The following is a 490,882-nucleotide window of genomic DNA, read 5'->3' on the forward strand; positions in this document are numbered from 1 at the left end:
ATTCATACCAATGTTTACTTTAAAGGGGCAGTGCAGTTACAAACATGATTTTTCTGCTTATTTCATGATATTTCCATACTTTGAGGTAACACTCTAAAGTAGTGAAAATAATGATAATACCACTTATGTGAAAGAGCTGTTTGAAAAAAGAAGCCATGTTCAGGTGGGATGGAACTTTTGGCCAACATCATGATGTCACAATGTGATCTGATTATAATAGACCAGCAGATGCTGTGTATTTAAATATCTTCACATTTGTTTCCTAAAGGTCGAAAATATACAGATTAAGACAATGTCATCACAAATCCCATTGTTGCAAAGAATGATGAGATCTCCCGAGTGGTGCAGTGGTCTAAGGCACTGCATCGCAGTGCTAGCTGTGCCACTAGAGATTTGCGGAGATGTCCTTGTCCCATCGCACACTAGCGACTTCTGTGACGGGTTGGGCGCAGTGCACGCTGACACGGTTGCCAGGTGATTCCTCCAACACATTGGTGCGGCTGGCTTCCGGGTTAAGTGGGCATTGTGTCAAGAAGCTGTGCGGCTTGGTTGGGTTGTGTTTCGGAGGACGCATGGCTCTCGACCTTCGCCTCTCCCGAGTCTGTACGGGAGTTGCAGGGATGAGACAAGACTGTAACTATCAATTGGATACCACGAAATCGGTGACAAAAAGGGGTAAAAAAAATAATTATAATAAAAAGAATGATGGGATATTATAATCCCCTCCTGTCTCAGCCTCCAGTATCTATGCTGCAATATTTTGTGTCATGGGGCTAAGGTCAGTCTGTTATACCTGGTGTAATTTGTCATGTTTTTATTTTAGTTGGTCAGGGCGTGAGTTGGGGTCGGCATTCTATGTTGTTTTTCTATGTTTTCTTCTGTTGTTATATTTCTATGTGTTTGGCCTAGTATGGTTCTCAATCAGAGGCAGGTGTCAGTCGTTGTCTCTGATTGGGAGCCATATTTAGGTAGCCTGTTTTCTATTGTGTTTTGTGGGTGGTTGTATCCTGTGTTAGTGTTTTTGCCATATGGGACTGTTTCGGTTGTATTTTTGTTCAGTTGATTTATTAAATATATCATTATGGACACTTACCACGCTGCACATTGATCTGATCCTTGCTACTCCTCCTCTGAAGAAGAGGAATTCCGTTACAATAATTCTCCTGTCTGATCCGGTGTCCTGTGTGAATTTAAGTATGCTCCCCCTAATTATCTCTTTCTCCATCTCCCTCTCGGAGGACCTGAGTCCTAGGACCATGCCTCAGGACTACCTGGCCTGATGACTCCTCGCTGTCCCCAGTCCACCTGGTCGAGCTGCTACTCCAGTTTCAACTGTTCTTCCTGACCTGTTCACCGAACTTGCTACCTTGTCCCAGACCTGCTGTTTTCTACTCTCTCTCTACCTCACCTGCTGTCGTGAACACTGAATAATCGGCTCTGAAAAGCCAACTGACATTTACGCCTGAGGTACTGCCATGTTGCACCCTTTACAACCACTATGATTATTATTTGACCCTGTTGGTCATCTATGAACATTGTAATATCTTGGTCATGTAGTGTTATAATCCCTACCCGTCACAGGCAGAAGAGGACTAGCCACCCCTCAGAGCCTGGTTGCTCTCTAGGTTCCTTCCTAGGTTCTGGCCTTTCTAGGGAGTTTTTCCGAGCCACCGTGCTTCTACAACTGCATTGCGTGCTGTTTGGGGTTTTAGGCTGGGTTTCTGTACAACACTTTGATATCAGCTGATGTAAGAAGGGCTTTCTAAATACATTTGACTGATTGACTTTTGTCGTCTTCATCCTTGGGTGTTCGTAAATTGCATCCAGTGTGTCAGTGCGCTCTGGGTCATTAGTGAATTCAGAGCGTTGTCAGATTGTCCTTTTGTAAAATCAGAGAACACACTAGACACTCTGGTGGAGGAGTAGGGTTAAACCAAGCACTCAAGCTAACTGGCTAAAGTTTGCTAGCTACTTCCAGACACAAATGAAAACACCTCACTCTGACCATTTTTCTCACCCTAACAGAGTTGGTTAGGCTGTTTTCATGTTATCCAGACCGTTGGTGACTAACTGTGCTGCTGGAAACAATTTAGTAAAACACTTTTTGCCTACGTTCATGGACACTACTCATATTCAAACGGGTGTTGTGCATTTGTAAATACATCAGTTATTCTGCGCTCAGGCACACTCAGATGAAGTGCTCTGAAATCAGAGGAGATAGTCAGAGTGAATTTACAAACGCACCCTTAAACACCCACACGATCACACTGAGCATTTCAAGGGCCAAAGGAGTTATTTTCATGAAGTATTAGACATACAATGATTTAAAGACTGCACGGGGGCTTTAAGTCAAGTTTGTCATATGCAGAGAATACACATGGTACACAGTACAATCAAATGGGTACTTGCAGGTTCACTCTAGGAAATACTGCATTCTCAGAATAGGCCTAAAGACGACACATTATTTTTCAAGTCTATTCTTTGCTTAAATACCACAGCTATTATTTTTTTAAAGAACATGTTCACAGAGCCCTATTCTTGGTGAATTATACATATACAGTACATGCCATAAATACAGATTTTGTTAAAATTATAGTTTTTTGTTTTTGTGTATTTCATTTTTTTTTAAAAATGTAACCTTTTATTTAACTAGGCAAGTCGGTTAAGAACAAATTCTTATTTACAATGACGGCCTACACCGGCCAGACTCGGATGACGCTCGGCCAATTGTGCACCGCCCTATGGGACTCCCAATCATGGCCGGTTGTGATAGTCTTGATAAAGATACATGACATAGATACAAATACATGACATAGATACAGATACATTACATAGATACATTACATATGTAAAAACTATTGGTCACTGAACCCGGAGAAATGACAGACCATGTAAACAACTGTTGGTCACTAAATCCGTCTAGAAGGACCATGTAAAAACGGTTCTATCACCCGCTATATATTTATAACTGATTGGCGTGGTTCTGTCCTCTATAGGGCTGTCCAGTTAAAACACAATGTTGAGTCCCATCACTGTACTCTTGATAGTCACCACCACACACACACACAGACACATGTGTTTCCATTTGAGGATGTTGATATGATTGTGGTGATCTGAATGATTTGGAATCTTATTGTTGTGCCAAACACTCCCCTAACCTGGACGATACTAGGCCAATTGTGCGCTGCCCTATGGGACTCTCGGTCATGGTCGGTTGTGACACAGCCTGGGAACCGGGGTCTGTAGTGATGCCTCAAGTGCCTTAGAACGCTGCACCACTCGGGAGGTCCACTTCTAAAATTTTACTCTAAAGTTGGTCGATGACCTTGTAGACAGAAGGCCCTGGTCAAAAGTGATGAACTATGTAGGGAATAGAGTGCCTTTTGGGAGGAAAACTTGATCAGTTCTTCCGATTTATTTGAAGTAGTAAACCAAATGACTTCTTAATCACTGGTTTAGAGCACATGCAGTGCATCAGTGTGATGCTTTATTTGTGCTTCCCATGACTGTGTTTTATATTTTAATTGTATTCAGACCCCTTGACTTGTTTCACATTTTGTTACATTATACCCTTATTCTAAAATGGATAAAATAGTCCCCCCCCCATCAATCTACACACAATACCCCATAATGACAAAGCAAAAACAGGTTTTTATACATTTTTGCAAACAGGATGCACCTGAGCTCAATTTCGAGTCTCATAGCAAAAGGTCTAAATAATTATGTAAATGTGTTTTTTAATAATTTAGGTTTAAAATTTTAATAAATGTGCAAACATTTATTAAAACCTGTTTTCACTTAGTAATAATGGGGTGTGTAGATTGATGAGGGGGAAAAAAAATATTTAATACATTTTAGAATAAGGCTGTAATGTAACAAAATATAGAAAAATCAAGGGGGCTGAATACTTTCCGAATGTACTGTATTCAAAAATTAACAACTCAAATAAATGAATTAAATGCAATGACTCAAATTACTTAAAATGCTAAATGCTATCTAAACCTCCCAAAAAATAATTATGATGGCAAAAGATATAATAAATAGTACTGTTATGGAAAAACAAGTTAGAACTAATGTATGCTAAATAACATTCTGCAGTGATATCCAACAACAACAACAAAAAGTGAAGGAAACAGCAGGAATAGCGCTGTGACGGGTTCGTAAACACGGAAATCTATTATTTGTTTCTTTGCTTTTTACATAACCCAACAATAGTTTTTCCTTGAAAAATAAATTGGTATGTATTAATGAAAATATTGATATACTTTGCTCACATGCAGAACCCTCAAGCATGATCTTTTACCTCTTATTTTTGTTACACGTGTAACATTTAGAACACACATGTAACATTATACTACACATGTAACATTTATACTACAATGTAACATTTAGAACACACATGTAACATTTACACTACACATGTAACATTTAGAACACACATGTAACATTTAGACTGCACATGTAACATTTAGACTACACATTTAACATTAAGACTACACATAGACAGTACATACACATTGGGTGGAGATGCAGACATGTAGTTACATGGTAATTAGGCATATAAGATAATATACTGTACATCAGTAAGCAAAGGCCCATGACCCAACAAAAGTGCACTTACTATGGTATTCACCACACTGTGATAAAGTCCAGAGGGAGGATTGCCCATGTGGAGAAGGGTCAAGTTGTTGAGTTGATGTGGAGCCCAGGACTTTATAGAGATGTTTTCAACCTGGACTAGGTCAGGAGAGAGTTGCCCCTAGCAACAGAGGTTTGAATTGCCCTCTGCCAGTGGGCAATGGGCCAGGCTGAGGACGGGGTTTAGTAGCCTAGGTACAGGGTTTGAATGGTTAATGGTTGAGGGTTTTGTACACATATCTTGTGTTGTTTGGTCACAGCATCGATGGGTAGAATATCTTCACTATGTACCGTACATCAGAAGAAAAGTATGATTTGTATGCTCTTTAAGTGAACAATTACAAAGTTATCTGAACACAAGTTTAAAATAAGGAACCAGTATTTTTATTTTTCCATTACGTTATTTGTAGACATATGTCTGTGGAAGTTATTTGGATGTGTGTACACTAATTTTGAACAAAAGACTGATGATAATTGACGTACAGTGCATTCGGAAAGTATTGAGATCCCTTGACTTTTCCACATTGTGTTAAGTTACAGCCTTTTTCTAAAATTGATGAATTAAAAAAAATCTCCTCATCATCCTACACACATTACCCCTTAATGACAAAGAATAAACAGTTTTTTTGACATTTCTGCACATTTATCAAAAACCATAAGTATTCAGACCCTTTGCTATGAGACTCGAAATTGAGCTCAGGTGCATCCTGTTTCCATTGATCATCCTTGAGATGTTTCTACAATTTGATTGGAGTCCACCTGTGGTAAATTCAATTGATTGGACATGATTTGGAAAGGCACACACCTGTCTATATAAGGTCTCACAGTTGATCAGAGCAAAAACCAAGGCATGAGGTCGAAGGAATTGTCTGTAGAGCTCTGAGACAGGATTGTGTAGAGGCACAGATCTGGGAAAGGTACCCAAAAAATTATACAGCATTGAAGGTCCCCAAGAACACAGTGGCCTCCACCAAGACTCTTCCTAGAGCTGGCCACCCGGCCAAACTGAGAAATCGGAGTAGAAAGGCCTTGCTCAGGTAGGTGACCAAGAACCCGATGCTCACTCTGACAGAGCTCCAGAGTTCCTCTGTGGAGATGGGAGAACCTTCCAGAAGGGCAACCATCTCTGCAGCACTCTACCAATCCGGCCTTTATGGTAGAGTGTACAGATGGAAGCCACTCCTCAGGCACATGACAGCCCACTTGGAGTTTGCCAAAAGGCACCTAAAGGACTCTCAGACCATGAGAAACAAGATTCTCGGGTCTGATGAAACCAAGATTGAACTCTTTGGCTTGAATGCCAAGCGTCACGTCTGGAGGAAACCTGGCATCATCCCTACGGTGAAGCATGGTGTGGCAGCATTGCTGTGGGGATGTTATTCAACAGCAGGGACTGGGAGACTAGTCAGGATCAATTGAAAGATGAACAGAGCAAAGTATGGAGCTCACTGATGGAAACCTGCTCCAGAGCACTCAGAACTGGGGCGAAGGTTCACCTTCCAATAGGACAACAACCCTAAGCACACAGCCAAGACAACGCAGGAGTGGCTTCGGGACAAGTCTCTGAATGTCCTTGACCCAGCCAGACCCCAGACTTGAACCCGGTCTAACATCTCTAGAGAGACCTGAAAATAGCTGTACAGCGACTCTCCCCATCCAACCTGATAGAGCTTGAGAGGATCTGCAGAGAAGAACGGGAGAAACTCCCCAAATACAGGTGTGCCAAGCTTGTAGCGTCATACCCAAGAAGACTCGAGGATGTAATCGCTGCAAAAGGTGCTTCAACAAAGTCCTGAGTAAAGGGTCTGAATACTTATGTAAATGTGATATTTCCGTTTTTATGTGGAATAATTTTGAAAAAATGTCTTAAAATCAGTATTTGCTTTATCATTATGGAGTACTGTGTGTAGATTGATGAGGGGAAAAAACTATTTAATCAATTTTAGAATAAGGCTGTAATGTAACAAAATGTGGAAAAAGTCAAGGGGTCTGAATACTTTCCAAATGCAATGTACTTTAACACAAAACAAGTATGATATTTACAGACCCTCTGCATGATAAGTGGAAAGCTGTAGGTGCACCACTGTGAAATCGTGATTTGTCAAAATAACCAGTGACACAAAACCAGCGGCCTGGAAGGATGGTTCCTCATTACAGTGCCTTGCAAAAGTATTCACCCCCTTGGCATTTTTCCTATTTTGTTGCATTACAACCTGTAATATAAATTGATTTTTAGTTGGATTTCATGTAATGGACTAAATAGTCCAAATTGGTGAAGTGAAATGAAAAAAATGATTTGTTTAAAAAAATAGAAAAATGTAATTAACGGAAAGTGGTGCGTGCATATGTATTCACCCTAAATAAGATCTGGTGCAACCAATTACCTTCAGAAGTCACATAATTAGTTAAATAAAGTCCACCTGTGTGCAACCTAAGAGTCACATGATCTGTCACATGATCTCAGTATATATACACCTATTCTGAAAGGCCCCAGAGTCTGCAACACCACTAAGCAAGGGGCACCACCAAGCAAGCAGCACCACAAAGACCAAGGAGCTCTCCAAACAGGTCAGGGACAAAGTTCTGGAGAAGTTCAGATCAGGGTTGGGTTATAAAAAATATCTGAAACTTCTAACAGTCCACCCAGCACAATTAAATCCATTATTAAAAAATTGAAAGAATATGGTACCACAGCAAACCTGCCAAGAGAGGGCCACCCACCAAAACTCATGGACCAAGCAAAGAGGGCATTAATCAGAGAGGCAACAAAGAGACCAAAGATAACTTTGAAGGAGCTGAAAAGCTCCACAGCAGAGATTGGAGTATCTGTCCATAGGACCACTTTAAGCCGTACACTCCACAAAGCTGGACTTTACGGAAGAGTGGCCAGAAAAAACTTTGGTGTTCGCCAAAAGGCATGTGGGAGACTCCCAAAACATATGGAAGAAGGTACTCTGGTCAGATGAGACTAAAATGTTGCTATTGGCCATCAAGGAAAATGCTATGTCTGGCACAAACCCAACACCTCTCATCACTCCGAGAACAAAATCCCACAGTGAAGCCTTGTGGTGGCAGCATCATGCTGTGGGGATGTTTTTTATCGGCAGGAACTGGGAAACTGGTAAGAATTTAAGGAATGATGGATAGTGCTAATTACTGGGAAATTCTTGAGGGAAACCTGTTTCAGTCTTCCAGAGATTTGAGACTGTCACGTTCTGACCTTAGTTCCTTTGTTATGTCTTTGTTTTAGTATGGTCAGGGCGTGAGTTGGGTGGGTTGTCTATGTTCCTTTTTCTATGTTGTGTTTTGCGTTTGGCCTGGTATGGTTCTCAGAGGCAGGTGTCGTTAGTTGTCTCTGATTGAGAATCATACTTAGGTAGCCTTTTCCCCTTTGTGTTTCGTGGGTGATTATTTTCTGTTATGTGTCTGTCACCTTTCAGAACTGTTTCGTTTCTCCTTTGTTATTTTGTTTAGTGTTCTCGGTTTAATAAATATATGATGAACACTTATCACGCTGCGCTTTGGTCCTCACCTCATTCCAACGACGATCGTCACAGACTGGGACGGAGGTTCTCCTTCCAGCAGGACAATGACTTTTAATGGTTTTAAGGGGAAACATTGAAATGTCTTGGAATGGCCTAGTCAAAGCCCAGACCTCAATGCAATTGAGAACATGTGCTATGACTTAATGATTGCTGTACACCAGCGGAATCCATCCTACTTGAAGGAGCTGGAGCAGTTTTGCCTTCAAGAATGGGCAAAAATCCATTCGCGCCGAGGCTCTGTCGTAACCAGCCGCGACCGGGAGGTCCGTGGGGCGACGCACAATTGGCCTAGCGTCGTCCGGGTTAGGGAGGGATTGGTCGGTAGGGATCTCCTTGTCTCATCGCGCACCAGCGACTCCTGTGGCGGGCCGGGCGCAGTGCGCGCTACTCAAAGTTGCCAGGTGCACGGTGTAGCCTCCGACACATTGGTGCGGCTGGCTTCGGGGTTGGATGCGCGCTGTGTTAAGAAGCAGTACGGCTGGTTGGGTTGTGTATCGGAGGACGCATGACATTCAACCTTCGTCTCTCCCGAGCCCGTACGGGAGTTGTAGCAATGAGACAAGATAGTAGCTACTACAACAATTGGATACCACGAAATTGGGGAGAAAAAGGGGTAAAAGAAAAAAAAGAAAAAAAAGAATGGGCAAAAGTCCCAGTGGCTAGATGTGCCAAGCTTATAGAGACATACCCCAAGAGGCTTGCAGCTGTAACTGCTGCAAAAGGTGTCTCTACAAAGGGGGGGGGGGGGGGGGGTTATGCACGCTCAAGTTCTGTTTTTTTTGTCTTATTTCTTGTTTGTTTCACAATTTAAAAAATATTTTGCATCTTCAAAGTGGTAAGCATGTGTAAATCAAATGATACAAATCCCCCAAAAATCTATTTTTATTCCAGGTTGCAAGGCAACAAAATAGGAAAAATTCCAAGAGGGGTGAATACTTTCGCAAGCCACTGTATCTGTCAGATCTCCGTCAGATCCCATTGTCTTCAAACATTTGCATGTTTTTTACTAATTGCTGTTGTTTTGTAGGGTCATTGTCTTGGGAAACATTTGTTGAGCCCTGAGGGTAGGGTCAAGGTAAATGTGAAATCCTTTAAATACAACTTTCTGCTAAAAATTCTTCATTTCTACAACACTATGTCAGTTGGAAACTTGTTTAAATGTTAACACTTTCTCTCCATCAGTGTGGGGACAAACCTGGGGCTGATCCTGGAGTCAACGTGGGACCCTCTGAGGAAACACAGCCTCCTGTAAGAAACACATTGTTATTGTATTTATTATGTTTATTTACCATCACCTATTAATGTAATAACTTTTTATCTAAAAAAATCATTTGAAAATGAGTCATCTCACTTGACTGATGATTGTTTTCTAGGGTCCATCTCAGTGCGTTGATGTCCAGTTGGGTGTTCCTGGAGTGGTAGTCTATGACCAGTGGACATCTCCCATGAACCAGGCACCTCTTCATTGATTGATTGATTGACTGACAGATTCATTTATGATAGTATGTCTACTGGCGACTGTAACATGTGATAATAAAAGTTAACACATATGGTGAGTTGTCAGTTAATAATTGAGTGTGTCACGTGACAGGGCTGTCAAAATGAGAACACAGTTGAACCCACCTGTTACCAACCCAGTCAGAAAGTGATTCTACACTCATTTCACTCACACATTACACTGTGTTTAGACTAGGGCCCTGTGTTTTGCACAATCATGTGACATAGGGTAGCAAGATTTCTTCCTGTATTTAAGCCTTATCCAGAAATGAGAATTACACAAAAAAATGAAAGCGATTGACTAATGATGGTGCTGTAGAATGTAACATAAAAGAAAAGGTTTGATGAAAAAGCTTTCAATAAAGGTTCAAATCCAGGCAGATCATGACTGCACATAACACATGTTCTTAATTCCACTTCAGTTCCGGTACTCTGCATGCAAATGAATATGGAACAGTGATCCTGATAGAACATGTTTGTGATAGTTTTGGAGCGCTATCACATTTTGTTCAGTTAATCTGTTCTGTTGTATTGTTATTACATGTTAAGGTTGAACACTGACACGTTTGAAGCTTACACAAGTGTAGAGTTCCTCAAGAGCCTATGCATATCCCAATGTTGGATATGTAAATAATCATGTTATGAATTTTATATTAGAATATGTAATGTGCAAAAATGTTCAAGGAAAATTTTAATTTGCAGTGTACAAACTTAACTTCACGAACAGGAATGACATTTACTCTTTATTTTATTTATTCACCTTTATTTATACAGGTAAGTCAATTAAGAACAAATTCTTATTTACAATGACGACCTGTCTTACAGGTGGCCAAAAAGAATTATCTGAAAGCCACGCCCCTAATAGGACACGTGTGTGTTCTGTCCAATATTTACCCAGCATTGGGTTACCAAATAACCCAAATTGGGTTGTTTTTAACCCAGAGAGTCTAGTAGGACCAAGAACATGTATTCAGAATAGCTTCTGAAGTTTTGAAATAGTATTTTAAAGGTCTCGAACAGTCATTCTGATTCCTATGTAAAATAGAATTTTGAGTGACTAAAACATCACCCATAATATATTTTTTTCAGATAAAAATGCTCAAAATTTGAGAAAAAAAACTTTTTCTCTCATGTCAAACTACCAGGGAGTCTGAAAAGAAAGACTGAGCAGCCGAGGAGCTAATTGGCTGGGTGGGCGAGGGGCTAATAGGCTGGGTGGGCGAGGAGCTAATTGGCTGGGTGGGCGAGGGGCTAATAGGCTGGGTGGGCGAGGAGCTAATAGGCTGGGTGGGCGAGCAGCTAATAGGCTGGGTGGGCGAGGAGCTAATAGGCTGGGTGGGCGGGGAGCTAATAGGCTGGGTGGGCGAGGAGCTAATAGGCTGGGTGGGCGAGGAGCTAATAGGCTGGGTGGGCGAGGAGCTAATAGGCTGGGTGGGCGGGGAGCTAATAGGCTGGGTGGGCGAGGAGCTAATAGGCTGGGTGGGTGAGGAGCTAATAGGCTGGGTGGGCGAGGAGCTAATAGGCTGGGTGGGTGAGGAGCTAATAGGCTGGGTGGGCGAGGAGCTAATAGGCTGGGTGGGCGGGGAGCTAATAGGCTGGGTGGGCAAGGTGCTAATAGGCTGGGTGGGCGAGGAGCTAATAGGCTGGGTGGGCGAGCAGCTAATAGGCTGGGTGGGCGAGGAGCTAATAGGCTGGGTGGGCGAGGAGCTAATAGGCTGGGTGGGCAGGGAGCTAATAGGCTGGGTGGGCGGGGAGCTAATAGGCTGGGTATGCGAGGAGCTAATAGACTGGGTGGGCGGGGAGCTCACTTTGACTGACGGTTATTTGAAAACACCTATGTCAAGCATCATGGACGCAGTGAGATTATTTTAAGCTAATTTGCTGATACACAAAGCACTCAAACAACATTGAAATTGCATGCAACATCCAACATACATCACATCATGGTTTCACTTTTTTGTTGATCCATCTGCTTGGTTATTGTAACAGCATCAATATAGACAATAATTTGTCATAGCTTGCCCAAATGGAATTGTCTGCACTGCTTTATCAAGATAGCCATCTAGTTAATCTTGGACAATTACAGTTGACACCGGACAGGGTGCGATCTGGGTATACTTCATTAAAAAAAAATATAGACTGCCAGACAATGTTCATAAACCATGACTATCAAGGATGTCAAGAGTTTTGCATGTCTCTTCATGTGACAAATGTATCAGGATTTTGAGTGACCCTTCCCTGTTTGTTCCATCCTGGCTGAAGACCTACAGTGGGGAAAAAAAGTATTTAGTCAGCCACCAATTGTGCAAATAAATTCATAAAAAATGCTACAATGTGATTTTCTGGATTTTCTTTCTAATTTTGTCTGTCATAGTTGAAGTGTACCTATGATGAAAATTACAGGCCTCTCTCATCTTTTTAAGTTGGAGAACTTGCACAATTGGTGGCTGACTTAATACTTTTTTGCCCCACTGTAACTAACAACTAAAGGGGAAACCAATATGGACTTTTTGCCTTAGATGAATAGGGGAAAATGATATACGCTGACAAGTCAAATTTTGGCACCTGTATATTAGCTACCTAGCTATGCATTACCTACCACTAAATGAATGCGCGTGTCATTGGAAGCTAACCCTGAAGATGTCAAGTCCTGTTCATGCTGTCATTATGGTGGCTAGGTGTAGTAGTGCGACCGATTCATTTGATAAGGCATTTGTACCCATAAAAAAAGCCACACAACACAGGAGTATACAAAGTATATTACCAAGTGTATTTCCCCTCTGTCAATGTACTGTACACATATTAAGATTCATTTCACAGGAACACTTTACAATATCATTGAGTGAGGACAGGAATATACTCTGGAGCAGTGTTAAATGGCACTTCATAAAAGAATACGAGGAAATCCCAGAAATGGAAAATATTAACATAATACAACGGAGAGAATGTCAACACGACAGACAAAGAGAGACATGTTTTTCTATGTACGTAAAATGAAGAACCAAGAAAAACCAAAGTACACATCATCCTTTGTGTTTTCTCTTGAAACGTTTACATACAATCACTAACCAGTCCTTAACGGAAATGTAATGCCATTCAACATTGAAAAAGAAAATGCTGAATATGGGTTTCTGCAGTCAGACAATGTTGTCTCATCATAGACAAATCTGTATCTGATTATAAAAGGCAACATAAACAACTGAACTCCTTATTTTGTTAAAGAGGAATGCTAACAAGAGAAACACCAAAATATCTGAGAAATAGCTATACAATTCACAAACCTTCAATAATGTGTCTCACAGAATAGTATTTTATTCATGGATATAAAAACCAGAATACATGTTCAGTTTGCTTTCTAAGGAAACACTTGTTTATCTCTCAAAGATATGTTTCTACTGTTTGTGCCTTTCCAGTTTTTGTGTCAATATTGAAGAAGGAAGGGAAAGCCAGCCTCTTGACACAAGGTTGGGCATCTCCCCCTCCCCAGGAACCACTAGAAAAAGTTCTTCAAAAGTGAATCTGTGTCCTGAAGCTCCCTTTCATATTCACTCTCTACTTCTCCTCATGGGGGATCTGGCTGGAGTGTTGACAGTGGTAACCGTGGAGACAGAACATCTCTCACATGAAGTGTATTTTTCATGCCTGTTAGTCTATGTACTCCAGAGAACAGACGAGCAAAGCTTTTTCAATCCCAAGACGTCTTTACATACAAAAATGTTTACAGAGCAATGTCTTTGCTACAGTAGCATTTTGAGGAACTTCCTCCTGGATGGAATGACACACTGTAGATCTCTGTAGATCTCTCCTCACACAGAGATGAGAGAATCTGGCTCATCTCATTCATCCAGATAGAGGGGTTTGTTGGCTAAATTAAGCTGTGAATTGTATATTACTTTTGAAAACCTGTATTTTCCATGTGGAAAGAAATACATAATTATGCTTAAAACATGGTTCAATGATATTCAACCATCAACATTTCACCATGGACAACCAGAGAGATAGACTGAGTGGAAAGTTGTTAACACGGGATAAAACAAAATGGGGTAGACTAGTCTGCTGAGAAGGTGGGTCACTCAGTCTCCAAGTATGGGTATGGCTTTTGTTTATTCTAGTAAACGCTATTGGGTTGCTCTGTTGTTATTTACCATAATGACCAATTGGTACACACCGGTACCTCTGACGTTATTAGAAGACAGAGAGACTTGAGATTCTTGAGAACTGACATTCATGCAAATCTGTTTCTATAGTACAATGGTCTTTTCTATAGTACAATGGTCTCAGCTTAGTTTTCACTGTGAACCATAACCATACAGTTGATAGGTGGGGTGCTATATACAAAGACAGCAAATGGATAGGCTTCTAATCCAGTATGAAATTGTATGTTAACCAATACAGTACTTGGTATGTGATAGAAATGAAAAATATATCATTTACCTGGAACTATGAAAATACTGGTGGCAAGTTGTTTTTTTTGTTAGTTTTTGAAGCACAAATGTAACAATTACCCCCTAAACTTTGGATGTTTATCTAGTGGATAATGTGGAATTTTAATTGGGAGAACCTCCTTTCCATGATTTTCCTCTAGCCTATCTCTCTCTTGCTCTCCTTCTCTCTTCTTCCCTCTCTCAGACGTAATACTCTTTTTGTTTGTTCTTGTTGCCCTTGGTGACAGCCTTGGCTACTGTAGCCGTTATACTTGGTGTCTTCTCTAGCTTGACCATGGCCCCGTTGCCCTCAGCAACTGGGTTGTTGATGAAGCTGTGTCCTTGGTCCATCCGGTAGGAGCTCTCGTCACGGTTGCGGTACTTGTACATGGCGTAGAGGAGGATGAGAATGCAGAGGGCAGCAGCTGCCACAATGCCAACCACCATCCCTGTGGTGCTACTGGACTCCCCGATCCTATCCACCAGGCCGGGGTATATGATCTTCTCACCAGGGGCTGTAGGGTCGGCTGTGGGCACATGGGGGAAATTGGGGGGGTAAGTTAGTCCTGGTGTATTCCGAGATGATGGAGGGACGGGGGGCAGAAGCACCTGGTCACGGGTGTTCATTTTGCCCGCGGGGATGTGGAGCTGGTCAGGGTTGGTGGTGGGAGCGGAAAGAGGGGGGCGGGGATTATGGGGTTTCTGGGCCCGGCCCTCACCAGCGGCGGGGGGAGGAGGAGGCAGGACTGTCCTGTCAGTGACCAGGGGGGAGTTTTTGTAAAAGTCCTCGTCATCTGATTCCGTCAACTCCCCCGAACCAAAGGCTGAGACCTCCACAGGGTCACCGCAGTCCTCCTGGTCCGAGGGGCAGGGAGGGTGAGGGTTGGACAGCATCAGGGACTCTTTGGTGGTCTCAAGTGGGGACAGGGAGGTGGGAGGAGGGGGGAAAGCAGGGTGACGGGTGGCGATGGATGGGGGCTCAAGGGAATCCACTGTTATTATAGGCAACACTAATTCACCTCCTAGAAAAGAAACAGAGGAGATAGGAGGAGCACACATTAGAGGAGCATAACGAGACCCCAGACACCACTAATGAACAATTGTGCTCCTTATATTACAAACACAATGCGTGTTTAGAATGTTCCAAATAATCTAATATTGCGCCCTGTAGGGGCAAGACAATTAATATGGAGGATATTTAATTATACAGTATTATCATCAATATGGATTTGCTTGGTTCATATTTCTGGATTTTTCTTTATCAAAAAATACATCAAATCACTTACGCACGTCAACATATTGCCCCATGATTTTTGCATGAAGAGAAAAAAAATGTAAAAAGCTGATATATATACTGAACAGAAATATTAACGCAACATGCAACAATTTCAATGATTTTACTGAGTTACAGTTCATATAAGGAAATCACTCAACTGAAATAAATTCATTAGGCCCTAATCTATGGATTTCACATGAATGTGCAAGGACGCAGCCAGGGATGTGCCTGGCTCCCAAGTGGGTGGGCCTATGCCGTCCCAGGCCTCCAAGTGGGTGGGCCTATGCCGTCCCAGGCCTCCAAGTGGGTGGGCCTATGCCCACCCAGGTCTACCCCTGGCTGCGCCCTTGCCCAGTTATGCGAAATCCATAGATTAGGGCCTAATGAATTTATTTCAATTAACTGATTTCTTTATATGAACAGCCAAACAGAATGAGTTTTATTTGCAGTTTTAGGCGGTTGTTTCCATGTGAGTGACAACATTTGTTAGAGTACTAAGGTTGAACATCTTTCATGTTTGTAAACCCACATCAAGCCTTTCTTGTAAGTATTTAACCTCTCATAGCAGGAGTTTCAGTTTTAATATAACCAATAACAAAGGCACTTCATGTATTAGGGAACAAAGCTTTAAAAAAAAAAATATATATATATATATATATATATATATATATATATAATATAAATATATATATATATATATTATATTTAAAAATATATATATTATATTATTATTATATATTATTATATATTATATATTATATATATATATATATATATATATATATATATATATATATATATACTGAACAGAAATATTACCACAACATGCAACAATTTCAAAGATTTTACTGAGTTACAGTTCATACAGTGCCTTGCGAAAGTATTCGGCCCCCTTGAACTTTGCGACCTTTTGCCACATTTCAGGCTTCAAACATAAAGATATAAAACTGTATTTCTTTGTGAAGAATCAACAACAAGTGGGACACAATCATGAAGTGGAACGACATTTATTGGATATTTCAAACTTTTTTATCAAATCAAAAACTGAAAAATTGGCCGTGCAAAATTATTCAGCCCCCTTAAGTTAATACTTTGTAGTGCCACCTTTTGCTGCGATTACAGCTGTAAGTCGCTTGGGGTATGTCTCTATCAGTTTTGCACATCGAGAGACTGACATTTTTTCCCATTCCTCCTTGCAAAACAGCTCGAGCTCAGTGAGGTTGGATAGAGAGCATTTGTGAACAGCAGTTTTCAGTTCTTTCCACAGATTCTCGATTGGATTCAGGTCTGGACTTTGACTTGGCCATTCTAACACCCGGATATGTTTATTTTTGAACCATTCCATTGTAGATTTTGCTTTATGTTTTGGATCATTGTCTTGTTGGAAGACAAATCTCCGTCCCAGTCTCAGGTCTTCTTCCAGAATGGTCCTGTATTTGGCTCCATCCATCTTCCCATCAATTTTAACCATCTTCCCTGTCCCTGCTGAAGAAAAGCCGGCCCAAACCATGATGCTGCCACCACCATGTTTGACAGTGGAGATGGTGTGTTCAGCTGTGTTGCTTTTACGCCAAACATAACGTTTTGCATTGTTGCCAAAAAGTTCAATTTTGGTTTCATCTGACCAGAGCACCTTCTTCCACATGTTTGGTGTGTCTCCCAGGTGGCTTGTGGCAAACTTTAAACAACACTTTTTATGGATATCTTTAAGAAATGGCTTTCTTCTTGCCACTCTTCCATAAAGGCCAGATTTGTGCAATATACGACTGATTGTTGTCCTATGGACAAAGTCTCCCACCTCAGCTGTAGATCTCTGCAGTTCATCCAGAGTGATCATGGGCCTCTTGGCTGCATCTCTGATCAGTCTTCTCCTTGTATGAGCTGAAAGTTTAGAGGGACGGCCAGGTCTTGGTAGATTTGCAGTGGTCTGATACTCCTTCCATTTCAATATTATCGCTTGCACAGTGCTCCTTGGGATGTTTAAAGCTTGGGAAATATTTTTGTATCCAAATCCGCCTTTAAACTTCTTCACAACAGTATCTCGGACCTGCCTGGTGTGTTCCTTGTTCTTCATGATGCTCTCTGCGCTTTTAACGGACCTCTGAGACCATCACAGTGCAGGTGCATTTATATGGAGACTTGATTACACACAGGTGGATTGTATTTATCATCATTAGTCATTTAGGTCAACATTGGATCATTCAGAGATCCTCACTGAACTTCTGGAGAGAGTTTGCTGCACTGAAAGTAAAGGGGCTGAATAATTTTGCACGCCCAATTTTTCAGTTTTTGATTTGTTAAAAAAGTTTGAAATATCCAATAAATGTCGTTCCACTTCATGATTGTGTCCCACTTGTTGTTGATTCTTCACAAAAAAATACAGTTTTATATCTTTATGTTTGAAGCCTGAAATGTGGCAAAAGGTCGCAAAGTTCAAGGGGGCCGAATACTTTCGCAAGGCACTGCATATGGAAATCAGTCAATTGAAATAAATAAATTAGGCCCTAATTCACCTAACTCTACTGACAGTGTTGTTAGTAAAGGGAGTGTCAGGGAGGGGCAAGAGGAGACGTGGAGAGAGAGGGATCATGACCATGTCCGTTTATCTGGATAATCTGTGACATCCTACAGGACATCCTACAGAACATCCTGCAGAACATCCTACAGGACATCCTACAGAACATCCTACAGAACATCCTACAGAACATCCTACAGAACATCCTACAGGACATCCTACAGGACATCCTACAGAACATCCTACAGACCATCCTACAGAACATCCTACAGGACATCCTACAGAACAAACTGGGGACAATTAAGGCTGACCGGTCTGTCATGATCTAACGTCGCTTCTGAAATACTTGAAACATTTTCATGAAAACAAGAATGCCTGTTATTACAAATTGAAGTAAGAAAAAACAACCCTTTCTGATTTGGAACCTGTAATACATTTCATGAGTAACCCTAGTAGAGACATATGGAGCCAGAGGCAGTGTCGTAGCAGAATCAGAATTAGTTAGGTAACATTGATAAATAACATGTTTTATCTACTTTCATAAATATGCTTATGCCAAGTCACTTGGGGCCCAGAGAGGGGAGAGGTCAGGCTTGTCTTTTATCTGTCTGGTAATATGCAGAATATCAGAAAGGGAGAAGTCAGAATTAAACAGTGTCTTCCAATGTATCAGTTAAACCATGTGAAGGGCTCCACAATGTCTGTGTGCCAGTCAATCCCCTCTGTGAGTATATCCAGGAGGGGGTGTATTTGAGATGGGAGTATCTAGAATTTACAATTGATATATGCCATTGGATGAGGTAATGTTTTGGTACTAAGAAATACCAGGAACGAGATTACAATCTCGGTTTAGGAGACCAAACTGAACAATAATTGATAGCTAATGCTATCTGGCTATGGGATACTCCTCTTTCAAGTAAAAGGCACTTTGTGAAGTTCCTAAGATCTGTGGTTCATCATTGTGAGTTGAGAGGGGTGGATCTTTGCTATAAAAGATCTCAGTTGCCATTTTGTAAGCACTCTCAGAGAATTCATTTAAAGACACTGAATTGATCTGAGAGTCACAGGGCTATGTTGAAGCTCATTTAATTAAAATATGACGTTTATTTATAACTCTGACTGGTGTGTGGTTTGTAACTCTCCTTATTTAGTAATAAAGGAATTTAACACGACATTTGGCGGCGGGGATGGGATGTGAATCTTCACTCGGTGACCGCTCCTGACGACCTAGGTAAATCGTGCACGAGGGATCCCTCAAACTTGGGATCTCAGGGAAACCACACTTTGGGAACGAAGCAGATGGACCCACCTTTGATCTGAGAGGCAGCGAGCCGAGTGGATACCACATCTCGAACTGAGTTTTTTTTTAAAGAAGGAGGTGAGCAAACCACACACACTTGAAGTCGAGTTTTTAAATATGCCTCTTATACTCTGAGTGTGTATTTCTTTTGTGAAGGGGGCACCTTGGAGGCGTAAACAGGGCCGAGTCAGAGGTGAGTCATCTGAGAGTTTGCGGACTCAAAGAATACTCTGCTCTTGGTCGGTTGCGGGCGACTTAGAGCCGTCCCGGCACTGAATTGATCACAGTGGGGATTGGTGCGGTCTGTGGGGGTGAGGGGCCAGGGTGACTGTGTTCTGTGTGAAACACGGTACTTGGTGAAGCCCTATTGGAAGAAGGACCTCATTCTGAAGGTGTCTGTGTGACTGTCTAAGTGACTCTCAGAGGTGGTGAATTCCAATTATTTTAAATGTGCTAGCCAGGTATGCCCTGGCTTACTCTGTGTGAGTATTTTGTTACGGGATCACTAGGTAATATTTGTAGGAGCGTTCTGTGTGAGCGGGGTAGGTTGACTCTGTGTGGGTAACCTTTTAATTATGTTCTGATGTTCTGTGTGAACATCTGACCATTTCTGTATGAACATCTGACCAATCCTGTGTAGGTGACCCTTAAAGTTCTGTGTGAGTACCTAAGATTTTCTTACGTTTTATATGGGTTCTGTGAATATTTGAAAATATGATAAATTGGATGTGTGTATAATCAATTACTAGAGATTTGATAAAGTAATGCTGAATTACCCATTCGTAGACTTACGTAGGTTTTGAGTTGGTATCTTTAATGGATAATTTGATAAAGATTAGGTTTTAAGCACTATTAAACTAGTCTACAAAATCTGGGAAATTGAGCTCTAGAAACTGATTAGAGTGTGTCCACTTTTGGTTATTTTACCCTAACGATGGAACTATAAAACGCTTATTGGATTATCTCCGTCTGGGTACAACATTTGAAATAAAACTGCCCTTAAGGTCTGAAAATGTTTAATTTTTTCTTCCCAGTATGAGAGGAGTTGCGGGATTTATTGAATAAACTGTTTTCCATAAAGTTAGTGAGAATTAAGAGGGAATCTCGACATAATTCATAATGTCGTACAAAGCCTATGGTTTTCCATCAAACTAATTATCATTGCGTGATTAATGTCATCTAGTAAAGTAATTGAGATACGTTGCATGAGTAAACATAATCTAATTTTATTAAAAGGCGCAAGATCTGTTTCCTAGTCTATAAATGTCGATTATAATCTTTGATTGCTAATTTATTCATTTGGCATGTGAGAATCATAGCCGGAATAACGCTTGGACCTTTAAACTAGGGCTATTTTTCTGGGAATTGTCTCGATAGTGACGTGTCTTGATTTTACAAATACAGACAATTGTAAAGTGGGTTTATTTGCGGAGAGTCTTAGTCATTCACATAGCATTGGTGGTTCAGTGGTTAAATAGTCTCTAAGCTCGAGACCCGGGTTCGGTTCCCAGCCAATGCACTTACTAAACTCTGAGTTTTTGATTGTAATTCAACTATTTGTGTGTTTTGCCTGGAAAGAAACGGTCGCTAGTGTTTGTATAAGATATAAACTGAACGATTTAATAGCTTGTTTGGTTCAAGTTGAAAGAAGGGATAAATTTAACTTTTTAATAGATTGTTTAGGTTAAATTGAGAGACTAATTCATTCAAAATAATAGCGAAGCGAATTTTGATGCAAGACGATGTCTGTTCACTAAATAACCTGCTGGAATAATGTATTGAGAATTGAGTCGTATTTAAATGTATCAATAGAGGAGACAGTTACCTAAATTAAATAAATTATAAATAGTAGCGGAGAGATAAAGGCGATAGAGTGGTGCCCACCGAAATGTTTTTCATTCTTATGGATTGACTGACATATGTTATAAATTTGGCGCTGTGCGTGTTATTTTTATAGTCTTGGACATTTCATAAGTGGGAAGAGGAAAGAGAAGAGAAAGTTGTAAAGTTTGGTTTTAATCTTACGATAAGAGGTAAGGAAAAACGTTGAAATGAGAGGGGTTATATTTTTTCCCACTGGAAAAAGAAATAGGATATGTTAAGCTGAAAGTGATTGAGGTGTGAGTAAGGAAACATTGTGATAACGTTTTCTGATGGTTATTGATTCTTAGTTTGATTGTTTAGTTAACACCAGTGAATTTGAGCAGGAAAGTTCATGTAGTCTAACATTGTAATCTGTTTCCATTACGTGGAACAATGTCAGATCATTAAAGTTGATTGCAGTTTGAGTAGTTTTTATTTTTACAGGGACAGTGCATCATTAATCACAGTTGTGTGTGTCTAATGGCAGGGTATTCCAGACATGGGAAACTCTCACACTGAAAGCAGATTGACTAAAGGTACTTTTCTTTAAAGGAACTATACAGTCATTTCTTATGGCGGATCTTGTGGATCTGTTGCAATAAGGTTTGGGTTTTCTGTTCAATAAAAGTACTGAGTAGAGGGGGAGCCTGGACATTTAGAATATTGAATACAAGATAGGCATCAGTGTATTGCATAAGATTTTTTCCAACTCAGGAGCTTATGCTTTCTATAGCTATTGGGTTTCCTAACAAGTACTTTGAGAGCCTGTTTGCAGAAGACTGAATGGGTATTAATGTTGAAAAGCAAGCTTGGGCCAAACTAGTGAGGTAGTATGTTAAGTGGGGTAGTATCATAGATTTTAATTATAGTTTTGTTACCTCTATAGTCAAAACAATTGCATATGTTTTAGGAAATTAGCTAGGTTGAATTTGGTTATTTGAGTTCCTTTTTTATTCGCTTTTTAAAAGAGAGGTTGGAATCAAGTAAGATGCCTTGATACTTAAAATCAGATACCACCGGGAGCTTTTCCTCTGATAGATAGATATCTGTCTCAGGTGCATCAGTTGTTTTCTTTGTGAGAAACATGCAGACTGTGTTTTTTTATTGAGATGCAAACATGAGTCTCTGAGTAAGTTTGTCATCTGAACCATTATAGTAGTGTGTTCTTGTGAAGTTTGTTGTTTGTTCTTTGCATGCATTTATCACTGTATCATCTGCATACATTGGAACTTCAGACCCTGTAAAGACAGAAGGAAGATCATTAATGTACGAGCGGAACAGTATTGACCTTTGGGGAATGAAAACATTGTGGATATGAGTGGAAAAAATGTTAGTTTTGATTTTGACGCTGATGAGACAGTGGCAACTTTTGAAAGATTTTAGATTTGTTAAAAAATCAGGATAGTTTTTACTAAATTTATATCAACAGGTTGAAATGATTAGATTGCTGATTAAAGGGGTTATGGGTTTGTTTATTTGCTTACTGTTTATTGTTTATTTTAGGTGTTGATTTGACTTAATTAAACATCGTATTATCTGATGTGTTTGAGTAGGATTCTTTCTTCCGGGACAGATGGAAGTTATCTAAAGTATGTACGTTTTTGTGTGTTTTTACATTAAGGTTTGCAAACACACACACACAAAACATTTGTTGTGACTATTTGTTGGTGTTTTTAAAATACTAGCTTTGATTTGTTTAAAAAAAAAATCCTTTGGGTTTGGTGAGTGGTTAATTTGTTTTAGTCCAAAGTGTCTTAAAGGGGCACGCACGCACATGGAATGAGTTTTTATTTTCTGAGTTTTAATTAAACACGTGAATTCTTTTGATAAAGGAATGTTCTGGGAATCTGGGATACAATCTGGGATACAGGAAATGTTAGACTATTTTTGTAATTTGTCTAATAAAGTAAAAAACACTTATTTGAGAATGAATTTATAGACACTGAATTGATATGAGAGTCACAGGGCTATGGTGAAGCTCATTTAATTAATAGATGAAGTTTATGTATAACTCTGACTGGTGTGTGGTTTGTAACTCTCCTTATTTAGTAATACAGGAAATGTCCACGACAGCAGTGAATATGAAGATAAGTCATCCACACACACCAGGGTCAGAGCCTTCTATGAGATGGATATGAGCACTGCCTCTGCCAACCAGCTGTACATTGAAGGTCCCAGCTAGGTCGTTATTGAATTATGGTAACATTTGAGCATGGCATTTGAAAAGGAATTACTACATTTTTCTAGATTCGGATTTATTTCCATGTATTTGGGTACATCTTTCCATTCTAAATCAACTAATAATGGGTGATTAAATGACTTAATCATATTTATTATTTGTTTTTAACATTATGATAACATTGATGGCAGCACCACTGATGGTAACACCACTGATGGTAACACCACTGATGGTAACACCACTGATGGCAGCACCACTGATGGTAACACCACTGATGGTAACACCACTGATGGTAACACCACTGATGGCAACACCACTGATGGCAGCACCACTGATGGCAACACCACTGATGGCAGCACCACTGATGGCAGCACCACTGATGGCAACACCACTGATGGCAACACCACTGATGGCAACACCACTGATGGTAACACCACTGATGGCAGCACCACTGATGGCAGCACCACTGATGGCAGCACCACTGATGGTAACACCACTGATGGCAACACCACTGATGGCAGCACCACTGATGGTAACACCACTGATGGCAACACCACTGATGGTAGCACCACTGATGGTAACACCACTGATGGCAACACCACTGATGGCAGCACCACTAATGGTAACACCACAAGATTGACGAAACGGATATGATTTAAATTGACTAACCCCAAGTGACATTCAGGATTAAGACACCAAATTATCAATGGAATCCTGAAATGTATGACATAGACCCAATTTACCACTGCAATTCAATAATGACCCAGCTGTTTCCCCTAGTTGTTTATTTTGTTTAGGGGAGTGGACACAAAGGGTAGAAAGAGATTGTATCATCTTCAAATAAGATCCTTGCTAGCTAGTGGCAGTAATGAAATCTCGCCTAACAGCGAGTTCAGAGCAGAGTTAGTAGTTGAGGAAAAGACTAGCAATGAGAACAGACAAAATGGCAAACTTAAAAGTAGCGATAATAAGGCTAGCTAGATCAAGAACCATACGATGTATCCATGAGCTGGTTAAAACGAGCCTACTGGTTCCTAGTGTAGGAAGACACCCGGTAGAGTAGGGGAGCTCCTGCTTCCTCCCGGTCCCTCCTGGGCCTTGATATGACACTAAACCCCAGGCCAGAGCTGACAGACAGACTCACCTGTTCCAGGCTCACACTCCTCCAGATCCTCGTCATCACTGGGACACTCAGCAGACGCCACCAAGATGTCATCCGAGTTCTGAGACTGAGGAGAAGAGGACACAACGTTGGTGCCTTTTACCAGGATCTTTAAAACCCTTAGTTGTCATTGTCAGACAAGAATAAAACAATAATACAAAGGTGTTCCAAAAAAGGTGTTCCAAAAAAGGTGTTCCAAAAAAGGTGTTCCAATTTTTTTTTAACTTGAAGTGAAACTTCATTATTTGAGAATTCTAAAACAGCTAGTCTGGAGTATTGCAGCCATTGCTGTTTCCACCAGATCCGTAGTATAATAAAAATCCATTATAGGCATGGATTCAATTTCACAGGGTTAGATCCATGATGCAATGACTGTGATAAAATGTATGCATTCAACAATATCCTGGACTACAGAAGCTATATAAATATCACATAGTTTGACCAGATTACATTAATGCATCACTTGGTCCTCACATGTCAAGGCACAGCCAACTCATGATAAATCATATCCACACAGGTTGGGAATGAGACACCGCTATTTGACAGCTCTCACATACAGTACATTATTCATTGGCCTGCCCGGAGCGCTTTTCAAAGAATGTAGTTACTACAAGCAACCACTAGGTGTAGCCAAACCCTAAAGCTGTCTGGCATTATGACCTTCAGAAAGATCAATGAAATTCAACCGGGGCTTGAGAAATCTAGTCTATGTAAATCTATGCTAATGATCTCGATTTACATAGACAGGGAAGTAAGCAGTTAGGCCATGATTGACATCAATGTTTCTCCTTCATTATCATATGGACAGGCCTATTACTAACTTATTCAGCTGGAGGAAGGAGCCTTTAGCCTGGCGCACCATATCAATGTATTTACAGACAGACACATGGAATGTGTCCGGAACTAGACATGCTTGCTGGGCCATAGCTATTACAGAGTACAATCATCCAGCAAATGTGCTTTTAAGACATTTGGGGCCATAGTTAGTGTTTTAAAGGGTTTCAACGCTGTGTTTTGTTCTCAATAAACCTTCAGTAACTGTGATGAGAACAAATTGGTTTGCCGTTTGAAACGGTAGGACGATTAAAGAGTTGTCTTGTTTGGCACTTGTGTCTTGCTCTCTAATCCACACAGCACCGTTGCGGCATTTTGAGTCTCTATCTAAAATATGCTGTTGTGCTGTTATTAGATCTGCCTGACTGCATTCATAAAGCAATTAGTACCTCCTCCCTGTGTTTGTATATGCAACGGCGGTAGTTTCATAAGACATGTTTATTGTTTATGGTGGCATTGGAGGTTTTATTAACTTGGTTTGTTTTGGAAATGTATGACATGATGACACCATAACTTAGGTTCAGCCCGGAGACAAATCACATTAAAAGGAAAACCACTGAGAAATAAATACAGCATTGCATATTCCACCACTTTCGTCTAATGGTACAGAGGCAGTTGACCGTGTTGTTCTGTAACATGCCCATAGGAGTCCTGCTGTCTTAACCCTACGGAGGACAGGATGGAGGATACATTCTAACCACAACAGAGGGGAGAGGATTGCCAAGTGATTACACAGGTGTTTGTCTCTCCTATTCAGAGTGTTAGAGAAAAACATGATGAACAGTCATTTCCTACTTTTAATATATTTTAGACTTGTACTGTTTAATATTTTGATAACCTCTCTTTCCATGTGACTGATGTTGATTTAAATATTCAGATAGCTCATGAACGTAACTTATGTTTTCATGTGTTGAGAGGGCAAGCGTGGTAGTTAGCCTCATTCTGATGGGAGCCTAATAACAGTCTCTCTGTAAAACCTCTCCTGGTCTCCCTAGGGCTATTTACATTTGGCAAGACTGGATTAAAGCTACTTAAAGGTTCTACGTGGGGTTGAATTTAGGTTCATCAACATTCATGCAAATGACTACCGGATCGCTGGATATGGAAATAGGCAGTTTAGTCGTGATTGGCATAAATTGTTATTGAGCGTGACCTTCCTTCATCTCTTGATGAACAAAGTCGAAGGCTGAGCATATAAGGTTTATTCCAAGGAATGGGGGAACAGAGGATGGTGGTCTCTTGACAATTTACACTGAACGTGGTAAATTGTCAATCTATGTGGATCTATGTGCCCAGGGGCGGACTAATAATAGTCAGTGTAGAAAAATATTGTAGCTTTATCTGCTAAAATCCCTGTAAATCTAGCTTTTTGGGGATTTAAAAAAGAAAGAAAGAGAGCATCACATCTCCGAGGGAGTTGACTTCCACAGGGTCTGCTAGTTGTGTAACTGCTGTGCACTGTTACCACGATATTTAAAGGCACAATACAAACAGACAAATGGAAGTGAATGCATTTCCCCATCAGAGAGAGTAACCCATATTTCACCTTGGAATAAAAGTTTAACAAACCAGCAATTGGAAAAACACGTTCAATAGAGAGCTGACTTATGTTCAAAAACATGTCTAGGTCCAATGCTTTGTCTGTGTTCCCTTATTGAAAATCTCTTGGTTTTAATGAGTAATTACTGCCTCTTATTGGCAGAGGCAAGCAGCATGGTTATGTGGAAAATGTGCAAGGGAAGACATGGAGATTGTTCCTGTGAAAGTGTTCTTGGAGGGTCATTTTTGTACTGCTCTCTGATTTGTCTGCATGTTGAGCTTTTATGTAGATGGAGCGTCTGTCTCATGCAGCCAACCTCCTGGGAAAGGACACACAGTTTGTCTGTTTATCTGTCTGGTGGAGTATCTTCACAGAACTCTCCCATCTAAATGGTTACTTATGCTGTCGACCTAATGTTTATCCCTCAAACTAGCTCCACCCACAGTCCTGTCAGAATCACCTCTAGCATTAGGAGAATACCGTACAGTTCCAATGTTAAAGCCAGGATTACTGAATGGGGGACTGTTAACATACTGATAAAATGGCTAGTCTGAGTCATTAGCCATCATTACATCACCTCTTGCACCATTGGTCACTAATGTTCAACATGGCCCTAGTACCCTGCCCTGCTCACAAGCTCCCACTCGGCCCTCCCTCTGACCTGGGAGATGCTCTCCCTCATGCTGGGGGAGCGTTGCCTGCGGGTGGTGGTGGTGGCCATGGTGGTGGTGGTCTCCATGATGGTGGTGGACATGTCGGAGACAGCCAGTGGGGTGGTGGAGGTGGTCTCAGTGGTCAGCACTGACAGTGAGTCTCCCACCAGCCTCAGGTTCCCCTCAGCATGGACACTGGGGTCACTCTCTGCCGCCAGCTTAAGCACCTGCAGGCCGTTATAGTAGAGACCAGAGATCTGGCCCTGGAACGGCCGGCCCTTATCCTGACCCCCGATCTTTATCGCTGCTTGGCTGTTGAAGATGGTCAGCTGTCGTCCTATAGTGTGGCAAAGGAAGAGGAGAAAGAGAGACAGAGAAAGAAGAGATAGAAGTGGAGAGAGAGAGAGACAGACACAAACAGGCATACATCCAATTACATTTAAGCAATAAGGCCCGAGGGGGTGTAGTATATGGCCAATATACCACAGCTAAGGGCTGTTCTTAGGCACGACGCAACGCGGTGTGCCTGGATACAGCCCTTAGTCATGGTATATTGGCCATATACTGTACCACAAACCCCCGAGGTGCCTTATTGCTACTATAAACTGGTTACCAATGTGATTAGAGCAGTAAAAATAATAGTTTTGTCATACCAGTGGTATATGGTCTGATATACCACGGCTGTCAGCCAATCAGCATTCAGGGTGTGAACCACCCAGTTTATAATATGAGTTATACTGTGCTAAAGATTCAGAAGGGCCTTAGTAAAATGTTGTGATAGGCATGTTAACACCTTGTCTGGAATGTTAAATTCAATCAAAGTGGTCTGGTTTGTATTTTGCATATTTCTAATCAGTCGTCTTATTGGCACAGAGCTAAGGGCCCAATATGCTCTGAGGGTAAGCTGTGGTTAGTTTGAATGTTAAATTGGTACATCAACTGGTTAGTGTTTAAAAACAGAGTTCGTGACTTGGTTTGATCCTGGTCATAGGGTCAACAAAGGGTATTTTCAAATGGGTTAAGTCTTTGCAAGAGGGGAAGGTGGCACAATAGTGGGTATACTTTGAATTTAATTGAGCTATCAGTGTGTTCACAGAGAGTAATGGAGAGAAAGGAGAGTCATGGGAAAGTGTAAGCACATAAATTCCCTTCATAAAACACAGGAAGTCATTTCTTTGAATTGATGGACAACTAGGGACTGGGCATTTCCCCTTCATCCTCTCGGTCAGAGGCTGGTGGACCAATCAGTGATGTTTCTCTGGAGCAGCACTGACAATAAGCACTGCTACTGTTAAATCATCACTCAGTGAGATCAGCATGTTGAGAGAGGGTCATGTAATGTGTGTCCTTATCAGGAGAATGCTGATTAACTACGTAGCTATGCAGTGTTGCACTGACAGTAATTTACCTGTCTGTCAGGGTCTCAGCCCCTTTGTCCCTGAACATGTCTGTGATATGGTTGCCAAGATGCAGGGAAATCATCTGGAGGTATAGTAGGGAGTGTATAGTGGTGTTTAATGGGGTCACATTAGCGTGGGGCTTTTAGCATTGCCAATTAACCGCAGCGTGGACTATACATGAACCATCCAGTTTAGAGAATTTAGAGAGACCAGGATGTTAATTTAAATGGAAGGTTTACTGTGAGATACTGTAATACCTTGTTGTAAGAACCACCAGCATTAGATGAAATGTTCCTTTACCAGCTAATTATTCCAGCTGTCTAGCAGGTTAGTTATCATTATCAGCAATGATGTTCGCATCACAAGAATGATAAACAGATAATAACAATGTAATAAAATCAGCAGCATCTAATTAAACACAGTAATTAGGAGGGACTTTGTTGGAGGGTTAGTCAGGGGTTATGTTTATTTAGTTAAATAGTTTTAAAATCTCTGAAGAGGTGCAGCATTCCCAGGGGATGGCAAAGGATACCTGGTAGATGTACTGTCTGTCTCCCATGATACTAGATGGCATTAGGTAAGTTATTCTAAATGGCTATCGGTTATATGGCTGAGATGGCTGTTTCCCATCATAGTCACAACCATCCACAGTCAATTTGAGTCCAGTCCCAAACGAACCCAACATGCTGGCATCTGTATCTCTATACTGTACATACAGTAGGTAACAGCATTTCATCCTTTGCTTGCCACCTTTGTCTCTTAGCACTGCACCTCTTACAGGGATTAGACAGAGGGATTTAAACTGGATTTAGAAACTGTTTAATGGATGAATTCATTTTTTGTTTACCTTTGTCGAGTAGCCACTCGTCAACTACCCGACCAAGTCGGTATGGGATTCTTTGTCTAGCAATAGCCAGGCGCTCATTATCAAAGTTCCCTTCAAAGAATTTGGAGAGACAGATTAGAGGTTAAAGTCTGGAAGTTGAAAGATCACAAGGTTAGAGACAGGGCATCATTGCTAACACGTTTAGCAAGTTATCAATTTTAACCCAGATTCAGGTTAAAAAAAACTTGTGCTTTACTTAGTGGTATTTATTAAAAGGGACAGCAACAAAGGGCAGACTAGTTAGAATGGTGTTTAGTTTTATTTATAAACTTCTGAGCTGGTTCATTTAGTGGGGATTGGTGTATTTCCGAACGTTTTAACCAAGCATCAGGGTTTAAATGCAAACAAAATGGAAGAACAGATATAACTGTACTTGGGAGAAATCAGCAAGGGAGAAACAACGCATGCAACATCAATTCACAATTTCACCTTTAGAACCATGAACACAGTTTAAGTAAATTGCAGGAAGATATTTTCTGGTTGTTATCATCTCAATGGAAGGGCATTACTATGGTGATTATTACTGTTAGGGGAAGTAGCCTAGCAGGGTTCCTTACTCTTGAAGAAAGTGATTCATGATAGCATAAAAATGTGATACACAGACATTACAATCAACTGCTAGTTACTAAGAAAAATAAATATATACAGTACCAGTCAAAAGTTGACACACCTACTCATTCAAGGGTTTTTCTATATTTCAACTATTTTCTATGTTGTAGAATAATAGTGAAGACATCAAAACTATGAAGTAACACATTATGGAATGATGTAGTAACCAAAAAAGTGTTAAACAAATCAAAATATATTTTATATTCTTCAAAGTAGCCACCCCTTGCCTTGATGACAGCTTTGCACACTCTTGGGATTCTCTCAACCAGCTTCATGAGGAATGCTTTTCCAACAGTCTTGAAGGAGTTCCCACATATGCTGAGCACTTGTTGGCTGCTTTTCCTTCACTCTGCGGTCCAATTCATCCCAAACTCAATTGTGTTGAGGTCGGGTGATTGTGGAGGCCAAGTCATCTGATTCCATCAATCTTCTTCTTGGTCAAAAATACCTTACACAACAATCTGAGGTGCAATCTGAGGTGCAGTTAACTCTAATGAACTAATCCTATGCAACAGAGGTAACTCTGGGTCTTCCTTTCCTGTGGCGGTCCTCATGAGAGCCAGTTTCATCATAGCGCTTGATGGTTGTTGAGAATGCACTTGTCCTGGTAATCTGTCTGGCTTTGCGACCTTGTGAATGTTAACCTGTTTAAAGGTCTTACTCACATCAGCTACGGAGAGCGTGAACACACAGCAGTCTGGAACAGCTGGTGCTCTCATGCATGGTTCAATCCTACGAAACAGTCATGTAGCTTATCACCTGCTTCATCTGACCACTTCCATATTGAGCGTGCCACTGGTACTACCTGTTTGAGTTTTTTTTTTGTAAGCAGGAATCAGGAGGATAGAGTTACACTTACAGGTATATTTTCCAAATGGAGGGCGAGGAAGAGCTTTGTATGCGTCTCTGTGTGTAGAGCAAAGGTGATCTAGAGTTTTTATTTACCTCTAGTTGTATAGGTGATATGCTGGTAGAAATGAGGTAAAACAGATATCAGTTTTCCTGCATTAATGTCTCCGGCCACTAGGAGCTCCGTCTCTGGGTGAGCATTTTCTTTTTTGCATATGGCCCTTTACAGCTCGTTGAGAGCGGTCTTTGTGCTAGCATCGGTTTCTGGTGGTAAATAGACAGCTACAAAATATATATATGAAAATTATCTTGGTAAATAGTATGGTTACAGCTTATCGTTAGGTATTCTAACTCAGGCGAGCAGAATCTTGAGACTTCCTTAATATTTGAGATTGCTCACCAGTTGTGAGCCAACCCCTCCCTTGAGCTTCCCCGATGCCACCATTCTGTCCTGCTGATGTATAGAAAAAACAGCTAGATTTATATTTACCATGTCCTTGTTCAGCCATGACTCAGAGAACCATAGGATATTACAGTTCTTCAGATCACTTTGATAGGATAGTCGCGAACGGAGCTCATCCAGTTTTTTCTCCAGTGACTGCATGTTCGCCAATATAACTATTTATCCAATCTCCGACGTAGTCTTGTTAGGTATCCCGCAATGCTGAATAGAGTACAACAGTATGAGTCATAATACCCATTGCAAGATGGCGCCGACAAAGATGTTTGCCTTGCTTCGAGTCCTTAGGAAACTATGCAGTATTTTTTTTAAATGTATTATTTCTTACATTGTTACCCCAGGAAATATGAAGTCTTATTGCATACAGCCGGGAGGACCTATTGAATATAAGAGCGACGTCAACTTGACAACATTACGATCAGGAATACAACTTTCCCGAAGCAGATCCATTGTTCATACCACCATGCAGGACATTGGATCTAATCCCAGAGGCCAACCCAAAACAACATCGCCGCAAAAGAGGTAGAAGGAGCGGCCTCCTGGGCAGTCTTCAAAGGAGTGCACACCGCCCACCACTTCCGAGTATTCTACTCGCCAATGTCCAGTCTCTAGACAACAAGGTGGATAAAATAATGTCAAGGGTTGCCTTCCAGAGAGACATCAGAGATTGTAACATTCTCTGTTTCACGGAAACATGGCTCTCTCGGGATATGTTGTTGGAGTCGGTATGCCACTGGGTTTCTTCATGCATCGCGCTGACAGAAATAAACACCTCTCTGGGAAGAAGAAGGGCGGGGGTGTATGCTTCATGATTAACGACTCATGGTATAACCATAACAACATACAGGAACTCAAGTCCTTCTGCTCACCCGACCTAGAATTCCTTACAATCAAATGCCGACTATATCATCTCCTAAGACAATTCTCGTCAGTTATCGTCACAGCTGTGTATATACCCCCTCAAGCAGATACCACAACTGCCCTCAAGGAACTTCACTGGACTCTATGTAAACTGGAAACCATATATCCTGAGGCTGCATTTATTATAGCTGGGGATTTTAACAAAGCAAATTTGAGAACAAGGCTAAGCTAAATTCTATCAGCATATTGATTGCAGCACTCACGTGGGCAATACACTTGATCACTGCTACTCTAACTTCCGCGATGCATACAAAGTCCTCCCCCGCCCTCCCTTCGGCAAATCCGACCACGACGCCATCTTACTCCTACCATCTTATAGACAGAAACTTAAACAGGATGTACCAGTGACAAGAACCATTCAACGCTGGTCTGACAAATCGGAATCCACGCTTTAAGTTTGTTTTGATTACACGGACTGGGATATGTTTCGGTCAGCCTCAGAGAACAACATTGATCTATACGCTGACTTGTTGAGTGAGTTTATAAGGAAGTGCAATGGAGATGTTGTACCCACTTTGACTATTAAAACCTACCTTAACCTGTCTCCAAAGTGGAGTCGCAATTCAATGGCCCTGACACGAGACGTATGTGTTTGTGACACATAAAATTGGATTTGATAATCTTGCTCTGATTTGTCATCCTGAGGGTCCCAGAGATAAAATGTAGCATAGTCTTTTTTGGTAAAATCCATTTTTATATTCAAATGTAGGATCTGGGTTCTACAGTTTGAACCTCTGCTGTCTTTAGATGAACACAAAAGTGTCAACTAGAGAATAAATGCAGGAGTTTGCAGGGATTTGTAGTTTTGCATGATGTCTAATTTGAAGCTACTAAGCATTTCCGAATCTGAGAGTAAATAGAGCCGAAGACATTGAAAAAAGTCACCTTGTCTGCTTGTCTGAGAGAGATATACATGGTTATCAAAACCACAGGCCTTATTTTAAGTGTTTCTAAAATACCCTATTGGAAAAAATAAATGGTGGGAAAACTAGTTGTGTCACGCCCTGATCTGTTTCACCTGTCCTCGTGCTTGTCTCCACCCCTTCCAGGTGTCGCCCGTCTTCAAAATAAATACACAAAATAGCACAATTATCCAGGAGCTAATAAAACGGCTGTTATTCACTCCAGCCTCATTTCATCATTGGAATACACATCTTGTATCAGACTAAAAATGAAATAACCTTCCAAAAGAAGGACCACAATGGCATCTCAGATTTCTCTCTCATCTATCTCCACTGCTCTACTCCTCCCACATACACAGCAATATTATATTTGGGTCAATCACTGACTGGGTTAGTGACCCAGAGGTGGCATACCAAAGTGGATGAGGTAGCCATCATAAAATAAAAACCTTGGGTAAAACTAGCCTTGAGCCGCCCTCCACTTGATAAAAACCTTGGCTGTACTGTAACTAAACCTCTGCCTGTATGCCTGTATCAAAAATCAAAACACACATACAACTCCTACCATAAAGATAAAGTACAAAGAAATGCTTGGGCCAAATGTGGGCATCCAACTGATTGAGTAACTACACAACACATGTTATAGTCTGATTATGTACTGAATATTCAGACAATGTGTTCTGAGGAACTACATGAATGGAGTGGAGAAGACGAGGGTTCTCGTTCATTGAGAAAAGGTGAAAGTATAATCTATATCTAAATAGGTAGAGAAGAGAGGAAGTAGAATCTATATCTAAGTAGTTAGAGAAGAGGGGAAAGTAGAATCTATATCTAAGTAGGTAGAGAAGTTTTCAAAGTAGACGAGAGTTCTCGTTCATTGAGAAAAGGTGAAAGTAGAATCTATATAAAAGTAGTTAGAGAAGAGGTGAAAGTAGAATATATTTCTAAGTGGGTAGAGAAGAGGGGAAGTAGAATTTATATCTAAGTAGTTAGAGAAGAGGTGAAAGTAGAATCTATATCTAAGTAGTTAGAGAAGAGGTGAAAGTAGAATCTACACCTAAGTAGTTAGAGAAGAGGTGAAAGTAGAATCTACATCTAAGTAGTTAGAGAAGAGGTGAAAGTAGAATCTACATCTAAGTAGTTAGAGAAGAGGTGAAAGTAGAATCTACATCTAAGTAGTTAGAGAAGAGGTGAAAGTAGAATCTACATCTAAGTAGTTAGAGAAGAGGTGAAAGTAGAATCTATATAAAAGTAGTTAGAGAAGAGGTGAAAGTAGAATCTACATCTAAGTAGTTAGAGAAAAGGGGAATTTCCATCATGAACTAACAATCAAGAAAATAAAATGACACATTTGAGATAATCCTTTATTGTTAGCTTGGTCAATTTGATTTGGAAAGAAACAGATTATTAGAAATTAGTTACATGTTCTGGCTCATAACAATGAATCATAAGGATGCAATGTGGAAATTGTTTTGGAGCTGATTTGTTAGCTAAAGCATGGAGAAGCAGAATGTGAGGGCTTAGGGACGGGGAACAGACGACAGAATGTGAGGTTCTTGGGGACGGGGAACAGACAGAATGTGAGGGTTTGGGGATGGGGAACAGACGACAGAATGTGAGGGCTTGGGGACGGGGAACAGACAGAATGGGAGGTCTTGGGGACGGGGAACAGATGACAGAATGTGAGGTCTTGGGGACGGGGAACAGACAGAATGTGAGGTTCTTGGGGACGGGGAACAGACAGAATGTGAGGTTCTTGGGGACGGGGAACAGACAGAATGTGAGGTTCTTGGGGACGGGGAACAGACAGAATGTGAGGTTCTTGGGGACGGGGAACAGACGACAGAATGTGAGGTTCTTGGGGACAGGGAACAGACGACAGAATGTGAGGTTCTTGGGGACAGGGAACAGACGACAGAATGTGAGGTTCTTGGGGACAGGGAACAGACGACAGAATGTGAGGTTCTTGGGGACGGGGAACAGATGACAGAATGAGAGCTCCTTTCTCCATCCTTTCAAGCCACACACACATCCACAGTGCTCTCATATAAAAGCACATTTTTTACAGGCGGGGGGCGGGGGGTGAAATGAGAGCTGAGATTTTGCTGAGGGGTCCTTCATTGCTCTGAGGCTGTGTGAAGATCCCATTCTCAGCTCCACTCTGCCTGGCTGCTACAATTACTGTGAAGAATTCAAATCCATCAAGGCAGCTTCAGGAAAATGTGTCCTTTTCAGATTGTTATTAGATTGTTTATGCAATAGTTATCTGGGCACTCCATGTGGCGACTCCATAAAGTACTCTGAATACATTAAAATAGTGAAATGGCACATATCAAAACAGAACCCTGGAGCGTGTTGAAAAAACCCCCCATTTACTCTATGGCAAAAGGCAAATTTCTTGCTTGCCAAGCGCATTCAACAACTGTCCTTGAATTTATGTGATATTTCATGTCTGTTTGCTAGAGCCTGGAATTGGAATCACCATGCACATTCCTCCATGTCTGTGTTTTCAAAATACAGCCTGGCAGCCTGGATCAATTTAGTTATCTCCCCCCTCCCATTCTCTTAATATGTACAGTACATATCTGGAACTGCCACTCCCCACCCCCCCCCCTCCCATTCTCTTAATATATACAGTACATATCTGGAACTGCCCCCCCCCCCCCCCCCCCCCCCTCCTCCTCCCATTCTCTTAATATATACAGTACATATCTGGAACTGCCACTCCCCCCCCCCCCCCCCCTCCTCCCATTCTCTTAATATATACAGTACATATCTGGAACTGCCACTCCCACTCCCCCCCCCCCCCCCCTCCCATTCTCTTAATATATACAGTACATATCTGGAACTGCCACTCCCACTCCCCCCCCTCTCCCCCCTCCCATTCTCTTAATATATACAGTACATATCTGGAACTGCCACTCCCACTCCCCCCCCCCCCCTCCCATTCTCTTAATATATACAGTACATATCTGGAACTGCCACTCCCACTCCCCCCACCCCCCCTCCCATTCTCTTAATGTATACAGTACATATCTGGAACTGCCAATCCCCCCCCCCCCTCCTCTTAATATATACAGTACATATCTGGAACTGCCACTCCCCCCCCCCAACCCCCCCCCTCCTCCCATTCTCTTAATATATACAGTACATATCTGGAACTGCCACTCCCCCCCCCCCTCCTCCCATTCTCTTAATATATACAGTACATATCTGGAACTGCCACTCCCCCTCCCCCCCCTCCCATTCTCTTAATGTATACAGTACATATCTGGAACTGCCACTCCCACCCCCCTCCCATTCTCTTAATATATACAGTACATATCTGGAACTGCCACTCCCACCCCCACCCATCATCTCCTTTTCAGAGAGTCCTTCCCCATGCCTTACCTGGTGGGTAGCGTTCCATGACAGGTTGGTTGTCCACCTGGAGGGTGGCGTTGCCACCGCTGCGTGTGAAGCGCACAACATGGTACTTGCCATCGCTAACTATGACAGCCGGCTCGCCAATGGTGATGTCATCTGTCCCCACGTTGAAGATCACATCGATCTTTCCTTGTTCCTGGGGATGGAAGAAACAGAAAGGGTGTCGGAAGGGAAAGGACAAGTGAGATATTCACAAATCTAAAAATGCTTGGACAATAGTGGCAGCTGCTATACCACTGGTGAGTAAGACATTGCCATAGTTTGCATTGTTACAGTGCTGCAGGGGTGGAAGTACCCTTGGTTGAGCAGGTCAGAGTTATCCTCCGTGAAATATGCAGTATGTTGGACTAGTACGCCTCCATCGGTTTCCATTCACCACCTGCCTCCCTCTGCGGTCTGCAGCCCAGCTCAGGGTCCCTCAAATTGATCACTGTTGACTTGACCTTGCTGTTTCTCTTCTACCTGACCTGACACATTCCTTTCACTGAATCTTCTCTCACAGCTAGAACCTCCATCACAGGTCAGAGTTACTTCCTCTGGCTGTCTCTGGGTGGCGCTGCTAGGAAACTGGGCTGGGGAGCAAAACACATTGTGTGTGGGCACTGCGACGACCGGGCGGGGCAGGTCTGAAGACCCTGTGATCAGACCACAAGGTCACAGTCATAGAGATCCTATTGTAATTCTTAATTCTATGGTCACAGTGCTAATGTGGCAGTGTGAGAGCACTAAAGACTAGATCATCTGTCCGACAGCTTCAACATTATCCCAGCCCAGCCTGTAAGATGACTCTCACATCATGCTACTCACAACATAAAAATGTTCCATGCTTGAAATGTCCACTTCTTAAACATGATACTAAAATGGAAGGCTTTCAGAGATTCACTCAACGATCAGTTGGTACTGTCAGTAATATGGTAAGTGTTATCTTGTCTCCATGACTTGGGAATTGATCCCACGTGACCATTTGATGAGCAGATCAGAAACCATCAGGCATGATAAGGGGTTGATCCATCAGTATAGACATCTGACAGGGGGAAAACTGACAAGAGGTGTCAGTCACCGATGATGAGAGAATATGGGCCATCTCACCTCAACCACTTCAGTCTGAGTCCCAGGAGAAATCAGAAAACAGCTAGAGGATGATACTATGTAATAACCTGTAGTGTGATGATGGTTACCTGTTATCAGTTATCTGTTAACTAGTTCAAATATTGTCTAGTTATTTGACTACTTTTCTTTTTAATTAACAGTGTATGGGATTTTCACTAAGTGGTATGAAGGTAACATCAATCCCAACCAGTGCCACTCCCATCACATCAGTGTTGTGAACTGACAGAACCTTTGGGTGACCCCACCACAGCCACCACCCATACCACCCAGTGTCCTCCTGCTCCTCTGCCTTCTCCCCTTGGTAACCCCCAACAGTTTAATGGAGATTTCCCTGGAGATAGCAGTTCAGTTAGGGGTCAAGAGCAAGCTCCTCAGTCTGCATTCCTCACATTAAGCACTGTGATTCTTCCTGAACCCACAGAGCAGTGGGGGAAAGGAACCAAAGCCCAGTGTTGCCTGACAAGAAGAGCCCCTCCTGAGCACCATACATTTCTCATGCGGAAAGATCCCCTTTGTGTGATGTTCAATGACCCCATCAGTTCTTTTCATGGAGATTCAGGGTGACATTTCCCCTTGTGCAGCAGGGACCTGGGCTGGATGGTGGGGGCTGGAGGCTAGGGCTGGGGCTGACCTGACCCATCCCTCTCTCCGCATCTTCTCTCACAGCTGGAACCTCCAACACAGATCAGAGTTACTTCCTCCGGCTGCCTGTGGGGTGTGTATAGGCTGCATGGGAGGGCAGAAAGGAGAGGACATGTTCTTCTCGATTATTTACTGCCCTCCGGTTCACCCCTGCGGTGCCTCAAAATAGCTTGCCTGTACCAGTCAAAGGCATGCCCCTGTACGCTGTGTGTAAAGCACAGGCTCAGGGTGTCTCCCACTCTTAGGCCATGGCCACGGTCACTGGCCCAGCTGCTCAGTGTGCCCTCACCACTACCTGCGTTCTGTTCCTCTAATATGCCATGCTGTTGCTAACACCTGTGTGCTCAGCCTGCTCCCAGCACACTTTAGTTCACATGTCAGGTGTGGCGGGGGGGAATGCAACTTTGCAACTATTTAAAATGTAGGCACCGTGTTATTTATCATTGTGTCTGGGGAAAATGGCTAAGAATAACAGCAAAGGGGACATGTTGAGCTGTTGATGTGTGCTCACGTAACCACCCAAGGAGGAGAGCCCTGGATCTTGTTCTGTTGAGCAGAAACCCCCACTACGGTTGATTGACAGTCAGAGTCTCACTGTAGAAACCGTTTCCTTCGCCCACACCTCTGTCCCTGACAGTGACCCCCCCCCCCAGCAGTGTGTGGGTGGTACATTTAGAGGATCATAGCAATGTTCGCGTGTTCCTGTCTTTAGTGTGTTTGTTTGAGCGTAGGAGGGACTATGTCTTAATATGTGACTTGTTTCAGGAAACTAGGCTTATGTTGAGAATCACTACTTCACAGGAGAGGCATTTGAACGTTAACTTTTTATTTGTATCAAAATGCGTTTGACACAAACGTGTATGCCATCTGTAAATATGAATACAATTGTTAAATTACGAGCCTAGTTGGTTTAGCCACGGAAAAGGACAGGAACCTTCCTGCTAGCCACGATTGGCTGATATAATGGATGGGTTGGACATGCTGAGAGATGGTCTGCCATGTAGCTTCTGTCTATAACATGAACTACTCAGTATGTGTAGGTAATCCTTTCTAACGCTGCTTTTTTGAAATATATAACGTAGTGGAACTGAAAAAGTGTTGTTCTCCACCTTCTGGAGGACCGAGTTTTGAAATCAGTGGAATGCCCAGTTGAATTAGAGTATGATTACTAAGGAGATGGAGAAAATTCTGCCGTTTGATTGCAAATATGCTGGTGGAGTCGAAAAGAGAACACACAGAAGGCTGTTGTATAAAATACCTGTCTCTGGATTACATCTTCAAACTAAGGCAACCATGGCATCCGTGACAGAGAGGGAGAAGCGTCCATCCATATATACGGGTAAGATAGTCCAGCTAGCTACATTTTCAGATATTATACGTTTCTAATTTTGTCAGAAAGTTATTTTCATTTCAAGTTAAAGTGTACTGTCAGCTAGCTAGTTAACATTAGCTGTCTGGCTCGCTAGCTAACGTTACGTGTATGATCTGTGTAGTAACATTATTCGTATCTCAGAGCCATTTGCATTCCTAGTTATAGCCTAATGATAGATAGCTAGCTAACATTGAACATGGTTGGTTAGCTACCTGCAGATTCATGCAGGATAGTAAGGTTATGAGTTGGAGTTATGGCTCATTGTTTAGCTAGCTAGTTACATGTCTAACCAAAATACTCTCTGCAAGTAACAAGTAACACTTCTGTATCCTGTGCATGTGACAAATCAACTTTGATTTTATTTGATATAGTATGTATTTACCAGAGACGGTAATGTGAAGAGCATGACCTACACTAAAGTCAAATGAGGATATAACGTTAGGCCAACGAGACAGTGTCCAAGTTCTAAAATTTTCTGGTAGAATGCCCTGCTTTTATTTCGTCAGACTCACAACTTCTGTAATTGGTTCGCCATTAACTTGTAAATAATTATCTTGTTGTGAATTAATTTTCTTGTAATAAATAAGACAAATTAGCTAAAGTGAAGATGTTGTCAGCTATATGATATGGTCATTATTTGAACTGGCTATCCAGTGAACTTAACATTAGCTATTTAGCGAACAATCTAGAAACGACCCGAAACATTGTTTAGAAAGTTGCTTTTAGTTGCCTGGTTTGCTATATTGACATATAATAAAATTATTTTTAAACGGTGTTACACCAGTTATGCTATTTTGCATCACCAGGCTGCTGATGTCATCCAGCCTGTAGTTTTTGTGTTTAAACTTTTTCTTAACGACAATGACAAGTTTGATGTCGGACGACAATAGAATGTTCATGATGTCACTGCGACAACTGTCGATAGACGTAGTATAAACCAGCATCTAGTCTTGAAATCTTTGGTTGTTTAGTACATGGCCTCATGTGAATCCTTAAAGACATGGGTGGGGCTAAGGCTTAAGAGGGTGGGAACGATGCTGAATAGGTGTAGACAAAGAAGAGTTCTCCAGTAGGCTTACCAAAACATTCAAAGACCATTTTCTCAAAAGTGAGGTTACAAGTTTATCAACTTTCAAAGCAGAATTACTTTCCCATTGTTCCTCAACTGTAGTGTTTGATATACCATTTCTAGCTCTGATTCCAATGTAAAAAAAAACACAATTTTATATGTTGCTACATAAGACAGAATCAAGCTGGTTGATCACATATGTGATGTGAGCATCATGTTGCACACTGCACTCCACACCCCCATCCCATCAAAGTACTGTAGACTGGACCATGCCATGTTCTTAGAAAGAGGAGCGGGAGGATATGAACCCAGCCTACTGATGCATTTCCAACAGCCAGGGGAACTCTCTGGTTTAATCTGGTCTGGAGGTACAGTGCCTTCCTACCAGTCCCAGCACATTGGTGGGCTGCTGCAAGGCAAAGAAAAAGGCCTGTGGTCTCTTCAAATTGTGGTCATTGTGAATATTGCAGTGACTTGAGTTTCCCATGGCCTCAGGAGCTGAGGGCTGCAGCTAGCCGGGGACACAACTGCTCCTCCCTCCTGACAGCTGGATAATCACATTCAGATGAGTGAACAGAGAGATAAACCTCTTAGATGTAAGTCTTCCCAGCAACCCTCACATGCTAATGCACTCACATACCATATACATTATACAATATTATATTTGCCACAGTGAAGACTCAGAAAACGTCTTGAGATGGATAGGAAATGGAGTTCCAGTACAAGTCAAAACCAAGCTTAATATGTCATATGTACAGGATACAGCGTAAACTAATATCTGACAATTGGGTAAAATCCTAAATGAAGGTCTGCATGCATATTGGAAATTAATATATGATAACTCAAAACCATTTAACTAGCTTCGGTTTTAAACAAGTCATTCTATATGACCCTGGTCTCAATGGTGACTCCCTGCTTAATTAAATAAAAGTACAATTAAAATAAACATTAGAGAAACAACCATGCTGAGACATAAGAGATATTTCAGCAGAAATATTTCCCTGGAATAGTACAGTAAGCATGTCCCAAAAAGAGCCGTTAAACATCAGACAGGATATGGGTGGATCATCAGGATGTTGAACCCCCCCCCCCCCCCCCCTAGCAACATTGTCTTATTTGGTTTATTGAGGCGCTTGAAAGTCACCTTTTCTTATTCCCTCTTTGACAATCCCCTGTTCACAGCATTGCTATTTTGCAGTCTCGCCCACGGTTAAATTCTCATTCCACTTGGGGCATGCCATGTAGAATTCATAAAGCAGCCATGGGGCTCTCTGGACCTAAGTCAGCCCAGCTAGCCCCTACTCTCTGGGCAGGACAGTCATAAATCAGGAAAGGATTTGAACAGGCCCATCTGATCACATACAACATGCCTGTTCTCTCTCTCTCTCGCTCTGCTGGCTCAATAGCACCACCCAGTCAACATGCTCCACAACACCTGCTTGACAGCTAACTTAGGGCAGCATTTTTCCTTGTTCTGGTGAATTAAGACTAGGTCTTTCATGGTCAGTTTTGTTCAGATTCTCCTGTCTGCATATGCTTTGGTAATAACAAGGTCCGACAGGTTCTGTCAGGAGAGGCCATTGTTAGCCTCCCACCCTGCTGTTGTGACAAGAACATTGTGGGGGTATTTCCCAGGCATCTGGCTTCCCACCGTTTGGAACATACAGACCCACTGACTGAACCACTCTGTCTGGGTGCAGCTGCCTGTACCCACATGCATCTACTCTTCAGTTCCATGGCACACACAGTACAGATGGCCTATGGCCTTGTCGTAACATTTGGGCCAGATTTCAAACAGGGTTTGAAAAAGATGCAACAAAGTGCCCGTGGAAAGCCCTCACTCTGTCCCTCAGAAACTTCTCCCAGTGCCTGCCAGCTGAAAATCTTTGCCAGTGTGCATGTGTAGGCTACCTGTCCCTGCCCTTTTCAAAGCATAGACCGGTGTAGCCTACTGACGTTACAAGCGTGATTCAGAAATTAGGGTGCGATATATATTTGCAGAAGAAAGGATGAACTTTTTCAATGCTAGTTAAGGATGCTATAGTTATAACATTTCCCATTGGATTTATTAACTCCAAAAAGGTAAGACATGTTTTTATTTAAATTCTGGTGCCACTCTGCACACACAAGCTTGTTAGCTAAGTAGCTAGCTCGCTCTGGTCCAACATAAGCTAACCCTCAGAATTTCAAAGACATTTAAAGTTTCTTCATAAAAGCCGTTCCTCCGTAGGGGTAATTCTGTGGGTACAATTCAGATAATGCAAGTCATAACAAGATGCCCAGCGCTTCAAGCCAAGCCTCCTCCACCACTCTCTCTTGCACTCTCAAAATTTCAGTTGCATCTCTCACCGTACACTTGTCTGTCCAATCGATATAGCTCCATAGCAAGTTGTTCTATTGACACTGATTGGTGAAGTAATTTAATGTTGAGCTAAATGTACAAAATTAAATTGAATTCAGAAGTTTAAAAAGGAACAGAATGGAACGCTATAAACCATAACTTTTTGGGGGTTCTAACCATTTCCAAACTTTATTTTGCTGGTTGGAACAGTGGAAAGGAACGAAAAACAAGATGGTTCTACTCAGAACTAAATGACTGGAAAATAATTTAGGTTCCAACTCCTGGTATCAAAGGATAAAGTAGAGTAGTCACAGTGTCATTAAAAGCCAAAACACTAAACATTTCAAATACTTTGGAATACAAAGGGAGGCAGGTGGTCTAAATGTTATTATTCTTTCCAATTAATAAAGGAGTAAGAAGTTGGAGAGCGATGAATGAATAATGACTTGGTTACAAGGTTCCTGCTGAGATAACACTGTGAGACAAGGATCTATGTGGCATAAGCTGGAGAGGCCAGCCTCTCTAAACATGCTGACTGTCTGATGCCACCCCATAGGGCCTCTCTGCCAAGGCTCTGCTCCCCTAAGACACTGTCCTGTTACAACCTGCTCTTCAGAACCACACGTGACATCAGGGCTGCTCTGTGATTGGACTGCAGGGAACAGAGTATCCCTTCCTAGAGAACAATAGTCTGCTGTTTCCCTTTTCTCCTCACCACTCTAAAGGGACTGTATCTGTGCACTTTGAACCAGGAAATGGATGTGTATATAAATAAAAGACAGAGATAGCTGACATAGGTGATATGGATATATGACAGCTGAGACAGGTGATATGTGACCCGATTCAGGAAACTAGGCATATGTCGCAAGTCTCGACTTCACAGGAGAGCTGTTTGAACGGAAAAAAATATTTGAGGAATCAAAACGCGTTTTTTGGCAGAAATACCTTCTTGAACATGTGAACTACCATGTGCCTTAATATCAAACTTGTATGCCATCTGTAAATATGAATACAATTGTTAAATTACAAGCCCAGTTGGTTTAGCAACAGAAAAAGGGTGCAACCTTCCCCGCTAGCCATGATTGGCTGAGATAAGGAGTGGGCTAGACATGCTGAGAGATGAGTTTGGATTGGTCTGCCATATAGCACGTGTCTGTCTATTGGAGCTGGTCAGTATGTCTAGGTAATTATGTCAAACTTGGCTTTACATTTTTTTATAGTGTAGTAAAACTGCATAAACCTAATGTCAAGTTAAAGTGTACTGTTAGCTAGCTAACGTTGTGTGTATGCATGCTCTCCACTTTCTGGAGGACCGAGTTTTGAAATCAGTGGAATTCGAGTATGATAGCTCAGTAGATGGAAAAAACACCAGTCTGGATTACATCAAACCAAAGGCAGCCATGCATGGCATTGGACAGGAGATGCGTCCAACCATGATGTATACTGGTAAGATAGTCTAGCTAGCTACATTTTCAGATATTACACATTTCTAATTTGGACAGAAAGTGGTTTCATTTCAAGTGTACTGTTAGCTAGCTAACGTTAGCAGGCTGGGTCGCTAGCTAACATTATGTGTATGATCTTATTCTTCGTATTTCAGACACATTTCCTTGACTAGTTATAGCCATAGAACCTGGTTGGTTAGCTAGTAACGTCATGAGTTGTGATTATGGTCCATTGTTTAGCTAGCTAGCTAGCTACATGTCTTAACAAAATACTCCACTCTATTTTTGAGTATTTTCATTTCAAGTTAGTGTACTGTTAAATAGCTATCTAGCACAATTTCTTAACAAAAGACTCTCGTCTTAGTGTGCCAGAGCGCAGAATAACTGATGCATTTTTGAACGCTCAACACCCGTTGAATATGTCCGTGTCAGTAAGCGGTGGCAACAAAGCGTAATTCAGTTGTTGCCAGCTGCACTGTGACAGTCACCAACGCTCTGGATAACATGACAACTGCCTAACCAGCTCTGATAGAGGGAGTAAAATGGTCAGAGTGGGGGGGTTCTCTCATTATGTGTCTGGAAGTAGCTAGCCAAATTTAGCCAGTTAGCTTGGGTGCTTGACTGTCGTTGTGAGGTCAGAGCTTTCGGAACAACACTACTTATTGGCCAGAGAGTCCAGTGTGCATTCTGAATGCAAAACACAGACAATCTGACAGTGCAGTTGCAGTCACCAACTCTCTGGATAACATACTGTAAAAACCTAACCAGCTCTGCTAGGGCGAGTAATGTTCAGTGAGCTGTTCTCTCTCTCTCTTAGAAGTCTGGAATTAGCTGGCAAGTTAGTACAGAACGCACAGATCAATCCTAAAGAGATGGGTGGGGCAATGGGTGTGAGAGATGGGTGTGAACAATGCTGAATGGGTGTAGACAAAGAAGGGCTCTCTTATAGTAGGACCAAAACATTGAAAGACGGTTTTCTCAAAAGTGAGTTTACAAGTTGATCATCTTTCAAGCAGATTTACTTTCCCATTGTTTCCTCAAATGCAGTTTATGATATACAATTTTGTAGCTCTGAGTCTCTAATTCTATCCAATGTAAAAAAGAATCCAGGTGGTGAGTCACATATGGAAATGTGATAGCTGAGACAGGCGATATGGATATGTGATAGCTGAGACAGGCGATATGGATATGTGATAGCTGAGACGGGCGACATGGATATGTGATAGCCGAGAGGGGCGACATGGATATGTGATAGCCGAGAGGGGCGACATGGATATGTGATAGCCGAGACGGGCGACATGGATATGTGATAGCTGAGACAGGCGATATGGATATGTGATAGCTGAGACAGGCGATATGGATATGTGATAGCTGAGACAGGCGATATGGATATGTGATAGCTGAGACTGGCGACATGGATATGTGATAGCCGAGAGGGGCGACATGGATATGTGATAGCCGAGAGGGGCGACATGGATATGTGATAGCCGAGACGGGCGACATGGATATGTGATAGCCGAGACGGGCGATATGGATATGTGATAGCCGAGATGGGCGATATGGATATGTGATAGCTGAGACGGGCGATATGGATATGTGATAGCTGAGACGGGCGATATGGATATGTGATAGCTGAGACAGGCGATATGGATATGTGATAGCTGAGACAGGTGATATGGATATGTGATAGCTGAGACGGGCGATATGGATATGTGATAGCTGAGACAGGTGATATGGATATGTGATAGCTGAGACGGGCGATATGGATATGTGATAGCTGAGACAGGTGATATGGATATGTGATAGCTGAGACAGGTGACATGGATATGTGATAGCTGAGACAGGTGATATGGATATGTGATAGCTGAGACAGGTGACATGGATATGTGATAGCTGAGACAGGTGATATGGATATGTGATAGCTGAGACAGGCGATATGGATATGTGATAGCTGAGACAGGTGATATGGATATGTGATAGCTGAGACGGGCGATATGGATATGTGATAGCCGAGACGGGCGACATGGATATGTGATAGCCGAGACGGGCGACATGGATATGTGATAGCCGAGACGGGCGACATGGATATGTGATAGCCGAGACGGGCGACATGGATATGTGATAGCCGAGACGGGCGACATGGATACGTGATAGCTGAGACGGGCGACATGGATATGTGATAGCCGAGACGGGCGACATGGATATGTGATAGCCGAGACGGGCGACATGGATATGTGATAGCCGAGACGGGCGATATGGATATGTGATAGAAGGAATAGCTCATGGTTAAGGCATTGCTATTTCCACCTTCCATGTGCGAAGACTAAAGTGCATCTATTTTCAAATTCTTTTTTAAGCTCTGAGGACACAAGGGAATGCAGGGTGCACTCTAAAGCCAGCTAACGCATACAAACAAAAACATAGAATTTCCATTCAAAAGAGGAGAAGAGCAGAAATAGAGATTGCAACCACAGGTGTACTTACATCCATATATCTTGTTGAACATAGCAGAAACCCCGACAATATTGATCTGCTTTTCCCGGCATCATGATGACTCAATAAATCATCTCTCTTTAAAAAAAATGTAAGACAAAGTTTTGGTATTTTTCCTCATTTTCAACAGTTTGTGGGTCTCCTTCTCTTCTAGAAACCAACACAAAGCATACACAGCTAACGCATATTATGGAGCATGTAAAGAAAGACAGGGCCATTCAGTGGTGCGGTTGAAAATGGAAAGTTATGGGTGGTAAGAGACCCACCCTCCAGAGAGCAATTAGGAGAGTATGCAGCAGACGGTGAGAAAAAGCTAAAAGGTCCAATTGCACAGAAACAGGCCACACAATTAGTGTCAATTGAATAGAACATCAGGAAATGGGTCTATTTTGGTAGCGTTGTGTGTCTCATCTTTCAGCAACGTGCATCTTAGCAACATAAGCAGTCTAGTTTCGACCAATTTTAGAGGCTAGAAAGAATATAATGGGATTTGAAAATGTGAATTAAGCAAGGAAAACATAAATGAGGGATGAGAATTTAAAATGGTGGAGATCTGCAAATCAAATCTCTTGAATAGCAACAGGCAACAATGACTGTCACTCCAGGATAACACAATCAAGCTGCACTCAATAAAGGTAGCATAACTGGACAATCAAGTGTTGTAACAGAATAAAAGAGCAAGACTTCCTTTATGAAAGGAGCACCATCTTTCAAGAACAGGTGTGGTTATTACACCATGCACCGCCTTGTCACAGATCCCCCTTTGCTTTTAATCACATTTGTCCTGGGGAAACACACTGCTAAAAAGCTGATTTCCCAGAGGAGGGACACTGCCGCTGGCAGCTGCTCACCAGTCACAGACATAGTAGCAGAAACAGTCAGATATGGACAGGAGGCTCAGTGTTGAAACAGCACCCTGCATTCACCAATCTGCCTCACTAACAAGTTTATTTGGAACTCGCACATGGCCGAGAGGCCTGTTTGAAGTTCCACTAATCGTCTTTTCAGGTAAATTGTGTTGACCATATACAACAACTGACAACTCAGAAAAAACAAAGAGATACAGCACTCACAGCTCAGCCAGCATTTAGTCCATCCAGCACCATGGACAGCGTTAACACAACCAGGGCCGGATATAGAATTCATAGCCCCCTCCCCCACTCCCTCTTCAATTTACTGTTGAAGAAAAATACCCTTTATAATAAAACCATAATAACATTTGCGATGTGGCATAGGCAACAGTTGAGCAGAGGCATTTTTAGAATTTCCAAACATGGAGAACATTTGTTAACTGGGTCCAGAACAAATTTGGCCTTTTAAAAATGCATTTCATGAAATTCTACAGCATTTACATGATAGAAGACATTATTAGCTGAATCTTTTTTAACATCACATAAATGATCGAAAGGAGTGTCTAGTCTAACACTGACAAACTGAGATCAATCTTGTCTTGAATTCGAACAAACAATACCCCAGGCCAATGAAGCGACACACATATTGTATAATATTAGGAGGATATATATACAGTATATACAGTTGAAGTCGGAAGTTTACATACATCTGAGCCAAATACATTTAAACTCCGTTTTTCACAATTCCTGACATAAAATCTTAGTAAAAATTCCCTTTTTTAGGTCAGTTAGGATCATCACTTTATTTTAAGAATGTGAAATGTCAGAATAATAGTAGAGAGCATGATACATTTAAACTTTTATTTCTTTCATCACATCCCCAGTGGGTCAGAAGTTTACATACACTCAATTAGTATTTGGTAGTATTGCCTTTAAATAGTTTAACTTGGGTCAAACGTTTCGGGTAGCCTTCCACAAGCGTCCCACAATAAGTTGGGTGAATTTTGGCCCATTCTTCCTGACAGAGCTTGTGTAACTGAGTCAGGTTTGTAGGCCTTCTTGCTCGCACACACTTTTTCAGTTCTGCCCACAAATTTTCTATAGGATTGAGGTCAGGGCTTTGTGATGGCCACTCCAATACCCTGAATTTGTTGTCCTTAAGTTATTTTGCCACAACTTTGGAAGTATGCTTGGGGTCATTGTCCATTTGTAAGACCCATTTGTGACAAAGCTTTAACTTCCTGACTGATGTCTTGAGATGTTGCTTCAATATATCCACATAATTTTCCTGCCTCATGATGCCATCTATTTTGTGAAGTGAACCAGTCCCTCCTGCAGCAAAGCACCCCACAACATGATGCTGCCACCCCCGTGCTTCATGGTTGGGATGGTGTTCTTCAGCTTGCAAGCATCCCCCTTTTCCCTCCAAATATAATAATGGTCATTATGGCCAAACAATTCTATTTTTGTTTCATCAGACCAGAGGACATTTCTCCAAAAAGTATGATCTTTCTCCCCATGTGCAGTTGCAAACCGTAGTCTGGCCTTTTTATGGCAGTTTTGGAGCAGTGGCTTCTTCCTTTTTGAGTGGCCTTTCAGGTTGTCGATATAGGACTCATTTTACTGTGAATATAGATACTTATGTAACTGTATCTTCCAGCATCTTCACAAGATCCTTTGCTGTTGTTCTGAGATTGATTTGCACTTTTCACACCAAAGTACGTTCATCTCTAGGAGACAGAACGCGTCTCCTTCCTGAGCGGTATGACGGCTGCGTGGTCCCATGGTGTTTATACTTGTGTACTATTGTTTGTACAGATGAACGTGGTACCTTCAGACGTTTGGAAATTGCTCCCAAGGATGAACCAGACTTGTGGAGGTCTACAATTTTTTCTGAGGTCTTGGCTGATTTCTTTTGATTTTCCCATGATGTCAAGCAAAAGGCACTGAGTTTGAAGGTAGGCCTTGAAATACATCCACAGGTACACCTCCAATTGACTCAACTGATGTCAATTAGCCTATCAGAAGCTTCGAAAGTGATGACATCATTTTCTGGAAATTTCCAAGCTGTTTAAAGGCACGGTCAACTTAGTGTCTGTAAACTTCTGACCCACTGGAATTGTGATACAGTGAATTATAAGTGAAATAATCTGTCTGTAAACAATTGTTGGAAAAATGACTTGTGTCATGCACACAGTAGATGTCCTAACCGTTTTTCCCACGATTGTATTTTGAAATTTGCAAAAGGCAAACAGACAGCCACAACCAACCATAGAAATATAGTACATAGGCAGTTCCCATTCAGTTCCCTATGGACACTGTCATGACTGTCCTGTGAGGATCAGAATGGGTCAGATCAGACTGGTGGGGAGGGGACAGTAACCAGGCCTCTCTCTCTCCCACAGAGGGGAGATGGGGAGCTGCTGGATGGTCGACCGTTCACACCCGGTCGTAAATTACAAGAGAGGGAGACTCTCTATCTTGCTCTTTAGTATCAACCAAAGGAATGTCTTTGTGCATAGACAAAAACCCAAAACTCTCAAGTCCAAAAAGTGATAATAGAACAACAATGGGGGAAGTGGTCAGTTGGGAATTATGGAAAACAAATGTAATATTGTTTTTAATTTTGTGATGTTATTAAAAACTGTATGGACCCAATAAAGTAACTTGGAAAGGATACCCCCTTTATCTGTCAAGTTTTCATCGGACAAATTCTTTGCCACAAAATATATTCTGCCAATTGGCCTGGTTTACCACACGGAGCCCTGTTGATCCGTCTGCCGATGTAATAGCACAAGGGGGCCACAACAGACTTCCTTCCGTCGCGACGTCCCTCCAAGGCCCTTCTTTTGGCTTGCTATCCCCGGCCCACAAGCTGCCTGAAGCCACTCACTGGACTCATGATCACTCGGCTACGCATGCCTCTCACTAACGTCAATATTCCTTGTCCATTGCTGTTTTGGTTAGTATTTATTGCCTTATTTCACTGTAGAGGCTCTAGCCCTGCTCAATACGCCTTATTTAACACTTTAGTTCCACCTACCACACATGCGGTTTAAATGATATTTCTAGGGAAAATATCTCTTTCATTGTCACTCTATGCACAGGTTTACCCTCACTGTATCCACATCCTACCATACCTTTGTCTGTACATTATGCCTTGAATACAGTGCCTTGCGAAAGTATTCGGCCCCCTTGAACTTTGCAACCTTTTGCCACATTTCAGGCTTCAAACATAAAGATATAAAACTGTATTCTTTTGTGAAGAATCAACAACAAGTGGGACACAATCATGAAGTGGAACGACATTTATTGGATATTTCAAACTTTTTTAACAAATCAAAAACTGAAAAATTGGGCGTGCAAAATTATTCAGCCCCTTTAAGTTAATACTTTGTAGCGCCACCTTTTGCTGCGATTACAGCTGTAAGTCGCTTGAGGTATGTCTCTATCAGTTTTGAACATCGAGAGACTGAAATGTTTTCCCATTCCTCCTTGCAAAACAGCTCGAGCTCAGTGAGGTTGGATGGAGAGCATTTGTGAACAGCAGTTTTAAGTTCTTTCCACAGATTCTCGATTGGATTCAGGTCTGGACTTTGACTTGGCCATTCTAACACCTGGATATGTTTATTTTTGAACCATTCCATTGTAGATTTTGCTTTATGTTTTGGATCATTGTCTTGTTGGAAGACAAATCTTCGTCCCAGTCTCAGGTCTTTTGCAGACTCCGTCAGGTTTTCTTCCAGAATGGTCCTGTATTTGGCTCCATCCATCTTCCCATCAATTTTAACCATCTTCCCTGTCCCTGCTGAAGAAAAGCAGGCCCAAACCATGATGCTGCCACCACCATGTTTGACAGTGGGGATGGTGTGTTCAGCTGTGTTGCTTTTACCCCAAACATAACGTTTTGCATTGTTGCCAAAAAGTTCAATTTTGGTTTTATCTGACCAGAGCACCTTCTTCCACATGATTGGTGTGTCTCCCAGGTGGCTTGTGGCAAACTTTAAACGACACTTTTTATGGATATCTTTAAGAAATGGCTTTCTTCTTGCCACTCTTCCATAAAGGCCAGATTTGTGCAATATACGACTGATTGTTGTCCTATGGACAGAGTCTCCCACCTCAGCTGTAGATCTCTGCAGTTCCTCCAGAGTGATCATGGGCCTCTTGGCTGCATCTCTGATCAGTCTTCTCCTTGTATGAGCTGAAAGTTTAGAGGGACGGCCAGGTCTTGGTAGATTTGCAGTGATCTGATACTCCTTCCATTTCAATATTATCGCTTGCACAGTGCTCCTTGGGATGTTTAAAGCTTGGGAAATCTTTTTGTATCCAAATCCGGCTTTAAACTTCTTCACAACAGTATCTCGGACCTGCCTGGTGTGTTCCTTGTTCTTCATGATGCTCTCTGCGCTTTTAACGGACCTCTGAGACTATCACAGTGCAGGTGCATTTATACGGAGACATGATTACACACAGGTGGATTGTATTTATCATCATTAGTCATTTAGATCAACATTGGATCATTCAGAGATCCTCACTGAACTTCTGGAGAGAGTTTGCTGCACTGAAAGTAAAGGGGCTGAATAATTCTGCACGCCCAATTTTTCAGTTTTTGATTTGTTAAAAAAGTTTGAAATATCCAATAAATGTCGTTCCACTTCATGATTGTGTCCCACTTGTTGTTGATTCTTCACAAAAAAATACACTTTTATATCTTTATGTTTGAAGCCTGAAATGTGGCAAAAGGTCGCAAAGTTCAAGGGGGCCGAATACTTTCGCAAGGGACTGTATATGAACAGACTAGACGACCAGTTATTTTAGCCTTTAGCCGTACCCTTATCCTCCTCCTCCTCTGTTCCTCTGGTGATGTGGAGGTTAATCCAGGCCCTGTAGTGCCTGGCGCTATCATTTGCTGACTTCTGTAACCGTAAAAGCCTTGGTTTCATGCATGTTAACATTAGAGGCCTCCTCCCTAAGTTTGTTTTATTCACTGCCCTAGCCCACTCCACCAACCCGGATGTCCTAGCCGTGTCTGAATACCACCACTCCTCATCACTATCAGAAGCTCACTAAAACACTTCAGCGAGCAGGCATTCATAATCGACATGGCCCAGGAATCCTGGAAGGATATTCAGTAGAGGATGCCTGGTAATTCTTTAAAAGTGCCCTCCTCGCCATCTTAAATAAGCATGCCCCTTTCAAAAAATGTAGAAGCAAGAACAGATATAGCCTTTGGTTCTCTCCAGACCTGACTGGCCTTGACCAGCGCAGAAACATCCTGTGGCGTTCTGCATTAGCACCGAATAGCCCCCGTGATATGCAACTTTTCAGGGAAGTCAGGAACAAATATACACAGGCAGTTAGGAAAGCTATGGCTAGCTTTTTCAAGCAGATATTTGCATCCTGTAGCACAAACTCAAAAAAGTTCTGGGACACTGTAAAGTCCATGGAGAATACGAGCACCTCCTCCCAGCTGCCCACTCCACTGAGGCTAGGAAACACTGTCACCACCGATAAATACACGATAATTGAGAATTTCAATAAGCATTTTTCTACGGCTGGCCATGCTTTCCACCTGGCTACCCCTACCCTGTTCAACAGCCCTGCACTCCCCACAGCAACTCGCCCAAGCCTCCCCATTTCTCCTTCACCCAAATCCAGATAGCTGATGTCCTTAAAGAACTGCAAAACCTGGACCCTTAAAAATCAGCCGGGCTAGACAATCTGGACCCTCTCTTTGGGTCCAGAAATTGTTGCAACCCCTATTACTAGCCTGTTCAACCTCTCTTTCATATCATCTGAGATTCCCAAAGATTGGAAAGCTTTCATCCCCCTCTTCAAAGGGGGAGACACTCCACACCCAAATTGCTACAGACCTATATCTATCCTACCCTGCCTTTCTAAGGTCTTCGAAAGCCAAGTCAACAAACAGGTTACCGACCATTTCGAATCCCACCGTACCTTCCTACCGCCATCGAGAAGAGACATTACTGTGCAGCCTTATTTGTCGACCTGGCCAAGGCTTTCGACTCTGTCAATCACCACATTCTTATTGCCAGACTCAACAGCCTGTGTTTCTCAAATGATTGCCTCGTCTGGTTCACCAACTACTTCTCTTGATAGAGTTCAGTGTGTCAAATCGGAGGGCCTATTGTCCGGACCTCTTGCAATCTCTATGGGGGTGCCACAGGGTTCAATTCTTGGGTCGACTCTCTTCTCTGTATACATCAATGATGTCGCTCTCGCTGTGGGTGATTCTCTGATCCACCTCTACGCAGACGACACCATTCTGTATACTTCTGGCCCTTCTTTGGACACTGTGTTATTAACCTCCAGACGAGCTTCAATGCCATACAAATCTCCTTCCGTGGCCTCCAACTGCTCTTAAATGCAATTAAAACTAAGTGAATGCTCTTTAACCGATCACTGTCCGCACCTGCCCGCCCATCCAGCATCACTACTCTGGACGGTTCTGACTTAGAATATGAGGACAACTACAAATACCTAGGTGTCTGGCTAGACTGTAAACTCTCCTTCCAGACTCACATTAAGCATCTCCAATCCAAAATTAAATCTAGAATCTGCTTCCTATTTCGCAATAACACTCATGCTGCCAAACATACTCTCGTAAAACTGACCATCCTACCGATCCTCGACTTCAGCGATGTCATCTATAAAACAGCCTCCAACACTCTACTCAACAAATTGGATGCAGTTTATCACAGTGTCATCCGTTTTGTCACCAACTCCCCATATATTACCCACCACTGCGACCTGTACGCTCTCGTTGGGTGGCCATCGGTTCATACTCGTCGCCAAACCCACTGGCTCCAAGTCATCTGCTAAGTCTCTGCTAGGTAAAGCCCCGCCTTATCTCAGCTCACTGGTCACCATAGCAGCATCCACACGTAGCACGCACTCCAGCAGGTATATCTCACTGGTCACCCCCAAAGCTAATTCCTCCTTTGGCCGCCTTTCCTTCCAGTTCTCTGCTGAAAATGACTGGAAGGAACTGCAAAAATCAATGAAGCTGGAGTCTTATATCTCCCTCTAGCTTTAAGCACCAGCTGTCAGAGCAGCTCACAGATCACTGCACCTGTACATAGCTCATCTGTAAACAGCCCATCCAACTACCTCATCCGCATACTGTATTTATTTATTTATCTTGCTCCTTGGCACCCCAGTATCTCTACTTGCATATTAATCTTCTGCACATCTACAATTCCAGTGTCTAATTGCTATACTGTAATTACTTCGCTACCATGACCTATTTATTGCCTTACCTCCCTTATCTTACCTAATTTGCACTCACTGTAAATAGATTTTTCTTTTTTCTACTGTATTATTGACTGTATTCCATGTGTAACACTGTGTTGTTGTATGTGTCAAACTGCTGTGCTTTATCTTGGCCATGTCGCAGTTGTAAATGAGAACTTGGTCTCAACTAGCCTACCTGGTTAAATGAAGGTGAAATAAAAATAAATAAAAATGTTTTGCATAAAATATGAACAATGATGAAAGTATTTGTGTTAAGATAGAAATGTGATTTTAGTTTTCTAATGAGATAATAGTTTTTGATATCCTTTGCACATTAAGTAGCCACACCCCGAGTGAGGTCAGACAGCTTGTTAGCATCAATGAATGCCCCGTTTGACCAACAGTGCATAAAGGCTTGGTGATGAAATTAACATCAGACCAGGAAACGTGAGGCGAGAGCTACGTGTTTTAAATGGTTGGAACTCTGAACCTCAACACGGGGTGAAGTAATAAACTCACCTTCCTTTAGACCAGAGAGACGAAGAGCTGCAGCTCATGTCTATTGTGGTCCGAATCCTGAATACCAACAAGAGGAGGAAGAGGAGAGAAGCTCATCTCAGACAATCACTGGTACAGCTGAATAGCTGTCTTAAGTCAAAGCGAATTTAAGTGAGACTATCCTACTACGCTCATCACCAATGGGAACCCTTGACATGGCTGGTTATCTTCCAGAGTGAACAAGAGTAGAAGACGGAAAAAGGGTGACCCCTTTCGGACAATCAGAGCCATACAGCTGGAAGGCCAACAACTTGCCGAGAAGGCTTGGTTCCGCCCAAGATAAATAAATAATGAAGCCCCTTCCCACCATCATACCTTGTCAGTCCACTAGGGTCCCTTTTCTCATGTAAGATCCAAGAAGGTTACGGTCGTTCAGAGTTCAGAATGAGTATTTGATTCAAGGTAACCCTCTAAACAACTTCTTCCATGGTGCCCCAAAACCTAATGTGGTAATTGTTACATGATTAATTTAACTGGGTAACAATTAAACATAGTTTGTGGATTAAATAAATAACAGTACTCAGATAAATGAATGTAAAGTCATAAAATAAAATAATAATAGGGGGCCCAAGAGGCAAAAAAGTAATACAAAATAATAAGAATTATTTTACAATTTATTTTTGCCTTTTTGCCTCTTGGGCGTAGCCCCTGACTCGCACACTTGACCAGTCAAATGTATAAATTATTATTTTTATTTTTATTTTTGTATTAATCAGTTACCCAATCAAGGCAGGACCCCCCCTACCACCTCTCCTTCCCCCATCTGACAACTAGCAGAGCAGCAGCAGGCTGTCTACACTCATTGAGAGCGAGCTCCTGAATCTTCCTGTGGTTGGTGGTTGCAATATATATATATATATTACATATATAATATACACTGAGTATACAAAACACTAAGGGCACCTGCTCTTTCCATGACATAAACTGACCAGGTGAATCCAGGTGAAAGCTCACTTGTTAAATCCACTTCACAGGTTTGTGTCAAGAGCTGCAACGCTGCTGGGTTTTCACACTCAAAAGTTTCCCGTGTGTATCAAGAATGGTCCACCACCCAAAGGACATCAAGCTAACTTGACACAACTGTAAGAGGCATTGGAGTTAACATGGGCCAGCATCCCTGTGGAACACTTTCGACACCTTGTTGAGTCCATGCCCTGATGAATTGAAGCTGTCGTGAGGGCAAAGGGGGGTGCAACTCAATATTAGGAAGGCATTCCGGTAAGCCCCTGCATTAATCCAGCCTTGAACATGACTCAGCCAGTGTAGCCAATTCAGCACCATGGACAGGGCAGATGACTCAGGGTACATACAGAGTGCTGGCTGCTGCCTGTGCATAAGGAAGCACCAGAGACAGAAGAGGAAGCGAGGCATCCCACTCCCTCATTTTTTCTGGTTGATATACAGTCAATGAACTAGGTAGACCATACCCAGCTGCTATTGCATTTTTTGTCAATGGGAGAGCCACCCAATAAGTTTACTTTTTTCCCCAATGATAAACGGCCTGAATAAGCACCATCTTTTGAAGCACATGAAGAGAGGTCAGGCTCATTAGGGCATGGGGAAGGCGGGCCAGGGTTAGGGCAACATGGTGAACCAACTTGTGTGCATGACATGCACACAATAATGCCTTGACTCCGGGGCTCTCTAGCTCTCATCCATAGATACCAAGAATGTACAATCTTTCAACATTTTATATACAGCACAGCAGACAATGCAATTTCCCAATGCTATTATTTACGAATGAATCCAAAGCACTAGCCTTTATCACTGCATGCTAACTAAGTAGCATAATGGGCCACAGCTGGGGGGGAGGCTAATTTCATGTAAGTATTAATCAAGCAGACGGGTGGGTTCAGCTAATTACTCTAGGAAGGGTTCCAGCTCTTTACTTTCTCATCAGCCAAGCTTCTTTGTCTCTCCTCAAATGATGAAATAAAATGATCCTTTAGCTTGTCACTTAACTTTTTTTCTGCAAATCTCTTGTTAAAAGGGATTGTTTGAACATGTCCCTATGTCCAATAATCAGTCGCGACTCCCCTGCTTGCTAACGGCTAAACAGCTCCATCACACACCAGACAGCATCACATGATGTTCCATGCAAGAGGATTATGCCTCAGATCCAGGGGTAACAATACATATTTCAATTTGACACTTTATTACTCGCTAAATTTTTACAAATAAAGTCCTTCCATTTGCAGATGCAATGTTTTAGGGTAGATTGCCATAGTCTATTTGACAGGTATTGAAACAGGTACACATTTTTTCTATCAGCTTTTCAGCAGGAAGTTGTCATCACGCCTAAATGGCCGTCAAACTCCTTTCATCCATCATGCTCATCCTGACAGAGAGGGCTCTTTCTGGGCCCAACTGCTGCTTCATTCCACATCCCCTCAGAGAGAAAGAGAGGGCCCGGGTGGTACCAGGTGGAGACTCTTTGCTCTGTAACTAACCAAAGCCTACTTTATGTCAGCAAATTAATCACCCAACCCTGTGCTGGGAATAATCAATACACTCATCACACACACTCAGAGGAGGCCTCCACTCAGACTGCCAGACACCAGTGCTGGCACACACATGCTAACACACGCCGGTGCACACACACACACACAGACACACACACCCACACACACACACACACACAGACACACAGACACACACACACACACACCCCTCCATCAGTGAGCAGCTCCTGCCTGAAGACCCTGTGGATCCAACCCTAGACTCCATGGCTTAGTGACTAATGGCTTACAATGGAGAAACCCGCCTCTGGCGCCTAAACTGCAGCAAGTTGAGTGCAGGACGAAAGACAAGACATGCTGCATATCATATATTCTGTTACTTGCATTCATCCTATCATCCACTGCTCTCTCTCTCTGAGATGTGGATAACCTGAAGCCAACAGCTTAGCTCAACACAGTGCTGCTCCTGCACCTCCTTCTGAATGCTGTCACGTTCATGACCAATTGGATTAGAGGTTGTTGTTGGTGGTGGTAATTTAGTTACTGCAGAAACCTTCTCCTAGAGCAACAACCATGACATGAGAAGCAACATTTTTATGGTGGCAATAGATGCCATCATACTATATTAGACATAGCTTTGATCTAAGCATAAATCCTTATTTGACATGTTACACCTCTTCCTCAGAATGAAGCTATAAATATTATTTTAATTTTTTTGCAGTTTTGTTGAATAACCTGGGCATAAAATGTCATCTATAAGGCAGTTTACACTTTCATCCTCTAGTTCTAACCCCTCCCATCTCTGGTTCTTTATTGGTAACAAATAAACAATCCATGAAAATAAGAGGGTCATAAACAATAAACCAACACAGGATCTATACGCATGCTGTTTCAAAAAGAGTGAATTCATTTATTTACAGCAGATTCCCTAACACATACTGTTTATAGTCTATGGTGTCAATGCTGCCGTTGACTCTCAAATCAACTGTAGATTCCCTTGTTGTCAGCTCACCAGGTAGCTTCTCGTGTTCCTTATACAGTATAATTGTAACAGGGTTGTTGAAGAAACAAACACACTCCCCCTGGGGAACAAGCTACTCCTTTAACCACCATCTGGGTCAGCTGTGTTTGGGCTCGGACTCAAACAGGGACATAACATACACTATATATACACAAGTATGTGGACAATGCTTCAAATTAGTGGATTCAGCTTTTTCAGCCACACCGGTTGCTGACAAGTATATAAAATCAAAGCACACAGCCATGCAATCTCTAAAGACAAACATTGAAGTAGAATGGAATAACACTGAAGAGCTCAGTGACTTTCAACGTGGCACCGTCATAGGATGCCACCTTTCCAACAAGTCAGTTCTTCAAATTTATGCCCTGATAGAGCTGCCCCGGTCAACTATAAGTGAGGTTATTGTGATGTGGAAACGTCTAGGAGCAACAACGGCCACACAAGCTCACAGAACAGGACCGCCGAGTGCTGAAGCGGGTAGTGTATTAAAACCATCTGTCCTCGGTTGCAACACTCACTACCGAGTTCCAAACTGCCTCTGGAAGCAAAGTCAGCACAATAACTGTTTGTCGGGGGCTTCATGAAATGGGTTTTCATGGCCGAGCAGCCTACCCCAAGCCTAAATTCACCATGAGCAATGCCAAGTATCACTGCCATTGGACTCTAGGAGCAGTCACTAATGCTCTTGTGGCTGAATGGAAGCAAGTCCCAGCAGCAATGTTCCAACATCTAGTGGAAAGCCTTCCCAGAAGAGTGGAGGCTGTTATAGCAGCAAAGGGGTGACCAACTCCATATTAATGGCCATGATATTGGAATGAGATGTTTGACAAGCAGGTGTCCACATACTTTTGGTCATGGCTTCTTTAGAAAATAGCACACACTACGCTACTGTTGGGCTCAGCATCTGCTATCCTAGTGTTAAACAGCTAGGGTAACATAGCATGCGAGCACTGTGAATATTGAATTAATAATGAATTCAGATGAAACAGTTTAACTGCATCGTTTTCTACTGGAATTCTAATTGCAAGTAATGAGCTAGAGGTCAACGAAGCATTTGCCAGTGGGATGTACTGCCATAACAATCTCTGCCCCCTGCTATTTTAATGAGCAAACACTTGCATTGTTTCTCTCCTGCTAATCCAGATACATGGTGCATACTTTCCGGGCACTAATCATAGATATCATGAGTAATAATTGCCATATGTCCTTTTCTATGGAAATTGAGAGTCATTTTATCAATTAACACAGTCTTTCTAAGCACCTCAATTAGTCCTCCAAAATCTCCAGCAAGAGCATTTCAGGATTCTGTACAGTCAGCCTATGAGCTCATCCTAAGCCTTTGTTCTCAACCCCAATAGAAAAGGGGTCCTAATCCCTGATCCTTTACCCTATCCCACAGTACCCTCCTGTCCTTACTATGTGCAGCTGCAGGTAGTCTCCCAGTCCACTGGTGCTCTCCACTCTGACCAAGATGGCGTCTTTCTGTTGAGTACTGAAGCCCACAGCTAGGCGGTCAGCTCTGGTGCTCGGCCTCTCATTAGGGGCCCAGATGTACGTGATGAGGGCTCCTCCTCTCCCAAAGATATACGTGGTCCCAGCTAAGGAAAAATGGAGACAAACAGAAATATTATAAGGAGATTGAGAGATAGGGACAGGATATTGAGGGAGAAGGGGGAGACATTATTAGAGAGAGAGAGAGTTGTTAGTGAGCGTTCCTTCAGGATAGGTTTTTTTCATTTCTTCCCATCAGACCGTACTATCTTTACAGAGATTTCTCTTCAGTAACACTCAACCTAAATTTAGATGCCTATTTTCTTTCCAAGTACAAGACTGTGACAGCTTCATCACATTCCCTAACACAAGCCATTATTCCCTTTGCAGAAACAACATGTCATACACCGGCGCATCAAGACTGACACCAACAGGCTCTTGAACAGCTTCTATCCCCAAGCAATCAATACAACTGATAAATAGCTACACGGACCGAGTTTACCTTGTATCTTTATTGACCTGTTATTTTAGTATTTGCACTGTCTCTATGCCCACTCATAGGGCCCTACACACTGTCTCTATGCCCACTCACAGGGCCCTACACACTGTCTCTATGCCCACTCACAGGGCCCTACACACTGTCTCTATGCCCACTCACAGGGCCCTGTCACTGTCACTCCAACACACACACAAACACTCACTCCATCATCTGTTCACTCACACATAATATGCACATACATTTAGAGTGACTCTACACACACCCACACCCACTCACATACAAGCTGCTGCTAGTCTGTTTATCTTATATCTTGTAGCCTACTCACCTTACCCCTATACATATCTACCTCCATCACTCCAGTATCCCTGCACATGCAGACAATGATATTAGAACTAACTTTTTGAATATTTCTTGTATGTATTATACTTACTTACTTTATTTTGTATTTCATATTTCTTATTCTTGTTTCTTTGTGTGCGTGTTTCCAGTAATACATTGTTATAGCTTATTCCCCCAAGTTACCCCACAATGTCACGTTTCAAATTTCAGCACACATTTAAAACACTAAAACAGACACAGCCCATGATCTCACAATTTGTTTTATGCATTCGTGTGCTTTTCTTGTGTCCCATTGGAACACTATTATACAGGAATTGCATCACACCTACCACTTCCATGAGTGGTGTAGGCTGTCAGTTGAGCTGACATGGATCTGGCATTAGGTTATGTAAACCTGCCAGTACTGCAGAGTGGGCAAGGTGCCACCATGTCCAAACATGCCAGCATAACTGTAATTACAAGGCTATTGAGTTGCAGTATGCTGCAGTAGTACGTCTTGCCCTGCCCAGGGAGTCAACACTGTGCATTGAGTTAAACTGAGATGAATAATTCATGTGGACGTATGGGAGTAAGCTATGAATCACACTGAATACTGTGAATCACACTAAATACTATGAATCACACTGAATACTATGAATCACACTGATTCATGTCAAGATATGAATCACTTGAATGAGTCTCATACATACTGTATAATCCTCTTGACACTTATAACAATATATATCCCTATATAGTTTTTGTTACCCAAAACTATACCTGCAATATTAAAGCTGATCTACGCTCTCGTACATTTTTAACTAGTCAGTGGCCACGCCCCCGTGAGGCCAGACATTACATCAGGCGTCATGGAATCGTCTCTTTTTTGAAGCACAAACACCAGGAGATTTGGTTGAATGGTTACAGCCATTCTCAACGCGGCCGCTGACAACTCGTACATAAGGTCCTACCTATTAGTTTGTGCCTCGAATGCCAACACCAACCGCTGGTGGGGGGGGGGGTCCCGAGACACAAAAGGGGGGAATACTAGCCCAGACCCATGATGAGCCTCATCAAGGCCGTTGGGGGGGTCGAGATTACGTGCAACACCGTACGAGGCCGCCAGAGCAGAAAACAAATCTAGTTGTAAACTCCCCTATGAGAACAGTGAGGAGCAGACAGGCCCCTAGACTGGGATTATCTTAGAACACATATAAGATAGCACTGAGGTGTACCACACTGGTCGTAAAAGAAGTCCAGTGGACTTCCACCTCCAAAACAAATGGCAAAAATAGTCATGATTTTCCATGTGTTGTTTCAACTATAATAGTAAAGTGCTCTAATCATGTGTTCCGGTAGGATAATATTCCATAAATCGGTAGGATAACTGGTCCCCTTGAGTACCAGCGCCAATACCAGCACAGTCAGTCCAGCCACAATCAGTAAGAGGATTAGAGACCTCACAAGTCAAATTGCTTTTGATAACAGCGACAGAGGAGTTTGTAGTCACTCAGATTGCAACACGGGGAAGGGAATCTCCAGAACACTCTTCTGATGGTCAACACACATGCCACTAATAAATAGAACCCTCCATTCAGGAGGAAAGTTATTAGAAGTCATGAACCATGATCACACCGCGTACGACTGGTTCAGTGCTTAGAGAGCACTTCCGTCGCAAGGCTTGCTCCTCAGTGGATTACATAGCTATGAAATAGACTCCTTCATACCTATCACCACTACAATGGTTTAAGACACATTGACGTGTAGGACAACTACTACAGGTCCCCTTAACACATGTCTTGAGGTCGACATCAATTCTTACTGACCTCCAGGCATTGACCTGGAAATTATCTGATGACTTTGCAACCTACCAGGATACTTGGTTCTTTCGCTTGGCATGTGCGCTTATGTAAGCATAAACACACAAACACACACGTACAACGGAACATTTAATGAGGATTTATGATCGGATCACTTAAGGGGCCAAAAAAATCCCAATCTTAGCAAAAACATTTTTCTACACTGAGGCCTTTGACTCTATACTGTAGCTACAGTACTCACCAGTTTCTCCACAGAGGTCTATAGGTCATCCCTGTAGATTGCCTGAAGCTTGGGCCTTACAGCTGTAGACTTATCATGTAGTTATCCACTTAGGATAGTGCCCTAAGCAACACACTGCGAATTAGGAACACCCTAGATATGACATTAGACAATGCCATGATAGGGTCATTCTGCCAAGACCTTGGACGTATATAGAATATAGTCCAATTAGATGAAGGTGTGATAACTATATTTTGTACATCTTTTGTTTATGATTTTATTCCTTTTCATTTCATTTCCTTTGACACTTAGGAGGTGATAGAGCCATAAAAAAGTTCCTCATACAAACATCACTTAGTGCAACAATGGCGCTCATTTGTATATTTTGTGAGTGTGTGTGCATTGTTAACATCTGCCTAAATTACAGCCCAGATCTTCCAGTCTGGATGACCAGATAACAGGTCCGGAACGGCGATCCCAATCCGGACATCCACTGCCATTCCTTGTGGCGGCCTGCTCCATTTGCAGAAATCCTACCCCGGTTGAACACCAGAGGGGGACTGCAACGATTATCCACAACCAGGGCATCAAGTTGGTTTACAACTTGCAGAATCCTTCCAAGTTGAATCCACCAGAGGGGGACCGTCATAACTCTCATGTGACGATCTGAAGGATCAGGTTACCGTGGGTCCGCTCTAAAGCGTGCTCTCCCTCGTAGAGGAGGAGAGCGGGAAGTCGGCTGTTCATGGTCGGTCATAAATACGCTGCCCCTATGCTCTGGGGTGTTAGAGATTGGAATGTAAACTGTGGAACACAGGGAGATCCTTGGACATAAAAAGTTTGAATAATTAAATAATATTTATATTTTTGAGAATGCGGGAGTGGTGAGTGGACACTTAAGGGACAGTCAAAACAAGTGTGTTTCATTTGGTGATCTCATGAAGAACAGGAAACACACATAACTGTATCTCTTAAAGTGTACATTCCCAGCTGTCAGGTTTACATCTAGATGTTGGATAACATGAATGAGTAAATATGAAACTATTTGTGAGAAGATGTAATATGATGTTGACCTTCTAAATGAGATAATTGTTAAGATGTAAAGTTTTAACTAGTCAGTGTCCACACCCCCTTGAGGCCAGACATTGCATCAGGCGTCATGGAATCGCTCCTTTTTCCACAGAGTATAAAAGTATTTCCTACAAAATCCTACAAAATACATTAAGTCAGAGAACGCCAGGATGGAGTCCCCACGTTGGAATGGCTACAATTCTATAGACCATTAGACCAGATAATATGGAGCTGAGGCTACATAGGCCAGGGAGACCATACAGTGTGTAGAGCTGGCTACACGGCTGGAAATGGTTCAACTCTGAGACGATCGATCACTACAGAATAAGAGCAAACCCTAGACGTAGAATTACTAGTCTGCAGCGGGAAATTCCGGAACTCTAGTATGAGAATACTGACAACCGCAAAAGCATCTATTCTATGCAACAACCATCTGTACGCCTGACATATCCATTTCAACAAACAATATCCAGAGCCGCTGAGAAAGAGACAACCACGAAAGACATTGTGACTTCTGGGGAAGTTAACCAGAGACTTTCTGATTATCTGACTCTCCAGCAGATGGACCGGCAAATTCCAACAGAGAAGACAACGACATACGGGCGTTAATATAAACATTGCAATTATTCTCGAATGAGTGGCCATTCATGTGCAAAGGATTATCATTTCAATTAATATAATTATCAACTGTGTGTAGTGAATCCATTTGGTCTCTCCTGCTCTTTTCCTGTCCCCACCCCTTTCCATTGTCTACCAAGCAGTCATACCGGTTTAGCCCACAAGGGACTTATAAATGCATTGTGTTAGTAACCAATATCTACTGTTTGTTATGTATTTCTGTGATTATTTAGTCAGCTAGTAAATAAATAATTAAGCCAATTTGTATATTGCTGATTCATCATTTAGGCTAGGGTTCGTGCAGATATCCAAGGGTTTATAATGTTCAGTAATGAGAACTAATGAGGTAATAATGATACATTAATAGAAGGCTAATCAATAAGATATGAAAATATCTGAAGAGTCGATTCGGGAAATAGAGACTCTATAAACATTTTCCTGTGGTGCCCCGACTTCCTAGTCAATTAAAGTTTACATGATTAGTTCACGTAATAATAATTACACATAGAGAATTTATTTGATAAAATAAGTCTTCACATTAAATGAGTCACAGACATGACAACTGTTGACACGACAACTGTTTACCAAACATAACCTGGTTAACATATTATCTAAGTATTTTCTACAACTGTTTTAATTAGCTTCATCAGAAGATTGACGTTATATTTCAGTTATGAGTGGTTCGTTCGCCTCCACAGAACCCCAGGTTGGAAGGTCTGTTCCCCTGTCGTTCTGGCACTTACGTCCCTCTACGAGAGGATGTGAGGGGAATGATCTGGCAGCTAGTCCCCCAGGTGGAGCAGGGTTTGGGTGGCAGAGCACCTGCTCTCCTGGAACCTGAGAAATGTGCCAGTACTGCATGTGATAGAACCATGACAGCCACAGCTAAATCCATGACAATCACAGCTAAAACTATGACAATCACAGCTAAAACCATGACAACCACAGCTAAAACCATGACAACCACAGCTCGTACGGAAAATGAGGCTCACCCATTAAGTCACAGCAGGTGCCATGATCAGGGGTGAAGATGTCCTCTCTTAGGAAGAAAGAGCATGTGAAACTGTCTTGTCTAATTCTGTAGCTTAGTAGACCTGCCTGGGTTGGGGACTTGGAACAGTGGGTGGTGGGTTCTAACATGTTCTGTTGTGTGAAATGACTTGCATACTATTTGTAAATATATCATGCAAAGAATATGGTGAGTAAGTCGGAAATTGCTTTCAGGTTGCAACTTGTACGTCCTTTTTCCAATACGAGCCGTAGTGGTGGTTGAATGACATGCAGTCTAGCGTGAGTACTTGCACTGAGCTAACATCATTCTGGGTCATGGTTTAGTCTTAGATAAAAGTGAAATGAAGAAGAAGAAGATGATCAGAGGAACACCTGCTGCCAGTGCCCTCCAGTAGAATAAACACTACTACATGTGGGTCAGGCGAGCCTGAGGCCCTGTTCTAATATTAATAGAGAGACTGACACCAGGAGCAGCACTTTGATGCAGGCCTCACTGGAGAATGAGACTGTCTCTAGGCTCTGTGTGATGCAGGCCTCACTGGAGAATGAGACTGTCTCTAGGCTCTGTGTGATGCAGGCCTCACTAGAGAATGAGACTGTCTCTAGGCTCTGTGTGATGCAGGCCTCACTGGAGAATGAGACTGTCTCTAGGCTCTGTGTGATGCAGGCCTCACTGGAGAATGAGACTGTCTCTAGGCTCTGTGTGATGCAGGCCTCACTGGAGAATGAGACTGTCTCTAGGCTCTGTGTGATGCAGGCCTCACTAGAGAATGAGACTGTCTCTAGGCTCTGTGTGATGCAGGCCTCACTGGAGAATGAGACTGTCTCTAGGCTCTGTGTGATGCAGGCCTCACTAGAGAATGAGACTGTATCTAGGCTCTGTGTGATGCAGGCCTCACTGGAGAATGAAACTCTAAGCCAGGGCTCCCCAACCCTGTTCCTGGAGAGCTCCTGTCCTGTAGGTTTTCGCTCCAACCCTAATCTAGTGCACCTGATTCTGATAATTAGCTGGTTGATAAGCTGAATCAGGTTAGTTACCACTGGGGTTGGAGCTAACCTACAGGATGGTACCTCTCCAGGAACAGGGTTGGAGAGCCCTAGCCTCGGCTGTTTTCCATGACCTAATTGGCTAGTAGCCATTAATGTCTTGCTGGTTGAGATAAAGACATATACAGTATGTCAGAAGTTTGTGCGCTATAATGAACAGCATAGTCCCAGTGCCATTGCTCAATCATTCTGGGCACGTGACGATATGCCTGTGGTCTCGACAGGTAGAATAATAATCTTCCATTTCACAGCTCAGTTCCTAATAAATCAAAACGATATTATTAAAAACACATCAATATTTCTGCTTGAGTTGAACAGAAAATTAATTGGTTGAGTTCTGCTCCTCTGGGTTCAGAAGGTTTAATGGAGAAATGATTGATGAGGTATATCATATTACTATTTAAATGAGTAAGGACACAGGCCTGCAAGCAGGCATACACAACATTCAGCAATAACACTTGTCTCTAGTATACAGCTTTTGCATCGGTTGTTTGTACAGTTCTTTGTTCTTATGAGAGCATTGGCAATATATTGTCCTGCATTTAAACAGTACACCTATCAAGCACTCCTAAAGCATTGAGCTGAGCCACACACATGATTGTGATTCCTGACAGCATGTCATCCTGGCAGCATGTTAACCTCACACATCTGTGAAGACCAAACAAGATTGTCACTCCTTCTCAGCCTCAGGACACTTTTTGCCTAAAAATGGAAATGGTACCTACTTAAGCTGGCAGACACAGGATGTCTTGATAAGTCTATTCCTTACACATAACGCTCACGTCCACATACCAATATCATACTAGATTATTCAGATAATCCTATTGGGCGGTGCAGTCGCACACAGAATCAGTTTTTTTGTTTGTTGACGAGATAGAAGCTGGATCAAATCTAGATCATTTCTGCACACCCAGTCACACGAAGGTATATCAAACGTTTTTCCTATCGCAAAGTCTGATACCAGTGTTCTCATTCTATTCATAAAATATTTAGAAATAGTTTGTCGCTTTGATTGAAACTGCGATTCTGGCCAATCTCAGTTTAAGCCAAAGCGACAAACTATTTCAACATATTTTATGATGTGGCACTAATGGCAAGGGCTGCGGAGAGGGTTTGTCTAAAATGGAGAGGGTTCGTCTAAAGTGGAGAGGGTTTATCTGAAGTGGAGAAGGTTCGTCTGAAGTGGAGAGGGTTCGTCTAAAGTGGAGAAGGTTCGTCTGAAGTAGAGAAGGTTCGTCTGAAGTGGAGAAGGTTCGTCTAAAGTGGAGAGGGTTCGTTTAAAGTTGAGAGGGTTCGTCTAAAGTGGAGAGGGTTTGTCTAAAGAGGAGAGGGTTCGTTTAAAGTGGAGAGGGTTTGTCTAAAGAGAAGAGGGTTCGTTTAAAGTGGAGAGGGCTCGTCTAAAGTGGAAAGGGCTCGTCTAAAGTGGAGAGGGTTCGTCTAAAGTGGAGAGGGTTTGTCTAAAGAGGAGAGGGTTCGTTTAAAGTGGTGAGGGTTTGTCTAAAGAGGAGAGGGTTCGTTTAAAGTGGAGAGGGTTCGTTTAAAGTGGAGAGGGTTCGTCTAAAGTGGAGAGGGTTCGTCTAAAGTGGAGAAGGTTCGTCTAAAGTGGAGAGGGTTAGTCTAAAGTGGAGAGGGTTAGTCTAAAGTGGAGAAGGTTCGTCTAAAGTGGAGAAGGTTCGTCTAAAGTGGAGAAGGTTCGTCTAAAGTGGAGAGGGTTCGTCTAAAGTGGAGAAGGTTCGTCTAATGTGGAGAAGGTTCGTCTAAAGTGGAGAGGGTTCGTCTAAAGTGGAGAGGGTTCGTCTAAAGTGGAGAAGGTTCGTCTAAAGTGGAGAAGGTTCGTCTGAAGTGGAGAAGGTTCGTCTAAAGTGGAGAAGGTTCGTCTAAAGAGGAGAAGGTTCGTCTAAAGTGGAGAAGGTTCGTCTAAAGTGGAGAAGGTTCGTCTAAAGTGGAGAGGGTTCGTCTAAAGTGGAGAAGGTTCGTCTAAAGTGGAGAGGGTTCGTCTAAAGTGGAGAAGGTTCGTCTAAAGTGGAGAGGGTTCGTCTAAAGTGGAGAAGGTTCGTCTAAAGTGGAGAAGGTATGTTTAAAGTGGAGAGGGTTAGTCTAAAGTGGAGAAGGTATGTTTAAAGTAGAAACAGTTTGTCTAAAGTGGGGATCTACGAACTAGACACTGGCCACATTTCACAGCTGAATGTGGAATCATCTACTTGATCGCTTTCCCACTGTTATGTGGAATACCGACAAATGGGTTTCTATTAACCAACAGCACTGATACCAGAGAGCACTGTTATTAATGACCCAATGACACCAGAGAAGTATTTGTTCAAGTGGATTTTCAAGAGTCTCGCTGGCTAGAAGGCTGGACTGAAGGGCTCTCATAGGGAGGAGGAAGCCAGTCCATATCAAATTACTCAGCTGTCCAAATCCTCAATACATTGGTGATGATAGGAGCTGCAGCCAAACAGCAAGACAGAGGATGGGAGAGGGAGACCTGTCCATGTGCAGTGATGCATGCATGTAGGGATTGCTATAGGTGTGATCCTTTGTATTTCAGCGATATCTAGAGGCATTATTTGTTTTGCCTACATTTAGGAGTGTGTGTGCGCACACAAGTGTATGTGTGTTGTTTGTTTGTGTGTGTGTGTATGTGTGTTTAGTGTATATGTGCTGAATATCCCATAATTGATTGCTGCTGAGGGTGTGTCTGACTGCTGAGGGTGTGTCTGACTGCTGAGGGTGTGTCTGACTGCGGAGCGTGGGTGGTCTGACTGCTGAGGGTGTGTCTGACTGCTGAGGGTGTGTCTGACTGCTGAGGGTGTCTGACTGCTCAGGGTGTGTCTGACTGCTGGGGGTGTGTCTGACTGCTGAGGGTGTGTCTGACTTCTGAGGGTGTCTGACTGCTGGGGGTGTGTCTGACTGCTGAGGGTGTGTCTGACTGCTGAGGGTGTGTCTGACTGCTGAGGGTGTGTCTGACTGCTGAGGGTGTGTCTGACTGCTGAGGGTGTGTCTGACTGCTGAGGGTGTGTCTGACTGCTGGGGGTGTGTCTGACTGCTGGGGGTGTGTCTGACTGCTGAGGGTGTGTCTGACTGCTGAGGGTGTGTCTGACTGCTGAGGGTGTGTCTGACTGCTGGGGGTGTGTCTGACTGCTGGGGGTGTGTCTGACTGCTGAGGGTGTGTTTTTTGTCTTCGCTGTATCTATTGTTAAGTGGGTCAGCCAAGAGAGGAGGAAGTATGGCGTTCTGCCCCCCTGCACTGCACAACCATGCCTTAAAATAGAGCTCATTTGGCACTCTGGGGAAATATTGTGGGGGTGCATGAGTTCCTGTATGTAATTATTGCAACAGTAAATAAGACTCATAATGCCTCCAGTGTAAAACTCTCTGGTAATGTAGGAGTAGCATAGCAGCCAAGTCTAACAGAGGCAGAGAATTGTTGAGCTGTGAAAATCACCAGCCCTTTCTCTGCGTAGTGAGACCAAATTGTGTTTTTAGGTTTATCCTCTGATTAAAATGCAGCTTCCACAGCCCCCGTTTCCAGTCTCACTTTAACAGAATTTCAGTTTTCCTTCTGTTAGCAGTTTAACACATTCTGTGGCAGCCTGGTTCTGCATGGCTCAGTTGGTAGAGGATGGCACCTGCATCAACAGGGTTGTGGGTTTGATTCCTGGGGCCACCCACACGTAAAATATATGCACATTTTGGATAAAAGCGTCTGCTATATGGCATATATTATATTAGGATGCATTCTGTAACCATCAACAGGAGCCATAATATTGTACTAAAAGGCTAACAAATCTGGACATAGACATGGTCAGTATTAATGATTATATTGTATGCCTTATACAGAGGTATAGAACAGTAGGCTTTTGCTCTAATACAATGTTGCAGTAATGATGCTCCCTAGAATTGAGACATGCCACAGCCTTCACAAGCAGAATCCTGCACCTAACCATGTTGCTTTCAGACACTATCTTCTCAGGGTATGACCTCACCGCAGGGTTTCAACAAGTTTTAAAATTAGCATGATATTTCTCTGTCTTGTTCCTTGCCATTTAGCGCTGTGCTTTGTCTAATCTTATCTTTTCTGCCGGCTACAATTATGGCTGTGGCAGTAGATGCCACGCTAGAGGTCAGGTTCAGCCTATGTTTCAGACACTGATGACATACAGACTGGGACCTTGTTGAACTGCCCTCCACCTCCTCATTTAGATGAGGAGAGAAGAGGATTAACAAGTAGAGAATAAGGTTGTGGTTCTGAATCACTACACTATTAGACAAAAAGGTGCTATCTAGAACCTAAAAGAGTTATTTGGCTGTCCCCATGGTACAACCCTTTGAAGAACCCTTTTTGGTTCCATGTAGAACCTTCTTGGGATCCTTGTAGGACCCTTTCTACAGAGGGTTCTACATGGAATCCAATAGGGTTTTATGTGGAACCAAAAAGGTTTCTCCCTGGAACCAAAAAGGGTTGTTCTTTAGCGACAGCCAAAGAACCCGTTTGGAACCCTTTTTTCAAAGAGTGTACGAGGGGTTGATACTCTAAAGACCCCCCCCCCCCCCCTGCTGCCTACAATTTACCAAAGAGGACTTAAACCTATTGAAACTGTAATCACCTTACTCTTTTTCCCATGACTACAGTGTACTTGGAATGGTTCACGATAAAAATGGCTAGTCACCCTGGCCTTTATCATTTCTAAGCACAATGTGTGATAGGATTCTTCTAAATTCTCTAACAAAGGTCAATCGGTTATTAATTTACCTGGCTGGTGTTGGAAATGAGACGTGTAAGAGTGTCGCACCCTGACCATAGAGAGCCCTTGTTTCTCTATGGTGTAGTAGGACAGGGCGTGACTAGGGGGTATTCTAGTTTATAATTTCTATGTTGTGTTCTAGTTTATATTTTCTATGTTGGTGTTTTGAATGATTCCCAATTAGAGGCAGCTGGTAATCGTTGTCTCTAATTGGGGATCATATTTAAGTAGCTATTTTTCCCACCTGTGTTTGCGGGGTATTGTTTTGTGTTTGTGCATCACGTAGTCACGTGTAGGTGTTCGTTTATTGATATATTTAGTTTTTTTAAAGTTTCTCTTTGAATTAAATATGTGGAACTCAACATCCGCTGCGCCTTGGTCCCGTTCTTACGACAGCCAAAGAGAGCTGTGGTATGACGTGATGACATGGCTGCTAGTGTTTCAACCAGTTCACTAGGATTACAAAGCCCTGAGGAACATCTGGACAACAAAGGTTGAGAGAAATCCTCCACTGTTTACCAGCCTGGTCTCTAGCTTTTACAAGGCCACATGAATACGGTTAATTCCATTGTATTACAGGATCTGAGTAAGAACAATCTTTTGAATATTTAATTCTTCCAGAAGTGTTATGTTTTATTTATTACTGTAGTAGGAACAAGTCTTTCTCAGCAATATTTTGGGACACACTTTTTCTTATAGGGATTTTGGAATGACAGAATTGATTACTGAGCTTCAACCTGTGAACTTGCGTTCCCTGTTGCTGCCATTGCAGCTGGGCCCTAAACCTGGTGGCAGGTATGTTAACAATGTTTCATTAACCTCATTACCTGCCATCTGGCCACCACAAGAACACCATCTAACAAACAGGACATGAAAGTCAGCTCACCTAGCTAACAACTCAGTGGCCATGCTCACCTCCCACTATATTGTAAGGTGGATGTGTTTTTTTTCTCTCTCTCTCTATCTATCTATCTATCTATCTATCTATAAGAAAAGAGGGACTGTTAGCAGGCAAGGAACTGTGGCAGACAACTTGTGACCACTGTGAAACTGATAACAGGGAAGGAAGCCTCCCCATCCAGGGAGGGGAGAAACCTTGGGATTGCAGTAGATTGTGTAACATGTTGCAGGATGTGATAAGCAATGTAGGAGAATACTTGTTAACTTCATTGTCTGGGAGGAGGAGGGACATTTATGATGAAATGAGAGGTATATAAACCAATGTACATGTAATGATGGGCAGAGCTCTCGTAAATAAACCTGCTAACTATTGTAGACTGGCCTCTGTCTGTTTCATTTCAACAAGAATCTTACACATTCTTGGTAACAGACCGAGTAGTTCAATAGAAGTTCAGTTTATGAACATTGAGAACATTATTCTCTAAACAGTCTGGTTTAGAGGGTGAAACCAAGACCAGGGAACTATGTTGCTCTTCTCACTGTAAAGCCTATGTAATATAGTGAATATATCTGTCATGCATATGGTCAAACTGATTAATAGGTCTGCTAATGAGCTTTTCTTGGCGACATAATTAGGTTTTCAGATTTACAGTAGAGAGGAAAGCATCTTCTGTTTACTGATGTACAGACTGTAATGACTAATGCTGCTGAATCTCATCCATTATATCAGGGACCTCTACTGAAGACAGGCAGAAATGTTTCATTCATCCTAAATTGGCATCCTCCGTTCAGAATGACAGTTATATTTGAGTCATTTAGCAGGCACTCTCATCCAGAGCGACTTACAGGAGCAATCAGGGTTAAGGGCCTTTCTCAAGGGCCCATCTACAGATTTTTTACCTTTCGGTTACTAGCCCAACGCTCTTAACCGCTAGGCTCCCTGCCACCCCTGCACTGCAAAGGTGCAAAATAGAAATGTGAAAATGAGAAGTACATGTTTCAGGTGGGCATCATTATGTACATGTTTCAGATCTGTACAAAAGTAGAGCTGTCTCCTTCACTGTCCATTAAAGGCTTTAGAGTGTGAAGGATGCACAGATTTCAAATATATAGTGGGAACAGTTACAGGATTCATGTTGTAGAGGGAAAAACGTGCTTTAATGTGTGCTGTATATTGTTTGTAGTTTTTACTGTGGGTAGACATGTTGTATGGATGGGAACATTGTGTTTGAATATAGCATAGCTAAGAAAACCCACTGTGCATTTGTGTGCTGCATTTTTCAGAAAGTCTGGTCCATTTAATGAGAGCTCAATCTGCACACAAGCACTGATTTTTCTTTCTTTCTTTCTTACCTTTATTTGAATAGGGAAGACATATCTCTTATTCAGATGCGCCCTGTATAATACAACATAAATATACACTTTATACATACTATACAGTACCAGTCAAAGGTCTATTCCTGGGTTTTTCTTTATTTTTACTATTTTCTACATTGTAGAATAATAGTGAAAATATCAAAACTATATAATAACCAGCTTCATGGGGTAGTCACCTGGAATGCATTTCAATTGACAGGTGCGCCTTGTTAAAAGTTAATTTGTGGAATTTCTTTCCTTTGTAATACGTTTGAGCCAATCAGCTGTGTTGTGACAAGGTAGAGGTAGTATGCAGAAGATAGCCTATTTGGTAAAAGTCCAAGTCCATATTTTGGCAAGAACAGCTCAAATAAGCAAAGAGAAACGACAGTCCATCATTACGTTAATTAAGACATGAAGGTCAGTCAATCCGGAAAATGTCAAGAACTTTGAAAGTTTCTTCAAGTGCTGTCGCAAAAAACAAAGCGCCACAGGAAAGGAAGACCCAGAGTTACCTCTGCTGCAGAGGATATGTTCATTAGAGTTAACTGCACCTCAGATTGCAGCCCAAATAAATGCTGAACAGAGTTCAAGTAACAGACACATCTCAACATCAACTGTTCAGAGGAGACTGTGTGAATCAGGCCTTCATGGTCAAATTGCTGCAAAGAAACCACTACTAAAGGACACCAATAAGAAGAAGAGACTTGCTTGGTCCAAGAACCACAAGTCTGATGAGTCCAAATTTGCGATTTTTGGTTCCAACCGCCGTGTCTTTGTGAGTAGGTGAATAGAAGATCTCAGCATGTGTGGTTCCTACCGTGAAGCATGGAGGAGGAGGTGTGATGGTGTGGGGTTGCTTTACTGGTGACACTGTCTGTGATCTATTTAGAATTCAAGGCACCAGCATGGCTACAACAGCATTCTGCAGCGATATGCCATCCCATCTGGTTTGCGCTTAGTGGAGCTATCATTAATTTTTCAACAGGACAATGACCCAAAACACACCTCCAGGCTGTGTAAGGGCTATTTGACCAAGGAGAGTGATGGAGTGCTGCATCAGATGAACTGGCCTCCACAATCAACCAACCTCAACCCAATTGAGATGGTTTGGGATGAATTGGACTGCAGAGTGAATAAAAAGCAGCCAACAAGAATGCCAAGAGTGTGCAAAGATGTCATCAAGGCAAAGGGTGGCTACTTTGAAGAATCCAAAAAATTAAATATATTTGGATTTGTTTACAACTTTTTTCATTACTTCATGATTCCATATGTGTTATTATATAGTGTTGCTGTCTTCACAGTTATGTTTGTCACACCCTGATCTGTTTCACCTGTCTTTGTGATTGTCTCATCTCCCTCCAGGTGTCGCCCATCTTCCCCATTATCCCTAGGGGTATTTATACCTGTGTTCTCTGTTTGTCTGTTGCCATTTTGTCTTGTTTGTTCAAGTAAACCAGCGTTTTGTGCCTCAGCTCCTGCTTTTTCCAGTCTCTCTTTTCTCGCCCTCCTGATTTTGACCCTTGCCTGTCCTGTCTCTGAGCCCGCCTGCCTGACCACTCTGCCTGCCCCTGCCTGCCGCCCAGTACCGTTACCCCACCTATGGTTTACTGACCCCTGCCTGCCTTGACCTGTCTATTGCCTGCCCCTGTTGGAATATTAAACTATTGTTTATACGACGTGGTCTGCATCTGGGTCTTACCTTCATACCTGATAGTACAAACTGGCCATGACTGACCCAGCAGACCCGGGCCAGCTGCGCAACGCCATCTCCTCCCAAGGAGCCTCCATTGGTAGGAACAAGGAATTGCTTCGTGTGCTGATGGAAGGGGTCCAAACATTGGCTGAGCGCCAGGACTGGGCATGGGACATGCTGCTGGAGCAATTCCGCGGGTCGTCTGGGGGGCAGCCTGCCATGGTGGTAACCCCACTGCCCCCCAGCAACTCGGTGGTTAGCAGCGCCTCCCCCACTGGCCACTCCACCTTCCTGGGAGTCCCAGTTACCTCCTCTGGAATGCTTTAATGGAGAGCCGAGCACCTGTCGGGCGTTTCTAGCTCAGTGTGCCCTCATTTTCGAGCTTCAGCTCTTCTCCTTCCACTCGGATCGCTCCAAAATAGCCTGTGTCCTCGTGACCTGTGAAAGACCACTCCTACCACCTGGTGCAGATACAAGAGGGGGACGAATGGAAGATTGCCTTCAACACGGCCAGAGGCCACTACGAATATCTGGTCATGCACTTTGGCCTCACCAATGCCCCTGCCATGCTCCAGGCTCTGGTGAATGACGTGCTCCGTGACATGCTGAACTGGTTAGTCTTCACTACATTGACATCCTCATCTTCTCCCACTCCCACCAAGAACACGTGCTCCATGTCCGGCAGGTTCTCCAGCGCCTTCTGGAGAATCAGTTGCTCGTTAAGGTGGAAAAGTGTGAGTTGCATCACTCCACCATCATCTCTGCTGTGAGCATCAAGATGGATCCCGAGAAGGTGAAAGCAGTGGTGGATTTGCCTCAGACTACGTCCATGGTGCAGCTGCAATGCTTTCTGGGGTTCGCCAACTTTTATTGCCGCTTTATCCAGGGTTACAGCACCCTGCCTCCCCTGCCTGTCCTCACCTCTTCCAAGGTTCCGTTCACGTGGTCCATGGCCGCAGACCGGGCGTTCTGGGACCTTAAACACCATTTCACCACGGCTCCAATCCTGGTTCATCTGGACCCTTCCCGTCAGTTTGTGGTGTAGGCCGATGTTTCGGATGTCGGAGTGGGGGCTGTTCTGTTCCAACGTTCTGCCCTGGACCTTAAGCTGCATCCCTGCGCTTTCTTCTCCCACCGCCTCACTGCCACGGAGAGGAATTACGATGTGGGGAATCAGGAGCTTCTCACGGTGAAGATGGCACTGGAGGAATGGAGGCACTGGCTCGAAGGGGTGAAACATCCGTTCATTGTGTGGGCCGACCACAAAAAAATGGAGTATCTCCGCACTGTCAAGCGCCTCAACTCCAGGCAGGCGAGATGGGCCATGCTGTTTACCCGGTTCAACTTTTCCCTCTCCTACCGGCTGGAGTCCAAGAATGTCAAGCTGGATGCCCTGTCTCACCGCTATAAACCCACGGCTACCACCCCGGAGCCCGAGACCATCCATTCCACCTCGTGCCTGGCGATAGCAGGTCCGGGAGGCGCAGCGGTCCTGACGCTGTCCGCTCCGCGGTCCTGGAGTGGGCCCATTCCTCCAGGCTTGCCTGCCACCCGGGCTCCCAGTGGACCCTGGAATTAACAGCTTACAGACAGTAGGCAATTAAGGTCACAGTTATGAAAACTTAGGGCACTAAAGAGGGCTTTCTACTGACTCTGAAAAACACCCAAAGAAAGATGCCCAGGGTCCCTGCTCATCTGCGTGAATGTGCCTTAGGCATGCTGCAAGGAAGCATGAGGACTGCAGATGTGGCCAGGGAAATAATTTGCAATGTCTGTACAGTGAGACACCTAAGACCGCGCTACAGGGAGACAGGATGGACAGCTGATTATCCTCGCAGTGGCAGACCATGTGTGACAACATCTGCACAGGTTAGGTACATCCAAACATCACACCTGCGGGACAGGTACAGGATGGCAACAACAACTGCCCGAGTTATACCAGGAACGCACAATCACTCCGTCAGTGCTCAGACTGTCCGCAACAGGCTGAGAGAGGCTGGACTGAGGGCTTGTAGGCCTGTTGTAAGGCAGGACCTCACCAGACATCACCGGCTACAACGTCACCTATGGGCACAAACCCACCGTCACTGGACCAAACAGGACTGGCAAAAAGTGCTCTTCACTGACGAGTTGCGGTTTTGTCTCATCAGGGGTGATGGTCGGATTTGCATTTATTGTCAAAGGAATGAGCATTACACCGAGGCCTGTATTCTGGAGAGGGATCGATTTGGAGGTGGAGGGTCCATCATGGTCTGGGGCAGTGTGTCACAGCATCATCGGACTGAGCTTGTTGTCATTGCAGGCAATTTCAACGCTGTGCGTTACAGGGAAGACATCCTCCTCCCTCATGTGGTACACTTCCTGCAGGCTCATCCTGACAAGACCCTCCAGCATGACAAAGCCACCAGCCATTTTGCTCGTCCTGTGCGTGATTTCCTGCAAGACAGGAATGTCAGTGTTCTGCCATGGCCAGCGAAGAGCCCGGATCTCAGTCCCATTGAGAACGTCTGGGACCTGTTGGATCGGAGGGTGAGGGCTAGTGCCATTCCCCCAAGAAATGTCTGGGAACTTGCAGGTGCCTTGGTGGTAGAGTGGGGTAACATCTCACAGCAAGAACGGGCAAATATGGTGCAGTCCATGAGGAGGAGATGCACTGCAGTACTTAATGCAGCTGGTGGCCACACCAGATACTGACTGTTACTTTTGATTTTGTTCAGGGACACATTATTCCATTTCTGGTAGTCACATGTCTGTGGAACTTGTTCAGTTTATGTCTCAGTTGTTGAATCTTGTTATGTTCATACAAATATTTACACATTTTAAGTTTGCTGAAAATAAACGCAGTTGACAGTTTATTTTTTTGTTGAGTTTATATATGTATGTGTATATATATATATATATATATATATATATATATATATATATATATATATATATATATATATATATATACATATACACACAGTGCCTTCGGAAACTATTCAGACACCTTGACTTTTTCCACATTTTGTTGCATTACAGATTTATTCTAAAATGTATTAAATAAATAAAAAAACTCAGCAATCTACACACAATACCCCTTAATGACAAAGCAAAACAAGGGTTTTAACTTTATAAAAATATAAAGTATAAAATATATAAAATATAATAACCTTATTTACATAAGTATTCAGACCCTTTGCTATGAGATTCGAAATTGAGCTCAGGTGCATCCTGTTTCCATTGATCATCCTTGATATGTTTGTACAACTTGATTGGCGTCCACCTGTGGTAAGTTCAATTGATTGGACATAATTTGGAAAGGCACACACCTGTCTATATAAGGTCCCACAGTTGACAGTATATGTTAGAGCAAAATCCAAGCCATGAAGTTGAAGGATTTTTCTGTAGACCTCCAAGACAGAATTGATGTCGATGCACAGATCTGGGGAATGGTACCAAAACATTTCTGCAGCATTGAAGTTCCCCAAGCACAGTGGCCTCCATCATTCTTAAATGGAAGAGCTGTCCACCCGGCCAAACTGAGCAATCAGGGGAGAAGGGCCTTGTTCTGGGAGGTGACCAAGAACCCGATGGCCACTCTGACAGAGCTCTGTGGAGATGGGAGAACCTTCCAGAGGGACAACCATCTCTGCAGCACTCCATCAAATCAGGCCCTTATGGTAGAGTAGCCAGACGGAAGCCACTCCTCAGTAAAAGGCATATGACCCCTCTCCTCTCCTGACCCCTCCTGTCTCAGCCTCCAGTATTTATGCTGCAGTAGTTTATGTGTCGGGGGGCTAGGGTCAGTTTGTTATATCTGGAGTACTTCTCCTGTCCTATTCGGTGTCCTGTGTGAATCTAAGTGTGCGTTCTCTAATTCTCTCCTTCTCTCTTTCTCTCTCTCGGAGGACCTGAGCCCTAGGACCATGCCCCAGGACTACCTGACATGATGACTCCTTGCTGTCCCCAGTCCACCTGGCTGTGCTGCTGCTCCAGTTTCAACTGTTCTGCCTTATTATTATTCGACCATGCTGATCATTTATGAACATTTGAACATCTTGGCCATGTTCTGTTATAATCTCCACCCGGCACAGCCAGAAGAGGACTGGCCATCCCACATACGCTCTCTCTAATTCTCTCTTTCTTTCTCTCTCTCGGAGGACCTGAGCCCTAGGACCATGCCCCAGGAATACCTGACATGATGACTCCTTGCTGTCCCCAGTCCACCTGACTGTGCTGCTGCTCCAGTTTCAACTATTCTGCCTTATTATTATTCGACCATGCTGGTCATTTATGAACATTTGAACATCTTGACCATGTTTTGTTATAATCTCCACCCGGCACAGCCAGAAGAGGACTGGCCACCCCACATAGCCTGGTTCCTCTCTAGGTTTCTTCCTAGGTTTTGGCCTTTCTAGGGAGTTTTTCCTAGCCACCGTGCTACTTCACCTGCATTGCTTGCTGTTTGGGGTTTTAGGCTGGGTTTCTGTACAGCACTTTGAGATATCAGCTGATGTACGAAGGGCTATATAAAATAAATTTGATTGATTGATTGATGACAGCCCTCTTGGAGTTTGCCAAAATTCACATAAAGACTCTCAGACCATGAGAAACAAGATCCTCTGGTCTGAGGAAACCAAGATTGAACTCTTTGCCCTGAATGCCAAGCGTCACGTCTGGAAGAAACCTGGCACCATCACTACGGTGAAGCATGGTGGTGGCAGCATCATGCTGTGGGGATGTTTTTCAGCGGCAGGGACTCCATCATCTCCTTGATTACCTTCCCTATATGTGTCACTTCCTGATTACCTTCCCTATATGAGTCACTCCCTGATTACCTTCCCTATATGTGTCACTCCCTGATTACCTTCCCTATATGTGTCACTCCCTGATTACCTTCCCTATATGTGTCACTCCCTGATTACTTTCCCTATATGTGTCACTTCCTGATTACCTTCCCTATATGTGTCACTCCCTGATTACCTTCCCTATATGTGTCACTCCCTGATTACCTTCCCTATATGTGTCACTCCCTGATTACCTTCCCTATATGTGTCACTCCCTGATTATCTTCCCTATATGTGTCACTCCCTGATTATCTTCCCTATATGTGTCACTCCCTGATTATCTTCCCTATATGTGTCACTCCCTGATTACCTTCCCTATGTGTCACTCCCTGATTACCTTCCCTATATGTGTCACTCCCTTTGGTTCCTTCTCTATATGTGTCACTCCCTGATTACCTTCCCTATATGTGTCACTCCCTGATTACCTTCCCTATATGTGTCACTCCCTGATTACCTTCCCTATATGAGTCACTCCCTGATTACCTTCCCTATAGGTGTCACTCCCTGATTACCTTCCCTATATTTGTCACTCCCTGATCACCTTTCCTATATGTGTCACTCCCTTTGGTTCCTTCTCTAGGCGTTATTGTTTCTGGATCTGCTTCATGTCGTTGCGCTGTTCATGTTTCTTGTTTTGTTCATATTCGTTTATTTATTAAATGTATTCACTCACTGAACTTGCTTCCCGACTCAGCGTACATCGTTATAAATCCATTTTAGAATAAGGCTGTAACGTAATAAAATGTGGAAAAAGTCAAGGGGTCTTAATACTTTTTGAATACAATTAAAATACAAAAACACAGTCATGGGAAGCACAAATAAAACATCACACTGATTACTTGAAGTAAAGTTGTTTCTGATCTGTCCTATTAAAATTGAAAGCATGTGCTCTGCTTTGAAGCCTTTTATACATATTATTTATATATTATTACATGGTACATGTGCTCTGCCTTGAAGCCTTTTATACATATTATTTATATATTATTACATGGTACATGTGCTCTGCCTTGAAGCCTTTTATACATATTATTTATATATTATTACATGGTACATGTGCTCTGCCTTGAAGCCTTTTATACATATTATTTATATATTATTACATGGTACATGTGCTCTGCCTTGAAGCCTTTTATACATATTATTTATATATTATTACATGGTACATGTGCTCTGCTTTGAAGCCTTTTATACATATTATTTATATATTATTACATGGTACATGTGCTCTGCTTTGAAGCCTTTTATACATATTATTTATATATTATTACATGGTACATGTGCTCTGCTTTGAAGCCTTTTATACATATTATTTATATATTATTACATGGTACATGTGCTCTGCCTTGAAGCCTTTTATACATATTATTTATATATTATTACATGGTACATGTGCTCTGCTTTGAAGGCTTTTATACATATTATTTATATATTATTACATGGTACATGTGCTCTGCCTTGAAGGCTTTTATACATATTATTTATATATTATTACATGGTACATGTGCTCTGCCTTGAAGCCTTTTATACATATTATTTATATATTATTACATGGTACATGTGCTCTGCTTTGAAGGCTTTTATACATATTATTTATATATTATTACATGGTACATGTGCTCTGCTTTGAAGCCTTTTATACATATTATTTATATATTATTACATGGTACATGTGCTCTGCTTTGAAGCCTTTTATACATATTATTTATATATTATTACATGGTACATGTGCTCTGCCTTGAAGCCTTTTATACATATTATTTATATATTATTACATGGTACATGTGCTCTGCTTTGAAGGCTTTTATACATATTATTTATATATTATTACATGGTACATGTGCTCTGCCTTGAAGGCTTTTATACATATTATTTATATATTATTACATGGTACATGTGCTCTGCCTTGAAGCCTTTTATACATATTATTTATATATTATTACATGGTACATGTGCTCTGCTTTGAAGGCTTTTATACATATTATTTATATATTATTACATGGTACATGTGCTCTGCTTTGAAGCCTTTTATACATATTATTTATATATTATTACATGGTACATGTGCTCTGCTTTGAAGCCTTTTATACATATTATTTATATATTATTACATGGTACATGTGCTCTGCCTTGAAGCCTTTTATACATATTATTTATATATTATTACATGGTACATGTGCTCTGCTTTGAAGGCTTTTATACATATTATTTATATATTATTACATGGTACATGTGCTCTGCCTTGAAGGCTTTTATACATATTATTTATATATTATTACATGGTACATGTGCTCTGCCTTGAAGCCTTTTATACATATTATTTATATATTATTACATGGTACATGTGCTCTGCTTTGAAGGCTTTTATACATATTATTTATATATTATTACATGGTACATGTGCTCTGCTTTGAAGCCTTTTATACATATTATTTATATATTATTACATGGTACATGTGCTCTGCTTTGAAGCCTTTTATACATATTATTTATATATTATTACATGGTACATGTGCTCTGCCTTGAAGCCTTTTATACATATTATTTATATATTATTACATGGTACATGTGCTCTGCTTTGAAGCCTTTTATACATATTATTTATATATTATTACATGGTACATGTGCTCTGCTTTGAAGCCTTTTATACATATTATTTATATATTATTACATGGTACATGTGCTCTGCTTTGAAGCCTTTTATACATATTATTTATATATTATTACATGGTACATGTGCTCTGCCTTGAAGCCTTTTATACATATTATTTATATATTATTACATGGTACATGTGCTCTGCCTTGAAGCATTTTAACTACTTATCCATTTGTAATTAATGCTTTTGAAAAGTCATATGTCATCCTTATTCTCAAAGTCAACACAGAGGACTAGTACAACACATTTTAATTGTATATTCTAGTATAGATGTATTTTGTTGGTCAGGTGTACTAGCCAACACAACATCACATTTGTTCTTTGCAACATAGTCACAAATGTGTGACTTGAGTGTGAGGTGCTTTTTAAGGCAAAAGCATCAACATGTTCTCACGCCGTTCTAATTATGAGAAACCTTCATCATTACGACAGCTCCCTCCCGTCTCTTTAATTCAATTGACTTTGATTAGATGCTCCATGCGCTTTAATAGAAAAATACAATGAGGAACAACAGGAATCTGAGCAGAAAAAGATGGATGCATTATAACCACATTAATTCAGCACAGCAATGTTGCTTCACCACCTTACCTGGAACCTGTGAAAGTAATGACCCCAATTAATGACCTGATGCTCTCTGTCTTTTTCACAACACAAACCCAGTGTCCTCAGATTTAGCAAAAATACCATTGTCTGGATAGTTGAGAATCTGCAGACGATCTAGTAAAAAACGTTCCATTATATTGAAATAGGTAGCAAATGTATTTTCTACAGTGTGATAAGGCCCACAGCCAGGTATACCCATTATCGCTTGAAAAGCCCACAACAGAAAAGGGATTGCGTTGTGCAGAATGGCCCTAGACAACGTGATCAGGATAACATGGCCATTAAAAAAGGAGGACTGGAGCGAGCCAGTAAAACCCACTCACTGTGACTTCTGAATGTAATTACTGCCATCGACTAGCAATTGACTGCAATGGCCAGACATTAATTCAATGCTACCACAGCTATGCATGCCCCCTAAACAATAACATTAGCAGGAGAGAAACAGAGTAGAACACACAGCCGGGAGAGAATGCTTTTCAAGCCTTCGTACAGCGTACTTATTTACGTTGAACATACATCCACGCTATAACAGCTTATTGTCAACAGACCTTGGTGGGGGAAGGTGGGGGCTCACAGACTCAAAATGAAGAACTACAGTTTGTTTCAGCCATAGTAACATGTTAACATGACAGAGATCGCCGATAACTACTTTATTGAGGAAAAATGTACTTACTACGACTGTGATTTGTGGTTCTCTCACCCAGCGACCTTCAGATGAATGCACTGAATGTAAGTCGCTGTGGATAATAGCGTATGCTAAATGACTAAAGTGTAAATGCATAAACGAGATGGTCTTCTGTCTCAGCGTGATACTGCTTGGGGTACAAACAGCACTGCTTTGATGTCTCCTCCACCAAAGGGACCACACTACTCAAGCATTTTGCTGGCATTTTGTTTAAAACATACATTTAATAAATTTTCTCTCAACTCAACAGCTGTTACTAACAGTGCTAAAGCCTATTTTTGACAGAGTTGCACCTGTATGTGTTTAATCCAACAGCTATTTCCCACAAGGTGTAAGGAGTCAAGTGTGAACTAGAGCACCTGAAGGCTCTCTACAGGGGAGTGTCTCTCACCAAAGGCCCCAAACTATTTCCATTGATATCCTCAAATTGGTACATAAGTGGCACTTTCCAGAGAACCAGCGAGGCCTTTTCACAGCTAGTCCATACAACCCCAGACATTCTAGCTATTTGGTTTGACTGTACACGGGACATTCAGAGGAAATTACAGCTTTTATCTGCTCTGGAGAGAGTCATACAGAAATGGTAGGCCTACAGATGGGCTTTTTATGAGTAAAATGTGCATTTTAGCCATTTTAAACACAGTCACACAGGGTAATCACATACTATATAATTGCAATGGTATTTCAGAGGCTGTAGCATGGTAACCAGATGATCCACATCAGGACAATGAATAGGACTTTTACTTATTATACTCTGTGGTGTACTGAATGAATAGGACGTTTACTTATTATATTCTGTAGTGGACTCAATGAATAGGACTTTACTTATTATACTCTGTGGTGTACTGAATGAATAGGACGTTTACTTATTATATTCTGTAGTGGACTCAATGAATAGGACTTTTACTTATTTTACTCTGTGGTGTACTGAATGAATAGGACGTTTACTTATTATATTCTGTAGTGGACTCAATGAATAGGACTTTTACTTATTATACTCTGTGGTGTACTGAATGAATAGGACTTTTACTTATTATACTCTGTGGTGTATTGAATGAATAGGACTTTTACTTATTATATTCTGTAGTGTACTGAATGATTAGGACGTTTACTTATTATACTCTGTGGTGTACTGAATTAATAGGACTTTTACTTATTATACTATGTGGTGTACTCAATGCCCTCTATCCTCTGTTTAACAGAGTCAATATGTTGGAGGATGGCGCTGGAATAGAGTATCGAGCACCCTGGCTCTTTGACTGAAGCTAAAATACAGTATGTAGAACCCTGGCTCTTTGACTGAAGCTAAAATACAGTATGTAGAACCCTGGCTCTTTGACTGAAGCTAAAATACAGTATGTAGAACCCTGGCTCTTTGACTGAAGCTAAAATACAGTATGTAGAACCCTGGCTTTTTGACTGAAGCTAAAATAGAGTATCAATATTGTTCTGATTCAGTATCAGTATTGCTCTGATGAAGGTCTGACAATGGAAAGCTCAGCCTAATACATTTTAAATTGTGCATTGATCCTGAGTGTGCGGAGACGCCTTTTCATTTTAGTAAAATACAGCATCTACCACCCTCTTTGACCTAAGTTTTGGGGCATTAGTCTTCCCAGTAGGAAAGTGGTTCTCAAAGTGGATAACTCAACCCTCCTGTACAGCTTTTGTTCATCTCTGTCTCTGACTGTCTCACTCCCTCAATGCTCATTTTGGCCTGCGTTGATGGCCAGACCACTGGTCCGAATCTGGAGCATGGGTCCATGTAGGACAGACCATAGAAATACAATGATATAATTCTACTCTAAAATGTATATCATTTATGGAAGGATATGCCCCTTAAGCGATAACTTTACATCCATATCTGGCAAAGAAAAAGCTGTGGTGGACTATATAGTTACCCTCCATGACTGTCTAGAAACTTGTTTTGGAATTGAAGGTGTTATCTCCTACACAGATGGTTGAAGAATGTGGATGTTTTGACTTAATTGGAGAAAAAGTAGACTTCCTGTAACGGTTGTCTGTGGTGGAAGAAGGTGAGGACCAATGCACAGTGTGGTAAGTGTTCATATTCTTTAATAGAACTCAGAACACTAAAATACAAAACCAACAAAAGAACGAAATGAAACCGAAACAGTTCTGTCTGGTAACAGATACGAAACAAAAAAATAATCGCCCAAAACTCAAGGGTGAAAACAGGCTGCCTAAGTATAGTTCTCAATCAGGGACAACGATTGACAGCTGCCTCTGATTGAGAACCATACCAGGCCAAACACAGAAATACCAAATCATAGAAAAAAGAACATAGACTGCCCACCCAACTCACGCTCTGACCATACGAAAACAAAGACATCACAAAGGAACTGAGGTCAGAACGTGACACTTCCTGATCATTCTCTTTTATTTATTCTCTTTTCTATTGGCCATGAACTTTCTCAACCAGGTATTACTGTGCATCACTCGGGGGAAAAGATACATACCCTGTAAAGGCCTAAATGTAAGAAAATAATGGTGCCAAATTATTTTCTATGTTCTGAAATTGAATGTAGAGCTCTTGTGGAACTCATCAAAACTCTGCAAATATGCCAAGAAACAACATTTGATATGTGGTATGACACAATTTGTGATATCATATATTCTGAAATGGGAAAAAACTATGCGATTAAGACCAGGAAACTTGACAAGCCGAACAAGCCTTATTGGAATGATGAGTTAAGGGACCTATGGTCTGTAATGCGCAAGGCTGAGTATGTATTTTTTACAGTGTAAAGATAGGAATACAAGAGAACATTTTAGGAAGGAATTTAAGAGACTGCGCCTACTCAAACAGAGAGATCAGAGAAGTTTATCTCAATACTTTGTTATATACCCTTTGTTGGCAATGAAAGAGGTCAAACATTTTCTGTAAGTCTTCACAAGGTTTTCACACACTGTTGCTGGTATTTTGGCCCATTCCTCCATGCAGATCTCCTCTAGAGCAGTGATGTTTTGGGGCTGTTGCTGGGCAACGCGGACTTTCAACTCCCTCCAAAGATTTTCTATGGGGTTGAGATCTGGAGCATTGTCATGCTGAAAGACCCAGCCACGTTTCATCTTCAATGCCCTTGCTGATGGAAGGAGGTTTTCACTCAAAATCTCACTATACATGGCCCCATTCATTCTTTCCTTTACACGGATCAGTCGTCCTGGTCCCTTTGCAGAAAAACAGCCCCAAAGCATGATGTTTCCACCCCCATGCTTCACAGTAGGTATGGTGTTCTTTGGATGCAACTCAGCATTCTTTGTCCTCCAAACACGACGAGTTGAGTTTTTACAAAAAAAATATATTTTGGTTTCATCTTACCATATGACATTCTCCCAATCTTCTTCTGGATCATCCAAATGCTCTCTAGCAAACTTCAGACGGTCCTGGACATGTACTGGCTTAAGCAGGGGGACACATCTGGTACTGCAGGATTTGAGTCCCTGGCGGTGTAGTGTGTTACTGATGGTAGGCTTTGTTACTCTGGTCCCAGCTCTCTACAGGTCATTCACTAGGTCCCCCCGTGTGGTTCTGGGATTTTTGCTCACCGTTCTTGTGATCATTTTGACCCCACGGGGTGTGATCTTGCGTGGAGCCCCAGATCGAGGGTGATTATCAGTGGTCTTGTATGTCTTCCATTTCCTAATATTTGCTCCCACAGTTGATTTCTTCAAACCAAGCTGCTTACCTATTGCAGATTCAGTCTTTCAGGCCTGGTGCAGGTCTACAATTTTGTTTCTGGTGTCCTTTGACAGCTCTTTGGTCTTGGCCATAGTGGAGTTTGGAGTGTGACTGTTTGAGGTTGTGGACAGGTGTCTTTTATACTGATAACAAGTTCAAACAGGTGCCATTAATACAGGTAACGAGTGGAGGACAGAGGAGCCTCTTAAAGAAGAAGTTACATGTCTGTGAGAGCCAGAAATCTTACTTTTGTTTGTAGGTGACCAAATACTTATTTTCCACCATAATTTGTAAATAAATTCATTAAAAATCCTACAATGTGATTTTCTGGATTTTTTTTCTAATTTTGTCTGTCATAGTTGAAGTGTACCTATGATGAAAATTACAGGCCTCTCTCATCTTTTTAAGTGGGAGAACTTGCACAATTGGTGGCTGACTAAATACTTTTTTGCCCAACTGTAAATGATTTGGCAAAATAAATGAAACAGTTAAATATTGGAATATTGGAGTAAGATATGATGATGAAATGCAAAGTATCCTTTTATATGCAGATTATATTATTTTGATGGCAGAAACTGAACAAGACCTGCAGAACATGTTATTGTGTGCAGTCAATTGGTGTAAAAGATGGAGACTCATGATCAACCAGACAGATCAACCAGGCAGATCAACCAGACAGATCAACCAGATAATGCACTGTAGAAAACCAGGTACAAAGAGAAGTGTTTTTCATTTTTTTGGGGGGGTGAAAACATTCTTAAGTTTACTAGCAATTATAAATATTTGCGTCTCTTTACTGATGAACATATTACCTTTCTATGATGGCACATCTGCCCTGGCCGACTCAGCAAGTAGAGCTCTTGGAGGAGTTACAGAAAAACGAGAACACTCAAAGACATTGGTTATGCTTTGTATTCCCAACTGTATCAGACATGTGTGAGTCCTGTTCTGGACTATTCAGCAGGAGTGTGGGGTGCTAAGTATCCCAAAAATGAACATGTCCATAACAGAGCAGTACGTTACTTTTTAGGTCTCCACAAGTTTTCACCTATACTTGTAATAACCGTGGACATGGGCTGGGAACCCTGTGAGGTGAGCTGTATATATGGCGTGTATGGTGTGACTGGAATAGACTGTTGGAAATGCCGACTGCCAGAATAGCTAGTCAAGTTTTTCAATGGGATCTATCCCACTGTGTCTGACCTGTTTCAACAGTTTTATTGTCAACATCTGTACGAAAACCACATTTAGGGAGATATTATTAAAAAACAACTGTTGATGCAATATGAAGAAAAATTGGATGGAGATTAACCATACACCCAAATTGAGAACTTTTTGTTTAATTAAATCATTTGTGGAGATATATATTATGAATAACCTAGCGAAAAGCAAGAGATTGCTATGTGCACAGGTAAGATCAGGGATATTGCCTCTGTGTATTGAAACAGGTAAGATCAGGGATATTGCCTCTGCGTATTGAAACAGGTAAGATCAGGGATATTGCCTCTGCGTATTGAAACAGGTAAGATCAGGGATATTGCCTCTGTGTATTGAAACAGGTAAGATCAGGGATATTGCCTCTGCGTATTGAAACAGGTAAGATCAGGGATATTGCCTCTGCGTATTGAAACAGGTAAGATCAGGGATATTGCCTCTGCGTATTGAAACAGGTAAGATCAGGGATATTGCCTCTGCGTATTGAAACAGGTAAGATCAGGGATATTGCCTCTGTGTATTGAAACAGGTAAGATCAGGAATATTGCCTCTGCGTATTGAAACAGGTAAGATCAGGGATATTGCCTCTGCGTATTGAAACAGGTAAGATCAGGGATATTGCCTCTGCGTATTGAAACAGGTAAGAGCAGGGATATTGCCTCTGCGTATTGAAACAGGTAAGAGCAGGGATATTGCCTCTGCGTATTCAAACAGGTAAGAGCAGGGATATTGCCTCTGCGTATTCAAACAGGTAAGAGCAGGGATATTGCCTCTGCGTATTCAAACAGGTAAGATCAGGGATATTGCCTCTGCGTATTGAAACAGGTAAGAGCAGGGATATTGCCTCTGCGTATTGAAACAGCTCGGTATTGCAGTGAAATTGAAGAGGAAAGTAACTATTGTGACCTCGAAGAAATAGAGAATGAAACAACTGTTATCCTCTTTTGCCCTTTCTATCACGATATATGCTTGATCTTATTCTAGAAAGCACACCAGATATACCCTGGTATTACGTGGCTGAGCCATGAGGAGAAACTGAAATTGTGTTTTGTCCATTGTGTATTTCCGTTTGCAGAATATCTAGATAAAGCCTGGAATAACAGAAAAAGGGCTACCTATAACTAAATTATAAAAAATATTTAGCTTCTTTGTGGTAAATGGCAAGTGTGTATATAGATTGTGTGTAGGCTTGATACCCGTATGAACCTTCTCTTTGTGCCAGACTGGGTTCAAATGCCTTCTGTATCATTTTTCTGTATTTATTTATCCACATATATTATGTTTGTATGTTTGTATGTATGTATGTATGTATGTATGTACAGTACCAGTCAAAAGTTTGGACACACCTACTCATTCAAGAGTTTTTCTTTATTTTTACTATTTTCAAGTGAAGACATCAAAACTATGAAATAACACATATGGAATCATGTAATTACCAAAAAAGTGTTAACAAATCCAAATATATATATATATATATATATATATATTAGATTTTAGATTCAAATACCCCTTACGCAGCCTGGAGGTATATTTTGGGTTATTGTCGTGTTGAAAAACAAATGATAAGCGCAAACCAGATGGGATGATGTATCGCTGATGAATGCTGTTGTAGCCATGCTGTAGCCACACCTCCTCCTCCATGCTTCACTGTGGGAACCACACATGCAAAGATCATCTGCTTACCTACTCTGTGTCTCACAAAGACAGCGGTTGGAACCAAAAATCTCAAATTTGGACTCATCAAACGAAACGACAAATTTCCACGGGTATAATGCCCATTGATTGTGTTTCTTGGCCCAAGCAAGTCTCTTCTTTTTATTGGTGTCCTTTAGTAGTGTTTTCTTTGCAGCAATTCAACCATGACGGCCTGATTCACACAGTTGAGTTTTTGAGATGTTGAGTTTTAATGACTTCAACCTAAGTGTACTGTATGTAAACTTCCGACTTCAACTGTAGGTTGATACTTCCGGCGCCGACAGAGATGGCCGCCTCGCTTCGCGTTCCTAGGAAACTATGCAGTTTTTTGTTTTTTTACGTGTTATTTCTTACATTAGTACCCCAGGTCATCTTAGGTTTCATTACATACAGTCGAGAAGAACTACTGAATATCAGATCAGCGTCAACTCACCATCAGTACGACCAATAATATGTTTTTCGCGACGCGGATCCTGTGTTCTGCCTTACAAACAGGACAACGGAGTGGATCCTATGCAGCGACCCAAAAAAACGACTCCGAAAGAGAGGGAAACGAGGCGGTCTTCTGGTCAGACTCCGGAGACGGGCACACCGTGCACCACTCCCTAGCATTCTTCTTGCCAATGTCCAGTCTCTTGACAACAAGGTTGATGAAATCCGAGCAAGGGTAGCATTCCAGAGGGACATCAGAGACTGTAACGTCCTTTGCTTCACTGAAACATGGCTCACTGGAGAGACTCTATCCGAAGCGGTGCAGCCAACGGGTTTCTCCACGCATCGCGCTGACAGAAACAAACATCTTTCTGGTAAGAAGAGGGGCGGGGGCGTATGCCTCATGGCCAACGTGACATGGTGTGATGAAAGAAACATACAGGAACTCAAATCCTTCTGTTCACCTGATTTAGAATTCCTCACAATCAAATGTAGACCGCATTATCTACCAAGAGAATTCTCTTCGATTATAATCACAGCCGTATATATCCCCCCCAAGCAGACACATCGATGGCTCTGAACGAACTTTATTTAACTCTCTGCAAACTGGAAACAATTTATCCGGAGGCTGCATTCATTGTAGCTGGGGATTTTAACAAGGCTAATCTGAAAACAAGACTCCCTAAAATTTATCAGCATATCGATTACGCAACCAGGGGTGGAAAGACCTTGGATCATTGTTACTCTAACTTCCGCGACGCATATAAGGCCCTGCCCCGCCCCCCTTTCGGAAAAGCTGACCACGACTCCATTTTGTTGATCCCTGCCTACAGACAGAAACTAAAACAAGAGGCTCCCACGCTGAGGTCTGTCCAACGCTGGTCCGACCAAGCTGACTCCACACTCCAAGACTGCTTCCATCACGTGGACTGGGAGATGTTTCGTATTGCGTCAGATAACAACATTGACGAATACGCTGATTCGGTGTGCGAGTTCATTAGAATGTGCGTTGAAGATGTCGTTCCCATAGCAACGATTAAAACATTCCCTAACCAGAAACCGTGGATTGAAGGCAGCATTCGTGTGAAACTGAAAGCGCGAACCACTGCTTTTAATCAGGGCAAGGTGTCTGGTAACATGACCGAATACAAACAGTGCAGCTATTCCCTCCGCAAGGCGATCAAACAAGCTAAGCGCCAGTACAGAGACAAAGTAGAATCTCAATTCAACGGCTCAGACACAAGAGGCATGTGGCAGGGTCTACAGTCAATCACGGACTACAGGAAGAAATCCAGCCCAGTCACGGACCAGGATGTCTTGCTCCCAGGCAGACTAAATAACTTTTTTGCCCGCTTTGAGGACAATACAGTGCCACTGACACGGCCTGCAACGAAAACATGCGGTCTCTCCTTCACTGCAGCCGAGGTGAGTAAGACATTTAAACGTGTTAACCCTCGCAAGGCTGCAGGCCCAGACGGCATCCCCAGCCGCGCCCTCAGAGCATGCGCAGACCAGCTGGCCGGTGTGTTTACGGACATATTCAATCAATCCCTATACCAGTCTGCTGTTCCCACATGCTTCAAGAGGGCCACCATTGTTCCTGTTCCCAAGAAAGCTAAGGTAACTGAGCTAAACGACTACCGCCCTGTAGCACTCACATCCGTCATCATGAAGTGCTTTGAGAGACTAGTCAAGGACCATATCACCTCCACCCTACCCGACACCCTAGACCCACTCCAATTTGCTTACCGCCCAAATAGGTCCACAGACGATGCAATCTCAACCACACTGCACACTGCCCTAACCCATCTGGACAAGAGGAATACCTATGTGAGAATGCTGTTCATCGACTACAGCTCGGCATTCAACACCATAGTACCCTCCAAGCTCGTCATCAAGCTCGAGACCCTGGGTCTCGACCCCGCCCTGTGCAACTGGGTACTGGACTTCCTGACGGCCGCCCCCAGGTGGTGAGGGTAGGCAACAACATCTCCTCCCCGCTGATCCTCAACACTGGGGCCCCACAAGGGTGCGTTCTGAGCCCTCTCCTATACTCCCTGTTCACCCACGACTGCGTGGCCACGCACGCCTCCAACTCAATCATCAAGTTTGCGGACGACACAACAGTGGTAGGCTTGATTACCAACAACGACGAGACGGCCTACAGGGAGGAGGTGAGGGCCCTCGGAGTGTGGTGTCAGGAAAATAACCTCACACTCAACGTCAACAAAACTAAGGAGATGATTGTGGACTTCAGGAAACAGCAGAGGGAACACCCCCCTATCCACATCGATGGAACAGTGGAGAGGGTAGCAAGTTTTAAGTTCCTCGGCATACACATCACAGACAAACTGAATTGGTCCACTCACACAGACAGCATCGTGAAGAAGGCGCAGCAGCGCCTCTTCAACCTCAGGAGGCTGAAGAAATTCGGCTTGTCACCAAAAGCACTCACAAACTTCTACAGATGCACAATCGAGAGCATCCTGGCGGGCTGTATCACCGCCTGGTATGGCAACTGCACCGCCCTCAACCGTAAGGCTCTCCAGAGGGTAGTGAGGTCTGCACAACGCATCACCGGGAGCAAACTACCTGCCCTCCAGGACACCTACACCACCCGATGTCACAGGAAGGCCATAAAGATCATCAAGGACATCAACCACCCGAGCCACTGCCTGTTCACCCCTCTATCATCCAGAAGGCGAGGTCAGTACAGGTGCATCAAAGCTGGGACCGAGAGACTGAAAAACAGCTTCTATCTCAAGGCCATCAGACTGTTAAACAGCCACCACTAACACTGAGTGGCTGCTGCCAACACACTGACACTGACTCAACTCCAGCCACTTTAATAATGGGAATTGATGGGAAATGATGTAAATATATCACTAGCCACTTTAAACAATGCTACCTTATATAATGTTACTTACCCTACATTATTCATCTCATATGCACACGTATATACTGTACTCTATATCATCGACTGTATCCTTATGTAATACATGTATCACTAGCCACTTTAAACTATGCCACTTTGTTTACATACTCATCTCATTTGTACATACTGTACTCGATACCATCTACTGTATCTTGCCTATGCTGCTCTGTACCATCACTCATTCATATATCCTCATGTACATATTCTTTATCCCCTTACACTGTGTACAAGACAGTAGTTTTGGAATTGTTAGTTAGATTACTTGTTATTACTGCATTGTCGGAACTAGAAGCACAAGCATTTCGCTACACTCGCATTAACATCTGCTAACCATGTGTATGTGACAAATAAAATTTGATTTGATTTTGATTTGATTTGAGTCAATAAAACTCATTTTTCAACCACTCCACAAATGTCTTGTTAGCAAACTATAGTTTTGGCAAGTCGGTTAGGACATCTACTTCGTGCATGACACAAATCATTTTTCCAACAATTGTTTCAGAAGCTTCTGATAGCTTAAGAGGTTTAAAAAATACTATAGTAAGTGCCAAATAAAGTAACAGGGTTGACCGTAACAGGGTCCACAACCTCATCTTAAATCATCCATAAATTCCCTTGTTACAAGGGTGATGGAACAGGGTTGACCGTAACAGGGTACACAGCCTCATCTTAAATCATCCATAAATTCCCTTGTTACAAGGGTGATGGAACAGGGTTGACCGTAACAGGGTACACAACCTCATCTTAAATCATCCATAAATTCCCTTGTTACAAGGGTGATGGAACAGGGTTGACCGTAACAGGGTACACAGCCTCATCTTAAATCATCCATAAATTCCCTTGTTACAAGGGTGATGGAACAGGGTTGACCGTAACAGGGTACACAGCCTCATCTTAAATCATCCATAAATTCCCTTGTTACAAGGGTGATGGAACAGGGTTGACCGTAACAGGGTACACAGCCTCATCTTAAATCATCCATAAATTCCCTTGTTACAAGGGTGATGGAACAGGGTTGACCGTAACAGGGTACACAGCCTCATCTTAAATCATCCATAAATGCCCTTGTTACAAGGGTGATGGAACAGGGTTGACCGTAACAGGGTACACAGCCTCATCTTAAATCATCCATAAATTCCCTTGTTACAAGGGTGATGGAACTGGGTTGACGTCTTATGCTTGACCCGGTCCCTTTTCCTCCACAAAACACCAGAAAATGGCAAAAAATAGTAGAACCAGCTCACATGCACTATGATTTGACTTTTAGATTTTCAATGTTTCTTTTGAAAAAATACATGTTTTTAAAGGAATAGTTTCACCATATTAAAATGAGAGTTCAGTTCACTTAACAGGGTTGACCTTAAATTGAGGGACAGAAGGTAAATGCTGTGCTTTATCTTGGCCAGGTCGCAGTAGTAAATGCTGTGCTTTATCTTGGCCAGGTCAAAGTAGTAAATGCTGTGCTTTATCTTGGCTAGGTCGCAGTAGTAAATGCTGTGCTTTATCTTGGCCAGGTCGCAGTAGTAAATGCTGTCCTTTATCTTGGCCAGGTCGCAGTAGTAAATGCTGTGCTTTATCTTGGCCAGGTCGCAGTAGTAAATGCTGTGCTTTATATTGGCCAGGTCGCAGTAGTAAATGCTGTGCTTTATCTTGGCCAGGTCGCAGTAGTAAATTACAACTTGTTCTCAACTGGCCTACCTGGTCAAATAAAGGTGAAATAAATAAAAAAATGATTCACTAATTTATTGGAAATAAATAATAATCTAATCAACGATGGTCAAAACATGGACAAAGTTTTTTTTTAAGTGGGTTAAAATCTTCCTAGAAGTCAGAGTGAATTTATTGAATTCTCCAATTGGTTATATTGAAGGGCACTTCATTAAATATAACAGGCTTTTAAAATGTTAATAATGGTGCACAATTTCTACTTATAATATCAAAGAGATGGAAAAAGGACTCTTTTGTGGAACGACTCAGGTATGAAGTGGTTGAAAGGGTTGTAATTAGCCTTGATTTCAACTGTTACAGACGTCATCACAGCAGCACGGTGAGACAATGGAAGGCCATTGGTCACAGATAGAAGTTGATAATCTTTGCAATTAAAAAGCCTTACTGTATAATTACCTGAACTAATATGTTGTGAAGAACACATAAGCCTGTTTCCATGTCAATTTTATAAAAAGTCAAGGAACGAAGACTTCATAACAAAAACTTGAAAGACACCATATATCAGAATATGATTAAAAATGCAATCTAAAATAAGATGTGTTGCCCATCTGGCCCTCTGCTTTCTGTCAAAAAATGAAATGGTTATTATTTTTCACTGTGCTGATTACATTTTGAGGAGCTGCTAGGAAAATCAATTCTCATTTAAAGAGTGCTATTAATCTTGCCTCTCTGGCTGTCCATCATATTGGAACTACACATGAATGTCAGCCATTTTACATACAAGAGGTCAGGGGATATTCAATGGTCTCTGACCATTCAACCAGACAGGTTTAGGGGAAAGAAAGACAAGAAATAGAAACAATATCCATAACATAAGACTGAGGGCAGTAATATCTTTAGAATGTCAATACAATAGAAGTGTTATCAATATCTGTCTCTCTGTGGAAGTGGACTTGAAGTAGCTGTTTTTTTTCCTCTACCATTGAGTGTGTCTGGCCATGTGCTGGTCTGAGAGAGTCTGGGAGAGATTAGGCCCTCTCTCTCTCTCTCTCTCTCTCTCTCTGTCTCTCTGTCTCTCTGTCTGTCTGTCTGTCTGTCTGTCTGTGAGAGATTAGGCCCACTGTCTGTCTGTCTGTCTGTCTGTCTGTCTGTCTGCCAGAGATTAGGCCCTCTACAAGAGACTGCCATTCATTCATACGTGCCTCTCCTGTCCAACTCTATTGAAGTGTAATCATATTGAAAACACAGTGAAACACACCATTGAGCTTCTTGTGTTTTGCTCACCACTGGTTTGGTTGAGAGACAGCCAAATAAAGGCCCAATGGGTGAAATAAACAACCTCCTCCACAGCCTCATCCTTTATTACCATAAGCAGTGGCACACTGGGCTGAGGCTGTAGTCATTGACGACATGGTACTTCACTCTACAAATCAACGATGACACACCTACAAGCCAAGGCATGCATCATTGAACAAGCATTAGATGTTATAAAAAGTGAAACATTCATCAACATGATGTCATCGGCTGGAGTCCAGTTCACCAGATAGATGAGTTGGAGCCACTTGGATTGACAGCAGAGAGTAATGAGATGTGCCTTGCAGTAATGAGATGTGCCTTGCAGTGTATAGATGTCAGCAGCAGAAACAAATCGTCTCAGTGAATAACAGCTGTCTTTAGAGTATCTTCCCGTTATCCGGGTCCATGATTCAAAATTACCGAATCCACATATTTTTATTCATAGGTGTCGTATACAACTGGTGTAGATTTTACCATGAAATGCTTGCTTACGAGCTCTTCCCAACGATGCAGAGTTTAATGTTTGCTTAGTATATACTGGGAGAACCAATACCAGATCAATGTGCAGAGGTACGAGGTATTTGAGGTAGATATGTACATGCGTTCAGGGTAAAGTGACTAGGAATTTGGATCGATAACAATAAGAGTAAAATAAAGAACAGAGTGGCAGCAGCATATGATGAGTGTAAAAGTGTGTGTGTTTGTGCATATGTAGTGGATGTGAATGTGTGTGTGTTTGTGCATATGTAGTGGATGTGAATGTGTGTGTGTTTGTGCATATGTAGTGGATGTGAATGTGTATGGGTTTGTGTGGGTTTTTCACTAATGGATAAGAATGACGAATATACTTTTTTTTTTCTGTTCACACTTTCCAAAATAGAATCCTTTTCAACTACAGTTAACAACGTATATAGCTACACATTCTTTCTTCAAGTCCCCCCCCTCAACGCTGCAGGGAGCACGTTCTTGTTTGCGTGTGTGCAGACCTGCTTGTACCTGATCAACAGTGGAGGATTATCCATTACCTGCAGTCTCGTCTTTCTGAATCAGGTGTTTGTCTTTGAAAAATGAGCTAAATAAAGACAACTAAAGAAGACACGATAAATATCGAATGTTCCTTCACTGTGTGTGGTAATAGAACATTTAGACTGTAGGCTTCTCTCACATCTCTTACTGGCTGATTTCTTCTTATTCTTCTTATTATTTCCATAGAGGTGCAGGTGGATCCTCCTCTGTACCTAGTGCGCACTGCGAAAACATGCTTCAGTATTCTGCTCAACTCTCCCTACCTACCTTCCTCATCTCAACAGCTTTTTCTCCTGCACACAGGGAACAGAGTCCGAATGTATAGGGACGGGGGGTAGGGGAAAATGGAGAATAAGAAATGAGACCAAAATAAATGGACATACTGAAAAACAGTACAGATGTAGGATCTTAATTTGATCACCCTGTCGCAGGTGTGTAATACAGGACATTAAAAACTTGTAGTGTATTCCAGGTTTAAAAAGGCTTATGAAGTTTATAATTTCCTGCTGTAGCAAACTGGCTCAAGTTAAGATCCTACATCTGTAGCCTGGTATTTCTGAAGCTGTGACTGTGTCACCATCACTGAATCTCTTTATATTTGTTTGATTATGGAAATCACTATGCCAGTCTCAGAAAAAGCGCTCCAAAAGACTGAAGGTAGTTAACCTATAAAGGGAGTATTCTGCAGTCATACAGATCTAAGCAGGCTCAGAACTCATGCAAATAACCGTTTGTTTATCCTTGTAAAATTGGAATGATTGCTAACTAGGTGGCCAGTTGAGAGGCAATATGCAGGTGGTCACCTTAATCAGTGGAGGCTGCTGAGGGGAGGACGGCTCATATTGACGGGAATGGAGCGAATGGAATGGCATTCAACACATGGAAACTATTTGTTTGAAGTATTTGATACCATTCCACTTATTCCGCTCCAGACATTACCACAGCCCCGTCCTCCCCAATTAAGGTGCCACCAACCTCCTGTGACCTATGTACAGTAGCCCGCATAGATGTAAAGGATCTTCACAAACAGGCAGGCTGAGAGAGGGAACCAAGAAGACGAGTGAGGACCACTGAGAGACCGCTCTGAATGATTATTATGTTGGCAGGAGCTGTCCACATGTGTGGTGCTGAAACACTATGTCACCAGGGCCCTTTCCCAGTCCAACAAGCCCAACTATCAGAGGGGAGCTGGGGTCAGCACAGAGATCTCTCCCCTGTAATGGGGTTTGGTTGAATTGGGCAAAGGCACATTAAAACCCCTCTAGTAAACAAAGAGGTCCAGTCTGGGTCACAAGAAAATACCGGAATTGTAGTATTCTTTATCCTTAGTCTGCAGTGAGAATATGCGAAGAGACAGAATAAGTGGAGGGGAGAGAGCATAAAAGGAAACATATGAAATAGTAATAAGGAGCATGAAATATGCAGAGCTAATGCGCCAGAGAGGACATGTGGACACACTTGTGTAACAAACGCAGTAACTCCATCAGCATTAGTCATTACGCTTCTTCTCTCTCTCTCTCTCTCTCTCTCTCTCTCTCTCTCTCTCGCTCTCTCTATCTCTCTCTCTCATGTATTAAACAAATCAGTGTTAGGAAGGTTTATCATACAAAAAAAGGTTCCCATCTCTCCCTCCCTCTCTCACAGCCTTTTCCTTTCTGTTTCTAACAACATTTGTTCATCCTTATTAAAATTCCATTCTCATGGCCTCCCGAGTGGATCAGTGGTCTAATGCTCTGCATCACAGTGAAGCTGTGCCACTAGAGATTCTGGGTTCGAGTCCAGGCTCTGTCGCAGCCGGCGATGACCGAGAGACCCATGGGGCGGCGCACAATTGACCCAGCGTCGTCTGGGTTAGGAGTGGGTTTGGCTGACAGGGATATCCTTGTCCTATTGCGCACTAGCAACTCGCCGTGCACGTTGACATGGTGTTTCCTCCGATGCATTGGTGCGGCTGGCATTGGTGGGCATTGTGTCAAGAAGCAGCACTACCAATTGGATACCATGGAATTGGGGAGAAAAAGGGCAAAAACATTTTTTATAAGAATAAAAGTGTACAGAAGTGTATGGTGGTTCTGGAGAGACCAGGAACCCCTGGGGGTTGTGAACTGCGGTGCAGTACAGTTCTGTATGTACAGCTACTGTAACCTTGGTAGCTGCTCAGTGTTCTGGTCAGGAATATTATACATAGTAGACCTAATAACATAGATATACAATTAACATTATAAGTGAACACTATAAAATACTTTGTTCATGTGAAATACCCCTTTGTCAATAGTTCATCTGATTACATAACCTGCTCCCTAACAGTAACTAACATATCTTATAGCCTGTATACAATGTTTGTAAAAATAAAAACACTGGTTTGATTTGATTTGGATCTCTTTTAGTCCCCATTTGGACTAATCTTCCAAGAGTCCTTAAACATTAAAATACAATTTATAATACAAACACACTTTCACATATAACACACTATTACAAACATACATAATACACTAACATAATGACCCAATAAATACTCAATCTAAAAAAAATATTGATTTTTCATCTACTATAGTCCCACAACATTTCTATATACTATATTTAAATTGTTTTAAAATAATGTTTACATTTATATATTGAAAGGTTTCTAGTTTGCTCAGCTAATTTATTCAATTTCTGTATTGCTCTAAATCAAAATGTTATTTTGCCTAATTCTCTTTTCTGTCTGGATAACGCACAGATGGTGGACAATCTATTCCTAGTATTTACTGAATGTCCGTCTCTTACCAACTGAATACTGTTGTGAATAGAACTTGGCCGTTTTAAATGATGTATATTATAAAATAAAATAAGCATGTTTTTTTTCAATTACCTTGTCAATTGATGACCAACCAAGAATGGTTGATGACCAACCTGGTCATTGCTAGGAAGAGTGTTGCGGAGTGCATGCTAATTTATGGAGCCCAGAGATGTTGAGCATGTCATATACTGCTGCTAAGCAAGTCATTTGGCACAGAGGACAACAGAGAGTCACTAATCATGCAAATGTTGACAAGTCCTAATAACTAGAGTAAGATTAGAAACAGGAGGCACTGGACCAGAGACTGACTAGGGTTGACTCCAACGCCATTTAAAGACAAACAGGAGGTCATGACCAATATGGCAAACAGTAGGCAACGGCAGCAGAGAAAGATGACCCTGCTTTCCTTAAGCATTCAAGATGTATTAGGGCTGTCAGTCCACACATTAAAACTCCCAGCAGCCTCCCAGCCTACTGTAGCATGCCTCACCCAGCCTGCATGGGCCTATTAGGCAGAGCAATCTCTCCCCATGCCTGCTGTGAGACATGAGACTGCCAGTCAGCGCAGTGGATATGTGGCACAAGTTTATAATAAATGGCATGCATACTAAGCTGGAATTATACATTTCCAATCTGTGCTAAAGTGCAAAACATTATTAATCAAGTAAGATGACAGAACTGCAATGTTAAAGCAAGTCAATATAAAAGCTATACCACTTTCATTGAGAAAGGAGGTACCTTATAAAGAGTCAACCTCAGACGCTGTTTATTTGTGAGGAGTTTTTGCATCACTGATCGGTTGGAGCTGGTCTGATATGCTCTGGTGTAAAGCACACTACAGAAGTCAAGTCATTGTAGTTGGAAGGATAAAGGGAGCTGTGCCTCCTCTACATTAACTAGTCGAGCCATAAGACATACGGGCCTATGGTTTCCCTGCTTGTTAACTGTCAGTATCGATACTGTGCCTCAGTGATCTTTGACAGAGTCAGTAGACAGAGTCAGTCGATGCTCTTGGTACAGACAGTAGAGGGCCTGGACGGGTCCAATTAAAAGTGTTGAAGCTGCATCTCCAGTCCTGACAAGACACCTATTAGAGCCACAGCCCACTGTAATACCCCAGCCTCTCCCTAGGTGGACAAAAGGTCTGGAATCAAACACAGGACATGCTCTATATCTCTTGAACAACAGAACAAACCAACCTGAGTCTGACAAAAACAAGAGAGACATATTAAAGAAAGATGGACAGAAGGAAAGAAGGAGGGAGGGACAGAGGGAGGGATAGATACAATATGCACTATTCAATGGTCATGTCTAGCAGTGCATTAAATATATTAGATGCTCTGTGGATCTGTTATTCCTGTGTCTCTGTGAAATATGTGTGTGTGTGTGTGTGGGGGGGGGGGGGCTTAATTATCTTCTGCATGTATTGCTTATGCATTTTATCTGAAGCTTGACAGTGTTATAGTAAGTATTTTTTATCTATACCTGCATATACAGGGAACTCTGCGGCCACTTACTTTAAGAGGATCAGACACAAACGCCTATTCTTCCTGTTCTTCATTGATAAATGCCCTTTTATATTTGGATAGTGAGTCAAGCAGGTATGTGATGTGGCTGATTTATTGAGCAGCACCTGTCTTTGTGCCTGTGTGTTGTGGCCTGGCCAGGAGGACTGCCTCTTACCATGAGAGATGGGCCTATCTGTTGCAGAGAGCGAGAGAGAGAGAGAGAGAGAGAGAGAGAGAGAGAGAGAGAGAGAGAGAGAGATCTCCGACTCATTAACACTCAGTGGCCACCCTGTCAGAACCAGAGCAGAGCGGGGCAGACATCAGCTCTCCTTGGAGTGGTGGCACTACCCGGCCCACACTAGAAACACTTAGCTGAGTTACAGTACATAGCAGACAGTCTGAAGCCAGATAAAGACTGGGATGAACAAAGAACACCTGGATGGAAGCACTCGCTCATAGATCTGGCTACAAAGCTTCCGATTGGCTGTGCTAGCCCTCTCATTCTGAGGTCTCCCTGTGATAGGTGGCTCGGGACATGCAGTCAGAGTAGGCAGTGCTTACCATACGATAAACTCATTCAGAACAGTTATGAAAAGACAAATAAAAAAATGTATTATGCGTAATCGTGCCTTCCTTTTCATTCCTTTAAATCGTTGATGAGCGTGGTCGTTACTAACAGTCGTTGTTAATGGACAGGGTCAGCATAGGTGTCGCTGCTTTTCCTAGCTTGAAGTAGCTTCATTCGTTGCATTGAGACGATTTCATATTTTGTGCATGCGTGTTGCCTAAACATTTTGTGTGGGTAAACTATACACCTTTGGGCGTGTCTACATAATTTGGCGCTCGCATCCCTTGAAGTGAACAAAGCTAGCTAGCAAAAACAACCTGACAAATGGACACTATACTGTACCTCAAACAATTTTCTGCACTGTTTGGAGGGTTTTAAGACTGGAACGTCAACTATAATGAAACTTAAAACCAGACAGAGGCAGCAAACAAAATTAAATGTAATTCATCAAATGATTCGTAAGCAACATGTGTGGACTAATAGTGAAATGCTTACTTACATACAGTACAAGAGCTCTTCAAGAAGTGACTTATTCATGACAGGCAACCGCTATCTCCCTCGCTGCTAGCTGTCGGGCAGGCAAACAGAGAATACTGGACTGTCAACTTGTCTGAAACATCATTAACAATTCACTCTTTACTCAGACTTTTACACATCTTGGACATTTACTTTTGCTTCGTGGACGTAATGGGAAGGGGCTTCTCCTGCCATTCAATGAGGACCCGAGCCTTGGCTTCTACGCTCAACGCGGGAAGATTCTGCTCTCCAACTGTCTGGATGCCCTAATGGACGGAGCAGCCTACCTGTGTGCTGTGTAGGAGAACTGTGCTATCAGCTACTGTTTGTGTGTGTGTGACTTTTTGTGTCAGTGTGAAAATGGAACCGAAGGAGGCCTTGTGGACGTGTCTCCGACATGACTGTGGGCCTGCCATGTCCATGCAGAAAAAAAGTCATGGACATGGGGGTTCTGCTGTGACATCTACAACGTTGTGATCAAGAGGTTCACCCTGAAGGACAGACCAATGGACTTCATTTACAAGTAAGACATGCCTAAATGCATACTGTTGAATGAACATGAGAATAGAAAACATACCTTTGATGCATTTGATTTATCAAGATAGAATGTCCTTTTCAAAAAAAAAAAAATATTGATATGGAAATTTCGTTAGAAACATATATTTTATAAGTGTGTGTAAATAATATTTACATGTGTGTGTGTGTGTGTGTTTGCGTGCAGTGCATTGGAAGAATTGTAAATCCATTGTGAAAGGCTATGGAGTTTGCGTTGTAAACTATTTGGATGAAATGCATTTTAGTGCCACCTATTGGTTGTAACTGTGGAAACTACATCCGTCTATGGCTGAGCTGAGTTGAGCAGTGTGTCATTTTGGCAGATGATATGACATATTCTGCCATTGGAGGCTATCGTTTGTGAAGCTTGGCTACATTGGTATTTAGATTTTTATTTTTTTGTTGTCAATTTCATTTAATAGCCAATATCATTATGCTTGTTGGAGCTATCTGTTGTATGGAGAACTTGGGCTTTATCAAGGTTTATTTGGGAGTAAATCTGGCTTTGATAATAGCCAGTGCCTACCCAGCCACTGACCTCACCTCACGTCTCTGGGGTGGAGGGAAAAGTAGTTATGGCTTAGCCTTTCTACTTTTACTCTCTTTCTTCTTCTCCCTTTAGCCTCTCTAAAGCTTGGAATGTGAGCTATGGCATGACTCACCCAGCAGTTTTAATACACCCAGCCCACAAAGGATTAAACAACAAGCATTAGCCAGTTTTTAAGACACTGAAAACTCCTTAACAATTTACTTTAGGCTCCCAAACATTCAATCACTTCAGCTAAAATAGCATGCTTACAGTAACTACCAAAAAAAGTAGTGTCAAGTGGCATAAAGGAATTTGACTCTCACTTCATATGATGTCATTACATCTCCGTAGGGTATAGGCCCCCCAGATAAAGCTTTGTGGAGACTATCTCAGTCACCATATTCCATTTGTAACAGACTGAAAGTAGTTAGTCAACGATATGTGAGCAGGATCTCGCAATTACACTAGAGATCGAAAAATGTATTTGAATGACACGTAAGAGGCGGTAATACTACAAAGGTGCCGAATGGTATTTTCCCCTTTATGCCGGGTATGGAGGAAATTAAAGAGTGTGTCAAACAAATGTGAAGGGTGATCTGAGCTGAAATTTTTTTCTGGCACTGTGATGTATGGTGCTATTGAAGAGACAGAGACACTCCGAGAGATGGATATACACACAGCATTATTTTTTAGAAGGCAATTGAGCTGGCATGCAAATTAATCTCTTCAACAGACTAGAACAGTGTCACTGATCACTGGCAAATCCTTTCAAGTCCTTCTCTGTTGTTTAGATCATTCGTTCATATGCATTTGTACAAAAGCCCATTTTATGGCAAATAATGTCCTCATTCCTTTCTTTCATCTCAAGTGATCAGATGTTTAAAAAAAATCTGCATCTTTATCGATCTCCTTGTTTAATTATTTATGTATGGACAAGGGACCTGTTCAGTCTAATACCGGTTCTCCAATACCCTATTTGCTTTCAGCAGCAGTGAGATTTAATTGGCTATAAAAGCATAGCAATATGACCACAACACAGATTATACCATGTGATTAATACAACCAATGTTCAGCTGATGTAGGCTCTTTTTGCCAGGTGTCTAATTACAAAATGTGATCGTCACAGCTCTCACACATTCTGCGGTTGGAACAAGATCATCGCCGCGGGAAAGAGGGCCCATAAGCGAACAGCAATGTGGAACAAGAACAGTGTAAGAGCTTGTGATTTAACCCTGGCTAACTATCCAATCTCCTGACTTTGGGGAAGTAGGTTGTGCAGTCTCACACAGCCATCTTCAACAGCTGTGTTGTATGGATGAATCATATCCACAAATGGTTTGGTTCTGCTCATCAACGTGTTGCTGTGACTCATTCTCCAAGATACAGAAAGGACTTTAAATGTTGGTTAAACATTTTGGGGGAGCTAGTCAAAACACAAAGCCCATTTTACAAGAATACACTGTCTGCAGTTTATTCAAACAGGATTTTATTCAATATCATACCATCAGATCTTGAATCACTATTTGTTTTTCAATTGCACACAGCAGTTTGACAGCATGTACTGTATCCTCTCTCACGGTTCTGTATCGTGATGAGAATTTGAACAAAACTTAAATGGACACTTCAGGATTTTGGTAATGATGATCATCTACTTCCCCAGAGTCAGATTAACTTGTGGATACCATTTGTATGTAATGTTAGCAAATACCGATAGACTTCCAAGTCATTGCGTTAGCATTGGTCCGCAAAACTACCTCTAACTTCCTTCATACTGGACACAGAGACATAACATTTTTATCCACTAGTTCATTTGATTCCAGGGAAGTAGATAAAGGGCCTCATTGCCAAAATCCCGAAGTATCCTTTTAAATGTACCATACTTATGATGTCATTATATTGTCCCACAAAAAAAGGACGTAGGGGAGAGCCAAAGACTAAAGACTATGGTCTGACTGGGGCACACACCACTCTGCATCAGTCCATCATGACTCCATGTCTGTTGTAATGGAGGCCTTCTGAGAGGCAGACGCGTTTCCTACCAAGCCCTTGTTTGATTGGAGTGTCTCTAGTGTTCCTTTGCAATCACGGACATTGCCTGATCTGTTTACTCTATTGTCTCAGATGAATCCTGGTCTTTCACAAAGAGGAGCTATTGAAAAGTATGTATTTCGAGACAATAGGAGTAAGCAATGTATGGACAGTGGTGGTCGTGTCATAGACTACAGGCACATGTTCCAAACTGCAAGTACACTGCCTTCAGAAAGTATTCTTGTTCCACATTTCGTCATGATACGGCCTGAATTTAAATGGATTAAATCTAGATGTGTATTCACTGGCCTACTCACAATACCCCATAATGTCAAAGTGGAATTATGTTTTTAGACATTTTAATTAAATGTCTTGAGTCAATAAGTATTCAAGCCCTTTGTTATGGCAAGCCTAAATAAGTTCATGAGTAAAAATGTGCTTAACGAGTCACCTAATAAGTTGCTTGGACTCACTCTGTGTGCAATAGTGTTTTAACATGTATTTTGAATGACTACTGTATTGCATGACTACTGTATTGAATGTCTACTGTATTGAATGTCTACTGTATTGAATGTCTACTGTATTGAATGTCTACTGTATTGAATGATACTGTATTGGATGTCTACTGTATTGAATGTCTACTGTATTGAATGACTACTGTATTGAATGACTACTGTATTGAATGTCTACTGTATCTGTACCCGACACATACAATTATCTGTAAGGAACCTCAGTCGAACAGTGAATTTGAAACACAGACTCAACTTCAAAGACCAGGGAGGTTTTCCAGTGCCTCGCAAAGAAGGGCACCTTCTTTAGATGGGTAAAAATAAAAAGCAGATTGAAAATTCCAATGAGTGAATGGCATGGTGAAATTATTAATTCAACTTTGGATGGTGTATCAATTCACACAGTCACTACAAAGATACAGGTGTTCTTCCTAACTCAGTTGCCAGAGAGGAAGGAAACCCCTCAGGTGTTTCACTATGAGGCCAATGGTGACTTTAAAACAGTTACAGAGTTTAATGGCTGTGATAGGCGAAGACTGAGGATGGATCAACAGCATTGTAGTTACTCCACAATACTAACCTAAATAACAGAATAAAAATATTCCAAAACATCCATCTTGTTTGCAACAAGGCACTAAAGTAATACTGCAAATAATGTGGCAAAGCAATTAGCGTTTTGTCCTGAATACTAAGTGTAAATGTGTGTTAGGGGCAAATCCAATACAACACATTACTGAGTACCTTTCTACATATTTTCAAGCATAATGGTGGCTACATTATATAATGGGTATGCTTGTAATCGTTAAGGACTTGGGAGTTTCAGAATGGAGCTAAGCACAGGGAAAATCCTAGAGATAAAACCTGGTTCAGTCTGCTTTCCACCAGACACTGGGAGATTAACCTTTCAGCAGGACAATAACCTAAAACACAAAGCCAAATCTACACTGGAGTTGCTTACCAAGAAGACAGTGAATTTGTGGCCGAGTCCTGATGGGCAAGACCTGAAAATGGTTGTCGCGCAATGATCAACAACCAATTTGACAGAGCTTGAAGTATTTTTAACAGAATAATGGACAAATATTGTACTCACCAGGTGTGGAAAAATCTTAGAGACTTACCCAGAAAGACTCACAGCTGTAATCGCTGCCAAGGACGATTCTACAAGGGATTGACTCAAGGGTGTGAATACTTATGTAAATGAGATATTTATGTATTTACTTTTCAAAATATTTGCTAAAATGTCTAAAAACATGTTTCACTATGACATTTTGAGGTATTGTGTGTATATATGGGTGGGGAATACTTTCTGAAGGCACTGTATGTGAAGAGCAATGAGAAATACATGTATTTAATCAACAAAAGTTATATTTTTATATAATAATTGTATGCAAATGATGCATAAACCCCATCTTAGACAGTTGAGTAGAAGAGGAAGACAGCCTTAGAACACAGTGTGCTCGTTGATCTGTGAAATAAATACAGTTCTAGAGCATGTCTTCAATAGAAACAGTAATAGTTTGATTAAAATAGCACAATCATTTGCTCGATCAGACTATTTACTAAAATAGTGATACTATTGATATCAATGGTGTCTTACATGGCTTCTAAGGACTTCAGAAATAATAATTCCCCCCCACCCCCCCCCCCCCCCCCCACCACCGCGGTCGCTGCAGCAGTCACTAGTATTCACACAGGATATCAATCAATGCCCTGACATCTTTCATGAAATGAACTAGAGCAGGAAGAAGGGAAGCCCTTGATCAAAGAACTACATGGTCTACATGTTTTTCATGTTCAATCTCTCCCATCCCAAGCAAAGGATAGCTCAACTAAAAGAATCATTTACATTATGGGAATTTACTTCCTTCTTATACTTTCATGCTTCTTTTTAAATGTATTATTTTAATTACCTCTTAGCCCCCCAGAACTACTGCACCTACCACTATGAGGAGAGTAGAAATCTTTGATGTTAGATTCTGTGTGAGTGAGTGTGTGTGATGAAAGGGGAGAGCTGTGAGGTGGGTGAGTTACTGACTATGCAAGTGTGTCCATACTAACATTTTCCTTCACTAGAAGAATACTTGTTAACTCAGTCAGGGGAGAAAATGCGTGGGTAACAGAACTGACGCAGAGGATCAGGGAAGACCAGGAAAGGTCCTTGTGTTCACACGACTGCAGTTAACACATAGCAACATACACATCCACCCATATTAAGACAATAACAGCTACTGAAATAAATGTATTTAAGGCATTTAAATCAGATTATGCCTTAGTGTTATTTAATAATTGACCTACTATGAAGATTCTCTTTAGGTTTTTGGCATTTTTAGACCCCAGCAGTCCTGCTGTTGTATTCCTCCCATCTGCTGTCCTGTGAAGATCTATAATCTACATCACCCTCAACTCTGTCCTGTGAAGATCTATAATCTACATCACCCTCAACTCTATCCTGTGAAGATCTATAATCTACATCAACCTCAACTCTGTCCTGTGAAGATCTATAATCTACATCACCCTCAACTCTGTCCTGTGAAGATCTATAATCTACATCACCCTCAACTCTGCCCTGTGAAGATCTATAATCTACATCACCCTCAACTCTGTCCTGTGAAGATCTATAATCTACATCACCCTCAACTCTGTCCTGTGAAGATCTATAATCTACATCAACCTCAACTCTGTCCTGTGAAGATCTATAATCTACATCACCCTCAACTCTGTCCTGTGAAGATATATAATCTACATCACCCTCAACTCTGTCCTGTGAAGATCTATAATCTACATCACCCTCAACTCTGTCCTGTGAAGATCTATAATCTACATCAACCTCAACTCTGTCCTGTGAAGATATATAATCTACATCAACCTCAACTCTGTCCTGTGAAGATATATAATCTACATCACCCTCAACTCTGTCCTGTGAAGATATATAATCTACATCACCCTCAACTCTGTCCTGTGAAGATATATAATCTACATCAACCTCAACTCTGTCCTGTGAAGATCTATAATCTACATCACCCTCAACTCTGTCCTGTGAAGATCTATAATATACATCAACCTCAACTCTGTCCTGTGAAGATCTATAATCTACATCACCCTCAACTCTATCCTGTGAAGATCTATAATATACATCAACCTCAACTCTGTCCTGTGAAGATATATAATATACATCAACCTCAACTCTGTCCTGTGAAGATCTATAATCTACATCACCCTCAACTCTGTCCTGTGAAGATCTATAATATACATCAACCTCAACTCTGTCCTGTGAAGATCTATAATCTACATCAACCTCAACTCTGTCCTGTGAAGATCTATAATATACATCAACCTCAACTCTGTCCTGTGAAGATCTATAATATACATCAACCTCAACTCTGTTCTGTGAAGATCTATAATCTACATCAACCTCAACTCTGTCCTGTGAAAATCTATAATATACATCAACCTCAACTCTATCCTGTGAAGATCTATAATATACATCAACCTCAACTCTGTCCTGTGAAGATCTATAATCTACATCACCCTCAACTCTGTCCTGTGAAGATCTATAATATACATCAACCTCAACTCTGTCCTGTGAAGATCTATAATCTACATCACCCTCAACTCTGTCCTGTGAAGATCTATAATATACATCAACCTCAACTCTGTCCTGTGAAGATCTATAATCTACATCAACCTCAACTCTGTCCTGTGAAGATATATAATCTACATCAACCTCAACTCTGTCCTGTGAAGATCTATAATCTACATCAACCTCAACTCTGTTCTGTGAAGATCTATAATCTACATCAACCTCAACTCTGTTCTGTGAAGATCTATAATCTACATCAACCTCAACTCTGTCCTGTGAAGATCTATAATCTACATCACCCTCAACTCTGTCCTGTGAAGATATATAATCTACATCAACCTCAACTCTGTCCTGTGAAGATCTATAATCTACATCACCCTCAACTCTGTCCTGTGAAGATCTATAATCTACATCACCCTCAACTCTGCCCTGTGAAGATATATAATCTACATCACCCTCAACTCTGTCCTGTGAAGATCTATAATCTACATCACCCTCAACTCTGTCCTGTGAAGATATATAATCTACATCAACCTCAACTCTGTCCTGTGAAGATCTATAATATACATCAACCTCAACTCTGTTCTGTGAAGATCTATAATATACATCAACCTCAACTCTGTTCTGTGAAGATCTATAATCTACATCACCCTCAACTCTGTCCTGTGAAGATATATAATCTACATCACCCTCAACTCTGTCCTGTGAAGATCTATAATCTACATCAACCTCAACTCTGTTCTGTGAAGATCTATAATCTACATCAACCTCAACTCTGTTCTGTGAAGATCTATAATCTACATCAACCTCAACTCTGTCCTGTGAAGATCTATAATCTACATCAACCTCAACTCTGTTCTGTGAAGATCTATAATCCACACCACCCTCAGTTTTCTTCTGTCTGGTGCCTCTGCATGATACCTCCCTACCGTTTTGTCCTTTCAAAACAACCCCCAGGCCGTTTCATTTCAGAGAGAAGGTAACAACCCTCAACACTGCTGCCGCTCACACCACAGACAGTTACAACCCAGCACCATGGTAACAACCTCTCACACCACAGACAGTTACAACCCAGTACCAGGTTAACAACCACTCACCCCACAGACAGTTACAACTCAGCACCACGGTAACAACCGCTCACACCACAGACAGTTACAACTCAGCACCATGGTAACAACCGCTCACACCACAGACCGTAACAACTCAGCACCACGGTAACAACCGCTCACACCACAGACAGTTACAACTCAGCACCATGGTAACAACCTCTCACACCACAGACCGTTACAACCCAGCACCACGGTAACAACCGCTCACACCACAGACCGTTACAACCCAGCACCACGGTAACAACCTCTCACACCACAGACAGTTACAACCCAGTACCATGGTAACAACCGCTCACACCACAGACAGTTACAACCCAGTACCATGGTAACAACCGCTCACACCACAGACAGTTACAACCCAGTACCATGGTAACAACCGCTCACACCACAGACAGTTACAACCCAGCACCATGATAACAACCACTCACCCCATAGACAGTTACAACCCAGCACCATGATAACAACCACTCACCCCACAGACAGTTACAACCCAGCACTAACGTTGAAAATAATGGCCAGTTCCTAGCAGATGCTCATGTCCCCTGAAATGAAATTACAATCAGAAAGTGTTATCATCATAGCCTGTGTCACTAAGGGTGGAAGGTCTTACATCTATTATCATGAACATATTGGCATATGTCTTGGTCCTTATGGCATCATGACAAAAAAATTATATGATTGCATTGTCAGGAGTAAAAATGAAACATTTTGACAGCAGTGTTGTGCAATTTATAGGCTGAGATCACTTGAATAGTACCACCTATCTCACTCAGTATACTGTAACTGTCCTCATAATGGAGGCACAGGAAAATGGTTTATCTGTGATTATATTAAACCTACATACTGAGATGTCATCAAATTCATGTGAATGAAGGATTAATCAACGAGGAGCTATGCGTCCTATGGAAATGATGAACGACGAGGAAGGAGTCGAACTGACCCTTCACAGAGTTGCATTATTTTCCAGAGAACGCATAGAGCCTCGAGTTGATTATCCTTTTATACCATGGCTATAATTGAACACATTTGCCGCTAGAAATGTGTTCATTTGCCGCTAGAAATGAGTTCATTTGCCGGTAGAAATGTGTTCAACATCCACTGTCTGAAGTAGCTAGGATATTTACGAGCTAGCTACTTTAGTTGCCGCGGTAACCCAACAAACAGACTTTCTAGTTTAGCTTACCAAACCATCGGTCCTAGCGTGCCATTATGAAAACCACATTTAATAATGTTTTCAATTAGACTTTTTCTTTCAAAAGCAACTCAAACATAGAACATGTAAGAATTAATGATAGCCATTGAATTGTACCGTGCTCCAGGGTGCCCCTTCAAGCCAATCAGGAACAACTATTCAACAATGCCATGGTAGTCCTTATAAGATGTCACGAGGACACAATGAAGGAACACTCTGCATCATAGTTATAGAATGACACTTAAACACTAACACTTTATTTGAAGTGTTGTCTATGGCACATTATACCATGGCATTGTTGAATACTAATTTCTGATGGGCTTGAAAGGCATTCTAAAGCACGCATTATTTCCCTATAACGCACGTTATTCATGGATGGCACGTTTCATCACAATAATGTTTTGAATGTTCGTTTTAGGACTGATGCCCAGCTGAGCATTTTTATTTTTTATTTATTTCTCCTTTCTTTAATTGCGACCTGGCCAAGGTAAAGCAAAGCAGTTCGACACATATAACTACACAGTTACACATGGAGTAAAACAAACACACAGTCAATTATACAGTAGAAAAATAAGTATATATACAATGTGAGCAAGTGAGGTGAGAAAAGGGAGGTAAAGGCAAAAAAAAGGCCATGGTGGCGAAGTAAATACAATATAGTAAGTAAAACACTGGAATGGTAGATTTGCAGTGGAAGAATGTGCAAAGTAGAGATAGAAAAAAATGGGGTGCAAAGGAGCAAAATAAATAAATACAGTAGGGGAAGAGGTAGCTGTTTGGGATAAATTATAGATGGGCTATGTACAGGTGCAATAATCTGTGAGCTGCTCTGACAGCTGGTGCTTAAAGTTAGTGAGGGAGATGTGTTTCCAGTTTCAGAGATTTTTGTAGTTCGTTCCAGTCATTGGCAGCAGAGAACTGGAAGGAGAGGCGGCCAAAGGAAGAATTGGTTTTGGGGGTGACCAGAGAGATATACCTGCTGGAGCGTGTGCTACAGGTGGGTGATGCTATGGTGACCAGCGAGCTGAGATAAGGGGGGACTTTACCTAGCAGGGTCTTGTAGATGACCTGGAGCCAGTGGGTTTGGCGACGTGTATGAAGCGAGGGCCAGCCAATGAGAGTGTACAGGTTGCAGTGGTGGGTAGTATATGGGGTGACAAAACGGATGGCACTGTGATAGACTGCATCCAATTTATTGAGTAGGGTATTGGAGGCTATTTTGTAAATGACATCGCCGAAGTCGAGGATCGGTAGGATGGTCAGTTTTACAAGCGTATGTTTGGCAGCATGAGTGAAGGATGCTTTGTTGCGAAATAGTAAGCCAATTCTAGATTTAATTTTGGATTGGAGATGCTTAATGTGAGTCTGGAAGGAGAGTTTACAGTCTAACCAGACACCTAGGTATTTGTAGTTGTCCACATATTCTAAGTCAGAACTGTCCAGAGTAGTGATGTTGGATGGGCAGGCAGGTGCAGGCAGCGATCGGTTGAAGAGCATGCATTTAGTTTTACTTGTATTTAAGAGCAATTGGAGGCCACGGAAGGAGAGTGGTATGGCATTGAAGCTCGTCTGGAGGTTAGTCAACACAGTGTCAAAGAGGGGCCAGAAGTATACAGAATGGTGTCTGCGTAGAGGTGGATCAGAGAATCACCAGCAGCAAGAGCAACATCATTGATGTATACAGAGAAGTCGGTCCAAGAATTGAACCCTGTGGCACCCCCATAGAGACTGCCAGAGGCCCGGACAACAGGCCCTCCGATTTGACACACTGAACTCTATCAGAGAAGTAGTTGGTGAACCAGGTGAGGCAATCATTTGAGAAACCAAGGAGAGTCTGCCGATGAGGATGTGGTGATTGACAGAGTCAAAAGCCTTGGCCAGGTCAATGAACACAACTGCACAGTATTGTTTCTTATCGATGGCGGTTAAGATATCGTTTAGGATCTTGAGCGTGGCTGAGGTGCACCAATGACCAGCTCTGAAAACAGATTGCATAGTGGAGAAGGTGCGGTGGGATTCAAAATGGTCGGTAATCTGTTTGTTGACTTGGCTTTCGAAGACCTTAGAAAGGCAGGGTAGGATAGATATAGGTCTATAGCAGTTTGGGTCAAGAGTGTCCCCCCCTTTGAAGAGGAGGATGACTGCAGCTGATTTCCAATCTTTGGGAATCTCAGACGACACGAAAGAGAGGTTGAACAGGCTAGTAATAGGGGTTGCAACAATTTCTGTAGATCATTTTAGAAAGAGAGGGTCCAGATTGTCTGATTTGTTGGGGTCCAGATTTTGCAGCTCTTTTAGAATATCAGCTGACTGGATTTGTGAGAAGGAGAAATGGGGAAGGCTTGGGCGAGTTGCTGTGGGTGGTGCAGTGCTGTTGACCGGGGTATGGGTAGCCAGGTGGAAAGCATGGCCAGCCGTAGAAAAATGCTTATTGAAATTCTCAATTTTAGTGTATTTATCGGTGGTGACAGTGTTACCTATCCTCAGTGGGCAGCTGGGAGAAGGTGCATTGTACTCAAAGCAGTCTCAATAGGTGCTGATGAAGATTTTATCTGAAGTGCATTACTGTGGCTTGGACACACGATGACATTTCAAAAGGAGGCAAATAATTAGTAGGACAAGCTTGTGTCATCATTGTAATGTTGCCAGATTGACTTTAGATGCAGTATAATTTTAGCTAGCTCCCATAGAGTATATCAGATGACAATTAAGAGACCAGGAAACCAATCATAGTTAAGGACTGGAACTGAGTGCCCTACTGTAAAGAAAGGATAATGGGGATGATAGAAGTATTCATGAATCTATTTACTGCACTTACAGAGAATAATGTTAACATGCCTTATCACACTTACTTTAAATGATTTAGAAACCTAGATGCTCATATGCATCTTTAATAGAGCTAGAATAGAACGTACTGTACTGTATGTACAGATAATGGGCATCCCAAAACAATTATACTATTTAGTTTGTCCTAAACCATAATTAATAGTGTAAGTTCGATCGTCAGTAATCAGCCTACCTCAGGAGCAGCTGTAACTGTTCCAAAATTGAAATCTATAAAAATACCTAATTATTGCAAAACCATTTTTTTTAAAAAGGGAACTGTCTATAGTAAGTATACATTCAGTCATTTGCTAATGAGAAGACCTTTGGTACAGATCTGCTATCTTAATTTGATCGCTCTGTTTTCGCAGAGAATTTTACAGTGCAGCAGGGATATGCACATTGTAGTGTATTCAAGGTTTAAAAAGACATCTAAAGTTTGTAATTTTGCCTTTAAAAAGTCAGACTTGATTTGCCCGAACAAAAAACTGGAAATACTAACTTGTTGTGTACTTGAGTTTTTAAAAAGCTTCTAAACATTTGTCATTTCCACTTTGAAAATGTAAGACTTGAGTTGCTCAAAGGAAAATGTATCAACCCCTACAAAAATGTCCATTAATTATAATGGACATAATAATAATTCCACATAATAATTCACATTTCATGTTGCTGCAGGATTATTTTCCTGCTGTGAGAAAAAGGGTCAAATTAAGATAGCAGATCTGTATTTTTGGTTCTTGCCGTTCACTGCCCTAGGCTCCCTTAGTGAGAGGGAAAAGGAGTACTACCAGGCAACGTAATCACTGGGGGGGAGTGTTCCAGTGTTGCATTTCAACAGAAAGTGCTCTAACAATTTAAATGGGTGAGAACAACTTATAAAATTAAAGAATTTCAGTGGAATGCCCCCAGGGCCCAAGAGACGTGTAAACAGAAACCACCCATTGGCCAAATCAAGTAAAGGTTGTACTGTAGCTGTAATGGTTCTGTCCACTCAACACTGACATCAGTAGACCTAGATAACCCATCATCAACGACTAGTAACGGGAGAGGGGAGCTGTGAATGTGACAGTCTACCTGGGCTATTTGGTTAATGTAGTCCCTGAGCACCCAACTAATTGCTGTTACATCAAAGAGTTGTGGTAGCAGAGGAGGCTGGTGGGGGAAGCTATAGGAGGACAGGCTCATTGTAATGGTTGGAATGGAATCAATGCAACTGAGTAAAAAAAAAGTTGTTTCCATGTGTTTGATGTATTTGGTACCATTCCATTGATTCCATTCCAGCCATTACAATGAGCCTGTCCTCCTATAGCTCATCCCTCCAGCCTCCTCTGTGTGGTAGCTACTCCTCTGACTTGCTAACCGTGATTGGACAGGCATGGAAAGCAATCATCAACATGCATGAGCGCGGGCCTGGCTGAACAAACAGGGACAGGCATGGGCTAATGCGCTCGTCAAACAGCAGGCTTTCATCTGTGCATTGAGCATTGAGTATTAGGGGGTTGAGAGGCACCTCTCTACATAGTAATGGGGGGGAGCACCGGACTCACACAAGTCTGGAGAAGATACTTCTGAGTAACAGGCACGAGGCACTAAAGCCATGCTGGAAAAAAGGTAACAAGGACACATCAACAACGTTACTTAAGGACAGATGGCCAGACAGAGGTGTGGAGCAGAGAGAGGACGTGACCTGCATCCAGATTGCCTTGATGCTTGACAACAACGCTGGAGGGTCAATGCTTTCACATCCTGGAAAAGCCTCAAAAGTCTGCATGTTTTGTACTAACAGTATCTACAGATGCAGGATCTTAATTTGATCACGCTTTTGTTGCTGAGAATTATCCTGCACACAGGAAATACTAACCTGTTGTGTATTTGACTTTTGAAAAAGCTTCTAAAGTTTGTCATTTCCACTTTGAAATATAAGACTTGAGTTGCACAAAGGAAAATGTATCAACCACAAAAAAAGTCCATTAATTATAATCCACATAATAATTCACACGTTCTGTTGCTGCAGGATTATTTTCCTGCTGTAGCAAACTGGCTCAAATTAAGATGCTACTGCCTATTTACAGTACCTTTTGTTAGAGGGCTTCAGGGGTATACATTTCACACCAGTAAATATCCACTACGGTTCCACAAGTAACGTGGCATTTCCTGTCACATGGTTCATAGTGTTAGGGGGCTTCTTGTTGTTTGACAAAAACACACTAACCCTACTGCTGCCCACCCAGTCAGACTCACATTAGGTAGGTTGGTGTGTGTGTGTTAGTGAGTGAGAGAAAGAAAGAAAAAGACAATTAGAGAGTGAGTATTGTTTCTTGATCTGAGAGGATGAATCCCAGGTAAAATTGTACCCCACTCTATTCCCCTCTCTTCGCTTCCATTTCTCGCCCTAACCACACACAGTGATGCCCACGAGCTAAATACAGTATAGAGCACTTGAATTTGGAATAAAACAGCGAAGAGCAGTGAGGGTTGAAGCCACATGTAGAACGACACTGAGAGCTCCGGGAAGTCCCTAATCATAGAGTATTCAGACCTATGCAGAGGTTATCAGCTATTGCTTTGCTTTGATTAAACCTTTTTTTATTAGTAGGCTCTATTTTATTGAACCGGTGTCTGTAAAAGGCAAGCTGCTGTATAGTGGGATTGGGACAGATATGGCTGTAATAGCACAGATGTAATTCATCATATGTTCAGCTCTTTTACAACTCTCCCACCTGCTACTGCAAGATAAGGGCACTTGAACATGCATTAGATGGTTTCTAATAGGAGATGAATGGGAGTCTTACATTTTACCAGACACCTCTTATCCAGAGCCACTTATAGTAGTGAGTGCATACTTTTCCATACTGGTGGGAATTGAACCCACAACTCTGACATTGCAAGCACCACGCTCTACCAACTGAGCCACACGGGGTATAGATGTCAGAAGGTGGAAGCTGGATAAAGATATACAACAGTGAGCAGTGTTCTCAGAGACAGCTGTTTTGTTGGTTCGATTATAGTACAGAGACACATTTGGAATTTGGATGGAGGACAAGTCAATACTTAACCTCGCCGCTGAGAGAGGATCAATAGTGAATTCATCTAGACTAATCTTAACTAAGCAAGTCAGCGCATGGATCGCAGCTTGTTTTCTGTCTTAGCATGAATCAACATGACAATACATCCAGCAGAATAATCACATCAGAAGAAAGAATGGATTTTGTAATTTGACTAGTTTAGGATATTTTGCAAGGCTTATCCCATGGCTTACTGAATGAACACTATGGTAATAAGAACATTTTGAGAAGATTCTGTGCAATGGCTTTGTTCTGTGCATATTCCATTCAAAATGCATTGTGAGGGACACAATCCCCATAATGGTGCAGTGAATCCACAGTGTTATATATGTAAGCACAGATCTCTGAAGGAACATGGACTAATGGGGGTGATAATTCCACCCTTTACATTGGTATGTACTCCTAGTCCATACAGAATACACAGAGGGTTTTATAGCATCAAAAACTACTGACTGACTAAACAGCATGGGCTATTGGGCTATTCTCTGGATGTGGTAGGCTGTCAGCACCATGGGAAAAGGGCAACCAAGAGTGATGAGCACATGAAAGAGTTCAGCGATGCAGAGAGGCTACGGCTGGTCCACACACAGGCACAGTTAATGAGGGTTCCATCACACAACGTCACATCACCCACCGTCCTCACAAATACCACAGCTCTGGTCCTGTCAGTTTCACTGTCCTCACAAACATCACAGCCCTGGTCCTGTCAGTTTCACTGTCCTCACAAACACCACAGCCCTGGTCCTGTCAGTTTCACTGTCCTCACAAACACCACAGCCCTGGTCCTGTCAGTTTCACTGTCCTCACAAACACCACAGCCCTGGTCCTGTCAGTTTCACTGTCCTCACAAACACCACAGCCCTGGTCCTGTCAGTTTCACTGTCCTCACAAACACCACAGCCCTGGTCCTGTCAGTTTCACTGTCCTCACAAACACCACAGCCCTGGTCCTGTCAGTTTCACTGTCCTCACAAACATCACAGCCCTGGTCCTGTCAGTTTCACTGTCCTCACAAATACCACAGCCCTGGTCCTGTCAGTTTCACTGTCCTCACAAACACCACAGCCCTGGTCCTGTCAGTTTCACTGTCCTCACAAACACCACAGTCCTGGTCCTGTCAGTTTCACTGTCCTCACAAACATCACAGCCCTGGTCCTGTCAGTTTCACTGTCCTCACAAACACCACAGCCCTGGTCCTGTCAGTTTCACTGTCCTCACAAACACCACAGCCCTGGTCCTGTCAGTTTCACTGTCCTCACAAACACCACAGCCCTGGTCCTGTCAGTTTCACTGTCCTCACAAACACCACAGCCCTGGTCCTGTCAGTTTCACTGTCCTCACAAACACCACAGCCCTGGTCCTGTCAGTTTCACTGTCCTCACAAACACCACAGCCCTGGTCCTGTCAGTTTCACTGTCCTCACAAACACCACAGCCCTGGTCCTGTCAGTTTCACTGTCCTCACAAACATCACAGCCCTGGTCCTGTCAGTTTCACTGTCCTCACAAACATCACAGCCCTGGTCCTGTCAGTTTCACTGTCCTCACAAACACCACAGCCCTGGTCCTGTCAGTTTCACTGTCCTCACAAACACCACAGCCCTGGTCCTGTCAGTTTCACTGTCCTCACAAACATCACAGCCCTGGTCCTGTCAGTTTCACTGTCCTCACAAACATCACAGCCCTGGTCCTGTCAGTTTCACTGTCCTCACAAACACCACAGCCCTGGTCCTGTCAGTTTCACTGTCCTCACAAATACCACAGCCCTGGTCCTGTCAGTTTCACTGTCCTCACAAACACCACAGCCCTGGTCCTGTCAGTTTCACTGTCCTCACAAACACCACAGCCCTGGTCCTGTCAGTTTCACTGTCCTCACAAACATCACAGTCCTGGTCCTGTCAGTTTCACTGTCCTCACAAACACCACAGTCCTGGTCCTGTCAGTTTCACTGTCCTCACAAACACCACAGCCCTGGTCCTGTCAGTTTCACTGTCCTCACAAACACCACAGCCTTGCCAGCAACCGCCTACCCAAACCAACCCATACCACTAAACCAACCCATACTACTAAACTATACCACTAAACCAACCCATACCAATAAACCAACCCATACCATTAAACCAACCCATACCACTAAACCAACCCATACCACTAAACCATATCACTAAACCAACCCATACCACTAAACCATACCACTAAACCAACCCATACTGCTAAACCAAGCCATACCTCTAAACCAAGCCATACCTCTAAACCAAGCCATACCTCTAAACCAACCCATACCGCTAAACCAACTCATACCGCTAAACCAACCCATACCACTAAACCAACCCATACCGCTAAACCAACCCATACCACTAAACCAACACATACCACTAAACCAACACATACTACTAAACCAACCCATACCGCTAAACCAACCCATACCACTAAACCAACACATACTACTAAACCAACTCATACCGCTAAACCAACCCATACCACTAAACCAACACACACTACTAAACCAACACATATAACTGAGTAGAATAAGTACCAAGAGGGACTTCGGTTACAGCACCAGAGTAAAGACAAGTCAGCCTGTGTTATTGGCCAACAACCTCTACTACATCTTAAGCCAAACCAACTCCTCCACTAACTGTGTGGACATGGACCAGACTCAAGAGACACCAGTGTAAAGAGTGTAAGAGCCCTTACCATGGCCTCCTCGGGTGAGGAAAGGCATCCTGTTAATGGCGATGGGCACTGTGCCATGCTTATTGTGGAAATGGTGGACATGGTGCGTGGTGCTTAGACTGGAAGACACGCGGGCCGTCCCTGCCTGGGTGGGGAGTGCAGCCAGCAGGGCCAATAACAAGACCAGCCTCCACCAACACCCCAGGCCTAGGCCTGTCCAGCCTGAACCCTGGCCCAGCCCAGGCCCCCCTGCTGGGAGTCTGCTCCCCACCACCATCACCTCCAGATGGGCACAGGAGCCCCCCAGGGCCTCCCTCAGTCCCACCCCACGAAGACAGGACATCTCAGAGGGCCGGCAAGCCTGTCACCTCCATAATCCTGGGGACCGGGTAATGTTAAGTTGGAGGATATGACCAGATCTCTCCTTAGTTATGGCTGGGGGAAAAACAACTTCTGACCACGCAGGTTTTTCAGGATGTGAAACAAAGACAAAATACAGTTATTGCCTCTTATGATGAAATCCCAGTGAGAATCCTATTTTTGTTTGTTCAAAACATGTTGAGATATCTAGAGATGTTTGTTGGACTGAGGACTAAATACCTTCGAGTGGTGTGCAATCATCCTGAGATAAAGTCTTTAAAAAGTCAGCATCCAGGCACCAAAATGGATATCAAAAGTATTTAGTTGACACAATGCTAAATCCACAAGTAATTTAGAACCATACATTTCAATTATGATATTGAACTATAACAAAGCAGAGGGGGCTTCAGGTGCCAGTATCACTGGGAGGAGGCTCTTCTCTCCCACCCACAGGTAGGGCTGGAGGGCAGTGGAGAGACTACAACCCCCTAAGACGAAAGCCCCTACACTGCAGAGAAGCAGATAAGACACCTCCCCACGGGAAACAGGATGATTTCATTAAGAAGGAGGAAAAAAGATCCAAGCTGATGGAGGGACATGCAGAACCCAGCGCTATCGTTTCCCTTTAGCCGGAGGAGAGTGAGGGAGGAAGGGAGGGAGGGAGGGAAGATATCTGCAGCGACGAGGTAAAAGAGAAAAATCCTGAAGATAAATAAATAAATATTCCTGCGACTCCTCACACGCTCACACAGACGCACCAAACCCCTTTGAATGGTCACTTCTGTTTTGGTAACAGCCCCACTATAACCCACTAGACGAGGGACAGCAGCGAGTGGTCCAGAAGCAGCATCCTTGCCCCTCTCACCCTCCTCCTACTGCCCAGTCTCACGCAGTGAACACTACTGCTGCATTCCCTTCCCTCACTACTGCTGCATTCCCTTCCCTCTCCTGCTTTTTTCTCCAAATCTATTTGCGTCCTGACGATGTTCAACCGGACAATTCCATGCGTCTGGATGTGGATGATGGCAGTAAATTCCCTCCTGCGGAGACAGTGTGGATGACTGAGAAGACGTTGACTCTGGCTGCTGTCACTGTGAAATTAATGCTAATTAAAACTGGAGCAGTGGCTTGAGCATCGACTCCCTGAATGCTGGTTGGCTGAAATCCCAGGACAGCCTGGACTCCATACACACATTGAAAATAACAGTCACTGGTCACTACGGTCTCACCGACGAGGAAGCACAGCACAGCACTCTTCTGAAGCATAGTCAGAGACTGTGATAGAGCGAGGCACAGCGTGTGCCGGTGTGTGTGTGTGTGTGCAAGCGAGAGAGAGAGAGAGAGAGAGAGAGAGAAGCAGAGAGAGAGAGAGAGAGAAAGAAAGAGAGAGAGACAAAGAGGGGTGGGTGAGAGAGAGAGAGAGCAGCAGCTACGAGAGAGAGAGAGAGAGAGAGAGAGAGAGAGAGAGAGAGAGAGAGAGAGAGAGAAGCAGAGAGCAGCAGCAGAGAGAGAAAGAAAGAGAGAGAGACAAAGAGGGGTGGGTAAGAGAGAGAGAGAGCAGCAGCTACGAGAGCGAGAGAGAGAAGCAGAGAGAGCAGCAGAGAGAGAGACAAAGAGGGGTGAGAGAGAGAGAGAGAGAGCAGCAGCTACAAGAGAGAGAGAGAGAGAGAGAGAAAGAGGGGGAGAGAGCAAGAGGGAGAGAGAAAGAGAGAGCAGCAGAGAGAGAAAGAAAGAGAGAGGGAGAGAGAGACAGAGGGGGTGGGTGAGGGAGAGCAGGCATAAACAATGCAAAGAAACACAGAGGCCAGAAAATGGGTTGTGTGAGAATAAATACACATCCCAGGTTACTGATTCACAGCCAATGTACAGTACAGACAGACAGATACCCAGTACAGACAGATACCCAGTACAGAGAGATACACAGTACAGAGAGATACACAGTACAGACAGATGCCCAGTACAGACAGATACCCAGTACAGACAGATACCCAATACAGACAGATACCCAGTACAGACAGATACACAATACAGACAGATGCACAATACAGACAGATACCCAGTACAGACAGATACACAGTACAGACAAATACACAGTACAGACAGATACCCAGTACAGACAGATACCCAGTACAGACTGATGCCCAGTACAGACAGATGCTGTGAAATTAATGCTAATTAAAACTGGAGCAGTGGCTTGAGCAGATACACAATACAGACAGATACACAATACAGCCAGATACACAGTACAGACAGATACACAATACAGACAGATACCCAGTACAGACAGATACCCAATACAGACAGATACACAATACAGCCAGATACACAGTACAGACAGATACACAATACAGACAGATACCCAGTACAGACAGATACCCAATACAGACAGATAACCAATACAGACAGATACACAGTACAGACAGATACACAGTACAGACAGATACCCAGTACAGACAGATACCCAATACAGACAGATACCCAGTACAGACAGATACCCAGTACAGACAGATACCCAGTACAGACAGATACCCAATACAGACAGATACCCAATACAGACAGATACCCAATACAGACAGATACCCAGTACAGACAGATACCCAATACAGACAGATACCCAATACAGACAGATACCCAATACAGACAGATACCCAATACAGACAGATACCCAATACAGACAGATACCCAGTACAGACAGATACCCAGTACAGACAGATACCCAGTACAGACAGATACCCAATACAGACAGATACCCAATACAGACAGATACCCAATACAGACAGATACCCAGAAATAGAAAAGCAGGATGATGCTGCAGAGGAAGAAACCGATTCAGCTCAACTGTCAAAACTGCTACATCAGGAGAACAGGGGTGCCTGTCTCTGTGGTGGTGTACCTGGGAAAAATAGGCTTTGGAATGATACCACAGGGAGAGGAGAGAGCTAAAGATAGCTAGCAATACATTCAGACACAGATCTGCTATCTTTGATCACTCTGTTGTCTCAGACAATTTTCCTGCACAGCAGGAAATGCAAATTGTGGTGTATTCAAGGTTTAAAAAGGCTTTTAAAGTTTGTAATTTCCACTTAAAATGTCTGACTTGATTTGCCCTAATTTCATGTTGCTGCAGTATTATTTTCCTGCTGTGAGAAACAAATTAAGATCTGTACCAGATGCAGACAATAACCCCCATTACCAAGAAAACTATGGTTGGTCCCTGATTCTACTGAATTATTTAGTTCCAGTCAAAATTCTGTGACAAGCGTAGCCCTCTCTCTTTCTCTCTGGCATCGCCACATGTAGCCATCCCGAAGAGTGCTCTCACCCTTTCCTCCTCTCCCTCAGCCCTCTCTATTCATTTCTGGTATGTGTAGCACTGTACTTATGCTGAACTTAAGAGAGAGTGTGGGGGAGGAGAGCGAGAGAGAGAGAGAGCAAGAGAGCGAGCGAGAGAGAAGCAGAACTGTAGCTATATCAGATAAATCATGGTCGATAGAGATCTCAGCTGGGATTGCCTGGCCAGTTAAAAGGACACACATGAAAAAAGGAGAACAGAGCAGAGCCAGCACTACCTCTGATGGTGACAGGAAGGTAGAGGCAGGCCATTACTCAGGCAGAGAGAGGGGAGGCAAGAGAGAGAGAGACAGAGTGAAGGGGAGAAATAGAGAGGAGAGGGAGGGAGGGAGAGAGAGAGAGGGGGAGGCTGAAGAGGGCTGGAGAGGGGAGAGGACTGGAGAGGGCTGGAGAGGGGAGAGGACTGGAGAGGGCTGGAGAGGGGAGAGGACTGGAGAGGGCTGAAGAGGGGAGATGGCTGGAGAGGGCTGGAGAGGGGAGAGGACTGGAGAGGGCTGAAGAGGGGAGAGGACTGGAGAGGGCTGGAGAGGGGAGAGGACTGGAGAGGGCTGGAGAGGGGAGAGGACTGGAGAGGGCTGGAGAGGGGAGAGGACTGGAGAGGGCTGGGGAGGGGAGAGGGCTGGAGAGGGGAGAGGACTGGAGAGGGCTGGAGAGGGGAGATGGCTGGAGAGGGCTGGAGAGGGGAGAGGACTGGAGAGGGCTGAAGAGGGGAGAGGACTGGAGAGGGCTGGAGAGGGGAGAGGACTGGAGAGGGCTGGAGAGGGGAGAGGACTGGAGAGGGCTGGAGAGGGGAGAGGACTGGAGAGGGCTGGAGAGGGGAGAGGACTGGAGAGGGCTGAAGAGGGGAGATGGCTGGAGAGGGCTGAAGAGGGGAGAAGGCATGAGAGGGCTAGAGGGGGAGAGGGCTAGATAGGGCAGGATATAGCTAGAGAGGAGAGAGGGCTGGAGAGGGGAGAGGGCTGGAGAGGAGAGAGCTGGAGAGGGCTGGATAGGGCTGGAGGACAGGAGAGGGGAGAGGGCTGGAGAGGGGAGAGGGCTGGAGAGGGGAGAGGGCTGGAGAAGGGAGAGGGCTGGAGAGGGGAGAGGTTTGAGGGGGAAGAGGGCTGGAGAGGGGAGAGGGCTGGAGAAGGGAGAGGGCTGGAGAGGGGAGAGGACTGAGGGGGAAGAGGTGCTGGAGAGGGTTAGAGGGCAGGAGAGGGGACAGGGCTGGTGAAGGGAGAGGGAAGAGGGCTGAGGGGTAAGAGGGCTGGAGAGCACTGGAGAGGACTGGAGAGAACAGGGCTGGAGAGGCCTGGAGAGGACTGGAGAGAACAGGGCTGGAGAGGCCTGGAGAGGACTGGAGAGAACAGGGCTGGAGAGGCCTGGAGAGGACTGGAGAGAACAGGGCTGGAGAGGCCTGGAGAGGACTGGAGAGAACAGGGCTGGAGAGGCCTGGCAAGGCCTGGAGAGGACTGGAGAGAACAGGGCTGGAGAGGCCTGGAGAGGGCTGGAGAGGGGAGAGGACTGGAGAGGACTGGAGAGGGGAGAGGGCTGGAGAGGCCTGGAGAGGGGGGAGGGCTGGAGAGGCCTGGAGAGGGCATAAGGCTGGATAGGGCAGAGGCCTGGAGAGGGCTGGAGAGGGGAGAGGGCTGGAGAGGGGAGAGGGCTGGAGAGGGCTGGAGAGAGCTGGAGAGAGCTGGAGATGGATGCAGAGGTGAGAGGGCTGGAGAGGGGAGAAGAGGGCATAGGGCTGGAGAGGGCAGAGGCCTGGAGAGGGCTGGAGAGGGGAGAGGGCTGGAGAGGGGAGAGGGCTGGAGAGGGCTGGAGAGGGGAGAGGGCTGGAGAGAGCTGGAGAAGGCTGGAGATGGATGCAGAGGCGAGAGGGCTGGAGAGGGGAGTAGAGGGCATAGGGCTGGAGAGGGCAGAGGCCTGGAGAGGGCTGGAGAGGGGAGAGGGCTGGAGAGGGGAGAGGGCTGGAGAGGGCTGGAGAGGGCTGGAGAGGGGAGAGGGCTGGAGAGAGCTGGAGAAGGCTGGAGATGGATGCAGAGGCGAGAGGGCTGGAGAGGGGAGGAGAGGGCTGGTGAAGGGAGAGGGCTGGAGTGGGGAGAGGGGAGAGGGCAGAGGGATAGAGAGGGCTGGAGAGGGGTTGGAGAGGGGAGATGGCTGGAGAGGGTGAGGGCTGAATATGGCTGGAGAGGGGAGAGGGCTGGAGAGGGCTAGAGAGGGCTGGAGAGGGTGAGGGCTGGATGCAGAGGATGCAGAGGCGAGAGGGCTGGAGAGGGGAGGAGAGGGCTGGTGATGGGAGAGGGCTGGTGATGGGAGAGGGCTGGTGATGGGAGAGGGCTGGTGATGGGAGAGGGCTGGAGTGGGGAGAGGGGAGAGGACCAAAGGTGGGTTGGACAGGGGAGAGGACCAAAGGTGGGTTGGAGAGGGGAGAGGACCAAAGGTGGGTTGGAGAGGGGAGATGGCTGGAGAGGGGAGAGGGCTGGGGATGGTAGGAGAGGGTTAGAGGGCTAGAGAGGGGAGAGTGCTGGAGGGTGGGAGAGGGCTGGAGAAGGCTGGAGAGGGGAGAGGACTGGAGAAGGGCAGAGAGGGCTGGAGTGGGCTGGAGGGTGTTAGAGGGCTCGAGAAAGCTGGAGATGGGAGAGGGCTGGAGAGGGCAGAGACAGCTGGGGAGGGGAGAGGGCTGGAGAGGGCAGAGACAGTTGGGGAGAGGAGAGGACTGGAGAGGGCAGAGACAGCTGGGGAGGGGAGATGGCTGGAGAGGGCAGAGACAGCTGGGGAGAGGAGAGGACTGGAGAGGGCAGAGACAGCTGGGGAGAGGAGAGGACTGGAGAGGGCAGAGACAGCTGGGGAGGGGAGAGGGCTGGAGAGGGCAGAGACAGTTGGGGAGGGGAGAGGGCTGGAGAGGGCAGAGACAGCTGGGGAGGGGAGAGGGCTGGAGAGGGCAGAGACAGCTGGGGAGGGGAGAGGGCTGGAGAGGGCAGAGACAGCTGGGGAGGGGAGAGGGCTGGAGAGGGCAGAGACAGTTGGGGAGGGGAGAGGACTGGAGAGGGCAGAGACAGCTGGGGAGGGGAGAGGGCTGGAGAGGGCAGAGACAGTTGGGGAGGGGAGAGGGCTGGAGAGGGCAGAGACAGCTGGGGAGGGGAGAGGGCTGGAGAGGGCTGTAGAGGGAAGAGGGCTGGATGGGGCTGGAGAGGGCTGGAGTGGGTAGAGGGCTGGTTGTGGCCAATGAGCTGGGTTTACTGAACTGAGAGAATTGAGCAGAAGGTGAGGGGGGCAGGGGGTTATCATTGGAGATGATTTGCGGTGACCTTGGCTGGATACTACCCAGACTGTCTGAGCCAACTAAGCTTTTACGTGGCATTAGACAGGCAGAGGTGCTTGGTAACTCACTATCTGTTGTGAGATGCCTGAACACCCAACACAAATCAGCCAAGTCTCTGATGCAGATGGCTGCCCTGTAGTTGCCATTACATGAGTGAAAGACAATCCTCTATTAACGTAATACTTTCAAACGCTTCAACATTCAAAGTCAATGTCAATGTTATAAAGTTAGGTTGAAATTGGCAAAAAATACAAAATTGTGATATACTGTATAATAAATGAGCAGTTTAATCAATAATCCCTAATAAATTATGCACACACTATGTGCAATGCAAGAGTCCTGTCCAATAGGCCTAAAGGGGGTAATGTGTGGAAGATGAGGGTATTTGAGAGGGTGGCTTTAACAATGATTGATGTTTGTATTGTATTGTATATTGTGTTGTATTGTATAGTGTATTGTGTTGTGTTATATTGTATTATATATTGTATTGTATATTGTATTGTATTATATATTGTATTGTATTATATATTGTATTGTATATTTTATTGCCTTGTATTGTATATTGTATTGTCTTGTATTTGTATTGTATTGTATATTGTGTTGTATATTGTATTGTATATTGTATTATATATTGTATTTTATATTGTATTGTATATTGTATTGCCTTGTCTTGTATTGTATATTGTATTGTATTGTATATTGTCTTGTATTGTGTTATATTGCATTGCATTGTATGTTGTATTGTATTGTGTTCTATTGTATTGTGTATTGTATTGTATTGTGTATTGTATTGTATTGTGTTGTATTGTATTGTATGTTGTATTGTATTGTGTTCTATTGTATTGTGTTCTATTGTATTGTATTGTGTTCTATTGTATTGTATATTGTATTGTATTGTATTGTATATTGTATTGTATTGTGTTCTATTGTATTGTATATTGTATTGTATTGTGTTCTATTGTATTGTGTATTGTATTGTGTTCTATTGTATTGTGTATTGTATTGTGTTATATTGTATTGTATTGTATATTGTATTGTATTGTATATTGTATTGTGTTCTATTGTATTGTATATTGTACTGGATTGTGTTCTATTGTATTGTGTATTGTATTGTATTGTATGTTGTATTGTATTGTGTTCTATTGTATTGTATATTGTAGTGTATTGTATATTGTATTGTATTGTGTTGTATTGTATATTGTATTATATTGCATTGTATATTGTATTGTATATTGTATTGTATTGTGTTCTATAGTATTGTATTGTGTTCTATTGTATTGTATATTGTATTGTATATTGTATTGTATTGTATATTTTATTGCCTTGTATTGTATATTGTATATTGTATTGTCTTGTATTTGTATTGTATTGTATATTGTGTTGTATATTGTATTGTATATTGTATTATATATTGTATTTTATATTGTATTGTATATTGTATTGCCTTGTCTTGTATTGTATATTGTATTGTATTGTGTTATATTGTATTGTATTGTATATTGTCTTGTATTGTGTTATATTGCATTGCATTGTATGTTGTATTGTATTGTGTTCTATTGTATTGTGTATTGTATTGTATTGTGTATTGTATTGTATTGTGTTGTATTGTATTGTATGTTGTATTGTATTGTGTTCTATTGTATTGTGTTCTATTGTATTGTATTGTGTTATATTGTATTGTATATTGTATTGTATTGTGTTCTATTGTATTGTGTATTGTATTGTATTGTGTTCTATTGTATTGTGTATTGTATTGTGTTATATTGTATTGTATTGTATATTGTATTGTATTGTATATTGTATTGTGTTCTATTGTATTGTATATTGTATTGTATTGTGTTCTATTGTATTGTGTATTGTATTGTATTGTATGTTGTATTGTATTGTGTTCTATTGTATTGTATATTGTAGTGTATTGTATATTGTATTGTATTGTGTTGTATTGTATATTGTATTATATTGCATTGTATATTGTATTGTATATTGTATTGTATTGTGTTCTATAGTATTGTATTGTGTTCTATTGTATTGTATATTGTATTGTATTGTATTGTATATTGTATTGTATTGTGTTGTATTGTATATTGTATTATATTGCATTGTATATTGTATTGTATTGTGTTCTATTGTATTGTATATTGTATTGCATTGTGTTGTATTGTATTGTGTTATATTGTATTGTATTGTGTTCTATTGTATTGTATATTGTAGTGTATTGTATATTGTATTGTATTTTGTTGTATTGTATATTGTATTATATTGCATTGTATATTGTATTGTATATTGTATTGTATTGTGTTCTATTGTATTGTATATTGTATTGTATTGTGTTGTATTGTATTGTGTTATATTGTATTGTATTGTATATTGTAGTGTATTGTATATTGTATTGTATTGTGTTGTATTGTATATTGTATTATATTGCATTGTATATTGTAGTGTATTGTATATTGTATTGTATTGTATTGTGTTGTATTGTATTGTATATTGTATTGTATATTGTATTGTATTGTGTTCTATTGTATTGTATATTGTATTGTATTGTGTTATATTGTATTGTATATTGTAGTGTATTGTATTCTATTGTATTGTGTTGTATTGTATATTGTATTATATTGCATTGTATATTGTATTGTATATTGTATTGTATTGTGTTCTATTGTATTGTGTTCTATTGTATTGTATTGTGTTGTATTGTGTTGTGTTCTATTGTATTGTATATTGCATTGTATTGTGTTCTATTGTATTGTATATTATATTGTATTGTGTTGTATTGTGTTCTATTGTATTGTATTGTATATTGTATTGTGTTCTATTGTATTGTATATTGTATTGTGTTGTATTGCATTGTATATTGTATTGTATTGTGTTCTATTGTATTGTATTGTGTTCTATTGTATTGTGTTGTATTGTGTTCTATTGTATTGTATTGTATATTGTATTGTGTTCTATTGTATTGTATATTGTATTGTGTTGTATTGCATTGTATATTGTTTTGTATTGTGTTCTATTGTATTGTGTTATATTGTATTGTATTGTGTTGTATTGTATTGTGTTCTATTGTATTGTATTGTGTTGTATTGTATTGTGTTGTATTGTATTGTGTTGTATTGCATTGTATATTGTATTGTGTATTGTATGGTGTTCTATTGTATTGTATTGTGTTGTATTGTATTGTGTTGTATTGCATTGTATATTGTATTGTGTATTGTATTGTATTGTGTTCTATTGTATTGTATCGTGTTGTATTGTATTGTGTTGTATTGTATTGTATTGTGTTGTATTGCATTGTATATTGTATTGTGTATTGTATTGTATTGTATACTGTATTGTATTGTGTTCTATTGTATTGTGTATTGTATTGTATTGTGTTCTATTGTATTGTCTATTGTATTGTGTTCTATTTTATTGTATATTGTATTGTGTTGTATTGCATTGTATGTTGTATTGTATTGTGTTCTATTGTATTGTATATTGTATTGTGTTCTATTGTATTGTATGTTGTATTGTATTGTGTTCTATTGTATTGTATATTGTATTGTATTGTATTGTATTGTGTATTGCATTGTATATTGTATTGTGTATTGTATTGTATTGTGTTCTATTGTATTGTGTTGTATTGTATTGTATTGTGTATTGCATTGTATATTGTATTGTGTATTGTATTGTATTGTGTTGTATTGTATTGTATATTGTATTGTGTTGTATTGTATTGTATATTGTATTGCATTGTATATTGTATTGTGTTGTATTGTATTGTGTATTGTATTGTATTGTGTTCTATTGTATTGTATATTGTATTGTATTGTATTGTGTATTGCATTGTATATTGTATTGTGTATTGTATTGTATTGTGTTCTATTGTATTGTATATTGAATTGTGTTGTATTGTATTGTATATTGTATTGTATTGTATATTGTATTGTGTATTGTATTGTATTGTGTTCTATTGTATTGTATATTGTATTGTGTTTTATTGTATTGTATATTGTATTGTGTTGTATTGCATTGTATATGGTATTGTATTGTATATTGTATTGTGTATTGTATTGTATTGTGTATTGTATTGTATTGTGTTCTATTGTTTTGTATATTGTATTGTATTGTATTGTATTGTGTATTGCATTGTATATTGTATTGTGTATTGTATTGTATTGTGTTCTATTGTATTGTATATTGTATTGTATTGTATTGTATATTGTATTGTATTGTATATTGTATTGTGTATTGTATTGTATTGTGTTCTATTGTATTGTATATTGTATTGTGTTATATTGTATTGTATATTGTATTGTGTTGTATTGCATTGTGTATTGTATTGTATTGTATATTGTATTGTGTATTGTATTGTATATTGTATTGTGTATTGTATTGTATTGTGTATTGTATATTGTATTGTGTTGTATTGCATTGTATATTGTATTGTATTGTGTTATATTGTATTGTATATTTTATTGTATTGTGTTATATTGTATTGTGTTGTATTGTATTGTATATTGTATTGTATATTGTATTGTATTGTGTTCTATTGTATTGTATATTGTATTGTATTGTATGTTGTATTGTATTGTGTTCTATTGTATTGTGTATTGTATTGTGTTCTATTGTATTGTATATTGTATTGTGTTGTATTGCATTGTATATTGTATTGTGTTGTATTGCATTGTATGTTGTATTGTATTGTGTTAATATTGTATTGTATATTGTATTGTATTGTGTTCTATTGTATTGTATATTGTATTGTATTGTATGTTGTATTGTATTGTGTTCTATTGTATTGTGTATTGTATTGTGTTCTATTGTATTGTATATTGTATTGTGTTGTATTGCATTGTATATTGTATTGTGTTGTATTGCATTGTATATTGTATTGTGTTGTATTGTATTGTATGTTGTATTGTATTGTGTTATATTGTATTGTATATTGTATTGTATTGTATGTTGTATTGTATTGTGTTCTATTGTATTGTATATTGTATTGTATTGTGTTCTATTGTATTGTATTGTGTATTGTATTGTATTGTGTTCTATTGTATTGTATATTGTATTGCATTGTATATTGTATTGTGTTGTATTGTATTGTATATTGTATTGTGTTGTATTGTATTGTATGTTGTATTGTATTGTGTTCTATTGTATTGTATATTATATTGTATGTTGTATTGTATTGTGTTCTATTGTATTGTGTATTGTATTGTGTTATATTGTATTGTATATTGTAGTGTATTGTATTCTATTGTATTGTATTGTGTTGTATTGTATATTGTATTATATTGCATTGTATATTGTATTGTATATTGTATTGTATTGTGTTCTATTGTATTGTGTTCTATTGTATTGTATTGTGTTGTATTGTGTTGTGTTCTATTGTATTGTATATTGCATTGTATTGTGTTCTATTGTATTGTATATTATATTGTATTGTGTTGTATTGTGTTCTATTGTATTGTATTGTATATTGTATTGTGTTCTATTGTATTGTATATTGTATTGTGTTGTATTGCATTGTATATTGTATTGTATTGTGTTCTATTGTATTGTATTGTGTTCTATTGTATTGTGTTGTATTGTGTTCTATTGTATTGTATTGTATATTGTATTGTGTTCTATTGTATTGTATATTGTATTGTGTTGTATTGCATTGTATATTGTTTTGTATTGTGTTCTATTGTATTGTGTTATATTGTATTGTATTGTGTTGTATTGTATTGTGTTCTATTGTATTGTATTGTGTTGTATTGTATTGTGTTGTATTGTATTGTGTTGTATTGCATTGTATATTGTATTGTGTATTGTATGGTGTTCTATTGTATTGTATTGTGTTGTATTGTATTGTGTTGTATTGCATTGTATATTGTATTGTGTATTGTATTGTATTGTGTTCTATTGTATTGTATCGTGTTGTATTGTATTGTGTTGTATTGTATTGTGTTGTATTGCATTGTATATTGTATTGTGTATTGTATTGTATTGTATACTGTATTGTATTGTGTTCTATTGTATTGTGTATTGTATTGTATTGTGTTCTATTGTATTGTCTATTGTATTGTGTTCTATTTTATTGTATATTGTATTGTGTTGTATTGCATTGTATGTTGTATTGTATTGTGTTCTATTGTATTGTATATTGTATTGTGTTCTATTGTATTGTATGTTGTATTGTATTGTGTTCTATTGTATTGTATATTGTATTGTATTGTATTGTATTGTGTATTGCATTGTATATTGTATTGTGTATTGTATTGTATTGTGTTCTATTGTATTGTGTTGTATTGTATTGTATTGTGTATTGCATTGTATATTGTATTGTGTATTGTATTGTATTGTGTTGTATTGTATTGTATATTGTATTGTGTTGTATTGTATTGTATATTGTATTGCATTGTATATTGTATTGTGTTGTATTGTATTGTGTATTGTATTGTATTGTGTTCTATTGTATTGTATATTGTATTGTATTGTATTGTGTATTGCATTGTATATTGTATTGTGTATTGTATTGTATTGTGTTCTATTGTATTGTATATTGTATTGTGTTGTATTGTATTGTATATTGTATTGTATTGTATATTGTATTGTGTATTGTATTGTATTGTGTTCTATTGTATTGTATATTGTATTGTGTTTTATTGTATTGTATATTGTATTGTGTTGTATTGCATTGTATATGGTATTGTATTGTATATTGTATTGTGTATTGTATTGTATTGTGTATTGTATTGTATTGTGTTCTATTGTATTGTATATTGTATTGTATTGTATTGTATTGTGTATTGCATTGTATATTGTATTGTGTATTGTATTGTATTGTGTTCTATTGTATTGTATATTGTATTGTATTGTATTGTATATTGTATTGTATTGTATATTGTATTGTGTATTGTATTGTATTGTGTTCTATTGTATTGTATATTGTATTGTGTTATATTGTATTGTATATTGTATTGTGTTGTATTGCATTGTGTATTGTATTGTATTGTATATTGTATTGTGTATTGTATTGTATTGTGTTCTATTGTATTGTATATTGTATTGTATATTGTATTGTGTTGTATTGCATTGTATATTGTATTGTATTGTGTTATATTGTATTGTATATTTTATTGTATTGTGTTCTATTGTATTGTGTATTGTATTGTATTGTGTTCTATTGTATTGTATATTGTATTGTATTGTATGTTGTATTGTATTGTGTTCTATTGTATTGTGTATTGTATTGTGTTCTATTGTATTGTATATTGTATTGTGTTGTATTGCATTGTATATTGTATTGTGTTGTTTTGCATTGTATATTGTATTGTGTTGTATTGTATTGTATGTTGTATTGTATTGTGTTAATATTGTATTGTATATTGTATTGTATTGTATGTTGTATTGTATTGTGTTCTATTGTATTGTATATTGTATTGTATTGTGTTCTATTGTATTGTATTGTGTATTGTATTGTATTGTGTTCTATTGTATTGTATATTGTATTGCATTGTATATTGTATTGTGTTGTATTGTATTGTATATTGTATTGTGTTGTATTGTATTGTATGTTGTATTGTATTGTGTTCTATTGTATTGTATATTGTATTGTATGTTGTATTGTATTGTGTTCTATTGTATTGTGTATTGTATTGTATTGTGTTCTATTGTATTGTATATTGTATTGTGTTGTATTGTATTGTATGTTGTATTGTATTGTGTTCTATTGTATTGTGTATTATATTGTATTGTGTTCTATTGTATTGTATTGTTTTCTCTTGTATTGTATATTGTATTGTGTTCTATTGTATTGTATATTGTATTGTATTGTGTTGTGTATTGTATTGTATTGTGTTCTATTGTATTGTATTGTGTTCTATTGTATTGTATATTGTATTGTGTTGTATTGTATTGTATGTTGTATTGTATTGTGTTCTATTGTATTGTATTGTGTTCTATTGTATTGTATATTGTATTGTATTGCATTGTATATTGTATTGTATTGTATATTGTATTGTATTGTGTTCTATTGTATTGTATTGTGTTCTATTGTATTGTATATTGTATTGTGTTCTATTGTATTGTATATTGTATTGTATTGTGTTCTATTGTATTGTATTGTGTTCTATTGTATTGTATATTGTATTGTATTGTGTTCTGTTGTATTGTATTGTATGTTGTATTGTATTGTGTTCTATTGTATTGTGTATTGTATTGTGTTGTATTGTATTGTATGTTGTATTGTATTGTGTTCTATTGTATTGTATTGTGTTGTATTCTATTGTATTGTATTGTGTTCTATTGTATTGTATTGTTAATGCTACACTCGCATTAACATCTGCTAACCATGTTTATGTGACAAATCAAATTTGATTTGATTTGATTTGTGTTGTATTGTATTGTGTTGTATTGTATTGTGTTGTATTGTATTGTATAGGCAAGTCCCCCAGTATTGGAGACATCTTTCTAGGTAGTGATGAAATCTTCATGAGGGCTGTTTGGGATAAAAGGTTTGCATTAATCAATTTGCAAACTCCAGGGTTTCTCAACATGATAAAATGATGCTATCTGGAGGACACAGGGGGTGGTTGGGGGAAGCATTGGTGAATTAACCATCTGTTGTCCTGGCTCTTTTCACTGTTAGGACTCCTTCTCTATCCTGATGCCACTGAGTAAGTAGGTTATCCTCCCCTTCACACTGGAACACACCCAGTCATACAAAATACGTCCATGCAGAATTCAACAAAACACAGAGTGAGCGTATTCTAAATGAAAGCAACCAATCAAGTAAACAGTCCCAGTCTAGCGCCCAGAAATCATTCATTCCCACCAGTAAAAGTCAATTGAATAAATAAGTGCTCAACTCCCCCCTCCTCCCAGAATGTACGAACTGCATCTACATGTGTTGTCTGCTGTAGTTATTGCTTGTGGTTAATGTATATATGAACTGCATCTACATCTGTTGTCTGCTGTAGTTATTGCTTGTGGTTAATGTATATATGAACTGCATCTACATGTGTTGTCTGCTGTAGTTATTGCTTGTGGTTAATGTATATGCATTTATGCACCTTGTGGTGATGCTGTGCTGTTATGTGTTGAGATGGAAAACACATTTCCAGAAAGGGAAACACAATACCAAATTATTATTATTATTATTATGAGCTTCTTTGCAAATGCCAAGAGTGATTTCATCAGATTGTGAAAATTATACGAGTCTATGTATAGCTAGCTAGGTGTTTTCCAATTCTGTGATAAAAACATGTATAGAACGCATCAAAGGAAGCAATGAAGTTTTGCTGTTAAATCATTAGCTACATTTCAAGGGCATCACCCTACAATTATTTTGTTAGAGCAGAGTGAAAGGTATTTTTATGCAGAGTGAAAGGTATTGCGAGCACAGAATTTAAAAGATGATGTTTTCCTGGCTTAGGAGACTTAAATACACAGTGTAGGGTGTCAGGGGGATTTGTCGGGGAGACAGTTTTTGCCCAGGCATTGAGGCTAGCCTCAGGGGTGAACGTAGCAGGATTAATCATGACACTTTTCACATTAATTACCCATAATGCCAACCTCCTCTGAAATAAATGGCCTGCAGTTAAGATATCCAGTTGATTTCATTAGATTTAAAGCGACAGCACCTCAAATAGGTCTGGCTGGGAAAGAGGAAGGGAGGGGAGGGGTGGTAATCCAACGTACAGAGCTTTAGCAGGGAGAGATACATGTCCAATGTTGGGCCCAGGTCCGTGGTGAATATAAAACACAATGTTGGGCCCAGATCCGTGGTGAATATAAAACACAATGTTGGGCCCAGATCCGTGGTGAATATAAAACACAATGTTGGGCCCAGATCCGTGGTGAATATAAAACACAATGTTGGGCCCAGATCCGTGGTGAATATAAAACACAATGTTGGGCCCAGATCCGTGGTGAATATAAAACACAATGTTGGGCCCAGATCCGTGGTGAATATAAAACACAATGTTGGGCCCAGATCCGTGTGAATATAAAACACAATGTTGGGCCCAGATCCGTGGTGAATATAAAACACAATGTTGGGCCCAGATCCGTGGTGAATATAAAACACAATGTTGGGCCCAGATCCGTGTGAATATAAAACACAATGTTGGGCCCAGATCCGTGGTGAATATAAAAGAACGTTCCGGGAGCATCTCCCATTCTGTGTCCCTACTGTTTAATCATCACACATCAATCTGCCATTTACTTTTGTCCTCTATCTGCCATCTGTTCTGCTTAACAGTAATTCAATTACAACATGACATTACGGAGGTGACCTTTCTCTGTGGGGTCAAGAGACATGAATCCATGTTCGATTGATTGGCACTTCTTTGTATTGTGGTTTGAACAGAGACATTTGGATGTATGACTTCTGATACTTGATAGGCAGCCACTATGCCAGTAATCTCACGGTGAAACAGAGGTCTTGTTTTCTGTTAGGCCAGATAAGAGGTTAAGCAGAATCACATGGGACCATCACTTTATTGGTATGACCTGTCTATACACACTGTGTGACCTGTCTGTACACACTTGTTGTATCACTCAACCATAGAATGGTGTTATCTGTCAATTGAAAATGAAATTGTTTGTTTATAGTTGAAGTTAATGAAAAGCACATGGGTGTGCCACTCAACGGGTCTAGGTAGCAGACCTACAGATGTAGGATCTTAAATGGGAATTATTAAGTCGATTATAATTCATGGACATTTTATGTAGGGGGTTGATACATTTTTCTTTAGTGCAAATCAAGTCTGACATTTTTTGTTGTTGTGGAAATTACAAACTTTAGAAGCCCTTTTAAACCTTGAATACACTAAAAGAGTGGTCTAATTAAGGTCCTACATCTGTGCAGTATACAGCCAACAGCTATAGCCAAATGAAACTGACTGTTGCGTTTCAACAGCTTTTAAGAGAATGATCATATTGATCCCAGTTTAATAGAGAATGATCATATTGATCCCAGTTTAATAGAGAATGATCATATTGATCCCAGTTTAATAGAGAATGATCATATTGATCCCAGTTTAATAGAGAAGGATCATATTGATCCCAGTTTAATAGTAGTGGGCTGTGGCTGGCGCTAAATCAAATGCACCAAATGGGACAAAACTAACTCTATAGTTGTCAACCAGTGAAGGCCCACCTGTGCAGAATATACCTACTACCTCTATAGTTATCAACCTGTGAAGGCCCACCTGTGCAGAATCTACCTCCTGACAAATACCCAGTCATTTGTACCATAGGCAGCGTATTGGCACTTTCAATGTAGGCACTTTCTCCATGAGCCACAACAGGTTACAGTCTAGTACCAACCCAATGTCTAGGATGATTGAAGGGTGATAACAGTGAGTCATTAACAAGGTCTTCCCCTGCCACTGCTTTGTGTGGGCTGTGGAGGGGGAATGATGGTCAGACAGATGCTGTGTAGGGAGTGGGAAGGCAGGCAGGCAGGTAGAGGCAGGGTGGCCTGGGGTGGAAGGATGATGCTGTGTATAGGGATGGGACAGGCAGAGGCTGACGGAGGTTGAGTAGGAGATGGGCAGGCAAGTAGAGGTAGGGTGGGGCTGTCAGCTTGGCTCAGCAGCATGGATGGATGGGTGAATCAGGTGGAGGTAGGAAGAGCTCAGGGGGCTGAGGCAGTCTATTGGCTGTAGGCTGAAGTGAAGGAGAGGAGACACCCAGGTCTGTCCTGGGCTCTATGGGCTTGGGGGTAGGCACAAAAGAACAGCCTATAGCCTCTAGGGAGCAGAAATAGCCCTGTTTTCCAAGCAATCATCCCAGCAATCTGTTTCTTTACAGTGGTTACCATACCCAAGCTGGAAAGTCACTATCAACAAAGACAGTATCTAGAAAGACAGGATCTACAAAGACACTATCTAGAAAGACACTATCTACAAAGACACTATCTACAAAAACACTATCTACAAAGGCAGTATCTACAAAGACACGATCTACAAAGACACTATCTACAAAGACAGTATCTACAAAGACAGTATCTACAAAGACAGTATCTACAAAGACACTATCTACAAAGACAGTATCTACAAAGACAGTATCTACAAAGACAGTATCTACAAAGACCGTATCTACAAAGACACTATCTACAAAGACACTATCTAGAAAGACACTATCTAGAAAGACACTATCTAGAAAGACAGTATCTACAAAGACAGTATCAACAAAGACACTATCTAGAAAGACAGTATCTACAAAGACAGTATCAACAAAGACACTATCTAGAAAGACACTATCTACAAAGACAGTATCAACAAAGACACTATCTAGAAAGACAGTATCTACAAAGACAGTATCTACAAAGACACTATCAACAAAGACACTATAAACAAAAACACTATCAACAAAGACAGACTTGAATAAATGGTGAATGCAAAATATTGAAAATGATGTGTAGATAGCTACAGTGTTTGTTTGAGGTTTAGCGCCAAGCAAACAAAGTAAAATAAAGTTTATTTTGTGTTTTTTTTTACCTACAACCCAGTGTGATGTGTTTTAAATGGAAACATCTTTAATTAGGGTCAAATTTGAAACATTCAAAAAAATAATATGAATTCGTTTTTAACTATAGAAAGCCATGTGGATATCTTGATAAAAAAAACGTCATTGTCTGACAGTCCTAAAACAGACAGAGTAGAGTGACCTCTAAGAAAATGCTCTGGTTTGCATCTCTTCAATAAAAGGGTAGCATATGCTGTGTGCCCCGGCAGATCTGTCAACACTCTGTCATGACAGGTCACGGGCAATGCCAAATAGATGGAGAGGAGGCCAATAGAAACCTCACACAGGCACCTGCAGGGATGCTGATGGTTAATCATTACATTTTAGTCATTTAGCAGACACTGAGTACAAATGGGCTATGTACAGGTGCAGTGATCTGTGAGCTGCTCTGACAGCTGGTGCTTAAAGCTAGTGAGGGAGATATGAGTCTCCAGCTTCAGCGATTTTCGCAGTTCGTTCCAGTCATTGGCAGCAGAGAACTGGAAGGAAAGACTACCAAAGGAGGAATTGGCTTTGGGGGTGACCAGTGAGATATACTGTGTGCTATGAGTGGGTGCTGCTATGGTGACCAGTGAGCTGAGATAAGGCGGGGCTTTACCTAGCAGAGACTTGTAGATAACCTGTAGCCAGTGGGTTTGGTGACGAGTATGAAGCGAGGGCCAACCAACGAGAGCGTACAGGTCACAATGGTGGGTAGTGTATGGGGCTTTGGTGACAAAACGGATGGCACTGTGATAGACTGCATCCAGTTTGTTGAGTAGAGTGTTGGAGGCTATTTTACAGATGACATCACCGAAGTCGAGGATCGGTAGGATGGTCAGTTTTACGAGGGTATGTTTGGCAGCATGAGTGAAGGATGCTTTGTTGCGATATAGGAAGCCGATTCTAGATTTAATTTTGGATTGGAGATGCTTAATGTGAGTCTGGAAGGAGAGTTTACAGTCTAACCAGACACCCAGGTATTTGTAGTTGTCCACGTATTCTAAGTCAGAACCGTCCAGTGTAGTGATGCTGGATGGGCGAGCAGGTGCGGGCAGTGATCGATTGAATAGCATGCATTTAGTTTTACTTGCGTTTAAGAGCAGTTGGAGGCCACGGAAGGAGAGTTATATGGCATTGAAGCTCGCCTGGAGCTTATTTAACACAGTGTCCAAAGAGGGGCCAGAAGTATACAGAATGGTGTCGTCTGCGTCGAGGTTGATCAGAGAATCACCAGCAGCAAGAGCGACATCATTGATGTATACAGAGAAGAGAGTTGGCCAGAGAATTGAACCCTGTGGCACACCCATAGAGACTGCCAGAGGTCCGGACAACAGGCCCTCCGATTTGACACACTGAACTCTAGAAGTAGTTGGTAAACCAGGCGAGGCAATCATTTGAGAAACCCAGGCTGTCGAGTCTGCCAATAAGAATGTGGTGATTGACAGAGTCGAAAGCCTTGGCCAGGTTGATGAATAGCGGAGAAGGTACGGTGGGATTCGAAATGGTTGGTAATCTGTTTGTTAACTTGGCTTTTGAAGACCTTAGAAAGACAGGGTAGGATAGATATAGGTCTGTAGCAGTTTGGGTCTAGAGTGTCACCCCCTTTGAAGAGGGGGATGACCGCTGCAGCTTTCCAATCTTTGGGAATCTCAGACGATACGAAAGAGAGGTTAAACAGGCTAGTAATAGGAGTTGCAACAATTTCGGCAGATCATTTTAGAAAGAGAGGGTCCAGATTGTCTAGCCCGGCTGATTTGTATGGGTCCAGATTTTGCCGCTCTTTCAGAACATCAGCCATCTGGATTTGGGTGAAGGATAAATGGTCGGGGCGTTGGCGGGTTGCTGTGGAGGGTGCCGGGCATTTGACCGGGGTAGGGGTAGCCAGGTGGAAAGCATGGACAGCCGTAGAAAAATGCTTATTGAAATTCTCAATTATAGTGGATGTATCGGTGGTAACAGTGTTTCCTAGCCTCAGAGCAGTGGGCAGCTGGGAGGAGGTGCGCTTATTCTCCATGGACTTTACAGTGTCCCAGAACGTTTTTGAGTTAGTACTACAGAATGCAAATTTCTGTTTGAAAAAGCTAGCCTTAGCTTTTCTAACTGCCTGTGTATATTTGTTCCTAACTTCCCTGAAAATGTGCATATCAAGGGGGCTATTTGATGCTAATGCAGAACGCCACAGGATGTTTTTGTGCTGGTCAAGGGCAGACAGGTCTGGAGTGAACCAAGGACTATATCTATTCCTAGTTCACATTTTTTTGAGTGGGGCATGCTTATTTAAGATGGTGAGGAAGGCACTTTTAAAGAATAGCCAAGCATCAGCTACTGACGGGATGAGGTCAATGTCTACTTGCAGAAGTGTTTTAGGGAGTGTTTGACAGTGATGAGGGGTGGTTGTTTGGTCGCTTACCCATTACGGATGCAGGCAATGAGGCAGTGATCGGTGAGATCTTGATTGAAAACAGCAGAGGTGCACTTGGAGGGCGAGTTAGTTAGACGAGTTAGTTTGAACTTATATGGTGATCGCATCCAAACTTTCATAGTATTACCATGACCACCGGCAAAACAGTTCGTCTTTCAATCACCCACGTGGGTATAACCAATGAGGAGATGGCACGTGGGTACCTGCTTCTATAAACCAATGAGGAGATGGGAGAGGCAGGACTTTCAGCGAGATCTGCGTCAAAGTTCTATTTTAGCCCTTGGCATCGCAGACGCTTGTTGGCGCGTGTGAGCAGTGTGGGTGCAATAATTGAATAACATGGGTTTCTACATTTATTTTGTGACTCTCGCGCACGCGACGTGTCCGGTCTGGTCAGCATGTTAGAATTCTTACGCCGCTCTCAAAGCATCCCTTAAGGAATGAGGATGCTTCAGTTCGGCTGGCACCACAACAAAAAACTCACAAAATGTTGTCACAATATATGTGTAACAGTATAACTTTAGATCGTCCCCTCGCCCATACCCGGGCGCGAACCAGGGACCCTCTGCACAATCAACAACAGTCACCCACGAAGCATCGTTACCCATCGCTCCACAAAAGCCACGGCCCTTGCAGAGCAAGGGGAACCACTACTTCAAGGTCTTCGAGCAAGTGACGTCACCGATTGAAACACTATTTAGCGCGAACCACCGCTAACTAAGCTAGCGTTTCACAAACTTTTCCAAACTGTATCGGCTGGGAAGCATGTGCACGCCTTTACTGTGCAATAACAACCACACTCTGTGGAAAGTATTATCAACTGTCATTAAATATTAAAAGTTAATGTTGAGATTGCTAGAGTTTCTGCTTGTCTTGCCTGAGAGAGCACTCTCTCATTCCTCTTCCACTTCCATGGGACAGAAATCATTATTCATTCACTATGCAGTATCTCTACATCATCTTAGATTTAATTGAAGCGCCTTATGCAACACAGAGAGATCTTCTCTGACTATAGTTTTGGGGTAATGGAAAAATGAGAGAAAGTGTTTGCATTATGTGACTTGTGTTTCTGGGAAGGAAATCAACTAGTAATTCCTTGATTTACTGTGACAATAAAATCAAAATCCATGTAGTTCAGTCTCACTGAAATTCATGAAGACACTGAAGAACTATACAAAAAGACAAAGTCTCAAGATTGAAATGAAAATCTAAGACTAACACTGCAATAGACATGAGAAGTCAATGTAATGAATTACGAGGAGGCTTTTGCCTATAGGTGTCAGCTGTATGAATTATTCAATGGCAATTGATATGACAGCTTGGGATTATAAGGTTCTATCTACATTTTTGTCAAAACGTAGTTATTAACACAGCCCTTTTCTGTCCAATGTTCTCTACCTTCATGTATATAGCATTCTGAATACCCCATTTAGTTAAAACAACATCTGCTGACATCATTCAAACCAATGAGGGTTCGGAACTTTAAAGCTAATTATCTCAGAATCATATTTTTGTAGATAGAACTTTAGAGTCCCAAGCCCTCGATAAAGTGTTATGAATATTATGAAATAATATATATGAATATATATGAAATATAACATTTTGCACGCCCAAATTTTCAGTTTTTGATTTGTTAAAAAAGTTTGAAATATCCAATAAATGTCGTTCCACTTCATGATTGTGTACCACTTGTTGTTGATTCTTAACAAAAAAATACAGTTTTATATCTTTATGTTTGAAGCCTGAAATGTGGCAAAAGGTCGCAAAGTTCAAGGGGGCCGAATACTTTCGCAAGGCACTGTATCATCATCTATATGACTGCACCTGGACTGAAATATATGATTCAGTATACAATAACGGTGTAATTTATTCTGGTAAAAACGTAATGTTATTCTTGTTATTAATAATGTTATTATTGTTATTAGTAATGTTATTCTTGTAATTAATACTGTTATTATTGTTATTAATAATGCTATTAATAATGTTAGTATCGTTATTGATCATGTTATTCTTGTTATTAATCATGTTAATATTGTTATTAATAATGTTATTATTGTAATTAATAATGCCAATAATGGTAATATTGTTATTTATATGTTGTTGTTGTTATTAATAAAGTAAATATGGTTAATAATAGTGTTATTCTTGTTATTTATAATGTTATTGTTATTAATAATGTTATTAACAATGGTAGTATTGTTAATGTTATTATTGCTATTAATAATGTTATTATTGCTATTAATAATGTTATTAATAATGTTATTCTTGTTACTAATAATGTTATTAATAATTAAATTCTCGTTATTAAGAATGTTATTCTTGCTATTAATGTTATTATTGTTATTCTTGCTATTAATAATGTTACTAATAATGCTTTTCTCGTTATGAATAATGTTATTCTTGTTATTAACATTGGTATTCTTGTTATTCATAATCTTATTGTTAGTAATAATGCTATTTTGCTATTAATACTGTTATTAATATTATTATTGTTATTAATAATGTTAATATTGTTATTCATAATGTTATTATTCACTGGAAAGTAGAAATGGAGGGAACAATAAAAAATGAATTGGTAGAGGAGAAGATAATGAGTTTCCTTTGGCTGAGCGAGCGGGTCGTTTCTGTACAATAACTACCAGAGCCTGTGTCGAGAAAGAGAGAGAGAGAAAGAGAAAACAAGAGAGAGAGAGAGAGAAAGAGAGAGAAACGAGAGAGAGAGAGAGAGAGAGAGGAGAGATGAGGGCCCTTTGGAGGCAAAGATTTGTGGCCAAAGACCAATCCACACAGAATGTGAAGATCATTCCAATCACTAAGACATGTACCCCTATACTCTGTCATTTTAATGTTATATGGCATGCATGCATTGAGAAAATCTTACAAGCTAAGCTGCATTTGGCACTTGCCATTCTCTGATGGAACACACACATAATCAAAAATATTATGCTAAATCAAATCTGGAAATGTTCCTATAATCCAGTACTAAACTTGCTGAGTGAATTCCACTTCCCAAATTGTGTGGCAATAGCAGAAGCCTGTGGCTTATTACGTTGTTATGGGTCCATTTAGAGAAAAGCCAGGCTGTTAAAGTGATTTAGTGGCATGGCTTGGCAGAGGTGAAAGGAAACTGCCATTTCGCATAGCACTATGTGTGACTCCACTTGGCCTGCTGAAACTACATACTGAAGCTGTGGTATTACTGGCCTGACAAACACCGGCCTGACAAATACTAAAACAACTGAGACGCATCTTATACACATACCGTATTCACACAAAAATGATTTATTGATTTATTTCTGCATAATTAAAATATAAAAATATACTCGACCAGACAGCTGTGTTATTAAGGTGTTGGTGAAATGGCTCTCTTCTAAGAAATTACAAAGAGTACAGGTGGCTGTGCTTTTCACACTGAAATCACACTCTAAATTGGAAAAACTAGTGTGTCAGATGACTGTAATATACTCATGGTGCAGCAGACAGTAGAAGGCTTTTGCTAGCTCCTAATGTCAGCATCGCCAATGAGAACATTTGCTCCAGATAAAACACTGCCATGAGGGGACTGAGGAAACTGGAGAATCAGCATAGACTTGTTATTCTGAGCCAAGTCTGCAGCCTCTGCCACTGGCTGTCACTCACCAACAGGATCAGGATGGGAGCCAGAGATAATGATCGATTTTAGGAAGAACCCTGCTCCCCCACACGACAGCAGCAGAGAAGGCCACTGATACACCAGGCAAAACTAACAGATAACAGATATCACAACTATAAGGAGGAGATGCAAAGTAGCTGCTCTGGTTACATAGTCGGCTGATAAAACACCAGTATGGGTCAGATGATAATGCACCAGTCTGTGTCAGATGATAATGCACCAGTCTGTGTCAGATGATAATGCACCAGTCTGTGTCAGATGATAAAGCAGCAGTCTGGGTCAGATAATAAAGCACCAGTCTGGGTCAGATGATAATGAACCAGTCTGTGTCAGATGATAATGCACCAGTCTGTGTCAGATGATAATGCACCAGTCTGGGTCAGATGAGAAAGCACCAGTCTGTGTCAGATGATAATGCACCAGTCTGTGTCAGATGATAAAACACCACCACTCTGTGTCAGATGATAAAACACCAGTCTGTGTCAGATGATAAAACACCAGTCTGTGTCAGATGATAAAGCACCAGTCTGGGTCAGATGATAAAGCACCAGTCTGTGTCAGATGATAAAGCACCAGTCTGTGTCAGATGATAAAACACCAGTCTGTGTCAGATGATAAAGCACCACTCTGTGTCAGATAATAATGCACCACTCTGTGTCAGATGATAAAGCACCAGTCTGTGTCAGATGATAAAGCACCAGTCTGGGTCAGATGATAAAGCACCACTCTGTGTCAGATAATAATGCACCACTCTGTGTCAGATGATAAAACACCAGTCTGTGTCAGATGATAAAGCACCAGTCTGTGTCAGATAATAATGCACCAGTCTGGGTCAGATAATAATGCACCAGTCTGGGTCAGATAATAATGCACCAGTCTGTGTCATATGATAAAGCACCAGTCTGTGTCAGATGATAATGCACCAGTCTGGGTCAGATGATAATGCACCAGTCTGTGTCAGATGATAAAACACCAGTCTGGGTCAGATGATAATGCACCAGTCTGTGTCAGATGATAAAACACCAGTCTGTGTCAGATGATAAAGCACCAGTCTGGGTCAGATAATAAATCACCAGTCTGTGTCAGATGATAAAACACCAGTCTGTGTCAGATGATAAAGCACCAGTCTGGGCCAGATGGTAAAGCACCACTCTGTGTCAGATGATAATGCACCAGTCTGGGCCAGATGATAATGCACCAGTCTGGGTCAGATGGTAAAGCACCAGTCTGGGTCAGATGGTAAAACACCAATCTGGGTCAAAACAGCAAACTAAGAGACAGGGATTTTCAAAGCAATGGAAATAACCATGTAGCTGCCTCCTTTTGTCTCCAGCCAATAAAACACAGATCTTGTACAGTGAGTCATAAAGTATTTTCTCTCCCTCCCTCCGTCCCTCCCTCCCTGACTGGTTGTACCAGGTTTAACACACTGCAGTGCTACCTCTGAAGTAGCAATCAAGTGTTGTTGAATGCGTTCCTGAATAAAAGCTGTGTTATGTCAATGTTTGATATTTCACCAAGACGGCCACAGGGACTGAGGTTGTTTTCTGGTTTCAAGGCTGGGCTAGAACTGTTTGTCAGACCTCAGTATGGATGGATGCGTTGAGTGACAGAGGAACAGATATACCAGTAAATAAAAGACATGGTAAATTAAACATCCAGTCAAAAACCCAATGACGCTCAAATAGGAGCTTCAGAATCAGAAACACTTGAAATAAGATATACAGTGTAGCCAGAGCTTTCACTATGCTGAATAATGTAAAGTACTCTTTCATCCGGCAAACCATTTACATTTTGTCATCAACATCTGTCATCAGAAACATTTTTGGTGTCAAAATGGAGTTAGTTTGCATGACTGATTTCCAATCACTACAAGAGTATATGATTTTCTTTTGTTGCATCGCTACAACATTGTTCCATCAGCATTGGTTTGGCAACAATGTCCCTGAGCTCTCTCTATGACATTCTAAGAATACAATACGTACGGCTCAGTCTAACAAGAGAATGCATATTGCTAAATGACAAGTACAGCCAAATATCCAAGGCAGTGGTTACTCTTCCTGGGGTCCAAACAGGAAACAAAACAATGTAAATAAATAAAATACATAATATACATAACACTACATAATAAAATACCTAATACACATAACACTACATAATAACATATCTAATACACATAACACTACATAATAAAATACTTAATACACATACCACTACATAATAAAATACCTAATACACATAACACTTCATAATAAAATACCTAATACACATAACACTACATAATAAAATATCTAATACACATAACACTACATAATAAAATACCTAATACACATAACACTACATAATAAAATACCTAATACACATACCACTACATAATAAAACACCTAATACACATAACACTACATACATAACACATAACACATGGGGTGAACAGGCAGTGGCTCGGGTGGTTGTTGTCCTTGATGATATTTCTGGCCACCCGATGTCACAGGAAGGCCAAAAAGATCATCAAGGACAACAACCACCCGAGCCACTGCCTGTTCACCCCGCTATCGTCCAGAAGGCGAGGTCAGTAAAGGTGCATCAAAGCTGGGAACGAGAGACTGAAAAACAGCTTCTATCTCAAGGCCATCAGACTGTTAAACAGCCATCACTAACATTGAGTGGCTGCTGCCAACATACTGACTCAACTCCAGCCACTTTAATAATGGAAAAATTGATGTATTAAAATGTATCACTAGCCACTTTAAACAATTCCACTTTATATAATGTTTACATACCCTACACTACTTATCTCATATGTATATACTGTACTCTATACCATCTACTGCGTCTTGCCTATGCCGTTCAGCTATCGCTCATCCTTATATATTTTTATGTACATATTCTTATTCATTCCTTTACACTTGTGTGTATAAGGTAGTTGTTGTGAAATTGTTAGGTAAGATTACTTGTTAGGTTAGATATTACTGCATGGTCGGAACTAGAAGCACAAGTATTTCACTACACTCGCATTAACAACTGAGAACCATGTGTATGTGACAGATAAAATGTGATTTGATTCGATTTGACAACACTATACATAATACACATAATACACATAATACTACATAATAAAATACATTATACAATATAAAATGTATAAAATGTCTGTCTCTTCACATTCCCCGTCATGCAGTAAGGTGTTCTCATCTGTTTTTTTCTCATCTGGTTTTATTGCTAGCTTGAGTTACCTGGGGTGGCAGAGAGTTCCATGTAGTCATGGCTTTATTTAATACGGTATGTTTCCTAGCCTCTGTTCTGGACCTGGGGACTGTGAAGAGACCTCTGTCTGCATGCCTTGTGTGGTACTGATGAGTGTCTGAACTGTGGGCCTACTGCTTGAACAGACAATTCTGTACCTTTCACCCATCAACACCTCACACAAAGACCAATAGTGATGCAGTCAATCTCCCCATCCACTTTGAGCCAGTAGACTGACATGCATACCATTGACATTCGCCCTCCGTGTACATCTTAGTGCAAAACGTGCTGCTCTGTTCTGAACCAACTGCAATTTTCCTATGTCCTTCTTTGCCGCATCTGACCACACTGGGCAGTAGTCCAGGTGTAATAAAACTAGGGTCTGTAGGACCTGCCTGGTTGATTTAAAAGCAGAGCAATGCCTTATCATGGACAGACCTCTTCCCATTTTGGAAACCACTGAGCCTATATGTTTTAGATTATGTTGAGGGTTGAGTGAGGGATATGTCCGAAAAACAATGCCTATTGCTTTTGAGATGGTTAGCACCAGCCTATTGCTTGTTACCCATTCTAAAACTGACTGGAGCTCTATGTTAAGGGTGTCAGTTGTTTATTTTACTGGGATTTTAGCTGGGATCTGCTTTTATTAAAGGGTGGCTTATAAAAACACATTTCACTAGGCTCTCTCTGTAGGTTATGGGCTCTCCAGCCATGTTCCAGGGGTCTTGGGCCTATTGGCTACATTTGGAGATATTTGGCCACTTCCGTTGTGATACAAACCTTATCAAAACACAAACAGTAGGCCTATGGGCTAGGCTACATGGTGCATGCCACAATGATTTGAAAAAGTAGCAAAAATAAATGCATAATTCACAAGTGATAATATTCTCACCATTCAGAATATTCTCAATGTAATCTTGTCTTTACATATACTAAATAATATGCGTGAAATTAGTGTTGATTTAGAGGGGGGCATTATCATGCACCTGTTGGAACAGGAGCAGGCAAAAAAAGACATGTCATCCATTTGCACTTAAATAGCAAATGGAGGATGCTTTCCCCGCGGTTCATTTTCATGCCAGCCAGGTAGGCTACTCTGATTGTAAAGGTGATCCTATTCTGCTCAAACTCTGAATGCCAGGGCTCTCCTGAAGTGTTTGATTATATTTTCCATTGCATTTGCTTTGGTCAGAGTGATTAGAGGGACAATACAGCGCTGAGTACCGTACATTGGCGATTGGCCATTACAAGTTTGGTAGGCTACTAATAATCATCAGAGGCATCAGAGTTCAGTTTTAGTTACTGTGACCCAACGGTCACATGGAATTTGACTTATATGTCATGACTCCTGACTGCTGGTGTGGTGGTAATTCAGTCACCGTAACAGCCCTATCCATAATAGGTTATGATCAATGGTAACAAAAGCTGCACTGAAATCTAACAAAACAGTTCCCACAATCTTCTTACTATCAATTTATTTCAACCAATCATCAGTCATTTGTGTCAGTGCCGAGCATGTTGAGTGCCCTTCCCTATAAGCATGCTGAAAGTCTGTTGATAAATCATTTTTTTGTCTTCTGTAAAATAACATTGTATTTGGTCAAACACAATGTTTTCCAAAAGTTTGATAAGCACTGGTAACAGGCTGATAGGTCAGCTGTTTGAACCATTAAAGGGTGCTTTGCCTCCCTCCAGGCCTGAGGGCCCATACCCTCTTCTAGGCTTAGATTAAAGATGTGGCTAACAGAAGTCCAATGTTTTCCGCTACCAACTTCAGAAATGTACCATACAGGTTGTCGGTACCAGGTGGCTTGTCCTTATTTATAGATAGCAAAAGACATTTAACCTCTTCCACACCAACTTTGCAGAACTCAAAACTACAGTGCTTGTCTTTCATTATTTGGTCCATTATGCATGAATATGAAGGCTCAGCGAGTGTTGTTTGAATGTCATGCCTAAGTCTGTTAATCTTGTCAACAAAAAAGTTATTAAAGTGGTTGGCAATATCAAAGAGTTTTGTTATGAACAAGCCATCTGCCTCGATGAAGGATGGAGCCGAGTTTGCTTTTTTGCCTAGAATTTCATTTAAGGTACTCCAGAGCTTTTTACTATCATTATTTATTTAATTTATATTTGTTCTTTAGTATAGTTTCTTCTACTTTTTGTTTAGTTTCGTTACGGGATTTCTCCGACTTATTTGCTATTCCATTTGCCTCATCTCTCTCAGCCGTATAGTTTTTCAATTCATCATCTACCCATGGAGCAGTTCTAACAGTCAGTTTCTTGATGGGTGCATTCCTATCAGTAACCGGAAGAAGCAATTTCATAAATGCTTCAAGTGAGCCGTCAGGTTGTTCATCATTACACACATAAGACCAACAAATATTTTTCACATATTTGACATAGGAATCATTGCAAAACCTCTATGTTCATTTATACACAATTTTAGGTCCAGTCTTTGGAACTTTGTTTTCTCTAGATATGGCTATTATATCATCATCACAAGATCAGATGGGTGTGGATACGCTTTAGAGCAGTTTTCTGACACATTAGTAAAGATGAGATCAATCCAGGCTATATCACAACCGGCTGTGATCAGGAGTCCATCAGTTACAGTTGTTGTCCTTGCACCACACGGCCAGGTCTCTGACCTCCTCCCTATAGGCTGTCTCGTTGTTGTCGGTGACCACTGTTGTGTCATCGGAAAATGTAATGATGGTGTTGGAGTCGTGCCTGGCCGTCCAGTCATGAGTGAACAGAAAGTACAGTAGGGGACTGTGTTGTTACCTACCCTCACCACATGGGGGCGGCCCGTCAGGAAGTTCAGGATCCAGTTGCAGAGGCAGGTGTTTAGTCCCAGAGTCCTCAGCTTATTGATGAGCTTTGAGGGCACTATGGTGTTGAACGATGAACTGTTCCTTTTGTCCAGGTGGGAGAGGGCAGTGTGGAGTGCAATAGAGACAATCATCTGTGGATCTGTTGGGGCGGTATGCAAATTGGAGTGTGTCTAGGGTTTCTGGGATGATGGTGTTGATGCCTTTCAAAGCACTTCATGGCTACAGACGTGAGTGCTATGGGTCGGTAGTCATTTAGGCAGGTTACCTTAGTGTTCTTGGGCACAGGCACTATGGTGGTCTGCTTAAAACATGTTGCTATTACAGACTCAGACAGGGAGAGGTTGAACATGTCAGTGAAGACACTTGCCAGTTGGTCAGCGCATGCTCGCAGTACACATCCTGGTAAAGGTCTTACATCGGCTGCGGACAGCGTGATCACACAGTCTTCTGGTACAGCTGGTGCTCTCATGCATATTTCAGTGTTATTTGCCTCGAAGCGAGCATAGAAGTAGTTAGTCTGTTAGGCTCGTGTCACTGGGCAGCTCTCGGCTGTGCTTCCCTTTGTAGTCTGTAATGGTTTACAAGCCCTGCCACATCTGACGAGCGTCAGAGCCAGTGTAGTACGACTCGATCTTAGTCCTGTATTGATGCTTTACCTGTTTGATGGTTCGTCGGAGGGCATAGCGGAATTTCCTACAAGCTTCTGGGTTAGAGTCCCGCTCCTTGAAAGCGGCAGCTCTAGCGTTTAGATCAGTGCGGATGCTGCCTGTAATCCATGGCTTCTGGTTGGTGTATGTACGTACGGTCACTGTCGGGACGATGTCATCGATGCACTTATTGATCGAGCCAATGACAGATGTGGTGTACTCCTCAATGCCATTGGAGGAATCCCGGAACATATTCCAGTCTATGCTAGCAAAACAGTCCTGTAGTTTAGCATCTGCTTCATCTGACCACTTTTTTATTGGTCTAGTCACTGGTGCTTCCTGTTTTAATTTTTACTTGTAAGCAGGAATCAGGAGGATGGAATTATGGTCAGATTTGCCAAATGGAGGGCGAGAGAGAGCTTTGTATGCGTCTCTGTGTGTGGAGTATAGGTGGTCCGGAGTTATTTTCCCTGTGGTTACACATTTAACATGCTGATAGAAATTTGGTTAAACTGATTCCCTGCATCAAAGTCCCTGGATACTAGAAGCGCGTGAGCGTTTTCTTGTTTGCTTATGGCAGAATACAGCTCATTCATTGCTTTCTTAGTGACAACCTCTGACTGAGGTGGTATGTAAACAGCTACGAAGAATACAGATGAGAACTCTGTCGGTAGGTAGTGTGGTCTACAGCTTATCATGATATACTCAACCTCAGGCGAGCAATTGCTCTAGACTTATTTAGATATAGTGCACCAGCTGTTATTTACAAAAATACATAGTCTGCCGCCCCTTGTCTTACCAGACTCCGCTGTTCTATCCTGACGGTACATTGTATAACCAGCCAGCTAGCTGTATGTTGATATTGCCATAATTCAGCCATGACTCCGTGAAGCATAAGATGTTACAGGTTTTAATGTCCCGTTGGTAGTTTAATCTTCCCCGTAGCTCGTCGATTATATTGTCCAAAGATTGCACGTTTGCTAGCAGAATTGAGGGAAGTGGGGGTTTATTCGGTCACCTTTGAATTCTCAGCAGGCAGCCCGCTCTCCGGCTTCTCTTTCGCCGCCTCCTCTTCACGCAGATCACAGGGGTTGGGGCCAGTTCCTGAGGGAGCCGTATATCCTCTGCCTCGGGCTCGTCAGGGTCGTGAAAGAAGAAAAAGGATTCTGCTAGTCCGTTGTGAGTAATCGCAGTCCTGATGTCTAGAAGTTATTTTCAGTCATAAGAAACAGTAGCGGCAACATTATATACAAAATGAGTAAAAAAATAAGTTACAAACAACGCAGATAAACAAACAAAAAAACACAATCGGTTGGGGGCACATAAAACATCTGACTTCTGCTCCGGCCCCATTTACATATGCCCTGAGACATTCCTTCCTCCATCCTCTGAACATATTGCAGACTCCGTCACGCTTCAACACACATTCTGGGTGCAATTTCAGATAAGGGATTTCATGGACAATTGATCTCTCTCTCTGAACAGTGAAATAGTTACAGTACTAGTCAAAAGTTTGGACACACCTACTCATTCTTTATTTTTACTATTTTATAAATTGTATAATAATAGTTAAGACATCAAAACTACGAAATAACACATATGGAATCATGTAATAACCAAAAAGGTGTTGAACAAATCCAAATACATTTAATATTTAAGATTCTTCAAAGTAGCCACCCTTTGCCTTGATGACAGCTTTGCACACTCTAGGCATTCTCTCAACCAGAATCATGAGGTAGTCACCTTGAATGCATTTCAATTAACAGGTGTGCCTTGGAAAGAAAGTCCACAAATGAACTTTTAACATCTTAATGTGTTTGAGCCATTCTCCAAGTGCAGTCGCATAAACCATCAAGCACTATGATGAATCTGGCTCTGATGAGAACCGCCACAGGAAAGGAAGACCCAGAGTTACCTCTGCTGCAGAGGATACGTTCATTACAGTTAACTGCACCTCAGATTGCAGCCCAAATAAATGCTTCACAGAGTTCAATTAACAGACATATCTCAACATCAACTGTTCAGAGGAGTCTGCGTGAATTAGGCCTTCATGGTGGAATTGCTGCCAAAAAACACTACTAAACAACACCAATAATAAGAAGAGACTTGCTTGGGCCAAGAAACACAAGCAATGGACATTAGACTGGTGGAATTCTGTCCTTTGGTCTGATGAGTCCAAATTTTTGATTTTTGGTTCCAACCGTTGTGTCTTTGTGAGCGCAGAAGCACGGAGAAGGAGGTGTGAGGGTGTGGGGGTGCTTTGCTGGTGAAACTGTCAATGATTTATTTAGAATTCAAGGCACACTTAACCAGCATGGCTACCACATCATTCTGCAGTGATACGCCATCCCATCTGGATTGCGCTTAGTGGGACTATCATTTGTTTTTCAACAGGACAATGACCCAAAACACACCTTCAGGCTGTGTAAGGGCTATTTGAACAAGAAGGAGAGTGATGGTGCTGCATCAAATGACCTGGCCTCCACAATCACCCAACCTCAACCCAATTGAGATTGTTTTGGATGAGTTGGACCGCAGAGTGAAGGAAAAGCAACCAACAAGTGCTCAGCATACACTACCGTTCAAAAGTTCGGGGTCACCTAGAAATTACCTTGTTTTTGAAAGAAAAGCAATTTTTTTGTCCATTAAAATAACATCACATTTATCATAAATACAGTGTAGACATTGTTAATGTTGTAAATTACTATTGTAGCTGGAAACGGCTGATTTTTTTAGAGGTGACTCCGGGATGCTGGCATTCTAGGCAGAGTAAAAATAAAAGATTAACATGGGCAAAAGAACACAGACACTGGACAGAGGAACTCTGCCTAGAAGGCCAGCATCCCGGAGTCGCCTCTTCACTGTTAACATTGAGACAGGTGTTTTGCGGGTACTATTTAATAAAGCTGCCAGTTTAGGACTTGTGAGGCATCTGTTTCTCAAACTAGACACTCTAATGTACTTGTGCTATTGCACCGGGGCCTCCCTCTCCTCTTTCTATTCTGGTTAGAGACAGTTTGCTCTGTTCTGTGAAGGGAGTAGTACACAGCGTTGTACAAGATCTTCAGTTTCTTGGCAATTTCTCGCTTGGAATGGCCTTCATTTCTCAGAACAAGAATAGACTGACGCGTTTCAGAAGAAAGTTATTTGTTTCTGGCCATTTTGAGCCTGTAATCGAACCCACAAATACTGATGCTCCAGATACTCAACTAGTCTAAAGAAGGACAGTTTTATTGCTTCTTTAATCATCACAAAACTTTTTAGCTGTGCTAACATAATTGACAAATTAACTCCTCAATGCAATTGGATGAATACCTGAACATATTCCAGTCTGTGCTAACAAAACAGTCCTGAAAGATACCAGAGGAGACAGGTAATGGCGAACTGAACGAAGTTATGTAGAGCACCTCAAGATAAAACGTAATATTCAATATGGGCAAGTTAGACTAAAATATTAGCACTACACAATCTGGTGGGTGATAACCTTCAATCTGGATAATAACACAAAACAAATCTTAAGACTAGAGACATTTATTGACAAATATTACGAAAACTAGCAACACCCAAACATGACGGAGAGTAAGACAGGGGAACCGATTTCAAAACGAAAACGTGACTCTTTTACAGACACAGACGTTTTAATATTTTCACCACCTTGAATGGTAAAGGTCGAAACCGATCTGTTAAAATCAATAAATGACAAACTGGGTATACTTTAATTAGTTAGTGAGGATATAAAAGAGTTGAAGGCAAGCCTCGAGATGAGTGATGAAAAAGCTGCGACATTGGAGAAGGAAACACACAAGCTAAAAGGGACAGTCAATAAGATTGAAACCGAAATGAACGAAATTAAAAAGGAGAACACTGTTCTGAAGGAAGCCTTACTGGACATACAAACTAGATCAATGAGGGAGAATCTGGTACTTACAGGTATCCAGGAGAAAGAAGGGGAAGTTCCTGAATCTGTAGTTAGAGTGTTCCTCCTTACAGCGCTTCAGATCCCACGCGAAGTTATCGACAAAATCCAACTTGAACGTGTAGACCGCGTCGGACAGAGAGGCCAAAGGTATGAACGCCCAATCGTTGCCAAATTTGCTTCATTAATGGTTAAAAGCCTGGGTAAAAGACTTGCTGGGACCAAAATTGTCATGAATGATCAGTTTCCAAAGGAAATTGCAGAACGGCGTAAAGTTCTCTATCCAATTTTCAAAGAAAATAGATTAAAAGGGAAACGAGTAGCTCTCGTTGTTGATAAACTATATATTGATAACCAGCTGTTCAGAGACACAAAGACTACTCCATGGTTATTTTATAGATGACAAAGATCTCATAGATGAGGAAAATAATGAAACACAATTCTAGCCCGGTTATGGATTGTAACAATACAATAAAAAAAAGATAGCTTTTGTATATCTTCACATATGACTAATTGGAACACACAAGCACTAATTCAACATGGTGAAGATAAAAACTATGTAAACTGATGGCACAGTATGTGTGGTGTGTGTTTATTGTTTATTTTATTTGTTATGTTTGGGAAAGTTGAGTGAGTGAGTAATGATATGGTTGCATATCCCAGAACCAATGTATTGCTGTGAGCCGAGGTATGAGAGAGCTTTCAATGTTGTTCAGATGATGGATATACTTTTATAATTAATTATGCATCTTATTTATTTATTGTCCTATCATGGGGAACTACATTTTTAAAATAAATGATATCTAATTATTTATTTATGATCCTAATTTAATGGTACGGTCCATGACCCTATACCCTAGACACCTATATGCTAAGGAGAAGTCCCTAACTGTTTTATGTGCATGCTGTAAGTAGTCTGTATGCAGCCAAATGATGGTCAGAGACCAAGAGCAGCACTGCCCCCTCAAGATTCTGAGCCTGCTTGGCAGGGTTGGTCCTGCAAAGCCAAAGCCCCCTAAAGGGAGAGCATAATATACAAGGAAATTCTCAAAGCTGCTAATGAGAACCTTGATGACCTTGTACCCAGCCGGTGTGGATTCCGGTGGGGTGCCCCCACCCAAGCAGTGGCAGTGCTGGCAACACTAGCTGCAGTAACCCATGGGGAGGGGGTCACACTCGGACATTCAGAGAGGGGGTATATTATTGTGACCCTGGTGGCACAAAATCAAAAGTCTGACTGCATGGAGATGCTTGGGAATGTGACCGTATTGTAGGGGTTTCAGGGTAGAGGTGTACATTTGAATGGTTAATAAAATCTCTCAATTTCTGCCATTTTTTTTTGCGCGGTCTTACAGACCTTCTCATGCAGCTGCAACAGTAAGTGCATTTGTAAATCAGGACCTTTCTTGAGTTGGGCTCTGGGATGGTGCAACTGTTGAGAATGGGAGTTTGTGGTTGTGTGGGTGGAAAGGGTTGAGTGTGTGTGAGTGCATGTGTGTATCCCACAACTGTTGCAAAGGAGTAAAAGATGTTAGGGACAATAGAGGATGATCCACAGCTATATATAATACAAATCGAGGTGAGGGCGATGGAAATGCATTTGGCAGTTGATCTACTTCAATTCGGTAAATGGCACGGTGTGCTCTTTTCGAAGGATGGATCCCAGTCTGTTCAGGGCTATGAGATGTGGGGGGTCAGAGGTGGTCTGACGGGCATTGGGATGACGGCCCAGCTCGGGATGAGGAGGTCTTTTAGCGGGCGGAATGGTGGGGACCAATTGGAGGTTTACTTAGTAGCAATGCAAATATCATGGTACAGCTATATAGACACTCAATCATCATGTTACTTTTCAATGGTACGTTTACAAACATATATTTTGATAAATAGAATTGAAAGTTGTGTCTCATTATGGTAAGTGGTGAAATAAGTATAGCCAGTTACAATTGTAATGGCCTAGCAGATAATAAGAAAAGACGATCAGTATTTAGCTGGCTAAAAGAGAAGGAATATAATATCTATTGTTTACAGGAAACCCATTCAACAATTTTAGATTAAGTTTTGTGGAAAAGAACTAGGGGGGTGAAATATATTTCTCCCATGGGCAAAGAAATTCAAAAGGGGTGATGGTTTTAATTAACAGTAATTTTGATCCAAATGTGCAAATTATCCAAACAGATTATCAAGGTAGATGGATTATTTTAAATATGTTATTGGACAATAAACAGATATGGCTTATTAACCTATACGGTCCGAATAATGACGATCCAAGCTTCTTTGAAAATATATATAAGAATCTATCAACTCTACAAGCAACACTAGACTCTATTATTATGGTGGGAGATTTTAATACAGTCTTTAATACCTCTATGGACCGGAAAGGAAATCACACTACAAACTATCACCCTCAAGCACTTAAGGAAATCATGAATGTCATGGATATATTGGAATTAGTGGATATATGGAGACTTAAATACCCTGACCTAGTGAGATATACATGGCGGAGGCTTAATCAAGCTAGTTGTCTTGAATACTTTCTTATTCTCTCTGGCACCAAAAGTTTAAAAAGTGTTGATAGGGGACAGAATGCGGTCGGATCATCACATAATTGGCATATATATTACGCTTATGGAATTCCCACGTGGGCGAGGATATTGGAAATTTAATCAAAGCCTACTAGATGATGAATTAATAAGATCTAGGACAGAAGAATTTATAACAGACTTTTTTCAGACATAACATAGGTACAGCAGATCCCCTTATTGTATGGGACACTTTTAAATGTGCCTTTAGAGGCCATGCAATTCAGTACTCATCTACAAAACAAAAGCAATTTAGATCAAAAGAGTCCATATTAACAAAGGAAATTGAAGGACTAACAGTACAGTTAGATAGCAATAAAAACGGTACTATAGAGGCACAGAATAAGTTAGAGGAAAACCAAAAAGAAATGGAGGAACTTATTCAAGAAAGATCCAGTGTAATAGAATATAAAAATAAAGCTGTGATAAGGTGCGTCTCGGTGAGAGGTGTAGGAGTCAGGCGCAGGAGAGCAGGGATTTCTGAGAAGCGTGTTTAATATACACTGCTCAAAAGAGTTACATTGTGTTGTTTAAGTGTTCCCTTTATTTTTTTGAGCAGTGTATATATAGTCCACCAATACAAAAATGGCACAGATAAAAATCCCAAACTACGCTCTCGAAGGATCAGAAACTTGTGCCAACACACGAAGGAACAACCACAGTTCCGACACTTACATACACGTGCCTAAATAGTGAAAACAATACAGAAACTCATGCAAAACGCACGGAGGAACAAACTCAGTTCCGAAACTTAACTACACGTGTGTAATAGTGAAAACAATGAACATCAAAGATAATCGAGCGCAAATACACACAAGCTTAATCCCGCACGAACTAAGGCAGGCAACAGGTGCCCTATATACACACAGAAATAAACGCAAATGAAACCAGGTGTGAAAAGGAACACAGACAAAACAACCAGAAAAGGAAAAAGGGATCGGTAGCGGCTAGTAAACCGGCGACGCCGAGCGCCGAGCGCCGCCCGAACAGGGAGAGGAGTTACCTTCGGTAGAAGTCGTGACAAAAGCGAACTGGATGGAATATAGGGAAAAATGCACATAATTCATTTTTAATCTTCAATATAGAAATGCTACCAAAAAAAGTATTAAAACTGATTACAAATGATGGAGTCACACATGATTCACCAAATGATATTTTGAAAGAGGAAATACTTTAAGAATATGTTTGTATTTCAGGCTCCTCCATCTCTACTAACTGAAACTAATTGTATAGATTTGTTTCCTAATAATATTGTCAAATTAACATCTGTACAGAAAGACTCATGTGAAGGCCAAATTACAGAGGAGGAACTGCTTGAGGCAATTGGGGCCTTTAAGGATGGGAAAACTCCAGGGCTGGATGGCATACCAGCAAAGCGACCAGGACGACTGATCCCTGTAAAGGAAAGAATGAATGGGACCATGTATTGTGAGATTTTGACTGAAAACCTCCTTCCATCAGCAAGGGCATTGAAGATGAAACGTGGCTGGGTCTTTCAGCATGACAATGATCCCAAACACACGAAGGAGTGGCAACGAAGGAGTGGCTTCGTAAGAAGCATTTCAAGGTCCTGGAGTGGCCTAGCCAGTCTCCAGATCTCAACCCCATAGAAAATCTTTGGAGAGAGTTGAAAGTCCGTGTTGCCCAGCAACAGCCCCAAGACATCACTGCTCTAGAGTAGATCTGCATGGAGGAATGGGCCAAAATACCAGCAACAGTGTGTGAAAACCTTGTGAAGACTTACAGAAAACGTTTGACCTCTGTCATTGCCAACAAAGGGTATATAACAAAGTATTGAGATAAACTTTTGTTATTGACCAAATACTTATTTTCCACCACAATTTGCAAATAAATTCATTATAAATCCTACAATTTGATTTTATGTTTTTTTTTCTTCTAATTTTGTCTGTCATAGTTGAAGTGTACCTATGATGAAAATTACAGGCCTCTCTCATATTTTTAAGTGGGAGAACTTGCACAATTGGTGGCTGACTAGATACTTGTTTGCCCCACTGTAAGTACATTACTGATTCCCCATCCCGCATGCGGGAGCGTAATCATCGCCTGACACTAATTAGCATAACGCAACGGACATAAATATCCCTAGAAAATATTCATATTCATGAAAATCACAAATGAAATATATTGAGACACAGCTTAGCCTTTTGTTAATCACACTGTCATCTCAGATTTTCACAATATGATTTACAGCCAAATCTAGACAAGCATTTGTGTAAGTTTATCGATAGCCTAGCATAGCATTTTGTCAAGCTAGCAGCAGGTAACTTGGTCACGGAAATCAGAAAAGCAATCAAATTAAATCGTTTACTTTTGATGAGCTTCGGATATTTTCACTCACGAGATTCCCAGTTAGCTAGCCAATGTTCCTTTTTTCAAAAAATATTATTTTTGTAGGCGAAATAGCTCAGTTTGTTCTTCACGTTTGGTGAGAAATCGCCCGGAAATTGCAGTCACGAAAACGGTGAAAAACATTCAAAATTAGCTCCATAATATCGACAGAAACATGGCAAACGTAGTTTATAATCAATCCTCAAGGTGTTTTTCAAATATCTATTCGATAATATATCCTTCGGGACAATTCGTTTTTCAGTAGGACCGATTGGAGTAATGGCTACCTCTGTATTTTACGCGAGAGTCACCCTGGGAGCCATCAGGTGACCACTTACACAATGTAGCCGCCTACGGCTATTCTTCAACATAAATGCGTAAAACTACGTCACAATGCTGTAGACACCTTGGGGAATACGTAGAAAGCGTAAGCTGGTTGATAGCACATTCACAGCTCAATAGGGACTCATTGGAATGCAGCGCTTTCAAATATGGGGCACTTCCGGATTGGATTTTTCTCAGGCTTTCGCCTGCAACATCAGTTCTGTTATACTCATAGACAATATCTTTACAGTTTTGGAAACGTTTTCTATCCTAAGCTGTCAATTATATGCATATTCTAGCATCTTGTCCTGACAAAATATCCCGTTTAAAACGGGAACGTTTTTTTTCCAAAAATGAAAATACTGCTCCTAGAGTCGCAACAGGTTTTAATGACGACATGTACTGAAACAAGATTTCCTTTGTGCAGATATAGCAGACATTATTTGTAGTGTCCGGTAGGCATTGCAAATGAGGATTTGCTTTCAACTGATCAGGGAAGACAATGTGTAAGGTTATGATGTAGGTAGGCCTACAGCAAGCTGTGGCTAGTACACACAAACTGTAGCATGTAAAACCATACTACATTATCTAAACAGAATGGTTAAATGGCAGTATCCTAGTCGCTACAACAGAACAACATGTTTTTTTGCCAACCAAACAACAGTTGCCTATGCCTGTTTGCATTATTAACAACCATTTACTGTTTTATTCTTTCATCTATGGAACTCTGTTTTGTTCTTCGTGAGGCACAATGCCCTCTAACATAGACAGACCAGGCTGCCAGGCAGGCAGCAATAACACAGACAGACCAGGCTGTCAGGCAGGCAGCAATAACACAGACAGACCAGGCTGTCAGGCAGGCAGTAATAACACAGACAGACCAGGCTGTCAGGCAGACAGACCAGGCTGTCAGGCAGGCAGCAATAACACAGACAGACCAGGCTGTCAGGCAGGCAGCATTAACACAGACAGACCAGGCTGTCAGGCAGGCAGCAATAACAATCTGAACAGCAGAGACTTAGAGCAGAGCAGAGTAGAGCAGAGCAGAGCAGAGCAGAGTAGAGCAGAGCAGAGTAGAGTAGAGCAGAGCAGAGTAGAGCAGAGTAGAGCAGAGGAGAGTAGAGCAGAGTAGAGCAGAGTAGAGCAGAGCAGAGCAGAGTAGAGCAGAGTAGAGCAGAGCAGAGTAGAGAAGAGCAGAGCAGAGTAGAGTAGAGTAGAGTAGAGTAGAGCAGAGCAGAGTAGAGCAGAGCAGAGTAGAGCAGAGCAGAGTAGAGCAGCATTGATGTTTCTCAGCCACCAGTGTGTTGAGCTGCACAGCAGGTCTGCATTATATGCCATTAGCAGAGATGAGAGGGGCATGCCGAATCCCACACATTTGTGATGAAGAGGCTCGCTGAGAGAGAGGGAAGAGAGAGGGAAGAGAGAGAGAAGGACAGAGCACACCTGGATTCCTGTTCAGGATGGAGAGATGGGAGCGGGAGAGGGGGATGATGAAATCGACCGAAAAACAATGAGAAAACAACCAACCACAATGCACCATCATTGAATTGTACAAACACAGAACGTATGTGTAAAAACACACATTATCACACACGCGCTCTTCCGCACACCTGCACACACCCACCATCGAAGTCTTCTCACAGAAGGAAGGGGAAGACCATCCTACTCAGTGAATTTTATTTGAAAAAAGATTGTGGAACATTTAAAAAGTTATCCTTTTTAGATTAAACTGTAATAAATACATTCACATCACCAAATAACTGATTAAAAAACACTGTTTTGCAAGGAAGGTCAATACATTGACTTCAATACAAAACCTAGGAGGCTCATGGTTCTCACCCTCTTCCATAGACTTACACAGTAATTCTGACGACTTCCAGAGCTATTGGAGCATGTTGTTCATCAAATAAAGGGTCAGAGAATGAATCTAGTATTTAAAGCATAAGCTACAGCTAGCTAGCACTGCAGTGCATACAATATGGTGAGTAGTTGACTCAAAGCGAGAGAAATACAATTTGAACAAATGTATTTATTATAAAAATGAAGAAGCAGCAGAGATATATATATATATTTTAATCTTCCACTTTCACTTATGCTAGCTAATACAGCTAATTTAGCCTACTCAACAACCTGACTCAAACAGAGAGGAATGATGCATCATGTTAACTAGCTGGCTAAGGCTAAACAACAACTCTTCCAAGTCAAGGTAAGCTTTGTATTCATTTATTGCCTCTTGGGCCCGCTGGTGTAACTACTAAACTGCTTGCTGTAGACTGTACTGCATGATTGTACTGTACACATGGATTGGATTGTGGGTTTACTAACGTGTTAGTTTTAGTAGCTATGTTGACAATGATGTTAACTTGGTGACAAAAATGTAGGCTGTGTGTAGCGAATAGCGGTTATGGAATGAAGGTTTGGCTTGGAGAGGTTTTTTCACCTGGTCACAGACGGCTGTTGTGTTGTGCACAAGCAAAGGGAAAATGTGAGAGGAGGAGGGCACATAGATGTGATGATGCTGTTTGTATGGCTGCTATGAAAGTGAACATGTCAGAGCAAAAACAAAGTCATGAGGTCGAAGGAATTGTCCGTGGCACAGATCTAGGGAAGGGTACCAAAGAATATCTGCAGCATTGAAGGTCCCAAGAACACAGTGGCCTCCATCATTCTTAAATATAAGAAGTTTGGAACCATCAAGACTCTTCCTAGTGCTGGCCTGAGCAATTGGGGGAGAAGGGCCTTGGTGATAAAGAACTCAATGGTCACTCTGACAGAGCTCCAGAGTTCCTCTGTGGAGATGAGAGAACCTTCCAGAAGGACAACCATCTCTGCAGCACTCCACCAATCAGGCCTTTATGGTAGAGTGGCCAGACAGATACCACTCGTCAGTAAAAGGCACGACAGTCAGCCTGGAGTTTGCTAAAAGGAACTTACAAGATCCTCTGGTCTGATGAAACCAAGATTGAACTCTTTGGCCTGAATGCCAAGCGTCATGTCGGGAGGAAACATGGCACCATCCCTACAGTGAAGCATGGCGGTGGCAGCATCATGCTGTGGGGATGTTTTTCAGCGGCAGGGACTGGGAGACTAGTCAGGATTGAGGGAAAGATTAACAGAACAAAGTACAGCAAGATCCTTGATGAAAACCTGCTCCAGAGTGCTCGGGACCTCAGACTGGGGAAAAGGTTCACCTTCCAACAGGACAATGACCCTAAGCACACAGCCAAGACAACGCAGGAGTGGCTTCGGGACAAATCTCTGAATGTCCTTGAGTGACCCAGCAACAGCCGAGACTTGAACCTGATCGAACATCTCTGGAGAGACCTGAAAATAGCTGTACAGCGATGCTCCCCATCCAACCTAACGGAGCTTGAGAGGAGCTGTGTTGAAGAATGGGAGAAACTCCACAAATACAGGTGTGCCAAGCTTGTAGCATCATACCCATGAAGACTCCAGGCTGTAATCGCTGCAAAAGGTAATGAGTCTGAATATTTATGTAAATGTGATATTTCCGTATTTCTTTCATACATTTGCAAACATTTCTAAAAACCTGTTTTTGCTTTGTCATTATGGGGTATTGTGTGTAGATTGAATAGATTTTTTTCCTCATCAATCAATTTTAGAATAAAGCTGTGACATAACAAAATGTGGAAAAAATATAGGCTGGGTTTTAGCAAGCTCATGATGGGAATAGGGCAAATTCAAGTATCATGTAGAAGCTTAAACCTATTGATGTTACATTGACCTCGGTGAATGGAATATGAATGAGTCATCAAACATGCTGCAATAGAAATAAAGACAATATCATAAAAAATAAACTGTCCTCCCTAATCTTAAACGGCACCGACCGCCACTGACACGCAGGCAGAAAGTTTCGCACACACACACACACACACACACACACACACACACACACACACACACACACACACACACACACACACACACACACACACACACACACACACACCAATTTGTGACCCTGTAAATCAGAGGCATCAAAGCTTTCCTGAACACATCATACCTCTTTAACCCCATCCATGCATTTACATTATCTGGAAAATATAAAGAGGGAACAGTTACACTAAGCTCAGTTCTTTAGTATGTCAACGTTGATCTGCCTTGAGAGTCATGAGACAGCTTCACATCACACATCACACCACGGCCACTCCTTACTATTACTCAGTAAAATGGCCCCGCTAATTTCATGTATTAAAACAATTACTACAGCAGGGATCATGATTACAGCACAAAGGCTGCCTACAATCAATCACTTCTCACCTGAGCCATTACTTTAACTACTGCACATGAACACAGGTACAAGTCATAGTAAGATAGTAAACTTGTCAAATAACAAATGCTGGTGTATCTATGTGTAACTGTGTGTGAGTGAGAAAAAGAGGAAGACACGAGGCAAGCAGTACCGGAGCGGCAAGCAGTACCGGAGCGCCAAGCGGTACCGGAGCGCCGAGCGGTACCGGAGCACCAAGCGGTACCGGAGCACCAAGCGGTACCGGAGCGCCAAGCAGTACCGGAGCGGCAAGCGGTACCGGAGCGCCAAGCGGTACCGGAGCGCCAAGCGGTACCGGAGCGCCAAGCAGTACCGGAGCGCCAAGCGGTACCGGAGCGGCAAGTCTGGGAAGTCTGATTGTCACTTTTACCCCTATCAACATGTACAGTGCCTTGCGAAAGTATTCGGCCCCCTTGAACTTTGCGACCTTTTGCCACATTTCAGGCTTCAAACATAAAGATATAAAACTGTATTTGTTTGTGAAGAATCAACAACAAGTGGGACACAATCATGAAGTGGAACGACATTTATTGGGTATTTCAAACTTTTTTAACAAATCAAAAACTGAAAAATTGGGCGTGCAAAATTATTCAGCCCCCTTAAGTTAATACTTTGTAGCGCCACCTTTTGCTGCGATTACAGCTGTAAGTCGCTTGGGGTATGTCTCTATCAGTTTTGCACATCAAGAGACTGAATTTTTTTCCCATTCCTCCTTGCAAAACAGCTCGAGCTCAGTGAGGTTGGATGGAGAGCATTTGTGAACAGCAGTTTTCAGTTCTTTCCACAGATTCTCAATTGGATTCAGGTCTGGACTTTGACTTGGCCATTCTAACACCTGGATATGTTTATTTTTGAACCATTCCATTGTAGATTTTGCTTTATGTTTTGGATCATTGTCTTGTTGGAAGACAAATCTCCGTCCCAGGCTCAGGTCTTTTGCAGACTCCATCAGGTTTTCTTCCAGAATGGTCCTGTATTTGGCTCCATCCAACTTCCCATCAATTTTTAACCATCTTCCCTGTCCCTGCTGAAGAAGAGCAGGCCCAAACCATGATGCTGCCACCACCATGTTTGACAGTGGGGATGGTGTTTCAGCTGAGTTGCTTTTACGCCAAACATAACGTTTTGCATTGTTGCCAAAAAGTTCAATTTTGGTTTCATCTGACCAGAGCACCTTCTTCCACATGTTTGGTGTGTCTCCCAGGTGGCTTGTGGCAAACTTTAAACAACACTTTTTATGGATATCTTTAAGAAATAGCTTTCTTCTTGCCACTCTTCCATAAAGGCCAGATTTGTGCAATATATGACTGATTGTTGTCCTATGGACAGAGTCTCCCACCTCAGCTGTAGATCTCTGCAGTTCATCCAGAGTGATCATGGGCCTCTTGGCTGCATCTCTGATCAGTCTTCTCCTTGTATGAGCTGAAAGTTTAGAGGGACGGCCAGGTCTTGGTAGATTTGCAGTGATCTGATACTCCTTCCATTTCAATAATATCGCTTGCACAGTGCTCCTTGGGATGTTTAAAGCTTGGGAAATATTTTTGTATCCAAATCCGGCTTTAAACTTCTTCACAACAGTATCTCGGACCTGCCTGGTGTGTTCCTTGTTCTTCATGATGCTCTCTGCACTTTTAACGGACCTCTGAGACTATCACAGTGCAGGTGCATTTATACGGAGACTTGATTACACACAGGTGGATTGTATTTATCATCATTAGTCATTTAGGCCAACATTGGATCATTCAGAGATCCTCACTGAACTTCTGGAGAGAGTTTGCTGCACTGAAAGTAAAGGGGCTGAATAATTTTGCACGCCCAATTTTTCAGTTTTTGATTTGTTAAAAAAGTTTGAAATATCCAATAAATGTCGTTCCACTTCATGATTGTGTCCCACTTGTTGTTGATTCTTCACAAAAAAAATACAGTTTTATATCTTTATGTTTGAAGCCTGAAATGTGGCAAAAGGTCGCAAAGTTCAAGGGGGCCGAATACTTTTGCAAGGCACTGTACATACTTTATTACCTCAACTACCTTGCACTCCTGCACATTGACTCAGTACTGGTACTCCTTGTTTATAGCCTCGTTATGGTTTCTATTGTGTTACTAGCTCCTTTTTTTATTTAGCAAATATTTGTCTTACTTTTTAACTCTGCATTGTTTGGAACGTCTAAACCTGTTGTATTCGGCGCATGTGACCAATACAATTTGATAGATCATTTATAAATAAATATATGATTCATTAGGATCCCCATTATCCAACGCCAATGGCTACTGGGGACCGACACATAACAAAAAAAGGTGGCATTTCCGGTGGGGTGTGTGTCAGTGTTGTGTGTAAGTTGACTATGCAAACAATTTGGAATTTCCAACACATTAATGTTTCTTATAAAAAGAAGAAGTGATGCAGTCAGTCTTTCCTCAACTCATAGTCAAGAGAGACTGGCATGTATAGTATTAATATTAGCCCTCTGATTACAATGAAGAGCAAGACGTGCCGCTTGGTTCTGGGCCAGCTGCAGCTTAACTAGGTCTTTCTTTGCAGCATTTGACCATATGACTGGGCAATAATCAAGAGAAGATAAAACTAAAGCCTGTAGGACTTGTCAAAAAGCAGAACATCTCTTCAATACGGACAGACATCTCCCCATCTTTACAACCATTGAGTCTTTATGTTTTGACCATGACAGTGGTTTGTCTCCTCAACTTGCTCAAATTGTTTTTAAAATGGTATAACTGCCTTAATTCTGCCAGACCCCAGGCAGATATGATTTGTACCAAATACAATGCTCTTAGTTTTAGAGATGTTTAGGACCAGTTTATTACTGGCCAACCATTCCAAAAACGACTGCAACTCTTTGTTAGGGTTTCAGTGACTTCATTAGCTATGATTGCTGAAGCGTATACTGTTGAATCATCAGCATACATGGACACACATGCTTTATTTAATGCCTTCTCTTATTATCAATTTCTTTTAAACAATCGTCAGTCATTTGTGTCAGTGCAGTACATGTTGAGTGCTGTTCTGTAAAAGCATGCTGAAAGTCTGTTGTTCATTTGTTTCCAGAGAGATAGCATTGTATTTGGTTAAACACAAATTTTCCCCCAAAGTTTGCTAAGAGCTAGCAGCAAGCTTTTCATTGTTGGCATTTCCTGCCTAAGTTTGCCCACTTTTCCAATGAAGTAATCATTAAAACAATTGGCAACATCAAATGATATTGTGATGAATAAGCCATCTGATTTGATGAAAGATGTTGAATTTGACTGTCTTTCTGTTCATGATTTAATTTAAAGTACCACAAAGTTCTTTCCAATCATTCTTTATATCATTGATGTTGGCTTCACAATACAGTTTCATCTAACATATTTTCACATCATTTCTCAATTTGCAGTAAGTCAGCCAGTCAGATGTGCAGCCAGACTTATTAGCCACTCAATCAAACAGTTTTTCAATTCCTTATCTATCCATGGAGCCTTAACAGTTCTAACAGTCAGTTTCTTAACAGGTTATCAATAATTGGAAGAAGCAATTTCATAAATGCATCAAGTGTAGCGTCTGGATGCTCCTTATTAATCACATCAGACCAACCAATATTTTTTTTATGTCATCCACAAACGGGTCACAGCTAAATATTTTGTGTGATCTCCTATACACTATTTTAGACTCAGCTTTTGGAACTTTGTCTTTCCTGGATATAGCCACTACATTGTGATCACTGCATCCAATGGGTACGGATACAGCTTTAGAACAAAGTTCTACAGTATTAGTAAAAATGTGATCAACAGATGTGGATGATCTTATTCCTGTAGTGTTTGTAAACACCCTGGTTGGATGATTAATAACCTGCACCAGATTACAGGCACTGGTTACAGTGAGAAGCTTGAAAACCAGTCAATATTCAGTTCCCCAAGAAAGTAGACCTCTCGGTTTACAACATATACACTATCAAGTATTTCACCCGTATTATTTAGATACTGACATTTGGCACTTGGTGGCCTACAGCAACACCCCAAAAGAAAAGGCTTAGTTAGATGTGCCAGTTGAACCTGCAACCACAACACTTCAGTAACACTTGACACGATATCTTCTCTAAGCATTACAAGGATAAGGCTCTGAATATACAATACCAGTAAAAAGTTTGGACACCTACTCATTCAAGGGTTTTTATTTCCTTCTTACTGCGTTTGAGCCAAACAGTTGAGTTGTGACAAGGTAGGGGTGGTATACAGAATATAGCCCTATTTGGTAAAATACCAAGTCCATATTATGGCAAGAACAGCTCAAATAAGCAAAGAGAGACTACAGTCCATCATTACTTTAAGACATGAATGTAAGTCATTCTGGAACATTTCAAGAACTTTGAAAGCTTCGCCAAGTGCAGTAGCAAAAACCATCAAGCTCTATGATGAAACTGGCTCTCACGAGGACCGCCTTAGGAAAGGAAGACCCAAAGTTACCTCTGCTGCAGAGAATAAGTTCATTAGAGTTACCAACCTCAAAAAAGTAACAGACACATCTCAACATCAACTGTTCAGAGGAGACCACGTGAATCATACCTTCATGGTCAAATTGCTGCAAAGAAACCACTCCTAAAGGACACCAATACAAAGAAAAGACTTGCTTGGTCCAAGAAACACGAGCAATGGCCATTTGACCAGTGGAAATCTGTCCTTTGGTCTGATGAGTTCAAATTTTAGATTTTTGGTTCCAACCGCTGTGTCTTTGTGAGATGCAGAGTAGGTAAACGGATCATCTCCGCATGTCTGGTTCCCACTGTGAAGCATGGAGGACGAGGTGTGATGGTGCTTTGCTGTGATTTATTTAGAATTCAAGGCACACTTAACAAGCATTGCTACCACAGCATTCTGCAGCAATACGCCATCCCATCTGGTTTGCGCTTATTCTTTGTTTTTCAACAGGACAATGACCCAACACACCTCCAGGCAGTGTACGGGCTATTTGACTACTGCATCAGATGACCTGGCCTCCACAATCACCCGACCTCAATCCAGTTGAGATGGTTTGGGATGAGTTGGACCGCATAGTGAAGGAAAAGCAGTCAACAAGTGCTAACCATATGTGGGAACTCCTTCAAGACTGTTGGAAAAGCATTCCAAGTGATGCTGGTTGAGGGAATGTCAAGAGTCTGTTAAGCTGTCATCAAGGCAAAGGGTGGCTACTTTGAAGAACGTCAAATATAAAATACATTTTGATTTGTTAAACACTTATGTTGCTACATGTCTTATTTCATAGTTTTGATGTCTTCACTATTATTCTACATTGTAGAAAATAGTCAAAATAAAGAAAAACCTTTGAATGAGTAGGTGTGTCCAAACGTTTGGCTGGCACTGTATACAGAAACACCTCCCCCATAAGCATTCCTGTCTCTTCTAAAGATGTTATATCCTTGTATTGCTTCTGCTATATCATCAAAATAATTATTTAAGTGAGTTTCAGAAATGGCTAATATATGAAAGTTATTTGAGTTATTGATTTCATGAACCTTATTTCTAAGGCTACATATATTAATATGGGCTATTTTCATCCCTTTCCTGGGTAGCCTATCAGAGATAGAAAAGAGCTAACAGAGAAGAGAAAAACATATACATTCAGCAGTCCATTCATCAGTTGGCATGTGTGTGTGTGCCCATAGGCTTCGCTCTCTCATCCCTTCCAGGCTTTTGGGAGGGAGGGTGGACAATGAGCCTGTCATAGCAGATGTAAGCAATGTCCCCACGTGCTCTGGCAGCTTTCATGGCTGGGATAACTTCTTTCCTCTTCTGGCGCACAGCTTCAGTATAGTCCTTGTTGAGGAAGATATACGTTCCTCTCAAGTTCTTACCTCTTTCCAGAACAGCTATCTTTGTCCTTCAACCTCAGGAACCACTACTGGCCAGGGCCTATCACCTGGGCCGGTTGTGGGTTTTCCAGTCCTGTGGGCGCGCTCCACCTCAATCTTCAAGTGGTCCATCTTCAGTTTCTCTGAGATCATTTCTCTCACTTTGTCCTCAGACTCTGTCCTGGTCTCATGTGGAGATTCTGCAATTCCGTCCACAACCGTGTTGTTCCGCCTTGATTGTCCCTCAAGATAATCTGATTTATCCTATCTCGGTGACTTACAGGTTGCTGTCATCTTGCCGTTCTCCTGTTAAAACTCATCAAGCTGACCCCGGAAGAACTGTAAATTGTTCTTCACATCCTGGACCACTCTGGTTAGGTCATCCATTCTTTTATTAGTTGACTCCACCAGTATTTGGACAAAACTCTTTGAATCATTTTTGTTGTTGATGTAACTGCTTGTAGAACTATTTTGTTAATTTAAAAGATCTTTCAACTGTGATAGCGAGACACCACTGCTCTCAACGGTACACCCACCGGCTTTACTTTATGTCATGGTAGCAAAGTAGGTTATGCCGTTACTCTTCGCAGTTCCAGACAGGGCCGGTCACAGGGAAGATTGAAAACAACAACAAACAGCAGGGATCTAAATAGCCACAAGCCTGGGACAATCCGCAGTCACAGCCACAATGGCTAATTGCGTCGCAGGCTGCGTTCAAGCCCTCAAGAAAACCCCGCTAGCTTGATCGGCAGCTAGCTAGCAGCTAGACTAGCTGCTACACCAAACAGTTCCTCAGACCCGGCCTTGGTCGGCAGGATCACTGGACAGATAGTAGAGGTCGCAGCAACTGATGCCAACTGATGGATTATGGTTGCATGTGTTTAGGCATAACTCTCTATGATGTAAAATGAATGTAACTCTTCTCCCCTTACTAAGATCATGTAGTATGGGCCATGCAGGCAGCACCAGTCCCATGAGAGCAGCCAAAGAGGAACAAATGCATTAATCTCAGCCTGAGCTGCTGCGTGGTCTGAGTGTACAATGAACCAGTCCATGTTATCCCAGCAGCACAGGGCACTGAGGGAGGCTGAGAGAAAGCTGGGGAGACAGACAGGGACAGGGATTCTCTCTGCTCAAGTTCCGCCGGCCCAGAGACATAGATGAAAATTAGAATGAGTGTAGGGGAGGTCATCCTCAACGCATGAGAGTGAATATAAGATGAGGAAAGCCACGCAGCCTTGACTATCAACATTTCCTTTCTTTTTCTCCTATCTCCTGTAAAAAATAGTTGATCAAATGTCTCCAAAATGTAAATGGCGCTTATCGTAGACGGGCCCTGGACATAAAACAGTGGTGCAGAGTTAACTTATCACCCATGTCTTATCTACCAAACAGACAGAGAGGAGTCAGTCTCATTATCTACCAAACAGACAGAGAGGAGTCAGTCTCATTATCTACCAAACAGACAGAGAGGAGTCAATCCCATTATCTACCAAACAGACAGAGAGGAGTCAGTCTCATTATCTACCAAACAGACAGAGAGGAGTCAATCTCATTATCTACCAAACAGACAGAGATAAGTCAATCTCATTATCTACCAAACAGACAGAGAGGAGTCAATCTCATTATCTACCAAACAGACAGAGAGGAGTCAGTCTCATTATCTACCAAACAGACAGAGAGGAGTCAGTCTCATGATCTACCAAACAGACAGAGAGGAGTCAGTCTCATTATCTACCAAACAGACAGAGAGGAGTCAGTCTCATTATCTACCAAACAGAAAGAGAGGAGTCAGTCTCATTATCTACCAAACAGACAGAGAGGAGTCAATCTCATTATCTACCAAACAGACAGAGAGGAGTCAATCTCATTATCTACCAAACAGACAGAGAGGAGTCAATCTCATTATCTACCAAACAGACAGAGAGGAGTCAGTCTCATTATCTACCAAACAGACAGAGATAAGTCAATCTCATTATCTACCAAACAGACAGAGAGGAGTCAATCTCATTATCTACCAAACAGACAGAGAGGAGTCAGTCTCATTATCTACCAAACAGACAGAGAGGAGTCAGTCTCATTATCTACCTAACAGACAGAGAGGAGTCAGTCTCATAATCTACCAAACAGACAGAGAGGAGTCAGTCTCATTATCTACCAAACAGACAGAGAGGAGTCAGTCTCATTATCTACCAAACAGACAGAGAGGAGTCAGTCTCATTATCTACCAAACAGACAGAGAGGAGTCAATCTCATTATCTACCAAACAGACAGAGAGGAGTCAATCTCATTATCTACCAAACAGACAGAGATAAGTCAATCTCATTATCTACCAAACAGACAGAGAGGAGTCAATCTCATTATCAACCAAACAGACAGAGAGGAGTCAGTATCATTATCTACCAAACAGACAGAGAGGAGTCAGTCTCATTATCTACCAAACAGACAGAGAGGAGTCAATCTCATTATCTACCAAACAGACAGAGAGGAGTCGATCTCATTATCTACCAAACAGACAGAGAGGAGTCAGTCTCATTATCTACCAAACAGACAGAGAGGAGTCAGTCTCATTATCTACCAAACAGACAGAGAGGAGTCAGTCTCATTATCTACCAAACAGACAGAGATAAGTCAGTCTCATTATCTAACAAACAGACAGAGAGGAGTCAATCTCATTATCTACCAAACAGACAGAGATAAGTCAATCTCATGATCTACCAAACAGACAGAGAGGAGTCAGTCTCATTATCTACCAAACAGACAGAGAGGAGTCAATCTCATTATCTACCAAACAGACAGAGAGGAGTCAATCTCATTATCTACCAAACAGACAGAGAGGAGTCAGTCTCATTATCTACCAAACAGACAGAGAGGAGTCAGTCTCATGATCTACCAAACAGACAGAGAGGAGTCAATCTCATTATCTACCAAACAGACAGAGAGGAGTCAATCTCATTATCTACCAAACAGACAGACAGGAGTCAATCTCATTATCTACCAAACAGACAGAGAGGAGTCAGTCTCATTATCTACCAAACAGACAGAGAGGAGTCAATCTCATTATCTACCAAACAGACAGAGAGGAGTCAATCTCATTATCTACCAAACAGACAGAGAGGAGTCAATCTCATTATCTACCAAACAGACAGAGAGGAGTCAATCTCATTATCTACCAAACAGACAGAGAGGAGTCAATCTCATTATCTACCAAACAGACAGAGAGGAGTCAGTCTCATTATCTACCAAACAGACAGAGAGGAGTCAATCTCATTATCTACCAAACAGACAGAGAGGAGTCAATCTCATTATCTACCAAACAGACAGAGAGGAGTCAATCTCATTATCTACCAAACAGACAGAGAGGAGTCAATCTCATTATCTACCAAACAGACAGAGAGGAGTCAGTCTCATTATCTACCAAACAGACAGAGAGGAGTCAGTCTCATGATCTACCAAACAGACAGAGAGGAGTCAGTCTCATTATCTACCAAACAGACAGAGAGGAGTCAATCTCATTATCTACCAAACAGACAGAGAGGAGTCAATCTCATTATCTACCAAACAGACAGAGAGGAGTCAGTCTCATTATCTACCAAACAGACAGAGAGGAGTCAGTCTCATGATCTACCAAACAGACAGAGAGGAGTCAATCTCATTATCTACCAAACAGACAGAGAGGAGTCAATCTCATTATCTACCAAACAGACAGAGAGGAGTCAATCTCATTATCTACCAAACAGACAGAGAGGAGTCAATCTCATTATCTACCAAACAGACAGAGATGAGTCAATCTCATTATCTACCAAACAGACAGAGAGGAGTCAGTCTCACTATCTACCAAACAGACAGAGAGACGAGTCAGTCTCACTATCGACCAAACAGACAGAGAGAAGTCAGTCTCATAGTTCTGTCAACACTGCAGGTGTGAGAGATGTCATCTGAACATGTAATGTAGGCAAAACGTCCCAGAGAGCTGGACAATATTTTCATGATATACATTGCAGAAATAATATTATTGCATAGAGTGCCAATTCCCTTTGTAATGAACACGAGGGGAGACAGAGAGCTGTTTTCAAGTGCAGGGCGCAGCAGGTGTTTATTGCAAAGGACCACAGGAGGAGGCAGGTAGCTGGGTGAGGGGCAGGTAGAAGGTAGATATCAGAAAATCCGATAGGCTAAAGTACAGGCAAGGGATAGGCAAAAAAGTGTCGTTAGTGAGGCAGGCAAAAACTATCATACAAGGTAGGAGTAAATCACGGGAAAACCAGAGCTCTGAAAGACGTGCATCACAAAACAATACCTCAGAGTGATGGGGTGCAAAGAACTTAACTAAATAGTGTGTGATAATGACATACGGGTGTGTGAACAGGTGATTAGAATTCAGGTGATTGGGATCTGGAGAGTGAGCTGCGTTCAGGAGATCTGGGTGTTTGAGAGTGTGAGTTGGAAGCAGACGTTACACACTTGCTATAAATCAATAAAACTTCTTCACAATATGTATGAAAGAGAAACATTTTCAAGGAATGCAGAAAACCTCAAGGTACCCCAGATGGATCTTATAGATAAGGAGTTGGGCTAACGGGGAGTATTCTCTTACAAAAAAGGCACATGTGAAATGTGCAGTTTCACATGTTAAAAACTTTACCGTCAAAACTGGATATGCATTTCTAAATGTGAAAAACATTCACATGTTAAAATCTCATTCGAATTTTCACATGTACAGTTGAAGTCGGAAGTTTACATTCACCTTAGCCAAATACATTTCAACTCAGATTAAATGTCAGGAAATGTGAAGAACTGAGTAAAAATTCCCTGTCTTAGGTCCGCTAGGGTCACCACTTTATTTTAAGAATGTGAAATGTCAGAATAATAGTAGAGAGAATGATTTATTTCAGGTTTTATTTCTTTCATCACATTCCCAGTGGGTCAGAAGTTTACGTACACTCAATTAGTATTTGGTAGCATTGACTTTAAATTGTTTAACTTGGGTCAAACATTGAGTAGCCGTCCACAAGCTTCCCATAATAAGTTTGAGTGAATTTTGGCAAATCCCTCCTGACAGAGCTGGTGAAACTGAGTCAGGTTTGTAGGCCTCCTTTCACGCTTTCTCAGTTCTGCCCACACATTTTCTATGGGATTGAGGTCTGAACTTTGTGATGGCCACTCCAATACCTTGACTTTATTGTCCTTAAGCAATTTTGTCACAAATTTGGAAGTATGCTTGGGGTCATTGTCCATTTGGAAGATCCACTTGTGACAAAGCTTTAACTTCCTGACTGGTAGCTTGAGATGTTGATTCAATATATCCACATAATTTTACCTCCTCATGATGCCATCTATTTTGTGAAGTGCACCAGTCCCTCCTGCAGCAAAGCACGCCCACAACATGATGCTGCCACCCCCGTGCTTCACAGTTGGGATGGTGTTCTTCAGCTTGCAAGCCTCCCCCTTTTTCCTCCAAACATAATGATTGTCATTATGGCCAAAGAGTTCTATTTTTGTTTCATCAGACCAGAGGACATTTCTCCAAACAGTACGATCTTTGTCCCCATGTGCAGTTGCAAACCATAGTCTGGCTTTTTTATGGCGGTTTTGGAGCAGTGGCTTCTTCCTTGCTGATCGACCTTTCAGGTTATGTTGATATAGGACTCGTTTTACTGTGGATATAGATACTTTTGTACCTGTTTCCTCCAGCATCTTCACAAGGTCCTTTGCTGTTGTTCTGGGATTGTTTTGCACTTTTCACACCTAAGTACGTTCATCTCTAGGAGACAGAACGCGTCTCCTTCCTGAGCGGTAGACTGCGTGACCCCATGGTGTTTATACTTGCATACTATTGTTTGTACAGATGAACGTGGTACCTTCAGGCATTTGGAAATTGCTCCCAAGGATGTACCAGACTTGTGGAGGTCTACAATTTTTTTTTCTGAGGTCTTGGCTGATTTCTTTTGATCTTCCCATGATGTCAAGCAAAGAGGCACTGAGTTTGAAGGTAGGCCTTGAAATACAGCCACAGGTACACCTCCAATTGACTCAATGATGTCAATTAGCCTGTCAGAAGCTTCTAAAGCCATGACATCATTTTCTGGAATTTTCCAAGCTGTTTAAAGGCACAGTCAACTTAGTGTATGTAAACTTCTGACCCACTGGAATTGTGATGCAGTGAATTATAAGTGAAATAATCTGTCTGTAAACAATTGTTGGAAAAATTACTTGTGTCATGCACAAAGTAGATGTCCTAACCGACTTGCCAAAACTATAGTTTGTTAACAAGACATTTGTGGAGACCCATTTCTCAGCTTTTTACTGAAACTGTGTTGGGGAGAACACTTTGTTAATGTTTCTATTAAGGATTGTTGCTTTAAACACCTTTAATAGAGTCATAGAGTTATTATATGGAGCAATCCTTTAGTGACTGAGTTACTTTTGTGCCATTAATATCAAGCAAAACCTCTGAAGTCGATAACAAAATTCTTAGTATTGCAAACAAAAACAATGATATTGAAAGCAAAATATAAACCCAAATGTAATTGATAGCAAAACTACATTTTGCAAATAAAATCATTTGAAATGCGAGAAGAAATTAATTGTAAATCGATGCAAAAAATAGATTTCAGGTAAACATGTTTTATGATAACATGATTAAATAAAATAGCTTTTCTGTCATTTCACCTCTCTGTGTTTATGTTAGCCTTTGCTTTCGCTGCATTATTTCCAGGTGCATTTGTAATTCGAGCAACATAGCACCCTGCATCCCACTGTTGGTTTGCCTCTGAAACTAAGCAGGGTCAGTCCTGGTTGGTCCCTGGATGGGAGAACAGATGGAGCTGGAAATGGTGAAAAAATTCACAAGGGAAAACCTCTCTTGCAGCCCATTTAGGAGCCCTCAAAGCTTTATTACTCACTCACTGTACTGCAGCAGAGGGACTAGAGCCTCTTTCATGAGCTACCTTCTGACACTCACCACTAGAGAACTAAGATAAGTAGTTTTTTATTTTACCTTTATTTAACTAGGCAAGTCAGTTAAGAACAAATTCTTATTTTCAATGACAGCCTAGGAACAGTGGGTTAACTGTTCAGGGGCAGAATGACAGATTTGTACCTTGTCAGCTCTGGGATTTGAACTTGCAACCTTCCGGTTACTAGTCCAACTCTTAAACCACTAGGGTACCCTGCCGACCCCAGTCAACTGTGTCGCATCTCTCAAAGCTGTTTCAATATTTCACTAGAGGCTATTCAAAGAAAAGCATACGTGGACGCAAATATAGTATTCTGTGTATTCAAAAAAATACTGTTTTATACTATTGTTACACATTTATGACATTTTCAACAGTTCTTTATCTGGCTTGAATACCTGTATACCCTATTCCATTACAGGGGTGAGGGGGTCAACAGGTACCATCATAACAAGAACTCTATTTTCTACTGGGAGTGGGTTTGAGAGGGAGAGAAACACGTGTTTTATGAAAGATTCAATTGTTTTTAATAATTCTAATGGAACGTGTGATAAAAACATAGTCAAACCTCAGGACTGTCTGTAATGGTTTCTCTAGTCTCTCGCTGAGGGGCGAGATAAGAGGAAATGGGAAGAAATGTTATCACCATTGTGAGTCCTCTCACTCAATGTGTGCCTGTTCCAATGCAATAAAACATCTGCTTTACAGAAGCCAACTCCGCTACGTGAGAAGCCTACCTGAGGTGTTATAGCTCTATCACAGGGAGAGCTACGGTGTAGGGTTGATAAACAAGGGGGTGATGTATTTTTGCATGAAAGAGAGTCATTGTCAATGTTAGTGTAACGGTTTTCTTCGTGAGAAGGAGAGTCGGACCAAAACGCAGCGTGTAGATTGCGATTCATGTTTAATGAAAAAACCACACTAAACACAAACACTACAAAAACAATAAACGTAACGAAAACCTAAACAGCCTATCTGGTGAAAACACATAGACAGGAACAATCACCCACAAACACACAGTGAACCCCAGGCTACCTAAATATGGTTCCCAATCAGAGACAATGACGAACACCTGCCTCTGATTGAGAACCATATCAGGCCGAACATAGAACTAGACAAACTAGACATGTAACATAGAATGCCCACTCAGATCACACCCTGACCAATCAAAACATAGAAAATACAAAGTAAACTATGGTCAGGGCGTGACAGTACCCCCCCCCCAAGGTGCGGACTCCGGCCGCAAAACCTGAACCTATAGGGGAGGGTCTGGGTGGGCATCTGTCCGCGGTGGCGGCTCTGGCGCTGGACGTGGACCCCACTCCATGACAGTTTTAATCCCCCTCCTAAACGTCCCTAAATAGGTTACCCACCACAATGATAACATGGGACAGAGGGACAGCTCGGGACAGAGGTAACTCGGGACAGATGGGTAGCTCAGCCCTGAGAGGAAGCTCAGCACTGAGAAGAAGCTCAGCACTGAGAAGAAGCTCAGGCAGGTGGTTAGATCCGGCAGATCCTGGCTGGCTGGCGGTTCTGGAAGATCCTGGCTGACTGGCGGATCTGGGAGAATCTGGACGACTGGCAGATCTGGGAGAATCTGGACGACTGGCAGATCTGAGAAAGTCTGGTCGACTGGCAGATCTGGAAGAGTCTGGTCGACTGGCAGATCAGGAAGAGTCTGGTCGACTGGCAGATCTGGAAGAGTCTGGTCGACTGGCAGATCTGGAAGAGTCTGGTCGACTGGCAGATCTGGAAGAGTCTGGTCGACTGGCAGATCTGGAAGAGTCTGGTCGACTGGCAGATCTGGAAGAGTCTGGTCGACTGGCAGATCTGGAAGAGTCTGGACGACTGGCAGATCTGGAAGAGTCTGGACGACTGGCAGATCTGGAAGAGTCTGGACGACTGGCAGATCTGGAAGAGTCTGGACGACTGGCAGATCTGGAAGAGTCTGGACGACTGGCAGATCTGGAAGAGTCTGGACGACTGGCAGATCTGGAAGAGTCTGGACGACGGGCAGATCTGGAAGAGTCTGGACGACGGGCAGATCTAGAAGAGTCTGGTCGACTGGCAGATCTGGAAGAGTCTGGTCGACTGGCAGATCTGGAAGAGTCTGGACGACTGGCAGATCTGGAAGAGTCTGGACGACTGGCAGATCTGGAAGAGACTGGTCGACACAGACTGGCTGCTCTGGCTGCTCCATGCTGACTGACAGCTCTGGCTGCTCCATGCTGGCAGACTGCTCTGGCTGCTCCATGATGACTGGTAGCTCTGGCTGCTCCATGCTGACTGGCTGCTCCATGCTGACTGGCAACTCTGGCTGCTCCATGCTGACTGGCTGCTCCATGCTGACTGGCAGCTCTGGCTGCTCCATGCTGACTGGCTGCTCTGGCTGCTCCATGCTGACTGGCTGCTCCATGCTGACTGGCTGCTCCATGCTGACTGGCGGCCCTGGCTGCTCCATGCTGACTGGCGGCCCTGGCTGCTCCATGCTGACTGGCGGCCCTGGCTGCTCCATGCTGACTGGCGGCCCTGGCTGCTCCATGCTAACTGGCAGCTCTGGCGGCTCCTTGCAGACTGGCAGCTCTGGCGGCTCCCTGCAGACTGGCAGCTTTGGCGGCATCCTGCAGACTGGCAGCTCTGGCGGCTCCTTGCAGACTGGCAGCTCCATGCAGACTGGCAGCTCTATGCAGACTGGCAGCTCCTTGCAGACTGGCAGCTCTAAGCTAACTGGCAGCTCTATGCTAACTGGCAGCTCTATGCTAACTGGCAGCTCTATGCTAACTGGCAGCTCTATGCTAACTGGCAGTTCTGAACAGGCGGGAGACTCCGGCAGCGCTGTAGAGAAGGCAGGCTCTAACAGCGCTAAACAGGCGGGAGACTCCGACAGCGCTGAAGAGAAGGGAGGCTCTGGCAGCGCTGGACAGGCGAGGCGCACTGTAGGCCTGATGCGTGGTGCTGGCACTGGTGGTACTGGGCCGAGGACACGCACAGGAAGCCTGGTGCGGGGAGCTGCTACCGGAGGGCTGGGGTGTGGAGGTGGTACTGGAAAAACCGGACCGTGCAGGCGCACTGGAGCTCTTGAGCACCGAGCCTGCCCAACCTTACCTGGTTGAATGCTCACGGTCGCCCTGCCAGTGCGGCGAGGTGGAATAGCCCGCACTGGACTATGCAGGCGAACCGGAGAAACCGAGCGCAAGGCTGGTGCCATGTAAACCGGCCCAAGGAGACGCACTGGGGACCAGCTGCGTAGAGCCGGCTTCATGGCATTAGGCTCGACGCTCAATCTAGCCCGGCAGACACGCGGAGCTGGAATATACCGCACCGGGCTATGCACCCGCACTGGAGACACCGTGCGCACCACTGCATAACACGGTGCCTGTCCGGTCTCTCTAGCCCCCCGGTAAGCACAGGGAGTCTGCCCAGGTCTCCTACCTGGCGTAGCCATACTCCCTGTTAGCCCCCCCCCAAGAAATTTTTGGGGCTGCCTCTCAGGCTTCCATCCGCTACGTCGTGCTGCCTCCTCATATCTGCGCCTCTCAGCTTTCGCCGCCTCCAGTTCCTCCTTGGGGCGGCGATATTCTCCAGGCTGAGCCCAGGGTCCTTTACCGTCCAGTTCCTCCTCCCATGTCCATTTCTCCAGGTGGTGCAGCCTCTCCCACTGCAGCTGCTCCTGCTGCTTCTTCTCCTGCTGCACCTTTGGGCGGCTACACTCCCCTGGTTTAGCCCAGGGTCCTCTCCCCTCGAGGATTTCCTCCCATGTCCAGAAGTCCTTATTGCGCGTCTCCTCGCGCTGCTCCTGCCTGTTGACACGCTGCTTGGTCCGTTGGTGGTGGGTGATTCTGTAACGGTTTTCTTCGTGAGAAGGAGAGTCGGACCAAAACGCAGCGTGTAGATTGCGATTCATGTTTAATGAAAAAACCACACTAAACACAAACACTACAAAAACAATAAACGTAACGAAAACCTAAACAGCCTATCTGGTGAAAACACATAGACAGGAACAATCACCCACAAACACACAGTGAACCCCAGGCTACCTAAATATGGTTCCCAATCAGAGACAATGACGAACACCTGCCTCTGATTGAGAACCATATCAGGCCGAACATAGAACTAGACAAACTAGACATGTAACATAGAATGCCCACTCAGATCACACCCTGACCAATCAAAACATAGAAAATACAAAGTAAACTATGGTCAGGGCGTGACAGTTAGAGAGATACGACTGGATATTGACCAATATATTTCATTATTTCAACTGAGTTCAAAAGAGTCCTGTGTAATATTCTGATACAGTAAATTGCATTTGTTTAAGCCAGCGTTCTTCTTAAGAAACCCTTTGGAGACAACCAATTTCAATCACAGCAGCAAACAACGTATCCACAGGCCCCCTGCAATGTAACAGCGTGAACAGCCATGCTAACTCCAAAATGGTTTTAATAAAAAGAGAGCTGCAGGATGGAAATAATCTATTCAATTCCCATGTCAAGCTCTGCCCTGATGAAAATCACACTCTATTTCATGCCTGTGGAACCCACTGATTTATTTTGTGTGATTATTTAATATTTTTTATACAAAGATGACCGTCGGCTTCTATGGTAACACAATGTAGATGTCGAATCGAGGTGAGCTACAAGGGAACATGGAGGGATGGATAGGTATAGCTCTGTTGTGAAAACAGAACCTGTGTGATAAACTGTGGAAAAGCACAGTGTAAGTCTTTGTGTCAATGCCTCTTATGTACATCACTACAGCAAGTACTTTCTAACTACATCACTAAGTACATCACAAAGCACTCTTTACGCACATCACTAACCACTCTGGGCAGGATCAGTAAGTACAATGCAGTGACAATGGAGTACAATGCTCAACGGACCTAACTACAAGTACTGTATATCCCAGGGGGTATTCAGTACAATATGCAAGCTACAGAAGCAGGTAATAATCCACCTCAGAATTTGCTGGTGAGAAGTAGGCTATCGTATGCTGAGATAGAGATCTATGGTATGGTATGCAGCGGTGTAGATTAGGCTTAATGCCCTAACCCGCCCCAGCAGCCCTAACCCTAACCTGCCGCGGCAGCCCTAACCCTAACCCTCCCCAGCATCCCTAACCCTAACCCTCCCCAGCATCCCTAACCCTAACCCTCCCCGGCATCCCTAACCATAACCCTCTCCGGCAGCCCTAACCATAACCCTCTCCGACAGCCCTCTAACCCATCCCAACAGCCCTAAACTAACCTGCCCCGGCAGCCCTAACCTTAACCCTTCCCGGTAGCCCTAACCATAACCCTCCCCAGTAGCCAGTGTACAGAGTGAGTCATGACTGATCATCATACACTATGTCTCCTATCTGAGAGATCCTGTCAGGGACTCACACTAGCTGGTATTTTCTAATCTGCTAAACATAGCTGAACACTGCCGCTGCCTGTTTGCACTCTAATGAGCTGCAGGGCATCATCAGCTTGCATCAAATTATCTCTGTCTATAATACGTAACCCAAAGGTTGGAAAAGGTCAGGGGAGCACTGTCTACTAGATCTGATAAAAAAATGGGTTATTGGAGTGGGGTGGTGTTGGGGGAATGCTGATATCAAACACGGGACTAATGAAAGCTTCACATACAGGGCTTACTGCATGGGCCTCTGGTCAATAACACAGTTCGATCCAAATACAAACACAACAAGCATGTAATTGACTACTGTAGGAAGAGGACATTTAATGTATCACTAAACTCGTCTAATTTTACTAGTAATTCGTTAGAAACACACACTGTCAACACTGAATTGATCCCACAACGAACTCCGAAGAGCCATCAAACAGGCAAAGCGTCAATGCAGGACTAAGCTCAAATGTTACTACTCTGGCTCTGACGCTCAACGAATGTGGCACGGATGCAAACTATCATGGATAGAGCACCAGCTGTTCTAGATGACTGTGTGATCTTGCTCTCTGTAACCTTCAAACAGGTTAACATTTTCAAGGCCACAGGGCCAAACGGAATACCAGGACACATACTCAGAGCATGTGCTGACCAGCTGGCAGGTATCTTCACTGACATTTTAACCTATCCATGACCTGGTCTGTACTACCAACTTGTTTCAAGCAGACCACCATAGTCCCTGTGCCCAAGAATGCCAAGGTAATGTGCCTAAATGACTAGCATTTACATCTATAGCCATGAAATGCTTTGAAAGGCTGGTCATGGCTCACATCAACACCATCATTCCAGACACCCTGGACCCACTCCGATTTCCATACCGCCCCAACAGATCCACAAATTACACAATCTCTATTGCCCTCCACACTGCCCTCACACACCTGGACAAAAGGAATACCTATGTAAGAACATTGATCATTGACTAAAGAACAGCATTCAACACCATAGTTCCCTCTAAGCTCATCACCAAGCTCAGAACCCTGGGACTGAACACCTTCCTCTGCAACAGGATCCTGGAGTTCCTGATGGGCCGCCCCTAAGTGGTGAGGGTAGGTAACAACACATGGGCCCTTCAGGGGTGTGTGCTTAGTCCCCTCCCGTACTTCTTGATCAACCATGACTGCATGGCTGCGCACGACTCCAACACCATCATCAAGTTTGCTGACGACACAACGAACACCAGCGACGAAGAGGCAGCCTATAAGGAGGAGGTCAGAGACTTGTCAGTGTGGTGCCAGGACAACAACCTCTCTCTCAACGTCAGCAAGACAAAGGAGCTGATCATGGACTACAGAAAACAAAGAGGCGATCACACCCCCATACACATTGATGGGGCTGTAGTTGAGTGGGTCGAGAGCTTCCAGTTCCTCGGTGTCCACATCACTAAGAAATTAACATGGTCCACAAAAAAACCCACACAGTTGTGAAGAGGGCACGACAACGTCTCTTCCCCCTCAAGAGACTGAAAATATTTGGCATGGACTCTCAGATCCTAAAAAAGTTCAACTGCTTGGCATCCGACGCAAGGCACTACAGAGGGTAGTGCGTACGGCCCAGTACATCACTGGGGCCAAGCTTCCTGCCATCCAGGACCTCTATACCAGGTGGTGACAGAGGAAGGCCCCAAAAAATTGTCAAAGATTCCAGCCACCCAAGCCATAGACTGTTCTCTCTGGTACCGCACAGCAAGCAGTACCGATGCAACAAGTTTGGAACTAACAGGACCATGAACAGCTTCTACCCCCAAGCCATGAAACTGCTAAACAAGGCCGCTAAATAGCTAATCACTGTGCACACACACTATTCTCGACCCACACACTTACACCCCAACACACACATACTTCATACGCCCCCACACACATAACATGAGCACACAAGCATACTGACGCCACACACACACTCACCACATACACTGCTGCTACAGCCCAGTCTATAATCTATCCTGTTGCCTAGTCACTTCACCCCTACCTATACAGTGCATTCACTCACCACATACACTGCTGCTACAGCCCAGTCTATAATCTATCCTGTTGCCTAGTCACTTCACCCCTACCTATACAGTACATTCACTCACCACATACACTGCTGCTACAGCCCAGTCTATAATCTATCCTGTTGCCTAGTCACTTCACACCTACCTATACAGTGCATTCGGGAAGTATTCAGACCCCTTGACTTTTCCCACATCTTGTTACTTTACAGTGTTTTCTAATAATTGATTCAATTCAATTTTCACTCATCAATCTACACACAATACCCCATAATGACAAAGCAAAAACAGGTATTTAGACATTTTTGCAAATATATTACAAACGAAAAAGATAAATATCACATTTACATAAGTATTCAAACTCTTTACTCAGTACTTTGTTGAAGCACCTTTTGCAGCGATTACAGCCTAGAGTCTTATTGGGTATTACGCTACAAGCTTGGCACACCTGTATTTGGGGAGTTTCTCCCATTCTTCTCTGCAGATCCTCTCAAGCTCTGTCAGGTTAGATAGGGATCGTCGCTGCACAGCTATTTTCAGGTCTCTCCAGAGATATTCAAGGATCTCATCAAGGATCTCTCTGTACTTTGCACCGTTCATCTTTCCCTTGATCCTGACTAGTCTCCCAGTCCCTGCCGCTGAAAAACATCCCCACAGCATGATGCTTTCACCACCATGCGTCACCATAAGGATGGTGTCAGGATTCCTCCAGACATGATGCTTGGCATTCAGGCCAAAGAGTTTTGTTTCAACATTGGTTTCATCTCCCCTCTCCACTGAGGAGCTCTGGAACTCTGTCAGAGTGACCATCGTGTTCTTGGTCACCTCCCTGACCAAGGCCCTTCTTCCCTGATTGCTCAGTTTGGCTGGGCAGCCAGCTCTAGGAAGAGTCTTGGTGGTTCCAAACTTCTTCCATTTAAGAATGATGGAGGCCACTGTATTCTTGGGGACCTTCAATGCTGCAAAAATGGTTTTCACGTCTTTATTGAACATACCGTGTAAGCATTCACCCTGCAGGTTGGAAAAAGTATGTGAACCCTTGGATTAAATAACTGGTTGACCCTCCTTTGGCAGCAATAACCTCAACCAAACATTTTCTGTAATTGCAGATCAGACCTGCACAACGGTCAGGAGGACTTTTGGACCATTCCTCTTTACAAAACTGTTTCAGTTCAGAAATATTCCTGGGATGTCTGGGGTGAACTGCTCTCTTGAGGTCATGCCACAGCATCTTAACTGGGCCACTCCAGGTGGCTCAATTTCATCTGTTGAAGCCATTCTGTTGTTCATTTACTTCTGTGTTCAATTGTAGTTTCATCTGTCCACAGAATATTTTGCCAGTAGCACTGTGGAACATCCAGGTGCACTTTTGCAAACTTCAGACGTGCAGCAATGTTTTTTTGGACAGCAGTGGCTTCTCCCGTGATGTCCTCCCATGAATACCATTCTTGTTTTGTGTTTTACGTATTGTAGACTCGTCAACAGAGATGTTAGGATGTTCGAGAGATTTATGTAAGTCTTTAGCTGACACTCTAGGATTCTTCTTAACCTCAATGAGCATTCTGCTCTGTGCTCGTGCAGTCATCTTTGCAGGACGGCCACTCATAGGGAAAGTATGAAGAGTGCTGAACTTTCTCCATTTATTGACAATGTGTCTTAGTGTGGACTGATGCAAGGCCTTTACAGATACATTTGTAACCCTTTCCAGATTTATGCAAGTCAACCATTCTTAATCTTAGGTCTTCTGAGATCTCTTTTGTTCGAGGATTGGTTCACATCAGGCCATGCTTCCTGTGAATAGCAAACTCAAATTTTGTGAGTGTTTTTTTATAGGACAAGGCAGCTCTCACCAACATCTCCAATCTCGTCTCATTGATTATACTCCACACTAGCTGACTCCTGACTCCAATTAGCTTTTGGAGAATTCATTAGCCTAGAGGTTAACATACTTTGTCCAACCTACACTGTGAATGTTTAAATGATGTATTCATTATAGACAAGAAAAATACAATCATTTGTGTGTTATTAGTTTAAGCACACTGTGTTTATTGTTGTGACTTAGATGAAGATCAGATCAAATTAGATGACCAATTTATGCAGAAATCCAGGTAATTCCAGAGGGTTCACATACTTTTTCTTGGCACTGTATATACCGTTGAAGTCAGAAGTTTACATACAGTTCTGTTGGAGTCATTAAAACTAGTTTTTCAACCACTCCACAAATTTCTTGTTAACAAACTATAGCTTTGGCAAGTCGGTTAGGACATCTACATTGTGCATGACACAAGTAATTTTTCCGAAAATTGTTTACAGCCAGATTATTTCACTTATAATTCATTCTTTGCTGCAGGAGGGACTGGTGCACTTCACAAAATAGATGGCATCATGAGGTAGGAAAATTGTGTGGATATATTGAAGCAACATCTCAAGTCATCAGTCAGGAAGTTAAAGCTTGGTTACAAACGGGTCTTCCAAATGGACAATGACCCCAAGTATTACAATGACCAAGCATACTTCCAAAGTTGTGGCAAAATGTCTTAAGCAAGGGCTGATTTCAAGGTTTTACTGCTAACCTACAAAGCATTACATGGGCTTGCTCCTACCTATCTCTCTGATTTGGTCCTGCCGTACATACCTACACGTACGCTACGGTCACAAGACGCAGGCCTCCTAATTGTCCCTAGAATTTCTAAGCAAACAGCTGGAGGCAGGGCTTTCTCCTATAGAGCTCCATTTTTATGGAATGGTCTGCCTACCCATGTCAGAGACGCAAACTCGGTCTCAACCTTTAAGTCTTTACTGAAGACTCATCTCTTCAGTGGGTCATATGATTGAGTGTAGTCTGGCCCAGGAGTGGGAAGGTGAACGGAAAGGCTCTGGAGCAACGAACCGCCCTTGCTGTCTCTGCCTGGCCGGTTCCCCTCTTTCCACTGGGATTCTCTGCCTCTAACCCTATTACGGGGGCTGAGTCACTGGCTTACTGGGGCTCTCTCATGCCGTCCCTGGAGGGGGTGCGTCACCTGAGTGGGTTGATTCACTGATGTGGTCACCCTGTCTGGGTTGGCGCCCCCCCCCCCCTTGGGTTGTGCCGTGGCGGAGGTCTTTGTGGGCTATACTCAGCCTTGTCTCAGGATGGTAAGTTGGTGGTTGAAGATATCCCTCTAGTGGTGTGGGGGCTGTGCTTTGGCAAAGTGGGTGGGGTTATATCCTTCCTGTTTGGCCCTGTCCGGGGGTGTCCTCGGGTGGGGCCACAGTGTCTCCTGGCCCCTCCTGTCTCAGCCTCCAGTATTTATGCTGCAGTAGTTTATGTGTCGGGGGGGCTAGGGTCAGTTTGTTATATCTGGAGTACTTCTCCTGTCCTATTCGGTGTCCTGTGTGAATCTAAGTGTGCGTTCTCTAATTATCTCCTTCTCTCTTTCTTTCTCGCTCTCGGAGGACCTGTGCCCTAGGACCATGCCCCAGGACTACCTGACATGATGACTCCTTGCTGTCCTCAGTCCACCTGGCCGTGCTGCTGCTCCAGGTTCAACTGACCTGAGCCCTAGGACCATGCCCCAGGACTACCTGACATGATGACTCCTTGCTGTCCCCAGTCCACCTGACCGTGCTGCTGCTCCAGTTTCAACTGTTCTGCCTTATTATTATTCGACCATGCTGGTCATTTATGAACATTTGAACATCTTGGCCATGTTCTGTTATAATCTCCACCCGGCACAGCCAGAAGAGGACTGGCCACCCCACATAGCCTGGTTCCTCTCTAGGTTTCTTCCTAGGTTTTGGCCTTTCTAGGGAGTTTTTCCTAGCCACCATGCTTCTACACCTGCATTGCTTGCTGTTTGGGGTTGTAGGCTGGGTTTCTGTACAGCACTTTGAGATATCAGCTGATGTACGAAGGGCTATATAAATAAATTTGATTTGATTTGATTTAAGGACAACAAAGTAAAGGTATTGGAGTGGCCATCACAAAGCCCTGACCTCAATCATATAGAAAATGTGTGGGCAGAACTGAAAAAGCATGTGCGAGCAAGGAGGCCTACAAATCTGACTCGGTTACACCAGCTCTGTCAGGAGGAATGGGCCAAAATTCACCCAACTTATTGTGGGAAGCTTGTGGAAGGCTACCCAAAATGTTTGACCCAAGTTAAACAATTTAAAGGCAACACTATCAAATAATAATTGAGTGTATGTAAACTTCTGACCCACTGGGAATGTGATGAAAGAAATAAAACCTGAAATAAATCCTTCTCTCTACTATTATTCTGACATTTCACATTCTTAAAATAAAGTGGTGATGCTAACTGCCCTAAGACAGAGGATTTTTACTAAGATTATATGTCAGGAATTGCGAAAAACTGAGTTTAAATGCATTTGGCTCAGGTGTATGTAAACTTCCGACTTCAACTGTAGACAGGTGTGCCTTTCCAAATCATGTCCAATCAATTGAATTTACCACAGGTGGACTCCAATCACGTCTTAAGGCTGATCAATGGAAACAGGATGCCCCGGAGCTCAATTTCGAGTCTCATCGCAAAGGGTCTGAATACTTATATAAATAAGGTATTTCAGTTTTTTTTTTTTTTTGTAAAAATGTGTAAATACCTGTTTTCGTTTTGTTATTATGAGGTATTGTGTTCAATGTTTCATGAGCTGAAATAAATCCATATGCTTATTTCTCTCAAATGGTGTGTATAAATTTGTTTACATTCCTGTTAGTGAGCATTTCTCCTTTGCCAAGATAATCCATCTACCTTACAGTTGTGGCATATCAAGGAGCTGATTCAACGGCATAATCATTACACAGGTGCACCTTGTGCTGGGGACAATAAAAGGCCACTAAAATGTGCAGTTTTGTCACACAACACAATGCGACAGATGTCTCACGTTTTAGGGGAGCATGCAATTGCCATGAAGACTGCAGGAATGTCCACCAGAGCTGTTGCCAGAGAATTTAATGTTCACTTCTCTCCCATAAGCAGCCTCCAATGTCTGAGGACTATTTCTGTCGGTAATAAAGCCCTTTTGTCTCTCTCAGGTCTGGTCAGTGGTAGGGCTGTCTGTCTCTCTCAGGTCTGGTCAGTGGTAGGGCTGTCTGTCTCTCTCAGGTCTGGTCAGTGGTAGGGCTGTCTGTCTCTCTCAGGTATGTCTGTGGTATGACTGTCTGTCTCTCTCAGGTATGTCTGTGGTAGGGCTGTCTGTCTCTCTCAGGTATGTCTGTGGTAGGGCTGTCTGTCTCTCTCAGGTATGTTTGTGTATGTCCAGCTCTGCCAGGTAGGTGATGTAGCCACCCTGCATGAGTCAGACAGAACTAAACATAACACAAGCCCTAAGGAACTGCCTGCTTGCTCAGCTCAGAAACGCTTCATTACACAGGCAACAAAGCATGAGCATCTTGTAATTCTATGGCAGGGCTCCCTGGGCCATAAACAGATACTTTTTAATAGGACACTGTGTTAAAATAAAATAAAATTTTACTTGTCACATGCTTTGTAAACAACAGGTGTAGACTGACAGTGAAATGCTTACTTACTGGTCCGTTTCCAACAATGCAGAGTTAAAGATAAAAAAAATAAAAAATAGAAATAGTGACACAGTGAATAACAATAACAAGTAAAAAATGACATGACTATATACAGGGAGTACGAGTACCGAGTCGATGTGCAGGGGTACGAGGTAATAACATGACTATATACAGGGAATACGAGGTAATAACATGACTATATACAGGGAGTACGAGTACAGAGTCGATGTGCAGGGGTACGAGGAAATTGAGGTAGCTATGTATACTGAACAAACATATCAACACAACATGCAACAATTTCAACTATTTTACGGAGTTACAGTTCGTGTAAGGAAATCAGTCAATTTAAATACATTAATTGGGCCCTAATTGATGTATGGGCCTGGAGGGCAAAGGGAGGTCATAGGCCCACCCTTTTGGGATCCAGGCTCACCCACTGGGAACTCGTTTTTAACCACATTCTTCTCTGTGCAGGTACTCAAAACACAATACAAAGACACGTCTACAGAATTCTGTCAAAGGGCTGGGGAAGTTTACAGACAGGTCTTTGAGATGAAGAAGGGCGTTTCGGGTTGTGCTTAGAGACAGTAAATGTATTGTTGTGTATGAGAATGGTTGAAAGGTGCCATTTCTCCTCAATCTCCCATACACAATAATACATAGCGTGTAAGAACTGTCCTCCTAAGACTTTTCACAATGTAGGCATGCTAACTTAAAAAGAGAACTGGGTATTCAACAAGAATGTTATATGGTAAAAGTAACATACAGATAAATACAGTACAATGCAGTACAGTTCAGTGTGTCTTAGGTGTAGAGAACTGTAACTACAGATTGTCACAACAGATAATGAGATTTTACCAAAGATATTCGGTATCCTTTAATGAGAGCTACAGGATAGGTACTGTTTGGTTCTGCACAGAGAATTTGATCAAACTTGGCGATGCGGTCTTCGTTCTCGATTCGTGGAAACAGGAGTCTCAAAATGTCTGTGTCCAGTTTGAATTTAGAAAATGCTCCGTTATTAAAATAAAAACCTTTTTTTTCACCTTGAAGAAATCCAACAGTGTACGCCGCCATCTTATCTATTTCAAGTCTTCTCTCATTGATCGAGACGGGTGAGCTTCTACCACAAAGTGCCGCATGTCATGATGACAGACACCTGTATTGATCAATGAGAGAAGACTTGAAAGTAGACAAGATGGCAGCGTACACATTGTTGGATTACTTCATGGTTTATATTTTTATTCAGTGTAGTTGGGTCATGAAAATAGTGGCAGCATGTACAGCAGTGGTGATTTGTTTTTTTACATACAAAAGTGAAATAAGTGCATTTATGCTGTTGATCCTCACAAAGAAACAACCGGTAATTTGAAAACTTGGCATAACAATCTTGTAATGCTGCTTTGTTGACAATTCAATAACAGAGGACATGGAAGTTAGCATCCCTTTTGTGTATTTGCTAGCTGCAGCTCAAGGGTTGAGACTGAGGTGCAATCCAAAGCATCCTTAGCACCATGAACTCTGGGAAATCTGAGCAGCTACCATAGAGATGACTGACTGAAGAGCTACTGTCAAGCTGCGTCCTTAAGGGGAGCACATTAGAAGAGCTGAAACATGTTCTGCTTTCTAATGGTAGTCCAAGAGGTTAGGAGAAGAAATGGATAGGTGGGGTCCCTGAGAACCAAATGTGACATCATTCACTGTTGAACTTTTGGTAAGGTTCTTACCTTGAAATCCATTTTCTCAAACATATATTACAAATGAACCTTAGTAATTCAATTAAATACTTAATACTGTATATTGGTGTTATGTTTTTGTCTTTTGTTAAGGCTATTGCTATTGCTATTACAAAGTACAATAGCATATATCCCAAAGACAGTACGCAGTCTGTTGCTCATTCTTCGCCACATCCAGGCAGTGTGAAGACAGATCAGGAATATTGCAAAAAACATCCCATCTCATTACAGAGGTGAACCTATAATTACACCCTTTGTGTGTTTGCCTTGCAGAAAGAACCCTAGCGTGAGAACAACAACCTGGTGGCTCTCTATCCAAGCTCAGCATCTGGACGTCTGTGATGATTAGTCTAGGACCTAAAGCTATAGCATTGTTCAGACAACACACACAACAAGCATATTGATGGTCATTGTTTGAGTGTAGAACAACAAAGTAAGAACTGGAATATTTGTTTTTGTTTTTTAAATATCTGAACTGAGCCTGCACAGCTTAGTTCCCTTTTTATACTTTGTTTGTACGTTTTCAAATTTGAGAACATAGAGACATTGACATCAATACAACATCCCCAGTCCTTTATCCTCTCAAATTGTGTGCACAAATTTGTTTACATCACTTCCAGTGAGAATTTCTCCTTTGCCAAGATAATCCATCTACCTGACAGGTGTGGCATATCAAGAAGCTGATTAAACAGCATGATCATTACACAGGTGTACCTTGTGCTGGGGACAATAAAAAGCCACTCTAAAATGTGCAGTTTTGCCACACAACAAAATACCACAGATGCCTCAAGTTTTGAGGGAGCATACAATTGGCATTCTGCCTGCAGGATTGTCCACCAGAGCTGTTATCAGAGAATTTAACGTTTATTCGTCTACCATAAGCCACCCCCAACCTTGTTTTAGAGAATTTGGTAGTACGTCAAACCGGCCTCACAAACGCAGACCACATGTAACCACGCCAGCCCAGAACCTCCACATTTGGCTACTTCACCTGCGGATTGGTCTGAGATGAGCCACCCAGACAGCTGATTAAACTGAGGCGTTTGCACAACCGAAGAATTTCTGTCAGAAACTGTCTCAGGGAAGCTCATCTGCATTCTCGTCATCCTCACCAGGGTCTTGATCTGACTGCAGTTCGGCCTCGTAACCGACTTCAGTGTGCAAATGAAATGCTTACCTTCAATGGCCACTGGCACGCTAGAGAAGTGTGCTCTTCCCATGGTGGCAGTGGGGTTATGATATGGACAGGCATAAGCTACGGACAACAATGTGAATGCACAGAGATAGCGTGATGAGATCCTGAGGTCCATTATCGTGCCATTCATCCGCCACCATCATCTCATGTTTCAGCATGATAATGCATGGCCCATTGTCGCAAGGATCTGTACAAAATACTGGAAGCTGAAAATGTCCCCGTTCTTCCATGGCTTGGATACTCACCAGACATGTCACTCATTGAGCATGTTTGGGATGCTCTGGATTGACGTGTACAACAGCGTGTTCCAGTTCCCGCCAATATTCAGCAACTTTGCACAGCCATTGAAGAGGAGTGGGACAACATTCCACAGGCTACAATCAACAGCCTGATCAACTCTATACGAAGGAGATGTGTCACGCTGCATGTTGGTCACACCAGATACTGACTGGTTTCCTGATCCACGCCCACACCTTTTTCTGTGACCAACAGATGCATAATGGTATTTCCAGTTGAGTAGAGAACCTATTGAATTTATTTCAATTGACTGAGTTCCTTATATGAACTGTAACTCAGTAAAATCTTTGAAATTGTAGAATGTGCGTTTACATATATTTTTCCAGTGTAGAATCCCTATTAATTGAATAGGATCTCTGTGGGCATAGTCGTAAAGATTTGTCATTTAACCTTAAAAAATGTGTTACCTTTTATTGTGGCATAAACTCAACCAGACACAATGTTTAATCTGATTGTCAAACAATCCCTCCAAAGGCATCCTTTACTAGGCTACCTGCACACGTTCATCCACTCATAACACATTTCCAGCCTCCAAACAGTGGCAAAAGTTCAGTGTTCTCTTCAAACCACATCAAATTTTGGAGCGTAGGATATACGACACGTTTTCATGTCCATTTGCTAATTTCTCATTCCTCTGAAAGTGGTGTAGCAGACTAGTTTTAATTAAACGCTGTTTTAAATTCTGTGATAGGCTCATGTTTCACCGGTACAGCGTACCCCCACTATTTATTTTGCTGGGAAGCCATACCGTACCCGCCATTACTTTCCCCCCCTGAGTAAGGCTACAGCAGTAGCTCAATCCTCCCTGTCTTTGTCATCGTAATGAGGCTGTAACAGTGTTTGTTGCTTTCTGAAAATGATCATCTAATGTAATGACTCCACCAGGGAGCTTGAAGAGAAAGTTACTAAAGCACCGCCTCATATATCCTCGTAGGTCTAGTAATTCTGAGGAATAGACACATGCAAGCACCATTACATATCATTATTTCTGCCCGTCACTGCAACAAATTAGGTTGAACTCTTCAAGGCCACTTCACAGAAAGCTTATGATAATCTCCTGCTATTGTAACCAATAAGACCCCCTGAATTTTCATTAAAAAAACAATACAGTTATTTAGTACAGAGGACGAAATCAACTGTGAAGTCAAAGTAACAGAAAAAAGCAACAGGCAATATTTCCCCCTTATTTTCAAATGTATCTATATTGCATTAATACACGCACACACAAACACGTACCTGAAATGTCTTTGTAGCATTAATAGACTAGAGAATAAAACCCACTTTATTGTCATGTAGCTCATTAGGCTGTCCCCCAGAACATTTTCATGGAAGCAAAATGAAGGGAGAGCGAAAACAAGACATATTTTCCTTGCCATGTCTCTCACCCCCCACACCCCCCGCCACACACACACACACACACACACACACACACACACAAACCTCTAACCCCACCACCCCCCCCCACACACAAACCTCTCACCACCCCCACACCCCCCCACACACACAAACCTCTCACCCCCACACACACACCTCTCACCCTCACCCCCCACCTCTTACCACCCAGACACCTCTCCCACCCACACACACACCTATCACCCCTCCACACACACACACCTCTCACCCCTCCATATCCACAACTCTCACCCCCCCAAACACGCACCTCTCACCCCCCAAAACACACACCTCTCACCCCCCAAAACACGCACCTCTCACCCCACCAAAACACACACCTCTCACCCTACAAACACACACCTCTCACCCCCAAAAAACACACACCTCTCACCCCCCCCCAAAACACCAACCTCTCACAACAGAAAGATGAGCTGTTTTTGTTATCATACAAAATGTTGCCTGACATTATAATAACAAATTATTTCCCAGTTAAATTAAAGAAAAACATCTCCAGGGAAAATAGACCCCCCCACACACCTCTCACCCCCCCCCCCCCCCCACACACACACCTCTCACCCCCCAAACACACACCTCTCACCCCCCCACACACACACAACTCTCACCCCCCCAAACACACACCTCTCACCCCCCCACACACACACAACTTTCACCCCCCCAAACACACACCTCTCACCCCCCCACACACACACAACTCTCACCCCCCCAAACACACACCTCTCACCCCCCCAAACACACACCTTTCACCCCCCCAAACACACACCTCTCAACCCCCCACAACAGAAATATGAGCTGTTTTTGTTATCAAACAAAATGTTGTCTGACATTATAATAAATTATTTAAATGAAAGAAAAACATCTCCAGGGAAAATCGACTCCTGTTCCCCTACTATAGCATGAGTATGTTTCTATTGGCACACTACTCTAGAATCAGAAGTTCAGGGGAAACTTCCATTACAAGAGAGGTACCAATAATCAGTCATTTAGTGTGTACATACGTCTAACCTGGAAGTCAATAACAATGCCTAATGGATGAATGGACTCATTGTACTGCAGAGACATTAACACCTCAGACGAGAGGCTTTGAAGAAGTGCATAAGAGAAGCCTCCTTACAGAAAGGTCAACGTGGGTCTGTTAGTTTGACCCAGCCATAATGACATTAGGTGTCCAGAAATGGATCTGTCTCCTCTGCCATTGATGAGCCAGACGTCTCTAACTAGCAGCCACGAAGGACAGTTACAATGTTAATACTTGTTGATGAATGAAGGAAGGATGCATGATACTTCCTTACCTGTTCTGGTTTGCAGAGGTCGCACGCACATCATTTGAGAAAAAGGTTTTGCAATTGAAGGCACATCATTATTTTGTGCCAACAATGACACAATTTGACAGGTGAAAATAATGCACACCAAAGGCATTTTCACATATGAAATTCGGTACCCTGGTTCGGTTTCCTGGAGAGTTTGTGAGAATTTTACAGAATACGTTTTGCTTTCACAAGACCTGAAAATAACCGTTTCAGGGTGCGATTAGTGAGTTCGCTTGTTTACAACATGCAAAAAAGTTCCACGCAACTCACGCTGCAGCGTCACAATACCTGGTACTCAGGTCCTGGATCTTGGACCTGCTTTCTCATGCAGGTCCAGGATTCGTTACAGCCGGGTTTCGTTTGAATTTCACACATGCTTTATAGCGTTGATCAGGGTACCGAACGCTCCAGGATCCGGATCATAAGGGGATATGTGAAAGCGCCCTAATATAAACCATTCAAATGCAACTTCAACCTTCTCTCCCTTCCTCACTCTGTGACGTTTTCCAACGATGTCAAGGTAAAGTCACAAGGAAAGGAGAAAGGAAAGATAGCGTAGTTTTGAACCAGTCAGATGAAAGAGATAGTACTCACGGTCACTGCAGAATGCTCCTCCATAGGAGGTCATGGTGCAGTCACAGGAGAAGCCCTCCCACTGCTGGAGACACACCCCCTGGTGATGACACGAGTCCTCTGTACAGGTGCTGCTCGGGTCTGGGGAGGGGAGGGGGGAGAAAAAGTATGCTCATGCAGTGAACCATAAGCCTGCTCCTCGGAGGTGTTCATGACCCCATGGCTGTGCCCCTGTTAATACGTACCTTCACAGCCCCGCTCCACCTGGCCCACCCTGTGGAGGGCGTCTGCCATCAGGTCAGGAAGTCTCCCGTTCAGGTCCACGGAGGCCAGGCAGCCCTGGTACCCATCGCGGGACGCGATCAGCTTGGGCAGGCTACTGTACATGGTCTTCCCCACACCACCAACATACAGCTCCCCTGGAACACACAGCATCAATCAATCAGAGCATGTGTTCCTGGAAGAGAAAGATTATTCTCAATAGTCACAGCAGATACGCCTCCAGGTAGTGGGAGGTTATAAGCAACCGTCACTCATTGAGTTAAAGCAGCCATGAACAAATCTGATACCCTAACACCTGCTTTGTGTTTGATAAATGTTCTGCAATTATAGGCCTCCGATAATGCTAGTTAACGTTCAGATCAGACAGATCTCCTTACGATTTACAACCTCCAAGAAGCCATTTTGGTGGCATGTTGCATCAGATGCAGGTGAACACAGCTCTAAGTCATTTAAACCACTGATGATCTGTTTTCATCAGATTGATGCTCCTCTCAAGAGACGGTTTACTTTAATAGAAACCCTCCCAGCCACAGTAATCATTCACAGATTCTATGTAAATTGCAAGCCGAGAAATGTACCTGCAGTATCTGAGAATTCCACTGTGATGTGATGTTTATTGGCAGATATAGCAAAGAAAATCTGTTTATTTTCTCTGCAGAAATATGTGAAATGTTACATGGCTGATAACGCGAGGATAATACCAAGCTGGTGTACAGTCATTTAAAACCCGCAGGACATAAACATGAGAAGTGAAGTTTCATTTAACAGCATATTAAAATGTCTTACATTGCTTTAAACGGTACCCTGTTAATTTATACAGCACAGGGGGAAAAAAGTATGATTTCATAGTCTGACATATTTTGGTTTATATGATTACACCAGAAGTTCAGCCAGCAGACCCTTGAGATATGGAGAAACTTCAATTCATCTTTCATGTTCTGAGGAATTAAGTGAGAGACAAAACTAGATGAAATAAAATAGAAGAGGACCTTCTATGCAGACCATATAAGATGAGGATTAAGGAGCATTAATGGTGAATGTCTACAACAACAAGATTGAAGAATAATATTAATTTCGGTCTACAACTTAAACTAACACATAATTGTCACAGCTGCTGTTACCCAAAATATTTATCCCAAAACATGTTGCCCAGTACTGTGCGTGGTTACAATTTTTAAATTTTATTAAATTCTCTGTCACATAGGTAATGCTGGTGGCATTGTCATGCTGGAGGGTCATGTCAGGGTGAGCCTGCAGGAAGGATAGCACATGAGGGAGGACAATGTCTTCCCTGTAACACACAGCGTTGAGATTGCATGCAATGACAACAAGCTCAGTCCGATGATGCTGTGACACACTGCCCCAGACCATGATGGACCTTCCACCTCCAAATCGATCCCTCTCCAGAGTACAGGCCTTGGTGTAACGCTCATTCCTTCGACAATAAATGCAAATCCGACCATCACCCCTGGTGAGACAAAACCACAACTTTTTTGCCAGGCCTGTCTGGTCCAGCGACGGTGGGTTTGTGCCCATAGGCGACGTTGTTGCCGGTGATGTCTGGTGAGGACCTGCCTTACAACAGGCCTACAAGCCCTCAGTCCAGCCTCTCTCAGCCTATTGCGGACAGTCTGAGCACTGACGGAGTGATTGTGCGTTCCTGGTGTAACTCGGGCAGTTGTTGTTGCCATCCTGTACCTGTCCCGCAGGTGTGGTGTTTGGATGTACCGATCTTGTACAGGTGTTGTTACACGTGGTCTGCCACTGCGAGGATGATCAGCTGTCCATCCTGTCTCCCTGTAGCGCGGTCTTAGGCATCTCACAGTATGGACATTGCAATTTATTGCCCTGGCCACATCTGCAGTCCTCATGCCTCCTTGCAGCATGCCTAAGGCACGTTCACGCAGATGAGCAGAGACCCTGGGCATCTCTCTTTTGGTGTTTTTCAGAGTCAGTAGAAAGTCATCTTTAGTGTCCTAAGTTTTCATAACTGACCTTAATTTGCCTACCGTCTGTAAGCTGTTAGTGTCTTAACGACCGTTCCACAGGTGCATGTTCATTAATTGTTTATGGTTCATTGAACAAGCATGGGAAACAGTGTTTAAACCCTTTACAATGAAGATCTGTGAAGTTATTTGGATTTTTTACGAATTATCTTTGAAAGACAGGGTCCTGAAAAAGGGACGTTTCTTTTTTGCTGAGTTTAGATAGCAGAGAAGTTCTACTGCGTTAGAAACCTTTTTCCTTGACTTTCCCTATCCTGATCTGTAGTGTTGTTGCCATGAGAGGAAGCACTAACACGTATGCTAACTGGTCAACAACATCTGTAAATACCTACAGCAAGGGCAATCTGTCAGGCATTAATCACCTAACGGTTCCCTATGTACAGCCCATCAGAGCTCTCATAATACCATTCCAGCCTCCAGTACAAAGCAAGGCCAGTGATCTGGATCACAGAAAATTGTGCAATTTCATGGGCCCATACCCCAGGATGGCATTATAATTGGGTAAATAGGCCTGTGTGCACTTGGATTGGTAACATGAAGGTCATGCAGGCTGCCTGTTGCAGGTAGATAAATGCTGCTGCTGCTCTCTGCTGCTCTCTGCTGCTGCTCTCTGCTGCTGCTCTCTGCTGCTGCTGCTCTCTGCTGCTGCTCTCTGCTGCTGCTCTCTGCTGCTGCTCTCTGCTGCTGCTCTCTGCTGCTGCTGCTCTCTGCTGCTCTCTGCTGCTGCTCTCTGCTGCTGCTGCTCTCTGCTGCTCTCTGCTGCTGCTCTCTGCTGCTCTCTGCTGCTGCTCTCTGCTGCTGCTCTCTGCTGCTCTCTGCTGCTGCTCTCTGCTGCTGCTCTCTGGTGCTGCTCTCTGCTGCTGCTGCTGCTCTCTGCTGTTGGTGCTGCTGCATTTCCCTGCTGTTCTCCCTGCTGTTCTCTGTCCACTGCTGGCACTCTTTGATCACCTCTCTTTTAATCTCATTTCACTTTCATTCACTAAGTACAAAGACTTCATTTTCTTCCCACCCAAAGCATTCCTCTCCTCGGCATGACAGTCTACCAAAAAAACTAATTCATTTTGATTCCTTTATCTTCATAAAGCCTATTGAACAACACAGCAATCATAGCTGGTGTCTGTATTCAGCGTTGTGACAGCAACAAACACAGATGTGTGCTTCTGACAGTCGGATTTTAGTATCTGTTGATCTGAAATACTGCACTAAGTCCACTCCCTATATTGTATACAGTGCTTTCAGAAAGTTTCAGACTCCTTGACTTTTTCCACATTTGTTACATTACAGCCATATTCTAAAATGGATTAAACAATTATAATAACCCTTAGCAATACATTACTACATAATGACAAAATGAAAACAGGTTTTTAGACATTTTAGCAAATTTATTACAAATAAAAAACAGAAATAGCTAATTATTCAGACCCTTTGCTATGAGACTCAAAACGGAGTGACCAAGAACCCGATGGTCACTCTGACAGAGCTCCAGAGTTCCTCTGTGGAGATGGGAGAGCCTTCCAGAAGGACAACCATCTCCGCAGCACTCCACAAATTTGACCTTTATGGTAGAGTGACCAAACTGAAGCCACTCCTCAGTAAAATGCACATGACCGCCTGCTTAGAGTTTGCCAAAAGGCACTTAAAGACTCTCAGACCATGAGAAACAAGATTCTCTGGTCTGATGAAACCAAGATTGAACTCTTTGGCCTGAATGCCAAGCATTACGTCTGGAGGAAACCTGGCACCATCCCTACGGTGAAGCATGGTGGTGGTAGCATCATGCTGTGGGGATGTTTTTCAGCGGCAGGGACTGGGATACTAGTCAGGGTCGAGGCAAAGCTGAACGGAGCAAAGTACAGAGAGATATCCTTGATGAAAACCTGATCCAGAGAGCTCAGCACCTCAGACTGGGGCAAAGGTTCACCTACCAACTGGACAACGACAGTAAGCACACAACCAAGACAATGCAGGAGTGGCTTCGGGACAAGTCTCAACATCCTTGAGAGGACCAGTCAGAGTCCGGACTTTAACCCGATCGAACATCTCTGTAGATACCAGAAAATAGCTGTGCAGAAACACTCCCCATCCAACCTAACAGAGCTTGAGAGGATCCGCAGGGAAGAATGGGAGAAACTCCCCAAATACAGGTGTGCCAAGCTTGTAGCATCATACCCAAGAAGACTTGAGGCTATAATCTCTGCCAAAGGTGCTTCAACAAAGTAGTGAGTAATTGGTCTGTATACATAAGTAAATGTGATTATTATAATAAAAAATAAAAAAATTGCAACATTTTCTAAAAAACTGTTTTTGCTTTGTCATTATGGGGTATTGTGTGTAGATAGAGGAGGGAAAAAACTATTCAATCAATGTTAGAATAAGGCTGTAACCTAACAAAATGTGGAAAAAGTCAATGGGTCTGAATACTTTCCGAATGCTCTGTACACCCAGCAGGAGTACCATGGCTGGAGACAGTTTTGAGGAGTGGTAACGTATACCATACCTTTGAGGTCCAGGTTACGGGCTCCGTTGTAGTGCTGGGTGACGGTGCGGGAGTCGGTCTTGAGGATGTGTACGTTGTTGTCATCCAGGGACACCACCACGTTGTGCCACTGATTGTCGTTGAGAGGCTTCTCAGAGTTGCCCTTCATGAGTGACGGTCCGTTACCCAGGTCAAACACATAATGGATGTACCTACAACACAACATTACATTGTGCACAAGTCAATTTACACAATGACTAAAATATACTGTATCTAGGTAAATATTAAAATGTAAAGGACATCTACAATTGATAGGGACGATATTACAACATCCTGTCCTTTTGAAATGCAGATTCAATGCATATTGATAATATTAACAGAAACATCCTCAGAGAAAGTGTAGTACCAGCAACACTGAGAGATATGACAGTTCTCTCTTCAGCCCATGGATCCAGTATTGCTGTGTGCCGCTGCCTAAAGGCTCCACAGCTTAGAATAACTCCTGCTGACTAATTGTTTACTGTATGACAGTATTTCTGGGCAAAACTGGACCGCGGTTAAACATCTGTGGGATTATTGTTCGCTCTTTCACTCTTACTCGCTCTATCCGTCTCGTTTCACTAAAACATTCTGAATACATTCCTTTATATGGCTCCGGCTGACAGAATCAAAGTATTCCATATAACATCAAATATCTTGTTGAGCAAGAGAACAGGGGATCAGTGGTAGGCAGCTGTGCTATTATTCATCTATCCCATACACACTCTGCATGGTTACAGAACCTAACAAAATATGTTGCAAAATAGGTTGAACACAATCTTTAAAAAATGATAATAATCCAACCCATTGGAATATGAGGTGGTGCTGGGATGCCTGGTCATCCCAGCACACCACTCACCCTTTGACCAGGCTCCACCATGATGAAGTCACTGCCGTCTTTACCCCAACACACCACTCACCCTTTGACCAGCTCCACCATGATGAAGTCACTGCCGTCTTTACCCCAACACACCACTCACCCTTTGACCAGGTTCCACCATGATGAAGTCACTGCCGTCTTTACCCCAACACACCACTCACCCTTTGACCAGGTTCCACCATGATGAAGTCACTGCCATCTTTACCCCAACACACCACTCACCCTTTGACCAGCTCCACCATGATGAAGTCACTGCCGTCTCTACCCCAACACACCACTCACCCTTTGACCAGCTCCACCATGATGAAGTCACTGCCGTCTCTACCCCAACACACCACTCACCCTTTGACCAGGTTCCACCATGATGAAGTCACTGCCGTCTCTACCCCAACACACCACTCACCCTTTGACCAGGCTCCACCATGATGAAGTCACTGCCGTCTCTACCCCAACACACCACTCACCCTTTGACCAGGTTCCACCATGATGAAGTCACTGCCGTCTTTACCCCAACACACCACTCACCCTTTGACCAGCTCCACCATGATGAAGTCACTGCCGTCTTTACCCCAACACACCACTCACCCTTTGACCAGGTTCCACCATGATGAAGTCACTGCCGTCTTTACCCCAACACACCACTCACCCTTTGACCAGCTCCACCATGATGAAGTCACTGCCGTCTTTACCCCAACACACCACTCACCCTTTGACCAGCTCCACCATGATGAAGTCACTGCCGTCTTTACCCCAACACACCACTCACCCTTTGACCAGCTCCACCATGATGAAGTCACTGCCGTCTCTACCCCAACACACCACTCACCCTTTGACCAGCTCCACCATGATGAAGTCACTGCCGTCTTTACCCCAACACACCACTCACCCTTTGACCAGGTTCCACCATGATGAAGTCACTGCCGTCTCTACCCCAACACACCACTCACCCTTTGACCAGGTTCCACCATGATGAAGTCACTGCCGTCTTTACCCCAACACACCACTCACCCTTTGACCAGCTCCACCATGATGAAGTCACTGCCGTCTTTACCCCAACACACCACTCACCCTTTGACCAGGTTCCACCATGATGAAGTCACTGCCGTCTCTACCCCAACACACCACTCACCCTTTGACCAACTCCACCATGATGAAGTCACTGCCGTCTTTACCCCAACACACCACTCACCCTTTGACCAGGTTCCACCATGATGAAGTCACTGCCGTCTTTACCCCAACACACCACTCACTCTTTGACCAGGTTCCACCATGATGAAGTCACTGCCGTCTCTACCCCAACACACCACTCACCCTTTGACCAGCTCCACCATGATGAAGTCACTGCCGTCTTTACCCCAACACACCACTCACCCTTTGACCAGCTCCACCATGATGAAGTCACTGCCGTCTTTACCCCAGCACACCACTCACCCTTTGACCAGGCTCCACCATGATGAAGTCACTGCCGTCTCTACCCCAACACACCACTCACCCTTTGACCAGGTTCCATGATGAAGTCACTGCCGTCTTTACCCCAGCACACCACTCACCCTTTGACCAGCTCCACCATGATGAAGTCACTGCCGTCTCTACCCCAACACACCACTCACCCTTTGACCAGCTCCACCATGATGAAGTCATTGCCGTCTCCACAGTTGAAGAGGAGCAGGCCGTCGGGGGAGGTGGTCTTGAACTGGAAGAAGAGGTGCATGGAGGCGTAGGCCTGCAGGGTAGAGAAGGCTAGGTAGCTGGCCCGGCTGTGGAAAGTCACAGGGTAAGCCACGATGCGGCGCATGCCGAAGCGGGCGTTGAGTTCGCAGTAGGAGATGTCTCCGTTCTTACACTGGTCCAGGTAGGGCACGCCATTGAAGGAGAGGGCCTGCAGGTGCCCTATGAAGTTGGTTGGCACCACAGAGATGAATCGTCTCTCTGTCATGATGCCAGTCTCAATGTTGTGGAACTCCAGGCGGGTGTGGGCACCGGCCATATGGCCTGGGGAAGAGTAAATACATGATGATCGGCATAATATATATATTTAACAGACACTTCTATCTAAAGCGACTTACAGTGGAGCACCATGCTCTACCGCCTGAGCTACAGAGGATCACAAACTGAACGTGAAATGTTTTTGGTATTTAGTGTATTACTATGAGGATCACAGTTTCCCTTCATCTCATGGTTTGAGTCTGCTCTCCCCTCCTACCTTCCACAGTCACATTGTCCACAGAGAGCTGCAGGTTCTTCCCAAGACGTACCACCTTCACTGAGTGCCACTCATTGTCGTTCAGCTTCTGTCCTGCTAACAGCATCTCTGGGCCTTTACCTGAGGAAAGGTAAGGAGGAAGTCACCCGCAGAGCACAGTAATAAAGCATATCCCTCTTTCCAAGAGATCCCCGAATAAAAGACACTTCCTGGTTAGAACACATTAACATACTATATCACTCATAAGCACACAAACACCTGCAACCTGGAAATGCCCTTCAGTGAGGGCAGTACTGTATGTAAAGAAAAACTACACAACCTCTCTCTCCTACACTTACTTGCACAATCCTTACCGATGTTGTCAAAGAGAAATTCCTGTAACCTATGAAATCTCAAATAAGAAACGCAGTTCAGAATGTAAGAGCTTTGTCAATGTGTGTGTAAACAAACTGTTGGTTTGAGTTGAGAGTGCTTATTACACAACTGTACTGTACTCATCACAAGTGCCAAAAAAGGAAAACCAGCCACGTCACAAACACCGACGTCTTGCTTCCAGACAAATTAAACACTTTCTTTGCCTGTTTTGAGGATAATACAGTGCCACAGACACAGCCCGCTACCAAGGACTGTGGGCTCTCCTTCTCCGTGTCCAATGTGAGTAAGACATTTAAACGTGTTAACCCTCACAAGGCTGCCGGCCCTGACGGCATCTCTAGCCGCGTCCCCAGAGCATGCACAGACCAGCTGGCTGGTGTGTTTATGAACATATTCAATTTCTCCCTATCCCAGTCTGCTGTCCCCACATGCTTCAAGATGGCCACCATTGTTCCTGTAACCAAGAATGCAAAGGTAACTGAACTAAACGACTAGCACTCACTTCTGTCATCATGAAGTGCTTTGAGAAACTAGTCAAGGATCATATCACCTCCACCTTACCTGTCACTAGTCCCACTTAAATTTGCTTACCACCCCAATAGGTCCACAGACAAAGCAATTGCCATCACACTGCACACTGACCTATCTCATCTGGACAAGAGGAATACCTATGTAAGAATGCTGTTCATTGACTATAGCTGAGCATTCAACACCATTGTACCCTCGAAGCTCATCATTAAGCTTGAGGCCCTGGCTCTCAACCCCGCCCTGTGCAACTGGGTCCTGGACTTCCAGCTGGGCCGCCCCCAGGTGGTGAAGGTAGGAAACAACATCTCCACTTCGCTGATCCTCAACACTGGGGCCCCACAAGGGTGTGTGCTTAGCCCCCTCTACTACTCCCTGTTCACCCACGACTGTGTGGCCATACACAAATCCAACTCTATCATCAAGTTTGCAGACAACACAACAATAGAAGGCTTGATTACCAACAATGACAAGACAGCCTACAGGGAGGAGATGAGGGCTCTCGGAATGTGGTGTCAGGAAAATAACCTCTCACACAACATCAACAAAACAAAGGAGATGATCGTGGACTTCACGAAACAGCAGAGGGAGCACCCCCCTATCCAGATCGACGGGACAGCAGTGGAGAAGGTGAAAAGTAAAGTTCCTCAGCGTACACATCACTGACAAACTGAAATGGTCCACACACACAGACAGTGTGGTGAAGAAGGCGCAACAGCGCCTGCCTGTTCACCCCGCTATCATCCAGCAGGCGAGGTTGGTATAGGTGCATCAAAGCTGGGACCGAGAGACTGAAAAACAGCTTCTATCTCAAGGCCATCAGCCATCACTAGCACAGAGAGGCTGCTGCCTACATACAGACTTGAAATCATTGGCCACTTTAATACAAATGGAACACTAGTCACTTTAATAATGGCACTTGAATAATGTTTACATATCTTGCATTATTCATCTCATATGTACAGTGGGGCAAAAACGTATTTAGTCAGCCACCAATTGTGCAAGTTCTCCTACTTAAAAGATGAGAGAGGCCTGTAATTTTCATCATAGGTACACTTCAACTATGACAGACAAAATGAGAAAAAAAATCCAGTAAATCACATTGTAGGAATTTTTTTGAATTTATTTGCAAATTATGGTGGAAAATAAGTATTTGGTCACCTACAAACAAGCACGATTTCTGTGTTTCACAGACCTGTAACTTCTTCTTTAAGAGGCTCCTCTGTCCTCCACTCGTTACCTGTATTAATGGCACCTGTTTGAACTTGTTATCAGTATAAAAGACACCTGTCCACAACCTCAAACTGTCACACTCCAAACTCCACTATGGCCAAGACCAAAGAGCTGTCAAAGGACACCATAAACACAATTGTAGACATGCACCAGGCTGGGAAGACTGAATCTGCAATAGGAAAGCAGCTTGGTTTGAAGAAATCAACTGTGGGAGCAATTATTAGGAAATGGAAGACATACAAGACCACTGATAATCTCCCTCGATCTGGGGCTCCACGCAAGATCTCACTCCGTGGGGTCAAAATGATCACAAGAACGGTGAGCAAATGACCTGTAGAGAGCTGGGACCAGGGTAACAAAGCCTACCATCAGTAACACACTACGCCGCCAGGGACTCAAATCCTGCAGTGCCAGACGTGTCCCCCTGCTTAAGCCAGTACATGTCCAGGCCCGTCTGAAGTTTGCTAGAGAGCATTTGGATGATCCAGAAGAAGATTGGGAGAATGTCATATGGTCAGATGAAACCAAAATATAACTTTTTGGTAAAACTCAAATCGTCGTGTTTGGAGGACAAAGAATGCTTTGTTTTATCCAAAGAACATCATACCTACTGTGAAGCATGGGGGTGGAAACATCATGCTTTGGGGCTGTTTTTCTGCAAATGGACCAGGACGACTGATACGTGTAAAGGAAAGAATGAATGGGACCATGTATCGTGAGATTTTGAGTGAAAACCTCCTTCCATCAGCAAGGGCATTGAAGATGAAACGTGGCTGGGTCTTTCAGCATGACAATGATCCCAAACACACCGCCCGGGCAACGAAGGAGTGGCTTCGTAAGAAGCATTTCAAGGTCCTGGAGTGGCCTAGCCAGTCTCCAGATCTCAACCCCATAGAAAATCTTTGGAGAGAGTTGAAAGTCCGTGTTGCCCAGCAACAGCCCCAAGACATCACTGCTCTAGAGGAGATCTGCATGGAGGAATGGGCCAAAATACCAGCAACAGTGTGTGAAAACCTTGTGAAGACTTACAGAAAACGTTTGACCTCTGTCATTGCCAACAAAGGGTATATAACAAAGTATTGAGATAAACTTTTGTTATTGACCAAAATACTTATTTTCCACCATAATTTGCAAATAAATTCTTTAAAAATCCTACAATGTGATTTTCTGGATTTTTTTCTCATTTTGTCTGTCATAGTTGAAGTGTACCTATGATGAAAATTACAGGCCTCTCTCATCTTTTTAAGTGGGAGAACTTGCACAATTGGTGGCTGACTAAATACTTTTTTGCCTCACTGTATATACTGTATTCTATACTATCTATTGCATCTTAGCCTATGCCGCTCTGTCATTGCTAATCCATATATTTATATATTCTTATTCCATCCCTTTACTTAGATTTGTGTGTATTAGGTATGTGTTGTGGAATTTTTGGATATTACTTGTTAGATATTGCTGCGCTGTCGAAATTAGAAGCACATGCATTTCGCTACACTCGCAATAACATCTGCTAACCATGTGTATGTGACCAATAAAATTTGATTTGATTTTAAATGTTTAATTAATATCCACTGGTATATGACTCAAATCCTGTCTCCTCTATATTAAATGGTATATCAACTCTTTAGACAACCAGCTAACAACATGTGTAGTATCCAGAGGCTTGGCCGGTGGATAGAGTTTTATAGCTCCAGGATTTCTGCTAAATCCTCTGCTTTTTCCCCCAGCTCTCAAGGTTTGATTTGAAAATAGGTCACAATGCGGAAGCTTTGCCACTGCAGCACAGTCAACCCCGATTATTGGCTATGCAACAGGCCGACACAGCAATTCAAAGGAGTTCTGACATGGCTAGGAAAGCTAATTGGCCATGCCTAAGCCAGACACCCTACAGGGGTTTATCTGTCTAATTGAGATCAGGGTGTACGACAATAACAGAGAGAGGACACTAGCTGGCTGCTACTGGGACGCTGCTACTGGGACGCTGCTACTGGGACGCTGCAGCTGATGATATGAATTGGTTTCCAAGTACTTCACTATTTCCTCCTCTGGGAGAGAGAGGCCACTGGCTTCTGGCGTTTTACAGCAGAGCAAGTGTCTCGGCAGGGGGCAACATTCTAGACCAACTACAAAGTTATCTGACACAGTAGCTATGGCACATAACACTGTGTTGTAACTCTGGGTGTCACAGGAACACATTAGTGTGACTGTCATGAGGCAGGGGGATTTCTCTCTCCATGTTCACACCAACAGACCCCAACCTTCATATATAATGAGTCATAAACCTTTCAGGAAGTGGTTATGTCTTCCTGCTCTTGCGTGATGGCTGACCTAAGAACGATGTACAAACAAAAGGAAGCAGTCACACCAGCTCGAAGGAAAAGGTTGAACTCTGACCTGTCAGGAGACACGAACGAGGTCATGTTGTGTGTCTAACAAAGGTTTCCTTGGTTCAACATCCCATGATGTTGGGCAGGAAAACACCCAACTCCCTCTCAGAAAAACATTCTTAATACACAGGCAAATTATAAAGTATTGATTTTTATCCCTACTCTTAAATACATTTGAAATGACGACTTGGATCAACTTGGAGGAGAACGAGAATTGTCTTGCAGGAGGGTGAGAGGAGAGAAGGCATGACAAAGAGTTGTCAGTCTTGGACTGAAACAGAACTCACGGAAAAACATGGAACCCTAACAGGGACTGAAGAAAAATTGACAGACCTACACCTTTTTGAAAAACGAATGGCCCACGAGAGTGGCGTTTTGGACACCTTCACACCATGTGCTGCAACACAAAGCTGACTGCTCCAATAGAGGTCTTTACAACACTGTATATATAAATAATATGACATTTGAAATGGCTTTATTCTTTTGAAACTTCTGTATGTGTAATGTTTACTGTTCATTTTTGTTGTTTATATCACTTTTGTATATTATCCACCTCACTTGCTTTGGCAATGTTAACACATGTTTCCCATGCCAATAAAGCTCTTGAATAGGTACCGACGCGGGTCAAGGAGAGACAAAGAGAAAGAGAGGACCTGACCAGTGACTCAGTAAATATGACAGCATTCTCTGTGTTTCATCCTTGACAATTCGGCATTGCTTTATCAACCATAATCTTTGTGTTTATTTTAATTGTGTGTTTCTTAGGATAATAATAAATTCTGTCTTTATAAAGAAATTTGATTCTCTTGTTTTGACAAATGCTGGCTTTAATACAATTAAAGACTTTACATTTCCTTTCAAATTGTTGATACAAGACTTTATGAATGTAGGTTAAACTACTAATTAGATTTTCAAGTAAATTGTTCCCTTTGAATAAAAACAATTACTGGTGCCCTTATGAAATGTTATTAATTTAGAATAACAGGCAAATTAATTAATTAAGTCACCAATTATAACCAATTATTAGACTACTAAAGTCCCTACAACCGGTACATTGTCATCTTATAACATACAATTCAGCTTTAAGTACTATTGACATGTTTGATTACAGTATCCAACAATGACATCTAATCTTAGAAACGGTGAGGCATGGGGCAGAGCGGTGCTTTTCCAATATGAAACCTTGTTACAATTGTAAAACAACAATATACTGTCAGTCTCTTTTCAGACCATTATATCAGCATGTCTATTATTCCCAAATAACCTTCAGATCTTAGTATGGAACCCCGGTCATGTTCCTCTTTATTGACTGTGGGTTTATGTCCTACAAAACCCACGTTCACCTACTAAATCAACACAACAGTCTACTTTACTGAGCAGTTGGAGGGAGGTACAGACAAATATTTACAGAGCGGAGGAGATGGGACTATTCATCTGAAGTGAACTGTGTTAAAGCAGTGTTGGTCTGGTCTCCGAGGAGGGCTCCCCTGCCATCTAATAATGGAGCCTCCGCCCAAACACCTACTCTGTGGTTCAGCGGAGAGCATTTCTGCCAGGATCAAGCACACATTTTAGAGAAGTTCGCAAGCAAGTGATGCAAGGGCTGTATAGTGGTGTGCTGAACAGTAAGAATTCTGGTGTGTCAGAAAGCACAGAAATCACTAGATATCCACAGTGAAGTGAAGTGCTTTTTATGTCTACACACCCTAGCTGGAGATTGCGACCTATCCCCTCCATTCCCAACACACTTGTAGCCTAAGTCAAGTATTTCTCATTGTTGTTTTTCTAATATAGACCAATATCTCAAATACTATTTATACTATCGAATACTATTTAAAAAACTAAATTGCTTTCACATACATTTCAAAGTAAGTATTCAGATATATATAAAAAAAATACAATATCGGAATGTACTGTATTTGGAAAAACACTTGGAAAGTATTAGCATGTATTTGAAAATACAAAATTACACTGACTCAAATACACTCCCATGAATTTAACCCAGGTATTTGAAAATAGTATTTGATAATACTTTCAAAAAGTATGCTATTTTTAGGAAATACTTGTAAAAATACTTTTAAATACTTCCAATGATTCACATCATTTGAAAATATTCAAATACACAGAAAAATAAGTATTTAGATATCACATACTCGTGTATTTGAAGCCAGGTCTGATTCACAGCACATTTTAATATTACGTTACATGATTTTAGTTCATTCGCTATTATGGGGAGTTGTTTATCAAGCAAACATTGTTTCTGTGGTTATTTCCTGTAATTGATCTGCTGTTTGATCGTCTGAGTGGATGCAATGTTTAGGAGCTAACATTAGCATAAACTTATCGGGTAGAAATGTAATTGCTTTATGTCATTTCATTCCATTTCATTTTGATACCGTTGTTTTTTTGGTCTTGGTGTTGCGGTGATTAATGGTTGGTCCTGTGTTCTGCTGTGCTTCCTAGGGTGCGCACAAATATGTGCAATTATTTGAAGGCTCATGCAGTGTGTGCTCCACTCCCTCCAGTTGTGTTCACAGCATTCTGCAGCGATATGCCATCCCATCTGGTCTGCGCTTAGTGGGACTATCATTTGTTTTCAACAGGACAATGACACAACACAAGTCCAGGCTGTGTAAGGGCTATTTTGACTAAGAATGATATTGATGGAGTGCTGCTTCAGATGACCTGGCCTCCACAATCACCTGACCTCAACCCAATTGAGATGGTTTGGGAGTCGGACCGCAGAGTGAAGGAAAAGCAGCCAACAAGTGCTCAGCATATGTGGAAACTCCTTCAAGACGGTTGGAAAAGCATTCCAGGTGAAGCTGGTTGAGAGAATGCCAAGAGCGTGCAAAGCTGTCATCAAGGCAAAGGGTGGCTACTTTGAAGAATCTAAAATCTAAAATATATTTTGATTTGTTTAAAACTTTTTTGGTTACTACATGATTCCATATCTGCTATTTCATAGTTTTGATGTCTTCACTATTATTCTATAATTTAGAAAATAGTAAAAATAAAGAAAAACCCTTGAATGAGTAGGTGTATTCAAACGTCTGACTGGTACGGTATGTAAATGTGATATTTCTGTATACATACATATATACATACATATACACACATTTTCAAACATAGTACAGACTAAGGAAAGGGCTGGTTTGCATAGTCAAAGCCACTCTGAAGAAGTGAGAAGTAGTTTTCTCCACTCTGCTGACAAGATTTTTTCTCCACTCATACAGTAATAAAGGCCTAGTGCACAAATTTGGTGGAAATAATATATACATATATATATATATATATATATATATATATATATATATATATATATATATATATATATACATAAATACATATAGTGCCTTGCGAAAGTATTCGGCCCCCTTGAACTTTGCGACCTTTTGCCACATTTCAGGCTTCAAACATAAAGATATAAAACTGTATTTTTTTGTGAAGAATCAACAACAAGTGGGACACAATCATAAAGTGGAACGACATTTATTGGATATTTCAAACTTTTTTAACAAATCAAAAACTGAAAAATTGGGCGTGCAAAATTATTCAGCCCCCTTAAGTTAATACTTTGTAGCGCCACCTTTTGCTGCGATTACAGCTGTAAGTCGCTTGGGGTATGTCTCTATCAGTTTTGCACATCGAGAGACTGAATTTTTTTCCCATTCCTCCTTGCAAAACAGCTCGAGCTCAGTGAGGTTGGATGGAGAGCATTTGTGAACAGCAGTTTTCAGTTCTTTCCACAGATTCTCGATTGGATTCAGGTCTGGACTTTGACTTGGCCATTCTAACACCTGGATATGTTTATTTTTGAACCATTCCATTGTAGATTTTGCTTTATGTTTTGGATCATTGTCTTGTTGGAAGACAAATCTCCGTCCCAGTCTCAGGTCTTTTGCAGACTCCATCAGGTTTTCTTCCAGAATGGTCCTGTATTTGGCTCCATCCATCTTCCCATCAATTTTAACCATCTTCCCTGTCCCTGCTGAAGAAAAGCAGGCCCAAACCATGATGCTGCCACCACCATGTTGGAGAGTGGGGATGGTGTGTTCAGGGTGATGAGCTGTGTTGCTTTTACGCCAAACATAACGTTTTGCATTGTTGCCAAAAAGTTCAATTTTGGTTTCATCTGACCAGAGCACCTTCTTCCACATGTTTGGTGTGTCTCCCAGGTGGCTTGTGGCAAACTTTAAACAACACTTTTCATGGATATCTTTAAGAAATGGCTTTCTTCTTGCCTCTCTTCCATAAAGGCCAGATTTGTGCAATATACGACTGATTGTTGTCCTATGGACAGAGTCTCCCACCTGAGCTGTAGATCTCTGCAGTTCATCCAGAGTGATCATGGGCCTCTTGGCTGCATCTCTGATCAGTCTTCTCCTTGTATGAGCTGAAAGTTTAGAGGGACGGCCAGGTCTTGGTAGATTTGCTCCTTCCATTTCAATATTATCGCTTGCACAGTGCTCCTTGGGATGTTTAAAGCTTGGGAAATCTTTTTGTATCCAAATCCGGCTTTAAACTTCTTCACAACAGTATCTCAGACCTGCCTGGTGTGTTCCTTGTTCTTCATGATGCTCTCTGCGCTTTTAACGGACCTCTGAGACTATCACAGTGCAGGTGCATTTATACGGAGACTTGATTACACACAGGTGGATTGTATTTATCATCATTAGTCATTTAGGTCAACATTGGATCATTCAGAGATCCTCACTGAACTTCTGGAGAGAGTTTGCTGCCCTGAAAGTAAAGGGGCTGAATAATTTTGCACGCCCAATTTTTCAGTTTTTGATTTGTTAAAAAAGTTTGAAATATCCAATAAATGTCGTTCCACTTCATGATTGTGTCCCACTTGTTGTTGATTCTTCACAAAAAAATACAGTTTTATATCTTTATGTTTGAAGCCTGAAATGTGGCAAAAGTTCGCAAAGTTCAAGGGGGGCGAATACTTTCACAAGGCACTGTATATATATTATTTAAAAACAAAATATCAGGGGGTGCTGCAGCACCCTCAGCACCCCTACTTCCCGCTATGGAAAACTAGTACATCTCTCCTCACCATTCTGCTCTCTGAATAATATATGATTATTTGTTATTTCATAGTTTTGATGTCTTCACTATTATTCACAATGTAGAAAATAGTAAAAATAAAGAAAAACCCTTGAATGAGTAGATGTGTCCAAACTTTTGACCGGCACTATATGTTGAAATTATGTTTATCTTCCATTGATGAACTATTAACCATGCTTAAGACATGGTTAATAGCTGTTGAGAATGCTATTTTATGGTGTTTCTATCTTTTTTACTGAGTGAAATTAGATTTGTCCGCCTAGATTGTGGGCCACATGGGTATGCTCCGAGGTGTGTCCATGGAGGAGATCCTATATACCTGTGTGTAATTGTTGCTCTTATTTGCTAGTGTTTGAATGGGAGGCTGGTCAGAGCCTGGTAGACCCCAGCTGTGTCTTTTGGCAGGGATAGCTGCATAGGTTTGATATCCTTTCAGTGTTTTGTTTGTAAAAAACATTAAAAAAATATTTTTGGCAACTTTAATTTTGTATCACCTATTAGTAAACCAACACCAGATTTGGCACATTTAAGTTTGCCTTCTGCATTGAACATGCCCTAAAGACCGTGAAACACATGACCCCTTTCACACAGATGCACAATTATATCTAAACTTTTCACACAAAAATCCCATTGACATAAACACACAATTTACACCAGACTTTGAATACGGCACAGTTTAGATTAATTTGTTTTTAAAATGCTGATTATTAAAGGGAAATGAATGCACATAGTTATTCTCTACATTACAGAAAATGACATGTCCCTGTGCAGCATTGTGAGGATGATTCTGTCTTGATATACTGCAGGCATAGTTGAGACTGAGTTGAGACTTTGAACATGCAAGCTATTGATGCAAATAAAAAAATGCTAATTTTGTAAAACAAATGTATCCTTTTTAGATGAAAGTATACTTACGACAATACGTAGTCCAACATTGGTTGGTCTATTCCATTAGAACTGGCACCGTGTTTTGTGTGCTGTGTTATGTACCTACTGTAACCGCAATGCTCTCTATGACTATTCTCCTTGTGTTATGTACCTACTGTAACTGCATTGCTCTCTATGACTATTCTCCTTCTGTTATGTACCTACTATAACTGCATTGTTCTCGATGACTATTCTCCTTGTGTTATGTACCTATTGTAACTGCATTGCTCTCGATGACTATTCTACTTGTGTTATGTACCTACTGTAACCGCAATGCTCTCAATGACTGTTCTCCTTGTGTTATGTACCTACTGTAACTGCATTGCTCTCTATGACTATTCTCCTTCTGTTATGTACCTACTATAACTGCATTGCTCTCGATTACTATTCTCCTTGTGTTATGTACCTATTGTAACTGCATTGCTCTCGATGACTATTCTACTTGTGTTATGTACCTACTGTAACCGCAATGCTCTCAATGACTGTTCTCCTTGTGTTATGTACCTACTGTAACTGCATTGCTCTCTATGACTGTTCTCCTTCTGAAATATAAGATCTCTATTCACCTTAAAAATATGGTTTACTATATGCTACTGTAAACATGTTTGTGATACTAGTATGTTGTAGGTTGCAGACGCTGTGCACCTTGGTGAGCAAATCAGGACCATGGACAGCTCCCCACCAGAATACCCTGCGGCAGAGTATATACCCCTCTATACACTGGCTGATGCAATCAGCCTGAGACAACATGGTGTGGGGAAAAGGTGGGAGCCATTACGACCTAGTCAGGTACCTGTGGTGTTTCTTATTTATGACTGTTACCACTGCCTCTACTGTATACAACAGATAACCTCCGCTTTGGGCCTACATTGGGCAACATCCACCCATACATTTTTTCCCCCTCCTGTTTTGTAAATTGTGCCGGTTCCTCTCTATGCTTACCTCCTAGCATAACTCCAATTATATGTTAAAATGGCGCTTGTAAGTGGTCAATTCACCGCATGTTTAAAATGCACAACAAGTTTTGGCCTAAAGAGAGGCTCTCCCAGATGGTCGAGGGCTCTAATTGACTATAATTTAGTTAAACTACTGGCAAATTTTGTCTGTTTAAAGTCAATTAAGATTTTATTTTATTTTACTGCCATTAAACTTCAATCCATCTAAATTCATAGGACAATTATGCAGCAACATACTTAAGGTTGCTATTTAAGGTAAAACATTTACTCTGTACACAATCTGTTGTCACGGTCTCACCTGTATAAAATTATTGAAGGAAAGTAGATGTAGAACAGATCTTCTGGCCCGTAGTAAAGAAGGTTTATACCTGTACTGACCAACATAAAAAACTAAGTAGTTACATCTTTCCTTGAATCCTAATAAATTGATTTGAAAAAGTCAATTGTAAGGACAACAGTTCAAATAGGTCACCCCCCCCCTCTCCCCGAAAGCCCAATGGTATATTGCCATCTGGTGGTAAAGTATATTACTGCTGGAAGTTAGTAGCAGGGACTGGGAGCTACTGCCACTGTCGTCACTATGAAAAGCACTGAGTACCCATAAACAGATGGTCTTTTTCTGTTGTAAAGAACAAGGGATCATTTTGTTATTCTGAAATGTGTTGCTTAGAGGATGAGTTTACCAAAGGATGTTCAGCATTATACAGTATTTGATACTTTCTTTACAGTCCCTTACATTTTCAAGACAACCATGTGATTGTTGTACTTCATGGGGATAAATATTTGATATGGCTAATGTTAAATTCATTTAACAGCATTAAAAGTAAAACAGACAGTGAGGTTTAGAATACAGTTGTTCGGAAGTAGAGTTAAACATGATAGGAGTAACTTACTGAGGTTACAGTCTATCCTGATACAATCTGGTGAGAGAGAGAGAGATGGTGAGATAAAAAAATTATATATATATATATAAGAAGATAAAGTAAAAATGTCACATCCTTCAAGGTACATTCTGCAGTTTCTTTAGACAGAGACCACCATCCGGGGACAAGCTCCAGAGTCAAAACCAGCCTTTTCCTCACCATAGCCACCATTCAGCACCCACTAACATACGAGCTGAGGGAGGTAATGTTACACTCAGGAGAACCAGTAATGTGCAGAGCCTTAGGAAAATATTCAGACCCCTTCCCCTTTCCACATTACAGCCTTATTCTGAAATGGATTCCACTTCATCAATCTACACATAATACCCCAAAATGGCAAAGTGAAAACAGGTTTTTATAAAAATTTGCAAATGAAATACCTTGAAATACCTTATTTACTATAAGTATTCAGACCCTTTGCTATGAGACTTGAAATTGAGCTCAGGTGCATCCTGTTTCCATTGATCAACCTTGAGATGTTTCTACAATTTCATTGGAGTCCACCTGTGGTAAATTCAAATGATTGGACATAATTTAGAAAGGCGCACATGTCTGTATAAGGTCCCACAGTTGACAATACAATTCAGAACAAAAAAAAGCCATGAGGTCAAAGGAATTGACCGTAGAGCTCCGAGACAGGATTGTACCAAAACATTTCTGCAGCATTGAAAGTCCCCAAGAACACAGTGGCCTCCATCATTCTTAAATGGAAGAAGTTTGGAACCACCAAGACTTCCTAGAGTTGGCCGCACGGCCAAACTAAGCAATCGGGGGAGAAGAGCCTTGGTCAGGGAGATGACCAAGAACTCTATGGTCACTCTGACAGAGCTCTAGAGTTCCGCTGTGAAGATGGGAGAATCTTCCAGAAGGACAACCATCTCTGCAGCACTCCACCAATCAGGCCTTTATGGTAGAGTGGCCAGACGGAAGCCACTCCTCAGTAAAAAGCACATGACAGTCTGCTTGGAGTTTGCCAAAAGGCCCCTAAAGGATTCTCAGACCATGAGAATAAAGATTCTTTGCTCTGATGAAACCAAGATTGAACTCTTTGGCCTCTTTGGCCATCGCCACGGTGAAGCATGGTGGTGGCAGCATCATACTGTGGGATGTTTTTCAGCGGCAGGGAATGGGAGACTAGTCAGGATCGAGGGAAAGATGAACGGAGCAAAGTACAGAGACATACTTGATGAAGACCTGCTCCAGAGTGCTCAGGACCTCAGACTGGGGTGAAGTTTCACCTTCCAACAGGACAACGACCCTTAGCACACAGCCAAGGCTTTGGGACAAGTCTCTGAATGTCCTTGAGTGGCCCAGCCAGAGCCCAGACTTGAACTTGAATCTCTGAAAGAACTGAAAATAGCTGTCCTGCGATGCTCCCCATCCAACATGACAGGGCTTTAGATAATCTGAAGAGAATAATGGGACAAACTCCCCAAAAGTGGTGTGTCAAGTTTGTAGCATCATACCCCAAAATACTTGAGGCTGTAATCGCTGCCAAAGGTGTTCAACAAAGTACTGAGTAAAAGGTCTGAATACTTACAGTACCAGTCAAAAGTTTGGACACCTACTCATTCAAGGATTTCAGAGACTGTGTGAATCAGGCCTTCATGATCGAATTGCTGCAAAGAAACCACTACTAAAGGACACCAATAATAAGAAGAGACTTGTTTGGGCCAAGAAACACGAGCAATGGACATTAGACCGGTGGAAATCTGTCCTTTGGTCTGCTTGGTTCCAACCGCCATGTCTTTGTGAGACAGAGGAGGTGAACAGATGACCTCTGCATGTATGGTTCCCACTGTGAAGCATGGAGGAGGAGGCATGATTGTGTGGGTGTGCATTGCTGGTGACACTGTCAGTGAGTTATTTAGAATTCAAACACACTTAACCAGCATGGCTACCACAGCATTCTGCAGCGATACGCCATCCCATCTGGTTTGCGCTTAGTGGGACTATCATTTGTTTTCAACAGGGCAAAGACCCAGCACACCTCCAGGCTGTGTAAGGACTATTTTACCAAGAAGGAGAGTGATGGAGTGCTATATCAGATGACCCTGCCTCCACAATCACCCGACCTCAACCCAATTGAGATGGTTCGGGAGTCGGACCGTGCTCAGCATATGTGGAAACTCCTCCAAGACTGTTGGAAAAGCATTCTAGTTAAAACTGATTAAGAGAATGCCAAGAGTGTGCAAAGCAGTCATCAAGGCAAAGGGTGGCAAAGGGTGGCTACTCTATTTTGATTTGTTTAACACTTTTTTGGTGACTACGTGATTCCATATGTGTTATTTCATAGTTTTGATGTCTTCAATATTATTCTACAATGTAGAAACTAGTAAAAATAGAGAAAAACCCTTGAATGAGTAGGCGTGTCCCAACTTCTGACTGGTACGGTATGTAAATGTGCTATTTCTGTTTATATATATATATATATATATATATATATATATATATATATATATACACACACACACACACACACACACACACACACACACACACATTTTCAAACATAGTATAGACTAAGGAAAGGGCTGGTTTGCATAGTCACAGCCACACTGAAGGAGTGAGAAGTAGTTTCCTCCACTCTTCTGACAAGGGTTTTTCCCCACTCATACAGTAATAAAGGCCTAGTGCACAAATTTGGTGGAAATAATATATATATATATATATATATATATATTATTATTTAAAAACAAAAAATCAGGGGGTGCTGCAGCACCCTCAGCACCCCTACTTCCCTCTATGGAAAACTAGTACATCTCTCCTCACCATTCTGCTCTCTGAATAACAGAATAGCTACATAGTCATTATGGCTTACCATAAGCTGCAATGAAGGCTACAGTATGTACTACTATATACTACTATGCTAGTGTGGCTGATGTGTGCTCTGGAGCTGTCAACCATCACAGAGCAGTGGATACAAACAGCCAAGGACCAGACTCACTACCTACAGATGTACTGGGCATGTTGTACACCATGACAATGTACAGTACCAGTCAAAAGTTTGGACACACCTACTCATTATCGGGTTTTTCTTTATTTGTACTATGCACTTTTCTACATTGTAGAATAATAGTGAAGACATCAAAACTATGAAATAACACATATGGAATCACGTAGTAACCAAAACAGTGTTAAACAAATCAAAGTATATTTGAAGAATGTAAAATATAAAATATAATTGGATTTGTTTAACACTTTTTTGGTTACTACATCATTTCATATGTGTTATTTCATAGTTTTGACGTCTACACTATTATTCTACAAGGTAGAAAATAGTTGTTGTTTTTTAATAAAAAATGGAATGAGTAGGTGTATCCAAACTCTTGACCGGTACTGATGGTACAGTACTGTATGTTTTTAAGTGAGCTGGCCTCTCTGACTGTCTGTTCCTAGGACTGCAGACACACAGGCCGTTGAAGGGCTGAAAGGGTTGGGGGATGGACCAGCTAGCGACTGACCTGGGCATGGGTCAGAGAGATGATGTGAGAGACAGGGGAGAATAGAGAGAGAGGGAGGAGAGGGAGAGAGACAGGGGAGAGAGAGGGAGGAGAAGAGGGAGAGAGACAGGGGAGAGAGAGAGAGAGGGAGGAGGAGAGGGAGAGAGACAGGGGAGAGAGAGATAGAGGGAGAGAGACAGGGGAGAGAGACAGGGGAGAGAGAGAGGGAGGAGGAGAGGGAGAGAGACAGGGGAGAGAGAGGGGGAGGAGGAGAGGGAGAGAGACAGGGAGAGAGAGATAGAGGGAGAGAGACAGGGGAGAGAGACAGGGGAGAGAGAGAGAGAGGGAGGAGGAGAGGGAGAGAGACAGGGGAGCGAGAGGGAGAGGGAGGAGGAGAGGGAGAGAGACAGGGGAGGGAGAGGGAGGAGGAGAGGGAGAGAGACGGGAGAGAGATAGAGGGAGGAGGAGAGGGAGAGAGACAGGGGAGAGAGAGAGAGAGAACAGAGGAGATAGAGAGATGTGCATAGACGTTGTGTATGATAGAGAAAACACAGAGGAGATAGAGAGATATACATAGACGTTATGCATGATAGAGAGAACACAGAGGAGATAGAGAGATGTACATAGATGATGTGTATGATAGAGAGAACACAGAGGAGATAGAGAGATGTACATAGATGATGTGTATGATAGAGAGAACACAGAGGAGATAGAGAGATGTAAATAGATTATGTGTATGATAGAGAGAACACAGAGGAGATAGAGAGATGTACATAGATTATGTGTATGATAGAGAGAAGAGTAAGTAGAACAAGACCTCTCTCATTACATCACTCTCACTGAGAAGCCGTGAGAGTTAGTGTTGTTAGCATTACCCAGGTTGACGGTGAGTTTTACCCGGCCCGCTTCCAGCTCCAGACGCAGGGTGTCAGCTGAGTCCTGGGAGGTGGTGGCCAACAGCAGCCCAAAGGCCCTCTGGGACATAAAGCGTAGCGCCACGTCCTCGGCCTCCGTGTGCATGCTGACTGGCAGTGTCACCTTCAGGTACATGCTGCCATCATAGCTCAGCACCGTGGCCTCTGTGTGTGACACCCAAAGACAGGGAAACAGGGTTAGCTAATGTTTTGGTCACAAATGTTCCGGTACAGCACAGAACAATTTCCTATACACTCAACACTGAATGATTCAGAATAAATTAAGAATTCAATGTAAGATGTGATCATTGGTGAACCACATCTAACAGTGTTTTTCCATGTATGTCTGTTGGTCAGTTTCCTGCAGGAACACTAGATGGCAGGAAAAGCCTGTAATACACCACACAGCTCTGTTATGTGATGCCGCTCTAATCATCCTCTTCTCATAGATTTCTATTCAGGCCACAAATAGGATGAGGATTCCATTTATATCCCTCAATGTTATCAGCCAAATGGCTTCACAATGGGGTTGCTCTCCTCTCTGTGAGAAAGATCTCTGTGGTAGATGCAGGGTGATTTAGACTTATGGAGAGCCCACCACAATACTGATGAATCACTGATACCCAGCAGTGTTTATTCCTCACGTACTGCCACTTCACTAACAGATCACTAATGAAGTGGGAAGTTACCCCTTGAATGACTCACATAAATGTAATTTAATTTACATTGTCTTTATGAAATATCTGAAAACCTTTAAAAAGCTTTGCGGTATCTATTCAACCGGGAACAACATTCCCCATCCCGCTGTCCCTCTCTCACCACTTTCACAGTTTCCCCAACCCACTGTCCCTCTCTCACCACTTTCACAGTTTCCCCAACCCACTGTCCCTCTCTCACCACTTTCACAGTTTCCCCAACCCACTGTCCCTCTCTCACCACTTTCACAGTTTCCCCAACCCACTGTCCCTCTCTCACCACTTACACAGTTTCCCCAACCCACTGTCCCTCTCTCACCACTTTCACAGTTTCCCCAACCCACTGTCCCTCTCTCACCCTCTCTCACCGCTCTAACAGTTTCCCCAACCCACTGTCCCTCTCTCACCGCTCTCACAGTTTCCCCAACCCACTGTCCCTCTCTCACCGCTCTCACAGTTTCCCCAACCCACTGTCCCTCTCTCACCGCTCTCACAGTTTCCCCAACCCACTGTCCCTCTCTCACCATTTACAGAGGTTTCCCCAACCCACTGTCCCTCTCTCACCGCTCTTTCACAGTTTCCCCAAACCGCTGTCCCTCTCTCACCACTTTCACAGTTTCCCCATCCCGCTGTCCCTCTCTCACCGCTCTCACAGTTTCCCCAACCCACTGTCCCTCGCTCTCACCGCTCTCACAGTTTCCCCAACCCACTGTCCCTCTCTCACCGCTCTTACACAGTTTCCCCAACCCGCTGTCCCTCTCTCACCACTTTCACAGTTTCCCCATCCCGCTGTCCCTCTCTCACCGCTCTCACAGTTTCCCCAACCCACTGTCCCTCTCTCACCGCTCTTTCACAGTTTCCCCAAACCGCTGTCCCTCTCTCACCACTTTCACAGTTTCCCCATCCCGCTGTCCCTCTCTCACCGCTCTCACAGTTTCCCCAACCCACTGTCCCTCGCTCTCACCGCTCTCACAGTTTCCCCAACCCACTGTCCCTCTCTCACCGCTCTTACACAGTTTCCCCAACCCGCTGTCCCTCTCTCACCACTTTCACAGTTTCCCCATCCCGCTGTCCCTCTCTCTCACCGCTCTCACAGTTGGGACCCAGGTAGCCCGTGCTGGTGCAATCACACACATGACGGTTCCAGCCCTCGCGGCACTGCCCACCGTTGCCACAGACGTCTCTGCCACACCTGATGTGTGTTTCCCTGGTGCAGAAGCTGCTGACTCCAGAGGCACTCTGGATCTCTGCCAGTCTCCTCAGGTCCCGGCTCCGCCCATCCATAAACAGGTCCCGCATGCAGCCCACGTAGCCCAGGTTGAGGGGGGCCGTCCAGACTTCTGGGGGGAGGATGAGGCGCTGGCGTGCCTCGGGCAAACCCCCCAGGTACATATCACCCTCCAGGTCTAAGATCTCATTGCCTTCATTCGCAGAGAATGGTGTGCTGCGGCTGTTCACCGAGATGGAGCCTGAAGGAAAAAACAGAGTGAGTCAACTATTATCAATGCTGTCTCACCTCACTGCATGTGTGTTTGAGAAGATGTGCAGGTGTTTGTGAGTAATGAGTGTTGGTGGAGGAGTGGGAAGATAAAGTGAGAGTGTGAGTTCCTGTGTTGCTATTGGAGGATGTGATAAACACAGTGGTTCTAGCTATTCATTGGGATATAACATCAAACAGAAGAGGATATCCACAAGGTATACCAGGTGTAAAACTGTGGAATGACTAATGAAGAAGAATGTCTCAGGTCTTTGTCATAGCATAATCCTAAACTGTAAGCAAACCGGCTGGAATCACTGGGCTCGGCTAATGAGGACAGACATTTCCCCACATGAGGTAGGTGACAGTATAATTGGCCACTTGCAAAATAGGTTAAGGCAATTTATGAAATGTCATACATAGATTATAACTGCTAAAAATAAGACTGTAATTAAAACTGGATATGCACACAGCATCTCTGATTGCAGCAAAGAAACATTAAAAGTAAGCTAAAATATGAGTGTCTCTATATAGTTATAGTGAATGTAATTTCACAAGCCAGAAACTTTGTCATCTCACTATGGGACATGCCCCCATTAGGCTCACTGGTTGAAGCCTTATTCAATCACACCTAACGGGCCAATCAGAGCTTATCAGAACCTTCATGTGTGCTTCCCCTCACCTTTACGCCCCTCCCTCTGGAAGTCCACGTGGCACCACTCCCCATCGTTGACCCTCTTGTTGCTAGCCTTCATCTTGATGCTGCCAGAGCCCATGTCCATCACCAGGTAGAGAAAGCCGTCCATTAGCTCCATGGCAAAGTAATGAGCCCTGGCCTGCCTGTCTGGCTGTCTGTCTAGGTCCTGCAGACGTCTGTCCCCGTGGCTGAACAGCAGCAGGCCGCTGGGCTCCGTGGTCCGGAAGTCAAAGGAGATGGAGCCGGTCTTCTTGGTGTTCCACCTGGGCAGGGTGAGGTAGGAGGCGGGCGTGTCGAAGGTGACTGGCTCCAGGGCCGCCACATCCTCACAGCGGAAGGTCAGATCACCGTGAACACTGACCTGAGGGTCCCGCTCTGCAGCCAGACGAGACAGATCCAGTCTGAACTCATTGTTCTTGTAAACCACCTATAGGGACAGGAACAGGAACAGGGGACAGGGCTGTCACTGAGTGGGTGGCTGCGGAGAGACCAATTTCTGTCCTGTTATTGACCTCATTCCTCACTCTTTTCTGTGATTGTACTCAATAACAAACCTTAAGATTCAAGCAACAATTTGTCATTCATTGAAACTGTTTCTATCTATGAAATGTGACAAAAGATTCCCCTGAGTAATTGTATATATTTTTTTACAGTCAGACTTCAAACAACAACATATATAATGCCATTAATCATTACTAGACATCCACTCCAGACATTACAGAATACATGACTGAATAGATTACAGAATACATGACTGAATAGATTACAGAATACATTACAGAATACATGACTGAATAGATTACAGAATACATTACAGAATACATGACTGAATAGATTACAGAATGCATTACAGAATACATGAGTGAATAGATTACAGAATACATTACAGAATACATGACTGAATAGATTACAGAATACATTACAGAATACATGACTGAATAGATTACAGAATACATTACAGAATACATGACTGAATAGATTACAGAATGCATTACAGAATACATGACTGAATAGATTACAGAATACATTACAGAATATATGACTGAATAGATTACAGAATACATTACCGAATACATGACTGAATAGATTACAGAATGCATTACAGAATACATGACTGAATAGATTACAGAATACATTACCGAATACATGACTGAATACAACACATCAGATCATAAATTGAATCTCCCTGCCTGCCACCCTGCCAATCTGTCTGCCTGCCCTGTCTGTCTGCCTGTCTGTCTTCATGCCTGCCTGTTTGTATTCATGCCTGTCTTCATGCCTGCCTGCCTGTCTTCATGCCTGTCTTCATGCCTGCCTGCATGTCTTCATGCCTGCCTGCCTGTCTTCATGCCTGTCTTCATGCCTGCCTGTCTGTCTTCATGCCTGCCTGCCTGTCTTCATGCCTGTCTTCATGCCTGCCTGTCTGTCTTCATGCCTGTCTTCATGCCTGTCTTCATGCCTGCCTGCCTGTCTTCATGCCTGTCTTCATGCCTGCCTGCCTGCCTGCCTGCCTGTCTTCATGCCTGCCTGCCAGCCTGCCTGCCTGCCTGTCTGTCTGTCTGTCTGTCTGTCTGTCTGTCTGTCTGTCTGTCTGTCTATCATGCCTGCCTGCGTGCCTGTCTGTCTGTCTTCATGCTTGCCTGCCAGTCTGTCATGCATGCTTGCCTGCCTGCCTGTCTGTCTGTCATGCCTGCCTGCCTGTCTTCATGCCTGCCTGTCTGTCTGTCATGCCTGTACTGTACTGCCTCATGATGCCATCTATTTTGTGAAGTGCACCTGTCCCTCCTGCAGCAAAGCACCCCCACAGCATGAAGCTGCCACCCCCGTGCTTCACGGTTGGGATGGTGTTCTTTGGCTTGCTCCTCCAAACATAACGATGGTCATTATGGCCAAACAGTTCAATTTTTGATTCATCAGACTAGAGGACATTTCTCCAAAAAGTACGACATTTGTCCCCATGTGCAGTTGCAAACCGCAGTCTGGCTTTTTTCTATGATGGTTTTGGAGCAGTGGCTTCTTCCTTGCTGAGCAGCCTTTCAGGTTATGTCGATATAAGACTAGTTTTTACTGTGGATATAGATACTTTTGTACCTGTTTCCTCCAGCATCTTCACATGGTCCTTTGCTGCTGTTCTGGGATTGTTTTGCACTTTTCACACCAAAGTACGTTCATCTCTAGGAGACAGAACGCGTCTCCTTCCTGAACGGTATGACAGCTGCGTGGTCCCATGGTGTTTCTACTTATGTACTATTGTTTGTACAGATGAACGTGGTACCTTCAGGCGTTTGGAAATTGCTCCCAAGGATGAACCAGACTTGTGGAGGTCTACAATTTTTTTTCTGAGGTCTTTGCTGATTTCTTTAAAGGCACAGTCAATTTCGTGTATGTAAACGTCTGACCCACTGGAATTGTGATACAGTGAATTATAAGTGAAATGATCTGGCTGTAAACAATTGTTGGAAAAATTGCTTGTGTCATGCACAAAGTAGATGTCCTAACTGACTTGCCAAAACTATAGTTTGTTAACAAGACATTTGTGGAGTGGTTGAAAAATGAGTTTTAATGACTCCAACCTAAGTTTATGTAAACTTCCAACTGCAACTGTACATGGTACTTTTATATAAAGCAGTCACATAACAATAATAATTTACCAAACATCAGCTCTCAGCCACTCTCATCCCATCCCACCTATCACCATAGACCTCAGCTCTTTAATCCCGCCCCTCAGCCACTCTCATCCCATCCCACCTATCACCATAGACATCAGCTCTTTATCCCGCCCCTCAGCCACTCTCAGCCCATCCCACCTATCACCATAGACATCAGCTCTTTAATCCAGCCCCAGCCACTCTCAGCCCATCCCACCTATCACCATAGACATCAGCTCTTTAATCCCGCCCCTCAGCCACTCTCAGCCCATCCCACCTATCACCATAGACATCAGCTCTTTAATCCCACCCCTCAGCCACTCTCAGCCCATCCCACCTATCACCATAGACATCAGCTCTTTAATCCCGCCCCTCAGCCACTCTCAGCCCATCCCACCTATCACCATAGACATCAGCTCTTTAATCCCACCCCTCAGCCACTCTCAGCCCATCCCACCTATCACCATAGACCACCCATCGCCCAACACTGCTCATTGTAAGGTTAATTTTAAGTGCATGTTGTGGTTTTTTAACAAGTCTGTCTGTCTGTCTGTCCGTCCGCCCGTCCGTCCGTCCGCCCGCCCGCCCGTCCGGCTGCCTGTCTGTCTGTCTGTCTGTCTGCCTGTCTGTTACATGTACACTGTTCCTGTGTGCAGATGGAGGCAGTAGGCAGGCACAGCTGAACATGTTTTTCATTTTCACACCAACGGCACTTGCAGTCAAAAGCTGACTGACGCCCTGCTTCAGGGTGATAACTTCAGTGTCTCTCTGAATCAAAATACACAAGCAAGCAGCTTGGATTCACACGATACAATTACCAGTAATCGCCAGGCCAAAAAATACATCTCATGAGAAGAATAAGAAGTGAACCACAGTATGAAAAATGCAATTGTTGGAGAGTCAACTTCAGCCATAGGTGGGAAAAGTAGTAAAAATGTCAGAATAACACTCAATACCTCTCTCTTTTTTGGTAGTATCAATCATACTGATACAGACTCCTGATGCCTGTTTCAGCGTAACATTGTGTGATAGATATTGGAGGACTACATAGTATCAGAGCTAGGAGGTTTCTTTGGGAATTACTGATACACTTACACTACAGTTCAAAAGTTTGTGGTCACTTAGAAATGTCCTTGTTTTTGAAAGAAAAGCACGTTTTTTTGTCCATTAAAATAACATCAAATTGATCAGAAATACAGTGTAGACATTGTTCATGTTGTAAATTACTATTGTTCTTGGAAATGGCTGATTTTTTATGGAATATCTAAACAGGCGTACAGAGGCCCATTATCAGCAACCATCACTCCTGTGTTCCAATGGCACGTTGTGTTAGCTAATCCAAGTATAACATTTTAAAAGGCTAATTGATCATTAGAAAACCCTTCGCAATTATGTTAGCACAGCTGAAATCTGTTGTGCTGATGAAAGAAGAAGCAAAACAACTGGCCTTCTTTAGACTAGTTGAGTATCTGGAGCATCAGCATTTGTGGGTTCGATTACAGGTTCAAAATGAACTTTCTTCTGAAACTCGTCAGTCTATTCTTGTTCTGAGAAATGAAGGCTATTCCATGCAAGAAATTGCCAAGAAACTGATGATCTCGTACAACATACTCCCTTCACAGAACAGAGCAAACTGGCCCTAACCAGAATAGAAAGAGGAGTGGGAGGTCCCGGTGTACAACTGAGCAAGAGGACAAGTACATTAAAGTCTAGTTTGAGATACAGACACCTCACAAGTCCTCAACTGGCAGCTTCATTAAATAGTACCCACAAAACACCAGTCTCAACGTCAACAGTGAAGAGGCGACTCTGGGCTGTTGGCCTTCTAGGCAGAGTTCCTCTGTCCAGTGTCTGTGTTCTTTTCTTTTTATTGGCCAGTCTAAGATATGGCTTTTTCTTTGCAACTCTGAAGCTGCCAACGATGATATATTTTTTAAAAGGCTCAGTGTCGTTATCCTCGTAAGGGGAAGGTGCTGGAGTATTGAAAACGGGAGATCCAATCATTTTGACCCCAATCTTCTTAGATTTCTTTGCATTACTTGTTAAACAAAATATATTTCTCTGAGCAATTGTATTGGTAGAAGATTATACAACTTGTAAAAAAAATATATAACATACTATATAGCTCAGTATTTGTATTATTTATTTTAGACTGTCTTTTTTGCTGATCTTAATCAAGGGATCCAATCCTTTTGGATCCCAATGTAGATCCCACTGTATATTGTTCAACCTGCTATCAAATGTATGTTTATCAGTAATTCCCTTCAGACCCATCCTAGCCCTGACATACAGTATAGTCCACCAATATCTATCACACAATGAATGTTACAGACTCCTGATTTATTTGACAGTGTATCAGTATATTGGTATTGGGAATCCTGTAAAAAACACTTTAGGAAACAAGGACAGTGAGAAGCACTGCTCAATCAATAAAGAGGTGGACATTATTAATAAATGAAGGAGTCAACTAGACAAAGCCAGAGGGAGGGATGTGCTGCCTGGGAATCCATGAAGGAGATCAATGTCTAATTTGGCTGTCAGGATGGTAAAGCTAAGACCTCACTAACACTGGCACAGTATTCATTACACATGTGCTCTGTCTGAGAGAGAGAAGGAGGGAGGGAAAAACAGACGGAGAAAGAGAGAGAGAGAGAGAGAGAGATGGGGAGGGAGGGAGGGAATATGTATATAGAGAGGGGGCGGTAGAGAGAGAGATAGAGAGAGAGATGGGGAGGGAGGGAGAGAGCGATGGCGAGAGAGAGAGAGAGAGAGAGAGAGAGAGAGAGAGATGGCGAGAGACGGCGAGAGAGAGAGAGAGAGAGAGAGAGAGAGAGAGGGTGTATAGGAAGGTCACAACGAGGATGGGGGGGTGGAACCTGCATTATTCAACAGAATAGAAAGTCTGATGTTCATATACAGGTAGACATGTTATTGTATAATTCAAGGCCATAACTACATTCATACCTGACCAATTACCATACTGTACAATGCCAGGTGATATGCAGAGGTATACAAATGAAACACAGTTATGGCTCACAGCTATGGCTACACTATGGCTCACAACTATGGCTACACTATGGCTCACAGCTATGGCTACACTATGGCTCACACTATGGCTACACTATGGCTCACTCTATGGCTACATTATTGCTCACACTATGGCTCACTCTATGGCTCACCCTATGGCTCACTCTATGGTCTACACTATGGCTACATTATGGCTCACACTATGGCTCACTATAGCTCACAGCTATGGCTATGCTATGGCTACACAGCTAAGGCTCACAGCTATGGCTCACAGCTATGGCTCACACTATGGCTCACACTATGGCTCACACTAAGACTACACTATGGCTCACTCTATGGCTCACTCTATGGCTACACAGCTATGGCTCACAGCTATGGCTCACAGCTATGGCTCACACTATGGCTCACACTAAGACTACACTATGGCTCACACTAAGACTACACTATGGCTCACACTAAGACTACACTATGGCTAACACTAAGACTACACTATGGCTCACTCTATGGCTACACAGCTAAACACTTAGAGCACTGCATGTGTACACACATTACAATCTGTCATTAACTAGCAACTGAAACAATTGACAAATATAAACATGGTATGTTCTTCCTGTGTGATGCACTGGGAGGTTTAACATCTAAATTCCAAGTGACGCATTCCTCAATAACAACAACAAATCTGTCATGTTACAAAGTGAATGGTGTTTGTGAATGTGAACACAGCTCAATGAGGGCAGTTGACCAGTACTTACGTCTTTGAGACAGCCCATGAAGTTATTGCTGACTGGGGAGCCAGGGAGGTCAGCCGTGTTGGGACTCCCCCCAATGTAGAAGAAGTCATCAGAGCCCAGCATGGTGTAGTCCTCCTGGGTGTAGCCGGTGGTGGACAAGATCCCATCCACAGAGACAGTCACCTGGGTGGCCAGAGAGAAATGGAGGTATGGAGAAAGTGGGAGGAGGAAAGAGAGAACAGACAGAAAGAGACAAAAAGGGAGATGTGGAAAGAATTTGAATTCAACATCAAATGAAACAATGCACTGCTATGTTTTTGCGTTAAATGCTGGCCTTTACATTTGGTTGAATTCTCAGCTGTAAGAGTCATGAGTGCAGTTGGAGGGCCCAGCCATTCTCAGAAGCTTCCTCCTTTTTCTCGATTCTCGACAGATAGGCAGGGTTGATGACAAGCAAATTATGATATAATCATTCCATCAATATTTTGGATTTCAGTACAATATTATACAGTATATCTAAGTATGTCTGTAGATGTGAATTTGAGATGACACCCATTTCATGACAGATACAGTAGTTCATCATTGGAAATGTCCGCCAGAGGATGTAATGTTCCTTTCTCTACCATAAGCCCCCAGCCTCCAACCAGCCTCACAACTACAGACCATGTGTAACCACGCCAGTCCAGGACCTCAAAATCCACCTTCTTTACCTGCGGAAAAGGCTGAGACCAGCCACCGATGAAACTGTGGGTTTGCACAACCGAAAAATCTCTGCACAAACTGTCTCAGGGAAGCTCATCTGCGTGCTCGTCATCCTCACCAGGGTCTTGACCTGAATGCAGTTCGGTGTCGTAACGGACTTCAGTGAGCAAATGCTCACCTTCAATGGCAACTGGCACGTTGGAGAAGTGTGCTCTTCATGGATGAATCCCAGTTTCAACTATAATGGACAAATGGCAAATCGGTTTGTTGGGCGAGTGGTTTGCTGATATCAACGTTGTGAACAGAGTTCCCCATGGTGGCGGTGGGGTTATGTTATGGGCAGGCATAAGCTACAGACAATGAACACAATTGCATTTTATCAATGTCAGTTTGAATGCACAGAGATACCGTGACGAGATCCCATTGTCGTGCCATTCATCACCTCATGTTTCAGCATGATGATGCACGGCCCCATTTCGCAAGGATCTGTACACAATTCCTGGAAGCTGAAAATGTCCCAGTTCTACCATGGCCTACATACTCACCAGACATGTCACCCATTGAGAATGTTTTGGATGCTCTGGATCGACGTGTACGATAGCGTGTTCCAGAGCCCTTCAATATCCAGCAACTTTGCACAACCATTGAAGAGGAGTGGGACAACATTCCACAGCCCACAATCAACAGCCTGATCAACTCTATGTGAAGGAGATGTGTCGCGCTGCATGAGGCAAATGGTGGCCACACCAGATACTGACTGGTTTTGATACTGACTTCTTTTTTAAGGTATGTGTGACCAACAGATGTATATCTGTATTCCCCAGTCATGTGAAATCCATAAATTAGAGCCTAATGACTTATTTCAATTGACTGATATCCTTGTATGAACTGTAACTCAGTACAATCTTTGAAATTGTTGCATGTTACGTCTACTAGTTAGCTAGTGATAGCCAGATTCAGAAGCTTGCAAACTGCCATTAGAAAAAAAACCTTGATTTTTGCCAAAAGTTTAGAGGGGAAAAAAAGTCAAATTTAATAGTTTCAGTATAGTTTTCTTTTTTTAAAGTTTGTTAACCTCTCTAGGGTATGTGGGACGCTAGCGTCCCATCTGGCCAACATCCAGTGAGGTTGCAGAGCGCCAAATTAAATTACAGAAATGCTGATTATGAAAATTCTGAAAACAAAACATATTTTACATAGGTTTAATTATTTCAGTTGACAAAATCTTTTTTTATGATTATTTTTTATTTTTTTATTTTTCGTTTCCTATAATAACCTTGAGCTGTACAGCATGTGGTTTACAAAACCCTGCGTGGATTGGTCAAGTCTCACCAAGTTCTACCCAATCAGACGTGATCATGTGTCACGTGATCATCTTTGAAATCGCTGGCTAATTGTTGATAAGAGGCAGGGTCTGTGTTATCCTTGTTTCATCAACAAAACCAAGTGGGCCAGAGAGATACATTTGGATACATTAGTAACCTGCAAGTTGCATACACTAGAGAGGATAGATCCCTTTCTGTGTTTGCAAACATTGCCACACGAGAGTGATGCGCGCAAATTGGTGACAGAACAAGGGGAAATTCTTATAAAATGGCAGACAAAAAAGCCTCTATTTACATGTTGCTTATGAGTGCATTTCACACTACTTTTGGATTATAATTGGATTTTAAGTTTCGTATGAATGTCCTGCTTATTACAACATTCTGCTGAAAAGGCAGCGTGAGAAATTCAAAAATATATTTTTTTAAATATGTAACTTTCACACATTAACAACTCCAATAAAGCAAATGAAAGATAAACATCTTGTTAATCTACCCATCATGTCTGATTTAAAAAATGCTTTACCTCGAAACATATGATTATGTTAGATCACCGCCAAGTCCAAAAAACACACAGCCATTTTCCCTGCCAAAGGAGTCACAAAAAACAGAAATAGAGATAAAATGAATCACTAACCTTTGATGATCTTCATCAGATGACACTCATAGGACATCATGTTATACAATACATTTATGTTTTGTTCGATAGTGTGCATAATGATATCCAAAAATCTCAGTTTACATTGGCGCCATGTTCAGAAATGCCTCCAAAATATCCAAAGAAATTGCAGAGAGCCATATCAAATAACAGAAATACTCATCATAAACTTTGATGAAAGATACATGTTTTACATAGAATTAAAGATACACTTGTTCTTAATGCAACCGCTGTGTCAGATTTCAAAAACCTTTAAGGAAAAAGCATACCATGCAATAATCTGAGACGGTGCTCAGATAGAAACAACATTTCTCTGCCATGTTGGAGTCAACAGAAATACGAAATTACATTATAAATATTCCCTTACCTTTGATGATCTTCATCAGAATGCACTCCCAGGAATCCTAGTTCCACAATAAATTGTTGTTTTGTTCGATAATGTCCATTATTTATGTCCAAGTAGCTACTTTTGTTAGCACGTTTAGTACACACATCCAAACGCTCGTGCAGGTCCAGGCGAACGTCGGACAAAAACTTAAAAAAGTTATATTACAGGTGGAATAAACTTATCAAACTAAGTTTAGAATCAATCTTTAGGATGTTATCATAAATATTCAATAACGTTCCAACAAGAGAATTCCTTTGTGTAAATTAAGTCGATATCATGTGGAAGTTGTGGAATGCTCGTGAACAGGACCTGGCTCTCTGCCAGACCACTGACTTATTCCCCTCTCATCCGGCCCCACAGTAGAAGCTTCATTCAAGGTTCTACAGACTGTTGACATCTAGTGGAAGCTGTAGGAAGTGCAAACAGATCCATATCCCACTGGGATTTCAATAGGCGATGAGTTGAAAATCAACCAACCTCAGATATCCCACTTCCTGTTTGGATTTTTCTCAGGATTTCGTCTGCCATTTAATTTTACTTTTATTTAACTAGGCAAGTCAGTTAAGAATAAATTCTTAACGACAGATTTGAACTTGCAACCTTCCGGTTTCTAGTCCAACACTCTAACCACTAGGCTACCCTACCGCCCCTGCCATATGAATTCTGTTATACTCACAGACATCATTCAAACAGTTTTAGAAACTTCAGAGTGTTTTCTATCCAATAGTACTAATAATATGCATATATTAGCATCTGGGACAGAGTAGGAGGCAGTTCACTCTGGGGACGCTATTCATCCATAGTGAAAATGCTGCCCCCTATCCCTAAAAATTAACCAGTAAAAAGGCTATTTGGCTAGCTTTTGCTACAGCCTATATCAATGAGTGTTAGCATTCTAGCTAACAATTACTGCATCCAAAACATATTTGTAAGCGTACGAGAACCCGCCAAAAATATTTTTTGTTTAGAATGAATAAAAACGTAAATCTAGGCTGGGCGCAGATGGCGATGTGGTTTTTACTGCCGCCGGGAGTTGCGAGCAGTGTGTCGTGTACTGGAAAAGGGGTCTATACTGTAGGCCTAATGATATTATGTGAAGTCTGAAGACCATTATTGCTGACTGACAAGTATTATGTTTCGCAGGGGTCCTCTCTGAGAAAAGCGAAGCCCAGCCACCTGCACTCTGTGTCCTTGAGCAAAGCACATACAACTAATTGCTCAGGCGTGTGTCTCAAGTAGAGTGGGATATGCACAAAAACATATACAAATATTAGCACCCACCTACTCTGAGGGATTGCCCGGTTATGATAATTAGACATGGGTGTTTCTTGGTTTTAAATGTCCTTCCCTCATTAAAGGACAACACATTTTTATGTCTGCTGTTTCTGTTTAGAGCTGTAATGAATCTGTAGATTCAATTGTAGGCAAGGTTGAACAAGGGAGTTGTTGAAAGTGTTTGTGTGTGTATGTGTGTGTATGTGTGTGTGTCTGTGAGAGAGTGAGTCAGAGTGAGTGAGTCAGAGTGAGTGAGTGAGTGAGTGAGTGAGTGAGTGAGTGAGTGAGTGAGTGAGTGAGTGAGTGAGTGAGTGAGTGAGTGAGTGAGTGAGTGAGTGAGTGAGTGAGTGAGTGAGTGAGTGAGTGAGTGAGTGAGTGAGTGAGTGAGTGAGTGAGTGAGTGAGTGTGTGTGTGTGTGTGTGTGTGTGTGTGTGTGTGTGTGTGTGTGTGTGTGTGTGTGTGTGTGTGCGTGCGTGCGTGCGTGCGTGCGTGCGTGCGTGCGTGTGTGTGCCAGAGAGTGTGTGATTGAGTGTGTGTGAGAGAGAAAGCAATTGGGGATAGCGCGAGAGAGACAAGAGTTATTTATTTCACTTTAGTTTATCCATTTCACTTGCTTTGGTAATGTAAACATATGTTCCCCATGCCAATAAATCCTCTTGAATTGAATTGAGAGAAACAAAAGAGAAAGCTATTTTGTTTAGAAGACGAATACAGCTTGTGAAAACGGACCACCAGAGATTGTTAAAAAAGAAATGTTTCCACAGGAGGTGCATTTCTTTCTGTCGGCATGTCAGTGAGGTAACTGGAAGCTATCCAAGGAAAAGCACAATGTATGCAGGGAAGTGCATGAGAGGGTTTGTAAGTATAGGATTATTCTGTCTATTGGAAGTATGGTTGAGGGTAGGGTTGGGATAATGAAGAGAGAATGTCTATATGCAGGTTGGGATGAGAGGGAAGGGGGTTCTTTTAGTAAGGACGTTAGAGTCAGACACACAAATGGTTGTCAGTTCAGTACTAGATCGAATCAGATAGACGGACATAGAGTGCATTAGGAAAGTATTCAGACTCATTGACTTTTTCCACATTTGGTTACGTTACAGCCTTGTTCTAAAATGGATGAAATAAATACAAATTCTCAGCAATCTACAAACAGTACCCCATAATGACAAAGGGAAGACAGGTTTTTAGAATTTTTTGCAAATTAATCAATAAATAAAAACTGAAATATCTTATTTACATAAGTATTCTGACCCTTTGCTATGAGACTTGAAATTGAGCTCAGATGCATCCTGTTTCCATTGATCATCCTTGAGATGTCACTACAACCTAATTGGAGTCCTCCTGTGGTAAATTCAATTGATTAGACATGATTTGGAAAGGCACACACCTGTCTATATAAGGTCCCACAGTTGACAGTGCATGTCACATCAAAAACCAAGCGATGAGGCCGAAGGAATTGTCCGTAGAGCCCCGAGACAGGATTGTGTCAAGGCACAGATCTGGGGAAGGATACTATAAAATGTCTGCAACATTGAAGGTCCCCAAGGGCCTCCATCATTCTTAAATGGAAGAGGTTTGGAACCCTCTTCCTAGAGCTGGCCGTCAGCCCAAACTGAGCAATTGGGGGAGAAGGACATTGGTCAGGGCGGTGACCAAGAACCCGATGGTCACTCTGACAAAGCACTGGAGTTCCTCTGATAAGATGGACGAACCTTCCAGAAGGACAACCATTTCTGCAGCACTCCACCAATCAGGCCTTTATGGTAGAGTGGCCAGACGGAAGCCACTTCTCAGTAAAAAGGCACATGACAACCCGACTTGGAGTTTGCCAAAAGGCACTTAAAGACTCTCAGACCATGAGAAACAAGATTCTCTGGTCTTATGATACCAAGATGTATTGCCAATCGTCACATCTGGAGGAAACCTGGCACTATCCCTACGGTGAAGCATGGTGGTGGCAGCATCAGGCTGTGGGGATATTTTTCAGCGGCAGGGACTGGGAGACTAGTCAGGATCAAGGCAAAGATGAACAGAGCAAAGTACAGAGAGAGATCCTTGATGAAAACCTGCTCCAGAGCGCTCAGCAACTCAGACTGGGGCGAAGGTTCACCTACCAACAGGACAATGACCCACAGCCAAGACAATGCAGGAGTGGCTTCTGAATGTCCTTGAGTGGCCCAGCCAGAGCCGAGAATTGAACCCAATCGAACATCTCTGGAGAGAACTGAAAATAGTTGTGCAGCAACGCTCCCCATCCAACCTGACAGAGCTTGAGAGGATCTGCAGAAAAGAATGGGAGAAACTCTCGAAATACAGGTGTGCCAAGCTTGTAGCGTCATACCCATGAAGACTTGAAGCTGTAAACACTGTGAAATGTGCTTCAACAAAGTACTGACTTAAGGGTCTGAATACTTATGTAAATGTGATATTTCCATTCTATTTTAAATTAGCAAAAATGCTTTGCCATTATGGCATTGTGTGTAGATTGATGAGGATTTTATTTGTTTAATCCATTTTAGAATAAGGCTTTAACGTAACAAAGTGTTGAAAGTAATAGGGTCTGAATACTTTCCGAAGGCACTTTATATACTCTTAGTGTGAATAGAAAGACCTTGGAATTTTGGTTGGAATAAAAGTGGCTTTATTTGTTGTAATAACCCATCAAGGGCTTGAGTGTGGACACATGCGATGCATATTAATCACGGAATTATGAATCATTCACATAAAGTCAAATGGAAAGAGAAAATCACACTAACAGAGGGTGTAGATGATTTCTACTATGTACTGTTGATGTTCGTGGAGGCAACAGAATGGATAAAAGACTAACCAAAAATAAACTACATGGATCTACCTGTCTCCATATTTATATCCTACGTTAGGATTATAAGGCGAAAGGGAAGTGAAGCTTTGAAGTTGACAAAAATGTTTTTTTTTTACTAAAGTCTCTCTCTCTGATTAATACTGTTTCACAGTGCCTGACACTTCATTGATACCCACTATAGGAAAGATGTATGCTTGTTCTTCCTGTTAGCCACAATGGACCTATTCTAAACCGAATTCTCTAGTTCTGACTTCTTATTCATGATTCAGTTTTTTGTATTTTTACCCCTTTTTCTCTCCAATTTCGTGATATCCAAATTGGTAGTTACAGTCTTGTCCCATCGCTGCAACTCCTGTGTGGACTCGGGAGACGCGAAACAAGATGTTTACCATAGCATGTTCAATAGCTGGGTGCTTCATCAGAAAGGGGAGGAGAAAGAAATGGCAGATGGTAAAGTCAACAAAGCACACTAGTGCTTTAGAAAAGACCAATAAAATGCCCTGACATGTGTATACATCCCTTTGTAAGGTAACAGTCAATGCATAGATTTGGCCTTTATTCAAAATGATACCAATAATACAAATCAAAATTGAGTGGGAATTTAATTGGAGAGATAAAATAAAAGCTCCACTAAATGCAAAGCAATGAAAAGCTGAATTTAGTATCTAACAGAAACAAATGAAGAATATAAAAAAATGAAGACTACCTTTTGAAGAGTCATACGTTTTAGAACACTTACTCATTCAAGGTTTTTCTTTATTTTAATATTTTCTACATTCTTGAATAATAGTGAAGACATTAAAACTATGAAATAACACATATGGAATCATGTAGTAACCAAACATTTTTTAAACAACGCCTGGTTATCTGATGCAGCACTCCATCACTCTCCTTCTTGGTCAAAGAGCCCTTACACAGCCTAGAGATGTGTTGGGTCATTATCCTGTTGAAAACAAATGATAGTCCCACTAAGCCCAAACCAGATGGGATGGCGTATCGCTGCAGAATGCTGTGGTAGCCATGATGGTTAAGTGTGCCTTGAATTCTAAATAAATTGCAGACAGTGTCACCAGCAAAGCACCATCACACCTCCTCCTCCATGCTTTACGGTGAGAAATACACATGCAGAGATCATCCGTTCAGCCACACTGCGTCTCACAGACACCTCCTGGGGGCGGCCCGTCAGGAAGTCCATGATCCAGTTGCAGAGGGAGGTGTTTAGTCCCAGTTTCCTTAGCTTAGTGATGAGCTTTGAGGGTACTATGGTGTTGAACGCTGAGCTGTAGTCACTGAATAGCATTCTCACATAGGTGTTCCTTTTGTCCAGGTGGGAAAGGGCAGTGTGGAGTGCAATAGAGATTGCATCATCTGTGGATCTGTTTGGCCGGTATGCAAATTGCAGTGGGTCTAGGGTTTCTGGGATAATGGTGTTGATGTGAGCCATTACCAACCTTTCAAAGCACTTCATGGCTACGGACGTGAGTGCTACGGGTCTGTAGTTATTTAGGCAGGTTGTCTTTGTGTTCTTGGGCACAGGCACTATGGTGGTCTGCTTGAAACATGCTGGTATCACAGACTCAATCAGGGACATGTGGAAAATGTCAGTGAAGACACCTGACAGTTGGTCAGCACATGCCCGGAGCACACGTCCTGGTAATCCATCTGGCCCCGCAGCCTTGTGTATGTTGACCTGTTTAAAGGTCTTACTCATTTCGGCTATGGAGAGCATCATCACACAGTCATCCGGAACAGCTGATGCTCTCATGCATGCCTCAGTGTTGCTTGCCTCGAAGTGAGCATAGAAGTGATTTAGCTCGTCTTGTAGGCTCGTGTCACTGGGCAGCTCGCAGCTGTGCTTCCCTTTTTAGTCTGTAATAGTTTGCAAGCCCTGGCACATCCGACGAGCATCGGAGCCGGTGTGGTATGATTCAATCTTAGCCCTGTATTGACACTTTGCCTGTTTGATGGTTCGTCACAGGGCATAGCAGGATTTCATGTACGCTTCCGGGTTAGAGTCCCGCACCTTGAAAGCGGCAGCTCTACCCTTTAGCTCAGTGCGAATGTTGCCTGTAATCCATGGCTTCTGGTTGGGGTATGTACATACAGTCACTGTGGGGACAACGTCCTCGATGCACTTATTGATAAAGCCAGTGACTGATGTGGTGTACTCCTCAATGCCATCGGAAGAATCCCGGAACATATTCCAGTCTGTGCTAGCAAAACAGTCCTGTAGTTTAGCATCTGCTTCATCTGACCACTTTTTTATAGACCGAGTCACTGGTGCTTTCTGTTTGAATTTTTGCTTGTAAGCAAGAGTCAGGAGGATAGAGTTGTGGTCGGATTTACCAAATGGAGGGCGAGAGAGATCTTTGTATGCGTCTCCGTGTGTGGAGTACAGGTGACCAATTTATTTTTCCCTCTGGTTGCATATTTAACATGTTGATAGAAATTTGGTGGAACTGATTTAATTTTCCCTGCATTAAAGTCTCCGGCCACTAGGAGGGAGCGCCACCTCTGGGTGAGTACTTTCCTGTTTGTTTCATTCCTTATACAGCTGACTGAGTATGGTCTTAGTACCAGCATCTGTCTGTGGTGGTAAATAAACAGCCACGAAAAGTATAGCTGAAAACTCTCTAGGCAAGTAGTGTGGCCTGCAATTTATCACAATATACTCTACTTCAGGCGAGCAAAATCTAGAGACTCCCTTAGATTTCGTGCACCAGCTGTTGTTTACAAATATGCAGAGACACGCTGCCGGTGCAGCATGTATTCCGCTAGCTGAATATCCATGTTGTCATTCAGCCACGATTCCGTGAAACATAGGATATTACAGTTTTTGATGTCCCATTGGTAGGATATTCATGATCGTACCTCGTCTAATTTATTGTCCAATGATTGCACGTTGGCGAGTAGTATTGACGGTAACGGCAGCTTTCCCAGTCGCCTTCTCCGGGTCCTGACCAGGCATCCAGCTCTTTGTCCTCTGTACCTGCGTCGCTTCCTCTTGCAAATAACAGTGATGTCGGTCCTGTGGAGTGTTTGGAGAATGTCTTGTGCGTCGTCTTTTTTTGTAGAACAAATATTTGTCTAATCCGAGGTGTGTGATCGCTGTCCTGATATACAGAAGCTCTTTTTTGGAATAAGATACGGTTGCAGAAACATTACGTACAAAATAAGTTGCAAATAATGCATGGGAGAGGAAAGCAGGCAGGACCAGGGTTAGTAGGAGAGCATGGCACTGACTAATCCTGACAGGGTGTAAAGCTAGCACAGAAATATGTTGTGAAATACATGGCTGTAATCTTTAAAGATAAAAGGTTTTTTATAAGTTCAACCCTAGAGGATAGATCTAGCTAAATATGGACCACTCATCAGCTATATTGGTAGTATCCTTCCTCAGGATAAATTCACTGACATCATTATAAGCATTAAGGTAAAGTCAAATATATTATGTTAGAAACATGGAATTATAAAAGCAACTTCAATACACAAACAAATCATATTCATTACTAGTAGGCTTATAATGTGGAGACTCAATGAGACTGACTCAGAAATCAATCAACACGTTCCAAGTCAATTCAGCCACAACAATATACACCTCAACACTAGTCACACAGGGAGGAACATCCCACATCAACATGGTTCACCTATGGAGAAAAAATGTTGAGAGAGACACAAATGTGTCATTGATTCATTTTACTCTGAACTGAATTGAAAAGAACAAGATTGTGTATCGACAGCCATAGAGAATAAGAATGGATTACTACAGCATATGTGAGGCACATTTACTCAACGTACCCTAAAGACTTTCACACTTGGGGTATGAGTCACTGGAGTTTGGCTTGGGACTGATAAAGATAAATTGAGGGCTAAATCAGAAAAGGGTAGCCTAAAACATCTTTGTTTTTCAGTCCTGAGGGATAAATGAACACAACACAGTGAATATAATTCAATCACAAACTCACATTATAACTGGTCTCCCTTGGATGCCCATGATGGATATGCATCCACAACAACTGGAAGCTAAATGATGATACTATCACACCCTCTTCAAATAGAAAATGAAAATCTTCCTGTAATAATGCTAAATCTACTGCTGAGCGCAGGAAGAAGCACAGAGAGGGTGTGTACAGTACTGTACCTGGCGCAGGTTGCGTGTGATGCGCACTTCGTGCCAGGCATTGTCGTTGAACTTGCCGTTGGTGGGCTCCACCAGGGCCTCGAAGGCCCCTGAGCCCAGGTTGATGACTAGCCACACAGCGCCGCTCCTCAGGGATAGGTTGACATAGTCAGCTGACTTCCCGGTGTGGAGAAGTAGGCCGTTCCTCTGCAGCGTGCGGAAGGACAGAGTGATCTCGTCCAGTTTGCTCTGGATGGGCATCTGAGATAAGTCATAGCTGAAGAACTCGTTGCCTTTGTAGGTGGCAACCGATTCCTCTTTTGCTGTGGTGAGAGATGGAGAGAAGGCTGTCAAAATAAAAATCAAATGCTATTTGTCACATGCGTCGAATACAACAGGTACCTTACTGTGAAATGCTAACTAACAAGCCCTTAACCAACAATGCAGTTCAATAATGATAATTTCTGAAACATCAGCTATTGTTATCACATCTATTATTATCACAACCATTGTTATCAAAACCATTGATATCACAACCATTGATATCACAACCATTGAAATCACAACCATTGATATCGTCACCTAGAGATATCATCAGCTAGTGTTAACGTCGGCTTGAATTATCATCAGCTAGAGTTATCGTCAGCTAGCGAGTTTGTCAGCTAGCGACATCATCAGCTAGAGAGATCCTCAGATAGAGAGATCGTCAGCTAGAGAGATCATCAGACAGAGAGGTCGTCAGATAGAGTTATCATCAGCTAGCGTTATCGTCAGCTAGAGAGATCGTCAGCTAGAGAGATCGTCAGCTAGAGATATCGTCAGCTAGAGAGATCGTCAGCTCAAAAGATCTTCAGCTAGAGAGATCTTCAGCTAGAGTTATCGTCAGCTAGAGTTATCGTCAGCTAGAGAGATCGTCAGCTAGAGAGATCGTCAGCTAGAGAGATCGTTAGCTAGTGTTAGCGTCAGCTAGTGTTATCGTCAGCCAGAGTTATTGTCAGCCAGTGTTATTGTCAGCTAGTGTTATCGTCAGCTAGTGTTATCGTCAGCTAGTGTTATCGTCAGCTAGTGTTATCGTCAGCTAGTGTTATCATCAGCTCGAGTTATTGTCAGCTCGAGTTATCCTCAGCTCGAGTTATCGTCAGCTCGTGTTATCGTCAGCTAGTGTTATCGTCATCTAGAGTTATTGTCAGCTATTTTATATTGATTTTATTATTGATTTTATTATTATATTATTTTATTATTGATTTAGCCCACTGCAGTGAAAGGCTAACAAGGGAGAACCTGGCCAAGAAGGCAGCAGGAGTCAATACAACATTATAACAATGTAAAACAGATATACTGTTCAAGCTTCTTGAAATGGAGCTTAGAATACTGTAATTACAGGTTAATAATATGTATATTTCTCCCAATTATGACACAAAAATGGATGGGTGAACATATCAAAGAACCAGTCAACAAATATATCATCACCATCATCTCATCACCATATCTGCCAAACCTTTTCCTTACACCTGTTTAAAAGTTATCTTTAAATTCCTTTAATTTCCTTCAGGGGAAAACTGACTACTTTAGCTTTTCCATGGACAATGGGGATGAGATATTATTGATGCATCTGACACACATGGCAGCACTATAACCTTCCTGGGTCCTACAGATGTCTAGGGATATATCTAACCACCGTTCTTAAGCAAATTTGCTCAATTAAATGATTTTATTTAACCTTTATTTAACTAGGCAAGTCAGTTTAAGAACAAATTCTTATGTTACAATGACGGCCAACCCCAGCCAAACCCTCCCCTAACCCGGGCAACTATGGGCCAATTGTGCGCCGCCCTATGGGACTCTGTGGTCGACGTCACCAGTCTTCTAGCCATCATTGATCCATTTTTCATTTTCCATTGGTTTTGTCTTGTCTTCCAATACACCTGGTTCCAATCCCATTCATTACCTGTTGTGTATTTAACCCTCTGTTTCCCCTCATGTCTTTGTCAGAGATGGTTTGTAATTATTTAGTGTTGTTTGTATTGGGGCGTCGGGTCCTCGTACACACTTTGTTTTGTGTATTTTTTCATGGTTTTGGAGTTATGTTTTTCCGCCATTAAACTACTCCATTTTTCCAAGATAAATTATCCTGCACCTGACTTCCTTGCCACCTATACACACGCCTATGACACTGAGAGGCAGTGTCTTAGACTGCTGCGTCACTCGGGAGCACATCCTATCAAGTTATGGTTGGGTGCAATCAGATGCAATGTTGCTTTTCAAATTCCCCATCTGATCAAATGTAAAACATTCCTGCTCGTGGATTTCCTGCAGAAAATTACATGAATTTGATCACTTGAGAGAATCCATCAAGCATGAAGCCTACGAATGTCATTTGGAATCTAGATGATTTGTGCAGGATTCAATCAAGCAGAGGCCATCTCTTACCTTGAATAGTCTAACTCCCAGGTAACACTCTTCTTCAGATCTAATGTATGATTCAGTTAGCAGCTGCTGCTATTTACAGCAAAGCAGAACCCACATTTAACTACCACAAAGCACAATGAAATTGAGAGCTGCTCATTGTCTTAATGTCTCTTTACCACCAAAGTGAATAACGTCTTAAGGTTGGCATCCACATACAAGCCTTCATCTATATCTATCAGAACATAGTCTAAGGCAACAACTTTCGTCTTCTGATTAGCCTTCTCTGGCTCTCATCGGTCTTCTCATTTGACGCATTGTAAGGATCGTACTTCTATCTCCGTCTCCCATCCTACTTGTTGCCTGCTAAAGTCTGGTGACCCCATGTGACAAGAGGAATTTAATTAGCACTACACAGCATCTGAGGAACAGTACCACAGACAACTACGCATGGGTGGCCTCTGCTACAATTCATCATTCTGTCTCACTACCATCCCCCTCCCCCTGCTCTCTCTCTATCCCCCTACACCCGCCTTCCCTTTCAGTCTGTGTCTGTCTATATCCCCTCCTACACAGTCCTTTGAGAAAGATGACAGAGAGAGACGATAGAGAGAGAATAGAGAGACGATCGAGAGAGAATAGAGAGAGACACGATAGAGAGAGACGATAGAGAGCAAGAGATGATACAGAAAGAGAGAGACGATAGAGAGAGAGAGATGATAGAAAGAGAGACGATAGAGAGAGAGAGACGATAGAGGATAGAGAGAGACGATAGAGAGAGAGAGACGATAGAGGATAGAGAGAGATGATCGAGAGAGAGCGACGACCGAGAGAGTGACGATAGAGGACAGAGAAAGACGATAGAGAGAAAGAGATGATAGAGGATTGAGAGAGAGGATAGACAGAGAGCGACGATCGAGAAAGAGACACAATAGGGAGTAAAAGAGACAATAGAGAAAGGCGAGTGAAACAGAGGATAGAGTGAGATGATAGAGAGATGATAGAGAGAGAATAGAGAGACGATCGAGAGAGAATAGAGAGAGACACGATAGAGAGAGACGATAGAGAGCAAGAGATGATACAGAAAGAGAGAGACGATAGAGAGAGAGAGATGATAGAAAGAGAGACGATAGAGAGAGAGAGACGATAGAGGATAGAGAGAGACGATAGAGAGAGAGAGACGATAGAGGATAGAGAGAGATGATAGAGAGAGAGCGACGACCGAGAGAGTGACGATAGAGGACAGAGAAAGACGATAGAGAGAAAGAGATGATAGAGGATTGAGAGAGAGGATAGACAGAGAGCAACGATCGAGAAAGAGACACAATAGGGAGTAAAAGAGACAATAGAGAAAGGCGAGTGAAACAGAGGATAGAGTGAGATGATAGAGAGATGATAGAGAGAGAGAGACGATAGAGAGAGAGAGAGACGATAGACAGAAACGCTAGAGAGAGAAGCTAGAGAGAGATACGATAGAGAGAGAGATGATAGAGATACTATAGTCCTATAGAGAGAGAGAGACTATAAAGAGAGAGACTATAGAGAGAGACGATAGATACGATAGAGAGAGATATGAAAGAGAGAGAGACTATAGAGAGAGAGACGATAGAGAGAGAGACGGTAAAGAGAGAGACGATAGAGAGAGAGACGATAGAGAGAGACTATAGAGAGAGACGAGAGAGAAAGAGTCTATAGAGATACGATAGAGAGAGAGACGATAGAGAGACGATAGAGAGAGAGAATATAGAGGTACGATAGAGAGACTATAGAGAGAGACAATAGAGAGACGATAGAGAGAGAGACTATAAAGATACGATAGAGAAAGAGACTATAGAGAGAGAGACGATAGAGATACGATAGAGAGAGAGACTATAGAGAGAGAGACGATAGAGAAAGATACTATAGAGATACGATAGAGAGAGAGACGATAGAGAGAGAGAAGCTAGAGAGAGATACGATAGAGAGAGAGAGACGATAGAGATACTATAGTCCTATAGAGAGAGAGAGACTATAAAGAGAGAGACTATAGAGAGAGAGACGATAGATACGATAGAGAGAGATACGAAAGAGAGAGAGACTATAGAGAGAGAGACAATAGACAGAGACAAGAGAGAGAGACGATAGAGAGAGACGATAGAGAGAGAGGCGATAGAGATACAATAGAGAGAGAGACGATATAGAGAGAGACTATAGAGAGAGACTATATAGATACGATAGAGAGAGAGACTATAGAGAGACGATAGAGAGAGAGACTATAGAGAGACGATAGAGAGAGAGACAATAGAGAGAGAGAGATTAGACAGAGACGATAGAGAGAGACCATAGAGATACGATAGAGAGACTATATAGATACGATAGAGAGAGGGACTATAGAGAGACTATAGAGATACGATAGAGAGAGACTATAGAGAGAGAGACGAAAGAGATACGATAGAGAAAGAGACAATAGAGATACGATAGAGAGCGATACGATAGAGAGAGATACGATATAGAGAGAGACGATATAGAGAGAGACTACAGAGAGAGACAATAGACAGAGAGGCCATAGAGAGAGAGATGATAGAGAGAGATGATAGAGAGAGACGATAGAGAGAGAGACGATAGAGAGAGAGACTACAGAGAGAGACAATAGACAGAGAGGCCATAGAGAGAGATGATAGAGAGAGATGATAGAGAGAGACAATAGAGAGAGAGACGATAGAGAGAGAGACTATAGAGATACGCGAGAGACGATAGAGATACGAGAGAGAGACGATAGAGAGACGATAGAGAGAGACTATAGAGAGAGACAATAGAGAGAGACGATAGACAGAGAGGCCATAGAGAGACGATAGAGAGACGATAGAGAGAGAGGCTATAGAGGTACGATAGAGAGAGAGACGATAGAGAGAGAGACGATAGAGAGAGAGACGATAGAGAGAGAGACGATAGAGAGAGACTATAGAGAGAGAGAATATAGAGGTACGATAGAGAGACTATAGAGAGAGACAATAGAGAGACGATAGAGAGAGAGACTATAAAGATACGATAGAGAAAGAGACTATAGAGAGAGAGACGATAGAGATACGATAGAGAGAGAGACTATAGAGAGAGAGACGATAGAGAAAGATACTATAGAGATACGATAGAGAGAGAGACGATAGAGAGAGAGAAGCTAGAGAGAGATACGATAGAGAGAGAGAGACGATAGAGATACTATAGTCCTATAGAGAGAGAGAGACTATAAAGAGAGAGACTATAGAGAGAGACGATAGATACGATAGAGAGAGATACGAAAGAGAGAGAGACTATAGAGAGAGAGACAATAGACAGAGACAAGAGAGAGAGACGATAGAGAGAGACGATAGAGAGAGAGGCGATAGAGATACAATAGAGAGAGAGACTATAGAGAGAGACTATATAGATACGATAGAGAGAGAGACTATAGAGAGACGATAGAGAGAGAGACTATAGAGAGACGATAGAGAGAGAGACAATAGAGAGAGAGAGATTAGACAGAGACGATAGAGAGAGACCATAGAGATACGATAGAGAGACTATATAGATACGATAGAGAGAGGGACTATAGAGAGACTATAGAGATACGATAGAGAGAGACTATAGAGAGAGAGACGAAAGAGATACGATAGAGAAAGAGACAATAGAGAGAGATACGATATAGAGAGAGACGATATAGAGAGAGACTACAGAGAGAGACAATAGACAGAGAGGCCATAGAGAGAGAGATGATAGAGAGAGATGATAGAGAGAGACGATAGAGAGAGAGACGATAGAGAGAGAGACTACAGAGAGAGACAATAGACAGAGAGGCCATAGAGAGAGATGATAGAGAGAGATGATAGAGAGAGACAATAGAGAGAGAGACGATAGAGAGAGAGACTATAGAGATACGCGAGAGACGATAGAGATACGAGAGAGAGACGATAGAGAGACGATAGAGAGAGACTATAGAGAGAGACAATAGAGAGAGACGATAGAGAGAGACGATAGACAGAGAGGCCATAGAGAGACGATAGAGAGACGATAGAGAGAGAGGCTATAGAGGTACGATAGAGAGAGAGACGATAGAGAGAGAGACGATAGAGAGAGAGACGATAGAGAGAGACTATAGAGAGAGAGACGAGAGAGAAAGAGTCTATAGAGATACGATAGAGAGAGAGACGATAGAGAGACGATAGAGAGAGAGACCATAGAAATACAACAGAGAGAGAGGCTATAGAGAGAGAGAGACGATAGAGAAAGATACTATAGAGAGAGAGAATATAGAGGTACGATAGAGAGACTATAGAGAGAGACAATAGAGAGACGATAGAGAGAGACTATAGAGATACGATAGAGAAAGAGACTATAGAGAGAGAGACGATAGAGATACGATAGAGAGAGAGACTATAGAGAGAGAGACGATAGAGAAAGATACTATAGAGATACGATAGAGAGAGAGACGATAGAGAGAGACTATAGAGAGACGATAGAGAGCGAGACTATAGAGATACGATAGAGAAAGAGACTATAGAGAGAGAGACTATAGAGAGAGAGACTATAGAGAGAGAGACTATAGGGAGAGAGAATATAGAGATAGACCTGCTAGAGCACTACTGCCAGACCTGGGCCCTGGCAGTAAACCCCAAAAATACAAAAATAATGATTTTCCAGAGAAGATCCAGATCTCAGGGAATTAGACCAAAGTTCTCAATTGGTACAAAATATATAGAGTACTGCACACACTACAATTACTTAGGTTTAAAAATAAGCTCAACTGGACACCTTAATGAGGCAGTGAATGAGCTGAGAGAGAAAGCACGCAGGGCATTCTACGCCATTAAAAAGCTCATTCAAATTTGGCTAAAACTAATTGACTATGTCATTGAACCAATTGCACTTTATGGTAGCGAGGTGTGGAATCCACCTGCAAAACAAGATTTCGTAAAATGGGAGAAACACCCCATTGAAACACTGCATGCTGAGTTCTGTAAGATTCTCCTACATGTCCAGAGGAAAACTACAAACAATGCATGCAGGGCAGAATTTGGCCAATATTCACAAATTATAAAAACTCAAAAATGAGCAATTAAGTTTTGGAAACATCTAAAATACAGTGACCCCCTCTCATATCATTACCAAGCCCTGCAATGCCAAGAGCTGAGCAAAGAAAAGAGTCACCTCATCCAGCTGGTCCTGGGGCTGAGTTCACAAACCTGTTCTACTAACACACTGAAGCCTCAGGAGCAGAACATCCAATCAGAATAAACCAAATTACAACACAGTCAAAACAAAACTACATTGCTTATTGGGAAACACAAACACAAAGCAAAATGCAGTGCTATCTGGCCCTAAATCGACAGTACACCGTGGCTAACTATTTGAACATGGTTACTGATCAAAACCTTAGAAAAACCTTGACAAAGTACAGGCTCAGTGAGCACAGCCTTGCCATTGAGAAGGGTAGACACAGGAAAACCTGGCTCCCTGTAGAGGAAAGGCTGTGCAACCACTGCACAACAGCATAACCTGGCTCCCTGTAGAGGAAAGGCTGTGTAACCACTGTACAACAGCATAACCTGGCTCCCTGTAGAGGAAAGGCTGTGTAACCACTGTACAACAGCAGAACCTGGCTCCCTGTAGAGGAAAGGCTGTGTAACCACTGTACAACAGCAGAACCTGGCTCCCTGTAGAGGAAAGGCTGTGCAACCACTGTACAACAGCAGAACCTGGCTCCCTGTAGAGGAAAGGCTGTGTAACCACTGTACAACAGCAGAACCTGGCCCTGTAGAGGAAAGGCTGTGTAACCACTGTACAACAGCAGAACCTGGCTCCCTGTAGAGGAAAGGCTGTGTAACCACTGTACAACAGCAGAACCTGGCTCCCTGTAGAGGAAAGGCTGTGCAACCACTGCACAACAGCAGAACCTGAGACAGAGCTGTATTTCCTGACAAAATGTGAAAAATATAAAACCATTAGAGAGTGTCATTTCCCCAAATCCCCACTCATTCAAGGTTTCAAAGACCTATCTGATGATAGTAGGCTACCTGTCCTGTTGGGGGAGGACGCAGAGAGCTGTGGGTTGGCAGCGCACTACATTGTTGCCTGCCATAAGTTGAGGGACAGACCAATCAACATGCACATTTACTCTACAGAGAGACGAGAGAGACGATAGAGAGAGAGAGAGAGACGATAGAGAGAGAGAGAGACACGATAGAGAGAGAGCGAGACGAGAGAGAGTGAGAGAAGAAGATAGAGAGAGACGATAGAGAGACAATAGAGAAAGAAGATAGAGAGAGATGATAGAGAGAGACGATAGAGAGACAATAGAGAAAGAGAGAGAGAGAGAGATGATAGAGAAAGAGAGACGATAGAGAGAGAGAGACGATAGAGAGAGAGATGATGATAGAGAGGCGATAGAGTGTAAGGGTTTTCCTGTGGTGAAGTAGAGGCGGACCAAAATGCAGCGTCGTTATATTGATTCATGTTTAATAACAAAAAGGATAAACACGAACACTACAAAACAATAAACGTGGAAAACCAAAAACAGCCCTATCTGGTGCAAAACACAGAGACAGGAACAATCACCCACAAACACACAGTGAAACCCAGGCTACCTAAGTATGATTCTCAATCAGAGACAACTAATGACACCTGCCTCTGATTGAGAACCATACTAGGCCGAAACATAGAAATACTCAAAACCTAGAAAAACAAACATAGACTGCCCACCCAACTCACGCCCTGACCATACTAAATAAATACAAAACAAAGGAAATAAAGGTCAGAACGTGACAGAGAGAGAGAGCGAGAGTGAGAGAGACGAGAGAGAGGCGGTAGAGAGAGAGAGATACGATAGAGAGAGAATTTGAGTTGTTGGGTCTGGGACCTCACAACATGATAAACACTCAAACAAAACCATGGTTACACATCAATTAAAAACACAACAACAAATCTTCCTACTCAGTAACTAAACACAACAGCCTCTGAATGCCCAATATACTCATAAACAGATCAATATTGTAAACCATTTTGTTGAAGGCAAACTCAACCCTCAGTCTCACTGCCAACATTCTCTTCAGCATCCCCACCACATCCACAGACCCCTATCCCCGAATACTGTTCTTTCATGTCTTCCATAAGCAAAATAACAGCACCCCTTCGACTAAAACTGTACTTTAGCCCAAATATAAACTGTTGGGAAGAGAAAATCTCTCCCAGAGCTGACAACCATCCCGACCAACCAGGGACACTGTCAGAACAGATGTGCCGGAGTTCCAGACTCTGTCAGCACAGAGTGGACACCCTTCCCCAACAGTAGGATCCAGGTGTACCAGATGCATGTTGGACACCCCTCCCCAAGAGTAGGATCCAGGTATACCAGATGCATATTGGACATCCCTCCCCAACAATAGGATCCAGGTGTACCAGATGCATGTTGGACATCCCTCCCTAACAGTAGGATCCAGGTGTACCAGATGCATATTGGACATCCCTCCCCAACAGTAGGATCCAGGTGTACCAGATGCATATTGGACATCCTTCCCCAACAGTAGGATCCACGTGTACCAGATGCATATTGGACGCCCCTCCCCAACAGTAGGATCCAGGTGTACCAGATGCATATTGGACATCCCTCCCCAACAATAGGATCCAGGTGTACCAGATGCATGTTGGACATCCCTCCCTAACAGTAGGATCCAGGTGTACCAGATGCATATTGGACATCCCTCCCCAACAGTAGGATCCAGGTGTACCAGATGCATATTGGACATCCTTCCCCAACAGTAGGATCCACGTGTACCAGATGCATATTGGACATCCCTCCCTAACAGTAGGATCCAGGTGTACCAGATGCATATTGGACATCCTTCCCCAACAGTAGGATCCAGGTGTACCAGATGCATATTGGACACCCCTCCCCAACAGTAGGATCCAGGTGTACCAGATGCATATTGGACGCCCCTCCCCAACAGTAGGATCCAGGTGTACCAGATGCATATTGGACACCCCTCCCCAACAGTAGGATCCAGGTGTACCAGATGCATGTTGGACACCCCTCCCCAAGAGTAGGATCCAGGTATACCAGATGCATATTGGACATCCCTCCCCAACAATAGGATCCAGGTGTACCAGATGCATGTTGGACATCCCTCCCTAACAGTAGGATCCAGGTGTACCAGATGCATATTGGACACCCCTCCCCAAGAGTAGGATCCAGGTATACCAGATGCATATTGGACATCCCTCCCCAACAATAGGATCCAGGTGTACCAGATGCATGTTGGACATCCCTCCCTAACAGTAGGATCCAGGTGTACCAGATGCATGTTGGACACCCCTCCCCAACAGGAGGATCCAGGTGTACCAGATGCATGTTGGACATCCCTCCCCAACAGTAGGATCCAAGTGTACCACATGCATGCTGAACATCCCTCCCTAACAGTATGATCCAGGTGTACCAGATGCATGTTGGTGACTATGGCTCCATGTATTATCCTCCATTGGAGGTCAGCTGTTCACTTATCAATACGCAGTTTATATAAAGACCGCCAACAGCCTTTTGGGGAGGCACCTGGACCCAACACACCCGCCCACCTCGTAGATTTGACCCCTTCCAGGGAAGAAGCACGGGACACTTTTACACAGATTTTGCACATGGCCTTCTTTCCCACTGCCTTGAACTCCTCCAGCTCCGAGTTATTGAAGGAAAACAGGATCCACACGCCCTCCTCTAATGCCCCCGCCGCAGCACTAACATTCAGCGCAGGGAACACATGATCCAGACCCTCCGTCCACCAATCAGATTTGGAAGTGTCAGTCACATACTGCTGATGAAGTACTGGCAAGGAGTCGCAGACCTCAGATATGACCCCCCCCCCTCAGTAGGCGAGATGATCGGATCCCTGCTCTTTCTCCCAGCTCCTCCAACGATCTGCTCCTACTCCGCATCAGATGACCCAGCCTGGTAGACTCCACACCTAACAGGCATGAATGTAGGCTGGTTGAACCCAGAGCACGGGACTGGACAGCAGTGTTATAAAAAAAGAGGCTCTTAAAAACGTGTGGCGTGCCGGCCTTACAGGACATGACAAAAACTCTCCAAGTCTGCATAACTGACTCATAAAATGGAGTCAGTCCAGACAACCCCCCCCCCCCCCCCCCCTCCAGCTTTAAGAGGAAAAGGTGCTTGTCTAAGCCCAAACAGCCGTTCTCACCTATAGGCTGTGTCGACCCAGCTAGAACCGTCACAACTGTACAACAGTCTCTGGGCTGCTTGAAGCCGGAAAGCCATGATCCTGGAAGAAATGTCCACCAGGCCCTGCCCACCCTCGTGCAGTAGCAGGTACAGGGCCGCAGCTTTAATCCAATGTTGTTCAGATCAGAAGAAATTGACAAGGGTCCTCTGAAGCTCTTGTATCAGACCCACCGGTGGCTGTAAAATCATTAGTCTGATTATTGGCTACCAGCACCCTCATTCATTTTGTAACAATCAGCATTGGAATTGCAAACAGACGAAGATCGTCAAAGGTAAACGATTTATTTTAATGCAGTTGGTGATTATGTTACGCCTGTAACATAAGACAGCTGGGGTAACACCCATTTCCACCTAGACAATCTGGCACACACTTTCTCCACTACACCCTCCCAGTACTTTATCTGAAAGACATCGGAGCCTAGAAACCCCCCAAAGTCTTCATCCCATCTCTGCCGCACTGGCCCCCATGGTAACCGTAGAGCAGACCCCATCTGAATCTGACCTACCCACCGCGATTCGCTCTTTTCCCAATTTACTCTAGCTGAGGAGGCCCCCTCATACACATTTAAAGCGTTTGAGAACCTTAACATCTTCACCCCCTGTAATAAAAACTGTCACGTCATCTGCATATGCAGACAGTGCTATCGTGGGACCCTTCATAACCCCTGGCACAGAGAAACCAGTAAGTCTCGCTCTTAAAAAACAAAGCATTGGTTCAATTACCAGACAATATAACTGCCCTGAAAGTGGGCATCCCTGCCTGATGCCCATTTGAACGGGGATGGGACAGCTCAAACCACCCCCCCACCTTCATCATACATGAGGCCCCAACATACATTAAACTAATCCAAGACAAAAAACATCCCCAAACCCAAAGGCTTTCATTGTTTTGAACAAGTACTGGGGGTCCACACGGTCAAAAGCCTTTTCCTGATCCAAAGAAAGTAAACCCACATTCACATTAGACAGTTTACAAATGTCTAAAACATCTCTTATTAGAAACAAGTTACCAACAATAGAGTGGTCAGGTACACAGTAAGACTGGTCCTTGTTGACCAACAGCCCCAGATACTCGTTGAACCTGTTTGAGAGACAGTTAGATAAAATTGTATATTATGCACACAGCAATGCAACAGGCCGCCAAGTTTTTAGAAGAGCCAAATCCCCCTTTTTTGGCAACAATGAAAGCACAGCACGTTGACAAGATACAGGAAGAGAACCCTCATGAAAATATTCACACACCACTTCATACAAATCCCCCCCAACAGTGCTTATAGAACTCAGATGGTAAACCTTCGATGCCAGGGGCTCAGCCTGATGAGAGCTGCATAACTGCTGTGGACAGCTCCTGTAGAGTAATGTCAGAGTCCAGAGCAACTCTCTGTTCAGGGCCCAATTGAGGAAGTCCATGTAACAACTTTTCAGTACACAGAGAATCACAATCCTCCGCCTTATAGAGGGCAGAGTAGAAGTCCACTGCACGTTGGCGCATCTCACCGTCATCCGTGGTCACCTTCCCATCAGGGAGACGAAGGCAGACCATCTGTTTGCGTTGCAATGTAGACTGCCCTAGGTTTAAAAAAAAATGCATATCCTTGAGGGTAGCAAAACGAGACCTAATCAAGGGACCCTTCACTCTTTCATGTAAAAATGACCTCAGTTAATGTCTCTTGTCCTGTATGTTCATTAGTCCGGGGTCATTCTGAGTGAGCAACTTCAATTCAATAGATTTGATGTCCTGTTCAAGGGCCCTGATAGTCTCTTTAACTTCAATATTATTTCCCATAACAACAAAAACCTTTCACAAAACATGGCATCATGTAACATTAAAATACCAATAGGGTGATGACCTTCGTGGACAGGGCAAGTGAATATCAGACACATCATGGTGATCATAAAAACACACAGGAGTAATGGCACACCTTCCAACCCTACTACAGTAGTGATCAGATACATACAACCTGTCTAACCTTCCAACCCTACGACAGTAGTGATCAGATACATACAACCTGTCTAACCTTCCAACCCTACTACAGTAGTGATCAGATACATACAACCTGTCTAACCTTGCCTTTCTGACACCACCTTCATTAACTACTTTAGTAGTGATCAGATACATACAACCTGTCTAACCTTGCTGCACTGACAGGACCTTCATTAACCTTTAACCATGTGTACCGCCTAACTTTTGCATTCCTTACTCTCCACACATCAGAAAGCTCAAACTCAGTTAATTAATAGACCAGACAGCTGACCGCAGGTGAGGTTCTTCAGCAGTGCGGTCAACAGTAAAATCCACTGTACAGTTCCAGTCTCCCCCTAAAACCATACACCCCTCTTGGTCATATTGTCTTCAGGTTTCCTTTATTTGATAAAATACAACAATGCTCTCTGTACCCTCATTAGGAGCATAAACAGAAAACATATAAAAACATACCATCTGCCTCGACCAATAAAACCCGACCCTTGACCATCTCTGTTGTAGACACCACAGTCACCCCTAAGCCTGAGGAAAACAAAATTGCCACCCCAGCACTGAAATTAGTTCCATGACTGAGTATATGCTGCCCCTCCCACCACATGGCCTCATCACTATGTGTCCTGTAGAAAAAAACACATGAAGCCTTTTCTGTTTAATTACTTCTAATACCCAAGCCCTCTTATTCCTGTCCCTTCCCCCATTAATATTGAGAGAACCTACCCTTACTACCTCCATGTAGAAAAGAGAAAAGAAAAGCATAAGAAACCACAGAGAAACCAGACAAAGAGAAAAAAACACTCTATGAGGCATGATCATCATCGTTGTTTTAATTTTCTCTGAACCTGACCACGTTTCCCACTACCAGTAGTAACACATTTCCTCAAGCAAAATCGCTTCTTCTCACTCAACTGGTCTAACCCCACCGTCTTCTGTAACGTCACAGCTGACCTCACACACTTATTACCAATTTGACAGATTTCCCAAAAGTCTGATCCAGGAACCCATTTACCTCCACTTGATTGTAAATTGAATCATCACCAGCTGCTTTCATATCAAAAGAGATGTCAATATCCTTCTCCTGATCTTCCTCAACTGAGGACACAGACCTCTGACTCCCCTCAGCCACATCCCTCTCAACACTCCCCACTTGCACCCTATCAATCGTAGTGGGCATCTCCTCCACTACCTGGGAGACTAGCCCAACCTGAACCCCCTCCTGTACCCCATTACTCGTAGTGGGCATCTCCTCCACTACCTGGGACACTAGCTCCACATGAACCCCCTCCTGTACCCCATCACTCGTACTGGGTATCTCCTCCACTACCTGGGAGACTAGCTCCACATGAACCCCCTCCTGTTCCCCATTACTCATAATGGACATCTCCTCCACTACCTGGGAGACTAGCTCCACATGAATCCCCTCCTGTACCCCATCACTCGTACTGAGCATCTCCTCACCAGTCTGAGGAAATGGCTCTCCAGATCCATCCTTACCTCCTACAACAATATTTTTCCCTTCATACGATCAACAAGACGCTCTTCTTTAAGAAGTACACCATGCTGAACCATACGATCAACAAGACGCTCTTCTTTAAGAAGTACACCATGCTCAACCATACGATCAACAAGACGCTGTTCTTTAAGAAGTACACCATGCTCAACCATACGATCAACAAGACGCTGTTCTTTAAGAAGTACACCATGCTGAACCATACGATCAACAAGACGCTCTTCTTTAAGAAGTACACCATGCTCAACCATACGATCAACAAGACGCTGTTCTTTAAGAAGTACACCATGCTCAACCATACGATCAACAAGACGCTGTTCTTTAAGAAGTACACCATGCTGAACCATACGATCAACAAGACGCTCTTCTTTAAGAAGTACACCATGCTGAACCATACGATCAACAAGACGCTCTTCTTTAAGAAGTACACCATGCTCAACCATACGATCAACAAGACGCTGTTCTTTAAGAAGTACACCATGCTCAACCATACGATCAACAAGACGCTCTTCTTTAAGAAGTACACCATGCTCAACCATACGATCAACAAGACGCTCTTCTTTAAGAAGTACACCATGCTCAACTATACGATCAACAAGACGCTGTTCTTTAAGAAGTACACCATGCTGAACCATACGATCAACAAGACACTCTTCTTTAAGAAGTACACCATGCTGAACCATACGATCAACAAGACGCTCTTCTTTAAGAAGTACACCATGCTCAACCATACGATCAACAAGACGCTGTTCTTTAAGAAGTACACCATGCTCAACCATACGATCAACAAGACGCTCTTCTTTAAGAAGTACACCATGCTCAACTATACAATCAACAAGACGCTGTTCTTTAAGAAGTACACCATGCTCAACCATACGATCAACAAGACACTCTTCTTTAAGAAGTACACCATGCTCAACCATACGATCAACAAGACGCTGTTCTTTAAGAAGTACACCATGCTCAACCATACGATCAACAAGACACTCTTCTTTAAGAAGTACACCATGCTCAACCATACGATCAACAAGACGCCCTTCTTTAAGAAGTACACCATGCTCAACCATACAATCAATAAAACGCTCTTCTTTAAGAAGTACACCATGCTCAACCATACGATCAACAAGACACTCTTCTTTAAGAAGTACACCATGCTCAACCATACGATCAACAAGACACTCTTCTTTAAGAAGTACACCATGCTGAACCATACGATCAACAAGACACTCTTCTTTAAGAAGTACACCATGCTCAACCATACGATCAACAAGACACTCTTCTTTAAGAAGTACACCATGCACAACCATACGATCAACCAGACGCTCTTCTTTAAGAAGTACACCATGCTCAACCATACGATCAACAAGACGCTGTTCTTTAAGAAGTACACCATGCTCAACCATACGATCAACAAGACACTCTTCTTTAAGAAGTACACCATGCTCAACCATACGATCAACAAGACGCTCTTCTTTAAGAAGTACACCATGCTGAACCATACGATCAACAAGACACTCTTCTTTAAGAAGTACACCATGCTGAACCATACGATCAACAAGACGCTGTTCTTTAAGAAGTACACCATGCTCAACCATACGATCAACAAGACACTCTTCTTTAAGAAGTACACCATGCTCAACCATACGATCAACAAGACGCTCTTCTTTAAGAAGTACACCATGCTCAACCATACGATCAACAAGACACTCTTCTTTAAGAAGTACACCATGCTGAACCATACGATCAACAAGACGCTGTTCTTTAAGAAGTACACCATGCTCAACCATACGATCAACAAGACACTCTTCTTTAAGAAGTACACCATGCTCAACCATACGATCAACAAGACGCTGTTCTTTAAGAAGTACACCATGCTGAACCATACGATCAACAAGACACTCTTCTTTAAGAAGTACACCATGCTGAACCATACGATCAACAAGACGCTCTTCTTTAAGAAGTACACCATGCTCAACCATACGATCAACAAGACACTCTTCTTTAAGAAGTACACCATGCTCAACCATACGATCAACAAGACGCTGTTCTTTAAGAAGTACACCATGCTCAACCATACGATCAACAAGACACTCTTCTTTAAGAAGTACACCATGCTCAACCATACGATCAACAAGACGCTCTTCTTTAAGAAGTACACCATGCTGAACCATACGATCAACAAGACACTCTTCTTTAAGAAGTACACCATGCTGAACCATACGATCAACAAGACGCTGTTCTTTAAGAAGTACACCATGCTCAACCATACGATCAACAAGACGCTCTTCTTTAAGAAGTACACCATGCTCAACCATACGATCAACAAGACGCTCTTCTTTAAGAAGTACACCATGCTCAACCATACGATCAACAAGACGCTCTTCTTTAAGAAGTACACCATGCTCAACCATACGATCAACAAGACGCTCTTCTTTAAGAAGTACACCATGCTCAACCATACGATCAACAAGACGCTCTTCTTTAAGAAGTACACCATGCTCAACCATACGATCAACAAGACGCCCTTCTTTAAGAAAAAACACCACCGCTTCATTCATCCACGACGCATAAGCAACATTCTCACAGCCTACCTTCTCTCCTATGGGAACCAGAAACTCCACAGTGACAGTAGCTTCAGTAACACACCTAAAGCCGTGCCGAAGTGACAGGGATGGCGTCCCCATGTGGGTCGCCATTCCCGCCAAAACCAGGGCAATTCCGACAAGAAAAACACACAACAAATAAACCAAATAAATAATCACCGTAATCATGCATAGAAAAAGAAAAACCACCAAGAGAGGTAAAACAAGTAGGGAAAAATAGGCGATCTAACCCCAGACAACACTCGCTCATACAATTCCCAGCACACACCACTTTATGGAACTTCTGTGAGTGTAATGTTCCCTGTTCATTTTTATAGTTTATTTAACTTTTGTTTATTATCTACTTCACATAACAATAAAGCCCCTTGAATTGAATTTATTTGAGAAATGATAGAAAGAGAGAGACGATAGAGAGAGAGACGATAGAGAGAGAGACGATAGAGATAGACGATAGCAAGAGAGAGTCGATTGAGAGAGAGACAATAGAGAGAGAGAGAGAGAGAGTGTGAGAGAGGGAGGGAGGTAAATAGACAGACATAGAGAGAGAGTGTGAGAGATGGAGGGAGGGAGATAGATGAGAGACGATAGAGACGACAGAGAAAGAGACAGATAGAGAGAGAGACAATGGAGAGGATAGAGATAGACGATATAGAGAAAGAGAGAGGCGATAGAGAGACGAGAGAGAGACGATAGAGAGAGACAGCAAGATAATGAGAAATCTCTTAGAAAGTATATAATTACATTGTCTTATTTTAGGAACACAGTATCATATAATAAAGACAGGAGCTGTGTGAAGATACTCCCACACACATAATCCTGGAATTCCTTCAGTTCTACTGTACGATCCACACAGCTTATGTGTCTAGGGGTGGAATCTCTTCAGTTCTACTGTACGATCCACACAGCTTATGTGTCTACGGGTGGAATCTCTTCAGTTCTACTGTACGATCCACACAGCTTATGTGTCTACGGGTGGAATCTCTTCAGTTCTACTGTACGATCCACACAGCTTATGTGTCTAGGGGTGGAATCTCTTCAGTTCTACTGTACGATCCACACAGCTTATGTGTCTACGGGTGGAATCTCTTCAGTTCTACTGTACGATCCACACAGCTTATGTGTCTACGGGTGGAATCTCTTCAGTTCTACTGTACAATCCACAAAGCTTATGTGTCTACGGGTGGAATCTCTTCAGTTCTACTGTACGATCCACACAGCTTATGTGTCTATGGGTGGAATCTCTTCAGTTCTACTGTACGATCCACACAGCTTATGTGTCTACGGGTGGAATCTCTTCAGTTCTACTGTACGATCCACACAGCTTATGTGTCTAGGGGTGGAATCTCTTCAGTTCTACTGTACGATCCACACAGCTTATGTGTCTACGGGTGGAATCTCTTCAGTTCTACTGTACGATCCACACAGCTTATGTGTCTACGGGTGGAATCTCTTCAGTTCTACTGTACGATCCACACAGCTTATGTGTCTACGGGTGGAATCTCTTCAGTTCTACTGTACGATCCACACAGCTTATGTGTCTACGGGTGGAATCTCTTCAGTTCTACTGTACGATCCACACAGCTTATGTGTCTACGGGTGGAATCTCTTCAGTTCTACTGTACAATCCACAAAGCTTATGTGTCTACGGGTAGAATCTCTTCAGTTCTACTGTACGATCCACAAAGCTTATGTGTCTACGGGTGGAATCTCTTCAGTTCTACTGTACAATCCACACAGCTTATGTGTCTACGGGTGGAATCTCTTCAGTTCTACTGTACAATCCACACAGCTTATGTGTCTACGGGTGGAATCTCTTCAGTTCTACTGTACAATCCACACAGCTTACGTGTCTAGGGGTGGAATCTCTTCAGTTCTACTGTACGATCCACACAGCTTATGTGTCTAGGGGTGGAATCTCTTCAGTTCTACTGTACGATCCACACAGCTTATGTGTCTACGGGTGGAATCTCTTCAGTTCTACTGTGCGATCCACACAGCTTATGTGTCTACGGGTGGAATCTCTTCAGTTCTACTGTACAATCCACACAGCTTATGTGTCTAGGGGTGGAATCTCTTCAGTTCTACTGTACGATCCACACAGCTTATGTGTCTACGGGTGGAATCTCTTCAGTTCTACTGTGCGATCCACACAGCTTATGTGTCTATCAACAAACAAAAAGTCAGCAGAACATAAAATATATTTTTCAGCTGCGAGTGCACTGATCTCATCAGATACATGAGTGGAGAGTAGTACACTCTCCTCCTCCATCCCTCTCTTCTTTGTATGTGGCAAGGGAATCCCTGAGACTGAAGTCCTTTCCCTATCCAGATTTGTAACTAAGCCTACTCTACAGATGCTCATTCAAGACAGTTCACGCCAGTTCAAGTCATCTGTTTATTCCCCAAACAGTAAATAAACTGATAATATTGATGATATTGTATCACCAGGAGAATCCACTGTACTGTGCAATAGCCCCCTCTTCCTCCAGCTAAGCACCATCGTGCGGAGGCCAGCGGCCCAAAGGATCTGTCTCTGTGCAGTGTCTCCGTCAGTGCTCGGGCCTGATATAATGTGGCTGGTCCCTAAAGTGCATGGCATTGCATGACACACACAGCTGTGTTCCTCTAAAACAGCTCTCACAATCCCGATCTGGGGGAGCTGACTGGAATCTCACATGACAACAGGGAGAAAGGGCATACAACAGCGCAGACAACTCAGAAAAACGTTTAAATAGGGTGAGGAACATAGTAATTTGTTTTCCCATATTGCCGAAGGCTAGGGTACGCTGCATCTCAATACTGTCAATCATCTCGGAGTCTCCTCACATTACTGGTAAGAGAGAGAGGCAGCCTTTAACACCTGAAACACCTGCACTGATATCTATACATCCAGCTGGACGGCGTGACAATCCACAAAGACGGCCACGTACACCTGGTGGAAGGCGCTGGGGGCAGGATGGAGGTCATACATCTAATTCACACAATACAAAATGGGAAAAGAGCTACAGGATAGTTCCATTGACTTCCACTGACTGTCAGTCTCAAGGGAACTGCTGTGCTTTCCTCATTCAGGTGTATATTGTGTCATCCCATGAGGACAGACACCATTAAATGGAAGGAGATGATGTTTTGACATCGTATTCTAGAGCAACCTTTAATATTGCAATGCTGAGAAACAGAGTAAAAACAATATGTCAACTACATTTTCAAAGTGAACAATGAGGAAAATATTCTTCAGCGGATAAATATCTAGCCTCCTATCTATGTGTTATCATACTTTTAGTTATTACTTGAGTTGTCTTCTATCAGCCACACATATGAGATTGACGGCTCAGCCGGGCTGGCTAGCACAGACAGCCTCTTCTTACGGATATAAAAGATAAGCACTCTGAGACGTGGACCACGCACAACAAAAGGGTAGGATTTCCAAAAATCAGTGTCATCTTCTCTTGTTGAAAACAATTGTAGGCACCCTCTAGCTCAGACAGAAAGGGTAAATCTCAGCCATCCTGACGAGCTAACTTGAGTGTCCACCATACAAAATTTAAACAACCGGATATTACACAATACATCTGTACATAATCTGGCAAACAGGAAACAGTTACTATCACAGTAACCCAAACTGTAGCAACACCCTCGTTACAGTATCTAGTGAAGCATGCCTTCCTAATTTATAACATCCACATGGGAGTGAACCTCAGGGTCTCCTGAAACCCACTGTGAGGATGTCTCATTGTGCTCATTTTAGAGTCCATCCCCACAATCTGATCCCACTGAGACTTTCACCACTAGGAGAGAAAGAGACACTTCAACAATGACAGAGTTGAGCAAAGCCTTGAAAATGTACCCTACACAAATGCACTCGTAGGTCAAATGAGAGATCACTTCCAGCCCACGCAAACACATATAGCAGCTGAATCGCACCAACATGTTGGTACATTTTCTTTTGTAGATGGTGTTAGTTGAAATATACTGAAGAAGATGAAATTATGAGATGGAGGATGGAGGTTTGAGTTACCTCTACGTGGTTTAACAGGATAGAGGTTTGAGTTACCTCTACATGCTTTAACAGGATGGAGGTTTGAGTTACCTCTACATGGTTTAACAGGATAGAGGTTTGAGTTACCTCTACATTGTTTAACAGGATGGAGGTTTGAGTTAGCTCTACGTGGTTTAACAGGATAGAGGTTTGAGTTACCTCTACGTGGTTTAACAGGATGGAGGTTTGAGTTACCTCTACATGGTTTAACAGGATAGAGGTTTGAGTTACCTCTACATGCTTTAACAGGATAGAGATTTGAGTTACCTCTACGTGGTTTAACAGGATGGAGGTTTGAGTTAACTCTACATGGTTTAACAGGATAGAGGTTTGAGTTACCTCTACGTGGTTTAACAGAATGGAGGTTTGAGTTACATCTAAGTGGTTTAACAGGATGTGGGCGATATTGAAAGAAGACTTAAACTAAACATTTGTAAAAAGACATAAAAGGAAGAGGTATCTCTTCTATCTGCATCTTACACATCAGATTGCACGACTGCAGTGATGTTGAACTATGCAGGCCCTTTCCACAATCAGCAAGAAGAGGACATTTCACCAATTAAGGGGGAGTTGCATACCTAAACTCACAAGTAAAAAATTCTGTTTTAGAAATAACGTGTGTGTGCACGCGCCTGGGATGTAGGATGATGATAGAAACCTGCCTATCACTCCTCTTCTCTCTTCCTTTCTTCTTCTCTCTAATGCCAAGGCCATGTCAAGGACACCATATGCTCCTCCAAGCTGACTGCAAAGCCATTAGACAACATGGGATTATGATCGGAGTCTGAGGTCTGGGTCATTAACTTTTGTTGTGTGTGTGTGTGTGTGCGTGTGTGTGTGTGTTTCAGTGTATGAAAGTGGATTGATTTCCTCAGCTACAGTTTAGCATTAGCTTCACTGGCAGAGCAAAAAACCCAGACTTGGTATCCATTTGATTAGGTCATCTTCCAATTTGGGTAAATAATACTGTTACTTTAATATCAGTTGATGAACTTCTCCAGCCCGTAATGATGGCACACATGATCACAATGACCATGATATCAGCTCTCTCTCTCTCCAGGTGGGATAAACATAGACATGCATATCTGTATCTGACAGGTCCCGACCACACACCCTGCATTCTCTGATAGTGAAGTACCACACATAAAAGAGTTCCCACTCACTGTGACACGCTGACGGCAATATCAAATCATTAGGATAATCAAAACCTTCACACATTTAAAAAAATATATTTTAATGCATAGGACAGGGAGTGTGTAAATGAGAAACAAACCAAAATCAAACTAGATTTGAACACATCTCTGAACAAATAATTGCTAGTTTAACAAATAAAAACTGTCCTGGAAGTAGTAGATATAGTCAATACAGAGCCTCTATCAGACCGCTGTGTCACGTTCGTCATATGAAGGAGACCAAGGCGCAGCGTTGTATGAGTACAGTCTCTTTATTAAAAGAATGAACACCAAACAAACTAACAAAAAATGAACCGTGACGCTATACAATATAGTGCTGACAGGCAACTACACATAGTCAAGATCCCACAAACACCAAAGGGAAATGGCTACCTAAATATGATCCCCAATCAGAGACAACGATAAACAGCTGCCTCCGATTGGGAACCATAGCAGGCCACCATAGACATACAAATCACCTAGACCTACAAAACCCTAGACATACAAAAAACCCTAGACAATACAAAAACTGGCGTACCCACCCTAGTCACGCCCTGACCTAACCAAAATATAAAGAAAACAGAGATATCTCAGGTCAGGGCGTGACAGTATCCCCCCCACAAAGGTGCGGACTCCCGGCTGCAAACCTGAACCTATAGGGGAGGGTCGGGGTGGGCATCTACCCTCGGTGGCGGCTCCGGTTCTGGACGTAGCCCCCCCTCTTTATGCTGATCCCTCCGACTTTGTAGAACCGAACCGTGGATCATCGCAGGAGGCTCTGGACTGCGGATCATCGCCGGAGGCCTCGGACTGGGAACCGTCGCTGGAGACCCTGGACTGGGGACCGTCACTGGAGACCCCGGACTGGGAACCTTCGCTGGAGGTTCCGGACTGTGGACTGTCAGTGGAGGTTCCAGACTGCGGACCGTCGGTGAAGGTTCCGGACTGTGGCCCGTCGTTGGAGGTTCCGGACTGTGGCCCGTCGTTGGAGGTTCCGGACTGTGGCCCATCGTTGGAGGTTCCGGACTGGGAACTGTCTCCGAAAGCTCTGGACTGGGAACTGTCGCCGGAAGCTCTGGACTGAGAACTGTCGCCGGAAGCTCTAGACTGGGAACTGTCGCCGGAAGTTCTGGACTGGGAACTGTCACCGGAAGCTCTGGACTGGGAACTGTCGTAGGAAGCTCTGGACTGAGAACTGTCGCCGGAAGCTCTGGACTGGGAACTGTCGCTGGAAGCTCTGGACTGGGAACTGTCCCCGGAAGCTCTGGACTGGGAACTGTCACCGGAAGCTCTGGACTGGGAACTGTCGCCGGAAGCTCTGAACTGTGGAGGCGCACTAGAGACCTGATGAGTGGTGCCGGCACTGGTGGTACCGGGCTGAAGACACGCATCTCAGGGCGAGTGCGAGGAGCAGGCATAGGACGTACTGGACTGTGGAGGCGCACTGGAGGCCTCGTGCTTGGGACCGGTACAGGTGGTACCGGGCTGGCTGAATTCCCATTCTAGCCCGGCAAATGCGAGGAGCTGGAATAGAGCACACCGGGCTATGAATGCGAACTGGAGACACTGTGCGCATCACTGCGTAACACGGTGTCTGACCAGTCACACCCTCCCCACGGTAAGCATGAGGAGTTGGCTCAGGTCTCCAACCTGACTCAGCCAATCTCCCCGTGTGCTCCCCAAAAACATTTTTATGGGGCTGCCTCTCGTGCTTGTCTCGTTGATACAACTCCTCGTAATATTGACGTTCCGCTTTCGCTAGTACAACTCCCATCCACCAGTCAGACCAGTAGTATGTCTAGCAGTACCACTCCCATCCCCCAGTCAGACCAGTAGTATATATAGCAGCACCAGAATCCAGTCCCCCAGTCTCAGCAACAGCCCATTCCTCTCTGGCTCACTGATGTGATTAATCACTGGCCCCCTTAATGCCCAAAGGTATACATTCAATCAAACGCTATCTTTTTAATATTCCAGTCCGCGCACACACACACACACACACACACACACACACACACTTACAATGAGCAAATACTGGGAATAATTACTGGGAATAATTGGAACCAGATGACTAAATCAATCAAGGTTTCAACTGATTCTAAATGTCAAGTATTTTGAGTGTTTAGAATAAGTGTTGATATACATGAGGTATGGACTTTATGAAGCCCATTTAGGAAACAGGCAACGCAGCTTAATGTAAAGCCAATACTGCACATCAATTTTCTCAAAAGTCAGCACATTGTTTTATTGTCCAGTTAAAGTTTATTGTCCTGTGAAAGTGAAAGGCTAAGACAACCAAAGCCTTCAGTCGACCTTCCTTACACTCTTACCCTATCTCAAATTCCTGCCCTAGCCAGCACCAAACAGACTTACCCCATCACAATTTTTATTGTCAGAATGCCAAAGACAATTTGCAGAAATAACAACTTTCTGTCCCCGTAGTGCAGACATACAGTACCTACATTACACACCTCAGCTCAGAGCTGCAAGGCAGGATGTGTAGGTGTCAGATTCCAATAGGTGGCACATGACAGAAATGGTAATACTACCATAAAGCTGCTAGCTGTGGGGCACAACCATGTGACTAATGCTCTCAAAGGCCCAGGAAATGGAATCCGTATGCAGCTTATCTACTCCTATACTGTGGCCCGGAGGAAGACTTCCTACCATAACTCATAATGATAACTTACACTTTTACCGCCTATACACCTCTAACATGTGTCTGAGACTTATTCTAATCTATTGAAATGGCCATTGAAAAGAAGGATAGACTTAAGTGCCCACCTTTTTAAGCTGACTTTAAAGTACTTCTATTATAATGTGCCTGCGAAAATTAGCCAAGCTACATAAAGACATGGGCTAACAGAAACAAAGAGAGGGAGTGAAATCCCCTGGCTGGATTAGGTGGATCCTTGCTAAAGAGAGACAGACAGACACAGACAGACAGACATCACGTGGCCAGCTTTGAACTCTCTGGAGAAATTAAACCAGCAGGTATCTACATCTCCCTAGCAACATTAGAAAGGTTACTACCGGGCTCTTAGGTCAGATCCCAGACAGAGAAAATAATGCTGTGCCCATCATCAATGCTACATTTAGCCAACCAGATATTGTTGGAAGACATGGAATTGCTTAATTGCATCAAGGGAATACAGCTCCACAGGGTGAATGTACTGTATGCATTCAGGGGTGGGCAACTCCAGTCCTCGGGGGCCTGATTGGTGTCACAGCTTTGCCCCAGCCCCAGCTAACACACCTGACTCCAATAAGCACTTAATTGTGATCTTCAGTTTAGAATGCAATTTGATTTATTCAGCTGTGTTTGCTAGGGATGGAGAAAAAGTCTGACACCAATCAGGCTCCTGAGGACTGGAGTTGCCCACCCCTGCGACAACTGTAATGGATCTTTGCTACACCTCATTTGGCGACCAGCAGCAGCACAGCTCATGGATGAAGGCCATGTCAAGTGAAAAGCCATGGCAATGCTTTGCGTGTAATGACTACCGCAAAGTCATGGTTAGTTGTTGCTGTATTATAGAACAGCATAGTCTATTGCCTCTAGCAATGTTTCTGTGATGTCACAATCCACGCATCATTACCTGTCCTGTCTTTTTCCTCTACTTCTCATTATCCAACACATACAATTGTGTCAGAGGAGGCTGGTGGGAGGTGATATAGGAGGACATTGTAATGACTGGAATGGAATGAACGGAACAGTATCATACACATCAAACACATGGAAACAATGTTCGACTCCAGCCATTACAATGAGCTGGAGTTACAATGTACCATTCCAGCCATTACAATGAGCATGTCCTCCTCTAGCTCCTCCCACCAGCCTCCTCTGGTGTCAAAGGCTTTCTATTTCACCTACTCACAGGAAATGGTCTGGCAAACCTAGACATATTTAGAGGTACATCTGTGTCTTGCTAAACAAAAACTACAAACTCCACTACCCACCAGTTGCTATGATCTGATAGAAGATACAATGTTTGAAAAGTACTGTAGGTATTTGAGGAAAAATCTGTCTCTTTCCCAGGTGTTCATATCCTTCACTGATAGGGGACATTCAGACTCTCTGGAATGTTCTACTAGGCTCATAAAAAAAGCAAACATGCCCTTGTACGACAAGGATTTAAAGCTCAGATCCATTGTAAGACCGTCACAGTATGACCTGTTTCCATAATTACCCAAATGTTTATGCAACTCTCACTGCAGAACTGGGGCAGACATAGTCAGAATACATTCAATGCAATTCAAAAATGCAGCTGCTATTCACTGTCAAATAAAAGGTATGCTATCTTACCAGATTGCGATGATACGGCTGCGAGGAGAGAAGAAGAAAAAAACAGTCAGTCAGGGTTTTGATCAAACCCTTCAACACCTACTCCATCCACTCAAGACAGTCAGTCACGGTTTTGATCAAATCCTTCAACACCTACTCCATCCACTCAAGACAGTCAGTCAGGGTCTTAATCCATTCCTTCAACGCTTACTCGATCCACTAAAAACAGTCAATCAAGGCTATGATCAAATCTTTCAAAGCCTACTCCATTCACTCAAAACAGACAGTCAGGGTCTTGATCAAATCCTTCAACGCCTACTCCATCCACTCAAAACAGTCAGTCAGGCTTTTGATAAATTCCTTCAACACCTACTCCATCCTCTCAAAACAGTCAGTCAGAGCTTTGATCAAATCCTTCAACACCTACTCCATCCACTCAAAAGTCAATCAAGGCTTTGATCAAATCCTTCAACACCTACTCCATCCACTCAAAACAGTCAGTGCTTTGATCAAATCCTTCAACACCTACTCCATCCACTCAAAAGTCAATCTTGGCTTTCATCAAATCCTTCAAAGCCTACCCCATCCACGCAAAACTGTCAGTCAGGGTTTTGATCAAATCCTTCAACAAATCCTTGAACAACTACTCCATCCACTCAAAACAATCAGGGCTTTCATCAAATTCATCAACACCTACTCCATCCACTCAAAACAGTCATTCAGGGTTTTGATCAAATCCTTCAACACCTACTCCATCCACTCAAAACAGTCAGTCAGGGCTTTGATCAAATCCTTCAACACCTACTCCATCCACTCTAAAGTCAATAAAGGCTTTGATCAAATCCTTCAACACCTACTCCATCCACTTAAAACAGTATGCTTTTTATAAAGCATACTCTAGTCAGTCTCATGTAGGCAATATACCATGGATATAAATATAGTTTAATATGATCTTAGTATCCGTTCTTCCTGTTTGTGCACCCAGTAGCAGAAAAGCCACACTGCTCTTTCACTGTTCACAAATGTCCTCACGGTTAGCAGACAAGTTGTTGTGCCGGGATCACAAAGTGACAGTAGATCAACGGTGTCCTGAAACATGAATGGACAGCCACAGCATGTGAAGTTGGGTTGTTTCAACTGAGTAGACATACCAATTCAGCTGTCCTCCTTTACCTATGCCTCAGAGTGGCGCAGTGGACTAAGGCACTGCATCGCAGTGCTAGAGGCGTCACTACAGACCCTGGTTTGATTCCAGGCTGTATTACAACCGGCTGTGAAAGGAGTCCCAAATGGCGGCGCACAATTGGCCCAGCTTCGTCCGCGTTAGGGTTTGGCCGGGGTAGGGTTTGGCCGGGGTAGGGTTTGGCCGGGGTAGGCCGTCATTGGAAATAAGAATTTGTTCATAACTGACTTGCCTAGTTAATAATAAAGGTTTAAAAAAATGGTTTTAATGTGAAATTCATTCATTCAGGTCATGTTGTGCACACATTGTGTGATGTGAAACATACGGTAGAAACCCACAGGTATAGAGAGCAATAGGACTGGAGTCTTTTTGTAGGCATTAACGCCATGGCTCGTTGGCCAAAGCCTTTGGGGAAATAAATGTTGTTGTTTTTTTTCTTGGGGGGGGGGGGGGGGGGGTGTTGGATAAATGTAGAAAATAAGGTCTGTGGTAAACACAGGCTTAGGAGATCTTATACGTTTTGTTCTATGAGAATATCTTCATCAGCTAACGTCACTTTCTGGTGTCAAGTCGAGGGCCTTTTGTCCGGATCTCTGGCAGTCTCTATGGGGGTGCCACAGGGTTAAATTCTCAGGCCGACTCTCTTCTCTGTATACATCAATGATGTCGCTCTTACTGCTGGTGATTCTCTGATCCACCTCTACGCAGACGACACCATTCTGTATACTTCTGGCCCTTCTTTGCACACTGTGTTCACTAACCTCCAGACGAGCTTCAATGCCATAGAACTCTCCTTCCGTGGACTCCAACTGCTCTTAAATGCAAGTAAAACTAAATGCATGCTCTTCAACCGATCCCTGCCCGCACCTGCCCGCCCGTCCAGCATCACTACTTTGGATGGTTCTGACTTAGAATATGTGGACAACTACAAATACCTAGGTGTCTGGTTAGACTGTAAACTCTCCTTCCAGACTCACATTAAGCATCTCCAATCCAAAATGAAATCTAGAATCGGCTTCCTATTTCGCAACAAAGCATCCTTCACTCATGCTGCCAAACATACCCTCGTAAAACTGACTATCCTACCGATCCTCGACTTTGGCGATGTCATTTACAAAATAGCCTCCAACACCCTTCTCAACAAATTGGATGCAGTCTATCACAGTGCCATCAGTTTTGTCACCAAAGCCCCATTATTAACCACCACTGCGACCTGTACGCTCTCATTGGCTGGCCCTCGCTTCATACTCGTCGCCAAACCCACTGGCTACAGGTCATCTACAAGTCTTTGCTAGGTAATGCCACGCCTTATCTCAGCTCACTGGTCACCACAGCAGCACCCACCCAAAGCACGTGCTCCAGCAGCTATATTTCACTGGTCACCCCCAAAGCCAATTCCTCATTTGGCCGCCTTTCCTTCCAGTTCTCTGCTGCCAATGACTGGAACGAACTGCAAAAAGACTCATATCTCCTCACTAACTTTAAGTACCAGCTGTCAGAGCAGCTCACAGATCACTGCACCTGTACATAGCCCATCTGTAAATAGCCCATCCAACTACCTCATCCCCATACTGTATTTATTTATTTTGCTCCTTTGCACCCCAGTATCTCTACTTGCACATTCATCTTCTGCACATCATTCACGCCAGTGTTTAATTGCATATTGTAATTACTTTGCCACTATGGCCAATTTTATTGCCTTACCATCCTTATCTTACCTCATTTGCACACACTGTATATAGACCTTTTCTACTGTATTACTGACTGTATGTTTGTTTATTCCATGTGTAACTCTGTGTCGAACTGCTATGCTTTATCTTGGCCAGGTCGCAGTTGTAAATGAGAACTTGTTCTCAACTAGCCACCTGGTTAAATAAAGGTGAAATAAATCAATAAAAAAACTTTGTGAATTTTGAAGAGTTTATGTAATCAAACGACGCACGTAAAGCACATAAAGGCTTCATAATTCATGAAGGTCACGTTAACTGACTGCTATTATCTCATAGAACAAAACATATAAGATCACATAAGCCTGTGTTAAATGCCAAAAATAAGGTCAGAGGTTATCACAAAACCCCATTCTTTCCCCGTTCATTTTCCCCATATGAATGACTGAACAAACTAGAGGTAACTCATTTCGCCATTCATTTTCCACATAGGAATGGCTGAATGAACTAGAGGTAATTCATTTCCAGTTTTTAGGACTACAAGCTGGCAAGCTCTTTGTTACCGTAGACAGTTTGAGTACAAAAGTATGTATGGATCTATCTCTACATGAGATGCAAATATCCATTAAAGCTGCTTCCTTCATTATCTCAAGTACTTTTGTCAAAACCATAAAGGAAAATGGTGCTAGTACAAAAAAATATTTGGTGGTTAGAATCAGTAATAGCAGTTACGGTATAGACTCTATTCAAATGGTTTCTTTGGACAGCTCCGTAATTGGCAGTTAACAAGAAGGAACCATGTCATTATGTAGCCTAGCTAGTTTGTTAGATGTTTGACCCTGAAATTAATGCCTGTGTCAGCTAGCTAGCGATGGAGAAAGGATGCAGCGTATTACAACGCTGTTCGAGCCAGTGAGCAGCAGAGCAGTGTGTTAGTCTAGCTGTAAAAGGACTGTAATTGCCGATCCTTTCTGTTGAAGGCAGGCCAATTGCCATGGCGACAGGATGAATACTTTGATCAGCAAAAGCTCAACTTATTCCTGTCTGAAGCAAAGTAGTAAATGATCATGTACTTGATTGAAGGCATTACTTTTGATATGTCTGACATTCAGTATTAATACCAAAGCCCACATGGACAGTTGACACCACACCTCGCTCTAAATGATAATGGCACTCACAGCGTTATCTAGATTAAGACCCAGTATTCATCAGTAGGTACTGGGCTCTCTTTGTTTATTTAAATAGAAGTAACCAGAGGAAGCCATGTGGACATACAGATGCAATTGGTGAATCTAGGAAGCTTTGTTTTCCTCCTATTAACTGCAGAGTATTGTCTATATTAACTGATGTCTCTTTGTATTAGGTACATCATCTAGAGAGAGCATCAAATGCTGTCCATGAACAATTCAAAGATGTATTAATTTGGCTATAATTTATTCATGAAAGATGATTTAATGAACTCGCTGGTGGTCCAATATGGTGCGTCAGCTTGCCTGCCTGTCATCCTTCTGTGTCGCCGTCTGTCTGGCTGCGACTGTTCGTCTGATTTGTCTCTCAATGTTTTCATTCCTGTAGAATACCTTCCTGTTATGCTATTAACGTACTGCTGGGAAAAAAAACTCATTCTGTTACCAGGAAACCTTGATGTAAAGGCCTGAAATGTTTATTTATATCTGGCTGGCCTTAGGACAGGCATGCCTAAATACTAACTAAATCTGGATCTTAAAGGCATGCAGATTAGATTAACGTGTGCAGCACAGCCATGCATAATTCTGCCTGGAAAATGCAGATGCACAAAGATAATAATTTCCTAGTCACTTGAATAATGGAACACTTGTCACTTTAATAATGTTTACATACTGTTTTAACCACTTCATATGTGCAGTACCAGTCAAAAGTTTGGACAAAGTGACTAATTCAAGGGTTTTTTCGTTATTTTCGACATTTTCTACATTATAGAATAATAGTGAAGACATCAAAACTATGAAATAACGAATATGGAATCATGAAGTAACCAAAAAAAAGTGTTAAACAAATAAAAATATATTTTACATTTGAGAATCTTCAAAGTAGCCACCCTTTGCCTTGACGGCTTTGCACACTTTTGGCATTCTCTCAACCAGCTCCATGAGGTAGTCACCTGGAATGCATTTCAATTAACAGGTGTGCCTTGTTAAAAGTGAATTTGTGGATTTTTTTCCCTTCTTAATGCATTTGAGCTAATCAGTTGTGTTGTGACAAGGTAGCCCTATTTGGTAAAGACATGAAGGTCAGTCGATCCGGAAAATGTCAAGAACTTTGAACGTTTCTTCAAGTGCAGTTTGAAAAACAATCATGCGCCTTGATGAAACTGGCTCTTATTAGGACCCACACAGGAAAGGAAGACCCAGAGTTACCTCTGCTGCAGATGACAATTAGAGTTCATTAGAGCTACCAGCCTCAGAAATTAACTGCACCTCAGATTGCAGTCAAAATAAATGCTTCACAGAGTTCAAGTAACAGACACATCTCAACATCAACTGTTCAGAGGAGACTGCGTGAATCAGACCTTTATGGTGAAATTGCTGCAAAGAAACCACTACTAAAGGACACCAATGAGAAGATGAGACTTGCTTTAGCCAAGAAACACGAGCAATGGACATTAGACCGGTGGAAATCTGTCCTTTTTGTCTAATTCCAAATTTTAGATTTTTGGTTTCAACCGTCGTGTCTTTGTGAGACGCAGAGTAGATGAATGGATGACCTCAGCATGCATGGTCCCCACCGTGAAGTGCAGAGTAAGGGCTATTTGACCACGAAGGAGTGATGGAGAGCTGCATCAGACGACCTGGCCTCCACAATCACCCGAGCTCAACCCAATTGAGATGTTTTGGATGAGTTGGACCACAGAGTGAAGGAAAAGCAGCCAACAAGTGCTCAGCAAATGTGTGAACTCCTTCAAGACTGTTGGAAAATAATTCATCATGAAGCTGGTTGAGAGAATGCCAAGAGTGTGTAAATCTGTCGTCAAGGCAAAGGGTGGCTACTTTGAAGAATATAAATATATTTATATTTGTTTAACACTTTTTTGGTTACTACATGATTCCATATGTGTTATTTCATAGTTTTGATGTCTTCACTATTATTCTACAGTGTAGAAAATAGTAAAAATAAAGAAAACCCCTTGAATGGGTAGGTATGTCAAAACTAAAGATATATACACACAAACACATACAGTTGAGGTCGGAAGTTTACATACACTTAGGTTGGAGTCATTAAAACTGTTTTTTTAACCACTCCACAAATTGCTTGTTAACAAACAGTTAACAGTTAATAGTTTGGCAAGTGGGTTAGGACATCTACTTTGTGCATGACACAAGTCATTTTTTCCAACAATTGTTTACAGACAGATTATTACACTTATAATTCATTGTATCACAATTCCAGTGGGTCAGAAGTTTACATACACTACGTTGACTGTGCCTTTAAACAGCTTAGAAAATATCAGAAAAATAATGTTATGGCTTTAGAAGTTTCTGATAGGCTATCAATTGGAGTGGATGTATTTCAAGGCCTACCTTCAAACTCAGTGCCTCTTTACTTGACATCATGGGAAAATCAAAAGAAATCAGCAAAGACCTCAGAAAAAAAATGGTAGACCTCCACAAATCTGGTTCATCCTTGGGACCAATTTCCAAACGCCTGAAGTTACCACGTTCATCTGTACAAACAATAGCACGCAAGTATAAACACCATGAGACCACACAGCCATCATACCGCTCAGGAAGGAGATACGTTCTGTCTCCTAGAGATGAACGTACTTTGGTGCGAAAAGTGCAAATCAATCACAGAACAACAGCAAAGGACCTTGTGAAGATGCTGGAGGAAACAGGTACAAAAGTATCTGTATCCACAGTAAAACGAGTCCTATATTGACATAACCTGAAAGGCTGCTCAGCAAGGAAGAAGCCCCTGCTCGAAAACCGACAAAAAAAAGCCAGACTACGGTTTGCAACTGCACATGGGGACAAAGATCATACTTTTTTGAGAAATGTCTTCTGGTCTGATGAAACACAAATAGAACTGTTTGGCCATAATATCCATCGTTATGTTTGGAGGAAAAGGGTGAGGCTTGCAAGCCGAAGTACACCATCCCAACCGTGAAGCACGGGGGTGGCAGCATCATGTTGTGGGGTGGCAGCATCATGTTGTGGGGTGGCAGCATCATGTTGTGGGGGTGCTTTGCTGCAGGAGGGTCTGGTGTACTTCACAAAATAGATGGCATTGTGAGGTAGGAAAATTATGTGGATATATTGAATCAACATCTCAAGACATCAGTCAGGAAGTTAAACACTGGTACCAAATGAGTCTTCCAAATGGACAATGGCCCCAAGCATACTTCCAAAGTTGTGGCAAAATGGCTTAAGGACAACAAAGTCAAGGTATTGGAGTGGCCATCACAAAGCCCTGACCTCAATCCTATAGAAAATGTGTGGGCAGAACTGAAAAAGTGTGTGCAAGCAAGGAGGCCTACAAACCTGACTCAATTACACCAGCTCTGTCAGGAGGAATGGGCCAAAATTCCCCCAACTTATTGTGGGAAGCTTTTGGAAGGCTCCCGAAACGTTTCACCCAAATTAAACAATTTAAAGGCAATGCTGCCAAATACTAATTGAGTGTATGTAAACGTCTGACCCACTGGGAATGTGATGAAAGAAATAAAAGTTGAAATAAATAATTTTTTCTACTATTATTCTGACATTTCACATTCTTAAAATAAAGTGGTGATCCTAACTGACCAAAACTGGGAATTTTTACTAGGATTAAATGTCAGGAATTGTGAAAAACTGAGCTTAAATGTATTTGGCTAAGGTGTATGTAAACTTCCGACTTCAAATATATATATATATATATATATATATATATATATATATACATAGTTTGGACATACCTACTCATTATATGCATACGTACATACACACATACATACATACATACATACACACATACATACATACATACATACATACATACATACATACATACATACATACATACAGACATACATACATACATACATACGTGTATATATATATATTTATACTCCGGTCTCTGACATTGGTCGTCTTAATATGTATATATTTCTTAATTACATTCTTTTACTTTTTAGATTAGTGTGTATTGTTGTGTATTGTTAGATATTACTGCACTGTTGGAGCTAGGAACACAATCATTTCGCTAAATAGGTGTATGTGACCAATACAATTTGATTTGATTTGATTACGACCGACTACCTTTTCAAACTCAACAAACATTGTCGTTGAGCAAACAGACTGCATAACATTAACTTTTAAATTATTGGGTTAATTGTGTGAATATTAATTAAACATTGTACATATTCTCCTATTTCATCTCCATTCAGTTGTATCATAACGGAAGAGAACCATAGTGTATGTATACAGAAGAAGCAACATGTACGTTGTAATTTCAAAGACAGATTTAAGAGCAATTGTAATCACGAATCATCTGAAGCACGAGGTATGTTTTCTCTTGGAGAGGATCACATGAAAACCAAACCGATGAAAGACTGTGGGCGTAAAAGCTTTACCTTGGTGAAAGGCTGTAGAGGTCAAAGGTGAAGTTCCAGTAGCTGGCCAGAGGTGGGGACAAGGGTTTGACGGACATAGTTGAAGTGGTGTGGGCACAGATAGCACAACATGACAGGAAGCAGAAATGAAAGGACAAGTAAATGGAAGGGGGAAGAGGAAGGGAAATGTCAGTGTGTTACAATGAAGTAAAATGATTTCATGGAAGTAAAATGATTTCAGGGCAGTGAGATAGAGTGTGTAGGTGGTTGAGGGAGGAAAAGAAAACCAACAGACCCCATACCTTGGCGGTTTAACATCAAGTGCGCCAGACCTTGAGGGAGAGAACAGAAAAAAGAATAGGAACAACAGGAAGGTCATAAAAAGGAACGGGAAGAAACAAAAGCATTGTCACAACCGATGGACTGCAGTTTGTGACAGACATCCTGGGATAGGTACGGATGTCAGAGTTCAAATCAAAACTAAAACGGAGGAGGAAATTAAACTAAAAACAGACAAACGCCTCAGTCCCTTCAATAGGATGAAGGTAGTGAGGACTGATACAAAGAGTGGGAGGAGCGGGATAAGAAAAAAAGCTTCTAAATTGGTGCAACCCTCTAGGGTAGTTGCTCACACAGAAGCGTTTTTTCTAATGGAACACACAGGCTTACTCTTGAGCAGACAGCTTTCTCACATTAGAATAAGGCTTTTGTCACTTTTACAATAAACATTTTGTTCATATGAAGTTCTCCAATGTTCTCCAGTGTAAATAAATCGAAACCAGCACCGCAAATATATACCTTGAACAATGCAATACCTCAAACAATTCAATAGGATGAAGGTAGTGAGGACTGTCTCCTTAACTAGATTCAAACCGGTCCCTTCAATAGGATGAAGGTAGTGAGGACTGTCTCCTTAACTAGATTCAAATCAGTCCCTTCAATAGGATGAAGGTAGTGAGGACTGTCTCCTTAACTAGATTCAAACCAGGCCCTTCAATAGGATGAAGGTAGTGAGGACTGTCTCCTTAACTAGATTCAAACCAGTCCCTTCAATAGGATGAAGGTAGTGAGGACTGTCTCCTTAACTAGATTCAAACCAGTCCCTTCAATAGGATGAAGGTAGTGAGGACTGTCTCCTTAACTAGATTCAGCATTACAACATAAGCAGGTCCAGGGCCAGGGAGGGCCATAACAATCAATAACCCAGGGTGTGGGAGGCATAATGTGACAGCTTTAATGTAATCATAGTGCTGCAGTTGTTGGCCAGGGAAGAACACATCATATGCAAAACACATTCATAAAATACAATGTAACTCAATAAACTAGAACTGGAACGCACCGATTCTGTGGACATCACAGAATCAATTATATTGTGTAAACAAATGGACCAAAGGCCTTGTGGCTTGCCGCTTGAATGTGAGCATTTAGTAATTAAAATGAACCGGAATTGTGTTAGACAAAGAATGTGGCTGATTGAACAAGTCTTTAAATGACCAAAGATAAGCATTTGCCTCACACAATTACGCCATAAGCATCCACACGCAAGAAATTAAGGGAATTGTTCAGCCCGAACAAAGACCAGGTAGAATTTTTTGAAGCGATTTCTTGCAGTCTTTTTTTGACAGTTATATTTTTCAGTGCTTTCATCTTCAGGGTGCTGGAAGTTTCCTTATAAACTATCTGTATAATGTAGGACATTTTAACACTTTTAGAGATCAAAATGGTAACCATCTCATATATGCTGCATCATCAGTGATGTTCCTCTCCCTGGCATTTTAGCAGGTTATTTGTGATATAACCTTTTTTCCAGCTCAACAAACCTCATACATTGTCATTTCACGTACAGATTAATCAAAAACGAATAGCATTCCTAACACATTTAGATAAACAGCTATGCCTCAATCGAAAAGAAAGAAACCGTGAACACAATTGGATTAAACAAAACACAGCCTTGTGTATTGGAAGGACTTTTCCACCAGTAACAGACAGACAGTAATCACTCCATCAGCACATCTATTGTATTTACTGTGTTGACAGAGACAACAACATTTATTCAAAAGGGCATTGAGTCTTCCATAACAAATGTGATTCACGGAGCTAGCTGGTTCTCTTTGTGAGACCTGTGTTGGAGGAGATTGGCAAATTGAACTATGCAATGAGATGTTATCGATCATCTAATCAGAACACAAGAGATCTTTAGACTATGTCCATGTACCAGTTATTAATGAATAAGGTGTCACGTCCTGACCTTAGTTCCTTTTTATGTCTCTGTTTTAGCTTGGTCAGGGTGTGAGTTGGGGTGGGCATTCAATGTTTTTGTTCTATGTTTTGTATTTCTGCTTTTGGCCTGGTATGGTTCCCAATCAGAGGCAGCTGTCAATCGTTGTCTCTGTGTTATTATTTTCCCCCATTTTTCCCCCACTTGTTATTTTGTTTTGTGCGTTCAGTCAATAAATTATGACGAAATCTTACCACGCTGCATATTGGTACGATCCTTCTTACTCTTCCTCAGACGAAGAAGAGATTCGGTGTCCCTGGTGCGCAGGCATAGCCCGGTGCGCTACATCGCAGGGCCTTGTATCGAGGCCCCTTTGGGGGGGGGTACTGTCACGTCCTGACCTTAGTTCCTTTTTATGTCTCTGTTTTAGCTTGGTCAGGGTGTGAGTTGGGGTGGGCATTCAATGTTTTTGTTCTATGTTTTGTATTTCTGCTTTTGGCCTGGTATGGTTCCCAATCAGAGGCAGCTGTCAATCGTTGTCTCTGTGTTATTATTTTCCCCCATTTTTCCCCCACTTGTTATTTTGTTTTGTGCGTTCAGTCAATAAATTATGACGAAATCTTACCAAGCTGCATATTGGTACGATCCTTCTTACTCTTCCTCAGACGAAGAAGAGATTCGGTGTCCCTGGTGCGCAGGCATAGCCCGGTGCGCTACATCGCAGGGCCTTGTATCGAGGCCCCTTTGGGGGGGGTACTGTCACGTCCTGACCTTAGTTCCTTTTTTATGTCTCTGCCACCCTAGGGAAGAGCTGGAGGCTGCCAAAGCCGAGCGGCGGTGATATGAGGAGTTAGCACGGCAGCGCAACAGGGACGAGAGTCAGCCCCAAAAAATGTATTGGGGGGGGGGCACACGGGGAGTGTGGCTAAGTCAGGTAGGAGACCTGAGCCAACTCCCCGTGCTTACCGTGGCGAGAGGTGGACTCCCAGGTGCGCAGGCATAGCCCGGTGCGCCTCGTATCGGCTGGACTAGAGTGGGCATCGAGCCAGGAGAAATGAAGCCGGATCAGCGCATCTGGTCTCCAGTGCGTTTCATCGCCCGGGGTATATGGCACCAGCCCTACGCACGGTGTCCCCGGTTCGCCAGCACAGCCCAGTGCGGGCTGTTCCACCCCGCCGCACTTGCTGGGCTACGGGGAGTATCCAGCCAGGACAGGTTGTGCAGGCTCGGTGCTCGAGACCTCCAGTACGCCTCCACGGTCCGGTCCATCCGGTGCCTCCTCCACGCACCAGGCCTCCTGTGGCAGCCCCATGCACCAGTCTGTATCTCCGTCTCCTCCCTGCAGGTGCTCCCGCCTGTCCAGCGCTTCTGGAGTCTCCCTCCTGTCCAGCGCTTCCAGAGTCTCCCTCCTGCCGGAGTCTACACCTTTGGAGGGGGGGGGGGGGGGGGGGGGCTACTGTCACATCCTGACCTTAGTTCCTTTTTCTGTTTTTCAATGTTTTTGTTCTATGTTTTGTATTTCTGCTTATGGCCTGGTATGGTTCCCAATCAGAGGCAGCTGTCAATCGTTGTCTCTGAGTGAGAACCATACTTAGGTAGCCTGTGTTCCCACTATGATTTGTGGGTAGTTGTTTTTTGTTTAGTGTATGTCACCTTACAGAACTGTTTTGTTTCTTCCATTTCACTTTGTTATTTTGTTTTGTGCGTTCAGTAAATGATGACGAAATCTTACCACGCTGCATATTGGTCCGATCCTTCTTACTCTTCCTCAGACGAAGAAGAGATTCGTTACATAAAGTGTATACACATGTATCCGTTTGTTACACCCCCCCCATTCATTGACCTTTCAGAGGGCAGGAGGAAATGAGGTCAACACAAGGCCTTAGGCTAGAGGTCAGAGCTGAGCAGAGCTAGACAGCATCAAAGACACAGAGGTTTGTCACAGCTGAAATATTCTGTTTTTGACTAAGATATACATCACCAGCTTTATTTTTCCTTTTGAAGTGTCAAACCTGACCGTGGTGGATGTATCTTGTGCATACCCAATCTGTGTTGGCATAGCAACAGGCTCTCGTGTTTCCCCCCGTATGACGAGGACCAAGATCCCCCTTTCCCCACTCCCCTCCTCCATGCTCCCTTTCCCCACTCCCCTCCTCCATACTCCCTTTCCCCACTCCCCTCCTCCATGCTACTTTTCCCCACAACCCTCCTGCATGCTCCACACTCCCCACTCCCCTCCTCCACGCTCCTCACTCCCTTCCTCCATGCTTCCCTCCACCACGCTCTACACTCCCCTCCTCCACACTCCCCTCCTCCACGCTCCCCACTCCCCTCCTCCATGCTCCCCACCTCCATGCTCCCCACTCCCCTTCCTCCATTCTCCCCACTCTCTTCCTCTACACTCCCCATCTCCACGCTCCCCACTCCCTGTTGGCATAGCAACAGGCTCTCGTGTTTCCCCCCGTATGACGAGGACCAAGATCCCCCTTTCCCCACTCCCCTCCTCCATGCTCCCTTTCCCCACTCCCCTCCTCCATGCTCCCTTTCCCCACTCCCCTCCTCCATGCTACTTTTCCCCACAACCCTCCTGCATGCTCCACACTCCCCACTCCCCTCCTCCACGCTCCTCACTCCCTTCCTCCATGCTTCCCTCCACCACGCTCTACACTCCCCTCCTCCACACTCCCCTCCTCCACGCTCCCCACTCCCCTCCTCCATGCTCTCCACCTCCACGCACCCCACTCCCCTCCACCGCGCTCCCCACTCCCCTCCACCACGCTCCCCACTCCCCTCCTCCATACTCCCTTTCCCCACTAACCTCCCGCATGCTCCCCATTCTCCTCCTCCACGCTCCCCTCAACCATGCTCCCCACTCCCTTCCTCAACGCTCCCCGCTCCCTCCACCACGCTCTCCACTCCCCTCCTCCACGCTCCCCACTCCCTTCCTCAATGCGCCCACTCCCTTCCTCCACGCTCCCCTCCACCACACTCCCCACTCCCCTCCTCCACGCTCCTCACTCCTTCCTCCATGCTCCCCTCCACCACGCTCTCCACTCCCCTCTTCCACGCTCCCCACTGCACTCCTCCATGCTCCCCATCTCCATGCTCCCCACCTCCATGCTCCCCACTCCCCTTCCTCCATTCGCCCCACTCCCTTTCCTCCATTCTCCCCACTCCCCTTCTCCACACTCCCCACTCCCTTCCTCCATGCTCCCCTCCACCACGCTCTACACTCCCCTCCTCCACGCTTCCCACTCCCCTCCTCCATACTCACTTTCCCCACTAACCTCCCGCATGCTCCGCATCCCCCTCCTCCACGCTCCCCTCCACCATGCTCCCCACTCCCTTCCACAACGCTCCACGCTCCCCTCCACCACGCTCTCCACTCCCCTCCTCCACGCTCCCCTCCCTTCCTCCAAGCTCCCCTCCACCACGCTCTCCACTCCCCTCCCACACGCTCCCCTCCCTTCCTCCATGCTCCCCACTCCCCTCCACCACGCTCTCCACTCCCCTCCCACACTCCCCTCCCTTCCTCCATGCTCCCTTCCTCCAAGCTCCCCTCCACCATGCTCCCCACTCCCCTCCTCCACACTCCACACACCCCACTCCCTTCCTCCATGCTCCACTCCACCACGCTCTACCCTCCCCTCCTCCACACTCCCCTCCTCCATGCTCCCCACTTTCATGCTCCCCACTCCCCTTCCTCCATTCTCCCCACTCTCTTCCTCTACACTCCCCACCTCCACGCTCCCCACTACCTTCCTCTACACTCTCCACCTCCACGCACCCCACACCCCTCCACCGCGCTCCCCACTCCCCTCCTCCACGCTCCCCTCCACCACGCTCCCCACTCCCCTCCTCCACGCTCCCCTCCACCACGCTTCACACTCCCCTTGTCCATACTCCCTTTCCCCATTAACCTCCCACATGCTCCCCATTCCCCTCCTCCACGTTCCCCTCCACCATGCTCCCCACTCCCTTCCTCAACACTCTCCACTCCCCTGCTCCACGCTCCCCTCCCCTCCACCACGCTCCCCACTCCCCTCCTCCAAGCTCCCCTCCACCACGCTCCCCACTCCTCTTCTCCACACTCCCCACTCCCTTCCTCCATGCTCCCCTCCACCACGCTCTACACTCCCCTCCTCCACGCTCCCCACTCGCCTCCTCCATGCTCCCCACCTCCATGCTCCCCACTCCCCTTCCTCCATTCTCCCCACTCTCTTCCTCTACACTCCCCACCTCCACGCTGCCCACTCCCTTCCTCCACGCTCCCCTCCACCACGCTCCCCGCTCCCCTCCACCACGCTCCCCACTCCCTTCCTCCATGCGCCCCACTTTCTTCCTCCACGCTCCCCTCCACCACGCTCCCCACTACCCTCCTCCACACTCCCCACTCCCCTCCTCCACGCTTCCCACTCCCTTCCTCCACGCTCCCCTCCATCACACTCCCCACTCCCCTCCTCCACGCTCCTCACTCCCTTCCTTCATGCTCCCCTCCACCACGCTCTACACTCCCCTCCTCCACGTTCTCCACTCCCTTCCTCCATGCTCCCAACCTCCATGCTCCAAACTCCCCTCCTCCAAGCTCTCCACTCCCTTCCTCCATGCTCCCCACCTCCATGCTCCCCACACCCCTTCAACCATGCTCCCACTTCCCTTCCTCCATGCTCCCCACTCCCCTCCTAAATGCTCTCCACTCCCTTCCTCCATGCTCCCCACATCCATGCTCCCCACTCCCCTTCCTCCATGCTCCCCTTCCTCCATGCTCCCCACTCCCCTTCCTCCATTCGCCCCACTCTCTTCCTCTACACTCCCCACCTCCACGCTCCCCACTCCCTTCCTCTACACTATCCACCTCCACGCACCCCACACCCCTCCACCGCGCTATTCCCTTCCTCAAAGCTCCCCTCCACCACGCTCTCCACTCCCCTCCTCCCCACTCCCCTCCTCCACACTCCCCACTCCCTTCCTTCATGCTCCCCTCCACCACGCTCTACACTCCCCTCCTCCACGCTCTCCACTCCCTTCCTCCATGCTCCCAACCTCCATGCTCCAAACTCCCCTCCTCCAAGCTCTCCACTCCCTTCCTCCATGCTCCCCACACCCCTTCAACCATGCTCCCACTTCCCTTCCTCCATGCTCCCCACTCCCCTCCTACATGCTCTCCACTCCCTTCCTCCATGCTCCCCACATCCATGCTCCCCACTCCCCTTCCTCCATGCTCTCCTTCCTCCATGCTCCCCACTCCCCTTCCTCCATTCGCCCCACTCTCTTCCTCTACACTCCCCACCTCCACGCTCCCCACTCCCTTCCTCTACACTATCCACCTCCACGCACCCCACACCCCTCCACCGCGCTATTCCCTTCCTCAAAGCTCCCCTCCACCACGCTCTCCACTCCCCTCCTCCACACCCCCCACTCCCTTCCTCCACGCTCCCCTCCACCATGCTCCCCATTCCCTTCCTCAACGCTCCCCGCTCCCCTCCACCACGCTCTCCACTCCCCTCCTCCAAGCTCCCCTCTCCCTTCCTCCATGCTCCCCACTCCCTTCCTCCAAGCTCCCTTCCTCCATGCTCCCCACTCCCCTCCTCCACACTCCCCACACCCCTTCCTCCATGCTCCCCACTCCCCTTCCTCCATGCTCCCCACTCCCCCCTTATTCCACCTCCACATTGTAATTGTAATTACATGTCTATGAATACATTTACAATAAATCTTTGAAACAATAAAATTAGTGCTAAATGCTAAATCTAGTTAACTGCTGTCTCTGCTGTGCTCCATAAAACAATCAAAATGAGTGCAAACAAGCTATAAAGGTCATTAAGACTGATTAAAAAAATAGAAAAAAGGTGTTCTATGCAATAAGTAGATTTTCTTGTGGGTTTAAAAAAATATTGCAATAATATTTCTCTCTCATAATTCTTTCTCCATTACTACTACAGATATATATTTGACATTCAGCTCTGTTTGCAGGTGCGTAGAGAACCTTTGAACATATTAAAAGTTATCTGTGAAACATGTTGCTGTTGTTTGTTCATTCATTTCTAACCAGTTCTAAATATTCAGTTCATCCATGATTGCAAGAAAAATATGAGTGAACCCATTTCTTTGAAAGGGAAATATGTGTGCCACTGTGTATATAACGTTGCACTATGCAGAAAATCGCTCCGCCATTTCCTGGTTGCTAAAACTCTAATAGTTCGCTTAGTTTCAGTTTTTATGACAAGATAAGAGAGTATAGTGTAGAGAATCATTGTACCACGTAAAGCACTGAGAAAAATATATGTTCCATAAGCAAAAATATTGTTGTTTCAGCTGGTGTACAAAATTGAAATTAAAAGATGCAAAAAACAAAACTTAAGAACAGGAAGCATAGAACATTTAGAACATAGCACATAGAACATATCTACCGCTTCTTAGACTTGCTTTCAAGTAGAATGATAGATCTATAACTCACATTTCTATGTGAATTTGGTCAAGTCACCCAAAAAGTGACATATTGCCACTTTTAAATAATGCTAGTTCACCTCCAACCTAGCAGTCTGATCCAATAACATCCAAGCCCTAAAAATGGGGGACTATGTACAAAAAGTTCTGTAATTTCAAAGAAGTTCACCCAGTATGAATGAAAATACACTGAAATCAAAGCTGACAATCTGCACTTTAATAACCTCATAGTTATTGTATTAAATCCAAAGTTCACAAGTGGACTGTGAGAAGGCCATCTGTGAAATATCCACTCAGATTTGACATTTAATGTGTGAGAATATTCTGAAGAAAAAGGCAAAGCGTAAAGAGTTAGGATTTGTGCTTTTGCTGAGTTTGTTCCTCCATGCAGTTGCAGTGTTTTGAAGGAGAGTATTCTTGAGGGGATTAAACCAAGGACAGCGGTGCTTTAAGCTCCCTGGCCACCAGCAGCAGCAGCAGCAGCAGCTGTGTCCTGTCCTGTCCTCTCGTTTAAAGATGTCTGTTCTCACAGGCTCAGAGTCATTCACACCATCACTATCAACTATTAAAAGTACCGTATGACATCGTAACATCTCTTAAAAGAAAAAGAAGCACAAAAAATAATAATAAAATAAACAACTAACCCACTGGGCACAGAATCACAGATGTCAATTCAATGTCTGTTCCACGGTGGTTCAGTGTAATGTCATCGAACTTACGTGGAAACACTATTGAGTCAACCAGTGGGAACCAAGTAATTGAAATAAAGTCATTCTCCAAAATTGTTTCGTTTCGTAGATGGTGGTTTGCATAATGCACACACAAACACTATTAACACACAGAGGAAGCAGTGGTTACTGTCTGTTGGTGTTCTACATTCACGTGTGGATTCTCTTATCTCTCTTTCACAGACCCAGTTTTGCCCACAGCACATCAGAGGATGCTGCACTCCACGTCTCCTGGCCTGAAAAGCATTCCCCACCTTGCCCCCCCCCCCCACCACCACCATTCAGGTAGCCCAGGCTCCATGACGGACTGCAGACATGGGGGATTCCACAGGCTCACTCCTGGAGACACTCTGGAGTTCCAACCACTTGTAATCCAGAAGTTGTCATCACTAACCCACAGTACGAAAGCCCTCAGTGCAGACCAAATAAAAGCATTGAGGTTACTATTTTTAAATGGGGCGTTGTTCACCGTTTGTATAGGCAGCCATCTAGGTCCATTGATATGGGGACTACAAAGACTTACTGCTGGATGTCACATTGCATTGCCCCGGATAAAGCAAAAAGAGGAGATCTAGCTCAACACATCCTTTTTCAAGTGTCATCTTTGTTTTCATGCCTTGTTCACCGGGATGTGACGCAGACTCCATGTCAAAGCTTTAATCCAATAAAGACTCATTCTTTCTCTTTGCAGCATGTCATTTAATTTAACAACGCTCGCCTTTTGCTGTGAGCGTGGTCATAGCACCCTTGCTCATCACAAGGGAAAGTAAGAGTGACTAGAAGCTGGGGTTGAAAGAGGACCCTTCTGAACTAGGGCCTGGATATAGCCCTTCACATTACAACCAGCCCCTGCTTACGTATCAACTCTACCAGTCCACTGTTAGACACTGACAGTGCAGTGTTCCATAGGAATACACACAGAATTGTATGTTAGAATTAGTCAGGGAAACCATTTGGAATAGAATGGTAACATGTGCATTCAAGCACATTAACGTTCATAGCTACTGTACAGTACGCACAGTGCTGACTGTCAACACTCATTGCGAACTTTGTGGATATCGTTGCATGCTGTAAAAATGTAACTGAAAATACCATTCCTTCCTTCTGTGCAGTCATTTATAATATACAAATGTACAGAGCAACAGTATTAGATAACAGGTGTGGGTAGCTGGCTGTTCCGGTGAGCAGCAGCTGTGATTTCTAACATGCAGAGGCCCAGCGCACCCAGAGCATGGACCCAGAGCATGCACCCAGAGCATGGACCCAGAGCATGGACCCAGAGCATGGACCCAGAGCATGGACCCAGAGCATGGACCCAGGGCATGGACCCAGAGCATGGACCCAGAGCATGGACCCAGAGCATGGACCCAGAGCATGCACCCAGGGCATGGACCCAGAGCATGGACCCAGAGCATGGACCCAGAGCATGGACCCAGAGCATGGACCCAGAGCATGCACCCAGAGCTTGGACCCAGAGCATGCACCCAGAGCATGGACCCAGAGCATGGACCCAGAGCATGCACCCAGAGCATGGACCCAGAGCATGGACCCAGAGCATGGACCCAGGGCATGCACCCAGAGCATGGACCCAGAGCATGGACCCAGAGCATGGACCCAGAGCATGGACCCAGAGCATGGACCCAGAGCATGGACCCAGGGCATGGACCCAGAGCATGCACCCAGGGCATGGACCCAGAGCATGGACCCAGGGCATGGACCCAGAGCATGGACCCAGGGCATGGACCCAGAGCATGGACCCAGAGCATGGACCCAGAGCATGCTCCCAGAGCATGGACCCAGAGCATACACCCAGAGCATGGACCCAGAGCATGGACCCAGAGCATGCACCCAGAGCATGGACCCAGAGCATGGACCCAGAGCATGGACCCAGAGCATGGACCCAGAGCATGCACCCAGAGCATGGACCCAGAGCATGGACCCAGAGCATGGACCCAGAGCATGGACCCAGAGCATGCACCCAGAGCATGGACCCAGGGCATGGACCCAGAGCATGGACCCAGAGCATGGACCCAGAGCATGGACCCAGAGCATGGACCCAGAGCATGGACCCAGAGCATGCACCCAGAGCATGGACCCAGAGCATGGACCCAGGGCATGGACCCAGAGCATGGACCCAGAGCATGGACCCAGAGCATGCACCTAGAGCATGGACCCAGGGCATGGACCCAGAGCATGCACCCAGGGCATGGACCCAGGGCATGGACCCAGAGCATGGACCCAGAGCATGCACCCAGAGCATGGACCCAGAGCATGGACCCAGAGCATGGACCCAGAGCATGGACCCAGAGCATGGACCCAGAGCATGCACCCAGAGCATGGACCCAGAGCATGGACCCAGGGCATGGACCCAGAGCATGGACCCAGAGCATGGACCCAGAGCATGCACCCAGAGCATGGACCCAGAGCATGGACCCAGAGCATGGACCCCTGAGCCTGTTGGATTCTCTGGCACCACTACACCACCAGAGCTCCTCCTAACAGGCCTGATGGAAGTCTCTCACTGCACGACAACTCAGCTACACTGGGCTTCCCCACCTCCACGTTCAAACTTCATTTACAGTCTGTCTGTTTTGTTGACGAGCAATTATATTTGTTTTATTGTGATGTGGTTAAACAGACTGACAATGATCACATTATCAAAGACAAATTGTGTTTTCCTTCTAACAGAAACAAGTAATGCTGGCTGAAATATTTTCAGTCTGCAAGCAAAGCATTTCCATTAGTGTGTAATCAGTGCCAATCTTTTGACAGTGTGATGTACTGCCTTGATGTCAATGGCTTGGTAATCAACCATCTTAATAGCTGGGTTATTTTAGATGGTAGCTACAGTTAGCACAAAGCGCAGCACTGATCACTGAGATGATGACATCCCTACTGTGTGTGTGTCTGTGTGAGTCTGCAAGTCTCACAGAGAAAATCACTATATCAAAAAAGAAACGCAAACCCAATTTCAGACAATTAACTGTTGGGTTAAAGATAGCCGTTTGCTCTTCAAACGTTAATAGACAGCTAAATCCAAAGTCAGGGCAAAGTTACTGGACATAGATGCCATGAAAAATGGCCCAGGAAAAAGCAGCCTCCAAGCACATTATGCAGCACACCGGAGATATTCTAGAAAGATGATGATAGTCAAGTAAGTCAAAGTGTGTTGCAGTGCAAACCACCCAAAATAACACTGTAGTTTGTTCACCTCATAGTAGCAGAAAAAAACAAACTAAAGAAAAATGGTCTTACCTTCTACTGCTTTCTGGATAACTGTATGGAATCAGAGAAGACAGAGAATCATTAGTATTGGTGACTGAAGCACATTCACAATCTATAAATGAATAAAGAGCAGCACCAAACAGTTAATGCTAATTCTTCTGGGTTTATTTTATTTATTTATTTCACCTTTATTTAACCAGGTAGGCAAGTTGAGAACAAGTTCGCATTTACAATTGCGACCTTTAACTAAAACACATACAGCAGGCCTCTGTTATTACAACACATACAGTAGGACTCTGTAATTACAACACATACAGTAGAACTCTGTAATTACAACACATACAGTAGGACTCTGTAATTACAACACAGTAGGCCTCTCTAATTACAACACATACAGTAGGCCTCTCTAAATACAACACATACAGTAGGCCTCTGTAATTACAACACATACAGTAGGACTCTGTAATTAAAACACAGTAGGCCTCTCTAATTACAACACAGTAGGCCTCTCTAAATACAACACATACAGTAGGCCTCTGTAATTACAACACATACAGTAGGACTCTGTAATTACAACACAGTAGGCCTCTCTAATTACAACACAGTAGGCCTCTCTAAATACAACACATACAGTAGGCCTCTGTAATTACAACACATACAGTAGGACTCTGTAATTACAACACAGTAGGCCTCTCTAATTACAACACATACAGTAGGCCTCTGTAATTACAACACATACAGTAGGCCTCTGTAATTACAACACATACAGTAGGCCTCTGTAATTACAACACATACAGTAGACCTCTCTAATTACAACACAGTAGGCCTCTCTAAATACAACACATACAGTAGGCCTCTAATTACAACACATACAGTAGGACTCTGTAATTACAACACAGTAGGCCTCTCTAATTACAACACATACAGTAGGCCTCTCTAAATACAACACATACAGTAGGACTCTGTAATTACAACACATACAGTAGGACTCTGTAATTACAACACAGTAGGCCTCTCTAATTACAAAACACAAGAGGCCTCTCTAAATACAACACATACAGTAGGCCTCTCTAATTACAACACATACAGTAGACCTCTCTAATTACAACACATACAGTAGGCCTCTCTAATTACAACACATACAGTAGGCCTCTGTTATTACAACACATACAGTAGGCCTCTCTAATTACAACACATACAGTAGGCCTCTGTTATTACAACACATACAGTAGGCCTCTCTAATTACAACACATACAGTAGGCCTCTGTTATTACAACACATACAGTAGGCCTCTCTAATTACAACACATACAGTAGGCCCCTCTAAATACAACACATACAGTAGGCCTCTCTAATTACAACACATACAGTAGGCCCATCTCTAATTACAACACATACAGTAGGCCTCTCTAATTACTACACATACAGTAGTCCTCTCTATATACAACACATACAGTAGGCCTCTAATTACAACACATACAGTAGGCCTCTCTAATTACTACACATACAGTAGTCCTCTCTATATACAACACATATAGTAGGCCTCTAATTACAACACATACAGTAGGCCTCTAATTACAACACATACAGTAGTAGTCTCTATATACAACACATACAGTACGCCTCTAATTACAACACATACAGTAGGCCTCTCAAATTACAACACAGTGCAGGCCTCTAATTACAACACAGTGTCGGCCTCTAATTACAACACAGTGTCGGCCTCTAATTACAACACATACAGTAGGACTCTGTAATTACAACACACACAGCAGACCTCTAATTACAACACAGTGCAGGCCTCTAATTACAACACATACAGTAGGACTCTGTAATTACAACATGTACAGTAGGCCTCTAATTACAACACATACAGTAAGCCTCTCTAATTACAACACATACAGTAGACCTCTCTAATTACAACGCATGCAGTAGGCCTCTCTAATTGCAACACCTACAGTAGGCCTCTCTAATTGCAACACATACAGTAGGCCTCTCTAATTACACCACATAAAGTAGGCCTCTCTAATTGCAACACATACAGTAGGCCTCTCTAATTACAACACATGCAGTAGTTCTCTGTTATTATAACACATACAGTAGTCCTCTGTAATTACAACACAGTGTCGGCCTCTAATTACAACACATACAGTAGGCCTCTAATTACAACACATACAGTAGGCCTCTGTTATTACAACACATACAGTAAGCCTCTAATTACAACACAGTGTCGGCCTCTAATTACAACACATACAGTAGGACTCTAATTACAACATGTACAGTAGGCCTCTAATTACAACACAGTAGGACTCTGTAATTACAACACATACAGTAGGCCTCTTTAATAACAACACATACAGTAAGCCTCTCTAATTACAACACATACAGTAGACCTCTCTAATTACAACACATAGAGTAGGACTCTGTAATTACAACACATACAGTAGGCCTCTCTAATTACAACACATACAGTAGGCCTCTGTAATTACAACACACACAGTAGGCCTCTGTACTTACAACACATACAGTAGGCCTCTCTAATTACAACACTTACAGTAGGCCTCTGTAATTACAACACATACAGTAGGCCTCTCTAATTACAACACATACAGTAGGCCTCTCTAATTACAACACATACAGTAGGCCTCTGTTATTACAACACATACAGTAGGCCTCTGTAATTACAACACATACAGTAGGCCTCTCTAAATACAACACATACAGTAGGCCCATCTCTAATTACAACACATACAGTAGGCCTCTCTAATTACTACACATACAGTAGTCCTCTCTATATTCAACACATACAGTAGGCCTATAATTACAACACACAGCAGGCCTCTAATTACAACACAGTGCAGGCCTCTAATTACAACACAGTGTCGGCCTCTAATTACAACACATACAGTAGGACTCTGTAATTACAACATGTACAGTAGGCCTCTAATTACAACACATACAGTAAGCCTCTCTAATTACAACACATACAGTAGACCTCTCTAATTACAACACATGCAGTAGGCCTCTCTAATTGCAACACCTACAGTAGGCCTCTCTAATTACACCACATACAGTAGGCCTCTGTTATTACAACACATACAGTAAGCCTCTGTAATTACAACACAGTGTCAACCTCTAATTACAACACATACAGTAGGACTCTAATTACAACATGTACAGTAGGCCTCTAATTACAACACAGTAGGACTCTGTAATTACAACACATACAGTAGGCCTCTTTAATTACAACACATACAGTAAGCCTCTCTAATTACAACACATACAGTAGACCTCTCTAATTACAACACATAGAGGAGGACTCTGTAATTACAACACATACAGTAGGCCTCTCTAATTACAACACATACAGTAGACTTCTAATTAAAACACATACAGTAGGCCTCTCTAATTGCAACACCTACAGTAGGCCTCTCTAATTACAATACACACAGTAGACCTCTCTACTTACAACACACACAGTAGGCCTCTGTTATTACAACACATACAGTAGTTCTCTGTTATTACAACACATACAGTAGGCCTCTCTAAATACAACACATACAGTAGGCCTCTCTAATTACAACACACACAGTAGTTATCTCTAATTACAACACATACAGTAGACCTCTCTAATTACAACACATACAGTAGGACTCTGTAATTACAACACAGTAGGCCTCTCTAATTACAACACAGTAGGCCTCTCTAAATACAACACATACAGTAGGCCTCTGTAATTACAACACATACAGTAGGACTCTGTAATTACAACACAGTAGGCCTCTCTAATTACAACACAGTAGGCCTCTCTAAATACAACACATACAGTAGGCCTCTGTAATTACAACACATACAGTAGGACTCTGTAATTACAACACAGTAGGCCTCTCTAATTACAACACATACAGTAGGCCTCTGTAATTACAACACATACAGTAGGCCTCTGTAATTACAACACATACAGTAGGCCTCTGTAATTACAACACATACAGTAGACCTCTCTAATTACAACACAGTAGGCCTCTCTAAATACAACACATACAGTAGGCCTCTAATTACAACACATACAGTAGGACTCTGTAATTACAACACAGTAGGCCTCTCTAATTACAACACATACAGTAGGCCTCTCTAAATACAACACATACAGTAGGACTCTGTAATTACAACACATACAGTAGGACTCTGTAATTACAACACAGTAGGCCTCTCTAATTACAAAACACAAGAGGCCTCTCTAAATACAACACATACAGTAGGCCTCTCTAATTACAACACATACAGTAGACCTCTCTAATTACAACACATACAGTAGGCCTCTCTAATTACAACACATACAGTAGGCCTCTGTTATTACAACACATACAGTAGGCCTCTCTAATTACAACACATACAGTAGGCCTCTGTTATTACAACACATACAGTAGGCCTCTCTAATTACAACACATACAGTAGGCCTCTGTTATTACAACACATACAGTAGGCCTCTCTAATTACAACACATACAGTAGGCCCCTCTAAATACAACACATACAGTAGGCCTCTCTAATTACAACACATACAGTAGGCCCATCTCTAATTACAACACATACAGTAGGCCTCTCTAATTACTACACATACAGTAGTCCTCTCTATATACAACACATACAGTAGGCCTCTAATTACAACACATACAGTAGGCCTCTCTAATTACTACACATACAGTAGTCCTCTCTATATACAACACATACAGTAGGCCTCTAATTACAACACATACAGTAGGCCTCTAATTACAACACATACAGTAGTAGTCTCTATATACAACACATACAGTACGCCTCTAATTACAACACATACAGTAGGCCTCTCAAATTACAACACAGTGCAGGCCTCTAATTACAACACAGTGTCGGCCTCTAATTACAACACAGTGTCGGCCTCTAATTACAACACAGTGTCGGCCTCTAATTACAACACATACAGTAGGACTCTGTAATTACAACACACACAGCAGACCTCTAATTACAACACAGTGCAGGCCTCTAATTACAACACATACAGTAGGACTCTGTAATTACAACATGTACAGTAGGCCTCTCTAATTACAACACATACAGTAGGCCCATCTCTAATTACAACACATACAGTAGGCCTCTCTAATTACTACACATACAGTAGTCCTCTCTATATACAACACATACAGTAGGCCTCTAATTACAACACATACAGTAGGCCTCTCTAATTACTACACATACAGTAGTCCTCTCTATATACAACACATACAGTAGGCCTCTAATTACAACACATACAGTAGGCCTCTAATTACAACACATACAGTAGGCCTCTGTAATTACAACACATACAGTAGGCCTCTCTAATTACAACACTTACAGTAGGCCTCTGTAATTACAACACATACAGTAGGCCTCTCTAATTACAACACATACAGTAGGCCTCTCTAATTGCAACACCTACAGTAGGCCTCTCTAATTACAATACACACAGTAGACCTCTCTACTTACAACACAAACAGTAGGCCTCTGTTATTACAACACATACAGTAGTTCTCTGTTATTACAACACATACAGTAGGCCTCTCTAATTACAACACATACAGTAGGCCTCTCTAATTACAACACATACAGTAGGCCTCTGTTATTACAACACATACAGTAGGCCTCTGTAATTGCAACACATACAGTAGGCCTCTCTAAATACAACACATACAGTAGGCCCATCTCTAATTACAACACATACAGTAGGCCTCTCTAATTACTACACATACAGTAGTCCTCTCTATATACAACACATACAGTAGGCCTATAATTACAACACACACAGCAGGCCTCTAATTACAACACAGTGCAGGCCTCTAATTACAACACAGTGTCGGCCTCTAATTACAACACATACAGTAGGACTCTGTAATTACAACATGTACAGTAGGCCTCTAATTACAACACATACAGTAAGCCTCTCTAATTACAACACATACAGTAGACCTCTCTAATTACAACACATGCAGTAGGCCTCTCTAATTGCAACACCTACAGTAGGCCTCTCTAATTGCAACACCTACAGTAGGCCTCTCTAATTGCAACACATACAGTAGGCCTCTCTAATTACACCACATACAGTAGGCCTCTGTTATTACAACACATACAGTAAGCCTCTGTAATTACAACACAGTGTCAACCTCTAATTACAACACATACAGTAGGACTCTAATTACAACATGTACAGTAGGCCTCTAATTACAACACAGTAGGACTCTGTAATTACAACACATACAGTAGGCCTCTTTAATTACAACACATACAGTAAGCCTCTCTAATTACAACACATACAGTAGACCTCTCTAATTACAACACATAGAGGAGGACTCTGTAATTACAACACATACAGTAGGCCTCTCTAATTACAACACATACAGTAGACTTCTAATTAAAACACATACAGTAGGCCTCTCTAATTGCAACACCTACAGTAGGCCTCTCTAATTACAATACACACAGTTCTCTGTTATTACAACACATACAGTAGGCCTCTCTAAATACAACACATACAGTAGGACTCTGTTATTACAACACATACAGTAGTTATCTCTAATTACAACACATACAGTAGACCTCTCTAATTACAACACATACAGTAGGACTCTGTAATTACAACACAGTAGGCCTCTCTAATTACAACACAGTAGGCCTCTCTAAATACAACACATACAGTAGGCCTCTGTAATTACAACACATACAGTAGGACTCTGTAATTACAACACAGTAGGCCTCTCTAATTACAACACAGTAGGCCTCTCTAAATACAACACATACAGTAGGCCTCTGTAATTACAACACATACAGTAGGACTCTGTAATTACAACACAGTAGGCCTCTCTAATTACAACACATACAGTAGGCCTCTGTAATTACAACACATACAGTAGGCCTCTGTAATTACAACACATACAGTAGGCCTCTGTAATTACAACACATACAGTAGACCTCTCTAATTACAACACAGTAGGCCTCTCTAAATACAACACATACAGTAGGCCTCTGTAATTACAACACATACAGTAGGACTCTGTAATTACAACACAGTAGGCCTCTCTAATTACAACACATACAGTAGGCCTCTCTAAATACAACACATACAGTAGGACTCTGTAATTACAACACAGTAGGCCTCTCTAATTACAACACAGTAGGCCTCTCTAAATACAACACATACAGTAGGCCTCTCTAATTACAACACATACAGTAGGCCTCTCTAATTACAACACATACAGTAGGCCTCTGTTATTACAACACATACAGTAGGCCTCTCTAATTACAACACATACAGTAGGCCTCTGTTATTACAACACATACAGTAGGCCTCTCTAATTACAACACATACAGTAGGCCTCTGTTATTACAACACATACAGTAGGCCTCTCTAATTACAACACATACAGTAGGCCCCTCTAAATACAACACATACAGTAGGCCTCTCTAATTACAACACATACAGTAGGCCCATCTCTAATTACAACACATACAGTAGGCCTCTCTAATTACTACACATACAGTAGTCCTCTCTATATACAACACATACAGTAGGCCTCTAATTACAACACATACAGTAGGCCTCTCTAATTACTACACATACAGTAGTCCTCTCTATATACAACACATACAGTAGGCCTCTAATTACAACACATACAGTAGGCCTCTAATTACAACACATACAGTAGGCCTCTCTAATTACAACACATACAGTAGGCCCCTCTAAATACAACACATACAGTAGGCCTCTCTAATTACAACACATACAGTAGGCCCATCTCTAATTACAACACATACAGTAGGCCTCTCTAATTACTACACATACAGTAGTCCTCTCTATATACAACACATACAGTAGGCCTCTAATTACAACACATACAGTAGGCCTCTCTAATTACAACACAGTGCAGGCCTCTAATTACAACACAGTGTCGGCCTCTAATTACAACACAGTGTCGGCCTCTAATTACAACACAGTGTCGGCCTCTAATTACAACACATACAGTAGGACTCTGTAATTACAACACACACAGCAGGCCTCTAATTACAACACAGTGCAGGCCTCTAATTACAACACATACAGTAGGACTCAGTAATTACAACACATACAGTAGGACTCTGTAATTACAACACAGTAGGCCTCTCTAATTACAACACAGTAGGCCTCTCTAAATACAACACATACAGTAGGCCTCTGTAATTACAACACATACAGTAGGACTCTGTAATTACAACACAGTAGGCCTCTCTAATTACAACACAGTAGGCCTCTCTAAATACAACACATACAGTAGGCCTCTGTAATTACAACACATACAGTAGGACTCTGTAATTACAACACAGTAGGCCTCTCTAATTACAACACATACAGTAGGCCTCTGTAATTACAACACATACAGTAGGCCTCTGTAATTACAACACATACAGTAGGCCTCTGTAATTACAACACATACAGTAGACCTCTCTAATTACAACACAGTAGGCCTCTCTAAATACAACACATACAGTAGGCCTCTGTAATTACAACACATACAGTAGGACTCTGTAATTACAACACAGTAGGCCTCTCTAATTACAACACATACAGTAGGCCTCTCTAAATACAACACATACAGTAGGACTCTGTAATTACAACACAGTAGGCCTCTCTAATTACAACACAGTAGGCCTCTCTAAATACAACACATACAGTAGGCCTCTCTAATTACAACACATACAGTAGGCCTCTCTAATTACAACACATACAGTAGGCCTCTGTTATTACAACACATACAGTAGGCCTCTCTAATTACAACACATACAGTAGGCCTCTGTTATTACAACACATACAGTAGGCCTCTCTAATTACAACACATACAGTAGGCCTCTGTTATTACAACACATACAGTAGGCCTCTCTAATTACAACACATACAGTAGGCCCCTCTAAATACAACACATACAGTAGGCCTCTCTAATTACAACACATACAGTAGGCCCATCTCTAATTACAACACATACAGTAGGCCTCTCTAATTACTACACATACAGTAGTCCTCTCTATATACAACACATACAGTAGGCCTCTAATTACAACACATACAGTAGGCCTCTCTAATTACTACACATACAGTAGTCCTCTCTATATACAACACATACAGTAGGCCTCTAATTACAACACATACAGTAGGCCTCTAATTACAACACATACAGTAGGCCTCTCTAATTACAACACATACAGTAGGCCCCTCTAAATACAACACATACAGTAGGCCTCTCTAATTACAACACATACAGTAGGCCCATCTCTAATTACAACACATACAGTAGGCCTCTCTAATTACTACACATACAGTAGTCCTCTCTATATACAACACATACAGTAGGCCTCTAATTACAACACATACAGTAGGCCTCTCTAATTACAACACAGTGCAGGCCTCTAATTACAACACAGTGTCGGCCTCTAATTACAACACAGTGTCGGCCTCTAATTACAACACAGTGTCGGCCTCTAATTACAACACATACAGTAGGACTCTGTAATTACAACACACACAGCAGGCCTCTAATTACAACACAGTGCAGGCCTCTAATTACAACACATACAGTAGGACTCAGTAATTACAACATGTACAGTAGGCCTCTAATTACAACACATACAGTAAGCCTCTCTAATTACAACACATACAGTAGACCTCTCTAATTACAACACATGCAGTAGGCCTCTCTAATTGCAACACCTACAGTAGGCCTCTCTAATTGCAACACATACACTAGGCCTCTCTAATTACACCACATACAGTAGGCCTCTGTTATTACAACACATACAGTAGGCCTATCTAATTACAACACATACAGTAGACCTCTCTAATTACAACACATGCAGTAGTTCTCTGTTATTATAACACATACAGTAGGCCTCTGTAATTACAACACAGTGTCGGCCTCTAATTACAACACATAAAGTAGGCCTCTAATTACAACACATACAGTAGGCCTCTGTTATTACAACACATACAGTAAGCCTCTAATTACAACACAGTGTCGGCCTCTAATTACAACACATACAGTAGGACTCTAATTACAACATGTACAGTAGGACTCTAATTACAACACAGTAGGACTCTGTAATTACAACACATACAGTAGGCCTCTTTAATTACAACACATACAGTAAGCCTCTCTAATTACAACACATACAGTAGACCTCTCTAATTACAACACATAGAGTAGGCCTCTCTAATTACAACGCATACAGTAGGCCTCTCTAATTGCAACACCTACAGTAGGCCTCTCTAATTACAATACACACAGTAGACCTCTCTACTTACAACACAAACAGTAGGCCTCTGTTATTACAACACATACAGTAGTTCTCTGTTATTACAACACATACAGTAGGCCTCTCTAATTGCAACACATACAGTAGGCCTCTCTAATTACAACACATACAGTAGGCCTCTGTTATTACAACACATACAGTAGGCCTCTGTAATTACAACACATACAGTAGTTCTCTGTTATTACAACACATACAGTAGGCCTCTCTAATTACAACACATACAGTAGGCCTCTCTAATTACAACACATACAGTAGGCCTCTGTTATTACAACACATACAGTAGGCCTCTGTAATTACAACACATACAGTAGGCCTCTCTAAATACAACACATACAGTAGGAACATCTCTAATTACAACACATACAGTAGGCCTCTCTAATTACTACACATACAGTAGTCCTCTCTATATACAACACATACAGTAGGCCTATAGTTACAACACACACAGCAGGCCTCTAATTACAACACAGTGCAGGCCTCTAATTACAACACAGTGCCGGCCTCTAATTACAACACATACAGTAGGACTCTGTAATTACAACATGTACAGTAGGCCTCTAATTACAACACATACAGTAAGCCTCTCTAATTACAACACATACAGTAGACCTCTCTAATTACAACACATACAGTAGGCCTCTCTAATTACAACACACACAGTAGTTATTACAACACATACAGTAAGCCTCTAATTACAACACAGTGTCGGCCTCTAATTACAACACATACAGTAGGACTCTAATTACAACATGTACAGTAGGACTCTAATTACAACACAGTAGGACTCTGTAATTACAACACATACAGTAGGCCTCTTTAATTACAACACATACAGTAAGCCTCTCTAATTACAACACATACAGTAGACCTCTCTAATTACAACACATAGAGTAGGCCTCTCTAATTACAACACATACAGTAGGCCTCTCTAATTGCAACACCTACAGTAGGCCTCTCTAATTACAATACACACAGTAGACCTCTCTACTTACAACACAAACAGTAGGCCTCTGTTATTACAACACATACAGTAGTTCTCTGTTATTACAACACATACAGTAGGCCTCTCTAATTGCAACACATACAGTAGGCCTCTCTAATTACAACACATACAGTAGGCCTCTGTTATTACAACACATACAGTAGGCCTCTGTAATTACAACACATACAGTAGTTCTCTGTTATTACAACACATACAGTAGGCCTCTCTAATTACAACACATACAGTAGGCCTCTCTAATTACAACACATACAGTAGGCCTCTGTTATTACAACACATACAGTAGGCCTCTGTAATTACAACACATACAGTAGGCCTCTCTAAATACAACACATACAGTAGGAACATCTCTAATTACAACACATACAGTAGGCCTCTCTAATTACTACACATACAGTAGTCCTCTCTATATACAACACATACAGTAGGCCTATAGTTACAACACACACAGCAGGCCTCTAATTACAACACAGTGCAGGCCTCTAATTACAACACAGTGCCGGCCTCTAATTACAACACATACAGTAGGACTCTGTAATTACAACATGTACAGTAGGCCTCTAATTACAACACATACAGTAAGCCTCTCTAATTACAACACATACAGTAGACCTCTCTAATTACAACACATACAGTAGGCCTCTCTAATTACAACACACACAGTAGTTATCTCTAATTACAACACATACAGTAGACCTCTCTAATTACAACACATACAGTAGGACTCTGTTATTACAACACATACAGTAGTTATCTCTAATTACAACACATACAGTAGACCTCTCTAATTACAACACATACAGTAGGACTCTGTAATTACAATACACACAGTAGGCCTCTGTTATTACAACACATACAGTAGGCCTCTCTAATTACAACACACACAGTAGGCCTCTGTTATTACAACACATACAGTAGGACTCTGTAATTACAACACACACAGTAGGCCTCTGTTATTAAAACACATACAGTAGGCCTCTCTAATTACAACACACACAGTAGGCCTCTGTTATTACAACACATACAGTAGTTATCTCTAATTACAACACATACAGTAGACCTCTCTAATTACAACACATACAGTAGGACTCTGTAATTACAACACATACAGTAGGACTCTGTAATTACAACACATACAGTAGAAGTCTAATTACAACACATACAGTAGGTCTCTAAATACAAGACATACAGGAGGACTCTGTAATTACAACACATACAGTAGGCCTCTGTAATTACAACACAGTGTCGGCCTCTAATTACAACACATACAGTAGGACTCTGTAATTACAACATGTACAGTAGGCCTCTAATTACCACACATACAGTAGGACTCTGTAATTACAACACATACAGTAGGCCTCTCTAATTACAACACAGTAGGACTCTGTAATTACAACACATACAGTAGGCCTCTCTAATTACAACACATACAGTAAGCCTCTCTATATACAACACATACAGTAGGCCTATAGTTACAACACACACAGCAGGCCTCTAATTACAACACAGTGCAGGCCTCTAATTACAACACAGTGCCGGCCTCTAATTACAACACATACAGTAGGACTCTGTAATTACAACATGTACAGTAGGCCTCTAATTACAACACATACAGTAAGCCTCTCTAATTACAACACATACAGTAGACCTCTCTAATTACAACACATACAGTAGGCCTCTCTAATTACAACACACACAGTAGTTATCTCTAATTACAACACATACAGTAGACCTCTCTAATTACAACACATACAGTAGGACTCTGTTATTACAACACATACAGTAGTTATCTCTAATTACAACACATACAGTAGACCTCTCTAATTACAACACATACAGTAGGACTCTGTAATTACAATACACACAGTAGGCCTCTGTTATTACAACACATACAGTAGGCCTCTCTAATTACAACACACACAGTAGGCCTCTGTTATTACAACACATACAGTAGGACTCTGTAATTACAACACACACAGTAGGCCTCTGTTATTAAAACACATACAGTAGGCCTCTCTAATTACAACACACACAGTAGGCCTCTGTTATTACAACACATACAGTAGTTATCTCTAATTACAACACATACAGTAGACCTCTCTAATTACAACACATACAGTAGGACTCTGTAATTACAACACATACAGTAGGACTCTGTAATTACAACACATAGAGTAGAACTCTGTAATTACAACACATACAGTAGAAGTCTAATTACAACACATACAGTAGGTCTCTAAATACAAGACATACAGGAGGACTCTGTAATTACAACACATACAGTAGGCCTCTGTAATTACAACACAGTGTCGGCCTCTAATTACAACACATACAGTAGGACTCTGTAATTACAACATGTACAGTAGGCCTCTAATTACCACACATACAGTAGGACTCTGTAATTACAACACATACAGTAGGCCTCTCTAATTACAACACAGTAGGACTCTGTAATTACAACACATACAGTAGGCCTCTCTAATTACAACACATACAGTAAGCCTCTCTAATTACAACACATACAGTAGACCTCTCTAATTACAACACATACAGTAGGACTCTGTAATTACAACACATAGAGTAGAACTCTGTAATTACAACACATACAGTAGGCGTCTAATTACAACACATACAGTAGGTCTCTAATTACAAGACATACAGTAGGACTCTGTAATTACAACACATACAGTAGGACTCTAATTACAACATGTACAGTAGGCCTCTAATTACAACACAGTAGGACTCTGTAATTACAACACATACAGTAGGCCTCTTTAATTACAACACATACAGTAAGCCTCTCTAATTATAACATATACAGTAGACCTCTCTAATTACAACACATACAGTAGGCCTCTCTAATTACAACACATACAGTAGGCCTCTAATTACAACACATACAGTAGGACTCTGTTATTACAACACATACAGTAAGCCTCTAATTACAACACAGTGTCGGCCTCTAATTACAACACATACAGTAGGACTCTAATTACAACATGTACAGTAGGACTCTAATTACAACACAGAAGGACTCTGTAATTACAACACATACAGTAGGCCTCTTTAATTACAACACATACAGTAAGCCTCTCTAATTACAACACATACAGTAGACCACTCTAATTACAACACATAGAGTAGGACTCTGTAATTACAACACATACAGTAGGCCTCTCTAATTACAACACATACAGTAGGCCTCTGTAATTACAACACATACAGTACGCCTCTGTAATTACAACACATACAGTAGGCCTCTCTAATTACAACACATACAGTAGGCCTCTGTAATTACAACACATACAGTAGGCCTCTCTAATTACAACACATACAGTAGGCCTCTCTAATTGCAACACCTACAGTAGGCCTCTCTAATTACAATACACACAGTAGACCTCTCTACTTACAACACAAACAGTAGGCCTCTGTTATTACAACACATACAGTAGTTCTCTGTTATTACAACACATACAGTAGGCCTCTAATTACAACACATACAGTAGGCCTCTCTAATTACAACACATACAGTAGGCCTCTGTTATTACAACACATACAGTAGGCCTCTGTAATTACAACACATACAGTAGGCCTCTCTAAATACAACACATACAGTAGGAACATCTCTAATTACAACACATACAGTAGGCCTCTAATTACTACACATACAGTAGTCCTCTCTATATACAACACATACAGTAGGCCTATAGTTACAACACACACAGCAGGCCTCTAATTACAACACAGTGCAGGCCTCTAATTACAACACAGTGTCGGCCTCTAATTACAACACACACAGTAGGCCTCTGTTATTACAACACATACAGTAGTTATCTCTAATTACAACACATACAGTAGACCTCTCTAATTACAACACATACAGTAGGACTCTGTAATTACAACACATACAGTAGGACTCTGTAATTACAACACATAGAGTAGAACTCTGTAATTACAACACATACAGTAGAAGTCTAATTACAACACATACAGTAGGTCTCTAAATACAAGACATACAGGAGGACTCTGTAATTACAACACATACAGTAGGCCTCTGTAATTACAACACAGTGTCGGCCTCTAATTACAACACATACAGTAGGACTCTGTAATTACAACATGTACAGTAGGCCTCTAATTACCACACATACAGTAGGACTCTGTAATTACAACACATACAGTAGGCCTCTCTAATTACAACACAGTAGGACTCTGTAATTACAACACATACAGTAGGCCTCTCTAATTACAACACATACAGTAAGCCTCTCTAATTACAACACATACAGTAGACCTCTCTAATTACAACACATACAGTAGGACTCTGTAATTACAACACATAGAGTAGAACTCTGTAATTACAACACATACAGTAGGCGTCTAATTACAACACATACAGTAGGTCTCTAATTACAAGACATACAGTAGGACTCTGTAATTACAACACATACAGTAGGACTCTAATTACAACATGTACAGTAGGCCTCTAATTACAACACAGTAGGACTCTGTAATTACAACACATACAGTAGGCCTCTTTAATTACAACACATACAGTAAGCCTCTCTAATTATAACATATACAGTAGACCTCTCTAATTACAACACATACAGTAGGCCTCTCTAATTACAACACATACAGTAGGCCTCTAATTACAACACATACAGTAGGACTCTGTTATTACAACACATACAGTAAGCCTCTAATTACAACACAGTGTCGGCCTCTAATTACAACACATACAGTAGGACTCTAATTACAACATGTACAGTAGGACTCTAATTACAACACAGAAGGACTCTGTAATTACAACACATACAGTAGGCCTCTTTAATTACAACACATACAGTAAGCCTCTCTAATTACAACACATACAGTAGACCACTCTAATTACAACACATACAGTAGGCCTCTCTAATTACAACACATACAGTAGGCCTCTGTAATTACAACACATACAGTACGCCTCTGTAATTACAACACATACAGTAGGCCTCTCTAATTACAACACATACAGTAGGCCTCTGTAATTACAACACATACAGTAGGCCTCTCTAATTACAACACATACAGTAGGCCTCTCTAATTGCAACACCTACAGTAGGCCTCTCTAATTACAATACACACAGTAGACCTCTCTACTTACAACACAAACAGTAGGCCTCTGTTATTACAACACATACAGTAGTTCTCTGTTATTACAACACATACAGTAGGCCTCTAATTACAACACATACAGTAGGCCTCTCTAATTACAACACATACAGTAGGCCTCTGTTATTACAACACATACAGTAGGCCTCTGTAATTACAACACATACAGTAGGCCTCTCTAAATACAACACATACAGTAGGAACATCTCTAATTACAACACATACAGTAGGCCTCTAATTACTACACATACAGTAGTCCTCTCTATATACAACACATACAGTAGGCCTATAGTTACAACACACACAGCAGGCCTCTAATTACAACACAGTGCAGGCCTCTAATTACAACACAGTGTCGGCCTCTAATTACAACACATACAGTAGGCCTCTGTAATTACAACACATACAGTAGGCCTCTGTAATTACAACACATACAGTAGGCCTCTCTAATTACAACACATACAGTAGGCCTCTGTAATTACAACACATACAGTAGGCCTCTCTAATTACAACACATACAGTAGGCCTCTCTAATTGCAACACCTACAGTAGGCCTCTCTAATTACAATACACACAGTAGACCTCTCTACTTACAACACAAACAGTAGTTCTCTGTTATTACAACACATACAGTAGGCCTCTCTAATTACAACACATACAGTAGGCCTCTCCAATTACAACACATACAGTAGGCCTCTGTTATTACAACACATACAGTAGGCCTCTGTAATTACAACACATACAGTAGGCCTCTCTAAATACAACACATACAGTAGGAACATCTCTAATTACAACACATACAGTAGGCCTCTCTAATTACTACACATACAGTAGTCCTCTCTATATACAACACATACAGTAGGCCTATAGTTACAACACACACAGCAGGCCTCTAATTACAACACAGTGCAGGCCTCTAATTACAACACAGTGTCGGCCTCTAATTACAACACATACAGTAGGACTCTGTAATTACAACATGTACAGTAGGCCTCTAATTACAACACATACAGTAAGCCTCTCTAATTACAACACATACAGTAGACCTCTCTAATTACAACACATACAGTAGGCCTCTCTAATTACAACACACACAGTAGTTATCTCTAATTACAACACATACAGTAGACCTCTCTAATTACAAAACATACAGTAGGACTCTGTTATTACAACACATACAGTAGTTATCTCTAATTACAACACATACAGTAGACCTCTCTAATTACAACACATACAGTAGGACTCTGTAATTACAATACACACAGTAGGCCTCTGTTATTACAACACATACAGTAGGCCTCTCTAATTACAACACACACAGTAGGCCTATGTTATTACAACACATACAGTAGGCCTCTCTAATTACAACACACACAGTAGGCCTCTGTTATTACAACACATACAGTAGGACTCTGTAATTACAACACACACAGTAGGCCTCTGTTATTACAACACATACAGTAGGCCTCTCTAATTACAACACACACAGTAGGCCTCTGTTATTACAACACATACAGTAGTTATCTCTAATTACAACACATACAGTAGACCTCTCTAATTACAACACATACAGTAGGACTCTGTAATTACAACACATACAGTAGGACTCTGTAATTGCAACACATAGAGTAGAACTCTGTAATTACAACACATACAGTAGGCGTCTAATTACAACACATACAGTAGGTCTCTAAATACAAGACATACAGTAGGACTCTGTAATTACAACACATACAGTAGGCCTCTGTAATTACAACACAGTGTCGGCCTCTAATTACAACACATACAGTAGGACTCTGTAATTACAACATGTACAGTAGGCCTCTAATTACCACACATACAGTAGGACTCTGTAATTACAACACATACAGTAGGCCTCTCTAATTACAACACAGTAGGACTCTGTAATTACAACACATACAGTAGGCCTCTCTAATTACAACACATACAGTAAGCCTCTCTAATTACAACACATACAGTAGACCTCACTAATTACAACACATACAGTAGGACTCTGTAATTACAACACATAGAGTAGAACTCTGTAAGTACAACACATACAGTAGGCGTCTAATTACAACACATACAGTAGGTCTCTAATTACAAGACATACAGTAGGACTTTGTAATTACAACACATACAGTAGGACTCTAATTACAACATGTACAGTAGGCCTCTAATTACAACACAGTAGGACTCTGTAATTACAACACATACAGTAGGCCTCTTTAATTACAACACATACAGTAAGCCTCTCTAATTACAACATATACAGTAGACCTCTGTAATTACAACACATAGAGGAGGACTCTGTAATTACAACACATAGCCTATGTTATTACAACACATACAGTAGGCCTCTCTAATTACAACACACACAGTAGGCCTCTGTTATTACAACACATACAGTAGTTCTCTGTTATTATGACACATACAGTAGGCCTCTCTAATTACAACACATACAGTAGACTTCTAATTACAACACATACAGTAGGCCTCTCTAATTGCAACACCTACAGTAGGCCTCTCTAATTACAATACACACAGTAGACCTCTCTACTTACAACACACACAGTAGGCCTCTGTTATTACAACACATACAGTAGTTCTCTGTTATTACAACACATACAGTAGGCCTATGTTATTACAACACATACAGTAGGCCTCTCTAATTACAACACACACAGTAGGCCTCTGTTATTACAACACATACAGTAGTTCTCTGTTATTATGACACATACAGTAGGCCTCTCTAAATACAACACACACATTAGACCTCTCTAATTACAACACACACAGTAGTTCTCTGTTATTACAACACATACAGTAGTTCTCTGTTATTACAACACATACAGTATTTCTCTGTTATTATGACACATACAGTAGCACTCTGTACCTCTAATTACAACACATGCAGTAACTCTCTGTACCTCTAATTACAACACATACAGTAGGCCTCTCTAATTACAACACATACAGTAGGCCTCTAATTACAACACATACAGTAGGCCTCTCTAATTACAACACATACAGTAGGCCTCTCTAATCACAACACATACAGTAGGACTCTGTAATTACAACACATACAGTAGGCCTCTCTAATTACAACACATACAGTAGAACTCTGTAATTACAACACATACAGTAGGCGTCTAATTACAACACATAGAGTAGAACTCTGTAATTACAACACATACAGTAGGCCTCTGTAATTACAACACAGTGTCGGCCTCTAATTACAACACATACAGTAGGACTCTGTAATTACAACATGTACAGTAGGCCTCTAATTACAACACAGTAGTTCTCTGTTATTACAACACATACAGTAGTTCTCTGTTATTACAACACATACAGTAGTTCTCTGTTATTATGACACATACTGTAGGCCTCTCTAAATACAACACACACATTAGACCTCTCTAATTACAACACACACAGTAGTTCTCTGTTATTACAACACATACAGTAGTTCTCTGTTATTACAACACATACAGTAGTTCTCTGTTATTACAACACATACAGTAGTTCTTTGTTATTATGACACATACTGTAGGCCTCTCTAAATACAACACATACAGTAGGCCTCTTTAATTACAACACATACAGTAGGCCTCTTTAATTACAACACATACAGTAGACCTCTCTAATTACAACACATAGAGGAGGACTCTAATTACAACACATACAGTAGGCCTCTCTAATTACAACACATACAGTAGACTTCTAATTAAAACACATACAGTAGGCCTCTCTAATTGCAACACCTACAGTAGGCCTCTCTAATTACAATACACACAGTAGACCTCTCTACTTACAACACACACAGTAGGCCTCTGTTATTACAACACATACAGTAGTTCTCTGTTATTACAACACATACAGTAGGCCTCTCTAAATACAACACATACAGTAGGCCTCTCTAATTACAACACACACAGTAGTTATCTCTAATTACAACACATACAGTAGACCTCTCTAATTACAACACATACAGTAGGACTCTGTTATTACAACACATACAGTAGTTATCTCTAATTACAACACATACAGTAGACCTCTCTAATTACAACACATACAGTAGGACTCTGTAATTACAACACACACAGTAGGCCTCTGTTATTACAACACATACAGTAGGACTCTGTAATTACAACACACACAGTAGGCCTCTGTTATTACAACACATACAGTAGGCCTCTCTAATTACAACACACACAGTAGGCCTCTGTTATTACAACACATACAGTAGTTATCTCTAATTACAACACATACAGTAGACCTCTCTAATTACAACACATACAGTAGGACTCTGTAATCACAACACATACAGTAGGACTCTGTAATTACAACACATAGAGTAGAACTCTGTAATTACAACACATACAGTAGGCGTCTAATTACAACACATACAGTAGGTCTCTAATTACAAGACATACAGTAGGACTCTGTAATTACAACACATACAGTATGCCTCTGTAATTACAACACAGTGTCGGCCTCTAATTACAACACATACAGTAGGACTTTTTAATTACAACAGTTATAGTAGGCCTCTAATTACAACACATACAGTAGGACTCTGTAATTACAACACATACAGTAGGCCTCTAATTACAACACAGTAGGACTCTGTAATTACAACACATACAGTAGGCCTCTCTAATTACAACACATACAGTAAGCCTCTCTAATTACAACACATACAGTAGGCCTCTCTAATTACAACACATACAGTAGGACTCTGTAATTACAACACATACAGTAGGCCTCTCTAATTACAACACATACAGTAGAACTCTGTAATTACAACACATACAGTAGGCGTCTAATTACAACACATACAGTAGGACTCTGTAATTACAACACATAGAGTAGAACTCTGAAATTACAACACATACAGTAGGCCTCTGTAATTACAACACAGTGTCGGCCTCTAATTACAACACATACAGTAGGACTCTGTAATTACAACATGTACAGTAGGCCTCTAATTACAACACAGTAGTTCTCTGTTATTACAACACATACAGTAGTTCTCTGTTATTACAACACATACAGTAGTTCTCTGTTATTATGACACATACTGTAGGCCTCTCTAAATACAACACACACATTAGACCTCTCTAATTACAACACACACAGTAGTTCTCTGTTATTACAACACATACAGTAGTTCTCTGTTATTACAACACATACAGTAGTTCTCTGTTATTACAACACATACAGTAGTTCTTTGTTATTATGACACATACTGTAGGCCTCTCTAAATACAACACATACAGTAGGCCTCTTTAATTACAACACATACAGTAAGCCTCTCTAATTACAACACATACAGTAGACCTCTCTAATTACAACACATAGAGGAGGACTCTAATTACAACACATACAGTAGGCCTCTCTAATTACAACACATACAGTAGACTTCTAATTAAAACACATACAGTAGGCCTCTCTAATTGCAACACCTACAGTAGGCCTCTCTAATTACAATACACACAGTAGACCTCTCTACTTACAACACACACAGTAGGCCTCTGTTATTACAACACATACAGTAGTTCTCTGTTATTACAACACATACAGTAGGCCTCTCTAAATACAACACATACAGTAGGCCTCTCTAATTACAACACACACAGTAGTTATCTCTAATTACAACACATACAGTAGACCTCTCTAATTACAACACATACAGTAGGACTCTGTTATTACAACACATACAGTAGTTATCTCTAATTACAACACATACAGTAGACCTCTCTAATTACAACACATACAGTAGGACTCTGTAATTACAACACACACAGTAGGCCTCTGTTATTACAACACATACAGTAGGACTCTGTAATTACAACACACACAGTAGGCCTCTGTTATTACAACACATACAGTAGGCCTCTCTAATTACAACACACACAGTAGGCCTCTGTTATTACAACACATACAGTAGTTATCTCTAATTACAACACATACAGTAGACCTCTCTAATTACAACACATACAGTAGGACTCTGTAATTACAACACATACAGTAGGACTCTGTAATTACAACACATAGAGTAGAACTCTGTAATTACAACACATACAGTAGGCGTCTAATTACAACACATACAGTAGGTCTCTAATTACAAGACATACAGTAGGACTCTGTAATTACAACACATACAGTATGCCTCTGTAATTACAACACATACAGTAGGCCTCTCTAATTACAACACATACAGTAGGACTCTGTAATTACAACACATACAGTAGGCCTCTCTAATTACAACACATACAGTAGGACTCTGTAATTACAACACATACAGTAGGCGTCTAATTACAACACATACAGTAGGTCTCTATTACAAGACATACAGTAGGACTCTGTAATTACAACACATACAGTAGACCTCTCTAATTACAACACATACAGTAGGACTCTGTAATTACAACACATACAGTAGGCCTCTCTAATTACAACACATACAGTAGGACTCTGTAATTACAACACATAGAGTAGAACTCTGTAATTACAACACATACAGTAGGCGTCTAATTACAACACATACAGTAGGTCTCTATTACAAGACATACAGTAGGACTCTGTAATTACAACACATACAGTAGGACTCTGTAATTACAACACATACAGTAAGCCTCTGTAATTACAACACATACAGTAGGCCTCTAATTACAACACATACAGTAGCACTCTGTACCTCTAATTACAACACATACAGTAGACCTCTCTAATTACAACACATACAGTAGGACTCTGTTATTACAACACATACAGTAGTTATCTCTAATTACAACACATACAGTAGACCTCTCTAATTACAACACATACAGTAGGACTCTGTAATTACAACACACACAGTAGGCCTCTGTTATTACAACACATACAGTAGGACTCTGTAATTACAACACACACAGTAGGCCTCTGTTATTACAACACATACAGTAGGCCTCTCTAATTACAACACACACAGTAGGCCTCTGTTATTACAACACATACAGTAGGACTCTGTAATTACAACACATACAGTAGGACTCTGTAATTACAACACATACAGTAAGCCTCTGTAATTACAACACATACAGTAGGCCTCTAATTACAACACATACAGTAGCACTCTGTACCTCTAATTACAACACATGCAGTAACTCTCTGTACCTCTAATTACAACACATACAGTAGGCCTCTCTAATTACAACACATACAGTAGGCCTCTAATTACAACACATACAGTAGGCCTCTCTAATTACAACACATACAGTAGGCCTCTCTAATTACAACACATACAGTAGGACTCTGTAATTACAACACATACAGTAGGACTCTGTAATTACAACACATAGAGTAGAACTCTGTAATTACAACACATACAGTAGGCGTCTAATTACAACACAGTAGGACTCTGTAATTACAACACATACAGTAGGCCTCTCTAATTACAACACATACAGTAAGCCTCTCTAATTACAACACATACAGTAGACCTCTCTAATTACAACACATACAGTAGGACTCTGTAATTACAACACATACAGTAGGCCTCTCTAATTACAACACATACAGTAGGACTCTGTAATTACAACACATACAGTAGGCGTCTAATTACAACACATACAGTAGGTCTCTATTACAAGACATACAGTAGGACTCTGTAATTACAACACATACAGTAGGACTCTGTAATTACAACACATACAGTAAGCCTCTGTAATTACAACACATACAGTAGGCCTCTCTAATTACAACACATACAGTAGGACTCTGTAATTACAACACATAGAGTAGAACTCTGTAATTACAACACATACAGTAGGCGTCTAATTACAACACATACAGTAGGTCTCTAATTACAAGACATACAGTAGGACTCTGTAATTACAACACATACAGTAGGCCTCTTTAATTACAACACATACAGTAAGCCTCTCTAATTACAACACATACAGTAGACCTCTCTAATTACAACACATAGAGGAGGACTCTGTAATTACAACACATACAGTAGGCCTCTCTAATTACACCACATACAGTAGACTTCTAATTACAACACATACAGTAGGCCTCTCTAATTGCAACACCTACAGTAGGCCTCTCTAATTACAATACACACAGTAGACCTCTCTACTTACAACACACACAGTAGGCCTCTGTTATTACAACACATACAGTAGTTCTCTGTTATTACAACACATACAGTAGGCCTCTCTAAATACAACACATACAGTAGGCCTCTCTAATTACAACACACACAGTAGGCCTCTGTTATTACAACACATACAGTAGTTCTCTGTTATTATGACACATACAGTAGGCCTCTCTAAATACAACACACACATTAGACCTCTCTAATTACAACACACACAGTAGTTCTCTGTTATTACAACACATACAGTAGGCCTCTGTAATTACAACACAGTGTCGGCCTCTAATTACAACACATACAGTAGACCTCTCTAATTACAACACATACAGTAGGACTCTGTATTTTACAACACATACAGTAGAACTCTGTAATTACAACACATACAGTAGGCGTCTAATTACAACACATACAGTAGGTCTCTAATTACAAGACATACAGTAGGACTCTGTAATTACAACACATACAGTAGGCCTCTGTAATTACAACACAGTGTCGGCCTCTAATTACAACACATACAGTAGGACTCTGTAATTACAACATGTACAGTAGGCCTCTAATTACAACACATACAGTAGGCCTCTCTAATTACAACACATACAGTAGACCTCTCTAATTACAACACATACAGTAGGACTCTGTAATTACAACACATACAGTAGGCCTCTCTAATTACAACACATACAGTAGGCGTCTAATTACAACACATACAGTAGGTCTCTATTACAAGACATACAGTAGGACTCTGTAATTACAACACATACAGTAGGACTCTGTAATTACAACACATACAGTAAGCCTCTGTAATTACAACATATACAGTAGGCCTCTAATTACAACACATACAGTAGACCTCTCTAATTACAACACACACAGTAGGCCTCTGTTATTACAACACATACAGTAGTTATCTCTAATTACAACACATACAGTAGACCTCTCTAATTACAACACATACAGTAGGACTCTGTAATTACAACACATACAGTAGGACTCTGTAATTACAACACATAGAGTAGAACTCTGTAATTACAACACATACAGTAGGCGTCTAATTACAACACATACAGTAGGTCTCTAATTACAAGACATACAGTAGGACTCTGTAATTACAACACATACAGTATGCCTCTGTAATTACAACACATACAGTAGGCCTCTCTAATTACAACACATACAGTAGGACTCTGTAATTACAACACATACAGTAGGCCTCTGTTATTACAACACATACAGTAGTTATCTCTAATTACAACACATACAGTAGACCTCTCTAATTACAACACATACAGTAGGACTCTGTAATTACAACACATACAGTAGGACTCTGTAATTACAACACATAGAGTAGAACTCTGTAATTACAACACATACAGTAGGCGTCTAATTACAACACATACAGTAGGTCTCTAATTACAAGACATACAGTAGGACTCTGTAATTACAACACATACAGTATGCCTCTGTAATTACAACACATACAGTAGGCCTCTCTAATTACAACACATACAGTAGGACTCTGTAATTACAACACATACAGTAGGCGTCTAATTACAACACATACAGTAGGTCTCTATTACAAGACATACAGTAGGACTCTGTAATTACAACACATACAGTAGACCTCTCTAATTACAACACATACAGTAGGACTCTGTAATTACAACACATACAGTAGGCCTCTCTAATTACAACACATACAGTAGGACTCTGTAATTACAACACATAGAGTAGAACTCTGTAATTACAACACATACAGTAGGCGTCTAATTACAACACATACAGTAGGTCTCTATTACAAGACATACAGTAGGACTCTGTAATTACAACACATACAGTAGGACTCTGTAATTACAACACATACAGTAAGCCTCTGTAATTACAACACATACAGTAGGCCTCTAATTACAACACATACAGTAGCACTCTGTACCTCTAATTACAACACATGCAGTAACTCTCTGTACCTCTAATTACAACACATACAGTAGGCCTCTCTAATTACAACACATACAGTAGGCCTCTAATTACAACACATACAGTAGGCCTCTCTAATTACAACACATACAGTAGGCCTCTCTAATTACAACACATACAGTAGGACTCTGTAATTACAACACATACAGTAGGACTCTGTAATTACAACACATAGAGTAGAACTCTGTAATTACAACACATACAGTAGGCGTCTAATTACAACACAGTAGGACTCTGTAATTACAACACATACAGTAGGCCTCTCTAATTACAACACATACAGTAAGCCTCTCTAATTACAACACATACAGTAGACCTCTCTAATTACAACACATACAGTAGGACTCTGTAATTACAACACATACAGTAGGCCTCTCTAATTACAACACATACAGTAGGACTCTGTAATTACAACACATACAGTAGGCGTCTAATTACAACACATACAGTAGGTCTCTATTACAAGACATACAGTAGGACTCTGTAATTACAACACATACAGTAGGACTCTGTAATTACAACACATACAGTAAGCCTCTGTAATTACAACACATACAGTAGGCCTCTCTAATTACAACACATACAGTAGGCCTCTGTAATTACAACACATACAGTAGGACTCTGTAATTACAACACATACAGTAGGCCTCTGTTATTACAACACACACAGTAGGCCTCTGTTATTACAACACATACAGTAGGCCTCTCTAATTACAACACACACAGTAGGCCTCTGTTATTACAACACATACAGTAGTTATCTCTAATTACAACACATACAGTAGACCTCTCTAATTACAACACATACAGTAGGACTCTGTAATTACAACACATACAGTAGGACTCTGTAATTACAACACATAGAGTAGAACTCTGTAATTACAACACATACAGTAGGCGTCTAATTACAACACATACAGTAGGTCTCTAATTACAAGACATACAGTAGGACTCTGTAATTACAACACATACAGTATGCCTCTGTAATTACAACACATACAGTAGGCCTCTCTAATTACAACACATACAGTAGGACTCTGTAATTACAACACATACAGTAGGCCTCTCTAATTACAACACATACAGTAGGACTCTGTAATTACAACACATACAGTAGGCGTCTAATTACAACACATACAGTAGGTCTCTATTACAAGACATACAGTAGGACTCTGTAATTACAACACATACAGTAGACCTCTCTAATTACAACACATACAGTAGGACTCTGTAATTACAACACATACAGTAGGCCTCTCTAATTACAACACATACAGTAGGACTCTGTAATTACAACACATAGAGTAGAACTCTGTAATTACAACACATACAGTAGGCGTCTAATTACAACACATACAGTAGGTCTCTATTACAAGACATACAGTAGGACTCTGTAATTACAACACATACAGTAGGACTCTGTAATTACAACACATACAGTAAGCCTCTGTAATTACAACACATACAGTAGGCCTCTAATTACAACACATACAGTAGCACTCTGTACCTCTAATTACAACACATGCAGTAACTCTCTGTACCTCTAATTACAACACATACAGTAGGCCTCTCTAATTACAACACATACAGTAGGCCTCTAATTACAACACATACAGTAGGCCTCTCTAATTACAACACATACAGTAGGCCTCTCTAATTACAACACATACAGTAGGACTCTGTAATTACAACACATACAGTAGGACTCTGTAATTACAACACATAGAGTAGAACTCTGTAATTACAACACATACAGTAGGCGTCTAATTACAACACAGTAGGACTCTGTAATTACAACACATACAGTAGGCCTCTCTAATTACAACACATACAGTAAGCCTCTCTAATTACAACACATACAGTAGACCTCTCTAATTACAACACATACAGTAGGACTCTGTAATTACAACACATACAGTAGGCCTCTCTAATTACAACACATACAGTAGGACTCTGTAATTACAACACATACAGTAGGCGTCTAATTACAACACATACAGTAGGTCTCTATTACAAGACATACAGTAGGACTCTGTAATTACAACACATACAGTAGGACTCTGTAATTACAACACATACAGTAAGCCTCTGTAATTACAACACATACAGTAGGCCTCTCTAATTACAACACATACAGTAGGACTCTGTAATTACAACACATAGAGTAGAACTCTGTAATTACAACACATACAGTAGGCGTCTAATTACAACACATACAGTAGGTCTCTAATTACAAGACATACAGTAGGACTCTGTAATTACAACACATACAGTAGGCCTCTTTAATTACAACACATACAGTAAGCCTCTCTAATTACAACACATACAGTAGACCTCTCTAATTACAACACATAGAGGAGGACTCTGTAATTACAACACATACAGTAGGCCTCTCTAATTACAACACATACAGTAGACTTCTAATTACAACACATACAGTAGGCCTCTCTAATTGCAACACCTACAGTAGGCCTCTCTAATTACAATACACACAGTAGACCTCTCTACTTACAACACACACAGTAGGCCTCTGTTATTACAACACATACAGTAGTTCTCTGTTATTACAACACATACAGTAGGCCTCTCTAAATACAACACATACAGTAGGCCTCTCTAATTACAACACACACAGTAGGCCTCTGTTATTACAACACATACAGTAGTTCTCTGTTATTATGACACATACAGTAGGCCTCTCTAAATACAACACACACATTAGACCTCTCTAATTACAACACACACAGTAGTTCTCTGTTATTACAACACATACAGTAGGCCTCTAATTACAACACAGTGTCGGCCTCTAATTACAACACATACAGTAGACCTCTCTAATTACAACACATACAGTAGGACTCTGTATTTTACAACACATACAGTAGAACTCTGTAATTACAACACATACAGTAGGCGTCTAATTACAACACATACAGTAGGTCTCTAATTACAAGACATACAGTAGGACTCTGTAATTACAACACATACAGTAGGCCTCTGTAATTACAACACAGTGTCGGCCTCTAATTACAACACATACAGTAGGACTCTGTAATTACAACATGTACAGTAGGCCTCTAATTACAACACATACAGTAGGCCTCTCTAATTACAACACATACAGTAGACCTCTCTAATTACAACACATACAGTAGGACTCTGTAATTACAACACATACAGTAGGCCTCTCTAATTACAACACATACAGTAGGCGTCTAATTACAACACATACAGTAGGTCTCTATTACAAGACATACAGTAGGACTCTGTAATTACAACACATACAGTAGGACTCTGTAATTACAACACATACAGTAAGCCTCTGTAATTACAACATATACAGTAGGCCTCTAATTACAACACATACAGTAGACCTCTCTAATTACAACACACACAGTAGGCCTCTGTTATTACAACACATACAGTAGTTATCTCTAATTACAACACATACAGTAGACCTCTCTAATTACAACACATACAGTAGGACTCTGTAATTACAACACATACAGTAGGACTCTGTAATTACAACACATAGAGTAGAACTCTGTAATTACAACACATACAGTAGGCGTCTAATTACAACACATACAGTAGGTCTCTAATTACAAGACATACAGTAGGACTCTGTGATTACAACACATACAGTATGCCTCTGTAATTACAACACATACAGTAGGCCTCTCTAATTACAACACATACAGTAGGACTCTGTAATTACAACACATACAGTAGGCCTCTCTAATTACAACACATACAGTAGGACTCTGTAATTACAACACATACAGTAGGCGTCTAATTACAACACATACAGTAGGTCTCTATTACAAGACATACAGTAGGACTCTGTAATTACAACACATACAGTAGACCTCTCTAATTACAACACATACAGTAGGACTCTGTAATTACAACACATACAGTAGGCCTCTCTAATTACAACACATACAGTAGGACTCTGTAATTACAACACATAGAGTAGAACTCTGTAATTACAACACATACAGTAGGCGTCTAATTACAACACATACAGTAGGTCTCTATTACAAGACATACAGTAGGACTCTGTAATTACAACACATACAGTAGGACTCTGTAATTACAACACATACAGTAAGCCTCTGTAATTACAACACATACAGTAGGCCTCTAATTACAACACATACAGTAGCACTCTGTACCTCTAATTACAACACATGCAGTAACTCTCTGTACCTCTAATTACAACACATACAGTAGGCCTCTCTAATTACAACACATACAGTAGGCCTCTAATTACAACACATACAGTAGGCCTCTCTAATTACAACACATACAGTAGGCCTCTCTAATTACAACACATACAGTAGGACTCTGTAATTACAACACATACAGTAGGACTCTGTAATTACAACACATAGAGTAGAACTCTGTAATTACAACACATACAGTAGGCGTCTAATTACAACACAGTAGGACTCTGTAATTACAACACATACAGTAGGCCTCTCTAATTACAACACATACAGTAAGCCTCTCTAATTACAACACATACAGTAGACCTCTCTAATTACAACACATACAGTAGGACTCTGTAATTACAACACATACAGTAGGCCTCTCTAATTACAACACATACAGTAGGACTCTGTAATTACAACACATACAGTAGGCGTCTAATTACAACACATACAGTAGGTCTCTATTACAAGACATACAGTAGGACTCTGTAATTACAACACATACAGTAGGACTCTGTAATTACAACACATACAGTAAGCCTCTGTAATTACAACACATACAGTAGGCCTCTCTAATTACAACACATACAGTAGGACTCTGTAATTACAACACATAGAGTAGAACTCTGTAATTACAACACATACAGTAGGCGTCTAATTACAACACATACAGTAGGTCTCTAATTACAAGACATACAGTAGGACTCTGTAATTACAACACATACAGTAGGCCTCTTTAATTACAACACATACAGTAAGCCTCTCTAATTACAACACATACAGTAGACCTCTCTAATTACAACACATAGAGGAGGACTCTGTAATTACAACACATACAGTAGGCCTCTCTAATTACAACACATACAGTAGACTTCTAATTACAACACATACAGTAGGCCTCTCTAATTGCAACACCTACAGTAGGCCTCTCTAATTACAATACACGCAGTAGACCTCTCTACTTACAACACACACAGTAGGCCTCTGTTATTACAACACATACAGTAGTTCTCTGTTATTACAACACATACAGTAGGCCTCTCTAAATACAACACATACAGTAGGCCTCTCTAATTACAACACACACAGTAGGCCTCTGTTATTACAACACATACAGTAGTTCTCTGTTATTATGACACATACAGTAGGCCTCTCTAAATACAACACACACATTAGACCTCTCTAATTACAACACACACAGTAGTTCTCTGTTATTACAACACATACAGTAGGCCTCTGTAATTACAACACAGTGTCGGCCTCTAATTACAACACATACAGTAGACCTCTCTAATTACAACACATACAGTAGGACTCTGTATTTTACAACACATACAGTAGAACTCTGTAATTACAACACATACAGTAGGCGTCTAATTACAACACATACAGTAGGTCTCTAATTACAAGACATACAGTAGGACTCTGTAATTACAACACATACAGTAGGCCTCTGTAATTACAACACAGTGTCGGCCTCTAATTACAACACATACAGTAGGACTCTGTAATTACAACATGTACAGTAGGCCTCTAATTACAACACATACAGTAGGCCTCTCTAATTACAACACATACAGTAGACCTCTCTAATTACAACACATACAGTAGGACTCTGTAATTACAACACATACAGTAGGCCTCTCTAATTACAACACATACAGTAGGACTCTGTAATTACAACACATAGAGTAGAACTCTGTAATTACAACACATACAGTAGGCGTCTAATTACAACACATACAGTAGGTCTCTAATTACAAGACATACAGTAGGACTCTGTGATTACAACACATACAGTATGCCTCTGTAATTACAACACATACAGTAGGCCTCTCTAATTACAACACATACAGTAGGACTCTGTAATTACAACACATACAGTAGGCCTCTCTAATTACAACACATACAGTAGGACTCTGTAATTACAACACATACAGTAGGCGTCTAATTACAACACATACAGTAGGTCTCTATTACAAGACATACAGTAGGACTCTGTAATTACAACACATACAGTAGACCTCTCTAATTACAACACATACAGTAGGACTCTGTAATTACAACACATACAGTAGGCCTCTCTAATTACAACACATACAGTAGGACTCTGTAATTACAACACATAGAGTAGAACTCTGTAATTACAACACATACAGTAGGCGTCTAATTACAACACATACAGTAGGTCTCTATTACAAGACATACAGTAGGACTCTGTAATTACAACACATACAGTAGGACTCTGTAATTACAACACATACAGTAAGCCTCTGTAATTACAACACATACAGTAGGCCTCTAATTACAACACATACAGTAGGTCTCTAATTACAAGACATACAGTAGGACTCTGTGATTACAACACATACAGTATGCCTCTGTAATTACAACACATACAGTAGGCCTCTCTAATTACAACACATACAGTAGGACTCTGTAATTACAACACATACAGTAGGCCTCTCTAATTACAACACACAGTAGGACTCTGTAATTACAACACATACAGTAGGCGTCTAATTACAACACATACAGTAGGTCTCTATTACAAGACATACAGTAGGACTCTGTAATTACAACACATACAGTAGACCTCTCTAATTACAACACATACAGTAGGACTCTGTAATTACAACACATACAGTAGGCCTCTCTAATTACAACACATACAGTAGGACTCTGTAATTACAACACATAGAGTAGAACTCTGTAATTACAACACATACAGTAGGCGTCTAATTACAACACATACAGTAGGTCTCTATTACAAGACATACAGTAGGACTCTGTAATTACAACACATACAGTAGGACTCTGTAATTACAACACATACAGTAAGCCTCTGTAATTACAACACATACAGTAGGCCTCTAATTACAACACATACAGTAGCACTCTGTACCTCTAATTACAACACATGCAGTAACTCTCTGTACCTCTAATTACAACACATACAGTAGGCCTCTCTAATTACAACACATACAGTAGGCCTCTAATTACAACACATACAGTAGGCCTCTCTAATTACAACACATACAGTAGGCCTCTCTAATTACAACACATACAGTAGGACTCTGTAATTACAACACATAGAGTAGAACTCTGTAATTACAACACATACAGTAGGCGTCTAATTACAACACAGTAGGACTCTGTAATTACAACACATACAGTAGGCCTCTCTAATTACAACACATACAGTAAGCCTCTCTAATTACAACACATACAGTAGACCTCTCTAATTACAACACATACAGTAGGACTCTGTAATTACAACACATACAGTAGGCCTCTCTAATTACAACACATACAGTAGGACTCTGTAATTACAACACATACAGTAGGCGTCTAATTACAACACATACAGTAGGTCTCTATTACAAGACATACAGTAGGACTCTGTAATTACAACACATACAGTAGGACTCTGTAATTACAACACATACAGTAAGCCTCTGTAATTACAACACATACAGTAGGACTCTGTAATTACAACACATAGAGTAGAACTCTGTAATTACAACACATACAGTAGGCGTCTAATTACAACACATACAGTAGGTCTCTAATTACAAGACATACAGTAGGACTCTGTAATTACAACACATACAGTAGGCCTCTTTAATTACAACACATACAGTAAGCCTCTCTAATTACAACACATACAGTAGACCTCTCTAATTACAACACATAGAGGAGGACTCTGTAATTACAACACATACAGTAGGCCTCTCTAATTACAACACATACAGTAGACTTCTAATTACAACACATACAGTAGGCCTCTCTAATTGCAACACCTACAGTAGGCCTCTCTAATTACAATACACACAGTAGACCTCTCTACTTACAACACACACAGTAGGCCTCTGTTATTACAACACATACAGTAGTTCTCTGTTATTACAACACATACAGTAGGCCTCTCTAAATACAACACATACAGTAGGCCTCTCTAATTACAACACACACAGTAGGCCTCTGTTATTACAACACATACAGTAGTTCTCTGTTATTATGACACATACAGTAGGCCTCTCTAAATACAACACACACATTAGACCTCTCTAATTACAACACACACAGTAGTTCTCTGTTATTACAACACATATAGTAGGCCTCTGTAATTACAACACAGTGTCGGCCTCTAATTACAACACATACAGTAGACCTCTCTAATTACAACACATACAGTAGGACTCTGTATTTTACAACACATACAGTAGAACTCTGTAATTACAACACATACAGTAGGCGTCTAATTACAACACATACAGTAGGTCTCTAATTACAAGACATACAGTAGGACTCTGTAATTACAACACATACAGTAGGCCTCTGTAATTACAACACAGTGTCGGCCTCTAATTACAACACATACAGTAGGACTCTGTAATTACAACATGTACAGTAGGCCTCTAATTACAACACATACAGTAGGCCTCTCTAATTACAACACATACAGTAGACCTCTCTAATTACAACACATACAGTAGGACTCTGTAATTACAACACATACAGTAGGCCTCTCTAATTACAACACATACAGTAGGCGTCTAATTACAACACATACAGTAGGTCTCTATTACAAGACATACAGTAGGACTCTGTAATTACAACACATACAGTAGGACTCTGTAATTACAACACATACAGTAAGCCTCTGTAATTACAACATATACAGTAGGCCTCTAATTACAACACATACAGTAGCACTCTGTACCTCTAATTACAACACATGCAGTAACTCTCTGTACCTCTAATTACAACACATACAGTAGGCCTCTCTAATTACAACACATACAGTAGGCCTCTAATTACAACACATACAGTAGGCCTCTCTAATTACAACACATACAGTAGGCCTCTCTAATTACAACACATACAGTAGGCCTCTCTAATTACAACACATACAGTAGGACTCTGTAATTACAACACATACAGTAGGCCTCTCTAATTACAACACATACAGTAGGCGTCTAATTACAACACATACAGTAGAACTCTGTAATTACAACACATAGAGTAGGACTCTGTAATAACAACACATACAGTAGGCCTCTGTAATTACAACACAGTGTCAGCCTCTATTTACAACACATACAGTAGGACTCTGTAATTACAACATGTACAGTAGGCCTCTAATTACAACACATAGAGTAGGCCTCTAATTACAACACAGTAGGACTCTGTAATTACAACACATACAGTAGGCCTCTCTAATTACAACACATACAGTAGGACTCTGTAATTACAACACATAGGGTAGAACTCTGTAATTACAACACATACAGTAGGCGTCTAATTACAACACATACAGTAGGTCTCTAATTACAAGACATACAGTAGGACTCTGTAATTACAACACATACAGTAGGACTCTGTAATTACAACACATACAGTAAGCCTCTGTAATTACAACACATACAGTAGGTCTCTAATTACAAGACATACAGTAGGACTCTGTAATTACAACACATACAGTAGGACTCTGTAATTACAACACATACAGTAAGCCTCTGTAATTACAACACATACAGTAGGCCTCTAATTACAACACATACAGTAGCACTCTGTACCTCTAATTACAACACATGCAGTAACTCTCTGTACCTCTAATTACAACACATACAGTAGACCTCTCTAATTACAACACATACAGTAGGCCTTGAATTACAACACAGTAGGACTCTGTAATTACAACACATACAGTAGGACTCTGTAATTACAACACATACAGTAGGACTCTGTATTTACAACACATAGAGTAGAACTCTGTTATTACAACACATACAGTAGGCCTCTGTAATTACAACACAGTGTCGGCCTCTAATTACAACACATACAGTAGGACTCTGTAATTACAACATGTACAGTAGGCCTCTAATTACAACACATACAGTAGGACTCTGTAATTACAACACATACAGTAGGCCTCTAATTACAACACAGTAGGACTCTGTAATTACAACACATACAGTAGGCCTCTCTAATTACAACACATACAGTAAGCCTCTCTAATTACAACACATACAGTAGACCTCTCTAATTACAACACATACAGTAGGACTCTGTAATTACAACACATACAGTAGGCCTCTAATTACAACACAGTAGGACTCTGTAATTACAACACATAGAGTAGAACTCTGTAATTACAACACATACAGTAGGCGTCTAATTACAACACATACAGTAGGTCTCTAATTACAAGACATACAGTAGGACTCTGTAATTACAACACATACAGTAGGACTCTGTAATTACAACACATAGAGTAGAACTCTGTAATTACAACACATACAGTAGGCGTTTAATTACAACACATACAGTAGGTCTCTAATTACAAGACATACAGTAGGACTCTGTAATTACAACACCTACAGTAGGACTCTGTAATTACAACACATACAGTAAGCCTCTGTAATTACAACACATACAGTAGGCCTCTAATTACAACACATACAGTAGCACTCTGTACCTCTAATTACAACACATGCAGTAACTCTCTGTACCTCTAATTACAACACATACAGTAGGCCTCTAATTACAACACATACAGTAGGCCTCTCTAATTACAACACATACAGTAGGCCTCTCTAATTACAACACATACAGTATCCCTCTCTAACTTTAACACATACAGTAGGCCTCTCCATAGACCGTTCTAATCTATACAATATAATGATCCTGATACTCAACACATACATTTAGTGGGCAATAGGCATCTCTTTAAAATACTAGCACATAGCATTTTACCCCATATGTACTGTAATAAAGGCTGACACTGCTGTACTAAAGCAGTTTTATCAGAGGATCCCTCATAGCTCATACCTACATGGAGGTTATATTGGATAGATATGCTTTCGATGAGGCACATTTACATGAGACAATCTACATTATGAGAACAGGATATGGTCTTCTAGGAAGGTTACACTTCTAGGTATGTTACATATGATTCACCCAGTCAGGCCTATAAATGCCATATCATTGCATACCGATATACTGTATCATTATACGATTACAAGCACAGACAAATTACAAGCCAACAGAGTTAAAGATGCACCGACACTGACTCACAATGCGCACACACACACACACACTTTGGGGAAATATTGTAAGTTATAAGGTCCCAACATAAAGTTCTCTGCGGGAACATTAATGGAAGAAATGATGAAATAAATAAATAACGTCAGGAGAGTGGAAACCTGATACAGTCTCTCAAAGGTTTGGAAGAGGCCCAACAGTTTAAATTCCACATTACTTTTACCACCATTCACCCCTGGTAGTTGATTAGCAATGCCTCTGAAGTAGTTGCCACAGAGATCCGAGACCACATCAACTCAATTCCCCTGTGACGACAGGAACCTACTGACGGCAACACACAGCCTCACCCAGACCTAGTGTGTAATGAAGCACGGAAAGCCCCAGATTGCCAAGGAATAAGTGTCTGCGGGGCGGATGTCAGAGTTGTCAGAGGAGGGAAGGTGGGAGTCAAGGCAGTGCTTTGCCTTGGTGATGAGTGAGTCACAGTTCCACTTCCTTGTTGGAGACTGCGATGCCATCGTGATAATGAGGGGAAAGAGGCTGAGAGCAATGCATTGTGTCAAGATCCTGGGGCTCAAAGGAATCTATGATGCTAGCCCTTAAAGAGGCTATATGAATGCCAACATCACTTACTGGTTTAAAGACCAACGGATTGGATTGAATGGGAAAATGAAATGTATTCAGAGAGAAATTCATTTTCATTCACTACTACTTGAGGAAGGTAAATTCAATTTCCCCAAATTGTGATAGATAAAAAATGAATAAATGTGGCTGTGTAATCTCACTTGAAAGGAAGAAGGAAATATTCAGAGAGAATCAGGCCACATTGTATATACTGTCTTCCAAACAGTGAAAAGACAACGTCTCTGTGTGTGAGCATATTACGGAGCACGGCCAACTGTCACTATAAATCATGAGAGTGCACAGGGTCCTAATGATGAGAGTTCAGATACAGGTGAGTTGATGTCCCAGCACAATGACTGATCTGCCTCAACATTATGGAAACATCTTATATGAGTAAAAATGACTAATATTGGTGAGACTATTACAGGATCACAAGTGACTTCGAGATTCAATGTAACCTTTAAAGATCCTGATACTCCACATGTATCAGTCCAGAGCTTAACTTTCATTCATCCAGAAAATAGATATGACAAACTGATAACTCAGTTACAAGGTTTCTGATAAATAACGTCCACTGAATGTGGTCCAACTAATGCTTCCAGTCTTCTGTTCTGAAAAAACAAATCCATAAATAGCTAGAATGATTAAGTCCTGAGCAAATGAAAGCCCTATGACTCAGCTAAACAAAATTCTAGGGCTAGAATCCAGATTCCTTAAAGGACAACAGGGCTTTGTTTTCCGTCAAAGCCTTCACACAATGAGACAGACAGAGGCATTAGTCCTGCTTTCTAATTGTAATCCAATTGATGTGTGCAGCTCATAGAAGTGAAATACAGTACGCAGCTTTATGGAATAGTGAGAGTTGGCAGAATAAATTCAACATATGACAGTTGTGGAAGCTTGACAAGAAGTGAGATAATGGAATTAGATAGGGTTGAACATAACCAACAGACCCAACCAGGCAAATGTTGAAGAAATATATGGAGAGGTCCGTATATCTTTTAATCTTCACTTGTTTACTTTGGCTTGAAACTTGGCACAATAGTAAAGGCCACGATGGAGTTGAATGCCAGTTATAGCTTAAACTGCCAGAGGCAATTTAACGTTAACAAGCAATTTCTCTGTCACTGTGAAACTCATTATGGCTAGAAGAACATTTGAAAGAGCTTGAAGGCAGCTACAAGTGTTCCAAATGTAGGGTTCAAGCTGGGCCAATACCTTGTCAGACGTTACTTGTGTTATTGATTTCTTAACATTGAAAAAAGAGGAAGGTCCCATTAAAGTTGATACAAACGAGGGACAAAGGTTTGTGAGTAGTGATTTGTTTGGATGGGTGTCTCGCATCAACTACTAGAGACAATGTGTATGCCAATCAGCGACCCCTGGTGAGCTGTTTCTATGCCGTTCAACCATATTGGAATAAATCAAAAACATGGGATTTGGTTGGACACTTTGATCAATGCTACATGGCACAAAAATATCCAGAAAACTTTTTAAAATAGGAGTTTATTCAACTAATCAAACCCACCACCCTGGTCTGTGCGTATACTGAACACATTTTTCCATAGAGGAGTCAGGCTATAACAACTAACAACTCGGTCATCTTTGTTGGTTGTAAAATCAACCCTTCCATGCTCCAATAAATTGCTTTTTTATTGAAATGAAAATTGACATTTAGATTCATCTCCTGCAGGCAGACAAAGACAGTATCTAATACTGAATGACCTTGAGCAAACACAATACCCAATGTGTCGACACAGATAACATATTCAACTCAAAGTGACTTCTGAGACACACCGAAGAGCTGAGATGAGATGAATGCTATACACATACCCACATATGTGTTTGAACTAGGAAAGCTTCTCTCGAGAGCTTGCTTTTTCCCCAACCATGTCTCTAAGAACAGTCGGGCGAGAGCAAGACAGGACATGGGTTTAAGTTGCTGTCATAACTATTTTAAAATAAAAGTGCTACATAACAAGAAATGCTACTCTATGACAAAAAAAAACATCTGGTGTGAGGACAATGCCCAACATTAATGGTGTCCCATGTGAGGACAACCAACTACATTACTTGAAGACACAATACATTCCAAATCCCTTCAAGTTAATCCTTGGGGTAACAGTTCACTTGTTAACCATCTTATACACCTCATAATGATGTATTCTACTGATGTCTGCTCTCTACAATTCAGACTGCAGTGCCGAAGATTGGCTCTGTCAGGTAACCTCTATAACAGCAACAGTGTGTGCATACTACATCCGTGTAAAACTCAGACCCCTACTCATAATATACAGTGCCTTCAGAAAGTATTCATACTCCTTGACATATTCCACATTTTGTTGTGCTACAGCCTGAATTCAAAATTGATTAAATAGATTTCTCTCTCACTATTTACATACAATACCCCATAATGACAAAGTGAAAACATGTTTTTAGATATTTCTTTTGCACATTTATTAAAATGAAATACATAAATAACTCATTTACATAAGTATTCACACCCCTTTGCTATGGCACTCCAAACTGAGCTCAGGTGCATCCAATTTCCTTTGATCATCCTTGAGATGTCAATACAACTTCATTGGAGTCCACTTGTGGCCAATTCAGTTGTTTGGACATGATTTATTTTTAATGAAACAAATGTCTATAGAAGATCCCAGAGTTGAGAGTACTTGTCAGAGCAGAAACTATACCATGAAGTCCAAAGAACTGTCCGTAGATCTCTGAGAGAACTGTGATGAGGCGCATATCTGAGGAAGGGTATAAAGCAACTTCTATAGTGTTGAAAGTTTCCGAGAGCACAGTGGTCTCCATCATTGGGAAATAGAAAATATATGGAACTAGCCAAACTGCCTAGAGCTGGCCGTCTAACCAAACCGGGCAAGAAGGACCTTGGTCAGATAGGTGACCAAGAACCCAATGACCACTCTAACAGAACTACAGAGTTACTTGACTGAGAAGGGAGAACCTGCCAAAAGGACAACAGTCTCTACAGCTTTTCACCAATCTGAACTTTATGGGAGAGTGTCCAGATGGAAGCCACTCCTGAGCAAAAAGGCAAATGACATCACAAATGGAGTTTGCAAATAGGCACGTGACAGACTGAGAGCATTAGGCAAAAGATGATGTGGTCTGATGAGACAACAAATTAACTATTTGGCCTGAATGCAAAGCACTATGTTTAGAGAAAACCAGGCACAGCTCATCACCCGTCTAACACCATCCCTACCATAAGGCATGGTGGTGGCAGCATCATGCTATGGGGATGCTTTTCAGCGGCACGGACTGGGAGACTGGTAAGGATAGAGGGAACAATGAATGGAGCCAAATACAGGCCAATCCTTCATGAGAGCCTGCCTCAGAGTGCAAACGACCTTAGACTGGGGTGAAGATTTACATTCCAACAGGACAATGACCCCGAGCATACAGCCAAAACAATGCTGGATTGGCTTCAGAACAAGTGTGTGAAAGTCCTTTAGTGGCACAGCGAAAGCCCAGACTTGAAAACCATTGAAAATCTGTGGAAAGGCTTAAAGATTGCTGTTCACCGCCGCTCCCCATCAAACTTAACAGAGCTTGTGAAACTCTGCAAGGAAGAAAAGGAGAAAATCCCAAAATCCAGATGTGCAAAGCTGATACAGACATGCCCAAAACGACTCAAAGCTGATACAGACATACCCAAAACGACTCAAAGCTGATACAGACATACCCAAAACGACTCAAAGCTAATACAGACATACCCAAAACGACTCAAAGCTGATACAGACATGTCCAAAACGACTCAAAGCTAATACAGACATACCCAAAACGACTCAAAGCTGATACAGACATGCCCAAAACGACTCAAAGCTGATACAGACATACCCAAAACGACTCAAAGCTAATACAGACATACCCAAAACGACTCAAAGCTAATACAGACATACCCAAAACGACTCAAAGCTGATACAGACATGCCCAAAACGACTCAAAGCTGATACAGACATACCCAAAACGACTCAAAGCTAATACAGACATACCCAAAACGACTCAAAGCTGATACAGACATGCCCAAAACGACTCAAAGCTGATACAGACATACCCAAAACGACTCAAAGCTGATACAGACATATGCAAAACGACTCAAAGCTGATACAGACATACCCAAAATGACTCAAAGCTGATACAGACATACCCAAAACGACTCAAAGCTGATACAGACATACCCAAAAATGACCCAAAGCTGTAATCTCTGCCAAAGGTGCTTCTACAAAGTATTCAGTCAGGGGTGTGAATACTTATGTAAAAAATGTATTTCTGTATTTTATTTTCAATAAATGTGAGAGAGGAAAATTGTAAAACATGTTTTCACTTTGTCATTATGGGGCATTGTGTGTAGATGGTTGAGAAAACCATATATAAATACATTTTGAATTCAGGCTATAACACAAAATGTGGAATAAGTCAAGGGGCATGAATACTAAATAATAGGAACTGTAAAAAAATATAAAACAGAGTTTCCTACATAGCTTCCATGTCAGGAGACACAAAACGGTTTCAAATGTCAGTAGGGCAAGGCCAGCAGTGCATCAGAGAGGGATGGATAGCAGAATGAGTTGATTTGAATGGGAGCAGAGCAGGCCTACAGATTCTCCATGTCTTTGCATCAGAGTACATGAGTGTATCCCCATTCCCTGGATTGGCTGGCAAATGAGGCGTGTGTCAGAGGGAGACGTGCGTACAGCAGTCTGATTTATGTCGCTGTCCTAATTCTCCTCTCTGGTGAGGAGCGCTGTAATCGACTTTGACCCTCCTCTTGGCTCTGAGGGTAAAGGTTAGTCCAGATACACTTGAGAGAGATGACTGGGCCAATGAGGCTCAGTAATGACCATGTGGCCATGTGATTTCTTGACAGATGCATGGTCTTGGAATGGCTACAAATTCCAAATCTTTGCTCCTTCAAAGCTCAAGCTCTGTCAGAATTCAGCAGATACAGTTAAAGTCAGAAGTTTACATACACTAAGGTTGGAGTCATTAAAACTTGTTTTACAACCACTCCACAAATTGCTTGTTAACAAACTATAGTTTTGGCAAGTCGGTTAGGACATCTACTTTGTGCATGACAAGTCATTTTTCCAACAATTGTTTACAGACATATTATTTCACAATTCCAGTGGGTCAGAAGTTTACATACACTAAGTTGACTGTGCCTTTAAACAGCTTGGAACATTCCAGAAAATGATGTAATGGCTTCGAAAGCTTCTGATAGGCTAATTGACATCATTGTGAAGATGCTGGAGGAAATGGGTACACGGGTTCAAAAGTATCTATGTCCACAGTAAAATCAATTCTACATCAACATAACCCGACAGGCCGATCAGCAAGGAAGAAGCCACTGCTCCAAAACCGCCATAAAAAAAGCCAGACTACGGTTTGCAACTGCACATGGGGACAAAGATCGTACTTTTTGGAAAAATGTCTTCTGGTTTGATGAAACAAAAATAGAACTGTTTGGCCAGTTTAGAGGAAAAAGGGGGAGGCTTATAAGCCGAAGAACACCATCTCAACCGTGAAGCACGGGGGTGGCAGCATCATGTTGTGGGGGTGCTTTGCTGCAGGAGGGACTGGTGCACTTTACAAAATAGATGGCCTCATGAGGAATGAAAAATGGTTTAAGGACAACAAAGTCAAGTTATTGGAGTGGCCATCACAAAGCCCTGACCTCAATCCTATAGAAAATGTGTGGGCAGAACTGAAAAAGCGTGTGCGAGCAAGGAGGCCTACAAACCTGGCTCAGTTACACCAGCTCTGTCAGGAGGAATGGGCCAAAATTCATCCAACTTATTGTGGGAAGCTTGTGGAAGGCTACCCGAAACGTTTGACCCAAGTGAAACAATTTAAAGACAATGCTACCAAATACTAATTTGTTCTATGTAAACTTCTGACCTACTGTGAATGTGATGAAAGAAATAAAAGATACATCATTCTCTCTACTATTATTCTGACATTTCACATTCCTAAAATAAAGTGGTGACCCTAACTGACCTAAGACAGGTTTTACTAGGACTAAATATCAGGAATTGTGAAAAACTGAGTTGAAATGTATTTGGCTAAGGTGTATGTAAACTTCTGACTTCAACTGTAACTATATGTGACTCGTTTCAGGAAACTAGGAGTATGTCCTACTTTAAAAAAAATCAAAATATGTTTTTTGGCAGAAATACCTTCTGGAACATGTGAACTTTCCTGTGCCTAAAAAAACTTGTATGCCATCTGTAAATATGAATAAAATTGTCAAATTACGAGCCTAATTGGTTTAACCACAACCTTCCAGTCAGCAACCTTCCCGCTAGCCATGATTGGCTGAGATAATGAGTGGGCTGGACATGCAGAGAGAGGAGTTCAGATTGGTCTGTCATTTAGCACGCTTCTGTCTATTTGAGCTGGTCAGTATGTGTAGGTAATCGTCTCTAAAGCAGCATTTAAACAAATATATTGCGATAGTAGAACTGCATAAGTGTTTCTCTCCACTTTCTGGAGAACTGTTTTGAAATCAGTGGAATTGGAGTATGATAGCTAAGGAGAAAACACCTGTCTCCGGATTACGTCTTCAAACTAATGGCAACCATGGCATCCGTGAGAGAGGGAGAAGCGTCCATCCATGTATACAGGTAAGATAGTCTAGCTAGCTACATTTTCAGATATTACACGTTTCTAATTTTGTCAGAAAGTCGTTTTCATTTCAAGTTAAGTGTACTGTTAACTAGCTAGTTAACATTAGCTGGTTGGATCGCTAGCTAACGTTACGTGTATGATCTGTGTAGTAATATTATTCGTATCTCAGAGCCATTTGCTTTTCTATTTATAGCCTAATGTTAGATAGCTAGCTAACGTTGAACCTGGTTGGTTAGCTACCTGCAGATTCATGAAGGGCAGTAACATTATGAGTTGGGATACTCCGATTTCAGAGCACTCTCATCTGAGTGTGCCAGAGTGCAGAGTAACTGATACATTTCCGAATGCTCAAACCCGTTGAATATGTCCGGTGTCAGTAAATGTTGGCAAAAAAGGGTAAATTGTTGCCAGCAGCACAGTTGCAGTCACCAACACTCTGGATAACAGAAAAACAGCCTAACCAGCTCTGTTAGGGTGAGTAAAATGGTCATAGTGAGCGGTTCTCTCATTTGTGTCTGAAAGTAGCTATCAAGCTAGCTAGCCAGTTAGCTTGGGTGCTTGACTGCTGTTGTTAGGACCAACCCTTAAAGAGATGGGTGGGGCTAAAGCTTAAGAGGGTGTGAACGATGCTGAATGGGTGTAGACAAAAAAAGAGGTCTCCAGTAGGTGTACAAAACATTCAAAGGCAATTTTCTCAAAAGTGAGGTTACAAGTTCCTTAACTTTCAAAGCAGAACTACTTTCCCATTGTTCCTCAACTGTAGTGTATGCATTTTCTAGCTCAGAGTCTCAACTTTTATCCAATCTAAAAAACACAATTTCAAATTTTGCTACGGAAGACCGAATCGAGTGGGTTGGTCACAAATGTATTATTTGTACATTTCTTATAAGTCATATTTTTTTTTATCATGTCTTGTTATCTTTTATCTCGTTCTCTCTCTCTCTCTCTCATAGCTTTTGGCTTGCCTGATTTTATATTCTAGGTGACAAATATTGTATGCAGTCAAAGTGTGACACCGCATTGGTATTGTACTGTATGTCTCTATTTAGAAATAAAAAAAGGTGCAGTATCAGCTCACACAGAAGCCGCCCTCTGTGGATCAGAACACAAAGGGAAGTGTGGAGGTAGTGGGGGAAGGGTCTAAACCTGATGCAGGCAGTGGATCACAGCCATGGCCATGTTATACTTGGGCATGGAACCAGTTAGCCCTGGGTGTATTGATCACTCTGAGGTGAGCATCCAGCCTATTGTTGAAATGTCATTATGTTGCAATAAGCTAAAGTATTCTGTTCCTATGGTAGCAGATATCTAGTATCAGGTAACAGCATGGTTTTAGAATGATGAACGGTAACGCAATTATGAAATGACATGATATTAATTGACATTCTGAAAGGATCAGAACTAGTCAACTTTTTATTTCTATGAAAACATTCCCTTACACTCAGTAGGTGACTTCTACTAGCATGAGGTTTCCACCCTGCAGTATATGAGAATGGTAGCAGTAGAACAAAATGTCTGGGTGGAGGCTTGTAGATTTGCTTATTTCCCTTTAGCCATGAAACAGTCATCCACAAATGAGTTACGTGGGCCTAGCTAAACTCAGACAAAACCTCATCATAATCAACCGCCTATCCAACAATCTCAGTCAAACCCCCTAAGCATTCAGAAACAGAGCATCAAGCTGTGCTGAAATGTAGATAAACACAACTCTCCCACAAATAATTTATTAAAATGAAAATCTGTTCAGATAATGGCTCAGAATTACAAGTAAACCCCGAAGGAATCCCTCAAAAACCATCATTTAACTTCACAAAGCAATCGGTTTTACTGCTAAGGCATTCAAATGGAAAAACAGGCCCTTTCCAAAAACTCATTCAGCTCATTTTGTATTTGGCTCACCTTCATGGCAGTAGTTTCCCTTGTATCCAGTGTCGGTGCAGTCACAGAGGACCTCTCCCTGGTGGATGGAGCAGAGGCCTCTGTTGCTGCAGGGGTTCTGTTTAATGCACAGGTATTCCAAATCATTCTGAACACCCTGGCCATCCAGGAGCACGGGGAGGGTCTCCCCCAGCTTTAGGTTGGTGATCAGGCCCTGGAAGGGTGGCTCGTATTTGACGGTGCTGGACGTGAGGGCAGATAGGCGAACATCTGGAGAAATGCCACCTACGTAAAGGTCACTGGCCACCACCATCTCACTTCTCTTGGACTTGACCTCGGCCACCTTGTCCTCGTTGTCTACCACCAGGCTGGTCTCTCTGTAGTTACGGGTGAGCAGCACGCGGTGCCAGCGCTGGTCGTTGACACGAGTCTCCGTGTGCAGGGAGGCCGGCTCTGCACAGTGGATGGTGAAGCGAAGATGCAGCCGGCCGTCTGCAATCAGAAGCTCCAGGAAGTCACAGTTCCCTCCGTCGTCCAGGTAGAGCACCAGGGCCTTGCTGATGTTGGTCTTCAGAGCGAAGCTCAGCTGGCCTGTGGCCTTGGCTTCCCAGCGGCCGTACCGTGCCCACTGACCAGGGACTCCCTCGTACTCCAAGGCCGTGGCCATGACTGTCAACAGCAGCCCAGTCAATAGCAGGGGCCACACGGCCCGAACTTCACACCTCCCCTGTCTGCTTATCATCTTCCACTTCTGACCCTAATCCCTCAAACTATGTCTCGTTGCTTTTAATCCACTACCGCTGGGAGAGAGGCCGAAATGATCTCCAGTCTACACTGTTGTTGTGTTTTCCCTAAAGTGTACAGCAATAATACGATTCAAATTCTTCTCTTTAGCTTTGCCTCTCTATCCTGATTCTCTTCTTAGCCTCTCCATTGAGTGGAAAAATTGGGAATTGTGTCACCTGTTATCCAGAGAAGCGGCTACCATAACGTTCTGGTGATATCATAGAATCCATATGTTTTGGAATCTAGGAACTAGCACTAAACATTTAAGAGTCTAGGAACGAGCACTAAACATTTAAGAATCTAGGAACTAGCACTAAATATTTAAGAATCTAGGAACTAGCACTAAACATTTAAGAATCTAGGAACTAGCACTAAACATTTAAGAATCTAGGAACTAGCACTAAACATTTAAGAATCTAGGAACTAGCACTAAACATTTAAGAATCTAGGAACTAGCACTAAACATTTAAGAGTCTAGGAACTAGCACTAAACATTTAAGAATCTAGGAACTAGCACTAAACATTTAAGAGTCTAGGAACTAGCACTAAACATTTAAGAATCTAGGAACTAGCACTAAACATTTAAGAATCTAGGAACTAGCACTAAACATTTAAGAATCTAGGAACTAGCACTAAACATTTAAGAATCTAGGAACTAGCACTAAACATTTAAGAATCTAGGAACTAGCACTAAACATTTAAGAATCTAGGAACTAGCACTAAATATTTAAGAATCTAGGTACTAGCAATAAACATTTAAGAGTCTAGGAACTAGCACATACTGTAGCCTACACTGGGGAATTTTGGAACTAGCACATAGCCTAGGTTTAGGAATCTAGGAACTAGCATATAGCCTAGGTTTAGGAATCTAGGAACTAGCATATGGGTCAGAAAAAATACAAAACTAATTCAAGGTTCTCTGTTCCTCTTTCCCTCCCTCATAAACCAAATATCCTGGCCTCCTTCCAGCTGCAGTCCAGTCCAGTCCAGTCTCCAGGAGTTAGCTAGGCACAGAGCCAAGCAGAAACAGGTGCAAGCGCCATCTTCCTCAGTGTCCCATTGCTCTGGAACACACACAAGAAGACGATGTTATTTGGAGAGAAATAAAAGATCATTGACAGCGTAGCATCATATTAAAACTCCTGCCGCTGGAGCTTTCTAATCTACTGAAGTTGCGTAATCATATAACCAAAATAATGACATAACATAATACATTATAAAAATTGAAGCTTTATCAATTTACACTGAACAGAAATATAAACCCAACATGTAAAGTGTTGGTCCCATGTTTCATGAGCTGAAATAAAAGATCCCAGAAATGTTCCACACGCACAAAAAGCTGATTTCTCTGAAATGTTTGCACAAATTTGTTTACATCCCTGTTACTGAGCATTTCTCAGTAACAGGTGTGGCATATCAAGAAGTTGATTAAACAGCATGATCATCACATAGGTGCACCTTGTGCTGGGGACAATAAAAGGACACCAAAATTATAATTTTTGTCACACAACACAATGCCACAGATGGTGCAAGTTTGAGGAAGTGTGCAATTGGCATGGCAGGAATGTCCACCAGAGCTGTTGAGGGATAATTGCATGTTCATTTCTCTACCATAAACCACCTAGAAAATTTGGCAGTACTTCCAACCGGCCTCAGAACCGCAGACCACGTGTATGGCGTCATGTGGGCGAGCGGTTTCCTGATGTCACTGTTGTGAACACAGTGCCACAAGGTGGCGGTGGGGTTATGGCATGAGCAGGCATACGCTATGGACAATGTACACAATTGCATTTTATCTATGGCAATTTGAATGGACAGAAATACCGTGATGAGATCCTGAGGCCCATTGTGAGGCCCATTTTTTTAAGGTATCTGTGACCAACAGATGCATATCTGTATTCCCAGTCATGTGAAAACCATAGATTAGGACCTAATGAATTTATTTAAATTGACTGATTTCCTCATATGAACTGTAACTCAGTAAAATCTTTGAAATTGTTGCATTTTGCGTTTATATTTTTGTTGAGTATATAATAACTCATGTTATTATATAAATGTATGTTTTTTATGTTCTGAAGCTATGTAAATCAAATAATTAAATAATGACATTAAAACAAATGATTAAAATATGACAGAGAGAGAGAGAGAGAGAGAGAGAGAGAGAGAGACTATTGCAATGCATTATTTATTAGTCCCCTGGCAGACACAGAAGAGAACCCAGAGAGGCACGGGAGGAAAGGTTGCTTTAGTTAGAGAGCAATGGAGGCTTGGAGGGTAGGATGAGACTCTGGGCTTCTCGATCACATCAATAGGGTTTGGAAGCTTCGTTGATATCACTATGGATAGTATGTTGACGGAGAGAGAGAAAGAGCGAGAGAGAGAGATATGAGAGAGACAGCGAGAGAGGGGAGAGAGAGCAGATTGCTGTGTTCATTTTGGTGCATCTAATCAAATATGAAATGTATTTTTAGCAAGATTACCATTGTGTGCTGTAACTTTTCTCAAACGTCAGAAACACTGGGTGACATAAGGGAGAAAGTCTCAAATGTGCAGTGCTCTCAGATTAGCTTCATCAGGATGGCCCTGCTGTTGTCACTTTCCAGTGCTTCTGTGTCCTTGAATGTAAATTCCAACAGCAATTCTCTTGCATAAATGAGAATAACAGTCAAGTCCCGTCAGTTATCTGCTAATAGATAGATAAAAATAGATATAAGAGGAAGGTGAAACATTCCCCTTTCACGTATGCACCAAAATGACAATATCAACATGAAAACAATTGTTGAGAACAACAGTACACACAATAATAAACTGTTTTCCCTATTACTTCAGTAAAAAGCTAAAGGTTGGGGCTGGACCAATGCAAACACTCTCAAGTTCATAGAAATATGACTCACCATCCATAATATGAAATGTAAAGTTAACCATGTTTTGAAGCTATTTAGTGTCTGTTTACATTTACTTTGTTTACAAACAACTATATTTGGGGTTCTGATGGGGTACGGCAGTTGAACTAAGCTCATGAGGCATTTATACACTATATTTTTCAAGAATCAATGGGTACATATCAATCATTTCTAAGTGCAACAATGGATGTAGGAACTGCAGATTGATCCTTTAATATAATAAAAAAATACCCACTTTCAATTAACACAATTATAGTCAATAAGCCAGCGTGATGCCGTAGTTCCAAGTTCCCCTCACCGCTCCATCTAATAAACTGAATCAAATCATCTTGATTAAAAACAGTTCTATTCATCTCTCTCATCAACCAAACCAGAAAGTGCTAAAGACTGCATGTCTTTTCAGACAAATCAGTGTATGTCTGCCTCCAGGAAAGCAACTGCAGAATCAAAGAAGCTAATTGCCTTAGGATTACCTGCTGAATTGCTGTGGCCAGTTTGGGTGGAGGCATTATGTCCTGCGGAACACAAATCTCACAGCTCTTGAGGATAATGAAACAGCCCAGGACCCTTGCATGTTGAATCGCCACTTGAAAAAAGAAAAGGCCTTGTGACCGCCTCAGTTTATTTATCTACAAATAACTTGGTAACACACCCGAATCAAAAACAGGGGTCATTGATACCAATCGATTGCAGAATCAAAGACACTGAATATATAGAGTGCAGATAGGGGTTACAGCAGAAGGACTGAAACCAACACATCAACAATCCTTTGCATTTGTTATGTTATGGATATAAAACTATATTTACTTGTTGCTAGCCTGAGGTATCTCCACACAGAAGGCTCCAGGTCAGACCAAGCACGAAGCCCAGCACCATCAAACATCTCTCCTCCTAGCTAGACAACAGGGATGAAGCTGAGGCTTAGAGGGCAGAAAGATATGTGTGGAGAAAACAGCGGAGAGTAATGAGCCCAACCAGTTCTGTTTACAGTCCAGAGAAGACCCTCTCCAGACCGGCTTTGAGCTGGATAATTCTCTGTCTCTGAGAGGAGAGGTGCGACGACGGGCTGGATAACATGTTGCAATGCAGCACTAATGCAAATGATCTATCAGACACCAGAGACCAGACTTAACTACATTTACGAGTGGCATTTATAACACCAACAATTATAAAAGGATTAAAAAACTTAAGATCATTAACAATTCATGTCACACAAACAACCTTTTGTGCAAGGGAATGTTAAATGACCTAGCAGGAATACAAAGACAAACCATTGTCCTGCCCACCCACTCTATGTGTCTGAATACAGTCTGAATACAGTGAATCATATTTTTCTCCCTATCCCTCACTCGGACTGTGGCTGTGTTGGGAGGAAAGGGCAGCTATCCTCTCAGATGTGTCAGAGTGGTGTGATTCAGGGACAGAGCAGCCCTCTCCCCTGCCCTTCACTTCTGAACGTTACCTCTGACTCCAGTGTTGCATCAGGGCTCACTAACTCACAGAACATACAGGAGGCTGGGTGATGGTGGGGAACCAGGGCTGCTTCTGAAATGGCATAGTTCATTATATGGGGAATAGGGTGCCATTTCAGAGGCAGCCTGGGGGTTTCACAGCTCAAATGGAGAAAGATTAAGGCTTATGTCTTGATTTTATTTGTTGAAGTGTGTGGAGGAGGAGATGAGGGGCAGTGTAAACACATGGAGGAGGGGATGAGGGGCAGTGTAAACGTATGGAGGAGGGGATGAGGGGCAGTGTAAACACATGGAGGAGGAGATGAGGGGCAGTGTAAACGTATGGAGGAGGAGATGAGGGGCAGTGTAAACACATGGAGGAGGAGATGAGGGGCAGTGTAAACGTATGGAGGAGGAGATGAGGGGCAGTGTAAACGTATGGAGGAGGAGATGAGGGGCAGTGTAAACACATGGAGGAGGAGATGAGGGGCAGTGTAAACGTATGGAGGAGGGGATGAGGGGCAGTGTAAACACATGGAGGAGGAGATGAGGGGCAGTGTAAACGTATGGAGGAGGAGATGAGGGGCAGTGTAAACACATGGAGGAGGAGATGAGGGGCAGTGTAAACACATGGAGGAGGAGATGAGGGGCAGTGTAAACACATGGAGGAGGAGATGAGGGGCAGTGTAAAGGTATGGGGGAGGGGATGAGGGGCAGTGTAAACACATGGAGGAGGAGATGAGGGGCAGTGTAAACACATGGAGGAGGAGATGAGGGGCAGTGTAAACGTATGGAGGAGGGGATGAGGGGCAGTGTAAACGTATGGAGGAGGGGATGAGGGGCAGTGTAAACACATGGAGGAGGAGATGAGGGGCAGTGTAAACGTATGGAGGAGGAGATGAGGGGCAGTGTAAACACATGGAGGAGGACATGAGGGGCAGTGTAAACACATGGAGGAGGGGATGAGGGGCAGTGTAAACACATGGAGGAGGAGATGAGGGGCAGTGTAAACGTATGGAGGAGGGGATGAGGGGCAGTGTAAACGTATGGAGGAGGGGATGAGGGGCAGTGTAAACACATGGAGGAGGAGATGAGGGGCAGTGTAAACGTATGGAGGAGGAGATGAGGGGCAGTGTAAACACATGGAGGAGGACATGAGGGGCAGTGTAAACGTATGGAGGAGGGGATGAGGGGCAGTGTAAACACATGGAGGAGGAGATGAGGGGCAGTGTAAACGTATGGAGGAGGAGATGAGGGGCAGTGTAAACACATGGAGGAGGGGATGAGGGGCAGTGTAAACACATGGAGGAGGAGATGAGGGGCAGTGTAAACACATGGAGGAGGAGATGAGGGGCAGTGTAAACGTATGGAGGAGGGGATGAGGGGCAGTGTAAACACATGGAGGGGGAGATGAGGGGTAGTGTAAACACATGGAGGAGGAGATGAGGGGCAGTGTAAAGGTATGGAGGAGGAGATGAGGGGCAGTGTAAACGTATGGAGGAGGAGATGAGGGGCAGTGTAAACGTATGGAGGAGGAGATGAGGGGCAGTGTAAACGTATGGAGGAGGAGATGAGGGGCAGTGTAAACACATGGAGGAGGAGATGAGGGGCAGTGTAAACTTATGGAGGAGGAGATGAGGGGCAGTGTAAACGTATGGAGGAGGAGATGAGGGGCAGTGTAAACACATGGAGGAGGAGATGAGGGGCAGTGTAAACACATGGAGGAGGAGATGAGGGGCAGTGTAAAGGTATGGGGGAGGGGATGAGGGGCAGTGTAAACGTATGGAGGAGGAGATGAGGGGCAGTGTAAACACATGGAGGAGGAGATGAGGGGCAGTGTAAACACATGGAGGAGGAGATGAGGGGCAGTGTAAAGGTATGGGGGAGGGGATGAGGGGCAGTGTAAACACATGGAGGAGGAGATGAGGGGCAGTGTAAACACATGGAGGAGGAGATGAGGGGCAGTGTAAAGGTATGCGGGAGGGGATGAGGGGCAGCGTAAACACATGGAGGAGGAGATGAGGGGCAGTGTAAAGGTATGGGGGAGGGGATGAGGGGCAGTGTAAACGTATGGACGAGGAGATGAGGGGCAGTGTAAACACATGGAGGAGGAGATGAGGGGCAGTGTAAACACATGGAGGAGGAGATGAGGGGCAGTGTAAACACATGGAGGAGGAGATGAGGGGCAGTGTAAAGGTATGGGGGAGGGGATAAGGGGCAGTGTAAACACATGGAGGAGGAGATGAGGGGCAGTGTAAAGGTATGGGGGAGGGGATGAGGGGCAGTGTAAACGTATGGAGGAAGAGATGAGGGGCAGTGTAAACGTATGGAGGAGGAGATGAGGGGCAGTGTAAACACATGGAGGAATGAGGGGCAGTGTAAACACATGGAGGAGGAGATGAGGGGCAGTGTAAACGTATGGAGGAGGAGATGAGGGGCAGTCTAAACGTATGGAGGAGGGGATGAGGGGCAGTGTAAACGTATGGAGGAGGAGGTGAGGGGCAGTGTAAACGTATGGAGGAGGAGATGAGGGGCAGTGTAAACACATGGAGGATGAGATGAGGGGCAGTGTAAACACATGGAGGAGGAGATGAGGGGCAGTGTAAACACATGGAGGAGGAGATGAGGGGCAGTGTAAACGTATGGAGGAGGAGATGAGGGGCAGTGTAAACACATGGAGGAGGAGAGGAGGGGCAGTGTAAACGTATGGAGGAGGAGATGAGGGGCAGTGTAAACGTATGGAGGAGGAGATGAGGGGCAGTGTAAACACATGGAGGAGGAGATGATGGGCAGTGTAGTGTGTGGAGGAGGGGATGAGGGGCAGTGTAAACACATGGAGGAGGAGATGAGGGGCAGTGTAAACACATGGAGGAGGAGATGATGGGCAGTGTAAACACATGGAGGAGGGGATGAGGGGCAGTGTAAACACATGGAGGGGGAGATGAGGGGTAGTGTAAACACATGGAGGAGGAGATGAGGGGCAGTGTAAACACACGGAGGAGGAGATGAGGGGCAGTGTAAACGTATGGAGCAGGAGATGAGGGGCAGTGTAGTGAGGGGAGGAGGAGATGAGAGGCAGTGTAAACGTACGGAGGAGGAGATGAGGGGCAGTGTAAACACATGGAGGAGGAGATGAGGGGCAGTGTAAACACATGGAGGAGGAGATGAGGGGCAGTGTAGTGTGTGGAGGAGGGGATGAGGGGCAGTGTAAACACATGGAGGAGGAGATGAGGGGCAGTGTAAACACATGGAGGAGGAGATGAGGGGCAGTGTAAACACATGGAGGAGGAGATGAGGGGCAGTGTAAACACATGGAGGAGGAGATGAGGGGCAGTGTAAACACATGGAGGAGGAGATGAGGGGCAGTGTAAACACATGGAGGAGGAGATGAGGGGCAGTGTAAACACACGGAGGAGGAGATGAGGGGCAGTGTAAACGTATGGAGCAGGAGATGAGGGGCAGTGTAGTGAGGGGAGGAGGAGATGAGAGGCAGTGTAAACGTATGGAGGAGGAGATGAGGGGCAGTGTAAACACATGGAGGAGGAGATGATGGGCAGTGTAAACACATGGAGGAGGGGATGAGGGGCAGTGTAAACACATGGAGGGGGAGATGAGGGGCAGTGTAAAAACACGGAGGAGGAGATGAGGGGCAGTGTAAACGTATGGAGGAGGAGATGAGGGGCAGTTTAAACACATGGAGGAGGAGATGAGGGGCAGTGTAAACGTATGGAGGAGGAGATGAGGGGCAGTGTAAACACATGGAGGAGGAGATGAGGGGCAGTGTAAACTTATGGAGGAGGAGATGAGAGACAGTGTAGTGTGTGGAGGAGGGGATGAGGGGAAGTGTAGTCTGTGGAGGAAGGGATGAGGGGCAGTGTAGTCTGTGGAGGAAGGGATGAGGGGTAGTGTAGTCTGTGGAGGAAGGGATGAGGGGCAGTGTAGTCTGATTGGGATTAGATCAATTGTCCTTGCAGACTTGTTTTTGAGTTGCTGTGCGTTTTGTTGCCAACCTGTTTTGCTACCTGACAAATTTACGGTTTTTACTTTTTAATTACCGTTTATATTTTTGTTTTTTCCTACTCAACTTTTTCACTCCGGACGCTTTATCTGGACACGATTCGTCAGGACCTCCAACAGCCGAAGCTAAGTAGTAACATTAACATGATGCCTTCTAATTGTAGTCGCTGTACTCGCCTTACGGCGAGGATAGCTGTGCTACAAGCCCAGCTTCAGACGCAATCGCTAGGCAAGGGTAATTTCAGTGTAGGAAAGGATGAGACCGCGTCTGTGCCACCAGTAAGTACAGATAGTAGTATAAATCCCCTGGCACAGTCCCCGCAGCCGGACAACTTTCTCACGGTTTCTGGAAGGAAATGCTGTAGGAACGCTCAACCGGTGTCGCTCATTCAGCCGACAGAAACTTTCAACCGGTTTTCCCCATTAAGCAGCGGGTCGGAGTCAGAGGCCAAGTCTTCTCTGGTCTCTACTCCTCCCGTTACGGGGTCTGAGACGCCGAAGCTTCCCACCATTAGCTCTGACAAATTGAAAACTCTAGTCATTGGCGACTCCATTACCCGCAGTATTAGACTTGAGAATCATCCAGCGATCATACACTGTTTACCGGGGGGCAGGGCTACCGACGTTAAGGCTAATCTGAAGATGGTGCTGGCTAAAGCCAAAACTGGCGAGTGTAGAGAGTATAGAGATATTGTTATCCACGTCGGCACCAACGATGTTAGGATGAAACAGTCAGAGATCACCAAGCGCAACATAGCTTCTGCGTGTAAATCAGCTAGAAAGATGTGTCGGCATCGAGTAATTGTCTCTGGCCCCCTCCCAGTTAGGGGGAGTGATGAGCTCTACAGCAGAGTCTCACAACTCAATCGCTGGTTGAAAACTGTTTTCTGCCCCTCCCAAAAGATAGAATTTGTAGATAATTGGCCCTCTTTCTGGGACTCGCCCACAAACAGGACCAAGCCTGACCTGCTGAGGAGTGACGGACTCCATCCTAGCTGGAGGGGTGCTCTCATTTTATCTACCAACATAGACAGGGCTCTAACTCCTCTAGCTCCACAATGAAATAGGGTGCAGGCCAGGCAGCAGGCTGTTAGCCAGCCTGCCAGCATAGTGGAGTCTGCCACTAGCACAGTCAGTGTAGTCAGCTCAGCTATCACCATTGAGACCGTGTCTGTGCCTCGACCTAGGTTGGGCAAAACTAAACATGGCGGTGTTCGCCTTAGAAATCTCACTAGGATAAAGACCACCTCCATTCCTGTCATTATTGAAAGAGATCATGATACCTCACATCTCAAAATAGGGCTACTTAATGTTAGATCCCTTACTTCAAAGGCAATTATAGTCAATGAACTAATCACTGATCATAATCTTGATGTGATTGGCCTGACTGAAACATGGCTTAAGCCTGATGAATTTACTGTGTTAAATGAGGCCTCACCTCCTGGCTACACTAGTGACCATATCCCCCGTGCATCCCGCAAAGGCGGAGGTGTTGCTAACATTTACGATAGCAAATTTCAATTTACAAAAAAAAAAATGACGTTTTCGTCTTTTGAGCTTCTAGTCATGAAATCTATGCAGCCTACTCAATCACTTTTTATAGCTACTGTTTACAGGCCTCCTGGGCCATATACAGCGTTCCTCACTGAGTTCCCTGAATTCCTATCGGACCTTGTAGTCATAGCGGATAATATTCTAATCTTTGGTGACTTTAATATTCACATGGAAAAGTCCACAGACCCACTCCAAAAGGCTTTCGGAGCCATCATCGACTCAGTGGGTTTTGTCCAACATGTCTCTGGACCCACTCACTGTCACAGTCATACGCTGGACCTAGTTTTGTCCCATGGAATAAATGTTGTGGATCTTAATGTTTTTCCTCATAATCCTGGACTATCGGACCACCATTTTATTACGTTTGCAATTGCAACAAATAATCTGCTCAGACCCCAACCAAGGATCATCAAAAGTCGTGCTATAAATTCACAGACAACACAAAGATTCCTTGATGTCCTTCCAGACTCCTTCTGCCTACCCAAGGACGCCAGAGGACAAAAATCAGTTAACCACCTAACTGAGGAACTCAACTTAACCTTGCGCAATACCCTAGATGCAGTTGCACCCCTAAAAACTAAAAACATTTCTCATAAGAAACTAGCTCCCTGGTACACAGAAAATACCCGAGCTCTGAAGCAAGCTTCCAGAAAATTGGAACGGAAATGGCGCCACACCAAACTGGAAGTCTTCCGACTAGCTTGGAAAGACAGTACTGTGCAGTACCGAAGAGCCCTTACTGCTGCTCGATCATCCTATTTTTCTAACTTAATTGAGGAAAATAAGAACAATCCGAAATTCCTTTTTGATACTGTCGCAAAGCTAACTAAAAAGCAGCATTCCCCAAGAGAGGATGACTTTCACTTTAGCAGTGATAAATTCATGAACTTCTTTGAGGAAAAGATTATGATTATTAGAAAGCAAATTACGGACTCTTCCTTAAATCTGCGTATTCCTTCAAAGCTCAGTTGTCCTGAGTCTGCACAACTCTGCCAGGACCTAGGATCAAGAGAGACACTCAAGTGTTTTAGTACTATATCTCTTGACACAATGATGAAAATAATCATGGCCTCTAAACCTTCAAGCTGCATACTGGACCCTATTCCAACTAAACTACTGAAAGAGCTGCTTCCTGTGCTTGGCCCTACTATGTTGAACATAATAAACGGCTCTCTATCCACCGGATGTGTACCAAACTCATTAAAAGTGGCAGTAATAAAGCCTCTCTTGAAAAAGCCAAACCTTGACCCAGAAAATATAAAAAACTATCGGCCTATATCGAATCTTCCATTCCTCTCAAAAATTTTAGAAAAGGCTGTTGCGCAACAACTCACTGCCTTCCTGAAGACAAACAATGTATACGAAATGCTTCAGTCTGGTTTTAGACCCCATCATAGCACTGAGACGGCACTTGTGAAGGTGGTAAATGACATTTTAATGGCATCGGACCGAGGCTCTGCATCTGTCCTCGTGCTCCTAGACCTTAGTGCTGCTTTTGATACCATCGATCACCACATTCTTTTGGAGAGATTGGAAACCCAAATTGGTCTACACGGACAAGTTCTGGCCTGGTTTAGATCTTATCTGTCGGAAAGATATCAGTTTGTCTCTGTGAATGGTCTGTCCTCTGACAAATCAACTGTAAATTTCGGTGTTCCTCAAGGTTCCGTTTTAGGACCACTTTTGTTTTCACTATATATTTTACCTCTTGGGGATGTTATTCGAAAACATAATGTTAACTTTCACTGCTATGCAGATGACACACAGCTGTACATTTCAATTAAACATGGTGAAGCCCCAAAATTGCCCTTGCTAGAAGAATGTGTTTCAGACATAAGGAAGTGGATGGCTGCAAACTTTCTACTTTTAAACTCGGACAAAACAGAGATGCTTGTTCTAGGTCCCAAGAAACAAAGAGATCTTCTGTTGAATCTGACAATTAATCTTAATGGTTGTACAGTCGTCTCAAATAAAACTGTGAAGGACCTTGGCGTTACTCTGGACCCTGATCTCTCTTTTGAAGAACATATCAAGACCATTTCAAGGACAGCTTTTTTCCATCTACGAAACATTGCAAAAATCAGGAACTTTCTGTCCAAAAATGATGCAGAAAAATTAATCCATGCTTTTGTCACTTCCAGGTTAGACTACTGCAATGCTCTACTTTCCGGCTACCCGGATAAAGCACTAAATAAACTTCAGTTAGTGCTAAATACGGCTGCTAGAATCCTGACTAGAACCAAAAAATTTGATCATATTACTCCAGTGCTAGCCTCTCTACACTGGCTTCCTGTCAAAGCAAGGGCTGATTTCAAGGTTTTACTGCTAACCTACAAAGCATTACATGGGCTTGCTCCTATCTATCTCTCTGATTTGGTCCTGCCGTACATACCTACACGTACGCTACGGTCACAAGACGCAGGCCTCCTAATTGTCCCTAGAATTTTTAAGCAAACAGCTGGAGGCAGGGCTTTCTCCTATAGAGCTCCATTTTTATGGAACGGTCTGCCTACCCATGTCAGAGACGCAAACTCGGTCTCAACCTTTAAGTCTCTACTGAAGACTCATCTCTTCAGTGGGTCATATGATTGAGTGTAGTCTGGCCCAGGAGTGGGAGGGTGAACGGAAAGGCTCTGGAGCAACGAACCACCCTTGCTGTCTCTGCCTGGCCGGTTCCCCTCTTTCCACTGGGATTCTCTGCCTCTAACCCTATTACAGGGGCTGAGTCACTGGCTTTACTGGGGCTCTCTCATGCCGTCCCTGGAGGAGGTGCGTCACCTGAGTGGGTTGAGTCACTGATGTGGTCATCCTGTCTGGGTTGGCGCCCCCCCCCCCCCCCCTTAAGTTGTTCCGTGGCGGAGGTCTTTGTGGGCTATACTCAGCCTTGTCTCAGGATGGTAAGTTGGTGGTTGAAGATATCCCTCTAGTGGTGTGGGGGCTGTGCTTTGGCAAAGTGGGTGGGGTTATATCCTTCCTGTTTGGCCCTGTCCGGGGGTGTCCTCGGAGTGGGCCACAGTGTCTCCTGACCCCTCCTGTCTCAGCCTCCAGTATTTATGCTGCAGTAGTTTATGTGTCGGGGGGCTAGGGTCAGTTTGTTATATCTGGAGTACTTCTCCTGTCCTATTCGGTGTCCTGTGTGAATCTAAGTGTGCGTTCTCTAATTCTCTCCTTCTCTCTTTCTCTCTCTCGGAGGACCTGAGCCCTAGGACCATGCCCCAGGACTACCTGACATGATGACTCCTTGCTGTCCCCAGTCCACCTGGCTGTGCTGCTGCTCCAGTTTCAACTGTTCTGCCTTATTATTATTCGACCATGCTGATCATTTATGAACATTTGAACATCTTGGCCATGTTCTGTTATAATCTCCACCCGGCACAGCCAGAAGAGGACTGGCCATCCCACATATGCTCTCTCTAATTCTCTCTTTCTTTCTCTCTCTCGGAGGACCTGAGCCCTAGGACCATGCCCCAGGAATACCTGACATGATGACTCCTTGCTGTCCCCAGTCCACCTGACTGTGCTGCTGCTCCAGTTTCAACTATTCTGCCTTATTATTATTCGACCATGCTGGTCATTTATGAACATTTGAACATCTTGACCATGTTTTGTTATAATCTCCACCCGGCACAGCCAGAAGAGGACTGGCCACCCCACATAGCCTGGTTCCTCTCTAGGTTTCTTCCTAGGTTTTGGCCTTTCTAGGGAGTTTTTCCTAGCCACCGTGCTTCTTCACCTGCATTGCTTGCTGTTTGGGGTTTTAGGCTGGGTTTCTGTACAGCACTTTGAGATATCAGCTGATGTACGAAGGGCTATATAAAATAAATTTGATTTGATTTGATTTGATTTGATTTGATTTGAGTGTAGTCTGTGGAGGAGGGAAAGAGGGGCAGTGTAGTCTGTGGAGGAGGGAAAGAGGGGCAGTGTAGTCTGTGGAGGAACAGAAGAGGGGCAGTGTAGTCTGTGGAGGAGGGAAAGAGGGGCAGTGTAGTCTGTGGAGGAGAAGATGAAGGGCAGTGTAGTGTGTGGAGGAGGGAAAGAGGGGCAGTGTAGTGAGGGGAGGAGGGGATGAGGGGCAGTGTAGTGAGGGGAGGAGGGGATGAGGGGCAGTGTAGTCTGTGGAGGAAGGGATGAGGGGCAGTGTAGTCTGTGGAGGAACGGATGAGGGGCAGTGTAGTGTGTGGAGTAGGGGATGAGGGGCAGTGTAGTGAGGGGAGGAGAAGATGAAGGGCAGTGTAGTGTGTGGAGGAGGGAAAGAGGGGCAGTGTAGTGAGGGGAGGAGGAGATGAGGGGCAGTGTAGTGAGTGGAGGAGGGGATGAGGGGCAGTGTAGTCTGTGGAGGAACGGATGAGGGGCAGTGTAGTCTGTGGAGGAACGGATGAGGGGCAGTGTAGTGTGTGGAGGAGGGGATGAGGGGCAGTGTAGTGAGGGGAGGAGGGGATGAGGGGCAGTGTAAAAGTATGGAGGAGGAGATGAGGGGCAGTGTAAACACATGGAGGAGGAGATGAGGGGCAGTGTAGTGTGTGGAGGAGGGGATGAGGGGCAGTGTAAACGTATGGAGGAGGAGATTAGGGGCAGTGTAAACACATGGAGGAGGAGATTAGGGGCAGTGTAAACGTATGGAGGTGGAGATGAGGGGCAGTGTAAACGTATGGAGGAGGAGATGAGAGACAGTGTAGTGTGTGGAGGAGGGGATGAGGGGCAGTGTAGTCTGTGGAGGGATGAGGGGCAGTGTAGTCTGTGGAGGAAGGGGTGAGGGGTAGTGTAGTCTGTGGAGGAAGGGATGAGGGGCAGTGTAGTCTGTGGATGAACAGATGAGGGGCAGTGTAGTCTGTGGAGGAGGGAAAGAGGGGCAGTGTAGTCTGTGGAGGAGGGAAAGAGGGGCAGTGTAGTCTGTGGAGGAGAAGATGAAGGGCAGTGTAGTCTGTGGAGGAGGGAAAGAGGGGCCGTGTAGTGAGGGGAGGAGGGGATGAGGGGCAGTGTAGTGAGTGGAGGAGGGGATGAAGGGCAGTGTAGTCTGTGGAGGAAGGGATGAGGGGCAGTGTAGTCTGTGGAGGAACGGATGAGGGGCAGTGTAGTGTGTGGAGGAGGGGATGAGGGGCAGTGTAGTGAGGGGAGGAGGGGATGAGGGGCAGTGTAGTGAGTGGAGGAGGGGATGAGGGGCAGTGTAGTCTGTGGAGGAGGGAAAGAGGGGCAGTAGTCTGTAGAGGAGAAGATGAGGGGCAGTGTAGTCTGTGGAGGAGGGAAATAGGGGCAGTGTAGTGAGGGGAGGAGGGGATGAGGGGCAGTGTAGTGAGGGGAGGAGGGGATGAGGGGCAGTGTAGTCTGTGGAGGAAGGGATGAGGGGCAGTGTAGTCTGTGGAGGAACGGATGAGGGGCAGTGTAGTGTGTGGAGGAGGGGATGAGGGGCAGTGTAGTGAGGGGAGGAGAAGATGAAGGGCAGTGTAGTGTGTGGAGGAGGGAAAGAGGGGCAGTGTAGTGAGGGGAGGAGGGGATGAGGGGCAGTGTAGTGAGTGGAGGAGGGGATGAGGGGCAGTGTAGTCTGTGGAGGAACGGATGAGGGGCAGTGTAGTCTGTGGAGGAACGGATGAGGGGCAGTGTAGTGTGTGGAGGAGGGGATGAGGGGCAGTGTAGTGAGGGGAGGAGGGGATGAGGGGCAGTGTAAACGTATGGAGGAGGAGATGAGGGGCAGTGTAAACACATGGAGGAGGAGATGAGGGGCAGTGTAAACACATGGAGGAGGAGATGAGGGGCAGTGTAGTGTGTGGAGGAGGGGATGAGGGGCAGTGTAAACGTATGGAGGAGATTAGGGGCAGTGTAAACACATGGAGGAGGAGATGAGGGGCAGTGTAAACGTATGGAGGAGGAGATGAGGGGCAGTGTAAACGTATGGAGGAGGAGATGAGAGACAGTGTAGTGTGTGGAGGAGGGATGAGGGGCAGTGTAGTCTGTGGAGGGATGAGGGGCAGTGTAGTCTGTGGAGGAAGGGGTGAGGGGTAGTGTAGTCTGTGGAGGAAGGGATGAGGGGCAGTGTAGTCTGTGGATGAACAGATGAGGGGCAGTGTAGTCTGTGGAGGAGGGAAAGAGGGGCAGTGTAGTCTGTGGAGGAGGGAAAGAGGGGCAGTGTAGTCTGTAGAGGAGAAGATGAGGGGCAGTGTAGTCTGTGGAGGAGGGAAAGAGGGGCAGTGTAGTCTGTGGAGGAACGGATGAGGGGCAGTGTAGTGAGTGGAGGAGGGGATGAGGGGCAGTGTAGTGAGGGGAGGAGGGGATGAGGGGCAGTGTAGTGAGTGGAGGAGGGGATGAGGGGCAGTGTAGTCTGTGGAGGAGGGAAAGAGGGGCAGTGTAGTCTGTAGAGGAGAAGATGAGGGGCAGTGTAGTCTGTGGAGGAGGGAAAGAGGGGCAGTGTAGTCTGTGGAGGAGGAGATGAGGGGCAGTGTAGTCTGTGGAGGAACGGATGAGGGGCAGTGTAGTGTGTGGAGGAGGGGATGAGGGGCAGTGTAGTGAGGGGAGGAGGGGATGAGGGGCAGTGTAAACGTATGGAGGAGGAGATGAGGGGCAGTGTAAACACATGGAGGAGGAGATGAGGGGCAGTGTAGTGTGTGGAGGAGGGGATGCGGGGCAGTGTAAACGTATGGAGGAGGAGATTAGGGGCAGTGTAAACACATGGAGGAGGAGATGAGGGGCAGTGTAAACGTATGGAGGAGGAGATGAGGGGCAGTGTAAACGTATGGAGGAGGAGATGAGAGACAGTGTAGTGTGTGGAGGAGGGGATGAGGGGCAGTGTAGTCTGTGGAGGGATGAGGGGCAGTGTAGTCTGTGGAGGAAGGGGTGAGGGGTAGTGTAGTCTGTGGAGGAAGGGATGAGGGGCAGTGTAGTCTGTGGATGAACAGATGAGGGGCAGTGTAGTCTGTGGAGGAGGGAAAGAGGGGCAGTGTAGTCTGTGGAGGAGGGAAAGAGGGGCAGTGTAGTCTGTGGAGGAGAAGATGAAGGGCAGTGTAGTCTGTGGAGGAGGGAAAGAGGGGCAGTGTAGTGAGGGGAGGAGGGGATGAGGGGCAGTGTAGTGAGTGGAGGAGGGGATGAGGGGCAGTGTAGTGAGGGGAGGAGGGGATGAGGGGCAGTGTAGTGAGTGGAGGAGGGGATGAGGGGCAGTGTAGTCTGTGGAGGAGGGAAAGAGGGGCAGTGTAGTCTGTAGAGGAGAAGATGAGGGGCAGTGTAGTCTGTGGAGGAGGGAAAGAGGGGCAGTGTAGTCTGTGGAGGAGAAGATGAGGGGCAGTGTAGTGTGTGGAGGAGGTGGTGAGGGGCAGTGTGGTCTGTGGAGGAGGGGATGAGGGGCAGTGTAGTGAGGGGAGGACGGGATGAAGGGCAGTGTACTCTGTGGAGGAGGGGGTGAAGGGGAGTGTAGTCTGGAGGAGGGGATGAAGGTTAGTGTAGTCTGTGGAGGAGGGGATGAGGGGCTATGTAGTCTGTGGAGGAGGGGATGAGGGGTTATTCCACCAGGAAGGGCAGAGCATATGATTTACAGATGAGATCTTCCAAATGCTCACATGTGTTATACACATTGCAAGGAGGATCTCCTACTACTGGCCTGCAACTTCTGGGAACTCAAACAGGCAGCTTTGATGAAAAAGCTAGTAGTGGCCAAATCCTATTTTACAGCAATACTTGGCATTGTTTTATCTCCAAGAATAAGATTCACTCTTATTTAGATAACAGATATGCCCATTAAAATCAGGATATTATCCATGGCTAATACATATCCAGCAGCCTTCCACAGACCTAATCAAAATAATGTACATCTCAGAGTTAAAAATATCCATAACTCTTGAAGACAGTCAGTGTTGGCCCAGAGGACTCAGCTGTGAACACACTTCCAAACCTGCTCCACAAGTCCCTGGCTCTGCACTAACTCATTATGGCATCTGTGTCACAGCCAGTCACATTAGAGCACCACTACAGCATTCTTCCGGTGTCACAGCCAGTCACATTCAAGCACCACTACAGCTCAGATATTTCCCTACCATTGTGTCGCTGAGTTCTCGGGGTGCTGCTGCAAATGTACATTGTCCCAGGGGTGTTAGCAGACACAATGTAAGTAACTTATTTTATGCCCTGAATGCCTCTGTTGATCCTACAGCGGTTGTATTCAGTAATCATGTCCCGATGAACCAGAGTTATACTGTTAGCACTGAGGCAGTGTGCCCTAGTAGGAAGTCGACTGTATGCAGCTCACCCTGCACTAACAGCTCAAACATAAATAACATTGTCATGTCTACTACTGATAAGCTTCACAGTAAAGCAATAAAAACTATCAAGACTCCCAGAAAGTACTAAAAATAGCCTACATTAACATATGTAGCCTAAAAACAAAGTTCATGAAATCAATAACTTTTTAGTAACAGATGACAATCATATTTTGACAATCTCTGAAACTCACTTAGATAATACCTTTGATACAGTGGTAGCAATACATGGTTATAACATCTACAGAAAAGACAGAAATGCCAATGTGGGCGGTGTTGGGGTCTATTTTCAGAACCACATTCCTGCTTAGACATGCATCTCATGTTAAATTCTGTTGAAGTAATATGGCTACAGGTTCATCTGCCTCACCTAAAGCCCATTCCTGTGGGAAGCTGCTATAGACCACTAAGTCAGTATCTGGATAATGTGTGTGAAATGCTTGATAATGTATTTGATATCAACAGAGAGGTATATTTTTATGGGTAATTTTAATATTGACTGGGTTTTCACAAAGCTCAAGAAAAAGCTTCAAACTGTAACCAGTGCCTGCAACCTGGTTAAGGTTATCAGTCAACCTACCAAGGTAGTTACAAACAGCACAGGAATGAAATCATCAACATGTATTGATCACATCTTTACCTATGCTGCCAAAATGTGCTTTAAAACAGTATCCATCACACTATAGTAGCCATATCTGCGATAACCAAAGTTCCAAAGGCTGGGGCTAATATAGTGTATAAGAGGTCATACAATAAGTTTTGCAATGATTCCTATGTTGATTATGTAAAGAATATTTGCTGGTCTGTGGTGTGTAATAAGAAGCAACCAGACACAGCAATTGATACATTTATAAAAATTGTTACAGTTACTAATAAGCATGAACCAATTAAGAAAATGACTGTAAAAACGGTTTAATCCCCTTGGATTGATGATATTCAGACGTCTTCCCTTTTTCCAGATGTTGTTATGTTACTCAAAAATGCATTAAATAAAACATGTCATCAAACTATAGACAATACCCAATAATGACAAAGCGAAAACAGTTTTTCAGAAATGTTTGTAAATGTATTACAAATAAAAAAAAAGAAATTCCTTATTTACATAAGTATTCTGACCCTTTGCTATGAGACTTGAAATTGAGCTCAGGTGCATCCTGTTTCCATTGATCATCCTTGAGATATTTCTACAACTTGATTGGAGTCCACCTGTGGTAAATTCAATTGATTGGACATTATTTGGAAAGGCACACACCTGTCTATATAAGGTCCCACAGTTGACAGTAAATGTCAGAGCAAAATCCAAGCCATGAGGTCGAAGGAATTGTCCGTAGAGCTCCAAGACAGGATTGTGTCATGGCACAGATCTGGCGAAGGGTACCATAAAACGTCTGCAGCATTGAAGTTCCCCAAGAACACAGTGGCCTCCATCATTCTTAAATGGAAGAAGTTTGGAACCACCAAGACTCTTCCTAGAGCTGGCCGCCCGGCCAAACTGAGCAATCGGGGGAGAAGGGCCTTGGTCAGGGAGGTGACCAAGAACCCTATGGTCACTCTAACAGAGCTCCAGAGTTCCTCTGTGGAGGTGGGAGAACCTTCCAGAAGGACAACCATATCTGCAGCACTCCACCAATCAGGCCTTTATGGTAGAGTGGCCAGATGGAAGCCTCTCCTCAGTAAAGGCACATGACAGCCCGCTTGGAGTTTGCCAAAAGGTAGCTAAAGAAACCAAAATTGAACTCTTAGGCCTGAATGCCAGGCGTCATGTTTGGAGGAAACCTGGCACCATCCCTACGGTGAAGCATGGTGGTAGCAGCATCATGCTGTGGGGATGGTATTCAGCGACAAGGACTGTGAGACTAGTCAGGATCGAGGGAAAGATGAACGGAGCAAAGTACAGAGAGATCCTTGATGAAAACCTGCTCCAGAGCACTCAGGACCTCAGACTGGGGCAAAGGTTCACCTTCCAACAGGACAATGACCCTAAGCACACAGCCAAGACAATGCAGGAGTGGCTTTGGGTCAAGTCTCTGAATAGCCTTGAGTGGCCCAGCCAGAGCCGAGACTTGAACCCAATCGAACATCTCTGGAGAGACCTGAAAATAGCTGTGCAGCAACGCTTACCATCCAACCTGACAGAGCTTGAGAGGATCTGCAGAGAAGAACGGGAGAAACTCCCCAAATACAGGTGTGCCAAGCTTGTAGCGTCATACCCAAGAAGACTCGAGGCTGTAAACAGCCTTCTTCCTGTGTCACAGGCAGTCACAATAGAGCACCACTACAGCCTTCTTCATTCACATTTACCTACTTACAGTCCAAAGCAAACGGACACAACACTGAATCACTTCAGAATGTACAACAAACACTGTACATTCCAAGCCTAACAACTTGAAATACACTGTATACAGTATCTACACTGAGTGTAAAAAACATTAGGAACACCTTCCTAATATTGAGTTACACCCACTTTTGCCCTCAGAACAGCCTCAATTCTTTGGGGTCGAAAGCGTTCCACCGGGATGCTGGCCCATGTTGACCCCAACGCATCCCACAGTTTTGTCAAGTTGGCTGGATGTAATTTGGGTGGTGGACCATTTTTGACACACACAGGAAACTGTTGAGTGTGAAAAACCCAGCAGCACTGCAGTTCGTGACACAAACCGGTCCGTCTGGCAACTACTACCATATCCCGTTCAAAGGTACTTAAATATTTTGTCTTGCCCATTCACTCTCTGAATGGCACACATACATGTCTCAATTGTCTTGAGGATTATGAATCTTTCTTTAACCTGTTTCCTCCCCTTCATCTACACTGATTGAAGTGGATTTAACAAGTGACATCAATATCGGATCATAGCTTTCACCTGGATTCACCTGGTCAGTCTGTCATGGAAAGAGCAGGTGTTCCTAATGTTTTGTACACTCAGTGTATAACGTATGCCAACATCAAGAGGCCCACTTTGAGGTCTATCTACAGAAGACTTCACCAATCATAATATACCAGCCCCAGTAACTAACCTATGGTCACCTTTCACCTGGACTCAGTCATCCTGGCCTCTCCAGAGAGATTCATAAAGATTGAGTTAGTTTTCATCCACCTGTCTGTGGAGCTGCAGGCCACCTGACCTAGCCTCTGTCAGCCCTGTGCACTGCAGCAACCTCTCCTTCTATGATGTGTATTCCCTCTGTGTCTCTCTGCGCCTCGCTCTGCCTCTCTCTGGGCACAGCGGAGGTGGATGGGCCCTCAGGCCAGAGAGATGAAAGAGGTAGGCAGGGGTGGAGGGGGCCCTGGGGAGCACCTCCACTGAGCCTGCCAGAGAGAGAGAGAGAGAGAGAGAGAGAGAGAGAGAGAGAGAGAGAGAGGGGGGGAGATGCACCCACACAGTGGAATGGGATGCCTGCCACACACACATACACACACCAGAAAATAAAAGACGAAACAAAGATTCATCATGGTATAGCACTTTAGAGGAATGGACAGTATTGTATAACAGAGTTCATCATTGTCATTTTGCAATTCATGTCTCCCAGTAATATATACAGTAGTTGATACCTCCCAGTAATATATACAGTAGTTTATACCTCCCAGTAATATATACAGTAGTTGATACCTCCCAGTAATATATACAGTAGTTGATACCGCCCAGTAATATATACACTACTACTGTAATACAGTACTACTGTAATATATACAGTAGTTAATACCTCCCAGTAATATATACAGTAGTTGATACCTCCCAGTAATATATACAGTAGTTAATACCACCCAGTAATATATACAGTAGTTAATACCTCCCAGTAATATATACAGTAGTTAATACCGCCAAGTAATATATACAGTAGTTAATACCTCCCAGTAATATATACAGTAGTTAATACCTCCCAGTAATATATACAGTAGTAAATACCTCTCAGTAATATTAACAGTAGTTGGGAGGAACAGATGTGAAGAGAGGTCTGTTAATAGATTAGTGGTTAGGGAGTCATACTCAGTTTAGAGCAAGCAAAAGGGCATTTCGTCTCTGTCTCGTGGGTAAAAAGCCAAGGTCAGCTATTATGTGCCAGGCATTAGTAACTGTAAATATGTTGATATATTACAGAGACTATATATACTTCAGTATGTAAGTAGCAAGATAAAACCTCAATGTTACTAGAACCAATGAAATTATAGCCATCTTAGGGCAATATTTCTACATCATTAAAGACTGAACAAATGTACACACAGAATCATGCATCTACACAGTCCTTAAGAATTTTCTGTCTCACTTGCAAATGTGCGCACGGACATGCCCACCCGCACCCACACAATCTCTCTCTCTCACACACACACACACACACACACAACGCCACTAAATGATTATTGATTAGATTTATTACAACAATTACACTGATGTTCATTGATTATTAATTGCCATTAGTATCTATCCTGCTACTGTCCACTATTACTCCTGTTATCATGTATATATTACCACTAGTACTGTATCTATGTATCCTGCTACTGTCTACTATTACTCCTGTTAACATGTATATATTACCATTAGTACTGTATCTATCTATTTATCCTGCTACTGTCTACTACTACTCCTGTTAACATGTATATATTACCATTAGTACTGTATCTATCCTGCTACTGTCTACTAGTACTCCTGTTTACATGTATATTTTACCATTAGTACTGTAACTATTTATCCTGCTACTGTTCACGATTACTCCTGTTTACTTGTATATATTACCATTAGTACTGTATCTATATATTTATCCTGCTACTGTCCACTATTACTCCTGTTAACATGTATATATTACCATTAGTACTATATCTATTTATCCTGCTACTGTCCACTATTACTCCTGTTTACATGTATATATTACCATTAGTACTGTATCTATCTATTTATCCTGCTACTGTCCAATATTACTCCTGTTAACATTTATATATTACTATTAGTACTATATCTATTTCTCCTGCTACTGTCCACTATTACTCCTGTTAAAATGTATATATTACCATTAGTACTGTATCTATCTATTTATCCTGCTACTGGTCACTATTACTCCTGTTAACATGTATATATTAACATTAGTACTGTATCTATCTATTTATCCTGCTACTGTCTACTATTACTCCTGTTATCATGTATATATTACCATTAGTACTGTATCTATACTGCTACTGTCCACTATTACTCCTGTTTAAATGTATATATTACCATTAGTACTGTATCTATCTATTTATCCTGCTACTGTCCACTATTACGCCTGTTTACATGTATATATTACCATCAGTACTGTATCTATCTATTTATCCTGCTACTGTCTACTATTACTCCTGTTTACATGTATATATTACCATTAGTACTGTATCTATCCTGCTACTGTCCACTATTACTCCTGTTTACATGTATATATTACCATTAGTACTAAATCTATCTATTTATCCTGCTACTGTCCACTATTACTCCTGTTTACATGTATATATTACCATCAGTACTGTATCTATCTATTTATCCTGCTACTGTCTACTATTACTCCTGTTAACATGTATATATTAACATTAGTACTGAATCTATTTACACTGCTACTGTCCACTATTACTCCTGTTTAAATGTATATATTACCATTAGTACTATATCTATCTATTTATACTGCTACTGTCCACTATTACTCCTGTTTACATGTATATATTACCATTAATACTGTATCTATCTATTTATCCTGCTACTGTCTACTATTACTCCTGTTAACATGTATATATTACCATTAGTACTATATCTATTTATCCTGCTACTGTCCACTATTACTCCTGTTTACATGTATATATTACCATTAGTACTGTATCTATCTATTTATCCTGCTACTGTCTACTATTACTCCTGGTTACATGTATATATTACCATTAGTACAGTATCTATCTATTCATCCTGCTACTGTCCACTATTACTCCTGTTTACATGTATATATTACTATTAGTACTGTATCTATCCTGCTACTTTCAACTATTACCCCTGTTAACATGTATATATTACCATTAGTACCATATCTATTTATCCTGCTACTGTCTACTATTACTCCTGTTTAGATGTATATATTACCATTAGTACTGTATCTATCTATTTATCCTGCTACTGTCTACTATTACACCTGTTTACATGTATATATTACTATTAGTACTGTATCTATCTATTTATCCTGCTACTGTCTACTATTACTCCTGTTTACTTGTATATATTACCATTAGTACTGTATCTATCTATTTATCCTGCTACTGTCTACTATTACTCCTGTTATCATGTATATATTACCATTAGTACTGTATCTATCTATTTATCCTGCTACTGTCTACTATTACTCCTGTTAACATGTATATATTACTATTAGTACTGTATCTATCCTGCTACTTTCAACTATTACCCCTGTTAACATGTATATATTACCATTAGTACTATATCTATTTATCCTGCTACTGTCTACTATTACGCCTGTTTACATGTATATATTACCATTAGTACTGTATCTATCTATTTATCCTGCTACTGTCTACTATTACTCCTGTTTACATGTATATATTACCATTAGTACTGTATCTATCTATGTATCCTGCTACTGTCCACTATTACTCCTGTTTACATGTATATATTACCATTAGTACTGTATCTATCTATTTATCCTGCTACTGTCTACTATTACTCCTGTTATCATGTATATATTACCACTAGTACTGTATCTATTTATCCTGCTACTGTCTACTATTACTCCTGTTAACATGTATATATTACCATTAGTACTGTATCTATCTATTTATCCTGCTACTGTCTACTATTACTCCTGTTAACATGTATATATTACCATTAGTACTGTATCTATCTATTTATCCTGCTACTGTCTACTATTACTCCTGTTAACATGTATATATTACCATTAGTACTGTATCTATCCTGCTACTTTCAACTATTACCCATGTTAACATGTATATATTACCATTAGTACTATATCTATTTATTCTGCTACTGTCCACTATTACTCCTGTTTACATGTATATATTACCATTTGTACTGTATCTATCTATTTATCCTGCTACTGTCCACTATGACTGCTGTTTACATGTATATATTACCATTAGTACTGAATCTATTTACACTGCTACTGTCCACTATTACTCCTGTTAACCTGTACATATTACCATTAGTACTGTATCTATACTGCTACTGTCCACTATTACTCCTGTTTAAATGTATATATTACCATTAGTACTATATCTATCTATTTATACTGCTACTGTCCACTATTACTCCTGTTTACATGTATATATTACCATTAATACTGTATCTATCTATTTATCCTGCTACTGTCTACTATTACTCCTGTTAACATGTATATATTACCATTAGTACTATATCTATTTATCCTGCTACTGTCCACTATTACTCCTGTTTACATGTATATATTACCATTAGTACTGTATCTATCTATTTATCCTGCTACTGTCTACTATTACTCCTGGTTACATGTATATATTACCATTAGTACAGTATCTATCTATTCATCCTGCTACTGTCCACTATTACTCCTGTTTACATGTATATATTACTATTAGTACTGTATCTATCCTGCTACTTTCAACTATTACCCCTGTTAACATGTATATATTAGCATTAGTACCATATCTATTTATCCTGCTACTGTCTACTATTACTCCTGTTTAGATGTATATATTACCATTAGTACTGTATCTATCTATTTATCCTGCTACTGTCTACTATTACACCTGTTTACATGTATATATTACTATTAGTACTGTATCTATCTATTTATCCTGCTACTGTCTACTATTACTCCTGTTTACTTGTATATATTACCATTAGTACTGTATCTATCTATTTATCCTGCTACTGTCTACTATTACTCCTGTTATCATGTATATATTACCATTAGTACTGTATCTATCTATTTATCCTGCTACTGTCTACTATTACTCCTGTTAACATGTATATATTACTATTAGTACTGTATCTATCCTGCTACTTTCAACTATTACCCCTGTTAACATGTATATATTACCATTAGTACTATATCTATTTATCCTGCTACTGTCTACTATTACGCCTGTTTACATGTATATATTACCATTAGTACTGTATCTATCTATTTATCCTGCTACTGTCTACTATTACTCCTGTTTACATGTATATATTACCATTAGTACTGTATCTATCTATTTATCCTGCTACTGTCCACTATTACTCCTGTTTACATGTATATATTACCATTAGTACTGTATCTATCTATTTATCCTGCTACTGTCTACTATTACTCCTGTTATCATGTATATATTACCACTAGTACTGTATCTATTTATCCTGCTACTGTCTACTATTACTCCTGTTAACATGTATATATTACCATTAGTACTGTATCTATCTATTTATCCTGCTACTGTCTACTATTACTCCTGTTAACATGTATATATTACCATTAGTACTGTATCTATCTATTTATCCTGCTACTGTCTACTATTACTCCTGTTAACATGTATATATTACCATTAGTACTGTATCTATCCTGCTACTTTCAACTATTACCCATGTTAACATGTATATATTACCATTAGTACTATATCTATTTATTCTGCTACTGTCCACTATTACTCCTGTTTACATGTATATATTACCATTTGTACTGTATCTATCTATTTATCCTGCTACTGTCCACTATGACTGCTGTTTACATGTATATATTACCATTTGTACTGTATCTATCTATTTATCCTGCTACTGTCTACTATTACTACTGTTAACATGTATATATTACGATTAGTACTGTATATATCTATTTATCCTGCTACTGTCTACTATTACTCCTGTTATCATGTATATATTACCACTAGTACTGTATCTATCTATTTATCCTGCTACTGTCTACAATTATTCCTGTTAACATGTACATATTACCATTAGTACTGTATCTATCTATTTATCCTGCTACTGTCTACTATTACTCCTGTTAACATGTATATATTACCATTAGTACTGTATCTATCCTGCTACTTTCAACTATTACCCCTGTTAAAATGTATATATTACCATTAGTACTATATCTATTTATCCTGCTACTGTCTACTATTACTCCTGTTAACATGTACATATTACCATTAGTACTGTATCTATACTGCTACTGTCCACTATTACTCCTGTTTAAATGTATATATTACCATTAGTACTATATCTATCTATTTATCCTGCTACTGTCCACTATTACTCATGTTTACATGTATATATTACCATTAATACTGTATCTATCTATTTATCCTGCTACTGTCTACTATTACTCCTGTTAACATGTATATATTACCATTAGTACTATATCTATTTATCCTGCTACTGTCCACTATTACTCCTGTTTACATGTATATATTACCATTAGTACTGTATCTATCTATTTATCCTGCTACTGTCTACTATTATTCCTGGTTACATGTATATATTACCATTAGTACAGTATCTATCTATTTATCCTGCTACTGTCCACTATTACTCCTGTTTACATGTATATATTACTATTAGTACTGTATCTATCCTGCTACTTTCAACTATTACCCCTGTTAACATGTATATATTAACATTAGTACTATATCTATTTATCCTGCTACTGTCTACTATTACTCCTGTTTACATGTATATATTACCATTAGTACTGTATCTATCTATTTATCCTGCTACTGTCTACTATTACTCCTGTTATCATGTATATATTACCATTAGTACTGTATCTATTTATCCTGCTACTGTCTACTATTACTCCTGTTAACATGTATATATTACTATTAGTACTGTATCTATCCTGCTACTTTCAACTATTACCCCTGTTAACATGTATATATTACCATTAGTACAATATCTATTTATCCTGCTACTGTCTACTATTACGCATGTTTACATGTATATATTACCATTAGTACTGTATCTATCTATTTATCCTGCTACTGTCTACTATTACTCCTGTTTACATGTATATATTACCATTAGTACTGTATCTATCTATTTATCCTGCTACTGTCCACTATTACTCCTGTTTACATGTATATATTACCATTAGTACTGTATCTATCTATTTATCCTGCTACAGTCTACTATTACTCCTGTTATCATGTATATATTACCATTAGTACTGTATCTATACTGCTACTGTCTACTAGTACTCCTGTTTACATGTATATATTATCATTAGTACTGTATCTATTTATCCTGCTACTGTCCACGATTACTCCTGTTTACATGTATATATTACCATTAGTACTATATCTATTTATCCTGCTACTGTCTACTATTACTCCTGTTTACATGTATATATTACCATTAGTACTGTATCTATCTATTTATCCTGCTACTGTCTACTATTACTCCTGTTAACATGTATATATTACCATGAGTACTGTATCTATCTATTTATCCTGCTACTGTCTACTATTACTCCTGTTAACATGTATATATTACCATTAGTACTGTATCTAGGCTGCTACTTTCAACTATTACCCCTGTTAAAATGTATATATTACCATTAGTACTATATCTATTTATCCTGCTACTGTCCACTATTACTCCTGTTTACATGTATATATTACCAATAGTACTGTATCTATCTATTTATCCTGCTACTGTCTACTATTACTCCTGTTAACATGTATATATTAACATTAGTACTGAATCTATTTACACTGCTACTGTCCACTATTACTACTGTTAACATGTATATATTACCATTAGTAATGTATCTATACTGCTACTGTCTACTATTACTCCTGTTAACATGTACATATTACCATTAGTACTGTATCTATACTGCTACTGTCCACTATTACTCCTGTTTAAATGTATATATTACCATTAGTACTATATCTATCTATGTATCCTGCTACTGTCCACTATTACTCATGTTTACATGTATATATTACCATTAATACTGTATCTATCTATTTATCCTGCTACTGTCTACTATTACTCCTGTTAACATGTATATATTACCATTATTACTATATCTATTTATCCTGCTACTGTCTACTATTACTCCTGTTAACATGTATATATTACCATTAGTACTATATCTATTTATCCTGCTACTGTCCACTATTACTCTTGTTAACATGTATATATTACCATCAGTACTGTATCTATCTATCTATCCTGCTATTTTCAACTATTACCCTTGTTAACATGTATATATTACCATTAGTACTATATATATTTATCCTGCTACTGTCCACTATTACTCCTGTTTACATGTATATATTACCACTAGTACTGTATCTATCTATTTATCCTGCTACTGCCTAATATTACTCCTGTTAACATGTATATATTACCATTAGTACTGTATCTATCCTGCTACTTTCAACTATTACCCCTGTTAACATGTATATATTACAATTAGTACTATATCTATTTATCCTGCTACTGTCCACTATTACTCCTGTTTACATGTATATATTACCATCAGTACTGTATCTATCTATTTATCCTGCTACTGTCCACTATGACTCCTGTTTACATGTATATATTACTATTAGTACTGTCTCTATTTATCCTGCTACTGTCCACTATTACTCCTGTTAACATGTATATATTACCATTAGTACTGTATCTATCTATTTATCCTGCTACTGTCCACTATTACTCCTGTTATCATGTATATATTACCATCAGTACTGTATCTATCTATTTATCCTGCTACTGTCTACTATTACTCCTGTTAACATGTATATATTACCATTAGTACTGTATCAATCTATTTATCCTGCTACTGTCCACTATTACTCATGTTAACATGTATATATTACTATTAGTACTGTATCTATCTATTTATCCTGCTACTGTCTACTATTACTCCTGTTAACATGTATATATTACCATTAGTACTGTATCTATCTATTTATCCTGCTACTGTCTACTATTACTCCTGTTATCATGTATATATTACCATTAGTACTGTATCTATCTATTTATCCTGCTACTGTCTACTATTACTCCTGTTAACATGTATATATTACCATTAGTACTGTATCTATCCTGCTACTGTCTACTAGTACTCTTGTTTACATGTATATATTACCATTAGCACTATATCTATTTATCCTGCTACTGTCCACTATTACTCCTGTTAACATGTATATATTACCATTAGTACAGTATCTATCTATTCATCCTGCTACTGTCTACTATTACTCCTGTTATCATGTATATATTACCATTAGTACTGTATCTATCTATTTATCCTGCTACTGTCTACTATTACTCCTGTTAACATGTATATATTACTATTAGTACTGTATCTATCCTGCTACTTTCAACTATTACCCCTGTTAACATGTATATATTACCATTAGTACTATATCTATTTATCCTGCTACTGTCTACTATTACGCCTGTTTACATGTATATATTACCATTAGTACTGTATCTATCTATTTATCCTGCTACTGTCTACTATTACTCCTGTTTACATGTATATATTACCATTAGTACTGTATCTATCTATGTATCCTGCTACTGTCCACTATTACTCCTGTTTACATGTATATATTACCATTAGTACTGTATCTATCCTGCTACTTTCAACTATTACCCCTGTTAACATGTATATATTACAATTAGTACTATATCTATTTATCCTGCTACTGTCCACTATTACTCCTGTTTACATGTATATATTACCATCAGTACTGTATCTATCTATTTATCCTGCTACTGTCCACTATGACTCCTGTTTACATGTATATATTACTATTAGTACTGTCTCTATTTATCCTGCTACTGTCCACTATTACTCCTGTTAACATGTATATATTACCATTAGTACTGTATCTATCCTGCTACTGTCTACTATTACTCCTGTTTACATGTATATATTACCATTAGTACTGTATTTATCCTGCTACTGGTCACTATTACTCCTGTTAACATGTATATATTACCATCAGTACTGTATCTATCTATTTATCCTGCTACTGTCTACTATTACTCCTGTTAACATGTATATATTACCATTAGTACTGTATCAATCTATTTATCCTGCTACTGTCCACTATTACTCATGTTAACATGTATATATTACTATTAGTACTGTATCTATCTATTTATCCTGCTACTGTCTACTATTACTCCTGTTAACATGTATATATTACCATTAGTACTGTATCTATCTATTTATCCTGCTACTGTCTACTATTACTCCTGTTATCATGTATATATTACCATTAGTACTGTATCTATCTATTTATCCTGCTACTGTCTACTATTACTCCTGTTAACATGTATATATTACCATTAGTACTGTATCTATCCTGCTACTGTCTACTAGTACTCTTGTTTACATGTATATATTACCATTAGCACTATATCTATTTATCCTGCTACTGTCCACTATTACTCCTGTTAACATGTATATATTACCATTAGTACTGTATCTATTTATACTGCTACTGTCCACTATTACTCCTGTTAACATGTATATATTACCATTAGTACTGTATCTATACTGCTACTGTCTACGATTACTCCTGTTAACATGTATATATTACCATTAGTACTGTGTCTATACTGCTACTGTCTACTATTACTCCTGTTTACATGTATATATTACTATTAGTACTGTATCTATCTATTTATCCTGCTACTGTCCACTATTACTCCTGTTTACATGTATATATTACCATTAGTACTGTATCTATTTATACTGCTACTGTCCACTATTACTCCTGTTAACATGTATATATTACCATTAGTACTGTATCTATACTGCTACTGTCTACGATTACTCCTGTTAACATGTATATATTACCATTAGTACTGTGTCTATACTGCTACTGTCTACTATTACTCCTGTTTACATGTATATATTACCATTAGTACTGTATCTATCTATTTATCCTGCTACTGTCCACTATTACTCCTGTTTACATGTATATATTACCATTAGTACTGTATTATTATTATAATCAATTCTGCTAACAGTCACTTTTTCCTAATATCCCGCCTACATGTACCTATCTATCTCAAATACTCCAGTATCACTGCTTCTTGTAAAATTTGGTACTGACACTGGTCTTAATTAGTATTTTCTTTATGATTATATATACACACACACACATAGACACACAAACACACACAGCACCAGTCAAATGTTTGGACACACCTACTCATTCCAGGGTTTTTCTTTATTTTTAATATTTTCATTGTAGAATAATAGTGAAGACATCAAAACTGTGAACTAACACAAACGGAATCATAAAGTAATAAAAAAAAAGTCAAACAAATCAAAATAGATTTTATATTTGAGATTCTTCAAAGTAGCCACCCTTTGACAGCTTTGCACACTCTTGGCATTCCCTCAACCAGCTTCATCGGGTAGTCACCTGGAATGCATTTCAATTAACAGGTGTGCCTTGTTAAAAGTTAATTTGTGGAAATTCTTTCCTTCTTAATGCGTTTGAGACACTCAGTTGTGTTATGATAAGGAAGGAGTGATAAACAGAAGATAGTCCTATTTGATAAAATTCCAAGTCCATATTATGACAAGAACAGCTCAAAAAAGCAAAGAGAAACGACAGTCCATCATTATTTTAAGACATGAAGGTCAGTCAATGTGGAAAACGTTTCTACAAGCACAGTCGCTAAAATGAGACTGGCTCTCATGAGGACCCACACAGGAAAGGAAGACACAGAGTTACCTCTGCTGCAGAGGATAAGTTCATTAGAGCTACCAGCCTCAGAAATTGCAGCCCAAATAAATGCTTCACAGACTTCAAGTAACAGACACACTGCGTGAATCAGGCCTTCGTGGTCAAATTGCTGCAAAGAAACCACTACTAAAGGACACCAAAAAGAAGAAGAGACCTGCTTGGGCCAAGAAACATGAGCAATGGACATTAAACTGGTGGAAATCTGTCCTTTGGTCTGATGAGTCCAAATTTGAGATTTTTGTTTCCAACCGCCGTGTGTTTGTGAGATGCAGAGTAGGTGAACAGATGATCTCCGCATGTGTGTTCCCACCATGATGCATGGAGGAGGAGGTTTCATGGTGTGGGGGTGCTTTGCTGGTGACACTGTCAGTGATTTATTTAGAATTCAGGGCACACTTAACCATCATGGCTACCACAGCATTCTGCAGCCATACACCCTCCCATCTGGTTTGCGCTTAGTAGGACTATCATTTGTTTTACAGCAGGACAATGACACCTCCAGGCTGTGTAAGGGCTATTTGACCAAGAAGGAGAGTGATGGAGTGCTGCATCAGATGACCTTGCCTACACAATCACCTGACCTCAACCCAATTGAGATGGTTTGGGATGAGTCGGACCACAGAGTGATGGAAAATCAGCCAACAAGTGCTCAGCATATGTGGGAACTCCTTCAAGACTGTTGTAAAAGCATTCCAGGTGAAGTTGGTTGAGAGAATGCCAAGAGTGTGCAAAGCTGTCATCAAGGCAAAGGGTGGCTATAATATAGAAAATAGTAAAAATAAAACCTTGAATGAGTAGGGTGTCCAAACTTTTGACTGGTACTGTATATAAATATTAGGACAAACAATGACAGAGTGACATTGGCTAAAATACAGTAGAATTGTAACGGTTTTCTTGATGAGAAGGAGAGTCGGACCAAAATGCGGCGTGTCTATTGCAATCCATGTTTAATGAAGTAACACACTAAACACAAACACTACCAAAACAATAAACTTAACGAAAACCGAAACAGCCTATACTTGTGTAACCTAACAAAGAACAATGACACTAAGGACAATCACCCACGACAAACTCAAAGAATATGGCTGCCTAAATATGGTTCCCAATCAGAGACAACGATAAACACCTGCCTCTGATTGAGAACCACTTCAGACAGCCATAGACTTAGCCAGAACACCCCACTAGCTACAATCCCCATAAATACACACCACATACAAAAACCCATGCCACACCCTGGCCTGACCAAATAAATAAAGATAAACACAAAATACTTTGACCAGGGTGTGACAAGAATAGAATACAGTATATACTAATTAGATGAGTAAAGCAGTATGCATTCGGAAAGAATTCAGACTCCTCCCTTTTTCCACATTTTCTTATGTTACAGGCTTATTCTAAAATTGATTAAATAATGTTTCCCCTCACCGGTCTACACACAATACCCCATAATGACAAAGCGAAAACAGGTTTTTAGATGTTTTTGCAAATGTATATAAAACTTTTTTTTTTAAATACTTTATTTACATAAGTATTCAGACACTTTTTTTTATGAGACTCGAAATGAGCTCTGGTGCATCCTGTTTCCATTGGTCATCCTTGAGATGTTTCTGCAACTTCATTGGACATGATTTAGAAAGGCAGACACCCGGCTTGATAAGGTCCCATAGTTGACAGTGCATGTCAGAGCAAAAACCAAGCCCTGAGGTCGAAGGAATTGTCCATAGAGCTCCAAGACAGGATTGTGTCGAGGCACAGATCTGGGGAAGGATACCATAAAATGTCTGCAGCATTGAAGGTCCCCAAAAACACATTGGCCTCCATTATTCTTGAATGGAAGAAAGTTGGATCCACCAAGACTCTTCCTAGAGCAGGCTGCCTGGCCAAACTGAGCAATCGGTGGAGAAGGGCCTTGGTCAGGGAGGTGACCAAGAACCCTATGGTCTTTATGGTTGAGTGGCCAGACAGAAGCTACTCCTCAGTAAAAGGCATATGACAGCCCGCTTGGAGTTTGCCAAAAGGCAACTAAAGAGACTCAGTCCATGAGCAACAATATTCTCTGGTCTGATGAAACCAAGATTGAACTCTTTGCCCTGAATGCCAAGCACCACGTCTGGAGGAAACCTGGCACCATCCCTATGGTGAAGCATGGTGGTGGCAGCATCATGCTGTGGGGATGTTTTTCAGCAGCAGGGACTGGGAGACTAGTCAGGATTGAGGGAAAGATGAACGTAGAAAAGTACAGTGATCCTTGATGAAAACCTGCTCCATAGTGCTCAGGACCTCAGATTGGGGCACCTTCCAGCAGGACAACGACACTAAGCACACAGCCAAGACAACGCAGGAGTTGCTTCTGAATGTCCTGGAGAAACTCCCCAAATACAGGTGTCCAAGCTTGTAGCTTCATACCCAATAAGACTCAAGGCTGTAATTTCTGCCAAAGATGCTTCAACAAAGTACTGAGTAAAGGGTCTGAATACTTAGGTAAATGTTATATTTCATTTTTTTCTGTCTGGTGATTTTTGTTTTTGCTTTGTCATTATGGGGTAGTGTGTAGATTGGTGAGTATTTTTATTTATTTAATCCATTTAAGAATAAGACTATAACGTTATTTATTTTTTGTCTGAATACTTTCCGAATGCACTGTATGTACAGTATTTTGTATGATTATTATAGTAACTATTTGATATTGATTACTGCAATGTTGGGTGGATTGTATGTTAAGCATTTCACTGTACATGTGCATGCGACAATAGAACTTGAACATGCACGCACGCACACGCGCACGCACACACACACACAGGGGGACAGGTACAAAGAGTATACAGTGTCAGTAGAACTAGCCCATGCACAGGGAAAGGGAGAGATGGTGACACTGAGTAATGGCACTTGATTGGAAAGACCAAGAGCCATGAGGTGTCCCAGAGGAGCTGTGTGGGCCATAATTAATAGAGACGTTGCACATGTAAGAGAGGGATCACACAGCTGCAAAACGAGCCTCTATCAAACCTGGAGTGGAAAAGGAGGCTTCTGGGACATGGGCTAGCAGCTAGCTGGAAGGACCTGAATTATATTATGCCCCAAAGCTAGTGCAGACAGAATGTGGTAAGACTTTAGTTTCCATAGTCTTTATGCTTAGGTTGTTGGTCCTGTGAGTCTGGAGTGTTGTGGTGGTGACAACTAGTGGTGTGCGGGTCAGCCATTTGTTCACCCGCAATTGCCAATAACCCATCCACAACCACCCGACTATACACTGAGAATACCAAATATTAGGAACACTTTTGTTGATTTGCTAGTTTAAAAAAATATATATGGATAGTAAGGGGCACACTCCAACACTCAGAGATCATTCAGAAACAAAGCATTTGTGTTTAATGAGTCCTCCAGATCAGAAGCATTAGAGATGACCAGGGATGTTCTCTGTTTAGTGAGTCCTCCAGATCAGAAGCATTAGAGATGACTAGGTATGTTCTCTGTTTAGTGAGTCCTCCAGATCAGAAGCATTAGAGATGACTAGGTATGTTCTCTGTTTAGTGAGTCCTCCAGATCAGAAACATTAGAGATGACCAGGGATGTTCTCTGTTTAGTGAGTCCTCCAGATCAGAAGCATTAGAGATGACTAGGTATGTTCTCTGTTTAGTGAGTCCTCCAGATCAGAAGCATTAGAGATGACCAGGGATGTTCTCTGTTTAGTGAGTCCTCCAGATCAGAAGCATTAGAGATGACCAGGGATGTTCTCTGTTTAGTGAGTCCTCCAGATCAGAAGCATTAGAGATGACCAGGGATGTTCTCTGTTTAGTGAGTCCTCCAGATCAGAAGCATTAGAGATGACCAGGGATGTTCTCTGTTTAGTGAGTCCTCCAGATCAGAAGCATTAGAGATGACTAGGTATGTTCTCTGTTTAGTGAGTCCTCCAGATCAGAAGCATTAGAGATGACCAGGGATGTTCTCTGTTTAGTGAGTCCTCCAGATCAGAAGCATTAGAGATGACCAGGGATGTTCTCTGTTTAGTGAGTCCTCCAGATCAGAAGCATTAGAGATGACCAGGGATGTTCTCTGTTTAGTGAGTCCTCCAGATCAGAAGAATTAGAGATGACCAGGGATGTTCTCTGTTTAGTGAGTCCTCCAGATCAGAAGCATTAGAGATGACCAGGGATGTTCTCTGTTTAGTGAGTCCTCCAGATCAGAAGCATTAGAGATGACCAGGGATGTTCTCTGTTTAGTGAGTCCTCCAGATCAGAAGCATTAGAGATGACCAGGGATGTTCTCTGTTTAGTGAGTCCTCCAGATCAGAAGCATTAGAGATGACCAGGGATGTTCTCTGTTTAGTGAGTCCTCCAGATCAGAAGCATTAGAGATGACCAGGGATGTTCTCTGTTTAGTGAGTCCTCCAGATCAGAAGCATTAGCGATGACCAGGGATGTTCTCTGTTTAGTGAGTCCTCCAGATCAGAAGCATTAGAGATGACCAGGGATGTTCTCTGTTTAGTGAGTCCTCCAGATCAGAAGCATTAGAGATGACTAGGTATGTTCTCTTGATAAGTGCATGAATTAGGCCATTTCTGTCCTGCTAAGTATTCAAAATGTAACGAGTACTTTTGGGTGTCAGGGAAAATGTATGGGTGTAAAATGTACATAATTTCTTTAGGAATGTAGTGAAGAAAAAGTTAAAGTTGTCAAAAATATAAATAGTAAATATACCCCCAAAAACTACAGAAGTAGTTTTACATGACTGCCAACTCCCATACTCTATTCAAAAGCACTCACCCTCTGAATGGCACACATACACAATACATGTCTCAATTGTGTCAAGGCTTAAAAATCTTTCTTTAACCTGTTTCCTCCCCTTCATCTACACTGATTGAAGTGGATTTAACAAGTGACATCAATAAGGGATCATAGCTTTCACCTGGATTCACCTGGTCAGTCTGTCATGGAAAGAGCATGGGTTCCTAATGTTTTGTACACTCAGTGTATAACGTATGCCAACGCCAAGAGGCCCACTTTGAGGTCTATCTACAGAAGACTTCACCAATCATAATATACCAGCCCCAGTAACTAACCTATGGTCACCTTTCACCTGGACTCAGTCATCCTGGCCACTCCAGAGAGATTCATAAAGATCCTAAAGATTTTGTATACTCAATGTATGTGATAAAGTGAAAATCTGAAGCCCAGACCAGACCCTAACCCGCAAAATGCCTGATTTAGATATGTTTCCACTTATAATTTTCGACATTTTGGTAGGCTATTTGTTATTAAATAATCCCTTAATAATGTCATAAATCGATAGAATGCATGCTTCAACCTAGTTGACATTTGTACATTTCTATGTCATCTTCTTTCGAGGAGCAAAGATGTTTAGGGGTCGGGGAGAAAATGCAATTAAAAAAAAATATATATATATATATATATATATATATATATATATATATATATATATATATATATATATATATATATATATATAAATATTCTGTGAGAAATGTTCAAATTACATCAGTTTGATCGGTTGTATGGAAATAGAAAGCTGTGAAAACAACCAAACATGTTTTGATAAGATTTCAGTTCGGCTTGGATACATATTTTATGTGGTTGAAATACTGTCAACTTTTGACTGATAAAGATAGATACCATGTGTAGAGGTGCTAACTGAGCATTCGTATTCTCTCAAGATACTGAATTAAAAAAAATCATATTTCTCCACTCCTGTTCCCGAGTCAAAATTTTGCCTACATTTGGTGTATAATTTTACTGCAATAAATGCTTAATTCTGTCATGTTAAGGCTGTGTGAGAGGTTATTGACCTACAATCAGTGTCCAGATTTCAGTTTCCATTTAACCCATCTGAACAGTAGGCTACAGTGCCATTGACGTGCCTTAGGCTAATTATAGCACCTCACAATCATCACACATGACATAGCCGGCACTGCTATCCTCCTCTTTTACCACTTCAACAAATCTTTGTAAAACATTACTTTTCTGGCCTCCCTTCTCTTTATATTAAACTCTCCTTTCACAGCTTTTTGGCGAAAGTACAGTTAGACCCGAAAGCTTAGGAATATGCACGAATGCCATAGCCTAAAATAATTAAAGAAAAACCTCAATGTAGCCTATACAGACATTGTAACCTATACATAAAGTGCACAAGAATGATAAATGCAGAAATCTAAGTTGTTTTCTCTTTATTCAACCCGCCCACCACCCACCTGCCCTTCAACCAAACAATATTTAATTACCCTCGCGCATCACTAGTGACAACCAATACTGCTTTTGCATGTAGCCTAATTAGCGCTATTATACAACTATTTGCCTTCTTACTTAACAGGAAACAAAAACCTAATCCATCAGTTCAACGTCTAGTTTTGATTTAAATTTGGTTGAGTTGTCAACTAAAATCAAATCAAATTTTATTGGTCACATTCACATTGTCATGACGTTGGCCTGTGGGTAAGGTTAATGAGCCCCAAAAATACCTAAATACCTTTCCCTCCTCTCTCTCTTGTTGCGCCTTCTTCACCACACTGTCTGTGTGGGTGGACCATTACAGGTTGTCCGTGATGTGTATGCCGAGGAACTTAAAACTTTCCACCTTCTCCACTGCGGTCCAGTTTATTTAGATAGGTAACAGCAGAGGGAGCACCCCCCTGAAGCCCACGATCATCTCCTTTGTTTTGTTGATGTTGAGTGAGAGGTTGTTTTCCTGACCCCTGTAGGCTGTCTCGTCGTTGTTGGTGAATTCAACATGAAATTAACAAAAAAATGTCAGCATACCATTGGATTAACGGTTGGGTGGGAAAAAAATTACGAAATCCCCTCACGTTGATGACTTTCTACAACTCCAATCAGTTTACCATGTTAATTCAACGTCATTGTTGTTGATGAAATGGTTTGGAAACAACGTTGATTCAACCAGTGTTTGTTTGCCCAGTGGAAAGCCTCTGGCTGTGTCATAGATAGCACAAACACACTGGAACTCCGGCTATCAAGTCAACTCCTTGTCACGCCAAACAATTGGCTTGACAAGGACAGCAATGGAGTTGGCGCGAGCACAAACTGATCAGGGACCAGGCTGTCATATACAGTTGAAGTCGGAAGTTTACATACACCTTAGCCAAATACAGTTAAACTCAGTTTATCACAATTCTTGACATTTAATCAGAGTAAAAAATCCCTGTTTTAGGTCAACTAGGATCACCACTTTATTTTAAGAATGTGAAATGTCAGAATAATGGTAGAGAGAAGGATTTATTTCAGCTTTTATTTCTTTCATCACATTCCCAGTGGGTCAATTAGTTTACATACACTCAATTAGTATTTGGTAGCATTGCCTTTAAATTGTTTAACTTGGGTAGCCTTCCACAAGCTTCCCACAATAAGTTGGGTGAATTTTGGCCCATTCCTCCTGACAGAGCTGGTGTAACAGAGTCAGGTTTGTAGGCCTCCTTGCTTACACATGCATTTTCAGTTCTGCTCACACATTTTCTATATGATTGAGGTCAGGGCTTTGTGATGGCCACTCCAATACCTTGACTTTGTTGTCCTTAAGCCATTTTGCCACAACTTTGGAAGTATGCTTGGGGTCATTGTCCATTTGGAAGACCCATTTGCAACCAAGCTTTAACTTCCTGACTGATGTCTTGAGATGTTGCTTAATATATCCACATAATTTTCCTACCTCATGATGCCATCTATTTTGTGAAGTGCACCAGTCTCTCCTGCAGAAAAGCACCCTCACAACATGATTCTGCCACCCCCGTGCTTCATGGGGGCGTTGGTGTTCTTCGGCTTGCAAGCCTCCCCCTTTTTCCTCCAAACATAACGATGGTCATTATGGCCAAACAGTTTTTATTTTTGTTTCATCAGACCAGAGGACATTTCTCCAAAAGTACGATCTTTGTCCTCATGTGCAGTTGCAAACCGTAGTGTGGCTTTTTTACGGCAGTTTTGGAGCAGTGGCTTCTTCCTTGCTGAGCGGCCTTTCAGGTTATGTCGATATAGGACAAATTTTACTGTGGATATAGATACTTTTGTACCTGTTTCCTCCAGCATCTTCACAAGGTCCTTTGCTATTGTTCTGTGATTGATTTGCACTTTTCGCACCAAAGTACGTTCATCTCTAGGAGACAGAACGCGTCTCCTTCCTGAGCGGTATGACGGCTGCCTGGTCCCATGGTGTTTATACTTGCCTACTATTGTTTGTACAGATGTACAGATGAACGTGGTACCTTCAAGCGTTTGGAAAAAGTCTGGATGAACCAGACTTGCGGAGGTCTACAATTTTTTTCTGAGGTCTTGGCTGATTTCTTTTGATTTTCCCATGATGTCAAGGAAAGAGGCACTGAGTTTGAAGGTAAGCCTTGAAATATATTCACAGGTACTCCTCCAATTGACTCAAATGATGTCAGAAGCTTCTAAAGCCATGAAATCATTTTCTGACTTGTGTCATGCACAAAGTAGATGTCCTAACCGACTTGCCAAAACTATAGTTTGTTAACAGGAAATGTGTGGAGTGGTTGAAAAACGAGTTAATGACTCCAACCTAATTGTATGTAAACTTCCGACTTCAACGTCAAGTGTTAAAATGTATATATGTATTTACGTCATGTTTCATCTTCATATTATCTCATGATCTTCATATTATCTCATGATCTTCATATTATCTCATGATCTTCATATTATCTCATGATCTTCATATTATCTCATGATCTTCATAGTATCTCATGATCTTCATATTATCTCATGATCTTCATATTATCTCATGATCTTCATATTATCTCATGATCTTCATATTATCTATCTTCATAGTATCTCATGATCTTCATAGTATCTCATGAGTTATGCCTGTGGTGTAAGTGTGCACTAGAAACACTCTGTGTCCTATAAAATGTGCTAAAACCGTAGATTGGTTTTTGACATGTTTCACCTTGATATTCTGTCATGTATATCATGATGTGGTACCGCTGAACACATATAGTTCCACTGCTAGTGGTTTGGGAGTGCTTCCTTTTAGGGAAGTGCACATCTCTTTGTATCACCCTCATGGTCCTGTGTCCATGCCCTACAAGGTGCAGTACGTCAGCACTAGGGTATGTCTTGGCTCTTATGGTTCCATGGTGGTTGTTTTGGGGAACTATGTAGGATCTTCATTATGATTACCCTCTTGCTGGAGAAATTGCCTCAATGCGTGAAATGTCAAACGTGTAGTGTATTTGAGGTTTAAAAAGGCTTCTGAATTTCCACTTTGAAATTTCAGACCCTTATGAAAAATGTATCAACCCCTTCCAAAATGTCCATTACTTATAATCCACATTTGCTGTTGCTGCAGGATTTTTTTTTCTTGCTGTAGCAAACTGTCTGAAATTAATATCCTACATCTGTACATCACATTAATTCCCCCTGTTTATCCCAGTACTACATTAAGGAGATGTGGAGAAGTAAGGTTGTCTTACTCAACACTGAGTAGAAAATATGCTGCTGAAATTAGCATCATATCTGTGTGTGGGTAAATAGCAAACAACACACACACACACACACACACACACACACGCACGCATGGATGCACGCACGCACGCACACACACACACACACACACACACAAAACACACAGAAACAAAGTCATTTGGTGGCTGATGATCAAACATCCCTGCAGTACGGGGGAGAGAGTGTGAGCGACGAGCTCATGAATAATTTGGTGGCTGTGCCACCTGTTCTAGGCCTCTGCTAGGACACACAGATACGACCTGTGACGTGACCCAATGACATCAGGAGGACTGTGTGTGAGGAGAGCTCTGCCGCCTACACTACGTGAGCACAGCAAGCTGCTACTGCTGTCTCACAGCACACTGCACACACTCACACCAGTCAACCTTGGTCATGATGAGGAGAGTCCGGATGCTGGACAGGCTGAGCTCAGAGATCACCAGGGCCCATTTTGCCCTCAACGGGGCCTCAGAATGCCAAACTGGCCAGCTAACAAGCCAAAGACTAATGGGTAATTGGGTATGATGCCCAGGACAAAACACTACATTTAGCCATGTTGTGTTATAGATACCAAGTATTTGGTCATCAGTAGATAAATACAGAAATTAAAGATATGTTGTTAACCAAGAACTTGTTTGCACAAATCCATGTCAAATATCAAGAAGTGTCTAAGTAACAGTTAATTTTCTAAATAAAACTTAAAATGGACTTGACCCAATTTAAATGATCTCCTGGCCATACAATATGGATAAATCTAGTCCAACCAAAACAGGGCCATCTCGAGATGAGGATATTAATGACCACTGTCATCTCATCGGCTGTTCACATTCTGATTCTGCTGGACACTGCTGTGCTGCATCTGACACAGTGAGAAGAGCAGAGGCCTGGGCTGAGAGAGAGAAAGAGAGAGAGAGGCTGGCCACCACCCTGGGCACAAACTACAGTCCATACATCAGTCAACCTACTGCTCAATGGCAGGATGTTATAGCCGCCAGAATGCAGCAGTCACAAATGTCCTCTGTCATGACGGGGGACATGCCCCAGGGTTGAACAGAGTAGTTCTACCTCAAATGTGGAGACAGTCTTGTACTAGAAACAATCATGTCTATGGTACATTAGGACAAATTAAATGTGGTTGGATTGTGTAAAATAATCAAGTATGTACAGCAAAGGTCTGGGTCAATTCAGGAAGTACACTGAAATTCCAAATCCAAATTCCAATTCTACTCAATGCTTTTCAATGAGGACAATTTGGCTTGCTTTCTAAATTGACTGGAATTTAAATGGAATTGACCCCAACCCTGATGTACAAATCAAAATCAAATCAAATTGTATTAGTCACATATACATATTTATCCGATGTTATTGCGGGTGTAGTGAAATGCTTGTGTTCCTAGCTCCAACAGTGCAGTAATATCTAACAATTCACAACAATACACACACATCTAAAAGTAAAAGAATGGAATTAAGAAATATATAAATATTAGGATGAGCAATATCCGAGTACATTTACTAAAATACAGTAGAATAGAATATAGTATATACATATGAGATGAGTAAAGCCGTATGCAAACATTATTAAAGTGACTAATGTTCCAATATTAAAGTGGCCATGGAATCCATGTATATGGGGCAGCAACCATGATGTACAGTGGATTCGTCATGAATGCAGATGGTGATCGAAAGCTGAAATGCCGTAGGGTTTATTGACTTACGTCAACTGTACCTTCTCAGTCGATAAATGGTAATTTACATTGATACAGCCATGTTGCTTTGAGCCGACTTCATTTAATTAGCTCCCTTCAGTTCCGCTCCTGTTGCAACCCTTTTAAACACGCTGTACACAAATGTGTCTGTTCATCAGCACAACATCCCATACTGCTCTGAGGGTCACACACATTACACCTGGATCACAGGAGGCTGGCGGCACAATAATTGGGGAGGACGGGCTCCTGGTAATGGCTGGAGCGGAATCAGTGGAAAGGTATCAAATACATCAAACACATGGTTTGACGCCATTCCATTTGCTCCGTTCCAGACATTATGAGCCTCCCCTCAGCAGTCTCTACTGGTGGATACATTATGAGCCTCCCCTCAGCAGTCTCTACTGGTGGATACATTATGAGCCTCCCCTCAGCAGTCTCTACTGGTGGATACATTATGAGCCTCCCCTCATCAGCCTCTACTGGTGGATACATTATGAGCCTCCCCTCAGCAGTCTCTACTGGTGGATACATTATGAGCCTCCCCTCAGCAGCCTCTACTGGTGGATACATTATGAGCCTTCTCTCAGCAGCCTCTACTGGTGGATACATTATGAGCCTCCCCTCAGCAGTCTCTACTGGTGGATACATTATGAGCCACCCCTCAGCAGCCTCTACTGGTGGATACATTATGAGCCTCCCCTCAGCAGTCTCTACTGGTGGATACATTATGAGCCTTCTCTCAGCAGCCTCTACTGGTGGATACATTATGAGCCTCCCCTCAGCAGTCTCTACTGGTGGATACATTATGAGCCTCCCCTCAGCAGTCTCTACTGGTGGATACATTATGAGCCTCCCCTCAGCAGCCTCTACTGGTGGATACACTGTGTACGTCATACAGTTGACTGGAGCTAAGAGCACATGAACTACGTGCAGTAGAGTTCACCTACTGTAATTAAAAAACATTTTTAACTGACTCTGGACTTTGTACACTACAGTATGGGCTCTGGTTAAGTGCATGCATTGACGTCAGTCCCACGCCGTTGCATAAAATACATCAGGGGGGAACTGTATAGTATACCGACTGACACGGACTATATACACTTCACTCACTATTTACAGTTTACACCGTATTGGAATTATGAGCGTCTAATCATTCATCATAACCACTTCCTGAAAATACACTTGAATTCCAATTCCTCCATCATTAATATTGATGAACCACACAAGTGTCTAACTCTACAGTAGTAGCCTATCCTCATCTGTAGCGCCGTGAGGGGCTGATGAGTGCATTATTCATGGTGCTCTGACTGGCCTGGCAGTAGCCCTGGATACTGGAACTGTGGAGAGGGGTAAGCAGTTCAGTTGGACTTTACCGCATCTGGGATAGTGCTAACACCATTAGCTAACTGAGTAGTCATGTAATCGCACTGATCTGGAGGGTGTGTGAAACCTGAAGTGTTACGAGTTAACTGGAGCTATTTCAACTCATATCGCTGATGCACTGTGGGGGGCACAATAGTATTCATAATGTTACTGTAAGTCCAGGCTAGGGCGGTGACGGTCATGGCATTTTGGATGACGGTAATTGGCTGCCATTAAAATAAAATGAATAGAACATGTGTCCCCATTCAAGTCAATGATAGCATAATGAGTGGACTGGTAGCCATTGCGAGTAGCAAAGCAGGAAGTAAAAGTAGGAAGTTTACCCATCAATATGTGCTGTGATTTGTTGATTAAACTCTAGTGACATAAAATACATTCAATTGCATGAGCGACAACAATTAACATCATTTGAACTAACATTCTACATTACCATGGCAATTATAGCATCACAATACCAGGCAGCCATTGCCAGTGTTCCCTTGAGTTTATCAGTCAAATTGCCACACGAATGCCTGGCTGTCCAGTCTTCAGTCAGCTGTTTGTATCACACACAAAACAATAATAAAACACAAAAAAATAATTATTATGTTGCTTATTTTACTGATAGTCTTCATCTATAACCGTCAGTAACACGGTAATTGTGCCAGCCTTAAAGTCCCTTGTACCGCACTGCTGTGAGTTTGATTACCAAGACAATCATTACACCACAAATCATCTGTTTATTTTTCATACATGTGTTCACTTTAATGGCAAATGCTCATCTTCTGCTGGCTCATGTTGCCTGACATATTGTGTTGGGGACACAGGCAGCGCTGTGGGAGGTTAGCTCATCTTCTGCTGGCTCATGTTGCCTGCCATATTGTGTTGGGGACACAGGCAGCTCTGTGGGAGGTTAGCTCATCTTCTGCTGGCTCATGTTGCCTGCCATATTGTGTTGGGGACACAGGCAGCGCTGTGGGAGGTTAGCTCATCTTCTGCTGGCTCATGTTGCGTGCCAAATTGTGTTGGGGACACAGGCAGAGCTGTGGGAGGTTAGCTCATCTTCTGCTGGCTCATGTTGCCTGCCATATTGTGTTGGGGACACAGGCAGCTCTGTGGGAGGTTAGCTCATCTTCTGCTGGCTCATGTTGCCTGCCATATTGTGTTGGGGACACAGGCAGCGCTGTGGGAGGTTAGCTCATCTTCTCCTGGCTCATGTTGCGTGCCAAATTGTGTTGGGGACACAGGCAAAGCTGTGGGGAGTTAGCTCATCTTCTGCTGGCTCATGTTGCCTGCCATATTGTGTTGGGGACACAGGCAGCTCTGTGGGAGGTTAGCTCATCTTCTGCTGGCTCATGTTGCCTGCCATATTGTGTTGGGACACAGGCAGCTCTGTGGGAGGTTAGCTCATCTTTTGCTGGCTCATGTTGCCTGCCATATTGTGTTGGGGACACAGGCAGCGCTGTGGGAGGTTAGCTCATCTTCTGCTGGCTCATGTTGCCTGCCATATTGTGTTGGGACACAGGCAGCGCTGTGGGAGGTTAGCTCATCTTCTGCTGGCTCATGTTGCCTGCCATATTTTGTTGAGGACACAGGCAGCTCTGTGGGAGGTTAGCTCATCTTCTGCTGGCTCATGTTGCCTGCCATATTGTGTTGGGGACACAGGCAGCTCTGTGGGAGGTTAGCTCCTCTCCTGCTGGCTCATGTCGTCTGCCATATTGTGTTAGGGCCACAGGCAACTGAGGGTGTGTGGAAACATGAACCCTCTGCCTTAGTGCCTTCCCCACTGAGGCTAAATGGCTCTCTGCTGAGGGTGTTTCTGTGTGCCGCTGTGCACAACCTCCGTCTAGTTCCACATGGGACAGACAGTCACACTGCAACTGGAAGAGCCCCGTCTGCTTGCAAAAACGACTACATTTGACATTTTAGTCATTTAGCAGACACTCTTATCCAGAGCGACTAGCCTTCTATGCTCTTTGATTCATGCGCTGTGCATAGAACATTATGGTGTCTGGTCTCTAGATGCTGCTGCCCTCATTCAATATTCAAAACATAATCAGACATTCATGGGATAGACTAGGTGAGGTTAACACATCATCTGTACTGTTTGGTAAGCCCTAAGGTAATGTAGGCTAGGACTATCCATATGTCCCCAAAGCATATCTTCAACTTGTGTCTTGTGGGCAGCTGTGAAACAGAGCAGAAGATTAGGCTTTGACAGATAACAGGCCTACCGCAGAGCTCGGACTGATAACAGACCTACCACAGAGCCCGGCTGGAGGAAATATTTAGTTTGCTTCTAGAGAAATGACTGTTCACAAAGAAAAGCACTCAGTCCTCTGATATACAGTAAATGTGCAGATGACACTTCCGTCCATTGATAGCCTCACACTAGTACCTTTCACTGGGGATTGTGTTGAAATGTAGCTAGGACACAACATGGTAACAAGAGCAGTGCATCCCCACTGTAGAACATGAAAGTCAACCCGCCTGGGTGTTGTCACTGTGTTTAACGGGTATTGAGGGTATCAAGGAAAATGTTCACTGACCATTGAAAACGTTGTAATGCTAAAATCCATTTTCATGCCACTACATGGAAAAATTATATGTGGAGGAATATATTTAAAGTGATAAAATGGTGAGAGATGGAGGGATCCAAGAGATAAGGAGAGATTGTCCCATAATTTCTCTCTACCCTGGAATGTCACTATCCATCAGGAGCAGAAAATGACAGCTCGACAGGCTATCCTTAGGCTGGCCATACACCAGGAACATGATTTATGATCCTCAGTCACGACCCCATAAAAGCGCAAAGGCCCAAGGGAGAAGGAGAGACAGAAGACAACCTCCATGTTGCCAATTATGGTTACAAATGAATACATCCCTGTATGGCCTTCACTTTCAATTGATACTCTCGTCTGCCCGCATTCGTCATCTCCACACACAACCTTTTCACGTCGGGTTCTCTGACTTCTCTCCAGCCTGCCAGGGGTCGCATCACGTCATCTCTGAATTTAAGCTTTTCATCTGTGGACAAGGTCTATACTCTACTACTCCATACGAATATATTCACAGAAACCATTTCCTAAACATGAATACAGAGAGGTGGCCAAAGAACACACACTGGCAAAATAGTTCATAGAAAGATAGGAATTGACATTTATTTCCTAGGTTCTTACCCCATTTCAAGTGCCCATTTTCTCCTTCTAGTTCCAATATAGTTTATTATGTATGCACAGTACGTAAATGTATGGCTGAATGATAACCAGTGAATCCCAGTTGGCAGCAGCATGGACATGGACTCGATGAGGAACTCTTTGTGTGTACAGTGGTGTGCTCGTTGTCTGTTTGGTTTAATTTCGGTTTGGAGGAAGCGGAGCAGACAGAACTGTACTGTATAAAAGAGGAGAAGTGGATGGCTGTCACCCTCCATCTCTCCCTCCCTCCCTCCTTGCGATCAACCTTGGATGAAACTAGTTGTTAGACGATACAATATAATAGTCCCATTGTCTCGCAGCCAGCATTTCCCTACAAATAATGTATTGTGGTGGAGATAAATAAATACTAGCAATTCCTTTCAGTGTGAATATTAATTTGTACAATAAATGTTAAGTATCAGTTTCAAATTTGCACGGCCCTAGGACCAAACCAAACCACTTTTGCACCAAATGACAATCTTCTGACACTATATTCTGGAGGGGAACATTAGCCCAATTGATAGTGTCTTTTGGCTGGTGTTAACATTATGAAAAGAGATGGCTTCTTTTGAGGGAGGGGACTGTCCGTGGATGATAGAAACCCTGAATAGGATATTCAGGTATTGGAGTCCCAGTTAAAGACACATTCTACAGACAAAACCAGAAGTCTAGATCTGCATATTTCTGCAGAAAATGTAGATTTAATATCTCTTCACATCTACCTTCACATATTGGGAAATTCCCCTCCTGAATATAGTTACTGTTTCTCTTTCCTTATGGAAAAACAAGACATGCAAACACTACCACCTGCAGAGACGACAAATAATGTCATTCATCATTTGATTGAAATTCCCTGTGAATGACTTCATACCATCAACTGTCAAACGCCTTATGTTGATGCACACTTATAAAAGTAATGATGAATCCACAAGCCAGCCCACCACAGGCACGTTCTACCTTACCAGCTCTTATATCAAGACCCACTTCACACTGATACAGATGGTAGCACTGATACAGATGGTAGCATTGATACAGATGGTAGCACCGATACAGATGGTAGCATTGATACAGATGGTAGCACCGATACAGCTGATATTTGTTTGGCATCACAAACAAATACACGCACACAGAACACTCAATCAACAGAATACTTAAATATCAACTTTCCAAATGAAAAACCCATCTTGAAAGGAAATAGTCCAGTTTCCATTGGAAATGGGAGCAACAGATGTGACTCACACACTGATGTGAATGTTATTCCATATTCCTAAGGAAGGCTGACTCATGTATCATGCGGGCTCAGAGAGAACAGCCCTTCTTCCGTAATGGACTCACACGATTTCTATTTTGGAACAATGAGTAAGAGCTGCTCCCTCCCTGATGTATTCCCTGATGGATTCAACATCATCATTCTAATTCCATGAGACACTTACTTTGCCTCTCTCATCTGGAACCATGGTGGACAAAAACATCCCAGCAGTATTTGGGTAGAGGCGATAAGAGAGGTGGAGTATGATCTGTTCCTCTTTGCTGCAGCTGCTAACTTCCTGCCATATGCAAGCCTGGAGTAATTTGCATTCTTAAGGAGGTCTATAGGCTGCTCTCCATGTGTTGAATGAGCTAACACTACTGGGCATGTCTGTTCAAAGCCATGGCCAGGACAAGACACGAGATCTAGAAGAGAGCAGCCAAAACACACTGCAACACTGTCCTTCTGAATCAGTTAGCATCTCAACTGTGCTCCAACTGTCCTCTCCAGCCTCCCTCTCACTCTCATACCTTTGACTGCACAGAAGGCTGGTGAGGAGAGGACAGCTAATAATAATGGCTGGAATGGAGTATATGGAACGGTATCAAACACATGGAACCATGCGTTTGATGTGCTTGATTAAATTACATAGATTCCATTCCTGCCGTTACTAGGAGCCCGTCGTCCCTAATTAATGTGTCACCAGCCGCCTGTGCTTGACTGTATTTTTGTCTGCTACAACATGGCTCCTATTCTGTTTCCCAGGACAACATGTAACCTTCAGCTTAGCACTCTGTAAATACAGAATGTTCACTAGCTACCTGATCATCTTTATACCTCTTCATATCATGGTACTGTATGGTTGTTGGTGTAGGGCTTTGTACAAAGTACACTCTTGGAAAAAAAAAGGTGCCATCTAGAACAGGTTCCTCGGCTGTTCCCATGGGAGAACCATTTGAAGAACTCTTTCTGCTTCCAGGTAAAACCCTTTTGGGTTCCATGTAGAACCCTTTCCACAGAGGGTTCTACATGGAAGCCAAAAAGGTTATCCCATGGGAACAGCTGAAGAAACCTTGAGCAACCCTTTTTTTCTGAGAGTGTAGGGGGTGACATTTTGACAGCACCAAAAAAAATGAAAAACATTTCAAAAACTTGGCATAGCACTTCATTTGAATGAGTTACACAGTAGCCCCTCCTGCAGCTTGGAATACTGTTGCATGCATCACAAGTTCTACACAGTCGTTTTGAAATGCATGAATCTACACATGTTGGTACTTCTCAAAATGAGGCCCTTGGTCCCACGTGGTTTCTCTCTACACAGACGACAGGGCCTGGGTGGAATGACACTTATAACGTGTCTGGGGAAAAGATGTGATGGAAGTGTGGAAGTCAAGAATTAGAAAGTAGACTTGGCTCTGCATAAACACACATCAGATGTCTTCTAGAGGAGCCGGTAAGCAGGCGCTGCAAAACAGCCGGTAAGCAGGCGCTGCAAAGTAAGCAGGCGCTGCAAAACAGCCAGTAAGCAGGCGCTGCAAAACAGCCAGTAAGCAGGCGCTGCAAAACAGCCAGTAATCAGAGCTGCAAAATAGCCGGTAAGAATGAGCTGCAAAATAGCCGGTAAGCAGGCGCTGCAAAACAGCCAGTAATCAGGCGCTGCAAAGTAATCAGGCGCTGCAAAACAGCCGGTAAGCAGGCGCTGCAAAACAGCCGGTAAGCAGGCGCTGCAAGTCAGCCGGTAAGCAGGCCCAATTTTTCAGTTTTTGATTTGTTAAAAAAGTTTGAAATATCCAATAAATGTCGTTCCACTTCATGATTGTGTCCCACTTGTTGTTGATTCTCCACAAAAAAATACAGTTTTATATCTTTATGTTTGAAGCCTGAAATGTGGCAAAAGGTCGCAAAGTTCAAGGGGGCTGAATACTTTCGCAAGGCACTGTATATATATATATATATATATATATCTGCCTACACACGCTTATAAATGGATAGTAATTGGCTCAATGACTGACAGTCTATGGGAACAGCTAGTATGTCATTGGGCTAACACTAGCAGCAATGCAACCCCTCCCCGCTACCCTTGCCACCAGTGCTGAAAGAAATCCTAGGAGAAACAATGTATAGACTATGTTGTTTATGTGTGGTTGGTTGGTGTATTGTGTGTGTGTGTGTGTGTGTGTGTGTTTAGAAGAGGGATAATAGTGGATGGAAATACCAATGGAGTTCTTCAAAAACAATTTCCTCAGTGTAATCATATAACCAAATGAGAGGACACATAATATAATACAGGGAAGACAGAGATTACAACGACTCACCAAAGGGAATTAAACCACAGACTAACAAATCAGGCTCGGCATCAACAGGGTAATTAAACCACAGACTAACAAATCAGGCTCGGCATCAACAGGGTAATTAAACCAGAGACTAACAAATCAGGCTCGGCATCAACAGGGTAATTAAACCACAGACTAACAAATCAGGCTCGGCATCAACAGGGTAATTAAACCACAGACTAACAAATCAGGCTTGGCATCAACAAGGGTAACTAAACCACAGACTAACTAATCAGGCAAGGCATCAACAAGGGTAATTAAACCACAGACTAAATAGTCAGGCTCGGCATCAACAAGGGTAATTAAACCACAGACTAACAAATCAGGCTCGGCATCAACAGGGTAATTAAACCACAGACTAACAAATCAGGCTCGGCATCAACAGGGTAATTAAACCACAGACTAACAAATCAGGCTCGGCATCAACAGGGTAATTAAACCACAGACTAACAAATCAGGCTTGGCATCAACAAGGGGAATAAAAACACTGACTAACTAATCAGGCTTGGCATCAACAAGGGTAACTAAACCACAGACTAACAAATCAGGCTCGGCATCAACAGGGTAATTAAACCACAGACTAACAAATCAGGCTCGGCATCAACAGGGTAATTAAACCACAGACTAACAAATCAGGCTTGGCATCAACAGGGTAATTAAACCACAGACTAACTAATCAGGCTCAGCATCAACAGGGGCAATTAAACCACAGACTAACAAATCAGGCTCGGCATCAACAGGCTAATTAAACCACAGACTAACAAATCAGGCTTCGCATCAACAAGGGGAATAAAAACACTGACTAACTAATCAGGCAAGGCATCAACAAGGGTAATTAAACCACAGACTAAATAGTCAGGCTCGGCATCAACAAGGGTAACTAAACCACAGACTAACTAATCAGGCAAGGCATCAACAAGAGTAATTAAACCACAGACTAAATAGTCAGGCTCGGCATCAACAAGGGTAATTAAACCACAGACTAACTAATCAGGCAATGCATCTACAAGGGTAATTAAACCACAGACTAACTAATCAGGCTAGGCATCAACAGGGTAATTAAACCACAGACTAATAAATCAGGCTCGGCATCAACAAGACCAGTAGCTGGCCTTTTACACCTGTATGTCCCCTCTACAATACCATCCAGATTTTAAGTAACAATCTTGTCAAACTCTGCAGAGTCTGGCCCTAAAACCTTTGCCTGACAACATGAATTGACTTACGCTCCACTGATTGCTCCATACAGTCTGAACCTGTTTGTGCTGACGTCAAAATGACATGATTCATGAGTCGTGTTAGCCAGCTCTGGTCCAACCCATCGTTTTCTGGGACCAATCAGAACGGTTTGGATGTGTTCGCATTCGAGAAGTCGTTGCCAACATTCCAAAGTATCCCTTTAAGTATCAGGGAATTACAATGCATTTTGAGGCTGAATGAGTATACGTAACTAGCATAAGTCCTACAGGACCCCATACAAAAAGAATGACCATATTTTCAGATAAAAGAGCACAGAGGTGCTACTGTACAACAGTTACTGTGACTCAGGCTCACACACAGGTAGTGAAGTCAAGCCCCATTACTGAATAACACAAGGTTACAAAGAATTCTGTAGTGCATCTTGCGGTGTTGCATTCAAACTCAGCGTTCTTACTCACACACTCCCACATAGAGGGTGTGAAGTAGTGCTCATTGGGAAGAGATCATTTTCTTTACTGTCAAAACACATCCACTAACGCAGAAGAATCATACAGAAAATTGCCATGGTGAAAATAGCTACGATTTGCAGGTATCAGAGATCACTGCAGTGGTTCTCAGTGAAACTCAACCAAAATTGAGCATCTGTCAAATTGCCACTTCAGCACCTAAGTCAGGATATGCAAATTGGCCAACTACATGAACAAGCATTCTGAAAATAACTGGAGTGATTATGAAATACATTCCGTGGTGTTTTTCCGCAACTCTTAACAAGATTTTTTGAATTGCTGAGATTTCCTTAAAAGCATCCTCCAACGCAAAGACCATTATAAACTACAGTGTAGTTCCATCCTCGAAATACACGCAACACAAACCAGGACCATGTCTAGTTCCTAGAAGCAGAATAAGCCAAATCAAACTATGAATTTGTGTGCAGCAAACAACCTAGCCTGGCTACCCGTCCACACCGTTCCGGAAAAATGGACGTTCCTTCTCCACGATGAGTCTGGATTTGCCTCCCCTATGATTTGTAGAACACAAAGAACATTCTGACGGTTCTGATTGGTCCCAGAAACCGATGGATTGGGCCAGAGCCGGTCTACATGATGACTTCATCAATTTTGATACTCTGATTAGTTAAAGACAATCCAATCGTTGATGAATTGGTTTTGTAGCGCGCCCCTCATTTTAACGTTACACAAACGTCTCCTAGGATGGCAGATTCAGACTGAATGTATGTAGCGATTGATATCAGAGGAATTGATTCAGGGTGAGTTGTCAGGCAACAAACAACCGTCATCTTGTCTCACACATACCCTCCTCAGAGTTCTGCACCACAACAGCAGGGGTAAACATTTGGCTACGGCATCTTAGCCAGAATCTGATAGCCTTGCAAAGGATTGGTGAGCAGTGACATCGATGTGCTGCGGAGGATCTACATGCTGGCAGGAAGACACTTGAGACAAGCTGCTTTAGAAGAGACATCCTAAGGGAGGGCACAAGCATTTTTTGCAATGCGGCATAGGGATGGATTTTCTGTGCGTATACTATTCCAAATCAGCATGAATCTCTCTACCAGAGGAACGGCCTGCAGAGACAGACAGTGTGAATTGAAATATCGGAGTGTGCTCCAGCTTTTATCAGCATGGCCCTGCTCACCAGCGGTGCCTGGGCCCCGCACAGGGCAATGTGATGGATGGACACCCAGACAGCAACATCTCAAGATTTACACATTGCCTGATGCGTCACTCACTGACCGATTGCGTCCAAGTAAATCGCAGGTCTGGCATCAATGTGACACGATAAGCAAGAGGGACTGAGGAAGAAACAGCAGACCCTTCTTCTTCTTCATCTTATCCCAGGTCCTTGTTTTGTAAAAGGTGAATCCTTTCTCTGCCTCCTTTCCCTTCAATCATGCTCTTCTTCTTCACAGCCATTCTCCTCCTGCTGCTTTCTGTCAGAAGAGACTGGGAGTCTTTATTGAATGATGGCTGTGTTTGCCATGGCTTTAATACATCTGATCCCCAGGGTGACTGGCCCTAACAACACAGTACTGATGGGTCCTTTCTAAATCTGCTTTACAGCAGCGGGCCAACATTGGTGCACTTCTGTTGGGGTTGCCATTTGTTTCCATGGACTACCTGCATAATGTATTATCCTGACAGGCTGATATCCTGTTTCATATCTCTAAGGGCATAGACTACACTGGCCACATTTTATTTAACAGCACAGTTGGAGTATTCTGCCCTCCTGTGGGTCACAGAGTAACAGTGGTGTATCAGCGGAAATACAGTCTCAACGTAACGTTACACATCCCAGCGTGGGAGCTAAACAGAGACAGGACCACTTTCTGCACACAGTATCACCACTAGCGTCTTTGCTCCTCCGACTATTAGGTTTCGTTATCAGCCTATTACACAACTCATGGTGATGCTTGACACAGTTAACATGTAATAAACAAAAATGTTGAGTTCACAACACTGAGTTGTGCTAAATCCATGTACAAACTGTGCCTTCCTGTATTAAACTTATGCAGCAAAAAAAATAGTATTCTATTCTACTGAGCCATTTACTTTATGTTCCTATTCTTATATTTGTGTTATTTCTTATTGTTGTTCCATTGTGGAGAAGGAACCTGCCAGTAAGCATTTCATTGGCAGGTGGGTACCATGCGTATCCTGTACATACGACTATTAATGCGACTCATACAGGAGTTTCCTGTGTAAACTTACTGAAAATGCAAAGTCCCTTCCAATACTCACTGCATGGGGTTATGACTTGTTATGCAAATTGGACTAGAAAGACAAACTGACTCATTACAACAGGCTATGTGGCCGGCATTTCTAACATAGCATTGTGATGTCTAGCTCTCTCTGGTTTAAGCTCATTTAAACACTGGCTATTCCCAGAGAACCACACACTCCCACATCCAATGTGTTGCTGCATCCTGAGAACCACTAAATCTTCTACTCTTGCTCCCTCTCTCTTCTCCAGATCTCCTCTCACTCTTTCTCCAGATATCCTCCTCTCTCTCTCTCTCTCTCTCTCTCTCTCTCTCTCTCTCTCTCTCTCTCTCTCTCTTCCACAGATCTCCTCCTCTCTCTCTCTCGCTCTTCCACAGATCTCCTCTCTCTCTCTCTCTCTCTCTCTCTCTCTCGCTCTTCCATAGATCTCCTCTCTCTCTCTCTTCTCCAGATCTCCCCTCTCTCTCTCTCTCTCTCTCTCTCTCTCTCTCTCTCTCTCTCTCTCTCTCTCTCTCTCTCTCATCCAGATCTCCTCCTCGCTCTCTCTCGCTCCTACAGATCTCTTCCCTCACTCGCTCTCTCTCTTCTAGATCTCCTCCTCTCTCTCCTCCAGATATCCTCCTCGCTCTCTCCTCCAGATCTCTTCCCTCACTCGCTCTCTCTTCTAGATCTCCTCCTCTCTCTCTTCCAGATCTCCTCGCGCTCTCTCTCTCCTCCAGATATTCTACTCTCTCTCTCCACCAATCTCCTTCTCTCTCTCCTCCAGATCTCTCGCTCTCTCTCTCTCCTCTCCAGATCTCCTCCTCACTCTCTCCTCCAGCTCTCTTTCCCTGCTCTCTCTCTTCTCCGCTCTCCTTCCCGCTCTCCCTCTCCTCCAGATATTCTCCTGTCTCTTTCAGATCTCCTCCTCCAGATCTTCTCCTCTCCTCTAGATCTCCTCCTCTCTCTCTCTCCTCCAGATCTCCTCCTCGCTCTTTCTCCTCCAGATCTCGCTCCTCCTCGCTCTCTCCTCCAGATTTCCTCCCTTGCCATCTCACTCCTCCAGATATTCGCCTCTCTCTCTCCGCCGGATATCGTCCCTCACTCTCTCTCCTCCAAATTTCCTCCCTCGCCCTCTCTCCTCTGGATCTCCTCCTCACTCTCCTCCCTTGCTATCTCTCTCCTCCAGATATTCTCCTCTCTCTCCTCCAGATCTCCTCCCTCGCTCTCTCTCTCTCCTCCAGATTTCCTCCCTTGCCATCTCTCTCCTCCAGATATTCTCCTCTCTCTCTCGCTCTCTCTCTCCTCCAGATCTCCTCTCTCCTCTCTCGCTCTCTCTCTCCTCCAGATCTCCTCCCTCACCCTCTGTCTCCTCCAGATCTCCTCCTAGCTCCCTCTCCTTCAGATCTCCTCCTCACTCTCCTCCCTCGCTATCTCTCTCCTCCAGATATTATCCTCTCTCTCTCCTCCAGATCTTCTTCCTTGCTCTCTCTCTCTCCTTCAGATCTCCTCCTCGCTCTCTCTCGCCTCCTCGCTCTCTCTCCTCCAGATCTCCTCCCTCGCCATCTCTCCTCCAGATATTCTCCTCTCTCCTCCAGATCTCCTCCCTCGCTCTCTCTCTCCTCCAGATATTCTCCTCGCACTCTCGCTCCTCCAGATATTTCCCCCTTTGCTCCAGATCTCCTCTCTCTCTCCTCCAGATCTCCTCTTGTCCCTCTCCTCCAGATCTCCTCCTCTCCCTCTCTATCGCTCCTCCTCCTCTCTCGCTCTCTCCTCCAGATCTCTTCCTCTCCCTCTCTCCTCCAGATCTCCTCCTCCTCTCTCTCGCTGTCTTCCTCTCCTTGTCTCTCTCTCCCCTCCAGATCTCCTCCTCTCTCTTGCTCTCTCCTCCAGATCTCCTCCTCTGTCGCTTTCGCCTCCAGAAATCCTCCTCTCACTATTCTCCACCAGCTCTCCTCCTCTCGCTATTCTCCTCCAGATCTCCTCCTCTCACTATTCTCCTCCAGAACTCCTCCCTCGCTCTTTCTTTCCTCCAGATATTCTCCTCGCTCTCTCTCTCCTCCAGATATTTTCCTCTCTTTCCTCCAGATCTCCTCTCTCCCCTCCAGATCTCTCCCTCCTCCAGATCTCCTCCTCTCCCTCTCTCTCCTCCTCTCCCTCTCTCCTCCAGATCTCCTCTTCTCTCTTGCTCTCTCCTCCAGATCTTCTCCTCTGTCGCTTTCGCCTCCAGACCTCCTCCTCTCACTATTCTCCACCAGCTCTCCTCCTCGCTATTCTCCTCTAGATCTCCTCCTCTCACTATTCTCCTCCAGAACTCCTCCCTCGCTCTCTTTCCTCCAGATATTCTCCTCGCGCTATCTCTCCTCCAGATATTTTCCTCTCTTTCCTCCAGATCTCCTCTCTCCCCTCCAGATCTCTCCCTCCTCCAGATCTCCTCCTCTCCCTCTCTCTCCTCCTCTCCCTCTCTCCTCCAGATCTCCTCCTCTCCCTCTCTCCTCCAGATCTCCCCCTCTCTTGCTATTCTCCTCCAGATCTCCTCCTCTCACTATTCTCCTCCAGATCTGTTCCTCTCGCTATTCTCCAGATCTGTTCCGTCTACGTGGCATCTAAGCAGCCTCTCAGGATTCATAATGACTTGCAGTTATTTTGGGCTGTTATTCTCTGTTTTTAATAGGTACCAATCAGATACCCTTTGTCAATCAGCTGTTAGTGCTGCTTCCTGGCTCTTCCTGGATCTTAACATTATCCTTCTGGATATAAATACAATCAATCTCAAGTGTTTCCTCAAGAAAATAGCACAGTGACCCACATGGGATTTCAACCATAATGCCTTGTATTCCACATAATGCTTTGTATTATTGTCATGTGCACATGGGAAATTACGGCATAAAGAAAATCATTCCAGTTAGTAAGCAAAGTTCAACAGAGCCAAAGCCCCAGAATGAAATACATAAAGCAGTGATCCCTGAAGGTGTAGAGAAACAAATATCTCAACAGTGACCTTTTTTCCTCTTCGTCATCCAGGGAAGCGATCTCTGTTTGGCTGTATGTGCAGCTGGCATGCGGCTGAGTCACGCGTCAGGCCTGATTAAAAGCAGCAGTGCTCTCCGGGCAAGGCCCATTTCTCTGGCAGGGCCAGGAGTGCAGTGGGCCAGGGCCACTGTGCTCAGTCTGTAGACATGACCTTGGTGGGGCATGATGGAGAAGGAGACACACAAGCCAGAGTGACACATGGTGTTTATAACCCCGCAAACTCACACACACACCACACGCACGTCATCTCCAATTGGGCTCATCATTACCTCAAGCACTACTCGCTGTCTCCTTCAATGCATATTGACTGATATGCTTTGACTGAAACATTTCTGAAGAGAATCAAATCTACTTACAAACCAAATACTGCTGCATTAGTTAAGTCTCTACAGCAGTCATTCAAATAATACAATTATATGAAGATTATTTTTTAAACAAATTGCGTAAATATATATATTTATTTTATCCCTCAACGGGCTGAGTTTTCCTCATTATGAATACATCAGAAACAGTTCCAGAGGGATGAAGGCACCACTCTGTCGGCTGTGATGTGACAGAGAAAATAACATCAGCTCTAATGCATCACAGCTCTGGAGCATGAAGCAACCATGTTTCTTAGGACAACAGACGGTGCAATGTTCACTGCAGTAACATCCTTAGGGTGGTAAAGTAAAGACATCCAGCAGCTTCCCGCATACAAACTGTTGCTTATAGATAAGCGTTGTTCGAAGGCTGGGACATACAGCACAGGGGTGCTGTCCACAAGTGTGGTGCTGAAATTAGATACCATCTCACTGAGCAGGGCAGCAGTCCTCTCATCTGCTTCTAGATAGAGATGAATTGAACTAAGAAATCAGTGTGTTTTACTATTGTTTGGATTCACCGTATGGCAACCGAAAGAGAGACCAGTCTTTCTACCCCCGCCATCATACATTCACATTAGAATCATTTAGCAGTTGCTCTTATCGGGGGATTCAAACCAGAAACCTTTCGCTTACTGGCCCAACGCTCTTAAACGCTAGGCTACCTGCCATCCCTTCACTGATAATTAATTTCCCGTTAACATGTAATGGTCTAATGGCCAGTGGCAATCAACAAGGTAATCTCTGTCTCTCTTCTCACGGCAATTAAAACACTAGCACCGGGTCGAGAAGACATTAGTGGCACTGTGAGAAAGAGAAAGAACATGGGGGAAGGAATCCAACAGTCATCCTGGTCCTTCCAGAGCCACCTCCTCACATGCTCTATATGGAGTTGTATGGCACATCCAGATTATGGGATTGTTGTGTTGTTTTTATACTCAAGCTGCCCTTCTGGTCAGGCCTCTCTCCTAAAAAGAGATATGATTTTTCATCTCAAGTGATAAATGGCTAAAGAAAGGATCAACACAAACAAAAATATGTAATTGTGGGAATAAGAAGCTTCCTCTGTATCCGATAGGCTACCTCTTTACTTTGTTTGAACAGGGCTGATTATCAGATAGCTGTAGGCTACGTTTGACCACTAATCAGATGGCCCAGAAAGACAAAAATCAAACAAATCCTATCTGTAAGCTATTTAAACATAACATGTAATCAGTCTGCTTGATCACCCTTGGAGGCTAATCGGTCAGTGCGCTGCAGTTCCAAGTCTGAGTGAGTGAGGCCCTGTTGCTGGATCAGTTTGACCACTGGGGTGTCAGGTGCAGGTGTGATGATTCTACGTCATGTGAAGAAAAAAAAAGAGAGAAAGATATTGTTTATTTCACTTTTGTTTATGATCTAGTTCACTTGCATTGGCAATGTAAACATATGTTTCCCATGCCAATAAAGCCCTTTGAATTGAGAGAGAGCTAGCTGCGGACAGTTGGTTATAAAGCGCATCACACTAGGACACCTCTACCGGCTGACAGTAAGGTGCCGATGGTGTGTTACCCTTAATGGGGAGCTGAGAAGATACACCACCAGAGGCCTGAAGTGGCCTTATGTGTTTAAGTTCAGTTACTTCTCACAGACAGGGAGATGACCCCAGGTGTGTGTGTGTGAGAGAGTCTCACCAATGTCTGGATCAGAAGCTTACTTCATTCCAGAGGAAACAAATGTGATGAAATGACAAAAATGAAAAAAATGACCTAAAACACAGAGCACCACCTTGACAATAGTTTCGCCAAATGTAAAACTGGCCAGTTGCCTACATCTGCTTATAGGCTACTACACGTAATAACGTCTAATTCACACTGTTCACCATTGCGCGATGTGAGCCAGCAAACAAGCAAAATCTGTGGGCAAGCTTGCCAAGCCACTACTACCCGCATGCAATAAAGCGACTTTATGCTCTCATATATATATATATATATATATATATATATATATATATATATGAGTTTGACTGTCCTCTCCCCTCAATTGATGCTGCTCTAAGCCAGTCAATACATAAAGAAACGGAATGACTCCGAGAAGCCTCATTTATAGCATAAATATAACGCATGTCCTATTACTTGACGACAGACAATGATTATTTAATGATTGGAAAGCAGGATATTTGTAGGCTAGTGCAGACAATCACAGGTCTGATGATAGCGATAGAGATCCGTCCTGCAAAATCAAACCTCGGTTCAGAGTCTACAGATACAATATTTACTGAAACACATGGAACAATATGTCAATGTTTATTTTCGAAGTCATTCCCCAGAGAAATGTGCAGTGGTCTCACCTGGGCATTATTCTGTGCTCCAACACCCGATAGAAAGACAACGTTCCGGGCAGAATTCCTGCGGTCTTTTGAATATTTACATGGAGGTGATATGCTGCAGACTTCTTCGTCTTCCGGAAGGACAGACTTCAGACTCACATGCCGTTATGAGCCCAGCCGATCCACCTACATCCCCGCATTAGACAATGGTTGTCTTCCTACGCCGCACAGAAGGTAGCAGCATCAATCCCCGTACTCACCGGTGCTGATTGTTCCGTATATGGTTGAGGGCGCGGTCAGCAGCAGTTGACCAATCATTTCCACTCCCAATGAAACTTACATGTGCGTTGCCATGGAGGACAATCACACCGTTAATGGGTTCAAGCTGTTCTCCCTATTATCTGATCAAATATAGGCACAGCATTGGAACATTTTGAGAGCATTATTGTAACCACCAAATGTATTGATTAACTCAAGCTGTTATGATGGTGGCAACTTTCAGCATGAGCATTTTGAATATAACTTCACCAAACCTTTTCATTGGTCTTTTTTAAATGTTTCATGTTATGTAGCCTATTTCACATGCAACATAGTCTGGCCTTCATGCATGTAGATGCTACACACATGATAACTGGCCTCGGAGCCACTACAGTCCAGCTCCCCCCATCTGTTTCACAAAACTGTTAATGCAGTGTGACAAGGTCATATGGGTTGGAAATCTCCCTCAGTAATAACCTTGTTTCAGTAGGGGAGAGTGGGAGGGAAAGTTGTGGCCTATTTTTCCACATTCAGCATTACTCCGTCAAGGGAAATATAGGGGTAAGTTGAGCCAGCTCCAAAGCTCTGCACTGAATCAAATATTACCACTACCTTTTTAAAAACATGTCTTTATTTCCCAAACACAATCCCTTTTTTTGTCTTTAATCATATCAAAATGATATACTTTGGTTTAGATACAAGCAACAGGAAACCAGAACACATTCATTTGACTTGGTGAAAATCCATTTTTGGATCTAACTTACCACTTTTTCCAAGTGGTTTCTTCCTTCAGATTCCATGAAATGACCACACTCTTCCTAGATCTTTGATCCAATTTTTAATTGTGTATATGTTTGAGGTTGATCCAGTGGTAGGATTGGAACAGTGAGGCTAACAATGAAAATGCTTTATTCCTAGGACCTACTATTCCTAGGAGTAAAGTTATTTTTATGGTACATGTCACTGTTTGACTCAAAATGGCTTTTATGTGTTAGCCTGTACTCATCTGCAAGGATCACTTGGAGACTTAACTTTACGTTCATTCATGTATGTAGCAACCTGGTCAGACACAGAATTTTTGAACAGTTCTAACACAATCAAATTAGACAGACCCTCAAAAGTACTAACTTCAGAAGCTGTACACTAACGATTAAATGCAGAAGTCAAATCACGAACAAACTCAGAATAGGTTTGTGAATCTAACTTTTTCCTGTAACGAAAACGTTGACGATATGCCTCTGGCACAAGCTCGTAGACCTTCAGAACTACTGATTTTAACTTTAGCAAAATCTTTACTGTCAGCTACACTCAGTGCTGCAAAAGCCTCACGTACTTTACCTGTAAGTACACATTGCAATAACATAGTCATGTCCAAATCTGACCAAGCTCTAGCTTCTGCAATACGCTCAAATAAAGCAAAGTATGTGTCTGGATCTGACTCATCAAATCAAAACTTTTATTAGCAAACATGAATGAAGATAAATAGCCACCGAAAACTGTACAAGTATTTACAAAACAACAAATTGGTCATGGCAACAAAAGGATATACACAAATAACACTTGTCGTGTCTTTACTATCATTAAATGAAGACTTTTAGTTTTTATCAAAGATTCTCCGTAATTAGCATTTCGTGATTAACTAATCAGGCAAATGGAATTAACTAGGAAGTCGGGGCACCAAGGAAAATATTCAGATTACAAAGTTATAATTTTCCTAATATACAATTTCAGATATTTTAATATCTGATCAATTAGTATTCTGATTAATGACTTATTCTTTATTTTACCTCACATTAGTCTCATTCCAAATGTCGTAAATTGTTGGTTATCTGCACAAACCCAGTCTTTGCTATGAGTCATCCATACATCAATTGTCTTAAATCATTTATTTACTAACTAAGTAATTCACAGAAATACATAAACAAACAGTAGATAGTTACAAGGAGACGATAACAGAGTTTCCCTAGCGGGATAAACCGGCATCGCGGCTTGGTGTACAAAAGGGAAGTTGGGTGTCGACTGAGATAAGACAACACACAGTTGATAATTATAATAGTTCAGAGTGACATTCATGTCGTTATGGATAGATGTTTCGGCGGTTGTCGGTCTTCGCGTTCAATGATACCGAATTCCTAGCTGTAAACTAGTAATTAATATCAAAGACGTGTTCTTATTCTGTCGGTATCGATAGTCTAAGAGTTTAACCACTTGGGATGGTTAAAAGATTCAGCCATCTACTCAAACCTTGGCCCTCTCGTTATCGAGGTAAGCTGGTCTCAACCTTTGTCCTCTCGTAATTGAGGGAAACATGGTCTGTTGAGAAAATCTTACGGTCGGGGTTATATTCGGAAGAACAGAAAAAGCTGTCTCATGAAGCCAGGTCCGAACTGGGCTCATGGGCGGTCCTCCGATTTAATTAAACTCCAAAGGGAATTGGAGTTTCCTTCATTAAACAGTCCAAAATCACATTACACAATTTTACAAACAGTATCATCCTCACTCATTCATCTTATACAACAAGTAGATGTAAACCTCATATCTGAGGCTCTTATATAAACAGTGTTATGGTAATGTGGTCATATTGTCTCCCACGAGTTTCACAAAATTGTACCAAACGGACCAGTTCGTAGCTGGATTCTTCACGGATCTTTTATACCTTCTCCAGAACATAAATGTTGTTCGGACCTCAAGTTCTGTGAGGTGGAAGAAATTCCTTTGTTCTCTTGTATGAAAACTCTACTCTCTCTCTATACTGTGGCCATGAGGAGATCATCTCCTCCAGGAATTCATGACCTCTTTCTGACCACAGCAGCCTGGGTGTAGGAGACAGGGAGAGGGGGATGGGGCTTGCTGTATCCAAAGAGGGCAATGTCATGACACAATCTTCAACCAAAACCCAGCAGTTTGCCAACAAACAATGACATGATTTAAGTACACATACCCACAATGCATCAGCCAATGGGAGGAAGACCTGACACAATGATCAATTGATATTCACAATACATTAAATACAATACAACATGTATACAGCACACGTCAATAAACTCTAACACAAGTTTCTTCTCTCTTTCACAGATGATCATCAATCAAAATAGCATCGCTAACCACACAATTACAATTAATAAATGTGTTTCTTATAGATCATTAACCGTTTGCAATGTCTGCTTATTGAGACTAAGGCCTAGCTTTAGATGAGGTGACAGTGGACATGAGGAGGATCATCACAGTATGGTTTCCTAGAAACAAGGGTGGCTCAATTTAACCCTTTGGCTCAACTAACTCCACTCTCCACTATAGGGAACGTTACCACAATAGGAACAGGACTAGCCATTGTGAGATGGCTTCAGTTGTCACAGACCAGTAACAGCCCACAGGATACCCGGTGTGGAGTTACTATGGTGACAAATCCTCAGCTGGACCCAGGTAGCCTACCACAGTTTAAGTTGGCAGGAGTCATCAACACCTGAAGGCTGTGAGTTTGCAAAATGAGTGGTTCAGATAAGGACAGAACAAAGTGTTAAACGTTTACTTCATTTTGCAGACGCTTTTATCCAGAGTGACTTACAGGAGCAATTAGGGGCAGATGGAAAGAGCTTTCACATATTCATTTCAGGGATTTGAACCAGCTACCTTTTGGGTACTGGCCCAATGCCACCAGATTACCTGCCTCCAACATGATCAATATCTTTAATTCTCACAGTATCTACAAAAGTTAGTTGAAATAAAATGCTTTAAATTGGAATCTGTTTGAAAGTGGAAATAAGGCATTTAAACTGGGTTTCAGAGTTGATAACTGCATAACATTTATTTAGGATAAATCACAATATTTTTTACATGTCACCACATTCAGAATTTTTTATCAGTTTGGAATATATTTTAAAATGATAGTTTAAAATGTAGTATAAAGGTAGAACAAACCTCTGGAGTGGTTTCTGTAGTATGATATTACTATATTTATAATTTTATATTTTAAAATCATTTTCAGTATGTCTGTCTTTTAAAATTGTACCACAGGATTGTCTAGTTGAGGAAATAACATCAATTGATCTTGTCATTAACAATCCACTCCCACATTTTTCCACCTCAACTAGACCACACAAACAGGGCAACACTAAAAACAGGGAATGTAAAAAGGCAGTGGTAGCCTACACTATCCAGTGTTGTCACACACAAACAGCCTCATCTAGTGGAGAAGCAATCTTCTGCAGTCATGAACCACATACAAATACACACAGGGATATGCATATACTGTAGGTTTACCTACTGTGAAAGCTGTGAGCAAATAATATGATGTTGAAGGATGAATAAAGGATGAATCCATCAGAAATGGATCAATCTATCAGATGAAGGATGAATCAATCAGATGAAGGAAGAATTTTAAAAATCCTTCCTCAGATTCGAAATGCTCTTAAACTGGAAAATTGGAATGTTCCTAACATGCGTTGTATCTTCAAACAGGAGCATAACGTTTCCTGAGATCTTCAGAGTGCCGCTGCTGCATGGAACATGGGCAGTCATTGTTGTTTTTCTCCTCAATGTTGGTCTTTATTCTGATATAAAAATGAACTAGTAAGTAGACTACAAAATTAATTCAAGAAAGATATAGAAATGCAACCTAAACGGGATGTGCTTAGATATGATATGCTTAGAGACCACTTCAAAACACTTGCAGACAGAGCATAATGGTCCAATTCTGACCAGGACCATTTCTTGCACTTGGATTACTCCAACACATATACCCTGTATTCTCCTACATCTCTTACCTCCTCAAAGGTGGACATCAAACACTTCATCCCCCAGGGAGTCAGGAGCTTCCTCTGTAATGACTGGAGAGAGAGAACAAAGTATCTCTGTGTTAAGGGCACCACATCAGCCATATTGGAGAACAGCAGCGTTCAAAAGCATTTGCACTGAATAAAAATACACACGTGTAACTATGGTAACTATGTATCTGTTCATGGTTATACCAAGATGTCTACGGGTAGAAAACTAGATTCAGCCACTGAACGGACCGTAATTATAATCATTTGTACACTGTAAATTGACCACAACTAAGCCCAAAAAGAGATAGCATTTAAAAATAACAAGTTCATACCTTGATGACATTGAGATATGATCATGTCTCTTTTTGTATTCGTGGGAATACTTGAACATATTTCCTAAATTAAACAAATATTGAGCTGAATTCCTGGTGATTTGAGTCTTTTTTGACCAAAAAAAGAGAATTCAAAAAATGCTGAGGGGATCCCAAAAAAAATCACTCGTGGACTGATTTTGGCCCATGGGCCACCTATTGCTGACCCCTGATCTACGGTATAAAAGCTTATAGGCTTATGAATCAGAATATATTAATGTGAGAGTGAGCCATTCATCTTTATTACAATGACAATGTTTCAAGTAGATTGGACAGGAGCAAAAGCTCATTTGTTCCAGCTACTGACATGAGATAATATGCACTAAATTGACAAAACATACCATACCTAATTGCAAAAAGCTGTAAAAAGTACTGTACCAGTCCTTGTGCTTCAAGACTACAGTAAGTTTGAAACATCCAGGAAAAGATTTGAACATTAATGAAAAGAGAGTGGAATTGGGCGGTATGCTTGTACCTGTATGTTGTACAGTGTGTAACTGCTGAGCTATAGCAGGCACACTGAAGGAACGGGAGTGTTGGGGAGAATGGTATTCGGGACAGGTGCTCTGTGTTCGTTTGCGGCACTCCACAGCAAGGCGGCTGCGACAATCTTTGTGGCAGCTCACCCCACAGGCTAGAATAGAGAAGAGTGGTAAGTATGGGGTTGAACCTCTTACATCTGAAAACAGACAGCATTGGTACTGGCATTGCTATTGTATTGTTATATATCTAACCTTGGCTTCTTATAGGCATTGTAATATGGCTTTTGTGTTTAACTACACAATGTAACTTGGAAAGGTCTTAGAAAGGTTTTGCTTGAGGCATGGTGAATGCTGCTTAACTTCTTACTGTGTACACTAATCAGTGCCTGTCTCATTGAGCAAGAGTAGCTGTTAAATAACTGAATCCTGAAATATAAATAAGCAAATAAGCAATAAAATGTTGGTCAACGTTACACAACTTTGTGCGTGGGGTGCGATAGGTGTAGAATACCCAACGGAGATCATTTTATTTGTGTACCTTTACACTTGTATCTTTGTTTGTAAAATCCCCACATCTGAAAAATACAATTCATCTGTTACATATCACATTTAGCATTAGAAAAAAACAGGTTAATGGTGACTTTGTAAATGAAACTGATTGCTGAATAATCTTTTTATCCAAATTTCACATGCATTCATTTCAAAGCCTTTGTCGTCAACAGTGAGCAGTTAATTAAGTCTTGTTTGAAACTGTCACTTCAGCTTTCTCAGGAGTCAACAAGAGTCAACTGCTGACAGCTTGATTGGTTCAAAATGATAGGTACAGAACAGACCTGAAGTGGGGCCCATATGAAAGGAAATTCAATGAAGTGTCCTCAGAATAACAGAATAACAGACTAACAGACTAAACGTGAGTGAGAGACAGAACGAAAGACTTGAAAAAAGGAAACAGAACTGTTGTGTTTGGGTGGAAGCCATCAGGAAATGTGAGATCAGGAAGTCAGTTCTTTGTTTTGTTAAGCAATGTCACCAATATAACCATTATCTTTCCACATCCAAAATGGTGTCCTCTAAATACCTTATTCCAAAATATCCACTATTCTGGTCACAATATGTGCTTCCTATAATATGGGTACCTTAACATAATTTGTATATGCAGGTCCTCATAATAATTGGTTTATACCTAATTGTTTCATATTTATTTACTTATGATTATTTACATTTTGTTTCTAATAGCTTTTACATGGAGTTGTACACAGTTGAAGCATAGGCATCATTGTACTTACGATGCCTTTACAGTGATGGCAAAGCATAGGCTTCATGCAGGTCTTCTCTGAAAATGTGTGGATGAACCCCATCTTGCTGTTCAGTAAAGAGCTGGCCTTGGTGAAGTAGTCGATCATCTCCTCCTGACTGATTCTGCCGTCCCTGAGAGGGTGAGGGGTCAAAGGTTGATATTACAGTAATAGCAAGAGGCTCTGTGTGACTTGTGGATCTAAAGATAGTTGAAATGTTGGCCATCAATAGTTGTGACTTGTCATACTCACTGATTCTTATCCAGGTCGTCAAACTTGCAGAGGTATGGGAAGTTAGTCCTAATGATCTCAAATTCCTCCTGAGTGACGTAGCCGTCTCCATCAGTGTCAAAATTCTTAAACACAGACTGAAAAAGGACCAAATGTAAGTTCTCATTGCCATCTTTTATAATTAGATTTCATATTTCAAATATGTTGTATAGCCTACCTCTACCATCTTCTGTATGTGTTTACTGATGATGGTGGGGTCAGCTTTGGGCTTCACTGAAGATGCCCACTCTTCTATCATAGGTGGGCTTGGGGTAGACTGGCAAACCAAAACAAACATTTGACAATAATTAACATTTCCTCTAGATTACATACAAGCTCTGTGTCTGTGGCCATGTCTGTGTCCCTGACATACACTCACCAATGGCCTGGCTGTGCGGGGCTCCCTCTGCAGGGACAGCTGATATATCTCTTCCTCTGAGTGATACTGGTCCAGAGACACCTGAAAGGACCCAAACACAAACTGTTCAATCAAATGCCAACAGGTAAAACAAATCTACCAAGTCGTACAATATCAGGCAACAGGGCCAGACCATGAGCAGGTTGAGCAGGTCCATGTTGGCATCAACGCTGGGTGGCATGGTCTGGATCAGCGCAAGCTCCTGGAGGATGGCATACAGCTGTTGGGTCTTGGCCAGGTTGACCTGCGTCTTCTCCCGGTCACTCCAGTCGGGCAGGGCAACGTGCACAGCAATCAGGTCCTTGAGGTGCACACCCAGGATGGGGAAACGGAAGCCTGTGCTCTCTGAGAAGCGCTGGCGGTACTGGCTATAGTTCCCACAGGATGTCACAAGCTCCACCAGGTTGTTGAACACCTGAGGCAATAAGGACGTCACATAATGTTGGACATCACATAGCTAGAGACAAATAATAGGTCACATTTTGACGTAGATCTACATTCAAAATGCAAATGTTTAGTTGCAATTGGTAAGCAAATGTTTTCACTCTTCTAAACTAAAATAATTATGATCAAAACTGTTTACCTTGCTCACATCGTTGCTGATGTGTGACTGTGTGTCTTTGAGGCGTGAGATGGAGCTGTTACTGAGACCCCCCACTACTGCCATCAGAGTGTTGAAGTTCTGAAGCTGTAACAACCTCTACAGAGACCAGATACAAAAATAGAACCCATCTTAGCCCTAACATAGCCAACAAAAAACAGCATGGAACACAAGACAGAGCAACTTCTAGAGGGAGTTTGGATTCCATTCACTGAGAAGCAGTGGTACTAATGGACTTCTCTTTATCGGAGGGATGATTCACACTGACTTGGGAGATGACTCAGGTAACTGGGACTGGACTCTTTCTGACCTGGTAGCTGACTTTTTCTGACCAGGTAGTTCAGCCTGATCTCATAGTAAGATAGCAAAGGTACATCCGGGAAACACTCAAATTAGTATGATATGTCATGTTTAATATGGTTACATAAGACAGAACACAGTTAACTTTAGCATTTCAGCTAATAAACAACTTTTCAACTACTTACTAATTTTTAGCTACTTTGCAACTACATAGCATGTTAGCTAACCCTTCCCCTAACCTTAACTCTAAACTTAAGCCTTTAGCTAACCTTCCCCTAACCGTGTAACCTTAACCCTAACCCCTATCCTTAACTCTTGCCTAACTAACTAATGCTAGCCAGCTAGCTAATGTTAACATTAGCCACCTAGCTAACATTAGCCACCTAGCTAACATTAGCCACCTAGCTAACATTAGCCACCTAGCTAACATTAGCCACCTAGCTAACATTAGCCACCTAGCTAACATTAGCCACAACAAATTGGAATTCGTAACATTTCCAAAATATGTCAAATTCCTAGCATATACATACCATACAAAATGTAACATCATATTACATGGAATGTATTGGATATACAGTACATACAGAATAATATGAAATGCTCTTAGACCAGGTTGGTGATTCTTTTCTGACCTGGTAGTTGACTCTTTCTGAGCTGGGAGCTTACTCTTTCTGATTTGGGAGTTGACCCTTTGTGACCTGGAAGTTGACTTTTTCTGACCTGGTAGTTGACCTTTTCTGATCTGGGAGTTGATTCATTGACCTGGGACTGGGAGTGATTCATTGACCTGGGACTGGGAGTTGATTAATTGACCTGGGGATGGGAGTTGATTCATTGACCTGGGACTGGGAGTTGATTCATTGACCTGAGACTGGGAATTGATTCATTGACCTGAGACTGGGAGTTGATTAATTTACCTGGGACTGGGAGTTGATTCATTGACCTGGGACTGGGAGTTGATTCATTAACCTGGGACAGGAAGTTGATTCATTGACCTGGGACTGGGAGTTGATTCCTTGACCTGGGACTGGGAGTTGATTCATTGACTTGGGACAGGGAATTGATTGACTGACCTGTGCGACCCTAATAAAATGGGAGATGACTGCAGCCCTCTGGGGGGCGGTGGGCTTGCTGAGCACCATCAGCTGGATCCACTGAGACACGCTGTTGAAGAGGGTGATGAAGCGCTCCAGGATGGGGTTATCCACTGTGCAGCCATGCATCACAAAGCTGTGGTAGTCCTGGAACTGGAGGGCAAGGGACCATTTTAAAAACAATGTCCAATATGCAAACACACAGTCTATCTTACTTAAACCACAAATACAACAACTACTGCATAATTCAGCCAAAACCAAAGTCACCTGAGTGAGACCCAGAACGAAGCTGGCAAACAGAGCCACCTGCTGGCCACCCACTCACCAGTATCCTACAGAAGGACTTATACTCCATGTAGGTGAGGTGCTCTGCTAGTTCAGATGAGTCCAGGTGATCAAAGAGGAGAGACGTCTTCCTCTTCTTGAAATCAGACTGAGCTGGTTGGCTCACCTGCCTACTCCACTCATATGACGGCCTAGGGAAAATAAGAAAGGAAACTCAACTATCAGTAGAAGTACTGCGAGAGTGGCCCGAATATATATGCACTCATGCACTCTGAAACCGTTCTACTGTATCATTAAATGCTAAGCTGTCACTGTGTCACTGTGGAGGAGACTATGCCTGCCAGGCTGGTTAGCTGCTACAATGCTTGTATGATTGCCTGGCTGAAGACAGGGGGCACTTACACACTGTCAACGTTGATGAGTGTGCTCTGGTGCTCCTCTCCCTGCTGAGCCAGCTGCTCCTTCAGCCTTCTGATCTGCTCTGCCAGCTCTGGGTTCAGGTCAAACTCTGCTGGGAACTCGCTGATCCAGTACCTTACGGTGCAGTATGGAGAGGAGAGGCGGGGTTTACAGGGACAGAAGGGTAGGACAGGAGAAGTTAGTGTTGTCATTTCTGTCTCGGAGCCAGAGAGTGTGGAAATCATATACCTACATGGAGATCATATACCTACAATGGCAAGAAAAAGTATGTGAACCCTTTGGAATTACCTGGATTTCTGGATAAATTGTCATCAAATTTGATCTGATCTTCATCTAAGTCACAACGATGGACAAACATAGTGTGCTTAAACTAATAACAAACAAATGATTGTATTTTTCTTGTCTATAATGAATACATCATTTAAACATTCACAGTGTAGGTTGGACAAAGTATGTGAACCTCTAGGCTAATGACTTCTCCAAAAGCTAATTGGAGTCAGGAGTCAGCTAGTATGGAGTATGAGACGAGATTGGAGATGTTGGTTCGAGCTGCCTTGCCCTATAAAAAACACTCACAAAATTTGAGTTTGCTATTCACGGGAAGCATGGCCTGATGTGAACCATGCCGCAAACAAAAGAGATCTCAGAAGACCTAAGATTAAGAATTGTTGACTTGCATAAATCTGGAAAGGGTTACAAAAGTAAGGGTTACAAAAGTATCTCCTTGATGTTCATCAGTCCACAGTAAGACAAATTGTCTATAAATGGAGAAAGTTCAGCACTGTTGCTACTCTCCCTAGGAGTGGCCGCCCTGCAAAGATGACTGCAAGTGCACAGCGCAGAATGCTCAATGAGGTTAAGAAGAATCCTAGAGTGTCTGGCAATATATTCTGTGGACAGATGAAACTACAATTGAGTTGTTTCGAAGGAACACACAACACTGTGTGTGGAGAAAAAAAGGCGAAGCACACCAACATCAAAACCTCATCTCAACTGTAAAGTGTGGTGGAGGGAGCATCGTGATTCGGGGCTGCTTTCCTGCCTCAGGGCCTGGACAGTTTGCTACCATCGACGGAAAAATGAATTCCCAAGTTTATAAAGACATTTTGCAGGAGAAATTTAGGCTATCTGTCCGCCAGTTGAAGCTCAACAGAAGTTGGGTCATGCAAAGGACAATGACCCAAAACATAGAGGCAAATCAACAACAGAATGGCTTCAACAGAAGAAAATACGCCTTCTGGAGTGGCCCAGTCAGAGTCCCGACCTCAACCCGATTGAGATGCTGTGGCATGACCTCAAGAGAGCAGTTCACACAATTTTGCTGAACTGAAACAGTTTTGTAAAGAGGAATGGTCCAAAATTCCTCCTGACTGTTGTGCAGTTCTGATCCGCAACTATAGAAAACGTTTGGTTGAGGTTTTTGCTGTCAAAGGAGGGTCAACCAGTTATTAAATCCAAGGGTTCACATACTATTTCCAACCTGCAGAGGGAACGTTTACACGGTGTGTTCAATAAAGACATGAAAACGTGTAATTGTTTGTGTGTTATTAGTTTAAGCAGACTGTGTTTCTCTATTGTTGTGACCTAGATGAAGATCAGATCAAATTTTATGACCAATTTATGCAGAAATCCAGGTATTTCCAAAGGGTTCACATACTTTTTCTTGCCACTGTACATGGAGATCATACACCTACACATTGCTTACAGGGAAGTAATATACTGTACCTACAGTACATGTGTTAATGTTGACAGACAAGCACAGAATCTATCTCACGACTAAGACCTATAGTAGTTCTTCCTCTGTGGCTCCATGATTTTCTATGCTGTATTCACTCACTTGATAAGATGGCAGATTTGTGACCTGAGTTCAGGCAGACAGTTTTCCTCCAGCGACCTTGTGTGGTTAAGGAACATGATTCCACCAAAAGCTTTTGAAACACCTGGTCTAGTAATCCTTAGGCCCATCACTAGAGAGCAGTAGTGTGTCATTCATCTGAAAGGATACTTGCTGGAGAGTTTCTTGGCCAGGTCAGCAGAGGAGAGGTACCATGGATGCATCATGAGAAACATCCGGACCAGAGACTCATCATCCAGCCTGCCTTCATAATCTACCAGGAGAGGAGATACCGAGATACATGGATGAGCTTCACTGTACAAGGCAAGCTTCCACATATTGTGTAAATAATTTATAAATAGGCAACTACTGCAGTTGTACAATCAAACAACAATGAAAATGTTATCTAAGCATGTACTGTCTGCCACTATCTACACCAGAAGAGAGTCAAAGGGAGAGTAATCCTGACCAAATGCTTTGATGCAGGCCTCCGTAAGCTCATCGACTGTAGCCGACTGATCTAGTTTGATAGACTTCATCCTCCTCTGGTTCTCTCTCCAACAGTCCTCTCTGTTCTCTCCTCCGTTGACACATACACAGTGAGACTGTGATGAGGTTTGTGATTTAGAAGGATGGCTGTGTTCTCTATTCTGTTGGGCAACCTTCCAACAGAGTCCTCTGATGAGTCTCTTAGTCCTCAGGCAGGCAGCTACTCTGCTCCAGTCAACAAGCCAAGAAAGTCTCTTCCTCTTTATGAAAGCTTTTAGTTTGTGTGCTTCCTGCCCCGCCTTAAAACAAGAACATTGGTATAGTCATGAAAACCCCCAAAACCCAGTTGAGAGTTGGCCTTTAGCAATTCAGTATTCAATTGTTTGCTTACTGATGATAATACAAACAAAACTGTTTTGTGACACAAGAACCTGCAATATGGCAAAACTAATTCACCCTCTACATACACTATCTATCTGATTATTAATGATGAAAGGAAAAGATAATCCCAGCCAAACGATTACCCATCAGACAGTGTGTTGGTGGCTCTTTTCCCAGATATCAAATACGTCAACAGTTATCTAAAACACAATTAGAGATTGCACTGTTTTGCACTTGCAAATTGAGTTTAAAAACATTGACTGATTTTATAATGTAATAATTTATTAGATACAGTAAATGAGTCATTAAGAAATGACACCACTACCAGTCTACCAAACTATGTTATATCATACTAATAAAAAAGGTCTTACCCTCTTGAATTGACCAGAGCAGTATTGTCATAAGATGTGGAAAATCACAAGACTACGAAAGGTGTCTGAACCCCTCCATTGCTTCTTCAAAGCAGTTTGTCTAACTAAGTGACAGTTATATATCCCTTCAGTTGTCTTTTGCTCTCAGTTTCCTTTTTGCTGTGCATTTTAGTGCGGTCACATTTCCTCTTTACAGAACGTGCCCCAAAGTGTCAACCAGTCCTTCTAAATTAAATGCACTTTCACACTCAAGGCAGTGCTGCTGGTGGTGTGATTTTAATAAAGCATTATTAAGGGTACTTAGTCAGATGAAATAACAAAGCACTTATATATTGTAATGGAAATTATATTTTATTTGACCATTTAAAATACATAAAGAAGCCACACCAGGCAACAAATACATGATCCACAACGACAGAGGATTATATACTGTAGAAAAAAAGTTAAAAGATGTCTGTCTGTCTATCTTGCTCTACACGCACGCACGCACGCACGCACACACGCACACACGCACACACGCACACACACACACACACACACACACACACACACACACACACACACACACACACACACACACACACAAACACACACACACACACACACACACACACACACACACACACACACACACACACACACACACACACACACACACACACACACACACACACACACACACACAGTTGCTCTGAGGTAGCAGATCCCTCACTTCATATACAGTGCCTTCAGAAAGTATTCACACCCCATGACTTATTCCCCAAGAAATTGTGTTACAGCCTGAATTTAAAATGGATCAAATTTAGATTTTTCTTTGTCACTGGCCAAATGTGAAGCTGAAATGTATTGAGTCAATAGGTATTCAACCACTTTGTTACTGAAAGCCTAAATAAGATCAGGTGTAAAAATGGATTTAACAAGTCACATAATAAGTTTAACATGATTTTTGAATGACTACCTCATCTCTGTACCCCACACATACAATTATCTGTAAGGTCCCTCAGTTGAGCAGTGAATTTCAAATACAGATTCAACCACAAAAACAAGGGAGGTGTTTCAATGCCTTGCAAAGATGGGTAAACATTTGAAAAAGCAGACATTGAGCATGGTGAAGCTTTTAATTACACTTTGGAGGGTGTATAAATACACCCAGTCACTACAAAGATACAGGCGTCCTTCCTAACTCAGTTGCTGGAGAGGAAGGAAACTGCTCAGGGATTTCCCGGCGCAGCTGTATAAGGAAATAAGCAAACAGGAAACCACTCATGCAGAGGCGGCCCTCCTAATGGCCGGAGACTTTAATGCAGGGAAACTTAAATCAGTTCTACCAAATCTATATCAATATGTTAAATGAGCAACCAGAGGGAAAAAAAATCTAGATAACCTGTATTCCACACACAGAGACGCGTACAAAGCTCTCCCTCGCCGTCCATTTGGTAATTCCGACCACAACTCTATCCTCCTGAATCCTGCTTACAAGCAAAAATTAAAGCAGGAAGCACCAGTGACTCGGTCTATAAAAAAATGGTCAGATGAAGCAGATGCTAAATTACAGGACTGCTTTGCTGTCACAGACTGGAACATGCCCTGGAATTCTTCCGATGACATTGAATGATACACCACATCAGTCACTGGCTTTATCAATAAGTGCATTGTGGACGTCGTCCCCACAGTGACTGTACGTACATACCCCAACCAGAAGCCATCGATTACAGGCAACATTCGCACTGAGCTAAAGGGTAGAGCTGCCGCTTTCAAGGTGCGGGAAGCTTACAAGAAATCCCGCTATGCCCTGCGACGAACCATCAAACAGGCAAAGCGTCAATACAGGGCTAAGATTGAATCATACTACACCGTCTCCGAACGCTCGTCGGATGTGGCAGGGCTTGAAAACTATTACAGACTACAAAGGGAAGCACAGCCGCGTGTCACACGAGCCTACTAGACGAGCTAAATCACTTCTATGCTCGCTTCGAGGCAAGCAGCACTGAGGCATGCATGAGAGCATCAGCTGTTCCGGACGACTGTGTGAACGCGCTCTCCATCGTTGACGTGAGTAAGACCTTTAAACAGGTCAACATACACAAGGCTGCGGGGCCAGACGGATTACCAGGACGTGTGCTCCGGCATGTGCTGACCAACTGGCAGGTGTCTTCACTGACTTTTTCAACATGTCCCTGATTGAGTCTGTAATACTAACATGCTTAAAGCAGACCACCATAGTCCCTGTGCCAAAGAACACAAAGGCAACCTGCCTAAATGACTACAGACCCGTCGCACTCACGTTCGTAGCCATGAAGTGCTTTGAAAGGCTGGTCATGGCTCACATCAACACCATTATCCCAGAATCCCTAGACCCACTCCAATTTTCATACAGCCCAAACAGATCCACAGATGATGCAATCTCTATTGCACTCCACACTGCCCATTCCCACCTGGACAAAAGGAACACCTATGTGAGAATGCTATTCATTGACTACAGCTCAGCGTTCAACACCATAGTATCCTCAAAGCTCATCACCAAGCTAAGGATCCTGGGACTAAACACCTTCCTCTGCAACTGGATCCTGGACTTCCTGACAGGCCTCCCCCAGGTGGTGAGGGTAGGTAGCAACACATCTCCCACGCTGTTCCTCAACACTGAAGCTCCCCAGGGGTGCGTGCTCAGTCCTCTCCTGTACTCCCTGTTCACCCACGACTGCATGGTCAGGCACGAATCCAACACCATCATTAAGTTTGCTGACAACACAACAGTGCTAGGCCTGATCACCGACAACGACGAGACAGCCTATAGGGAGGAGGTCAGAGACCTGGCCGGGTGGAACCTATCCCTCAACGTAACCAAGACTAAGGAGATGATTGTGGACTACAGGAAAAGGAGCACGCATGTCCCCATTCTCATCGATGGGGCTGGTTGAGAGCTTCAAATTCCTTGGTGTCCACATCAACAACAAACTAGATTGGTCCAAGCACACCAAGACAGTCGTGAAGAGGGCACGACAAAGCCTATTCCAGGAAACCTATTTCAGGAAACTAAAAAGATTTGGCATGGGTCCTGAGATCCTCAAAAGGTTCTACAGCTGCAACATTGGGAGCATCCTGACTGGTTGCATCACTGCCTGGTATGGCAATTGCTCGGCCTATGACCGCAAGGCACTTCAGAGGGTAGTACGTACGGCCCAGTACATCACTGGGGCAAAGCTGCCTGCCATCCAGGACCTCTACACCACGCGGTGTCAGAGGAAGGCCCTAAAAATGGTCAAAGACCCCAGCCACCCCAGTCATAGACTGTTCTCTCTTCTAACGTATGGCAAGCGGTACCGGAGTGCCAAGTCTAGGACAAAAAGGCCTCTCAACAGTTTTTACCCCCAAGCCATAAGACTCCTGAACAGGTCACCAAATGGTTACTCAGACTATTTGCATTGTGTGCCCCCCAACCCCTCTTTTACGCTGCTGCTACTCTCTGTTTATCTTATATACATAGTCACTTTAACTATACATTCATGTACAAACTACCTAAATGGCCCGACCAACCAGTGCTCCAGCACATTGGCTAACCGGGCTATCTGCATTGTGTCCCACCACCCGCCAACCCCTCTTTTTACTCTTATGCTACTCACAGTTCCTCATATATGCATAGTCACTTTAACGATACCTACATGTACATACTACCTCAAGAAGCCTGACTAACAGGTGTCTGTATATATCCTTGCTACTCTTTTTTGAAATGTATTTTTTACTGTGGTTTTATTTCTTTACTTACCTACACACACAGACACACATACCTTTATATCCGCACCATTGGTTAGAGCCTGTAAGTAAGCATTTCACTGTAAGGTCTACCTACACCTGTTGTATACATGACAAATAAACTTTGATTTGATTTGATCTTTTTCACCTGTCTTGTGATTGTCTCCACTCCCTCCAGGTGTCACTTATTTCCCTGGTGTATATATCCCTGTGTTTCTGGTCTCTCTGTGCCAGTTCGTCTTGTATAACTTTCAAGTCAACCAGCGTTTTTCCCTTACTCTTGCCTCTATTCTCTTTTGCTAGTCCTCCCGGTTTTTGACCCTTGCCTGTTTTTCTGTACTTTGTACCCGCCTGCCCTGACCATTCTGCCTGCCCTGACCTCGAGCCTGCCTGCCATTCTGTACCTCCTGGACTCTGAACTGGTTTTGACCTTTTGCCTGTCCACGACCATTCTCTTGCCTACCCCTTTTGGATTGTTTAATAAATATCAAGACTCAAACCATCTGCCTCCCGGGTCTGCATCTGCGTCTCGCCTTGTGCCCTTATACCATAAGGTTAATGGTGATTTTAAAACAGTTACAGAGTTCAATGGCTGTGATGGGAGAAAACTGAGGATGGATCAACAACATTGTAGTTACTCCACAATACTAACCTAAATGACAGTGTGAAAAGAAGGAAGCCTGTACATAATACACATTTTTTAAAACATGCATCCAGTTTGCAAAAAGGCACTAAAGTAATACTGCAAAAAATGTGGCAAAGAAATTCAAATTTTTCTTTGAATACAAAGTGTTATGTTTGGGGCAAATCCAATACAACACACTCTCCATATTTTCAAGCATAGTGGTGGCTGCATCATGTTACGGGTATGCTTATAATTATTAAGGACTGGGTATCATGTTTCAGGTATGACCCAGATCCAGACAGTGTCGAAGAAAGAAATGTTTATCTCTAGTACAGGGGCAGGCAAATGACAGGTTAACGACAGGCGGAGATCAGTAAGTGACAGGTCAACGGCAGGCAGAGATCAGTAAGTGACAGGTCAACAGCAGGCGGAGATCCAGAGCGGGTGCAAAAGGTCCAGAACGGCAGGCAGTCTCAGGGTCAGGGCAGGCAGTCCTGAGGGTCAGGGCAGGCAGTCTCGGGGTCAGGTCAGGCAGAACGGTCAAAACCGGGAAAGACTAGAAAACAGGAGCAAGAACAGACAGGAGCAGGGGAACAAACGCTGGTAGGTTTCACGAAACAAAACGAACTGGCAACAGACAAACAGAGAACACAGGTATAAATACACAGGGGATAATGGGGAAGATGGGCGACACCTGGAAGGAGGTGGAGACAGGCACAAAGGCAGGTGAAACAAATCAGGGTGTGACACGGGAGTTTTTCAGGATACAAAAATAAATGGAATGGAGCTAAGCACAAGCAAAATCCTAGAGGAAAACCTGGGTCAGTCTGCTTTCCACCAGACACTGGGAGTGTTGAGGTTACTGTGAACTTGGTATTGTTTGATTGGTCAATGGTGGTTGGTTTTGGGTTGAAAGGTTACACCTTCAGATGTTATAAATGGAATGAAAAACTTTTGTTCTCTCTCTTATCCTGTATCCAGTCCATGGAGGTCCAAGGCTAGATTATCAATTCTAATTTCCTGGGCTTCTAGGCTTCTAGCCTAGTAACCATCTCTTTGTTCATGTTTTGTCCTGTAAGTTAACCTTAGGATCTATATGCCAAGAAGTATGCTTTGTAATAGTTGTTAATGCTTTGTAACTTAAGCTTTATGCCTGGTATGTGAATTAATTCATTGCACCATGTTAATTAAATATCTGCCTTTCATATAGACAATTCTCAGACCAATTATTGCTAGTCAACGTCAGCTCGTTGCCTCATGCTTGCTTGTATATTTTAATTATCTTTATGGAGTCAGGTTAAGATTTTAATAGGCTAATTGCTTAGTCTCATTACGAGTCACATGTGAGGTATTTATAATGTCATATGTAATGTATGTCAAATATGACTGCCCACTACATATTTATTATACAGCAATTCCAGATGAGCTGTTGTACTCAGAGGCTATCTCAAACAGACAGTAACTGTGCACAAGCTGTCAAGCTCCAGGTTCCTGTTCCATCTGTCGAGGCCAAGGGGTCATTTCCTATGACCCTACTATGACCCATGACCCTACCCTAATTGTAGCTGGTTTACATCCCAGTCTTTACTGGGATCAATGTCAAAGGAAAGAGGGTTTTGATTCCTGGAAGTCAATGGAGTAGAACATGTACTGCATTCTTTCATGTTATCAATGACAAGGAATGCAATTTCAATTTGAGAAATGCAATCATGTTTTTTTGTTGTAAGTAGGCTTATTTGTAAAAAAAAAAAAAAAAGGATTACTTACTACGACTGTGATAATGTGGTTGTCTCATCAAGCGGTCTTAAGATGAATGCACTAACCGTAAGTCGCTTTGGATAAGAGCATCTGCTAAATGACGAACACATATATGTAATGTGACCTACCATTCCCTGCCAGTGCCTCTACCGGACCTTTAAAAAAATAAAACAATGTAATGTAACATTTAATGTTTATTTAACTAGGCAAGTCAGTTAAGAACAAATTCTTATTTACAATGACGGCATATACTGGCTAAACCCGGACCAATTGTGCGCCGCCCTATGGGACTCTAGCACTGAGATGCAGTGCCTTAGACCACTGAGCCACTGCATTTCCTAGCTCATCCAAATTCACTGTTCACCTTTCTATGTAAATACATGTGCCAACATATGCATATGACAACGAGAGAACATTTTTGGACCCAGATGATCAATGTAAATTTCAAGTGGTGTTGAGTTGATGGAAATATGGAATGTTTGGCTCATGTGACCTACCGATCCCTGCCAGCACCTCTCTATCAGACCTAACCCTCGCTTTCTGTTCTTTGTTACATTTTTGCCCTTTTCGTGAAATATTGTAATCTTCTGTTTTCAGACAGCATTAGAATTGTTGAGGTCTCTTACAACTAGAAACAAATGCTTTGGAAATTGTTAACATACGTGTAAATTCTATGAGTTTCAGTTTTTCTATTAGTTTTCATTATGAAACAGCTTCTACAGTAAGTAAACTCACTGCAGGGACAAGACGCAGTAATGATTACACCATCCTAATGCAGAAAGGTCACTGAAACAAATATTGCCCTTCTCTTAAAGCTGTGGGAGTGTTTTGTTTGTGTCAGGCTTCAAGTGTTGTCTACTGGCTCCTGACATTAACCAGACATGCCTTCCAAATATCATGGCCTTTGAGGCTGGGTCACAGCTGCTATTAATGAACCAGGCCTCCATGATAGCGCCAAAGACAGTACAGTATGAAGATAGGCAGAAACTGCTTCTCCAATAGAAATCCCAGATCACACTTGTAGGCGATGTCATGGTTAAGTTGGTTAGCTAAGCTCATGTGTAGAAACACGTCCTCGGGTCTAACGGTTGTCTCGCACCAAACTGTGCATGTGCAGGCCATCAAATCAAAGTTACTCCTTCAATACAAAGTTGTTTTTGACGAAAATGAAAAGTTTGTCTGTTCCACGAGTAATAACATGTTCCATGAGTAATAACATGTTCCACGAGTAATAACATGTTCCATGAGTAATAACATGTTCCACGAGTAATAACATGTTCCACGAGTAATAACATGTTCCATGAGTAATAACATGTTCCACAAGTAATAACATGTTCCACAAGTAATAACATGTTCCACGAGTAATAACATGTTCCACGAGTAATAACATGTTCCACGAGTAATAACATGTTCCACGAGTAATAACATGTTCCACAAGTAATAACATGTTCCACAAGTAATAACATGTTCCATGAGTAATAACATGTTCCACAAGTAATAACATGTTCCACGAGTAATAACATGTTCCATGAGTAATAACATGTTCCACAAGTAATAACATGTTCCATGAGTAATAACATGTTCCACAAGTAATAACATGTTCCATGAGTAATAACATGTTCCACAAGTAATAACATGTTCCATGAGTAATAACATGTTCCACGAGTAATAACATGTTCCATGAGTAATAACATGTTCCACAAGTAATAACATGTTCCATGAGTAATAACATGTTCCACAAGTAATAACATGTTCCATGAGTAATAACATGTTCCACAAGTAATAACATGTTCCATGAGTAATAACATGTTCCACAAGTAATAACATGTTCCATGAGTAATAACATGTTCCACAAGTAATAACATGTTCCATGAGTAATAACATGTTCCACAAGTAATAACATGTTCCATGAGTAATAACATGTTCCATGAGTAATAACATGTTCCATGAGTAATAACATGTTCCACAAGTAATAACATGTTCCACAAGTAATAACATGTTCCACAAGTAATAACATGTTCCACGAGTAATAACATGTTCCACAAGTAATAACATGTTCCATGAGTAATAACATGTTCCACGAGTAATAACATGTTCCACGAGTAATAACATGTTCCATGAGTAATAACATGTTCCACAAGTAATAACATGTTCCATGAGTAATAACATGTTCCACAAGTAATAACATGTTCCACAAGTAATAACATGTTCCACAAGTAATAACATGTTCCACGAGTAATAACATGTTCCACAAGTAATAACATGTTCCATGAGTAATAACATGTTCCACGAGTAATAACATGTTCCACGAGTAATAACATGTTCCATGAGTAATAACATGTTCCACAAGTAATAACATGTTCCACAAGTAATAACATGTTCCATGAGTAATAACATGTTCCACGAGTAATAACATGTTCCACGAGTAATAACATGTTCCATGAGTAATAACATGTTCCACGAGTAATAACATGTTCCACAAGTAATAACATGTTCCATGAGTAATAACATGTTCCACGAGTAATAACATGTTCCATGAGTAATAACATGTTCCACAAGTAATAACATGTTCCATGAGTAATAACATGTTCCATGAGTAATAACATGTTCCACAAGTAATAACATGTTCCACAAGTAATAACATGTTCCATGAGTAATAACACACACACTGCCACACCAACACACACACAAACACTCATTCCATCATCTGCTCACTCACAATAATATGCACATACATTTAAAGTGACTCTACACACACGCACCCCCACTCACATACAAGCTGCTGCTACTCTGTTTGTCTTATATTGTGTTGCCTAGTCACCTTACCCTTATATTCCTGCACATTGTAAATATGGTACTGGAACTGACCGTGTATATAGTATGCTGACTTACTTCATCGTGTTCTTCTTATTTCTTATTTTTATATCTCGTGTGTTTTTGTTCTACCTTGTTATATTTAGTATTACATTGTTATTGATTACTGCATTGTTGGGTTTAGAGCTTGCAAGAAAGGCATTTCACTGTACTTGTGCACGTGACATTAAAAACTTTGCCTGTTTCGCAAGTGTTTCCGGAAGTCTGGTGATGTTTCGCCTCTGGGTTTAGAAACTCTGTGGTTGTAGAGAGAAATAAACATAGATGTCTGGCCACATACTAGTAGAACAAATTCACAGGATCATTCCTATTGCACATTTTATACCAGTAGAACACTGGTCACACCAGAGTCGATGTCCGCGCCCCCGAGGTAATCTCAACATTATTTTACTCCATTAAAATACACCTCAATCCGCTGCATACGCCGATGTCGGCCTTCCGCTTCTGGTAGAAGGTGGCAGAGCTTCAGCTGTGTTTGTCAGACCAGGAGACATTCCCAAAATCTGCCTTCTCATAAGAACGTCTGTAGTGTCTGAACAGATTTTTGCTCTACAACACCCACAAGCGTCATGGGACTCGTCTGAAGTCGGTACCGCCAATCCGCCAGCTCATCTGTCTGTACCGTCCGAACAGTTTGGGCCACACACTAACATGTACAGTAGTACTTACCATTGAAAGGTGACACTCTTAGGAACACGTACATGTCGGTTGTTTTGCTCTAGGATGCACACAAGACTCGTCTTAAGGTAGCCAGGTACAAGTTTAAAAAGTATAGAAGTACTTTGGTGCCAAAAAAAAGGGGTTAAATATGAGTCAATTTAAAATAAAAATCAGAGCTTTCTTATCTCTCAGATATGCCGAAATCCATAGACACTTCTAAACACTTATCTCTCAGATAGGCCTAAATCCATAGACACTTATAAACACTTATCTCTCAGATAGGCCTAAATCCATAGACACTTCTAAACACTTATCTCTCAGATAGGCCTAAATCCATAGACACTTCTAAACACTTATCTCTCAGATAGGCCTAAATCCATAGACACTTCTAAACACTTATCTCTCAGACAGGCCTAAATCCATAGACACTTCTAAACACTTATCTCTCAGATAGGCCTAAATCCATAGACACTTCTAAACACTTATCTCTCAGATAGGCCTAAATCCATAGACACTTCTAAACACTTATCTCTCAGATAGGCCTAAATCCATAGACACTTCTAAACACTTATCTCTCAGATAGGCCTAAATCCATAGACACTTCTAAACACTTATCTCTCAGATAGGCCTAAATCCATAGACACTTCTAAACACTTATCTCTCAGATAGGCCTAAATCCATAGACACTTCTAAACACTTATCTCTCAGATAGGCCTAAATCCATAGACACTTCTAAACACTTATCTCTCAGATAGGCCTAAATCCATAGACACTTCTAAACACTTATCTCTCAGACAGGCCTAAATCCATAGACACTTCTAAACACTTATCTCTCAGATAGGCCTAAATCCATAGACACTTATAAACACTTATCTCTCAGATAGGCCTAAATCCATAGACACTTCTAAACACTTATCTCTCAGATAGGAAAATCCATAGACACTTCTAAACACTTATCTCTCAGACAGGCGTAAATCCATAGACACTTCTAAACACTTATCTCTCAGACAGGCCTAAATCCATAGTCACTTCTAAACCTTTATTTTTTTTACTATCTGTTTTGCCATTTATGAAATTTATTCGATGCCTATTATTCAAAGTAGTTTTTTTCATGACAATTCAATTCAGATTCATTTAGTTTCTAGACTGCAAGATGTGAAATAGGCCTTAATCTAAATATTTGAAAATATTCCTATGTAATCATGGGGACTAAGTAGCAATTGGCTTTTCCTTTTGAGTATGCTCCGCCTTCTTCTTAATATTCATGACCACTCTTATAAATAGGTGATCATGACCCATCCATGTGGGTGCTTCTGTAGTCGTATCTGAACTGGCTGGACGTGCACCTGAAGTTGTATTGGAACAAGGAAGCCAGGGGTAGAGCATCATGTCAAAACCATTTTCAGACCACGATAAAAGGAAGCAGATCTCCGTGAGAGGTCTTGCTGGTGTGGAAAATGTCGCAGAACTGAAGGTCGCTTTCAACAGGCATCTCCATTTTACACTGGTCAAGGACAGAAATGTGGCAAACAAACGGGATTACTACTTTGCTCTCGCCAACACCGTGCGTGACCACCTGGTGGGCAGGTGGATCAGAACCCAGCAGTACTACTATGAGAAAGATCCCAAAGTAAGTTCCAATGTTCAAATGCTCATATCATCTGTAGCCTCCTAAAATCCACACAATAGAATAGAACAAATAAAATGGAATATCAACTAATATAATATAAACGAATATAGCATAAACTAGTATAATATAAACTAATATGATAGAAACTAATATGATAGAAACTAATATGATAGAAACTAATATGATATAAACTAATATGATAGAAACTAATATGATAGAAACTAATATGATAGAAACTAATATGATATAAACTAATATGATATAAACTAATATGATAGAAACTAATATAAACAAAGACAGAAACAAATGGAATAGAATGGGATGTCAAATTTCCCCTTTAGTTTCACAGTAACATCTAGCAATGAAAAATAGACAACATCAGTAATTTATCATGAAGAGCATTCCATGTTAAAAAACGATTAAAATAAGTATATGGGAAATATATGGGCATACTGTGAGAACAGTAAATAACATAGTAATATTGTATTCTAGTGGTCTTGGTCATACCACCCAATATTTCACTAATTCATTTATTATTGTGTGCCTCCGACCTCAGGTGATAATCCCATCGTTCCAGTGGCCAGTGTTATGGGCAGGATAATAGGCAATTTAGGACATATGGTTTGAAAATATCATATTTTTACATTGTAGTTGTCAGATTATTTTACCCAGAGCTACTTAGAGTTTTTAAACGTTCTTTTCATACTGATCCAACATGGGAATTGAACCCACAACCCTGGTATTGCAAGTGCCATGCTCTACCAACGGAGCACAAGATCATAAGAGCTTCAAGGCAATTTAATATCTCACCTATCACACATACTGTATACTCTTATCACACATACTGTATACTCTTATCACGCATACTGTATACTTTTAACACAGAGTGAAATGACACATTTGAAGCCTGGTTGTATAATTCACTACTGTAAGGGTATTTTACTAGTCATTCCCCAGCAACATGCCGCTGTCCACAGAGGGTCTCTGTCCCTGGGTTACTTCTCTTTGCCAACTGTTGCATTGCTGCATTAATGCAAGCGGTATCACCATGACATTTCCAATTCACTAGTGCTCCTCAGCCGTGAGGATCTGCCGATGTTGTGCTGTAATACTAAACCTCTCTGTGACCGTCTCCCCCCGTACATGTAGTTCACCCAGTTCATCCTAGAGCCGATATAGCTACAGCTGTAGGAGTAGCAGAGGTGCCAATTGACATCAACGAGTGTAAAGGAGCAGGGGAACACTTTGTTTCCATACACTCATTGATTTGTTTTTATCAGACTGAGCCTTCGATCTAGTTCATTAGTTTTATCAGACTGAGCCTTCGATCTAGTTCATTAGTTTTATCAGACTGAGCCTTCGATCTAGTTCATTAGTTTTATCAGACTGAGCCTTCTGTGTAGTTAATTAGTTTTATCAGACTGAGCCTTCTGTGTAGTTGTGAATCAGCCTCTTCCATAACTACCTTATTCATGAAACATCCTTACAGACAGTGAAACCTAGTCAGTAAATATGAACAGGATCTAAAGAGATCTTCTTGACACAGAAAAAAACTAAATCAGATATCAATATTGGAGTGAAAGGGACTGAATGATTGAAACATCAACGAGTGCATTTTAATTCACATGTTTAATTGAGTATTGACTGGTTCATTTACACATATGATATCATAATATATTAATAATCTAATGAAACCACACACTCTTTAGTTTTAGGATTTAAAAAAACATTTTCTGGGTATGGGGGAGGTATGCTGCGTACTGTACTGCGCAATGGAAATATCTAGACGGACAGTCCTGACCTGCAAACCTATATTTAAATCTCAGAATTGGCTCAAATTAGGTTACTGTAAGGGTCAGGGTAAGGGTCAGGGTTAGGGTCATGGTGAGGGTAAGGGTCAGGGTTAGAGTAAGGATCAGGGTTAGGGTAAGGGTCAGGGTTAGAGTAAGGATCAGGGTTAGGGTAAGGGTCAGGGTTAGGGTGAGGGTATGGGTCAGGGTCAGGGTCAGGGTTAGGGTAAGTGTCAGGGTTAGGGTTAGGGTAAGGGTAAGGGTCAGGGTTATCAAATCAAATCAAATCAAATCCGGCGCCTTCCGTGCGTCAGGGTCAGGGACAGGGTAAGGGTAAGGGTAAGGGTCAGGATCAGGGTCAGGGTTAGGGTCAGGGACAGTTTTAGATGGTTATTTTGCAGGTCAGCAGTGTCCTTAAAGTCTCCCCTGTGGAGTGAGTTCATTTCTGGATAATATTTTTGACCATTTAAGGGGCCCTCTTTGGCTCAAGAGCACCCCCAGTGGTTAGAATATAATATTTAAGAGATGCCTTGACCCAACATACCAATTTTGTGATAGATGTTCATATTTGTTTAGTACACATTTAGCTGCACATTTACACCTCTTTTGGAGGGTTCACTCGTACACTGTACCCCCAGAGTGCAACATTAAGTAATTTATTAGACTTGATACACAGCCCTCAACATACTTGATACACTAGCCCTCTACATACTTGATACCTCCCTGGTACAGCTACAGTATGTTTTCAGACATCTCTTTCACTATTCATGAGTATCACACATAGACTAACCTTTACAACAACCCCAGCTGAAGCTATTTTTGCATGAGCCAAAATGCCAATGTTATGTAACACCAACAGCAATCTGTCTCCCGTAGCACCTATCACCTCTCTTCTCTGTCCTTTGCCCCCTCCTCTCTGCCCTCCCCCTCCTCTCTGCCCTCCTCCCCCTCCTCTCTGCCCGCCCCCTCCTCTCTGCCCTCCTCCCCCTCCTCTCTGCCCTCCGCCCCCTCCTCTCTGCCCTCCTCCCCCTCCTCTCTGCCCTCCGCCCCCTCCTCTCTGCCCTCCCCCTCCTCTCTGTCCTCCGCCCCCTCCTCTCTGCCCTCCGTCCCCTCTCGCCCCTCTACTCTCTCTGCCAGAGAGTGTTCCAGACCTCCCTATCCAAAAACCAAGAGAACAACATGTGAAAGGTCAAAGGCTAAACTACTGTAAGGCTCAGGTGTCAGATTTCCACGCAGTCGTTCACCAAGTGTTCAACAGTCCTTAAAATAATTCAATGCACTTATTAAAACAGCAGACTCTGACTCATTGGGTTAGAGACTTAATAAGATGGCCGTACTCTTAATATTGTCTCTCCTCTGGATATTAGCTCTGCTACGGTATCCCACTCTCATCTCTCTCTCACTCTATCCCCATCATCTCGTCCTCAGCGTGTGTACTACATCTCCCTGGAGTTTTATATGGGTCGCACCCTGCAGAACACTATGGTGAACCTGGCCCTGGAGAACGCTTGTGATGAGGCCATATACCAGGTGAGCGTTGCTCACAGTCACAGCTTTTTCATTGCTGTGGCTCACCACGGCAGTCAAACTGACTGCACCTTCTGTAACATAACTACATTTTCTACCCTCATTCATTTTGATTTATTTGTCAAAATATCTACCCCTGTTCTTACTGAATGTCATGGCCGCAGAGCTGTAATTTGAACCTGACTTGACCTGAACCCCTTTGTTCCGTAGCTGGGTCTGGACATGGAGGAGCTGGAGGACATGGAAGAGGATGCTGGCCTGGGAAATGGTGGTCTTGGCCGTCTTGCCGGTCAGTTGCCTAGCTACTTCCTCTCACAGAGAGAGTGCGACATTCGTGTGCCTTAGAAAATTGTATGAATTATACTAGAATGATCAAAACATTAAAATAACGATATAACATGATAATAAACATGATAAGGTAATTTAGCCAGTGTAACCCTAACCTAAGCCTTCCCTGGTCATCAGCATGCTTCCTGGACTCAATGGCTTCTCTAGGCCTTGCTGCCTATGGCTATGGTATCCGCTATGAGTTTGGCATCTTCAACCAGAAGATTGTCAATGGCTGGCAGGTAACCTACATACACTCCTATGCTTTTTAACTTTTTCTTTGGTTTCCCCATCATGTTCAGACCATAAGGGGAGTACTGTGAAACAACGTTGCACGACAGACTGTATTACATTTCAATTTTTGTCATTTAGCAGATCCAGAGCAACTTACAGTTAGGTCATTCATCTTAAGACCGCTAGTTGAGACAACCACATATCATAGTCGTAGCAAATACACTTTCCCTCAATAAAGTAGTTATCAGCAAAGCCAGTGCAAGTAGGAACATATTATATTTGTTGTATAACCCAATGATTGACAGGTTGAGGAGGCCGATGATTGGTTGCGTTACGGAAACCCCTGGGAGAAGGCCCGCCCTGAGTACATGCGCCCCGTCAAGTTCTATGGCAGGACCGAGCACACCCCAGATGGTGTGAAATGGGTTGACACTCAGGTGAATAAAGGACAGAGTGTGATTGAGCATAGGAGGGAGACGTGTGTGTGTGTGTGTGTGTGTGTGTGTGTGTGTGTGTGTGTGTGTGTGTGTGTGTGTGTGTGTCTGTGTGTGTGTGTGTGTGTGTGTGTGTGTGTGTGTGTGAGAAGGGGGAGAAAAACAAGGTGTTGCTACGGCAACTGGATGCCACCAATGGACCATCAATGAATATGGATTCTGTTAGCAGGTTTCTTTAACTTCAGTCTCTTGTAATTGTTTTGACAGGTAGTGTTGGCTCTGCCATATGACACCCCTATTCCCGGCTACAGGAACAACATTGTCAACACCATGAGACTGTGGTCTGCTAAGGCCCCATGTGACTTCAACCTGAAAGACTGTAAGTCAACACTTTGCTTGGCTAATTGTTTTAACCTTGACTGGCTGCTTTCCACCATTTCATATGCTTATTTTGTCAAATCTGAAAATGGCTAACATGGCTACTCATGTAGCATGACATAATTGGCCACCGGGAACCATTATCCTTAGGGTGTGTTTTTCCCCTTTCTCAACAGTCAATGTCGGTGGCTACATTCAGGCTGTGTTGGACAGAAACTTGTGTGAGAACATTTCCCGCGTGCTGTACCCCAACGATAATGTAAGGATAGATTTCTCTCTAATATCCATGTGCAGCAATTATATACTGTATATGCTGTACAGTGCATTCAGAAAGTATTCAGACCCCTTCCCTTTTCCACATTTTGTTATGTTACAACCGTATTCTAAAATAGATTAAAAACATGTATACCCCATAATGACAAAGCGAAAACAGGTTTTTACAAAATGCTACACATTTATTAAAAATAAAAAACAGATTTGTCATTATGGGGTATTGATGGGTATATTGAAAAGGGGGAAAAAAACATTTCATCACTGTTATAATAAGGCTTTAATGTAAAAAATGTAATGTAAAAAGTCAAGGGGTCCAAATACTTTACTAATATACTGTAGATATTATATTTTAGATATAGAACATATTATAACATGTCTGATCTATATTCTGTATTTTTTCCCCCTCAAAAAATGACTGGTATTGGCTGGAATTTGAAAACAAGTGAATTGTGTTGAATTCAAGATGGCGACAGACAGATGTGCAGGTCAGTGTGGATTCACCACTACATGTCTTTCTCCCCAGTTCTTTGAGGGCAAGGAGCTGCGTCTGAAGCAGGAGTACTTTGTGGTGGCCGCCACTCTGCAGGACGTCGTCCGTCGTTTCAAGGCCTCTAAGTTTGGCTCCAGAGAGGTCGTCCGCACAGACTTTGCCGAGCTACCAAACAAAGTGAGAACCCCCTATTGGTTATTCAAACCTATACTGATATGTTTTTATGTCACTTATAGTTGTGGTACCCTTGTGGCACGATTCGCTCTCTTTCTTTTAAAATAAGTTGAAATTGTTGTTTCATTTACAACGTATTTGTTTGATTTGCAATGACACCGGACCCCAAAAATTATTGATATTTTTCTAGTCCAAAAATGGCCTGGAGTAAATTATTCAAAATTCCAATTAATTTGGCAATTGTGTCATTTATCTCACCTGTGGTAAGTTACAGGTGCCTGCAGAATAAAAATAACCGTTCAACCTGTTTTGAAAAGAGAAGACTGAACATTTTGCTCCATTGTAAAGTGCAAGGGTGCCAATATATGTGACTGCAACTGTCTCCATGTCACTGGCTTAAGTATAGTTGTATTGATGACTTGTTCTGGTTTGAATGGTTGATATAATAAAAAGAATAACAATGTACTCGATGTCTTTCACATCCAGGTTGCCATCCAGCTGAATGACACTCACCCTGCCATGGCTATTCCTGAGCTGATGAGGGTCCTGGTTGATGAGGAGAAGCTGGGTTGGGACAAGGTGAGTGGAAGCTGATGAGGGTTCTGGTTAACGAGGAGCTGGAATGATTTATATATATACACTAGATAACTGATTGGGGGTGCTGTGTTGAAGCCACCTTGCCTCCATCTTGGCACTCCCTCACCATTGTAAACAAATATTTTAAAAGCTATATAAATGTATGTATTAATGTCTACATGTGTTTTTGCCACATGTATTCTATTACAGACACCTTAATGCATACTTTAAAATGATATTATATGAGCTAGACATACAAATAAAACATGAGAAAAATTGATGACTAATGTTACTGTCCCCACTACAACACACACATACTTAAATTCATAATGATACCAGCAGGGGGCAAACAATACCAGCATAGTAGAATGTGTAGGCTTGGCAACACACTACAGATAACGATTTAGAACAAATGTAAAGCCAGGACTACTAAGACTACCATTAATGTATCATACTTCTGTCTAGAGAGGGTCAACTGAACCATGAGGTATATAAAGGGTATTATCTTACCTCTGTCCCTGTGTGTGTCCAGGCCTGGGACGTGTGTGTCCGTACATGTGCCTACACAAACCACACTGTGCTGCCTGAGGCCCTGGAGCGCTGGCCCATTGACCTGTTCCATCACCTGTTGCCCCGTCACCTGGAGATCATCTTCGAGATCAACCGTCGCTTCATGGAGGTACGTGAGACCGATGGCACAAAAACTAATGGTAGCCTACCATACAGAAAGTGTTGATTACAGACCAGTGTTCCTTAAGCTTTATCTAACTGAAACTATTGTACCACAATGTATTATTACAGGCTAACTTTATTGAAATCCAACTTTGTTACAGAATATTAATGTCCACCTTGTGGAAACCTAAACCTTTGTTTCACCTGTCCCTCCAGTACGTTGCCTCTAAGTTCCCTGGAGACCACGACCGTCTGCGCCGCATGTCCCTGATTGAGGAGGGAGGATGCAAGAAAGTCAACATGGCTCATCTGTGTATCGTTGGTTCCCATGCTGTCAACGGCGTGGCCCGCATCCACTCTGAGATCCTCATCGCTACTCTGTACGTGTCCTACACAAACACAAATACATTTAAATCATCATATTTCAACGGCACAAACGCAACACATACACATTATGATAACATTGGTGATGGGTGCACATTTTTGATTGGATTTGTTTGAAGACCTAAAGTGACCTAGTTTGATATTGTTTGTGCTACCATGTGCAGGTTCAAGGACTTCTATGAGTTGGACCCACACAAGTTTCAGAACAAGACCAATGGGATCACCCCCCGTCGCTGGCTGGTTATGTGCAACCCCGGCTTGGCGGAGGTCATTGCAGAGGTGCGGGGTTGTTGCAAAAGAGTTAGCATTTAGAATGGAGTGAGAGATTTTCACTGGATGTAGCCATTTGTCTATATGAAGAAATACATATACATCCTTATATTCATAGAATCATTTATAATATCAGTGTAGTTAGATAGATGTTTCTGTTCTTGATGATAGTATCAGTAAGCGGATACTTGCACACTTAACATTTCTCATGTCATCCCGTTGGTCAGAAAATTGGAGAGGAGTTTATCCGTGACCTTGACCAGCTTAAGCGACTGTTGAAGTTCATTAATGATGATGCTTTCATCCGTGACATCGCCAAAGTCAAGCAGGTGAGTCTCACTAAGTTGTCACCTCTGGTGTTTACTAAGATACTGTAACAGCCTACTGTATAGTCTATGTTAACTCCACGCCCCCATCATATCCCCCCTTATGTAGGAGAACAAGCAGAAGTTCGCTGTGCACCTGGAGGAGCACTACAAGGTCAAGATCAACCCCCAGTCCATGTTTGACTTCCAAGTCAAAAGAATCCACGAGTACAAGAGACAGCTGCTCAACTGTCTGCACATGATCACCTACTACAACCGTTAGTACTACTTTGGCACTCACTCACTCACTCACTCACTCACTCACTCACTCACTCACTCACTCACTCACTCACTCACTATATACCCTTCTGTCTCTTTATCAGGTATCAAGAAGGAGCCCAACAAGCACTGGACCCCAAGAACCATCATGGTCGGAGGAAAGGTATGTTTGGTGCCCCTCAGCCTTCACAGCCACCAGCGTGTAGTTACAGGAAGTACATATAGAACAATACCTCTCATCCACAACTCACTGTTATTATGCAACGCCCTCTCCCCCCTGCTTTTCTCCCAGGCTGCACCAGGCTACCACACAGCCAAGATGATCATCCGTCTCATCACAGCTATCGGTGAGGTTGTCAACCACGACCCTGTTGTCGGCGACCGCCTCAAAGTCATCTTCCTGGAGAACTACAGAGTCACCCTGGCTGAGAAAGGTGACTGACTAACCTGTAACTCCATTGGTATCTGTTGTTGTAACGTATACTCTTCTTGTACTGCATCCCTATGCTTATAGTTTTGCTCACCCTCCTTGTCTCCTCCCAGCCATCCCCTCTGCCGACCTGTCTGAGCAGATCTCTACAGCTGGCACCGAGGCCTCTGGCACTGGTAACATGAAGTTCATGCTGAATGGTGCTCTGACCATCGGCACCATGGATGGAGCCAACGTGGAGATGGCCGAGGAGGCCGGAGAGGAAAACCTCTTCATCTTCGGTATGAGAGTGGAGGATGTGGACGCAATGGACGCCGGCAAAGGGTGAGCATGGGGATCGGAAGGCAGAGAGGACACTGGGTAAGGGACAGGGAAGTAAGGAGAAATTGATCCACAGGAATGGGAGTGCTGTAAACGGAGTAGGGGGTTACAGAGGCTGTGCCAGTCAGGATACAGAGGCCGTGCCAGTCAGGATACAAAGGCCGTGCCAGTCAGGATACAGAGGCCGTGCCAGTCAGGATACAGAGGCTGTGCCAGTCAGGATACAGAGGCCGTGCCAGTCAGGATACAGAGGCCGTGCCAGTCAGGATACAGAGGCCGTGCCAGTCAGGATACAGAGGCCGTGCCAGTCAGGATACAGAGGCCGTGCCAGTCAGGATACAGAGGCCGTGCCAGTCAGGATACAGAGGCCGTGCCAGTCAGGCTACAAGAGACTGTGCCAGTCAGGATACAGAGGCCGTGCCAGTCAGGTTACAGAGGCCGTGCCAGTCAGGATACAGAGGCCGTGCCAGTCAGGTTACAGAGGCCGTGCCAGTCAGGATACAGAGGCCGTGCCAGTCAGGATACAGAGGCCGTGCCAGTCAGGATACAGAGACTGTGCCAGTCAGGATACAGAGGCCGTGCCAGTCAGGATACAGAGGCCGTGCCAGTCAGGCTACAAGAGACTGTGCCAGTCAGGATACAGAGGCCGTGCCAGTCAGGTTACAGAGGCCGTGCCAGTCAGGATACAGAGGCCGTGCCAGTCAGGCTACAAGAGACTGTGCCAGTCAGGATACAGAGGCCGTGCCAGTCAGGTTACAGAGGCCGTGCCAGTCAGGATACAGAGGCCGTGCCAGTCAGGCTACAAGAGACTGTGCCAGTCAGGATACAGAGGCCGTGCCAGTCAGGTTACAGAGGCCGTGCCAGTCAGGTTACAGAGGCCGTGCCAGTCAGGATACAGAGGCCGTGCCAGTCAGGATACAGAGTTGACAGTGAGGTCAGAGGGAGATAGACAAGTGACATGGCAGACATACTGACTGGCCAGGTCTCCCTTGTATCTCAACGTTTATGATAACACGTGTTTTTCTGTTTAAGATAATAGAGAGACAAAACCAAACTGGAGATTGCGTCCTTCTGAAAAGCGAGATATAAACACTGCCTTTGTCTTGCACAGATACCATGCCTCTGAGTACTACAACCGTATTCCCGAGCTGAAGCAGGCCATGGACCAGATTGCTGGCGGCTTCTTCAGTCCCAAGCAGCCTGACCTCTTCAAGGAACTTGTGGACCTGCTGATGCACCACGACAGGTGATCACATCAACACACACGCTCACTCACACTCGCTCACACTCACACAGAGGGCCATGCAATGACCTTTGGTGGGGTAGGTGCTCAAAGTTTTTTTTTAAAGGGCACACTCACTCATCACACATTGTAGAAGTAGCAAGCTAGAACCACAGATGAAAGGCAGTTAAGCGTCTTTGCCCCTGTTGGAGTGGGCTATACTAGCTGATCATCAGTAATACAGGCCAGATGAATTAGCTAGTTAACTAGGCTATGCTGTCATAACAAGCACACTAGTCCTTACTTATTAGATTTTTTTCTACTCTGACAAACAGTCTACCTGCAGTTACCCCTTCCCTGGCCCTGACTGTGAGATAGAACACATGCTAGCAACCCCAAAGTAACCTACTGGTGGTATTTTTAAAATTCACTACTAGGTGGCGGTAGGTAGCTCGCACAGGCAACGAGGATGAGCACAGCAACTGCGCCAGTGGCAGAAGGGTAGAGAGGGGACTTTTTTCAAGATTTATGAGTTGAGGAGAAATTGTCTAGCTTGATAGGCAAGTTGTTGTATTTAACATTACAAGATAGAAAAGAGATGATTTCATGTGCTATTTCATAGTTTTGATGTCTGCACTATTATTCTACAATGCAGAAATAAAGAAAAACCCTTGCATGAGTAGGTGTGTCCAACCTTTTGATTGGTACTGTATATATATATATGTTTTATACCCCACCAATCAAAAGGGAAGGCTTTATGTGTGCAGATGCACCTCAAATGTATGTTCTTGTATTTATTCTTATCTAATGTTTTTATGCACAGGTTCAAGGTGTTTGCTGACTACGAAGCCTACATCAAATGCCAGGACAAGGTCAACCAACTGTACAAGGTCAGTGTTATGGCTAAACAGCTTAGGTCCTAGGTCACCTGGTTAAGGTATCTGTCCATACCTTCTCAAATATTGCACTGCAAAAAGTGAAATCTAAGCAAGCCTGAATATCTTTTTTTATTTTTCTTATTTCAATACATTTTTTCAAGATATTTTATCTTAATAAGATGATAAAGGTAAAATATCTTGAAATAAGATAAATTACTCGTATTAAGCCTTTTTTAAGTTGCTAAGAAAAAACAAGAAAAGCACACTCAATGTAAGTGAATTATCACTCAATATTAGATATTTAGGCTTGCTTAGATTTCACTTTATGCAGTGTGATCTCAACAATCTTTCCTTCCCTCCTGTCTGTCCCTCCGTCTCTTTCTACTAACAGAATCCCAAGGAATGGACCAAGATGGTGATCCATAACATTGCGGGCTGTGGTAAATTCTCCAGTGACCGCACCATTGCCCAGTACGCCCGAGAGATCTGGGGCATGGAGCCCAGCCTGGAAAAGATCCCTGCCCCCGATGAGAAACTCAAATAAGCTGTCCGTCCAATCCCATCCCCACCACTTACCCCATGCTACTGCTGTTAGGAGATAAGCACCATTAGATACGTCTGAGGAGAATGGCAAATAATTTCTCAAAGCACTTGAATGACTGTAATGATTGATGCCTGTCTAATTTGTCTCATACACAGAGTTCTGGCTATTCACACGGCTCAAACCTTATTGTGACAGGTCTTGAGACCAGAATAACAATAAATGAAGCAATGCCTTCTGTTTTGTAAAAATAGAGAGGTGTATTTACGGGTGTTCGCTGTTCCGTCACTAATCAGACCGTGCAGGTAGTTACAATCTAAACTGCTGTTGAGGCGAAGACATGAGTTGTGTGGTGGGTTTTGTGTTTGGTTGTGCATTCTGGAGTTTATCAAAATGTATGTAGGCTTGGATCCATTCTGAATGAGTTCCTGTGGTCTGAAATGCAAGAGTAGGTTGAGCTGTGTGTTTTTTCTCTTAGCTTGAATGCTGTCAGTATCATGCATGCATTCTCAAAGCAAAGACTCTAGTCCATGATGAGAACAATCATTCTCTTAGGGTACTGCCATGACCGCGCTGTGTTTGCCCCTCTTAGCGGACAATAGACACTGGCCCTGATCAGACAGCTCAGAGTGTCTGCTCTTTTCTGTCCATAAAATGACATGGATGGGTTTGCCCCTCTACATCCCATCTACCTTATATGTATGGCAGTGTTGACTGGTGAGGGTAGAACGTCTCATAATAATGGCCGCAACAGACTGGATGGAATGGCTTCAAACATATGGAAACCATGTGTTTGATGTAGTTGATACCATTCCAGATATTCTGCCCAGACATTAAAACAAGCCCGTTCTCCCCAATTAAGGTGCCGGCAACCTCCTGTGATGTATGGTGCCTAACCCTCTGAGGGGACACAGGCCTGCATCAGTATGTTGTCTGAATCTCCCACAGAAGGGTTGCTGAGGGGAGGACGGCTCAAAATAATGAATGGAAGGGAGTGACTGGAATGGAGTGACTGGAATGGAGTGACAGGAATGGAGTGACAGGAATGGTATCAACAACATGGAAACAATGTGTTTGATACTATTCCGTTCCAGCCGTTACTACGAGCGTGTCCTCCCCAATGAAGCTGCAACCAGCTACCTGTGGATCTAGTCTTTTTACTTTTTAATTGTGTAGAAAAAACAATGCTAAACAGCTTTATGTTTGTCAACTTGCGTATGTTTCGTCTTTACCTGAAGAAAATAACGTATCCATGTAGTCTATTTGAAGGCCTCTGAGGGCTAGCCTGGGAACCAGTGAAGCAGAGCAGCGGAGGGGTGGGATAACACAGCTGCTCCACAGTTGGAGGAAGCATGTCAGTGTTTTGATGTTGGAACCCACATTATGGCCTTGCCACCCTTTCTGAAACCCCAGCTCTCTGTTTGTTTCACCTTACGGCTGTCAATAATGCCAACTGTGGCCAACAAAGCCTCATCCTCCTACCCCATCTTTTCAGGATGTTCTAGTCTAGTTATACAAACACATTAAAGTATACTAGACACTAAGGCCTTTTGTCTTTTCTTCACCACGCACAAACATTCCACTATCAGCATGGGCATTCTAGAGATGTTGCATCTTAGAATTGAAGACACATGTCCCCGAACTGAAATTATGAAACAGTATAGTTGCCACCTCCCACTGGGCACAAACTGATTGAATCAACGTTGTTTCAATGTAATTTCTCAACGTATTGTGACAAGTCATCCAAAAAAAGTCAACAAAAAACTGTTGTTTTGAGTGGAAATTTAAACCATAGGGTTATGTCATCATAGTAACCAAATTTTGACATAGATTAACCTTTAATAAAATATGTTGAATTTGTACCTTTAAAACAACGTCGGATCTTCAACGTTACATCCACTATCAGGAAAAATATATAGGCTGTGCAGCAGCTCTTGCTGGGAAAAATAATGATTTAGTGCTACCCTCTGGTCTCACATCCAGGTATTTTTTGGTGCTTTTACGTGATATCCAATTGGTAGTTACAGTTTTGTCCCATCGCTGCAACTCACCTACGGACTCTGGAGAGGCGAAGGTCGAGAGCCATGCGACCTCCGAAACACGACTCTGCCAAGCAGCACTGCTACTTGACACACTGCTCGCACCAATGTGTCAGACTCACGGGGGTGGGCAACTACAGTCCTCGTGGGCCTGATTGGGGTCGCACTTTTTCTCCATCCCTAGCAAACACAGCTGATTAATCAAATTGCATTCTAAACTGAAGATCATGAATAGGTGATTATTGGAGTCAGGTGTGTTAGTTCGGGCTGGAGCAAAACTGTGACACCAATCAGGCCCTTGAGGACTGGAATTGCCCACCCCTGTCAGAGGAAACACCATCCTGCTGGCAACCATGTCAGCTTGCAGGTGCACAGCCCACCACAAGGAGTCGCTAGAGCGCAATTGCGACAAGGAAATCCAGGCCGGCCAAATCCTCCCCAAACCCGGATGACACTGGGCCAATTGTGCGCCGCCTCATGGGACTCCTGGTCATGGCCAGCTGTGACACAGCCTGGGATCGAACTCAGGTCTGTAGTGATTCCTCAAGCTGATGCCTTAGACTGCTGTGCCAGTCAGGAGGCCCTTGCATCAAGGGTTTTAACCAAGCCCTGCTTAGCTATGATATTTGTCACTGACTATTACCAATTTGCTATTATGAGAAGGATTGTTGAGCGATCTCCACTTAAAAATAAAATAGATTCACTGTGGCTATCAAAGTCATTCCAAAGGGTAGGTTTAAAAGACCAAATTAAATGTGACCTTTCTTTATCACTCATATACACTACTGGTCAAAAGTTTTAGAACATCTACTCATTCAAGGGTTTTTCTTTATTTGTAGTATTTTCTACATTATAGAATAATAGTGAAGACATCAAAACTATGAAATAACACATATGGAATCATATATCAAATATATTTTACATTTGAGATTCTTCAAAGTAGCCACCCTTTGCCTTGATGACAGCTTTGCACACTCTTATCATTATCACTATTATTTCTACACTGTAGAAAATAGTAACAATGAAGAGAAATCCTTCAAACGTTTGACTGGTAGTGTACCTGTATGTTCAATGATGCCATATAGGCCTATATAAGATTTGCAAAGTCATCAACAGCTATTGTTTCAATTCAACACAGAACTCAACTAAAAATAGACAATACGACAGGCCGAGACTATTTTTATAATATTTATTAACACTCCTTGCTTGGTGGGCGAGACAACGGAAAAAACACCACCTGCTGGAGGGAGACAGATTTTCTGCTGAATTGGGCCTCTCTCTTCCTCTCTGATGATTTTGAATTGTGTTTGGTTGTGAACGCAACCAAACATAAACATTTGAAGGAGATTTTTCTTAATTTAAAATTAATTTAAAGTCTCAGTTGATGTAGTCCTATTCTTTAACTTCGATTTTTGGTTGAGATGGAGACACAATTAAATATGACTTTTGAAATACAATACATTGCCTTTTAACTTACGACAAGATCACAAAATATACTGCATGTTTGAATCACGTCGCCAACTCAACCAAAAATCATAGTTAAATTATGGGATTAAGCCAGTGGCTCAGATGTAATTATCCAAGTAGTAGACACATCTCCGTTAAATGTTGAAATTTGGTTGCGTTGTCAACCAAATCTTACAAACTAATATAACATTTAACCTTAAAATGAGTAACATATCCATGGCCACATTTTGAGGTTACTGTAACTGTACATTTCTTCTTGTGTAATCATATAAAGTGTGCATGTTCAAGATAGCATGCATAGGTCATCACAGATCAGTGGAGATCTTCACATTGCTGTAATAATCTGCTCAGAGTCTTGAACAGCTTTGATCAATTGCACCATGTATTTTTAATGTAATCTCAACTGCAATCTGAATAAATAAACAAAATATCTGACATCGTATTCCCCTTTAAAAGTTACTGTGCTTTTAAATGGTTAGAAGCATAGCGATTAAACATTGGAAATTCAACTAACTTTTGGTTGTCTTTTTGAGGGGCGTTGAAATCGAAGCTGTTTGAATTGGCACTTAAAACCCTCACAAACATTTACAGATGCACAATTGAGAGCATCCTGTCGGCCTGTATCACCGCCTGGTACGGCAACTGCACCGCCCGCAACCGCAGGGCTCACCAGAGGGTGGTGCGGTCCGCCCAACACATCTCTAGGAGCAAACTACCTGCCTTCCAGGACACCTAAAGCACCCGATGTCACAGGAAGGTCAAAAAGATAATCAGGGACAACAACCACCTGAGCCACTGCCTGTTCACCCCGCTATCATCCAGAAGGCGAGGTCAGTACAGGTGCATCAAAGCTGGGAGCTGTTGTCATAACTCTCCTGTGACGATCTGAAGGATCAGTTTTCTCTCTCTAGTAGAGGGACTATCGATCACTGCAGAATAAGAGCAAATCATAGACGTAGAATTACTATTCTGCAGCTGGAAATTACATTCATTTAGTACGAGAATACCGAGAACCGAGAGCAGAAGCATCTATTCTGTGCAATGACCATCTGTATGCCTGACGTATCCATTACAACAGAGCCGCTGAGAAAGCTACAACCACGAAATACATTGTGACTTCTGAGGAAGTTCACCAGAGACTCTCTGATGAACTGACACTCCAGCAGACGGAGCGGCGATTCCAACTGGAGAAGACAACAACGACAACCGGGTGTAAATATATACATTGCAGTTATTTTCGAATGAGCGGCCATTTAGGTGCAAAGGATTAGCATTTCAATGAATATAATTATCAACTATGTGTAGGGAATCCATTTGGTCTTTCCCACTCTTTTCCTGTCCCCACCCCTTTTTATTGTCTACCAAGTCATCATACCGGTTTAGTCCACTAGGGACTTATCAATGCATTGTGTTAGTAACCAATGACTATATTGTTTGTTTATGTATTTCTGTAATTTGGTTAGTTAGTTAGTAACTAAATAGTTAAGCCAATTTGTATATCGTTGAGTCATTATGGAGACTATGGTTCGTACAGATATCAAAGGGTTTGCGACATTCAGAAATGAGGCTGATGAGGTTATAGTGATACATTAATAGAAGACTAATTGATAAGATATGAAAATATCTGAAGAGTCGATTCGGGAAATAGAGACTCTATAAACATTTTCCCGTGGTGCCCCGACTTCCTAGTTAATTAATGTTTACATGATTAATTTAATATCATAATAATAATTACACATAGAGAATTTATTTGATAAAATAACAGTCTTGTTAGTCTTAAGAAATAAACACATTTAAAACTTCAAATGGTTTTGCTGGAGACAGCCAGCAAACCACTTAGCAACCGTTGCTCTTTTCTTACCATCATAGTAATGTCTTGTGAAACAGTCTTTCACATTTTATTATAGTCACAGACACAACAATGTTAAATAACAATCACTAGCATGTTAGTGGCTGCTGCCCTACATACATAGACTTGAAATCACTGGCCACTTTAATAATGGAACACTAGTCACTTTTGTCACGTATTAACAAGGTGGGTGGAATCAGGCGCAGAGAGCAGGTGCAGTGAGTCGATAGTTTATTCTCCGGAACCAAACACGGTCAACCCAAAATACAGGGTGAAATAATCCAACACAGGATTAAATATATCGGAGCAAATAACCAAATACGTATTCACGAAAACACATGAAACCAAAACAATCCCGCACGAAACAAGGGCGGGACAACCTACTACATATAAGGACGTCAATAAACTAAAATACACACAGGTGAAACTAATAAGACAAAACCAACAGACAAACGAAAAAGGGATCGATGGGGGCTAGTAGGACGGTGACGACGACCGCCGAGCACCGCCCGAACAGGCAGGAGAGCCAACTTCGGCGGAAGTCGTGACAACTTTAATGATGTTGACATATTTTGCATTACCCATCTCATATATATATATATATATATATATGTATATTATATATATATATGTATATATTATATATATATATATATATGTATATATATATGTATATATTATATATATATATATATATATGTATATATTATATATATATATGTGTATATATATATATATATATATATATATATATATATATATATATATATATATACGTACTGTATTCTATTCTATTCTACTGCATCTTAGTCTAAGCTGCGCTGACATTGCTCGTCCAAATATTTATATATTCATAATTCCATTCCTTTACTTAGATTTGTGTGTATTGAGTGTATTGTTGTGAAATTGTTAGATATTACTTGTTAGATATTACTGCACTGTTGGAGCTAGAAACACAAGCATTTCGCTACACCCGCAATAACATCTGCTAAACACATGTATGTGACCAATAACATTTGATTTGATTTGATACACATACACCGGCTTACCTCACGTTCCCACACTGTGTGGCAACTCAACACCGACACACATTGCAGTCTCTCTGACTATAGGATCCAAGCTGTTGCCAGTATTTCTGCCAGAGATCTGTAAAGCATTAAACAACATGGGGACGAAATTAGTCACCAGTTACTCCAGACAGTCTTCTCCATTACACATCTGCATGACTTGTTTCAACAGTTGATTACAAAACAAATGTACCATATGTACAACTAAAAAGTACTTTATAAACAGTTGTCACGTTGACGTTCCCAGGAAATTTGCGAAAAGTTTAGCCTTCTTAAAGGTGTAGATGACTATTCGCACCACCTGTACAAACACAGAGCATTGAAACCTACAAGGTCAAACTGTCAAACTGAATTATAGGCTGTTTTAACAGCATAACAACTAGAGTCGATGTCCGCACCCCCCGCAGAAAAGTAATTAGCACAATAAAAAGAATCCCAATCAAAATCCATCTGTTTAAGCTAGAGATATCCTTTTTTTTTATCCTGGGCTGCGGTCCAGTCCACTGCATCCACCAATGCCTCCCGCATCTGTGGAGTTACATTGATGTTTGTCAGACCATGAGACATCCTGAAAATCGGTCTTCTCACGAAAACCTCTGTAGCATCCAAATGGTTTGGCCTACAAACTAATATGAAAAACGAATGGTGAGACTCTCACCAACACGTACATGTTGCTCTAGGACGCTCTAAAACTAGTCTGAAGGTAGCTCGGTACTAGTTTAAAATGAATGGAAGTATAGTTTAGTGTTAAATAGGGGTATAAAAAATAAATAATAATATCCTGATCTATCTTATTTCTCAGATATAGGACAGACAATTAAAACAAACTTTTTATTAAGTTTTGGACTACCTGTTTTTCCATGAATTCATCTGTTATTCAATTTGTTTCTGTGGGCTAATAGCAGTAAACTCAAATTCAAATTTTCAATAAATGTTTTGCTATATTTTTTTGATACCTAAAGGGGTCACATAGCTAATTTACCATATTAATACAATTTCATATGTTAGCTTTGTAAAACTTGTATCTCTTACTCCATAATTACCTAAGGCTAGAACAATACATTGGGAACTCTTGTTCAGTGTGTCTCTGCATAACCCAGGCTAAATTGGTCTGGAATTGTCTGGTGGCACCTTACAAGTGGAGAGTCATTCATTCTGACAACTCATGCTGTTTCTTATTGGAGCAGAGCAGATTCCTCCAAACCAAATGCCACTGTGGTAGATATCTGTAACTTGACAAGCAACGTTTCTTACTTATAGACAGTACATACTGTATGCATGGATAGCGAAGGAACATACTACTTCCAGAGAATGACTAATAATACTTGAATATCTACAGTATAGCTGTACGTCTTTCACCCTGTCATCTGGCTCACTCTCTCAGTTCAAAGGTCTAGACAACCCCCCTCCGTTTCTCCCAATTCCTGTTAATATAATTTGATCATTACTTTGTTCCTTTGTCAGAACTGTCCCAAAGTATTGCTAACTCACGGTACTCTGAGTCCAAATGTCAAACGAGTTGAATAACTGGATGGAATAATGTGAGTGGGGTTCTGGTCACTTATTGGCCACAGATTGTCTTATGAAACACAATGTGAGACATGAAGTAGAAAAGTAAATACATTAGCACAAGAGAACACCTTTCATACTATGTCTGGATACTTTCAACTCCATGATACAGAGTATGTCTGGATACATGCAACTCCACAATATAGAGTATGTCTGGATACATTCAACTCCACGATATAGAGTATGTCTGGATACATTCAACTCCATGACATAGAGTATGTCTGGATACATTCAACTCCACGATATAGAGTATGTCTGGATACATGCAACTCCACGATATAGAGTATGTCTGGATACATGCAACTCCACAATATAGAGTATGTCTGGATACATGCAACTCCATGATATAGAGTATGTCTGGATACATGCAACTCCACAATATAGAGTATGTCTGGATACATTCAACTCCATATTCGGGGGGGGGGGGGGGGGGGGGAGAGCTGAAGGGGGAGTTCGCCCAGGGAGCCATACAACCTAGAACTGCCACTGCTTACCAGTGTGTTCCCTGTGCTCTAGTTTTTGTTTTTTCTTAGTCTTCCCAGTTCTGACCTTTCTGCCTGTCCTGACCTTGATCCCATCCTGTACCTGTCTGACTCTGATTTGGATTACGACTCTTTGCCTGCCTTGACTTACCTTTTGCCTGCCCCTTGTACAGTAATAAACTCTCACACTTGTACAATCCACCTCTTGTGTCTGCATCTGGGTCTTAGCCTGAGCCGTGATAGGTGAATATTTCCAGACATACTGTCACGCCCTGGCCATAAAGAGGCTTTTTATTCTCTATTTTGGTTAGGCCAGGGTGTGACTAGGGTGGGCATTCTATGTTCTTTTTTCTATGTTTTTATAATTCTTTGTTTTTGGCCGGGTATGGTTCTCAGCTGTCTGTCGTTGTCTCTGATTGAGAACCATACTTAGGTAGCTCTTGCCCACATGGGTGTTGTGGGTAGTTGCTTTCTGTTTTTGTGTTTGCACCAGACAGAACTGTTTCGGTTGTTCTCTTTGTTGTTTTGTCATTCAGTGTTCTGTTCTATTAAATAATGATGAACGTGCACCACGTTGCACCTTGGTCCTCACCTTCTTCAACCAACAGCCGTTACACATACTTTATATCATGAATGTGCAATTGACAGCCCCTTTTGTAGGCCCTCCCCCGCAAAAAGAAAAAACACCTAGTTGGTGTGTCAACTTACTATGGTGCAATTTCAAAATGTGTTAGTGCATTGGCAGTTTTTCTATTGCTATGTGAGCGTCATGAATACGCAGGGAGTCAGGAAGCATGTGCAGAAGGAGAGTTTAATAACAATGATGAAAGGCAAATGAACAAAACAGGAGACGCATACTGAACATGAAAGCAAACCCATACTGTCTGATAACTGAGGCTCCTGAGGGCTAAATAAAAGGAAGGTAATGAAGGTGATGATGTGTGTAATGATGGGGAGCAAGTTTGTGTAATGATGGGGAGCAGGTGTGTGTAATGATGGGGAACAGGTGTGTGTAATGATGGGGGACAGGTGTGTGTAATAATGGGGACAGGTATGTGTAATAATGGGGAGCAGGTGTGTGTAATGATGTGGAGCAGGTGTGTGTGATGATGGGGAACGGGAGTGTGTAATGATGGGGAGCAGGTGTGTGTAATGATGGGGAGCAGGTGTGTGTAATGATGGGGAACAGTTGTGAGCAATAATGGGGAGCAGGTGTGTGCAATGATGGGGAGCAGTTTCCGACGCCGACAGAGATGGCCGCCTCACTTCGCGTTCCTAGGAAACTATGCAGTATTTTGTTTTTTTACGTGTTATTTCTTACATTGGAACCTCAGGTAATCTTAGGTTTCATTACATGCAGTCGGAAAGAACTACTGAATATAAAAGCAACGTCAACTCACCATCAGTACGACCAGGAATATGACTTTCGCGAAGCGGGTCCTGTGTTCTGCCTTCCACCCAGGACAACGGAATGGATCCCAGCCTGCGACCCAAAACAACGATGTCGTAAAAGAGGGAAACGAAGCGGTCTTCTGGTCAGGCTCCAGAGACGGGCACATCGCGCGCCACTCCCTAGCATACTACTTGCCAATGTCCAGTCTCTTGACAACAAGGTTGATGAAATCCGAGCAAGGATAGCATTCCAGAGAGACATCAGAGACTGTAACGTTCTTTTCTTCACGGAAACATGGCTCAATCGAGAGATGCTAACGGAATCGGTGCAGCCAGCTCGTTTCTTCACGCATCGCGCCGAAAGAAACAAACCTCTTTCCGGTAAGAAGAGGGGCGGGGGCATATGCCTTATGATTAACGAGACGTGGTGTGATCACAACAACATACAGGAACTCAAGTCCTTCTGTTCACCTGACTTAGAATTCCTCAGAATCAAAGGTCGACCGCATTATCTGCCAAGAGAATTCTCTTCGATTATATTCACAGCTGTATATATTCCCCCCCAAGCAGACACATCGATGGCCCTGAACAAACTTTATTTGACTCTGCAAACTGGAAACCACATATCCTGAAGCTGCATTCATTGTAGCTGGGGATTTTAACAAGGCTAATCTGAAAACAAGACTCCTTAAATTGTATCAGCATATCGATTGTGCAACCAGGGCTGGTAAAACCTTGGATCATTGCTATTCTAACTTCCGCGACGCATATAAGGCCCTCCCCCGCCATCCTTTCGGAAAAGCTGACCACGACTCCATTTTGTTGCTCCCTGCCTACAGACAGAAACTAAAACAAGAAGCTCCCGCGCTCAGGTCTGTTCAACGCTGGTCCGACCAATCTGATTTCAAATTTCAAGACTGCTTCGATCATGTGGACTGGGATATGTTCCGCATTGCTTCCAACAACAACATTGACGAATACGCTGATTCGGTGAGCGAGTTCATTAGAAAGTGCATTGATGATGTTGTTCCCATAGCAACGATTAAAACATTCCCAAACCAGAAACCGTGGATTGATGGCAGCATTCGCGTGAAACTGAAAGCACGAACCACTGCTTTTAACCAGGGCAAGGTGACCGGAAACATGACCGAATACAAACAGTGTAGCTATTCCCTCCGCAAGGCAATCAAACAAGCTAAGCGTCAGTATAGAGACAAAGTAGAGTCACAAAAACCTGAAGGATCTGGAGAAGGTCTGTATGGAGGAGTGGGCCAAAATCCCTGCTGCAGTGTGTGCAAACCTTGTCAAGACTACAGGAAACGTAGGATCTCTGTAATTGCAAACAAAGGTTTCTGTACCAAATATTAAGTTCTGTTTTTCTGATGTATCAAATACTTATGTAATGCAATAAAATGCTAATTAATTACTTAAAAATGTGATTTTCTGAATTTTTTCTGAAAATTGTACCTATGATAAAAATTACAGACCTCTACATGCTTTGTAAGTTGGAATACCTGCAAAATCGGCAGTGTATCAAATACTTGTTCTCCCATTGTATTTGCTTCAATAACGTACAATATGCCACTGTAGGCCTACTGGTCTACTTGCTTTAGCCTGTAAGTAAGTATAAAGGTTCTCCATTGATTGTTATCACGTTCTTCTACAGATAAATAAATCATCTCCGCTATCCTCACAACATTGTAAATGTTACTCTTCACTACTTGCCTAACAACGAACAGCTCGTCATGCATAGACAATCACGCACAATCATGCCAAGTTGTATGCTGTTTGTAGAATGTTGTTTTGTTTTTGAAAGGGTTAAATAAAACAATTCTAATATCATTTGTGAAACTTTGAATAACTATTTTTTTTAGATCATTTGATTAAAAATAAATTACGATTTAGTTAAAAATGTTAAATGGGCATTTCATTAAGACAAGTAAAATCATTAACGGATTACATAAATGGGAAACAAAAAACATATCCTACACCATGACTTTTCCATTCATAAAATGTGTAGGGTAGGCTATTGCCATATTAAAGTTTCCATGGTAAACTATGCAATACTTTATTTCAGTTGTAAGGAATGATTGTCAAATAGATAAATTGCCATTAGTCTGCTAAAATCACAGGATTCCACTTCATGATAACTAGTAGAGGGCCACATAGTCTTGAAAAAATGTGGCGTCCCCCATGTACTTACCTCATTTGTAAAGGTCGGCGTATTGTACATTGCTCTCTGTTACTCTTTTTATGTAATGGCATTAGCACAGTGTACATGATCCCAATTCTAAGACAGTGACAGTTTGAAAAAACAAAAAACTAGATTGTGTTGATTTATAGGGACATTGAACCATGTTGTGCGCCGTAGTTTAAAAAGTCTGTGGATTATGCTCAAATGAAAAAGTAATGCCTTAGTTCCTCCATCTTTATGCACCTTTTCCATTGAGATCTGCTGTGGGTGACTTCAGCCCATATTGATGGTCCAATGCAACTGTTTTTTTTAATCTCTCAAACACCTAGCTTGCCTGCTCCCTAGCAAGCTGCTCTATCCACACTGATTGGTGAAGTCATTTAATGAGCTAAATGGAAAAAACTGTTGATTTCACAGGTTGAAAAAGGAACCGGAAGGAACAATATAAACCTGTACTTTTTTGGTAGTTCGAACTGGTTCAGAACTTTATTTTGCTGGTAAGAACAATAAAACGTAACAAAAAAAATGGTGTGTCTGTTCAGAACAAAACGATTGGAAAATGATTTTAGGAACTCTTTGTTATTTGTCTACTGCCTTTACTGACTGGGGATGGTTGGACTCTGCTGCTGTTATTTTATGCAACAGTTACTGTCCTTGTCTTTGCGCTTGTCTAATATCTAATCTTTCTTGTCTCAGAATTCTTACAAAATATGATCTCTTTGACCGACTGTCACCATGCAGCATACCAGCAATAATTGTTCCAAAAAGTCAGTTATTTGCCAATCTTAATCCCCTCCCACAATCCCCAACACACACACACACACACACACACACACACACACACACACACACACACACACACACACACACACTAACCCCTTCACTCACACTAAAATATAACCAATCAAGAAGTTGGGACATCTGTATATACAAAAGAACACTTAGTGTGTGCCTGTGTGTATGATGATGGTGTATGATGGTGTTGACTCTCCAGTGGACAAAGGATTAATGCCACACAGCAAGGACTCTCCTTTTCCCTCAGCGGTCCATGGAAAGAGTGGTTAAGACCTCGAGCGGTTTAACTGAGCAGGTTATAATCCAGAAAGAGTCTATTTCCTCAGAAAAACCATAGAAATTCCAGAGCAGATTAGCTAACAATGCGTAGCAAAAGCACTGTTTCTTTCCTGGTTAGATTTTTTGGCTGTTGTTAAAGGGAACTTTTTAAATATAATGTAACATATTGAAGTGAATGGTCTGAATGGACTCCATGGAATCTTGGTCTCTCTCTGAAAAAAAACTCTTGCTGTGAAGGCTGTGTTTGTTCACAGTAGGATGCTTGCTAAAATCTGGACTTTTCTTCAACAAAGGCAAGGCTGGTGCATAACGGAATCTATATAACAGCTTTTGTGTCTCAAGTGAAGTATTTGATTTATTTTGAAGTCAAACCTTTTAGATGTACTTTGTCCATATGTTCTATAATGGGAACGAACAGGTATGTTACCATCTCTGCTTCCACTGGATATTCTTTTCTGAGGTATTATTTTTGCACATAATCTGATTATAAAAGAATAAGAGTAAACATCACATCACAATGAAAATGATTGCAAGTATTGATATACTTCTTCCCATTAATGTGCTTCTGTACTTCTTTCACAGGTAGGCTACAAGTCTCATCAAGTGGAGAACAACATTTTTTAAACGTGTTTTTTTAACTTGAGTGTTTTTACTCGCTGGCATTTTTAGACGTGTTACAAAAGACGTTGAAGTGGAGAATCACATTCCTTGCTTCAGCAACTTCTCTTCTCAAGCAAACCCACTTCTAGTTGTGTCTCACAGCCATGGCCTTTGGAGACCTTCTAGAACAGGTGGGCAGCACGGGCCGCTTTCAGGTCATGCATGTCACCTTGCTCTGTATGCCCATCCTTATGATGGCCAGTCATAATCTGTTGCAGAACTTTGTGGCCTCAGTACCCCCCCACCACTGCAGTGTCCACAGGAACCTGTCCCTGTCTAGTCTGAGCCCGGAGCAGGTTCTGCTGCTCACCGTGCCCCAGGACATTAAGAACAGCAGGCCGGCGAGATGCCTGCGCTATGCTGCGCCCCAGTGGCAGCTCCTGTCAGAGAATGGGACCTACAGTCCGAAGGTGAAGCGAGACAGTAGTAATGATACTGAAGACCTTCTAGATGCTGAGCTGCAGGGCTGTAAAGATGGATGGGAGTACAGCATGACAGAGATGAGTTCCACAATTATCTCTGAGGTAACAATCATGGATACGGTTTACGTAGTAGTTTTACATGTAGAGATGGATGGGAGTACAGCATGACAGAGATGAGTTCCACAATTATCTCTGAGGTAACAATCATGGATACGGTTTACGTAGTAGTTTTACATGCGTCCAAACAAACATTTGAAAGAGATCAACGACAAAAATAATTGTGGATGTGTTTAAGGATATGTTTCAAACTGTCAGTTATATTTATTTTCTCTTTTTCTCTTGTCAGTGGGACTTGGTCTGCGATCTTCGCTCGTTTAAGCAGATGGGACAAACCATTTATATGGGAGGGGTGCTTGTGGGAGCTGTAATCTTTGGGGGACTGTCGGACAGGTACCACTTTGCTTTTCTTATTAAATAGATGCTCAGATCTCGATTGTCAGATAATTTCTGTTTTTCTGTTTCAATACTAAGGCCTGGTTTCTCTCTTTGATATTTTTGTTGGCTTATCTCAGACAATGCCTCTTCTGCAAAGACAGGTCTCGAAAATACTGGAAGTGTGCAGCTGCAGCAGTTATTCAGAAACTACACATGGTATTGTACTCTTCAGGGATTAATGGCAGAGGTCTCCTCTGTACCCACTCTCTCTCTCTCTCTCTCTACGTTCTGTCTCAGATTTGGACGGCGTTTCCTGCTGCTAATCTCCAACCTGTTGATGGCAGTGGGAGGGACGTGTGCTGCCTTCTCCACCTCATTCTCCGTCTTCTGCCTCTTCCGCTTCATCACTGGCATGGCCCTTTCTGGCCTGGGGCTCAACTCCTTCTCTCTCAGTACGTTACAGGAAGGGCTGGGTAGGCAGTGGGCACTGCAGGCTAAGGTGGGAAATGCTCAAGAAGAGAGAGGCCCACCCACCATGTAATTACTCTTTCCGTCTCTCTGTTTCTCTCTCCTCTAGTTGTGGAGTGGATTCCCACAAGAGTGAGGACAGTGGTGGGTACAGGGACAGGCTACTGTTACACAATGGGTCAGCTGATCCTGGCAGTAGTGGCCTACTTCATTCGGGACTGGCGCTGGCTAACGCTGGCTGTCTCCGTACCTTTCTACATCACCTTCCTCTACTCATGGTGAGACCCAAAGGATTGGAGCAGCCATGACACTTTACCTAGTAAGGCTATTTGATTCTAACATGTTGTTTACCACATCTGACTTCTGCAGGTGGTTCCTGGAGTCTGCAAGATGGCTCGTCCTGAACAGAAAGTCTGAGCAAGCGGTCAAAAATCTCAAAACAGTGGCCCGAATCAATGGACGCCGTGAAGAGGGTGACAGAATCAATCTTGAAGTAAGGAATTGTGTGTGTGTGTGTGTGTGTGTGTGTGTGTGTGTACCTGCACTTACAGTTAAAGTCGGAAGTTTACATACACTTAGGTTGGAGTCATTAAAACTTGTTTTTCAACCACTCCACAAAATTCTTATTAACAAAATATAGTTTTGTCGGTTAGGACATCTACTTTGTGCATGACACAAGTCATTTTTCCAACAATTGTTTACAGACATAATTTCACTTATAATTCACTGTATCACAATTCCAGTGGGTAAGAAGTTTACATACACTAAGTTAACTGTGCCTTGAAACAGCTTGGAAAAATTCAGGAAAATTATGTTATGGCTTTAGAAGCTTCTGATAGGCTAATTGACATAATTTAAGTCAATTTAGAGGTGTACCTGTGGATGTATTTCAAGACCTACCTTCAAACTCAGTGCCTCTTTCCTTGACATCATGGGAAAATCAAAAGAAATCAGCCAAGACCTCAGAAAAAAATTGTAGACCTCCACAAGTCTAGTTCATCCTTGGGAGCAATTTCTAAATGCCTGAAGGTACCACGTTCATGTGTACAAACAAAAATATGCAAGTATAAACACCATCGGACCAAGCAGCAGACATACCGCTCAGGAAGGAGACACTTTCTGTCTCCTAGAGATGAACATACTTTGGTGCGAAAAGTGCAAATCAATCCCAGAAGAACAGCAAAGGACCTTGTGAAGATGCTGGAGGAAACAGGGACAAAAGTATCTATATCCACAGTAAAAACTAGTCCTATATCGACATAACCTGAAAGGCCGCTCAGCAAGGAAGAAGCCACTGCTCCAAAACCGCCATTAAAAAAACAGACTACGGTTTGTAACTGCACATGGGGACAAAGATCGTACTCTTTGGAGAAATGTCCTCTGGTCTGATGAAACAAAAATAGAACTGTTTGGTCATAATGACCATCGTTATGTTTGGAGGTAAAAGGGGGAGGCTTGCAAGCCAAAGAACACCATCCCAACCGTGAAGCACGTGGGTGGCAGTGGGTGTGCTTGCTTTGTTGCAGGAGGGACTGGTGCACTTCACAAAATAGATGGCATCATGAAGAAGAAAAATTATGTGAATATATTGAAGCAACATCTCAAGACATCAGTCAGGAAGTTAAAGCTTGGTCGCAAATTGGTCTTCCAAATGGACAATGACCCCAAGCATACTTCCAAAGTTGTGGCAAAATGGCTTAAGGTCAACAAAGTCAAGGTATTGGAGTGGCCATCACAAAGCACCTACCTCAAGCCTATAGAACATTTGTGGGCAGAACTGAAACAGTGTGTGAGCAAGGAGGCCTACAAACCTGACCCAGTTACACCAGCTCTGTCAGGAGGAATGGCCCAAAATTCACCCAACTTATTGTGGGAAGCTTGTGGAAGGTTGACGCAAGTTGACCCAAGTTAAACAATTTAACCTCGAGTGTAGGGGGCAGTATTTTGATATTTAGATGAAAAACGTACCCAAATGAAACTGCCTATTTCTCAGGCCCAGAATCTAGAATATGCATATAATTGTCAGATTAGGATGGAAAACACTCTAAAGTTTCCAAAACTGTCAAAATATTGTCTGTGAGTATAACAGAACTGATATTGCAGGCGAAAACCTGAGGGAAATCCAACCAGGATGTGCTGTTTTTCCTGAAACCTCTCTTTTCCATTGCATGCATTCCCTCCATTTAAAGGGATATCAACCAGATTCCTTTCTCTATGGCTTTCACATGGTGTGAACAGTCTTTAGACATAGTTTCAGGCTTTTATTCTGAAAAATGAGCGAGAAAGATCACATCATGTCAGTGGATGGCTGGGTGCCAGCAGAATTTTGCATGCGCAACAGCTTGGAGCAGATATTTTCTCTCTCTCTCCTATTGAAAAAGCTACGGTCCGATTGAAATATTATCTATTATTTATTGTAAAAACAAACTGAGGATTGATTATAAAAACTTTTGACATGTTTCTACGAACTTTACGGACACTATTTGGAATTTTTGTCTGCCCCGTCGTGACCGCTCGAGCCTGTGGATTTCTGAACAAAACTCGCCAACCAAATGGAGGTATTTTGGATATAAAAATAATCTTTATCGAACAAAAGGAACATTTATTGTGTAACTGGGAGTCTCGTGAGTGCAAACATCCGAAGATCATCAAAGGTAAGCGATTCATTTTATTTTGTGGCCAATCTACTTTGCTGCTAGCTGTTTGTAATGTTTTGTCTGCTGAGAGAGATGTCCTCACATAAACGCTTGGTTTGCTTTTGCTGTAAAGCTTTTTTGAAATCTGACATGCCAGGTGGATCAACAACAAGCTAAGCTGTTTCATTTAATTTGAATTTGGCGCTCTGCAAATCAGCGGATGTTGACGAAAATGATCCCGCCAAGAAGTTTTAAATGCTATGCTACCAAATACAAATTGAGTGTATGTAAACTTCTGACCCACAAGGAATGTGATGAAATAAATCAAATTTGAAATAAATCATTCTCTCAACTATTATTCTGACATTTCACATTCTTAAAATAAAGTGGTGATCCTAACTGACAGGGAATGTTTACTCAGATTAAATTGTGTTAAACTGAGTTCAAATGTATTTGGCTAAGGTGCATGTACATTTCTGACTTCAACTGTACGTGAAAGTACTCAGTACTGTCTCTATGCGTCCAGATGCTGCAGGATTCCATGAAGAAGGAGATGTCCTGCTCACAGGGTTCCTACTCTGTAGTAGACCTGCTCCGCACGCCCACCATGAGGAACATCACCATCTGTCTCAGTGCTGTCTGGTGTGTCTCCTCTACTTCTGCCTTTCACTATGACATCCCTTCTAAATGAAATGATCATGACACCCACTTTGACATTCTTTAAGGTTCTCCACCAGCTTCGCCTACTATGGTCTATCTATGGATCTGCAGAAGTTTGGCGTGGACATCTACTTGATTCAAGTGATATTCGGAGCGGTGGACATCCCTGCCAAAGTAGTGGTTACAGTGTCCATGAGTATATTTGGGCGACGGCCCTCACAGTGCGCTGCACTCATATTGTCTGGAGTCACCATTTTGATCAACATATTGGTGCCAAACGGTGAGGTGGTTTTGCCTGTGTCGGGTGTCATTGTGCTCTTTTTGGATGTCATGGCTAATAGCACTGGTGTGATTTCATTGTTGTCTGTTGTTGTTATCGCTTCCATTCAGAAATGCAGACAGTGCGCACCACTCTAGCCGTGCTGGGTAAGGGGTGCCTGGCCGCGTCATTCAACTGCTGCTACCTCTACTCTGGAGAGCTGTACCCCACCATCATCCGGTAATTCCAACAGGATGTTTCAGTTGACTATAGTATTCCAATACTGACTGTAAAACATATGTGTTTTTATATGTAATATTTTTACCTGTTCATTAGCATTAGGCAATATATGTGATGAAGATTAATGCAAATGGGGAAAAATGTATTCTGTTCAGGTGTCTGATGAAATGTGATTCTCTTCTGTGCCCCAGGCAGAATGGCATGGGCTGGGTGTCCATGATGGCTCGTGTAGGAGCGATGGTGGCCCCCATGGTGCTGCTCCTTGGGGAGGCTGTCCCGTGGCTGCCTGGCTTCATCTATGGGGTAGCCCCCATCTTAAGTGGGGTGGTCGCCATCTATCTGCCAGAAACACTTGGTGCACCACTACCCGACACTATCCAGGATGTGGATGAGAGGTAAGTCGAGACACAGACTCAAGAGCAGTAGAATATTGAACACTGTACCAGGAGTAGTAAAGTGAGAACGACTCCCAACTGCAAACTAGCTTCCTTTATTTTCTTTCTTTCAGAAGTTGCAAGAAAACAATCCTCAATGCCTCGCCCAAGAAGGAGGAGCTGGACATGTTAGATACCCATAATACCCTGTTCAAGGAAGCTGCCTGAAGACTCATCAAATGTTACTGACCTTGCCTGTATAGTCTAAATAGATACTACAGTTGCTTGCTCTACAGTTTTTTCACAAAGACTGTAAGGTAGCAATCAATATTTTAACTGGTCCACTGGTGTAGGAGGAAATTACCATGATTTGTGAGCTATGAGCTACGTAGAATAATGAAATGATCTGCTGTGGTACACTGTGGTCTGTTTAACATTTAATATTTCAACAGTAAAACATGAATTAATGCTAGATTGTGAGTAAATAAATATATGCTACAGTATATTGTGTATTCTAACTACAACTTTATTTGCATCTTTCTATGGGCCAGGCCTATATTTTTATGTTCTATACTAGTATGCATTCCTTAAAATAATGACAAAGTTATCCTCACCTTCGATCAGTATGATCAGTATGAATGGTCTTAGCCATGTGGCTATATTGTTTGTGACTGTGGCACAATTTCCGTTACAGTCCATGAAACTGGTCATCTTGACTGGGCATGGTATTTGTAGCTGGAATCGGTTTGTGTAGCTTAGGCCTACAGTATATCAGGTAGAAAATAAAATGTCAGATGTTGTCCTGTCTCTGTATTTTCCTAGAAAACGGGGAGGGGAAAATGCAATCATATTACCTAAATAAAAGATGCATGGTCAGTGTTTAAAAGATCAGAAGAAGATCAGATAGATACATAACATAACTTTTGTTTAGGACATGATGCCCAGAAAGTGCAAAGTTGCGTATGTGGGGCTACAACACCCCTAACCTACATTGAACATGCTTTTTATGTCCAGGACTCGAGTAGGCTTATTTTGGTCCAATAAAAAAATACAGATTAGAAAAACTCCCTAAAAAATGTCCCTATGGTTCAGACTTTACGCAAAGGGTATAGAATTGAATCACGTTGAGAACGCAATTGTTTAAATTTGGCAAAAACAAGTTGGTCTCAAAAGAGTGTTCTCGCAGGCAATGAAAAGGGGAGTATCCTAGTATGTACAGTACCAGTCAACAGTTTAGACACACCTACTCATTCAAGGGTTTTTCTTTATTTTTACTATTCTCTACATTGTACAATAATAGTGAAGACATCAAAACGAAATAACACATATGGAATCATGTAGTAACCAAAAAAGTGTTAAACAAATCTACATTTATTTTATATTTGAGATTCTTCAAAGTAGCCACCTGTCACGCCCTGACCTTAGAGATCCCTGTTTATTCTCTATATTTTGGTTAGGTCAGGGTGTGACTAGGGTGGGTACTCTAGTTTTTGTATATCTATGTTTTCTTTTTCTTTGTTTCTTTGTTCTTAGTATGGTTCCCAATCAGAGGCAGCTGTCTATCGTTGTCTCTGATTGGGGATCATACTTAGACAGACCTTTTTCCCACCTTCAGTTGTGGGATCTTGTCTTTGTTTGGTTGCATGTATTTTTTGCACGAAGAAGCTGTTCGTTCATTGAATTGTTTATTAACCGCGAACGTTACACCACCCTTTGCCTTGATGACAGCTATGCACACTCTTGGCATTCGCTCAACCAGCTTCATGCAGCTGGAATGCATTTAAATTAACAGTTGTGCCTTGTTAAGAGTTAATTTGTGGAATTTCTTTCCTTAATGCATTTGAGCAAATCAGTTGTGTTGTGACAAGGTAGGGGGTATACAGAAAATAGCCCTATTTAGTAAAAGACCAAGTCCATATGATGGCAACAACAGCTCAAATAAGCATGAGTCCATAATTACTTTAAGAAATGAGGGTCAGTCAATCCGGAAAATTTCAAGAACTTTGAAAGTCTCTTCAAGTCAGTTGCAAAAAAACATCAAACGCTATGATGAAACTGGCTCTCACGAAGACCACCACTGTAAAGAAAGACCCAGAGTTACCTCTGCTACAGAGGATACATTCATTAGAGTTACCAGCCTCAGAAATTGCAGCCCAAATAAATGCTTCAGAGTTCAAGTAACAGACACATTTCAACATCAACTGTTCAGAGATTACGTGAATCAGGCCTTCATGGTCAAATTGCTACAATGAAACCATGAGTGAAGGACATCAATAAGAAGAAGAGACTTGCTTGGGCCAAGAAACACGAGCAATGGACATTAGATTGGTGGAAATCTGTCCTTTGGTCTGATGAGTCCAAATTTGAGATTTTTGGTTCCAACCACCGTGTCTTTGTGATTAGGTGAACGGATGATCGCTGCATGTGTGGTTCCCACCGTGAAGCATGGCAAAGGAGGTGTGATGGTGTGGGGGTACTTTGCTGGTGACCAGCATGGCTACCACAGCATTCTGCAGCGATACGCCATCCCATCTGGTTTGCGCTTAGTGGGCCTATCATTTGTTTTTCAACAGGACAATAACCCAACACACCTCCAGGCTGTGTAAGGGCTATTTGACCAAGAAGGAGAGTGATGGAGTAAGGCATCAGATGTCCTGGCCTCCACAATCACCCGACCTCAACCCAATTGAGATGGTTTGGGATGAGTTGGACCACAAAGTGAAGGAAAAGCAGCCAACAAGTGCTCAGCATAAGTGGGAACTCATTCAAGACTGTTGAAAAAGCATTCCAGGTGAAGCTGGTTGAGAGAATGCCAAGAGTGTGCAAAGCTGTCATCAAGGCAAAGGTTGGTTACTTTGAAGAATCTAAAATCTAAAATATATGTTGATTTGTTTAACAGTTTTTTGGTTACTACATGATTGGTTACTACTATATGTGTTATTTCATAGTTTTGATGTCTTCACTATTGTTCTACAATGTAGAAAATAATAAAAATAAAGAAAAACCATTGAATGAGTAGGTGAGTCCAAACTGTTCACTGGTACTGTATATAAATAGCTAACCAGGTGGAGCTGAAAACACCTGCCCTGGATGATGGGTCGTCACTGCTCATTCACTAACATTTCATCTTCAAAACTCAATCTGACATAGAGCTCACTGTTTGCACTTGACAACAAACTTTTTCAACACACCTCCTCCTTCTTTTCCACCATCTTCAACAGATTCAGATTCAACCTCTGCCTCCCTCATTCTCTTCAACCCCTCTTCCTCTCTTTCTTGCCACCTCAAGTGACGCCATGTCTACTGCCACTCCATAATCTCTGAAAAGACATTAATTCGCACACCGGTAGTCGTCTGGTATGATATCTACAACTACCATAATGCCCTTGGGAAATCACAGAATTACCTCCTTGGCCTATCAACTCTGTTATCACTAGTTACCACACCCACAAATGTCAAAATTCGGTATATCGTAAAAATTCATGAATGTATTTCGTTGCTTTTTGTCTTAATTTAAGGTTAGGTATATGGTTATGTTTATAATCTGATTTTAAGAAGGTAAATTGTAGAAATAGGTGGGGTTTAGCCATAATTATGACTTTGCCGCCCTGGTAACTAGTAACAACCGATCACCAGCGCAACCCACTTCCCGACCATTTTGGGAACATTGCTCTACTCCACAGTTGTGTCTGGTCTCCTCAGAACTATTTCAACCCGCACTGCTCTGGCACTGCGGGGACCCATGATCACCCAGAGGGCCAGTGTCTTCACCAGAACGGCTAAAGACCCTCTCGGCCCTTCCGTAAGTAGTTAACTTTACCTGTGGTCGTGAAACAGACGAGAAGCTCGTAGCTGTTGAGGCTTAAGCCATGTTGGGCCTGCTAGTTAATGTTAGCTACCTAACTGTTGCATAGATTTGTTTTATTTTAGCTAAACATCAATTGAACAGAGTTGAACTAGAAGGTCACATTAGACAGTTAACATCAGCTAACTGTAGGTCAGTTCATGACAGGCTGGTTAGGGATGCATAGCTACTATGGCAAACTAACGTTAACTAGCTGACAGATTTTTATTTAACCTTTATTCAAGTCAGTTAATAACAAATTCTTATTTACAATGACGGCCTAACCCGGAGGACACTGGGCCAATTGTGCGCCGCCCTATGGGACTCCCAATCACGGCCGGTTGTGATACAGCATGGAATCGAACCAGGGTCTGTAGTGACGTATCTAGCACTGAAATGCAGTGCCTTAGACAGCTGCGCCACTCGGGGGCCCAGAACGCGGGATGTTGGACCTATTCCTGATTTGTTTATTCCTTTTTAAAAATACATCTAATTTAGCAACTTTCCTATCAATGTAAAACTATCTTTCTTTTTATGATAATAATTTGCAAACTTTTGTTGGTGTGATAATCTGCCAGGTCGTGTTAGCTATGTAGCTAGCTAACATGGCTAACCATTGATTTATCAGCAACACAACAGGGCAGTGATCAGGAGAATATCCATGACAGGGGCATTGTAGTTATGCCCCTGAATACATGTGTTGGGTCTATCCAGTGAACTGAAATTCTCAGAACAGAGATGGAAATGTAACTAAATAGCTGCACTTAAATATCATTTTGCAGGTCAGGAATGTCCATATAGCCTTTTCCATCTGACATGATTCCTTGTACCACATGACATTGAGAAGTAATCATCTGTTCTACACTTTTGAACATTCTCATTCTGTAACATTACACAACACCCTCAACATAGCACCATGCCATGAATAACCTAGTCCTGTTTACTCTACCATCTTTTCTATAGGAGACCATCATCGGACTGGGACTGTTCGCACTGGCTATCCTGGGACCTTCCGGTTGGATTCTCACCAACATTGAGGACTACAAGAAGAAAGATTAACTTAACATGGACTCATGTTAATGGATGTTCCGTACGTTCTCTACTTATTCAAGACCCTCCTGGGACCATCATTACTTCAAGAACTCTGTGGAACAAATCCCCAACCTCCATGAACTACCTCTCCATCTCCACTTAACTCTCCTCACTCCTAGTTTACTCTTCAGCCCTTTGGAGAACCGTCTGCAAATAGAATGGCTGCACATTTTAATTGAACAAGGAGTATGCTACAATAATAAAACGTAATTCAACTTTAAATATTCTAGTCTCAAATGTGCCTGTTTGTCAAGTGCCTCTCAATGATGCCAACACCACTCACTAAAGAGCCTGGAGAAAAATAAGCTATAAGAGCTGTCTATTTGATTTACTAAAGTGTTCTGTTGAAGTTACTATAAGTCATTTCACATTCCTGTAAAGAATGTTCTTTTTTGGGTTACCTTATGATGTGGTAAGAAAGTAGTCTGGGTACTGGTCTTTTTAGCTAACATTCCACCCATTGCTACTCCTGCAAATTACCTAGTGGAACGTTAGCTGAAGAGAGCGGTACCCATTCTAGTAAGAATGTACTTTAGCACTGATCTTCAAATGGGTGCATTTCATTCTAGTTTCCACTTTTTTTTCTATAGGCTTCAAATGTATTTATGCCACTTGCATCCAAAGTGGTCATGTAAATTATGATTTCATTATAAAATGATCAATACCACCATCTGTTGGCCAATAGCTTCTATTACAACAGCATGCTGCAATTGAAATGAACAATCTTTTACCTTTATTTAACTAGGCAAGTCAGTTAAGAACAAACTCTTATTTTCAATGACAGCCTAGAAACAGTGGGTTAACTGCCTTGTTCTGGAGTAGGGATTTGATTTTGCAACCTTTCAGTTACTAGTCCAATGCTCTAACCACTAGGCTACCTGTCACTACAGTGCATTACTTATTTTTTCACCTTTATGGCTGCCTACACAAGTAGTGCAATTCTGATATTTTGCTCAATTATTGTGCCTATGTGCTAAGTCCCTTATGGAGTTTTAATTTGGCTCCATTTCATTTGTTAATGTACCTTAAAAAAAATCTTGAATCTGCATTTGAAAGTTTGAGTGTCTACAGGGTTGTGCTCTTCTGTTACCCCGAAAAAAGACATTTATTGAATATGTGCATCTTGTATTTTTTTTATCGCCAATGCCATCAGGTTAAAACAGACAGGAGTCCACTGTTTATTGTTTTAACAATAGTTCATGAAGTCATTACTTTAAATGATCATGGTGGAGTAGGAAGTGGAAAGTGCTTTGATGCATTACTATTAACTCAAATGAGGGCATCAAAGAAACTTGTCAGTGCAGCATCGTTGCCCGGCTGTGCTTTGTCACAGAAAGAAGGAGGGTTGAAAACTTCAGGGTCCTCAACTCCGAGCACCATGTCAAAGAAACTCAGACTGCAGATGGAACAGACAGTAACATAAAAGCCCCCGTCAGGCTAAAAGCATTCAGACGTGGGCTCTTTCTCAATGCAGTGTTTCTCAAACAAGACCATAGTCCCTTCATCAGATACTGTATAAGACTGTTTTATGATTTACGACTGCAATAACAAAACTGCCTAAAATTGGGATTGTGTACCACTTACCTTAGAAGGGTTTGATCCTCAATGTTGTACCACCAGGCATGAACGGGCAGGCAACCAAACTCAGTGAAAGTGAGGAGGTAATCATCTGTAAGAAGTGTGCATGGACATTATAATAAATGCGCAGAGATGATACAAACCACTAGCTATGTGAACAGCACCGATGGATTTATGGAAAGGTTTTGATTATATTTCTTAAGTCACTCATGCTAAGGGAATTTAGCAGTGAATGTAAATAATAGTCGGTAGTTAGTCTGAGGTTTTCTAGAGTAGTTAGTCGGAGGTTTTCTAGAGTATTCGTCATTCACTCACCGTGAGGCTCTGCCATTGTTCCTGACCAGTTGTTGACCAGCAGCCCTTCTGCAGGAGCGGAAAGGCTCCCAATGATCACCTGTGATTGGAACTTGGCATCCCTGGGGATCTCCATTGGCTTCCAGGGATCCTTAAAGTGGACCTTCTCACAGGTTTGATTATGGCGGAAGATTTGGTAAGCTATACCCTGAGAAGATGAATAATAGACACGTCTGAATGGTTGTTATTTTTGGATGGAAATGGCCTTCACACTATATCATCATCCAGTACAACCCCCCTGAATAACAATGATAATGCAGAGAATATGTGTCTGTAAGATCAAACCTCTTTATAAAGAAGAAGGGTGTCTCTGTAGGTGGTGTGGTTGTCCTGGTCCAGAAGAAGTCGGATGTGCACCCTCTCTTCAAAAGCATCATAGGAGAATTTCTCAACACCAAAAGTTTTCTCCTTGAGGATCGTCTGTTTGAATGTGTGATAGAAAATACACACATGATACCATTCAGAGTTTATTTTTAAAGAGAAGCATGCATATTTCATTTGAACAGGAAAGCTACAATATCAGGGGATCTTTTATTGCTCATCTCAATTAAATGAAATCATATTGCAGTATATACACAGTAGCTCCTTTTTATATAGCCAAATAAAACCACAGAATGGTTTTGGGTGCCATACAAACCTAGTACAACTATGAGGAAGAATCTTTCACAGGTATCAAAGGTAGCGGTGTGTAAAAAAATACAAAGTGTAAAGATTTCTCTGGTGAGCTTGATATTTGTTTAAAGACTTACCAGTGCCATACTGCCCTCGACCAAAGGTGGTGATTCTTTAACGTGAAAGACATACATTTGTCATATTACAGTAATACAAACAGGTAGAAAATGATTTCCCAAATAGAGATGCAATCTGGCATTCTTCAGGCTATTTGCGTGTCTAGGCAATAGACAATATGTTTAGTGTTATTTGATTAACATCGTGGCGGTGCATTTAGTTGGTTATTCCAAAAGTGTCTCAATAAGGAATGACATTTCTTCTCACTTACTGCATGGATGAGGTCGTTCTGCCAAGCTCCCAACAGCCAGACACAGGCTGATGGAAAACAGAAGGTAGGCTTGCATCGTGTGGTTCTAACGTTGGTCTAACGTGTGCAGTTGTAACGGCAGCAGCTTGCTCTCCTTCAGCAGTCCTCTCTGACTCACCCTCGTAGTCAAGGGGTTCTTATACACACCTCTTTTAATCCAACTCCACCTCTATGTTTTCTCTCTCACTGAGAGAATGGTACAAGGCCAAGCAGAAGGTCATGTGCGAGTCATGAAACATCCATAAAATAAGTACTGTGTGTGTGTGTGTGTGTGTGTGTGTGTGTGTGTGCGTGCGTGCGTGTGTTTGTGTGTGTGTTTTGTTTGACAGAACATAAAACCATTTGGGACTTACACATACAGGTGTCCCATGGGCGAACAAAGTTAATTACCTTATCTAACCTTGGTACCATGACTGTGGCCCATCTCATGTACACATTAACACAAATAGACCCTAAAAGCAGCAAACAAGCATTTTTAGCAGTAATACTGTGCCATAGTGCACACAGACATTCGGTGTCAACCTTCTTCAGTGTGTGAAATACAATTTGATTAATGCTGCCAAATAATACAAAACAATAAAATGTACATGTACATATAAAATGTTAAATATTATCAATCAGTTTTATTTTATTGGTTTCAATTCTCACAAACACAATGTAACAACCCAGAGTTGGAGAAAAAAAGTCAGTTTGAGAGTGAAAACACAATGTAACAACCCAGAGTTGGAGAAAAAAAGTCAGTTTGAGAGTGAAAACACAATGTAACAACCCAGAGTTGGAGAAAAAAAGTCAGTTTGAGAGTGAAAACACAATGTAACAACCCAGAGTTGGAGAAAAAAAGTCAGTTTGAGAGTGAAAACACAATGTAACAACCCAGAGTTGGAGAAAAAAAGTCAGTTTGAGAGTGAAAACACAATGTAACAACCCAGAGTTGGAGAAAAAAAGTCAGTTTGAGAGTGAAAACACAATGTAACAACCCAGAGTTGGAGAAAAAAAGTCAGTTTGAGAGTGAAAACAAAATGTAACAACCCAGAGTTGGAGAAAAAAAGTCAGTTTGAGAGTGAAAACACAATGTAACAACCCAGAGTTGGAGAAAAAAAGTAAGTTTGAGAGTGAAAACACAATGTAACAACCCAGAGTTGGAGAAAAAAAGTCAGTTTGAGAGTGAAAACACAATGTAACAACCCAGAGTTGGAGAAAAAAAGTCAGTTTGAGAGTGAAAACACAATGTAACAACCCAGAGTTGGAGAAAAAAAGTCAGTTTGAGAGTGAAAACACAATGTAACAACCCAGAGTTGGAGAAAAAAAGTCAGTTTGAGAGTGAAAACACAATGTAACAACCCAGAGTTGGAGAAAAAAAGTCAGTTTGAGAGTGAAAACACAATGTAACAACCCAGAGTTGGAGAAAAAAAGTCAGTTTGAGAGTGAAAACACAATGTAACAACCCAGAGTTGGAGAAAAAAAGTCAGTTTGAGAGTGAAAACACAATGTAACAACCCAGAGTTGGAGAAAAAAAGTCAGTTTGAGAGTGAAAACACAATGTAACAACCCAGAGTTGGAGAAAAAAAGTCAGTTTGAGAGTGAAAACACAATGTAACAACCCAGAGTTGGAGAAAAAAAGTCAGTTTGAGAGTGAAAACAAAATGTAACAACCCAGAGTTGGAGAAAAAAAGTCAGTTTGAGAGTGAAAACACAATGTAACAACCCAGAGTTGGAGAAAAAAAGTAAGTTTGAGAGTGAAAACACAATGTAACAACCCAGAGTTGGAGAAAAAAAGTCAGTTTGAGAGTGAAAACACAATGTAACAACCCAGAGTTGGAGAAAAAAAGTCAGTTTGAGAGTGAAAACACAATGTAACAACCCAGAGTTGGAGAAAAAAAGTCAGTTTGAGAGTGAAAACACAATGTAACAACCCAGAGTTGGAGAAAAAAAGTCAGTTTGAGAGTGAAAACACAATGTAACAACCCAGAGTTGGAGAAAAAAAGTCAGTTTGAGAGTGAAAACACAATGTAACAACCCAGAGTTGGAGAAAAAAAGTCAGTTTGAGAGTGAAAACACAATGTAACAACCCAGAGTTGGAGAAAAAAAGTCAGTTTGAGAGTGAAAACAAAATGTAACAACCCAGAGTTGGAGAAAAAAAGTCAGTTTGAGAGTGAAAACACAATGTAACAACCCAGAGTTGGAGAAAAAAAGTAAGTTTGAGAGTGAAAACACAATGTAACAACCCAGAGTTGGAGAAAAAAAGTCAGTTTGAGAGTGAAAACACAATGTAACAACCCAGAGTTGGAGAAAAAAAGTCAGTTTGAGAGTGAAAACACAATGTAACAACCCAGAGTTGGAGAAAAAAAGTCAGTTTGAGAGTGAAAACACAATGTAACAACCCAGAGTTGGAGAAAAAAAGTCAGTTTGAGAGTGAAAACACAATGTAACAACCCAGAGTTGGAGAAAAAAAGTCAGTTTGAGAGTGAAAACACAATGTAACAACCCAGAGTTGGAGAAAAAAAGTCAGTTTGAGAGTGAAAACACAATGTAACAACCCAGAGTTGGAGAAAAAAAGTCAGTTTGAGAGTGAAAACACAATGTAACAACCCAGAGTTGGAGAAAAAAAGTCAGTTTGAGAGTGAAAACACAATGTAACAACCCAGAGTTGGAGAAAAAAAGTCAGTTTGAGAGTGAAAACAAAATGTAACAACCCAGAGTTGGAGAAAAAAAGTCAGTTTGAGAGTGAAAACACAATGTAACAACCCAGAGTTGGAGAAAAAAAGTCAGTTTGAGAGTGAAAACACAATGTAACAACCCAGAGTTGGAGAAAAAAAGTCAGTTTGAGAGTGAAAACACAATGTAACAACCCAGAGTTGGAGAAAAAAAGTCAGTTTGAGAGTGAAAACACAATGTAACAACCCAGAGTTGGAGAAAAAAAGTCAGTTTGAGAGTGAAAACACAATGTAACAACCCAGAGTTGGAGAAAAAAAGTCAGTTTGAGAGTGAAAACACAATGTAACAACCCAGAGTTGGAGAAAAAAAGTCAGTTTGAGAGTGAAAACACAATGTAACAACCCAGAGTTGGAGAAAAAAAGTCAGTTTGAGAGTGAAAACACAATGTAACAACCCAGAGTTGGAGAAAAAAAGTCAGTTTGAGAGTGAAAACACTATGTAACAACCCAGAGTTGGAGAAAAAAAGTCAGTTTGAGAGTGAAAACACAATGTAACAACCCAGAGTTGGAGAAAAAAAGTCAGTTTGAGAGTGAAAACACAATGTAACAACCCAGAGTTGGAGAAAAAAAGTCAGTTTGAGAGTGAAAACACAATGTAACAACCCAGAGTTGGAGAAAAAAAGTCAGTTTGAGAGTGAAAACACAATGTAACAACCCAGAGTTGGAGAAAAAAAGTCAGTTTGAGAGTGAAAACACAATGTAACAACCCAGAGTTGGAGAAAAAAAGTCAGTTTGAGAGTGAAAACAAAATGTAACAACCCAGAGTTGGAGAAAAAAAGTCAGTTTGAGAGTGAAAACACAATGTAACAACCCAGAGTTGGAGAAAAAAAGTCAGTTTGAGAGTGAAAACACAATGTAACAACCCAGAGTTGGAGAAAAAAAGTCAGTTTGAGAGTGAAAACACAATGTAACAACCCAGAGTTGGAGAAAAAAAGTCAGTTTGAGAGTGAAAACACAATGTAACAACCCAGAGTTGGAGAAAAAAAGTCAGTTTGAGAGTGAAAACACAATGTAACAACCCAGAGTTGGAGAAAAAAAGTCAGTTTGAGAGTGAAAACACAATGTAACAACCCAGAGTTGGAGAAAAAAAGTCAGTTTGAGAGTGAAAACAAAATGTAACAACCCAGAGTTGGAGAAAAAAAGTCAGTTTGAGAGTGAAAACACAATGTAACAACCCAGAGTTGGAGAAAAAAAGTAAGTTTGAGAGTGAAAACACAATGTAACAACCCAGAGTTGGAGAAAAAAAGTCAGTTTGAGAGTGAAAACACAATGTAACAACCCAGAGTTGGAGAAAAAAAGTCAGTTTGAGAGTGAAAACACAATGTAACAACCCAGAGTTGGAGAAAAAAAGTCAGTTTGAGAGTGAAAACACAATGTAACAACCCAGAGTTGGAGAAAAAAAGTCAGTTTGAGAGTGAAAACACAATGTAACAACCCAGAGTTGGAGAAAAAAAGTCAGTTTGAGAGTGAAAACACAATGTAACAACCCAGAGTTGGAGAAAAAAAGTCAGTTTGAGAGTGAAAACACAATGTAACAACCCAGAGTTGGAGAAAAAAAGTCAGTTTGAGAGTGAAAACACAATGTAACAACCCAGAGTTGGAGAAAAAAAGTCAGTTTGAGAGTGAAAACACAATGTAACAACCCAGAGTTGGAGAAAAAAAGTCAGTTTGAGAGTGAAAACAAAATGTAACAACCCAGAGTTGGAGAAAAAAAGTCAGTTTGAGAGTGAAAACACAATGTAACAACCCAGAGTTGGAGAAAAAAAGTAAGTTTGAGAGTGAAAACACAATGTAACAACCCAGAGTTGGAGAAAAAAAGTCAGTTTGAGAGTGAAAACACAATGTAACAACCCAGAGTTGGAGAAAAAAAGTCAGTTTGAGAGTGAAAACACAATGTAACAACCCAGAGTTGGAGAAAAAAAGTCAGTTTGAGAGTGAAAACACAATGTAACAACCCAGAGTTGGAGAAAAAAAGTCAGTTTGAGAGTGAAAACACAATGTAACAACCCAGAGTTGGAGAAAAAAAGTCAGTTTGAGAGTGAAAACACAATGTAACAACCCAGAGTTGGAGAAAAAAAGTCAGTTTGAGAGTGAAAACACAATGTAACAACCCAGAGTTGGAGAAAAAAAGTCAGTTTGAGAGTGAAAACACTATGTAACAACCCAGAGTTGGAGAAAAAAAGTCAGTTTGAGAGTGAAAACACAATGTAACAACCCAGAGTTGGAGAAAAAAAGTCAGTTTGAGAGTGAAAACACAATGTAACAACCCAGAGTTGGAGAAAAAAAGTCAGTTTGAGAGTGAAAACACAATGTAACAACCCAGAGTTGGAGAAAAAAAGTCAGTTTGAGAGTGAAAACACAATGTAACAACCCAGAGTTGGAGAAAAAAAGTCAGTTTGAGAGTGAAAACACAATGTAACAACCCAGAGTTGGAGAAAAAAAGTCAGTTTGAGAGTGAAAACAAAATGTAACAACCCAGAGTTGGAGAAAAAAAGTCAGTTTGAGAGTGAAAACACAATGTAACAACCCAGAGTTGGAGAAAAAAAGTAAGTTTGAGAGTGAAAACACAATGTAACAACCCAGAGTTGGAGAAAAAAAGTCAGTTTGAGAGTGAAAACACAATGTAACAACCCAGAGTTGGAGAAAAAAAGTCAGTTTGAGAGTGAAAACACAATGTAACAACCCAGAGTTGGAGAAAAAAAGTCAGTTTGAGAGTGAAAACACAATGTAACAACCCAGAGTTGGAGAAAAAAAGTCAGTTTGAGAGTGAAAACACAATGTAACAACCCAGAGTTGGAGAAAAAAAGTCAGTTTGAGAGTGAAAACACAATGTAACAACCCAGAGTTGGAGAAAAAAAGTCAGTTTGAGAGTGAAAACACAATGTAACAACCCAGAGTTGGAGAAAAAAAGTCAGTTTGAGAGTGAAAACACAATGTAACAACCCAGAGTTGGAGAAAAAAAGTCAGTTTGAGAGTGAAAACACAATGTAACAACCCAGAGTTGGAGAAAAAAAGTCAGTTTGAGAGTGAAAACACAATGTAACAACCCAGAGTTGGAGAAAAAAAGTCAGTTTGAGAGTGAAAACAAAATGTAACAACCCAGAGTTGGAGAAAAAAAGTCAGTTTGAGAGTGAAAACACAATGTAACAACCCAGAGTTGGAGAAAAAAAGTCAGTTTGAGAGTGAAAACACAATGTAACAACCCAGAGTTGGAGAAAAAAAGTCAGTTTGAGAGTGAAAACACAATGTAACAACCCAGAGTTGGAGAAAAAAAGTCAGTTTGAGAGTGAAAACACAATGTAACAACCCAGAGTTGGAGAAAAAAAGTCAGTTTGAGAGTGAAAACACAATGTAACAACCCAGAGTTGGAGAAAAAAAGTCAGTTTGAGAGTGAAAACACAATGTAACAACCCAGAGTTGGAGAAAAAAAGTCAGTTTGAGAGTGAAAACACAATGTAACAACCCAGAGTTGGAGAAAAAAAGTCAGTTTGAGAATGAAAACACAATGTAACAACCCAGAGTTGGAGAAAAAAAGTCAGTTTGAGAGTGAAAACACAATGTAACAACCCAGAGTTGGAGAAAAAAAGTCAGTTTGAGAGTGAAAACACAATGTAACAACCCAGAGTTGGAGAAAAAAAGTCAGTTTGAGAGTGAAAACACAATGTAACAACCCAGAGTTGGAGAAAAAAAGTCAGTTTGAGAGTGAAAACAAAATGTAACAACCCAGAGTTGGAGAAAAAAAGTCAGTTTGAGAGTGAAAACACAATGTAACAACCCAGAGTTGGAGAAAAAAAGTAAGTTTGAGAGTGAAAACACAATGTAACAACCCAGAGTTGGAGAAAAAAAGTCAGTTTGAGAGTGAAAACACAATGTAACAACCCAGAGTTGGAGAAAAAAAGTCAGTTTGAGAGTGAAAACACAATGTAACAACCCAGAGTTGGAGAAAAAAAGTCAGTTTGAGAGTGAAAACACAATGTAACAACCCAGAGTTGGAGAAAAAAAGTCAGTTTGAGAGTGAAAACACAATGTAACAACCCAGAGTTGGAGAAAAAAAGTCAGTTTGAGAGTGAAAACACAATGTAACAACCCAGAGTTGGAGAAAAAAAGTCAGTTTGAGAGTGAAAACACAATGTAACAACCCAGAGTTGGAGATAAAAAGTCAGTTTGAGAGTGAAAACACAATGTAACAACCCAGAGTTGGAGAAAAAAAGTCAGTTTGAGAGTGAAAACACAATGTAACAACCCAGAGTTGGAGAAAAAAAGTCAGTTTGAGAGTGAAAACACAATGTAACAACCCAGAGTTGGAGAAAAAAAGTCAGTTTGAGAGTGAAAACAAAATGTAACAACCCAGAGTTGGAGAAAAAAAGTCAGTTTGAGAGTGAAAACACAATGTAACAACCCAGAGTTGGAGAAAAAAAGTAAGTTTGAGAGTGAAAACACAATGTAACAACCCAGAGTTGGAGAAAAAAAGTCAGTTTGAGAGTGAAAACAAAATGTAACAACCCAGAGTTGGAGAAAAAAAGTCAGTTTGAGAGTGAAAACACAATGTAACAACCCAGAGTTGGAGAAAAAAAGTAAGTTTGAGAGTGAAAACACAATGTAACAACCCAGAGTTGGAGAAAAAAAGTCAGTTTGAGAGTGAAAACACAATGTAACAACCCAGAGTTGGAGAAAATAAGTCAGTTTGAGAGTGAAAACACAATGTAACAACCCAGAGTTGGAGAAAAAAAGTCAGTTTGAGAGTGAAAACACAATGTAACAACCCAGAGTTGGAGAAAAAAAGTAAGTTTGAGAGTGAAAACACAATGTAACAACCCAGAGTTGGAGAAAAAAAGTCAGTTTGAGAGTGAAAACACAATGTAACAACCCAGAGTTGGAGAAAAAAAGTCAGTTTGAGAGTGAAAACACAATGTAACAACCCAGAGTTGGAGAAAAAAAGTAAGTTTGAGAGTGAAAACAAAATGTAACAACCCAGAGTTGGAGAAAAAAAGTCAGTTTGAGAGTGAAAACACAATGTAACAACCCAGAGTTAGAGAAAATAAGTCAGTTTGAGAGTGAAAACACAATGTAACAACCCAGAGTTGGAGAAAAAAAGTAAGTTTGAGAGTGAAAACACAATGCAACAACCCAGAGTTGGAGAAAAAAAGTCAGTTTGAGAGTGAAAACACAATGTAACAACCCAGAGTTGGAGAAAAAAAGTCAGTTTGAGAGTGAAAACACAATGTAACAACCCAGAGTTGGAGAAAAAAAGTCAGTTTGAGAGTGAAAACACAATGTAACAACCCAGAGTTGGAGAAAAAAAGTCAGTTTGAGAGTGAAAACACAATGTAACAACCCAGAGTTGGAGAAAAAAAGTCAGTTTGAGAGTGAAAACACAATGTAACAACCCAGAGTTGGAAAAAAAAAGTCAGTTTGAGAGTGAAAACACAATGTAACAACCCAGAGTTGGAGAAAAAAAGTCAGTTTGAGAGTGAAAACACAATGTAACAACCCAGAGTTGGAGAAAAAAAGTCAGTTTGAGAGTGAAAACACAATGTAACAACCCAGAGTTGGAGAAAAAAAGTCAGTTTGAGAGTGAAAACACAATGTAACAACCCAGAGTTGGAAAAAAAAAGTCAGTTTGAGAGTGAAAACACAATGTAACAACCCAGAGTTGGAGAAAAAAAGTCAGTTTGAGAGTGAAAACACAATGTAACAACCCAGAGTTGGAGAAAAAAAGTCAGTTTGAGAGTGAAAACACAATGTAACAACCCAGAGTTGGAGAAAAAAAGTCAGTTTGAGAGTGAAAACACAATGTAACAACCCAGAGTTGGAGAAAAAAAGTCAGTTTGAGAGTGAAAACACAATGTAACAACCCAGAGTTGGAGAAAAAAAGTCAGTTTGAGAGTGAAAACACAATGTAACCATTGTGTTCTTGAGAATTGAAACAAATACAATACAATACAATACAATACACACAAAAACAGGACGTGCAATATCATGTCATCCTAGGGGCAATGAACTTTACAATTATAGCTGCTTGTGATAAACCAATACATGAATGAAGTCATACATAGTCGTATACCATTTATTTTTTTAAAGAGATGTGAGTATAAAACGTCATGTGGGCTTGATAAAGTCATTATGGCTTCACTATAAGACACTATTCTGTACAGTATGTTTATCTAGACAATGCATCGGAGCTACTCTCGTTTCAGATCCATCTTCTTTAATGAAAGGTTTACCTTTAGGCAATACATTTATGTGATTAGTAGAATGTGTACACTGAGTATACAAAACATTAAGAACACCTGCTCTTTCCATGACATAGACTGACCAGGTGAACGCTATTGATGCCGGGGGCGCTTAACTTGGTTCATTGAGCTCTAGTGAATCCTTGTGGCTGGCCAGTCTTCAGTTGAACGGTGTTTCCTCCAACACATTGGTGCAGCTGGCTTCCGGGTTAAGCGGGTGGGTGTTAAGGAGCGAGGCTTGGCGGGTCATGTTTCGGAGGATGCATGACTCGACCTTCGCCTCTCCCAAGCACGTTGGGGAGTTGCAGTGATGAGACAAGATTGAAATTGGGAGAAAAAAATAACTCTTTTTTTTTTATTAGGATTTTTAAGCCTTGAGACAATTGAGACATGGATTGTTTATGTGTGCCATTTAGAGGGTGAATGGGCAAGACAAAATATTTAAGTACCTTTGAACGGGGTATGGTAGTAGTTGCTAGGCGCACTGGTTTGTGTCAAGAACTGCAATGCTCAATATTTTCCTGTGTGTATCAAGAATGTCCACCACCCAAAGGACATCCAGCCAACTTGACACAACTGTGGGAAGCATTGGAGTCAACATGGGTCAATGCTTTCGACACCTTGTAGAATCCATACCCCGAAGAATTGAGGCTGTTCTGAGGGCATCTCAATATTATGAAGGTGTTCCTAATATTTGGTATACTCAGTGTATGTTGGAGTTTGGGCTCTATGGTTACTCTTAATGACAATATGCTCATTCCTGGGAAAAAGACTAAGTGGAAAGGCATGCATAGTATTACTGCAAAAAATGCTTGATTGCTGTCCTTAGGGTCTATTTGTGTTAATGTGTACAGGAGATGGGCCACAGTCACAGTCATAAACCACCAATAAGCCATTGGTTAAAAAACAGTTGCTGTTTTGTTGCGCTTTGAGCTACTGGCGTTCTGTGCTTTTGTATTGATCTGGTTAACTATTGGATACGTCTTTGTATTGATCTGGTTAACTATTGGATACGTCTTTGTATTGATCTGGTTAACTATTGGATACGTCTTTGTATTGATCTGGTTAACTATTGGATACGTCTTTGTATTGATCTGGTTAACTATTGGATATGTCTTTGTATTGATCTGGTTAACTATTGGATACGTCTTTGTATTGATCTGGTTAACTATTGGATACGTCTTTGTATTGATCGGGTTAACTATTGGATACGTCTTTGTATTGATCTGGTTAACTATTGGATACGTCTTTGTATTGATCGGGTTAACTATTGGATACGTCTTTGTATTGATCTGGTTAACTATTGGATACGTCTTTGTATTGATCTGGTTAACTATTGGATACGTCTTTGTATTGATCTGGTTAACTATTGGATACGTCTTTGTATTGATCTGGTTAACTATTGGATACGTCTTTGTATTGATCTGGTTAACTATTGGATACGTCTTTGTATTGATCGGGTTAACTATTGGATACGTCTTTGTATTGATCGGGTTAACTATTGGATACGTCTTTGTATTGATCTGGTTAACTATTGGATACGTCTTTGTATTGATCTGGTTAACTATTGGATACGTCTTTGTATTGATCGGGTTAACTATTGGATACGTCTTTGTATTGATCGGGTTAACTATTGGATACGTCTTTGTATTGATCTGGTTAACTATTGGATACGTCTTTGTATTGATCTGGTTAACTATTGGATACGTCTTTGTATTGATCTGGTTAACTATTGGATACGTCTTTGTATTGATCGGGTTAACTATTGGATACGTCTTTGTATTGATCTGGTTAACTATTGGATACGTCTTTGTATTGATCGGGTTAACTATTGGATACGTCTTTGTATTGATCTGGTTAACTATTGGATACGTCTTTGTATTGGTCTGGTTAACTATTGGATACGTCTTTGTATTGATCTGGTTAACTATTGGATACGTCTTTGTATTGATCTGGTTAACTATTGGATACGTCTTTGTATTGATCTGGTTAACTATTGGATACGTCTTTGTATTGATCTGGTTAACTATTGGATACGTCTTTGTATTGATCGGGTTAACTATTGGATACGTCTTTGTATTGATCTGGTTAACTATTGGATACGTCTTTGTATTGATCTGGTTAACTATTGGATACGTCTTTGTATTGATCTGGTTAACTATTGGATACGTCTTTGTATTGATCGGGTTAACTATTGGATACGTCTTTGTATTGATCTGGTTAACTATTGGATACGTCTTTGTATTGATCTGGTTAACTATTGGATACGTCTTTGTATTGATCGGGTTAACTATTGGATACGTCTTTGTATTGATCTGGTTAACTATTGGATACGTCTTTGTATTGATCTGGTTAACTATTGGATACGTCTTTGTATTGATCTGGTTAACTATTGGATACGTCTTTGTATTGATCTGGTTAACTATTGGATACGTCTTTGTATTGATCTGGTTAACTATTGGATACGTCTTTGTATTGATCTGGTTAACTATTGGATACGTCTTTGTATTGATCTGGTTAACTATTGGATACGTCTTTGTATTGATCTGGTTAACTATTGGATACGTCTTTGTATTGATCTGGTTAACTATTGGATACGTCTTTGTATTGATCTGGTTAACTATTGGATACGTCTTTGTATTGATCTGGTTAACTATTGGATACGTCTTTGTATTGATCTGGTTAACTATTGGATACGTCTTTGTATTGATCGGGTTAACTATTGGATACGTCTTTGTATTGATCTGGTTAACTATTGGATACGTCTTTGTATTGATCTGGTTAACTATTGGATACGTCTTTGTATTGATCTGGTTAACTATTGGATACGTCTTTGTATTGATCTGGTTAACTATTGGATACGTCTTTGTATTGATCTGGTTAACTATTGGATACGTCTTTGTATTGATCTGGTTAACTATTGGATACGTCTTTGTATTGATCTGGTTAACTATTGGATACGTCTTTGTATTGATCTGGTTAACTATTGGATACGTCTTTGTATTGATCTGGTTAACTATTGGATACGTCTTTGTATTGATCTGGTTAACTATTGGATACGTCTTTGTATTGATCGGGTTAACTATTGGATACGTCTTTGTATTGATCTGGTTAACTATTGGATACGTCTTTGTATTGATCTGGTTAACTATTGGATACGTCTTTGTATTGATCTGGTTAACTATTGGATACGTCTTTGTATTGATCTGGTTAACTATTGGATACGTCTTTGTATTGATCTGGTTAACTATTGGATACGTCTTTGTATTGATCTGGTTAACTATTGGATACGTCTTTGTATTGATCTGGTTAACTATTGGATATGTCTTTGTATTGATCTGGTTAACTATTGGATACGTCTTTGTATTGATCGGGTTAACTATTGGATACGTCTTTGTCATTCAACAGTATCACCTTCAGTCTATCCTGATGGTATTTGAGTATTTTTCTAAAAACCTGTTTTCGCTTTGTCTTTATGGGGTATTGTGTGTAGATTAATGAGGAACAAATTGTATTTAATCCATTTTAGAATAAGGCTGTAACGTAACACAATGTGGAAAAAGTCAAGGGGTCTGAATACTTTCCGAATGCACTGTATACTGTACATAGCCAGCACTGCCTATCCCCCACCGAAATGCTTTGACCCAGATAGTTGCTGTTCAGCGCGTAGTCTTGTTTTAGAAGGCACATTCGAGCAAGCATGGGATGGTCATGTTGCCTATAGAGTGGTGAAGAGGAGGAGTCAACCGTGTCTTGAACCGCTGTGTTGCCAATTTAGCAATTTTGCCGAGTGGCGCAGCAATCTAAGGCACAGCATCTCAGCACTAGAGGTGTCACTACAGACACCCTGGTTCGAATCCAGGCTGTATCACAACCGGCCGTGATTGGGAGTCCAATAGGGTGGTGCACAATTGGACCAGCGTCGTCCATGTTTGGCTGGTGTAGGCCGTCATTGTAAATAACGGCGTCCAGTCCGCACCTTTGTGGGGCCCCTTTACTGTGACATGAACCCAGGCTATCTGTACAGCCCCTTTACTGTGACATGGACCCAGGCTATCTGTACAGCCCCATTACTGTGACATGAACCCAGGCGATCTGTACAGCCCCATTACTGTGACATGAACCCAGGCTATCTGTACAGCCCCATTACTGTGACATGAACCCAGGATATCTGTACGGCCCCATTACTGTGACATGAACCCAGGCTATCTGTACAGCCTCTTTACTGTGACATGAATCCAGGCTATCTGTACAGCCCCTTTACTGTGACATGAAGCCAGGCTATCTGTACAGCCCCATTACTGTGACATGAACCCAGGCTATCTGTACAGCCCCATTACTGTGACATGAACCCAGGCTATCTGTACAGCCCCTTTACTGTGACATGAACCCAGACTATCTGTACAGCCCCATTACTGTGACATGAACCCAGGCTATCTGTACAGCCCCATTACTGTGACATGAACCCAGACTATCTGTACAGCCCCATTACTGTGACATGAACCCAGACTATCTGTACAGCCCCATTACTGTGACATGAACCCAGGCTATCTGTACAGCCCCTTTACTGTGACATGAACCCAGGCTATCTGTGCAGCCTCTTTACGCTTCCATCACACCGACAGCGTCATTGCATTTTGGTACACCACAGTTACATTCACTTCCATTGAAACACTGCGTTTGCCTTGCAGCATTACGTTGCAGAGGCAGTTGCAGTGCGTTCTGTGTGGTGAATACGTTGGATTTATAGAACGTATGCGTCAAACTATATGTGTAGATGGCTTGACAGAAATGGTATCAGAAGGTGAATGTTGAACTTCTCATGCACACTGTACATATCCAAATGATGCTGCATACTATTTTGTGCAATGACGCTGTTGGTGTGTTCGAAGCGTTACTGTGACATGAACACGGGATATCTGTATTCCTCTTGTCTGTCTTTTGTTCTGTATTTATTGAGTGTGTGTCTGAGTAAAGCTGGAACAAATGAGTTGTGGGCCTGTGTTCAGAACTGCTACTAGGAAATAGATGTTATTTGTTTTTGGAGAAGGGATTTGCCTGACCTGTGCATTGACCACTCCACTAGATGGAGTGATGAAGTTGTTGTTGGTGATATAAGTTGATGTGTCCAAGAGATCACAGAGTGCCAAGCCTCCTCACTGCTGATTGGTCAGTTCAGTGAAGTGAGATCCTTGTCTCTGCTTCTGGGCTGATGGCTGTTCATTCAAGCATACTTGATAAACAGAGAGTAGCAGCAGCGTAAAAGAGGGGTCTGGGGGAAGCACACAATGCAAATTGTCCAGGTAGCGATTTGGTTACCTGTTCAGGAATAGGCTTTGTCGTGCCCTCTTCACGACTGTCTTGGTGTGTTTGGACCATTCTAGTTTGTTGTTGATGTGGACACCAAGGAACTTGAAGCCCTAAACCTGCTCCACTACAGCCCCGTCGATGGGAATGGGGGCATGCTCGGTCCTCCTTTTCCTGTAGTCCACAATCATCTCCTTAGTCTTGGTTATGTTGAGGGATAGTTTGCTATTCTCGCACCACCCGGCCAGGTCTCTGACCTCCTCCCTGTAGAGGAGAGGAGGGGGGATGAATGAGCCACTTGGAAGCTGGGGATGATTAGGTGGCCATGATGGTATGAAGGCCAGGTTGGGAATTAAGCCAGGACCCCGAGGTTAACGGTTAACACCTCTACTTTTACGATAAGTGCCATGGGATCTTTAGTGATCACAGAGAGTCAGGACACCCATTTAACAAGGTATGACTCCAAACACCCAGAAAAGGCTCCTCCTTGTTATCCTCACAAATAATCCTGATAGGTATCAGTCTGGTGTTTTCTGTAATGACCTTAGTGATCACTGTTTTACAGCCTGTGCTCGTAATGGTGGCTCAGTGAAACAACCTGTCCTGATTTGTTATAGATGCTTGCAAAAAACTTTAATGAGCAAGCATTCCTTCATGAACTGGCCTCTGTAAAATTGTATAAAATCAGCTTGTACTCTATACTCCTCTGTAAGCTGGTCATCTATGTATACCCGTCGCAAGACCCACTGGTTGATGCTTATTTATAAAACCCTCTTAGGCCTCACTCCCCCTTATCTGAGATACAGTGCCTTGTGAAAGTATTCGGCCACCTTGAACTTTGCGACCTTTTGCCACATTTCAGGCTTCAAACATAAAGATATAAAACTGTATTTTTTTTGTGAAGAATCAACAACAAGTGGGACACAATCATGAAGTGGAACGACATTTATTGGATATTTCAAACTTTTTTAACAAATTAAAAACTGAAAAATTGGGCGTGCAAAATTATTCAGCCCCCTTAAGTTAATACTTTGTAGCGCCATACCTTTTGCTGCGATTACAGCTGTAAGTCGCTTGGGGTATGTCTCTATCAGTTTTGCACATCGAGAGACTGACATTTTTTCCCATTCCTCCTTGCAAAACAGCTCGAGCTCAGTGAGGTTGGATGGAGAGCATTTGTGAACAGCAGTTTTCAGTTCTTTCCACAGATTCTCGATTGGATTCAGGTCTGGACTTTGACTTGGCCATTCTAACACCTGGATATGTTTATTATTGAACCATTCCATTGTAGATTTTGCTTTATGTTTTGGATCCTTGTCTTGTTGGAAGACAAATCTCCGTCCCAGTCTCAGGTCTTTTGCAGACTCCATCAGGTTTTCTTCCAGAATGGTCCTGTATTTGGCTTCATCCATCTTCCCATCAGTTGTAACCATCTTCCCTGTCCCTGCTGAAGAAAAGCAGGCCCAAACCATGATGCTGCCACCACCATGTTTGACAGTGGGTATGGTGTGTTCAGGGTGATGAGCGGTGTTGCTTTTACGCCAAACATAACGTTTTGCATTGTTGCCAAAAAGTTCAATTTTGGTTTCATCTGACCAGAGCACCTTCTTCCACATGTTTGGTGTGTCTCCCAGGTGGCTTGTGGCAAACTTTAAACTACACTTTTTATGGATATCTTTAAGAAATGGCTTTCTTCTTGCCACTCTTCCATAAAGGCCAGATTTGTGCAATACACGACTGATTGTTGTCCTATGGACAGAGTCTCCCACCTCAGCTGTAGATCTCTGCAGTTCATCCAGAGTGATCATGGGCCTCTTGGCTGCATCTCTGATCAGTCTTCTCCTTGTATGAGCTGAAAGTTTAGAGGGACAGCCAGGTCTTGGTAGATTTGCAGTGGTCTGATACTCCTTCCATTTCAATATTATCGCTTGCACAGTGCTCCTTGGGATGTTTAAAGCTTGGGAAATCTTTTTGTATCCAAATCCGGCTTTAAACTTCTTCACAACAGTATCTCGGACCTGCCTGGTGTGTTCCTTGTTCTTCATGATGCTCTCTGCGCTTTTAACGGACCTCTGAGACTATCACAGTGCAGGTGCATTTATACGGAGACTTGATTACACACAGGTGGATTGTATTTATCATCATTAGTCATTTAGGTCAACATTGGATCATTCAGAGGTCCTCACTGAACTTCTGGAGAGAGTTTGCTGCACTGAAAGTAAAGGGGCTGAATAATTTTGCAACGCCAATTTTTCAGTTTTTGATTTGTTAAAAAAGTTAGAAATATCCAATAAATGTCGTTCCACTTCATGATTGTGTCCCACTTGTTGTTGATTCTTCACAAAAAAATAACGTTTTATATCTTTATGTTTGAAGCCTGAAATGTGGCAAAAGGTCGCAAAGTTCAAGGGGGCCGAATACTTTCGCAAGGCACTGTATCTACTGCAGCCCTCATCCTCCACATACAACACCCATTCTGCCAGTCACATTCTGTTAAAAGTTCCCCAATGCACACACATCCCTGGGTCGCTCCTCTTTTCAGTTCGCTGCAGCTAGCGACAGGAACAAGCTGCAACAAACACTCAAACTGGAAGTTTTATCTCAATCTCTTCATTCAAAGACCCAATAATGGACACTCTTACTGACAGTTGTGGCTGCTTTGTGTGATGTATTGTTGTCTCTACCTTCTTGCCCTTTGTGCTGTTGTCTGTGCCCAATAATGTTTGTACCATGTTTTGTGCTGCTACCATGTTGTATTGCAACCATGTTGTTGTTATGTTGTGTTGCTACCATGCTGTGTTGTCATGTGTTGCTGCCTTGCTATGTTGTTGTCTTAGCTGTCTCTCTTGTTGTGTGTTTTGTCCTATATCTTTTAAATGTTTTAATTATCCAAGGCCTCCATCGCCGCAGCAGGCCTTTTGCCTTTTGGTAGGCCATCATTGTAAATAAGAATTTGTTCTTAACTGTCTTGCCTAGTTAAATAAAGGTTAAATAAAATTTAAAAAAAACATCCCATGCAAAAGACAGCACCCTACACTGGGCAATGACCAGAATCACTGGGGTATATGTTTTCAGACCAGAGGATAGAGTGCCTCTTACTTGCACTCCAACACCACTTCCAGCATCATCTGGTCTCCCACCCAGGGACCAACCAGGACCAACCCTTAGCTTCAGAGGCAAGCCAGCGGTGGGATGCAGGGTGGTATGCTGCTGGCAAACACCAATGAAAACACCAATAAAAACTTAAATAAAGAATGTGAATATGGTCATAAAAATGGAATTTGATAACCTGTCCATGACCATTCTCTTGCCTATTCCTTTTGGATTTATTATACATCTTGGACTGGTTAGGTTCCATGGCCACACCTGTCTTTCTCTGTGTGTTTTTTATAAGAGAACGTGCGTGTCAATGGGCATGCACAGTCTGGATACATTTGTCAGATTACAAAGCAGAACACATGGATAATCACGTCTTCTATCAAATAGTTAATAAACAAGTCTTCTTGACCCCGAGGGGTAAACTACTAAGCCAGATCAATGACTTAGCCAGCCAAATTCCCAAACTATACTAAATTAATGTTTTAGTTTTTAGGAAGATAAGAATGAAATGGGCATGGTCTAAGTGTCTCAACAACCTAAAACACATCTAAGTTTAGCTAAGAGGTGAACCAGAAAAACAGTTATTTTTGATTGTTTAACAAAGTTAGCTGGATAACTCAATGATCTTGCTCTGTAGTTTACCCTCAGGCTGATGGTGACATGATGAGGTAATGCTACAGCCCTATTTATTCTTCCAGAGTTACACCCTCCACCTGCCGATGGACTGACAACCACTCACCAACAGGGCCTCTTTTCCCCGCAAGTGAATCACGTCTGAAAGGCAAAGCATACTGTAAATACAAGACCATGACAATGTTCTCAGTGACTGAGGAGACAGACGTTCGTTCTGTTGTATAATCTTAAGATCGAGGTTGAGTTTTCCCTGACGTGACAACGGATGCTCTGGCTTTCCATATTGACTGTAATGCTGCCTAGATACATGTTTTAATAGTGCTGTTGACCTTGCAAAGACGTGCACAGCAGATGTACAGGAACAGAAAGCACAGAGATGCCAAATTGATCTGAACAGTTGAATGAAGCACGGAGAAATACCGCACACCATGTTCCCTTGAAAGCAACCACTTCTCTCTCTCTCTCTCTCTCAGCCGCAAGTCAGATTAGAGTTGCCAAGGATGTGAAAAGTCAGCGAGTACAATTCAAGCAAAATAAAAATGGTGAAAATTGGATTATACTTTTCTTCAACCCTTCATTAGCCTTCATAACACTGTCATAATGGTGACATTACAGACACATGGGTCATCTCTGCAGAGGCTGGCAGTATGGGACACTCACTCACAAGCTTTGCAAAGGGCCCTGAATGCAAGATGTGTGTGAGTGAGTTGAACAAGTTGCAACATAGATTTTTAAATGAGTTGAAAGAGTAGATGCCAATAAAAGGAATATTTTAAATTGGATCATATCAATGGTGGTATATTCCAAGAAGTCCTCCTACAGTATATCTTCCAGAACCGCTGGCTTGTTTTAAACTTGGTTTGACAGAAGTGGAATAGTATGAAGCACATGTTTCAAGTTTTAGCATGTCAGGATTGACCAGAGAGAACTAACACCACATAAAAACTGATCGTTGATAAGGGTCATAAGGGAAAGAAACGTATTAGCGATGATGAAAGCCAGATGAATGTCTTGTAAATGTCTTGCGAAATAAGTCAATTGTTGTTTTGACACTGAACCACGCTCATAAACACTTGTATCTCTGTTTCATGTACAGTACAACAGCCTAACCTATACACAAGCAGTGTCCCTTGCACACAGATAGTTTTATAGACTAGTTTGTATGAACAAGGGACCATTTTTCCTAACTCTTACCTCTCTCTATGTGTAGCATAGAACGAACAACCTTTCCTCTGGTTTCTACGTTTCCATATCTAAAGATTTCAGCGAAATGGCACTCTAGACACAAAAATACTACCCTTTACTATAGAATACTACAGTACTTACTATAGGATTGTATAATAAAGTGTAGTGTACTGTAGAATACTATACCACACACAGTAGTATCCTTCTAACGTGTAATACTTACAGTTGAAGTCAGAAGTGTAAAGGGTGCGTGTTGGTGGCAGAGAAGTCAGGATCAGGAGAACGAACTTGGTGAAAACGAAGTTGTTTAATAAATGCTGATAAAACTCCAAAAACCGAAATGTACAAAATAACAAAAGTGGGTACAAAACCCGTCGCACACCAACATAATACATGCACAATCACATACAATCAAACAATCTCCGACAAGGACACGAGGGGAAACAGAGGGTTAAATACACAACATGTAATTGATGGGATTGTAACCAGGTGTGAAGGAAGACAAGATAAAACCAATGGAAAATGAAAAATGGATCAGTGATGGCTAGAAGGCCGGGGATGTCGACCGCCGAACAAGTTTACAAACTGCTTGGAAAATTCCAGAAAATTACGTCATGGCTTTAGAAGCTTCTGAGAGACTAATTGACATCATTTGAGTCAATTGTAGTTGTACATGTGGATGTATTTCAAGGCCTACCTTCAAACGCAGTGCTTCTTTGCTTGACATCACGGGGGAAACAAAATAAATCAGCCAAGACCTCAGAAAAAACATTTCAGACCTCCACAAGTCTGGTTCATCCTTGGGAGCAATTTCCATATGCCTGAAGGTACCACGCTCATCTGTACAAACAATAGTACGCAAGTATAAACACCATGGGACCATGCAGCCGTCATACCGCTCGGAAGAAGACGCGTTCTGTTTCCTAGAGATGAACATACTTTGATGCGAAAAGGGCAAATCAATCCCAGAACAACAGCAAAGAACCTTGTGAAAATGCTGGAGGAAACAGGTACAAAAGTATTTACATCCACAGTAAAACGAGTCCTATATCGACATAACCTGAAAGGCCGCTCAACAAGGAAGAAGCCACTGCTCCAAAACCGCCATAAAAAAGCCCGACTACGGTTTTCAACTGCACATGGGGACAAAGATTGTACTTTTTGGAGAAATGTCCTCTGGTCTGATGAAACAAAAATAGAACTGTTTGGCCATAATGTCCATCGTTATGTTTGGAGGAAAAAGGGGGAGGCTTGCAAGCCGAAGTACACCATCCCAACCATGAAGCACGGGGGTGGCAGCAAAGTGTTGTGGGGGTGCTTTGCTGCAAGAGGGACTGGTGCGCTTCACAAAATAGATGGCATCATGAGGACAATTATGTGGATATATTGAAGCAATATCTCAAGACATCAGTCAGGAAGTTAAACCTTGGTTGCAAATGGGTCTTCCAAATGGACAATGGCCCCAAGCATGCTTCCAAAGTTGTGGCAAAATGGCTTAAGGACAACAAAGTCAAGGTATTGGAGTGGCCATCACAAAGTCCTGACCTCAATCATTTGGAAAATTTGTGGGCAGAACTGAAAAAGCGTGTGCGAGCAAGGAGGCCTACAAACCTGACACTTTTACACCAGCTCTGTCAGGAGGAATGGGCCAAAATTCACCCAACGTATTGTGGGAAGCTTGTAGAAGGCTCCCGAAACATTTCACCCAAATTCAACAATTTAAAGGCAAGTGTATGTAAACTTCTGACCCACTGGGAATGTGATGAAAGAAATAAAAGCTTCAATAAATCATTCCCTCTACTATTATTCTGACATTTCACATTCTTAAAATAAAGTGGTGATCCAAACTGACTCCTAACTCCTTACTAGGATAAAAATGTCAGGAATTCTGAAAAATTGAGTTTAAATGTATTTGGCTAAGGTGTATACAAACCTCCGACTTCAACTGTACTGTAGAATGTTGTAGTATACTGTAGAATACTATAGTACATACTACAGTAAGGTCCACAAAAACACTACAGTCCACAAAAACACTACAGTCCACAAAAACACTACAGTCTGCAAAAACACTACTTTTTAAACTATAGTAAATACTACAGCATGCAATTTGCACACACCCTGCCCATTCCCCTCCCCCATATCCCAATTTGTGCCACCTATAAGTGAGAAACCTACATACCAAGTATAGCCCATATGCTGTGTTCCCTACAGGTTATACAATCACTTTATTAGGTACACTACACTCATTCACAAAAATGCATCGCTCCAACAGTCACGTGGCTTACTATATAAAGCAGACAGACAGGCATCGAGCCATTCAGTTACTGTTCGATTGAATGTTAGAATGGGCAAAACGAGTGTGATCGTCGGTGCCTTATATGCCCGATCTAGTATCTCAGAAATGGCCACCCTCCTGGGCTTTTCACCACAACGGTGTCTATGGTTTAATCGAGATTGGTGCGACAAACAAAAAACAAACAGCCAGTGACAGTCCTGTAGGCAAAAACAGTTAGTTGATGAGAGGAGAATGGTAAGAATCATGCAAGCTAACATTTGGGCCACAAACAGACAAATAGGGTGCAGTACAACAGTGGTGTGCAGAATGGCATCTCAGAACACACAACTCGTCGACCCTTGTCACGGATGGGCTATTTCAACAGACCACCACACCGGGTTCCACTCCTATCAGCTAAAAACAAGAAGAAGCGGCTCCAGTGGGCAGGCGGTCACCAACACCGGACAATTGACGTGGTCAAGGTATAATTGAGACAATTATACCTTGTCCTGTTGCGTCATGCTGATGGTCGAGTCAGGATTTGGTGTAAACAGCATGAGTCCACGGACCCATCCTGCCTGTTGTCAACAGTACAGGTTGGTGGAGGTGGTGTACCGCTGTCCAATCTGCAGCAACTGGGTGATGCCATCATGTCAGCATGGACCAACATGCAAAGGGGGTTCCGACCCAGTATTATTTCAGTGTACCTAATAAACTGGCTGTTGAAAAGAGAAGCTCTGAACTATCCGTTCAGACCTTCAGCTTTTAGTATTTCTCCAGTATGTTTCCTCAAGGAGGGATGCCTCCACTTTATGTCAATGGTAGTAAAACCAAAAAAACAGTACAGTATATACTGCACTATACTACAATCCGCAAAAACACTACATGAATTACTGTAGTATATACCAGTTTTATTTTACTACAGTATTTATACTATAGTTAACTGTAAATACTACAGTAAATACAGTATTAAACAATTATACAGTGTAAACTAAAGTATTTATACCATAGTATACCATAGTATTTTAAATGTGACTTTTTCCACATTTTGTTGTGTTACAGCCTGAATTTAAAATGGATTAAATAGAGATTTTGTGTCAAAATACCAAATAATGTCAAGGTGGTATTATGTTTTTATGCATTTTTGTAAAGCTGAAATGTATTGAGACAATAAGTATTCAACCCCTTTGTTATGGCAAGCCTAAATAAATTCAGGAGAAAAAAATGTGCTTGTGACTTGTGATACAAGTCAGAATTCGACGTCCATCCATGTCGGGAAGATGTCAGAAGATGACTTGGAAACCAGGCACTAGGGGCAACAGTGAGCGATGTTATCTTCAAGTAGGTTTCGGTTTTGCTAGGGAATTGTGGACAGGGATGGCAGACGGGCGTAAGCATCTGCCTCTGATTCCAAAGGTTGAAACTTCAAATCCAGTGATACGACTTGGGATAGGCTTTTTGAGATTTTGGTAAGCATCTGCCTCTGATTCCAAAGGTTGCAAGTTCAAATCCAGCGATAGAAAGTTGTTTTAAGATTTTTGTTTTAAGCCTATCCCAAACCTTAACCCTTACCTTAAAAATGCATGGCTAATTCCTAAACTTACCTTAAACACTATCGACATACCCAGTCACTACAAAGATACACAAAGATACAGGCATCCTTCCTAACTTTGTTGCCGGACAGGAAGAAAATAGCTCAGGAATTTCACTATGAAGCCGATGACGTTAAAACAGTTATAGAGTTGAATGTCTGTGGAGAAAATTGAGGATGGATCAACAACATTGTAGTTACTCAACAATATTAACCTAAATTACAGAAGGAAAAGGAGGAATCCTGTACAGAATAAAAATATTCTAAGCATGCATCCTGTTTGCAATAAAGCATTAAAGTAAAATAAATTGACTTTATGCCTTGAAAACAAAGCTTTATGTTTGGGCTAAATCCAACACAACACATCATTGAGTACCATGCGTCATATTTTCAAGCATGGTGGTGGCTGCATCATGTTACGGGTGTGCTTGTCATCGGCAAACCTTATGGAGTTTTTTGGGATAAAAAGAAACATCAAATCATATCGGAAAAGCTGTTTCAGTCTACTTTCCTACAGACACTGGGAGATAAATTCACCTTTCAGCAGGACAATGAGCTAAAACACAAGGCCAAATATAAACTGGAG

At 42.0% G+C, this 490,882-nt stretch overlaps 6 protein-coding genes across 17 annotated transcripts; 3 read left to right on the plus strand and 3 right to left on the minus strand.

Annotated features, from left to right (window-relative positions):
- Positions 1–12,429: 12,429 nt before the first annotated feature.
- Positions 12,430–403,913, minus strand: nrxn2a (neurexin 2a). 5 transcript variants are annotated; one of them, XM_090226561.1, is made up of 20 exons: positions 403,653–403,913; positions 341,031–342,859; positions 293,989–294,009; positions 245,712–246,013; positions 234,426–234,587; positions 227,984–228,425; positions 226,910–227,293; positions 225,091–225,294; positions 220,743–220,769; positions 208,374–208,493; positions 207,781–208,162; positions 205,273–205,463; positions 200,733–200,906; positions 200,509–200,628; positions 60,914–61,095; positions 36,844–37,015; positions 29,674–29,763; positions 27,435–27,763; positions 24,382–24,466; positions 12,430–15,126 (listed from the first exon to the last, which is right to left on the minus strand). In XM_090226561.1, the coding sequence occupies exons 2-20, from the start codon at positions 341,749–341,751 to the stop codon at positions 14,306–14,308; spliced, it is 4,929 nt and encodes a 1,642-aa protein (XP_090082687.1). In that variant the 5' UTR covers positions 341,752–342,859; positions 403,653–403,913; the 3' UTR covers positions 12,430–14,305. The 5 variants fall into 5 exon arrangements, with proteins under 5 accessions (XP_090082687.1, XP_090082688.1, XP_090082689.1 ...); XM_090226562.1 differs by lacking the exon at positions 220,743–220,769; XM_090226563.1 differs by lacking the exon at positions 29,674–29,763.
- A 1,401-nt stretch (positions 403,914–405,314) lies between these two features.
- rasgrp2 (RAS guanyl releasing protein 2 (calcium and DAG-regulated)) lies at positions 405,315–417,513 on the minus strand. 5 transcript variants are annotated; one of them, XM_090226566.1, is made up of 18 exons: positions 417,264–417,490; positions 417,036–417,092; positions 416,492–416,810; positions 416,194–416,296; positions 416,026–416,082; positions 414,171–414,302; positions 413,809–413,959; positions 413,463–413,636; positions 412,072–412,188; positions 411,622–411,903; positions 411,450–411,530; positions 411,249–411,347; positions 411,053–411,168; positions 410,792–410,933; positions 410,044–410,080; positions 409,499–409,657; positions 408,653–408,715; positions 405,315–408,384 (listed from the first exon to the last, which is right to left on the minus strand). In XM_090226566.1, the coding sequence occupies exons 3-17, from the start codon at positions 416,559–416,561 to the stop codon at positions 408,657–408,659; spliced, it is 1,779 nt and encodes a 592-aa protein (XP_090082692.1). In that variant the 5' UTR covers positions 416,562–416,810; positions 417,036–417,092; positions 417,264–417,490; the 3' UTR covers positions 405,315–408,384; positions 408,653–408,656. The 5 variants fall into 5 exon arrangements, with proteins under 5 accessions (XP_090082692.1, XP_021447141.3, XP_021447142.3 ...); XM_021591466.3 differs by having other exon boundaries at positions 405,315–408,439; XM_021591467.3 differs by lacking the exon at positions 417,036–417,092 and having other exon boundaries at positions 417,264–417,513.
- A 10,722-nt stretch (positions 417,514–428,235) lies between these two features.
- Positions 428,236–441,609, plus strand: pygma (phosphorylase, glycogen, muscle A). Its single transcript, XM_036967490.2, has 20 exons — positions 428,236–428,560; positions 431,779–431,880; positions 432,088–432,166; positions 432,343–432,446; positions 432,744–432,875; positions 433,140–433,251; positions 433,427–433,509; positions 434,047–434,190; positions 434,674–434,766; positions 435,296–435,442; positions 435,652–435,815; positions 435,984–436,098; positions 436,317–436,418; positions 436,525–436,672; positions 436,778–436,836; positions 436,966–437,107; positions 437,217–437,427; positions 438,536–438,670; positions 439,470–439,536; positions 439,916–441,609. Exons 1-20 carry the CDS (start codon positions 428,318–428,320, stop codon positions 440,066–440,068), a joined length of 2,535 nt encoding a protein of 844 aa, XP_036823385.2. The 5' UTR covers positions 428,236–428,317; the 3' UTR covers positions 440,069–441,609.
- An 11,329-nt stretch (positions 441,610–452,938) lies between these two features.
- slc22a6l (solute carrier family 22 member 6, like) lies at positions 452,939–460,151 on the plus strand. 4 transcript variants are annotated; one of them, XM_021591460.3, is made up of 11 exons: positions 452,939–453,658; positions 453,781–454,382; positions 454,627–454,730; positions 455,013–455,167; positions 455,293–455,461; positions 455,553–455,676; positions 458,346–458,461; positions 458,545–458,759; positions 458,870–458,978; positions 459,170–459,373; positions 459,487–460,151. In XM_021591460.3, the coding sequence occupies exons 2-11, from the start codon at positions 453,963–453,965 to the stop codon at positions 459,578–459,580; spliced, it is 1,710 nt and encodes a 569-aa protein (XP_021447135.3). In that variant the 5' UTR covers positions 452,939–453,658; positions 453,781–453,962; the 3' UTR covers positions 459,581–460,151. The 4 variants fall into 4 exon arrangements, with proteins under 4 accessions (XP_021447135.3, XP_090082695.1, XP_021447137.3 ...); XM_090226569.1 differs by having other exon boundaries at positions 452,967–453,491; XM_021591462.3 differs by having other exon boundaries at positions 452,975–453,616.
- A 2,653-nt stretch (positions 460,152–462,804) lies between these two features.
- On the plus strand, positions 462,805–465,401 carry cox8a (cytochrome c oxidase subunit 8A). The gene is made up of 3 exons (XM_090226240.1): positions 462,805–462,824; positions 462,989–463,154; positions 464,160–465,401. Exons 1-3 carry the CDS (start codon positions 462,805–462,807, stop codon positions 464,253–464,255), a joined length of 282 nt encoding a protein of 93 aa, XP_090082366.1. The 3' UTR covers positions 464,256–465,401.
- A 64-nt stretch (positions 465,402–465,465) lies between these two features.
- epdl2 (ependymin-like 2) lies at positions 465,466–467,480 on the minus strand. The gene is made up of 6 exons (XM_021590276.3): positions 467,221–467,480; positions 466,970–467,004; positions 466,506–466,640; positions 466,182–466,368; positions 465,873–465,957; positions 465,466–465,684 (listed from the first exon to the last, which is right to left on the minus strand). Exons 1-6 carry the CDS (start codon positions 467,294–467,296, stop codon positions 465,558–465,560), a joined length of 645 nt encoding a protein of 214 aa, XP_021445951.1. The 5' UTR covers positions 467,297–467,480; the 3' UTR covers positions 465,466–465,557.
- Between the last annotated feature and the right edge of the window lie 23,402 nt (positions 467,481–490,882).

The sequence above is a fragment of the Oncorhynchus mykiss genome, chromosome 29 (assembly GCF_057628025.1).
Source record: "Oncorhynchus mykiss isolate SJ-2025 chromosome 29, ASM5762802v1, whole genome shotgun sequence".
NCBI lineage: Eukaryota > Metazoa > Chordata > Actinopteri > Salmoniformes > Salmonidae > Oncorhynchus > Oncorhynchus mykiss.

Bases quoted from the DNA above. Each gene is read 5' to 3' on its own strand.
- nrxn2a (XM_090226561.1), bottom strand. From the start codon at position 341,751: ATGATAAGCAGACAGGGGAGGTGTGAAGTTCGGGCCGTGTGGCCCCTG. The intron at 208,494-220,742 runs GTAAGTTACTCC...ACCTTTCCTCAG, and splicing joins CAGGATAGACTGTAACCTCA to GTAAAGGCCCAGAGATGCTG. The intron at 208,163-208,373 runs GTAGGAGGGGAG...ACTCTTCCCCAG, and splicing joins GGACAATGTGACTGTGGAAG to GCCATATGGCCGGTGCCCAC.
- cox8a (XM_090226240.1), top strand. From the start codon at position 462,805: ATGTCAAAATTCGGTATATC. The intron at 462,825-462,988 runs GTAAAAATTCAT...ACCGATCACCAG, and splicing joins ATGTCAAAATTCGGTATATC to CGCAACCCACTTCCCGACCA. The intron at 463,155-464,159 runs GTAAGTAGTTAA...TCTTTTCTATAG, and splicing joins AAGACCCTCTCGGCCCTTCC to GAGACCATCATCGGACTGGG.
- rasgrp2 (XM_021591467.3), bottom strand. From the start codon at position 416,561: ATGAAGTCTATCAAACTAGATCAGTCGGCTACAGTCGATGAGCTTACG. The intron at 416,083-416,193 runs GTATCCTTTCAG...TAACCACACAAG, and splicing joins GCCAAGAAACTCTCCAGCAA to GTCGCTGGAGGAAAACTGTC. The intron at 413,960-414,170 runs GTAAGTGCCCCC...TATTTTCCCTAG, and splicing joins CTCATCAACGTTGACAGTGT to GCCGTCATATGAGTGGAGTA.
- pygma (XM_036967490.2), top strand. From the start codon at position 428,318: ATGTCAAAACCATTTTCAGACCACGATAAAAGGAAGCAGATCTCCGTG. The intron at 437,428-438,535 runs GTGAGCATGGGG...TGTCTTGCACAG, and splicing joins GCAATGGACGCCGGCAAAGG to ATACCATGCCTCTGAGTACT. The intron at 438,671-439,469 runs GTGATCACATCA...TTTTATGCACAG, and splicing joins CTGCTGATGCACCACGACAG to GTTCAAGGTGTTTGCTGACT.
- epdl2 (XM_021590276.3), bottom strand. From the start codon at position 467,296: ATGCAAGCCTACCTTCTGTTTTCCATCAGCCTGTGTCTGGCTGTTGGG. The intron at 467,005-467,220 runs GTAAGTGAGAAG...TTCACGTTAAAG, and splicing joins AGAACGACCTCATCCATGCA to AATCACCACCTTTGGTCGAG. The intron at 466,369-466,505 runs GTTTGATCTTAC...TCATCTTCTCAG, and splicing joins CCCTTCTTCTTTATAAAGAG to GGTATAGCTTACCAAATCTT.
- slc22a6l (XM_021591460.3), top strand. From the start codon at position 453,963: ATGGCCTTTGGAGACCTTCTAGAACAGGTGGGCAGCACGGGCCGCTTT. The intron at 454,383-454,626 runs GTAACAATCATG...TTCTCTTGTCAG, and splicing joins GTTCCACAATTATCTCTGAG to TGGGACTTGGTCTGCGATCT. The intron at 458,760-458,869 runs GTGAGGTGGTTT...GCTTCCATTCAG, and splicing joins CAACATATTGGTGCCAAACG to AAATGCAGACAGTGCGCACC.